Source organism: Prionailurus bengalensis, chromosome A1 (genome assembly GCF_016509475.1).
Source record: "Prionailurus bengalensis isolate Pbe53 chromosome A1, Fcat_Pben_1.1_paternal_pri, whole genome shotgun sequence".
In the NCBI taxonomy this organism is placed as follows: Eukaryota; Metazoa; Chordata; class Mammalia; order Carnivora; family Felidae; genus Prionailurus; species Prionailurus bengalensis.
Genome location: NC_057343.1, coordinates 99,238,390 through 99,798,685, shown reverse-complemented (window position 1 = coordinate 99,798,685; position 560,296 = coordinate 99,238,390). Strand labels below are relative to the sequence as shown.

The 560,296-nt window shown below is 38.1% G+C and overlaps 2 protein-coding genes across 4 annotated transcripts; one reads left to right on the top strand and one right to left on the bottom strand.

The window, feature by feature from the left end:
* Nucleotides 1-63,369: 63,369 nt before the first annotated feature.
* LOC122472171 (transmembrane protein 258-like) lies at nucleotides 63,370-63,667 on the top strand. The gene has a single exon (XM_043561465.1). It carries the CDS (start codon nucleotides 63,370-63,372, stop codon nucleotides 63,607-63,609), a length of 240 nt encoding a protein of 79 aa, XP_043417400.1. The 3' UTR covers nucleotides 63,610-63,667.
* Nucleotides 63,668-206,866: 143,199 nt separating this feature from the next.
* PRR16 (proline rich 16) lies at nucleotides 206,867-515,189 on the bottom strand. Of its 3 annotated transcripts, none has more exons than XM_043586072.1 (3): nucleotides 514,747-515,189; nucleotides 311,830-312,737; nucleotides 206,867-208,159 (listed from the first exon to the last, which is right to left on the bottom strand). In XM_043586072.1, the coding sequence occupies exons 1-2, from the start codon at nucleotides 514,903-514,905 to the stop codon at nucleotides 311,982-311,984; spliced, it is 915 nt and encodes a 304-aa protein (XP_043442007.1). In that variant the 5' UTR covers nucleotides 514,906-515,189; the 3' UTR covers nucleotides 206,867-208,159; nucleotides 311,830-311,981. The 3 variants fall into 3 exon arrangements, with proteins under 3 accessions (XP_043442007.1, XP_043442027.1, XP_043442018.1); XM_043586092.1 differs by lacking the exon at nucleotides 206,867-208,159 and adding an exon at nucleotides 377,349-377,440 and having other exon boundaries at nucleotides 310,576-312,737; nucleotides 514,747-514,823; XM_043586083.1 differs by lacking the exons at nucleotides 206,867-208,159; nucleotides 514,747-515,189 and adding an exon at nucleotides 377,281-377,368 and having other exon boundaries at nucleotides 310,576-312,737.
* Nucleotides 515,190-560,296: the final 45,107 nt, after the last annotated feature.

The following is a 560,296-nucleotide window of genomic DNA, read 5'->3' as shown; positions in this document are numbered from 1 at the left end:
GAGTATGAATCTGTTTTACTATTTACTATGTCCTTGACCTCTCTGGCCTTCAACGGGAAGGGAACACATATATGCTCAGGACTGTGTTGTTCTGACATATGCCTTGGAAAACATTCACCAGTTATGTTACAGGATAAATTTGTATAAGGTAAACTGATCATAATGTGATCTACTGGGTGATGAGGGAACAAGATTTGCCTTATGCTTTGATTCAATTCAGATCAATCATTTCCAGCCAAAATAAGTAACTGTGGCTGCAACACACATGCTGTACTTGAGGGTTTGCACTTTATTTATACTAACAGTGAACTACCTATCTACCTATCTATATCCATATATATGTCTGTATCAATAAGTAAGAAACCTGTGTTTAAGTCCTAAGGGTGAAAAGAGAGAGTCACATTATTCTTGAGCTAAAGCTAGATGAAATCAATGCCAGAAGTACTCAGGGATATTTAGGTTTTATACCTATACATATATAACTATAAAAAATACCTTTGTTATTGAAATATGAGCGAGAGGGAGAACTAAAGCCTTTATTATTGTGAGTCATGAACACTAGGACTCTTAAGAATTCTTTTCTTAGAAAAAAATATAAATCATGGCATCTTAGAAATACAATAATTATATATAAACTTATCAGATAGACAATATCTAATGAGGGACTCACCCAGAAGACTCAATAAATGTTTCTTTCATTCTGCCCTATCTCTTCAGTATATACAGTATGTAAATAGGAAGAAGAATAAAAGTCACAGAAGGAAATAAGAATATGAAGTTGAGGAGGCATTTGAATAAAACAGGGAATAGAGAACATCATAGAAAGTCTGGCTAACGTTCTGCAATTAAATGTGAAGAATCAGGAGATTCCTCAGATGGTGAGATCTTTCTGGGGAAGCCATTGGTTATATGGTAATCTATGTCACATAACCAGGAGAATGTTATCTGAACTATATATCATATTTATGTCTACTTAATTCTCACAATTTGAATATTTTAAACACAAAACATTCTGAGTAAAATATAATCAATACCATATGGTGTTAGTGCCACATGTTTGTTCTCTGTAGCTAAAACTGCCTTGCAGACATTATCTGCCAGTCATTGTCTCCATACACTGACAGATAAGAAATCAACAGATAAAGGGGGTGCTGAGAATATGGTGAGTAGGAGAGACTCTAGGACACAAAATCCAAGGAGGCACTTAGTTTGGGAATCTTAGGAAGCCCAAGTCTCCTTGACCTGCGTGTCTCAGGTGTCTCACATGAGTCCTGGCCATGAGAGAAGTGTGGAGATAAAAGTTTGTCTATCTGACCAAAAAGAATAACCAAGAAACGAAAATTTACAACCATCTACTCCAATGTAGTGTATTAGCGTTAACATGTCACCTGCCAAACACCTATACTCCCATTCAATTATAGATGAAAGATGGTTTCTAGGAAATCCAAGTGACCTGATACTTTGGTCCTAGACATTTTAACCTCTAGCCTAATAACTTAAGTAAATTAAAACTAAGTAAGGAAAGATGTAAGTAGAGTACAAACTTTCAAATTTCATGAAACTAGGTATGCATGAAACACTGCACACACTCACTGGAAGTAGCCGGGATTTTAGTGTTCATATGTACTCATGTGGTTTCAACCACGTGTATCTCCAGGACTATATCTAATTATGGATATCCATTCACCTTCTAAAAATAGAACCCAGGGAAAAAAGAAACCAGGACACTAATGTAAAGTCTGTGCTATCTCTGTCACAACAGCTCTTCCAAACATGCAGCCCAATTTTAAAAAGTGTCATTTAGCACGATTTAACCACTGTCCCTACACCTATAATAAATTTTCTTAAATTGAGAAGATGTCCTCCTACAAAAGAAAACCAAATATCTAGTTAGCCAGCTTTCCACATTAGGCCACCTTAATTCTGTGGTTTTAGCTGAGTTACTGAGACCCATTAAGTGACATTTATTACTGGGTCACCTGGGTGGCTCAGTCGGTTAAGGGTGTGACTTCGGCTGAGGTCATGATCTTGTGGTTCGTGAGTTTGAGCCCCCCATCCGGCTCTGTGCTGACAGCTCGGAGCCTGGAACCTGCTTCAGATTCTGTGTCTCCCTCTCCCTCTGGCCCTTCTCCTTTCGAGCTCTGTCTCTCTCTTTCTCTCTCTCAAAAATAAACATTAAAAATTTTCATTAAATAAAAAAAAGCATTTATTACTGCCAGTAAAACAAACTTTACTCAGGTAGAAATGTCCATAAGCTTCATGGCCTTCAGTAAAGGATCAAATATTCAGGAAATTTTAAGACTTTATAAGAGGGCAAAACATGGCAAAACATAGATAGCATATTTACCTAGTAATAACATCTGACATCAAATAATCTTGTCAGATACAGAATGCTAAGAGATAAGATTAGGTATAGACACATGAACTGTTTCAAAGTCATTAGTGATGAAGGTTCATTTGTATCTAGATAACGGCTTGGATATTCAGCTCAATAAATGACATGAATCCTTTATGCCTCACTGTTACAGACAACCCAGTTTATAGTTTTCAATAAAGCATGTAGAATCTTCTGACACCAGGGTAGGCAAACTCTGGTCTGTAGACCAAACCCAGCCCACTGGCTAATTTTGTAAATAAAGTTTTATTGGAACATGTCCTTTTATTTACTGCTGCTTATAGCTGCTTTCCTACCACTACGGCAGGACTGAAGAGATGCAACAGAGACCACAAAGCATGAAAAGTTTAAAATATGTACTATCTGGCCCTTTACAAAAGGTTTGCCAACTTGATACAACATATTAATTATTGCTACTATAGTTGTAGTCCATGTAAACTGCAAAAGAGTTATTTGAACTGTTATAGTTTTGTAAAGTCCCTCCTAAGCCAACAGAAATGCTATATTTCTCTTCTCTTGTTCACTTATTGTTTTGCTTTTAACATCTGAATTCTGTGCATTTTAACCACATATACCATGGCTACGGACTTAATAAAAACAGAAAGGATCCCTTAAATAAATAACAAATATATATTTTGTCCATTTGTTGCCAGGTACCCAACTAAATCAACAGTGAGAGATTTAACCACCTAAACCTACAGCAATGTGAACTTACATTTTTGGACCATGCTAAGGTACATTCATTTTCTTTTCACAATGTCAACAGGTAGACTGAATAAATCCCCTCTTTAGAACACTACAGATGGTTAGATAGGTTTCACATACTTACGAACATAACTTGATGAAATTGTAGCATTAGAATCACATATTCCATCTCTTAATCAACAGTTTATCCATTTAACATTCTCTGTTGGTGACATTAAATTGCGTGCTTTGAATTACCTGTATACTCTCAGAGATGTTTCTCTTCATCAAACCTCCCTCTTGGCAGAAATCTTTCCTTCCAAAGTATTAGTGAGTGACCTGGGAGGAAATGAACAATGTTCTTTTTAATCCCGCCAATGTTCATCTCTGTTGGTACAAATACTTTCTAGACCTACACAACCCAACTAGAGAGACAGAAAATAAATTCTAAATCTAGAAGGAAGTACCATTTCTGTTGCCTCCAGCAGAGTAAGGATAGGCTGACACAGTGAGGCACGTATCTCAGCTACAAAATTTAAGGGTACGCCAAAAAGTTTGGCAACCAATATAAATAATGTTTAATGTGACATTTTAAAAACCAAAAAGAATGTGAATGTCCGCAGGAAATAAAATATAAAGATTTTCAACCAAGACAGGATCTTTGACCTTAGGATCTTTGACCCTAAGTCAAAAGAAAAATCAGTAATATCAATCCCACTCTGAATTAGCCCTGACTTTTTGTGTGTTCTTTTAAATTTTGCACCCAGAGGCACTTGTCCCTCACCTCAGTCCCATCCCTGTTCTTCAACCAGTTGACTAAAAGTTCATCAAATGGTAAGTAAATTGAAAAGCCCCTTTGTGAGCAGCTGACCTGCAACACAGCTTGGGGGGGTGGGGGAGGGAGAGGAAGGGAGAGGGGGCTTCTGGCAATTTGCCAGCAGCAGCACTTACAGTTGATCATACCCAACTGAAAGAAAACATTCCTTCTTTCTGTTTTTGTTTTTTTTTTTTTTTTTGCCTTTCCCACGTTCATCCTCTCTTTATATTCCCTTGACACCTTTTCTCTCAAAACACAACCTGGTCTTGCCCTTTATAGTCAAACATAAATAGAGGCCTGACCTTTGCTTTTCAACCTGGGTACTTATTCCTAGGGTATCATTATACAGATAGACAGACAGATAATTGGACTAAGGACGCTGAAATCCTAAGGGACACAAAGAGGTTTTTATCAAACATAGATCCCATTTCTATCGCCTGTAGCTAACAAGCAGCCAAAAAATCTCAAAGTATTAATTGAAATGTTACCATTTACTGCATTACACACCACTTCCCAGGCCCCTCAGGATAAGGCTTGGCCAATGCATGGATATTCTTTGCGGGCTTTACCATGAAAAAGGACAACACAAGGCAATTTCTTTTTCAGAGTACATGAAGCACTGATGACCCACAGGTTGGCCACGACAGCCTTAAAGTTCTCCTCCATTTGACTAAACTTTAGACAAGTTTCTCCCCAACTTTAGTCCCTGACCTTCCTTTTCTCAGACCATTTACTCTGGAAAACTCATAATTGTAAATTCTTTCTCTACCTCTTCCGGATATAAATCTTCCCCCAGTCTCTCACCAGATTTACAACTCAGGAATGTCTTTCTCAAGGACTTGGGAGCCATCTCTTTGAAATGTAATCATCAAGGAAGACAGTGCCTGTTATGGAATGAATTGTGTCTGCCCCAAATTTATATGTTAGGGCCCTACACCCCCATTTGAGTGTATTGGAAACAGGGCTTTTAAGGAGGTGATTAAAGTTGCATGAGATCATAAGGGTGAAGCCCTGATCCCACAGAACTGGTATCCTTATAAAAGAGAAAGACATACCACCCATCTTTCTCCCTCCCCCCCTCCCCCCCCCCCCACCTTTCTCAGTTGCTTTGTGAGAACACAGCAAGAAGGCCATCATGTGCAACCCAGGATTAGAGTCTTCACTAGGATCTACTCCTGCTGATACTTTGATCTTTGGACTTCCCAGTATCCAGATATGATCTGATGAATTTGTTGAACTGAACTTATGTAGACCTCCTCTTTCTTTAATATCTTGCTGGCTTTGTTCCGCAGGATGATTAGAAACAAACAGAGCCACTTAAGTGTTCAATGAAACAAAGTTTTGTTTTCCAGCAAGATGCTTTTTAAGTAAAAATGTCATTTCTCCACACTCACCCCACCGCAAAAGTGTATAGGACATTGACCAAAAAGACTTAGCTTTTCCTGGACTATCCCTGTTTTAGAAAGCAAAGTCCAATTTTCCAAGAAGACTCAGTCCCAGGCAAGTTGGTTGAATAGATGTCTCTTCCTCTTTTGGCTTTTCTCTAAGATTAGTTATCTACCAGGACGTAAGAAACAAAGCCATTGCAAATGATTGGTATATTCTCTATTGGGCTTATGATCTGCAATGGATAAGGACAGAAAAGGGATGGGAGAGGGGCATCTGTGTGGTTCAGTTGGTTAAGCCTCTGACTTCAGCTCAGGTCATGATCTCACAGTTCATGAGCTCAAGCCCCACGTCAGGCTCTGTGCTGACAGCTGGGAACCTGGAGCCTGCTTCAGAGTCTGTGTTTCTTTCTCTCTCTGTCTCTCTCTTAAAAATAAATAAATATTAAAAAAAAAAAAAGAAAAGGGATGAGAGAGAGAAAAAGGAAAAAGGAAAAAAAGAGAATAGAGTTAATGATAGCACACTTCCCTATACTTATTACCACATCAGGAGAACTACAATTCTTAACATATTTATCTGCAATTATTAAGTAAATTTCCACAGCTGTTGTGTCTGTCTTTATGCATGTATAAAAAATGTCTACCCTTAAATATTTTATCCCTCAGTAAATCCAAAGATACACCAGTATTAGGTAAGGGATACCAATGTGTTTTAGGACAAAGATAAATGCTTCAAAGCAAAAGCAACTCAGCATATCCACAGCATAAAAGAAAAATTAAATTCAAGTTTAATGGTGGAACCAATCACTGAACAATCCTGCAAAAGTGAAAAGTGTTTGAGTTATTGCTTGTGTGACTACCCCTAACATTTTTATTAACTTCCAAATACACAGTAATGATATTTCGGGAAAATTACCACACTTACAGATGGATTTTAAGAGAGAAATTATTCCCTAACCCTGGCCCCACAGCTATCATGATAATAAAAATTTCCTGCCCATGGCAGCATTTAACTCATTCAATGTTTTCACACCTTCAACTTGACAGACCCAAGGACACAGACATACACAGGGTGAAACTTGAAATTTCTTGCTCGGTGTTGCAATAAAAGTGTGTTTTCAATTTATATGTTTTCTTCTATAAGATAAGCATAAAAGAACAATTTTATTTATGTATCAGTTTTATCCTTTATAAATTCATTCAACTCATTTTTTTCATTGAGGCCGAAGTTTTCAGATATATGGGTTAAAAAGTGTTTAATACAACATATTCAGGTGGATATTACTCTTTAGGAAAAGATCATATTTGCTTATTCACATATATCCTAGTTTATATAGAGCTTACTCTATCGAATATACTTTTAGAATATATATACTTCAGAATATATATTTTTCTTAAAAATTTTTTTAATGTTTATTTTTGAGAGAGAGAGAGAGAGAGCACGAGCAAGTGCACAAGTAGAGGAGGGGCAGAGAGAGAGAGGAAGACACAGAATCTGAAACAGTCTCCAGGCTCTGAGCTGTCAGCACAGAGCCTGACACAGGGCTTAAGGGCACGAACCTCAAGATTATGACCTAAGCTGAAGTCAGAGGCTCAACTGACTGAGCCACCCAGCAGCCCCTATATTTTTTTCTAACGTTGTTTTGGTTCAAATTATCACTAACCACTGACCACAGTCTCACATTTATATACTTTTCTTCATGTGAGAAATGTATAAATGCAAATGGAAAGTTCTATCAAGCATTAAATACACAGAAGTGTTTTTCCTCTGTCGTGTGTCGTCATTCGCAAACATCCAGTTCCCTATTCAACTTGTCCTTTTATCTAACTTACCCTTCTCCTACTCTGTACCTATCAGAAATACCTAGAAGGACTGCTAAACATGCAGGTGCCTTAGCTCAACCTCTGGAAATTCTTATTCGATAAAACTCAGGTAGACTTGCTGAGTCTAAACAAAGCCATCTTAATTAAACAGTTTGTGATAGGTCTGGGAAACTTTATAAAAGATGTAACATTCTTTTCCTAATTAGAAGGATGTAAAACAAATTCTATGAAAAAAAGGTTTCTAGCTATGAAAGGGACAGAGGAAAACACACCACTCATCTTTTTACTATAGATCTCTCTAACTCATGGATTCCTTCCTGCACTTGCAGTCTTCCCTGCAATCTCACAGACCTCTGACTTTGAAATGTGAGAATTCATTGTATGAGCAGATGAGGGGGTAAAGCAATGGACTCAGTCTCCCTGTGTTGTGATAACTACAGGGTATTAACTAGCATATGAAAATGATACCCAATAAATCATGGCAGCTCCTGGGGACCGACAGCGCCGGGCCCTGTGCTGAGCATAGAGGGTAAAAAAAGTGAATGGCGTCTACGTGGAATGTGAAATTTAGTGAAATCCAATATTAAGATACTTGCATTTCCACATACCACTCAGATCACACACTGCTTATAAACTTCCTCTCAAGGCTACCTTTGATGTTTCTATGTACATAATTTTTCTTTTTACAATTTTTTTTTAACTGGAGGAAGAAACAGGAAGCTGTTATAAGGCAGTAACAAAGTTTCCACAATCTGCTTCCATCCCCCAGCACAGTCCCATACCAGCAGGGCCTTAGGGAAGACTCAGCCTTTACTGGCAAGCGCTGCTGGTAAACAGAGGGACCAGTATCCCATTAATAATCAGAAAAACCTTCTATTTTTATTTTCTTTCGTGACAATCCTCCCTTTTCCCACTGTGGATGCTTCCTCATTTTAGTATTTGAACTCCAGTTGCATCTGAATAAAAGAGATTTAAGAAACCCTAAAAGAGGGGGAAAATGTCATGAAAAAACATACACAAAATTACATGAGTACAGTAAGTTGGAGTAGCCATTACACCTCTTTTCTGCTTCCTTGGGACCCTTCTAACTATTTCCGTTTAGCCATTTGGTTAGATTTGTATTATCAGTGGAAAATGACCTCTTCTAAAAGAAAACCAGGAAAAAAACATACTGCTTCACAAGAGTGAAAAACACAAAAAGAAACTGTTATAAAGCTGAAAGTAGCAAAACTTTAAAAAACAAAAGTGAATACAAATGAAATAGACAGGACTTACATCATATACATGGAACCACATCACAGAAGCAAACACTCAAGAATGTTCTATAACTTTGGTATCAATAATACAAGTTTGTGAGTCCTGGGATCCAATGAGGTGGATTAAAAATTCCAAAATGTAAAATCACTGTACAATTATTCAGCCTGTTATTTTTCCGCATTTTATTGAAAAGTTTAATTTATGACTTGAGTTACTTAAGAAAAAGTAGGAATGTGGGATTACCATTTTTATCTCTACTATAGAAGATGAGGCATTTGTTTCTAACTTTCAAGAGCAGAATGCATCATCAAAAGAACTGCTGTCATGGCCAAAATGAAAAGTTTAATTTATGAATTTAAAAACTTTTATGCTAAAAAATGTTTTCATGTAAAACTTTTCTAAATGTTCAAATTTCTTATTGAATACACAAAATCCAATGGGGCACTTCCTAGACATTTGAAGAAAATGAGTAGGTTTACTAACGCTTATTGATTCCTAATCTAACACTTTTAGTGGCATTCCTCATGGAATTGATGCAGTTCACTGTATGTTTAAAACAATTCCTAGGGACACCTGGCTGGCTCAGTCAGCCGAGCATGTGACTCTTGAACTTCAGGTCAAGAGTTCAAGCCCCACGTTGGGTATAGAGCCTACTTAAAAAGAATAAAAAATTTAAAAAAATAAATAAATAAAAGTGGCAATAAAGAAATCTCCCAAATGAGTATTATTATGTGTGGAAAAGAGCTATTCTGTGGTAAATTATGTCATAGGGCACTTCTGTTTTCAGTAAAACTGAATCGCTCCCTCCAGATTCCAAACCCCTAGCTTTCATGTTACCATTGAAAATATCTATTCTTGAAGATTATTTTTGCTCTGAAAGGAAAATTATACATAAATCTTAAAGCAAATAAATCATTTTCTATATTCAACTGATAAGCAATAAAATTCTGAGAAAGTAAAAATTCTAAAGTATTATTTCTTTACTATAATTCTAATTATTGGACAAATCTAAGGACAGTAGTCTTTAATGTTTTAACAAGGATTCTCATTTTCTTTAGCGGTCTATCATCTACAATTTCTGATGAGAACATTTTGTTGTCTGGTAAGGTTTCTTTCACTATGCTTTGATAGTGTCTCAACAAAAAAAGAGGTGAAGTTATGGATTAATGTGTTGAATCAGTATATAATAATGGAAAAGTAAAACATGCCTATAGGAATGAGTAAGCTGTGTGGCTATTGTTGAGAATCCAAACCTAATTACCAGTTTAAGAGCTGAGTCAAGGTGGGCAGTGTTGAGCCCTATTTAACATCACTGTCTGGGCCAATAAAACTAAACAGAACACAACAAAAACACAATAAAACAAAGTGAAAAAAATGAAAACAACAACAGCAGTGACAGAATCTTTCATGTGCTATGATTTGGAATAATAAGAGCTCAGGTCTTAGCAGTACTGTTTAATTAAATCTCACTATGTTGGTAAGCAATCAAGAGCACTATACAGATGATCCTTGAACAAGGCAGAGGTTAGGGTTGCTTATTCCCCACGCAGTCAAAAATCCACATATGGGGGGGTGCCTGGGTGGCTCAGTAGGTTGAGCGTCCAACTGTGGCTCAGGTCATGAGCTCACGGTTAGTGGGTTTAAGCCCCGCATGAGGCTGTCTGTGACCAGCATGGAGCCTGCTTCAGATCCTCTGTCCACCCTGCCCACCTGCCTCTGTCCCTCCCCTGCACATGCATGCTCTCTCTCTCTCTCTCTCTCAAAACAACTATTTTTTAAAAATCCATGTAGGGGTGCCAATGTAACTCTGTTAAGCGTCTGTTAAGCGTCTGACTCAAATTCAGCTCAGGTCATGATCTCACGGTTCGCAGGTTTGAGCCCCACACTGGGCTCCACGCTGACAGTGTGGAGCCAGCTTGGGATTCTCTTTATCTCTCTGCCCTTCCCCTGCTCATGCTCTGTCACCCAAATAAATAAACACTAAAAACAATCCACATATAACTTTTGACTCCCTAAAAAGTTAACTGCTAATAGCCTACTTTTGACTATAATGCCTTAACAATAACCCTATCAATTAACACAGATTTTATGTGTATTATATATTGTATCCTTACAGAAGGTAAGCTAGAGAAAAGAAAATGGTAATAATATCATAAGGAATACAAAATACATTTACAGTACTATACTTCTAGTTATTGAAAAAAATCTGTGTATAGGTGGGCCAGGTCACCCCTCTGGGACAGGATCAGGTGTGGTGGCAGGCCTCACCCCAGGATGGTGATGCTCCACGGCCTGGTGGCCTCTGCCCACCAGCAGCTTCTTCCAGAACGGGCCCACAGATGGCAACAGTGGCCTACAGGAATATAGCTACTCCATCTATCAGGAGATGTACCACCAACTTGTGGCTACCAGCGACTATAGTCTTAAGGAGGCCAGGAGGCTGAGGTGTCACTCAGGGCGGATCGTAGGCCCGTAGCTGCTCTGGGACATGAAAAACTCAGGGGGCAAAGGCACCTGGGGGCTCAGGGCTAGTGTGCAGTACCATCTGTGCCCTCTGGGCATGTTCACCCACTTCAGTCCCGCCTCCTGCCCCCGAGCCTCAGACATGCAACGTGACCACCCTGTGAGCCAGTGGGGCGGACTACAGCCCTGCCTGGTCCAGGGGCCTCCAGAGGCTGCTGATGGCCTGGTGGGCCTCCCTAGGTACTCAAGTTTTGCAACCTCTGTATCAGTTGCCTTCAGTTTGGTCCTGTGGAGACGGGTAGGCAGCTGTAAATAAATGCCTTGTGGTTTTGGTTGCTGTTAACTTTTAAAAAACAAAAATGGGTACAAGTGAAGCTGCTCACTTCAAACCTATGTTGACTGAGGGCCAACTATATAGGACTAAGTTTCCTCCTCTATGAAAGGAGGAGGTTGGATGGATGATCGCTAAGTAACAGACTACATCTAATGATGTCTGTTTTCATCTGACAAATAACAACTTCAAGAGGGCCTGTGAACACAGCAAATTTTGCTGAGGCTGATTAAATTCTTTCCAGTATTGCTACAGAGAAGCAAACATCAGAACTCAGTCCTAATATACCCAATAAAATACAGTCAGAAATGATCTTGATAAGGGGGCACCTAGATGGCTCAGTTGGTTAAGTATTAGCTCAGGTCATGATCTCATGGTCACAAGATTTAGCCCCATGTTGGGCTCAGCATGGAGCTCAAAGTCTGCTTGAGATTCTCTCTCTCTCTCCTTCTCTCTTTGCCCCTCCCCTGCTCATGCTCATTTTCCACTCGATTTCCACTCAGGTCATGATCTCGGGGTTGCAGGATCTAGCCCCACTTGGGCTCCATGCTGACAACGGGGAGCCTGCTTGGGATTCTCTCTCCCTCCCTCTCCCTCAGTCCCTCCCCAGTTCATGTTCTCTCCCTCTCTCTCTCAACAATAGAAATAATCCCGATAAAGTGGCATCCCAATATAATCAGTTTACATATATTGGGAATGATTCAGTGGAATCTGTGCTAAAACATACAAACCAATGGAACCCTATTTATATGAATAAAAATCAAAATATTTATTCCAGAATGATCTTAGAGACCAGTTATCTAAACCTATCAATTAAAGGAGTAGGAAACCAAGGACCAGTAAGGTAGAGAAATGCCTGAGGATGGAATTCATGGCACAGCCATGGCTCATATCCTGGCCTTTTGATATACTAAAATTATACTATTTTATCCCCCCTCTATTGTGATAACTCACTTTCTTCTAAATAAGAAATATGAGAAAGTAAGTGACCCAAATTCTTCTTTTGGTTTAATTATCTTAACTAAAAGTTATTATGCATCAGGCATATTAAAATAGCTCATTAACAATGCAAAATATAAACTCTTTAAATAGTTTTACCATTTATTTATTTATTTATTTATTTATTTATTTATTTATTATGTTTTTATTTATTTTTTGAGAGAGAGAGTGACCAAATAGGAGAAGGGGATACAGAGAGAGGGACAGAGGATTCCAAGTGGGCTCTGCACTGACAGCAGAGAACCCCACGTGGGGCTTGAACTCATGAACCATGAGATCATGACCTGAGCCAAAGCTGGATGCTTACCCGACTGAGCCACCCAGGAGCCCCAGTTTTACCATTTTAAATGAATAAAATGAACCACATATTTTTCTCTGGTCCCTGCTGAAATTACACCAGAGATATTTAAGGGGGGAAAAAAAAGATAAAAAAGGACAAGGAGCAGGAAACATGATCATCAAATGAAATCTGAAATCTGAATGACAGACAAATTAGTAGCAGATGATGGAGACTGAGAAAGCCAGATTCTAAACTAGCCATTGAAGACATACAGAGCAAACCATACCAAAGAATCACAGAAAAACTAAGGAGTTTCTGGCAACATAACTCTCTGAAGCTGGGTTATAGATCCCTTCCCCATCTCAGAAGTAAGAAAACAACTTCCCCCAGTCATAATAAAAGCAGAATTTTCCTCTCTAGAGAACTATAGCAAGGGAGATGGGGAATTAGGAAAAACATGGCTCCCATTGAGGATGTGGAAGAATATAGAAGGATATTAAAGAAAATTCTTCCTGGGGCACCTGAATGGTTCAGTCAGTTAGACTTCTGACTCTTGATCTAGGCTGAAGTCATGGTTCCAGGGTCGTGGGATCAAGCCTGGCACTGGGCTCCGTGCTGTCAGCATGAAGCCTGCTTGAGATTCTCTGTCTCTCCCCCTGATCCTCTCCTCTGCTTGCACGTTCTCTAAAATAAAATTTTAAAAAAGGAAAGAAAATTCTTCCAATCAAATGGTGAGATGCTATATCCTTCCTCTATTTGATCTGAGAACATTGGCAGTCAGTTATACCTTTTAGGTACTAGAGGGAATAAGTCCTCACTAGGGAACTTTACCAGTCCCAGAGAAAAACTTAAAAAATACTTATTGTATTTGACAATAAAAAAAAACAAAAAGAATCTAGCCATAATATTCTACAATGAATCCTGGCAATCCACAAGCAACAGCATGCGCAGAAACTTCCAATCAGCTATTTTAGTGCCCCATGTAGTTTTCTGAGAACAAAACAAAAAAATAAATTAAAGGAAGTTCAAGACTAGCAATAATCAGAAGAAAAGTGTTTAAAAAATGGCTAAGAGCTTCAGAAAGAGGAGGGAAACTATTACAGCAATAAAATTAAGTGGTAGAGAAAGCTGTCAGAAATAAAACATGGGATTATGAAAAAGAATGTGTTCAAGTTAAAAATCTGAAGGTGAAAAAATAATACTTAAATACAATATTTGGAAAATAAAATTTAAAAGATCCCTAATTCCTCTATCCATTTGTTTGTTTAATGCTATTTAATGAACTCCTACTCTGTATCCGGTGCTGGAGATAAAGTAGTGAAAAAACAAAATCTCTTTAAGAATTTTTTATTCTAGTAGGAAACACATAATCAAGGTAAAGAAGTGGAATGGTGTACAGGTAGTGTTAATAACTAAGGAGAGAAACCAGGAAGGGGAACATCAGATTTCGGAAGAGGAGTGGAGTTGTGGAGTTGGTGGCTAGGGAAGGCTTCATGATGACTTCTGAGAAAAAGGCCAGAAGGAGGTGAGACAGGGGTGTTGACATCTGAGGGGAAAACACTCCAGCAAAAGAAAACGGCCAAGTCTCTCAAGAACATGCTTGCTATGTTCTGAAAACACCAAGGAGTGGTATCCTGGAATTGGGAAAATCAGGGCAAGGGACTTGGAACCTAAGTGAGGGAAATAAAGGAAAGCAAGGTTGTATAAGATCTTACAAGTCAAGATGAAGTGGGGCTTGGAGCAGAGAGATGATCCAAGACTACCGGAAGTTAGAAATAAAGAGACATATATCTTAGGGAATTGAAAAAAAAAAATAGTAGACGATACATAAAATAAAGTCATTTTGAAAACATAATTTCAAAAGCAGTCAAAAGGAAATGTAACAAAACAACCAAAGGAATAAAGACAGATAAGGCAGTCCAAGATGGCAGCATAGAAAGACCTTCGCTTCGCCCCCTCCCATGGACAATCCAAATTTACAGGTACATAGCAAACAACTCCCTCTGAAAAAGACCTGAAAACCCACTGAAAACCTCCTTCAGAACAAAGGATAAAAAGGCCACATTGAGACAAGTGGGGGAGGCAGAGATATAGTCTCACTCAAAATGCCACGCCCTGGTCAGGAGATATCTCACGAACATGGATGGAGCTTTTCTCTGAGGAGCAAGGGGTTCATGCCCCACATAAGGTTTGCCAATCCATGCAACCTAAACTAGAGAGAGATGAGCCCCCAAAACATCTGGCTTTGAAAACCAACAGGGCTTACATCCAGGAGCCAGGAAGGGCTTCAGGGAACTGAATATCTGATTTCGAAGGGCTTTACATGCAGACTCACCCCAGAACCCAGTGCAAAAGCAGGTGTTTGACAAGTGCCTCAGGGGCACCTGGGCAGCTCCTTGGGATAGGCCTCAGACTTTGACTCAGGCCATGATCTCGCAGTTCCTGAGTTTGAGCCCCATGTTGGGCTCTGTGCTGACAGGTCAGAGCCTGGAGCCTGCTTGAGATTCTTTGTCTCCCTCTCTCTCTCTCTGCCCTTCCCTCGCTCTCTCTCAAAAATAAACATTTAAAAACAAAAGAAAAAATGAAAATTGTTTTAGACTATTTGCGAAGAAGATTCATTTGCTAATCTTTAAAGCATCTGCCAGAGGGACAGGGCTCTGTTGGGACTCTCTCCAGGACAGAGGTACTGGCGTTCACCATTTCTGTGCTTCCCTTCCATCCAGCTAGTGCTGACAGACACACAGAGTCATGGCACCCCAACCAGTGGATGTGCCCTGACCCTGTGCTCTCCAGCTGCCTCACTAAAACTAAATCCAGTGCATATGCCCAGGCCCTGCACTCCCCTTGCCATGCCAAAGCTGGCAGGCATATACAGTTCAACAGGAGACTCCCTACCCAGTTATGTGGCTCTGGTGGTCAGGGAGGCCTGCCTCTCTGGGCCCCACAGGACAGAAACAGTTGAAGAGTTAGTTCTCGACAGGCTACCACCCCCAGGCACTGCACAGACAGCAGACAGAAATATAACCGAACTCTTCCTGTGAAAAAATACTTACTTGTCTTATAGCTTCAGTCGGAAGGGCAGGCCTCAGGTTGGCCCCACATCAAGAAGCGACAGAGGTGCCAGGGCAAGTTATCTTCGTGTTGTCCCTAGGTCTTGCTACAGCTTGGGACTATCTCCAGGAAAGGAGCTTATACACTCATCTGAAGACCCAATTTTTGCAAATGTCGAACACCTCTACATCTCCTGAAGAAGAGGCCAGAATGGTGTACAATTGTGGCCCCAAGGGACTATATATATATAGTATGTATATATATACTATATATACATACTATATATATATATATACTATATGTATATACTATATATACACAATATATATACACATACTATATATATATACATACTATATATATACATACTATATATATACACTATATATATACATACTATATATACTATATATATACTATATATATACTATATGTACTATATGTATATACTATATATATGTATATAGTATATATGTATATATATAGTATATATATAGTATGTGTGTGTATATATATATATATATATATATATATATATACTTGCATAGTTTAAAAGTGGCTTCCTAAGGGTGTGGCTTCCAATTAGCCTGAAGCTAGGTGCCAAATGAGATTCCTTTCTTTGGAACACTGACAGGTCTTGACAAAGCTTCAACAACTGGAACCTGATGGACTTCCTGGTGAATTACACTAAACATTAAAGGAGATTCAATACCTATCCTTCTGAAACTCTTCCAAAAAACTGAAAAGGAAAGAATTCTTCCAAGGCCACCATGTCTCTGTTACCAAAGCCAGACAAGGACCCTAAGAAACAAAACAAAACAAACAACCAAACAAAAATTACAGACCGATATCCTTGATGAACAGAGATTCAAAAATCCTTAACAAAATACGAGAAAACCAAATTCAACAATACATGAAAAGGATCATATACCATGACCAAGTGGGGTTTGTGCCAGGGATGGAAGGATGGCTCAAGATCTGAAAATCAATCCACATGATACACCACGTGAACAAAGTGAGAGATAAAAATTGTATGTTATCTCAGTAGATGCAGGAATAAAGGATGTGACAAAATCCAACACCCATTTATAATAAAAACTCTCAGCAAAGTGAGTATGGAGTGAACACACCTCAGCATAATAAAGGTCATGTACGACAAGCCCACAGCTAACATACTCAATGATGAAAAGCTGACAGGAACTAAGATCAGGAACCAGAAAGAGATGTTTGCTTTTGGCACTTCTATTCACCACAGTATTGGAAATCCTAGACAGACAAATTAGGCAAGAGAAATAACTAAAAGGCATCGAAATTTTAAAGGAAGCAATGAAACCACCACTATTTACAAAAGACATTATTTCATATATAGAAAAGGCTATACACTCCTCCAAAAATCTGTTAGGTCTAAGAAACAAATTCAGTAAAGTTGCAGGTTACAAAATCAATATGCAAAAAATCAACTGTGTTAGGATACACTAACAATGAACTATTAGAAAGAGAAATTAAGAAAACAATCGTATTTACAACTGCATCAAAAAAAAAAAAAGGAAATGTCAAGGAATACATTTAACAAAGGAGGTGAAAAACCTGTAGTCCGAAAACCATTTTTTTTTAATTGAGAGACAGAGAGTGAGTGGGGGAGGGGCAGAGAGAGAGGGAGCACAGAATCCAAAGCAGGTTTCAGGCTCCCAGCTGTCAGCACAGACCCCAAAGTAGGGCTCAAACTTGTGAACCATAAGATCATGACCTGAGCCAAAGTCGGACACCTAACTAACTGAGCCACCTGGGTGCCCTATGTACTCTGAAAACTATAAGACACCAATGAAAGAAACTGAAGATGAAAGAAGTAAATGGAAAGATAAACTGTGCTCACAGATGGGAAGAATTAATATTGTTAAAATGCCCATATTACCCAAAGTAAATTTACAGATTCAATGCAATCTCTATCAGAATCCTAATGACATTTGTCACAGAAATACAATAAATAATCCTGAAACGTGTATTCAATCACACAAGACCCTAAATAGCCAAAACAATCTTGAAAAAAACAAAACAAAACAAAACAAAACAAAGCAGAAGGCACCATATTCCCTGAATCCAAACTATATTACAAAGCTATAGTAATCAAAACAGTATCGTATTGTCATAAAAACATATAAAGATCAATGGAACAGAACAGAGAACCTAGAAATAAACTGATAAATGTATGCTCAATTAATTTTTGACAAAGGGGCCAAGAATGTACCAGGGAAAAAGTGCCATCTGTTCAGTAAATAATGCTGGGAAAACGGGACAGCCACAAGCAAAAAGAAATAAAACTATATTACTATCTTACATCATACACAAAAATCAAGAAATGATTAAAAGCTTGAAAAGGAGACCAGACATAATAAAAGTCTTAGAAGAAAACAGTTCATCTACTATAATCAAGTATGGTCAGGATTCAAAGTAAATCATTTACAGCTAAAAAATGAAACATGTACTAACATATTTAACAATTTCAAGGAAGTAATTATAGAAATATAATATTATTATTTTATATCAGGAGATAGAGAAGAGGAGAAGAGAAGGGAAGAAAAAACATGCTCATTTTAACATTTCTCACTGTAGAGAAATAGATATTGTAAATTTTGCTTAAAGAGATAGACCATTTTCATAAAAGTGAAAAATGAGAGATATGATATTACCTTCCACACCTAAAACATCCTGAATCATAATCTAAACATGAGGGGGAAAACATAATGTTGTTTAATTAGCAAATCTGATGAAGCAAAAAAACAGAACTTCTCAACAAATATGTCCAAGCACAATACTGTCGTACCAGTGGGTTAGAGGCATGCTGAGATATATTTAATTGGTATAGCCTTAGATAATATCCCTTTAGTCTTATGAATGAGATGTCCAAATACGTCCTTTGACCCTCAACTGTATTATCCACCTTCATATAAAACACGGATAGAGTTTTGTTAGAGATCACTTGATTGCTCTGGCTTTGATCATCATTTTACAGGGGCTTGGGTGTATGTGGGGGAAGGCAGGTGAAAATTTGGCCTAGAAAAGAAAATGGACAGGGTAGCAAGAGTAAAACAGCAGCTATACTGAAGGTTGCTGTAAAGTCAGAAGAGTGCCCAACTGCCCAGGACAGGCCAGTAACCTGCCACTCCTTAAACATCTCTGACTATGAAAAGGAACAGTTCAAGCGTGCAGGGTGAGACCAAATCTACATGGAGGGTAACAATAGCTTCAGCTTGGAAACTAGAGTAATATACTAGAGTAAAATAGTAGAGTAATATACTAGAGTAAAATACTAGAGTAATATACTAGAGTAAAATACTTCAGGTAGGTCATCAAATTCATTTCTTTAAAGATGTGTAGAATCAAGTTTTTACCTTACCTCTTAGCTGAACTGCATTCAAGTTCTCAAAGAGCACATCACTGAGCAAAGGCAAAACAGTTTCAGAAGGCAAAATATGTCACATACACATATACAACTCTTTCATATATTAAATACGTTGTCAATAGGCTGACTCAAACAAATGCCAGTGGAACATGATAACCTCAGTGTGCCTAATTTCACAAGCCTGTTTTTTGGAGTTGGTATTAACAGTAGACAAATTAGTTTTAGCTTCTTAAGTATAATTTTTCTTTGGGAGCATGGTTTTCCATATAAAACTTAATGATGAGTGTAATCATGAAAATGATCACTGTCTTCGTTTGAATTTCTCTCCCAGAGAAGACACCAAGACACCACACTGAGCACTAGTAGCTTATTTAAGAGGTAATAAAGGAGCACAAATGAGGAAGTGGAAAAGGAGAGGGAAAAAGAGAAGCAAAAGCCAACAGGTTTCATAAATAGGGGTTACCACTATGGACATGTGGGAATAGAACTGTCTCATAATTGTCCTACACAGGGACAAAGAGTACTTACCCTAATTGGTTGAGGTGGGTGAATTATACACTACAGTTTCAAGCGAATTCAGAGGTAAGATGAGAGTATTCAGAATGAGGATTTACATCTTTGCCATAGCCTATCACTTGCACCACACATATTTATTCATATTCCCCATTACATACATTTGGTTACTGATACCTCAAGCCATTGGCCAGCCAAAATCTCTCTCTAAAAAGAGAAAAACAAAACCTACAGGATTTGAAAGAAGCTAGAACTCATCAAACAAGCTAGAGTTCTATGGCTCCAAGAGTTTCTAAGGTAGTAACTGCTATGCATCAACTGTCTTCTGTCACCTATTCTAGATTTCTTTTTCCCTTTGTCATCACTTCTACTTATCCAGGTTGTTTACCCAGTAGAATGACCTAGATTTAATCTCTGAGAAGTATGAGCTCCTAGTTATCTTAGATTGCTGCAATTGCACACTGACTGTTTTCATTGATTGTTGAAACATCAAGGGGTACCATAGTTATTTCCAGCCTCCACACATACTCTACCCTTTCTGCAATGTCTACTAGTAATCTTAGGTCCTTAGGTCTTCGTGCTTATTAGTGTTGATTACATCAGGGAGTGCAATAACTTATTAGTGCTGATTACATCAGGGAGTGCAATAACTTCTTTCCTGCTGCTCTGTAAGAAAGAGCAGGCTTTCTTAAAACTATTGGAGAGGCAGCATTATTCAATAGCCACGGGTTGAATACACACTGTATCCTGTATCAGATATACTTTCACACTTCCACCCAGAACAATCATCCCTATTTTTGTACGTTGGTAGCTTCCAGATAATGTCATAGGACTATATGCCTATCGTACCTGTTTATTATAAAATCGGCCCTTGGATCTAAGTCAGTGTTACAATGGATCACACTTGAGGGAGACATAGATATTCCTCACTCAGCTCTCCCTTCCAGGAAGAACTCTTTGTCCATCTGGAAAGTACAATCAACAGACAGTGCCAACTATCAGTTCTCACAGCTGCCTGGAATAGTCAGTATTTTAGTGTTTAATGCTTGCTTCAAAGCTGCCCACTTTGGGTTGGTAAAACCTTTATCAAATAAACTTCACAGCTGAACTTCTCTCCATGCCCAACCCAGCTTCTATTCTCCTATTTTGGTAGGTTTCAGACCCTAATAAACATCTTACACTCTTCCAGAAAATCTGAAGAAGAAGAAGAAAAAAAAAAAGGGGGGGTGGGGGGCAAGATGGTCATTCCTAATCCTGCCACTAGTGTATATATATGCAGAGTCCAGAGAAATGAGGTAGCATCCATAGTTTGGAAATGAATAGGACTTTTCATGTGCTTCCTGGAAGAAGACTGCCCTTTGGGGGAACAAGGATCTCTAATCACACAGAGTATGGAGTTTCAGAAACAAGAAACAAAATGTCCCCCCAGTGGGTCACTGGGAGTGATATTAAGTTAGTCAACTCCTTTTGCACTCCATCTACTCTTCCCACTAGGGCCAATGTATAGTATTAAAGTATTTGCTACAAGTGATATATTGTATACTGGAAGAAGGATTCCATGAACTTTCAGAGTATTGCCCATAACTTGGCATTTTAATTATAACATTGGTTGGATATTCCAATACTCTAGCATCTGGGCATCTGCTGAGTAGTGCAATATGTGGTAAAAAAGGGAGAGCCCACAATCCTGGATGCATTTCCATACTTCCATTGAGAGAAAAAGGATCCCTTTGTCTGTTTTGATATGTAATATCCCATGTTGGTAAACCAAACACTAAACAGCCTGTTTGAAAAATGGTCCTAACTGGAGCCCTGAGAGGATAAAAAGCAACTGCATATTCAGAATGTGTCTTTTCATATTTGAATAAATAGAATGGAAAGGATTCAATATGTCAACTTGCCACCTCACAGTCAACAGGAATTCCTGAGGAATGGTACCGTCTCGTGACAGCCAGGTGAGCCTTGGATAAAAGGAGTCCATGCTGTTAGGCCTACACATAGCCTCCTTCTCTGCCACTGTGACCACTTCAGGGAGTTCTAGGTTGAAACACGTGCTCAGGTCTGGAAACTGGACAAGAGATGGGGACTTTATATTAGAAAGCCAGCATGAAGCCTTTAAGATGTCCATCCCTACCCTCTTCTGCTGGTACAAACCGAACAGTACCCTTGCCGGTAGCCCATCTATTTTTCCACTGGGGATGACATATTCTGTTAACCATCTCCATAATGCTCCGTAGCTAAACCCCTCTGGCTGCCCCTCCTACTCTACTACTCTGTGTGACAACTGCATCTACCAGTTTATGGAGGTTAAGTGATCCCAGGCAGCCTCTATTCTCTTTTTTCAGGATTCAGTCACTCTTGTAGTTATTTGTGAGCCTGTGTCTATCTTCCTGCCCTTTTCATAAATACCATCATCTGACAGATTTCCATTTGCCCACTTCTCTAAACATTTTATTACTTTCTCACAACAACTGCCATCACAACACCGCCATATCTACTTGTCTTAGCATGAGCCATCAGTTTTTCCAGAGGTCCTTACCAGGTTGCTTATTTCTTTATCCTAGGAGAGTTGTTCCAAGTAAGTAAACTCAAAATGCAATCCCACTTAAACTGTGGTGGGTCCTGACAATTCATGATGGTTATGTTTTGCAATTCTTACAGGGTATAGTAATTTTTTTTTCCTTACTAGACCTAGAACATCCCAGGATGTCTTAGGTTATAACTCAACCCTAGCTTTAGGTCTAGTGGCCAGAAAGGGCAATGGAAACTAACCATGCGCACCACACATGAGTTACAAAAGAGAAGCATTTGTACCATCTAAGGGCAAAAGGAAAATTCTACATCTTAATAGAGAAGGGTACATCATTTCTGTGGGCTCAAAGAGCCCAGGGGAATAGGAGTTCCTGACTTGGGGGGACATCAACCATTCCCATTTTATGTATCTGGGCTCCAAGCTGTCCTAGCTTCAGTCCTGGCCTTAGTAAGCAAATCCTGCTTTTGCTGAGTTTAACCTCTATGGGAAATTGTCTTCTCTTCTAATTAGGACCTGATCTGATTCTCAACATGCTATTCTCTCCCAATGCAGGGGAGGCAAGCCTCTTTATGTACTACCAAGGGAGACTTCAGACACTCTCACTTAGCTCAAAAGTGGCAGTTAATTACTCTCAGTTTTTCCAAGAAAAAAAAAAAAAGCAAATGAAAACAAACAACAACTTTTCTAAAGCATCAATGAAAGTGGATGTGGGTATTCACCACAGGCTGTTCCTGCCACCCCAGATTGTTCCATTGTACTGAGTATCTCCTATCTGGTCAAATGTTTTGGCATTTCATTTACTTCCCTACCAGGCTCTCCAGGGTTAATATAGGAGGCATTCAAGGCCATGGAGCTCATCTACTTTATAGCTCCACCACTCTTACAATCAAATCTTGGACCTAATTTTTAGCATAATCCTCTCTTGCTTCGGTTGGTGAGGTTAGATTTAAATATGGCCATAGATTTCCTCCAGCTTTTGAACCATGCTCTGAGTAAACAGCTGGTTCTCTGATGCTATTGTTACCTTTTTTCAAAATATTTGGGGCAGTTAACAAAAGTCAGCCAAGGGCACTGTCCTTATAATCACCATTGGTCCTATAACTGAATTGCTACAGCTACTGACTGTATAAGCCTCAACTTACCCTTCCTTCTAAATGTCATCCCAGTTTATCACTTACGGGTTTCATGGCAAAAAAGCTGCTATCATACCCAATGGTTATTAACACTCATTCCATTTACTACCAAAAAGCATTACTTGTTGCCATCTGACTAATGAGTAATTCATTTCCAGACTATTATTCCACTGTTCTGCTTTATTGGGCCATTTCCATTACAACGTCCATGATGTGGGAGAAAGCATTTAAGAAGAGATAAAGAAACATTCAGGAACTTGATGTAGATAGATATCACCCTGCACATTAACTGTCTATGTGGTTACTCAGAGGTTAACTGAAGATACATATGGTGGGCATCAAAAGGGCTTCCTGTAACCACTTAATCATTTCTTTTTAAAGGAAAATTCCAATGAGCTGTTTGAACATGCTTCATCCTACCTTACCCATAATTTTTCAAAGAGTACACCTAAACATAAGATAAATCAATTTGAATATGAAGTTAACCCATTATTTATACCTGGCTTCATGATCAATTCACAGCACACGTAAAACTGTGTTATGTGAGCTTGTGCACACAAAACCAAACACCCAAACCAATAAACAAATGCTCTATAAAACCAAACCTGTTGCAGCCTTTTAAAGTCACTTAACCTGATGTAGTTTTTAGGTATATTATCTCTTAAAATGAGTTTTGGAAGTAGTCCTTTCTATTAAAAGGCAATCTACTACTTTTTCAAAAACTAGTGTGAAAGATGATACACAGAAAGTAACCCCTGACTCATTTCTGACATTCCTAATGGAAAATTTATAACACTGAAAAAAAAATCAGTAAAATGTAAATGATGTGACTGACAGTGAATCGCAGTAGAGAGAAAAAAACAAAAAGTGATCTGACTATATCATTCTTAACCACTGCTTCAAACCATTCTTTTCCCCAAAGTTTCAGTCGATTTTTCAACACAGAAAAAGAGAATGAAAGCATTCTAAGATTAGCAAGTGAATTTTGGAAGAAGAATAATCCTATAAGTAAGATATCTTCTTATGGGCAGATAATCTGAAATCCACATGTAAATGATAATAAATTTTTCTTCATAATGATTTGATCAGAGAACATGTAAGACAAAGTGTGCATCAATACTATGGAGTTTTTGCAATGCCAAGGATGAACAAGAGTTATCAGTATTCTCCACCAATGCCCTCATAGCCATACACTCTATCGTTCTATGAAGAAAAATGGCGTATCTACTTTCCTAATTGATACTCCATAAAAGGAAAGTCCTTCACTACTAGTAATTAAAAAAAAAAGTATGTTTGTATAACCTGTTTTCTAAAATAAGATTGAAAAAATTAAAACTTGTAACCTTTGCACTATCTTCTTTAACAAATAGCTTAAGAATATAAATGAAATGGAACAAGACATAGCTAAACTTGAAATCAAAAAGGAAATTCACAAAAGCCCAATAAAAATAAAAACCCAGCTTCCTAAAAATATTACTTTTCATTAACATAATCTCCACAAATTTATTCCTTCACTTTCTGCAATATTTTTTGCATATTATTTTCTTCTTATTTCCATAGAAACAGCACTAGTTTTCTCATCCTAAGATAATTACTGTCTCACATTTGCTTTGCTCACTTGTTGCCTTTCCATTGATATTCCATCTGGCCCAAACCAGCATTTTCATAAAACTTTAGAGAAAAGATAAAAGAGAGCTTTCTTTTGCACTTCTCAATAATACCTTACGTTCCCATGATTTAGTGAGTTTCCAATCAAAGGAAAAGAGAAAAGGGTATTTGGTTTCAAGTGAAAAGAAATAATGGATTAGAGATGACTCACATGTATTTAGAAAAAAAAATAAACTTTAATGAGAGTTTATGAAGAGTTGAGAAATATCTAAAACTGTGAAATATAAATATTTACAGCACAGACCAATGCTCCAGAACTTCAACCCTTCCACTGGCCCATCCATCAGTAATGAGTGGTTTGAGACCAATCCTCTGAACTGTGCCTCTCCCAAACCCAGAAAAAGCATGATACGAAATCATTATCTGTATAATCATTGCAACAAATATACTCCTTCTATTTTATACTAAAAATTTTTTAAAAAACCCTCAGAAATAGGTGGTAATTCATTCTTCCCTAAGCTGTGATTTCTAATTCTAAATCTTTATACATTGCAATACCACCTTCAACCTCATAATATTTCTTCCTGCATCTCATTCATTAATCAATGTCAATTCCTTATCTCGTAGGCTATACACCTTTGGTCTTTTACTTTCCTCCCTTTGAGTTGACCCTATACTCAGCTGTCTTTGCACGTGCTTGACCACCCTAAAACTTTTGCAGTACAGATTTCCCTTTGCCTTAAAGGAAAGATTACGTGGATCTCAGCTCCAGATACTAGCATCAATCATTTTTCTTCTTGCATTGTGTTTTCCATTTCTAAAGATAAAATCAATACATCTTTTGAAGTGCTCCTAATACCTTGATAAATTGTTAAATTTACAGCAAAGAGAGAGGATTATAAGATTTTCCTTCCTAGAGCATTTATAACATTGAACTCTATCCAAAGTGCTTTGCCACTAATGACCATATCTGTGCCATAATCTGTGGATTCAGAAGTACGGGTAAAATGTTGGCCCTTCAGCTTATTTAAATCTTTTCTCAAAAAAAAAAGCCAACTGTACTTGCTACTTAGCCACATGCCTATTAAAATCCACCTAAAAACAGGAACTCATTTTTTAAAAATTGACTCATGTGACTAGAAAAAATAAAAGCCTAAAGAAAACGTATGAAAGATAAATGTATTAATGCCCTTGGATAATTAGTTTTCCAATTTTAAGTTCTTACCTATAACTGATACAGAAATTATTTTCAAATTATTATTTGAAGCTTCTGTAAATAAATTCCTTAAAAAGAATTTTATTCTGAAATTATGATTTCATTGTCTTTGCCTGTATCACTGTGAAACCTGAAAATACTAATGGACCAATCAGGAAAACCTAAGGTATATCCCCCAAATAAATTAATATTTAAAGCAAGGGTGTCAAAGAAAAGCCCTGATGGAGACCCATGCATCAGACTTACGTGTTTCCACACTGCACAAAAATTAGTGGACATAAAAAGACCAATATATCAAGGCTAATTTGCAGAGTCATGGGGGGAAATAGATTTATCTCATTTCCAATCTAAGTCCTTTCTAGTGCTACTGTAATTGATGTGACTTGAAAAGGGAAGAATGCTGTGGTATCTGTCTTTATAACGGAGCAGAGAACAAGGTCATTAGAGAGGCTGTCCTCATGGAGTTCATAATGCTGAAACACTATACTCTGCAAAATTCACAACTACATTCTTTTATTGAAAAAAAAAAAAGGATGAAGAAACTAGATCACTGTCATTAATGAAAATGATGAAAATGTTCCCAGAATTTACAAAATAGATTCATATTCGGATTATATATATAGGGAGCTTTTAAGTCAGAAAGAAAATTAGTGACACATGGAATATATAAATCCAGCCACGCAATCCAAGGCACATCAACCTAATGCTGTGTTTTCGTTTCTGTGTTATTTCCTGGTTCTGCTCCTTCCATCACTTATGGCTTTGACAAAATTTTAGAATAGCAATGTTCTGAGGATCACTATATTAGAAAAGGAGGAAATAATGAAGAGGTAAAGGAAACTGAGTGTTGACAGAACAATCTCCCCAAAGCGCAGAACAGCAGGTGAGCAAGAGTACAGCTTGACTGTTAGCCAAAGAGTAGTTTGAATCAAAATAACCTAAGGAGGAGAGCAAAATTTGGAGAGGCTTGACAACTACATATAGCCATGTGCTGAAATCTTCTGTAGACATAGACCTAAATGCCAGAAGAGGGTTGAAAAATTATGGGACATTCTTAGTAGGGGAAAAATTATAGAAAACCAACAAGAGAAGAATAAAAGAATGTGAGAAGTATAGGTGAAATTGGTTGCGATCACTAAGATTTCGTGATGTGTTTAGGTGGAATTGCTTCAGGTAACTATAAAATTCAGTGGTGGGCTGTGCTGGCAAATGGTTGAAACAGCTCAGATGAAGTATCACCCGATTTGAGGAGGGGCTGTGAAATTTCCATGTTCCGTGGGTCATCAGTGGGGATGCTGCAGGCATCAAGATGATGAAATATGGCCAAGAAGAAATGAACATTTGAAACAGATATGGAAGCCCTTGGGAAAGAGATTAAGAAAGAATGGGATGAGTCATTTCAAGAGGAAATTTAATTTTGAAAGTTTTAGTCATGTGTACTCTAAAAATTAATTGGCAACGGGATTAGGTAAATTTCTCTCCTTCTTACTTTAAGCTAAGGTGGTATTAGAGAACTCCTCATTTAGGCTCTTACTGTATAAAAAATGGGATTAGCAGAGCAACTGTGGCTGTGAAGTTTAATGTTGTGTAAATAATGTTTCTACCCTGAAAATTTGGTGAAGGTCTTGACGCTGGGTTCTCCTGATATACTATGGCTCTTCAATATAACATACTGGGAGGGCATTCTTATTAGCATGAAGAGTGATTACATAATGGAGGAAGACCATTAGTTATTTGATTAGGACTATCCACCTGTGTAAGTCTTCCCTTGGTGACATCAGTAGGAAAAAAGGAAGAAGGGGAGAGGAGAAAGTATATGTGGAAGGTGTAAGAAGTTTCTGATGACTGACAAAGTTGAAGGCTTCTCAGAGGGTTACAGGGAGGGAGGTGCAGGAATAGACAAGAATAGGAAAGGCCTAGGGGCACCTCGGTGGCTCAGTCAGTTAAGTGTCCAGCTTTGGCTCAGGTCATGATCTCACTGGTTTGTGGGATTGAGCCCCGTGTAGGGTTCTGTGTTGACAGTATGGAGCTTGCTTGGGATTCTCTCTCTCCCTCTCTCTCTTTGCCCCTTTTCCACTTGACTCTTTCTCAAAATACATAAAGTTAAAAAAAAAAATAGGCAAAGCCTAGGTAGCGTTAAGTCTAGAAATGAAAGAAGCCACAGTGAAGTAGAGGGTCAGAGAAGACATTCTGGGTTAAAAAAGCACTTAGTGGTTACCTCTTTGCATTTGACTAGTTTTTTAATATAAAACTTTGCAGTCTTTGTTTAGAATTTGTTTTAATCAATTGGTAAATGTTTGGTAAAGCACTGTTTAAAATTCACAATATTTCAAACTGATTAGAAAGAAAATGTAGAATATTTTCCTCAAAAGAGAATTTTTTTGTGTGTGAACATATAGTCCTCATTCTGTTACTGAAATTGTTTGTTAAAAACCAAATCATTGAGATGATTTACAGAGTGCATAAATTCTCTCTCTCTCATGTACACACAGGCACACACAGACAGAAAATTAACAATAGAATATTTCACTACCATGATTCTCAGGGGGAGTCTTGTAAGTATCTGTAGGAATAAATGTAATTTTGAATGTTTACTGAAAATGTTTCTTTACTTATCAACTGCTAAGAAACATCATACTACATTTATAAACATCACACTTTACGCAGGCAGACTACACGGTGTTCTGGCTTTGTCGATGCCCCTATCAAACCATTTTAGAATCAGAAAGTCTGAACTGTATTTAAATAGATTAGTTCAGCTTCAATGGTGCCATGATTTTTCTTTGGAACATTTCTCGCAAATTATTACTTTTTTTCTGATATATGTAGATTATCCAGAGTTTACTTCCTAAGAAGGGTGGTTTGATGGTGATGATGGGAAGCAGTGACAATAGTCCTGGAAATACCAGCTAAATCCAGAGAAATGAACAGCAGATGCTACAAATGAAAAAGCTTCAGAAACTGTGTCACTAGTTCTTAGTGTTCTATTTCTAGAGGAAAACACCTTGGTTTTCCATAAAATATTACCAAAGTGTAAATATCAAGCTCCAACCTTTCTAGTCTGCTCATTTTTCTATAAATTTCAAATGCAAAGTCCATTAATTTAAAAAAAATATACAGAAATAAGTGATACCCCTAGATTCTATGTATCATTTTTTATATTCAACAAGTAGTTCCAGATATGGTTATTTAGTTACAATATACGTAAATCATTATATAAATATGCTTCGCCAAAGGTTTTCATTAGGACTGCGTATTTAGAAAGGAAAGGAAAAGATTTCTGTTTTACAGTATTTTCCAAAAGAGCTCTCAGGTTCCATTGAATTTTTATAACCTAATTTTTTTCCTGTTTAAAATTTATGACATTTACTGAACTTGCTCCAAGCTAACAGACATTGGTTTACGTTGCTTTTGGTATTTTCTGAGCAATTTATTTAAGAGAGTGAATGGTATTTATTGCTCATCCCATGAGACAAACATGATTCTGGCCAAGTTTTCAGTCCAAAAAAGTCAGATGAAATATGAGAAGATGATGCATTCTTATTCAATCTTAATGAAACTTTAAAATTAGCCATATGGACTCAGTGAAAAGCTGAGGTTACTTTTATGCCTTTGAGCTGCGATAGGTCTTGTGATGTTGAGGCATCATTAATTCTTATGCCTCAAAAAGGAAAATTAAGACTCCACCAAAAACATGTTGTGAAAGGGAATTCTGCTGAAGAGCATGGAAATGCCTCAAATGATACTGTTTTGTTTTGTTTCTCAAATGATCTTGTTGCCTGCATCTAGTGCTTAATACTAGCACGGGAAAGGAAAGAAAGGAAATTTGAGCCAAGAAATAAACTAGGTTGCTTGTGCTTGAGAGCGCTTATCTGCCTTTCTTCACACAACTTGCTTCCAAAAATCATTGAAGGAAACAAGAATGTAGGAGTATGGTGGCGATACTGCATAACTTCATAATCAAGAACGTCAGTAACTGGCTCAGGAGTATATTAGCACAGGAACATCATATCACATTCTTTTTTTTACTGACTTAATTTTAATTTGTAAGCAATTATATAAAGTATGAAATAATCAAAAGCATTCAAGGAATTTTAAATGTTATCTTATTTTAACTAGTAACTTATTAAGCTCTTTAAAATAGAATTATTTTACTGGAATATAATAACTCTAAATTTAAAATAATAATTCACAAGGGCGCCTGGGTGGCGCAGTCAGTTAAGCGTCCGACTTCAGCCAGGTCACGATCTCGCGGTCTGTGAGTTCGAGCCCCGCGTCAGGCTCTGGGCTGATGGCTCAGAGCCTGGAGCCTGTTTCCGATTCTGTGTCTCCCTCTCTCTCTGCCCCTACCCCATTCATGCTCTGTCTCTCTCTCTGTCCCAAAAATAAATAAAAACGTTGGAAAAAAAAAAGAATAATAATTCACATTTGGTAGAGTCCGTTAACACCCTCAGAAAGAAATGGCCTTTTCATTAAAATATTTAGTATTTTTACTATTTTTTTTTGTTGCTGTTCTTGAAGAGTGAGGGTGAAGGGAATATTTGTTTTTACCTAAAACGTACAAGCTTATAGAGTAATATTTTACTATTTGTGTAAGTTATTCAGGGAGTGCTTTGAGTAGCTATATAAAATTTCTCAAACAGGGTTAGGTTACATGAAATCTTGGAATACATGCCAAGTATATGTGAATAAGCTCCTATAGAACAAATAAAGCATATTTAATTGGAATACCAATCTTATTCACATATTTACAGAGGAAAAGTTAGTTACTCCATAAAAAGCTCTTGATGGATATTTAAGGTAATAAAAACGTGGTACTCTTTGAAGAAAAATTAAAAGATCAATGTGGGGGTGACTGGGTGGCTCAGTTAAGCATTCGACTCTTAATTCTGGCTCAGGTCATGATCTCATGGTTCATGAGATGGAGCCCCATGCCGGGTTTGATGCTGATAGTGCCAAGCCTGCTTGGGATTTTCTCTCTCCTTCTCTCTCTGCCCCTCCTGCTCTACTCATGCTCGCTCACTCACTTTCTCTCTCTCTCAAAATAAATAAACATAAAAAAGATAATGTGAAGGTTTGAGTGTAAACACAGACGTGTAAACAAATTGTATTCATGAAGCAGGCTACTTCCAAATCCAGACCAAGCCCGTGATTATCCTTCAAGTTAGGTAGGGAAAACATGAGAAGCTCAGCTCTAATTTAAGTGCATGATAGTAGGTTAGTATGGTAAAAATATTGTTACTGTTACCCTGTCCCCCCAAGAAAACCTTGAGAAATGAGAAATCACAACTTCTAGCATTACAAAAGAATGATAAAAGTGAATTCACTCATTCAATCATTTATGCATGCACCCACTGCATAAGTATTGAGAAGCTATTATGCGTCTTGAAGAGTCAGCAATGAATAAAATAATCTCAGCCTTTCCTTTCATGGAATTTACATTCTATGTGGCAAATGCTTGGCATAAATGAACTCAACCACAGAAGACTTTCAGGCAACAAAGCGCCACTTTAGGACATAGTTACGCAGCCTGGGAAGACTGATGAGCATAAGCACCACAAAGATGGCTGCCTCTTACATTATTTATTATCAGGATTGTTTTGAAAAACATTTTTCTCCTTGGACAGATGCAATGCACAGACTTAGCTACACCCAGTACCCCATCATCTCTGAACAAAGCAGCCTGCAGGCTACAAGCTCAAACCCATTACCTACTGGGGTTCCGTTTTTTTTCTCCTGTTGCTATACATTGCATAATTTATGAGCAGTGGTATACTGGGAAATAATTAATACTGGCTCTCCGAAAAAAAGTATACGGCTATAGATCTACGGAGATGGATACAGAGAGACATACATCCATCGTAAACTGTACTCATAAATGGATGGCACATCATTTATAAATGATGATAAAATATAAATACTCATTGTCATTTCCACATAGTCGATTAATTCTCACAGAATGCTTTAGTTGATTTCTGCCAACCTCTTGTATTTGTTGCCAACTTACAGTGTCACTTGATGAGGTGGTAGAGCGGCATGAATGGTGGTGGGTATTTGGTTTCCTTTAATGAATAAAATGAAAAGGAAGCAATGAAGAATTGAATTAAAACTTCCCTCATCTGTGAATGATGGGGGCTACATTTTTATTGAGAAAGGTAACAGTTCTCCAACACTGAAGAATATTTCCTCTTTATTGAGTACACTACATACAATGCAACAGTTGGACACACATCATGCACTATGAAGTTTAACCAACATTAACATTTTCCCCACTGCATTCTAGACCAACAATAGAACATCTCCCTTCCTAATTCGTGCCACCAGTATGATGCCACTGAACGCACAGCTGGGAAGAGATGGGCAGTAGCCTACCATTTGTAGTAGTTCTAACCGTATGAATCCACACAGTAAACATCAATAACCTCAAATCACAGATGTGAGAGGCCTTCTCAAAAATTAGAAAGTGGTGACTTTTGAATATTTAATATTTCAGTGTAATTAATTGTAAGTTTATATAATTTAACTTTTAATAGTGGTTAGCCAATGGCTTAAACAATTTCTGAAAACTGAACAGTTTTCATGGGCAGCTTTGGCATAGCATTGCTTATGAGCTTCTAGAAAGCCCCAAGTACCTAAATACCTAGAATTCTTCTCCTGGTTTGCTGGAAACATTCCAGGTTTTAGTGGTGAAAGCCCCACATTCTGAGGAACACTTCAGTCTGAGGCAACTTGGGACATCTAGTTATCCTAATCTGTGGACTCTCCAGAATATGTATGTAACTGCCTACTTACTGATAGAGCTGGTGTCTTTGAACCTTAGAGCCCTTGCAATGTCTTTCCCCCTTAGAGTCCTTGCCCTCTGCTCTGGCTGTGGGCTTGGAGATAGAATCCATAAAATAAATTATTGTCATGGTCCCGGTCGGTCACTGTCAGACTGAATAGCACAGTGCCGCTCGCACTTGGAATGTGTCCTAATTCAGGAACATACCACCTTCTTTTGCTTTATTGTAACCAAGCCTTTGGAACCATTAAGCTCTTTTGTCTTCACATAATGGGGGCTCCCAATATTTACTTCAAGGAGTAACTCAGAAGATTAAATGAGATCATGTTCACACAATGCTTAGGTTATATGTTCAATAAGCAGTAACAGCATTCTTATAAGTAGTCCTAGTCCCTTTGTGAACCATCTGCTTTTGCTGGTGGCCCCTGCAGAGAGCCAGCTGCCAGCTAGCCTCTGAGTACATGCAAGCCTGTCTCCATCACATGGTAATTGGATTAAGCAAAGGAGTCCTACGTCTGGCATTGACACCGGAGTAGCATCAGTCATGACCTTATAGCAATGATTCAGTCCTTGGCTCCACACCTTTCCTCTAAGCCAGTTGTAATCAGAGCTATCCCATAGTCAACCCCTGTGAACCATGTGTTACTTCAAGCCATTCGTCTCACAAGTGTTTTTTCAAATTTAACGCATGTTCCCATCCAGGAAGAATAGGGGACTGTTTCTTGCCAGAGTGACAAATACTTCCCACCCCCGTGTTATCACTTTCGCTGGAAATCAAATCTAGGAAGAGGAGTGCAAAATGTGAGGAGCAGGGAGTTTTCAGTTTTCTTAGGAAACTGTTTATACAGGGAACTGGACAGATGACCTGGAAGATAATCCAATGCTCTGGAGTAGAGGCCAGCAAACCCTGGTCAGCCCACAGTCTGCTTTTGTAAATAAAATGTTATTGGAACACAGCCTTGCTCATTTATTTACATATTGTCAAGAGCTGCTTCGGCGGCACAAAAAAGTTGGGTAGTTGTGACAGAGACCATGTGGCCTGTGAAGTCTAAAATATTTACCATCTGGATCTTTATAAAGAGAATAAGGTTGACAATCCTCGCTCTAGTGTCTAAATGAGGAAACACTTTTATAGATTCACCTGGTCAGGGGGAAATGACCTGGGAAGAGGGAAACACTGGTTGTCTCTAGCTGCTTCCAGATTTTCAAGTAAGTAAGAGGCTATGCTTACTCCTCCTCTAAATAAAGCCACAAAGGCTTTGCTGTGACTGCATTTACCTAGAATGATTAGAGACCAAGCTTGTGGCCATTGTTTGTTAGAATTTCCTAAAACAAAAGCTAGAGAGTCCTAAGAGCCTGCACTGTCAGATACTGATATGTTTATTCTAAAAATTCAGGAATTATTTCTGTTTCCCATGCAGCTTTCAGAATACCATCATCACTCTCCAGAAATTATACCAAAAATCTCTGACAGGGAAGCACTAGCAACTTTTATCACCCTGGGCCAAAATTAAATTTGACCTTTAATGAAAAAAAAAAATTTTTCATCTTTTATGTAGAGAAGTAATCATGAGTACATATTAAGAAATTCTTAGCAAAAGCTGGGATTTATGTAAGAAAAATATAATCTGTCAGTCTAAGAAATGTGTTAATTATACCATGATTCTCTTATTTTGCTTCACTGGAGAGTTGTTTAAATTGGCATCATTTCTTTTTCAGTTGTCACGTTGTTTTTCTCCACAGGTTTTCATAAAATAAAACCAAAAGCAAATCACAATGATTATTGAATTTTGTGACGTATGCTTCAAGTGATACAGTAGAAAATTAGGTTAGACTGTCTGGATGGATCCTTGTTTTTCAAAGTTTTTTTTTTTTGTTTTGTTTTTTTTTTTTTTAGTCACTTCAGACAAGATGCCACATTCTTGCCTGAAGCACTGGCAATAAAAGAAAGGTGTTAGATACAATAGGGAAGCACTTCCAAGGTTAGCATACAATGCCTAATTTTTTTTTTGTTTGTTTAAGGATTTCATAAGGCTTCCTAGTTGAGTAGCTGTCCTATGAAGGCTTTCCGTTAGAAATGATGGCCTGAGTCAGGCCCTAGAAAGAGGCACATTTCTATACTTCAAAGAGAAAGGAAAAGAAACAAAGGCTGGAAGAGAAGGACAATCTACCTTAGGAGTAGATTTCTTTTTTTGCTGTGCTGCACAAGTGTGGGGATGAGCGTGGGAGGAACAATTGGGATGCATACTGTACGGCCAGGCCTGGACATTGCTGAATCAGTAGTCATTACCACCTCTCCCTTCCCAGTGCTCTGCCGCTCTCTGTGGGCTGTGTCTCCCCACCACACACACAAACGGACACACACACACACACACACACACACACACACACACATAATGAGTCATTCACGGCTTTAAGAAAATTAAAAAGTAACATAAAAGTTGTCACCTCACAAGTCAGTTTGATCTCACTGCAGTAAGTACCGACTCTGTCTAATCTTCCTTCTCTGCAACCTTCAGTGCCCCAGGCATGACCAGAGTGAAGCAGACATCACTTCTGCATCGTCACTCTTGACTGAGCTTCAAGCAAGATTCGTTGTAACTTATAGCAGAATCTCAGGGCTCGGGGAAGAAGATGCGGCCTGGTGATCATCATGAAGATTACCTATCCACCTACTCTGCTTCAGGACTCAATCTCTTAGCCATATTTTCATTTGGCGCCAATGGAGGGAAGAGAAGGGCATGCTTTCTGTCGTCTCTGTCGTCAAAACCAGCTCCAGTCTTTAGGGCAAATGTTCCCCTATTTGAAAAGCATTCCTTCACCTGGAGAAGCAGATTTGATTAAATTCTCTTGGGGAGCCTTAGTGGCTCAGTCGGGTGAGTGTCCCAGTTCGGCTGAGGTCATGGTCTCCCGGTTTATGAGTTTGAGCCCCACATCCAGCTCATTGCCATTAGCCTGTCAGCAGGTTTGGATATTCTGTCTTCCTCTCTCTGCCCCTCCCCCACTTGCGCTCACCCCAAAATAAATATTTAAATAAATAAATAAATAAATACTCTTTACTGAAGTACTCAGAAACTGTAGTCCCAGCTTTACCACTTTTTTTTCCCCCCCAGGGTGACTGACACATAAAGAGACATTCACATGACTTGACTATGACTGAGAGGCCAGGCTGGGGAAATGGAGTGGACCCTTTTTTTATGATTCATTCGTTAAAACCGAATTGACTGACTCTTTCCTGTTTTGTTTTGTTTTTCTCTGAAAATAGACTCTTCTTTCTCCTACTTCAAAACTCCAAACATGCGCAAAGTGACTGTTGTAGGCCATAGATTTATGAACAAAACACTAGTGATTTAAGATGTAAAAACGGAACAGAAAAACTAATATAAAAGGAGATTCAATGAAATATGCACTACATATTTTTAAGGCAAAATGTTACAGAATTAATGAATGTTTTGTTATTTATACACATAAGCACAACTATGTTGATACGCACACAATCTTCTATCTTTGTAACATCATTTGATGAATGTGTATTAGGTTAATAAACAAAGAAACTATTACATGCCTAGAACCTATTTAGTGATCTAAATAAGTTCAATCGTATAAGAGATCCAGATCAAGAGATGACATTTTTGCTCCCAAGTTAAATATATAATCTATATAGAAGGATATTATTATCGAACATTAAATTGAGATTAATTTTTTCTTTTTTAAAAAATATGAGACCTTTCAGACACTGAGAAAATTGATAATGTTTTTAAAAAGCCCACGAACCCATCATGCAGCTAAAATTATATTTGTCTCTTTAGAGACATAATTCTACGAAACATTAGACGTTGATATGTCTATGTTGAGATAAAGATAGTTACAGATAGATCTATTTCACTCATTTTAACTCCTGAATACATGTAACACATTATTTTTCATTCCTCTGTTGGATGACTTCCACTGAATAAGGTTTTTATTTCCAGAAAATTTTCTGCTGCAATGTGATCCTTGAACACATGGAGCCAGTGCTATCCACTGATCAGGAAGGCAGAAGGTGCTGCCTAGAGGGACAAAAAAACTAATCACTTAGACTTGACCTTAAGAAAGGTTTTTAAAAGTGCTTATAGGAAACAATAGTCTGAAAAAAAGAAAATAAAAGAAAAGAAAAGAAAAGAAAAGAAAAGAAAGAAAGAAAGAAAGAAAGAAAGAAAGAAAGAAAGAAAGAAAGAAAGAAAGAAAAGTCTGGAAAACAATGCATTCATTTGCAAGAGCTGGATTTCATTAAAAGCAGAAAACTTTTTTTTTCTTTTTTTTTTGAGAGAGAGAGAGTGTACATGAGCAGGGGAGAGGCAGAGAGACAAAAGCAGAGAGAGAGAGAGAGAGAGAGAGAGAGAGAGCAAAAGAGAGAGAGTCCCACCAGGCTCTGTGCTGTCAATGCAGAGCCTGACACAGGGCTTGATCTCCGAACTGTGAAATCATGACCTGAGCCAAAATCAGGAGTCAGATGATGTTCTGGGGCACCCGGATGGCTCAGTTGGTTAAGTGACCGACTTTGGCTCAGGTTATGATCTCACGGTTCATGGGTTCAAGCCCTGCGTCGGGCTCTGTTGACACCTCAGAGCCTGGAGCCTGCTTCGGATTCTGTGCGTCCTTCTCTCTCTGCCCCTCCTCCATTCATGCTCTGTCTCTCTCAAAGATGCATACATGTTTTTTAAAAAATTAAAAAAAAAAAAGAGTTGGATGCTCAACCAACTGAGCCCCCCAGGTACCCCAAGAAATTATAGGTTCAAAACATAAAGACAAAAATGAGAGAACAGAGAAGCAGAAAGAAAAAGACCCTGACTAGACTGTAGGGAGGGTAGGGACAGGACTAGAGAGAAGAGAACCAGTTTGCACGTGAGTGCAGAGGCTGACCCTGACCTTTCTTTCAAGTTTCTTATCTACAGCACAATAGGGAAGCCTAGGAATTAAGTTCATTACATATGAAATGACTTAGCTAAGGTTTTCTAGAAAACCAGCTTGAGGGAGGGAATAAGTATTGATGCTTTCTTGGTGTGATATTGTGATTTATAATAAATATTTTGTCTTTGTCCTCATCACTGGTACAGAGCTACTAAAACCCTTGGAGTTTTCTAAGTAATGAGAGCTATAAAAGTGTCTTGTTTATCTTAATGAGGTTAGTTTTGGAAGCACCTAGGAATAGCGGCTTCTTGCCAGAACTGCCAAACATGTGATTAGGTTAGAAATTTTAGTCCCACCCCACCGCCCCGAACTTCAGGGAGGGGAGATGGGCTGGAGTTTGAATCATTTGCCAATAACAATCATGCCTACTTCATAAGGCCACCATAAAACCCTGAAAGACTAGGTTTAGAGAGCCTCCAGGTTGGTGAACACATGGAAATGTCAGGAGAGGGTATGGAAGCTCCGTGTCCTTTCCCCATACCTTGCCCTATGTGTCTCTTCTGTCTGCCTATTTCTGAGTTATATCTTTTTATAATAACCTGATGACCTAACAAGTAAAATGCTGCTCTGAGTTCTATGAGCCATTCTAGCAAATTAATCAAACCCAAAGAAGGAGGGGGTTGTAGGAAGCTCTGACTTCTATCGGTTGATCAGAAGTACATGTAATAACCTGGACTTGCTACTGGCATCTGGAACCTAAGGCAAGAGTTGTTGGAACCTCCAGTCTACAGCTGATTGGTCAGGAGCCCAGGCTTCAGACTGGTGTCTGAAGTTTTTGTGGGGGGCAGTCCAATAAGACTGAACACTTAATCTAAGGGAACTGATATAAACAGACAGTGTCAGAAGTGAGCTGAATTGTAGGATGCCCAGCTGGTATCTAAGAACTGCTTAGTGCTGTGGAGGAAACCAACTCCAACCTTCAATGAAACTGGTTCCAGAACACTCCAAAGATTTGGTAAGATGTCTGAGCAAGAGAAAGAATACATGAAGTATGGAAGGAAGGGAGCCAACCCATGAAATGGCCTCAAGGCCCCATATTGGCTGTGTCTTCACAATAAACTATTTTCTAAGCAAAGGTCTCCACTTGATGAGAGAGGACATTTCTGGATAAACTCCACAGAGAAACTATACTTTAGGGAAGTTTTTCAGAGGGAAGAAAAAGAGAGATCATGTTTATCTGCAAAGCTTCTTAGAATATTCTGTCTTCTCCATAGGAAGTTAGTTACCTCCAATTCCAAAGTGTACAACCTTGGTAGATTATTGAAAAGCAGTGTCTCATGCCAGTAGGCAGTGTTTTGTCTCAGTCCAAAAGTGGCAAGAACTCTGAATAAGCAGGCAAGTCACAGGGCAAAGTGGTAGCTGACCCGGTCAAACACGCACACCAAAATAGCTATGCCTGAGGCTAATCAAACTGCTAAGTGTTTAAAGGAAGAGAAAGCCAAGAGAATCTGAAGAGACCCTTCAAATGTATTCCCTCCCTGCCTTCTTAGAAAACTGAGAGGAACCATGTATTTGGACATATGACAATACGAGTCTGCCAGCATATAACAGACACAACAGCCATACCACCCCATCTGGCCTCACACACTTCCAGAGAGCCACAGAGGAGATCTAGAAAAATTTCCTGGACCCTTTCCTGCTGTGTAAACTGAGATTTCCTAGTGTGTGATCCGATTCTTGAAAACTAATAGACCCTTCATCAGAAGAAATGTTAACTCCAGAACTTGGCTTAGTTCCAAGCAAAGCTAGCTGTGGTTCAAAAGGATAACTAAAATTGCACATGGGCATATCTTGAGTTGCAAATGTAAATCTGAAATCGTTTTAGATGAAAATAAACCCCCAAAAAAACCCAAAATAACACCAACACAAACCCCCCAAAAAGATAAGGTACAAATCAGATCAATGGATGTTGCGTACCATATGGACAGCATAAGAGATATAACCGCACTTCTCACGCCAGAAGCTAATTGATGGCTGGAACATCAGGGACATTTAATAAAGATGGTGTGACTAAAACTAGGCCTCTAGGAATGCCGAATTTTGAGAAGCAGAGAAGAGCTCCAAAAGTGTACCACGAAAGGGAAAGAAAGGCAAGAAACAAGGATTTTGGCAGTGCGTTTGATGTAGGTGAATGCAGAAGTGAAATGAACCCAGATCATACGGCTTTGACGGCCAGACATGAGCAAGCGTTATCGTAGAAATATAAGGAAAACAATACACAATCTTAAGCAAGGGAGTAACATGAACTAAGGTAAGCTAGAGGAAGAAAAATCAAGAGGCCACGATAGAGTCTGTTAGGAAGAGAAATGGAAAGAAAACTAAAGTGGCAATCGCAATGATCTAGACATGAAATAATAAGGGCTTGAATCAAAAGAGATGACAGTGGAGTCAGCAAGACTCCAAGGAAGAACCAAGTCTATTGTACTTAGAGATCATACTTGATATGGGGTAAACTACAGGAATACTTCAGAGACGACTGAATTTGGGGACTGGGTGACTGGGTCATTGTTGGCTCAAACCAGAGAACTAAGAAAGTCTACAGGGATACTGTGAGAAAAATATGAGCATAAATTCAGTTTGGGGCTTACAGAATTTGAAAAACTGGTAAGACATATTAGGAGAAATGGCAAGGTGGCAGATATAAATGACATTGTAACTCCAGGGAGAAAAAGACCAGGTTGTGATTAAGATCTGGCCATTCGTACTGTATCGCATTAACAATAGAAGTCAACAGAGAAAAATGATGACCCTGCATGCATCATGGCTATGATGATAAAAGTCAAATACTAAACCTGGAAATTGTGTGTGAAATAAAAGCTGAAAACAAAATGCTCCTATAAAGCATTGTAACAGACTGAAATGTTTGTGTTCCCCTGAAATTCACACATTGAAACACTCACCCTCAATGTGATGATACTTGAAAGCAGGCCCTTTGGGAGGTGATTAGGTTTTCATGAGGTAGTGAGGGTGGTACCTTCATGGGATTAGTGTTCCTATAAGAAAAGGATGAGACCCAAGAACTCTCTCTAGAAGCAGCCTTGAGGATAGGTCCTTTGAGCACACAGAGAGAAAGGAGCTGACTACAAGCCATTCAAGCAGCTCTCACCAGGCACCCAATGTTAATACCTTGACCTTGGATTCCCCAGCCTCCAGAATTGTAAGAAAAAAAAAAATGTCTATTGCTTTAGCCATCCTGTCTAAGGTATTTTGTTATAGCAACCTGAACTGACTAAAACAAGCATTTCCTTTCAAGTACAACCTGAATCCTTCTTGTTTTTTTGAAGGATTTAGTAGCTAAACTGCAAAATAATTTTCTGGTAATTTTTTTTCTGTTTAGCTTTTGTCATACATAAAAAGGATTTTTCCCTGTTTCACTCCTTACTTCTCAGAGCAGCCACATATTTGGTCTTGGATAATATCTGGCTTTCCCTAGAACCTGAAAAGTGTTATTTGGTGTTTTGGGATGTCCCAGCATGGCTTCAAAACTTCAAGGGAGAAGGGGATGATTCAACTACAAAGAGAGAGGGAACTGCGTTTCATGACTGATGGAGAAGTAAGAAGGTTCTTGGAAAAGCAGCTAACTTAAAAAAAAAAAAAAAATCCTTCACTGAACCAGAGAACAGAGGGTACCTGTGAAGGGCTGACTTACAGCTACCTGTGGTCTGAACATACACAGGTATGTTCACACAGGTATGGCTCCCCTTGGGAGCCATAGCCAAGGGTCAGCAGTGTGGCATGGCAGTAAGGAAGCAAGCATTTGGATTTATGGGGGCTTCCTGCTTTGGAAGAGATTAACTCAGCTCGATCATCAGTGACCAGCATGGACAGAACAGAAATTCCTCCCCCAAATTTCCTGCATTACTCAGCTCCAAGGTTTGTGTTGGGGAAGGGGCTCCAGGAAACTACTAACAATGGCTGTTCCTGCAAAAGTTATGGGAGGGATGTGAGCCGTGTTAATTGTGATTTAGAAAAGTAAACAAAAAGTTAACTAAATAGGACCACTTCTAGTTGCATGCCTTGTGCATAGCGTTCTAAAATAAGGACGGGAGATTATGAGACAAAGAGGACTGTCTGGCATCTTGCTTTTCATAGAGATTTCCAGACTTGATATTTAAATTTAAGTATTATTTTAGAGCAGGTTATTTTCCTGAAGAAGTAAAGAGTAAACAGCTTTTTATATGTGTGAGGAAAGTGCCTATTATGATGTAAATTTTGAAAACTCATTATTTTACTGTAATGCCACCTTACAGCGCTGGTCACATTACTGATACTTACTAAAGTGATGTCATTTGCACATTTTTAGAAACTAATCCAAATCATAGCTTGCAATTCTGAAATCCAAAAGACTGAGTGCACAGAAATGCAAAGGAAACCAAAACTATGTAAACAAACCTATACTGTCCTGTGCAACTAAACTGAAAGGCTATGGAACCCTGATATTTTCCTTTGATATGAGTCCATTAAGTGGCATCTCTTTCTAGACAACATTTAAAAATGCACAGTATGGCAGGCTCCCTCTGCACTATAAAAGGATGAGTTAACGTTCTTGGCTCCATTTTTTTCTCTTCCTTACTTCATGTGAAAGATTCTATTTAACATTCAACACTTATTTAAAATATTTAATTTATGTCTATTTTGTTTCCATCACTTCAACATAACCAAATTATAGTTCCAAGACTTTACATTATTTATGATACAGAAACGGGATGTCTTCGTAGCTCATCAAGCTTGGTTAAGCGTCCGACTTAGGCTCAGGCTAAGATCTCATGGCTTGTGGGTTCAAGCCATGCATCAGGCTCTGTACTGACAGGTCAGAGCCTGGAGACTGCTTCAGATTCTGTGTCTCCCTCTCTTTCTGCCCCTCCCCTCAGTGGTTCTCTCTCTCCCTCTCTCTCTCTCTCTCTCAAAAATAAACATTAAACAAATTTTTAAAAAAAAGGAAAAAGAAATGGCAGTAAGCCAGCTTACAAGGAAACTTGTGCTTTAATTATAGGCGAAGTATGTTAAAAACCAAACAAGTGTTTGAAGTAAATATTTACTTTACTTTTAACTACTCAAATCCAAGGCAGGATGTATTAAAATCTTTGTCTACCTCTTTTAACTTCTCCCTCACTTTTTTCTTCACAGTAGAGCAAGAAAAGTTTATCAAACCATTTTTCTATATAATACCCTACATTTCATTTTCTTTTTTTTTAATTTTTTTTAACATTTATTTATTTTTGACACAGAGAGAGAGCATGAACAGGGGAGGGTCAGAGAAAGAGGGAGACACAGAATCTGAAATAGGCTCCAGGCTCTGAGCTGTCAGCACAGAGCCTGACACGGGGCTCGAACCCACAGACCGGGAGATCATGACCTGAGCCGGTCGGACGCCTAACCGACTGAGCCACCCAGGCGCCCCATACATTTCATTTTCTAAAATTTTTGTTAATAAGACTTTGCTTGATTAATATAATAATAATTCTATTCCTGTGTTTTCTCATGATGACCTTATGTCCTTATATATGTAATAATCACACAATAGCATATGGACACAAAGGGACTCCCAAAGGGAAGATGATTCTTTTTTTTTTATTTTTTTGATGTTTGTTTATTTTTGAGAGACAGAGAGAGACAGAACATGAGCGTGGGAGCAGCAGAGAGAGAGAGGGAGACAGAATCCGAAGGAGGCTCCAGACTCTGAGCTGTCAACTCTGACACGGGGCTCAAACCCACAAATTGTGAGAGTATGACCTGAGCCAAGTTGGACGCTCAACCGACTGAGCCACCAGGCACCCTAATAATGTACATTTTAGATCTCAAAGCAGTAACTTTCTTTGATTTTCCTCAGCTAATTTTGTGGATATTTAAGGAAGATAAATGATCTTGGATCATTATTATTCAGCAAATCAGTAGGAGCAGATAGTTACAAAGTCCTATGGCAAACCCAAATGGCTAAGAACATTTTTGCCAAAATTGCTGAAAGAGCGACAAGTAAATTTTAAAAGTAACATATTTGAATGAAAATGAGAAGTATGTTAATTTTATGAGAGAGTTCTATTCAGAGGTGGAGGAATAACTTTAAAAGGTAATCATGCAGTGGCTCTCCCTGTCAGGTATCCTCTTATCGTACTACCCCAAATTCTCTTATCGTACTACCCCAAATTCACTTAAACTTGATTCCTGGATCATTTTGTTTAATAAATTCTGTTTTGCTTCTCTCCTGATCTATCCTCCCTGTATGTCTATTATGTCTCATACTGATTTCATACCTTCTTTCTCTGTCTCAATCTTTTTCTGTCACACACACACACACACACACACACACACACACAAACTCCATCAACTGTTTGTGTATCAGGTACAGATCTTTAAGTTTACAAACATGGGTGTATAAAAACAATCATATTTATTTGTTTTCCTTACAATGATGCTCTGTTTTTCCAGAAGAAGCACCTAAATTCTGGTACCCTGTGCCAAGAACTGGGGCCAGGAACATATCACTCTCAGGTGGTGTTTTCCCTACTTGAATTTCATGCCTGACTTTTCTATTTCTGAGTCCCTCAAGAAGAAACCAGAAATGTTGCATATTGGTCTTTGAAATAGATAGTAATATAACTAACCTTACGAAAGCTGTATTATCTTGATTCCAGAATCAGACGTGTGCAGAAAAACCAAAACAAATAAAACCAAAAAACATTGTGGGTCGATTCTACCTATGAATTTTTATGCAAGAATCCTAAGTAAGATATTATAGAAATACATAAAAATCGTCAGAGTAAATCATTACCAAGTATAATTTAATCACAAGAATGTAACTGATCCTTTAACCTTGTGGGCAGTCCCTTTAAGTAGTTCACCAAACTGACCCATAAAAAAAATCAAAAGCCAAATGATAATATTAATAAATGCATTAAAAACTGGGTGAAAGGTTAATGAATTATGATTTAAAATAAAATCTTAGTGAATAAGGAATAAATTTAAGTTCTTTAACTGATAAAGGATCTATGTCAAAAAAAAAGATAACATCACACGTAATGGTGATATGTTGCAAGATATCTCTTAAAAGTTAGAAGCAACACGTGGATGTCTGCTATTATCATTCTCTTCACTACTGTACTACAAAATTCAGGTAATGCAACGAGACAAAGTAAGAGAGAGATTGAGAGAGAGACAGAGACTGATTTTACGATTAGAATAGGAGAAACAGAAGTGTCATTGTCCACTAAATGTGCAACGTATTAATAAAAAAATCCAGAAGAATCTACAAATCATCAAAATTGGTAGGTGACATCAGCTGTATAAGAGTATGAAAGTTTATTACACGCAAAAAAAATCATCTTTTTCCTAAAAACTGGTAAGAAACATTTAGGAATAGAAGTTTTTAAAGTTATTATAATAGAAATAAAAAGTATAGAGTAATTGGAAATAAACTAAGGAAAGTTATAAGAAGAATGATTTAAAAATGTATAGAATATTACAGAAGGACATGAAGGGATACTTAAAATGTAGGAATATACTATCTTTTTTTTTTTTTAATTTTTTTTTCAATGTTTATTTATTTTTGGGACAGAGAGAGACAGAGCATGAACGGGGGAGGGGCAGAGAGAGAGGGAGACACAGAATCGGAAACAGGCTCCAGGCTCCGAGCCATCAGCCCAGAGCCTGATGCGGGGCTCGAACTCACGGACCGCGAGATCGTGACCTGGCTGAAGTCGGACGCCCAACCGACTGCGCCACCCAGGCGCCCCAGGAATATACTATCTTAATGGATGGGAAAACTGAACAATAAAGATGACAATATTCATAAAATATATCCTATCAAAATCTAATTGGCTTTCTCATAATATTTGAAACGTGTTCTTCAAATTCATAAAGCTAAAATATTAAGAATAAAGGAAGGCATACCCTAGCAGACGTGACACTTTTTATAGTGTTATTTACACTAAAGGGTTTAGCAATACGATGAACAAATATACCAAAGGACAAAATCAAGAGCCCACAAAGAGCTCTATTCATATTTAGAAGTAGTATCAATGAGAGCTGCCATTATATATAGCAAGGCAAAGGAAGCTGGAAATAATACATTTGAATCATCATCTTACTCCATAAAAAAAACTAACCTAGCTACTAACCTAGCTAACACGACATCAAAAAGGGTAGGCAAGAAGGGCCTGACTCAGTAAGTCTGGCAAACAGTGCTTTGACTGGATGCTATTAGACTAGAGAACCACACTAGCTCTGCAGCATAGATGGTGAATTCATTTCTCAGAGGGGGAAGGGCTAGCATTTCTGATATTTAGAATCAATTTCTCACTGTCAGATAAAGACTCTACAAATAAGCAAAGGGGAGGTGGGGGAGGGTGGAATGACTTCCGAGGTGAATTAAGGGTAAGAGATGTCAGTATGAACTCATGTTTATTGTATCCACATGAGAAAACATCACAAAAACAAACTTGTGGGGCTCTTAAAAATATCTACCTGTTACTTCTAAAAAAACACTGTCCATTCCATGGAAAAGAAAAACAGTGAAACGCTTTCACAGATCTGAAGACTAAGCACACATAACAACTAAATGCAATGTGGGATCCTGAACTGAATCTTAAAACAAAAAAAGTGGCAGAAAAACTGACAAAATCTAAAGAAAGTCTGTAGTTTAGTTGGAAGCATTGTACCCATGTTACTTTCTTGGTTTTGATAAATGTACCGTAATTATTCAAGGTGGTAATCGTAAGGGAAGTTGGGTAAATCGTATATTGGAAATTTCTGTGCTGTCTTTGGAATTTGTCCTGAAATTTAAAATTATTCAAATAAAACAGTTTAACAAAACAACTTAATTTCAATTTTATTCACTCCTTGTTCCTTGTTTCCTTTAAAAAAATTGCATACATGTAATAAATTACATAGAACATGAATCTTGTTTTATCTAAGAAATTCATGTAGAAACAAAGTATCAGCAAATACATTTACTTATTCAAAATTAAATTATGTAAGATATGACCTCCTTACACAACTTAACTTCCCATCAAGTGAAAATTGTGTACCTGGGCAGTAAAATTAATTGCATGTTATATTTTCAAGGGAGTTTTTTAACAGACAACTTGTCCTATTTTTTCCTAAGTAACTAAAATATTTCTAGGGCTAACTGAAGTATCTCTTTGTATAAAGAAATAGATATAAATGAAAACTGGCAGTATTATAATGGTCATTTCTTTAGCAATTGTTTCTCATATTCATTAACATATTTCATTTTGAAAGATGCTTGTGAAACAAGATTTGATATGAGACTTTGAAAAATTAATCAAGGGGCACCTGCGTGGTTCGGTCAGTTAAGCGTCCGACATCGGCTCAGGTCATGATCTCATGGTTGATGAGTTCGAGCCCCGCATCGGGCTCTGGGCTGACAGCTCAGAGCCTGGAGCCCACTTCAGATTCTGCGTCTCCCTCTGTCTGCCCCTCCACTGTTTGCACTCTCTCGCATTGTCTCAAAAATAAACAAACAATAAAAAAAATTTTTTTAAATAACCAAGACAATTTCACAGCTAATTCAGAGCAACACAGAGTCAAAAGTGACTTCTATCTGATTTGTTTCCATTCTTCCATGTGAATTATGCATGTGTGTGTGTGTGTGTATGTATATGTGCTGGGATTATATAATAATCCTACACATTCCACAAGCAGTCTGTCAGTGGATATAGAACAGAAACAATTTGGGATTTTAGTTGGTTCCCAGTCTCTATGAGGCACATAAGATCTGAACTTCATATTACTTATTCATTTCATCTAATTCAGTCAACATCCTCTTTTGTTTTACAATGCTTCAAATATTCATTATGTAATAATCATATTTTCCCAATACTTATTGCAATGGAATCCCTGTTCTTTAGAACAGTCACTCACAAAGTTTAGCAAGCATTAAAGTCACCTACAGGGTTTGTTAAAACAGTTCCTCAAGCCCCATCTTCAGAATTCCCGATCCAGTAGGTCTGGGGTGGAACCCAGGAATATGCCTTTCTAAGTCCCTAGCTGCTAAGGATGCTACTAGTGGTGTTAGATGCACACATTCTTACTGTATCTGTCAAATGTCTCTGCTTCCAGTATTTAAAGTAGGTATTTTAAGCTTCTCCTCTCTCCTAACATCCATCATGGCAAGAGAGAATTACAAGCTGATATGTGAAACTAACTAAAGGAAACCTCATCTAAAATGGAGGCCAGAAGAGGGAGGTCTAATGCACCACCCCTCCTTGTCAATTGAAGACCCCAACAGAAAGGCACACCTTGCATTCCCAACAGGAAGAAGCTCACTTTACTGCTCCTGCAGGAGAAAGGAAGAACTTCTCCTTGCTCAGCAACAAGTTCAGCCAATAAATACCTTAACTCAACAAATGAGAGGCCATCACCACACTGAATGCTCACTTCCTTCCTGACCTTCCTTCCAAGCAGCTCTTCTCAACTTCCTTCTCCAGGCTTGCCTATGGGTTGCCAGAGCTTGCTGTTCTGAATTGCAATTCCTCTGCTCTTCCTGAATAAAGCACTGTGCTGGCAAAATAACCAGCTGTTTTGTTTTTAAGGTCAACAGGGACTTATACATAATGTGTGTAATATGAATCAACAGGTAGAATGAAAACAGATTTGCAAAGAAAGAGCTGACATGTTTCCAAAAGCCATTTTATTTTCTAAGAATGCTAACCCAAATTAACTACCAATTGACTACACAGCTGTTTATCTCTAGAACAACCCTACATTTTGCAAATCAATATATACTTGTCTGAGTATAGTATAAATCAGAGAGCTCCTGAGACAGAAAGGAGTTCCTCATATACATTGTTCTCCCACCTGGTGAACAATGAGAAACTTCTGCTAGTCAACAATTTCAAAATATTTCCATGGACATTTGCTTTCTCAGTAGTATATTAACAGCTTTAATCAGAAGTAGCTTAATAAAGGAAATTTACTACAGGGATTCTTGTGTTTGTATTTCTGAACTACAGCCATACCTGTGTATGAATTAGTATCACAAGTCTGCTAGGGATTTTTAAAAACTATTATTATTTTTACTGTATTTAGTGGTCTAGTAGCATAAAGTCATCACATCATCACAACAATCAGAATTACATTAAAATATTGTTGTGTTGTTATTCAATGTAAGGTTGTTTGAAGGCTTTTCTTTTTTAAAGAGTAGTTTTAGGTTAACAGCAAAATTGAGAAAAAGATACAGAGATTTCCCATATCTCCTCTATGCCCACACATGCACATTCTTCCTCATTAGGCACATTTACTAGAACGGGGCATTTTTTCACCAAGGATAAACCTACACTGACATATCATAATCACTCAAAGTCTATAATTTACTTGTGTTCACTGTTGCTGCTAGACATTCTATGGGTTTGGGAAAATGTTTAACATATATACCTCATGTATAATACATATGATGTATTTTCACTGCCCTAAAAATATTTTTATAACTGTAACCTTTCACTTACTGATAGTTCTTGATCCAGAAAGTCACAAATATATTAGCAAATCATGGGATTTCGAAGGATTCTATAGAAGAGGAAAAAAAATTTCTTCTACCATTCTAGATTCTTGGCTGAGACTATCGTGTAAAAAAAAAAAAGATTAATAGGAGAAAAACAAACACAAGTTTAATAACATGTATACCTCCTGTATAAATGAAAGATACTCAGGAACACTGAATAACTCCCCCAAATGATCAAAGCCACCACCTTAAATATCATCTCCAGCTAAAGACAAAAGAAATACATTGGATGGGTAGAGAAGGCCAGTTGCAGGAAAAGATATTGTTCTTATACAGTGTTAAGACCAAGTCTCCTCCACGGATAAGAATTTCTGGAGATTTAGTCCTCCTCTTCCAGGTATAGAGAGGGAGACACCCTTACACATGTAGATTTTACACAGGTAAAGCTCTTTTTACATATGTAAGTTTCTTTTACAAATGGGTTAACTTCTAACCAGAAGGAAGCTTATTTTGGACTGGTATATTCTGTTCCCTTTTAATTTCTTCTAAGACAAGATGGAAGCTACCAAACCCAATGGACAAAGATTCTTATCCTATAACATTCATGTGCATCTACTCGCCAATTCCCTTAAAAAGTGCATACAAAACTTTAAAATCATTTGCAAATGATTATGAACTCACTAGAAGTTATAAAAATCATATCCTGTTTCAGATATTCATTGGGTCTCCCAAATAGCTCTTTCTAAAATGTATCATTGGGGCGCCTGGGTGGCTCAGTCGGTTAAGCGGCCGACTTCGGCTCAGGTCATGATCTCGTGGTCCGTGAGTTCGAGCCCCGCGTCGGGCTCTGTGCTGACAGCTCAGAACCTGGAGCCTGTTTCAGACTCTGTGTCTCCCTCTCTCTCTGACCCTCCCCCGTTCATGCTCTGTCTCTCTCTGTCTCAAAAATAAATAAACGTTAAAAAAAATTAAAAAAAATAAAATGTATCATTAATTAACAGCAATCATTTTATTATATTAGTGCACTGATCTGTTTTTTTATTTTTTTGTGGGTTTTTTTTGGAGAATTCTTCTTTTTCTCTGTATTTTCTTAGTATTGGGAGGTTTATAGCCTTATATAGTTAAATAAACATTCTCAGAGATGAAATTTACTGAGAAGCTATGTCCAAATTTTTTTCATATACTATCTTAAAATCTTCTGACAACCTTTTCAACAAATTTAAGAATGCATTATAATTCTCATTTTGTAGGTGAGGAAAAGAGCTCACAAAAAAAATCACTTGCTTCAAGTCACACAACTGGTAAACATCATTAATATATAGAACTCAAGGATACATTGATTGTATTCACTGTACAAGTAAATAAAAGAAAAGAAGTTTGGGACAGATGTTTTATTTTCTATCAAGTAACAAAAATATAGCAATTAACTTGGAATGGCATTCTCAAGTTTGGTTTACTTTACCCTAAAGAAGCAACTTTTAATTTCCCTAAATTCCTTGAGCCAAGATATCAAGAGAAATGGACTCCAGAAAGGCAAAGGGGAGGGTTGTATCCTATCTTTGGCTTTCTCTTCTGTTTACCTTATAATCTCAACTACATTTCAGTGTTTATCTTCTTTTGTTTAATAGTAACTTATGATTTCCTGCTCTTCAGCAATTCAGCGATTTCTGAATATACTGAGCTTTGCCTAAAGGGAATGACTCCCCACTGATATTCTGATTCTGTTATTGGGTATCTCATTTGACTGGGAGGTTAGTGTTGCTTTCAGTTCAGTTAGTTTCCATTTGGGAATACACATCTGACTTACTCAAATCTTAGAATGCCATTTGCTAAAGTAAGTGGAAAATAATATCTTGCAGATCCTCAACTGACTTAAGAAATAGACATTAAACATTATTAGAGGCAGAATTTGTATGATCCTATTCAAAAACTTTCTTCATGCCTTCATACTGTTCCCTCCTTCAAATCTATTAGAATTTTTCATCCCCATCTCCCTAATGAAAACCCAGTTATGTTCATTCAGCTGACAAATATAACCTGGGTTTGGCCCTGTTAACCTATACTCTCAGGAAAAAACAGAGAATGGATGAGACAAAAAAAAAACCAAAAAAACAAAAAACCAAAAAACAAAACCTTCCCTCTTTCCACATATGCCTGATTGGCCTGAGATCCAAAATGTGTTTTATTTAATGGCCTAAGTCCAGAAGCCACTGCTGATTGCATCATTACATTATCATTTGTTTATTTGCTATTTTTCCCCCCTGACTGACTTGAAATGCTGTTTCTAAAACTTTTTATTTTTTTGTCAGTTTTGCTCCTGGCAGTTGATACCCTAAAATGAGGCAAGTTCCACGACAGTGGACTGTCTCTGTTTGCAAGGCTTTGAGCTATCTGGGACAAACCAATTATAATTGGATCACTTAGCTTTTAGAAACCTACCTACCTCTTCTAACTTGTTCATGCTGCCATCCCAGAGTCTGTAAGAAACAGGCTATAATGAGCCAGGGACTGCCTTGGAAGAACTCAGAAGATTAAATTCCAGTTATATCAAAATGGTAGTTACTTTTGGTTTCTAAGCAGTGTTTCTGAAGAGGAGATGAGTGAGAATAAATCTAGGCCTCAGGTAAAAACAAACACCAAACAACACAAGGCAGGAAGTCTCATCTTATTCCTGATGATGAAGCATCAATCTGCTAGTGATCAAGAATGGACAGTTATTTGAATAGAAGCCCAGGAAAGAAAAAAAAAAAAAAGGAAGATTAAAATTAATTCAGGAAAAAGACCATGTAGCTATTTCCTTCCTTCATCATTTATCCTTTCTTCAAAGGGGCCACTTCCCACCCGTCTCTTTCCTTTACTTCCTATGCTTCATGCTTGAAACTTTAAGGTAACAGGTCTCAGGGCAGAAAAGCGGGTGGAACTGTCAGGAGAGGAAAGGAAAAATTTGATAAAATGATCAGAGGTTGTTTCTGAGGGACAGGTTGAGATGTGTGTAAGGAACCAACTTTCCTTCCAAATTTCTTATATTCCAGATCAGCTCCTTCCCACGATGAAGCTTTGTCTGCCGTGCTCCAGTCAAGGAATCCTGAGCCCTAAGAAAGCACGACTCCAACCACTGTGGCCAAAAGGCTGATTTGTTTCTCACATATCTACAGAAAAAAAATGTTTCCTTTTTACTTATAAATGCTTTCTCCAGAATCAATAAATAGTATACATATGTTTTAAATATATGCCAAACAAATACAATATATTTTCATAGCTTAAAAAAGTTCCCACTGGTAAATAAATAAACCCATAATTCAGAATTCAGCCTGCCACTATGGAAGGGCTGTAGGGACCTGAGGCTAAAGAGGCTGAAAAGAAAAAAGACTCAGAAGGCTGGAATGGGAGTTTCTAAAGCTCAGAAATTCTAATGACTATTTATTTATTTTTTATTTTTAATTTTTTTTTAACGTTTATTCATTTTTGAGACAGAGAGAGACAGAGCATGAATGGGGGAAGGTCAGAGAGAGAGGGAGACACAGAATCTGAAACAGGCTCCAGGCTCTGAGCTGTAAGCACAGAGCCAGACGCGGGGCTCAAACTCACGGACTGTGAGATCATGACCTGAGCCGAAGTCGGATGCCCAACCGACTGAGCCACCCAGGCGCCCCTCTAATGACTATTTAGAAGTGGACACTGACTCTTTAGAGCCATAGGGATGGCTATCACAGAAATAAAATGTTTCTTACCCTTAGGCATATGCAGTGTCCAGGCTTACAAGATTATTGGAATTCTATAAATACATATTTATAACTAATATTGCAGAGATAATTTACCAAAGATACACCTAAACTGTCCTGGCTGATGCCTTAAATTTCTCCAAAATCAATCTACTCTGTTGGCTTGATACTCTATAACATTATGGGTGGCTAAAATTTATTTCCAGTGTAGCTTAAATTTTGAGTTACAGATCCATTCCTAGCAGTATGGTTAATGGAGAAAAGCAAAAGGTGGCAATGAGGATCTGACAGATCTGGGGAAAGTTATGCCACCAACGTTTAAAAAAAAAAAAAAGAAAAGAAAAGAAAAAAGGCAATGAATCTTCAGGGGTTTGACTATTCCCCAAGTTGATTAAGAGATAGACTTAAACCTAAATCACTATTAGACTCCAAAATTGTGTCATTATGCCAGAATTGAACAAAGGTAAAAGAACAAAAAAACAAAAAACATCTGATTAAAAATTCTTTAAATATCTGGTACTTTGAGCTATCCTATTCAGGATATTAAGAGAAACGTTGTATATTATTACAAGTTATTCTTCCTTCCTGCTCTATTAATATGGAAAATTCCAAATATATAAAATAGTTGACTATAAGATGAGGATCCTATTTTGATTCTGAATTATATAAAAGAATAAGAAAAGACAATGAACACTGTCAATGGATTTGCACAGTGATCTGAAATTCACTTCTCAACAAGAAGTGACTTATTTTATAAAAGAAATGTTTTCTTTTAATCTATATTTGTCATATCATCAGTATAGTTGGTAAAGATTTACCACTAATATTATTTTACATTCTAAAAAGATTACAAGCTACTTTCATAGACTGCCTGAAATCTGTCATTTTGAATGACATTCAGAGGGGACACAACACTGAAAAAAATTAAAGATACTGTTTAGCCCCCTGAGAAGCATGGAGCCTGCTTGAAATTCTGAGCAATTCACTGGTTATTTTGAAGTCTTTAAGTTAAAATTAGTAAACTCTCAAAAACTGTTTGCAGCTGTAAGATCAAATTTTATATTATATTTATGCAACACAAATGCAGACATCAGGAACAAAAGGCTTGCCCGTCTTAAAGGCATTCCTAGTTTTAAAATCACAGAGGTTACGCTTTTCTCTGTGTGTTTCTGAGTTTACTGTCAAAAAAGCCTTAGACAATCTGTTTACTCAGATCCCTCTGTGACCTTTCCTTTCATTTGAACCTTTCATGCATAATACATTTTAATACTGGGGTTGCGCACAGAGTCCACCAACTAAACACATGAGCATTGAATAAACATTCCTGAGGACAAACGAAACTTGTGGAATGTGAAAATCATTACAACTAAGTTTCATTTCTGTCCTTTCTTTATATACATATTTTTAATTTTATTTATCTGAGAGAGTGGGGAGAGGGGCAGAAGGAGAGAATCTTAAGCAGGATCCATGCTCAGCAGAGCACCCAACATGAGGCTTGATCCCATGACCTTAGGATCATAACCTGAGCCAAAATCAAAAGCTGGACATTCAATCAACTAAGCTACCCAGGCCCCAACATTGCAGTCCTTTTAATTACATAGTTTGTAAGTGTAACATGGCCAAGAACCAGATTTACCTCCATTTCTAAAAAGGTATATGCCAGCCCCAAATCTATGACAATCAACCATTTTGGTCCATTCCCATGTGTTTTTTCTATTTTATCTTGGCTTTTGGACCCTATCTATTTATATAATTTTTGGGTGCTCCTCTATTATAAAAACCCTGAAGTCATTCTTTCTGGGTTGTCATTTTTTATTCACTTCTTCTACTCAGTATAACCTGTTCCTCAATCTTTTAGAATGGTCTAGATATATTTTTCTTGATCAGCGTTATCCAAAATGGTATTATATAGCTGTCTTATACAGTTCAGTTTCTGAGATCTGAGTTAGGAAAGGCTGCATTCTACACTGTCTTACATAGTTACCATGGACATCTTACATGAAAGATTCTGGGAAAATCATGATTAAGAAGAAACAAAACTGTTATATATATAACTTTTTCTCAAATGTATCTAATTACAAAACATTTTTTTTTCCATAACACACAAGAAGATCTTAGAGAAAGACACAGTGACAGGAAATATTATTCTGTATTCTAATCTCTTGAGCAACTGCAGCCCTTCACTACTGGGCTCTGATATGCAAACCATTTAAAAGGCATATTATTAACAGGAAAGTAGTATTCAAGGCACAGGCAATACTCCTAATTACAGATATTGAGAAGGCTATGTTTTTAATTCCTTCATATGCAATAAGCAAAGATCGCATGACTCAAGATGGCAACAGCCAGAAAGTGTCTTCCACCCATACATAAAGGTTAATGAAAGCTTTTTAATTCTTTACTTATATCCTACAATTAATTTAACAGAGCTAACTTGTGTTGTTCCCGTTGTTAGTCACCTGAAGATTATCTATATAAAAAAAAATAGAAGAAATTATACAAAACAAATAGTGTACAATGAAAACTAACCAATCAATAGAATTGGACTATCTCAACTTAATGGAAGAGTCTGAACTAATAAGCTATGTAATAACAAATAAGTTTTTAAAAATTTTTTTAACATTTATTTATTTTTGAGACAGAGAGAGACAGAGCATGAATGGGGGAGGGTCAGAGAGAGGGAGACACAGAATCCAAAACAGGCTCCAGGCTCTGAGCTGTCAGCACAGAGCCCGACGCGGGGCTCGAACTCACGGACTGCGAGATCATGACCTGAGCCGAAGCCGGCCGCTTAACCGACTGAGCCACCCAGGCGCCCCTAATTTTTTTTAATAATAAGCACACTTAAGGTACAGAAATCCAGATCCAGATATACTCCTTGAAATCTGCCCTTTATATAGACAGAGCCATTTAAGAGATTGACAAGGGTAAGATGATGTACTATGAATTGTCACTGGTTTGTATAAATACTTGTATAAATATAAAAACACATATTGTTATGTAAAATAAAATACATATAAATAAAAAAATAAAAAATACACGTTTATACATACACATATGTTTACAAAAAAGCATATGCACAAAGAATAAGAAATAGATGGCATTGTTCACATCTTTAAACGAGACATAAACTGAACCACAAAACAGAAATAAGAAAATGATAATCCTCAGAGGTTCTCAAATGATAAAACTGAGAGATCCCAGGTTGTGAGGGGGTGTGCCCTTAACTAATTTAGGAAAGAGGCCACTGTAAGAAAAAATACAAAAGTAAGTTTAAGATCCACATAGTATAGACATATAGACCAATGAAATAGAATTGAGAGTCCATAATAAAAATAAACCCATACATCTATGATCAGTTGATTTTTGACAAGAGTACCAAGATATTCAACAGGGAAAAAAGAGTGTCTTCAACTGGATTTCCACATTCAACAGAATAAAACTACATCCTTACTTTATGCCATGTACAAAAATTAACCCAGAATGAATCAGTGACCTAAATACAGAGATGAACAATAAAAGTCTTAGAATAAATCATAAGGATTCATCTTTATTACTTTGGATTTGACAATGGATTCTTATATATGACACTAAAGCATGAGCAACAGAAGACAAAACAGATAAAGTTGCTCTCATCAAAACAAAGTAAAACAAAACAAGCCTTTTGTGCATTAAATGACATTACCAAGAAAGTAAAAAGATAACCTACAGAACGGGAAAAAAATTGCACATCAGGCATTTGATAAGGGGTTAATGCCCAAAATATGTAAAGAACCCCTAAAACTCAAAAACAAAGTCCCATGTAAAATGGGGCAAAAGACTTGGATAGACCACAGAAGACATATAAATTGCCAATAAGTACATGAAAAGATTCTCAACCCTATCAGTCTTAAGAGAAAAGCAAATCAAAACCACAATGAGATACCAGTTCATATCCATAAGGATGGTATATATAAAAATACTGCAAACAGCAAGCGTTGGCAAGGATATGAAAAAAATGAGGGACCTCATACACTGCTGGTCGGAATATCAAACGGTGCAACCACTGTAGAAAATAGTTTGGAAAGCTAAACAGAATTAGCATATGACAGCAATTTCACTTCCAGCCATATACCCAAAAGAATTGAAAAAATAGACTGGAAGAGATATTTGTATTTCAAAGTTTGTTTTGGCTTTATTCACAGTAGCTAAAGGTAGGAAAAAAACAAGTATCCCTCAGTAGATGAATGGATAAACAAAACATGTTATCTCCACACAATGGAATATTATTCAGTGTCAAAAGGGAGTACAATGATACATCTGATACATCTGATACACACTATAACATGGATGAACCTTGAAAACATACGAAGTGAAGTAAGCCAGACACAAAAGGACAAATATTGTATGATTCCCCTTATATGAAATACAAATAAGAGGAAAATTCACAGAAACAGAAAGTAGAATAGAGGTTATAAGCGGCAAGGTTAAGGAGTCAGTGGGGAGTTATGGCTTTATCAGCCCCACAAATATTCAGAATGGTTACAGAATTTCTGTGTGCGTGATGAAAAACTTCCAGGAATAGACAATGATAATGGTTGTACAATACTCTGAATATAATCAATGCCTTCAATTTGTACACTAAAAACTAGGTAAAATGGCAAATTTTATGTTATATTTTAACATTTTTAGGCTAGGTATAAGTAATAAAGATTTTAATTTTCTATTAAGACCATGTATAGATAAAAGATAAACGAACTATTAAAAAAAATGGGGCACTTGAGTGGCTCAATTAGTTAAGCATCTGACCCTTGATCTCAGCTTAGGCCATGATCTCACAGTTCACAGTTCATGAGAACAAGGCACACATCAGGCTCTGCACTGACAGTGTGGAGCCTGCTTGGGATTCTCCCTCTCTCTCTGTCTCTCTCTCTCCCTTCCTTCCTCCGTCCCTCCCTCCCTCGCTCTCTGCTCCTCTCCTGCTCATGTTCTCTCTCAAAGTAAACATACATTAAAAAACAAACAAACAAACAAAAAAACTAAAAGGGAAGAAGGCCCATCCCGTGCTCTTCCTCCTAGGGAAATTACTGGATTTATCTCACAGATGTGTTTATCATATAAACAATATATTAATCTTTAGAAAATCCCTCAAAAAACTAAGCACAAGAGTAAACACTGATTTTGAATAAAGAAACACATCACAAAAAATTACCACTTCAAAAACTCATAAATGTCACACAAATCCACACACATAACTTTTGTATTAAATGACTGCTTGATACACTCCTATGCTTTTCCTATTTCTTTTTGTTATTTATTCTTTGAAAGTTTCCTCATAGGATAATGATTTGCAAACCACTGTCTACCAAAGGGACAAAAAGATGATTTTGTGTTTCTTCTAGTATGACCTGTATTAGGAACTCAGCTGTGTGGTGAGAGATTTCCCAGAAGCTTCAATGTCACTTCAGGGAATCTGTCTTTAACTTTGTTTGTGTATGTATGTATGTATGTGATCTCTGCACCCAATGTGGGGCTTGAACTCATGATCCAGAGATCAAGAGTCACCTGTTCTTCTGAATGAGCCAGCCAGGCACTCCTAACAGGGAATCTTTCTTATCCTCCAGCCATTCTAGTTTACTTTCGCTCATCATCAACTGAAACCTCCTGTCCTGCAGAAGTAAATGCATGTCCTAAAGGCCACGTTCATTATCCCAAGGGACTTAATTTATACCTGAGGCAAACTTCTGAGCATCCTTAGTATAACTTCATGTGGATTTCTTGCCATACCTCACTGGACACTTCAGTCTCTGAGAAGTTTCAGGGTTTCCCATAAGGAAAGATATTTCATAAAAGCACTGAACGTTGAGGTTCAAAGTGATCATAAAAAGCACCTAGTCCAGAATTTTTTGAACGTTAGTCACTAAGATCTACCCTCAGAGCTTTTGCATTTCTAAATACCTCTTCTTAAATAAATGTTAAAAAAAAAATTAAATGCCTCTTCTCAGGCTGCTCACATACTATCGCTTTTCCAAATTTTTACTTAGTCACGGACTTCAGTCTGACCTGACACCATTCTTTCTACAAAACTGTATGTTTGAATCGCAACATATTTTTTTTTTATAATGGATGTTAAAATACATTGATGGCTGAAAAAAGAAGAGACAAAAAGAATCTCCCTGGGTCCTGCTAAAATTGCCTCATACCCTGTGCACCAATGCAGCAGATGCTTAAACAAAGTAACTCACAGGGACTGGAGAAGACTTTTATTGGGAGAGTTAATAATAGAGAATAAGAAATCCCCTGGGACACCTTGGTGGCTCAGTCGGTTGGTTGAGTGTGTGACTATGGCTCAGGTCATGATCTTGCAGTTCCTGAGTTTAAGCCCCATATTGGGCTTGCCACTCTCTGTGCAGAGCCGGCTTCACATCTTCTTTCCTGCTCTCTCTGTTCCTCCCCTGCTTGCACTCTCTTTCTCAAAAATAAATAAAACATTAAAATTAAAAAAAAATCCCTTACGTGATGGAAACTACCTAGAAATCTTGTTATTTTCCAAGGCCAACGTAATTATCCTTTTTATTAAAGTTAGGTGGTGAAAACAGCTATATATGCAGTTGTTTGTTACAAGTGCTTTAACAAAAGTAATGCCGTTCATTACATTATTGCAATGTTTTATGCACTCCAAAGTCATTTTAATCAAATGAAAAAAAAAATGAGTAAAATTAAGTAATAAAGAAAGCAAGTAAGGGAGTCAGACCCAGGGTTAATGAGGGGCAGAAAACAGATCTTGGTTAGTCACTTCCTCCCTGAACCTATGAAAACTTTCTCTTTCAATTCCTTAGTCAGTCTCTACGGAAAGAAACAACCACTCTACGTTTCACATACTACCCTGCCTGTGTAGGCTTTCGCACATTGTTTCCTACTCTTTTCTCTATGCTCTGTAAGCACAGCAAAGGCATTATTTCCATAGACATCCCTAAGTCATGCTAAGCACGTGGAAGGTGTTTCAAATTGTTGAATAAATGGTCAAATGGTATACATAAAAACAGACATATAGAAAAAAAATCCTTTTAATAACCATCATTAATAATACTTAATAAAATTGATAGCATTCTTAAAACTAGAGCACCCAGGATAAGAACTGAATAAATACAGATTTAAGAGGAGGTAAGACTGGGAATATTTTTGTTAACTTACATAAGACATCGTATTGACCTATATTTAAGTGAGACAAGTGTTGCCACACTCAACACTATAAAAATATGGTTTTAGTGTTTTCTACCCATCAGTCTGACAGATAGTATTGTTGGCACTTATATGAGATCAAAAAAGGGGAAAGAAAAGATTTCAATGTATCTAAAGCAAACACAGTCTGAGAAGGGCAATGGCAAGATTAAATTCAACAGGACAGAAGTTCACTGGTGGGCAGTAGGATTTAAAAACCACCTGAGTATAAGCAGAAGCGGGACAGAAGGACCCCCATGTAATTAACCTAAAGGTTTGTGGAAGAATAAAAGTGAGAGATGTGGCAGTTAAGTCTGAGACAGTCTGGACATGATGAAAGAGAATCCTCTTTGCTGAGCCTTGGGGCATGTTCCATGCTTAAGGCCTCACCAAATCAACTGTCAGCAGGAGCTGGATGGCTGATACAAATGCACATACATAGTGCATCAGGCAAGGATATGCTGGAGAATACATGGTCCCAATTCAGACCGAAGTTGCTCCCCGGCATCTACCAAGGCTTCATCACATAAAAACAGAGGGCCAGCGTTGCCAGCACTGGAATTTGCTAAAGAAAAGCCACAAATCTTGACTCCTACGTGAAAGTTAATGATTATTAAGTCTTAGTGATTACTTACAATATTTAGAATACCATATAGGACAGACAAAACACATCTGTTACTCCAACTTGACCCTTCATCCTTCAGTTTGCAAACTGTGGTGTCACTGCACTCAACAAAATTTAAATTTTTATAGAGGTTATGTTAGCAAAACCATGGCTCTCAAAAGTTTTCCTGTGATTAGAGTGCTAAATATTAATGCATTGAGAATGTATTAAAATGCTAGGAGCGCCTGGGTGGCTCAGTCAGTTAAGCGTCCAACTTCAGCTCAGATCATGATCTCACGGTTCATGAGTTCGAATGCCCTGTCTGACAGCACAGAGGCTGGAGCCTCCTTTGGATTCTGTCTCCCTCTCTCTCTGCCCCTCCCCCACTCGTGTTCTCTTTCTTTCCAAAATAAAAATTATAAAAATTTTTTAAAAAGATGTATTAAAATGCTCAAGAGAAAGATCACTTCCAAGCATTATATACTTCCTAAGCATTATATTATTGCACCAGATGATGTGAGACCTCAAAACTCTTGAATATGGAGACCACTGACTTTCACATTTTATATAATTGCATTACAGTTTGCATAATAAAATTCTTATAATTTATATTGTTTCTGCCTCCCTCTCTCTTCTAGAATTATGCACCTTAATTCATGGAAGATTATTACCATTAGTCCCTTCCTCAATTCAATTATTTGGTAGATTTCACCTATGCCCCAATCCCATTCCATACCTCCCTAAAAGTATAAACTATTCCAAGGTATTTGATGTATATGCTTCTTTTCTGTGTGGCCTCATACATTAAATAGTTTTTGTTCCTACCTTATTTTTTAAATTTAATTTTACTTTTTTAATATTTCAAGTTTTTACTTAAATTTTAGTATATAGTGTAATACTGGTTTCAGGAGTGGAATTTAGTGATTCACTAATTACATATAACACCTAATGCTCATCCCAACGAGTGTCCTCCTTAATACCCGTCGCTCATCTAGTCCACCCCCACCCACCTCCCTCTATCAACCCTCAGTTTGTTCTCTGTAGTTAAGAATCTTTTATGGTTTGCCTCCCTCTTTTGTTTTTCCCTTCCCTTGTGCTCATCTGTTTTGTTTTGTAAACTCCACATATGAGGGAAATCATGGTATTTGTATCTCTCTGACTTACTTCACTTAACATAATACACTCTAGCTCCTTCCATGTCTTTGCAAACAGCAGGATTTCATTCTTTTTGAGTAATATTAATGGAATCTTCTTTACCCATTCATCAGTCAATGGACATTTAGGTTCTTTCCATAATTTGGCTATTGTTGATAATGCTGTGATAAACACTGGGTTGCATGTGACCCTCTGAATCTGTATTTTTGTATCCCTTGGATAAGTACCTAGTAGTGCAGTTGCTAGGTCATAAGGTAGTTATATTTTTAACTTTCTGAGGAAACTCCATCCTGTTTTCTAGAGTGGCTGTACCAGTTTGTATTCCCATCAAGAGTGTAAGAAGGTTCCCCTTTCTCTACATCCTTGCCAACATTACTTGTTTTCTGTATTGTTAATTTTAGCCATTCTGACAGGTGTGAGGTAGTATCTGTATGGAAACACAAAAGATCTCAAATAGCCAAAGCAATGTTGAAAAGGGAAAGTGAAGCTAGAGGCATCACAATTCCAGATTTCAAGCTATAGTGAAAAGCTACAGCCATCAAGACAGTATGGTACTGGCACAAAAACAGACACACAGATCAGTGGAACAAAATAGAAAACCCACAAATGGACCCACAACTATCTGGTCAGTTCATCTTTGACAAAGCAGGAAAGACTATCCAATGGAAAAAAAGACAGTCTTTGCAACAAATGGTGTTGGGAAAACTGGACAGCGACATGCAGAAGAATGAACCTGGACCACTTTCTTATACCATAAACAAAAATAAATTCAAAATGGGGAAAGCCCTAAATGTGAGACAGGAAACCAATGAAATCCTAGAGGATAAAACAGGCAGCAATCTCTTTGACCTCAGCCACAGCAACTTCTTACCAGACGCATCTTTGGAAGCAAGGGAACAAAAGCAAAACTGAACTACTTCATCAGAATAAAAAGCTTCTGCACAGCAAAGGAAACAATCAACAAAACTAAAAGGCAGCCTATGGAATGGAAGAGGTATTTGCAAATTACATACCGGATAAGGGATTAGTATCCAAAATCTATCAAGAACTTATCAACCTCAACACTGCCCCCCCCCAAAAAAAGCAAATAATCCAGTTAAGAAATGGGCTGAAGACATGAATAGACATTTTTCCAAAGAAGGTAGTCAGATGGCTAATAGACACGTGTTCTTACCTTCTTAACTTACAGAAACAGTACACTGTGTTCTAGAGCTACTTTTACTTTCCTACAAAGCATGTTGTTTTCAACATGTGTGTTTATTTAGTACTGAAATTATGGATACCCAGAAAGTCTGTAGCTTGCTGGTACCACAAGCAACATTGCATGAATCAATCTGTGTGCATTCCTTTGTAAACTTTAAGGTTCATGACCAGGACTGGGATTGCTGGCTCAGAGAGCATTAATTTTACTAAGTACTGCTTCAGTGCCTTCCAGGACTCCTGCAGCCATCACATTCCCACCACAGAAGGTGAAGATTCCTGTTGTTTATGTTCTGCCAAACATGTGGCATGATCCATGCCCATAATGTATCTAGAATGATATCTCTTTACGTAATTTTCATTTTTTCTATTCCAGAGGTGGAGCAATGGATTACCTTGCTCCTGGCAAAATGGAGCTCGAGGCCATGAGTAGATATACCAGCCCAGTGAAACTGGCTCTCTTCCCCCACCTGACCACAGTGCTATTGGCTGCTAGCATATTCTTTACCCTGTGGTTCTTCATTTGCAAGGTTACCTCCCCCAAGTGCACTCTGGATATCTACAAAGAGTTCCTCATCTCTTTGGTGGCCTCGCTCCTCATGGGATTTGGAGTCCCCTTCCTGCTGCTCTGGGTCAGCATGTACATCTGAACTCTCAAAGGTTCCAATCAGGTGGCTTCATGGAACCCCTGCTTTGGTAAACTGATTGTTTTACTACTGCTGGGAGCGCCCTCACCAGCTGCTCACAATAAAGGTAGATGTGTGCAAAAAAACTTTCATTTTTGTATTTACCAATGAACATGAGCCTCTCCTTTTAAGACTAGTGATTTTTTTAGGCTTCTTCTGTAAGTTCCTGGTCCAAATTTTTGCAATCCTATGTTGAGATATTTATATTTTTCTTACTGATTTGTAGTAATCTCTACTATAGTAAAACACACATACACACACACACACACACACAGAAACACATGCATACAAATCACTTGGGGACCTTGATACAATACATATTCTGACCTACTGGGTTTGAGGTGAGTCTCCAAAGTCTATATTTTCCGTAAACTCTTAGATGGTAATGATAATGATGATGAGGCCTGTCCAAGAACCACACTTTAAGTGGCAAGGTTGAAGATTATATTTGACTACCTGTTAACCTTTATCCTTCCATTTATATTTAAATTTATCACAGTTCACAGAAGTATCCAACTGGGGGTTTGCATGATATTGGAAAGTAATTAGTAATAAAATTAATTTAAGTATTCTAAAAATATATATTATTCTTGATTAAAGGACAGGCACATCTTTCCACTTACCCAGATCATTTTCTATGTTATTAACTTCAAAATTTTTCCATAGATTTCTCATGTAGCTTTAGTTAAGACCTAAATACACATTAGTTTTTGTGAATTTTCTGAAAAGTGTATTATTTATAGTTGGTTATAACTGGTTTGGAGAGGGATGCTATTGATTTTATTATGTTTGTACTTTACCGACAACTGTGTTGAAAACTAACCCTTATTAGTCCAAATACTTTGCTGATCGTTATTTACGGTCATTGTTGTTGTTTTTAGGTACATAACCACTTAATGTGCCCCAAATCCCAATTTTATCTTTTCTCTGTCAATTCCTAACACTTATTCTCAGAGCATTGATCAAGATATCAAATACTATATTATACAGTAGTTGTGCTAGCGAATGTCCTAATCTTGACCTATATTTTAAAAAGAGCATCTAAATGTTTTCAGTAGGTATAATGTTTGTGGTAGAATTTTAGCAATCATTGAATTAATGGGAAAAAATGTATTTTATATGTTTTTATATATATTTATTAGGAATATGTTTTTATAGGAATATACCTGCACATATGTACAATTATACACACACACACACACACACACACACACACATATATCCTTATATAATATAAAAACAAATACATTTAATAATTATCAGTCCCCAAGTATCCCTAATTTATGAAGGGTTTTTACCAAAACATTACTGAAGAATTTTCAGCATCTAAAGATATCAAAGAGTTTTCTTCCTAGAAATTATTAACACATAAATGGAGTTATATGAATTATAATGATAGAATTTCTGATGTTAAATCATGTTGTAACTTATGTAATTATTACTTGATCATTATGTATTATAAAATACATCTTTATTTTATCTAGCTCTTACCTTGTTTCAAATTTTTCACATATAATCATAAGAAGAGTCAATACTTTTCTCTTCCTCTTTATCTACTGGGATTAAGATTACAATAGTCTCCTTAAATAACTTTGGAAGGTTTCCTTTTTCTCTTTTCCTCAAGTTTGTGTGGACAGATTAACAGAATTCCTATAAAAACAGACCTTGGAAACTTATGGTCACGAAGTTTTGAATACTATCTTTATTGTTTACCTGTCTTCATGTTTTATTTTCTCCTGTTTTAAGTTCAGCAGTTTGTAGTTTGTAGTTTTGTAGAAATTTTTCATCTAATTTTCAAAATTATATCAATTTTTTCCATGAAATAGCTTTTAGTTTTGTAATCTTCTCTAGTGTTCTAATTTTCATTTAATGCAAATTATTTAAGAATATATCATTTGATTTCTAAGCATACTGAATTTTTAATATAGCTTTGTGTTATTAAATCTTAATTGCATTGCATCATAACTGAAGAATTTTTTGTGTATAATATTGATACCATGGATCACGCAGGCTTTTTACTAGCCTATCCATAGTCTGTTTTATAAATGTCCTAGTTTATTTAGTATAGGTGCTTTTACAATTAATAATTCAAGGTTCTATTCATTCTGTTGCTCTTGTCTCAGATATCTTTTATTATTATTTCTTACTTGATTTGTCAGTCTCTGAGATGTTTAAATGGTTGATTTATTAAGTATTTTCTGCAGCCTGTTTTACAGAGTTTTTTAAGCTATTTATGTAAAAATTCATAAATATGCACTGTTATATTGACTTTCTATATTGTTCCTTTTTAGAGGATAAATTATTAACCATCATTCCTCAGAGAAATTAAATCACTGCTTTGTATACAATAAACTTCTGGTAATCTTTTTCATTGAATTAGGTAAAAGCTGAATTAGATAATGTAACTGGTTTTTAAGAGTGGGCAAACAGGGAATAGGGAAGTGGTAGGCCTACAAATGAATTAGAATTTGCAATATGTCCTTCTCTTCTTGGAATTTTACTGAGATTGAATGTCCCCAAGAGTTTCAAAAGCCAATTTATTTTGAGCTGCAACCTAAAATATCACAAGCTTATGAAACCAAGACTAGAAACCAGATCTTCTAATTCAGTTCAAAAAAGAAAGGGAAACAAAGTCAGAGAAAGAATCCGAGGCATATGCATGCTCAAGAGACCAAAGAATAAGAAAATCAGAGACGGAGCCAGCAAGAGAAGGAGAAAGAAGAACTGAAAGAGAGAGACAGAGACATAAAGACAGAGAGAAAGAATTGCCACATTGCTTAAGCAATCACTGTGTTGCAGGCAATGGGATATGTTCTTTAAAAATACTATTTTGGGGGCACCTGGGTAGCTTAGTCAGTTAAGCATCAGACTCTGGCTCAGGTCATGATGTCATGGTTTGTGATGTTCGAGCCCCGTGTCGGGCTCTGTGCTGACAGCTCAGAGCCTGGAGCCTGCTTAGAGTTCGGTGCCTCCCTCTGTCTCTGCTCCTCCCCTGTTCATGCTCTCTCTCTTGCTCTCAAAAATAAACACTAAAAAATATATATATTATTTTGGTGCACCTGGGTGGCTCAGTCGGTTAAGTGTCTGACTTCAGCTCAGGTCATTATCTTACAAGTGGCTCATGAGTTCGAGCCCTCATTGGGCTCTGTGCTGACAGCTCAGATTCTGGAGCCTGCTTTGGATTCTGTGTCTCCCTCTCTCTCGGCCCCTCCCCAACTTACACTCTATCTCTCTCTCAAAGATAAATGAACATTAAAAAAATTAAAAAAAAATAAAAACAATATTTTGTTGAAATGCACAAACATACTCCACAGAATCATTTTTAACACACATGAAAACCATTTCTAAGAGACAGCAGAGATCAGATTTTTTCCAACACAGCCTAAATACTTACAGTTTATGTCTTTATGGTCAATTCAATTCAGGACAAGAAGATGATTTTCATAATGCACAGGCATGATTTATTTTTAGCACATTTTGTAAAATATTTTACTAATAATTTTAGCAAAAACTAACAAGGCCAAAAGGTATGCCATTAGCTAGTATATTTTTCCGACATTTCTACTCTAATGCTCTCCAAACCCCATTATAAAACTATACCTAAATATATATCCAATATATATTGGATCCAAATATATATCCAACATATATGTGAAAGAAATGCCCTTAGGAAATAGAATTCGAATCTGTTAGTAACAAATAATCAATAATTTCTAATGTTACTCAATCTAAAAATCATATAATCATAGCTGCCTAAAATATGAATGTTAAAAAATTATATATATAATATATATAAAAATTATATATATAATATAATTATATTATAAATTATTCTCTCAATAAACCAGTAAAGCACGGGGCGAATCAAGTGTTAAAACTAGCAAAAGAGCAGACTCCCCCAAAATCAGAAAATACTCCACACCTGTAACACCACCTCTTCCCCTGAGAAAACTCTAAAATTATTTGCAAATGTGTGTGTACATGTGTAACAATTAGGGGATTACTTAAGGAGTAATAACTGCTTTGATGAATGACATTTAGATCGCTGATTTTTGTTAATATGTTTAAAACTTCAAAGACGCTAAGTCAAAAATAATTAAAAATCATCTAACCACTAATGCTTTCCATCTGATTATTTGTTGTAAATTAATCTATGAGTCATGTGTAGGAAGACAAAGGTCAGGAAAGTTGTTTAACACTCAATAACCATGGTTGAATGAAAATGTTTATTACAAAAACTTTATTCTCTGACTAGGGATTCTACCACACCAATCCAAATAAACATTTATTACATAGACTTGATTTAGGATATATAAATATGTCCTGAGTTAAATTTATCTCAGGTATAAAAAAATTTATATTAAAGGATAAACATAAAACATATGCATTGGTTCATAAAAGATTGTCTAATAGTCTGTAAATGAGCCATCATTTTAAAGACTCTCATCTGGAGATAAGAAATTAATAAGTCTCTTGAGGATAGTAAATTGTTTTAGTCACTTAAAAAAGATTGGCCCCTCAAAGGACACAGAATAAAAGTTTTAGGGCTGTAATTCTTGAAATTGTGACAAATTGTTACCCACACATAAGAATTAGGTACTTGACAAAGCAAAACAATTTCAACATTTATTGGAAAATAAAAGTACAAGAGATGAGACTTACCCTTTGAAAAGCATCTATACTGTGAGAGTATAAAGCAGGAGTATATTGTAAGAACCAGATTTGTGGTTTGTTTCCATTTCTGAAGGAAAGTTATTAGAAACACCAAGTTCAAAATAGTGAAAATAGTGTATATTATGCCCTTTATAAGAAGCTATAACTAAAGATGCCATAAAATTTGTTATCCAAAGTGGTAACGTTTAATAGTTTTAATATACTAATTATACTGGGCTGAAAACAGAGGCTTTCCAGGACAAACTGGAAAATATGATTACCTTAGCTACAAAACACTTTGAATCCTTCCAATTTACTTCTTTTTTCCCAGGAAAGACTGTCAGCACATGAGGCTTTGGGCTCTGTCTAGAGAAACAGACTCAGGATGGCAAATTGGTTTCAATTCAAGCATCACCTCCCACTGACGCTTGGAGCACTGCACTAATTGAAAGGCCATGTTGGGACTTGGAAGGAAGGCATGCCATGATCAATTCTCAGTGGAGTAAGTAGTGCTATAGGTGTGTAATACTTTCAGATTTTTACTGAGTCTGCTCCTTTACTAGTTTTAACATGTGATGCGTCCCCTGCTTTACTGGTTTACTGACAGAAGAAGCAGTAATAAAAATGTGCTAGCAAGTTATTGACACCATCTACATTATTAATCTTCAAAAAACTTTATATGATACATTAGAACTACTGTGCCCATTTTACCAATAAGAGAGCTCAGATGTTCAGAATTTTAAAAACTTCTCAAGGTTACAAAACTGATAACTGACAGAGCTGGGACCCACACGGTAGAATTCTAGCCCCAGATACTGTATATTTAACCAAAATAAAAAAAATCCCAGTTGGATATTACATGACTACTTATAAATAATGTATATACCAAGTCACCCTAAAACTAACAAATTCCTATGATGAGCAAAAAAAAAAAAAAAAATGAAGGGAAATATTTAAGTATGGATGAGATGAGAAAGTCAGAGTCCACAGAAGAGGAGGCCATAAAAATCATCTATATTTTTTTTTTACCCATTTTGCTTAAAAGAATCGCTTTGGGGGCGCCTGGGTGGCACAGTCGGTTAAGCGTCCGACTTCAGCCAGGTCACGATCTCGCGGTCTGGGAGTTTGAGCCCCGCGTCGGGCTCTGGGCTGATGGCTCAGAGCCTGGAGCCTGTTTCGGATTCTGTGTCTCCCTCTCTCTCTGCCCCTCCCCCGTTCATGCTCTGTCTCTCTCTGTCCCAAAAATAAATAAATGTTGAAAAAAAACATTAAAAAATAAATAAAAAATAAATAAAAAAAAAAAAGAATCGCTTTGTTCACTTCTGTATCCATGGTAACTAGAACATATTTGGTATATTTATGGTGCTTAAGAAATCATTGTAAAATGAGTGACTGGCTACAGATAAACGTGTGAGCTTGTTTCTTGTCCTTTATTTCAATCACTGTCCATAAAAGCCAAGAGGGATAAACATTAAGGGAAAAGTGAGGCTTCTCAACAAGCTGTAAGTATATTTAACTGGAACCAGACAATTGGAATGCCATAGGTGATGCCTGGACAGGCCTTGCATCAAGATGAGTAATCAGTTCATTGCCACATTCTGCCTCTAACTGGTGGTCTGGTCTTAAAATCTGATGTGGAAATATGTAAATTCTCTCAGTTTCTCTTACTCCTAAAATAAGAGGATTAAACTAAACATTTCCAATGTCCCTTTGAAATTCTTTCTTCAATCTATTCTGAGAACATTTTAGCAAACTTTTTCCCCTAATGGTTATGATGTACCCTACTTACTTCGGATTGAGCATATCTGATATTTTAAAATTTTTCTGTTAAAACAAATTTGAGAAAGATGTGCATCTGGCAAAAAAAAAAAAATCAAAAGGATGTTACTACTTAAAAGGCTTTGTGTTGAAATGAGTGATACCCGTTTCTATGTATCCATGCTGATATATTGGAGGGTTGATCTGGGTGGCTGATTATTATCCCTTTGTTGGTTAAGGATTTCCCAATTAGCAAACTGTGGTCCAACTCTATCATACTTAATAGAATGAAGAGATTTCCTCAATCCCTACATTAGCAATTGAGAATAACCTAAAACCCCTGGAAATCATTTCTAATTCACAAAAGATCCCCAGTGAAAAATTTCCCAGGTGCTCAGATCTCAAAATCAAAATGTTTCTTACTTGGGGTCAAAGGAGGAAATTTGTATGCCTCATACTGTTTTATGTGTTGTAACAAAGATATATTACTTTGCAATATAAAAATTAAGTTTGGTTTGTGGAGGATAAGCTTAGGAATCCCCCAGGGCTTACACCAAAGGGTTGACAAGGCATAAAGAAATACACAGTCATAATATGCTCACACCCGAGTTTGGGTAAATCAGATAGGCACCCCAAGAACACAGCTGTGCAAAGACACCCTGAGAACAGGGAGGCACAAAGGTGCTAGGAATAGGGAGGTGCAAAGGCACCCCAAAACAGGGAGGCGTGCAGAACCCCCAAAAATAGAGAGAGAGAGGCAAAGGCCTGAAATAGAAATGGTGCAAAGGTGCCCAATACATAGGAACAACAAGATTAGATATTCAGGGTGAAAGCACTCCAAATTTAGTACTATAGCAGAAAGCTGCTTGCACAGGAGGAGAATAGGGCCAGGTTAGGTAAATTGGTAAATTGGACTATGGATTGCTGCACTGCAGGCAAAGCAGCCCAGAGCAGAGATGGCAAACAAAAGAAAAGGTGCCATGTCAACCCTGAGGTTACTCCCCCTATCTGTCTCATCCCCTAGGCTAGCTAAGGTAAATAGAGATACTGCCTCATGTCCGGTGTAAGCAACCTCTTCCCTGACAGCCTGTCACCTGGATTTTGTTTTGTATTAACCCAAAACCCTAATCATGAATATCTTCAAGACTCCCTTTCCCTCCTATCCACAAGGTAATGTTCACAGATTCACTGTCCCTTTGTGCATGTCCATCACCATGTTTGTGAGCCTTCTGATAATAATAAAAACGGGGCCAGGACCCTTATTTGGGGCTCTTAACTTTTCCCGGACATTAGCCATCTCTTGCTTTCAATCCTGCGTCCACTCTTTTGCTGGCCAAAAGAGAACTTTAGACTTAGAATCTACGATATCGGTTGATTAAAGGTAATAAAAATTTTGTTTTTTTTTAAACATTAAAAATTGTGACTGCTAGATGCAAATTGTTTAATACATTATTTTGTACGACACTCAATAAGATAGATTCTATTAAGATCACCAATTTATAGGGGACTTAAGACTTTACTAGTTTAACAATTTAAACTCACACAGTTTGTATATGATTTCAGTGAGTATTTTTTTTTCTATCTATTTGCATAATCGAGATGTAGGAAATTCTCCTAGAGGTATAATGGCTGTGTCCAAAGTTTATGTTTTAATTTTCAGAGTTATCAGTAAACTGTCCTCCAAAATTATTACTTACATTTACACACTCACCATCAAGGAACATTTGCACACTTTCTTTCTAATATGGGTTACCAGTCTTTTTCATTTACCAAACTGACAGGTGAAAACGATATTTCATTTTTCAAAGTTTTATGCCACTTATTTTATTCTTAGTGAGGGTCAACATTCTTTCAGATGTTTGTTGCCCATTTATAATTTACTGCTGAAGACCAATAACAATGGAAAAAATACAAAATATCAAAGATATAAGCAGATTTTTTTTACAATTTCAGAAGAATGATTTTACATGTGGGATTGTGTCTTTGCTAATTGAAAAAAATACAACATCATAACTGACCCCATGAATCGTACTGTTACAACCCTACATCTAAATATTTCAGAGATAATTATTGGCTATATGCAGTTAACTGGAATATGAAAATAATCCTAATGCAATATAAACATTCCAATCCAAAGTTATCAATTTTATTTCTGAAATTACCCCCAAAATAAGTGACTGTCTTGTATCTCCTCTTTCTTTTTCTTTAAATGTTCTAAAACGTGGATTTGGGTTCCAACTACGCCTCTGTGGATCAATATTGCCATGGATTCCTCACTTAACCACCTTAAGGTTTGATCTTCTAATCTGCAAAATAGGAATAATGATAGTTTCTCTTACAGAGGAATGAAGAAAGAGAAGAAGATAATGGTTGTCAAGAACTAGTCACATTAAATACTCTCAATAAATGTTGCTATGACTAAAATCTGAAAAGCCAACTGATATCTATAGAAGGTTTATAATGAATCATTTATATCGAAGAAAAAATGCAAGGAAAGTTAGAACATGAGGAGATTGAAACTGGTTTGAATTTAAATAAAAATGGAGGCTAATGTTGCTCCTTTAAATCGTGTTACTCATTCCACTTCTTTCAGAGGGTCTGATTAAAAGATTAGAGAGGGAACAAGAAATTCTGTAGAATAAGTATTCAACCATATAATGAAATACTACATGGTGAGTGTGGATTAATAAAATGCAAAATGAAAAAGAGAAATTATTATAATTTTGTGTGTGAATTACATTTTAACTTGATTTGTTAAATTATTTTGTTTTGTTTTATTGCAGTAAGAATACTTAACATGAAATCTAGCTTATGCAATCTTTAAGTGCACAATAAATATTGTGAGGTATAGGCACAATGTTGTCCAGATCTCTAGAGTCATTCATCTTACGTAACTGATACTTAACACCTGTTGAACAGAAATTTCCCATTTTCCCTTTCCCTCAGCCATTCTGCTCTCTGCTTCTGTGAATCTGTCTTAGATATTTCATGTAAGTTGAATAAAGTAGTATTTGTCCTTCTGTAACTGGCTTATTTCATTTGGTATAACGTCCTCCAGGTCCACCCATGTTGTTACATATGGCAGAATTTCCTTCTTTTTTGAGGCTGAATAATATTCCATTGTGTGTATACACTACATTTCCTTTATCCATTCATCTGCTGATGGACACTTACATTATTTGCACATTTTGGCTATCGTGAATAACGCTGCAATGAACATGGGACTACAGATATCTCTTTGAAATCCTCATTTCAATTCTTTTGAATAAATACCTAGAGCTGGGATTGCTGGGTTATATGTAAGTTCTATTTTTAATTTTTTGAAGAAACCCCATATTGTTTTCCAGAGAGACTGCACCATTTTACATTCTTCCCAGTATACAAAGGTTCCAATTTTCTACATCTTTGCCAACAATTGCTATATTTTTGGGGTTTTTTGATAATAGCCATCATAACCGGTCCAAGATAATATCTCACTGTGGTTTTGAACTGCATTTTCCTGTTGATTAGTGATGTTGAACATTTTTTTATATACTTGTTGGTGCTTTATATGTCTTCTTTGGAGAAATGTTCATTTAAGTTCTCTGCCTATTTATATATTGCTATTTAATTAACTCTTTGTCAAATACATCATTTCAAATACTGTTTCCCATTCCATAGGCCGCCCTTTCACTCTGTTGATTGTTTGCTTTGTGGTGTAGAAGCTTTTCAAGTCCTACTTGTCTACTTTGCTTTTGTTGCTTATGCTTTCAGCATTAAGCTGAAAAGCTCAAGAGCTTATCCTCTTGGATTTCTACTAGAAGTTATACGTTTCAAATCTTAGACTGAAGTCTTTAATTTTGAGTTGATTTTTTATGTAAGGTGTAACATGAGTTCAGTTTAATAAAGAAAGCAGAGAGTAGAAAACAAATTTAAAAATCAACAAAGCTGGGGCGCCTGGGTGGCGCAGTCGGTTAAGCGTCCGACTTCAGCCAGGTCACGATCACGGGTCCGTGAGTTCGAGCCCCGCATCAGGCTCTGCGCTGATGGCTCAGAGCCTGGAGCCTGTTTCTGATTCTGTGTCTCCCTCTCTCTCTGCCCCTCCCCCGTTCATGCTCTGTCTCTCTCTGTCCCAAAAATAAATAAACGTTGAAAAAAAAATTTTTTTTTAAAAATCAACAAAGCTAAAAGTTGACTTTTTGAATAGAGAAATACAACTCACAAATTTTAGCTAGGCTAAGAAAAAAGGAGAGAACACTCAAATAAGAAAGATCAGGAATGAAAGAGGAGACATTACAACTGCTGCCAGAAAGACAACAAGGAAAATAAGAAGCCACTATTAACTACGCATCCACAAACTGAATGACCTCAAAGAAATGGGTAAATTCTAGAAGTATAAAACCTACCAAGATTGAATCAGGAAGAAACAGAGGTGCATCTGGGTGGCTCAGTCAGTTACATGTCCCACTCTTGATTTTGGCTCAGGTCATGATGTCACTGTTGGTGATAGCTTTGTACCGGGTTCTGTGCTAGGCATAGAGCCTGCTTAAGATTCTCACTCTCCTGCTCCTTCTGACCCTCCACCTCTTATGCATGTGCATTGTCTCTCTCTCTTTCTCTCTCTTTCAAAAAAAAGGAAGAAATATAAAATCTGAAAAAAAAATTAATAACATGAAAGGAGACTGAATTAGTAATCAAAACCTTGTGGGGCACCAGGGTGTCTCATTAGGTTAAGCATCCAACTCTTGACTTCAGCTCAGGTCATGATCTCATGGTGGTCAGATAGAGCCCCCTACCTCAGGCTCCACAGTGGGCATTGCTTAAGATTCCCTCCCTCTCCCTCTTACCTAACTGTGTTCTCATTCAATCTGTCTCTCACTCTCAAAAACAACAACAACAACAACAACAACAACAACAACAACAACAAACAATAAAGAAAAGCCCAGGACTGATGCTTTCACTAGTAAATGTTAACAAAAATTGAAAAAAATATATTAATGCTGAGCATTCTCAAACTCTTCCCAAAAATTAGAGGAATAAACACTCCAAAACCCATCTTATGAAGCAAGCATTACCCTGTTACCAAAGCCAGGCACAGATACTACAAGAAAGCTATAAGCCAATGTCCCTGATAAATACAGATACCAAATCCCTGAAAAGTATCAACAAAATGAATTCAACAGCACATTAAAAGGATCATGTGCCATGACCAAGTAGGATATGTACCTAGATCCAAGGATGGTTCAACAAACATAGATCCATTAACATGATACATCACATTAAGAGAATGAAGAGTAAAAATCACATAGTCATCTCAATAAATGCAGAAAAAGTATGACAAAATTCAACACCCTTTCGTGATAAAAACTTTCAACATCCTAGGTATAGAGGGAATTTACTTCAACATAACAAGGCCATATATAACAAGCCCACAGCTAACATCACATTCAACAGCTAAAAACTAAAAGCTTTTCCTCTAAAGATCAAGAGAAAGGAAAGGATTCCCACTCTTGCTGCTATGCAGTAGGGAACTGCAAGTCTTACCCAGAGCAATTAGGCAAGAAAAAGAAACAAAAGGCATCCAAATCACAGAAGAAGAAGTAAAATTATCTGTTTTTTTTTACTGATGACATTTGCTGATTACATGTTCTTATACATAGAAAAACTCTAAATAATCCACAAGGAAGCTGACAGAATAATAAAAGAGTATAAAAAAGTTACAGGATAAAAAAAATCAACATACAAAAAGAACATCAGTTGTGTTTCTATATATTAACAACAAACTATGCAAAAAGCAAATTAAGAAAATTATCCCATGTAAAACAGCAACAGAAAACAAAACAAGACTTTGGAACAAACCTAACCAAGGATGTGAAACACCTGTATGCTGAAAACTAACAAAATTAATGAAAGACACCAAAACTTTTTAAAAAAAATCAACATTTCACCATTAATAATTGAAGCTGTTGTTAAGAATGAATGCTTTTTAATTTTATGTGAATATGTTTATTATTTTCCCCAACAGCTACTTTAATATTAGCATGACTGAGGACTCTAGGGGAAAAGTAAAATTAAAATAATGGAGACTCTAAAGATTTGGAAACAGAAAAGGAACTCATAATGAAAACTTTTAAATAGACTCCAGTAACACGGTGTATTTAAAACTGTCCATTCTGAAAACCAAAACGTCAAAATATAATTAGACGAGAATTTATTTGTGGAAATGGAATTAACTGACTCTAAGAACAAACTTCAAACAGGTTTTCTTTTTGGCACCAAATAAAATATAATTATACATTTTCAGAAGATTAATGACAAATCTGAGGAGGCAGGTCATTTTGCTAGGTGTTTTCTTTGCAATGTAGACCACAATTGAATCTTTTCAGTAACATGGCAGGGATCCAGGGGAAGGATGAGTTACCTGAAAGGTACTGTGCATCCACTGTTTTAGAAGTTCACATTTATATCAATGATATTTAATCATAATAAGCATCACAAGAGTCTCAAAATGTTCATGAAAAAATCACGTGAGAGTAAGTTACTCAAGATAACACAGCAAGTGAGCAACAGAGGTAGCATCCAAACTCATCTCTTTCTGAGGTTAAAAGACACCAGAAATGCATGCATATGTGTGGGCTTTAAAATCAGGCACAAGAGGGCGCCTGGGTGGCGCAGTCGGTTAAGCAGCCGACTTCAGCCAGGTCACGATCTCACGGTCCGTGAGTTCGAGCCCCGCGTCAGGCTCTGGGCTGATGGCTCGGAGCCTGGAACCTGTTTCCGATTCTGTGTCTCCCTCTCTCTCTGCCCCTCCCCTGTTCATGCTCTGTCTCTCTCTGTCCCAGAAATAAATAAAAACGTTGAAAAAAAAATTAAAAAAAATAATAATAAAGTTTAAAAAAAAAAAAAAAGAATTTAAAAAAAAAAAAAGGGGCTCCTGGGTGGCGCAGTCGGTTAAGCGTCGGACTTCAGCCAGGTCATGATCTCACGGTCCGTGAGTTTGAGCCCCGCGTCGGGCTCTGGGCTGATGGCTCAGAGCCTGGAGCCTGTTTCTGGGTCTGTGTCTCCCTCTCTCTCTGCCCCTCCCCCGTTCATGCTCTGTCTCTCTCTGTCCCAAAAATAAATAAAAAACGTTGAAAAAAAATTTTTTTAAATCAGGCACAAGAGATGTAAAACTTTGCCATTAAAATTGCATTGCAAATTCCATTTAATCCTAAATTACTATTGTTCTAGTACCCTAATTTCAATCCCAGTTTCTTTTAGACATTGTTTTTTTTTTTCCTTTGGTCAATCTCTAAGCCATGGAAATTGTATGAAGCTTCAAATTCCCTCGTGAGAAAGGTGATAATTAAAATAATTAACAACTTCCAGGGCTTCCTGCTACCCAGTCAGAACTGACTTCAGGTACTGGCTTTTCCTTTTCCTCTATGTATACTTCCCATTCCAGCCCCTCTGTTTACCTACCAGGCTAAACCTCACCAACCCTATACAAACTGGTGAGAGGGAACGCCAAGAAAGGATTGGCAGACTTAAAATAACAACTTTAAAGATAAAAAAAGATAGATGGTTTTCTTTTGTTTTAAGTTTATTTATTTATTTTTGAGAGAGAGAAAGAGAAAGAGAATGAGTGGGGCAGGGATAGAGAGTGGGGGGAACCCCAAGCAGGCCCCACACTCCTCGCTTAGCTTGATGAGGGCCTCAATCTCATTACCCTGTGATCATGACCTGAGCCAAAATCAAGAGTTGGACGTTTAACCAACTGAGCCACCCAGGTGCCCCAAGAAAGATGGTTTTCTTGACATGTGTCTCCAACTTAGAAAATTAATAGAGGTAGGCACTTAATTTAAAAACTAAGATAAAAAGAGACTATGATTTAACTAAAAATATCTTATATTGCACTCAACTAAAAATATATAAATGGAACTCTATCCAGTAAAGATGAATATATATTCTCCATATAGTGTTTAAATGACCAGAGTGGTCATATCAACAAAGACAAAACATTAACCCACTTCAAAGTAAAGACTGAAATTAGAGGTGAAGGTTCCAAAAGACAAGAAAAATGTCTTACTTGAGGTAAAACTACTATGCTTTTTCACCCAGAATATAGAAATGGAAATTTTTTTTAATCTGAACTACATTTTCTATGCACTAAGCCAGGTGTTTTTCACATGCTATTCATATTTTTCTCCTAATAACACCGTATTAAAAAAAAATTACTAGTCCTCATTTTACAGGTGAAAAAACTGAAGTCCAGAGAGTCTAAATAACTTCACTAGGGATTGAGTGGCAAAGACAGGGACAGGGCATGCTTTTTTTTTTTTTTTTTTTTTTAATGTTCTGCATTCCAGGGAGAAATTCTCCTAGAATAGGAACTATTGCTCATAACTCAAGGGAGTGGGAAGAAAACAACAATTACTACTGGAAGATTTAACTGCAGGTGTATATAATTTCTGAGGGTTTCATTTGGCTAAAGCAATGAGTCCCCAAAACAATAAACACAGAAATATTTTCACCTACAAACAAACCTTTCGTTAAACTACGTACTTAAATAACAGAACTGTTCTCTTTAGGATCCAAAGCTTTCCCTCTTCCTCATCCTGAATGTTACTGAAATTGACGGCACTAACATCACTACATTCCAAAGACTGAAAAATTTAATGACTTGCCATCATAAAATGACACACTTCTATGCTAAAAAAAAAGTTTTAAAAAGTGTGCTCACGGACATGTTCCTGGAAATCATGATATCTGTGGGACATCCTGTGTTTTGCAGTATGTGGTCAACCAAATAGTGGCTCTGGAACAAAATGGGTCAGTTCCAAAGATAACATTATTCCATCTCCATACTATTCCTCTTTGGAGATTTGGGGAGGGGGGGTGGTTACAGATTACCAGTAATTAAAAATATTATCAGCTTGGGGGCTCCTGGATGGCTCAGTCAGTTGAGCATCTGACTTCAGCTCAGGTCATGATGTCACAGTCCATGAGTTAGAGCCCCGCATCGGGCTCTGTGCTGACAGCTGAGAGCCTGGAGCCTGTTTCAAATTCTGTGTCTCCCTCTCTCTCTGACCCTCCCCCATTCATGCTCTGTCTCTGTCTCAAAAATAAATAAACATTTAAAAAAATGAAAAATATATTATCAGCTTCTTGGGCAAAAGCTTGGAGCAAACTTTCTTTTGCTTCATTCTCTCTGAGCCCAGCATCTCGTGAATCCAGCCAAAGGCCTTCAGAGAATGTAATACCTGCAGTGCTTCTGGCATATTTTGGACACTAACAATGTTTCCAAGCTGTACTGATAAAAGGTTGTGCATTATGAAGGAAGGCAGCCTACCATAACTGTTCCATAACTGGCATACATGCAGCATGTCCTTCCTAAAAAATGCTTGAAAGCCAAGTAAAACACGAAGCCTACTTCTCACTAGCATCTGTTGTATATCTGAACTACTGCTCTTTTGGCCTTCTTGGAGCAGGTGACTATCGTAAACTGAAATAGGAGAGTGCTTTTCAGTCTCCAATGAACTGTCATTCTTTGAAATATTTTATGTTGTCTGTCCAATTCCCTTCTACCCTGCTGAATGCTGGGTGATGGAGCCAGATGCTGACTGAGTGAATGAGTGACCTTGGGTTCTGCCAGTTGAGGACTCAAGTAATCAGTTATCACCTGAAAAGAACCAGAAGGTCAGGACTGATGCCATGAGCAGAGAGTGGAAATATCAGAGCCAAGAACTGAGCTTCACCTGCTGGGCAAGGCCTAACTCGAAAGAACCAGAGAATATCAGTCATAAATCACAGAGCCAAGAGGTGAGTGATGGGGAGAACAAATGAAAGTAAAGTAAGTGGAGAAATATCTTAGGTTGTTTCTGTGCAATTTTGCCAAAAACTGACCAGACTCAGGAGCAACCCTTTGGGGATTCTCGAGGGATTTCAACTTAGGTAAAGGGTCCAATTTGGGTTGAACACCCTCTTCCTTGGCTCGTGTGGCACAGCTTTCCTGTCTCTCCCTGGAAGAAAAGTGAGGTATATGTAGAGCTTTCAGAGTTACCACGGCTGCCTTCAAGCCATTTCTTTCCAGATAATGAGATTCGTTTTGGTGCAGATGGGGCTCAATATGTCCTCCACTATGGACTCTGGTTCCTGTCACGGGCCACTAGGAATGAACTGAGAGGCACAGAAACATGAAACCACAAGCATTCCAACAGAGATACTAAAGAATGGGAAAGAAGACACAAGAGCTAGGAGAGGGGAACAGTGTACTTCTCACTAGCATCTGTTGTATATCCAAATTACTTCTGGCCTTCTTAGGCAGATGTTATAAACTGAAATATTAGGAGAATGCTTTTCAGTCTCCATTTAACTGTCACTCTTCAAAATATTTTATGTTGTAGATCCAGTTTCCTTTCATATAAACCATGTAATGTTTCATATTACATGAGTAGGTCATGCAGTACAGAAGTAAATAGTCTATAGAACCTGGACCTGTTATGAATTGGAAGGTTTTAAGTTTCTCCAGAGCATCCTGATGCTTTCAAAGCTATGCCAGTATAAAAGCCAAGAATCAAATACCAACCAAACAGAATTCCCAAATCACACAATCACTCTTCTCCTCCTTTCCACACACTTGATTTAGAGGTGAGGGTTCAATAATTGATAGACATGACTAAGCCAAGTCCAGGTTCATTTACTCGCAGGCTGACGACAATGGATCCCATTACTGGGGCCATGTTTATATCCTACAAGTAGTGGCTTTATCATTATAAAGATTATCACCAATTTTAAGAATTATGGGATAAGCTGGTTTCTATTAATAGAATTGGAAATATTGGGGGTGGGGAACAAAAAAGGCTCACAGCAGTCATCTGCTAACTTAAGGTACAATCTGAAAGCCAGAGGGTCTCTCCTCCATCTTTGTAAAGAGACTCCCATCTCTTGACATGTTAAATGTACTGAAAATCAGCCCAATATACTATGACAGTCACCAAAGAATTACAGACAGGCCTGAATGTACAATTTCAACAAGCAATTTGTCAAATTCAGATCCTTGATAGAAAAAGGAGAAAACTAACAAATCTAATACGGGGGTATTTGTTAGAAAAGCATGAGAATCTTGAATCCCCAAATTCTCTGAATCTGATGCATGACTAGGAGTAGCCTATTGATCCACTGGGCAACACGTTCCTGACTGGAACTCATGCAATGACTTCAGATGAAGCTGATGCATCTGATGACAATATGTGTTTTCTTCCAGATCTGCCCCAGTTCTCCCCATTGCCTCTATGAAGATAGTGTCATGTCTTTGGACAGCTCAAGTGGTAAAATAAAGCCCCTTCTCCAGGCAAAAATAGCTCACATGCCAAAGAAATATGAGTACTTGTCTAAGTCACATGGGTAGGCACCAGGAGGATGCACGTACAAATGGATCTTACAGAGCTGGACTAGAACATGAAGCAGAATATATATCAAGTTGGACAAGGAAGAATGTATCTTGAGCCCACTCACAAACTGACATTGAGTGTTCTGACATCTGGAGAGAGTCCTAACTGTCTGCTGGCATGAACCCTTGAAGCTATACACAATGTTGACCTACCAGAAATGAGTAGAGATGCTGGACTCCCTCAGTACAGATGTGAGAAAGGGGGTCAGAAGACAGATGTGGCAATGTAAGTTTAAGACGTTATATGAATTTGGAGGCAATAATCTCTCTGATTTGATCTTTACACATTTGAAAGAGAGACATAACAATACCCTACATCAGACTATACATTCCTTGACAGTAGAGACTGTGTTTTAATACACTCTTATATCTCCTGCTCCTTACAATATATCACAAACATTTCTTGATTGAGCAAATAAAGGAATAGGCTTTACTCTCGGGATTCAAGCGACCCAATGTACGGATATACATAAAATATCTGACACATAAAAGGTACTCACTACATCAAAGATTTCCCTTCCTGACTTGCTTTCTTTTAAATGTACCTCCTATCTTTCCATCCCACTCTGTGCAGACAGTCACATACTCTGTGCTGTTTAAGACCATTATTATCTTCTGCCATGTGTATTAGAAGGACCTTTTATCTGTTAATCCCTATCAGTTTCAGCACCATTATCCAGAGAGCTGGCTGTTACAATTTCTTTCTCCATCTAAGATCTAATCACACTAACATTTGCTTTCCACTTACTTGAGGACAAAGCCGAAATTCTTTACCCTAGAAATCAATGCCCTTTGTTGGTATGGTAGAAACTGTGTCGGAAGAGTTAGCAAATGCTTAAGGAATGGCTGTTAATCAGTGAGTACTTATTGAATTTAATCCCTTAAATTCATTCCTTTATCTGTGGAAGTTGTATACAAACAGCTAATGTAGAGATACTGCTGTAGTAAAGAATAAAAGAGACAAAACTTGGGACACCTGGGTGGCTCAGTCAGTTAAATGTTCGACTTCGGCTCAGGTCATGGTCTCACGGTTCGTGAGTTCGAGCCCCGCGTCAGGCTCTGTGCTGACAACTCAGAGCCTGAAGCCTGCTTCAGATCCTGTGTCTCCCTCTCTCTCTGCCCCTCCCCATCTTGTACTGTCTTTCTCTCTCTCAAAAATAAATAGAACATTTTAAAAAATTAAAAAAAGAGAGAGAAAAAACATGAGAATCACTTAGGACATGATGGGTGCCAAGTCAGCTTACATATACGTGTATTCGTCTTTCTAGAAATACCTCCTGTCATTTCCCTTTCAACTCAAGGTGGGAATCACCCAAGTATTTTGTTTTGAGAAAGTGAGTTAATGATGAGATGATCCAAACCAATTCCAAGTTAATATCCATTAACTAACTGCTTCTAGGTGTTTTCCATACTGCCTTTCTTTCAGGGTGTCCCATTTCTTTCTTCTCCCAGAAAATTCCTATATTTTATCTGAGCTCACCCCCCAGATGCTCTCTGTGAAAGAAATATTTTCTTTTCTTAATTCTATCAAGTGTGTTGCTTAACTTCATTATAATACTGATCCCACTGTAAAGTAACTGCATGTGCCACTGCCACCTGCCACTAGACTATGTACTCTTGAGGGTAAACGCCACTGAGTCGTCCTTGTATCCCTTCCAAATCTAAGCAGATTCTGGCTCACATGCTCACGCCCAATAAATACATGGATGTGACTCAGTGAATGATCGAAAAGTCCAAATGTCACCAATTTATTTTTTTTTTTAAGTATTAAACATTTAATGACAAAGGTCCATTTGGGTAAAATTTATGTGTAACACATCAAGTATTCCCTATAAAATAATAAAAGGCAATGCACCTTATGAAATAGGAAAGCATATTAGAAGATACAGTGAATAAACTATTTACTTAGGTTATCCAGACACTAGTAAAAGTTTTCCCCAAAACCTTCTGAAAAGTTTAGCATTAAAGAAAAGTGAAGAAAAGCATAAATGCAAAAAGTGAAGAAAATTATAGTAGATGGGACGTTTTAAAATGGCATATTCTAAAATATTTATGTTTGCCACTTTCTAACAAGAGAGTTAGTGTCTTATGCTATCTCACTGCCTCTCATCCATATGTTCATATTTTGGTTAACAGGTCCCTTGTGAGAGGAGATAAGAGGAGAAGCAGGAGTTTAAGACTGGGAGTTACTACCTGCACTGAGTCCCAGTCCAGAAGGAATAAGGAGGAAAAATAATAACAACAGAAAAGGAAAGTATCAACTGATATGATTTATACATCATTATACCATACAGTTTTCTGCCACTTGCTCAGCCAGCTTTCTTGGAGTTTGACAGTTGTGAAAAGAATTGAAAGAAAGAAAGAAAGAAAGAAAGAAAGAAAGAAAGAAAGAAAGAAAGAAAAAAAAGAAAGAAGAGAAAGAAAAGAAAGAGAAAACAAAAGAAAAAAGGAAAGAAAAGAAAAGAAAAAAGAAAAGAAAGGAGGAAAGGAAAGGAAAGGAAAGGAAAGGAAAGGAAAGGAAAGGAAAGGAAAGGAAAGGAAAGGAAACACTTCATTTGGTGGTAGAATAAATTCAGTGCCTGACTTATTATGTGGGGCCATCAATATCAAGAAAGTAGATGGTAAAAAGGCACTTTGGGGATTCAGTTAAATGTATACATATTAAAAATTAGGGGTGCCTGGGTGGCGCAGTCGGTTGAGCGTCCGACTTCAGCCAGGTCACGATCTCGCGGTCCGTGGGTTCGAGCCCCGCGTCGGGCTCTGGGCTGATGGCTCGGAGCCTGGAGCCTGTTTCCGATTCTGTGTCTCCCTCTCTCTCTGCCCCTCCCCCGTTCATGCTCTGTCTGTCTCTGTCCCAAAAAATAAATAAACGTTGAAAAAAAAAAATTATACAAAGGATCCTGACACAGAGAGTCCATGGGCTCCTTCAGATCAAAGCATGATAAAGAACCTTCCAGATGTAAATAAAAATTTAGTTTCAAGCAAAGGGAGCAACCTCTAAGTGCCGGAAATGTTATGCATTTACCAAAATATACAAATAGAGCCTTCCAGGTTTTTAGGTGATTAACTCCTACAAGTCTGGGTATTTTGTACAAAAGACTAGATGGAGTTTGCTTTGCATAGCACCTCCAGGAAATAGACTGAATGCAATATTTTAAGTAATAGTTAAGAACAGCAGTATAAAAAGATGAAATATCCTAAACTCGCATCCCATAGTCTTGCAGAGGGGAAAAAAAGGAAAATTAAACAAAAACTACACATAGCAACTGCAAGTCTTCCTTTTGATCCTCAATTCAAGAGCAATAATTGGATTGGTTCCATGATTAAAACATACAGGCAAAAGTCGATTCGTGTATTCTCTTGTCCTTCAAATGACAATCAAAGCGTGATTTTAATTAGAACTGTCTGAACACATTATACATGGTGCATTTTGATCTTTGACATCACGTTACCAAGTGCTGCCTACATTATATGGATGCTGACCTCTGCAGGCCTGACAACCTCAGCCATCAGATTCTCCTTATATACGGTGCCTTGGATTATTTTATGTTCTACATTAAAAGAATAAAAGAATAAAAGCCTTTGCGTTTTATCTCCACTGAATTCGACACTAAAAACATGCATAGAAATCCCTAAGGCAACAAGATCCTTTTCTGACAACATTCAATGACTGACTTTTTCTATAAATCCACTGCTCAATAAATCTATCAGGAACAGACATTTACATCCCCGCCCCTCTACTTCTTGTGTGAATTAATCTCAATTGTGTTCTTCAGATTCTAAGCCTTTTGGAAAAGATACATAATTTTTTTTCTGGCCTCCTAAAAGCTGTTAAGACCTAGATATATTTGCAGCTTCACACACAATAAGTATCTTAGATCATCAGTGGAAATATGTTTGTGAAGCTAATAAGCCTTGAGGCATGTATCCTGAAATCCAATCTGATGTGAAGCAGGTAAACTTAGCTCCAGAATGTATACTGTGTACCTGCCCATTTTGAAGGTACAGACTGAATTACCCTGGGTCATTTAATTTCAATATTTTTAGAAAAGCATTATCTGTAAAAGTAAAAATGACAAGCCATTCCATTTTAAAGAGAGAAGAGTCCCCAAGACCTTTAGTAATACTTACCTATTTGGAGTCATGTGAGAAGCCTGGTGACCTACAAATCAGGGGTATGATGAGGAATAATATACCTATCCACTATAGGATCCCCAATGACACTCAATAAACCATGTGCTGGAAGCCCTAAGACATTCTTGGTTCCCGTGAATAACTGTGGAGGATCTAAAATCCTGAAGGAAACCAGAAAGAACATCATCAGTCTTTGTTCAAACTTATATTTAGACCATACTTTTAAATGGCTGCGAAAAGTGGGCTTCCACAGGCTATGCCCAGAATGGTTAGCCCTCATAGACTTCCTCCCTTCCACTCCACCCCAATCCAGAGACAGGGGTATGTAAAGCCTTCTGGGTCTCCCATTGTTTAATAATGATGTTCAAATAAAAGAATTGGTTTACGTGAGTTCCCTAAGGAGGTACACAGGCTTTTGGTCCACGTATAAAGGATTTGGGGAAGATACACCCCAGTTCACAAAGAACGATATGGTACCAATGATTCAATAGCGTCTCATGACATATCCTAACTTCGCTGAGCCTGCCAAGCTAAAGAACTACGGACATTAGGGTCCCAATCTGAATCACATCATGTATTTCCATGCAGAGCACGTCATGTGTACAGACATAAGTAGAATGGAGAAGAAAATCTTTTGGCAGTTTCTCTATTAAAATAATGAGGTATGTTTCAGAGAGTGCACAGGGCATTATGATTTCTTCACTATTTAAAGTAAAGGAACAATTTCTACTGTAGTCGTTAAAAGTTCCCAAACCTGAGGTGTTCAGATCACTGCTAGACTGCTAGACAGTCTCAATTCTTTGCATAAAATGGATAAAGTTTCCATATTCTTCCTTAAACTTTGCTTTTGGATCCTACTGAAAAATACCCCCATTCTTCCTTGGGATTCTGAGCCCAAGCTCTTCCTAGTTATGTTAGGTTACAAAGCACTGTATAATCTGTTTAAAACGTCCAATCTCATATCCAAGGAAAAGCTCTTTCCTTCCCAACATTCATGCTCCCTTTCACAGACGCTTGCTCTTCTGGGTGGTGGAGAACCAGAAAGATTACAAAGGACTACAGTCTGTTTACTTGGTTTCAGACCACTGCTCATGGAGAGCACGGATGGCTTCTCTGAAATGCACTACAGGATCTCAGATCCAAAAAATTTCTTGATGTGGGTAATGTGGATCTAGCTTCAACTCTTCCATTTGTAGCTGTTCACATATAGCCCCTTTACTTCTGGGGTCCTGTCTCCAGCGAGCAGCCAGCTTGGATGGGGGGCACTAAGACCCATCTGAGCTATTTCTTTATGCCCGCTGCCTAGGGAAACTAAGCCTGCATCACAACCAACCCCTCCTCCATCTCCCCCCACCCTCTTTTCTTGGTTGTCCATGGAACTGGGCCAAATATAAGCAGATTCTCCAAGAAAAATCACATCCTAATTTCCCCTTCTTTCAGAAGTCCCTAAATGTTTAGAACAAGTTTTCCTAATGTTCTATTTTCCAATTGGCTTCAAGGAGGGGAATGAATCACCTCCTCTTCTACTCATTGGAGAAAGAGTCTCTCAGCAAGAATCCTATCCAGTGCACAGACTTAAGAATCTTTCCCCAGGTCCTTTCCCCTGCAAATCAAGCCCCCTCCTCCTCCTACATGCTGGAGTGAAGTGGGGGTCATAGGAGCACCAATCTACTGATCCTTAATAACATACACAGAAGTCTTTAAGCCCCCTGTCTGACAGCGGTGACCTCGTTAGAGTGTAGGAAGACTTATTTTCATGTGTGGGTCCTGGTAGCCAATTCTGGGTCCCAGGAGCCAATTGTAGGTATGTGGAAGAGCCCCTGGAATCCTGTTACCTAGCTTTTAGGAAGAAGGCCATTTCAAACCTCCCCCATGGCCACACCCCATAATTAACCTCACTAGTCGTAATAGTAGCTCTGTCTCCACTCATCATAGTGGCAGAGCAATACAGAACAAATACAGTCTGATTTTTAATTAAAATTTGTATCAAGGAAGGTATTGTATACACTGCTTAGTTCCACTTAGTTAAAACTCGATTAACTGGATTTCCAGATTATTAATAATCTCTGTGCTCTATGCCCCTGGGAGCAGTAGCAGCAAAGGCCGTCTTGACACAGAACACCAAGGTTGGATCTAGAAAGCATGCAATACATCTTGGCATTAAGCCTCTGCCTGTGAAGCTGGTCGTTTTGTTTGATTTTTTTTTTTTTAACCTGCAGATTACAAAGATCTGCTTGAAACTGGTTGGACTAACCCTTCTTCCCTGTTAAAATATAGGGAAGAATGGGGTTTTAGGAACCATTCTTCTCAGATGGCTCAAACAGAGCCATTCAATGATTATGTTGTGGCACTTTATAATAAAAGCAATCTTAGGGCTTCAGAACGAATCAAAATGGTCCTTAGCACAAGAGTCAGAGGATTTTTCATCAATAAGTAGAATAAAAGCTATAAAAATAGAAAGCATTTTTATTTTTCAAAAAGTACGATATGGTGCTGTATTCTTTTAAAGAAGAAAAAGGCATAGGTATTACAAAGATATTTTGAGAGAGAAGCGATTGCAGATCATACTGGTGGAAAGTGGGGACTAGAAGTAGAGCCTCCATGTGTGGACACCCCTCCCACCCCTGGGATCCCATCTCTACTTGTTCCCTGCAAAGTGACTTTTTTTTTGACATGTATATTGCATAATGATGTCAAAGTTAAGGGCATCATTTATATACATCACAGTCACATAACTGTACTGACTCAAAGTTATCAGCGGACAGACAGGTGCAAAGCTTCTGAATCTCCCTGATGAAGCCTAGAGCTGGAAGGGGAGGGACCCTGCCTACACATATCCGGGATCTGCACATGCAGCCACAAACACAGTCAAGAAGACAATGTGCACACACACCTCAGCACACCTGTGTACGGGAGTAAGTGCTGCCCCTGCCCCTGCCATACTCTCTATGAACTCTGAAGCGGCTCTTCTCTCCCAAACCTGAAATGCGTGCCCTTACTTTGAGGAGATTGACAGGGAAGATGCACAGCCAGCTAGGGAGAGGGAGTACTTTGTAGAAGCTTCACCTGATCTTTAAAGATCCAATGTGTATGTTCAAAACATTTTAAAAAAAGGTTTTATATGTGAGACAACTTTTCACACAAACTATATATTACCAAGTAAACTCCTGAGCTCAAACTTCTCAACCTACTGAGTGAGTGATCATATGGGATCAGAATTTGCAACAGTATACAAGCTTGCCCTCCCTCCCTTCCTTCCTTCCCCTCCCAACACCCCTCCCCTCGCTTCTGTTCCCTTCCCTTTCCCTTCCTTCTCTTCCCTCCCTCCCTCACTCCCTTCCTTCCTTCCTCTCCCTCCCTCCCTTTCCCCTCCCCCCTTCCTTTCCCTTCCCTCCCTCCCTTCTTTCCTTCCTTTCTTCCTTCCTTCCTTCTGAGTTAGATGGGAAGTACCTTTGTGTATTACAAAGGCACTTTATGCAGAGCCTTAGCAAAGTTTATGCTTAAGGAAACCTGAGTCTGCAGGATATAAGAAAAGGAAGGGTCTCAAGTTCCTTCAAGAAATAGGAATGTGTGGAGTTTTGTGAGGAAGGAGATTTTTGATAGCAGACATGAGGCTGAAAAGAATTTAAGGGTAACCAGAAAAACTAGACTAGAGGACAGTGGAGTGATACTGTGAAGTTGTGAGAGGGACTATCTCACGCACTCCAAGAGCCTAAAGTGTCAGTGGTCCTTCTGCCATATCCAGCCCATTTTGAGGCGCATGGGAATGAGTTCCTTAGGTCCCAACTGGTAATTTCCTCTTTTTATAGCTTTGGGATGCAGACATGTCTGTTCACTTACAAATAACAAAACATACTGTAAACATCTTTCTGAGTTAGTGGTGTGTGTTCTCTCTGGGGGAGGCTAAGGAAGAGGCAGCATCTCTCTCCAGTCACCTGACCACACTCCTCCCCTGGGCTGGGGGACAAGTGTCTGCCCTCAACAGCATTCCCAGGTGAATAAACCACAGCAGCAGACAACTCCCCAAGCAAGAGACACCAGAGGCCATTTGTCTTGTTTTTCTCTCATAGCTCACGCAAAGACATCCCACTCTGGGAAAGACAGAACCAGTCCCAACACTAGGGTCCTCCACAGAATTAACAAAACAACTGCTGAGAGAAGATTCGAAAAAAGTTATGTGGGGGCGCCTGGGTGGCTTGATCGGTTAAGCGTCCGACTTCGGCTCAGGTCATGATCTCACGGTCCGTGAGTTCGAGCCCCGCGTCGGGCTTTGTGCTGACAGCTCAGAGCCTGGAGCCTGTTTCCAATTCTGTGTCTCTCTCTCTCTCTCTGCCCTCCCCTGTTCATGCTCTGTCTCTCTCTGCCTCAAAAATAAATAAACGTTAAAAAAAAAAATTAAAAAAAAAAAAAGAAAAAAGTTATGTGTTCTCTTGAAGTTGCTAAATATAGTAAATAAGCCAGCTACGATACGCCATTTACCATGTGGCAAGTCTGATAAGGAAGAGCAATCCTTCTCGCTGCCTCTTCCATCTATCTAAGCTATGTCCTTCCCCAGACACACAAAATTCATCTTTCTCCCACTCTGGGATTTCTGGCTACGTTTCTCTACCTAGCTCTATTTTTCTTGTGCCCCTGTTTCCTCCATGTTTCTTGAAATGGTGGTCCATTTCCCCCATCTCTGCTTGTCTCATTTTCTCTTCGTTTCATTAATCTGGCACCTTCCCTTTTCTAGTCACCCGGTGGTTTTTGTCATGATGGACATCCATATTATCCAGTGCAAAGAATATTTTTGGAATTTCATTTTTGTAATGGCCTACTATCAAAATTCTCTAAGGCCACAGTTTCTAAGATATTTTTATACCTTTCTGAATACATAGTGCCAAAATCTTTTCAGTTTTCTGTGTTCATCTGGGATCCCAGAACTAGACCCTTGGTCTGTATTCTTTGCTCCATGATTTTATCCAGGATTAGGGTTTTCATTACACTGCCCATGTGCTGATGAACCTTCTAAGCCCTAATATACACATTCCACTATGGCTGGACTCACCCTTGTAGGATGTCCTTAAAAAGTCACAGATCTACCTATCTTTATATTTATCATCTTTCATTGAAAATCTTCCTTTGTTTTTTATTAATGTATAGTCTCTGGTGTAGTCCTTAATCCTCAATATTGCCCATACCTTTTTTATGTTTTTTTAACATTTTATTTATTTTTGAGAGAAACAGAGAGACAGCATATGAGTGGGGTATGTGCAGAGAGGGATACATAGCATCTGAAGCAGGCTCCAGGCTCTGAGCTGTCAGCACAGAGCCTAACATGAGGCTCAAACCCACAAACCACGAGACCACGACTGAGCCAAAGTCAGACGCTTAACTGACTGAGCCACCCAGGTGCCCCAGCCATAAATACTTTTTGAATGAATTTGTAATGTTTAATCAGAGTCAATGATGGCTTCTCTAAATTGACTGTGTAAACCAAAGTAGTTTACATATTCACCCAAAAGCATCAAGTTACTTGAGTGTGTAGATGTAATCCCAAAGACTGAAAATATAAAAACCCTAATGGGGCTCCTTCTATGAAGACTTTCCTGACTCTGTTTCTCTACCACCCTACCTCTCACTAGCTATAGATAGCTAGGAAAATAAATATGACAATTTGTGTGCCAAATAATATATTACTTCATCTATAAAAGTATAGAGTCGACCACACTGTAACATGGTTAGTTACATATCTGTCTTTCCTACTATAATGCAAGCAAGCTTCCTAGAGGCAAAGTAAGACTGCACTTAATTATTTTTATTCCATCTGTGCCTGACATAGTTGGCACTTGATATACTTGGACAAATAGTGAAATCCATTAGACTTTGTTTGAAATGTAGGAGTTTCTTCTCACTTTAATTTTTATGCAAGGTTTTACAAGATGATGAAATATTCGCTTTTAAACATTCTTTAATTAATATGTTTTAAGCCACCTACTCTGCTTAGAATAAAGGACAGGTAAATCCTAACATCACCTGTTTGAAGGTAACCCCATGAGTGATGAATCGTAGGCTCTTAAATATTGAAATAAACAGTGCTATTCAATTTCAGACACAAGGATACAAATATCAATCTTTGGAGAGCTTCTTCAACTGCATGCCAGAGACTCTGATAGCCAATCTGGGCACTTTTCCTTTCACAACCCTCAAAGAGTCATGGCCAGGAGCGATGGAGTCTTTCCTGTCTCTCAGGTGAACAAGAATCGAAACACATCAGAGAGGTGATAAAGGTGAAAACTGCCACAAAATACTATTTTCTCCATCTGCAAAAAGTATGTAAATATTATTTTGTAGCAATATTCCAAGAATGAATGGTCATCTAAAATAAATAGTGAAACTTACTACCATTATCAGAGCATTTTTATTTAATAGGACTACTGTTCACATCTCATATCTTAACCCTTCAACCAGCTTTGTGAATTTCGACCAGGAAAATGGCAACTTTTTGGGAAATGGATCGGATTATCCTTAATCAGTCTACTATAATCATTTCAAATGTCAGGCCTTACAAAGGCCCCTGACTAGATGATTTTGATTTAGTTTTAAGCTACCCAAAGAAAATGAAGTTAATTACATGGCAACCTAAAAACTTAGTCAGCAATCCATCATTCTTGTGGCTAAGACACCAAACTGGCAAATAATCTATTCAGTGATATGGCTCAAATGGTTTCATAGTCTGAAATGTTTCTGGTTCATTTGTTGTGGTCAATAATCTGAAAATTGTTTCCTCAATGATCCAGTAAATTCATAATCTTAAATATGATACTGTTAAAAGGGACAACAAAAACATACTTCAGGAGCAAGTGACACAAATTGTCTGTTACGCAGAGGAAATTAAAGAGAAGCCAACACTTTGGTGAACAAAGCTAAAATTCTATTATAAAAACACAGCTGTCACGCTACCAAAAATTACTTCTCCCTTCAGAATCCACCAGCCAAGAGGGTGATTATTCACTGACAAAATTTTATTTTTTAATATTTGTTCCCCATAATAGACCTAGGTTAAATTCCTTTGAATTTAAAAAGTTAAAGCAACTCTTTCATAGAAGTAATAACTCAAACGAAAAGCAAAATGAATAAACATGATTTTGCAATCATTCCTTTATCTAAGAACATATCTCAAATAGTCACACAGCTCTACACTGATTAGCTGAGTCAATGACTTTTAAAGTGAGTCACTCCACAAAACAAAGACACAAAAAGTCATTATTTGCTGAAACCCAAATGAAAAATATACCACATATATTTAGATAATTAATCTCAAGTCCATTTATGAAAAGGAGAAAAAATAAATGTTTCATGGCTTTAAAAACAAAACATACTTGATTATTTAAGTCTCATGACAGTAAGAGTTTCTGAAAAAAATTATTCAATGTTATGTGAAAATATGGGCATAATAAAACCTTCTGAGCACTAGATAAAGTCAGAAGTTGTGGGTCCTGATTTCAGTAGCATGAGTCACCATGGCAAATGTGGTGCAAGCTAACTTTATCTCAGCTCTCCTTGTACACATTAAGCAGCTCATGACTACACCATAACCCAATATTCATAAACAGTCTATTACATAGCTGAGGCTGCCAGATTTTCATTTCCTACTGTCTAGACAGCCAGTCTAAACACTGTATTATGAAGCCTCCATGGAGTATAATTCCCCAAAGACTTCTTAAAGCTCCTGGTGGTGTTAACTATGCCAGACACTCCCATTTTATTGCCTTTCTATGGTACAGTCTATGTGCACAAAGACAGAATATAGGATTCCTTGGGAGAAAAAAAGAGTCAGTCATTCTTTAACTTGTAAAATCAATAAAGCCTTAACAATCAAGCACCCTCTCTCAGCCTACAATCCTCCTGATGGCTTTTAAACTGTGTTCAGCAGTCAGGGTGCACAGTTTTCAGTAGAGAAAACACTGCATTTTCATGAAATACACAGTGCATAAAATATTTCCTGAGAGAGAAACTCCTGGAATTAAAATGCATGCTTTTACAGATTATTATAATATTCAGGGTATTGATATGCCTAAATACTTTGTAAAAGTATTTGTAAAAAATAAAATAACTCTGTCTTCAGCTTTAACACCAGGTGAAGAGTCAATTATAATCAGTTTTAAACCAAAACTAGAAGAAATGGTTTAAATCTGAGAATACCCAAAGGACAACCAATTACAGTCAGCAAAAGTCAGGCAGGACTTCCAAAAAAAGTGTGTAAAATAAGAATATAACCTAAACATCAGGTGCAAAAACCAACATGGGATCAAAAGTCAGAGAAAGAAAATGGCAGAAAGAATCTAGGCAATTATGCTGTCCAAAAAACACTCACCGGAAAGTAAGACACTGAAATATGTGAGCAACAGTTTGACATCAGGAGAGTTTCTAAAACTATTAGAGCAGATTACATGGAAATTATTAGTTTGTGTATGCCTTCCTACAAAATTGTGATCTTACAGGCAGGAATGGATTTTTAAATCTAAATCCTTATTATAAAACACAGTTCCTGGAACATAACAATATGGTCACAAGAAGTTTGTAGAACATATCATAGGAAAAGAGGCAAAACTGGCAGATATAATCACAAAATGATTGATACCTGACTCAGTTAACCTGTAAACCTTAGGCTACACCTTGAAAAGAGAAGTAGATATGTAGGAGTATATGGCAGAAATGAAACAGAAATTCGTCAACTTACAATATGTACACCGGACATGAGTTTTTCTTTTTTAAAAATTTTTTTTTCAACGTTTATTTATTTTTGGGACAGAGAGAGACAGAGCATGAACGGGGGAGGGGCAGAGAGAGGGAGACACAGAATCGGAAACAGGCTCCAGGCTCTGAGCCATCAGCCCAGAGCCCGACGCGGGGCTCGAACTCACGGACCGCGAGATCGTGACCTGGCTGAAGTCGGACGCTTAACCGACTGCGCCACCCAGGCGCCCCGGACGTGAGTTTTTCCACGTAAAATTAGAAGGGCAGAGGACATATTCTGGGTTTATGGTATATACGATACACCAGCTCTTTAATATCTTTTTTTTTTAATTTTCTTAAATGTTTACTTATTTTTGAGAGAGAGAGAGAGAGAGAGAGAGATAGCGAGCGAGCAAGCAGTGCAGTGGGAGTACAGAGACAGAGGGAGACACAGAATCCTAACTAGGCTCCAGACTCTGAGCTGTCAGTACAGAGCCCAACGTGGGGCTGGAACTCACAAACCGTGAGATCATGACCTGAGCCTAAGTCAGAGGCTTAACCGACTGAGCCACCCAGGGTCCCCGATACACTAGCTCTTTAAAACATGATACAGGATGGTCCCCTGCACACCAATCAAATCAACGATCAAAAAATATTTTCTAGTTGTCAGTATTTACATATTTAGGATATACATTTTGTTAACCTTATCTCCAACTATTTTGTGTTGTGGGATGGCACTATAAATGCAATTTATTTTTTAGTTGTTTATTGCCCGTGTATAGAAATAAAACTATTTCAATCACTTAAATCCATTAAGACTCATTTTGTGGCCCAGGGTATGGTCTTAATGCATGTTTCCTGCGTGCTTGAAAAGAATTTATGTTCTGCTGTTGAGTGGAATGCTTTAGATATATCAACTAAGTCATATTGGTTGACAGTGTTGTTCAAGTATTTTTATCCCTAATAATTTATGAATTACATTTCTATCAATTTCTATGACAGAGATGTTGAATCTTCAATTGTAATTGTTCATTTGTCTATGTTTCCTTTCACTTCTGTCAACAGATGTTTCATGTATTTTAAAATAACTACTATTAGATTATTATATACATCTAGGATTTTTAAGTTTTAGTAAATTGACTCTTATCACTATGACATGTCTCTATGTCTGCTAATATCTCTTGTCATGAAATTTACTTTTATATTTACATTAAATTTTTGAAGGTATATAATTATGTCTAGATTTCTATCTACTCTTATGGTTGCTACATTTTAAGTGGAGAATTTATACCATTTACATTTATAATATTTGTTAATATGCATTGGTTTAAATCTATCACCTTGCTGTTAGTTTTCTAAATTTTATATTTGTTCTTTCTTATTTTTTCCTTTTTTTGCTTTCTGGATTACTTAAATTGTAGTATTTAATTTAATGTCTCCCTTTAGCTTACTAGCTACACTTCTTTTAAGTTTTTAGTGGTTTCTCTAGATTTTACAATAGGTATTTTTCACTTTTCATGGTTGGGGGTAAAGAATATGTTAATTATATTGATTATAGTGATGTTTCATGGTGTATGCTTGTGTCAAAAGTTATCAAATTTATACCTTACAATGCTGCACTTATTGCATGTCAATTATTCCTCAAAAAATCTGTCTTAAAAAAAAAAGAGGAAAAATAACATCAGGGTAATTGGCACGAATATTTTTATAAGGTTTCATAAGGTCCACTGCATGGTAAGAACTGTAGTACTAGACAAAATCCTGCCCAGTATATATATATATACTATACATGTTGTATGTATGTATGTGTGTGTGTATATACATATATACATATACATATATATAGCATGTGTATATATATACGTATATATATGTATACACATGTTATATATGTATATATATTGTGTACATACACATATATACAATACCAAGTAATATTGTTGAGTTTTTCCTTTGGGAACTTAGAACATATTATTTCCTTCTTTATTTATTTTTCTAAAGTTTATTTACTGAGAGAGAGAAAGAGAGCGCAAGCTGGGGAGGGGCAGAGAGAGAAGGAGACACAGAATCTGAAGCAGGCTCTAGGATATGAGCTGTCAGCACAGAGCCTGATGTGGGGCTCGAACTCACAGACCACAAGATCATGACCTGAGCCGAAGTCAGATGCTTAACCTGAGCCACCCAGGTGCCCCAGAACATATACCTTTTTTAAAATCCAAAATAAATCTTGAAACATCACAAGTCATTTTTGAAATGTTGGTACCTCCAACTGTCTTAACTACAGAATAGACTTGGAAGAAAAAAAAATGACCAAAATTTCATAATTTAAAGGAGCCAAAAATCAAATATTTAACTATGAGTATTTCATTCCAAAATGTGCTCTTACCTATATTAGATTCATCTATTCCATTTTTTTTTTCTCTTACTTTTCCTCAGTAATGCTTCTGAAAATAGGTTGGCAATATTTTTTTCCCCATTAAGGGCCATAAAATAAATATTTTAAGGTTTGCATATTACATTCAGTCTCTGTCTCATATCTTTGTTTTTCTTTTTTATAATGCTTTCAAGATGTGAATACAATTCTTACCTTGAGGGCTGAACATAAACAAGCCGCAGGCCATAGTTTGAAAACCCTGCTCTAGAATAAATTGCTTTTTGATATGATTTGGGACCTCATCAATTACCCTGGGCCATAAGCACTCCAAAGGCAGACACACAGTAATTGGGCATCATAATATACATTCAACATATTTCCTTCTTACATTTCACCTAAATATGTATGAGAAAAATATTCAAAAACTTTTGCCTCTATTCAGTTGGCACGGAGTAAGAATTGACACGTTAACATTTTAGTGGTTTTCTTGAATTCTAGGCTTGGCTTCCAAATATTTTTAAGTTAACGGAAATCTTGAAAAACCTTGAACTAAGCTAAGGAAGTCAACTGTTTTGTTATTGCAAATATATTTTAAGCTAAGTGGTAGTATTTTAGCTGTATAGTTTTCTCGTAAGTTAAAAATTCATTTTGCCCAAATAAAAGTCCATATACATGTTGTACAATAATGCCTCTTTTTTTTTTGTTTTTTGGAAACTATGTGATTTTTAAAAATTGAATTAGAGGTATATTTGGAAAGGCTAACAAAAATACATAAAACATTTACTCTTATAGAGCACATTTTTTAATTTTTTTTTATTTTTTAGAGAAAGAGAGAATGTGCAAGGGAGTGAGAAGGGCAAAGGAAGAGAGAGAATCCTAATAAGCAAGCTCCATGCTCAACATGGAGTCATATGTGAAGCTCGATGAAGGGCTTGAACCCACGATCCCAGGATCATGACCTGAGCCAAAATCAAGAGTCAGACACTCAACTGAATGAGCCACCCAGGTGCCCCTAGAGCAAACATATTTTTAACTGTCTCCTCTATCCTCATTTTGTTTGAATGTTTCAGCATTATTATTTATACATTCATCAGATGTTTATTAAGCATCTAACTTTTCTTCTTAGAATACAATGGAAAACAAGATAATCATGGTCCTTACGATGATGGAGTCTATGGTCTATGAGAATGAAAGGTGAAAAAAAAGAAATAGACAACATAATTACAAACTACTGAAAGTGAAGGAAGTAAACAGGACAACTCTGGATACAGTAGCTTCCAATATGAAAGCTAGGACCTAAAGGTAGAAGAAAAGACAACATTTTGAAGATATCACAGATATCAAATGAAGTGAAAAGATATCAAATGGAAGTAGTCTTATGCGTTTAAGGAGTTATTTAGAGATTAGTTGTCTGTGGTGCTGCCCATGAGGAAGTGACCAAAAATAAGGCTGAGGAGGTAGTGGGGAGTAAGACTCACACTGCTACTCAGAAAAAAGACTGGAGGGGGAAAGAGAAGCAGAAAGACCAGGAAAGAATCCATATGCCCTCTTCCCCCAAGGAAACATAGTCCTGAGATGAGAAATGAAAGTGGTTTAGAATAGACTGGGGGCAGATGGATGAAAAAGGATGAAGGGACATGGAGGTATAGAGCAAAAGGGAGGTTAAATACCACAGTCTATTTGCATATCTGTAGGAACGATACAATGGAAAGAGAAAAGGTAAAGACACACACACACACACACACACAAGGAAGAAATAAAGATTCAAAGTGCCTTAGAACTTAAATTACACTGTTTTATTCAGCATATTTTTTAGAATAATAAAAATGAGGGAGGGGGAAGTTGTTAGTAGACTAAGCTCCTGCAAAATTTAGAAGTGTAGTTTAAAACGCAAACCATGAAGTCATCCCATGCAAGTTTTAATTCACTAATCATAAATATTTGCTACGTGCCACGCCACATGCTATATACTGAGAATACAAATATGGAGATATATATAACTTGACATCTGTGAGCTTATAATTCTGACACTACTTAGTCACTGCAGTGTAAATATTTTAGATTTTTCCTTTACATCTGCAGTTGTAGACAACTGAACCAAGCAAAGAAAGTAGATATCTTAAAATGCTGCAAGGACTCTTCCTCTTCTGCCTGTTCCTTTCCTTTTCTGAATAACTCACTTGCCAAACAGTTAAGTGAAGCAGAACAAGGTCTATCTGGACCAGGGGGTGGAGCTGCTGTGGTGGCCCAGAGCTGGATGCTGGAATACAAGAACAATGACAGAAGTGGGAGTAGGGGTAAGGCTGGGTAGAAGGAACTGTTCAGCTAGAACAGGCAGAGGAGGGTATCCATGCATCTGGGCAGTCCAGTGAATGAAGTGAGATCTCAAGCAGGACGAAGACAGAATCTACACCGGACAGCAACTTGCTGAAGGGTTTTAGAGCCCTAAAAGAGTGAGGAAGGTATTCACACAAAGAGTAGCCCTGTATGTGCAGTCAGAGGCAATGCTCAGTAAGGAAGGCATCCATATTCCAGGGTCAGCCCAGCACAGGGTGTCTGAGTAAATGTTCTTGTATTTTTGTCAGCCTTTCCAAATATACCTTTAATGCAGGAAGGAGTCCCCATATGGGGGCAGCCTGGTGTAAAGATTCAGAACTTAAATGGGACATGTAATGTGGGGCAGAAAGTCTGGTATAAGGAATCAGAGCCTCAGAGGAATAGGGAAGGCATCCATGAGACAATGCAGCCCCACGAACTGAGAACAAAAATCAGGCTTAAAGGCACCTAATAGGGTTCACAGGGCATCCACATGGGGACAGAGCAGCCATGAAGATGGGTGACTAATTACATACACAGGGATTGTGTATATACTGATAGTAATGGGAGCCAGGATTCTCACTGTCAGAGAGGAAATAGAGGAAAAAAAAAAAATAGAAAAAAACCCAGAGGTGTTGAACTGGAATTAGAAACATCAGTGTGCTGGGGCAACTGGGTGGCTCAGTCAGTTAAGCATCCGACTTCGGCTCAGGTCATGATCTCGTGGTCTGTGAGTTCAAGCCCTGCGTCAGGCCCCGTGCTGACAGCTCCGAGCCTGGAGCCTGTTTCGGATTCTGTGTCTCCCTCTCTCTCTCTGATCCTCCCCCATTCATGCTGTCTCTGTCTCAAAAATAAATAAACATTAAATAAAAAAAGAAACATCATTGTGAACTCATGATATACAATCTTTCTAGATCATATAAAAGTATGTATAAGGGGTCAAATGTATGTAAACACTCTAGCTCTGTCTACTCCGAAAGCCTGATGACAGTAAGCACATCTATGATCTAGAGTGTAGCTTCTGAATGCATTCTCCTCTAAAAGAAGTACAGAACCTTGAAGATATGGCTAATTCCATTAATGGATCAGGAAAAATGCAAAATAAACTTGGAATCCACTGCTGGCCCAGAAAAAAAAAAAAAGAGCTTAAAGAAAGAGGCATATTAAAAGGACACAAATAAAGAAGCCAACTTAAATTCATTTAATCAAAAAGATTCCCAACTAACTTCCCAGAAAAACTAGCAGAGGATCAGGATGGCAGTGTGAGCCAAAGGAGGCTGAGCTACAACCAATAAAAATCCTTCGTCGCTTTTCCTTTTTCCTCTGAGAAAGAAATTATTCTGACTTCAACTCTTTTACCGGAGATCAAATGGGTTGCTTTCCATTGCAACCACTAAGAATATGAGCAGGAGTAACTGTGCCTCCCAGGCAGTCTGAACAGTAGGGAAAATGAGTGAGGGAGGACTGCTCAGCTCAGGGACAGAAGGTATAGATGAAGGTCCTGAGGATAAGGGCAGAATGTTGAGTGGGCTACGAAGAGCTCCCTCCCTGGCTACCCACTGTCCCTCAATATATAGGCCAAAGAGATCAAGGTACTATTGGTGTTTGGGTTCATGGGAAAGCCAACAACAGACAAAGAATGGTATCAATCCGCCCTTGGGGCAGAGGTTGTAGGAAGGTTCTAGATCTGCACAGCTGGGAAAATGTGGTTACCGGCCTCATCCTCCTGAATCTCAAAGAGCTAAGAAGCCCTGAAGGGTGCTTGCGTTGTATAAAAAGTGGTCCATACACTTCATCAGATTACCACAGTCATGTATATTCACTGGAGGGTGAGGCCAGGAGAGAAGCAGAGAACCAAGATTGTTCAAACTTGAACTGAAATTAAAAAAAAAAAAAATTCAGTTTTTTCCAACTGTGAAGAATTTTGAAGTTTTCTTCACCTGTAATTTGTATCATGAAATTCTTAAATATAACTGAATAATATCTATATACCTATACATATACATACACTATCACAAATACTGACTGATTTTTACACATGTAAATGCATACATACCCATATGAAGTAGATTATATACAGAGAGGGAACATACACAATGAAGTCTCATTTTGTGATGAATTAGATTATACCATGAAGAGTGAAAAGCTCTTGGAAATAGTTCAGGGAAGTGCCACACCTTAAAACACAGACCTGCCCTCCTCCAATATTTATAAAACAATAAAGACTTCTGAGTAAGGAATAAGACATCATTTATTTGGGGGTGCCTGGGTGGCTCAGTCCATGAAGTGTCGGACTCCTGATTTCAACTCAGGTCATGATCTCAGGGTTCCTGAGTTCTAGACCCGCATCAGGATCCATGTTGACAGTGCATAGACTGCGTGGGATTCTCTTTCTCCCTCTCTCTCTGCCCCTCCCCTGCTTGCACACGAACTTGCTCTCTCTCTCTCTCTCTCAAATACATAAATAAAACATGTTTTAAAAGGCATCATTTATTTGAGGACCACAGGAAGTTGGCAGACATCTCTGTACCTTTAAACATGGGAATGGCACTTAGAATATGGGTTTATAAGGAGATGTGAGCCTCAGAACCGAGATGGGCTCTGACGTAGTACATTCCCAACTCCCATCACTTTCTTTCCCATAACGGAAGCTCGGGTGTAAGGAAGTACCAGGAGTACTTCAAATATAATCATTGTCTTTTTGTGGGGAAAGTATGCAGATTTAGATTCACATAAATTCAATACACCTGATAAAACTACATTCCATGACTGTGCATTTGTATGTATGGATTGTGTCACAAATCAAAGTGTAGACCAAAAAAATCCATGCAAAAAAAAAAAAAAACTGTAACAAGAATACCTGGAGGAAAATTGATAAGAAAAGGCATTTTACCTTGCCACCTACTTCAACAAATAGCTATGTTGTGCCAATCCATGACTGCATGTCAAGTACCATGAAAAGCCTCTTGCCTAAAGATAGGAGAAAAAAAATTAATTGGGTTGGGGGGTATCTAACTAAAGGAAAGAAGCTCTATTTTATAATTAAAAATATATTTTAACTTTGCTTTATCATATTTATAAATTATACTAGATTTCAAAACGCATAGAATTTTTATTAATTCAACAAAACTAGAAATTCTGAAGACTCAATAGGCATTGCTAAAAATAAGAAATCTGAAAGAAAAAACACGTCAGAAAATTCAAAGTATTGGCCACAGATTAAAGAGTGGGTTAAGTGGGATTAGACTGAGCATGTCTGAGTACAAAATTGATGATCAAAGGAAGTTCAGTGCTCAAAATGTGTTTGTGTATATGTAACGTAACATCCACCCTATCCGTGCAACCTGGTAAACTGGAAATATATCTCTTTGCAACCAAACTATAGAAACCAAAACCTATCCCCTGTAGGAAACCAGATCGGAAAAACCAGAACCCCAACTTGGAATGTTCTGTGAAATGTGATCCATTTCATTTTCCTCCCCTTGCAGGCCCACAGAGCAATCCTTCATGCAACAGCTCCACTGCTGAGGTCTGTGTGGCAGCAAGTGACATAACAGGCCCATATAAATTCTCTTAAGGGCGGCAGGATGGTTATTAAATCACTGCTGAGTCACATCTTTGTTCATCTTACAGAAATGCTACAAGCGTGATGGCCGGTAACTGTGGATATGTCGCTGGCTCTACTTCAGTAATTGCACAGAAGCCAAATCCATCTTGCTTCCTGTGGAGAGTATCTGAGGAGAAAGGAAAACTGCCGTAGCAGGTACGCATACACACACCTGAAACCTAATGTAGGCTGGGGCCTCTCCAGTCCTTGAAAGCAAGGTATGGATGCTGTGAAAGCCTGTGCAGAAAATGCCTCATCTACTTTCTGCTAAGAACTGAGAATTGTTCTCTGTTTCCAATGTGTTTCTCTTTCACACTGTAGTGCTTTATTCATTCCAAATATTGGTGTTCACAAAGTTCTGAAAAGCATATAATGAATTTTAGCAAACTTTACCTACAGTCACAAAGTAGGGAGAAAGCGGGTCAATGGGCACCTTCCCTCTGAACGCATACACTTCTGTCTCATCTCCCTCTTCCATAACACCCTTCTTCTACTCACAATTCAAGCAAAACTTTCTATCATCTAGAGAAGAGACTCATCTTCTTCTTCATAATGCTGGTAGTATCTGACACACAAACACTGATTGAAAGTCTACCTTAAATGGGTTTATCAAGTCAGACACTGATTTCAAAGTCTATCTTAAATGGGCTTATCAAGAAATCACTCTCAAATTAATACATTGTGCACTGCAGGAGAAATTATCAACCTTATTATCTGTAATAGAGAAATGTAAAAGTCATGTGTACTCAGTACAAGTTTAAAAATCTAAACATGTATGCCAATCATTTTTCGAGAAAAAGTGAACTCACAAGGGGCTGAAGAGAGTCAAGAAAGAGGATTAACTTATGACTGTTAAAGCAGGGCTGAGATCATATATTAACAGAAAACCTGTAATAGCTATGATGTTCAGATGCCCCCTTTCATATTCAAGTGTTTACAAAATATGGTTCCAGTGGGTCTTCCAGCAATGACCACCAAATGCCAAGTTACAGGGTGGCCACCGTTACCCTGGATTCATACTTTTATGAGATTTCTCTTAGAAGAATGCTACTGTCCCCCTGCCCCCCACCTCTGTCTGCCCTATTGCAAGAATCTGCCCAAATCTGGAAGAGGGAACTGAATGTACCCTGAAAGCAACTAAGGACCCCATGCAATCTCTGCTTCTCCACTGAGAGGGGCTTCCCAGTTCTCTCTCCACACAGCATTTGATACAAGTGCCTTCCCTAAAAAAGCAGATGTGAAATTACCCCATCATGCCATTGTTTGAATATGTTTAGAAGAGCAGTAAAGCAGGGGTGCCTGGTTAAATGTCTGGCTTCGGCTCAGGTCATGATCTCGCGGTTCATGGGTTTAAGCCCCGTGTCGGGCTCTGTGCTGACAGCCTGGAGCCTGCTTTGAATTCTGTGTCTACTCTCTTGCTCCCCCTCCCCTGCTTATGCTCTGTCTCTCTCTATCTCTCAAGAATAAACTTTAAAAAAAAAAAAAAAAAAGAGCAGTAAAGCATTAGGAAGCCCATTGTTAGTACATGCCTAAAACCACATTCTCCTTTTTATGTATAAAGTGGCTAATATTACACCCCTCCTTTCCTCCCTCCCTCTTGTCTAATCCACTCATATGTTCTAAACTCTGAGCATCAGTGTATAAGGACAAGAGTCAGTGCTCTCTCCAAAATGTCAACATGATGTAAAGTAGCTTTGCAGAAAACATTTAATGTACTATGATTATGAACTCATCAGTGAGCTGATGACTGGTGTGAAATAACCTAGAATTTCCCAAGTTTACAGGCTCTGTAGAAATATCTTTTATTTACAACCCTGTCCCAGCTTTATATGACCTCCCCTGCAAAATGACTCAAGTGAACATTTGTCGTGTTTTAATCATCCAGCATTTTTAGAAGATCCATTTTCTGTTTAGAAAATTCCCTGCATTCTAAGTTGTGGTAAATCAACACCATCAGCCTCTAAGCTGGCTCTTAAAATCTCCTGAAATGATGAAACATTTGCAATATCCTTTGACTGATTCCTTGACTACTTAAACTACACTGGATTCTGTTAAATACAGTGAAAAGCCCAAATAAATCTCTGAATCTTTTCCAGGTAGAGTTAACCTGAATGACCCCACCACCACCTCCCGCGAGTTACAGTGGTCTTCATTCACCTGTGGCTTTGCACCTTAGAACAGTATTAGAACTAAATTATTAGAAATATTATTAGAACTAAAGTTCGAGGCACATTAGATTTGTTTTTACATTTTTCAAGTCTTAGAAGAACTTCCCACCTCCCCTAAAAGCTTCTGCTAAATACGTGAAGCCCTCAAGTTTGTTCCTTATTTGAACTCTGAAAACATAAACTGTCTCTACAATAAAAGTACCCTTACTGAAAATAGATTGCTCCTTAAAGAGAACACAGGGAGCTAATCATTATTGTATACGCACTATGAGATACACACTGAAATAGATGCTTTATGTAAATTATGTCCTTTCATTTTCCCATTGTAACTACAAAAATAACATGAATTTCCTATTTTTTTTTATTACAGATGAGGAAAGTATGGTTCACAGAAATGATGTAATTTTTAGAAAGTGACACAGCCAGGACTTGCACACAAGCCTCATATAAATCCAGTTATTTTCTTTCACTACCTCACCGTGATACAGATCTCATTTCCAGGTCCATCTTATAAACTATTGAATACTATGTCAGGTATAGCATGCTGTATTTCAGGCAAATGCCACAGGGCAGGATGGTTTCCATGGAAACATGGGACCACAGAAGAGGGGAAAAAAAGTGAAGCTTGAAAGAGCTCACACACTGGGACAGGATAGGCCTGGCTCGTAGGTCCTTAGGAGCAGGTTCCTAGGAACATCAGTCAACACAGAGTAGTCTCATGCACACTGCAGAAAATGGTTTGCATTTCAAAAGTGATGGCCACTAGAGCAATTTCTATAGTGGCTAGCAGCAAGAAATCTGGATTATAGCTATTCAGAAGCTACAAATGGACCGTAAGGTCACTTCTCATCCATTAAACAATTATTAGGCATTGACAATATAGAGAATAACTTGATGTTTGGGATATCTGACTGCCAGTAGCAGGAATCAGCTGCAAAGTTTTGAGATCACAGCATTATAACAATTCCAAAAGGAGGAGAAATCTAGAGAATCAGAGTGAAAAACACGTTGTAACCTAGAGGTAGGATCTCAGGCACACGATAGGCAAAAACTGAGGATGATGGAATGAGGGCTGGATCACAATGCTAAGAGCCGGTGGTCACCACATGAACAAAAGATTCCAGAGATAGCCATAGACATAACTGCAATTTCAGTAATGACCCCTCTACTCTTAGATCCTTGCTTTTAGATTTTAGTAGAGATTTCCAGGGTCTCGGATTCAAGAAGAGGACACACTGTTCTCTATGTTATGTTTCACATCTTTCCATTAAACTCACTGTAAACGCATAGTACTGAATATCTTATTGTTCAATTGTAGTTGTAAATCTTAATGTATCCCCTATGGCCAAGGTTGTTCTTATACTATATCATAATACTTTCTTATCAATCTATTGAATTTGGGCTATTTTCTTGATGTGGGACAGTGAATATTTCATTTTACATGTCTTGAATACAGGTTTCGCGTTTGGGACTGGTCAATGATCATCAGAATAACAACTGGTTATCATTAGAAGGGTAATATTTTTGAAGATGATCTTTGAGCTTTTTAAAATAAACATGTACCTACTATATTGGTGTTGCGTGTGCCACCTGATATGACTGGAACTCCGATGTGCAATACGTGTTCTTTTAATGGTTTTTCATGTACTTCTGGATTTTCTAGGTAAGTATCAAATTTCCATATGGATAGAGGTATCAAAACTCAATCCAGAATTAAGCTGAATGCTCAGTCATCATCACATCAAATGGTTGAAATTTTTCTAAAGTAAATTTATTTTTGTCATCCCATCCCCAGTATTACCTGTTAGAGACAGATCCCAATTGCTGATCTTATATTGTTCCCTTATTTCCCTAGTCCTTTCCATAGTGTGTATTGATATTTGCAGACATTTTTAATGCAACCCAAAAATCTAAGACACATATGTACCTGTCCTTGGTACACATGATACTCAAATTTTATGATGGGTTGCATTATGAAAATTATAGTAATAGTGACAAACTGATGAATAGACAAATGGAAGTAATTTAGACCAGGGATCAGCAAACTTTGTCTGTACAAGTTCAGATGAAAAAAACATATTAGGCTATGTGGACAATGTAGTCATCACTGCAACTCATCAACTTTGTTGTTGCAGCACAAAAGAAGCCATTAACAATAACCAAATGAGTATGGCTATGCTCCAACAAAACTTTAAATACAAAAAGGGTGGGCTATTTAGTCTACGGCCCATGTTTGCTGACCTCTGATTTAGCCACCGTCTCTAAGAACACTGTGGTTTATTTAACTGTGATAAAATTATAGGATGCTTTTAACGAGGGCTCACACATTTAAATCAAAAATGCCAATTATTCTGCATTTAAGGACGGCCAAATATAATTGGGACACACACCATACATGAGGGCATAACAAGGTCAATAAAATCAGATCTACTACCATCATCCCCGTGTTCCTCTCTTACAGCTGCCATGACCACTCCACATTCTACTCCTTGATAAACTTCAGAGGAGGAAAAAAAAAAGTGTGAGAAATATTGCTGAGAAACAATGCCCCTCTCGGTAAAGTGAAGAAGTTATTTCCCCCGGTGTCAAGATCTCTGGAGGCAGATCTAGCTGAACCACTCACAAATAGTTGAGGTGCTGAGAAGAAAGGAAGATGACCACTTCATTCCCTGGCAGGTTAACTCATGAGCTGTAGAATCCTGAGTTCCATCCTTGTGCCACAGTCAGAATGAGATTGATCACGTGAACTGAGCACAATATCCATTTCTGGCCTCTGAATTTCTAAGGATTTGAAATTTGGGGTGAAAGCTTAGAAGAAAGAGCAAAAAATCATTTATAATATTTGTGTGAAAAAAATATAATCCTCCTCCCCATCTCAATCCTACTTCTTGGAAGGTGTTCTTCAAAGCCTTCACAAGAGGAACTTGGTATTTCTTCTGAAGGGGCACAAACATTAGAAGACGTGGCAAACACTAGAAAAAACACCCAGGGCCATCACATCTATTGAGAAGAGCATGTACTTACACAAGAATTACTTGGAGACATGTACCACTGTCGAGACTGAAAATGAACCAACCAACCCTCTCTGAAGGTTCTTCAGTAAAGAAAGGAAACTGCATGAAATTCAACATCTTCCCAAAGAAAAGCACACACATCCCATACAAAGACAATCACATTGGTGGAGTTGGGATCCACCTGCTGAAGATGAATTCAGACAGACTGACTACTTCCCCAAGATTAATAAAACCTTGCTTATAATAAAAAATAGTTTTCTCTCACGTCCATGTGACTCCAATTCTGGTACTATAACTAAACATTAGAGATGGATTTATCGTGGTTGCCCATGCCTTCCCCCTTTACTCAATGTTAAGGAACATGAAAGGACATACTTTGTATATCATACCTGAAAACAGAAAAAGTCAAACATTTCATATATTCCATATATGCCAACTCAGTATATAACCCACAGGACAATGGACAGTTCACTAAGAACATTCTTATTTTATTTTTTATACAATACTTGTTTCAAAAAGAGATACAGTGAAAATTACTATATGTCATAGACATTATACATTTTATCTAGACCATTAATCCATGACACTGATTCCAAATTTGGCTAGTGCTTTAGTGTGTTCCTTCAAGAAGAAAATTGTGAAGTCATTTCTGTTCCACCTATTTATCATGAATTCTAGAACATCCAGGGGACAGCCTCCTGGACACATTTCATTTACATATGTTACCTACACCTCAATTAAGAGTCAAGAAGCCATCTTTGAGAGTTGGGCATGGTTAAAGTAGCAGTGCATTGTCAAACTATAACAGAAGCTTATTCTGTGACTGAGTAATAAATCCAACGATATCATCATGTATCAAGACGAGTATGCCATAGCTATTAGGTGAACTATGTGCTAGTTCACAATGAATTTTTTTCAATTACTATGGGATCAGTTATTCAATATGAGGACAGTAAAGGAATCAGAACTATTAAATATCATATGAGTATTTAAGTGCCTTGTCTCATAAAATCCTTTAACCAAACAGTTCTGCTTTCACTAACAATGTTAATCCCAAACACTGCAATTTATTACTCTTAGAACATGACATAAAAATTATATATTGTGCCCAGTAAGGAAATGAAAGATTTTATAACACAATTCTATTTTTTTTCTATTAGTCAAGGTAATAATTTTAACAGAAAGTGTTATCCTGAGGGCATCTGGAGAAAAACATGTTAAAGACTCAGAAGCACATAAAAGCAAAAAGCATACAATCTTATTTTTCAACCTAACTCAATATTGTATGAATCCAATATAGAGATGAATATTCTAGAGATTTGAGCAAAGCTATAAGACGGGGTTGTACAGTATGAAGAAAAAACCAATACTGTATTAACTAATCTGGTAGATCAGTGTCTTTTTAATACTTAGAAGAGGTATGTAAAAAACATAAGAGCAATGAACAAGAAAGCAAACAACCATAGCCATAAATGTAGATGCCATGTGATAAAAAAAAAAAAAAGCACGATGATAATTAGCTGTGTGGTGACTAACATGAGCCTTTCAATTAAATGTGATGAGTTAAACATATGTTTTTCTTTCTAAATCCTTACTGAAATAATATTCAAAATATATAAAGCCACACGAACAAAACAACAGGAAAGAATATGACAAAATGACAGAAGATTAAAAACATCAAAAAGTTTTGGAAATAGGAAGCAGAAGAGCTAGAGAAAACTATCTTGTCAGAATGAAATATATATATACAAGTACACATATACATATACATTATATATATGTATAATATGTGTGTGTGTGTGTGTATTTACAATTGCTTGTGGATGAGTAAGCCAACCAGAAGCAAACTCATGGCCACAGCATAATTCAGAGACTAGACACTCCAGGATCTCTGAAAGGCAGGGTGAGGGGTCTGTCTCAAAACAGGAGAATTTTTTGAAAATGTATATATGTGCATCCTAAGATCTTTTCCCCAGTTTCACCCAACACAGGGCTGCTGGTCACCTATCCCAGCAAACACTTAGAAATAATGCATCAAAATCAGGTCAGGAATGCTTCTGGACTTGGGGAAGCCAGGCACAACTGAATGTGATAAAGCTATATACCGAAGACATGATGATTAATTATAACTCTAGATTGTGAACAGTGAAATCCCCCATTCCCTATTCAAATCTCAAAACAGGCTGGAAAACATATATATATAGAGAGAAATAGAAATATATATATTTCTAAGCATTGTGGCCCAAAATGAAATGTAAACTTAAAAGGACTGTGATCATGGCAGGACTTGGCATGGTAGACTGTATTTTGCCTACTATGTCTCTCCCTGTACCATTGGCATTACTGACTATGTGATTTTCTTTGTTCAATTATATGTGACCAGAGAGAGCACTTCCTGGCAGATGTTGTTAAAGCTCTTTCTTGATTTACTTTATTTCTTTTTCCTTTGCCATCACATCTTGCAGACATATCAACATGGGTCCCACAGTAAAAACAATATGGAGGAGAGCCACAGTAGAGCAGCTGTGGACAAGTGGCATGAGTAAAAAGTAATAGATATGGCCTTCAACAAAACAGAACCACTTTGGAATCCAGTGAAAAAATAAAAGACATAAATAATACGTAGAAAGTAATAAGGTGGCAGAAGAGCAAGTCTCATACAAATAATCAGTTTTGTGAAAAGCATCAGATTATTCATTTGAAACACTGGAAGCCACAGGAGAGTGAACGAATGCCTTGCAAATCTTGACAGACTACTGTTTCCAACACTGATGACTATATTCATATAAACTATCCATAAAATGTGACAAAGAGATGTATTTTTAGGTAATATCTGAGAAACAATGCACTTCTTATGAACCAGGGAAAGCTTCTCAAAGATGCATTCCACCAAAATAATGTAACAAACCAAGAAACAGGATGAAACACTGTTGTACAATGAGAAATTTGACCATTATTTCTGGTCCCTGGAGAAAGACAAAACCTTTGGAATTTCCAAAGTGAGAGGAAGGTCTCTGTTAATCAAGAACCCTTTAGATCACACCTTAGTAAACATTAATGAGATGATGAGGACTAAGGGCTGGTCAAGAGAAAGGCCAACCATCTGATCAGAGGGTTAGGACTTTGAGCCAACCCAACCTCCAGGGAAGATCAGCCATGGGGCCCATGATTAAATCAATCACACTTACATAATGAAATCCCAATAAAAAATTTCTACATCAAGGCTCACTAGAGCTCTCTGGCTAGCAATATGCTTACAGGGAGGCACACTCTGATTCCATGGGGACAGGGTATGGAAACAGGGTAGGAGAAGACAGGATTCAGTAGGCAGAGAGGGAAAGGATTAGCACCTGAGGTCCCTGGATTGGGAAAAACATGTATTTTGGAACAATGCCTGGAGGGTCTGACCACAGCAAACCCCCTCAGGCATAAGGTTCCTCTTAAGAATTTAACAGACCCCACCTACCCCCTCCCCCCACCTCAGCTTTCCCTCAGTAATTTGACAAAAGACCTAACTGTGGCCAAAGACTACCCCCTGATACAATGAAAACAAGCCAATCAGGAATGGATAACCCAACACCTAGAGCTATCAAACCTGTAAGGGTAGAATGTGAGAAGGAACAAGGGGGAAGGGAAGATGGAGGGTTGATCAGCAACTTATAAAACAAGGACCCTCCCGTATAGTCCTGGGGCATTCACTTAAGAGAATATCACCTCTCTGTAAAGAGAGCTTATCCGACAATTCTTCCTTTCTGATGTTCTAATTTGCCTGCTGCCCATTTTGTGTCAACCTCTCTATTCTTCAAAGCAGCAAGACAAGGAATCCCAGGTATTGTGGTAAAAAATCCTGTAACAGAAGCTCTGGGTTTGGGACTTTCCCAGACCTACTCCATAGTATCCTGTAAAATTAAAATGTAATTCTAAGAATACTTTTCTCAGTTCTGTGAGTCTAACAAATTATTGAATTTGAGGATATCCTGGGAACCTGTGAATTTGTATACAGTTGGTCGGAGTTGTGGGTGGCCTTGGGAGACCCAAAGTGGAGCTGGTGTCTGAAGTGAGGGCAGTTGAGAATCATGTCTTTAATTTGTAGCGTCTGTGTTAACTCTGACTCGTTATCAGAATTGTACTGCTATATACCAGTTGGTATCAAAATATATGCAATCTAGGGAATATAAAAGCCACCAAAGGAAAACAGTCAAAAAATTCTAAGCCTGCTAATGCAAGGAAGCCGCAGTTCGGTAGCCTGCAGAAGAGCTGAAGAGAAATCAGCCCAGAGCGCAGGATGAAGGAGGCCTTCAACAAGCTGACAGGTGGCTTGATGGTTTGGGTCATATTTACAGAATATTTTTAATTCTTTGATGAATTTTGGGTAAACTTGTGAAAGTTATATTAAAAAAAAAACTAAGCAAATAATAAAAGGCACTTATTCACTCCAGGTAAGTCCTAAAATTATAGAAAATAGAAAAAATAATACACTGTATGTCTCAGTTCTAAATTATAAAGGCATAAAATTTAAACACCCCCCCAACTACAACTCTTTTAGAAATATAGGAGAGTAAAGGTTTGTTTGATATGAGAGAAATAAATATCCATCTTCCATATTCTTATTTGTAAGTCAATACTGTCCAAAATTGGAAATTCAAGAAATTGCATAAAGTGGGTTATTAAGAAATATGAAGGCACAAACCATAAACGGTGTTTGGTTAAAACCTGTTTTTAAAATCATATACATGCTACCAAGTGACAACAATGCAAATCCATTTTTAAAAGGCATATAGGTAAAGAGTCAACCATAATTAGGAAAAAGTTAAAAAATACTTCGGGTCCACATTTTCAGAAAAAAAACAAGCAGGTATACAAAATATGGCTGGTGACTAAAGGCAAGGAAAAGCAGAAGGAAAAATTCTGAGTTTTGAGTCTTTGAAACTAAAAGAGCCAGCTAAAGGGTGAACCAATCCAGTTAGTATGAGGATAGCCCGATAAATTTTACTATGTAAAAGTACATTTTTAGAATGGAACAAATTCAGTTTATCTTTAAAGAAAATATAAAAATGGTAAATGGTATTACAATAAATTTATAAAAAATAAATGATCAATACACGCAGAGTATCTGAATGACTTTACAATGGTTGAGAAGAAGCTGTTCTTAAAGACTCTTCACTTAATGGTTTTAGTGTTTGGGCACGGAGATAACATAAAGTGCAGAGGAGGGCTAACCTAGCCTTTATTCAGGACTGCTCTTGGCTGACTCATGATTGCTGAGCTCTGAGCCTTTGGAAAGTTTTGCCTAATAAGACTGTTTTTAACTGCCTGCAGTCTTGGGCTATACTGTTCCTGTTTGACCAGATAGTTTATGCTAGTATTATGACTTATGGTAAACCGAAGCTTCTTCTCTTTGATGTTCTGGAATTTAACTAGCAGAGTAGTTACCTGTATAAGCCACATGCAATGCCTGCCTGAATGACCACTAATACAAAGGCTCAGTGCATCCTGGGAGATTCCACTGGAGAAGACACCTAGAAGCTTATGACTGGTTTCTCCAAGACCTTCTCTCCCATGCACCTTTTGCATTGTGCCAACTGGCGATTTTCATCTTTTTCTCTTCATACTTCTAAGCCATACTCATGTATAGGAGCTCCTATATAGAGCTCTGACTCCTTGTGAGTTCATCTAGGGAATCAGTCATAGGGTGGCCATGGGGACTTCTGACATTTGTAATGTTAAAGGTTATCCTAAAATACTAAAATTTGGCATGATGTAAATATGCATGTGTTTCTAATGCCTGAAAGTTAAGTTAATGTGACTTCTCTGGTTAAAGTTGCCAGCTATTGTTACTCTTATTTACTATAAATTTCTTTTAACTTTAGATGTATTTTGTTGTTATTTTACATGTTAATAGCCTACTTGCAATCCAAAACTCTCGCATTAGAGTAGAAGTGAGCTTTACCTGCTCTCCTGATTTCTTCTAAGTAGATCCATTACCTCACCAATCCTGCACATGAAATTTAACCCCAAATTTTGCTATGAGCCACAGTAACTAACAGGTACCATATAGAAGAAACTAGTAACCCTCCCAGCTGAGTTCAGGACAGCCAGCCTACCAAAATCTCTTTTTTGCTATAACTAAGGTCAAATCGGTAGCCACCAGTACCAAAAACAGATACACATTTCTCCTAATTCACAGTGCTGTTTAGAAGGCTCACCAAAATAAGGTGCCTGAGAAGGGCTTTGTAAACTCAATAAAGATGTCAGTTGTTCCCATGACTAGATGTTTACGGATTAAAGCAGTTGCCAACAGGCTCAAATGGTTTATTTTACTCATGTTTGACTCCCTACTCAGCTTCATCATGAAGAAAAGACTCTCTTGAGATATGTTTGGGTCTCAGTGATGACCCAGTAAGAGAGGAAAGATTTTCAGAGTAATATCCTGCTTACCAAGGTAGCACAGGATCTGCAATGAGGTTTTCCCAAAGTCAGGATCAAGAAATCCCTTTTGAGTGGTGTTTATCAGCTAGCTGGAATGGGTCACATTCCCTCAGGAATTTCTAATTTGAAGAATAATTAGAACAGATTCTTTCAGACTAATGAGACTGGGTTTTCAAGGTTGAACACCAAGTGTGGGGAGACTAATTTTTGTGTGTGTGTAAACAAAGCTGCATCTGCTGTGATCATTAACTGAACACCTTTCTCTAATACATAATTGATGTTTCCTATTTTTTTTTTTTGTTTGTTTTGTCTTTGAGCTGTTGTTTGCGCCAAGCATGCCCTGCCCCTTGCTGTGTTTCTGGTCCTTCAGACTCCTGTTACAGTAACAAGAAGCAATCCTGCAGGGAGAGCATCAGGTCTTTTCCTTCCCTCTGTGCTTTTAAAAGTTAGTTTCTATGAAAATGCATGGTGCATGTAGAAAAAGATTACTGTAATGTGTGAAAAGCCTAGCTTCAAATTTTTCTAAGTAAAATGAATGCTTTATTTTCCTTGAGAAAAACAGCAAACTGTAATGTGAAGAGGAAAAGGAAGAGGTACAAACCATCAACCCTCTTGTCTTTCTTCCCCTCATGTCTCACACACAGTACGAAGAACTCAGCCCACCTTCCCCAGCAGGAAACTAGGAAGGTGCCCTTTAAAAGGTAGAGAGAAGTACTGATGTGACTAAAAATATAGAAAGTGACAAAAAGTGTTTGTCTGATCTTCCTCCGCTTTCCCTATGTTTTCCTTTATTCTTACTCTCCTATTTGCAGCCTGCAAGTTTTAATAAAAGATGAAGGTATTATTGTAGAAGACACAGAGGCCATTACCAATGCAAATTCACTGAATAAATATGATCATGGATTGTTTACACCAAGGATATCCTATTAAAATGAAGAGTAGCCTAAGAAAAACAAAACCAACAAAATCAACTTTCTTCAACATGATTATGCAAACATACAAAGCCAACGCTTCAAAAAATTGTTACTGATCTTATTTCCCTGTACCAATATTTTGTGATAAATTGACAATCTCATTTTGCTTCCAAAACAAATTCCATCTTTGATTTGCATCATATTTATTCGCTCAAAAGCAAGTTACTGAATGCTGGATCTGCTAAGTGCCACTCTTTTAAGGACCAAGGATACAACACTGAACAAAACAGACCAATCTTTGTCATGATAGAATTTGTGCTCTAACGGAAAAGGGGAGACAACACATGACATGAGTTAACACGTTTGATAATGTACCTTAAAAGTAACAAGTGATTTGGGGTGCCTGGGTGGCTTAGTCGGTTAAACGTCCGACTTTGGCTCAGGTCACAATCTCGCAGCTTGTGAGTCTGAGCCCTGCGTCGGGCTATGTGCTGATAGCTCAGAGCCTGGAGCCTGTTTCAGATTCTGTGTCGCCCTCTCTCTCTGACCCTCCCCCGTTCACACTCTGTCTCTCTCGGTCTCAAAAATAAATAAACGTTAAAAAAAAATAAAAAAAAAAAGTAACAAGTGCTTTGATGAGAAAGAAAGCAGGCTTATGGGTTGCACAGCAAGGGGGAAGGGCAACTTGACATGAGGTCAGAGTAGTAAGGGTACTCAGCACAAGGTGGGCTTTGCAAACCATCATTAGGACCCTGGCTTTCAATGTGAACAAAATGAGACAGGCAGTGGGCTGTCACGTGAAGGAATGACATTATCTCAACTAAGAATTTTTTTAAAAATCTCTGGGATATGAAATCTTAGAAACTTATGTCTAACTTCAATTTCTTCTTCCTCTTAGAAGCCTCTGGAATTAGGTGTTTTTTGTTTTGTTTTGTTTTGTTTTGTTTTTTACGTTGTTAAGTCTGAAGCTATGGCATGAACCAGCAGACCTGATTTACAATCTTTGGAGGCAAAAGCTAGGTTCAGAAACAAAAAAAGGCTGAGGTAAGCAAATCATTTAGAAAAATGTTCCAGAAATATCAAGAAATGGCTTGACAAAATAAAACACCAATGGAATCATTCCATCTTCTTTCCCTCCTCCAGTTCTTCTTTGTTTTCCACTCCTGACAGTCCCCTCACTCACACCCAAGTGTCAGCCATTCAGCCAGGCCTCGAAGTTACAATGCACCTGCCATCACAGACATTGTGTGGTCACGCCACATCAGAAACATATTATATCCCCTTGACTCAGACTCAGCCTAACTTAGTTCATTTACTGAAGTCCCCTTTAACATAGTAATTTTTCTAAACTGCTGTTTTAAAGACCTCTCACTTCAATTCCACAAGTATTCTCAAGTGCATATTGTGCTTTAACCCTTTCATAGATATTCTTCAAAGCAAAAGCCATCTTAAGAAGGCACAGTCTAAATTGCTAATCCCCAAAATGAAGACATCCAGGGCAATTTCCAACCATTCAGAAACAAAACAAAACAAAACAACAAAACAAACAAAAAAAAAAACTTTAAAGGAAATAAAACCATTAATTAATTAGAAAAACTTTTATGGACTGTATAATACATCTACATACATTCACTGTCCTAGAGTTTTATATTTGAAAATTACACACTCTGAGCTTTTTAGGAGCTCACAGTCCAGTCAATTATAAAGAAAAGAAAAAGCCAAATATCAGTGAGAGAGATAAAGGGAGAGACAGAATATACAGGATTAGTAGCTTCTACACTTTTGGTAGATGGGAGTAGGGAATTGTTGAGGTAAACAATATTTCTGGAGGCACCTGGGTGGCTCAGTCAGTTAAGTGTCTGACTCTTGACTTTGGCTCAGTTCATCTCAAGGCTCCTGAGTTCGAGCCCCAAGTTGGGCTCTGTGCTGACACTGAGGAGCTTGCTTGGGGTTCCCCACTGGCTCGCTCTTTCTTTCTCTCTCAAAATAAATAAACAGACTTAAAAAGTAATTCTGAATACAACTAACATTGTAGGTTAAAGAAAAAACAAGTTCCATGGGGCAGCTTAAAGAAGCTCATGAAGGAAATCCAATCCTCCAAAACTCAAAGGGTGAAGTTCTAACCCTAAATGTGGCTTTATTTGAAGAAAAAGCCCTTTAAGGAGGTCATTTGAATTAAGTGAAGTCAGAGGGTGGGGCCCTAATCTGTCAGGACTGTTGTTATTTTTTTTTCCAAGTTTACTTATTTATTTTTAGAAAGAGAAAGCACGGATGGGTAAGGGGCAGAGAGAGAAGAGAAAGAGAGAATCCCAAGCAGACCCTGTGCTGTCAGTGTTGAGCCCATTGCTAGACTCTTAACTCACCAACCATGACATCATGACCTGAGTCAAAGTCAGACACTCAATGGACTGAGCCACCCAGGCACCCGAGAACTGGTGTCTTTATAAGATGACAAGACACCAGGGGCATGTGCAAAAAGAAAAGACTATGTGAGGACACAGCAAGCAAGCAGTCACCTGCAAGCCAAGAGAGGACTCAGGAGAAACCAAATGTGTCCACACCTTTACCTCAGACTTCCAGCATCCAGAACTGTAAGAAAATAATTTTCTGTTGTTTAAACAACAGAGTCTGTGGTATTTTGTTAGGGTAACGTGAGATGGCTAAGACCAAGAGAATCCACACAGCCAGGACTTCAGTAAATATGACTAGAGAATAGGATGTGGGGGAAGATTTGGAGAAAGGGGACTGGCTAGCCTCATCTCTAGTGATAATGGGAATTATTGAATCATGAAGGTGGTTTGGGAGTTAAGTTTGGGCTGAAGCCTTAAAGAGAGGTCATACTTAAGCAAGCTTAGGAAAAGAATATGAAGTGAATTACAACTTGCCCTGAAATACATGCTTGTGTCCCCAAGAAATTCTCATGTTGAAACCCTAATACCCTTCCATTGGGCACCTTCATCACAGACTTCAAGCCTCCAGAACTGTGAGACATAAACATCCGTTGTTTGACACTGGTATTAAATGATCTCTGGTATTTTTGTTACAGCAGCTCAAAACTGCTAGGGTTGTGTGACTAAGACACAAACAATCCTTAAAAATCATGTGGAAAAAAAAAAAGATTTTTAACACAGTTCTGCATCAAATGAGCCCAAAGGCACAAGATGTAAATTCCAGTGACATCTAACTACATATAACAAGTGTAGATTGCCCAATTATGAAGCACACGTGATCTATAAGGTCTTTGAACCTCACTTCCTTCATCTACTCTAGTTACCACAATATTCCCATTCTTTATTATCTCCAACACAACTGAGCAAATCAATGTATCTGTATACAATAAGCAGCATGATTAATATTTTCAGGAATTTACAAATAAGGTACAGAATTAAACAAGGCTTATACAAGAAAAAAATCCCAGGTAGGGACACACTTAAGGTTGAGAGACAGTGCAGCAGTTAGAACTCAGATGTGTTTGGAGTGCCTGGGTGGCTCAGTCAGTTAAGTGCCCGACTCTGGATTTTGCTCAGGTCATGGTCTCACAATCTGTGGGACTGAGCCCCGCATGGAGTTCTGTGCCGATTCTCTCTCTCCCTCTCTGTTTCTTCCCCTACCCCGCTCACACACGCACTCACTCATTCTGTCTCTCCTAAAGGAGATAAACATTTAAAAAAGAAGAAAAAAGAACTTACATGTCCCACATCTGCTCCATAAGCTCTGCTTATGGGCTACATACACTCAGACAATTCTTATCACTAAAGCCTAAGTAGCTTTAATTCACAGATTGAATTTCAGGAACTATGTAATTGGACAGTCTTTCTCTTATAGATGGTAGAATTGAAACTTAGATGTTTAACTGATGGGACACAACATCATAGACCAATCTCCTTGTAGATATGGAGCTAGACCTGAGATCTATTGACTTACAGCACTGCTTGGTGCCTAAAGCAATTGTGTACAAGGACAAGGTGGTCAGGGCAGGCAAAAAGAGGATGCACTGTCTGAACAGAAATTAAGACCAATAATCAAACTGACTACAATTTGGTCTGTTTCTAATTATCCCCATGCACCATTAACTCTAAATAATTACCATGCTAAAATACATCTCCCTGACATAATCTTATTCGTCAACATCCTAAATGATTGTTGAGAATACTGTTTAGTTTTAATAATGGAAGCCTAAGCTTCAAAACTGCACATATTATTTAGCCTTTAATAAACACTGTGTCCTACATGCAGGTAAACTTAGAGAATCCCCGGTTGTACAGTTAAACACCTGGACTCATTTTATGTATCATAAACAGTTCAAACTATGATCAGCTGTTAAGACAGTAAAAATGCATTTTGTTTAATAACTCACCTTCAAAGATAATTTGAATATATTCACCCCTGCTTTTAAGTTAGCTTTCATTATAAAATAAGTAAGGTCACAGTTAGTAAGACATTCAACAAATCTTTCAACAAACATCTTTGGGGCTAAGAAAGTTTCATTACAACATATGTTTAAAAAACACATGAAAGTTCCCTGTTTTATCACATGGCTTAATGTAGGAGAAATCATGAAGACTCATCTAAGCTGAGCACAGTGAAATACCACATCTAAAAACCTGCATTCTCCATTCTAGTCTCCATAGTCTATCAAAGGACAACCTGAAAACAGTCATCGACACACACACACACACACACACACACACACACACACACGTGTATGTATACAGCTATATGTATATTTATGACCGTGTTTCCTACTACTTGAAAAAATGTTCTGGACTTTACTACAGGATCATTAACTTACTCGAAACTATTTATTCAAAAAACAGTTTAAAATTACCTCCACTTGTTTAAAACTTTTATAATTTTGAATCCAAAGATTCCAGCTGCCTTTTGTTATTATGGACTTACTCAATTTTTCATAAACAAGTTTCTCAAGAATGAATTTCCTTAAGACAAAAGCAATAAATCAAAATTTCTTTAAATCAAAACCTTGTCTTAAATTATTTAAATGTCTTTAAGTCAAAACATTGTAATAACATTTCAGACAGAGCTACAGTTTACTATATGGACTTTAACTATACAAAGAGACAGATATGAGAATAAAACTTCTATACTAAAATAAGTCCAGATTTCTATGTTAACCCACTGGAAAATACTGAAGAGAATTGAAGTTTCAACTATTGTGTCATGGTAAAAGCTGTCCCTAAACCCCCAGGACACTGAGTGTGGGTGCTGAGACCTTTGTGAAAGCTTCATTTCACTTCAGAGTAAAATGTGTGCCTTAGAGAGACATGTGGATGGAGAGAATCCATTCAAAGCCATTTGAATTAAAAGTACTTTTCCCTATCATTTTTTAAAGATTAAACTCTTCCTTTTCTTGTTTTGATAAATATACTACTGCCATTTACTTAATGCCAGAGTAATTTTGTTCAGTTTGTACCAGTGAAGTCTTAGAGAGAGGGAGAGCCAGAAGGAGGGAGAGGGAGGGAGGGAAGGAAGGAAGGAGAGGAAGAGGGGGACAGAGAGAGAGAGAGAGACAAAAGCACTAGCATTTTTTTATTAAAGGAGGCAAAATTCAATCGCCTGCACAATAAAATCACCATTACTGTTCTACATTTAGTCAGCACAGTTTAATTTACCAATGACTAGGTTCATACATTAGAGAAATATTAAAAGGTGTCCTTAATGCCCAAGTCACTTACATTATTGTAATTGCTAAATTCACAATTTAAGGACCTTCCAATGCAATGTAAAAAGAAATTACAGAAGCTTTTATTTGCAAATCTCTGGTTTCAATAGGGGAGCATAACAAAAATGAGTAAAGCATTTTTCTCCCTAAAAGATTATCTTCTAGTAAGGAAAAAAAGGCAAGATAAATTTGGGTTTTTTCTTCTTTAAAAAAAAAAAAAAAAGGCATGCAACCTAATACTATTATACTTACAACCCAGTAACTATTCATTTAAGCACCAATCAGATTTAACAGGGGTTAACTTTTTGCCATATGTAATTTGTTTTTAAAAAAATAAGATGTTAGGTATTTTTCACTTGTTAAATATATGTACCTTTTACTTCCTCCACCTCAGTCCTCTCCCACCAAACTGCCACCCTGAAGTTTGGAATATCCTTCCGTGAATGTACTTACAGCAATGTATAGTACTGTTTTGTGCAGTTTTTAATCACTAAATGGAAAACAAAACTCTATTTTAATTTCTAAATAAAGTAGTCTAGCCTTCTCTTTCACCCATTATCAAATATCTGTTATCAAAATTTTAGTATTTAAAAAATTGCTCTATTTGGAAAGTGAAAGTGTTCTATTATCTGTGAATGACTGATATAGATACGAATTAATCCATATTAAATAGAGGAAAAATGGTTACATAGTGAACAGAAAAGTGATGAGGATGTTACCTTCACAAACAAAAATTATGAATATGTGCTTACTCTACCCTGATCATTTTTTATAATTATGGTTTCAGTGTTTACATCCAGTATGTATTTTGCTGAGGAAAGCTATGATAGGGTAGCAGTCATCATTTTGCATATGACTTTATCCTCATCTTTTTGTTATTCACTTTTACAAAATTTCCAACAATTCTTTTATCCACTGACTTTCAAATCATTCTCTGCTGAAACTCAATTATGTGAATACTCTTGCAGATTATCTTTTTAAATGTCAACTGTCCCATCTCTGCTACAATTTTATCAGTGGCTTTGTTTGTAATTTATACTTAATACCCCTTTTATTAACTTTCTAAAATTTTTTAATTGGCAATTAGTTTACATTGTCTTTTCTTTGTTTCCTGCGACATTAACCACATCAGATTATGAGGAAAGACTTATCAACAAAGATTATAACAGAAAAAATGACTGCAATTAGATCCACTTTATAATCATTCAATTCATCAGTAAATAACTGCACAATTTTTTTTAATTATGAAATACCAAGATGGCCTACTGTTCTTCTTACTTTGACTAAATTTTAGACCCCTTTCTTCCTGACTTCAGGCCCCTTGACCTCCCTTTTCTTAGAGTGTTTACTCTAGAAAATTGACTGCAAACTCTGTTTTGCCCACTTTTACATATATGTGCATCTCCTTTAAAAGTCTCTTGCCAGCTTTAAGACCCAGGAAAAGTCTTCCTCAAATATCTGGAACCCATCTTTTTGAAATGTAATCATCCAGGAAGATAATACCCCCATCTATAAGTCTTTCTGGAAAGGTAAGAGACTAACTTCAGTGGGTATCCTACTGCAAAGTAGAATTGCTATAATGAAGGTACCAGCCGGAAGATACCCTTTCCACATGGTCAAGGCTCATTAGCAAACAAAAGTAGCCTGTGATATCCCCACCTGGCGCCAGCCCTTTAAACTCTCTTTCCTCTATTTCATTAGTTTTCAGCAAAGCCTTCCTTGCCTGTTGAACTTGTCTGAAAAATTTTTCTTCAACAAGGTTTTCCCCAATTCATTTTACTAACTGCCAGAACTTCTATAATGAATATTCTGCTAACCACAAATTCCTGAATTTCAGTATGTGGCAATGTGGAGAATCCTAGTGTTTTTTTTAAAGGGCAGTCAAGATGCCTTGAAATGAACAAAATGTCTTTATGAACATATTTACTGCTTAACCTCCATAGTTATGTAGTATTTTTATCATTCAAATAACAATGTTTGATTTTTAAAACCAGGTGTCCTGCTTTACATTTTTATTTCTATAATACCTGACATAATACCTACTGCATAAAATTTATCTCAAAAATGTGTGATGTTCTACGATTATAGCCATTTGATTCCTAGATTCTACATCTCTGAAAAATGGCTAAAATATAATGACAAGTTATATGAAGTTAAATGTATTTACTTGTGTTTCAGATAGCACAGCTACACAAGACATGAAATTAACCTAAGAGTCCAACTGTAGGGAACTGGTTAGGGTTAGGGTTAGGGTTGAGTAATGGTTAATAAAAATTTATTCAATGGGATCACCTGCAATATATATGCCAATATACTTGATTAGAGAAATGAGTGATTAACAGAGCTGGAGGTAGGAAATACACAAGGTGAAACTGTGATATCTCAATGGCAAACGGAAGCCATCCTTGAATTTAGGTCTTAACAAAATAGCATAGAGCCAGCTTGAACGGGACAAAATGAAACAATTTGAATACACAATTAATCATACATATAATCATAAATATATGTAAATATATATATAAATACATACCTATATGTAAATACTATGTAAGTACAGGGTCAAGCACACTAGTATCAAAAACTTTTGAGTTCCTTCTGATATTTTAATCCAGGAAAAAGAAAAGTAAATCCAAAATCAACTAATTTTATGAAGTCAGAGGAAACTTAGCATCAACTACTTGTCCTGAAAATTTGAAAGGAAATAATTAGACATTTATCCTGACTTTTTGTACAAATAATTTCAGTGTAACCCAACCAACTCAGTTTTTAAGAAAGAAAAAAATTATTTTCGACAGGTAAATTCCAACTAATGTGCACTGATCAAGTTTAAAAAAACCATTATGTTATAAATGCAGTGAAATCAGCGGCTCAGACAGTATTTATAGATATATTAAACCATTAGATGAAATGTTAGGATAGTTACAAAAGAGGGTTCAGGATGCCACGAGCTGAACCCAATGATTAGTCGTAGACTTTCTAAGTATACGATAAGCAGACATCGCACGCATGTCTCAGGACTCCATGCAATGTAAAGATTAAAATACCACCTATCAAGTATTTTGCCAGAAAAAGAAACGTCTAATCTAAATGTAATCAAGACTGTAGAGCCAAATTACATTATGATAAAAACAAACAGGAAAAGTTAATTGATGTAACAGAGAATGAAACAGATACAAGGAGAATGGAAATGCTCTGCAAGACATCTATATTAATTTTTTGTGGATGGTGTAACAATTTACAAAAAACTTAGTGGTTTAAAGTAATACAAATTTCCTGCCTTAGGGTTCTCCAAGTCAGAGGTCCGATGTCTATGAGCTATGGTCAAAATACTGGCGGTGGTACATTCACTCCGAGGCTCTACTGGAGAATCCACTTCCTTCTCTTTTTCCGCTGACAGAAATCCCCAAATTCCTTGTTTTGTGGCCCTTTTGCTCCATCTTCAATGCCAGAAATACTATGTTTCTCTGACCACCCTTCTGAATCACATTTTCCTCTGAATCTCCTCTCTTGCTGGTCTCACAGTTTGAAGTACACTCGTGGTTACATCGTACACACCTGGATAACCAAGGAAAATTCTCAACTTGAGGTCCTTAACCACAGCTGCAAAATCTCCTTTTCCCTATAAAGTAACATATGCACAGGTTCTGGGGATTAGGATATGGACATCTTTGGGGACTACTGTTCTGCCTACCTCAACAAACGACTCATTTTCTTTAATGAATCAGTGCAATTAAAAAAAGCTGAGAGTAGAGATGATTGTTCTAAGTTTAGGTATAATTAAGAGACATAACAAAATACTCTGTATGGTCCTTTTAAATACTAATTCAAATTTTACAAGATAATTTTACCAGACGCAATGACTGCATTTTGCATTGTGGGCAAACGAGAAAATATCCCTATATTTTAGAGATCTATCATTCCATAGTTAATATATGATATGCCTTTCCAGGTAATGCCTACGTGTGTGCACATACACACACATGCACACGCACACACTCGTTTAAAAAAAAGAATGGATTTAAGTGTGGTTATTACCTAGGATAGTAATTATGGATAACTTCCTCCCTAGTTTTATTTATCTATACTTTATGACTAGCCTAGAGTGAGAATGTGTAACTGGAATGATGAAGACTCGTGATGAAAATGAGAAACCACCAACAGCATAGATTTATATATTCCAAGACTCAGAAAAAGAGAAGCTAACATGTATTGAGTATGTAGTTTGTGCTAGACAATATATCAGAAGTTTTGTATACATTTTTTAAGTTTATTTCTTTAATTTGAGAGAGACAAAGAGAGAGAGCGCACGAATCCCAAGCAGGCTCTGGTCTGTCAGCACAGAGCTGGACTCCGGGATCCAACAGACCATGAGATCAGGACCTGAGTCAAAACTGAAAGTCTGAACTGAATGAGCCACCCAGGTGACCTGGAAGCTTTGTATGTATTTTCTATGATCATTATGGCAGTCCCATGAGCCTTATACCATAATCCCCATAAGGTAAGTTCCTCAGCATCCTACTTTCAGCAAATAATCACTTTGGATTTAAATCCCTATCTCTCTGGTTTTGAATCCAATTACTTTTTGAAATGCTGTGCTAACACAACTGCTTCATCCCCGCACTTAGAACAGGCTTATGCACAAGCTGAACAGAAAGAGCTCCATTCACTTGTACAAGCTAACGTATTGATGTAGAAAGCTGTCACTTCATTTTGAACCCAGCTTGCACTATGGTTCTCCATAAGCTTGAACAAACTTGCCATCACTAAAATGTTTTTAATGTTTATTGACTTTTAAGAGAGAGAGAGCGAGCATGCAAGTGGGGGAGGGACAAAGAGAGAGGGAGACACAGAATCCTAAGCAGACTCCAGGCTCTGACCTGTCAGCATAGAGCCTGGAGCAGGGCTCGAACTCAGGAACCATGAGATCATGACCTGAGTCTAAGTTGGACACTGACTGGGCCACCGAGGTGCCCCTGCCATCCACTTAGAAATAAGTATCATTTAAATGACATTGCCAAACTTGCTCCCACTCTTCTGAAGCAGCTTCACTTCTGGGATTATTTGCAATTCCCTCAGGCCTACTGGAACTCTGTGGCTGTACTGCACACACTCTCAGAGAGATGGGCTGGAAAACAGTCTCTTCCCCTCCAGGCATGACACCTGATTCCCCAAAGTTCATTCACTGCTCCACTACTCTTCTTTGATGCAGAGCATCTGGGTGACATCTCATTTGTTGTCATGACGCTCAACAAAAAAAGTGGGGCCCATTTTACACAATCATAACAGGAAAAGTGAATAGTGCATGACAGAAGAAGTACTAATTACAGAGAGAAAGCAGGTTGCTTTATTTTGTGTTGCTTTGTTTTCAACTTTTTATCATTCTTTTCATTTTTATTTAAATTCCCGTTTGTTAACACAGAGAGTAACATTAGTTTCAAGTGCAGAATTTACTGATTCATCACTTACATGCAACACCCAGGGCTCATCACAAGTGCCCTCCTTAATACCCATCACCCAGTTAACCTATCTCCCCACCCACCTTCCCTCCGGCAACCCTCAGTTTGTTCGCTATAGTTAAGAGTCTGTTTTTTGGTTTGCCTCTCTTCCCCCCGCCCCAGGATCATCTGTTTCTTAAATTTCACATATGGGTGAAATCATATGGTATATTTGTCTTTCTCTGGCTGACTTACTTCGCTTAGCATAATACACTCTAGCTTCATCCATGTCATTGCAAATGGCAAGACTTCATTCTTTTTAATGGCTGAGTAACATTCCACCATCCCCTCCCCCCCACCCACCCACATATACACCACATCTTCCTTATTCATTCATCAGTCGAGGGGCATCTGGGCTCTTTTCATAATTTGGCTCATGTTGATAATGCTGCTATAAACACTAGGGTGCATATATCCCTTCAAATCAGTATTTGGATAAATACCTAAGTAGTACAATTGCTGGATTGTAGGATAGTTCCATTTTTAACTTTCAGGAACTTCCATTCTGTTTTCCAGAGTGGCTATACCATTTTGCATTCCCACCAAGAGTATAAGAGAGTTCCCCTTTTTCTTCATCCTCACCAACACCTGTTGTTTCCTGTGTTGTTCATTTTAGCCGTTCTGACTGGTGTAAGGTGGTATCTCACTGTAGTTTTGATTTGTATTTCCCTGATGATGAGTGATGTTGAGCATTTTTCATGTTTCTGTTAGTCACTGTATTCTATTAGTCACTGTCTTCTTTGGAAAAATGTCTATTTATGTCTTCTTCCCATTTTTTAACTGGATTATTTGTTTTTTAGGCATTGAGTTTTATGTAGCTGGTCACCCTACAAAAGCAGTATCCATCCCAACTTTCTGTGACACTGTCCTTCCAAATATCAAAACCTTTATTCAACCAAATCTGTCAAAATAAAGCCAAGGGCTGGTTAGTGGACAACAAACATTAAGCTGTCTCCACTAAAAACTAAAACTTAATAGGAGGTGTGTCCTCTGATTTAAGGATTTATTAGAGAATTTCTATAATCAGTACTCATGCCTTAGAATAAATTCTTACCATTTGAAATCCAAATTCTGTCTTTAAATTAATATATAATTGATATAAAACATATTAGTTTCAAGTATACAAAAGAATGATTTGATAATCATACATACTGTGAAATAATCACAATACATCTAGTTAACATCCATCACCATACAGTTACAATTTTTTTCTCGTGATAGGAACTTTTAAGATCTACTCTCTTTGCAACTTCCAAATATACAATACAGTATTGTTAAATTCTTAGTGAGCCTGATGTCTCTCACACTAATTACACAACAAAAGGAGATCATTTCCTTAGGAACAAATGTGTTTATACACACCCAGATTTCTAACCTATTACACGACTCTTGAACTACACAGGTTTGAACTGCACAGGTTCGCTTACACGTGAATTTTTTTTTTTACAGTACAGTTACTGTAAATGTATTTTCTCTTCCTTGTGAATTTTTAAATAACATTTTATTTTCCCTAGCTTTATTGTAAGATATAGTATATAATACACATCACATTCAAAACATGTGTTAATATGTGTCAAAATACTGTGTTATCAGTAAGGCTTCCTGCAATAAAGTTTTGGGGGAGTCAAGTTACATGAGGATTTTTGACTCTGCAGGGCGTCAGTGCCCCTAACGCCCAAGTTGTTCAAGGATCAACTACAGTCTCTATACATTTTCATTTCTTTATTTTTGACATATTTCCTGAATCTACCTAACTCTTTTGCAGCCCTTTTACCAGAATGTGTCTCATCATTTCTTTAAGGTAGCTTCCTCCTACCAGGCCACCTGCTTCTGATCTTACCCTTCTTCAAATCACCTTCCACAGTAAAACAGAGTGGTTTCTCCAAAAAAGGAGATCTGCCCAACAGCTTTCCATTAAACAGGAGATACAATCCTAGGTATTTAGCATGACATATATATGATCCTTATGATTTTAGTCTTGCCAAATTTTCTTTTTTTTTAATATTTATTTTGAGAGAGCAGGATAGCATGTACATACACATGCATGCAAGCAGGGGAGGGGTGCAGAGAGAGAGACAGACAGAGAGAAAGAGAATCCCAAGCAGGCTTCTTGCTCTAAGACCAATGCAGGGCCTGAACCCACAATAAGGGAGATCATGACATGAGCCGAAATCAAGAGTCAGACGCTTAAGACACCCAGGCACTCCAAGGCTTGCCAAATTTTTAATTTCACCTATGCTCTGCATGAAATTATCCAAATCCACTTGTATTCCCCCCGCCCAAAAATAAGTTCAAATCTCAGAAATACTTTGCTTCCACACATACTTCTATAGCCCATAGACAAACAAAACAAAACAAAACAAAACAACCTCCTGCTTAGCAGCACCCTTGGACTCTCTTTAGACACTATACTGTTTGTTTTCTGAAACAGACTCTTTTTTTTTCTTTTTAATGTTATTTATTTTTGAGAGAGAGAGACAGAGTGTGAGCAGGGGAGGGGCAGAGAGAAAGGGAGACACAGAACTCTAAGCAGGCTCCAAGCTCTGAGCTGTCAGTACAGAACCTGACGTGGGGCTCCAATTCATGAGCCCTGAGATCATGACCTTACCCAAAGTCCAATGCTTAACCAACTGACCCACCCAGCTGCCCCAAGAAACAGACTGTCTTAATGACTCTATGATTCTCATCCCACCTTTGGTCTTCTACTATGCCTTCATTCTCCCACCAAATGTTCTGCCTTATCCCCAAGTTCTGTCCAGGTTAAAGCCTTGATCTAGGTAAAAGAGATCCCCCAAAAGAAAACTGTATATTTCCTCTTTTGAGAATCACCAGACCTTTCCACCACCATTGACAGCTAGCGGAACTCCTACAACACATTAATTATCAACCCAGATATCATCTTCTCTGAGAAGGTTTCTTTATATCTCCCATGAAGCAACACTCTTGGCTCTCTCTGCTTCTACAGCACTATTGGCATATTTTTATAATCTCAGGTATGTGCTTTCTTATCTGCCCTTGCTAGACTGTGAACACCTAGAGGTCATAGGCACTCTTTTATATATAATTTCTAGTGCAGGGACTGGAATATCCCAGCTGCTTTCTAAATATCTTTTTAAATTTACTTTACAAAAAATCAGGCAATCTTCTATTCACTCTCCTATTCATTTTCCTCACCTCAGGTTCTGTGTTACTAGTGCCTTTGGTCCCTACATGAAGAACTAGATTCGAATGACAAGATATATTAAAGAAATCTGTGTAGAATCTCAGAGCAAGGCAGGAATTGGTCAACATTTGTTTTTTATAAAAGACGGCGAAAAGATGATTTTATTAATGACCAAAAAAAAAAAATTGTATTAACATAAATGAAGTTTCTCCTCCCCCATCTCATGTGAAAGAAACTGTCCCAACCATAATCCTACCACTATGAAAATATGAGAAGCATTACATGGAACCACATGCAGCTAACTCAATCCTAGTAATCCACAGCCCTCAACTGATGCATTATAGTATTTACACTTGCTCTTGTTATTAGAACGGATGAGCACTGCCTCCTTAAAATGTATACACTGGTAATGTGGAAAACAAATTTGACACAATCAGTCAGCAATTTTTAAAACTGCTCGACTCTAGTTGAAGAATGTTTTTAATCTGTGGGTATCCATAAATCAGAGCCTGATACTTTACAAAAAGGAAAACACTCAGGAAAAGCATATGTAGGAGAACACACTATGGAAGCTGAAAGTTTTAAGGGGCTACAAAGAACATTTTCACCACTTGGTTTCTAGTCATTCTATATTCAAAATAGAGCAGCGCATGAGTAGTAACTCATACTCTGCCAAATACAGGCTTCACTTAGAATTCAAACAACGGTGAAATTTAATGAAATAAACAAGACCTCTAAATTCCCAAGGGCCAAGCCAATAGGCTACATTGTTAAAGTTCCCAGAGATTAAACGGTCTCTCCTTTTTACTCACCGACGTGCTTTTTCCCCACTCTAAGCAAAATCATGTTATCTAACTCAGAGACTCTTGGCAAATAGGTGCTATATACACCCAAAGTGACAAAAATGGGTTTTGATCTCCTGATGCAACAGGCCAAGTGCAAGTGTGCTCTGGAAGCAAAGTGGTCCCAACTGTCAGAATCACCTGTACTGAAGTTGTAGAGGTGGAACAGACCCAGACAAATGGAAGCTTCTCTTTTCATAGAAACTCCTGATATAATTATATCCTAAATGATTAAAATCCTACAAAATCCTAGGAATCCACCTAAATCCTGTTAGAATAAATGAATTCAGGAGTTTTAGGACACACAAGAAAACAAAGAAAAATCACTTGTATTTCTATACACTAACATTGAACGATCCCTCCCACCAAAAAAATACAGAAAACAATCCCATTTAATGTCACATCAGAAACATAAAATACCATAAATTTAGCCAAGAAAAAGAACTGCACTCCAAAAACTAGAAGACGTTAATGAAAAATAAATTGAAGAAGACACAAATAAACAGAAAAACAATCTGTGTTGATGGATCAGATGAGTTGATATTGTTTCTAATCTATACTCCCTAAATCCATGTACTGATTCAATGAAAACCCTATCAAAATTCTAATGCCACTTTTGCAGACATAGATACATATCCTTAAATTCATACAACCACAAAAGCCTTCCAAGTAGCCAAAGCAATCTTGAGAAGGGAATACAAAGCTAGAAGCACCACACACTTCCTGATTTCAAAATACATTATAAATCTATGGTGATAAAACAAGTATGATACTAGCATAAAAACGGACACAAAGGCCAACAGAATCAAGAACCCAGAAATAAGCCTTCATTTATAGAGTCAACTTATATTTGACAACAGCGATTTTGGGGAAAATGGACAATCACATGCAAAAGACTAAAACTGGAACCCTATCTTTTACCACAACAGAAACAACAGAAAACCCTCAAAATGAATTAAAATCTTAAACAAACTTGAAACTGTGAAACTCTTAGAAGAAAACATAGGGGGAAAGCTCCTTGAATTAGTATTAACAATGAGTTTTTGGATATGACATCAAAAACACAAGAAACAAAAACAAAAATAAATAAGGAGGACCACATGAAAAACAACTTAAGGAACGGGAGAAAACATGTGCAAATCATATATATGATAGAAGCTTCATATCTAAAATATACAAAGAACTTATAAAAATCAATAGTAAAAAAAATAAAACAAATAATCTCAATAAAAATGAGCAGATAACTTGAACAGACATTTTTCAAAGAAGATATCCAATGGTCAACAAATACACGCAAAGACGCGCAACATCACTAATCATGCAAATGCAAATACAACAAGAATGTTATTTTTTTAAATGTTTATTTGTTTCTGAGAGAGAGAGAGAGAGAGAGAGAGCATGTGAGCAGGGGAAGGTCAGAGACAGAGGGAAACACAGAACCTGAAGCAGGCTCCAGGCTCTGAGCTGTCAGCACAGAGCCCTAAATGGGGCCTGAGCTCACAAGCCAAGAAATCACGACCTGTGCCTAAGTTGGACACTTAACCCACTGAGCCACCCAGGAGCCCCAAGAATGGCTCTTCACAAAAGTGCAACAGATAAGAAATGTTGGCAAGAATGTGGAGAAAAGAAACCCCTATATATTGTTGATGGGAATGTAAACTGGTACAGTTACTATGGAAAACAACATGGAAGTTTCTCAAAAAATTAAAAGCAGAATTACCATAATATCCAGCAACCCCATCTTGGGGTATATATCCAAAGGAAGGAAAAGCACTATCTTAAAGATAGAGTGCACTCCCACGTAATCCCATGCTTATTGCAGCATTATTAACAATTGCCAGGGCATGTAAACAACTAAATGTCCATCAGTGGATGAACAGATAAAGAAAGTGTGTGTGTATGTGTGTGTGTGCGCACGCATGTGCGCGTGTGTGTGTATTCTAATATTCAGTCATTAAAAAAGAAGGAAATCTTCCCATTTATAACAACATGGATGGACTGTTAGAACATTATAAGTCAGATAAAATAAGTCAGATAAAAATAAATACTGGGTGATCTCACTTATGTGTGGAATCTAAAAAATATCAAACTTGGGGCACCTGGGTGGCTCAGTCGGTTGAGAGTCTGACTTTGGCTCAGGTCATGATCGCGTGGTCGATGAGTTTGAGCCCCGCATCGGGCTCTGTGCTGACAGCTCAGAGCCTGGAGCCTGGAGCCTGCTTTGGATTCTGTGTCTTCCTCTTCCTCTCTCTCTGCCCGTCCCTATCACGTGCTCGCTCTCTTTCTCTCTCTCTCTCAAAAATAAACATTATTATTATTTTTTTTTAACATCAAACTCAAGGAGGGTAAACTCATGGTTACTAGAGCCTGGGAAACAGAGGAAATGTGAAGATTTTGATCAAATGGTACAAACTTCCAGTTAAAAGATAAATAAGTTCTAAGGATACAAGGTACAGCATATGGACAATTTAGAAAAATATCTTGGCAATTTCTTACAAAATGAAACATACTTTTACCATAAAATTTTTTGTGTGTGATTGAATTTAAAAGAAAAAAGTCTGGAGCGCCTGGGTGGCTCAGCTGGTTAAGTGTCTGACTTAGACTCAGGTCATGATCTCGTGGTTTGTGGGTTTGAGCCCCATGTTGGGCTCTGTGCTGACAACTAGAAGCCTAGAGCCTGCTGTGGATTCTGTCTCCCTCTCTCTTTGACCCTTCCCCATTCAGGCGCGCTCTCTCTCTTTCTCTCTCTCTCTCTCTCCGTCTCTAAAATAAACAAACATTAAAAAAATAATGAAATAAATAAAAAGACTATATTATTTACATTTAAAAAAATTTTTTTTGACGTTTATTTATTTTTGAGACCGAGAGAGACAGAGCATGAATGGGGGAGGGTCAGAGAGAAGGAGACACAGAATCTGAAACAGGCTCCAGGCTCCGAGCTGTCAGCACAGAGCCTGATGCAGGGCTTGAACTCACGGACTGCTAGATCATGACCTGAGCCGAAGTCAGCCCCTTAACCAACCGAGCCACCCAGGTGCCCTATATTATTTACATCTTAACAATGCACATTAAGATTGGGTTATTCCACAACAAAATAAGAATTTCTGTGTAATTTATCAGAGGAGAGAAATTTCTCTCTGTTCTAGAAGTCCTTTAGAAAACTGGTAACCTGACTGAATGTTGCATAACAATGTTACTTTTAAATAGACTACTTTTGAAAGCAGAACCATTACAGATATAAATGTTATCTATTTGATATGTATTTGCAGGCAGATTGATATTATTATAGCAATTACTCAGTTAATATTTTCAAGTAGTTAGTTGAATTTAACTGTTTCTGATAATAGTGGAATGCCTTTAGCAAATATACTTCCCAGGAAAAACAACTAGAAAACAGCTACCAAGGAAACTAGGATTTCAGAGGTCAGAATTCAGGGAAAGAATAAAAGCTCACTGAAGTGAGCCTGGCATAGAAAGTGAACTACACTCTTCCCTGAAGGCATGTTGCAAAATCCTAAACTACATAAGGCAGAGAGGCCAGAAAACCAAGCAGGAAACATAAGCTAGAAGGATAAGAATGTGAGGTAAACTTTCATCAGCCTTGGAGGGTTGGATAACCCAAAGTTAAAACCTCAGGGCTACTAATCAACCAGGATCTCCAGGGCAATAATTCCAGAGAGAAAGAAAGTGCATTAAAGTAAATACAATATATTGTGTTGCTGAGGCATTTACTGATTTATAAGCAGTTTTGTGGCCAAAAGGCTCGGAAGGTAAGCAGAATACTGACTAAGAACAGAACTTTGGGAAGTTTCACAGAGCAGGGTTAACAGAAATTAGAAATTAGAGCCTGCCAACAGAGAGGGACTTTGGCATACATCCCAGACTTCTACATAGGACTTTGGAAGCTGCACTTTAGGAATAAGAAGAGTCCTGAATACGGACCTAACCTAACAAAACACTCAAACCTACCTTTGCATAAATGTAATACCGAACTGAATCAGAGTAATTTGCCCCTACTTTAGCTACAAGTCAGAAAGCAATTACATTTCCTTTCTGGTAAGAGATAACATTTTCTTGTGTTTATAATGGTCTCTTAAAGTATCATAAAAAAATGTCTGGTATCCAATTGAAGATTACCAGTTATATTGGAAGGGCGGGCCTACGCCAGCAGACTCCATCTTGTTCTGTGTCCTTCACCTAGACCACGCCTCCTCCCCTTGAGTCACCTCCCGCTCACCCTTTCAAACTTCCTGATCAAAACACGCCCAGCGACCTGTGTAACAGGACTCTGACCCTTCTCCAGCCAATCGGCCGAGGCCACGACCCTTCCCCAGCCAATCCACTGCCCCTAGACCCCTATAAAACCTTTGTGCTTTTGAAACTCGCTCTCTCTCCCCGGTATCTCACCGCTGCATCCGTGCAGGTAGGGGACTGAGCTCGAGCTAGCTCGAATAAAGGCTCTTTTGCTTTTGTATCGGACTCGGCTCCCTGGTGGTCTTTGGGGATCACGAATTCTGGGCATAACAATATCACGTTAAAAAAACAAATGGCTGAAAACCAAAGGAGAAAAAAAACAGAAAAAGATTCGAAGGTGACCCGGGTGTTAGTATCTTACACAGATGTCAAAATAACTATGACCAATATATTCTTAAAAGATGAAAAGTTGAAATTTAACCAGAGAACTGAGTCTATTTTAAAACATTACATGGAAAAAAAAAATTTTTTTATATATATATATTTATATTTATATATTATATATATATTTATATTTATATATTTATATATTTATATATATAATATATAATATATATATATTTATATTATATATTTATATTATATATTTATATAATATATAAAATATATTATACCTAAAATTAACACTTGTTCAATAGGAGCTAAGACAAAGTAGAAAAGAGGAAATGACAGGCAATATAAGTAAATAAAAAATATTCAGGGGCACACTGAATTCAGTGGCTCAGTCAGTTAAGTATCTCAGGTCACAATCTCACAGTTTGTGAGTTTGAGCTCCATCCTGGGCTCGTACTGAATTCCTGCTTGGAATTCTCTTTCCCTCTCTGTCTGTCCCTCCTCTGTGCGCTCGCTTGCTCTCTTTCTCTCTCTCAAAATAAATAAGCATTTAAAAAATTATTCAGATTTAAACATGGACAGCTATAAGTGAGGGAAAGTATATAATGTAGGTAGAAATGTGGGATAAAAATGTTTTTAATTAATTATTTAATTAATTGAGAGAGAGAGAGAGGGAGAGGGAGAGAGAGAGAGGGAGAATGCTGAGGAGGGGCAGACAGAGAGGGAGGGTGAGAAAGAGAGAATCCCAAGCAGTCTCCACACCCCAGCACAGAGCCCGACACAGGGCTCAAACTCATGAACTATGAGATCATGACCTGTGCAAAAATCAAAAATCAGACACTCAATTGACTAAGCCACCCAGGCATCCTAATAATAAAAATGTTTAATTGGAAATCTGGGGAGAGAGGAAGAAATATTTGGAGTAATGATTAACATTTTTTTAATGATTAAAAAATGGAAGGCACATACATAAATCTCCCTAGAAACAAAGGAGGATAAATGTAAAGAAAACCACACCCAGGCACAACACAGTAAAACCTTTAAAAATCAAATATCAAGAGAGAATCTTAAAAACAGCCAGAAAAAACTTCTACTGACAAAGAAGCAACAATAAGACTGATAGTTCTTTTTCAACAGAAACAATGGAAACCAGAAGACAGTTAAAGCACGCTTTTAAAATGTTAAGGGAAAATAAATGTCAACCTAGAATTCTGTAGTATTCCTCAAAATTAGTGAAACAAAGATGTTTGTAGGTAAAAAAAAAAAATAGAATATGTGACTAACAGAGCAATACTAAAAAAATAATTAAAGGAAAATTTATAGGCAGCAAGAAAAGAATTTCAGATAAAATTTAAAAAAACTGCAGGAAGTAATAAACATGAATTAGAAAGCATAACCTTGGGAATGCAAGCTGGTGCAGCCACTCTGGAAAACAATAAGGTGGTTCCTCAAAAAGCTAAAAATAGAACTACCCTACGACCCAGCAATTGCACTGCTAGGCATTTATCCACGGGATACAGGTGTGCTGTTTCAAAGGGACACGTGCACCCGCATTTTTATAGCAGCACTATCAACGATAGCCAAAGTACGGGAAGAGCCCAAATGTCCATCGATGGATGAATGGATAAAGATGTGGTATATAAATACAATGGAGTATTACTCGGCAATCAAAAAGAATGAAATCTTGCCATCTGCAACTACATGGATGGAACTGGAGGGTATGATGCTAAGTGAAATTAATCAGTCAGAGAAAGACAAAAATCCTATGACTTCACTCATATTAGGACTTTAAGAAACAAAACAGATTAACATAAGGGAAGGGAAACAAAAATAATATAAAAACAGGGAGGGGGACAAAACAGAAGAGTCTCATAAATATGGAGAACCGAGGGTTACAGGAGGGGAGGTGGGAGGGGGGATGGGCTAAATGGGTAAGGGGCACTAAGGAATCTACTCCTGAAATCATTGTTGTACTATATACTAACTAATGTGGATATAAATTTTAAAAAATAAAAAAATTTAAAAAAAGAAAAAAAAAGCATATCCTTATCTAAAATGATGGGGGCGCCTGGGTGACTCAAATGGTTAAGCATCTGACTTGATTTTGGCTCAGGTCACGATCTCATAGTTGTGAGATAGAGCCCCGTGCTGGGCATCATGCTGGTGAGGAGCCTGCTTAAGATTCTCTGTCTCTCTTGCTCTGCACCTCCCCCATATGCATGTGAGCTCTCTGTCTCTCTGAATGAATGAATTAATGAATGAATGATGATAATGGGGATACTGGTTTGGGGAGTTTAAAATGTAGAATTACAATAATCCATGTCAACAAGTGCAAAAGATAGTGTGTTAAAAGGACACAGAATGGTATATTACACAAGTGGTAAAAGTACAAAGTTATGTCACATTTATTAAACCAAGAATTCATATTATAAACTCCTGGGTAATCACAACAGAGGAGTAGAAGAATATTTACTTAAAAAGCTAATAAAGGGCAATGATGAACACCAACAACTCAAACTCTGTACTGACAAAGTTAAGAAAGAGAAAAAGAACACAGAGCATTAAGGCATACAGGGGGGAACTGTAAGACGACAGGCTTAAACCCAAATATAAGAGAATTTTATTCATTAAAGTCTAAAGATTTCCAGTTACTTGGCAGTCCCTGCTAATGCTGAAAACAAAATATTATATGAACTGGTAATTACACTCAGAGTCATAGAGCCCACAGAAATGCATGCGTCCTCACGTCAAACGACATGCACAAGAAGCTATATAACAGCATTATTTGTAAGAGCTGAAAACTGGAAACAATCCAAATATCCATTAACAGTGAAAGAAATAGACTGTGTGACACAATTTATCCAATGAATTACTATACAGCCAATGAAATGAACAAACCACTGTCAGAAGAATCACACAGCTGAATTTTGTAAAATTCTATGTAAAAAAAAAAAAAAGACATTAAAGAGTATATAATGCATGATCACATTTAGTTCAAAAACAGTCAAAACTAATATACGGTATTTAAAAGCAGGGTAATGGTTAATCTGAGGAGGATGGAGAGGCGTTAAGTGGAAAAGGTACCAGAGATTTTCTAGCGTGCTGTGAATGCTCTTTTTCCATCTGGGTAATGGTCATGTGGGATCCCTTTATGAAATCCATTTGAGCCATATATGTATGATTTGTGTTGTTTTCTGAATGATGTCATACTTGAACAAACGAATTCACTTTTAATGTGAATAGGTAATAAGAGGCTCTTGATATAAAGTAAATTTTAATATGCAGGATTTAGCAGTTAATTAAAATAAATTTAACATTTAGACCCACATTGGAACTTTTTTTTTAAATTTTGTTTTTTAATGTTTATTTTTGAGAGAAACAGAAAGACAGAGAACAAGCAGGGAAGAAGCAGAGACAGAGACACAGAATCTGTAGCAGACTCCAGGCTCCAAGCTAACAGCACAGAGCCTGATGCAGGGCTTGAACTCACAAACTGCGAGATCATGACCTGAGCCAAATCGGATGCTTAACTGATTGAGCCACCCAGGCTTCCCAGACCCATATGTCAACTTATTTCTAAGAGATTACTTTCTCGGGGTGCCTGGGTGGCTCGGTTGGTTGAGCGTCTGGCTTCAGCTCAGATCATGATCTCATGGTTTGTGAGTTCAAGCCCTGCATCGGACTCTGTGCTGACAGCTTGGATTCTGTGTCTCCCTTTCTCTCTGCTCCTCCCCTGCTCGTGCTCTGTCTCTCTCTCTCTCTCTCAAAAATAAATAAACATTAAAAAAAATTATTATTTTCTTGCTTGTCATCAAAACAATAAAAATATTAGCAAAGTCTAGTTTTCCAGTATGGATGTTTTCTGCAAAAGGGATTGGGAAATAACTTTATTTTCATCTACTCCTTTGGCAAATACTTTCTCTTCCATGTGAAACTTTAGGGACCTCAATGAATACAAAAAATGTAAATGAAATAGTAACACTCCAGTTTATGTGACATAGGCATGAGAGAAAAAATGTGCTTCCAGGTTAATTTTCCATTCCAGACTATTTTCATATCTTCTCAAGCATCTCCTCCAAGGATGATATATCATGTCTAGGAAATTATAACCAAAATGCTGAGCAAATTTCATGTTAGTTGTTCTCGACTTAGAAAATCGTACCAGCAAATTTCATGTTAGTTGTTCTCGACTTAGAAAATCGTACCATGGGGCACCTGGGTGGCTCAGTCGGTGGGCCGCCGACTTCGGCTCAGGTCATGATCTCGCGGTCCGTGAGTTCGAGCCCCGCATCAGGCTCTGTGCTGACAGCTCAGAGCCTGGAGCCTGTTTCGGATTCTGTGTCTCCCTCTCTCTCTGACCCTCCCCTGTTCATGCTCTGTCTCTCCCTGTCTCAAAAATAAATAAATATTAAAAAAAAATTAAAAAAAAAGAAAGAAAATCGTACCAGAGGTATCCAAAAATTATAAAATTCAAAATTTATTTTCTATATTTTAAATAAACTTTACTAGGACAAATCTATCATGTCTTCCTGCCAATAATATTTGAGAATAAGAAACAAAGCAAAAAATATGGGGGAAGAGCTCACATGTCAAAAGAACAATTGAGAGCATTCTTCATGAACTGCTTGGTTACATTTCATCTCAGACTTTGGGGGCTGGTGTACATTTAAGTTCAAGACTAGGGCTTGGACGACTACTTGATGGCAGTCTGCAAGGCCTCTTGAGATGGATCAGAAGATGCCAGGCTGCACTTCCAATGCACCATCTTTCACAGCAGATATTAAGTCCACGACAACCTAGGGAAACATTAAGGCACTAGCTCCAGAATTGGTACAGAGAAAAGGGGCATGCTCCATCTTTTAATAATATCCTCTCCCAGGCTCAAGGTCAGTTTTTAACACTTGCTGAGTATTAAACTGCAGCTACACCTGCTACCAAATCCCCAAAATTATATGATGCATCTCTTTATAGAGAAAAAGTGCTGGCGATTTGTAGAAGACATGTGCTGACCAGAAACCTGAAATCTATTTGAAATTGACTGGAAACTACTGCCACCTGATCCCTGAGATCTGGAAACAGGTATTTATGGGAACCTGAGGGTTCCTTTAGAAAAGAGGTTCTGTTATACGCAGAAAAGCATATGTTCTCACATCCTACACTTCTGTCCTACCATAGTTTTTACATTTCATACAGAGAGTTACGATCTCATTTTCAGTAAATCAACTGCACCACATTGGTTGAGGGCCCATTCTTTACTGCCTTCCTGTTGTTGTGTCATTCGAGGAGCTCACAACTTTGTGGAAGTTATAAAAGAGTACAAGGATTGAAACACTATAATATCAATATAGTACAATCAATCTAGAACCAAATGCCAGACAATATGCATCAAGGAAATCTTGGTTAGGGTGAATTCTAGGCAGGATAAAGAACATACCTGAAGACAGAAATGAAAACAAAACAAATCAAAACAAAATCAGTTGTAATTAGAGATAGTGATAGAAGAAGTTATATGCTTGGGAAAGAAGTTGTAAAATGTAAAGAAAGCATTAAGATGCAAGTAATGGTACAATAAGCTAGGATGCCAGAATAAGCATTATGGACTCACTTATTCGGACAAATCCAGCAAAGTGTTAAAGAGAGTAAAAAGGAATGAAAGGAGCCCAAAATGGATGAGACAGCTACAATATCTGTGGAGCTGACTCCAACATGTGGTCTCGAATACCATTTCTAAGTATTAAGGGGGCACCTGGGTGGCTCAGTCAGTTAAGTGTCCCAGGTCAGCTCAGGTCATGATCTCCCAGTTTGTGAGTTCAAACCCCACATGGGGCTCTGTACTGACAGCTCAGAGCCAGGAGCCTACTTCAGATTCTGTCTCCCTCTCTCTCTGCCCCTATACCACTCATGCTCTGTCTCTCAAAAATAAACAAACATTGGGGCACCTGGGTGGCTCAGTCGGTTAAGCATCTGACTTCGGCTCAGGTCATGGTCTCACGGTCCGTGAGTTCGAGCCCCGCGTCGGGCTCTGTGCTGACAGCTTGGAGCCTGGAGCCTGCTTCAGATTCTCCCCGGTTCGTGCTCTGTCTCTGTCTCAAAAATAAACATTAAAAAATTTAAAAATAAACATAAAAAAAAGTCTAAATGAGTGTTCAGCCAATCTTTTATAGTGCTCTTTACTTGACAGAGTTGAAAGACCATACCACAGGAATTAAGATACCTGGGTTTTAATATGATCCAATAATTCCACTACTGGATATTTACCCAAAGAAAACAAAAACACCAATTTAAAGCAGCACTGTTTACAATATTACAATATTTACACTATTCCAGTAGCTAAGATATGGAAGAAATCCAAATATCCATCATTACACACACACACATACATACACAATGCAGTATTAAGCAGCCCCCAAAAAGGTTAAGATCTTGCCATTTGTGACAACATGGATGGACCCAAATGGTCTAATTCTAAGTGTAAACAGAGCAAACCAAATATCATATAATCTCACTCACATATGGAATCTAAAAAATACAAATGAATAAACAAAAAGCAGGATCAGACCCATAAATACAGAGAACAAATTGACGGTTGTCAGATGGGAGAGGTGTGGGGGGAATGGACACATGCGTAAAGGGTTGTGGGAGCTACAGGATTCCACTGATGGAAGGAATAAGTAATGGGAATAAAAGGCACAGCATAGGGCATATATTCAGTGGTATTATGACAGCATTGTATGGTGACAGGTTGGTAGTGACACTCATGGTCAACAGAGCCTAACATACAGAAAAGTTGTATGTTGTACACCTGAAACTAATGTAACAATGTGGGTCAACTATACTCCAAAAAATTAAAAAATATGTAATATGCACACAAATAAATTATATTATTTCTAATGTATATTCTGATACAATTGCTAAATATTGAAAAAAAAAGTTGATAAAATAAACAAAAAAACCTGAATTTTGTCCCTGGAGGAATACAGTTTGGGTTGCTGGCCAAATCTGTGCTCATGAATGGCATTTCGGAGACCCTAAATAAACACTTTTGGGGAGAGATGCCTGGGTGGCTCATTTGGTTAAGCATCAGACTTGGGCTCAGGTCATGGTCTCACAGTTTGTGAGTTCGAGCCCACGTCAGGCTCTGTACTGATAGCTCAGAGCCTGGAGCCTGCTTCTGATTCGGTGTCTCCCTCGCTCTCCTCCCCTGCTCGTGCTTTGTCTCTCTGTCTCTCTGTCTCTCTCTCAAAAATAAATAAACATTAAAAATATTTAAGAAAAAAAGTTACCTGGATTTTAAACTTTGGTCTGTCAGTAACCGGTTCTGTCACCTCAGAAAAGTCCATCTTGGTGGCTCACAATTTCTCCACAGATAAAATAGGAGATTGGGGTATTCAGCTTCATTTACGCATAAATAAACTAAACTAAACTATTTACCATTGAATTATGTTTTCAGAATCACCAGGGATTTGCAATTTGTGCTTTTCTGGTTTTGGTATTCAGAGCGATAATGATCCCTTGTTTTTCTTTATAATCAGAGACTTAAGGATGCTTGCTGCTTTCAACCTCGACTTTTAAATACTTCACTTCGTAGATGTTAATAAATACTTATTTCTTTCAAAACACATTATTTTGTCCTGATCACTCTGCCGGTTGTGTTTTATTCTAGATTTCATTGGGTAGAATAACTTTACATTTTTACTATCAGCATTAACATTCAATCATGAGTTATCATTAAACTCGTGATATTATACCAGTAAATCCATTTAACGCATAAATGCATTTACAAAAGACACACTTAGCATGGATTATACTGGCACTCTACAATTAGGATCCATTCTCTTCTAGAAAATTATAACTATGAGAATAGTGCATGGTGAAGTTGGAAAAAGAATTTAAATTATGGTTTTTAATTTTAAAATCACAGATATGCATACACACACGTATATCTAAAAGATATTTTTTGCTACTCCACATCTGGTAGTAATCTGAGTCACAACTTCCTCTTGCTTGAGTTTGGCACTAACTGCTTTCTTAAAATGTTAAGCATAAGCTCTATGAATAGGTTCCAAAGTCAAACAGCAAATCCAGTTAGATAAATTAACTAAAGGGTAAACAGATTATGGAGATTAAAGCCAAACTCATGGCATTCAGTTAATTATAATAAAAATAAAAAATCATATATTTTATATATACTGATTTTTTTAGAAGAAAACAATAATAAACAGCCATAAATCTGGTTCAGGTTTTCCTGAAATATCAGGAATAACTAAATATTTCATTTTTTCCAAAAACATAAATATGCAGTCCGTCTAATGATATATCACAACACTGGTGTTTCTTCTGTTACATGTAAGTTGATAGAATTTTTAAGTCTCCTTCTTTGAAACATGGGAAGCAAAGTAACATCAAGCTGAACATACATTTCACTTGTACTAACTGAACTCTAGGTAAGAAATGAGTGAGAAAAACTATCAATTTTAATAATTAAAACAACTTTTCACTAGTTGCATAAGCTTAGGCACGAGACAGGAGGCAGAATTTGCTAATTCTCTGGGCATCTGGGTGGCTCAGTAGGTTAAGCGTCTGACTTTAGCTCAGGTCACAATCTCACAGCTCATGAGTTCGAGTCCCACACTGGGCTCTGTGCTGACAGCTTGGAGCCTGGAGCCTGCTTCAGATTCAGATTTCTCAGGTGACTCTTCATCCCACTGTGCCTCTCGACATGAATATCTCACTGGTTTTAACCTAACAGTTTAATCTCAGCAGATGAAAGTACAACATGTACAACAGGTTTACAACATGTCCCTATACAGTAGCCAAATGACTTCAACATATTTTTGACCAAAAGAAACCAAAACACCAATCTGTCCCCATGGTAAAGACATTACAGGCTTTGTTGGAGTTATTAAAAGTCCTTATATTTCTTACATACTGCTCGCCCAAGGATTTTTCAATGGTAAACCTGCTAACACGCTACTTTGTTTTTGTCTATCAGACTCATTTTAGAATAAAATTTGTTCTATTGTGTAACTCTACTAGAAGGTGTTCTTCAGTTAGACATCCACGTATTTGTATTGACACTTTATATAGCAATGTAAGCACACACCGCTGTGTTGATTTCCCTCCCCCACCCCATGCTGTGGTGCAGTCCCACAAAACCAAAATAATCTTTTTGCGGACTTTGTAGACAATACATGCAGATGTGAAGACACAAATTCTCCAAAGTATGGGTATCAGACTTTCTACTCCACTCAGCTGGAGGAACACAAAATGTAGAACAGATTCTGAAGCCAAGACCAGATTGCATGCAAGTTCCCAGACTGTGCATGACACAGGACACCTCACATACACAGAGAATTAAAGCACTTGTCTACCTCCTGCATTTAGTCCTCTGGGAGGCTTCTAATTTTTTATTTAATGTTTATTTATTTTTGAAAGACAGACAGAGTGGGAGCAGGAGGGGGGCAAAGAGAGGGAGACACAGAATCAGACCAGGCTCCAGGCTCTGAGCTATCAGTACAGTGCTTCACGTGGGTCTCAAACTCACAAACTGTGAGATCATGACCTGAGCCGACATAGGATGGATAACTGTCTGAGCCACCCAGGGAGCCTCTCTGGGAGGGCTCTAGGAAACCACCAGATCCTGCTGGGCACTGGGGAGCTCTGATGAACAAAATTTCTGACACATCATGTGGTTTGGAGAGAAAAGATTCTACACTTCTATCTGTAAGAGAGACCTAACACTCACCCCTCCCCTAGCCTTTGCTTCTATTAACTATTTGAAAGTTAACCAGTTGGAAATCAAGACTCTTGTAAATAAGTCATGAGTTAAAGGGAAAATCAAAACAAATTGCACATCACTTGAAGTTAATACAAATGTATTTTCTTTAAAACATAAGAACACTGTTCTATGTATCTATTAAGAACTTTGAAATTACTCAGCAATTATAGGAAATGGGTACCTCTGGAAACAAGCTTCTAGAACAGAGTTCAAAAGCGAGGATTTTTATAGTCCTGAATCTGGAACATTCTAACCCCTCTTGAACTTTAAAAGAATTCTGGAACAAAGTTTCTCTCTAGAGAAGCAGCTGATCAAAAGAGTGTTGGATTTAGGCATACCAGGACAGCTGATGGAAAAGACAAAGTGTACTACAGAAGCAATTAGGTCTATGCATAATGAATGGTGATCTCCAATCAAGACAAGAAAAATAAATTTTACATGAAAATATACATCATATCATATTTTATAATATGCATATCATATATCACAATGTATAAATTTTATGTTAATATTTTACTATTAATATGGCTGAAACATTAACATGTGAGATAATATTTAAATAGACTCATCTCACATTTAGCTAAGTTGAAGCCATAAAAAACCTAGGGCTTTACACATAATTTTTACCTTGCCAACACAATATTTTGGTTGAGGGAGAAGGGTATAACATTTTTTATTTAGCAATATGTTTCTGGATCTTTTTTAACTTTTAAGTAATGAGATATGTGAAATGTGGGCCTGCATTCGTATTACTATAGCAGGTCTTACAAATATGAATGGTGGGCCTGTTTTTCTTATGCTATTTTTCAATCAAAATCTATTCAGTGAAAGAAAAAAAAGTGTGTTTTTGTAACACTCACAGGTCATATTTTAACTGAAGAACATTTCTTAACCATCAACTCTATTTATTACCAGAACAGAACTCAGGATATAAAGCCAGTAACAGACACAAGAAAGGAGAAAGCAGAAATCAGTACTTGGTCTTTATTTTTACTTAAATTACTATCTTTAGAGGTTGTTCATTTTGATGGGCTTTCTCCTATACTTGTGAATGCAGGAGGGATGAATTTAAAGACTTATTTCTTCAAAAGAAAATTTATGTGAATGAAACCCAGTATTGGCAAATGGGCTTTACTCAATACAGATTTCTAAAAGGAGATATTGTTATCTCATTTCTAAAATGAGATATTAATGTTATATTAATGTATTACTCATAAAAGCAATTTCAATTCTACAAATAGTTTTTAAAGGAGTAGTTATGATAATTGCAGGGTGACTGTACTTTAACCATAATATTGATAAGTATTTAGTAAGCTGAAGGCACACTAAAAACTTCACACTATTCCCTATGAAAAAGTGTGTTGTAGGAACCCCACATAAAGTCATAGAAATAGTCATCCTCTTTGAAATCAGAACAGGTCCATATGCCGGAAGCACAATGCCCCAGTCATACAGATTACAGCTTGCTTGCTTTCCTTTCTTTCTTTTTTTTCTTTTATTTTCTTCTTTACTTCTTTCTTTCTTTCCTTCTTCCTTCCTTTCTGCCTTCCTTTTTCACTTTTCTTTTCTTTTATTCTTTTATTTTAAAGAGAGAACACATGCATACCCGCAAGCAGGGGAAAGGCAAGTGGGCCCCTCATGCTGTCAGTGCAGGACCTCACATGGGGTTTGATCCCAACCCTGGGATCATGACCTGAGTGGAAATCAAGAGTCAGATGTCCAACCGACTGAACAACCCTGGCACTGCCCCCCTTTTTGTGAGATTGCAGCTTTTCTAAGAGACATGTGGAAAAAATATCTGCCCCACAAATTGTTTAACTGACATTTCTTACGACATCAGAAATTTCCTATACCAAGAATGTCAGTATACCAACACCCATGTCCACCAAAAAAAACCTTCAAAAGTAGAGTGATCAAACAAATATTATATATGTTCAATGATACCAATCCTAGAAATTTCAACTAAACTCAGCCTGAGTAGAATTCAACTATTAATGGATATTATGAAAAAAGCCATTTGGGGTTTCCTTCATCATCACCTATTCAGAGGTAATAATGTGGCTCAGAAGGAAGTGACAAGAAGAATATCAAACGTCAGTTCAGAAATTTGCCTAATCACAGATTCCTTGGTGGAACACAAACATTACTTTATGTTTCTAGTCACTAGGGATTGACAAAGTTTTTAATAACTACTTCAAAAATAATATTTTTTTGCCTTTAAAATGTTTTGGACAGGGCACCTGGGTGGCTTAGTCGGTTAAACACCTGAATCTTGGTTTTGGCTCACGTCATGATCTCATGGTTTCATGAGTTCGAGCCCCACGTAAGGCTCAGCACTGGCAGCTCAGAGCCTGCTTGGGATTCTTTCTTTCTTTCTCTCTCTCTCTCTCTCTCTCTCTCTCTCTCTCTCTCTCTCTCTCTCTCTTTGCCTCTCCCACACTCATGTTATCTCTGTTTCTCTCAAGATAAATAAACTTTAAAAAATAATAATAAAATAAAATAAAATAAACCCAGTACAACGTTTTAGACAAACTGGAAGCTGGTACAGCTCCACTGTCAAACTGGGCACCTCCAAAGTGGCATAAGGTCAAGAGAGCACAGCACGCCTGGTATACCTAAACAATAACTTTCTGTTTGTGTGTTTACAGAAAGTCTCTGCAGGAGCTCCTTGCTTAAAAGCAGTTGGGAAGATAGATAATGGATGCTTGCTTTGGGAGAGACGACTTTCCAGCAATACATTTACATGAAGTTTCACAAAATGAATGTGATCACTGTACAATTACACATTGTCAATGGAAAGCACTACATGAGAAAAGCCACTCACAGGCACACATCTCAAATTTGAAACAGTGAAAGTCACCTGAAGTCCAATGTAAACATCCATACTTCTGGAAAAGCTGATTCAATTTGATTACATTTTTAAAGTCTGAAAAGTGTTCTCTTTTGCAACAGTTTCCTAGAATCTGGCAAGAAAAGACTGTTGTGCTTATGTAAACGTGTATGCAGGTAACCCTGTCAGCAGTAGCTTCCTTCTTATACTCCTGTAAATCTCTGATAGTGTCTTTAATCTTGGTATATTTAAATATTTTTTAATGTTTATTTTTGAGAGAGAGAGACAGAGAGAGAGAGAGAGAGAGAGAGAGAGAGAGAGTGTGTGTGTGTGTGTGTGTGTACGAGCAGGGGAGAAGCAGAGAGAGAGGGAGACCCAGAATCTGAAGCAGGTTCCAGGCTCCGAGCTGTCAGCACAGGGCCCGATGTGGGGCTCAAACCCATGAACCGCAAGATTAATGACCTGAGCCAAAACCAAGATTCAGATGCTCAACCGACTGAGCCACCCAGGCGGCCTTAATCTTGGTATATTTTAATTAAAGGAATAACAGATGGCTACAGTTTTATGTATGTCATTGCCGCTGGCTATAACATTGTTTTCTTTGAAAAAAAAAAGATAGATACTTGCATACTTGGATAAAAGGAAACAAATGTTTAAACACAAAACAAAAGCAACATGGATTTAAATCTATTTTTTGATGTAACAAATAAAATGGACAAGTATCACAGGCAAGTGATAGCTCAGGCCACCCTCATGATTGCCCCTAAGAATAGATGCAGCTACACAGTGAAAAGGCTCTGTGGCTGTTAGATTAATAGCATTGCCACAGATACCATGGCGAACCCAGGAAAAGAATGAAAGCAGGAAGACAGCACAGTGAATCCCATGAGCCAAACTGTAAGAGAAAAATGTAGAGGGGCACCCGGGTGGCTCAGTCAGTTGAGTGTCTGACTTCAGCTCAGGTTATGATCTCATGGTTCGTGAGTTCAAGCCCTGCTCCAGGCTCTGTGCTGACAGCTCAGAGCCTGGAGCCTACCTCAGATTCTGTGCCTCCCAGTCTCTCTGCCCCTCCCCTGCTTGCGCTCAGTCTCTGTCTCACAAAAAGAGAGAGAGAGAAATATAAAGACTTGTAGAAGTTGCTCAAAAATAAGTGGAAATGACAGAAAAACAAATCATAGTACACTGAGAAAATGCAGTATGGTTCAAAGGAAATGCCTTGATGGGGTGTGAAACCTGTGTGTACACTTGTGTCTATGTCTGAGTGTGTGTTTATGGACATGGTATGTATCTGCCTGTCAAGCATGTGTTTTCTGTAAATTTTCTACCCTACTATCAAACATGTAATGGGAATATGTGGCTATGCTGCTTTTGGTAATTAGTCTTAACGTTTAAGCATGTATTTTTGTAGTTATTCTTTGTGCCAACAAGCTACCTGGAAATAAATTTCTTTCAAGATATATTTACAAAGAAAATATAACCTTTTTATTTCACAGTATCTGCTGATAATTTCCCTTTTATAGCTGATATGATTACACAGGCTTTCTACAAACATCTAGGACACTTTTTTTTCCCCTTCAATTTCTTCCATTTCTATTTAAAAAACAGACTGAACTGTAAGTATAGTATTCAGGGTTTTCTTTTTTAAGGCTGGAAATTTCTTAGAATGGACATGGATATTCTTCAATTACAGTGCATGCAATTAAAGTATATGCACAGGCAGGCGCGTGCACACACACACACACACGCGCGCGCGCACACACACACACCAAGACCTAACTCGACGCATTTTCAAAATCAACCTGAAGGAAGAAAGAGAAATGGAGTGTGTGGTTATGCAATTTGGAAGACAGGGACTAGATTGGAGCTACATCACACGAAGGCAATGGCAAAGGTACCCTGGAAAGTGTCGAGAATGGCCAAATTGCTGGACATACTATAGAGGGAATGCCTGGGAATGGCAGAGGCAAGAAAAGATTTAGAGAAAGTAAAATGTCTCATACAATTTTTAGATTTATATATGTATTTCTCCCTCATTTCCTACTTGACATTCTCCGTAACACCTATATAGCATTCCAAAGCTTTTTCAAATGAACTCATTGGGGAAAATTTAAATTGGTCCTAAGTCTGGAATAAAAGTTCAGAGAGGATGAAAGGCAGAAAAGGGATAAAGCAAGGAATGGATATAACCAGGATACATATGTTCTACAACATTTCTTCTCCATTTTTTATTAAGATATAATTAACATGAAATATTGAATAAATTTAAGATGTACAATGGGATGATTTCATACATGTATATATTGCAAAATGTTAACACAATGTTAGTTAATACACCTTTATGCTCACATGAATACCATCTTGGATTGTAACTGTCACGGTGAGAACATTTAAGTTTGACTCCCATAACAACAATATGGTACTGCTTACTGCCTTGCTGTACATTAGATCTCTAGAACTTATTCATCTTATAACTGAAAGCTTAGACCCTTTGACCAAAATCTCTACATTTCCCATATCTCCCAGCTCCTGGTAACCATCAATCTACTGCTATTGTGAGTTCAAAGTTTTGAGATTCCACAGATAAGTGAGATTATCATACAGTATTAGTCTTTCTCTATCTGACTTATTCAGCGTAATGCCCTAAAAGTCTATCCATGTTGTTCAAAATGACACTTTTTTTTAATGGATGAATAATATTCCATTGTATGTATATACCAATTTTTCTTTATCCATTTATCTACTGATGGGCAGTTGTTTCCATGTCTTGGTTATTGTCAATGCTGTAATGAAGGTGGGAATACCAATATCTCTTTGAGATTGTGATTTCATTTCCTTTGAAGATACGCATAGAAGTGAGACTGCTTTTCATTTTATTTATTTTTTATGTTTATTTATTTTTGAAAGAGAGAGAGAGAGAGAGAGACAGAGTGCAAGCAAGGGGAGGGACAGAGAGAGAGGCACACACACAGAAACTGAAGCAGGCTCCAGGCTCCAAGCTGTCAGCAGCCAGTGTGAAGTTCGAACTCGTGAGCTGTGAGATTGTGACCTGAGCTAAAGTCAGACGCTTAACCGACTGAGCCACCCAGGTGCCCTGGATTATTTTTCATATATTGGTTCTATTTTCAGTTTTTTGAGAAATCTCCATGTTGTTTTCCAAAGCAGCTGAACCAATTTATCTTACCACCAACGCCGCGAGGGTTCCCTTTAATCCACATCCTGGCCAGTATTTGTTATCTCTTGTCTTTATGAAAAAAGCCATTCTAAAAGGTGTGAGATAGTATCTCATTGCGGTTTTGATGTTTTATAATGTTTAATACACTCTGATCTATATAATTCTGAGCTGACCATACTAGAAAAAAAGGATTATAGTGATTATTTTAATGCACTGTCAATGTTTCTAAATCAAGTGCTGTTCTGGGGCCAGTTAGGAAATGGACTAGCACAGACAAAATCACAGGTGTGATTTATGTATAGGCCAGTTAATATCATTCAGTGCTGTAACCAGGGAGTAAACCCTCTCCTTCGTATTTCTCTGCTCTTAAGAAGACCATTGCAAAAGACACATGAATCCACGAACACTAGATTTGCAGGGGGGCAAAAAGGCTTAAACATGATGAAACTGCATTACATTACAAATTACAACTGTGCACATTTGATTTGACAATTGTTAATGTCATCTTAACAGGTTTAAATGAAGTTTTCCCAATTTTTTAAATGTTTATTTACTTCTTTTGAGAGAGAGACAATATAAGTAGGGGAGAGGCAGAGAGAGGGAGAGACAGAATCCCAAGCAGGCTCTGTGCTCTCAGTACACTGCCTGACATGGGGCGTGATCTCATGAAACATGAGATCATGACGTGAGCCAAAATAGAGAAATGGAAGCTTAACCAACTAAGTCACCCGGTGGCCCAAGTTTTCTCAACTTCAACACTACTGAAATTTTGGACCATACTAATTCTTGTCCTGTGGGGCTGTCCTGTGCATTAAGATATTTATCAGTATCTTTGTCCTTTACCCACTAGACGCCAGTAGTAGTCCACCACCCTAGTCACAAAAATTAAAATTGTCTCCAGATATTGTCAAACATGTCTGGTGGAACAGGAATGGGGGAAAACTACTAGTTGAGAACTACTAGTTTATACTAAGATAAACTAAGCCTCAAGATGAAATGCTTTGGAAACACAATTTTTCTAGAAACATTAAATTTTAATGTTTACTTTCAAAGGTGAAAATAATGTTTTCTAAACAGTTACTAAATAGCTTCAGCAGTATTCAACTTTCTAGTGTACCATTTCATTGTGGATATTTCCCCACACCTTAAAGTAACTGAATTGAATGCATGAATCTACATGTGCCTCATAAGCCAATATTTTAGGCAAAAAAGGAACTTGGAAACTGTTTAAATGACAGTTATGCTGGATCTCCAATTAGGATGTCACCATCCATCCACACTCCTAATACATTATATCTGTCCAAAAGACACAGTGATAATAAAATATAAAAAGAATGGGGATGTCTGGGTGGCTCCGTTGGTTAAGCATCCAAATTTCAGTTTCGGCTCAGGTCATGATTTCACAGCTTGTAGGATCAAGCCCGGCACTGAGCTCCACACTGACAGAGCAGAGCCTGTTTGATATTCTCTCTCTCCCTTTCCCTTTGCCCCTCCCCTGCTTGCACATGTGTGAGCGTATTTGTGCACACTTTCTCTCTCTCAAAAAAAAAAAAAAAAAAAGACAGAGAGAAAGAGAAATGTAACGCTACAATCAAACATAAGATAAAATTTCTATAGCTTCCAAAAAGAATTCCAAAGAAGAAAACAGAGCCACATTCACAAATCTCTCCTCACAATGTTTTAGAATCACAGTGTGGAAGTGGGGAAGAACAGATGAAAGGTAAAGGTGATAAAGCAAACTGGAACTTGGATTACTGAGACAAATCAGCAGTTAGATTGGAGTTCTTTAATAAATTAAAAAAAAACCCATTCTGAAACTCTGTCTGGGCCTCAGTTTACATATGGAAAGAACCTTCCTCTCCTGAATTTCTTTTGAGATTTTTGTTTACTTCTCCCTGTAGTTTATCTTTCAGAAAAGAGCTTCCCAAAAAGGGGTGTCCTGAAAAGCTTACAGATGTGCATAAGATACTGGAAATCCCCAGCCCTCAGTGTGGTTGGTGGACACCAGAATGGCTAGAAACTCTGGACTGATTTCTGGACCATGACCGTTCTCCTCATCTTCTACCAGAATACTTGAAAAAATATTATTATTTGAGTATGCTGTGATTTGAAAATGCTTAGGAATCCAAGTATTAGTACTTCCCTTCATGAGGGTCTTCATTAAGACTGCTAGGACTGCCATAACAAAGTCCACATACTGGTGGCTTAAAAGTTTACCTCCTTACTGTTGTAGAGGTTGGAAGTCCAAGATCAAAGTGTCAGTAAGATTCCTTTCTCTGAGACCTCTCTCTCTGGCTTGCAGATGGCTGCCTTTTCACTGTAAGCTCACAGGTCTTTTCTTTTCAATTTTTTTTAATGTTTTTATTTATTTTTGAGAGAGAGAGAGAGAGAGAACACAGCAGACAGCAGGGAGGGGCAGAGAAGGAGGGAGAGACACAAAATTCCAAGCAGGCTCTAGGCTCCAAGTTGTCAGCACAGAGCCTGACACAGGGCTCAAACTCACAGACCATGAGATCATGGCCCGAGCCAAAGTTAGACACTCAACTTACTGAGCCACCCAGGCGGCACCCCTCACAAGGTCTTTTCCTGAGGCACAGACCCCGAGGGTCCTTTTGTGAGTCTACATTCTCTCTTCTTATAAGGACGTCAGCCAGATTACATTAGTGGCCATTCTCATTTTTACTAAACATCCTTTTTAAAGGCCATATCTCTAAATACTGTCACACTGAGGTATGAGGGGTTAGAGCTTCAACATGTGAATTTTGAGGGAAAACAATTAAGCACAAATAAGGTCTTATTGTTAATAAACTGAGTATTTTACTTTAAAACACCTTCATCTCACCCCCAGTATTAAGTGATAATTTATTAGATATAAAATTGTCGGTGGAATTATGTAATATCCAAAATATAATATTGCAGACTTCAAATTATCTTTCACATGTATCTACATCTTTCACATATATGTATATACTTACACATTCATACATATTTAAATATATGCTGGAGGGGCATCTGGTATATGCATACTATACATATTTAAAAATAGCCAGGCATTTGAAGATATAAAGCAATGTGAACCAAATTCTTGAGGAACAAAAGATAACAGAGCAGATACCAAGGGCTTCCAGATAGTAGAGGTAACAGACACAGATTGCAAAACAATTATTCCTATTTTGTCCCAGGAAATCAACAAAATGATTGAAAACTTAAGCCCAGAACCGAAAATTTAAAATGATCCAATGGAATTTCTAAAAACAAAAAAATGTAATGACTAAATTGAAAATTTCCTGAATGTATTTACTACCAATTTTCACATGATAATAGCATTAGTAAACTGAGATATGTCAGAGAAAAATCTATAAATTAAGCACATAGGAAATATAAAAACATGAAATACTGAAAAAAAAAAACTTAAGGGTCAAACATGTGCAGGAATTAAAAGGGAGAGAAGAGAAAAATGAAGAAAAAGCAATATTTGAATAAATAAATACTGACAAATACCAAAACTGACGTAAAACTATCAAGCAACTAATTGCTTTCAGAATTCTCAGGGAAGATAAATATAAAGAAAATTAAACCTGGACACATAATAATAAAACTACAGAAAACTAAAGAAAAGAGAAAATCACACATGCAGCCAGAAAGAAAATGTTCAAATGAACACTGAAGGAGTTTAAATTGCAACCAAACATAATGGGAGCCAGAGACAAGGGAATTATATCTTCAAAGGGCTTTGGGGGGGGGGGGGGAAGGAGACTGCAAACAAAGTATTTTATTAAAATAAAACACTTAATGCAGTAAAGTGTCCTTCATAATATAAAGTGCAAATGTTTTTGAACTACATAGAAGTTTTGGTTGTACAACACTGTGGATGTACTAAATGTCACTGCACTGTTCACCATAAAATGATTAATTTTATATTATGTGATTTTCACCTTGGTAAGTTTTTTTTAAGAGAAGGTAAAATAAGTTCATTTTCCTACAAACAAAACTAGAGAAGATTCATATCACCAGTAAATCTATACTAAAATCACATAATGATCTCAACAGTTTCAGTAAATAGATATAGATATATATATAGATATACAGATATATATATATATATAGATATAGATAGTTAAAATTTAACAGCCATTCATGATTTAATTAATCTTATACCACACCATTAGGAAACCTCTCTAATGTAGAGTATCATGATACTAAATGGGAACATGTTGAAATCTTTCTTCCTGAGTTTAATAAGGAGCTATCATTGTAATAAAGGTTCTAGCCAAAAAATTAGATAAATTTTTAAATTCTTAAATACAAGTCCCAAGTATCAATCACTAGAGGAACTTGGAAAGACTTTATGTTCATTATAATAATAATAATTAGTAAAATCCAAGCTATTTATATTCACTTTGGAAGCTATATCATTCAAAAAAGATCCACCATGGTAAAGTAGACTTTCAAACCCAATGATTTATGGAGAAAGAGAAGACAGCTAAAATGATCAGCACTCACCACACACACACACACACACACACACACACACACACAAACACACAAAATTATAAATAGCTAAGACTCCAGAGCAATGTATTTGTTTTTCTAAGAAAAATTAACAAACAGACAAAATCACATGAGATGGGATTTATGTTACTGTCGTTATTGGAAAAGACAGTAAGGAAGCTATTGTCTAAGTTTTTTCTTTAAAATCTTATCTTTTATTGATTTCACACACAGAATCTAAATTAGCATTATCATTTTAATGAATAGACATGTTTATTTTAGAAACACGGAGTATGAAAGAACTGTCTTCCTTAACTCTCTTTTCTCTTTAAAATTTTTTTTTTTAGTGTTTATTTATTTTTGAGAGAGAAACATACAGAGTATGAGCAAGGGAGGGGACAGAAAGACACAGAATTCAAAGTTGGCTCCAGGCTCTGAGCTGTCAGCACAGAGCCTGATGTGGGGCTCAAACCCACCAACCGTGAGGTCATAACCTGAGCAGAAGTCCAAAGCTCAAACCACTGAGCTACCCAGGCATTCCTCTTTTATCTATTCCTGATGAAAGCCTAATGAGATGTGCAAACTTCTATCAAATTCAAGATGATAACCACTAGGCATTAGAAAATCTTTAATTATTAATGAATTATAAGAAATCTGTTGAATACATTTTAAGAAACATTTTAACAACAGTGGCTCAGTCGGTTAAATCTGACTTCGGCTCAGGTCATGATCTCACGGTTCATGGGTTCCAACCCCGCATGGGCTCTGTGCTGACAGCTCAGAGCCTGGAGTCTGCTTCAGATTCTGTGTCTCCCTCTCTCTCTCTGCCCCTCCCATCTTCACACTCTGTCTCTCTCTCTCTCTCTCTCTCTCTCTCTCTCTCTCTCTCTCTCTCTCAAAAATAAATAAATGTCAAAAAAAAATTTAAAAAAAAAAGATTTTAACAACAACAAAAAAAACATTTAAATATGATAAGCCAGAAGATGCTGATCCAAAAGATTTCCAATTATTAGGAGTAAAAAGTTAAAGTTTGTTTAAAGTGTATTTATTTATTTTGAGAGAGAGAGAGTGCAAGAGCAAGAAAGGGGCAGAGAGACAGGAAGAAAGAGAGACAGACAGAGAGAAGCTTGCTCAAAAGCAAGCAGGCTCAATGCAACATGGGGCTCGAACTCATGAACCATGATATCGTGACCTGAGCCAAAATCAATAGTCAGATGTTTAACCGACTGACTGACCCACCCAGCTGCCCCCAGAAGTAAGAAGTTAATTAAAAATGTGGACACCCTTGGGGCGCCTGGGTGGCGCAGTCGGTTAAGCGTCCGACTTCAGCCAGGTCACGATCTCGCGGTCCGGGAGTTCGAGCCCTGCGTCAGGCTCTGGGCTGATGGCTCAGAGCCTGGAGCCTGTTTCCGATTCTGTGTCTCCCTCTCTGTCTGCCCCTCCCCCGTTCATGCTCTGTCTCTCTCTGTCGCAAAAATAAATAAACGTTGAAAAAAAAAAATTAAAAAAAAAAATGTGGACACCCAGAGGAGCTATTTTCATGCATTTACTCAGCCATTCCTTTTCCATGTAAATACCCTGTCAGGGTTAAGGAATTGCAATATGACAAGATTATTTTACAATGCTGCTTCTTTCCAGGATTTTATAGGATAATCTGGGACCAAATAAGTTTCTTGGTGGAACAGCAGCAAACTGGGTCTTTAGGACATCTCTCCTGGGTCTATCCCTTGCACTTTCTCCAAAATCACCAGGAGTGACACAAAGTATGGCCTAACATGGAAACATGACCTCATAAGCTAAAGTAACTATATATGAGAAGTAGAACCATATAAAAGAGAAGCAACAAACTGGACATCATGGACCATATACAAACTTTTTAGAAAAGAATGTTCTAGAACTTTTAAGAAAAATAATAAATATCCTAAATTGTATGAGGGACGACATGGTAATATGCTTATGAGATGCTATAAAAGTAATATATGAAACCAAGATTCCATCCAGAATAGTAACTGCAAAGGTGTCGGGGAAGTATGGTCTTCAGCTTTCCATTCTTCCCACACTCTAAGACAGGTCACAGGTGATAGGAAATACATATAGATTAGGATCATTTGCTATATTTATTTCTAATAAAAATATCAGCTAGAGAGTGGGTAAGTAACTTGTGATGTAGTCATACACTAAAATAATGTACACTATGGACATAAATAAGTCATATCTTCACACATCAAAATGGATGAATCTCAAGGACAGAACAGTGACAGAAAACATCAAGTTGGAAAATACAGTAGGATTCCATTTTTGTCAAGTTCAAAACTATGCAAAACCAAATAGTACTCTGTTCAGAGATACTACTGCATGTGGTAAATGTTTCAAAAAATATTAGATAATACACTTAGTGAGTGTTTATCTCTATGGGTAGAGAAAGACAACAGGATCTGGAAAGGACCTCCAGAGGCTTCCAAGATTGGGGTAGTTTCTGCTTTTTTTCTAAGGCAGAAAGGAAATAAACAGGTGTGTGTATCAGTATTCTTTCTAGTTGAATAGAAATGTTATTCTGTAAATATTCAAGTTTTTCTTCAAGTTTTATAAAAATGATTTGACAAAGAAAAGCAAAAGGAAAAATTCAGGATAACCATAATGAGAAAATAAATATTATGTAGTTTTTTTAACTCATTGGAAGAAGGAGGACGCTCAGAGAAAGAATTCTACCAAGTAAATTCAAGAAAAGGAGAGCTGAAGCATAAATTGATAAACAGGATCTCAGGAAGTGGAAGGGTAAATGATACATTGGAAAAGGGAATATAGCTGTCAGGGAATGGCAAGAAACTGGTGGCTTTCCTGTAGGCTGGACAGAGCCAAAGATGAGAGATGAGCCCGAAAATACAAAGGCAATGTGAAAGGACTTCAGTGCGGAGTTAACGAACTTTGTTTTATAAGACATTACAATTTTGTTAAGAATTTTTTAATGTTTTTTTTTTTTAATAATAAATCCTCGGGGCACCTGGGTGGCTCAGTTGGTTAAGCGTCTGACTTCAGCTCAGGTCATGATCTCAAGGTCTGTGGGTTCTAGCCCCGTGTTGGGCTCTGTGCTGACAGCTCAGACCCTGGAGTCTGTTTCGGATTCTGTGTCTCCCTATTTCTCTGACCCTCCCCTGTTCATGCTCTCTCTCTGTCTCAAAAATAAATAAATGTTAAAAAATTTTTTTTAAAAATAATAATAAATCCTCAATATTTGTTGGAAAACAAACCTGTTTATCCTATGGAGGATGAATTGGAAAGAGAAGTTAAGGTACAAGAAGAGGAGTGAGGAGCTCAAAATCATCTAATCAAGTCCTGCTTGTTATGTTTCACATTCAAGGCAAGTACTATCCATTTTCATAAAATGCATTTCTGCAATGTGACTTGCTGTATCCCCTTGCTCTGTGACTAGAGGCATTTACTCCCCACTTTAAGTTCTTGCACTTCAAATATTTACAGTAGCAACAGTGTTAGTTTCTTCCCCCAGAAAGCAGAGGTAGAGAGAAAGGAAGAGAGAGACAAGAAAGAAAAAGCAAAAGCTAAGATGAATAAACAAAAGTCAAGTAAGCAAAAGAAAAAGAGTGAGCAATAAATAGAGGCAGAGAGGCCAAGAATGTAGTGGGCTGGGAAGAAAACAGCCAAGCTCAGTGAGCCTGCATGGCTGTAAGCAAAGTACTTAACCTTTCTTGTTTTCTCTTTCTTCATCTGTAAAAAGAGACATTCAGCTAGATAACCCTAAGTCCCTGCAGATACATAAATGGTCGGCATGCTTCTATTACATTATACGAGTCTATTAAAAAGGTACAAAGTCATTCTTGGGTAGCTTTCTTTGTATTCCAGATGCTAAAGCAAGTATTAAAATGAGACTAAAAATGTATTATACAATTATATAGAGACATTAATTTCAACTTTATAGTGTTTTTAGGGGCTTAATTTGGATCTAGGAACAAAATAAAACATGAATGCCTGCCTGAACCTCTCAGCAAGTTATTATTTTGTTGATGGAAAAAGGGGAGATTCAGTGATGTGCCAGCCCTGCTCACCATCCCGTGTTGTTAGTGAGACCAGAATTCAGTATCTTTTCCCTTTGCTGTTTTAAAACAATCTCATTTTTCCTAACACATGCAGGGTTTTTCATTCTGTTAAGACTGGCCTATTTAAGCAACCTAATCCTTCATTCCCTGATAACTATTCCAAAAAGAACATTTTCAAAAGCAGCAAAGGGAAAGATTTGATGGTTAAAAATAAATACAAATCAATCAAAATGAATACCACCAATAAAATGATAATGGAAAGAATTGCTATTATTACAATTTACAATTGTAAAGGTTGTGGAATGAGAATGTTCTATGTGGTTAGTACCTCTTAGATTAATTTACCTGTATCTTTCCATTTCAACTCTAAAGCAGAATAATATTTGTGGACTGGTCTAATGTTTTTTTTTTTGTTTTTAGTTTTTTGTGTGTGACCTGACCGCAGTTAAATCCTCTTTTGTCCAGGTGCCTTGCTAATAGTTAAGACTTTAGTTAAACGGTTAAATAGTTAAAACTTAATTACTAAAATAATAAAATTCACAAGTATAATTTGAAATAGCTAATATTGGGCGGAGTTCAACTGCAACAGAAATTTTGCTGAGAAATTTAGGTACATTATTGTAATTAATTGCCAAGATTCTCTCCTAGGCAGGCTTTTCTGAGACCTTTCTCAATGAGGCCTCCACCTGGGCCTATAAAGATTTGAACAAAGCACTAGCACAGCTTCTAACATGTTGGTCAAGGCCACAAATATCTAGGATGATTCTAGCCCCATTAATAGGGCATTCCTGCAAAAACTCAAGGCTACCAAAAGAATTTGCTATTTGCTCTAGCCAACACCTGAAGATAGAGCCCCTGTCTCCAAGCTTCTACAACAAGATAGGAGTCTAATGTCTGTAAGTTCTGGTTAGAGCAAATCAGTCTCCTAAGGACCAACCCTCCCTCCTTCCTGCTTTTTATATTTTTTCACTTCCCTTACTCTACTGAGTCCCAACTCGCCCATCTCCCTACTCCCTCATTTTCCCTATAAAATCATCTCTGTACAAATCAAACTTGAGTTCACTTCATACTAGTATTTTCCTTATTTTTCTATTGCTGACTAAAATCTGTCCTTACCACTCTAATGTCCAACACTGCTTAACTGTGACACTAGTAAATCCTGATTTAGTGGTAAACAAAAGCCAGAAAAGCAACTTATTCAGCAAGATAACAAAATTAGTAAATAGTAGAGCCAAAAGTTCAATCCAGGTCTTTGTGATAATCACTGTTAATTACCTCACTTCTCATTTGGACAAGTATTTCCTAATATTGAGAATAAATCCTATCTTGAAGGTTAGTCAATGACATAAAAGTATGAGATCTGGGTTTTTAAAACCTATATGGCATTAGAATTTACAATTGAGGGATATAACTTCTGTTAAAAATCACAGTAAAATAACTGAATTCATAAAGAAAATTATGAAAGCCTAAAAATAGATCTATGTAAAATACAAACAAAAAAAGACCATATATTCAAGGAAAAGAATATTGACATGCTTTCCTTCTGGAATTAATGGAATCAGTAATAATGGAAAAAATTTTTTTGTATAGAATTCAAACTAGATGTTTATAAAGTTCTTCAGCAGAAGATACAGGTATCAACAGTAGAGTTTATAGTCCTCTGTTTATCGGTCATGTGATGTAGGCAAATTATTTAATTATCTGAGCCTCCATTTCTTGAGCTACACAATAAAGACAACATCATGTTACACAGAATTCCAAGACAGTTTCCAAGATTTCTGGTCCTTCCCATATATGCCCTATGAGGTATTGTTTTTGAATGTGCATGGGACCTATAAATATGATGAACTATAAAGTTCACAATTAGGTTCCATTATATGGTAAAAGTGATCACATTTTGCAGGCATACTAAATTTCCTAATCCATTAATTTTGCAATATAAAAGCTATTATCCCAGGTAAGTTGGGAAGCTCTAACAGGATTCTGATGTTAGAGAAACACACTTCTGCTGGCCATGAAGAAGTAAGCTGCTATGTTGTGAGAGGATCTAGACGTATAAGTATGCAATCTCTCGGAGGTGAGAGCAGCCTCTAGTTAACAACCAGAAAAAAAAAAAAAAAGAGAGAGAGAACCTCAGCCGTACGACCACAAGGAACTGAGTTCTGCTAACAATATGCATCCAGTTCTGAGAACCTCTAGCTTCAAAGGAGATCATTGCCTGACAACTTGATTTCAGCCTGCCTAAGACCCTGAGCACAGATCCAGCTAACTTATTCCCATTTTCCTTCGGATGGCTGAATCACTCCTTGGCCCTATCATAGTACTATCACAGTACTAAAAATGCAATCCCAGATTATAAAGCATTTTTTTAAAACATCTCAGCTTTTTCTCCTACAACAGAGTTAAGAAGGAAATAATAAGGTCCCACTTGACTTATTACCATTTTATTAATTATTTTCAAGACAATTTGGGGAAAAATAAAACCTCACGATTGCCATACTCTTATTTTCTTTTTTTCTATACTCCAAATATTCAAATCCAATTTCTAAATATGGAATGAACTCTCATATATAGTCATCTTCTTTCCAAAACTATGGATGGTCACCGAATGGGTCATCTCTGTTATATGGCAGCTGTGTCAGTTAGGATCTTTCAGCCACGAGTAAAAGAATATTTGACTAAAGTGGTTTAAGCAAAAATGATGTTCTCTTGTTCCCTATAAAAAAGAAGCCCACAACAGGCTGGTTTAGCAGTTGAATAAGTGGAACCTTGATTTTTCCCAATTTCTATCCTACCATTATCAGATTATCAGGTGTTGGTGATGGTTTTTCTTAGCACAGGATGGCTGTTGTAGTATTGATGGTCATATTCTTAATAGCATTCCAGGAAGGCAGGAGTGGATAATATCATAAAGGGCCTTTACCTTATGATGCCCTTTTTTTTTTAATTCCTAAGTTGAGCTTGATAAAAAGCACTCCACCAAGACTCCCTTTTAGTCTCTGCCATTAACACTGCCAAAGGAGAACGGGACTGCTATGGTTGGAACAGACCAATACAACATATTCCCTAGTAAGAAGCATGTTACCATCCAAATATACAAAGATGTCTCTTAACATGAAAAGAAGGAGAAATGGCTACTGGATGAACTAGCAACAACAACCACCTTAACAGGGATCTTTCCTTGATGCTGTACAAGCTGAAGATGCTTTTGGTGACTGTCTTATACTACAGCTTGGGACAAATTCCATAAATTCCTACAGTGTGGATTAAGGAATAACTTTACTGGGAAAAGGGGAAATTTTTAAAATTTACAGATTCTTTGAATAACAAAAGAAGGGAAGGCAATTATTCTCCATTGTCCAATTATTCTACAAAGAAATGTGCTGGGGCCTGAGAGGTTTGCTGGAACAAAGTTCAGGTTTCTATTTCAGCGAAGGGACCATGCTCCCACATTACTTTTAATTCTTGTATGTATCCATTAAAGGATGCACAGACTGCATGGACACCAGGATTTTGATGCTCCCTTTTTCTAGGAGCTCTGGGGAATGACTGCTGCCCAGCACTTGAGGAAAGTGTGTTCTATAAAAAGTTGCAATGTCCTTCCAAAAAAGAGATCTCTATTTCTATGCAAACTTTTACCGGGTGTGGACCCCTTCAAGCTGGCTCATTTCCCAGGCAATCCAGAATGAAAAAATACAGTCATTTTCAAAAAAAAAAAAAAAAAACTCTTCCCCATGGTCTCATCAAATATAAATTTTTCCATCATGGGAAGTGGCAAATCCATCTGATGAATGGGAAGAGAACGATGTTATCTGTCATTCCTTCATCCTAATCTCCCATTCCCTGTTTGACTTTGATGTCCAATTAATTGGGATTTACCATTCTTCTTGGGGGTGAATCAAATTGGCCATTTTTTATTTTGTTTTACTGTTGCATAACAAGCTCTGTGGTGACAGAAGAGTTGAATTTTGTCATCACCACTGACCTCCAAAAACAAGGGGGGGTGAGCAGAGAACCATCCAATGCAAAACCAGTATCTCTTTGGGCCCTTTTAGATACAGTCTACCCTTTTCCCATCAAAATCAAAGTAATAACTGGACAAAGATTTACTGTTCTTGTCCCTTCCTCACAGATTTCCAAGATCAGGGGCCCTGCAAAGACAGAGCTTTAGCTGCTCTCTCAATGGACCTTCCCTTCAATACATCCATCAGCAGAAATCATTGATTTGAATCACCTCAAAGTTTCAGCTTTTGACGAGCACAGAAACCACTGTTACTGACATAAGAGATCATTTCCTAAAGTCACAGTTGGCACCAGTGATGTCAAACTGATAATACTGCCGTGAGTGTAGAGGAGTGCATGACCATCACCTCTACCTTCCAAAGGAATTAAAAGTGCTGATGGTGATCCCAGCCCTGAAGTGCTAAGGGCCACACTGCAGCTAGAAATGTCAAGGTTCAGGGGTTGATTTCTAAACAAAAGCCAATGGCTCCCTTTGATGCTGAATCAAGTTCTGCAAATTCATTGTTAACTTAAGTCCTAAGTCTTTTTATTTCTTACTTTCCACCCCCCTACAATTCTACCACCTTAAGATTTTTATTTTTCATATTAAGCAGGAAAGTAATTTGAGTGAAATACCCTTTACTGTAATTGTAATATTTTCTGTAGATCAATGACACATGTTTTTTTTTTTTTAATTTTTTTTTTCAACGTTTATTTATTTTTGGGACAGAGAGAGACAGAGCATGAACGGGGGAGGGGCAGAGAGAGAGGGAGACACAGAATCGGAAACAGGCTCCAGGCTCTGAGCCATCAGCCCAGAGCCTGACGCGGGGCTCGAACTCACGGACCGCGAGATCGTGACCTGGCTGAAGTCGGACGCTTAACCGACTGCGCCACCCAGGCGCCCCAATGACACATGTTTTAATTAACATCCCTTATCATCTTCATTAAAAGTATCCTCATTCTACCACATAATAGACCAATGCTTGTCTTAAAGCATTAGATTTCCACACGTGCCTGAATGCTGGGATACACAGAGCACAGGCTCAAGCTAGTGACCCCTTCCTCTCAACTCCCAACATAAAAAGCTAAAATATTTATCCTTTCCAGTATTTATTTGTCATTTGTTCCCCTATGTTGATTGTCAACAAAGTCCCTGAAAAGTAAATAAGCCCAAGTGACTATTTCTAAGAACATCAATAAAAGAGTTGCTTTCATACTCTCCCAAATGTATTTCTACATCGCTTATAAGATTTTAAAGAGTGCGTTCTGTTTTTACACTTTTAAAAATATAAAAAATAAACAAAAACACAAAGATACAACAGCTAGAAATAAAGAGGAAAGGAATCTTCAGAAGACAGGCAAAGCAGTGACAGCTACTGAGTGAAAAGAAAGGAAGCTGAAGGTTGGGACTGAACATGAGGATTCCTATGAGATCAGGACAGGAGATGCCATCAATCAACAGAAATAACCCTGCCCTGTGGGTTTACCACACCCCCTTTTCCCACTTACATTACTTCTTTCCTTACTTAAGCTCTTCTCAGACCAAAGTTCCTGCATGCTGCATCTAGAAAGGACTAATTCTCTCCCTCTTTCCTTTTTAAATAAAGGACATGGGAACTCTGAAACTATATTTACGATAAAGAGGATGTAGTATTCCCACCACATATGAGATTTCCTTTCAATGTTACCTTATAGAACAGCAAGTTCAAGGAGCAACAAGATTAACACACACCAAAAAAAAAAAAAAAAAAAAAAAAAAAAAAAAAAAAAGTCAAACTGACCTGAGTTTTCCATCCTTCAGTGAAAGGCAATTTGTAAAACATTAAAAAAGAAAGAACAAGGATAAAAAGGGTCTGCCCAAAAAATGTAAATTGGAAGAAAATCATCACATCCTGGAGGTAAAAGAAATCTTAGCACTTTAAGTATATTGCATTCACATGTCCAAGTCTCTACCCCTCTTCTTCCTATCCACATCTTTTGCATAGGGCTTGGCTGTTCTTCCTCTCAGGAAAGAAACCACATATATATCACCACCCCTTGTTTCTGGGTTGGCCACATGATGTGCTGTGGTTAATGGACTATGAACAGGAAAAAAAAAAATTGTGCTATTTGCCTGCTGTCTTTCACATGTGCCACAACACAAGAATATGCCTGGGCTGGCTGAGGAGGAGGATCAAAGACATGGGCAACTTAGCCACTCGTGGCCATCCCTAGCCTAGATCAGTAGACCCTCAGGTGCCCTGCAGATCTGTGGGCTAACTAAATGCATACTGCTCTATACTACTGAGACTATAAGGTTGTCTGTGGCCATAAATGAGGTGATACCACAAACAGCAATTTCAACTTCTTTCATTTACAGAGGAGAAGGTTGGACCAAATGAGTGGAACAAACCAAGTTGGTGGCAAGGCTGGAAATTAGGCCCTGAGACAGAACCTTGAAGGCTTACACTACTACTCTACACTTAGCTACTTACCATCCTTATGGGCATTGGAAAGCCAGTTAATATGTCTGAACCTCAGGGTTTTATTTGTTCATGGAGGAAATACATACCCTGAACAAATAACTAGAAATCATCTGGCCAAAATAAGGGAATCAATGTGAAAACACTTTATAAAAAAGGGAGAAATAAGCTAAAGATGTTAGCACTTAGTGTAGGCCAAGTATGTGATTAAACACTTACATTATGCCATTTGATCTCACTTAATTATTGGGATAAGATTTAATTGACGAGAAAACTGAGGCCTCAAAAAACCTAAGTAATTTACCTAAGGACATTAACCCCACAGCACTTGGCCTGTTTTTATTGATCAGTAGGTAGCCTACTGATTGTATCTCAAGAGAACTGTTAACCATTGTGAAATTAATAAATGTCTGCCCTTGGTCACCTAGAAACATGCTACAAAGTTATTCAAATTAGAATGACAGTTTTTGGGGCACCTGGGTGGCTCAGTCGGTTAAACGTCCGACTTCAGCTCAGGTCAAGATCTCGCGGTCGGTGAGTTCGAGCCCCGCGTCGGGCTCTGGGCTGATGGCTCAGAGCCTGGAGCCTGCTTCCGAGTCTGTGTCTCCCTCTTTCTCTGCCCCTCCCCCGTTCATGCTCTGTCTCTGTCTCAAAAATAAATAAAACGTTAAAAAAAAATTTTTTTTTAAATAGAATGACAGTTTTTATATCTTTGATCTTAAAAGTACATTAGCAGCATTTCTGTTTTTACATGATGTAGACACCTGTCACCTGCCATTAATGGTCACCTTTGTTGCTAATGACAGCATTCTGCTCTGGAAGATTATTACCCTTCTCTGTGAGGTGCTCCCAGAGGCATCAAGTACATTCCAAATATGCCACATGGCCTATATTTTGATTTATATGACACCAAACATACCTTCCAAACTCATTTAAAATATGTATTTTTAGGGGCGCCTGGGTGGTGCAGTCGGTTAAGCGTCCGACTTCAGCCAGGTCACGATCTCGTGGTCCGTGAGTTCGAGCCCCGCGTCAGGCTCTGGGCTGATGGCTCGGAGCCTGGAGCCTGTTTCCAATTCTGTGTCTCCCTCTCTCTCTGCCCTCCCCCGTTCATGCTCTGTCTCTCTCTGTCCCAAAAATAAATAAACGTTGAAAAAAAAATTTAAAATATGTATTTTTAGGTTTAATCCTCTCTGGATGAGAAGGACTGTCTTAGAGGTGTCCCTTAATATTTTTCTAAATTAAAAACATCAAGAAATGCCTCTGCAAAATTGGGGGTAAAAACGTGGTAAGAAACAAAACAATTTAATTTGCACCAACAAATACTATTTGAGAAAATATGAGGTCAGTGCCTTAAATTACTGGGAATGCTCATTAGCAGTACAGCATCTTGACTTAAATGGGATTTAAGAGAAGCAACAAAAGAATGAATATTGTATAAGAGCAAATAAACACTCTGAACTTTCTTCAGCCTCAAGAGTCCTGGGTTAAAACTTCTTTACTGGCTTCCTAATTGCATGGTGGTTTGACATTTAAGAACAGCTTTCTGTGAGATAAAATCTCATGCAATTTCTTAGGGTCTTCAGGCATTTTGGTTAATCCAGATTAAAGTAAGTCAATCAGAAGGACTAAAGGAATATACTTTTATTCCACCTTAAAATCTCTTTTCCAATAAAATGTGTTTGACATAAATTCTACTAGTAGGTCTTACAACTTACAATATCCTGAAGAAAATGAGGAGTGAAGCTGAAGGAAGATAATGGAATCCTGCTGAAACGTGAGATGACTTTTCCCATGGCTAAATTTCATTCTAATTATTTTCAATGCACTTAGTCACAAATTTCAGGACACAAAGAAAGGAAGGGGCAAGGAGTGATAACTTCCTCTTCAACTTCCTAAAAAGCATTCTATGTCCATGTGTCTTATTTTTGAAGAGAAATATATTTTTAAATTGTCTTATTTATTGCTTTCACATTTATTTTGGAAGAGAAAAAGTGTGCAAGTGCAAGCAGGGGAGGGATAGAGAGAGAGGGATAGAGAGAGAATCTCAAGCAGGCTCAGCACTATCAGCATGGACCCTGATGTGGGGCTTGATCCCATAAGCCATGAGATCATGACCTGAGCCAAAACCAAGGATACTTAACTGACTGAGCTACCCAGACACCCCTTAAATTTTATTATTTTTAAGTAATATCTACATCCAACTTGGGGCTAGAACTCACAACCCCCAGATCAAGAGCTGCATGCTCTACCAAATGAGCCAGCCAGACACCCTTTGAATAGAAATCTTGAAGTCATAATTTCTGAGCAAAAATAGACTGTGGACAAGAACTCTGCAAATGTTTTATATTCCTTCCTTCATTAAAGTAGCTCTAAATTGTATTGGGGCTTGAAGCACACAGTTGGAAAGAATCTCTCAGGCAACTTGTTTAATTGTGATAGTTAACTGTTTTAACAGTAAAAAGCTAGTTTAATAGTAAATTGTGTGGGTGCATGTGCGTATGTATAAAATGACAGGGCAGTATTCCAGTTCATAAAGGGAATTTTTAACTTGAAAAGCCCTCTTTCAGGGACAAAATATACAGTACTTTCAGTAGGAAAATATGAATGTATACCTTGAAAATTACTAACTGGAAACCTCACTACAATGAAGTCATGAGGCCAGCAGGGGGAGTTATCATGCTCTACCACTTGTCATCAATTGCAGACCCAACAGGAAGAGATGGCCTTTCAGGTAGATACTACTTTGCTCCCTCAGCAGGAGGAAGAAAGGCTTTCTTCCTCCCCTAGCAACAGCCCAGCCAATAGAAGACAGCCACAGCTCAGCCAAGGAAAAGCCACTACACTTCCAACTCCCAATTTACTCTAATAGACTTTATAACAGTCTTCCCAACTTACCCCTTTTCCTCCTTTGTTCAGTTGATTTGTGTATGAGTTTGCTGTAGCTTGCTTATCCTGATTCCAATTCTCTGCTATTCCCACATAAACCCACTTTTTTGCTGGTAATACAACTGGCAGGTTAATAATGCTGTGGAAGACAACTGTGGCTTTGCAGGAGAATCCTTTCTGCATTTTGTAAACTCTGGGAAGTGCTTGCTGACATCTTGTCTGCATTTCAAACAATACTTAAGGATGTGCCAGATTCAAATTATGTTTTATGTTCACCAATACAAAAGTGCTCTTGAAAAACCATTATTTTAGTATTGAGCATTACTGAGGTATAACTGACAAACAAAATTGTAAGGTATTTCAAGTGCACAACGTGATGATTTGATAAAAATATTTGTCTTAAATAAAAGTCATCTACAGGTAGGAGAATGAATTTTGTGTTTGTCATGTGTAATCTCTACCCAAATCCACTTCCCTTTTATTTGGGGTTAACAAAAATAAACAAGTAAAGCCGGGGCTTTCATATCTTCTGGGTGTGTTAATGCTTAAAGATAATAAAGGATAGTATCTAGGCCAAAACATCTGCTGATATAAAATGAACAAACCTTTTAGAATCTCTAAAAGTAAGAAAGAGAGTTTCAATCGAGCCAAAGTTTGGACAGCTGCCCAGGAAACATGCTCTTCACATGAAAAGTATTGTAGAGAATGAACAGTTTTCACAGACATATACTTTTTATATCTTGTCAAAGCTCAAAAGATTATAGATTAGCATACAAGCAGGAATCACAAGTTTTTTTTTTTGTTTTGCTTATTTTTTTATCTTAAAAAAAGTTTTTTTAATCTTTATTTTATTTCACAAGTTTTAATGTCAAGGAGTGTAGGGAGTAGGAGCATTGATAGATACTAAAGGACAATATGGTTTTCTTTTAGGCTCCACATCTACAAAGCAGGTACACAATGTATGCTTGGTGGGTCATAAAGTCAGGCTTTTGGTTTAAACAAAGTTTATGTACAGTCATTGCTGACTTAGAAAGATATCCAAAGAAAAAACTATAAATAAAACAGTTCCTTTCCCTATTTTTTGTCTTGGTTGTGTCTTTTGGCTAGACACCCACCAAGAGATTAACCCAGTTACAGTTAATAGTGGGTCCTGGTCCCTGCCCACAGTAGGCCGAATAACTGAAATCTGATTGTTTGGAGCTGGTTATAGATGCACACGAAGATCACTTGAATCTGTATCTAGCTATCTTTTCTTTCTTTTTTTAATGTTTGTTTATTTTTGAGAGAGAAAGAAAGCGAGAGCAGGGGAGGGGCAGACAGAGAGGGAGAATCTGAAACAGGCTCCAGGCTCTGTGCTGAGGTGTCAGCACAGAGCCTGATGCGGGGCTCAAACTTACAAACTGTGAGATCATGACCTGAGCTGAAGCCGGACGCCTAACCGACTGAGCCACCCAGGCTCCCCTCTTTTCTTTTCTTTTTAATGTTTGTTTATTTTTGAGAGACAGAGAATGAATGAGGGAGGGGCAGAGAGAGAGACACACAGAATCTGAAACAGGCTCCAGGCTCCAAGCTGTCAGCACAGAGCCTGATACGGGGCTCAAACTCACCAACCATGAGATCATGACCTGAGCCAAAGCTGGATGCTTAACCGACTGAGCCACCACCCAGGTGCCCCTGTGCTTTTCTTTTTAACACTTTCAAAGGCAAATGCAGAATGCTCAAGTATTCTTAAGAAGCCACTCTCCCCAGTGCCATCACAAGACTGAGATCTACTTATGTGAGTCACTGAGGTGGGAAGACACACATGGGCTCATCTGTCAGCGTGAGCCCCTCCAGAAGTAGTTGTTAGACATGGAGTCACAGAGAATAAAAAGGAGGACAAAGGGGGTAGAAAGTGAAAGCTTTACATTTCTCAAGGTTCCAGGCAAAGGGTCTGCAGTTGCCAGAGCCCCCACCTTGGTGTGGGGGCAGAGGGATCATTTAGTGAGAAAAGAAGACACAGGCAGAAATCCTCAAACATTAAAGGAGGAATTTGCATTTTGAAGTGATAGGTAGGGCTAGAAGCTCAGAGCTTAAATGTGTGGAAGCACTACTTTGCAGGTCTGTGTTACGCCTCCCTGGAGTGTGATGTGCAGGCGCAAATGTGCCTGACAACCAGGAATGTGCTGGTTACTTATGCTAATTCTGGGCAAGAGCTCCGAGCTCCCTGCCCCAGAGAAACTGCTGAATAAATATGGTTGGATGCCTCTCATAAAGCACAGCTGTGTGAAATAACCTGCAGAACCTGAGGAAAGTTTGAGGAACTAAAAGAACAACTTTGTATTTTCCATTTGTACTTTGCAAATAGCGCTTTTGTATTTAAAAAAAAAAAAAAGCCACTAAGTGCATTTTAAATCATGCTCATAAAATTAAACCTGGGATTCTCTGTAAATATATATACTTTTTTTCTATTTTAGAAAAATGTTTAATACAGAATATCTAATAAAAGAATTTGACAGCTCAGAGCCACTCACTACCTCACATTAGAAGGGGTATTTGAAATTTGGACTTTGAGAGTTATAAATACAGATTGACTTTGCAAAAAAAAGAAAAAAAAATGGGAGCAGGGAAATTTCAAAGAAAAACCACAGAGGCTAGCAAGACTTCATTCAAGACTAGAGCATTAGGGAATCAAGACTATTACAGCCACGGAGAGAAACTGAACTGTGTTGAAGTAAAAGGCAGGAGATAGCATTAAACTGCCTTGGTTAGAAGGCAGAAGTGGATTTGGGGAGGATTTGGAGATATGCTTCCCTCCTAGCACAAGGGCACCATCTTAGGAAAACGGAAACTCATGACTTGCAGAACCCTCTTCTGTTATTTGGGAAAAGAAGAAAGAAGCTTTTGTCTCAATCTCTGCCTGAGTTCTTTCGGCAATGGTGTGCCGGTAAAGGTTTAACATGTATTTTTCTTTGGCTACAAAAGAACATTATTTTGTAGTGTTTGTTAAATTCTCCCACTATGGCTGATTCCCAGCCATCAATGTGATGACACTGAAACGTTAATATGAAAGAAACACATCAAGTCTTCGGAAATAGAACCAACCAGCTCAAGTAGACCCCCACAGCGTTGTAACCACACAGGCTGCCAAAGGGCAAGCGGCACAGACATCCAGAAATAGTGGCAAAATATCTTACTGATCTAACTTCTAATTAATGAGACTTTAGATACATGCACAAAGAAAAGTTAGGGATACGAACAGTTTAAGAATTATAAACTAGGGCGCCAGGTGGCTCAGTCAGTTAAGCATCAGATATCGGCCCAAGTCATGATCTTGTGGCTCCTGAATTGGAGCCCTCCGCATCTGGCTCTTTCTCAGCGTAGACCCTGCCTTGGATCCTGTCTCCCTCTCTCTCTGCCCCTCCCCACCCCGTGCACATGCTCTCTCTTTGTCTCTCTCAAAAATAAACATTGTTTTAAAAGTGAAAAAAAGAATTATATTGTAAACTTATCAACTTATGATACCTTACAACTTACAGTTGACTTAATTCCCATTACTGAATTCAGATGATGAAACCAAAGGTCCCAGCTTCACATAACGAGTAAATGGCCAAGCTGAGAATGGACCAGAAGACTAACTGCTTCCTAAACTCTCTTTTCCATAATCTCAACTATGAACAACATTCACAAATTCTTTTCTCAAGACCCACATTCTCAAAAATATCCTTTATTGTCTTACCTAAGAACACACAATTCTTACAGGGTGATACCTCCTTTAGAGGTAAACACAATTGGCGCGCCTGGGTGGCGCAGTCGGTTAAGCGTCCGACTTCAGCCAGGTCACGATCTCGCCGTCCGTGAGTTCGAGCCCCGCGTCAGGCTCTGGGCTGATGGCTCCGAGCCTGGAGCCTGTTTCCGATTCTGTGTCTCCCTCTCTCTCTGCCCCTCCCCCGTTCATGCTCTGTCTCTCTCTGTCCCAAAAATAAATAAATGTTGGAAAAAAAAAAAATTTTAGAGGTAAACACAATTCAGGATATTGACGATAAAATGAAAATGTGTGTGTGAGGGATATCACCCCTCCATCATCATCCCTGCCATGTTAGTGTGAGATATTCTGATAGGATTCCATGAGACAAGAAAGGAGCCATTTTTTTTTTAATTTTAAAAGAGAAAGATATAGGGGATTTCAACAGTTTGATCCCCTATGTGATAGGTGGGAAAGCAAATGTAAGTCTAGAGGGGGAAGAGGCAAAAATAAAGGCCCTGCTAACAATAAGCATCTAACTTACTCATCTAGCCATTCTATCAGCCTGTGGCTGACCTCATAGCAGGTGCTGGGTACTAGTTTGAAGGAGAGACAACTGGAAGGATAGATGAATGGCAAAGGGTCGAAAGACAGAATGACAAGAGGGGAGGATAAAGTATAGGAGGGTTCAAGGGCCCCTGATGGGTAGTAGTCTTAAAAATAAGAAGAATGTGGCATGTGGGTGGCTGAGTCAGTTAACTGTCCCACTTTGGCTCAGGTCATGAACTCACAGCTTGTGAGTTCAAGCCCCAATTCAAGCTCTGTGCTGAGAGCTCAGAGCCTGAAGCCTACTTCAGATTCTGTGTCTCCCTCTCTCTCTGCCCCTCCCCTGCTCAAGCTCTATCTCTTTCTCCTTCAAAAAAATAAACAAGTATTAAAAAAAAAATACAAAGAATGTCTGAAAATGGAGGTCTGTTAGAGCTGGGAAATATGGCCTTACTTTGACATGTACTTAGGTGCTGGCTTCTGCAGGCCCCTAAAGTTAGATGAATTTTATCTGTAACCTTCACTGTGCCCATCTTGCCACAACATGGAATTCTCCTGCTCACAAAGGGGATTCTAATGTCCCGTCTTTGTACTTTTACATTTAACAATAATTACAATGAAACCAACAAACTATGTACATACTTAGATTCTGAATTGCATGGACATGATATGTAACTTTTTCTATGAAAAATAACGGTGACTGTTTTATTCAAAGCACATGGCAATAAGGAGTGAAGTAAAAGTTACAGGAAATGCTCCCTTTTCATTCAACTAGGCAAATGGACTGTCCACCTGGAAGACGATACTCTCTTTGGAAGAACTGTCGTAGATTAATAGCAGCTTTTCCTATGCAATGATTGATAAAGGCTTTTTCTGTTTTTTTTTTTTTTATAAAGTACGTTCCACGAAGGAGGTTATCATCTCTCCACACGGTTCTTTTACGGAGTGGTTTATTTTTTTTTCCATTTGCATAATTTTCATTTGTTATTCACACAGTAATACTCTCTGAAGTACACTTAGCAGAGTAGACTTAAGATTGTTAATGAATTTTTAATTGTCACAGTTTTAAACTCAGTCACTACCAAGGGTTAAACATTACTCCATTCTACATGAGAGAATGTAAGGCCTTCCAAATTCTCTGTACTACTGCATGCTATTAACTGCTAAGTTTTCCACTACCCTCAATAAACAAATTGCATTCTATTACCACCACAATGGTAATGATCAGTTGCTTGTTGAGCTGGGATAACTGATTTTCAGAAGCAGAAGCTGATTTTTATTGAATGAGGTGCAAGATGTCATTTGCTTCCTGGTTTATAATCAGTAAAAAGTCTTTTTCGTGTATGTGTGTCTGTGTGTGTCTGTGTATGTGTTTCCTCTGCTTTATCTCTACCTGTTCAGAAGAAAAATGTTTATTGTTGGTAGGTGCTAAGTGCCTCAGGAAAAGTAGAATCCCTTGACAGAATGGGTTTCCACTGGATGAGGGGAGATGATGGACTAAAGTCATTTTGCTGACTGAGGTTTCCAAAATAAACCAGAGGAAGACATCTGAGATCTATTGAATGAGCTGCTGTGAAGATAAGGCCACACTCTTGTGCCCTCAAAGAATGAGACCTGGGAGAAGCAGGCAGGAGCAACAGATTTAATGAATTCAATCAGCTCCTACTCTAGGAGCCTCAAATGCACAGAAATGGCATGAAAATGGATGTTACATTAAAATTTAATTTAATAAATGTTGGGAGATTTTTGCTGCTTACAGAGAAAAAGTGTTTCAACATTCATGTACACCAGAGGTGATGATCAGAATGGCACTCATCCATCAGGAAGGACACAAGTGACAACAGGAATTTTGGGTCCTCCAGGTGTCCTACCAAACCAGGCTTAACCCTTTAGATGCTGAACCATGGAGATTTGGGGGATGCTGGGTAGAAAAGGTTAATGAGTGAGGCGCCTGGGTGTTTCAGTACATTAAGCATCCGGCTTCAGCTCAGGTCATGATCTCGTGGCCTGTGAGATCAAGCCCCACGTCAGGCTCTGTGTTCACAGCTCAGAGCCTGGAGCCTGCTTCAGATTCTGTGTCTCCCTCTCTCTCCGCCCCTCCCCTGCTCACTTACATGCATGCTCTCTCTCAAAAATAAACATTAAATTAAAAAAAAAAAAGGTTAATGAGTATCTACCAATTTCAGCATTTTATTATCAGTGCCTTCTAAGTGAACATAAGTCCTGTACCATATTTAATTTTGTGCATGCTTGTTCTAACAGATACTCTTCACGTTCTTTTTGACTGATGCCAGTTCCTTCCTATCTTCCTAATCCTGATACATTTTCAACCAGGCAATATTTCATCCTGCCATCCAATCATAATGTTTAAAATGTTATTTTTAAAGTATTTTTATAATTACTTTGAAAGAGACAGAGAGCACAAGTGGGGAAAGGGCAGAGAGAGAGAGAAAGGAAGAGAGAGACAATCCCAAGCAGGCTCCACACCACCTGTGCAGAGCCTTAATGCAGGGCTTACAGACCCTGAGAGCACAACGTGAGCCAAAATCAAGAGTTGGGATGCTTAACCGAATGAGCCACCCAATTTTCAGATTTTTCCAGTTTTCAAATCATTCCATTCTTTTTTCTTCAAATGGCAATTATTAAACTCATAGGAAATGTCTCATCATTTAACTCACGAGACAAAAATTTACTGTCTTATACAGAAATACATGGAATAGCCACAAAAAAATTAACATCTGAATATTATACCCCCTCCTCCTCCTACCATCAACTTCGTCTGAACCCATAGAAGATTTTGCTCAGCACTTTTCCTCTCACCTGCTTAATATGCAAATAAAACAACAGGGGTAGTACTGGCAGACAGAGAAGAGAACCAAAATATGAGTACTCATGTGAGTCATAATTCCTGTTACACACATACAGCTTTAATGGGATTGTCTCGCCTAACTGAAAGAGTAACACTGGAAGAGGTCTTCCAGGTAACAGGTGCTGACTGTGGATTTGTGAAGACATGAAAAGGTTCTGTCCAGGAAGGTTCCTCATTAGATACATCTGCCCAGTCATCACTGCTAGATTACACTGTGTGGTTCAAACTGGGAATAGCCAATTATCAGAGTTGGAAGGTAATCTTAAATCAAATTCCTCTAGACTCACAAATGCTCATTTCACACATTGAGTAATGGCACTATCTTTTTCCTTTTTTAACTGAGTCCTCTAGTATGGTGAAGTCCGTGCAAAGCTAGAGGGGGGAAAATATGATTAAATTCATTCTGTAAATGCTTTCAATACCTAAATGTGCTGACGCATATATCACTCAAAATCCTTTTGAGAGGTAGGTAAGGCACTAGGGCACCAGGCACCGACCAGGCACCAGGAATGCTAGAGAGGCAAAAAGGATTATGATGGGGTAATAACAAGTGCAATGATAAGGACAGAAGTTTTGGGTATTAGTTATAGCAGCAACACAGATGACACCCGTGCAAGGGCAGGGGTAACTACGGAAGGCTTTTTGAAGGTGTAGATGCTGAGCTGAGTGAATACCAGTGAGCCTCTCAAAGCAAAGAGGGAAAGGATGCCCCATGCAGTGACTATTGAACATAGTTAAAAAGAAAATAGGCTGTAAAGTTTTAAAGGTGTAATGGGTCAAGGAGAAATCTGAGTCTAAATTCTCTGGTTTAATAATTACTGGGTCTCAGCCGATGACTCTTCTATGCATGTGTTTAATCATAGGCAGCTTTAGAATTACAGAGTGAAAGAGAGCCCTCAGCAGCATGTAAGTACTCTATAAATGATATTCCATCTGCAAAAATCTCAGTGATGCTTTCAGGGGACAGTAATGACTTCTACCTATTTGGAGTGAAAAGATTTAAATCAGAAAATGATAATCCAGGCAGAAGAATTGAGAGCTAACAGATTCACTGGTAGAAATGGCTAGTTGTTGCAGGCTGTGATATTTCAGAAGCAGATAATGACGTACAACTTGGGATATTTGTAAGGGATCAGAACTATGAAGGAAAGGATGAAGCAGGGTAGGGAAGACAACTCAAACCGTGAGGCAAGTCTCCCCCCCTGCCCCAGCACCACCCAAGGGAGCTTTTAAATAAGCAATGCACCTCAAAGTTGTGTGAGTGGGTGGAGACAGGTCTTTATACTTCTAGAAGGTGGGGAGCCCCAGGAGGGGCCTGACCTCAGACAAAGCAACTTTCAGCTACTGATGATAGACAAACTCCCTGCACTTTGGCAGACACTCCCTCCTTGAAAGGAAATCTGGGAGATATCTCTCTGCATCTATCAAAATAGTGTTCCTTAAAAACATGTCCTCCTTCCCTTCTTGGTGAATGAAAGATGGCTCTTCTCAGCCCTCTCAGAGCCAGGCAGGGTACCTGACTGTACACAAGGTAGACTCCAAGTGTGTGTCTTCTGTTTTTCTCCTCCCACACTATGGTCATCAAGGGGATTATATGTTCCAGATGGGACAGCTGCTGGAGAGAGGAGCTTCCATCCACTAGCATGGCAGAGTGGCTACATGGATATCATTCAGAAGAGTTTAAACTTCAGGTGTAATGTATTGAGGAAATGTTACAAGATATTAAGGAAGATGGTGATCTTTATCAGATCTGGCTTCAGAAAGGTCAAATGGGCTACCACATGAAAGATGGGCTACCATAGGCAAGGCTGAAGACAGACAACTTAGTATCAGCTTTTGAGTGAGACAAATAGGATGACAAGATGAAAGGATTTTTTTTTTAATTTTTTTTTTCAACATTTATTTATTTTTGGGACAGAGAGAGACAGAGCATGAACGGGGGAGGGGCAGAGAGAGAGGGAGACACAGAATCAGAAACAGGCTCCAGTCTCTGAGCCATCAGCCCAGAGCCTGACGCGGGGCTCGAACTCACAGACCGCGAGATCGTGACCTGGCTGAAGTTGGATGCTTAACCGACTGCGCCACCCAGGCGCCCCAAGGATTTATAACCAAGTGGGAGAAAGTAAAGTTACAGTAAAGAGTTAACTATACAATTTGATGACAGATCAGATGGAGGGCAGAGTATACAGTCTGGGATATGAGGCTAGTGTCATTTACTTTATTTCCATCAGAGAGGCTCTGATAGGATGATAAAAGCAGCTAATATTTACCAAATACTTTTGTCCATCAGCCATTGTGCTATAATCACTTTGCATGCATTTCTCCGTCTTCTCAATAGTCATTAGGCATGCCTTCTATTTTGCTGGCAGAACCCCAGCTTTATTTAGAAACTAGTTTTTGTTTTTTGTTTTTGTTTTTTTTTAAGCATCCTTAGAGGTCTTCCCCATCCCAAGGAGTGAATGTTCATTAGTCTATGCCAATTGTTATAATTCTATTTTCCTTATCAGTGATTTGTTAGACACAGTGCTGTGACAGAAAAACAAAAAGTGGAAAGTCTACAGAGAGACTTCTGGGATCATTTTCCTCATAATTAAAAAAGAGGAAATAAAAAAAAGTTCATTCCTGCCTTTTAGCATTGCCATGTGAGGCCCCTCTGCCGGTACCATCTTGCTATGCTCCAAAAGGGAAAGTCTAGAGACTCCCAAAGAAAGTGACCAGGATCCCTCACATCATGGAGCCACTGAAGTAACCAGCTCTGATAAAGCCTACCTTCTGAGTTCTTGTGATTTGAGGTAGCACATTGTTCTCATTGGTTAAGCCACTATTAGGTTACTTGATCTTAAAGGATCCTAGCTGATATAAAGGCTGCATTTAGTGTTATTATCTCTGCTTGAAGGAGGTAGGAGAAATAAGAGAAGAGTCCAACCCCCATATCTCTCTGTGATAGTGGGGATTCTCTTATAGATTTGGTAGCCATCCCTATCGAAGTACTAAAATCTTAAATGCCAGTATTTGGGAAAATAATTGGGTCATTTTTTTCCCCTGAGACCTGTGATCAGACTGTCACAATCTCAAGTTTTCTTCTCATTTGTAAGATATCCTTTGTTTCAAGGGATTTCAGTCATAGCTATTTCCTCCATTCTTGCTATGACCCTTAAATATTTCACCAGCACCAATCACCACATTAGATAGAGTGCCATTAGTTCTGAATGGTTGTCAGAGGCTGTTAAAGAACTATTGAAATGCAACCTTTCATTAGTGACTGGTGTGCAATTTTGTGACATCTAACAGGGCCCTAGGCTGCTACTGTGGCAGCAGACTTTTCAAGGACTATATTCTTCTGAACAAAAGACATTACCAAATTCAAAGGTTCTGTCTTTTGTTTCCAGCCTCATTAGTGGCTCAGGTGAAACTATCCTTTTCTTCTGAATAAAATTGTTCATGTTTTCTTCAACGAAAACAACCTCACACTGTGTAACCTTTAGAAAATGCATTATTTTCATTTTAATTTTATAGTAGTTGCCTAATGAAGGCAAGATATTCCTGAAGAATACACAAAACTGGGAAAATCACTTATTTCAAACCAAAAAAAAAAAAAAAAGAATCAGAGAATTTTAACCAAATCTTAACTGTAACCAAAACTTATTTTGCTGAGTTTATTTTGTTTAGTCCTCCACTGAGAGCATAGAGAACAATGACAGTAATACATTCCCTCAGCATGATGCTGTCATTTCCCAAAATGAAATATGGTATTAAATGCCAATCCCTGCACCTAATGTTTGCATCCTATGTCTTCTCATCTTCACAGTCTTGTCAAACACTCCCTCTCCTGCATCAATAACCTCTCACTTCTTGATGTCCTATTACCACCAGCATACAAACACACACTAATACTGTTCTCTGTGAAACAAACCAAATAAAACCTCCCTTGACCTTGATGTGAATCGTTTCTGCCATTGCTCCACTTTTCCCCAGTTAATTGTAAATTTTCTTGACAAACTTAAGAGTCGTGTTGTAGGATCTTCTAAATGTCCTCCAATCAGGTTTCTGCCTCTCTATTTCAAGAGAGATATCTCATCAGAGCCACTACAAAAATTTGTCCAGAGGTCAATGTTCTTTCCTCATCTTAACCACAATGATCCATTGATGTCAGCACAAATGCACATCTTTCTTCCTAAAACTTTCTCATCTCCTGATGTCTAGAACCCCACATACTTGTGATTGACTGCCTACTTTGTTAGCGGCTTCATTACAGCCTCCTTTGCTGGTTCTTTTTCCTCTGCTGAACCAGTGCACGTCCCCGGAGCTCTTATCAGCTCTAAATAAGCTTTCTCTCTAAGTGACAGCTTTTCAAGTCTCTGGCTTCAAGTAGAACCTGTTTGCTATGACTTCCATGTCTGTACCTTTAGATCCACATTTGCCCTAGAACTCTAGACTCACACATTGACCCCCTGCTTGATATCTGTCCACAGGTGTTTCAGTAAACTTCTTAAAATTAACACAGCCCAAACAGAACTCTTGATTCTCCACAGGATCCATCCACCAAACTAGCTACTGTCTGACATTAGCTTCTTTGAATAAACAACTTAATTCAGTTTCTCAAATCAAACTTAAGGATTTTTGTTGATTTCTTGCTATCCATCAGAGATCCCCACTCTCAAGTATACCTACCAAATCATCAACATATCATGTTCAATTTTGCCTCAAAGACCTATCCTAAACCTATTTCCTAGTTCCCCATTTCTACCATATAAACCACCATTGCTCAGTCAGATTATTCACAGCACCATAGCTATCCTCTCTGCCTCCATTCTGTTACCACACTAGATTTTTGTTTTGTTTTTACCGATTAACTCCAGAGAGCTATGATTTACATGCAATACAAAGCACCTATTTTAAGTTAACAAATTCAATGTGTTTGTCAACTGTGGATCCCCAGAAAATCATTACCCCAATGGAATATTTCCAACAACACCCCAAATTTTCCATTTGGCTATTTGCGTTCTACCCTCCCTTACCTCTGGCCAAGGGAGTAACTGTTAAGCTCTGTTACTGTGCTATTAGTTTTACCTGTTTTGTAATTATAAATACATGGGTTTATATAGTATATGCTCTTTTGTGCCCTACATAGCCCAACATAATGTTTTACAATTCATCAATGTTGTAGGTCTAAGTAGTTTGTTCCATTTTATAGCCTGGATATACCACAACTGAAGAGAGAAAAAAAAAAAAAGTCAAAGAAAATCTCTGTGACTTTAAAGGATAAAAGCACTAAGTAGATTATAATAAAAAAATAAACATCATCACCACAATGAACTCCCTAAAATTAGTTAATATTCCTAGTCCTGAGGACTTATTTGATATTAAAATATATTTTCCCATCGTCTTACTGTTAAAACTATAACTTCATATACAAAATGCATTTTCTCTAGATGAATCTACTGTAATGTACTTTGGTTTTTAGTTAAACAGTTTAGAGTATTTATAATGAATATAATTATTTACATAGTTGTTTTTAAGTATACCATATGACTATCTGATTTTCAATTTGTCCCATATATATTTTTTTGTTCTTCCTTGCATTCTTTTTGACTGTTTAAATATGTTTATCATTAAATTTTTCTTTACTGTGGTCTTATTAACTGTAATTTTTAAGTTGATAAAGCAGGAGCTCTAGAGCTTGCAGAGCACCTTTTGTCACTATTTTCAAGTATTATGACACTTCAGAGATTAGAAATGCTTAACAGTATACTTCTAACCCACTCTTCTTTATACATTTTATGTCAATCTTCATCTACACATCATAAACTCCCCAAATATATTACATTTAAAATTAAACAATAAAATATATTTTATAGAAATTGAAAAATGAGGGAACATTTTTATTTACCCACTGAGGGACTATTCACTGTACTTTTTCATTCCTTAGTAAAACTTATTAAAACGTTCCTTCAGCTGAAGAAATTTAAACTTTCTTTTTGGGAAGACCTTCTGGTGAGGGATTCTCCAAGTTTTTCTTTTCCTGAACATACATTTATTTTATTTTATCTTCATTCCTGAAGGGGATTTTTTTTTCCTGGATATAGAATTCTAGATTGACATATGACAAAAAGTCAATCATCTTCTGATGTTTATTCCCCTCCATTTGATCTTATTTTTCTCTTCTAAAATTGTATTTTTAACAATGATTTTATGTAATTTGAATTATGTGTTTTGGCCTTTTTTCCCTGATTGGAATTTTTGGAAAATCTGGGACACGTGACCATATCATGTTTGTGCAAATTTGGAAAATGTTAGTCCGTTACTTCTTCAATTTCTGTCAACCTCCTTTTGGAGTTCCTTTTGGAACAACAAATATATTTGTTTAAGTAATATTTTTTTTCTCTCAGTGCTTCTGTATGCACAATTTCTATCACTGTGTCTTTCAATCCACTGATCTTTTTTCCATGGTGTTCAACTTGCAGAAAAATTTATCAATGCACATAATGTATTTGGGGTTCTAGACATTCCATTTGGTTCCTTTTTAATACTTTGTATTTCTCTCCTCACTATGTTCCTATATACATCAATTATTGAATGATCTGGATATTTCCTTTTCCAAGAGCTCAGGTACCTAAATTAAAGGTCATGGGTCACTTTGGTCAAGTACTGGGGAATTCTACTATACATTTATCACAGTGAAAAATGATCCTTCATCATAGGCAGAACCTCTCTTTCAGTCAATAGGTTCATGGTCTCAGAAATGGATCACACCTAGAATCCGGGGAAAGACTATCGTGTTTTGATGGGCAGCTTCTCTCTGCTTCTTCATCTTCCATTTTTTAAATCTATTTTGATTGTATACATTATGCAAAACCCTTATTTGCTGTCTACTCATTTTTCCTTAAGGACTAACATATTCTGTTAACCATCTCCTTATCTCATTGTGAGGCTAGCCTCCTCTGTCTGCCACTCAGAACTTGCCACCTACTGTGATCACTGCACTTACCTTGCTTTTGATTGCTAAGCATGAGCATCTGGTCTTATTTGAGATGCAACCATAACTAATTGCTATCAGTTCTATAATAGCGCCCCCTACTGTCATTCTTTGCCTAGAAAGAACAGCCCTCACTGAGCTAATTTTTTATTCCCCTTTCACCATTCCTTATTGCACTGGAATGTTCTCTCTGCCTTCCCATAAAACATTATAAGCTGTTCATCCAGCCTCGTGTAATAGATTCTGCCCACCTCTCTGGGTCCTTTAATTCTTTTTCCTGCCATCCACCCTGAAAACTCTGGAAATTCTACTTAATTTACTTCGGCTCAGTATTTGTTCCCTGTTTCCAAGAATTATCCTAGGAGAGAATTAGCATGACTTCCCAGGGTAGATGCCAGAATATTAAATTGTTTCACAGGACGCTGCTCCCAGATTGATAAACTCTCCTTTCCCCAACTTTCTTTCTCCGCTGCCCTACTGTGTTCAGCACCATCAGGATCCAAACTGTGCATAGACCCTCGTCTTCTCCTGGTATACTGATACGTATTAGTGAGATCGTGCAGCAACTTCAGCATGTGGTCACTCTTCTCCTTCCCAAGCCCTATACTTCTTCATATTGGTATTCTGGGATTTGAGATGGCAGTGCCTTATATTGGGTTCCCTGAAAATGGGATTTTTCAATCATAAAGGTGACTGGACAATGCTTTTAGAAAGTTCACCTGAGACAGTGTGCGAAAGGCGGGCTTTGGCAGAAGGAGAAGCTGAATCACAAGGTAGTTGTAACTGAGCCCTCAGCCAATCTACACAAAGTCCTGGGGCTTTGGATGCCCTTTGGAGTTTTTCCCAAATAAGCTAAGGATGCCAGGTCTTCAAATCTCTGCATCATCTGGTCATTGTCCACAGGTTTCCTACCCACACTCCTTACCCCGTTTCAGGAAGGAATGTAATTTTGAGCAAAGCAGCTACTCATTGCCAAATAAGAAATCACAATGAAGGCTTAAGCTTTATGCGAGTCTATCAGCAGCTGGTAGACAGATAATTTGACCTTGAAAAGGTGACCTGGGTGGGACACCTAATATCCACTAAAGACATACACAATTGTTGAAAGCAGTTCCCAAGTTTCTTCTGATTTCCACACTTATGTTTTTTTTTAATTTTTTAATTTAAATTCAAGTAAGTTAACATAGAGTGTAGTATTGGTTTCAAAAGCAGAACTCAGTGATTTATCACTAACATATAACACCCATTGATCATTCCAACAAGTGCCATCCTTAATGCCCTTTGCACATTAACCCATCCCCCCACCCATCTCCCCTCCAGCAATCCTGTTTGTTTTCTATATTTAAGAGTCTCCTACAAGGTTTGTCCTCCTCTGTTTTTATCTTATTTTTCCTTCCCTTCCTCTATGTTCATGTTTTTTTCTTAAACGCTACATGAGTGAAATGATGTATTTGTTTTTATCTAATTGTGTTTAGCATAATACACTCTAATTCCATCCACATGATTGTAAATAACAAGATTTTGTTCTTTTTGATCACCAAATAATATTCGTGTGTGTGTGTGTGTGTGTGTGTGTGTGTGTGTATATGTGTGTGCGCGTGCGCGCGCACGCCACATCTTCTTTATCCATTCATCAGTTATGTTTGCAATTGCTTGGTGCTTACAAAGCCATCCTGGTCAAATTCAGCATCATGCTATTTCACTCTATTTAGTCAAATCCATCTAGTTTTTCTATGTTTTATCTGTTGGTGGTATCACCATTCACCTTTTTAAACAAGAGAGAATTCATCTCTAATTCCTGCATTTTGCTAATTTTTTTTCATGGTCGAAATGCCCTTTCACCCTTTTCTCTACAAAGTAAAATTTTATTCACCCTTCAAGGCCAAGCTCAGGTATCACTTCCTTTCTGGAGCTGTCTTTGGTTGCTCTAAGCAAAATTAATTATTCTGTCCTCTAAGCCACCGACATAGGCTATACATCATACTCCTCTTCTACGGCTGCCTTAACAAAATACCACAGACTAGGGGGATTAAACACGAGGAATTTATTCCCCATAGCTTTGGCATCTGGAAGTCCAAGATCAGGGTGCCACTATGGTCATGTTTTGGGAGAAGCTCTCTTCCTGACACTTCCTGACACCTTCCCCTGGTCTTCACATCCAGAGCATGTTCTCTACTGTGTCTTCTGACAAGAGTACTAATCCTGTTGTGAGAGCCCCATCCTCATGATCTCATGTAAAGTAATTACCTCCCAATGGCTCCATCTCCAAATATCATTACAATGAAGGTTTAGGGCTTCAATACAGGACTTCGGTGATGGGGACAATGTATAGACACATTTAATCCATAGCACACATTATTCTGTAACAGGACTTATCACACTATGTTAATGTAAGTAGTATACATGTATAAATTCTCTTTAAACCATGGACTTCTAAAAGGCAGGCACAGTCCCATTTCATTTTGATCTCCAGTGACTTACACAGGTTCAGCTATTGGGTTATGCTTAAGGCTTATTTGCTGAATTATAAATAAAACTGTATTATACATGTGCCTTTTTAAATATAAAAAGGCAAGTCTGGGTTCCTAATTCTATGTTGATATATGCCGGTAGCTTGCCAGTATCAAGATTCTGGTAGTGACAAATTAGTTATGCTTAAATGGCAGACCCTATTTTGTATGCACAGAATACTGTACTTGCACTTCACAGCACTTTACAAAAATGTAACGAGTTAGACGTATATTGAGCTCCTTAGTATTTTATGCTCTAGTTACACACAGAGTCTATGTATGTCCTATTTACCACTACATATCTTATGCCTAGTACCTAGAACCTGATAATATTTTAATGAAATCATAGACATGAATATATTGATCTCCCAGATGTGGAAAACACAGCTACAGAAAAAAAAATTTCCAATATTCATCAAGGAAAAATTTTAGACAGATTAGCTTGAGTACTGATGGACTGTAAAAAACAAAAAGAGACAGATACAAGAAAGAAAGAAAGAAAGAAAGAAAGAAAGAAAGAAAGAAAGAAAGAAAGAAAGATGTAAACCAAGGAGTGAATCACATAGAAGTAGGACTAAGAAAAGAAAGGGCCCACTTTCTCTGAGAAAAAGCATGTAGACTATAAGGCTAACTTGAGTTCAAAGTAAGGACTAACTGGAGTTACCAACCATTAGCAAAACGTCTAAACATTCCAGATATTGAAAGCTCTGAATGCCCTACATCAGAATTTAGTTACATACAAGCACATGGATAGAAAAGATGTAGATTCCAAGGAAATAAATGTGACAATAAGCACATTAATAAGCATAGTATTTTCTAAAGCCAATACCAACTCTGCCCACACTGAAGTAAAAAAGGCAAAATGCCTTATGAAGGATTACTACAGGATATGTATTTCACAAAATGAAAATAAGAGGTGTTTACTCACTGGCACATTAAATTCTTAGAATACTAAGTTGTCAGTGGATAGGAACACGACAAGGATTATGATTTATATTAATATGTTCTTTTTTTTAGTACTTATATGTGTTTTCAAAAATGCAAAAAAAAAAATGAATTAGTTTCAGTGACTTAGTCAACTTTTTTTTAAACTAAATTTTAGAATTAGTTTCAGTGACTTAGTCAATTTTTTAAAACTAAATTTTATTCATTTTTTTTAAGTTTATTTATTTATTTTTCAGAAAGAGAGTACAAGCATGGGAGGGCAGAGAGAGAGGGAGACACAGAATCCAACAGGCTCCAGGCTCTGAGTTGTCAGCACAGAACGTGACCAGGGCTCAAACCCACAAGCAGGCTCCAGGCTCTGAGCCATCAGCACAGAGCCTGACGCGGGACTTGAACTCACAAACTGTGAGATCATAACCTGAGCTGAAGTCGGACTCAACCTGCTGAGCCACCCAGGCACCCTGACTTAGTGAACTTCTTGTTGTTAATAACAAAAATCAACTGAGCCTAGAACTATCTATCGCATCTCTGTTTCATTCTTTGGTTGAGTCTCCTTCAGTTGATTGCTAGTGAAGCAGTGTAATACTGGTTCTTACCAAGAGTCATTTGATGGAGGAAATGGCTTTATCAACTAAAATCGATGCTTGGCTTAAATTATGATATGAACTCAAACCTCCATTAGCCAAAGGACAGTGATAAATACAGCAAGCCCATCAGGGCCTCCAAATATTGATGACTCAATAGGCTTATTTAAATAGGGATGACTCACATTCCAGTAAATTTTCATTACTGTGAGCAAACCAGGTTGTAACCTTTTAGTGTTCTTAGAAAAAAATTGGTTATTGATCAAAAACAAAAGTCATAGAATCTGATACACACATAATGCAGTGAGAAACAGGGAAGTATCCTTCATGTTAATGGCAGTTGACACTGCCACGGACCTTCTTCTGAAGCAATTCAGATCGACTTAATGGGATTTTCTCCCATAAGAAACATTTTCCAAACCCTGAAATTTACTGTGTTCATTTCCCATGTTTTGTGGCAGGATTTATTTTCTAGAGTAATGGCTTTAAGCCCATAGAGCTTTCTTCAGTTTTGGACTTATAACCTCCTTGTTCTTATTTCTTTCTTAGTTTATGACTAAATGGGATAGCCCATATAAATCTCCACAATTAATCATTAATTTCTTATAGGCTTTTCTTCATGCAGTCTCAAACTAATTTCCAAACATATAGTCTTAAGTCTATCAGCAGCCTGCCTTTAAAAAATAGTAAGTAAAATATATCTTTTGCCCTATCTCCATACTTTTGGATTAAAGTCTGTTATGTTTTTCCACGACATGTCTCCTTGCATTAGGTGCTCCATGTCAAATAACAATAAATGTTTTAGTATTAAACCAAGGAGTAGAAGGTGTAGATATCTTAAAAATAGCTTCTTTTTAATGGTGAATATAAAAATGGCTCAGAGTAGGTTGAGGTATGAATGGGATCCTCTTTCTTGCCTCAATACACAGGAATTATGAATAAAATAAAATCATGGATAAATATCCTTAGTTGCACAGCACAGTTCCTTGTTAATTAGCATTTAATTACAATTTTTTTGTGTGTCAGCTTAAAAACTAATTTATACTTTAGGCAGAAATACATCCATATGAAATTATAATCTGAGCTCAAGTTTTTGTTGTTAAATTAAAATGCAGAAATATTATGTCATTTATTAATAAATATTAACACTGTAGCAAGATATCTATCTAAGCTCATAAATTCTAAAAGTAGGTCACTAATTATGCATTACTTTGCAAAGCTTGAATGGTAGACATAGCCTTTTTTGGCAGGGGGGCTTGACACATTTAGTATCTCTGATTCAACCTTATGTAACTTCGTAAAATAAGAACATTACTTGAATATTTAAATATATTTAAAGCCTGGGTGGCTTAGTCGGTTAAGCTCCCAACTTTGGCACAAGTCATAATCTCACTGTTCAGGAGTTCAAGCCCCACGTCGGGCTCTGTGCTATCAGCAAAGAGCTCCTTTGGATCCCCTGTTCCCCTCTCTCTCTTCCCCTCCCCTGCTCATGCACTCTCTAGCTCTCTAAAATTAAAAAATTAAAAAATTAAAAATTTAAGTGCAATCAGAAGTAGCATGGATACTGTTTGGTTAGAATTAAGCAAACAGAACTTACAAAATTTATAGAACCTTAGTAAAACTGTCAAGAAAGCAGAGAGAAAATAAAATTTTCTTCCATTCTTCCATTCCAGTATTTGGAATGGAAGAGGGGTATTTTTACAGATCCTTTGGACTTAAAGTAAGAGACAATTATAATCAACTTTATGATAATAAACTTGACAACATAGATGAAATTGAAAAATTCTTTGGAAAACACAATTAACCAAAACTGACATGAGAAGATATAGAAAGTTTTGATACCATTGTAAATACTACAGAAGTTGAATTAATTATCAGAAATATTTCCACAAAACTCCATATCATTCCACTGATGAACTGCATCAAACTTACAGGGAATAAATATTACAACTTGACAAAGACATGTCCAAAGATGATAGAAGAGGAAACACTTGCCAATATATGAAGCCATCATAACCCAAGTCCCAAAACTGGACACAGACGTTTTAACAGAAGATTATATAGGTTGACAGAAATCCTCAGATGTAAACTGAATCCAATATTTAAAAAGAAAATACACAATGATCAAGCTGGGTTTCTCTCTGGAATGCAGTTAATTCAACATTTGAAAATCAACCAATACAAGATATGAGAATAAAGGAGAAAAACTATATGTTTATTTGAACAGTCACCAAAACAGAGCAAATTAAACTCACATTCATAATAAAAGAGAGGACCAGAGAGGGAATTTATTCACTCTATTAAAAAAAAAGTCACCTAATAATACAGGTGAGACCACATACAATGGTAGGGAATTGAATTTCTGATCCTGAACATCAGTACATGGTATGCATTTCACATATAGTATAGGTTCTAGGCAATGAAATAAGGTGATAATAAATAAAAGATATGAAAATCAGAAAAGAAGAAAACTGTATCTATAACTGTAAATGACATGATTGTCTATGGAGGTAACTCTTCTAATTTCAAATCAACTCTCTCAACTAGCAAGTCAGTCACAGAGAGAGGTTTCCAGGAACAAAGTGAAAATACAAAAATCAATTGTATTTCTATTTAATTGTAGAAAACAATTGGAAAATGAAATTTTAAAAGACCTATGTAAAATAGTGTAAATATATCACACTTCGATAAAATTTTTCAAAAAATACAGGATCTTTGCACCAAAAACAGGGCAAGACAAGACAGAAAGAAATGAAAATATACCTTTTCCATGTATTAGAAGATTCAGTCCTGTTAAAAATTACAAAATTTGACCCCAAATTCAATAATACCAAATCAATATCGCAGCTGGCAGTTTTGTAAAAATTGACAAGCTAGCTCTAAAATTTAAATAGAAATGTAAAGGCATAAGATAGCCTAAACAATTTTGAAAAAAAAAAAAAGAGCAAAGTTGGAGGATTTAAAAATCCACCTGAATTTAAAGCTTAGTATACAGACATAGTAATCAAGACATTGAGGCATTAGCCTAAAGAGAGGCAAATGGACTAACAGAAAAAAAAGAGAACAGAAATGGACCCATACTTACAAAATCAACTGAATCAATGTAATTCAATGGTGAGTGAAAGTACAATCTTTAAAACAAACGCTAATGAAATATAGGTAAAACACTGGGGACAAAGATTATGACTTTTAACTCATACCAAATTCTAAAAGATAAACTTTGAGATGGATACTGTCCTAAAAATAAAAACTAAAATTACAGTACTCTAGGTGAAACCACAGAATATGTTTGGGATAGGAGTAAGTAAATATATCTTTAGCAGGGCATAGAAGCAGTTCTAAAAGAAAAAAAATGACAAATTAAACCATCACAATTTCAAAAATCTGTCCATCAAAGGACACTATAAAGAAAGAATAGGTAATCACAGACTGGGAAAAGTATTGCAAATATGTATCTGATGGACTTACAGCCATAATACATAATTCTACAACTCATTAACTGAGATAAATAATCCAATAAAAAGCAAGAAAACTACTTTCATAAATACTTCACAAGAAAGGTATATAAATAGCCAATAAATAGCAAAATATGCTCAATGTCATGTTTTATTAGTCATCATGGAAATTCAAATGAAAACCACAACAAATACCACTACACACCCACTAGAATGGTAGGATTAAATTTAAAAAAAAAAGTTAAACGTTAAAAGACCAACAACTCAAGTTTTGTCAAGAGTGGAGAACACCAGAATTCTCATCTATTTATGGTAGAAATACAAAATAATACAATTATTTTTAAAAATGGCACTTTATTTGAAGTCTAAATATATACCTAGTTTGTAATCCAGTCATTCCAATTCTAGGTACTTACCCAGAAGAAGTTTTAAAAAGTACATTCACAAAAAAAGTTAGACAAAACAGAGACAGAAATAAGCATAGCCCAAAGCTAGAAACAACCCAAATGACCATCAACAGAAAAATGGATAAACAAATTGACTGTAATACACTCATATTATGCAATACTACTCAGCAACAAAAAGAAGCAAATTGCTTATACATAAAACAGGGTTAAATTTCACAGACATGCTAAGGAAAAGAAGTTGAGCACAGAATATATACTTGAAGAATGAACTTCTCCAAGAGTGAAAACTAATCCACAGTAAAAAAAAAAAAAAAAAAAAAAAAAGCCAGAGAAGGGGTCATCCCTAGGTGAGTGGAGATTGAGTGTTAGGGACACATGGAAATTTTTAGATACAGAAATAATGATACAGAACAGAGAAAAGATGGTTACTGGAATGATACCTTGATCAAGCAGCTGAGATAGAATATACTCTAGTGCATAAGCAGAGGAATTAACTTCAGACAAAAGCACATATGGAGAAATCATGATGATGTGAGGAGGAAGCAGAATATATAACATGAGTGGAAGAGAGAAGCAGAGTAAGCTTTTCAGACAACATTAAATAAATCCCATTGACTCTTTTTGTTCAGAATTTATAACGGGATGAAGAATGTTTTGTGTTCTTCCCAATCTTATCTAACTTCATGGATATGTATGTGAAGTATTTGAAGAGTTGGATTTAACCATAGCTGCAGCTGAACCCAACTAGCTAATGAAATAACAGAAGACCAAGGGAGCTGAGGGTTTATCAAAAGGAAGGTTTCTAATGATTAAGCAAGTAATTTGAGCTATGTAATGTGGGTAAAGTTGCTGAGAGTGTGAATGCCTATTATGTCAAGTGAATAAAGCAAATGGGGTGTTAAGAGTGAGTAGTGAGTACTAAAAAGGGGAGCTGGGGAAAGAGAAATGAAATATAGGAAATAAAGAGGAATAATGCATAACGTGGGGTAAAAATAAGGTCTAGCATATGGCTAGGGAATAAAGAGCTCAGGAAAAAGGGAGGTCAAAAGAAGAGGTGCTCAAGAAATGGAGGGAGCAAGGTGCTGGAAGATTTATCTATGAATCCATGAATATTCACATTGCCACAAATTAAAATGGAAGAGGTATTGATAATGACAAAGAGCTGAGAGCTAAATCTCCGAGAAATGAAGGGAGAATGACCAAGGCACAGGCAAATGCCAGAAACAAGGAAAGGTAGTGGGTAATAAATCTGTTATCATGAGGTTTAAACCTTGATGGTGGGGGTGCTTAGAGAAGAGCATAAGGGAATCGTCCAAAATGGTCTGAAAACCACCATGAAAAGTAGAGGTGACACAACCTCACCTTAAAGGCCAGTGTCAAAGCCCAGTTAGGGATGAAAAAGCAGACACTGATTAAAAGCTACAGGGGAAATAGCGTTTTTAAGGAAGACCCTAGGTTTTTTAAGAGCTAGAAAGCAAAAGTATGTTCAGAGAAGAGTTTAAAAACCCATTATATTATGCTGATAATGGATTATGAGTTCCAGAGAACACAGTAGAAGGGTTTTTGGAAGCTAAGGAAGAGTTTAACAAAGGAAGGGAATGGCAGGTAGAAAGGGTGTTTAGAACCAGTGAGGTGAATGGACCAGGAAGCATGAGTTCCTGGTGCTAACTGTACAAAGGGGAGTAGAGGGTTTAATGGCATTACTTGTTCTGGATTTAAGCCAAATAGAAACAAGGCTATAAATGTGGGGGGGTTGAGGGGTGGTGTAAGAAGGCATAAATGTATGGTTTACCACCTTGACCTCTGTTGACTGAGAAGAGGAGGTCTGGGATTCAGAACTTGTTCATTGTGTGAAGACCTCTTTATGGCCAGAATGATAAGCATCGAAGGCCTAGAGAGATGTGGTCTTAGATCACTGTGTGGATTTATTCTTGACTTCTGTTAACTTATTTTACACCAAGTTTAGACCAACTTAAATTATTTCTGTGCTTTGTAAATAAAAGCTACACATTTTAATCTAATATGTATCGAGCACTGAGTATATGCCAGGCAATGTCAGTATATGATAAGTGTATACATGTTTTAACTCAATTCAAAAAAACCGTATGAAATACATGTAATTATCATCCCTATTTTATAGATGAAAAAAACTGACACAAAGTAGGTTAAATATCTTTCTGAAGATCACAAAAGTAGTGTTTAGGGGTGCCTCAATGGCTTGGTGAAGCATTTGACTTCGGTCAGGTCTTGATCTCCCAGTGTGTGGGTTTGAGCCCCGCATCAGACTCTGCACTGGCAGTGAGGAGCCTGCTTGGGATTCTCTCTCTCTCTCCCTGTCTCTCCCTCTCTCTGCCCTTCTCCCGCTTGTGTGCGTGCTCTCTTAAAAATAAATAAATAAACATTTTTTTTTTAAAAAACACACCAAAAGTAGTGTTTAAAACCAAGATTTTAAGAGAGTCCACTCTATAGACTGTGTGTTTACTTAAATGCCAATAAATGAGAAGACAGTATTTTTTGTTTGTATTATTTTGTTGGTCTTAGTAGAGCTTCATTTTTATATGTAACAAGCTTGCTTAGAAAACTTCCATAATAATATGTGGAATGAGAAAATCATGTTGTTCTCTTTTAATTCTTAGCCTTTAACAGAACACCTGGATTTACACCTTTTATATTTGATGATGAAAATGATGTGTTTAATGGATTCAATTACTTCCCCTTTGCAAATTTTAACTATTGAACTATGGTAAACATTCATTTTTACTGTTAATTACAGCTATTAGGCAAAATAGAAAGGCTTTTTCACCATAAGAACAGAAATTTAAAGAGTATTTCTGACAACAGTGCTCCCAAGTCTGTTTCTTATATTTAGTTAAAGCAGCCATAAAGATACACACGTGGGCTGTGAAAGCAATACAGAAGTGCAAGTATCACTGGAAGAAACGGAACAGCTCTTCAAGGAATGAGACGATACAAAGGCCAATTATTTGGAAAGCCATTAGGTAAGAGCCTGCTCTTATTTTCATGCCCTAAACTCTGCATTCAGGATTCCAGGGTGATGAGTTTGATCAAGCATTATTTTAAGAGGCAACCAGATGGATGCTCACTCAGATTCCATGCTTTGGCCTCAAGGAGTTTTCCTGATAGGTACATTTTACAATATTTCCTACCCTTAGCAGGTGCCTTAGCATCCTTCATATAAAATCCCAATTGATGACTAGCCAATGATTATCAAATGAGCCATAACTTTGTCCTGGGTTAATATTTTCTATAAAGTAAATATTCTTTTGTAAATTTAGTTAATTATCAAATACCCAATTTTGAAAATTAAAATTTATTCTGTTAATTTGGGGAGAGTTTTGAGAATCATATGCATGCACCATGCTTCTAATTTATCAGATTTTATTTATCCTTGCTATGACATATTATTAATGTCATCACTCTGAACAGGAGCAGAACACAAATTTCCACAACTGCTGCTTCTGCTTCTGGATGGAAGAAACCACACAGAAAAAAAAAAAAAAAAATCAATAGAAGACGGGAAAAGATTAAAACCTCAAAGTTTAGTAAAGTACACACCATTAGGAAGATTTCTCCTTTTAGTAAAAAAACAAATCTGTTTAATAAAGCCTAATTAAGCCAATTTACTTGGCCCTTGTGGAAGCTAACTATTCAGTCATCTTTTTTGTAAGGATTTTTCACACATTTGACAGTTATTTGTCAATTTGTCTCTAACCTGTCCTTCTCCAAATGAAATCATGTGCAATTATTTTTGTATTGGTCTTTAATCATCTCTGTATGTTGTTATGCCATATAATTAACAAGATTTATAATGTTCTTCACAGTGAGGTTTTAATGTATGAAGAAACCAAGAATCTAAAAAATGAAAAAGAAAGTGGGAAATATATTAACTTCTTCCATTATCTAGCATCTTACCGAGACTCCGTGACTATCTCCCAATTTTTAATGTATAATCAATACGAGATGCACGTCCCATATACGAATACAGTGCTCTCGGTACTCAGGACTCAGGAGATTTCCTTGCTGTTTACAGTAGTAACAGTAAAGTTAAATCTAGCAAACACATTTCCTTGCAAACTCCCTTGCCATCACTAATAAGCACTGCTGAGAGAGCTGTAGGGTACCCTGGGACCATGTGTATCTGGAAGTGTCTTCTTCCTCAGTAACCTTGCAGCTGTCTGTTTCTCACAGCCTAGACGTCTCATGCAGTATTCAGAATGACAGTATTACCCAATATGTCCAAGTTCACCAAGGGGAGGGAAGCGAGAGGAAGATCTGACCAGGCCTGCATCAGCTGAACAATGCCCTAATCAGCCTGACATCTAGAAAACTTTGCACAGAAAAAAAAAGGGAGGGGGCTAACTGGGATAGAAAAAGGAGCTCAGGAAAAGCAACTTTATTGATGGGACCTGAGGGAGAATGAGGACCAAAGCAAGATGGTTGGGTTCCTCAAGGTTCTTCCAACAAAGAAGCCTGATAGAACATTCATGATAAATCCTAGCCTGGTAAAAGGATCCTTATTCCACTCACTTGCTGTCTCACATTTTTACTCAAATCACTAAGACAAACCCTCATTTGGAACCCGAAGCTCTGAGCATGATGGCCCACCTTTACTACTTTTATTTTACCAGCTGCCTGTAAGCCTTCTCACTGTGCAGATTAGCACCACAAATACCATCCCTGCAAAGAGAACTTCGGTCCTGGATAACATCACCCTAGACCATCAATTACTGGGTGCTTCTTTTGTTTCTTCCTAGTTTGCCTTTTGTAATATATCATGTTTAATTGCTTCTTTTAAGTTGAATGATACAGTCTCTGCTTAAGATTTAACAGGGCCATGAGCAACCTGGACATCTGCCTGGCTACACTTCCAAAGTGAGCATAATATGACTCAGAGTAGCTCATAAATATCACTTGAATTGAATTGGCTGGGGTTTGGAGAGGTGGGAGAACTTGAAAGTGATTTTTCACTAGATCATAGTCCTAGGGCATTGTCAACAGCCAGATGGAAGACGGGCCATCATGATCACCACATGCAGTCCACGCTTGTGGACTCCTCTGTAAGAGGCTGTCAACTTCCTCCTAACACATAAGTGAGCCTAAATAAAATACACAGATTTTCTTTGGACGTGCCACTATGCTTTATGCCAAAATAAGTAGTGTCATTGTCATGTCATTTGGGATTTGACCTCTTAGAATGTATTTCTTTGTCACTTTTAATTTCCCTTAGTTTCCTTCCATTTTACTAGTCCATCTTCTACAAATATTCCTTTGCTGTTACCTCTTCATCTCGACTCTAAATACTGGAGTGCCCAAGGGCTCTATCTTTCAACTTCTGTATTTATGCTCCCTCCTTAGATGATCTCATCCAGGCCCATGGATTTACTCAACACCTACATCCTGATGATTCACAAATGTATATCCCCATCGTTTATCTGACTTGCAACTCTAGCTTCCTCTCTTGACATGTCCACTTGGATATCTATTATTCATCTCAGGCTTAACATATCCTAAACCAAATCCTGATTCTACCTCTTAAATCTGCTGTTCCACCTACTTCAGACTTACCCATCTGAATGAACAGCAAACTCACTATTCTATTTACTCAGAACTCCAAAAAACAAAATACCTGAAGTTACTCTTGACACTCTATTTCTCCTACAACCCATAATTTATCCATCTACAAACAAGTATCACTAGCTAAACTTTCAAAATATATCCCAACACTGAGTACCTTTGACCACTTTCACTGCAATCTACCTGGGTGTAAGACAACACCTGTTTGCTTCAGGATTATTCCAATAGGTGACCCAACTGTCTCTTGGCTTCAAACTCTGCCCTAAGTCCCATTTGCAGAGGAAAGTGTTCCTTTTAAAATATAAATCACCTCGCTCCTTAGATCTTGCCACTTCTCAAATATACTCCATATCATAACTGTTCATTTTACTCAGAGTAAAATCCACAGTCCTAAAATCCCTGTAAGATTCTACAAAGTCTGACATCACCCTGCTACATCTTTACCTCATCTCCATCTCTCTGTGCTTAGTCACTCGGCTCTAAGCTAACTTACTTTTCCTCCTTTAAGCACATTTCTGACTCAGACCCTTCACTCTTGTTCTTCCTTATCCTGAAATGTGCTCCCCACAATCACATACTGCTGACTCCCAATGCTCCTCTGGGTCTCTGCTCAAATGTCACCAATTCAAAGGAGTCTTGCCTCACTGCTGTATATAATATAACATTTTTACAACACTGATTTTCCCAACTTCCGTCATCTCCCATTCCCCATGTACTGCTCTATCATTTTCCATATTTCTAACTAACAACAGACATTTGCCATATTTGTTATTAAATATAAAAAATTTGTATTTACTTATCATCTGCCTACTCTCATTATAATGCAAGCACTGCTGTTTCTGTGCATAACTATATCCTTCTTCTTAGATGGCGCCTTGGCCCAGAAGACACGGATTCAATTTTTATTGAATCCATTCATTAGTTTTGTAGTAATGGCAGCATAATTCTTGGAATTCCAAGAGATGTGTTTCTCATATCATTAACATATTCCTAAAGTAATCAAACAGCCTGTGTCTTCTCAAGTGATTTCTGCCCCACCAAATTATATTAACATTTGACTATTGTGTTTCTGTCGTACCGAGTACATTCATAATTTAAGCCAAAATTATGAACAGAAGAGAACACAGATCTCCAAATACATTAAGAGTAAAATACAGGAATTTAAAAATACTACTAATAATATTAATGATTGGGCTAATCATCTTATTACAAGAGGAATTAATTTACATTCATTCATAAAAATCTATTCAGGAGAGTTCCAATATAACTAGAAGAAATCAAAATAGGCAAAGACAACAAAACATCAACAACAAAATTACTATTTCCAGTCCTACAACTTATAAGGAGCTACTCAGATCAAACGGAAGATAAATATTTTTACTAGCATCCTATCAAGTGCCTAAGAATTTCATTGGGTAAACAAGTACTCTCTTATTTCTAAATTCTAGTGGGAAGCTTGGTAGAGGTGGGTCTTTAAGTTTATATATCTATTTTGAGAGGGGAGGGGACAGAGAAGAAGAGAGATAGAATCCCAAGCAGACTCTGCACTGTTAGTACAGAGCCTGATGCAGGGCTTAAACTCATGAACCGCGATCACGATCTGAGTCAAAATCAAGAGTTGAACACTCAACCAACTGAGCCACCCAGGTGCTCCTGAGGTGGGTCTTTACTGCAGGAAATATCTCAAATAGTCTTCCTGGCTTTGCAAAATGAGGTCTTAATAGCATACTGCTCTATGTAAGAAAAGGGCAGTAATTTGGGGTTGAAGGCAGCTAGAAAGGGAGAGCAATGGCCTTAATACAGAATGCGCTAAGGAGACAGATGGCTATAAATTTGATAGGGAAAGGAAGAGTAGGAAGTGACCAGAGAGAAATCACCTATCATGCAATATGAAACGTGGCATTTTTGGTGTACAAACTGAAGTGAGGGCTGCCATTTGAGCAGGATGTAATCCTCCACTTTCTCCTTAGTTTTATTAAAACATGCTAGGCACAGAAAAGTCTTGTGTTGTTTGTGCTTTGGCAAGAAGACAATAGGGGTGGTGTTCACCTGGGGAGAAACTGCATGAAGGAGGACATCTGTTCTGATGCGCAAGTTGCAGAACCACGATCAGTGGAAACGGAGAAACAGACACTCCACACAGACTCCGGGAAGGAGCTGGTTTATCCCCCAGCATGTACGGGGCAAGAGTGAGGTTATGTAGGGTGAAAACACAGAAATCTAGAGGATTTGGAAACTCTCAAGCAACACAAACTTGGCTTATACAGGAGACAGGCTTTCACATCCAGTCTTCCACTTACTCCAAATTTTGGTCTTGGAAAAGTAAGAAACAACAAACAGAGTGCATTAGCTTACAAGCACACAAAACTTCTTTCACTGAAATGCACAGGACTTCATTGTTGAGCTCTTGGCTTTTATTGAACTTCTTGACACTTTGTCTTATTCTTTCTAACAAATTATACAGCTCTATATTTTCCACTTATTTATAGTTTGTTCCTGACTTCCAGGAAGCTCCAAGTTAAATTCTATGCTTAAGCAGTGAGAATTTGGAACATAAGAGTCACTCGATATTTGCTGAAGGAGTAAAGGAGAATAGTCAATAGCAAGACATTAAATTGGACAAATCTCAAATTCAAGGATAATGGGGTTGCATGAAAAAATATTGATGGTCTGAAAGTTTTGGTTGACAGGGAGGGATACTCTTAAGGAAGCTGAAACTTCTCTAAGGCTGAGATATTTTGTCCCTAAAAGAGATGGCAGTATTCCCAGCAGGTGATGTTGACAGATGTTTTCTGCTCTGAAAGATTTAAATCTAAAAGAGCTTCCTTACAGAAAAAGAGGCTGTTTCTTAAACTCTTGGTTGAAAGCAACCTATTTTCCCCCTTCTCTCTTTTGCCTCCTGCTTTGCTCCAGTTATCCAAATTTCTCAGTAAAATTCCATTATTTTACTCAGGAAAGTATCTGGGTGTCCAAATGCTGGAAAAAACAGATATGCAAAGGAAAATCCACTGGCAAAGGACATTTCTACTTCACGCTTCTTGGCCTCTTCTCAAATGGACTTCTGCTTTGAAAGAGCAGTTAAGAGCTTTTATTTTCTGTTATTTTTATTTATTTTATTTTATTTTATTTTATTTTATTTTATTTTATTTTATTTTATTTTATTTTTGCAGGAGAAGCAGTTAGGGTGGGTTTCTGCCTGAGAAAATTAGATGGTTTTAATTTCTCAACCACCTGCTAATTGTTCATTATAATAAAATGTTAAAACCTATGGATGTAGTCATTATCGGGAGAACATTAATATTTTACATGTACAAATAAGATCTTATAGCATTTGAAATTCAAATAGATACACATTTTCATTTAAAAGGAGGGCTAGGCTACCTAAGTGAATGTCTGTTTGCTCTTCATTAATTACTATGTACATTCTCCTGTTGAAAATGTTGATTTGTAAGGGAGGCAATTTTGTGACTAAAACACAGTGATCATAAATTGTCACAGGGGATAACACACCTCACATTTTATACTGTAACTGAACAATAGTTTTTTTTGTTTTTTTCTTTTTTTATCTCAAAAGCATTATTTCAGAAAAGAGAATTCTAATGGCATCTTTAAAAAGAAGCCTCAACATTAACTGAAACCAAACAACAAGTACGACTTAACAAACATAGTTGTTTCCAATGTTTTGTAAGCATAATTAAGGAGCATGATTTGCCTTTTGAAATATACCTATCTTCTATCCTCATGTTTCCGAAACTAATGCCTACATCTGTACTTTTGGAAAATAGTAATTACTGCGCCAAATGACACTTCTCCAGTGAAATCTATTACCCCCAAAAATCTATGGTTCCTCTCTCCTCAGTTTCATTTCCTGTTAATTAAACAGAATTTCCTGATATAAAAAGAGACTTCTGACACACCACTACCACTAATGCCAAAGAAGTTTAATAATAAAATTTCAAAATCTGTGGCAATGCTACATGCTATATAGCATTGGCCATGTCTGCTTTGGATTCTGTGTCTCCCCCTCTCTCTCTCTGCCCCTCCCCCCTCGCACTCTGTCTCTCAAAACTGAAAACTTAAAAATTTTACAGCATTGGCCATGTATATTCGTAAAGAAAAACTGATCTCAATTTTCACCTTAGAGCGTGCAGATGTGCACAGGAAATCACCTATGCTTGTGTTGCATGCAGTGTTGATTATAACAGCAAAAAACTAAATAATCTGAACATCCAAACACAGAGAAATGAGTAAATACTATATATAGGGAATTCCTAGGAGATACAAGTAACAGTGGGGAAAGATCTCTAAAATATATTCATCAGTAGAACAAATTCAGGTGGCAAAACACTAGATCAATTATATGATGCCATTAATGGAGAACACACATGTGTTCATATCCATATACACACCAATACTATATTATTCTATTGGTATTTGTATCTGTGCCACAGGTTCCCTTTGGAGAAGGGATAGGATAGACAAATGGTGGTAAATGGGATAAATTTTGTAATTTATCTAATTGAGTAAATAATGTTAATTTATAATAAATACAAATTAAACACATTTTTAAAATAAAGTGAAAACTTGAATTTTAAGTAATAAAACATGCTGTATACCTTCCTCTTTTTATCCCAAGCTCCTTTCTCTCAATTTCTAAGTACTCTAAATTAAAATGAGTATTTCTATGGGGGGGCACCTGGGTAGCCCAGCCAGTTAAGCATCTGACTCTTGATTTCAGTGTCAGGTCCTGATCTAATAGGCATGGGATTGAACCCCATATCAGGCTCCAAGCTGAGCACAGAACCTGCTTAAGATTCTCTCTCCTGCTCTCTCTGTCCCTCTCCCCCACTCATCCTTGCTCTCTCTCTCTCAAAATAAATAAACATTTAAAAAAAGAGTAGTTCTTTGGATTATGGTAAAATATTGCATATTTCCTTCTTGGTAATTTTCCAAAGGAATTGTCATTAATGTACAAAGTGCTATTCAGGTTTGGTCTCATTTTCATGTTTCATTGAAAAATTTATTCTATGTTAGCATGCAATATAAAAACAGAAATTATTCAAAACACATATCAGGTTAGCAAATTGTGGGTTCAGTCTGCACATTGGATAATAAAGCATAAACACTTCTGGAAGATTCAGACACTTCCCCAGAGAAATTGAAAGAAGCTTGCAGAGCATATGTTCCTAGGCTATAGAACAGCTCATTTGATCATAGTGGTCGGTTAAATTAGTCATTCATGAATTAACTTTATTTTATGATTAAAAAGACTGATAAGTCCTGAAAAGTACAGACTACCCTCTTTTTGATCAATCACACTGAATTCCAATTTGCGTGCTATTTTTTTATCTCTAAATCTCAAATAATTTCAAACATGTTTAACATTATTGTACGCATTTACTGGCACGGGACCAAAGAAAGTCTCTGTGTTTAGGTAAGTGCATACGACTGTGGGGACCTGCATTTTCTATAGGAACCCATACTACACATACTTACAAGCATTTACTTTTAATTTTATGGGTATACTGATTTCCTCTATCTAAGCCTCTGGAATACCTGGATCTTGTCACTATACCCAATGAACAACCCCCTCTTTATGCCCAAACCAAAAACTACTAAAGGACGCTTACATAAAAACAGCATAAAATATGCCCGCAAACTTAAGGACCTGTTCATCTGAAAGATGGTAGGCAATTCTAATACTACTTTTTTCCCCAAAACAATTTATAAAACCCCCTACTAAAGTATGCACTAGTGAGTTACTGATAAATTCCATTTATCAGTACATTAGAATATCATAATAATGAGGTATGATAGACTCAAAATGTCCTGTGAAAATTCCCTCTACAATCTATAAAGTGCACTGTTCTTTCTGGACCAGAATCAAAGTGTGTTGAGATACTCACAACAGGAAACATATAGAGATTTTCCATATGATTGTCAATCCTGTGTATATGTCCATAAAAAGGACTAGATGTGAGCGTAGTAAAAGCCAAAGAAGATTAAATGTTCACATGATGTAACTCCACTTGTTATTTCTCTCCTGAAAATATGAGCTGAAAATTGTATTCCCTCAAGCCTGCATATCGTTTAGTGTTTAAAATCTCTAATACTCAACCCAGGGAATGATGAATTGGTGCTACATTTTTGAAGTCCTGTGGCAGAATTAGATAGCTGTGGGTACCATAATTCATTCCCCAAAATTTTCAGTGTCAGAATACCAAGTTTACTCAAAGTGACAAAAGTACCCAGCCAAAGGACTACATTCCTTCGTTCTTATGCTCTTGGGGCCAGTTGAACAATGACAGATATACTAAAATACCCTGTGAAAATTTTTCAGTAAATTTCCTTACAAATGAAGTGGTAAGCTCTCTCCCCACTGTACTGCCTGCAATGTGTATGTGATGTCTGGAGCTCTAGCAATTGTTGTGCACCATAAGGACAAAAGTCATATTCCAAGGACATCAGAGCAGAAAATTGGAAGACTGGATCCCTGATGACTTTAAGGAAGTGCTCTGTCATGTCTGAACAGCCTCTTATTTGTTAGTTTGGGTTCTCTGACACATAGAGGCAAATTTATTTTTACAGAAATTGGCCTCAACATGTTTAAATGTTAGTCTACCTATAGTTGCTCAAGCCTTTATGAATTTAAATATAGCTACTGAATGCATTTTTGCATCTTCATTGGGAACTATACCTTATATAAATAAAAAATGCCCCCAAGGCCATTCTTAATGTTTTTCTTTATAATTCTGCACTCTTTGATTATCTTTTGGAACCTGCCCCCACTACACTCCCCATTTTTCTTATGGCTTGGATTCAATCAGGTATATTGGGTACATATTTTCTCTGTGCTATCGTCCTTACTCTATTTGCTCCAATCTAATTAGCCTTGTTTTCAGGACTTCTGAAATTCTATTTTCTTTCTCCTTTGTACTGCTTTGCTCATGATTTTGCCTCATTTATCTGGTAGTCACTCTTGAGATCTCGGCTCAAAGTTTACTTTTCCCACTGAGTTACAACCACTGGATATATATAGCCTCAGCATAAAATGTACCCTTCTTTACAGAACCTAGCACACTGATGCATTTTCTTTTTGTTACCTAGTGAAATCACATGTTTAATGTATTTCCCTCTCCAATCTTCTAGATTTTAAACTGCATCAAAATAGGACCCATGCCTTTTTTCCGAACCCATTTCTTTCTGGTGCCTGGAACAGTTCGTGTTGCAGACTAGGCACTCAGTAAATAAAGAGAATCATCTAACCCATACAGATACACCTGGTAATTATGTGAACTGGGGCCAGCAAGAACAGTTGGAGCTGCATGTAAATGTAACAAACCCACACTCCAAAAGCAAATGTCAGGAAGTGGAGATTATCTACATCGGCATGCTCAATTCGAGAAATCTGTAAATAGTAATTCTCAACGGGAACTCAAGATTGTTTAATAGGTTTTGTGAAAGTAATAGTGAATTGTGAAAATAGCAAAGGGTACATCTAAAATTTGAAGAGAACAAAAGAAGAGAACGTGATTTTAAAATGTGACATAACTTAGAAAGTAAATGTAATTCAAGTTGAAGAAAATAAATGTAATTCAAAGAAAGTAGATTTTTTTTCCTGATATGTACTTTCTCACCCCTACCCACTTCACAGCCTCATTTTTTTTTTAAGTTTATTTATTCATTCTGAGAGAGAAAGAGTGCATGAGAGAGGCACAGAGAGAGAGAGAGAATCCCAAGCATGGTCCACACTGCCAGTGCAGATCCGATGCTGGGCTCAAACTCCCTACCCGCAACATTATGACCTAAACCAAAATCATGAGATGGTCGCTTAACCAACGGAGCTACCCAGGTGCCCTAATTCACTTTATCAATTACCAGTGGTGTTATCTTACCCAAGCGCTGGCTTGATAAGGTCAAAATTCTTTGCAAAATTCTTTAGGGTCTCACGATAGACTATCGCAGAGACAGGACTACTCAACAACCAGTATATGCATCGAGTAAAGAACTATGATTTTTATCACTTATTTTTGATATATTTTACTTCTAGATGTTTGGCGGGGGGAGTAGATTTTCCTATTTATGATTGAAAGTAATTCACAGCTTGAAGCAATCAGCATAGACGTTAAAAGAATGTGAATGAGCCCATGCATCCATACTTCAATGCCTAACATCTCACAGGAACTGGCAATTTGATTCCCAGCTGGATTATTTTCACGCACAACGTCTTAATTTTCACGGGTTCAAATCATGCATGGCAAACTAATTTTCATTATGTTACAGGATACTTTAAGTACTACCAGGAGAGATTGCCGACAATAAATCAATTTAAGTGTGCAGAACAAAATGGGAAGTGGTTTCGGGTCATCGTTGGGGAATAAACCTAATGACCTCTTCTTTTAATTATTAAAAATAATTTATCTTAGGTTGTTGGGAGTTCCAGTTCAAGATGGTGACAGAGGAGGATCCCTGGCTCACCTCTTTCCGCTGACATACTGAATCTGAAGCCACACGTCGAACCACCTCCTGGGACAAAACCTAAGAGCAGACCAACTCTTACCCAACCAGGCTAAAGACAGAACGTCCACATCGAAGGCGGGAAGAGGGGCTGGGGCACAAACTCGCCCTTAAACCCCAACCCCTGCAAGGTGATCCAGCTGGGAGGGAGCTGAGCTTCTCCCCAGGTGAGGAGTCTGAACCCCACAGCGGGCACCCACATGGGAAGAAACGCTCCCCGCGCCCCCTCCCCCACACCAAAGGTCCAGCTTTGCAAATCAAACGGTCCACAAGACCCACAAGACTAAAAAGCTGAGGAATGGCTCTTCAAAGGCTCTCACAAGGACTCACCCGCCCCAGGGTTCAAGCGCAGAAGCAGCCAATCCAGAAGCTCCCAACTTTGTGGCCCTACGGGCGCCATTTACTGATCTTCAAGTCGCAGCCTGAGGGTCAGGCATGTAATCTAGGACACATGCAGAGATGTAATCTAGGACACACGCTGGCTGGCGGCCACCATCTCCAGCTCTCCCTCTCTCAGCCTCACTTCAGCTAACAGGCGCCATTTTTGTCCCCCTAATTTAATGCTAGGGTTTTTTTCTTTCTTTCTTTTTCACAGAAAAAGAAATACACGTTTCCTCTACCACATACCAAAGCGTGTGCATCTCCCAGAGGACTGCTTTTACACATGTCCGTTGGCCGGCGTTCCGCTACTGCTGCGCGGTGACCGCCAGGCTCAGGAGGGCAGGGCAGCGTGTGTTCCTGGGTCTCGCGAGATCACAGCAATGAGCACGAAGGTTCTTGGTAGCCTACCAACTCTAGGGCCCTGCGTTGATAACATACTGGAGCACACCCCCAGTCTTTCTGAGACAGAGGCCTATTTGCCTGTCCTGGAGCTTTGGCCTGAGGGACAGGCTTCTGATCTGACACACATCTACAGGCCACACATGAGCTCTCAGGAAAAAAAGGCCGGTGGATGCCATCTTCTCCGTCTCCCTCTGCCTTGCGCCAGCTCACCTGTGTATTGCAGAAAAGAGCTTAGACCCTCAGCTGGTGCCCAATTTTTGTGGACATCCCTACATGACTCTGGTGGCCAGGGGTAATTACCCTCATGGGTCCCACACAACTGCAATCAATGGAGAGAGTTCTTAAATAGCTCCCATCCTCCAGGGACAGCTGGAAGCAACAGATCCAGGAGCTCCATGTTTCTTAAAAGGAACCCATTAGCCTACCTCCTCCATAGTTACAGCCTGAGGGGCAGGCTTCAAATGAAAACAAGCATCTGAGGGCTCACTGTTATCCTTTCCAGAGACCTCAGAGGGCTGGCACTATCTTTGCATTCCCTGAGCTGCATTCTAGAGCACCACAAGCCTGACTATAACTATAGTTAATAATACTGGATTGCATATTTGAAAGTAGCTAACAGAGTGGATCTTGAAAGTTCTCACCGCAAGAAGAAAAAAATATAGCTATGCATGGTGATGGATGTTAACTGAACTTGCTGTGATTATTTTGTAATATAATACACAAATATTGAATTATTACATTGCACGCCTGAAACTAATATATCAATTATACCTTAATAAAAGAAAAAAGAAAAAAATAATTTGTTTGAGTTGCGTGCTACTTATTGGTGGTAACAAGGATCATAAACAATGACGCCTCAAATGAGGATGAACACTGTGAAGGTACTTACTGAGTCCTTAAGCAGAATTTTATTTTTGCTCTAGTACGATTGCCTAGTCTGTCATTTTTATATGCACTAGTGAAAGTTCTCAGCAGACCTTTGGGAGGGCATTAATGAGAACTCCTTAGGCATGAATAATGGTCTTTAAAAAAAAAATCTATCTAATTTTCATCTTCTGGAGCAGATTTCTAGAAAGAGTAGGTAGGGAAAGTCCTTGCTGATATAATACGCAAACTTTCTTGTTTCCAGCAGTTTCCATATATTAAAACCAACTCTGGGTGATTAGTCTAACTAGAATGTTAACATAACGCTTGACGAGAAAGTCATGGTGTAAGATAAATCATTTCTTCTTCAGGGTTTAGGAAATAGAAAGCACAATTTGATACCATACAAATGTTTTAAATTTCAGTCTTCCGTGAGTTCTTAATTAATATGACAAGTAACTTATTTGTCAAGTAACGAAAACCAAACTGAATAAGCAACTACAAATAATACAAACAACACATTTATTTAGAAAAATAAACTGAAAATGCTGTTTGGTACATTTTCCCATGAAGCATAGATAAATGGCTATAAAAAACTGTTATATGTCAAATACAAATTACAAATGATTTCTTTAATTAAGAGAACAAATAGATGTTCAACACAAATGTTTAGTGTGTAGTTCACTGTATCTGACTTCTTGGCTGCTTATGATAAAAATGATCTTCACTAAAAAAACAAAACCAAAACCAAAAATAAACTTTTGATCCCTTCTTCATTCCTTTGACCACACTGATGCTTTTTCATTATTATTCTGTAGTTTTTTTAATCTGAGACAAGTCCATGTTTTTTTTTTTTTTTTTTTTTTTGAATAAGATAACTGATCTTTACAGAAGAAAGAGAAACCAATGTCTGGAGAATTTTGAAATGTTTCCTTTTTGGACTCGTGCATGTAACCGCTTGTGGCCTCAAAACTCATGGGACCATCTGTGCAAATAACGGCACACATCATTACCCTGAATGGACGTGACAGTGCAAATATTAGAAGTGCATTGAGAAGTAATCAGTAAGAACTGGCCTCCCCTCTCTCTTAATATGGAGTGAAGGAGTGAATGCAGAAACTTTTCAAGCAATCAACGACAATGCTTTTATTCCATTATGGCTTTGAGGGTGTACACAAGATGGCAGACATCCTCTCTGCAGACAGCAACATTCTGTCCTAACACTGTTCCTTGCTGACGTGCTCCTCTGTTCATTGTTTTTGTCTACTTGTTTTAAACTGCTAAATAATTCTAGCTAGAGATAGCTTCTACCTCTATACTTTCACCTTCCCAAATGATAAGTCAACTTACAATTTTCTAGCTTAATTGCTGAATATAAATTTTTTCAGGCTCACATCTGGGAATATTTTTTCCAAGGTGAAATAAAATGGGTTGTGTTTGTTTTTTGTTGTCGGTGGTGGTATTGTTGGCTTGCTTGTTTAGTTCCTTTCATTTTTTTTTTTTTAATTGTCTTGGTAATTTCAGAGTGAAGAGTTAAGGCTGTGGCTTTTTTTTTTTTTTTTTTTTTTTGCCCCCAGGGTTCTGCTCATGGCTGTCAGACTGAGGCAGATGATTTTATGCAGACCGTATCAGTGATCTTTTGTGCTCCAAAGTTGAGGGATTTGCTGCTCTAAGATGGACAGGTTCCTGGTTACTTCAAAATTCGTTCTGGCCTCAAGAAGTCATATTGATGAATCTGAAGTGAGAAAAATGAGCTGACATGCCTCCAAATAAAGATATTCCTTCCAACCTGAAGGACCTGTCAAAGGAAGGAAAACAAAACATAAAAGATCAGTTTAACTAGTAAAAACAGTTTAACAAAAACACATTGCACTTATTAATGAGCCAATTGTTTGTTAATGGGATGCGTAATTTAAAATTATTTGATTTATCGAGGATTTTAAGTGTCTACGCATATTTTAAACACATATCCCATTTATATTTCATATATAAAAACATATGAAAAATCAGTTGTCAAAATTTAGTGGTAGCATGCTTATCTTTCAATGAAAAGATCTTATTTCTGGCAGTTTTTATTTTATTTATTTATTTTTTTAACATTTATTTATTATTTTGTGAGAGACAGACAGAAACAGAGCAGGAGCCAGGCAGGGTCAGGGAGAGACACAGAATCCAAAGCGGGCTTCAGGCTCTGAGCTGTGAGCACAGAGCCCCACACGGGGCTCAAACTCACAAACCGTGAGATCATAACCTGAGCCGAAGTCGGACGCTTAACCAACCAAGCCACCCAGGTGCCCTAGCATTTTTTTTAAAACTTCAGATAAATTTGTCCACTTGTGAATGTACCAAGTTCTCAGGATGTTTCATAAATTTTTAGACTATAAACTTTTTATATATACCACCCTCAAAAAATATTTTATCAAGCAATCACTTTCATTAAGATAATCTTTCATTGCCATCTGTATAGTCTCAGTATATTAACAAATTGTCAAAATAATATCCTTTTCCTGATGCAACAGAGCATTCAAAGAGCTAGTCTTTTTTTTACTTCATGAATATCTACAATACTTTTAAACTAGCACCTTAAAATAATTTATATTCATATTTGTAATTAATGAACATATTTTTTTTAAAAACAAAAACAAATGTAGCTGTAGCTCTCAACCTGCCCACCCACTATCCAACATCACTTAATGAGAGAGCGTCTATGGTCTGCTCTTTAAGTTACGATGTAATAGAGAATATTTATGCAATGACTTACTATAATAGGTCGAGAAAGTTATTAAAATAAACCTGATACAAAAATCAATTGATTAATAAATTACTTTAAAAGTCAGAGACAGTAATGACTTTAAGTATACATTTTAAAAGTTTGTTTTTATAGAGTGAGAGAGCATATGCATGAGTATGGGATGGGCAGAGAGAGAGGGAGAGAGAGAATCCCAAGCAGGCTCCGCCCTATCAATGCAGAGCCTGACTTGGGGCTCAATCTGATGAACCACAAGATCAAGACCTGAGCTGAAATCAAGATTCGGTTCAGGCACCTGACAAACTGAGCCACCTAGGCACCCCTAACTATATTTTTTAGCTTGAGAACCTCTTGCTTTAACTCCCTCATGGGGGAGGAGGGTAGGTGAACTCCAAACTCATGATGCTTTCTCCAATACAGAGCCACAAACATACACACAAACAGAATAAATAATTCAATCCTTTTGTGACAAATTCAGTCATTACTGTTCTAGTAGGTTAATCATAATTCTTTTTCGTTTTTTTTATTCTCACCTGCCACAGCAAAGTCCTAGTACTAAATAACTTCAACTATGAAAATGAAATAAAGTAATGATCCTCTCTCATTTCCAAGATGAAAACTAGAAAAATCACCATACGCGATTAATCAATGTGTGTTGGGGGCTAGCTCTGACTCATCACTAAAGATGTTGTATGAACAACACAGAAGTAGTGGAAGACAGAGTTGCTTACAGTGCAAGAATATATCAATATAGAGGAATTCAGAGGGCTGGAACAAACTGGCTTAAGCTACCCTTAATCTAACAGCATGATTTGCACCTGCCTATTTATGTTATTTTTGTATGTTCTAGAAACATAAGCCTCCACGCCTGTAAAGGAAATTGACGTTAGAGCTGTTACTAATGTATCAGCAATAGTAATATAATAATGAAAATTTGGGTTTTACTATTAAGTAAGACCATACAAAAGTGACTTTCTACAAGCACACAGAAACACAATTCATGTACTTAGGGCAAAGATAATTAAATATGCCAGTTATATTTTCATGGGTCTCTGATATAGGAGTCTTTATCGCTCCACATCATTATTTTTTAAAGCTTATTAAAACTGGTAGAACAATCATTCATTCAAAACGATGTATTCCCTACCCACCATATACCAGATACTGCTCTAGATGTAAAAATATAATGTTCCCTCCAGGTATATTAGTACCCAGAAGGTAAGGAGACACACAAAAATTCATGGTAAAAGCAGATTTATGCCATAGTGTATCAAATAAAGAAGGAGCATAGGACTAGAAGCTTACAGAAGATGACACATGAATTGAGACTTAAGGAATCGTTTGAAATTTGCAAAAGTGGCACGTTGCTGTTAGTTATGATATAAGGATTTTTCCAACAGAAACAGGTGGACAAAAGTAAAGGAGAGCAGTGGTGCCTTTAATACCGTGTAGCATACAATTGAGAGGAGAAAATGTAGTTTTTTCTGGAGAGGCTTGCAGGGGCCAAGGTGTCCTTTCATACTACGTAAAAAAAATTTTAGAGTTTTATCCCAAGGGTAACGGGAACTACTGAAGAAGTCTGATGAGGAGAGTGGCCAGAGGAAGCGTGGAGAATACGATGGAAGGCAGAGCGAGCATAGAGAGGGCAGATGCTTACAGCAAAGGAATGGCAAAACCATCAGCTGAAAGCAATAACTAATAATCCCAGTTGCAGATGCTTCCTTAGTGGCAAATTGAAGAGGACAAAAGAACCCATTCCTTTTTAATTAAATTAAGAGACACTTGCATTCAATTTCCATCTATTTAAGATAAGAGCCAACATTATTTATGAAGCTTTTCCTGTCCCACCAATTTTTGTAGGTATCTAATGGAAGCAGACATTCAGCTCAGTCTTCAGTGACCATACATTAAAAGCAGAGACTAAAATCTTCCAACAGCAGATGTCTATATCCGCTGATTGAATTCTAAGATTGGGTATTAGTGGAATGCATTGAAATCGTACTGAGTTCTGAAGATTTGTTAGTTTTCCAGGCCTCTCCCTGGAAATAACGGTATCAGATATCACATTCAATCTCTTAACCTCAGGCTCAAATATTTTCTTCCCTGCAAAACAAAAGCCCCAAATAATTTTTCATGTATAATTTGCAAATTGAAAAATTTCATGAACTTCGATTATTATTTTTTAAGATATATTTTCAAACCTCCATATGCCCTTTTTGTATGTTTGCTTCAAATACGCAGACACAACATTCATCGTCACAATTGTACACATTAAATAAATTTACTCAACGTTGAGATAAGGAAACATAAATGACATACACCAAGATCTTATATACCCAACAATGATTTGAAGCATTCATGGAAATGCTTTGTGACCCAATCTTCAGATCAGTGGATTAATTGCTTCATTCTGTCCAAAAAAGCCTTGCTTAAGGGACATCGCGGTGGCTCGGTCTATTAAGTGTCCCACTTCGGCTCAGGTCATGATCTCACAGTTTGTGGGTTCCAGCCCCGGGTAGGGCTGTGTGCTGACAGCTCAGAGTCTGAAGCCTGCTTTAGACTCTGTCTCCCTCTCTCTGCCCACCCCTTGCTTCTGCTTTCTCTCTCTCTCTCTCTCTCTTTCAAAAATAAAATCATTTAAAAAAATCAAAAAGGCTTTGTTTAAAATTTTCTTCACTTTTTGGATGGAATAGGTCAACGATTTCACTCTCTTCAAGGGTTATTTTTTTATTTTTATAAATTTTTCCAGAAACAAATGTGATATACAAAATATGAATGGTAGTAGATAATTTTTAGGCTTTAAGTCATTAAATGTCAAGTTAATTAATTTATATAAGTAGCACTTTAAGTGACTGAAAGCATGCCAATGCAGTAAGAGCAGTCTGATTTTAAATGTCAAAGACAGCACACAAAGTTAAGGAAATGCTAAAAAAATTACAAAAAGTTTGTACAAACAGAAGGGTCTTGTAATCCTATATTTATTTGGACCCTGATGGAATTTTTATAATTTTATTTTTTGTATTCTATATTTATTAAATATAAATACAAAATCTGTATATATTGATTACATATTGTTGTAAAATATATGCTTTATAAAATGAATACATACCTATAAATATATTTCATTAAATATATAATTTAAAATATTTTAACTATGTGACAATGTGTCATGTGTCTGCTGCATTTTCAGAAGTAGAAACTATGAATAAATCAAAGGCATTTTCAAGAAAATCTCTTTTATTCCCCTCTTAAACTAATAGCAGCAAGACATTCACTTCATTCAGTTAAATGGAAATGTGTGGAAAACCTACTATAACTCAGGCATTATGCCAAGCCTGAGGATACACAATTAAATATTTCACATTTTATTCAATTGTTATATTAAGCTGTGAAACGGATATTCCCACGTGAGGAAATTCTGGCTCTGGTGAGATTAAATCAAGGTCAGCATTACCACCTGCGAGCCAAATTCACTATTCTCCAAACCATCCCTTTGGTGCTGCAAGTACAGACATGAGTATTTATGACAAATAGTATGGCTTACATAGACTAAAATATTTACTATCTGGTCCTTTAAAGAAAAGGTTTGTCAATCCTTGTTGAATCTACCTATGTAATTTGTTATGAAACTACTTCCCAATCTGACCTTTAATTTCTCCAAATGGATTGCCAAATGTTTTAAGTGCAGGTATTAAATTACCCATATTTCACTGCTCTTTGATATGCTATTCTTATCATGTAACAATTCACATCCCCACATGGTTGTGTGTGGTGTATTTCTGGAAGCTAGAAATTCACTCCAGTATACGTTTCAGATTCAGGTTTTTTATTTTAGCAGAATGTACGTATTCTGTGGGATAACACTGAATTTCTAGAATAATTGGGACAGAAGTGGTACCTGTACAATATTAAGTAATCATATCAGAAATGCAGCCGCCTGTCACATTTATTTAGACCTTCATTTTAGGTCTCTCAATAGTTTTTTTTTTTTTTTATTTTTTTTTTCAACGTTTATTTATTTTTGGGACAGAGAGAGACAGAGCATGAACGGGGGAGGGGCAGAGAGAGAGGGAGACACAGAATTGGAAACAGGCTCCAGGCTCTGAGCCATCAGCCCAGAGCCCGACGCGGGGCTGGAACTCACGGACCGCGAGATCGTGACCTGGCTGAAGTCGGACGCTTAACCGACTGCGCCACCCAGGCGCCCCAGGTCTCTCAATAGTTTTATCATTTTCTTCATAGATACCTTTCATGTCTCTTGTTAGATCTCTTCCCGTAGGTTCCATTATTATTTGGATGAAAAAGTTTTTAAATTCTATTTTGCATGTCTTTATTACTAGGTATATATTGAATTTTAAAATATTCTCATATCAGGGCATCTGCGTGGCTCAGTCGGAGACTGATTGGAATTCTCTCTCTTTCTCCTTTTCTCTCTGACTCTACCCTACTCATATAATAAATAAATAATTACCCTACTCTCAAAATTAAAAAATGAACTTAAAAAATGTATTCTTATATGTAGCGAGTTTATGCCACTTTCTTATTGGTTTTAACAGGCTTTTGTGTATTCTCTTGGATTACCTAGATCAGTAATCATATTGTCTATAAATATTGATACTTTCATCTTTCCTTTTCAAAATTTAGGTTGTACGTGGTTTTTACCTTTGTCTTATTTCATTGTTTAGTATCTCCAGTACAATGAACAGTGACAGTGGTAAGCAAAGGCTCATAGAATCATTTCAGTATGATGCCTTAGTTTTTAGTGTGAAAGTTTTGACTACTTTCACCTTCTTTTGGTATTGTTTATTTAAATGTTTTTGGGTTTTTTTAATGTTTACTTATTTTTGAGAAAGACAGAGTGTGAGCAGAAGAGGAGCAGAGAGGGGGAAACCTCGAATCTGAAGCAGTCCCCAAGCTCTGAGCTGTCAGCACAGAGCCCCATGTGGGGCTCGAACCCATGAACGGTGAGATCACGACCTGAGCCGAAGTCACAGAATGAGCCACCCAGGCACCTCTTAAATGTTTCTTGAAGCAAATTAGGTTATTTACATTTTTTGAAATAAATTTAACTATTTTATCCACACTTAAACGGAAGCCTTTTAAATGTTCTTCTTGCTGATTCCTAAAGTCACTCATTTGTTTCTTCTCTATTTTTTTTCTTCTTAATCTTCGATGGTGCTACAGACTGAATGTGTCCCTCCAGAATTCATATGTTGAAACCTAATTTCCAATGTGACAGTAATTGCAGGTGGAGCCTTCAGGAGGTGAATAGGTCATGACAGCAGAACCTGACGAATGGGATTTGCGCCCTTATAAAAGAAAGGCCTGAGAGCTCTTTCACCCTTTTTTTTTAAATTTTTTTTTTGTTACTGTTCATTCATCTTTAAGAGAGAGAGAGAGAGAGACAGAGAGAGACAGAGCATTAACAGGGGAGGGGCAGAGAGAGAGGGAGACACAGAACCTGAAACAGGCTCCAGGCTCAGAGCTATCAACAGAGTCCGACACGGGGCTCCATCCTACCAACCAGGAGATCATGACCTGAGCTGAAGTAGGACGCTTAACCAACTGAGCCACCCAGGTGCTCCTTTCTCCCTTTCTGCCATTAAAAAATACAAGAAGGCTCTCTAGAAACTTGAAGCGGCACCAAAAACAACCGAATCAGCCAGAGCCTTGATCTTGCATTTTCCAGGCACCAAAACTGAGAAATAAATATTTGTTGTTTAAGCCACCCAATCTATATTATTTTTGCTATACCAGCCCTAAGGACTTAGATATATGGGGGGGGGGGCGGGGGGGATCTATTTTGACATTCTTCAAAAAAATAATTTTGAAAATCAAACTTTCCTTTTTTTTGTTTGATCATTTTTCTAAATTAATTTGCTTGTTATCTTTATTAGTTGTCCTCGTCTATTTTCTTTAAGATTTTGTAATTCTTTTTACAGTATTTTGAGTTGAATGTATAGCTGTCATTTTGAATGCTTTTTGCATTTTTTTGCATTTATTTGAAGAAAGCCTTGTTTGGTAATCAAAATCCCCAAATATTTATGTTTCCTAATGTGAATAAAGGGATAGCAAAACATTTTTCTCCTTCTTTGAAAAGAAAAATGACACTGAGTTAACTTCCTAGCTCTGTTTCCATAGAAACCTGATACTGGTAGAATGTCAGCTGTATTACTAGGCAACATTGCTTCTAATAAAAATAAATTCTGAATTGTAAACTGCATCTGGTCTGGGGGACTGTGAATGACTATAAATAACCTCTTGGGATTTCTTGAGTGGGGTGCACACTTGTAACTGGTCATTTTCTTTGTTTCGGGCTGTTATAACAGATGTTGATTACTATTGTGGCCATGGTGAGTGTTAGGGTAGATCTCACACCTACCCATGATCTCAAACTCTCCCACCTGAGCTGTCACTCTGCATGGTTAGAGAAAGATGTGTACCCTCAACACCTGTGGGAAAACCCTCATGTTAGAGAATCACTGGATACTGCCCCACTGTCATGCTTTGTATCCTTCTAATCAAACCATGGTCAAGTGTGGCCTTTTGGGGTCACGTGAGATTGATTGTCCAGTTGAGCCCACAACTACTAAGAGTGGGTGTTATACATGCAGAGGTTCTTCGTTAGTGATGAATACATCAAAATGTTATTGGCTTCCTATTCTGAGACGTGTTGAGGACTAAGGGTGGTCAGGAAGGAGGTACAGGGAAAGATTGTGCATTGCTTGAAATTGTTATCGAACTTTTAGATGTTAGTAACACCGGAGACCCCTCTGAATCTTGTCCCTGATACTTCCGACCTGCAGCCAGGAAGTCTGATGCAAGAGGGAATTATGAGTAGGAAAGGTACTATCATTCCTTCAGAAAGAAGGAATTAACAACAATAAATAAAATTCTATCATGGAAGAAGTTGGGCAGGGTTTCCTTGAGATGTGAAGAAAAACATTTCAAAGAGCTTTCAATGATAAAAATTATATTTAAGCTGGTTCTTAAAAGATAGGGAGGTAATACATTACCAGTTTGAAAAGAAAAATGTAGGTGAAGCCACCTAGGTAGTCAGATAAAAAGACTTAGGATCACTTTTAAAACATCATGGGCTATTTCCTTTCACCCATTCAGTGTATTTTATATGCCCATGTATTGGTTCCAAGTTCTACAAAATTTGTTTTAGTTCTTCTGATACATATAGAATGTAATGCATATGATCAAATTAGGAAAAAGCCAATTGTGGAGGCACTTCATTGGAATCTTTAAGTTCTATTAAATATTAAGCTACTTCAGGAAAACATTTCATTTCATGCTTCACAAATTATGAATGATGAGAAAATCACCTTGAAAATAATTATTTTAACGTGAGGCAAAGGACACTGCTCATTCTACCAGTGTTTTCTCAATTGACACACCTCATGTCTTGAAATGAATTATCTATGACGTTTTCTAAAATGTGAGACCCTCTGATAGCTGCCTTGCTTTCCTGAGCCCAGTGGCAGGGCAGGTACTGCCCAAGGAATCTGTACATTCATGAGCGAAACATACACTGAACAAACTTGTAAGTAGCACACGCAGTAGAGAGGATATTTAGTAAGTGTAATGTGTCTCACAGAGCAACAGTTTATTTTATTCTTATTTTTTTTAATGTTATTTATTCTGAGAGAGAGAGAGAGACAGAGACATAGCATGACTGGGGGACGGTCAAAGAGAGACGGAGACACAGAATCCGAAGCAGGCTCCAGGCTCCAAGCTGTCAGCACAAAGCCTGAGGAGGGGCTCAAACCCACAGACTGCGAGATCATGACCTGAGACAAAGTCGGACACTTAACAGACTGAGCCACCCAGATGCCCCTAACAGAGCGATAGTTTAGAGAGATGATACTCAAGTGTTTAAGGCCAGATAGTCATTTTCTAAAACAAGTACCTGATACTTTATTATGCACGAGAATGACCCTTCTCATGTGAGCTAGCATATCAGACAACATTCAACAACATCAGTTCCAAGTTACCAAGGCTAGCCACAAAATGTACAAGGTCCAGTGAAAAATGAAATTCAGGAACTTGTTCAAAAAGCAGGAAAAAAGCGTTGTCCTTTCTTGCCTAGTCACTCTGCTTTTTTATTCACTATTTCATACTGGGCTTGTTTAGGCACAAGTTGAGTGCATACCCCGTATATCCCCTTGGGGCTCTGCCCTGCAACTCGTACCTGGAAACCCAGCTGCCAGTGCTGACCTCCATGGAGACGGAGGGCAGTAGTGATCTCTTCCTATATGAGGTGAAATGGGTGGCCAGGAGCTCATCCATCTGGGTGGCAAATACGGAACCATGCATGAAGGGAAGCCTCAAGCCCCCCAACGCATTCCTCATTATCCCATGGGACTTCACTTATAAAACACAAATTTAAAGATAAAAATGTCAAGTCAGTGACTGCAGAGCATTAAACACCAAGTGTAGCAGGGTGTGGGTATGGTGGCAAGGACTTCTGAAGACAGGGTCTTAAGCAATGGCAAGGGTCACATGCCCTCGAAGATGACGCTGCAAGTCTGTCCCAAATAGACTTTCATCTGTCCCACTTCAAGTCTTTACAGCGCAACTCAAAACAGCTCCAACGGCATTCCCAGCTTTGCCTAATACTATGCTCTATTGTGTTTAGTTCATCCAGAGCATTCAAAAGCATATTCCATTCATACAAAAGTAACTACAGAAGAATAATGTACATGAAATATAAGAAGTAACATTAAAGTCAGTTTAAGGAATGACTTAAAAGATTTTTATGCCAGATCACTCCTTTTACTCATTTGTGTAGGTAAATGACAAGTGTCTGCTTATTAAGGTTTTGACATTTTTACATAGAAAAATAGAATATGTATCTGGTATGTAAATTGGCCCTGCAAACTTTACCCTCTAAAATAAAAACTTTAAAAGTGTTTGTAAAGTCCATCTATGATATGTAAATTCTTGAAAAAATAATTCGTTGAAATCCTCTATGAAAATTAGCTATGGATATAAGTAAAATATAGAAGTTCTCTTCTTCATGGAACATCTACATTCACCAGCAAAAATCTATTATTATCTTAAGTTGTATCTTTTTTTTTACATATGTATATGTCCATGCAGAATGACAACAGTTTGAAAAAAAGGTATTTTTCAATTATGTTGCAAATTAATTTTAATTCAGCTGAAATGAGTTTAATGACACAATTTTTAATAATGATGGAAGTTATGTTTTATGAGGGATGTTATTTATAACAGTTGAGTTACAATGATGTGGTAATGTTTCAAGATATTAATATATGTATAATTATGTCAATATATTTTAATACACAATTATTTCAATTTCAATATAAATTTCAATATTTCAATATATTTATATCATAAAGGATTCCTAAAAAGTATATCTTAGAAGCCTACCACAGACCTGTTTTGGGAAATTTTTGTCAATCTTTTGAAAAAATGTTATTATTGATAATAAATTTTACAATTAAATGTCATAAAGTCTTCCATAGAGAAGGAGTTAATGATGAGACAAAAATAACACTCTTTCTTATCCTTTTAGATTCCAAGTTGAAAATATTTGCTGGAAGAATACTTTCCAGAAGTCTTTCTTACTGCTGATGATGGGCCCAACCCACTAACTTTGTCAAGAGTATCACCAACTTATAATTATTAAGTGCAAATTCCAATTTGTACATACAAAATATTCCTTCCACAGAATACACTGCACCATATGCTTGCATGCTCAAAATTAAGCTCTGGAGCTCAAAATTAAGTTTCATTCCACAGTAGCTAGAAGGGTCTGGACAAGATAGTTTCTGAAACTCAGTTTCCTCATCTGTTGAAGAAGAGGAGGATGAGGAGGAAGAGGAGGGGGAGGAGGAAGATGAGAGGGAGAGGAAGATGAGAAGGAGGAAGAAGAAGAGGAAGAGGCGAAATATACATTCATATCTATCTCCCTGCATTGGTGAACAAAGTAAATGAAAACAGATAAAAAAGGATTTTGCAATGTTTATGTATTTCCTTTTTACAAAGAAACATAAATACATTGGGGAGGGGTAGATAATTCCACAGCAGTGCTGAACAAGCTACGTGAGAATCAGATTCTCAAAAAAGGATCTCAGGGCAGGCCGTCTGGGTGGCTCATTCGGTTAAGTGTCAGACTCTGGATTTCAGCTCAGGCCATGATCTCATGGTTTGTGACATTGAACCCTGTGTTGGGCTCCATGTTGACAGTGCAGAGCCTGCTTGGAATTTTCTCTCCCTCTCTTTCTGCCCCTCCCCTGCTCTCGCTCTCCCTCTCTCTCTCAAAATAAATAAACTTAAAAAAAAAAAAAAAAGAAAAGAAAAAAAAGATCTTAGGGTTGCTTGCTGTATCTTGATAGAACTGCCCTAATCCGGTGTCCCATCTCCCACCATGAAGGAAGCCATGAAAGTGGATTTGCCAAGAAATAAAAACCAGAATCAAAATATCTTTCTCTCTTTGTTCTACCGTTATTAATAACATCAGCATCGGTGCTTTTTGTACCCAAAGAATTATAAGTACTTTCTAATATTTAATTACAGTAGAGAAATATAGCACATAGTGTTAGAATACTGAAATATAAATGCTACAGGAACAAATTTAGAATAATAGTCACCGGGACAATTTTTTTCCATGAACATAGAAAAGCATACTGATTTACTTTCTTATCTGGGGAAATGGGGGGCTCAGCTCTATAAAAATGCAGCTGTTTACTTATCCTAGTTCCCCTTCATCTTCACTAGAGGTGTTTAGAGAAGAGTTTTAATTTTGTTTTTATTTTCTAAAAGAAAAATCTCACCGTTCATTATGTTTTCAGTACCGTAGGCCAAGCGGGAATTTTGCTCAAGCTAATGATTGTGAGTTGTCTTCTCCAAAGCCAAACATGCTTTTGACAGCCTCCTTCTTCCTCAATCCCTCTTTTCCTGCTGCTCTTTTTAATTTCCGTTTTATTCACTGATGTGTGTGCAGTTCAGACAAACAGTTGCAGCCAGACTGGAGAGCACTGTGAAATGAATGGCTGTGATATTCATCCCTTCTTTTGGCAAAACCCCTTTATGGAACTGCATGAAAGGCTGCCTGAGCTAACGTTAACACGTGTACATTCTACTGACTTCCATTGGAAATGAGGCATGCGAGAAGAATGGCATTGTTTTTCCATGGCACAACGAGAGTACCTTCAATCAAAACAAAATTAAAACACGAGCATTGCTCCCTCCTCCTTGTTTAAACACTTCTGTCAAACCACATTCATTTTGGGTTTTTAATTTATTACATGGAGCAAGCAGTAACAACGCTCCCCCCTCAAATATTCACTGATGTTTTCCAACGATTAAATTCTATAGACAAGTAATAAAATGCTGCTCTCATTTTTACAAAATGGCCTTTCTTTCTTCCTCTGGCTTTTAAATAAATGATCAGATGTGTTCCCTGAATCAGCAAGCTGGACTTATTGGTTGCCTTTTTTATTAACCTAATATAATCAGGTTAACTAGTCTTCCCTCGCCAAGCATGGCAGGGTTAGAAGTCGAGGACAGGAGGTCAGCCATGACAAATCAGCTGAATAAAGTTATGTTATAGTCTGGAAAGGAATCAAGGATTCTCTTTGATTATTAGAGTCTCTGATGCAACTGGCCTTGGAAAAACATCCAGTCGCCTATGCCAAGAGACCATCTCTAGTCATTAAGATCTTTTTCAAAACGTACTCAAAAGGGATTGGAAACAAAACAAAACAGAAGACAGTCTACTTAAATTTTATTTTTCTTCTTCCCAAATGCTTTGCATGTTAAGCATACATGACTAAATATTGTAGGCTCAAAGATAGGAAAAATGTCTTGCATCGACTAACAACAGAATGGTATTTCTGGAAAGACTGTAAAATGCCACATATAGAAGGTCTCTTACAACGGTTTTGTTTTACTTAAAGGGAGTAAGATAATACTTCAAGGTTAACTGGCAGGCATCCAGGATATTTTTTACTTAATGAAAGGGTCAATTTCCTATCATCTTTTCTTCAATCTTGTCACCATTAGGAAGGAGAAAATGTGAGGATGTGTATTTATACACCCACACAGCCAACAGAAAGCAGATGACCCTTGTAAATGAGACAAATAGCAGAATGACAAGCAGTCTTTACTGTCATTACACTTGGAATTAATCAGAGGGAGGTCTCAGGCTCTCTAACAATATTTGCCATGCTACTTTTCGAACACAATTCACATCATAACACTTTGAAAGACATGAACTACACTATCTAAGTGCCACCATTGGGTTATACGCAGAATTCAGTAACTTCGATCATGGTCAAACCAAAACTAGTCTCAGGGACTCTCAAGGCACTTTTGGTTCAGGTAGGGGCCATCCACTTTTACTAGCCTGAACAATGTGCAAACAAACAACCCCTATGATTTCTACATTTTCAATTCCATTGTTATCAGTGGAATTCTGAAATTAATGGAACCCCAGAAGTCAGTGTGCTTCTGGATATAATGGACTCAGGGAGAGGGAGCATAATCTCAATAAGGCCTTGTGGTATATACAATTAAAACCTGGGACTCATGGTTGGGTCAGTCAGTTAAGCATCAGACTCTTGGTTTCTCCTCAGGTCACGATCTCATTGTTTATGAGTTTGAACCCCACATCAGGCTCTGCACTGACAGTTGCGGAGCCTGCTTGGGTTTCTCTCTCTTCCCTCTCTCTCTGCCCCTTCCCTGCTCTCTCTCTTAAAAAAACAAATAAATAAACTTAAAAAACCCCAAAAACCTAGGAGCCTAAGGCCATTTAGTTTAAGTAAAAACAACTCCTTGCTTCATAAGCTTTCTATACTGAGAACAAACTGAGGGCTGTTGGGGGGTGGGGAAGAGGGGAAAGTAGAAGATGGGTATTGAGGAGGGCACTTGTTGGGATGAGCACTGGGTGTTGTACAGAAAACAATCTGACAAGAAATTATATTAAAAAAAACAATCCCTTGCATTTATTTTATTTATTTTTTTTTAATTTTTTTTTTTTTTTTAACGTTTATTTATTTCTGAGACAGAGAGAGACAGAGCATGAACGGGGGAGGGGCAGAGAGAGAGGGAGACGCAGAATCGGAAACAGGCTCCAGGCTCTGAGCGGTCAGCACAGAGCCCGACGCGGGGCTCGAACTCACGGACCGCGAGATCGTGACCTGAGCCGAAGTCGGCCGACCAACCGACTGCGCCACCCAGGCGCCCCTCCCTTGCATTTATTTTAATAGCCTCTGGTTAAATCTCTCTTAAAATATAGGGCAATGTTTCTCATTCCTGGCAGTACTAACATTTTTGGTCTCCATAATAGTTTTGGAGGGGCAGGAAGCTGTCCTGGGCAATTGTAGCATATTTAGCCAAATTCCTGGCTTTAGGGTCATTTCATGTCTTTTTTTTTTTAATTTTTTTTTTCAACGTTTATTTTTGGGACGGAGAGAGACAGAGCATGAACGGGGGAGGGGCAGAGAGAGAGGGAGACACAGAATCGGAAACAGTCTCCAGGCTCCGAGCCATCAGCCCAGAGCCTGATGCGGGGCTCGAACTCATGGACCGCGAGATCGTGACCTGGCTGAAGTCGGACGCTTAACCGACTGCGCCACCCAGGCGCCCCTAGGGTCATTTCATGTCTTAAACAAAAACTTAAATGGTGTTACTTTGGCCATTCACTCAACTTAAAACTTGTGAACTGTGCCACTACCTGCAATGCATTAATAATAAGGAAAAAAATGTGCTTAAAAAACAGCACAACATTTGTTCTATACAAAAATAATGCTCTGTACTCCTAATAACAGTATTTCAGAAAGCCAAAATACAAGTTACAGTGTTTAGAGCTGATAGTGAATTTTTTCATTTCATTCCTTTCATGAATTCATGATCTATTTATTTAGCTGGACCAACAAAGACAATTTTTGTCCATGATGGTCCAGTCCTGAGCAAAGTCTTGCATTTGCATGGCTGTTGTCAACCCAATTATGGACACATTTATTGGAAATGTACGTACGTGCATGAACTGCTCAAGGCACTTGGAAAACAAAGGTGAACACGATATTAAACTAAGTACCAAGTGAATTTTGAGCAGACCTAAAAGAAAAAAATGAACTCTGCCTGAGGGAACTGGAAGAAGGTTTCAAGGCCAGCTTCCTTCAGAAGGATGAAAAGAATTTCAACAAGAGGGAAAAGCACTCGAGCAAAGCAGGGACAGAGTCAGAAGAGCACATATCCAGAAACAGACAGAAATGGGTGCACTTAGAACCTGGCCTACAGACTGGTAGCAGTAGCCAGAGACAAAACCAGGAAGGGGGGATATTACCATGTACATAATGGGGAGAACTTCAATGTTTTTAACTAGAAAGTGACTGGTCAGGTTTGCAAGACAGAAAGATGGCGGTGCAGGTCTATAAAGAATGAATCAAACAGGGGATCCTGGATAGCTGAGTCGAATAAGCGTCCAACTCTTGATCTCTCTGCTCAAGGTCATGATCTCACGGTCCGTGAGTTGGAGCCCTGTGTCAGTCTCTGTGCTGACAGCTCAGGGTCTGGAACCTGGGTCAGATTTTGTCTCCCTCTCTCTCTGCCCCTCCTCTGCTCGTGCTCTATCTCTGTCTCTCAAAAATAAATAAACAAAAAAAAATTTGTAAGATGAATAATAAAAAAAACAAAGCAGACTCCGAATGAGGGATAGCAGTGAAGAGTCTATTATTAAGGCAGTATTTCAACTGAAAAAGAATGATATCCTGAGTTGAGAAAAACAGCATTAGGAATTGAGACGAGGGAATGTGCCCAAGCAGTATTTAGGATGTAGAATAGAAAGCACATGAAAAATAATTGTAGTGGAAATCAAAGAGGGGAGGGTGGGGCGCCTGGGTGGCTCAGTCGGTTGAGCGTCCGACTTCGCTCGGGTCACGATCTCACGGTCTGTGAGTTCGAGCCCCACATCAGGCTCTGTGCTGACAGCTCAGAGCCTGGAGCCTGCTTCAGATTCTGTGTCTCCCTCTCTCTCTGGCCCTCCCCCCGTTCATGCTCTGTCTCTCTCTGTCTCAAAAATAAATAAATGTTAAAAAAAAAAATTAAAAAAAAAAAACAAAGAGGGGAGGGAGATTTTTCTTTATGGTTTCTGGTGTGGGGACTTGGGTGGACAGAAGTGACAATTTCCTGAGGTAAAAGAAGGAGCAGGTTTGGAGGAAATATACTAACTGTAGAGGATAAACTATTACCCCAAACACCACAACACATGTGTCACAGAGGCCATTTAATATACTCAAATGTAAATTACAGAAATATTGGTTAAAATGGGAAATCTGGCTTCTTAAATCACAGGCTCTTCAAAAGGAACTTTTCTTGTCAATATGACTTCTGTTAATTAAAGAGGATCAGATGGGGAATCTTTTTTTTTTTTTAATGTTTATTTATCTTTTGAAGAGAGAGAGAGAGACCGACCATGAGCTGGGGAGGGGCAGAGAGAGAAGGGGGACAGGATATGGAGCAGGCTCTGCTCTGACAGGCTGAAAACAGCAAGCCCTATGCAGGGCTCAAACTCAGGAACTGTGAGGTCATGACCGGAGCCGAAGTTGGACACTCAACCGACTGAGCCACCCAGGCACCCCCAGATGGGAAATCTTTAAACTTTACTTCTGTAAGTATCATGCCTTAAATACAGTAAGGTTAAAGAATTTGCAGGGGAACTGCCTCAAAGAGTAGCTTGGCTCATTCAGGGGGAGATAATGGCTGATTAATTCACTTGAATTCTTTGGCATTCTAAATAAATTCAGTGGCAGGCTTCATAGGGTCATAAATCCCTTGGAGAATCAGATAAAAGCTATGGACTTGGCCCCTTAAAAATGAGCAGATTTATATACAGAGAACATTTTGCTTATGATTTCAAGATGACTCTTCACGAGTACTCATATACTACAAGGAACTTAACTTCAGGGTCTTTGGTTTAGAGGTAGATCAATTTTAATCAGAGATCAGTATTGTTAAATAAATAAGTCAAATATATATTTAGAGGTATCTCTTTAGTGTTCATAAAAAATATTCTCTTTTCCAAATAAACTCATGCAAATCTGGGTTTTACAACTCAATACTGTTGACACTTGGGTCAGGTAATTGTTGGGGCCTGGGAAGGAGACACTAGCCAGCGCAGTATAGAATGGTTAGCAGCATCATTAACCTCTACCCACCAGATGCCATTAGCAATTCCCAGTAGTGACAACCACAAATGTCTCTAGACAATGTCAAATATCTCCGGGGAGGCCAAATTGCTCCATTTGAGAGATATCGAGATAGGCAATGACCTTCATCTTCACACAACTCCCACATAAAAAAAAAAGTTGGGTATTCTGTTTCTGAAGAAAAATATTTTCATGGGAAACCTTCCTACAACAGATCCCAAGGTTGGTAAGCAGCTAAGGCCATTGTTTAGATACCCTGGGACAACTCTTTTTTTTTTTTTTTTTAATTATTTTAAAATGTTTATTTATTTTTGAGAGACAGAGAGACAGAGAGACAGAGCATGAGCTGGGGTGGGGCAGAGAGAGAGGGAGACACAGAATCTGAAGCAGGCTCCAGGCTCTGAGCTGTCAGTACAGAGCCCGACATGAGGCTCAAAGTCAGGAGCCACCAGATCATGACCTGAGCCGAAGTCAGATGCTTAACTGACGAAGCCACCCAGGTGCCCCTCTTTTTTTTTTTTTTTTAATGTTTATTTGTTTGGAGAGAGCGTGCATGCACACATGTGAGCATATGTGAGTGAGGGAGGGGTAGAAAGAGATAGAGAGAGAGAATCCCGAGTAGGCTCCATGCTGTCAGCATAGAGTTTGGGGCTCAATATCACAAACAGTGAGATCATGACCTGAGCTGAAATCAAGAGTTGGCAACTTAACTGACTGAGCCACCAGGAGCCTGTGGGTGGACAACTCTTTATCTTTCCCCTACATTCCTATTCTCATTGTAAGAGAGAAAATTATCTCCTCTTCATAGATGGCTAAGAATTACATAATAAAATCATAGCATAGCCACTGTCTTTTATCTATCTGCTTCTCTCTTCCTCCTTATAAAAAACTTCCTCTTTAAGAAATTAAATGCTTTAACTTAAGCAATAAAGAAACTGATATTTTCATAGCAACAAGAATCTATCAACTCAAAAATAAATCAATCATCATAAAAACTAGTTAGTAGTTGAATATATAACCATCTGTAGCATGAGCAAGTCTGTGTTCTTATGGTAAATCTTACCTTTAATTAGTTCTATAATGGGAAATCTGCAAGCTATGGAATAGATTGGCAACAGATACAAAAATCTGCTAATACCCATATAGAGAGATACTGAAATTTCACTACAAGTGCCGTGTTACTCCTCTCTGCCATTTCTTTGTACCCAGTCTTGCTCTGGAAAACATTTTGTCTCTCCATTTATCACCATTTATATTTCTTTTTATTCTCATTTGTCAACATGTTAGCTCTCTGTGTTTGCTCCCTGTATCCATTGCCTTATCTCCTTATAATATCCTTCATTTTTATTGTGGAGTACAGACATTCCCCATCCCACTCCTTCTCAACAGGTTTTTGGTAGTCTGATAGAAATAACCTTTTTGGGGCACCTGGGTGGCTCAGTCGCTTAAGCGCCAGACTTCAGCTCAGGTCACGATCTCACGGTTTATGGGTTCGAGCTCCACGTCAGGCTCTGTGCTGCCAGCTTAGAGTCTGGAGTCTGCTTTGGGTTCTGTATCTCCCTCTCTCTCTGCCCCTTCCCTGTTTGCACTCTGTCTCTCTTTCTCTCTCTCTAAAATAAATAAACATTAAAAATTTTTTTAACTGAATAAAAAAAAATAAGTAGCCTTTCTTTCCCTCAAAATGGAACATCTAATTTTTAGCTAAGCCGCTGCTCATGCAGAATAAATACTACCTTGAAGATATATGTAAACATGTGACAAAATCAGAAAAAGATGGAAGTAAAAATATCGAGCGGTAGCTCCTGGCAAACTTCTTAAAACAAAGCCAGTCCATACCCTTGGCTGAAATTTTTTCTTCCTTTCCTCCAACCTCCTGCCAGGAACATAGATTTGATGGCTGGAGTTCTGGCTGCCAGTTTACACAATTAGTATGAACACAGTTTTGTCAGAGATGGCCACGAGGAATGTTTAAAGGAAACTCAGTTCTTGAGAGCTTTGTAAATCAGAGCTGCCCTATCAGCCCTGATCTGCCTCAAGACTTCCATGTAAGAAAAACACTGGTAATTTATCTTTTTAACATCACTGTGATTTGGGGACTCTACGTCACATAGGGATCAAATCTTAATGGATCCAGGTAAGAATCCATTCTAACCTCAAGATGGAGCATGTGACCTAAATGAGCCAAATACCTGATTGTATTCCTCTGTATCAGAGGGACCCACACACTCTACCAATATTCTATATAAAATGGTATATTTCCAGAACCTGGATTTGCCATAAAGGTTTGATGAATGAACTCAAAGATGCTGTCATTCTGACAAAAGCTCCAAGTGTATTTTTATTTAAATATCAAAATAGACATGAGCCTGGGCCCAAGTAAAACCTTCATGGGATGACTGCGTACGGTTTCAAGGGATGGCACTGAATGACTTCAGGGTTATGCAATTAAAACAAATATTCAGACAGCCACAAACACACTTTGTAGGTGCTAAAAGCTATAACTAAGAGAATCTAATGTGAGTTTAACAAGTTCTGGGATTCATTACTCGTAGACAACTATGGTATTTGGTGCCTCGCTGCACGATACGTTTTGTGACAAAACATTACCCATCAGGTTAGACAATCTTCACTCATCCATCCTACCAGTCCTTCTGGGTCCCTCGCACAAATGTCACAATCACCATGTCTTCTGACCAGTGTGTGAGAAAGACAATAAAGAGGTTGGTTAGTAGCTCTAGGTGTAACAAAAGAAAAACGTAACACAGTAATAATAATGCCAGGAAATATTAGTCTCATTAATAACAGTCTTCAATTCTGTTATTCAATTCAATTCAAATAGAATTTATTGAGCACTTGGAGTACTACTTCAAATACATAGGTCTTGCCTTAGTAGTATGTTAAATTAATTACTATCATTAGGCACAAAGATATTTGACCAATATTGCATTGTGCATGCCCTATATCAGGGAATAGTGTATATATTCCAGAAAGAGCAGCAAGCAAAAGAGACAGAGGTCTTTACATTTATGGGGCTTACATTTTAGTGATGAAACCATATGCACAAAGGAGCTAAGTCAGATTGTAGGGCACTTTGGCATAAAGATGAGCAGGGGAGGAAGCAGAGACATACTTCTCCCAAGAGAAGAAAACTAATCTCTGTAATTTTGACCTGTTAAAGGGAAAGAAGAAAAAACAGTGTTCCAATGCCTCAAAAGGTGAGAGCGTGTTACATTTTGAACAAAATTATGTCCCGCAGGAGGGCTGGAACTTAAGGTCTGCAATTAGGAAGGGCCAAAGGGGCCTAAGGGGTAGAGGGCGGACAACAATGAGAGTTCCTTCTTGTTTCAATCTGAAAAGATTTATCCAAATCTCAGAGATAAGATGTGGAAAATACAAGATGTTTCTATGCTAGTTTTCAACATTAACATATCCTTTAATTTTGAACGAACACATGACTGATGAAAATCCTTGGAAAATATGAACAGCAAAAAATAGTAAAATATACTTTCTGACACACAGAGGTATCCAATATTAGAGCTTTGGCATATCTTACTCCAATTCTTAAAATTTGGTCCTAAGTTGAACTAATTTTCAACATAAAATATTTTTGTAACATGATATCAAAAGATTATTGTAACATTATTTAATGGCAATATATATATATATATATATATATATATATATATATATATTATTTGAGAGAGAGAGAGAGAGAGAGAGAGAGAGAGAGTGCAAACCGGGAAGGGGAAGATAGAGAAAGAGAGAGAGGGAGGGAGGGAGAGAGAGAGAATCCCAAGCAGTCTCCACGCTCAACACAGAGCCTGACACAGGGCTCCTTCCCACAACCCTGGGATCATGACCTGAATAGAAATCAAGAGTCAGACGCTCAACAAAATGAGTCACCCAGATGCCCCCATGGCTATATAATATTTTAAGGTAAAGCTATGTTCCTGCTCATTTTTTTAAATTAATGTGCATAATTCCTTAACACAAAAAATATGAATAAATATATTGGACACATTAGATTTTACACCGAAATAAGTACACTTAGAAGTTGCACAAAGTATGCTGTTTTGACATTAGTCCCAGGACATGCTTTGAAAAAAAAAAAAACATAAGAAATGGTCCCGAAACAAGTAAGTTTGTGAAATAATGCATATAAAATTTTGTCCCCATTGGAGAATCTTATAACACAGTACCATTGACATTTTGATAATCATGCTTTAAAGAAAACCAATTGTATTTTCTTCACATTTCCCCACATTATTTTATGACAAAACACACTCTGCATACTTTCTATTTATATGTTACACACTCTAAGGAAAACTATATTAAAGAATCAAAAAACAAAAAGCAAATTAGAGATCAAAATTAATTAGTATATTTCAAATATCCTAATAAAAGTACATTCTAAATATTTCTTAAAGTATTTTTTAAATCTTCTTTTCTAAGATTTTTAAAAATGTTTATTTACTTTTGAGAGAGAGAGAGTGGGAGAGAGTCAGAGATAGAGGGAGACAGGATCCAAAGCAGGCTTTGTGCTGTCAGATCACAACCTGAGTCAAAGTCCAACACTTAACCAACTGAGCCACCCCATTTTTTTTTAACATTTATTCACTTTTATTCACTTATCACAGAGCAAGAGCAGGGGAGGGACAGAGAGGGAGACACAAAAAATCTGAAGCAGGCTCCAGGCTCTGAGCTGTCAGCACAGAACCCAACGTGGGGCTCAAACCCACAAACTGTGAGATCATGACCTGAGCTGAACTCAGATGCCCAGCCCACTGAGCCACCCAGGGGCCCCTAGGCATCCCATGTTAGGGGTGCCCCATGTTAGGGGTGCCCCATGTTAGGGATGCCCCATGTTAGGGGTGCCCCATGTTAGGGGCACCTGGGTGGCTCAGTCAGTTAAGCATCTGACTCTTGATTTCAGCTCAGGTCATGATCTCATGGTTCATGAATTCAAGCCTGGAATTGGGCTCTGTGCTCACAGCGCAGAGCCTGCTTGGGATTCTTTCTCTCTCTCCCTCCGTCTCTGCCCCTCCCATCCTCGCACTTGCTCTCTCTCTTAGAATAAATGAACAATAAAAAAATAAAAATAAATAATAGATGCTAATATTAAAAAATGAAAACAAGGCAAGCAACTAAAATCTCATTTCTTCACCACATCTTAATTCTATCCTAAGAAATCACCATCATGAACATGTGAGAAATACTATTTCAGGCATTTCTCAAATCACATATGCAGATATAAGGGCAGACAGGTAAGTAGATAAATAGATAATAATAGATTTATAGATAAATAGATGACATTTAAATTTTGAATTATGCTGTGTCCTATATTTAAGAAGTATTCAAAGGGCGCTTAGGTGGATTAGTTGGTTAAGCATCTGACATTGGCTCAGGTCATGATCTCATGATCTGTGAGTTTGAGCCCCTGACAGCTGACAGCTGGAGCCTGGAGCCTGCTTCAGATTCTGTTTCCACCACCCACCCCCTCGCCCCGCGGCCCCCCACTCTCTGCACCTTCTCCACTCACCCGCGCTCTGTCTCCCAAAAATAAATAAAAACATTTAAAAAAAGAAGTATTTCTAATATTACCTTACATTTAACAGAAGCAGTGTAAATTTAGTGTGACCTAAACAAATTGGTAAAGCTCAAGTCCATTTTTTTTCAAGAGATAGAATATTATTTTTTAAATAATCCCTGTAAATTTAAGGTAAAATTTTGATATACGGTAAGAGGTTCAAGTCATTTTTTTTTTTAATTTTTTTCAACGTTTATTTATTTTTTTGGGACAGAGAGAGACAGAGCATGAACGGGGGAGGGGCAGAGAGAGAGGGAGACACAGAATCGGAAACAGGCTCCAGGCTCTGAGCCATCAGCCCAGAGCCTGACGCGGGGCTCGAACCCACGGACCGCGAGATCGTGACCTGGTTGAAGTCGGACGCTTAACCGACTGTGCCACCCAGGCGCCCCTCAAGTCATTTTTAAATTAAGGGATTAGATTTGAAAAACAGACATTTATGAATTGCAATCAAAGATAAAGAAAGTAGTTCATTTAGATTTCTTTCCACTTCCACTAGATTGAAAAGTATTGGAATGAGTTTTTCTCGAGACCCAGACTCGAGCGTGTGGAATACATTATTTCAGGGAAAATTTCCTCTCACATCCCTGAATATATTTGTGTCCTCCATATTCTTCAAAACTCCAATTACACTTCACTTTATTTTCTTTGACTATTTCCAAAGTCACTTTTATGTCTTTATGGCTTGCTCTTTAAGTAATCTCCTCCAGTCTCTACAGTTGGGTTTTCAATTGTTTTTATTATGTTTCTTATTCTATCATTATCTTGTCACTCTCTTTGTAAAAGAGAAGTCACATTTTTGGGAGTAATTTCGTTGCAGTTTGAAGAACTATCTGAAATCTTGTTTTCCCTCCCCAGGTAATTCTTCCAAAATGTAAGTTCTTTAAGAATCTTTTTTCTTCGTTTATAGTTGCTGTTCATAAAGCCGTATGTTTTATCGCCTGCTTTTGAGTTGTCATTAAGAGATAGCCTGTATGCTAAACACTATCAAATGGTCAGATAATGGAGCAAAAAAGGGGATAAGCTCCAACTTGGAATGATATCATTTCCAGTACTCTCTTACCAAGTTTGATATTTCCTTTTGGTACAAACCATCCTCAAACCACGAGTGTTAGCATTTAAGCAGTGGTGGGTTGGTATAGCTCATTGTGAATTTCCTTCAAATATAAGCACTTCATGTTGAGACCTGGTGGTTGATGTTTCCTCTCCTTTGGTCATCCCTCTTGACATCCAGGACTCTCCTTTGCAGAGAAGTTTCAGTTACAGAAAATGACTTTCCTTTGGTTTCTCCTGCAGCATGAATTCCATGCCAAGTTGTGAGAATGAATTAGATTTCCCCACAGATGTCCCCCGATGCGGTAGTGGCCTGTCCTAGGGCTCAGACCTCCTCATTTTACCATAAAGATGGTGAGACAAGCCGCCATGACCATGATTCCTCCTTTCATGGATATGTTGTGGCACCTCATCTTACAGGCTTTTCTCTGGATCACACCTGACAGTGGTAGTCTTGCTGATACTTGCATCATTGTGAGCACTGGCCATCAACAGATTTTGAAGGAGGAATATATGTTTAAAATATTTTCGGGGCCCCTGGATGGCTCAGTCAGTTAAGCATCCAACTTCAGCTCAGGTCATAATCTCAAAGTTCGTGGGTTTGAGCCCTGCATCAGGCTCTGTGATGATGGCTCAGAGCCTAGAGCCTGCTTCTGATTCTGCATCGCCCTCTCTCTCTGCCCCTCCCCTGCTCACACTCTGTCTCTCTCTCAAAAATAAACATTAAAAAAAATAAAAATCTCTTTATTCTGCCACCCATAGCATGTATTATTTCTAAAATAGGGGTACATGTAGGAGGAACACAAGTGGGTTTGGATCGATCCACATGGGGCAAGACCATTAAGCACTTTGAGTTTTACTCAGAGAAATAAATAGGGGATAACGCAGTACACAGTTTTGAGATTCTAATGAACTCCGAGATGCAAGACTGACCCCATTCCATCATACAATGAGTCTTTTTCAAGTTTATTAATTCTGCAGAGTTTCCAACTAACACATCTTGTCATCACAGCTTGAACTCTGTCCAGTCAAGCGTAACTACTCATAACGAACAATCCTATTATGTCTTAATGCGAGTTTTGTCCTCAGATACTATAATATGAAAGGAGTTCAAATCCGTTATTTAATTAGTTTCACAGTAATATATAAATGAAGTATATCCACTCAAGACCACAGTGGTAGGCAACATCTGAACAATGCTTGTTCTTGAACTGTTCTGTTACTCTTAAGTTGAATTTGCCAAATAATGTGTTTCTTTCAAACATTCTTTGAATTTAATAGAAGTCCTAAGAAATGTAACTTGCGAACAACTCTTACTGCAATCCTTTCATTTCTTCCAAATCATTTTGCAAACATTCATTTCTTGTAATTTCCTGCTCATAAAATCCCAGGTGGATTTGGTGAATAAAATGTATTCTTTTCTCCATACCTATTAAGCCAGGATTATGAGTTCTTGAGGGTCAGGTTTTTGCTTCAGCTTCTCCAAATGTTCAATTAGAGACAGAATCAGAAAGTCACTAAATTCAATTTATTCTTTTGCAAAATGACTGATAATTTCTGAGGAGTGAGAGTAGAAGAGAGTGCCTAAAATATTTTAGACAAATTCCAGTATGAGCAGAATGTGAATGAGTAAAGTGAGTAATAAGCAATATTAAGGAAAGATCTAATAAATTACAATATCTAGCCCTGGTTCCTCAAAACTTTTCTGGAATGGTATTGTGTGATTCTACCATTCTGCAGAGACTCATCTGTGTTGATTGGAAACAAACCAAAAAAAAAGCGAAAATTTACCGTAGAGAGTGGAGATCATTCACTGTATGATTTCATTTCTAAGAAATGTCCAAATAAAGCAGATCCATAAAAAAGAAAACTGGTGGCTATTTAGGGCTACAAATGGTGGCAAGGTGTGGTAGGAAGTAACTTTTAATGGATATGGGGTTTCTTTGGGGGCCATAAAATGTTCTAAACTTAGAGTTTAGACAGTGATAGATGCATAATTTGGTGAATATACTAAAAACTACTGGCTGTGTACTTTAAAGTGGTGGTTTTTATGGTATGTGAATCATATCTCAATAAAGTTATTTTCTAAAAAGTTGAGGAGCAAGAACTAGGTTGTGAATTTTTCCAATGCCAAGGATATATATATATAGGAGGGAGAAGTGGGCTCAAGATGCCACACTGACTATTTCTTCTCCTTCTGTTTCTTTGAATAGTGCCTTTCAATGATGACTAATTACATCCGGTGACATCCAAAGATTTTTATGCCATTTTCAACCCCCCCCCCCAACATTGTGATTTGGCTGTTGTGAAAGAATACTCTTAAACCCTGTGAAATTCAACCAGTTTCTGGATATTCAGGGAGTTAAGGCTGTTGAATTTAGAACTCAGATGACAAACATCTTCAAATCTTCAAATTTGAGGGCAAGAGGGTTGATTGTGCCGCACTTAAAACCCCTTTCTTCATGTCCCTCCCGATACCACTCTTCCTGAAGAATGGGATGTACATTGTTTTGGTGACGTCGAGAGCTCTGTTTGAAGAAGTCATGAAATCCATTGTCTTATCGAAAAGAATCATCAGCACAGAATTTTTTGAGAGTCTGCTCTTTGAGCTGGGCATGAGAAAACATGTTGCTCAGTCCCCTGATGCCATGAGACATCACAAGTCAACCACGTCTCCTAAGAACCTGCAATCTGAACTGAGATGTGTTGCCTTGGTAACAACAGGGGTGTCATGGACCTAAGGGTATGAGGTTTCTTTCAGCAGTCTAACATAAATAAGTGAAGGCTAGGTTTTAACCCTTTTAAATGAGTTGCTGTTATTTCTTGCTATGTTCACATCAAAATGTTATTATCCAATTTTGATCAGCTATTTCCAAAATCTGAGCAAATGTGAGGTGATTAAGTTCAAGAACAGTTGCATAGACAGATCTGTTTTAGCACTGGCTTTCACATCACCTTTTAAAATATTTACTCCCTCTTAGTATGAGAATCTCTGGAATCAAGTAACCACTGATATTTTGTCTCCCTACAGTCACCATTTTGGGGGCAAAAGAAAAGTTATAGGATTTGAAATGACACATTTAAATAAAAAAAATTGTACACATCAGAATTTGCCATTAACTGGAAAAATATCAAAATCTTGTTATTTATCTTATTAATATAAAACAGGCACCATTTTGTGAATTGTCACAGCAACATCTTTCAAGGTCATTCATTACATCAAACATTTCATTAGCATCTATTGTATACCCATCTCTAGAATTGAGCTGCTTATCTTCTTGGGGGGGAAGAAGACTTCTGTGCTTTTTGAGGATTCAGGATGTTAGGACATCAGTGAAAGGGAAGATAAGTTTAATCATATTAGTTCAAGGAAGAATTTATTTTAAAAAGGGGGTGGGAATTGAGTTGAATCTTTAAAAAATGGATAAAAATAAAAGACACCACTTAGATAATGAAAATGTAGCTCATACAGGATGTAGATGATATTTGCAATGTGCATATCATAGGAAAGATTCATCCAGAATGTATTAAAATTTCTATGTATCAGAAAAAAAAGTGAGATAACACAATAGAAAAGTAGGAAAGGAGTTGAGGAGATACTTGACAAAGGAGGAAACCCGAATGGTGGAAAGAGATTTGTTTTTAAAAATGCCCAACTTCATTAAGGAGCAGACAATGCAACTAAAAAACACAACAAGATACCATACACCTCTGTCAGAAGAGATATGACAAAGGACAGGTAATGACAAGGTTTTGGAAGGACGTGGTACAATCAGAACTCTCCTATATCCCTGGTGTAAGTATACATTTGGACAGACTAAAGTTCAACATATGGATACATATCCTCTTCAGTTCCATTCTTAGGTCTGTACTTAACATGCAGACAGGTTTACCAAAGTGCAGGGAATAGAATGTTTATAGCGTCAAGGTTTATGATACCCCAAATGGCAAAATGTACTATTAAGGATGTCTAATTGACACTGAAATGGATAAATAAATTGTGGTATATTTCATAATAGCAGTATATAGCAGTCAGAATAAAATCAAAAGCTACATACAACATGAATGAAACTCCAGACATAGTGTCAATTTAAAGAAGTTATGAAAGTGTGTACTTACCTTCCCATATATATAAAGTACAAAAGAGAAAACTAAACTGCGCCATTAGAAATCAAGGAAGCAGTTACCTGGAGTGTGAGAGAGTGACTAGTGACGGAAAAGGAGCATATGGGGCTTTGAAAGTGCTGGTAATTATCTATTTCTGGAACTCAGTGCTGGTTACACAGTATGTTTGGTTTCAGAAAATCCGTTGAGCTGTAAACTGGTGATACATGAACATTACTAGATGCATTTTATTACTCAGTAAGAGTTTTTTTTAAATGGGTGAAAGAGGTTTAGGAAAAAGTAAGAAGATTAATTTCTTTATTAAGAGATAACTCTTCACAGGCAAATATTTTCAGAAAGAAATGCTTTTTCAAATGAAAATAAAGATGAAAAGAAAGAACTTTAAACACTCTAAAAAATTTCACCAGGGCTGCATTTTTTCACAGTTTATATAATGCAATCTGCTTAAGCTGATGTATCCTACACAGCCATTCACCACCATCACAGTCCAAAATCAACAATTCTTATTTATATGTGTAAGGTCATTCCAGGGGACATTTGAATCATCAAAGACAGACAAAAATGTGTTCAATTTCATTTATGTCTGTTTGCTTAAATCTTCCCTCTTTGAACATCCATAGGGCCATGTGTGATATCTAAGAGAAAATATTTCTGATTATTTGCTTAAGGAGATGGTCATGCAAGGGTCTGTGGCCCATTATTTATATTTTAAACACTTGCTACTTTATTTAAGAACCGTGTGGTTTTGTCCTCTATATTCTGTCTTCCTTCTTTTCTTCACGCTGAATATATCATTATACATGCCCCTTCCTCACAGAGTATCTTAAAACTTCCATGCATCAATTTAAAAACACAGAGAAGACAATAGTAAAGTAGGAAAAGTTGAACAAACAATGCACTAAGGAGGAAATCCACATGGCCAAAAGACATGTTTTTTTTTTTAAATGCTCAAGTTCACTATGCAACAGAAAATGCAAATAAAAACAATATGATACCAAATCCTTTAAAAGAGATAAAACAAAAGACAAGTTCTGCCACAATTTCTGTATCCATTGGTCTGTCAAGACTTTGTTGGATTCCATATCTTGATTATTATAAATAATACTGCTGTGAACATGGGAATACAGTTATCTTTTTGAGACAATGAATTTCTTTCCTTGGATTTGTACCCAGAAGTGAGATTGCTGAATCATAAGTTCATTCTATTTTTAATTATTCAAAGAACGTCCATACTTTTTTCCACAGTGGCTGTATTAAAACTCTTCATGATAGAAAATTTAAAACAATGGCACCAAAACAGACACATAGACCAATGGAATAGAATAGAAACCCCAGAACTAGACCCACAAACGTATGGCCAACTCATCTTTGACAAAGCAGGAAAGAACATCCAATGGAAAAAAGACAGTCTCTTTAACAAATGGTGCTGGGAGAACTGGACAGCAACATGCAGAAGGGTGAAACTAGACCACTTTCTCACACCATTCACAAAAATAAACTCAAAATGGATAAAGGACCTAAATGTGAGACAGGAAACCATCAAAACCTTAGAGGAGAAAGCAGGAAAAGACCTCTCTGACCTCAGCCGTAGCAATCTCTTACTCGACACATCCCCAAAGGCAAGGGAATTAAAAGCAAAAGTGAATTACTGGGACCTTATGAAGATAAAAAGCTTCTGCACAGCAAAGGAAACAACCAACAAAACTAAAAGGCAACCAACGGAATGGGAAAAGATATTCGCAAATGACATATCGGACAAAGGGCTAGTATCCAAAATCTATAAAGAGCTCACCAAATTCCACACCCAAAAAACAAATAACCCAGTGAAGAAATGGGCAGAAAACATGAATAGACACTTTTCTAAAGAAGACATCCGGATGGCCAACAGGCACATGAAAAGATGTTCAGCGTCGCTCCTTATCAGGGAAATACAAATCAAAACCACACTCAGGTATCACCTCACGCCAGTCAGAGTGGCCAAAATGAACAAATCAGGAGACTATAGATGCTGGAGAGGATGTGGAGAAACGGGAACCCTCTTGCACTGTTGGTGGGAATGCAAATTGGTGCAGCCGCTCTGGAAAGCAGTGTGGAGGTTCCTCAGAAAATTAAAAATAGACCTACCCTATGACCCAGCAATAGCACTGCTAGGAATTTATCCAAGGGATACAGGAGTACTGATGCATAGGGCCACTTGTACCCCAATGTTCATAGCAGCACTCTCAACAATAGCCAAATTATGGAAAGAGCCTAAATGTCCATCAACTGATGAATGGATAAAGAAATTGTGGTTTATATACACAATGGAATATTACGTGGCAATGAGAAAAAATGAAATATGGCCTTTTGTAGCAACGTGGATGGAACTGGAGAGTGTGATGCTAAGTGAAATAAGCCATACAGAGAAAGACAGATACCATATGGTTTCACTCTTATGTGGATCCTGAGAAACTTAACAGGAACCCATGGGGGAGGGGAAGAAAAAAAAAAAAAAAGGTTAGAATGGGAGAGAGCCAAAGCATAAGAGACTTAAAAACTGAGAACAAACTGAGGGTTGATGGGGGGTGGGAGGGAGGAGAGGGTGGGTGATGGGTATTGAGGAGGGCACCTTTTGGGATGAGCACTGGGTGTTGTATGGAAACCAATTTGTCAATAAATTTCATTAAAAAAAAAGGGAAAAAAAATAAAAAAAATAAAAATACTGCAAAAAAAAAAAAAAGAAAATTTAAAACAAATACTAGATCTCTTATTTCTTCTGCTGGTTTTTTTAAAGTTTATTCATTTTAAGAGAGAGAGAGAGAGAGCTCAAGCAGGGGAGGGGCAGAGAGTGAAAGAAAGAGAGCCCCAAGCAGTCTCCACGCTATCAGCACAGAGCCCAAGATAGGGCTTGAACTCACAATCCTTGAGATCATGACCTGAGCCGAAACCAAGAGTCAGTCGCCTACCCTCCTGAGCCACCCAGGCACCCCATTTTTCAAACTGTGTTAAAACTTGCCTAACAAACTATCTTCTATTTGTTGAACACAATTAATACTTGACTAAGGAAAGCAGATGTCCAAGAGACAACATTGCATCCAGAGTATTCATACATTCACCCTTCCCTCATATCCTAAATAGGAAACTTAAATCCAAGGAAGTGAAGCAACTTGAAAGAATAACAGTTAATGAAAAGTAAAATGAATTTAAAACAGGTCTCATTTAAAGTGTTAATATTTACTCTATACTATCTCTCCAAAACACAGGACATTGCGCGCGCGCGCGCGCACACACACACACACACACACACACACACATATATATATATCTCCTATGTTCTCTCATTTCTATCCCACTACCCAAGCAAATAAGTTATTATCTTTCCCTATTCAACTGATATGCAAACACATTCCAAGAATTATGCTGATATGGGCATCAGAGCCACTACATGAGTCTGAGTTAAAAATTCACTGGACTTCAAGGCCAGCATCCCTATTCTAACATAGCAAGAAGCTTGCTGGGGAGTCAAGGTTTGAGTATGCTCCCCTGAGTGGAAGTTTTTGACATACACTTGGGTCTGGGCTCACCTTCGTTACATATGACAGTCTGAGGTTACACCATCATAGCTATTCTCAATAAATCAGAAAATTCATCAACTACACAGGACATTCATTACAGGGTATCATTGCTTGAGTCACTTTTTAGTGCATATAAAAATCACTACGTGTCTGTCCAACACAGGGAAAAGAAAACAAAGCAAACAAACAGAAAGTAATAACAACAGAAGTAAAATGTTCCCATTGATAAAAATCAAGTTCCTGGAAAGAAATTTTGGCAGAAGCTCATACTTTCTCCCATGATACGCTTCACAACAGAAGAAGAACATACATCATGATAAATCGTGAAACATTTAAAACAGCAATCAAGGAATATCAAGAAAATATAAATTATGACACGAGAAAAGCACAACCCTTTCAATATTATCTACAATACAGTTTCTTTTCTCCTGCCCACAAAAATTAAGCAACAAACATTATATTGAAGAACATCAAGTCTAAAATCTCTATTTCTGAAGTTACTAGACAACTCACAGATCACTTTATAAGTGTTACATTATAGCTAAAGAATTAACATAAACCAGTATCCCAATCAGTAATTTTCCTTTCTTAAGCCTGGATGATCAAAATCAGAATAAATAAACACAATGAACCACATGCAGTAGCCATTTCAAATATTAAGTGCATTGTTAAAGTTCTCTTTGATGATCTTTTCCCAAACCAAATGTGAAATGTTTACTTGAGCTAAAGTGAGTCTATGTGCTAACAGTTAAAGCAACCCAGGTATTATTTTCTTATGGTTTTGAATTTCTATTCTATATTTTCTCATAGAACTGAGAGGAAAAATCCTAAGTATAAAGAGGTTAAGCAGACCATACTGTAAGCACATGCACACACACAGAAAAACACCCCCCAGCCTGTATTGACCCACAAGTTGCCCGCAGGCAGTTAGCTTTTACTGGAACTTCATTTTGTTGTGTCCTCTGTGTTCCTTTCTTTGTACCCAATGGATAAAAAAAATAGACTTTAGACCATGTAAACCAGGGGCCTTGGAGTAAACTGCCTAGGAGCTAAAATTTGAAGAAGTTATTAATACAAACCAGAAAAGTATTTTCAATTAGCAAGAATTTGTATACACTAAGTCCCACTGAGATTTCTCTGGAAAATGAAGCTGATACAGTAAAGCCTTTATTACCTGAAACTCCAGCTGGGATAATTACATTTTGTTCTAGAAAGTTGTTTCAAAACTACTCAGTAATTGGTTTTGGCTCTGGGAAAGGAACACAAGAGGATTCATTTTTCTACTAAAGACAAAGCATAAAACATTTTTGCTTAAATTTTCCATTTCGATTATATTACTAAATTGCTGGTCATGAGACTGACACCTCCAAATTTTTTCTTAAGGGGCCCCACTCATCAGAGAGGGTGATGTCCAATCTACCATATAATTGATATGGTCAATGTCATATGCATATTGTTTTTAAAGCCATGCATAAAGAAAAGGCAGTCATTAAATTGAACACATGGAAGAAAATCACTTGAAATTTCAATAAATAACCATATCTCTCAATTATATTGGATATTAGATAAGTCCTTAGAAATTTAGGCATTACTGCATTATTTTAGTGTCTATCTTTCTCAAATCAATCAATCAATCAATCAATCAATCAATCAATCAGCCTATCTATCCATCCATCCATCCATCTATGATCTGTTGCAGAGATAGAATCTTTACAGAGGCAATGAAGTTAAAATGAGGTTGTTAGGTTGAACCCTAATCCAACATGACTAGTATCTTAATAAACAAGGGGAAAATCAGAAACAGGCATGTACATAAGGAAAACATGGTATGAAATTAAAGCAGAGATTACATTGATGTTTCAATAAGCCCAGGGACCCCAAAGTTTATTATCAAGCCAACAGAGTCATGGTAGAGAATCCCTCTCATAGCCCTGAATAGGGACCAACTCTGTCAGCACTTTGATCTTGGGCTTCTGGCCTCCAGAACTATGAGAAAAAAACATTTCTGTTTAAGACCCCCAGGTTGTGGTACTTTTGTACAAAAGCTCTATGTGACTCATACAATCATACTGTATTCAGTTTCCATAGTTTTGCATAATGCTTCTTTTATGTTCCAGGATTCCACATTATATTTCGTTATCATGTCTCCTTAGGTTGCTCTTGGCTGTTGACAGTGTCACAGACTCTACTTATTATTATTATTTTGTTTTACCTTGACGGTTTGAGAAATAATGGCCGGGTATTTGGTAGGATGCTCCACTATTGGCATTTGTCTGGTATTTTTCATGTGACTGGGCTGTCGTTAGTGATTTTGAGAAGAAGACCACAAGGGTAAAGGGCCTTTTTCATCCCACATGAGCTTATAAATTATCAACATGATTTATCACTGCTGATGTTGACCTTGATCAGCTGGATGAGGTTGTTTTGTCAGGTGTCTCCAGTGTAATATCACTCTTGTTTATTCCCCTTTTCACACTATACTCTTTGGAAGGAAGCCACCTGTATCACTCACACTTCACAAGTTCTAAGTTATACTCCTCTCCTCACAGCATAGTATTTATGCAAAAATATTTGGAATTATCTGCATGGGAGATTTGCATCTTCTCCTCCCCTTATTTGCTTATTCAAATATATTTTTCTTTTTTAAAAATGTTCATTTATTTATTTTGAGAGAGAAACAATGCACAAAAGTGAGGGAAGGGACAAAAAGAAAGGGAGGATCTCAAGCAGGTTCCATACTGTCAGCACAGAGCCCAACATGGGGCTCATTCCCATGAACTGTGAGATCATGACCTGAGATGAAATCAAGAGTTGGATGTTTAACTGACTGAGCCACCGAGGTGTCCCTATTCAAATATTTCTTTATATCAATAAGGACTCATGAAAATTTATTTTACATTCTGGGCTATAATACAATAATAATTTATTTTATGATGCAAATTTTTCTACCTTGGCCATTGGTGTTCTTTCAATTGGCTTCTATCCTTGACAGATCTGTATCAACGCAGTGTGTGTGTGTGTGTGTGTGTGTGTGTGTGTGTGTGTTTTACTTCCTTATTTTCAGGCACTTACAAGATGCTGAAAGATCATCTTGTATAGTCCCTATTCCAGTGTTAGAATCAGGCATTCTCCAAGGATCCCTGGTTCCTTTTTTTAGAAACCAAGGTCTGGGCCCGAAGTGTTTCTCCATTGCTACTGAGGTGCCATTGCTTTTACAGTATCCCAGCTGATGGCACAAAGCAATATATGTGTGTGTGTATTCTAATCTATGCATACACACCTTTTTATGATCATTTTGGTATGTAACCATCTCTATATATGTTAACCTAAACATGAGCTCTTATTGATCTCTCCAACTCCAATCCATTACCACATGGACATTTCAAGCCTCCTCTTGCTAACCTGTACATCTACTACAACAGTGAGAAATCAGGCTCCTAACATCCACCGTCCACTTAGTTAATTGTTCAATTCTATTACACATGTATAATAGCATTAGAATTAACTTGTACATTGGTATGAAACAACTTAATTAACTAGAGTTCAGTATATATGTGCCAATTCCTTTTGATTTTAGTCTTAGACACTCTGCCCATATCCTCAGTTACTTGGTCAGCACCTTTTATACCTTTCCCCATAGGAGAGTTTGTTTCACCCATTTTTAATACAGTTAGAGTCTCTTGTCATGATCTACATTGCTTCATGGGACCCCCCCCCCCATCTTTTAAATAATCTTATAAATTTGTCTATATTAAAGTTCACTCTTTGTGCTTTAAAATTCTATGAGTTTTGACAAATGCATAATGTCACGTGTTGACCATTCTAATATCACACTGAATATTTTCTCATCTTAAGAAACAAAAAAAAAACCCAAAACTGTGATTCACCTATTCAACCCCAATCTCTCCCTCTGAGTGTCTGGCAACCACTTCTGTTTTTACAATATCTATGTTTTTATATTTTCCAGAATATTGTATAATTGGAATCATATAGCACATAGGCTTTTTAGATCTTTTGCTTTCTCATTGTGGAGTTAAGTGGATCCTGAGAAACTTAACAGAAGACCATGGGGGGAGGGGAAGGAAAAAATAAAAGTTAGAGAGGGAACCAAAACATAAGAGACTCTTAAACACTGAGAATACACTGAGGGTTGATGGGGGGAAGGGGGAGGGAGCAGAGGGTGGGTGATGGGCATTGAGGAGGGCACCTGTTGGGATGAGCACTGGGTGTTGTATGGAAACCAATTTGACAATAAATTTCATATAAAAAGAAAAGAGTAGTAAGTATGTTTTGGATACAAATCTTTTAGAAGATAAATATTTTAATAAGACTTGTAAGTAGCTCTAAAATTATTAGGGTAGTATGAATTTTAATTTTGTTATAAAGAAAATTTTATGAAATAATGCTATAAAAAATCAATGGACAACATCTCCATCACTGCAATTTCTTTTTATGCTAAGAAAAATGTTTGAAAGGACATATGCTCAAAATTTAGACTAGGTTGAAGTTTAAACCACTATAGAAAAATGTATCTTTTGACTAAGTAAAAACAAGGTTACCATTTTTCTGTGCCATTGCTTATGCTCTACAACAGAATAAAAATGTCACAATTCCTTCAAGTGACAGTAGACAAAAACTGATAAACAATAATATTGATAAATAATAAAAAACAATTGCACACGAGGCATGTACCATGGAGCCTAACAATAGCAAGCCTTGAAAAATATTTGTTCTTATTATTTTCACTTATTATGAAAACCAATATTCATATAAAATATAATTTGAGGATACAGAAAAGTTTGCTTAACACATTTCATAATAAATAGAAGACATTTTCATTATTTTTGCATCAAATATGATTCTAAACAAGAGTTACTTTCCTCAATGCATAATTACAAATAACCATCATAGAAAAAATTGCTAGAACAAGTTAATGCTGTTAACAATGAACTTACCAATAAAGTCGTTAAAATACAGTTTTACATTCTAAGTTCATTTGAAACCACACCCTCTCTATTTAACTAGTAAATCTTAGATTACTTGATAAATTTTTCTCTAAAGCAGTGTCAAAAATGATTATGAAGATGAAAATTATAGTTCCTTTTTTCCTACTGAAATCCAGGAACTAGAAATACTACTTTCACTCTGTGTCTGTGATTCATGAACATTCTTAAAATCAAAACCATAAGAGGCTTCTATTTATATTATATTTATAGTAAGTTAGACACCATCAACTCCCAAGACCTAGGATCTAAATTTATCTGGTATCATTTTATAATCATTACTTTATTATTTAACCTTAAATGAGAAATATCTTGACCTTATATTTTGACAATATCCAGGTCCAAAGGGTTTTCATGACCATTCCAATGATGATAACCAACAAGTTAAAATAATTAATTAAGCTCTAGATTCCAAACACTACTATTTCTCTTGTATTCCCCAGCAAAAGGCAAGCACTAATGGGACCAGTTTCCACCCAGTGCCAACCCTGCCTATCCAGGATATTTTTTAATTGTGAGTAATGGCAAGTCAACTGATTTTACCTAAACGTGGCTCATTATTTCTTATTATTAACAACCAGCCTTCACCTCTTTTAGTTGTGAGAGACACAGGCTTAGAATGCTTTAGGGGCTGTAGGTTATCCTAAATTGTAGAAGGAAATAAGGAAATTACCGTAACAGAGGCAGAGAGAGCCCTCAACAGCTCATTATGATGAAGACGTAATTCCTCTATTTTTGTTTCTTTCTGCTTTAAAATAAAGACAATGATACCAATAATATAGATTGAAGAGTCAATACTTACTGAAGAGAAGTGCTGTGCTATCTGCCTGACATTATACCACATGGAAGGCCTTAGAGGCAAGCCCAATGACTTCATTTTGCAGATGAGAAAATGCAAAAAGTTAAAGAAGTACAGAAACTTGCCTAACTGAACCAGGGAATGGCAAAGCCAGGATTGCAACCCGCAGCTTCCCTCCAGAGAGTACCCTCTATGCCATTCTATTCTCCATTTCTCATTTCCTCTAGCATTTCCATCTAAAATAGTTGCACCCTCCTTTCCACCTCAGGGTGTCTGATTACTGAAGCAGAAAGTTTCGGCTCGTATATTTTAATGTCACCCTCAGTCTTTTTATTGCCAGTGGTACAGGAGTTAGTAACAAGATTAAACATATGGTCTTCCTCTGCTGAGGGAGAAAAACTCTTGTCTTTTGCTTGAGTTTTACTTATGTCAGGAAATGAAAATCTAAGATCATTTCTACAGGTTTTCTGGTGAATAAAACATACACCTCGCCTAAAACTGGTAACACATTGCGTGTTAACTGGAATTTAAACAAATACTTGAAAAAACAAGCAAACAAAAATAAACATAAGCTTCATGTCAGAGTGCACATAATTAAGTAACTAAGTAACCTTTTTACCCACACGGGTATACTAATAGTTTCTGCCTTATACGGTAGTTGTACGAATTCAGTGAGATCACGCCTACGAATTCACTCCGCATGGTGATGGCCACAGAGTAGTTCCATGTGAATGTCTCTTAGATCTTCACCGTCACCATCAACATGCTAGTCTGAAGGCTGACCCAAGTTGAATGTTTAGCAAGTATTTCAATTTTTAATACGTCTATATTAATATGTATAATTACTATATACAATATATAATACACACAGTTGACCCTTGAACAATGCAGGGGTTAGGGATGCTGAACCCCCACAGCTAAAAATCCACATATAACTTTTGACTCCCCCAAATTGAACTACTAACATCCCATTGTTGACTAGAAGCTTTATTGATAACATAAATAGTTAACACATACTTTGTATGTTATATGTACTATATATTGGAATCTTACAATTAAGTAAGCTAGAATAAAGTATTAAAATCATAAGAAAGAGAAAATACTTTTACAGTATTGTGCTGTATTTATTTCAAAAAAATCAGTGTAAATGTGGACCCATGATATTTTAACCCATGTTGTTCAATGGTCAGCTATATGTATGTGTCTGTATGTCCATGCATGTGTATGAATGTGCGTGCAGGTGTGCATGGATTTATATATATATATATATATATATATATGTGTGTGTGTGTGTGTGTGTGTATGTATGTATGCACATGTGTATGCAAGTGTGTATGTGTGCATTTGTGTATGTACAGATGTGTATATATGTGTATATGTATGCATGCATGTGTGTATGTATTTGTGCATGTGCGCATTTGTATATGTGTATATGTGTATATATGTATGTATGTGTGTATGTATGTGTATATTTATATATGTATATATGTGTGTGTATACACATGAATGCATGTGTATATGTGTGTATGTATGTATATATATATATATATATATCACCTACAAGTCTTCATCTTGTTCAGTCTCTAAGACTCCACTTTAAAATATCTAAGTTGATCCCAGCAAAGCTGATGCCCTTCTGGCCAGCCTCAACAGAACACTTTCATTATATTTTTGTTTTAGTTATGTACCTGTTCTTTCTCCCACATTAATGTTAACTTATTACTTGGAGGATATAAGGGAAATTTTAACCCCCATATGTCCTTATCTCCACCAGATCACTCTACTGAAATTATACTTTCACAGGTGAGTGACTGATTTAAAGGTCATTTGTTAACCCCTATACTCCTGAAACATGTCAACCAATTTTTCTCAAACCTCTTATGTTTAAACAGCCCCCAAACCACCCTGCACACCAGGCTGACTCTTACAAATGGCTCTTTCATCACATCACTTACCTGCTGAAAATTCATTAGTGTTTCCTTATTCATGAAAGAATTAAAAAGTCCTAACTTTTTCATACAACTATCTGCATTTACCTATAGAGCATATAATTTGGCTTAAATTATATCAGGATGAATTAATAATTTGCCTTATCAGGGGGTGGCTGGGTGGCTCAGTCAGTTAAGCATCCAACTTTGGCTCAGGTCATGATCTCGCTGTTCACGAGTTTGAGCCCTGCGTCAAACTCTGTGCTGACAGCTCAGAGCCTGTAGTCTGTTTCCATTCTGTGTCTCCCTCTCTCTCTACTCCTTCCCCTTGGCACTCTGTCTCTCTCTCTCTCTTTCTCTCCCTCTCAAAAATAAAAATAAAATTAAAAAAAAAATAATTTGCCTTATCAGGCTCTTATATTAAGCTTTAAAGATATCAAAACTTACACCTGAATATATTTTTTCCAAGATGCTCTCTGACCATTCAGTTAACAGTTAATTTGTTTCAAATTTCCACAAAATTCTTATTAACTAAACAAAACCTTGCTGTTAAATGCTTTGCTACAGAAAGGTATCAAATTTTCACAAGGAAAATGAATGAAAAATGATTCAGAGTATGAACTATGTTGATTTGTATACATTTTCTCTGGCTTCAAGCATGTTCTGATTTTCATTTCATCATGAGGTGAGGGGAAGCGGTTAGGGGAGGCATTTGTCAGAGATCTTTTTTCAACAATAAGTCCATCTAAAACTATATGAGAAAAGTTGATCTGAAATTAGCCTTTGGAAAATTTCAACTTTGAAAATACCCTCTTATACTTTTCCACTACTTACTTCTCACAACAACAGCAACAACAACAACAACAACAACAAACTCAGAAGAGAGATATTGTATATGCAGCTTCCTTTCTATAAATACTTTTTCGTGATATTACACAGTTCCTTCCACCTACTCTTGCTGTTTGAAAATAAATTTTTCTAATTTAAACATAAATAATTATGTTCTTTAGTATTAATTATTTTGCATTATAGATGAAATCAGTGGTATTCTTATCAACTTTTCCAATGGGAGAGGAAAAGCTTAATGAGAATTTTAACACATAGCTTGAGGATCTAAAATAAACACTTTGATTACACTGACTGTAATTTTCTGAATTGTGTCATTGTTTTCTCAATTTTCTACATCTCAATTAAGGTAATCCAAATTCAGTTTCAAATCTCAGGTCAAGGTGATTAAAAATAGGCCTTTTTTTTTTTAGCTTTTTCTTTCTAAAATAAAAGAAAGTTATGTTTACAAAGTGATTTAAATGTTAATGGCATTATGTTATTTCTTTGCACTATTCAGGATAAGAACATCATGAATAACTCTGCCATTAAGTGAGAGATCTATACATTCTGTGTTTCTATTGCTTCAAACCAAAAAAAAAAAAAAAAAAAAAAAATCCACCATGAGAGTCCTTACTATGAACACCAATCAATGATTTAAAAATAAAACATTAAGAATTGCATTTGTCTTTTCTCTAACATTCTAGAACTATTCCAAAACACAAATTTTAAATATTTTTTTTTCAACGTTTATTTATTTTTGGGACAGAGAGAGACAGAGCATGAACGGGGGAGGGGCAGAGAGAGAGGGAGACACAGAATCGGAAACAGGCTCCAGGCTCTGAGCCATCAGCCCAGAGCCTGATGCGGGGCTCGAACTCACGGACCGCGAGATCGTGACCTGGCTGAAGTCGGACGCTTAACCGACTGCACCACCCAGGCGCCCCTAAAACACAAATTTTAAAGCTCAGGTACCATCAACACTCTTCCCACATACAGGTAGAAAATAATTTATGTGACATAATCAAAGTATTCAAGCTCCTAATAAAAAATTTTGTCCTATTTAATCTCAAGTTAAGTTTTGTATTTTACTTCATTGGAATTCTCTAGTTGCTTCTGTAGTGTACATACAAGTATCCACAGATTCACCACTACACAATTCTGAAAAGTTGTATTAGCAAACATGAATACGGATATGTTTCTTAATGTAGAACACAATGCTTCTGATATTCTGTATTAATATATATTTGAGCCAAAATGTTTTTTCTGCATGTGACTCAAAAAAATGTTTTTGACGTTCTGGTGATCTTATAATGAAACAATATTAGCAATTCAGAGTATTGGGTTACCAGTTTCATCTCAGAGATATAAAAAATTTCAGTTTAGACCTGCAAAGAGCATTGCTCCCACCACTACAATGAGAGAAAAATTGACAAATTGCAAGTTAAGTACTTTTCTTGAAATGTCCAGAGACATGAAATCACAGAGAAAATGACTATCCTGAGACAGGGAGACAGATACCTGCCAGAAGAAATGAAGTGTCACCTAGAAATAGATAGATGCTGCCAAGTGATACATAAGCCAGTAAGAAGACTGAGGGGTTTTTTTTAATAAACATTTTGCCAAACCAGGGGTGCCTGGGTGGCTCAGTCGGTTAAGCTTCTGACTTCAGCTCAGGTCATGATCTCACGGTCCGTGGGTTTGAGCCCTGCGTCAGGCTCTGTGCCAACAGCTCAGAGCCTGGAGCCTGCTTCTGATTGTGTGTCTCCCTCTCTCTGTTCCACCCCTGCTTGCACCCTCTCTCTCCTCTCTCTCTCTCAAAAATAAATAAACATTAAAAAATTTTAATAAAAACATATTGCTAAACTAAGTGTGGGCTAGCATAAGATGGTGAAGTCTCTAGGGCTGCTAACAAAGGGCATTCCAATACTCTGAGAGGATCTCCCTACCAAATGGCACCAGGGAAGTTCAAGAAGATGGGCAGTTTACACACAATAATGACTATGGGAGATGAACAGCAGCCACTGGCTAAGTTTACAAAGACAACTCAAGACCCAAATGGTTGCACTGCTGAACCTGATGGAACACTGAAGAAAAAAATATTATGCCAATTCTATACAATATTCTCCAAACAATAGAAGAAATAAACACTCTCCCAAAGTCAATAAAGGCAACTTACCTTAATACCAAAACCCAATAAATGCTTTTGATTATCAACCTAGTATAAACAAAGATATAGAAATTACTCAACAAAATAGTACCAAATCAAACTTAGAAGCAACATTCAAAAATCAATAAATATTTACCATATTAAAAAAGAAAAGCTATATGACAGTCTCAATAGATAAAGAAAAGCACATGACAAAATTCAACATCTTTTTACAAAAAAAAATGGTTCAGCAAAGTAGAAATAGGAAACAAATCTTGGCTTAATCAGCATTAAACAAAAAACTACAACTAACATTACACTTAGTGGTAAAACACTCAATACTTCCCCTCTAAAATTGGGATCAAGATAAGAATATCTTCTTTTATTGCCCCTATTCCACACTGTACTGAGAGTCCCAGGTAGTGCAATAAAAAGTAATAAAAATCATACATATTGGAAAGAGAGATGTAAACCCATCTCTGAAGATGACACAAAAGTCTTTGCAGAAAATTCAAAGAATCTATACAAAAGTGGCCAGGATTAATTCATGAGTCTAGCATGTTTTCAGAATACAAAACCAAAACACAAAACTCAATCATGTTCCAATATATCAGCATTGAACTGGTGGAATATGAAATTAAAAAAAAAATACTGGCAATGAAATCACATACATGACACCAAAGGCACAATCTATGAATGAAATAATTGACAAGCTAGATTTTATTAAAATTAAAAACTTCTGCTTTGCAAAGGACAATGTCAAGAGAATTAGAAAACAAGCCACAGACTAGAAGGAAATGATTTTAAAAGACACATCTGAGAAAGGACCCTTAGCTAAAATCTACAAAGAATTCTTAAAGTTCAACAAGAAGAGAACAACCAACGGGATTAAAAAATGGGCCAAAAGTCTTAAGAAACACAACATCGAAGAAGATACACACATGGCAAATATACAAACAAGAAGATGCTCTACTTTACGTATCAATGAAGAAATGCAAATTAAAACAATGAGATGCCACCACACACCTACTAGAACGGCCCAAATTTGGACCACTTACAATAGCAAATGCTGGTGAGGAAGTGAAACAAAAGGAACTCTAGTTCACTGGTAGTAGGAATGGAAAATGGTAGAATCTCTTTGGAAGACAGGTTTGGTAGTTTCCTACAAAATGAAATATACTCTTATCATATGATCTGGCAAATGTGTTCCTTGGTATTTACCCAAAGGAGTTGAAAATTTATGTGTACAGAAAAGCATGCCCAAGGATGCTTACAGCAGCTTTATTCATCATTGCCCAAGCTTGGAAGCTGCTTAGGCATCCTTCAGTAGGTGATATATCCAGACAACAGAAGATCATCCAGTGCTAAAAAGAAATGAGCTATCGACTCATATAAAGACATGGAGGAAGGGGTCCCTGGGTGGCTCAGTTGGTTGGGCATCCGACTTCAGCTCAGGTCATGATCTCGCAGTTCGTGAGTTCAAGCCCCATGTCAGGTTCTGTGCTGACAGCTTAGAGCCTGGAGCCTGCTTTGGATTCTGGGTCTCCCTCTTTCTTGGCCCCTCCCATGCTTGCACTCTGTCTCTCCACCTCTCAAAAATACATATACATTAAAAAATTTGTTTTAATAAAAAAAAAAGATATGGAGGAAACCTAAATGCATATTACTAAGTGAAAGAAGCCAATCTGAAAAGGGTACATACTATATGATTCCAATTATGTGACATTCTGGAAAAGGCAGAACTATGGAGAGGGCAATAGAGTACTGGTTGCCAGGGGTTGAAGAGGAGTAAGGTAGAGCACAGAGGATTTTTGGAGAGTGAAAATTCTCTGTCTGATATCATAATGATTGATACATGTCATTATACATTTTTCCAAACTCATAGAATGTAAAATACCAAGACTGAATTCTAAAGTTAACAATGGACTTTGGGTAATTATAATGTCAACGTAGGTTCATCAACTATAACAAATATACCATTCAGTGGGTGATGTTCATAGTGGGTGAAGCTATGCATGATTTGAGGCAGGGGCAATCTGTATATCTCCCTCTGTTTTTTTAATGTTTATTATTTATTTTTGAGAGAGAGTGGGAGAGACAGAGAGAGAAAGAGTGAGAGAGAGAGACAGAGAGAGAACCAGCAGGGGAGGGGCAGAGAGACAGGGAGACAGAATCCGAAGAAGGCTCCAGGCTCTGAGCTGTCAGCACAGAGCCCAACGCGGGACTCGACCCAAGAATGTGAGATCATGACCTAAGCCAAAGTCGGATGCTTAACTGACTGAGTCACCCAGCCATCCCTGTGTATCTCCCCCTTAATTTTATTTACTCTAAAAATTTTACTTTACTCTAAAAAATTAAGTCTTAAAAAAAACCTTTATAGCAGCACCCAAAAAAAAATGATTACACTTAGATGTATATCACACAGATTATATGCAGGATTTATATAGGCTGAAAATTATAAAATATTCCTGAGAGCAATTTTAAAGAAATAAATAGAGTAACATACCATTTTCATGAGCTGGAAGGACTCAGAGTTGTTTAGATACCAATTCTCCCCAAAGTGACCTGTACATTAAATGCCAACCCAATCAAAATCAAAGTGGGTTTTTATAGAAGAAATTTAAAAACTTTTTCTATAATTCACATGGAAATGTACAAGACCTAGAATGGCCAAAATAACTTTGGGAAGAAAAAGCACAAAGTTACAGACTAACCCTGCCTTATTTCAAGACTTTTTACAAAGTTACAGTAATCATAGTTCACCTGGGTGGCTCAGTTGGGTAAGCATCCAACTCTGGTGCAGGTCATGATCTCACCGTCCGTAAATTTGAGACCCATATCGGGCTCTGTGCTGAAAGCTTGGATCCTGGAGCCTGCTTCAGATTTTGTGTCTCCCTCTCTCTCTGCGCCTCCCCCACTTGTACTCTGTCTCTCTATCAAAAATGAATAAACATTAAAAAATTTAAAAAAATAAATAGTGCTTCTTTTAAAATGTCAAAAAAGAAACAACCCAGAAAGACAGTCAGAAGCTTAAGATTTTAACATAGGCAAGAGAAGAGTTCATACTTGAAATAAGAAAGAAAAATTAATTAAAGATTTAAGAGAGATTACAAGAATTACAGGAGAGTAAGACATATAACTTTCTGGCAAGCAAGGAAACAAACAAACAAAAAAGATAAAGAAAAAGAAAACCATGAGGAAATAGAATATATTCCATATTTTTTTCCAAGTGAGAACACTTGATTTGTCCAATTCACATACACAAAAAATCAGAGAGATGATTAAAGATCTATCCCTGACGGGCACCAACATAGAAAAGAGATTAAGGAGAGAATTGGCAGAAGTTAAGATGATTCCCAGAAAACAGAAGAGGTACAGATGGGAGAGGTCAGATAACTGAAGACCTAACACTTCCAGCGACAGTAAGTAACAGAGCGTGGTTTAGCCAAGTAGAGGACAGAAAAAGTAGACGCCAAAGGCATATTCTTTCAAAGATTGTTTTATATTTCTTATACGCAGTCTACTCCATTGACTTATGTCCAATAACCATCCGGATGACTTATGTAAATACATGAAGACAATCTTATGGATCTGACAAAAGGAGAGAGGACAGCCTCCTGTTGAGTGAATTCTTCACTATTTGGTCCAGGGGATTAATTCAATTTCCTTGAGGTAGGAAATCCTATTTATTTTCCTGAGTGACAGGGTCCCCCTGGCCTGCAAGGTAAATGTGACTGCTTGTTGAAACTGACATTGATAGAGATAACGTCAGATTTCATGAAATCACTGGGTTAGGCCTTTCGATCATTTCTAAAGATCAGATGTCAAGATCGAATACAGAACAAGTGCAGGACACTGGAACCAAAGAGAAAGCTTTACATAAATAAAAATCTCAAAACCCTAGATAGCAGGTCATTATGACTAATTCCCTAAAATTTCACAATCAGAAGAAAATAGAGCTGTGATTTTTCACCCTGTCAACAATTTTCTAGTTCCTCTGTTCCACTATCATTTTTTTTCCTATTAAAAAGGGACAAAGATTTTTCTAAATCAGAGAATCATGGGCATTCTGGATGCAAAGATATTTTTAACAGTTATTTAGTTCGATAACAAATGTACAGCTTGACACTTGTGTATTCACCAAGATTCTCTGCTTTTAAACAACAGAAAGCAAATCTGGAGAGTTTTGCAATATTATGAAGTGATTATAAAAGTGAGAAGGATCTCTGAGAATTGACAGTGAAAAGATGCTTCCTTGGAAGAAGTGAAACTAGAGCAACTCCCAACAGAGTTTGGGGAACTCACAGGTAGTTTCCATTGTGTTGGTCTCAAGGGAAGAGTAAGATCCCATCTGTGACAGCTCAACTTGTAAAGAAATTCTGAAAGATCTACATCAAGTTGCCCACTTAGCCAGGAGAGGAAGACATTCTATTAGCAGACTCTCTAAACCTTTTCCAACAAAGGTAGATTAGTCTCTTAATGCAAAACTTTATCACTGTGCAGGAATATGGAATGTGCACACTGGGCAGGCAAAAACAGCAAACATTCATGCCACATTCTCTGTGATTTCCAGATCTCCAGCTGTCCATTCTGTTTAAACATCATCAGCAAATGGAAAACCAACCAACCAACCAACCAACCAAACAAACAAACCATAATCAGCAATGGGAATCCACTCATGGTTAGATGACTCAGTTATATATGTTTCTCTTAAATTTAGTAGAGCTCCCTTTGTTTGTAGCTTTCATCTTTTACTTTGAATGCCAGCGCTTCTTCAAACCAGTAATTTCTACTCTTCTCTATCAAGTATTTGAAAGGAATTTCAAACCATTTCAACCAATTACTGATCCATTTGGTAGTCCATATATCCAGTTATGCATACCTGTATTATTTGTTTGTACCTTGTCTACAAAGAATGGGGGCAAATATTGTAAAAATGCCTTGAATCTGTTTTTCCCTGATAGCGCGAAAGAAAGCAGCTGAAATGAACCTGACTTTGTATAGAATCTAGGCTTTCTAGGCTCTAGTGATCACTGCACTCTCTTCTCTTTTTTATTTCCATAAATTACACTTTTAATAATATTTTCTAGACTTTTGATGCAAGTGACATCAAGCACACGGGTTATGAGTTTGACTCTCCCCTGAGATTATAAGACTAACTCTTGTCTGTCATGCTGATTCCAACAACCCTTCCATTTCCCACAATATGTCTTTTAAATGCTTTCTAAGTACTCTGAGAATGTAGTATTTTTTTAAGCCCTAGAGACAGGCACTCTCTTATAAATCCCCAGCATCAACAAACCTCATAAGTTAGAATTTTAAGAAGCTTTAAAAAGTGGTTCTACATCTCTTATAGGTGAAGTAGGGAACAAAAGTCATTCGTCTATATTACTTACCAATTTGGAGCAAAATTCAGTTATCAGTCATGTTACTGTTACCACCTACAGTATTTCCAAGCGCAAAGTCATTATCTTAGATGTTGACCTTTTCTTGCCTCTACTATCAGATCTGATTTTTTATTCATTAAACATATTCATATCTATTTACTTAAATGTTGCTGCTAGCTTAATAGTAGATAATATTTATATAGACTTTATCGTGTTCCAAACATTGTACCTGTTTACGTATAATATCTCATTAATGCTCACAACAGCAAACACAGAGTTTAAAATGGCCTTGCCTAATATCACAAAGGTTGGTTGATCAAGAATTTAAAGCCAGGGGGTCTTTAGATACTACATTTATGAATACCACAAAATCCTGCCTCTCAAAGCTCAGCTGTGAGCATAGCACTGAGCTGCTCCAAGTATATAATAGACTACCAATGTCCTATGTATATATACACATACTCTTCAGCACTGGCATATACTATGGTTTTTGTGATCCAACACAAACTTCGTTTTCTAAAATGATACTCTTCCTGTCTCCATTTCTCGTTAGTCTTGCCCCGGAATCTGCAATGTACATAACAACATGCTCTGCAGGTTTACTCGTAGTATCACCATATTCTTATCATCAGACCCTTCCTTTACCCAACCCGGTTCCTAATCACTTTTCAGTATGCATCTTCCTCTGGTCTGGGCAGTGCTTCTACTGCTTCCTCCCAGAGTCCCACACACTCTGTTTCCTCAACTTTGTACAAGGAATTGATTCACAGATATTCTGTGTTCTCGCTCTTTCTCACTGCCTGCCAAGGTCTGCCCAATTCTCTAGGTCTATTTCAAGTATAAAAAAGCCACACATGTTTCTTAATGAACCCAACTTGCTTTTACCTAGACCTCACGACTGCATTTTTTGTTTTTGTTTTTTGTTTTTAAGTTTTTTATTTATTTTTGAGAGAAAGAGAGGCAGAGTATAGGGCAGAGAGAGGGAGATAAAGAATCCCAAGTAGACTTCACACTATCAGCACAGAGCCTGATATGGGAACCGAACTCATGAACTGTGAGATCAAGACCTGAGTTAAAACCAAGAGTCCAACACCTAACCGACTGAGCCACTGAGGCACCCATTCTTTTTTTTTTTTTTTCAACGTTTTTATTTTTGGGACAGAGAGAGACAGAGCATGAATGGGGGAGGGGCAGAGAGAGAGGGAGACACAGAATCGGAAACAGGCTCCAGGCTCTGAGCCATCAGCCCAGAGCCTGATGCGGGGCTCGAACTCACGGACCCGAGATCGTGACCTGGCTGAAGTCGGACGTTTAACCGACTGCGCCACCCAGGCGCCCCAGAGGCACCCATTCTTATCTCCATTCCATTTGGCCTTTCATTACCTCTAATCCTAAGAATCTGTGAGGGCACTTTTCTACTTAAATTGCAAGTTGACTGAGGGAAGTAATCATAACACACTTCTTTCCAACCACTTAACACCGTGATGGACTAAAAGAAAGTGCCCAGCAAGTATGTGTTCGTTAGTTCTTCATCAACAGTTTCAAGACTTAAACAGGGTGGAACCCTAAAATTACCTTCAGCGTGAGAGTATACCATTCTAGAAACTTTATAGAAAAATACTATGGGAATTTAAAAAAGAAAAAAAACTTAAGACTTTTGCTTTCCCAACCCTACTCTGCACTGAGGGCAGTGCATACTACCTGAGGGCAGCCATGCTACCGTATTTTAATTCCTAGACATTAGTTTTTCTTTGGCAACTTCAACAATTTTTTGAAAAATGGTTTATCCTGGAGATGATAAATTACATAAGACAGACGTCAGTAGAAAAAAGAAGAAAACAGTGGAAGGCAGGGGAGGCAGTCTCTGTCTCCATCTCTGCCCTTTGAAATAAAAGGGTCTTCCTTTCTTCTCTTCAGCCCCTCCTCCAGTGAAGGTGAGTTAATCACTAACCAACTATTGCTTATTCTGCAGCAAGAAGGGGTGCTTCGTGGGAAGTCAGGGCCACAGGATGTGCGGAACCCTGTAGAGAGGGAAGCTAGGGGGCTTCCCTCCCTGTTCCTTAACTCTCTGAGCCCACTCTGCAATCACAGTAGGCTGGTAGCTTCTGCAGATGGGACTGTTTTTGCGAGAGACCAGGGCTCGGATGCATTTTTTGTTTGTTTGTTTCCATCTGCCTGTTTAGGTTGGATAAGCATATTTTGCAGACGACGAGGAAATAAAATGGGTTTGTTTTGCAGATTTCCATCTCTGACCAACTGAAATTGAGCTGTGATTTTGGAAAGGAATAGTTGGGAGCACAGGGAGTCAAAATGGGGGATCATCCAGGGAAGAAGAGTGCCATGGTTTCTCCGTTGCCTTTATAACAGGAAATTTGCCCATGGTTCTATCCAACTCAGTGTCTATAATTCAATAAAGGGTGCTGTGTGTGTGTGTGTGTGTGTGTGTGTGTGTGTGTGAAAAAAAAAAAAGACAGACGTCAGTAGATGTTTCAGTTTAGTGTTACGATGAAGCACAGGGAGAGAGAAATAGAAAGCCAATACAAACTCTTAGAACTTATGTTTCCAAATTACTAGAAACAAGATGAGTTGTATAATATTTAAATCAGTATGTGTTGCAAAGGTAAATTAGAATGTGGTTACGATAATATAAAGGATATCATATGAGATCTTCAAATGTAAATACTTACACATTTTCTGATGTTGTCTATGAAAATGTGTCTGACCTTGATTTAGCAATAATGCATAGATACATGTATAATGTTTTCAAAGAAAAAACTGTTCTTACACGTATGTCTATATTTTACTATTTGACCTGTGTGGCAAAGGCTTTGCCACACTACAACCACTTGGTAAGGGGATACACAAGAGAAATCCAGTTTGTCCTTCAACAAAATGGGTTCGAAATTCACAGGTCCACTTATACTTGGATTTTGTTTCAATAAATACAGTAGAGTAAATGTGTTTTCTCTTCCTTGTAATTTTTTAGTAATTTTCTTTTCTCTAGTTTCCTTTTACTTTATTGTGAACATATACTATATAATACATATAACATACAAAATATGTGTGAATAAACTCCTTATGCTATTGGTAAGGCTTCCAGTCAACAGAAGATTAGAAGTTACGTTTTGGGGAGATCAACATTATTCATTAATTTTTGGCTGCACGTGGGTGTCAGTACCCTTAACCCCCTGCATTGTTTTAAGGGTCAACTGTTCAAGATCCTTTAAAAATAGGGGCAAAAAAATTAAGCTGTGAAGTTTTCAAAGTAAATTTAAGCAATTCTAACAACAAAATATCACTTTTTGATCCATCTCTGTCACCTCCCCTAAATAAAAGTAAATTTTCATTCTATTTCTAGATTGTTCCATATGCTCTCATTGTCCCTAATACTTCTTTCTCTTGTTCTTTGCCCACCACCCACACGAGCTTTCTTTCAGCTCCTTTAATTCCCCATGCAGATCCTCTTTTATGTCAAAAATTTGTCAGATCTCATTTATCTGTCTGAGAGGGTAGTGATTAAATGAATGTTTCTTTGATTCTTAGATCTGTGCTCAAATATCACTTCCTCCTATAAGCTTTCCCAGACTTCCACTTGAGATAATGTCTTCCAAATGCTTCCTAAAAACTGGTAATCTTCTCTCACAGCATTATTCAAGTTTTATATTACACATTTGTGTCTTTATTTGTTTAATTCCCATTTCTCTCACGATTCAGTCTTCTCCACCTTGACAGATTCTTTCCTAGCTCTCCACTACAGTACTGGTATGTACTAGATGTATATAAAATGTAAAGAGAGTGAATGATTCAAAAAAGAATGAATCTTGCATGGAAAGAAAAATGGCGTAAAGGAAATATGTTATATTTTGGCATTGGGTCTCTAAAACTAAGACAAATATGGAGAGAGAATCACAACTATTTGGCCCAAGAAGGTTAATGTCATCCTATTTTGGCCGCTTTATAAGTGTTAGCTTCACTCCCATCTCAAAAGGTTGTGAAATGTACATGATTGATTAAAAAACACATGGACAGAAGCAAACCTATTTTCCTATTTCAATATTTTACTCTCTTAAGGCAAACATTATTGAAAGGTATTTGATGATTCTATCCTGCCTGAAAGTTTAACCATTCAATAACATATAAACCAAAAACAACCCACAGAGAGATTTGATAGTGTGGAGATTACTCACATTTTTAAACTAATGGATAATACCTGGAAAATATATTACGTCAATTGATGATGAATCACTTAACTTTGTGTAAGTATTAAAAATATATATAGCAAAATGTGGAGAATAGATTGTTTCAAATGTCAATTTTTTTTTTATTTCTTGAAACTAGATGTACCTATAATGCTTATAATTTATTAAGCCTAATAATCCATGGAGCAACATGAATTACAAATCTGACTTTAGATAAAGTTTGATAAACTAAATTATTTTTCTTCCTTCCTTACTCCCCTTCTTCCTCTCTGTTTCTTTAAAACAGAGTAAATTCCTAAGTTCCCAAAACCATCTGATGCCATGTCTGTATCTTGCTATATTTCTTGGCTAAGTAATATCTATAAATTTAACATCATATTGTCTGTCTCCAGGCATCTGTGGTGGGTATAGGTGGCTAATAGGACAGCTTTCATAGTTAATGGGATATCTCCCTTTGGAAGTCTTAGAACATGTGGGGAGTCACCGATCTGATCAGGTCCACCGGCACTGGAATATTTCTAAAAGATGAAGCTTTCCACATGAGTGAGACAGAACCTGACTGAAAATCCATCCTTTTTGTTCTAGTCTGGTAAAGGGCAATGGGTCTCAGCAGAACAAAAGTTGGAATACTTAATTTGCTGCTCAGATTAAAACAAACAAGCAAACAAACAAAACCTCAAATGGATAAAGCATTCCCAAGGTAAACTTTCTAGTAGCACACCAGGTTAACGATAAATGTAGACTATATCCTTCTCTCTAGCCTCACACAAATGGATAATCTCTGAACATAAATCTAAACGTCTTTGTTGGGTTTTTTTTGTAATGTTAGGGATTTAAAATATGCATTTAACTTTGAACTCTTTCTTCATAGTGATAGCAAATTTCAAGCAAATCTGAAACCAAGCTTTCTGTTCAACAGTCAGTGAAGAACTTTACCTTTCAGGAATTCTGATAGAGTAAATTACTTTAAATAGAGCTGACTGTAAAAATAAGATTTTAATATTTTTCATTCAAATTTCGAAGGACAGCTTGCTTTCCTTTCCCCAGAAGTAGGTGCTTTTATCCAATTACTGCATTGGACAATAGTTTAGATCAATGTAATGTCTCATGTGGCTCCAGGTGAAGGGAAAATAATTTACTTTCATTTATCCTGAAGTGTTATAGTGTTAAGCTGGTATTCCCATAGTTTCACTCCTTAAAAATGGGTATTCTTCCTGATTGATTTTCTGTTACAATGGTTCTCAACTCTGGCTGCACATGAAACACCCCTAGGAGCTTTTAAAAATACCACTGTCAGAGTTCCACCTCAGACAAATTGAAACCACATTTCTGGTGCTAGGATCTGGGCACCTATTGTTTTTAAAACTTCCCGGGTGATTCCAGTCTACAGTGAAGGCTGCCAACCATGAATCCCACATTACATCTGAAAGAAGTGAGTCAAAGACAAATGCTGAAGAGTTAAGAAAAAATGGTTGACAAAATTGGGAGGTTCTGGATGTAGCTCTCAGCTTGTTCAAGAAGTCCTTTTAAGGTAAGCACCTTGGGGCACCTGGGTGGCTCAGTCAGTTAAGTGTCCAACTTCAGCTCAGGTCATGATCTCAACAGCTCAGGAGTTCAAGCCCCATTTCGGGCTCTGTGCTGACAGCTCAGAGCCTGGAGCCTGCTTCAGATTCTTTCTCTCTCTCTCTCTCTCTCTCTCTCTCTCTCTCTCTCTTTCTCTCTCTGTTCCTCCTCAGTTTGAGCTCTCTCTCTCAAAAATAAATAAACTTAAAAAAAAAAAAAGATATGCTTCACCAAACAATGTTCCTGAACTTTTGTTGTGGCTCCACATTTCTTATTGACTCAAAGAAAGAGGGTATATTTCAGAAAAGCAATTTTAACTTCACAGAAGAGTCTTCCCCAGATTCAAATCATGCTCAACTAGAACAGCACCAGGGCTTGGAAGCAGATCTCAGGTGTCTCACTAACATTACCTTCATGCCAAAGTCAATTATAGTTACGGTTGCCCAGGCCATGCAAATCACAACCACCAACATCGTTCTGGACCAAATATATGTGGAAATGATCCAAAAGAACAAAAAAGTAATATAACTGAGTGGAAGAGCAACTACTTTAGAAAAGACTGAGCAAGACTAAATACAAATCTCCAAGATAATACAGTTATGATAAACCTTAACATATCACTGCCTCAAAACCTAAACATATGAGCCCAAATAGGCTGAACACAAAAGGAAACCTACCAGCCAACAGACAAACAAAAAACAATTTCACAAAAGCAACAGAAGCGATCAAGCCAAGAGGTGATAGAGAAAGAGAAGGCTTTTAAAAATATTCTCTTGGTTTAGCTACTTCTGACAGACCAGTAAGAAACACGGGGGAGATATGTGATTTCAAAAAATCCTTAAAAAAAAATCCAACTAGAAATGCACGGTTGGCAAGAGCATAATGAGAAAGTGTGGAGCCAGCTCAAAGAGGACCCAGAACCTCAGAAAAAAGCAAACACAGTTGACATTCTGGTTTTGGTTTTCCTGCCAGGAGAAAAGCAGAGAGAAAAAGCAGAAACATTCCAAACAGATCTTACCCAGCGGTAAGATCCAATGCATAAACAAGAATTTAGTTAACTGTAAGAGAAAAAGAAAGAGATTTCTGTGGTGGTAAGGAGAGGAACCTGCGAAAATGTCTCCAACCCACTGTAGACTCAACACCTGGGGCTAGAATCAAATTGCCAATCTCATCATCCATTTATGCTTACAGAGGATTTGAAAAGACTTCTGGAAAAGCCAGAGTGGGGGTGCCTCAGTGGCACAGCCAGTTAAACATCTGAATCTTGAATTCAGTTCAGGTCATGACCTCACCATTTGTGGGTTCAAGTGCTATGTCAGGCTCTGCAGCAACAGAGTAGAGCCTGCTTGGGATTCTCTCTCTCCCCCTCCCCACTCATGCTCTCTCGGTCTCTCTCTCAAAATAGATAGATAGATAGATAGATAGATAAATAAATAAATAAATAAATAAATAAATAAATATTTTAAAATAAATAAAATAAATTTTAAAAAAATTAAAAAAGAATAAATTAAGAAATAAAGACAGAAGGATAGGAAGATGGAAGGAAGGAAGGAAGGAAGGAAGGAAGGAAGGAAGGAAGGAAGGAAGAAAAGAAAAGAAAAGAAAGGAAAAGAAAAGAAAAGAAAAGAAAAGAAATGAAAAGAAGAGAAAAGAAGAGAAAATAAAAGCCAAGGAGGATTAGGGTTAAAGCTACTTAGGCAGCCTCTCTTGGACAAATGCCAAGACTCTAAATTCTGCACCAAATCCATAGGTGCTATTAAAAGCCTGAATACATTATGGCATGGATATCCCATAGCCCAAGGGACCCCTAGTCACTTGGGTTATAGAAGATGATATACAAGGTACAAGTAAGTGCACGTGATTAGGTTTTACCTAATCCAAGCGGATTCCTGTTTCAGCACAATTTGTAATCCCCTTCTCTCAAACATTCAGAGAACATGCACTGAGGGTATCTGCAGCTCGGAGAGAAGGAGAAGTCAGGTAAGAGGAGATAGCAAACATTTGTAATGAAGTTACACAAACAACATCAGTGGGATGAAAAAGTGTGGGCCAAACTGTTCATTCTAAAAATGAGCCAGGTGAAAAATATCATAAGCTTTATTTTAGAAGAAAAAGAATGGGCAATCTACATGTAAAATTGTAATAGAAAACATGATTCTACTTAATATCTCAAAGACAAAAACATAAAACAAAAGGACGGGATGAAAACGAAATTTGAGGAGTCAGGGAACAAATATAGGGCCAATGTTTCAGTATTACCAAATTAGTAAATGCCTTTGATGCAGAAAGGAAAAGAACATATAAGGGAAAAACACTTTATTGACAAATAGGAAAAACTAGTATGTTCAGAATGACGGCAAAAGAAGAAAAAGTAATTAAAGCCTACAGGTATGGAAAGTTGTCAAACATGATCAACCCAAGGATAACGGGTCTTCCAGAAGAAGCAAATCCATTCAAAAAATGTAAATACTTTCAGAAACTGAGGAAAAATTTCCTGAAATTTTAGAAAAGTTGAAAATGAAAATGAAAGCACATAACATTTTTTTGTCTTTTTTAAAAAATAAGTTTATTTATTTATTTTGAGAGAGAGAAAGAGAGAGAGAGCATAAGCTGGGGAGGGACAGAGAGAGTGAGAGGGAGAATTCCAAGCATGCTCCATGCTGTCAACCCAGAGCCAATGCGGGGCTTGAACCCATGAACCATGAGATCATGACCTGAACTGAGATCAAGTGTCAGACACTTAACCAACTGAGCCACCCAGGCAGCCCAAGTAACATTGTCTAGGGAAGAACTGTGATACAGAACCATTAACAATGAAATATAACTTGATTAAATAATTGAAGTTCAAGGAGGAAGGAATTTTGCAAAGACATTTACAGCTGTAAAAAGATGAGGCTATCTTCAGACTTCTCCACTAATTCAAATGCAGAACACATTAAATTCTAAAATTCTGAAGGAAAGAAAATTTGACGCAATACTACTATACCAACCAAGCTGACCATCACAATAAAAGCTATAGTCCATATTCCCCAAAAAAACAAATCACCTAGGAAACAGAGCACTAGTGAGATAGTCTTGGATGAAACAACAAAAACTTCTCAAAACTGAATTTCACTAATTACAAAATAAAAGAAACATTGTCATCGTCGTCGTTGTTGTTTAACTGAAGTATAAGATGGAACAATTGGGAAACAGGATTACAGGAGATTGTTGGTTCACAACCTTGGGAGTTTCTCTGGGTGAAATCTGAAACTAACCTCTGTGCACAGAGGGTAAGGAGAGAATGAAGAGAGAATCCAACCACTACAGACTGGTAGAAAGCAGGTTTAATAAGCAATGGAACTTACTTAGCAGGCTTATCTTGAGAGGCCACAAGACAAGTAACTCTTTGCACCTGCCAACCAGAATCTTAAAATTTTATACAGAAGCCTTAACTGGGTTCACTCACATGTAATATCCATGTGGTATCAACAACATACTGTTCTCTCGAGTATGTGTCCTTCAAAAGGGCTCCCATTATCAGAATAGCGGCAGAATGTACATTCCAAAGACTGGGGATAGGGTGAGGAGTCCCTCTGATTGCCCAGTCCAGCTCTTAGGTCAAGCCCTCTCCATGACTTCCCCCAAAAGAGATAAATGTTTGAAAATAAACCATATAAGAATATTTGAGAAGAAAATATTAAAGGAAGAAAAAAGGAAAGTAGGTGTGGTAGATATAATAATCCTGCCTTCTCTCCCCAAAATGTCTATGTTCTGGGGTGCCTGGATGATTCAGTCAGTTAAGTATCCAACTGTTGATCTCAGCTCAGGTCATGATCTCACGGTTCATGGGATTGAGCCCCACATTGGGCTCTGCACGGACACTGCAGAGCCTGCTTGGGATTCTCTGTCTCCCTCTCTCTCTGCCCCTCCCCTGTTTTCTCTCTCTCTCTCAAAAAGAATACATAAATGGGAAAAAAATATCTGTGTTCTAATCCGAGGAATTTATAGATCTGTTACATTATGTGACAACAATTAGAAGAGAGGATTTGCAGATGTGTTTAAATTAAGGGTCTTGCAATGAGATTATTCTGGGGATTCACTCAGGTTTGATGTTAGCAGAGACTGGACAGATGCCATTGCTGGCTGGGAGGGGCTCATATCCTAAGGATTATGGACACTCTTGGGAAGCTTAAAAAGGTAAGGAAATGGTATCTCTCTTAAAGACCATAGGGAACCAGCCCTGTTCATACCTTGACTTTAGCTCAGTGAGACTGATTTTTGACTTGCAGATTCCAGAGCTCTGATATGACTTTGCACTGTTTTAAGCTAGTAAGTTTGTGATAATTTGTGAAAACAGCAATAGGAAATGAATACAGATGGAAAACAGTTTGAATGTATTCATTTTTTAATCTTCCTTTAAAGCAAACCAAGAAGTATTGACTACATGAATATATGACAAAAATATGGCTTCAATCTATTTCGTCAAATTATAAAAGGCAACTACGAAAACTTTAAAATTAAAACTAGCAACTCCAGTGGTCAAAGTGGTAGCCAGCATTAAAAATTAAAGGAACTTACACAATAATATTGTGTATAATATAAAACAAAAAGTTTTTAATATTAATTACCTGAGGCAAAACAGACAGTATAGTCCCTAAACTATAAAAAGGCACTCATGGGGAAAATAAAACAAAAATAACAAAACATTGAAAATATAAGAAGCATTAAAAACAGAGAAGACAGGGGCGCCTGGGTGGCGCAGTCGGTTAAGCGTCCGACTTCAGCCAGGTCACCATCTCGCGGTCCGTGAGTTCGAGCCCCGCGTCGGGCTCTGGGCCGATGGCTCGGAGCCTGGAGCCTGTTTCCGATTCTGTGTCTCCCTCTCTCTCTGCCCCTCCCCCGTTCAAGCTCTGTCTCTCTCTGTCCCAAAAATAAATAAACGTTGAAAAAAAAAAATTTAAAAACAGAGAAGACAACAGAATCACAAACTAATATATACACTGAATCAATAAATGTAAATTAGTTTATTCATTGGTTAAAAAAACATGCATTGTATCAAAAACATTCAAGTTCAATACATTTTTTGAAAGCAATGCATTAAAAATGTAGTAATTGAGGGTTTCCTGGGTGGCTCAGTTGGTTGAGCATCCAACTCTTGATTTCTGATCAGGTCATGATCTCTGTTTGTGAGATCAAGCCCCTTATCAGGCTCTGTACTGACAGTGTGGAGCCTTCTTGGGATTCTCTCTCCCGCTCTCTCCACCCCTCCCCCACTCACGATGTCTCACTCTCTCTCTCTCAAAATAAATATAAAACATCTTTAAAAAATCTTTAAAAATGCAGTAATTGAGAAAGCATAAATGTAAATGAATGTAGACAAAACAGACCAATGCTATCATGGGAAGGGGGATCATCTCAATAGATAAAGAAAGCTCACTTGAAAAAAGAAATAACACTCATTGATGATTACAAACATAAACTCTTAGCAAAATAAAAACAAAAATAAAAAAAACAAGGAAACATCACACTTAATGGTGAGATACTGAAAATGTTCCCTCTGGGATCTGGAAGAAGACAAAAATATTTACTATCACCACTGCTATTCTCATTGTCCTGAAGGGCCAAACTTTTGCAATAACTGAAGAAGAAATAAAAGTTGTAGGGATGGGGAGTGAAGAAATCAAACTTTCATGACTTTAGAAAAATGAAAATATCTACATAAAAATTATTAAAAATAAGTGAATTTAGCAAGAAGACAATTTGTCAACATGCAAAATGAGTATAATTCTCTATATAAGAAATAACAAATGAGAAATAAAAATAATAACAAAATAAGTAATTTCTAATATCAGCAGAGTATATCCAATGTGGAGGAATCTATGTATAGAAACACTTCCAAGGCTTCTACAAAGAAAACTACACGCTATTATAAAAGAAATTAAAGAACAACTAAATAAATGGAGGGGTTATGGTGCTTTGGATTAGAATACTACATATTAAAAATGTCACTTTTCCTAAAATCATTCTATATATTGAAAAAATTGCTTCAAATTCCTGAGTCTTTTTTTTTTTGAGGAAATAAATAAATAAATAAATAAATACCTGGTTATAATATTTATATAGAAATGAAAAAGATTAAGAATGTCTAAGTCAAGATAAGAAGGGAACCAAGGACTTATGCTACCATATATAAACCCATTTTACAGGTACATTGTAATTAAGATACTGTGGTACTGGTACAGGGTTACAAAATAGGACAAATGCACAAGATAGGCCAAAAACAGACTCACGTGCTTGGTCAGGAGGCAGTGTGGGGAATAAGTTTAAGAATTCCCTGAGTTTGCACCAATGGGTTAACAAGGTTTAGGATGAAAGCACCCAAGATTGATATTATTCTAGAATCCTATGAAGTATAATATGACCATTTAAGCATGTGAGTATATTTGCCATAGAACAGTTTAGCACATCAAGAGTTCTCCCCTTCCAATTTGAATAATTTATTACACAGATTTTAAAATATGTTTTAGATTTTCCAGTAATTCATTTGAGGCTTACTGAAAAACTACTTGCAGAATACTGTTTTCTCAAAACTCATAGGAATTTCAAACTTTCTGGAAGGTTGACCAACATGAAACATCCCAATATTTTAAAACATAATTAAGATGCTACTGTCTTATAAAATTATCTACTTTTAGAATGTTTTTTTTCCTAATGAGAGGACAAAGATCTCTGTATCCTATGGCCAAAATAGAATACAGAAAAGATTTTTTAGCAAGTATTCCAAGGACACACTTAAACTCACTGTATGATATTGTACATATGATGTGAAATAGATCCGTCTGTAAAGATAATCTAAACAGACTCTCAGTTACTTGTAAACTTGGTTTTGGTCCCAAATTCATAGTTAAGTGTTCAAAGAAGTTGATTTTTATATATAAAACTCAGACCTGACAACTGTATTTTTTTTCAACTTAGTCTCAGAGTTGAGTTGGACAAAGAAAAGTAACCCATTCTTTTCTCTTCTAACTGGATAAGGGCTTGAGATTTGCAATTTCAGCCCTGCCTTTTTTTTTAATGTTATTTATTTATTGTTGAGAGAGAGAGAGAGAGGGAGAAGGGGGAGGGGCAGATAGAGAAGGAGAGGAAGAGTCCCAAGCAGGCTCCACTCTGTCAGCTCAGAGCTGGATGCAGGGCTCAAACTCACAAACTGTGAAATCATGAGCTGTGCCAAAACCAACAACAGTCAGACGCTTAACTGGCCGAGTCACCCAGGCACCCTCAGTCCTGCCTTTTAAGGGCAGCACACTCCTTGATGATCCAAATTTGGGTGTACATGATTTTAGGAGAGCAAAATTTGAACACTACAAATTTTTATAAAGATATCTAACAACTCATAATAAACAAAGCATGTTTTTTATAAGCATCTTACTAAAGTATTGCTCTCTGTGATGCATACTTAGCCTAACCCTTCAAAGAGAAACTTCAGTTTTCAATGTCTTTTGCTACCTTCTGTAAGAATGGCTTACCAAAATTTTACCTGCCTAATTATACCACTTGCTACTGCTTACCACTATTTATTTCTATTTATGTTCCCTGAGAACATGAAAGATGCCTTATTAGTCTATTTTTGCCAAGCGCCCAGAAGAGTGTTCTTGTAATATGGAAATACCATTTTTATATGCAGGTTATTAATGAAGTTGCACAAAGATTCAGGGAAGTGGATCTCCTCTGCAAAGGTCAGTATTTAATCAATTCTGTGCCTTTTACTTTATCTTAGCTGGTCTTAAGTAGGTGGCCCTGTCTCTCTGCTCTGTGTTGTTTGCTAAATAGCCTTTTACAGGAAGGAAGTATCTGCTAAAAGCAGTAATTAGTGACACTGAACACAAGTCAATCAGTCACCCTCTGATAAAGTCAAATCAAATTGGTACCCCAACGCAGCCACTGAGATTGTATGCCGAATTCTGAGCTTTGTGCTAAAGAAGTAAGATCTAAGAGAAGCTGCAAGCCCATGTGTTTGAAAATGGTTTGGCTTAGGTGTAGACCTAAAAGATCAGTTTGAAAGGATCTTTTAACCTATGTAAAATCATTCCTTTGCTTTTAGTCACAACGATGATGTTGTCAAGCTTGTCAGGTGGACAAAGATGGGGGACAGTCATGTCGGTATTATGACCTGAAAAGTCAACAGCAAACCTCAGATAATTAAAGACAAGAATGTGTAAAATCACGATATTAAACCCATTTATAAAGAGAATAGATCTTTAAATATTACGAGGATATACTATCTGGGTTGAAAGAATCTAAAGACCAGGCTGGCAAGTTCAACCTCATTTCTACATCCACCCTCCAACTTAATGGCAGAGTTAACTGGTTTATTAAATGAAAGATCAGCACACAGTTATACCCAGGAGCTCCCGTAGATGCATGACTGATATGCCCAAAGCTTTAAAAAGTAATGTCAATCATTCTTCATTGTAATTACTATAAATATTGTATTTTCTATATAGAAAATGTTTTATTTCTGTCCAGTCATTTTTTCCCCCTCTCAGGGATTTTCTCTACTTCCCTAATATCCAATTCCTACACCTTTTGCCCCCAGAGGCATTTTCCCTGGCTTTTTTTTCCCTTTCATATATTTCCTAATTCCTGAATCATTTGCCAACAGGTTTTTAAATTTTTTTTAGAATATAATGCCCGACATCAGTATTAAGTTAGTATACATGTGTATAATATCATTATTTGTCTAGATATTCTGAAGGTGAAACTTTTAAAAACACACATTAGAATTATCCTGGGTATTCAAAACTGCTTCAACTACATACTTTCTAAAGCATATTTTATCCTTTCAGATGTAAGCGTGTAACCATCAGGAGCCAGACAAAAACACAGCCCTTGAGCGCTTTCTTTCTCAAATTGCCCCAAACAATGTGATTCAGACATTTGGTTGGATGTATTTTAATCATTTTAAAATTCTGGTTTGCAAAAGAAATAAAACAAAACCAATGTCTTTACTTGTGCCTACCCTTCTCCTTCTAAACTCCTTAAAATTATGATGTTCTGCGCTACAGCCTGTGGAACCAGGCTCAAGCAGACAAGGGTAGCTGGAAGCATAAGAGGTTTATTTTTAAAGCACAAAGACAGACCAATATTAAAATTCAATCCATGTTAATCATTCTATCTTTCAAGTTTAAAAGAAGCCATTTTTTCTTTTTTTTTTCCTCTTCTGTGTGTCTCAGAATCTAAACAAACACAAAATTCATTCATTCATTCATTCATTAATTCGAGAGACCATAAGTGGGAGAGAGGGGGAGAAGAGGAGAGGGAGAGAATCCCAAGCAGGCTCACACTCAGCACGGAACCAAACGTGATCTCATGACCCTGGGATCATGACCTGTGCAAAAATCAAGAGTCAGGCACTCAACAGACGGAGCCACTCAGATGCCCCAAAACACAAAATTCTTAAAGAACTAGTAGATTTGAGATGATGGGAGAGAAAAGTGAAAGTTATAAACCCATGCCTTATCAGTGAATAATTACTTTTCTGAAGTTTCTAACATTTAAAATTTGGAGATTTCTATGAGTTAGTTACAAACGAATTGCCAAGAAATTTGCCAAGCTACTTTGAGAAAACATTCTTCATTTTCTCAAATAACTAATTTTTTTAATTCTAATTTTCCCAATTAAGTCCTTAATTTGTATTCTAAAAATCGGTATACATGTGCTTAGAAGATTCTCGACTCAAACACTTAACATTATTTAAAGGAGAGTACTTTTATAAAAGGGGAAACTGAGGCAGGGGTGGCTGAAAAAGGAAAATTAAATCCTTTGAATTCAAAATGTAGGAGCAAAGTCACTGAGTAGCTAACACATTACTTAGAAGTTCACACAAAGAGTCTTAAGTATAAATAAGTAATTTTGAAATTCAATAAATCAAGAAAAGATTGGAAGATGAAAGGAAATCAGTCAGACAACTTTATCAATGGATTAATAGGATCTATCCCTGCTACACACACTTATAATTTTAATTAAAGGATGATATAAGTTGACATGAAATACATGTAACTTATAAGTACACTTTAACATTCAAGCTAGAATAAAAAACATTTTACTTGGTAATGTCTTCATTTTTTTTTCCAAGCTAAAGGACACATTGTCAGAGCCCTTTTACCAGTTCGGGAAAACTATGGGAAATCTGTGTAATCTGTATGCAAAAGGTTTTGGAGTCATTATGCTACGAAAGTCATAGATGCTTCCCAGTTGTATACAAAGCTACTGGAGGAGATCACTTCTTACAAAGCTGAGCATAGGTCCAATGCTGTTCATGATTACAGACCTGCTCGAGCCACTGCAAGAAAAATGTCAATAATTTTTAGTAATACAGGCAAAAAATTTGGCACAAGTTCTATAATGGAAAGAACAAGTTGAGTGGAACAATGAAATCAAAGGTGATTATGAGCCTGCACACATCAATATGGTACAGTAATGAATGGGTGGGCATTCTGCAGAATTGGGTCTACCTACTCACTGCATAATGTGCTTTCATTTCCATCTCATTGGAATTAAGAAGGGACACACTTGCATTGAGCAACTGTGTTTCAGTGCAGCAGAGCGTGAAGAGAACCCTATAAAAGGAGCAGATAAATGCCAATCACATCGACCTGTCTCTACTGTCAGAGAAGTACCAGTGACATTGTAACAACTAGCTCTCCAGAAAAAAGGAAAAAAAAGAAAAAAAGAAAAAGAAAGATGTGTGGTCTTTGCCAACTTCGACGGGGTAAACACTCCCACCATGGTTGATTTCAAGCTATCAACATGACATCACTGGATGGGGAGCTGAGAAAAGGTGTGTGTGAATCATCGGCTTTTATGAGTAGGTGTGAGCCAGATCAGACACACCACTGAAACAGCATCCTCCCCAACTCCATAACATGGGCAGCCCAAATCATTATTCTCAGAGCTTCTGGTATGACTGAAGAACATTTCTGAAGATTGCTGATAGATTGCATAATTCTTCACTATGGACCCAGAATTTATAACACATTTTAACCTACTGTACACTCATAGATACAAATGTCTGATGTCAGCACAGGTCTCTATCTTTTCAAGGGGAACGTTCTATCAGATCCAAGAACAAGGAATTCTTGCTCACTCCTCAGATCTGGTGAATAATGAAGTATGCCTTTTATCTCAACTTTTCCACCAACGTTATGAAATCCAAACACCATGCCCTAAACATTTGCCTAAAGGGCTCACGCTTAACGCTACTTTGTTCTGGTGCATAATTTATGTTTTAATGATACATTCACCCTTCACAGAAGAGAAAAGGATTAATTCTGATCAACATATGTACACTTTTCAGTCTGGGTAAGGGCATGAATGAGTCCGGAGCCAATAAAAGAACAAAAGATTCTCTGCTAAGCATAAGGAAAAGTCAAATTCAGAGGATATAGGAGCACTAGAAAAACATCTCAGGGTAAACAATAATTTTATTTCTCATATGTACGATTTATAATTTTGACTCCCTGTTTGATAAATCCACCAGACATTTAACATTTCACACTCACTCATCTTTTCTTAAACTCCACATGCCCTTGGCTTCCATTGATGTTGATGAAACTGTCATAGTTTCCTTTGTACGTCAGTTACAATTACTTCTGTACCTCCTTGCTGGGCTCTTTATCCTACCCTGATCTCTGAAAAGGCAATTACTTTCAAGGATCCACCCTTGGTCCACTGCTGTCTTCTAAGTGAACCTTATTGGTTATTTTTACTCTTGTAATTTTGCCTTTATGTAAAACACACTCACATCTATAAAATTTGAAATTCAGCCCAGAAGTTTCCCTGAGCTTTGGATTCATCTACCCAACTTTTAGTTGAACACCCACCACAGAACATTCCACAAGCTGTTCCAAGTTTGTAGGACCTTAAATGTTCCATATCTTCGTACTAAAATCTACAGGTGCCTCTGGTGTTTTTCACCTATGATTGTACTGACTCACTATGATACCTACTTTAGAAGCCCGAAAATGTACCCTTTAGAGAGCTCCTATGGTGATCTAACAAAAATGCAGAGGTTTCCATACCATTCCTCTGCATCAAACACTCCAGAGTTGCCATTAAAATCGTATTTTTCTACCTATTATAATGTAGTAGAATTATTCATAAAAATAAACCATAACTCAAAACCCTAAAAATATTACTCAAAATATGTTAAAGAAATAAAAACAGTTCTGGTTGGCACCCTATCCTGGGATTTGGGGGGAAAATTAATCTTCTAGGATAAAGCCCTGTCCACATGGGTTCCTCTTCACTTCCTTGCCAGTTGTGAGGTACTCTGAGGAATTCATGTGGTCAGCACAGCAGATACTGAAAGCCGCTGAACTACAGAATAAAGTTCATTTCTTGGCAGGGTCCATAACACATTGCTCCTCCCCACCTTAATGTTCACAACCCAGGCATATGAAACCCATGGCTGTTTCTCCAGAAACCATGCTGTTTCTCATTTCCTGCCTTTGCTTATGCTACCCCATCACAAAGGACGCCCTTGAGCCTCTCCACTCATATCATGTAGCCACTTACTAAGCAGCTGTAAGACTTAAATCAGATGACATTTCGTTCATTTATTTATTCAGTCAAACATCAATGTTTGAGCAAAATATTTGGTCTCATGAAACTCGTAATTTTACGGAGGGGAGACAGACAATAAGCAAACAGACATGCAAACCCAGTGAATGGAGAACTGCTTGAATCACCTACTGGTGCCATATTAGCCTTGTACTAGACACACAAAAAAACATTAGGGAGGATCTTAAAATTGTCGTACACAGTGCTAAATGTCTTCATGTGTCTGCTCATTTTAATTATCAAAATTATGTTAAGAAATAAATGTTATTCTGCCACTTCGGAAGATGGGGAGATAAGGGCTCAGAGAGATATACCAATTTACCTACGTAGCCACATAGCCAGAGTGTGTCAAAATCTAAACACAAACCCACAAATATCTCATTTCGGAAACCATTTATGTTCATGATAACATTTGTTTTCTGATGCTATACCAGCAAACGAAAGGGTGCACCCTTGCCCGAAGTCAATTTACATGTTCAAATCTCCCAGTGCTAGATGGATTTCTCCATAGTCTAGAAACTTAGAGGAAGCTTTACACTGTGGCAATTTAGAATTCAAAAGGATTTAATCATGAGCAGTGCATCTGCAAAATATGCTCTTGGAGCCCCACCGATTCGAGCCATAGGAGAGAACGGTCTCCCGCAGCATCTGTTAAAATGAAATGACTTTGAGGAGGTAGAGGAAAAGCATAAATGCACTGAACACCTGGTAGTCAAGGCATTCTTGGCTATATAAGCACCATATTAAAGCTTGGGTTATTCATTCTGAAAATGTTTATAACTTTGCAGTAAAGATCATCAAATACATGTGGGCTCCAAACATAATCACTAAAAAATGATTCAATAGTAATATACGGTTGTGGTAACAATTTGGTGAGAATAAATAAACATGTTAACATGAGGTATTTGAGCATATGGATAGGTTACTTTGCCCAGATGTGGAGAAATACTCCGTTCAGTTTGACAGACAGATAAAGTGTTTCCCTGTAGAGTCTGAATACATTCTCTTCATGAACCTGCCAACGTGAATTCCCAAGAGTAAACAAAACCAGAAAAGCTCAAGATCACAGCTGATTCCAAACTATCCCCTTTCGTTTACTGTTTAAAGAGGGAGACCATCTGGGAATTTAGTATAATCCGACAGGTATGATTTGCCATCACTGGAAAACTATCCTCTAAGATCACTTCCTAATTGTTTCATTAAAATGTAATAACTTAAAAACTGCCTCTTTGTAGGACAATAGAGGAAAAGTCATTTGCTGTTTTTGTGTTTATATATATATATATATGTATATATGTATGTATGTATGTGTATATATATATATGAATGTATATATACGTGTGTGTGTGTGTATATATATATATATATATATATATATATGAAAATGTTTCTAGGCAACTGTGTAAAAAAGTCACTTTGAAAAAAAATAAGATTTTCACTGTTACTATCTCAAAATATTGTAACCTGTTTAAATATTTATACTTATTTTGTTTCTAGATCAGAGACTGCTGCTTTAGCAGTTTGATTTGATTTTCTAAATTATAAAAGTGAGGAACAATAAAAAGACTTTTAAAAGTTAGCTCAGCTATCATATATAGTTACAATATGCATTTTGAAATTTATTTTTTATGCAATGCTCTTTTTATGCATAATTTGACCAAACAATACGTGTACTTCTATACCATAATTTCTTCATGTGATTTTAAATTATAAGCATATTTCTACCATACTTAATATATGCCTAATAGTCCACTGAAATGATATTCTATAGTTTACTTAAACTTGTTTTAGGACATTTAGATAGTTTCTAGAGGGTTTTTTTTTTTTTGTATTATTCTTACCTTTTAGTCTAATCTTTAATCAGAGACTTCCTGCATTTTACGTATTTATAAGTTTTCTTAATGGTTCTAAAAATAAACTTATAGAAGAGTCTACTAGTCAACTTATTCAATTATTTGTCTCTATAAAATCTTCATTTAATCTGAATCCATTAAACATAGAACAATAAATATTTTTAAAACAACGGCATTTTTCAAGTCGACTACCTATCTTCACAGCGATTCTGCAAGGCAAACATTGTTCTCGTTTTACAGATAAACTATTTCAAGCACTTAAGCGATACTCTCCCATCTTGTTACAAAGGGTGTCTGCAAGGGTAACTGGATGGCTCAGTCAGTTAGACTTTGGTTCAGGTCATGATCTCACAGTTCGTGAGTTCGAGCTCTGTGTTGGGCTCTGTGCTGACAACTCAGAGCCTGAAGCCTGCTTTGGATTCTGTGCCTCCCTTTCCCTCTGCTCCTCCTCCACTCATTCTCTCTCTCTCTCTCTCTCTCTCTCTCTCTCTCTCAAAAATAAACATTAATTTTTTTTTAAAGAGTACAAAGGGTGTCTACAAGGTGGTATGAATGACAGCTAACAAAGAAGAGGAACAGTACAGGTTTGTGGAGAGGAGACTGAATTCCTTTCTTAGACACATTGGGATTTTGCGTTGCCTGCAGGATACCCAGATGCAGTTATATGGTAGGAAGGTGAACAGAGATGTGGAGCTTTGAAGACAGTATTCTTCTGAAGACACCAGTTTTGAAGTCCTCAGTGTATGGCATAGGGGGCAAGTGGAGAATCTTGGAGTTGCAGATATATTTGGCAAGAAGAAAGCAAAGTGAAGAAAGAAAGGACTCAAGTTAAAGAATGGTGGGTGACATTTTAGAAATCAAGGAAGGAGTCAATTTCAAGATAGGACATTGATCATATAACGATAAAGATGCCACTGGTGATCTTGACTAAGAGAAATTTCACTGGTGTTCTGGGACCAAAGAGGGCTTTTAGTGGGTTGATTAGCTGCTGTCCTAACTAACAGGAACAATCTAGGGGACAAACGTGGAAAATGGAAAGGACATTTTGCTGCTCTCCTATAAACCATGGTGGTAAAGTTCCTGCACAGTGGGCAGGAGGACTAGGTAGCTTGTCATGGACATTCTCAAAGGAGCCCTCGGACTATGTAGAGCCCTGGATTTAGCTCTGCTGTATGGGAACTTGGCACAGATAGTTTCTGTCCTGCAGAGCGGGTATGTCAGTCAGGAAGGGCAACAGATACGACCTCTCCATTACCCTCCTCCCAAAGACTAAAACCAACAGCAAGGGCTCCCATACTTTCTATCCTGTCCAAGCCATTATTAACTATTAAAACATACTATACTGTAAAATGTTAAACATACTAAAATGAGAATGGTTAAGGAATACAAGCAACACAGTAAGAACTCATGATAATGACAGAGGCCTGAGTTCCCTTGGCACGCCATTTCTACTTGCCAAGAGTCAAGAGAAAATGGTACGATTCTGGTTCTGAGCACTTTATAATTGTTAGCTTACATAATTTTTATATACCTTTTTAAAAAAAATATCCATATGGGGCACCTGGGTGGCTCAGTCAGTTAAGCATCCGACTCTTAGTTTCGGCTCAGGTCACGATCTCAGGGCTTCGTGGGTTCTCAGAACCCTGCACCGGGCTCTGGGCTGGCAGTGCAGAGCCTGCTTGGGATTCTCTCCCTCTCCCTCTCTCTGCTTCCTCCCCAAGTTGTGCTATCTTTGTCTCTCTCAAAATGAACAAACTTAAAAAAAATCCACAAATTTTCGAGTATTAAGGAACATTGTGCACACGTGACTGCCCCCCATCCCATGACCTTTAAATAGCTAAGGCCTCATTGTTCACCTCCAGCTGTGCCACCACATAAGGCTTTCAAAGGAAAAATGCAACTGTGATTTCTTGACACCCACAGATAATTACTACTGCTCTCTGAATCTGAAGGAGATAACTCTTTGTTCCGACTTTCTTTTGTTTGACAAAAAAGAACTATTTGTATCTCAACTTCCCTTATGTTTTATATTCAAAGCATTATCAGAACTACCAAGATCATGGGAAGCCCGTGGCATTTTCTTATACACTGTCTTTAATACTGCACTGACTAAAAACACTTTTAATTCCATGGAATGAATAAATTTAGTACCAAGTACAAGGACATGTGTTTAGCATAATAAACCACCCCCTTTCCCAAGACAATCCAGAATGTTGGATTACTAGATGGCATCCCTAACTTTGGACTCTCCAAGAGGCTGCAGGACGGATACCCTACAGGCAGAGTTAGTTGAATCCCTTCCTTGGATGACAGGAGCTCCTCTGCCTATTTACTATAGTATCCAGTCATGCCTCCATTCTAGAAATAAATAACTGAACACCAGTTTTGCCCATTGTGTTAAGACCGTGAACATTCAGAAGAGTGAAAATAATTCCTGCCATGAAGGAGATCACTGTCCAGTGGGAGAGGTGATCACGGCAGCTTGAGAATTCCACAGTCTGGACAGAAGTTACTTTTGCCATCCAGGCTGCAGGTGATGGGTGCATGGGAGCATTCCTGTGTGCTCCCAGAAGACTGATGGGGGGGCTGGGGCTGGAGTTTGCTGCAGCTTGCGTCTTGAGATATTTCTGATTATAAACTTATTCCGTATAACTTTCTGCCAGCAAGACACAAGTCTGATCACAGGGGAAAATAAAAAAGGAACATTTCCTCTTGAAGGTGCAAAAGTCACTAACCAAACCCACACAGATCGATGAGGAAAGATAACCTTTATATGTGTATCTAGACCTATATTTAATGTATAAAATTAATGGTGATATCAAATAAATTGATACTGAAAAATATTAATAAAAATATGACAAATGTGTTTTCTTTTACCAGAGGGTGAACTCTCAATTAATATAAATTTTAATTTTTTTAATGCTTATTTATTTTTGAGAGAGAGAGAGACAGAATGTGGTCAGGGGAGGGGCAGAGAGGGAGATGCAGAATTTGAAGCAGGCTCCAGGCTCAGAGATATCAGCATGGACACCGATGTGAGGTTTGTAACTCATGAACTGTGATATCATAACCTGAGCCGAAGTCGGACACTTAACCAACTGAGCCACCCAGGCGCCCCTCAATTAATGTAAATTTTAAAGTGAATGTATAAATCCCTAGCTTTAAAAAAATATTGACAATTTTGAAATGTAATTAAGTTTTAAATATTAAAATAAATGTTTAATGTTTATTTTGAGAGAGGGAGAGAGAGCATGAGCATGGGGGGAGGAGCAGAGAGAGAGAGACAGACAGACAGACAGACAGTCTGAGAGAATACCAAGCAGGCTCCATACTGTCAGCACAAAGCTCAACACAGACGTTGAACTCACAAACGGTGAGATCGAGACTTGAGCCAATCAAGAGTCAGACGCTAGACTGAGCCAACCAGGTGCCCCAAATATTAAAATACTTTTTTTTTTAATTTTTTTTTTCAACGTTTATTTATTTTTGGGACAGAGAGAGACAGAGCATGAATGGGGGAGGGGCAGAGAGAAAGGGAGACACAGAATTGGAAACAGGCTCCAGGCTCTGAGCCATCAGCCCAGAGCCTGATGCGGGGCTCGAACTCACGGACCGCAAGATCGTGACCTGGCTGAAGTCGGACGCTTAACCGACTGCGCCACCCAGGCGCCCCTAAAATACTTTTTTAACATAGCCTCTGAAGGGCAGCAACCATGCAACCACATAATAATTTATTTTGCTTTCTCTAGGGCGTGCATATTGCCTGATACGGAGGTCAGGCTGTAAACTTCTCTGGTTCAAGTTTGTTGAAGGCTGAGAAAGTGCTGGGAGTTCTCAGGCAACTAAATGTCCAGGATTTTGTGTATCTCATAAAATTTCAGGTTAGTATATATTTCCCTCAATTGCATGATGGGAGAATACAGTGATTTTGGTACAAGAGTTGTTATATCTATGCATTTAGCTACACGATGACATTAAAAAAGCATAATAGTGGCCATTTTAACTTCCCGATACTCTGTTTTCATTTCACAGCTATGTGAAATAGAGCACAATAACAACATGAGTGTGGAGAAATAACCTAGACGTCAAGACAAATTTCCCAGAAGGGAGATATTTGGCATGAGTACAAGGGACTTATTTAATAAACCAGTCAGAAAAACTGCAACTAAATGCTCATTATATGATTTTAGACAAGCCTAGGGAATCAAGTGATGTTTCCAAAGAGGTTGCTGATAAAAACCACCCTCTTTAACAAAATAAAATTATTTGATTCTTTTTAATACTTTGAAAAGTTTAAAACACTGCACAGGGGTTTTGATTTCTATTATAATTAATGCAACATGTCTTAATTCATTTTTTTTTCAAGATTTTTCCATCTGTTGGTGCCATAAACCCTTGAGTGAACTTGGGGATTTTTGTATCATCTTGTTTCACAGACAATATGGCAAAGATAACACTTAACTCCATTTATTTCTCTCTGCTCAGACTCTTGGCTGTAATCATCTGTTTATTCCCAGAGAAAACTGAGAGGAAATTATATACCACTTCAGTCACACAGTTTTTTCTCCTTTCCTCAAGCTTCTAATGCACATCTAATAAAATGTGCTGGTACGTAAAATCCTAAACAAATATTTAATGAAGAACTATAGGTGTAAGCCATAATGCCAGAGGAAATGATGGCAGGGTGATATCCCACACAGTCCTTTTCTTACTTGGTTAAATTTGGTTGGCCAGACACACAAGTAACCATTCAAACAATAAAGGCTAATGTTATTTCCTATCCACAGACTCTGATCTTCCTGCTCTGATGCCAGGGCAATGAATGGCCTTTCATATCAGGTCCTAAATCAGAGTATTGGGTGCTGCAAAGTCAGCTTCGTTTCCATAACCCAAGTATATGATGCATTGGAAATCCTATAGTTTCTACCATGTTGGTATACCTTTTATATCTGACTCCTCCTTCCACTTACATCCTTTTTTCATCATTTACCTTACCAGGAGACTGATTTTTTTTTTACCCCCCAAATTAAATCGTGATTCTATTATGTCCTGCCAGTAAGTCTGCACTTACCTATGGAATACAATCTTAGCTCTTCCCATTGGTACCAAGAGCCCTCATGGTCTGGTGCCACTCAATTCTCTTGCTTCTTTCTCCTAGTACTTCCTGCCCAACTCCCTCCCCCGCCCCCTTTCAGCCACATCAACATGCTGGAGGTTTCTGAACATTATGGCTGCTTTGTTCATTCTGCTTTGACTGACCAGCTATTTAAATGGCATTTACCCCTGCTTTTGGGTCATTCCTTTTATTATTATTGTCATTGTCATTATCATTATCCAACAAATATTTACTGAAGACCTAGTATGTGCCAGATTCTGGGATAAGTCTTGGAAATAAAACAAACAAACAAACAAAAACACAAATCACTTGCACTCCAAGTGCAACACTGCAACAGTCAAGGAGCTCACCATCTTGAAGCCAATAGTGACATTCATCCTATAGTCATGACCTTAGCAGGAACTCAGCTCCTGCCCTTCTTTATATCACACTTTTATATATTTCCCAATTATCTTATTTTACACTCAAAAAAGATGTAAAAATCAATGAATGAATTAATATCATCAATGTACACTCTCAAAGAAACAGTAAAATTAATAGCTTGAAATAATTCCACTTTAAAAAAGAGACTATTTTGAACATTTACAAATGACAACTTAATAAAAAGACGAAGTTCTAGCCAGATAAACGTAGAGTTGACCCTTGACAATACCACAGTGAAGGGCGATTGAAAACCTGTATAGAACTTTGACACCCCAAAAACTTAACTACTAAAAGCCTGCTGTTGACAAGATAGCCTACTGATAACATAACATTCAGTTAACACATACTTTGTTTCTTTTATGTATTGTATACTGTATTCTGAAAATAAAGTAGAGAAAAGAAAATGTTATTAAGAAAATACTAAGAAAAATGCATTTGCAGTATTGCACTGTATTTCTCAAAAAATATAAAGCATGTAGAAATGGATCTGTGCACATTAAACCCGTGACGTCCAAGGCTCAGCTATATACAGCACAGGGGAAAATTAAATGAAGAATCATATAACCTGAAAAATTATGGAAATAAAAAGCACAGAGAAATTAACGAGTTTCAAGTAACTGTTTCTTTCGTGATTAACCTCTTTAAAGCTTGTTTATATTATTAATTTACTAAAGATAACTACTTCTCATAAAGAATACAAGGGTTTACTCCACCTACCCCTGTGTAGAATTACTTATCAGAGGCATAGAAATTAATCCAATATTATGTTCCATAAAAGCGGATTTCAGGGGCGCCTGGGTGGCTCAGTCGGTTAAGCATCTGACTTTGGCTCAGGTCATGATCTCATGTTTGTGGGTTTGAGCCCCACGTCAATTGTGTGTCTCCCTGTCCCTCCCATGCTCACACTCTCTGTGTCCCTCAAAAATTAATCAACATTAAGAAAGAAAGAAAGAAAGAAAGAAAGAAAGAAAGAAAGAAAGAACACAGCACAAATCAAATTGCTCTGAGGTGCCTTACAGCATCAACAAATAAAACTTGAGGGCTTACAACCTGCCAGGTGCTGAGCTCAGTGGGAGGCACTGCCATCTAATAATTTAGCCTACCTGCAGTAGAACATTCAAAATTACAGATTAGGTTTAGATTCTGTGTCCTGAGATTATTATGTTCCTCAGTAAAAACTCTTTTGAAGGGTGAAGTACAAGGAAGGATAGTGTTGAAAAAAAAAAAAAGTGACAATTCAAATGTGTTTTCTGTAGAATCTGAAACTGTATGCCCCATGATATAACCAGATTGTACATATTAAACATTTATTTAAATGTTATTTTTAGTACAACTTTATAGCTGATAGATATGGAAAATACTGTGTCAGCCACTATGTTCAGTGTGTGTGTGTGTGTGTGTGTGAGAGAGAGAGAGAGAGAGAGAGAGAGAGAGAGGGAGAGAGAGAGATGGAATCAATTATTCAGGAACCTCATTTCTTATTCTTCAAATGCCTATATTTACTAACTCTTGATCAAAAAGTCAAAAAGAGAAATAAGAGCGGATTTCCTTCCTTCCCACCAAATACTGTTTCTCCTAGAAATTGATAAAACCAGGCACAATGAGATAGTTATATGATATTAGAACCATTGCTATTATCTGAATGTGAGGACTACATGATTCATGTATTGATTCATGAATCGAAGCATCTGAGAGGCTTGGGAGAATTTAATGCCTTTTCATTTGGAAGAGATAAAGAAGATGGTAAAAGATCAAAAGGAAATTTGCTAATTTGGGCTAAGAAAATGGCAGAATAAAGGTGAAGAAAAGAAAAGGAAGAACGGTGCAAATACAACAGAGAGAGAAGAGGGAAATGAAAAACAAGGAGATAAAGCTAGGGTTCATGTCCTGACTCTGATGTCACACATTCATAGAGATAGAGGCCCCAGTTCACAGATGCGGAGATAGAGGCAAGAGTAGTCATCTTATAGCTATAAATCTCTACTTTATTCTCACCCCCATATGGCAAAATGAAATACCAATAATATATAGTAAATATTCCTTTTGGGGCACTGGGTGGCTCAGTCAGTTAAGAGTCTGACTTTTGGTTTCGGCTCAGGTCATGATCTCACAGTTCATGGGTTTGGGCCCCACATCAGGCTCTCTGCTGTCAGTGCAGAGCCCTCTTTGGATCTTCTGCCTCTTCTCTCTCAGCCCCTCTCCAGCTCACTCTTTGCCTCTTTCTGTCCCTACTCTCTACCTTTCAAAAAATAAACATTTAAAAAATCAATAAGGAAGGAGGTAAATAAACAAATATTCCTTTGGGGCCCATATCCCCTCTACCAAATACAAGGCTCTGTATAGAGTTCTTTACATTTTAGTCACCACATGTCATGACTTCTTCCAAATCAATATCAGCCTTGATCAATACTTCATTGTACATGAATTGTATATAGTTTCTAAGGATTTCAAATCAATTAGAAAGTGGGTAGGTGATCCTCACCTAACATAAATTCACATGGAAGATAAAGATAAAATAGTTTTTTAAACCATCTTACTGAAGCTGTGTGATTAATTGAAACTATGTAAATTTCTTCTCTTCGAACTGTCATGCTGTTTTCCTAGCCTCACCTGGAACTGAGAAGATGCATCGCATGAGACAGACAGTAATTGGCTTTTTTGGCTGTTGTTGCATAATATGTCTCCAATCATAATACTACTTGCACTTGCATTTAATGAGCGTAAGAACTATTCCCATCAGCTACATATTCAAAATGTCATCGTATCTACCCTTTCTCCTTTTATGATAACTTTAACAGAAAAACGAAACAGGCAACAAATTTTCTGGTAATCATACAACACATAATTGACAATTACGTTAATGGAGTTAATTTACTGCATAAGGCTTAATGATGTTCAGTGTACCAATTCAAAATCCAGAACAAAAAGTTTCTACAACTCATCTGACGTCACGTACAGTCAGACTAGCAGTGCCATCACATCAACATCATGATCATCTATCATTACTGTCATCATGACTCCGGTCAATCAAATTCACCAGGTCTGTAATAACAAAGTCTACCCCTATAAGAAAGCTTTCAATTTACCTTACTTGTTAATATATATAGTCCAAGAAAAAGTATAATGGTAAGTTATTTGAAAATTTAAATGATAGGGGCGCCTGGGTGGCGCAGTCGGTTAAGTGTCCGACTTCAGCCAGGTCACGATCTCGCGGTCCGTGAGTTCGAGCCCCGCGTCGGGCTCTGGGCTGATGGCTCAGAGCCTGGAGCCTGTTTCCGATTCTGTGTCTCCCTCTCTCTCTGCCCCTCCCCCGTTCATGCTCTGTCTCTCTCTGTCCCAAAAAAAAAAAAAATAAAAAAAAATAAAAAATAAAAAAATAAAAAAAAAAGAAAATTTAAATGATAACATGACTGAAGTGATGAAAAATAATTTTGAAAGATACCTTTCACAATCTGTCAAGCATAATCACATGGAAGTAATATTTGTCTTCGGGTCTTCTCAGCTGTACTATCTTCATTTTCTCCCCTCAGTCTGAAATCATAAACTCTCCAGGGATGCCTGAGTGGCTCAGTCAGTTAAGTGTCTGACTCTGGATTTCAGCTCAGGTCATAATTTCACGGTTTGTGGGTTTGAGCCCCATGTCGGGTTCTGTGCTGGCAGTGTGGAGCCTGCTTCAGATTCTCTCTCTCCCTTTTTCTCTACCTCTCCTCCACTCGCTCTCTCTCTCTCTCTTTCTTGCACAACAAATAAACTAAAAAGTGAGTAAAATTATAAGCTATCCCTTCTTAGATGCTTCTCTTCATCACCTCCGTGACATCACTTACATGCATCTATCGGGGCTACACACAATAGATGTTAAGTAGTGCTGTTAACAATCCTTTATTGTCTTATCCGTTTCCCACACTAGACTGTCTAATCTTTCAGGGCCAGACCTAGTTAAATTCGTGACATCCTCTGTGTTGCCCACCAAAAGCTGAATCCCTGTAACTACTTAATTCCAGAGTCCTGATTATATTTCAGGTGTGACATCATATGCTGTGTTATCTAGGGAAGGGTAATAGTTCTCCTGGTCGAGGGTGAACCATGGATTATAGCTAAACATTTTAATTCCCTTGTGTTTCCAGTGATTGCTTTAGGCATAGGTGTTAGACACAGCACTGGCCAATGAGAAGTGAGGGGAAACCTTTTGGGTGGCTTCTGGAAAAGGTTTATTAAACTTTTAAAAAAGAATCAGGGAGGAGGTGACCACTGTCCTTTTTCAGGAACTTTGGAGTCTACATGTCATGTCTCTAACCACGGAAATGATTTTGTAACCGTAAAGAGAGTTTCCTAGAGATGCTAAGGACAGGATAAAAACTGGTTTCTTGCTTATATTCATTATGATATTAATTATATCTGTTGAACCACCATTTCTGGAGTTACATGTCTTCTTGGCATGTAAGATAATTGATGTTTTTTGGTTGTTAAAGCCTGATTGGTTGGAGTTTTCTGACATTTGCAATCCAAGGTCTCCTCATATACACTTTTTAAAAACTTTTTAAATGTTTATTTTTGAAAGAGAGAGAGTGAGCAAGGGAGGAGTAGAGAGAGAGAGAGAGAGAGAGAGAGAGAGAGAGGATCCGAAGCAGGCTCTGCACTGTTGGAACAGAGCCCGATGCGGGGCTTAAACTCATCAACTGTGAGATCATGACCTGAGTTGAAGTCAGATGCTGAATCAACTGAACCACTGAGGTGCCCCTCAAATATTTTAAATGAATAATTAACTCTGGTTTCAATGCAGAAGGCAAATATCAAACAGAAAAAATTTACAAAAGTATCATCTGATGCATAACACAACCACTTTGTAGGATTTCTGAAAAAGCAACTGCCATATCAACTTTCAATATTCAAGGGTCTAGCAGGTCTAATGTATGACAAAGATGATGGGTTGAATCTCCAAGGCTTTTGCCTTATTAACAATATATTTCTAGAGTAGGGAAAGAAAATAGCAGAATATTCAATTTCTGTTCCTTCATATTTGCAGTACTGAATGTAAGACACAAGTTAAATGTAAAAAGAAATCTAACTTACTATTTCTATCTTGATTTAGATACGAAAGTATAAAACATTAAAAGTTCCTTATAAAGTTCCCTTCTTGACATTCAGATTTAATGAATACTCTCTTGATTCTTAATAGTGTGGTTCATTTTTCAAATAAAGAGCCCAGAGTCATAGAGAGCACCAGGTGAGGAAGGATATTACACCAAGTTCTTCACAAAGGAAATATTGCACACTGCTCATATCAGCTTTTTTTCCCTGTCAAATGTCATCATCTTTCTAGATTATTACCAAGCAAAAAGAGCCTGTTGATGTGACAGACAGCATTGAAATGTTGTTTGCAGCCAGAGGCTAAGTAGGAAATTGACAATACACAGGTGTAAGAAACAGCTTTGTGATTTCTATGCAAATCTGTCTATCCCACATGAGTTTATTAATCAAATCATTATTTTTGTCAGGTCCCCCATGAGTTTCCTCGAAGTTTTCAAAAACAAATGATCAAAGATAACCAGAAAAAAAAAAGTCAGGTAGAATGATTTGACCAGAAATAAAATATATAGGACTACAATATTCCCCTAAAGACAACATTTTCCTCTGGCTAAAGATAAAAACAAAAATCTGTCAATACTTATAAGTCTCTTATTTTGCATGAAAAGGAAGGAGCTAATGAATAATTGAAGCTTCAAGTGTTCATATATTTTGACCCATGGATTCTATGACAGGAAAGCAATTCAAAATTATTAGTGCAGAAAAACCATTTTTAGTAAGATGTTCATTACTACATTATAATAAAAACACTTTACCATCAAAATACTTGTCAAATGGTAAGTGATAGGGCCCAGAAATTCTTGTGAGACTGTAAATTTGCTGAGTACAAGAACCATTTCCATATTCCCCACCTCCTGCTCTTAGCACATTGCCTGGTATGGAGAAAATTCTCAGGAATCATGATCCATTCACTCACTTGTACATTCTACTTACTCATCCAACAACCAGGTATCAAGCCTTCCATTCCTTCCATGAATCACACCAGCCACTGGGGATACAAGGAAGAAGCAATTGTGTCTTCAAGGGATTATTGTTGGTGATGGAGTTGGGGAAGAAAAACAGGACACGTAAATGCTGAGATTGAATGCTCCTGCTCTGCAGGTGTCTGCTGGTTGTTTACGGAGTAGTGAAAAACATGTTTTTTGTTTAGTTTTACCAATGGAAATAAACAGAAAAGTATTAAAAGTTAAAGTAAAAAAAAAAGGGTAGAATTCACTTAACTTCAAAGATAAAAGGAAGTCACTGATGCTGCCTGAGAGGACCGGCCACATAGGTGAGAAGACAGATCCCTGCTGGTCACAAAGTCAGCGAAGTTGAGGGATTTGAGGAGTTGGATGAAAAAGGAGCCCAACAAATACTCGTTGAATAAATGGAGCAAGAACGTGGGAGAGGATGATGATGGAGAAGAGGCTTCTAGAGTGGCCCATTTGGCATTGCCATTTCCTCGCGTCGGAATACTTCCTGATATGCTTGTTACTAGGTACTCCTGCTTTTTCTTCTTCTTAAAATTTTTTTTAATGTTTATTTATTTTTGAGAGAGAGAGAGAGAGAGAGAGCATGAGCTGAGAGGGGCAGAGTGAGACAGAGACAGAGAATCTGAAGCAAGCGCTAGTCTCCGAACTGTGGGCACAGAGCCCGACATGGGACTTGAATCCACAAACTGCGAGACCCTGACCTGAGCTGAAGTTGGACGCTCCACCTACTCAGTCACTCAGGCGCCCCTCTCCTGCTTTTTAGTTTGTGATAGAGATGCAGATGAACGGTCTTCGGGGCTGGCTGATAGCTGCTGCTGCTAACACCTAGAGCCAGTTCACTGTTAAGAACCATGCCAGGGGCATGGCAGGTTGGAGGGAAGCAAGATGGCTCCGGGGTCTACACTCCAGAAGGAAAGAAGGTCTATGTGAGTAAAGCAGCATTATAGAAACACTCCCCTGCTATCCTCTTTACTCTTCATCTGAAAGGGGGTTGGAAAGGGGCAACAGGAGTCAATTAAAAAAAAAATAGTGCATTTTCTGGAACGTTCACAGGTAAAGAATAATAAAGAAAAAACCAAACAGTTTCATGTACTTTGATTTTCATACATCACCTCTCCTTTCACATTTTTTTTTTGTTTTTCTTTTTTTCAACGTTTATTTATTTTTGGGACAGAGAGAGACAGAGCATGAAAGGGGGAGGGGCAGAGCATGAACAGGGGAGGGTCAGGGAGAGAGGGAGACACACAATCAGAAACAGGCTCCAGACTCTGAGCCATCAGCCCAGAGCCTGACACGGGGCTTGAACTCACGAACCGTGAGATCGTAACCTGGCTGAAGTCGGACGCTTAACCGACTGCGCCACCCAGGCGCCCCTGACTTTGTTTTGTTTTTAACATGATAAGAATAGGATAGCACAAGACAATCTGGTACTGGCTCAGAAATGAAATCGTAGAACATGTCTACATACCATGTAGAAATTGAAAGTGTAGAATTTAGAACATATTAACATACAACATTCCTCAATGGAAATCATATTAAATATTCTATGAAGTATTATCATAAATATGAATATATTCATTTAATTTTCACTTATGAATGCCTTTGAGAAACACTCACTTATAGCTTACTTATTACTCAATTATGTCATAAATAGAATATATGCAGGTGGATGTTTATGTATTTTACAGTGAGTCACAGAAGATATAAATATGAAATAGTGAAATCAAAGCAGCTTCCATGGGCTCTTCCTCAGTATTTTGTTTACTAATAATAAAGCCCTATAATTTATTTTAAAGGCAAGGCATTCAGTGTTCAATAGTTTAACAAGATTGGTGCTTTCAGATTATACACAGGAAACCAACTGCTCTATCCCACAGCACAGGCCAATTCAGGCAAAACTAAGTATTTTTATCAAAACATTTGCCTTCTCAGAGACTAAATCAGTTCCAGTTACATATGTTATACTCTGTACTTCTATGTTTGATTTTAATAAAACTTCTAGGGACACCTGGGTGGCTCAGTCACCTGACTCTTGATTTGAGCTCAGGTCATGATCCCAGGATCGTGGGATTGAGCCCCATGTCGGGCTTCAGGCTGCCACCTAAGATTTTCTCTCTCTTGGGGTGCCTGGGTGGTTCAGTTGGATAAGCAACCGACTTTGGCTCAGGTTATGATCTTGCTATTGGTGGGTTCAAGCCCCAAGTCAGGCTCTGTGCTGACAGCTCAGAGCCTGGATCCTGCTTCAGATTCTTTCTCTTCCACTCTCTCTCTCTCTCTCTCTCTCTGCCCCTTCCCCAGTCATGCTGTCTCTCTCTGTCTCTCAAAAATAAACAAACATTAAACAAAATTTTTTTAAAGATTTTCTCTTTCTCTCCCTCTACCCCTTTCTCCCACTCACGCTGTCTCTAAAATAAAATTAATTAAAAAAAATTCTAACAAGTTGTTCAACATTTATCATCAAATATAATAACACATGCCATTTATTTATTTGGGAATTTATTTTAGTGGACTTAATATTGGTGTTTCATGTAATATTATGCATAGTTAGCACAAAGAAAAAAATTGATTGCCTGAAGAAACAAGATATTCAGTCAGAAAGTTACTTTTTATAATTGTGTTCTAATCATAATGTATGTAAAGCCAATCCATGGGGGCACTAGAAAGACCATAGGTCTTGAAAATGTATCACATTTTTGGCCAAATGACAGTTTTCTCATGTAATCTGGGCTTTAATGTAGGAAAACTGTGTAGAAAAATATTAGTTGCTATAGTCAATGTGTGTTTGAGTGGTTTTATATTTTTCTAAATGTGTTCTTATTTATTGTAGAGTTATATACTTAAGTGTTACAGTTTTCATACTTTCCATAGTCTATGAATTCAACCAACTATTTATCTCAAAATTTTAACACATGCCAGAAAGAAAGAAGGAAGAAGGAAATAAAGGGAACAAAGGAAGGAAAGGAAGAAGATAAAAGGAAGACTGGAAAAAAGGAAGGAAGCAAGACAGAAAGAACACACACTACCAACACAGTTGAGGGGAAAGAAAATACTCAATAGAAAGCCCAACTTATAGGTATGACCCACTGTGGGGCTGTGAGAATGTGGGTAAGCCACTGAATCAATATCTTTTGCATTCAGATTTTCATCCATAATATCAATGGTTTAATTACATGGGCTTTAAATTCAGAAATTCCAAGATTTAAGATTCTGAATTCCCATTTCCCACTTACATACTATTTCTGAGTTGATACCATAGTGGGAGGAAATAGATTAAAACAAGTAAACAAGTAATTAAAAGAATTGTAATTGTGGCAGGTAGAATAATGTCTCCATAAAGATGTCCATATTCTAATTCCAGGATTATTACAGTATCATATTATAATTATTTTATGTATTGATTTTATAATTTTTAAATGGGGAGCTAGAAACGTCATGAAATTAATGCTGAGTCTTTTTTTTTTTTTGAGAGAGAGAGAGAGAGATCACGTAAATGTGTGCACCATCGGGGAGGGGCAGAGATAAAAGAAAGAATCTTAAGCAGTCTTCATGCCCAGCAAGGAGCCAGACCCAGGACTCCATCCCACAAACGGTGACATCATGACCTGAACCAGAATCAAGAGTCAGACGCTTAACCAACTGAGCCACCCTGGCACCCTATTAATGCTGAATCTTTTTGTATTTAGTATTTCTTGTTTATGCTACAAAAAGATAATTACCCTATATACCTGAAAGCATTTCTAGATTGGTCAGGACATTCGTTTTCTGGCCCATGAAAGGCAAGTTATAAAGTATGGAGTATTCATAGATTGTAGGTATATTTTTGTAACTGGGTTAAAGAATATATTTTCTTTCAATTGCTTCTTTTTTGAGAGAGCACAAGCGAAGAAGGGGAAGAAGGAGAGGGAGAGAGAGAATTTTAAACAAGTTCCACACTTAGCGCAGAGCCTGCCTTGGGGCTCTATCTCACAACCACGAGATCATGATATGAGCTAAAACCAAAAGTCATACGCTTAACCAAGTGAGCCACCCAGGTGCCCCAAGAATATATTTTCAAGAGCCTGAAAGTATCCCAGCCAGGACTTATCCACGGAGCACTGATATAGAGTAAGAAGCTCATCAATAAGAAAAAAAAGCAAAAGCAAAAGCGTGAGACCATACATGTGGTTGAATGAAAGTTGACCACTCAGCACCCTTTTCTCTCGCTTCAGCCCCAGGAGGGACTCCATGGAATGACAGTGCTGGCCCCTGTCTGCTGGCCCCTCATTCTCCCCGCAGAAACTTCAATGATCTTGAGGTGAATTTGTAAGCAGGGATCGCACTTGGCTCAGCCCAGTCCTCTTTGCAGGTGTTTGTGCTGTAGACAGGATTCTCAGATTCTCTCCTGAGCACTACAGGGTTTGCACCTGAAACACAAGCCAGTCTTTTTCCGGCACTGCTTCAGACTTGGGAGCGGAGTCTTTTGGTTGCAAAACAGATATACCTGCAGGACCACAGGCCCAGACCCCCAACCCCCACTAATCATGGTGGCCTGTCGATATCCTTAAGTGGAACTTGTGTGGAAATCTCAAGTGGTCCCTAACACAGGGGCAAAGAGGAGAAATATGTGTTGTGTGCCCTAAACCCTGACCAACAGCATGTTTGATATGTTATACTTTTCCATTCATGTATTCAGTCTTCACTCAACCAGTATTTGAGCACGAGCAAGTGAAAAAGACAGACATGATTACCATTCTCACTGAGTTAATATTCCAGTGGGAGGAAACAGCTAAAAACAGGTAAACAAGTACATAAAATGATTGTAGTTGTGGTGGGCTGAAATAACAGCCTTCCAAAAATGTCCACATCCCGATTGCAGGAATCTATGAATAGGTTAGGTTACACAGAAAAGGGGAATTAAGATTGCAGACGAAAAACAAATTGCTCATCAACCAACCTTGAGATGGGAAATTACTTCGCATTGTCCAGATGGGCTCCCTGTAATCATGAGAGTCTATTAAATGGGAAAACAGGAGACAGAAAAGCCAATGTCCATGTGGCCACAGGCATGGTCACACCATGTAGGACAGACATACCTGGCCATGGCTTGCTTTGCGGATGAATGGGTCATGAGCCAAGGGATGTAGGCTGCTTCTAGAAACTGAGAAAGGCAAAGGAATCTGTCTCTAGAGCCTCCACAAAGGAACACAGCACTGCTGACTCCTTGATTTTAGACCAATGAAGCCCATTTCAGATTTGTGATTACTAGAGATAGAATACATGTGTGCTGTTTTAAGCCATTGAGTTTAGGGTCACGTGCTGTGGCAGCATGGAAATAAATATACTCGTACTAAGTGCTCTGGGGACATCTGTACCTTTTTTTTCTTTTCTTTTTTTTAACCTTTATTCATTTTTGGGAGACAGAGTGAGGCAGAGCACAAGTGGGGGAGGAGCAGAGAGGGAGACACAGAATCCAAAGCAGGCTCCAGGCTCCAAGCTCCAAGCTGTCAGCACAGAGCCCGGTGCAGGGTTCGAACCCACTGACTGCAAGATCATGACCTGAGCTGGAGTCAGACACCCAACCGACAGAGCCACTCCGGCACCCCGAGACATGTGTACTCTTAATGAGACTGAGCATACCTGGGAGAAGATGGGCAAGCTATCATGCACTTCCTGTCATTATGATGTTTATATGATTACGAAGACATTGGGGAGAACTAATCAAGGTTCAAGGAATTGAGCTATGTATCCAAGTAAGTGATATCCCATCCCTCTGTAGTCTGTTTACTTTTAAAAGTTTATTCTTCTACAGTTTGATAATAAATTATATTTTAAAAATAAAAATAAATAAATAACAGTTTATTTTTCTCGAAAACTCAAATTCTGTAGCTCATTTGAAGCAATCACCTCCAAGAACAAAGTTGTACAAGGAAATGTAAACTATAAATCTTCCTTCCAAAACACGCGCTGGAAAACTTCATTGCAAAGATCTTGTTATTTATACCATGATCTCTGGAAGAACCTGTAATTCACCGTCTACTATCACCAGAGAAAAAGTATCCTTACATCAAGATAACCGTGGTATTTCTTAATTTCTATTTGCTTCTAGAAGGACAAAAATAGTACAGATTCAAAACCTTTCAATGTATCAATTTGTAGCACACCATTGTGAAATTGAAAACATACTATCACCAAAACTAATGTTGTGTAAATCAGGCCACTCTGCTTGTGAGGTCAAAGGGTTATAATCAAAGGGTTCTATGTGGATAGTTTGTGTTTATAAAAGTTGTTTCTTTTGAGTAAACACTTTTCCAGAAAGAGATGATCATATGTAATATTAGATACAATTATGAGCATCTTTACAAGGAATGCCAAAGACCGAAAATAAAAGCAGAAGATATTTGGACCAATCATCCAATTCTCCCCTGAAGAATCTCACTGCAAAGTAGGAGCATCATTTGCAGATGATCAGTTAAGAAGGGCCTGTGGATACCAATAACTAAAGGTTAATTCACACTAAATGTGTTTGATAGGCCCATGTACCTTCTTTAACTCTATTTCCCCCAAACTCTTAAAAAATTGAAGCAGTGCTTGTACATGTTGCCTAATTCTGGTATCCTTTTGAAATAGACATGTTTCCTACATACCCACAATAATCTTCCTCCTTGGGTTCAAAGTCCTTGAAAATGGCTGCTTGTAGCTCATAAAATTCCAAGTGTTTCCTTTCCATTTTCCACTCTACCTGCTCAATAATAATAATAAAATTTCTTAAATAATAGCATTTTTAATTTCTCCTGTCTGAGGATTACCAGAATCTTGGCATATTCAAGTAAAAATATTCTGAACCTAATCCTAAGGAAACCATTGCCTGACACTTAAAATCCAACCAGGAGTTCATAACTACTATTATAAAAGAAAATGACCCTTTTTTCACAGAAGAAAAGCTGGTAATCCCAATTCTCTGGAAAAGTTGAGATAAATAACTGATAGCCATGATTAGAGCACTTGGCTGTAATTTTCTACGCTTTTGATGCATTTATTGTCCAAAAAAAGGTGGGGAGGGATTGTTTTGTCTTTCATCTATCCTAAGATTAAAACCTAGGAAGAATGAGCAACTTTTCTTACAGTACTGGGAAAACTTTTCTTATGGACTGGGAAAGATGAAGGTGTCAATAGCCCTGGCACTTAATTCAAAAAGAGATTTCACTGAGGGGGTAAGAGGTGTCTTTCCCTGTCATCAAAAACCCTGAAAGAAACATGGTTGTCTTTTGACAAACTATAAATCAAGAGTAATGTTATTAAAGTGAAAACTGGTAAATATTTTCAGGGATGCTAATCCTGTGCCGACAAACTTCAATGTTTCCTTCCATTCTTAGAAGTGAAAAGCAAGCTGTGCCTCAGTTAAGCATCCAACTTTGGCTCAGGTCATGATCTCACGGTTTTTGAGTTCGAGCCCCGCGTCTGGCTCTGTGCTGACAACTCACAGCCTGCTTCGGATTCTGTCTCCCTCTCTCTCTGCCCTTCCCGAACTCATTCTCTCTCTCTCTCAAAAATAAATAAACATTAATTTTTTTTTTTTTAAAGAAGGGAAAACCTAATCACTAGCCAATTGGGAAGAAGACTTGAGTCTCCCCGGGCTGTTGGCTTACAACCTGCCACAGGAATGTGAATTTTCGGGCTCAGATGATGCTTTTCCAGCTGCAAAGCCTTATTGGGATCTGCAACAGAACGGCCCCTTACCCTTGTGGGCCCCTGACAACCTTGTTGCTTTCAAGATTTGAGTGAAGTAATCTCCCTTTATTAATAGGTGTTTTCCTGAACTTTCCTTCTTTTCTTCTTCCCCTTATCACAAATGGTGCCTAACTCCTAAGTACCACACATGATTGTCATGTAAGAGGCAAAAAGGGAACACTCTTCAAGCTGTTTCACAAACACTCCAAGAGAATCATGTGCAGCCCGTAAGAAGTCTTTATTAGAAATGTAGAACACGACAGGCAGGCACATGACATGGCTCTTGCCTTATAGTTGCATCTGCTTTTAAGCCCATGAAATACTCAGATTGGTGAAAAGTAGAGAACGTGGGGCATATGATAGTTTTAGACGAACAAAACTTCTTTAGACATGATCGTTTCCCTTAAGGGGCTGGAGAGCTTCAGGAAATTATTTAAGAATGCAAGCTTTGACAGTTCCCGTGTGCCCAGGGTCCTCCCCTTGCTGGGATTTTGACAAGGCTGAAGAGTGTATTGGGAAGGCGTGTCTGGGTGGCTCAGTCAGTTGAGCGTCCAACTTCGGAGCAGGGCATCATGTCGCAGTTCTTGAGCTCAAGCCCCACGTGGGGCTCTGTGCTGACAGGTCAGAGCCTGGAGCCTGCTTCGGATTCTGTGTCTCCCTCCCTCTCTGCCCCTCCCCCAATCATGCTCTGTCTCTGTCTCAAAAATAAATAAACGTTAAAAAAATTATGTTGGGAAATAACACCGGTTTGGGAGCAGATCAGGATTATGGTCAAGTCAAAACTTCACAGCTTAACAGCTGGGAGACTGAGGGTAAATAAACACCTGCAAGCCCCAGTGTCTTTGTAGCAAGAGGAATAAACATTTACCTGAAAGACGATCAAGATAGGCTCAACTTCCCCTCAACTTTTCACAGGTTTCTTCCTGACCACAGGACACAGACCTCCCTCTTAGAAGAGCATTTACTTTCCACAACAACTTGCAGTTACAAACCCTTTGAGGTGCAAAACTTCTCTCAGTCTCTTGCTGGTTTTACAACTCAGGCATATCTTTCTCAACCTAGAGGCATCCTTCTGAACAATAACCATCAAGAAAGAAACCACCTGTGCCCCTATCTTTCAGTTCTCTGGACGTGGAGGGGGGTGGGGAGGGGGGAACCTAGTTTCAATAAGCACCAAATAGCAAAAACATGAGGTCTCACCACACTGACCAGTGTTCCCAGGTGAAGGTCCTCCACTAGCTCATCAGAGTGCTGAAAACCCATCTGCCTTTTCAGTTCATACATTTCAGACTTTTCCTCTGTTAGAGTCTTGACCCCTACTGCGGTTGTCTTGAACAAAGTCCTCCCTGTCTATTAAACCTCTACAGTGCAATTTTTTCTTTGCCAAGAGTTGTTATAAAGATGAAATAAAACAGCGTATGTAAGATCCCCAATGTGGTTGCTTATTAAACGTTACCTTCTCTCTGTCTTCCTCTCTTTCAAAGCACACCATTCTTCTCTGACTAGAGGTCCCCGAAAATCCCAAGTAGCTCTTTTGAAAGATCAGGTATAGTGTTATGATAGTGCAGTTAAACAACTGAAGAAAAAAGAGAAGTCCTGAGTGTGTGTGTGTGTTTACGGAAGAACAGATTCAAGGAATCAAACAAGCAAGTTCCACTTGCAGTATCTGCTCAGCGGGCTTGAAGGGCCCACACATTAGCACCAATAACAATGATTGGGCTTTGACAGGTGCATACTGATCAGAGGACCCGAAAGGTCTCCAGCCTCAGTGCACTGCCACCAATACCAGAATCCAAGTAGAGAGGACACCTATGTTCCCAAAGCCAAACAGCAAGTTTCATCTTCAGGAACTAAGATCACAAAGCAAGAACACTGGAGTGTCTTCACACCTCGAAGGCTTGTGGCTGACACACTCACCAACATTAAATGTAAAATCTCCAAGTACCGATCACTATTCTAGATGTGCTCCAGAGTTAAACCAAAGAAACCCTTCTTGCCAGTTGCTCTCTGAGTTAGAAAAGAATAAAGTCCAAGTCACTTGCCGTTCAGTTTTCATAAATTTAAAAACGGTCTTCTCTCTTTTTATTCTCTAGTGGAATCACCCCCTAAGCCTGTTTAGAGCCATTTCTATCTCCACTTCAATTAGTTGCATTTCTCTGAACTTTGCCACATGACTGTTAAAGGGGAATGATAAAAGATACAATGAGAATTTTAAAATCAAAGTGCTTTTTCAAAGATGCCTCTTCTGTTAGGCAATAAGCAATCAATGACATACTGAGATCTTCTCTGTTGGAATATTTAATGATTTTTTTAGATTGAGATGCTTTACTCCTTTTTTCTATCCACAACATCTTATGATAGGCTTCAGTTCAAATTTATTACCTGGCAATATTTATTTCTAAGAGTAATTAATTATCACAGGGTCAGAAAAGGGCATTGCAAATTATTTATAGTCGCTGCTATCTTTGATACTTAATACAGAATTTGAATATGTGTGATGATTATATGTTCTTACTTATGTCCTGAGTGTCAAAAAGGGACACTTACTTCCTTAGCCAAAGAGCACCACACACACACACACACACACACACACAGAAATAAAGACAATTTTCAAGTTTGTTAAAGCTAGTGTGAAAAATATAAGCTGATTATAAAAGATAAACACAATTACTAAAATATATAATTTGGGGGAGGTTATGAAGAATGTTTTCTAAACTTTGAAAATTGACTTCTACTTTCTTTACATAAAAATGAAAGAGGGGCGCCTGGGTAATTGAGTGTCCAGCTCTTGACCTTGGCCCAGATCATGATCTCAAAGTTTGTGAGTTCGAGCCCCATGTCGAGCTTGGACAGCACGGAGCCTGCTTGGGATTCTCTCCCTCCCTCTCTGCCCCTCCCCTACTCGCATGTGCTCTCCCTCAAAATAAACAATAAATAAATGAAAGTGATAGACACTTGAAATTTGTTTAAAGCACGTGTGGAAAATACCAAGATAATTTATTACAATGGACATGAGTTGTGGAAAAGTAGAAACTGAGGGAGGTCATAAGAATATAAGATTTCTGACAATGTCAGAACATTATATTGGATATTTTACATTAAAGTTACCATTAACAATATGAATAACAGCTGACTGATAATGAATTATTGTCATAAAATTAGAGTAATGGTCTATAGTCATAATAGGTTTAGAATTTCTGATACCTAAGTATATTACTAATACTTAAGCAGTATTCTTAAAACTTAAACAACTAAACTTTTGGTTTTTGTCACAATTTAATGTTAAATTTTACTTTTAACTTCTTGAAATAGATGTTAACCCAAGGAATCACAGAAACTTTGAGCGGTAAGAGAATTCACAGAAACCATATATTGGCCACTTTAAATTTACCTTAAAGGGATCTCTAGCTGAGGGATTAATTACCTGTTTTTAACACTGCATTCACTGAAACGAGATTTTAATGCTCCACTTAAACTTTTTAAAATGTAGATTTCTAAATATATTCCTGTCTCTTCCTCCTATGCAAAATAAAGATGTAAATAGGCTCCCTAAGTACTGATTTCATACTATTGCCATTAGGATACAATAATTAATACCAGATGTACCATTTTATTGTTCACTATTATTCAGAGGTTTTTAATCATGATGACATCCTGGAATCACATGGGTAATTTTAAAATCTTAAAATCCACTGATGTTTGGGCCCACCAGGAGGAGATTCTGATTTAATTGGTCCAGGATGGGGCTCAGGGAGTAAAACTTCCTGGGTGATTATGATGTCTAGTCAGCACTGACATCCACACTGGCATATCCGGCCAAGCAAATGAGTATCCTGAGATCTAAAATATTCCTCAGCACAGTGGTGCTCTAGTTTCTATACCATAAAATGCTAAGAATTTTTAGAACATATATTCTCAGATTTCTTCAACTCTCCATCTGGAAAAGAAAGACAGGTTCTCTTGGGTGCAATCAGTACCACTCTTTTTTTTTTAATTTTTTTTTTCAATGTTTATTTCTTTTTGGGACAGAGAGAGACAGAGCATGAACGGGGGAGGGGCAGAGAGAGAGGGAGACACAGAATCAGAAACAGGCTCCAGGCTCTGAGCCATCAGCCCAGAGCCCGATGCGGGGCTCGAACTCACGGACCGCGAGATCGTGACCTGGCTGAAGTCGGACGCTTAACCGACTGCGCCACCCAGGCGCCCCTCAGTACCACTCTTTTATAGGAACCCTGCACTCTTTCAGACTTGCAACCCACCCCTAGGCCAAAAAGGGGAAAAAAAAGGAACTCATGCCAACAAAGTCCATTGCCTATGCTCATAGAAACCTTGCCCCCATCACCACCCATTTCCAAGATCCAAGGTCAGATGAAAATTCTGTTTTCCACAGCACAATCCCCCCAGAACCTACAAGTGCCACCACCTTCATAGGGGTTTGCTACCTCTCCTCCTTCTTTAAGAAGCTTTTTTCTGGGGTGCCTGGGTGGCTCAGTTGGTTAAGTGTCTCACTCTTGATTTCAGCTCAGGTCGTGATCTCATGGTTCGTGAGTTCTAGACCCACAATGGGCTCTGTGCTGACAGTGTGGAGCCTGCTTGAGATTCTCTCCCCCCTCCCTTGCCTCTCTCTGCCCCTCCACCCGCCCACTTGCTGTCTCTGTCTCTCTCAAAATAAGTAAATAAACTTAATTTTTTTTCAAAGGACGTTTTTTCCCTAGGAATTTTAGAGAGGACTGTAAGAGCTTGTGTTCTTATAACACTGTGTTTAAATTTTGATAGAAAAAAATTAATTCTTTGCTTAGATAAACTTTGATGCATTGTTAGTATCTAATTCATTATTTAAAAAAAAAAGTTCTAGGACATCTTGAGGTAGTATCTATGTGGAATATTAAAAAATAAACAAACACTCAAGCTCAGGGATACAGAGAACAGATGGGTGGCTGCTAGAGGCAGGGGCTGTGGAGAAAGAGGTGAAGGGGGTCAAAAGGTAAAATAAATAAATAAACAAGTAAATAAATAAATAAATAAATAATTTTTAAATAAAGAAAAAGAAAGAAGTGAAGGAAGGAAGGAAAAAGGAAGGAAGGAAGGAAGGAAGGAAGGAAGAGAAAGAAAAGGGAAAGGAAAGGAAGAAAAGAAAAGGAAAGGAAAGGAAAGAAAAAGGAGGGAAGGAAGGATTAAGTTACTGTCCACGTCCTAGAGAGGCTCACCTCTAGTAGAGGAAACAGCCATCTAAAAACTAATTGTTACTATAACATGGTAACCATAACAGTATAATTAAAAAAAAAAAAAAAAACCTCTGAGGGAATACAGAATATTTTGAAAGAGAAGAAGACAGTTTCTAAGACACCTTGAGGTAATATATACTTTCAAATCCAACCCCATTGCCCTGTTTTCTAAAAGATGAGTGTACTATCAGCTGCTTTTTATATCAGCCCATACGTTATAAGAAATCCAGAGTATCTGCCCTCATTTCTTGGATTAGGAAACGTATTACGACTAACCTTTATAAATGTAAGCTAAGTAAATGTCACACTTCAAAACTACCAATGAGAAAACTCACAACTGAACCAAATATATAAAAAGAGTCTTTTCAGATATCTCTGCCATTTGCCCAAACATTATAAGGAATAACACATTAAATAAAAGCCATAGAAAAACCTATGAGAAAATAGAAAATAACCAATAAAACACTCTAACCTTGTTGTTCATTCTATGGATTCAGTCCACAGACACACATCGAGATGGCTGCTGTGTCTTTATCAAAGCAATTTTATCACGCTCTATAGAAAGAATATTGCACACTCTTACTCACATGATGGGTACTCTCCCGGAAATAAAACATAAGGATTTGTTTCACTAGTTTTAGGAAACACATTTGGTGTGTTTCCTAAACACAGCAAAAAAGGACTATTTGAATGTTCTCAACGGGAAGAAGACTCATGTATCTTTGCATATTGATTCCAGTAAGTGGAGACAGGTTTAGGGTAGTGTAAGGAAAACGTCCCAGACACAATTTCAGTTGCAAATTGTTACTTACCTCTTTTGTCTCTGAATCTGGCACTGTGGTCCTTGCCAAAAGGCGGGGAGCACTCATTCCTGTCCCCATTACGTCATCCTAGTGACTTGGACAGAGCTTGGCATGAGACTGATCTTTCTTTTGAATTTTTTTAAATCTTTATTTATTTTTGAAAGACAGAGAGACAGAGCGTGAGCAGGGGAGGGGTGGAGAAAGAGGGAGACAGAATCTGAACCAGGCTCCAGGCTCTGAGCTGTCAGCACAGAGCCCACCTGGGGCAGAAAGTCACGAACCGCACATTCATGATCTGAGTCAAAGTTGGATGCTCAATTGGCTGAGCCACCCGGGCGCCCCAGCGTGAGAAGATCTTAAGCACATGCAATAGAAGACTAAATATAAAACTGAAAGTCTTACTCTCATGGGAACATTTATAGGCAGAATTGTCTCTTTGAAATCCTTCTTATCAGCTGTATACATCTGGAGAGGAAAAAGTGGCTTTTCCCCATGTCGTTAGCCAAAGTAGAGTGTATCTTCAAATTAAAAAAAAAATAAAAATGTGAAATACGAGCGGTGCGTTATAATAACCTTGGTTTAAATGGTCCAAAATACAACTAAACTTTCACATGTTAAGTGTGTAACCTTCATTTTCTTCCATTGTATTCAGGTTAATCTTTAAGTATAAGATTTCAATTGCTCTTCCTTTCGGTTTCCTTTTCACTTCCTTTCCTTCCTTTCGCCTAGCACTTTCTGCATATGTGACAGTACCTTACATTGTTACCTCAAATTTTCTAGCTTATTTCTTCTCCGCCCAGATTCTGATTCTCACACACCGATATGTAGCAATCTTTCTTCTCCTAGGGACCGTTTGTCTTAAGTGAATAGGAATACATTTTACATCAAAGAAACTTACATTTCTGCACATGCATTTGCATGAGTTTATTTGTCCTAGTAGGAGGTCAATTTTCTAACCTAGTAAGTGATGGGTCTATAAGTCTCTTCTAATTTAATACTGTATGTTTTGTTTCCCAGTGAAAGCAAATGTCCCTTTACATAATTTTGTGAAGACAAACCGTAATTTGCATTTATTTAATTACTAGTTTATTACTAATTTAATTACTATGTTTTCCACATACATCTTTATGTTTCCTGTTTTTAAAAATTTTACCTATGTTGTAGCCATTTTACCACTGTGGTGTTTTTACATTCTTAAAAATGTTTTACTTCATTGATTGGTTGACTGATTGATTAGGAGAGGATTTGAATAAATGGTGGGAATCTGCACAGCAAGATTTACAAAACCACAACAGGAAGGAGAAGTTATTTCAGGCCCGCGGCACATGTCTAAGAGAAGGTGCAGTAATGGAAGTAATTCAGGTCAGGGGGTCAGTGACTGAGACCATGTGGCCGGAACAGTCTTACCAGTGTTGGGCTCCCTAGATGGGGAGGTTGTAAAAGCAGCCTTGGGAGGGTTTTTGCTAGAACTGCCAGACCCAGTTAAGAATTTTAAATAGATTGACCTGAGCCTTCGAAATTTCTGGACTGAGCTGAAATGATGAAAGAAAAATTTCTTTGTTGGATATCTGCAGAATCAAGTGGAAATTCAGGCAAGAGGTCAAGTGACCAGGAAGGTAGCAAACGAAACATTGAAAATGAGCTAAAAGCCTCTCTGAGTAGAGTGTCACTGGGAATAAATTACAAAAACGAAAGACAGTTGGGAAAAAATCCAAATTACTTGGGTAAAAGGCACCAGGGAGAGGCAGAAATTAAATACAGCTGCAAATTGGATTTTTGATGATCAGATTTATTAGAATGTCATATGGAGGAACTATTCTTTTTTTTTTAAGTTGGGCACGAAGCCCAACACTGGGTTTGAACTCAAGTCCCTGAGATCAAGACCTGAACTGAGATCAAGAGTCCAACACTTAATGGACCTCCACGTACCCCTGGAGGAGCTATTTTTAATATTAATTCTCTGTAATGATAATTAAATCCACTTAGGAATCTATTAAAAAATCAGAATGTCAGTAGTGTATCTCAAATAGCAAGGAAAATACAGTCGTCAATTGGTACAATTGTGAAGTTTTAAAAAGGAGGTAAAGTAAATCCAAATATCTTGTTTTTGTCTTGAAGTGTTGGAATTGGTAGAAAAAGTTCTGGATGATAACCCTGAACTGTTATTAGCCATATTTATTTATTTATTTATTTATACTTAATCCATAAATTAGTATGATCAAAAATTTTAGTCCCTAGTCCTTGTGAAAGATACCTCACTGAAACATGTAATCAAATACATGACAGACTTTGCTTAAAGCAAAACGATGGTTAATGCTTTGTCAGATTTTAATAATATCATTGATAAATGATGTTTTTAATCACAAACATAGACACTTTCTTTTTAAACAAAAGCCTGATGACTTAATCTCTTATTCAAACAAACACTTTTCGAAGATTTATAAAGGCCTAATGGCATTAGACTTTAATTAGTTTGACAAATTAAATTCTAAATGAATTTATTCATGTACTATTAAATATTATCATAAAAAATTAAAACTAAGTTACACTTGTCAAAACAGTTTAATGAGCTGTGCTTTCTGTTGTAGTCACCTAGGATTTCTCTCATGTGCCTTTTCTGACTTACTAATTCATAAAATTAGCTAATTTATAAATTAATAAAATTTAATAAACCAAAAATGAGACTTCTACATATGAACTGGAAAGTTCTAAGAAAATCATAAGTTCACTTGATCGTATAAGTATAAAAACATCCAAGTAAAATAATTACTTTATAAGTGACATGAATAAAATACCATTTGCATGAATTTAGGCAAATACAAATCAATCCACCAGATTAACAAGGAGCAGGGCAATTTGACAAGAAACATGGCAAAATCATAGCAATGATTGGCATTTGTTTGAAGTTTGAGGTTCGTAAGGTACTTCACATTCATTAAATGATTGGGGCCTTATGACAATATGTTGGAAGGTGGTATACTTTAAGGAGAAACAGAAAAATGTTAGCGAATTGGGTAGCAATGGGGGATGGTTAAGTGTGTCAAGGTGACTATAGTAGAACTAAGATGTGTGAATGGGGCAGTGTGGGCAACAAGTACAGATCTAAGACTTTGAAAGGTAAGAGACAAAATTAAGCAAGGGAAATGCAGATCATCTCTAATTTTGTGACCACAAGAGAGACATGAATTGAAAAGAAGTTGGAGTTGGAACCAATAAATGATATCTGGAAAGAATGAGGTGGAACGCATTGTTGATCCTGCCTATTCGGTAGCTCTGCAGACTTGTTGAATCCTGAAGTTGCCTATTCATGTGGCTTTGTCTGATTCCCCTTCCAGCCTTTCTGCCTACCAAAGAGCTTCTGTGTACGGTCCTGATGCCTTAGAAGTTCATTTAGGGTTTGTGCAGAAATTGCAACATCCTCCTGTTGATATTACTGTCCTCGCCCCTGACATGTAAAAATAAAGAGGGTTGGGTGATCCCAGAATATACAACAGGGGAGGATAGTGATTCAAGAGCCTTATTAGGTAGAAAAGAGGGGCATTTTTATCTTCATTTTAAAGCAAGCCCTAGACTTGGTTTAGCAATTTGACCAGGAACACGTGGGAGTTGGAAAAATTGAGACTCAAATCCAAGCATTCTGTTTTCAAATTTACATTTTTATCATAACACACTGCTGCCTAAGTGAATATTATAAACACACGACATAATTTATATCATCAATGACCTAAATTTCTATAGTGGTGTTTCATACTTCTTTGGACTATTCTGGATAAATGTCTTCAAATTAGGTTTATCTATTCTTCTAAAGATAATTATTCATATAGTCACCTAATGTCCTATAAAAGGATCTGTAGAGATTTGACTACTGAAAATTTATTTATTTTTATTTATTTTAATGTTTATTTATTTTTGAGATAGTGCCACCGGGGTAGGGGCGGAGAGAGAGAGGGAGACGGAGGATCCCAAGTGGGCTCCGTGCTGACAGCGGTGAGCCTGCTGTAGGGTTCTAACGCACTAACAGTGAGATCATGACCTAAGCCAAAGTCTGATGGACGACTAACTGAGCCACCCAGGCACCCCGACTACTGAAAATTTAGTACGCGAGTCTAAAATGCTGAACTATCACATGTAGGTTGGTGAGTATCCTCAGAAAGAATGTAAATGTGGTAGCTAAAGGCTGTAATACAACTTATCCCTCATCTTAGTAAATGCTGTCAATTCCCTCCACTAAGTTTTTAGCAGGGCTGCTGTTAAGTCCATTTCTTTCCTCTCTATCTTTGTTTAAAATACGATGTCATCCTAATTTATGATGAGATTAAATGAATATCAAGTAATATGAAAAGGAAAGGACGGGAAGGGGTCTATAATAGTCTATAATATACTCGAATTACACACACACCAAAAAATTACTCCTTTAGGAACAGTGGTAGGTATGACTTGTACTCATGGATGTGCAGATCTCCTTTCCTTTCTTGGGCATATGGGGACTACAGTGACTAGCTTTGGCCAGTGACATGTACAGAGGCTGAGATGAGTGCACAAGTTAAGTAGCTCCATCCTCTGTTGTGGTGGTCCTGGAAGCGGACACTTGACCAGATGGTGTCCCTACAAAACCTGTAGAGCCCAGACTGCTGAATGGCTGCCTGGAGAGCCTCCTGGACTTAAGATGAACTTTGAGTGAACAAGAAATAACTCAGATCCTCCTGAGATATTATGGTTGTTTGCTACCATACCTAGACTATCTTGACTTACAAAGAGAGACTGTTCTCCTCTCATGGTATGTCTTTTGACAGCTTCAGACAAGTTCCAGTGAAATAGGGACCTTCAGCTACACAGGTCACCTGTGCACAATGCAGGGGCTAGGCTTTAGGCAGTCTTGCAATTCTGGCTTGGCCACTTCTTGGCTCTATAATCTTGGGCAGCCTGATGCTGGAGCCATAGCTTCCTCATTTGTAAAATGTAGATAATGATAGTGTCTAATACATTGGGTTGCTATGAGGGAAAATGGTGTTACAAGGGGAAAATACAACATACAAAACACGTAGAAGAATGTTTGGCATACAGGAAGTCCTTGATGAGGGTTAGATATCACATGTTTTGTCAATATCAACCCAAACCTACTCCAGGGCACTCCACTGTTTTATTTAGTTGGTCCAAATTTCCCTTTGGTGGTTGGGAGAATTGATAACTACACTATCAAACAATGGAAAATCACATCTATAGTCTAGTAACAAAAGGATGAAAAGTTTTTAGTAAAGAGAGCTCTAATGTGCTTGTTCTTTAGTGGTTCCATGGAATGGATCAGTTGCTATTTTTAGTGCACGGGTCAATGTCAAATAGATGAAATTTACAAATGAAATACAGGTAATGGAAGTGACATGTTCATGGTCAAAAGGCATTCATACTAAGAAATCAAAACTTCTTAGGGAAAGAAACCAAAATAATAGACAGTTTTTGAACTTAGGGGAAAAAAAACCCTGAAAGGTGAGGCTGCTGATATAATACACGAGAAAATGAGGCTGGCATTATTCAGCAGCTCATTCATTTTAGACGGTTGCTAAATTGCCTGAAATCCCTTTTATATTCTGCAAAGATCAAACATATTAAGAATGTCAAAATAGCATTAGGTAACCCCTTCCAAGTGTCAAAATAGCTGCTCAGAATAAAGGAAAGATTTGCAAAGTTCAGGGCAATGAAGAACATAATTAAATGGTGATGTGATGGGGGAGAAATTATGGGGAGTCAAGCTGGCATAAAATGCCAGCTCAGTCACTGACTAAGGGGTTGATTTTGGCAAAATACTGAAACTGAGGTCCTGGATTTCTTCACTTGTAAAATCAGAGTAATATCATCTGTCTTACACATTCCTATGAGAACTTAGAGAAACTCTAATGTATGTAAAGTTTGAGAAAACAGTTAATAATATTAGCTTACCTATCCTTGATTAAGAAGTCAGAATTATAAGCAATATTTGAGAGAGGGTTATTGGCAGAGCGTCTTTATGTTCCACTTTAGTTTTTTTTCCTCAAAAAGACCAGAATGATAAATCCAAGGGCTTCCAACATAATGACACCCTACATAATTCCTGCCCCACGAGACGTGCCTACCTCCAGTTTCATGTTCACCACCACTGTGTGCCCTCATGGAAGTAACCCATCTGTCATTATTTCAGAATCAGGCAACTTGAACGATTCTAAAACTCCAAAATGTTTGGTCTGAAAACTTAAATCGACCTAAAAAGCAAATCGACCTGGAAAATGTCGTGTGGTTTGGTGACAGCGTCTAGTAACTGTGAGATTCTGTGCATTTTATCTAATTATGAGATGCAGGCTTTTCACAGAGCTTTATTGCTCATAAATCATTCCCTCACTTAGAAATCATCAGTATGTACCAAAGTACATCGCACTGCAATCTGCTACAAATTCAAGGGCAGCAAAATGTGCTACCAATAGAGAATCAGGGGAAAGAAACTGAATCAGGACAACTGCCAGACTTGACATTGCATTACTGTGTATTTTCCATGGAAAAAAGTTTGGTCAAGGAAGGCACCAATTCGTGACTTGATTACATCATTCCCAGTGCAATTAAACATGGACTACTCAAGCTTTTCTTCATGGAGCATCCAAAAATTAGATTTTGCAGAATTTATTAATATTAATAAATATTAATTCTAATTTGCTATAATTAGAATCTGTAGATAAAAGGTTTTGCATAGACAGTATATAGCCGCTGCTCCTGGTAATGCCAAAAGCAAGCAACTACTGATCTGTCCAAAGAAAGTCAAATAATACCATGCCTTAGACCTTTATTCATTCAATAATTAGATGCAGGCAAAATTCAAATGCAAGACTTTTTAGGTTAATTAAACCACTTCAGTTAATACCAGGCTCATTTTCCTTTTTTCTAGAATAATGTTAAGCTAATGAGGGAAGGTAGGAATATAATAACAAACTGGAAGAGTGGCACATTTCTCTTTTGGCATGCCCTGTATTTTTGAGCAGATATTTTAAATTTAGCTTAAGCATGACCTAAAAAAAAAACAGTTTTATCTCCTTTTATAACTGCTGTAACTACGTAGAGACGGAAGGGAACTCTGGTCAATTTTTTACGTTCTCTCTGCCTTTCTCAGATAAGATACAATAACCTCCTAAGTCCAAATTGGGATAATCGTTGTTTAAACTAGCAAGACAAACTCTTGCCTAGGCCAATTTAATTAAAAGATAGTACTTTCAAAAACATTTTTTTAAATGTTTATTTATTTCTGAGAGAGACAGAGACAGAGTGCCAGCAGGGGACGGGCAGAGTGAGAGGGACACACAGAATCCGAAGCAGGCACCAACCTCTTTCAGCACAGAGCCCAATGCGGGGCTAGAACTCATGAACCATGAGATCATGACCTGAGCCAAATTCGGAAGCTTAACAGACTGAGCTACCCATGCACCCCTAGATACTACTTTAAAAACGAACAAACAAAAACATATGTTTCACTCTGAATGAGTGTTGCCATAAGCAGCAATCCCCTCACACCTTTTGTAGGAACATCCCCTTCAAAAGAGGATGGAGGCTAACTTGGGGGTATATACTCCTCAGGGAAATGAAAGGCTCCGAATGCACACTGGGAGAAAGAACTGTCCTGAGGGGTATGAAATAGGAATTTTTGTTTTGGAATCTTCAGGAAAAGCAACTATTTGCCCTGTTTTATGATGATTTAATGGATGATGGGCAGAATTTAAATTTGGAAAGCAATGTTTTCTGATGATAAAAATGGCATTGCCACTTATGACACTTTAATTAGAAGTTTCCAGGCAAATATTATGATGCCTATGTTCATTGCTTTTCATGTTTTAGAAGTTTATATATATTTAAAGACCTAAGTTCCAGGGAATGTTTCAAAATTACCAGTTGGGAAAAAATACATTGGCCCAATATACTCCATACCTTTTTTTAAAAAAATGTTTATTTATTTTTGAGAGAGAGAGAGAGAGTGAGCATAAGTTGGGGAGGAGCAGGGAGAGAGGGAGACACAGAATCCGAATCAGGCTCCAGGCTCCAAGCTGTCAGCACAGCATCACCCAAGGCTCGAACATATGAACCAAGAGATCATGACCTGAGCTGAAGTCAGACACTTAACCGACTGAGCCACCCAGGCACCCCCAATATATTCCATACCTTAATGAAAAAAAATGAAATAACATATGGAAATAAACTCAAAAGAAAGTCCCAACACTCATATGATCTAACATTAATGCTGATGATATAATAAAGTGTAATAAGAGAAGAAGGTCAATACCTCTTATCTTTTTTAGGTTGGGATTTAATTCAGCTTTCCAGGCCAAAATTTACTCGTAAATGTGTTGAACAAAAGCAGGTATTGTCGTTTTGGCATATGTCACCAATCACACTTAAAAAGATGATTTCCCATGGGGTACCTTTGGTCTATACTTGGAAGAAGAGATGTGAATTTGAACCTCACTGGTTGTATCTAAGCATCTGGCTCAATGTCCTTACTGGATCAGCATGAATTATTAAGCTTATTCAATCTGCTTTATTGCAATGGAGTTATCTACTCTGTGCATGATTTGTGGCTGCTAAGAAGCTCTACGTTGAGATCCATATTGGCTCCCAGACATTGACAGGTGTTAGTGTTTTGAACTAAAAGCTAATTATTAGGTCACACATAACTGGCTGTGGAAGGAAGATGGGCTGAAGGGAGAAAGCTGCATGTATTCAAAGACTGCTTATAACACTACATGGTCTAACAATGGATACACATTGGAAAGAGAGTAATTATTAAAACCTAGAAAGATGATGAAGTCTTGGATTTATTCATATCAAGCCTCAATGAATGCATGAAAATGTTAAGAATATAATATTTTGGTATTTGGTGAGTCAATTCTTTATTTACTTGGGTCAGATTTATTAAATATACTTATCAAACAATTAATAAATTTTAGATGATGGCCTGTCTTTATAATTGGTCTTATGTTCTGTAACTTTCTGGAAAAAAAAAAAAAAAAACAACAACACTGGATTTATTCTGCTTGTATTATCTTCATCGCCAACACACACAGGAAAGAAAATCATGCTGAGTAAATATGCAACGTGACATCCTCTATTTTTTTACTCATGAAATTGTTCCTTCAAAAAGTAATGCCTATTTTTTTCTGTTAATCTGCCTAAGGTATGCTATCATCTTTTAAAAGGAAGTTGTGAAAAAAAGGATTCCAAATTAACATAATACGGCTTGAAAACGGCGACAAAGAAATATGACTATCTCCCTGTAGCAACAAAAAATTAAAGTTTTGAGATCAAAAGCCAGATAGTCTAAAAGATTAAAGCATTCTTTATTAAGCTGCACAATAAACGAATTTCCACCAAAGATGAATCCCTCTACTCTTGCCACGTCATGGACAACTTTTGTTCAGGTATGCACCTGTTTTCATAATTCTAGCACAGATAAGCTCATTTCTAGTTCACAAAATATCCGATCAGTCCACATCACAGTAGTTGGGAAGTTAACGCGGTCCATGGATGGGTAAGTGATGTAAGCTGGCAAGTTAGACTTAAGAGAGGGCTTTTGTAAGATGTTAGGAGGGAAGGATTTCTTCTCTTCCTCCTAAAATATGACAAAGACCCCTGACATATTTCAACTCTGAGGGGAAACAGCATTAAGGCTGATACTAAAAACATCCTATTCCAGAAGCGTCTTTATTTTCTGCTGTAGTTCTGATAAATAGGGATTTCCTTGAAGGCAGAGAGCTTGCTGATGCAGGAGGCAAACCATCCCACTGCTTCAACATACTGGTTTATGGTATGTCCTGGAGGAATGCTCAGTGTGAGGAGGGCCTTAAAGGGCTTGGCCATGTACTGGGTCAACGGGACACTCCATATACGGTCTTGGGGGGACCACAATACATCCTATGAAAATGCGTGAAGTACTATTTATGACCTGACTATGATAGTGAACTTGGAAAATTCTGGCATATGCTCACTGTAATCTTCTCCACACTCTGTCAGAATAGCTACCCATTTCGGTGAAATGAGTAGGGATGAAATGAACCACTGCTGCATTTTAATTCTGAGGAACATCTGATTTTGCCATTATGTACTGTTGTTTATTGACACATGACATTTCCACAGACAAAATCTTTCATTACATAGATAGCTTGAACATATAATTGTATAGTATAGAAAATAAACTTTTTGGTATTGTTCTCAGCATTTAATAATGTAAAACTAGTGACAAACATCTTTAGAAAAAAAATAACAAAATAGTCCTTCAGTATTAAAATTTCTTCCTAAAAAGCATTGGGTCGAAGTTGGGGGGGGTGATATGTTATTAATGCATAGATGAGTTAGGCATGAATAAAATGAATCTAATTCCATCTCTTATAGTAAACCAAACTATTTGAAACCTGCAGATCACTGTTTATCACAGGTCAGTTAAACACACACACACACACACACACACACACACATAGCATATTCAGCCTTTTCATGGTTCTGTGGTTTCTAGTGATGCAACTTTTTAAATAACATAAACCTGGGATAGAAACAACACATGGCATACTTACCAGGTGGTTTTTTTTATGCCACTTTGCTGAATGCAGAATTAATATATTTGGGCTTTTTATTGCTTGAGTAGAAAGTGCTCCTTACTTATTATTTTATGTTTATAATATAGAAATTAAAAAAAAAGCACAAAAAGTTTTTGAAATGGCATACATCACACTGTGGTAGTGGTTGATTTCCTCAAGATCGTCTTCTGTGGTTTTGGTGCAGTGGAAGGAGGCACAGTTGCAGGTCTGAGAGGGGGGAAGCTGTGACTGTGGCTTATTCCCAGTCCCCCATTCTCTAGGGGGAAAGGAGGGAGGTGGGGTGGAGGAGGAAGCGGGGGGCCTGGGTGAGGAAGCTTTCCCGGTGGGTGGACAGGTTCGCTGTGTAAGTGGACCTCCCTGTTTTTTATGTTATACCGGGGGTCACAGTCCGGACAGTAGCCATGGTACTGCACTTTCTCATTAAACCGAACTCGTTCCCGAGGTCCTGCCTGGAGACACCTGTCTTTTTCAGGTCTGTGCATCAGAGGCTGTGCTGGAGCCTTGTCCAAGGTACCGGGGGGGATGCAGCAGACATCTCCGTTGGGAATTTTGTTCGGCGGCCCTGGCAAGCCTCCGTTTCGCAGAAGGGTTCCATTGGTCTTTAGAGGATTGACGGCTGGCACCACTCTTTGGGGGTCGTCACACTTCACAGGTGTCAACCGTGGGGGAGGCGGCGGAGGGTTTGGCTTTCTCAGGACGGTGAGGATAGCAGAGGGGTGTGCGGGGGGTTTAATGAGAGGGGCATTGGCCTGCACTTTGATCTTCTCTATGCTCGAGGCCGTCGTGCCGCTGGAGCTACTATTCAGGGTGTCCGTCTTGGAGCTGTCGGTCATCTCATCCTCCAGCTGTAGGTCAGAGGTCAGGGTATCAATCTGGTCAACCACCTGGTGGAAAGGACAAGGTAACTGTGGTGAAGAATGACCCGAAGCAAAACATCCTAGAAACGATGTCTCCCTGTCTAGCTGTAATCGGCTATGTGAGTCCTAATGAATACTGGATTGTGGATTCCACTGTTGCTCAATGTTACCATTAAAGAAATTTATAGAATGGTTACCATAGGAGCGTCGACTGTTTGATAACCTAAGGATTTCACATGCCTGCCATATAATATATGACTTACGTACACATTCTATTCCCGACTCTGCTGAACCCACCAAAGATAAAAACATAACTGATGCACAAACATAACTTATTTTTAATATCAAGGGGCAGGGACTTTCTCCCGGCTCAGCATGTAGAAACCTATGGGACAAACCCTAATCTCGTGCTAAAAATGAGAAAAGCCAGCTACTCTGCAAAATCATCACTTTTCTTGAGACCATCACAGAACTGAGATCACAAGGATTCCCAATGAACTGAACCGGAAAGAGTCCCCAGCCCTCTATGGAGAGAAAGGACACAATGACTGCTTCACCTTTGGCAAATCACAGGAAACAGGCAGCCTCCATGAAAGCGAGGAAACAGCTAGAACTTGAATGAATAATTAAAGGTGGCGTATGTGCTATCATGACAATTTAGAATCCCCAGGAGCTCAGACACAAAACAGTCTGTCTTCACTCATTCCATGGGCCTCTCACATGGGGTGATGAGGGTGAGAATAGAATGAATGAGTCCCTCCTGGGCACACAGGCATAAAACCCCAGGTATTTCCCAGATCTCTGTCCCTTATAAAACAGATCACTTAAGCATTAAAGGAAGAGGTTAAAAAAAAAACAAAAAAACACCTGTAACATCTAAGACACAGGCAACAGTCTCCTGCTTCTGAGAAGGGGTAGGAACCGCAGCTGTTTGACTTTGGGGAAGGGGGCAGGAACTTCTCTTGGACCCGGGAACTTAGGCTACAGATGTGTGCTATCACTTGGAGGAGGGACTCAAGTCACAGAATCTCGAGACCTGCCCTAGACACAAGGCAGAGTCAGGGGCATCAATGAGTCTTGCAGAACCATCAGACCATGATGCATGCCCCTGCCTAGTGAAGGAGAATTGATGTGAAGACAGAGAAGTCGGAGGGAGCACCTAAGGCAATGCAGTTCTAAGGATGTTTGGCAAGGTCACCGGGGGGTCACGGTGTTAAAGCCACTCATGGAAGGAATCTAGCATCACCCATAACAGGCTTGCCTTAGGGTCTCAGTCCTGTCCAGTCATTGTCTGGGGGACAGCTCGTGGGAAGCAAAGCATGTGCTCAAATGCTGGGTATCAGAACACAGTCATTTATACTCCCTGGGTCAGAGATCTCCGAGTCCATTCTCAGGGTTGCCATCAATGAACACGGAAAGGTTACAGATTACGTTTTAAATAATTCATTTTTGTAGGGAGATAGTCTTTTTTATCTCACATCTCCATATGCAGATTTTTCTCTCCTAATTCGGGCCTAGGTTTGTTCAACTGTGAAGTTGGCTCTTTGACACATGGTGGCAGAATTGGGCTCAAAATGAAAACATCCGAAGCATCCAGAATTTAGGGAAGAGGTAGAGATTTCACCTCTTCCTCATGAGGGTCTTAAGTGACTGCTTCTTGCTACTGCTGCCAGAGCTCAGCCTTCTATTTTAGCTCCTAAGTACTGTATATGTTAAATCCACTTCTCTGCATTTTCATTTCTTTGGTCCTAGTCTGAGCCACCATTATTTACCATATGGGCTCTCCAAAGTCACCTTGCTTCCCCTTTTCATTTCTGTAGCGTCAGTGGATTTTTTAAAAATAGAAATGTGCTCTTGTCGACTCCCTGCTTAAAACCTTTCAGTGCCTCTTTATTTCTCCTGTGAGAAAGATCAATTCTTAACACTGTCTCCAAGGTCTTGTATAGTCTCACTTCGGTGTTGTGCTGGTCAATGTCTAACAGCTGGTTTTTACAGGTATAAGGGAGTTCTGATTTGAAAAGTGTGCCAATTTCCTTGGTGTAAACTCCCACTGTGATCAATTTCAAGTCAGTAAATGTGACATCACTGTGTGTGAGGTTGGAAAGCAATGCACAGTTGCACATCATTATAAGATGTTTCTACCACGTGGACAGAATAGGCAAAAACAAACTCAGGAGAGGGGCGCCTGGGTGGCTCAGTCAGTTGAGCGTCCGACTTTGGCTCAGGTCATGATCTCACGGTTTGTAGGTGTGAGCCCCACATCAGGCTCTGTGCTGACAGCTCAGAGCCTGGAGCCTGCTTCGGATTCTGTGTCTCCCTCTCTCTCTGCCCCTCCCCTGCTCATGCTCTGTCAATCTCTCTCTCAAAAAATAAATAAACATTAAAAAAATAATTAAAAAAAGAATAGATAACCCCAGGAACACAAATAACAGTAAAATATAGTAAAATAATTACGAATGACTTGGGATAATTAGACAACCTTTATTTTTAATGTAATTTATTTAATATGAGTTTATATACTTCCATTTTTAATAATGGGTATTTAGCAGGTGGCTCATACAAAATTTCTGAAAATATAACACTTGGTCCTTTTTAGCTAGTACAAGTCGCAATTGTACTGTACAGAGATAACACATCACCACCATCTCTCCTCTTCAAATGACTACCTCAACTCTAATAAATCCCCCTTTTTTAAAAAAAAAAGTATTTATTTTGGGAGAGAGAGAGTATGCGCATGCACGAGCAGGGGGAGGGGCAGACAGAGAGAGGAGAGTGAGAACCCCAAGCAGGCTCTGTGCAGTCAATGCAGAGCCCAGTGTCAGGGGCTTGATCTCATGAACCATGAAATCATGACTTGAGCCAAAATCAAAAGTTGGACGCTTAATCAACTGAGCCACCCAGGTGCCCCTAAATTTCCCTTTTCCTTTCTGTTCTCAAACCTCTCAGGTCTTCTTTTAGACCCTCATCATTGCCAGTCTGCTTCCTGCCACAGGACATTTGCACATACTAATTTTTCTTCTTGAGATGCTGTGTCAAGTCACAATAAGTCTTTGTAACAATACTACTGCGATTTCCTACTACTACTACTACCATCTGACTGCAATTTCCCATAGAGGTCATGTTAATTTGTTAAATATTCCCAGGAAACCCTATTTCTTTCATTCAAAGCATTCACATACTTTTTGATTGTTTAGTAGTAGGAAGAGTATTGAAGAGTCTTCCCTCTCTAGACTCTAATTTCAGTGAGATCAGAGAACTTGTTCGTTTTTACTCTTGTAACCTAAAGGCCTAACGTAGTGAATGGCACTCAAAAGGGGCTCAATAAATACTTGTTAAATAAATGCATCGAGGGTTATTTCTTCAGTTTAACAGTGAATGAAAACATGTTATATCTTATTTGATCCCTGAAGTTGTTATTTTTAAAAGACACATCTGCTCAGTTATCCTAGAATAAAAGAGGGGACAAGGGATCTATCCAGAAATGATCCAGAGCTGGTTCCACATTCTGCAGCTCTAGCCCAGACACCCTGGAAATTCAAGTGGCAGGGCTCCTAAACAATGTGAGAGACAGAGGGACAGTTTCGGCTCACAGGCACTGTATGCTATTTAACATGGGGAGACTACTGACCCTGAGCCTTTTATCCCATTAAATATCTGCAGAGAAGGAGGGAAAGCTGGTCTACTCTGAAGGAAGTGAAGCTCATAGTCAAAGATGAATTAGTACTGCCCGGGGCTCTGATACAAGTGAAACCTTGATTGACAGTAACCTGTTCTGCGAATGTTCCTCAAGACGAGCAAACATTTCTAATAAATTTTAACTTGGTAAACGAGAGATGCCTTGCAATACAAGCAGTATGTGATGCCGAATGTCACATGATCACAGCTGAGCCAATGGTTTTTGAAATTCGCTTTGATAGACGAGTGCTTTAGGTTACAAGCACGTTTCCGGAACAAATAATGCTCACAAACCAAGATTTTACTGTAGTTTCGTAGCTCCTACCTGGTTTTAGTCTCTACATTGTTATTTCCTGAGTGCCTACAAAATGCCAACAGAATAAAAAACTAAAACTGACAAAATGTAGTTGACCCTTGAACAACACAGGTCTTAGGGGTGCTTCTTTGCACCCACCACTGACTGGAAGCCTTACTGATAACATTAACAGTTGATTAACATACAGTCTCTATGGTATATACATTATATACTGTATTCTTAGAACAAAGTAACCTGAAGAAAAGAGTTTATTAAGGAAATCCTAAGGAAAAGGAAATACATTTACACTATTGTACTGTACTTATTGAAAAAAAATCAGCATATAAGTGGACCCACATGATTCAAACCTGTGTGGTTCAAGCGTCACCCTTACTGCTCTCAGGGAGCAGGGAATCTAGTGCAAGGGCCTGGCTTTAATTAGATACTCAAACAAACAACGGTCACAGTACAAATGCCCCAGGAGTTCTGAATGACAAATCAAGATACTATAAGAGGAGAATAAAAACACCTCATCAGAAAAATCAGCAAGGCCTCCTGAAGGATGAGTGGCTGTTAACTAGTAGGAGAGGCGTGATTCCAGAAGTCCACTCAGGAAAGAGCCTGACAGAGGTCCTTCGACAGAAGACAGTGCCTGAGGGTGAGCAAAAAAAGAATACTCTAGGCTGAAGAGCACCGTGTGAGGCCCGAGAGCTAGCTAGCAGTCAGGTGGGAGAGTCCTTGCCAAGTGCTGATCAAGTATCATATTTTTCAAGGGTTCCAGAAGTGAGGGAAGCGATGTTCCAAGAGACAATGAATGGCTATTTTTCAAGAATGGAAGCATCACCTGATTCAAGAAGTACACAAACTGAAAGAGTTTCAACAGGACAATAGAAACAAACCTACAGTCAGACATACCATAATGAAAACACAGAACACAGAAGGGTGGAGGTAAGGGCAGGCTGCCCAAAAGGAACCACAATGGCAAATTAATTATTTTGCATCGAAGCTACTTGGGAACTAGCCCAGTGGTTACTTGGGAACCAGGCCACAAGGACACTCAAACCCTCCTATGTCCCATGAAAGCAGAAAATAAATCTTTTGTATCAAAAGCACCTTCCCTGTACTAAGAAGTAAAAAGGCAACCTTATCCCCAGAGATAGGAACTTCAAAGACAAGAAAACTGTAGAAACAAACCTGAATCACTAAATTCTACTCCTACAACCAAGACTACACTACACGTTAACTAACCCGAATTTAAATAAAATCTTGGAAGAAAAAAAAATCTTGTTACTTTTTTACCAGTTTATCACCTGAGCCCAAATTCTGCTTAGAATTCCTTAACTAATTAAAGTTCTCAAACATCTGCTTTTTTTTATCCTGTCGATTCTTAAAGAATTCATTTCTCTTTGTCTAAAAGGTATAAAAACTGCCTGCCTTAGTCATCTATTTGGGTATATTTCATTACTGGACTTCCATGTACACATAATAAACATTTTTTTGTTTGTTTTCTTGTTAATCCATCCCACATCAATTTAATTCCTCAATCAGCTAGAAAAACCCTGCGAGAAAAGGAGGAAATGCCTCCTTCTCCTAAGAAAGTAATGATAAAAAATTTTACAACAATAAAACAAGAGGCACCAAATATGTATTGAGTAACAAAAATCAGGCTGACTGATTTTCAAACAAGCAAGAGAAGTCAAGGAAAATTTAGGAATATGTTTCATAATGAAAGAAAGCCATCGGAAATATAGCTGAACTCTTTTGTAAAAGTGAGGGTGAAATTGACCTTGTTAGACAATGAAGACTGAGAGAGTGTGCTTTCCACAGCTCCGTGTTGAAAGTACTGATAAAGGACAATTCAGAAAGAAGTAAAAAACCAGAAGAAAGGGCTGGAATACAAGCAGCATAGATGAGCGGAGACATTGTAAAATAATAAAAGTGTGCATTTATTACAAAACAATAATATACCAATGACTAGTTTGAGAGAGGAGAAAAATGTGTAGGTAAAATACTAGGGAAAGTGACATCCGATTGGAGAACAATCAAGAGCGAAAGCATTTTCAGCTCACAGTATTTGTGTGTGTATAAGGAATCACTAGCTATCTGATACTGATTATGACTCATTAAGTCAAGAACGTATATGAAAAAATTTTAGGGACACTACTGAATTAATAGACAAATGTATACTTTCTAAAATAATGTAAGGCTGGGGGCGCCTGGGTGGCTTGGTCGGTTAAGCATCCGACTTCGGCCCAGGTCATGATCTCGCGGTCCGTGAGTTCGAGCCCCGCTTCGGGCTCTGTGCTGACAGCTCAGAGCCTGGAGCCTGTTTCAGATTCTGTGTCTCCCTCTCTCTCTGTCCCTCCCCTGTTCATGCTCTGTCTCTCTCTGTCTCAAAAATAAATAAATATTAAAAAAATTTTTTTAAATAATGTAAGGCTGAAAATGCGAGTAAGAAAAAATTAGCAAATTCTAAAAAGGCAGAAAAAAAAGCGCAGCAAACAAAAATCTGCATAAGATAGAAAAACTTCAAATATATTAGTAATCATAATAAATATAAGTAGATTACAATAATTTATTCAAAAAGGGACATGGATTGACATAAAGTGACACCCATAAGATACATCAGGCAAATAGTCTCATGAAACCTGATACAGCTCTACAAACACTAAGCCAAAACAATCTAAATTTTTCTTAAAACACTATTGTATCAGTACTAATTTAGGCAAAAAAAAAAAAAAGAATGAAGCAAACTTTAGAGCTATGTACACATATACACATGAAAACTGGAAAAAATGATATGAAAAAGTAACGGACACAAGGCAAATGCCAAATTTCCAAAAATCATGAAAATGCCAACGACCTCACAAGTAATCAAGGGAGGACAAACTGAAGACAGATGCAATAGCCTTTCTTACTCAATAGTTTGTGAAAACAAAATAATCTGATAATTCCAACCGATGATGATGATGTGGTGGATAAACGGGAACTTCATACAATGCTAATGCCTATATTAATTCAGTCTGTTGGGAAAATGTTTGACAACATCCTATAAAGTGGGTAAGGTCCATATCCTACAATATAGGTCTTTTATGAACAAAGCCTACACTACTCCAGAGGAACTTGAAGAGATGTGCATAGGGCTGAAGAAGCATAGTTCCCTGCAGGCTGTTTGTTTTCTCATAGCATAAGACTGGAAACAGTCTAAATATCTGTTAGCGAGTGACTGGGTATGAAAACATAAAGTGGTTCAAAGGAAGTAACTAGAACTATATGTATCAGCAGGGGTCAATCCCAAAAAACTAATGATGAATGTAAAAAAGTTAAAATATACATACTCAGTGTGTCTGTCTTGTTTATATAGAGAAGGGTGGTTTCATTTATATAATGTGAAAATAAATAATACACGTCAAGTTTAGGCAAAGAGAAACGGGAATGGATATCAAGAGGCAGCAGCCCCACAGCTGAAACACTTTATTTCTTTTAAAACTTGATGTAAAGTCAAGGTGCCTGGGTGGCTCAGTGGGTAAAGCCTCCAACTTCGGCTCAGGTCCTAATCTCACCACTTGTGAGCTCGAGCCCCGCACCCAGCTCTGTACTGACAGCTCAGAGCCTGCAGCCTGCTTGGTATTCTGTGTGTGTGTCTCTCTCTCTGTCCTTCCCCCGCTCGCTCTCTGTCTCCCCCAAAAATGGATAAACGTGAAAAATATAACTTAAAACTTGATGCCAAGTAATTTTGATAAAGGGTTAACATTTCTTAAGCCTGGGTTACATTCATTACATTAATTTATTTATTTTCTGTCATGTGTGAAACATTTTACAACTTGAAAATAAAATAAATATTTAACACTGGTTAAATAAAGTTAGAAAGAAAGAATATAAGTAATTCTTAGAGCTGCCATGTGGAGAACATATTGAAAGGTGCTGAGGTTTATTTGCTTGGCTGGTTAGATTCTATGGCAGCCAAGCGAGAGAGGAATAAATTAGCTAGACAAGGAATACACTGTGTCCTTATAATTACGCTTCAGTGTTTCCCGAAACTCTTTTAAAGTATCATATTGCGACGAAAGGAATCATAATCACAGGCACGACGGAATTAAAGAGCAAACAAAATGAGAGAAAGTAGGACTAGAGGAACAGATAATTGGCAGATATTGGGAGGTGAGAAGAAACAAGACATTGGTCATCAGTCGAAGAACAGGCACACCTAACCGTTAGACGCAAAGGACAAACGTGTGCCTCAAACATGAAACTGAGCCATCTGTCTAATTGTGGCTACTCAGGTCGATAGAGGAATCTGCTAATGGCATTGGCAGAGAGATTTAAAGAAAGGACAAGGGCAGGTGATGTGCTTGATGATTCTAGCAGGTTCTCGTTAACATCACATACAAAGAAGCTATGGCTTGATTGTAGAATAATTAAGAATAATGGTAACTGTGATTTAGGAATCGCATAAGCTCAAGGTTTTCACGTCTGGGGAATAGCCCTAAATATCTTCATAAAAGAGAAGCAGATTTGGCAGAAATAAAGTGATCATGTGATCTAAGTTATTTGTGGAAATCCAAAAGTCATTTCTATTAATTCTACAAATACTAAACTACGAAAAATAAAAATAAAGACAATGTAGAGTAATCATTAGAGTGAAATTTGGGACAAACAGATTTACCCAGAATGAAAAAAGGAATTAGGAGATCCTTTACCTATGTTCTCACGTGGCTTTATCCTTTTGTTAATTCCTTTTTATTATACCCTTTCATTATTTTATTAATGGATTGGAATTATCTATTTATATGTGTTCCACTCAGACCATGGAAGCATGGATTTCCATCTTTGTTTCCCTGGCAGAGAGAACTGATTGCACAGAATAGGTAATATGCTGGGCGAGAGAACTGGACAAAAGTAGTCTCTGGGAGAAAAGTCATGTCTTGACCTCCTTTCCATCCCTCCTTCCTAGCTTTCCCAGCTGGGTCTGGGTTTCAAGGTCTTCAAACTCACCAATTCCAGATGGTTTCAGGAAGGCACAAAGGAGTGGATTAGGCAGAGAAAAAGGAAGGCAGAAATAAAGCATTGGTGACACGTGACAACCTCTCCTCCTATGTTGTTGACTCTTCAAGCCTAGCTCCACAGTTTGGCACAGAGAACATTTCAGTCACTCTCCCAAACAATGAAGATACTTTAAGTGTTATGTGTATCTTTAAATATGTCTATATTGCTCTAGATGTATTTAGAACTTTTCTAAATCCTACTTATCTTGTTTAAATAAAAACCACATAATACATAGTTCAATTGACTCAAAAACAAAGAAAATGATCTTTAAATTTGAGTGAATCTTTCTCTAGGGTCTCTTCAGTGACAACTCTCAACTATAAGCATTTCAATTACAAACTTAATGAGAGAAAAGAAAGAATTTAACCCCAACTTGAGTCTATACAAGAAAATTTATGCATTCTTCTAAGGTCTTTGATGTTGATTTGTCAAAACAACCACATTTTAAATATGTGGCCTCAGAAGCAAAGATCTAAAAACAGAAATGAATGGGAGTCATAGGAATTTCTACCAAGAGAAAGAGACAGCTGAAAACATTCCCTCCCCATAGCTATAGACCATGCTCAATGGTGGAATTTGAGAAACTGAACAGAAGACCATGGGGGAAGGAAAGGAAAAATAAGTTGCAAGCAGAAGTAAAGAAGTAAATAAGATTGAAAACAAAAACAACACCATCATTCCTGTCAAGCCTGATCAATAGAAAAGCAAGATAAAGCTATAATGCAATTTGTCTTATTTTCTGTGTGTTCAGTTGGGTTCAACAAATATTTCTTAGGCAAATACTATTCATCTGTTATTACATGAGGCACTGAGGACTAAAAAAAAAAGGCTTTTTGTTTAATAGGGACTGATAATCTGTACTTAGTATCTTCCTCTCCAAATCATATTTAAATGAGAGTACAGGAGGAAAAAAGCAACAAATTCAGAAAATTTTCTCAAAGTGGGGTATATATATGGATCAGAGGTTTTGTTTTGTTTTTTTTCTATGTTTATTTATTTTTTTGGGGACAGAGAGAGACAGAGCATGAACGGGGGAGGGGCAGAGAGAGAGGGAGACACAGAGTCAGAAACAGGCTCCAGGCTCTGAGCCATCAGCCCAGAGCCCGACGCGGGGCTCGAACTCACGGACTGCGAGATCGTGACCTGGCTGAAGTCGGACGCCCAACCGACTGCGCCACCCAGGCGCCCCTGGATCAGAGGTTTTTATAAATACATGGATGAATTAACAAAAAGGTGGAAAAAGCACTGATGGAGCCTCAGAAGAATTTCAGATCTGCAAGTGGGATATAGACAGAGCGAGAGTGAGAAGTAAGGTAAAAAGCAGAGTGTGAAGCTATTGAGTGGCTGTAATTCACAGTGGAAAACACTGTGTCGAATGGCCTCAGGCTCTTTTAAGGGCAGCAAGGTTAGCAGCATGGTAATAGTCCATACCCCAAAGAAAACCTAAGATTCTAGCTATAAGGAAATTGAACGATGTGTCTGGATAAGTAGGCTGAGTGTAGTTGGTAACTCAGAGCAGAACTCTTCTCCGTTACGTTTTAGTTGGGAACGTGCTGGAACTGAGGTAAGGACAGCTAGTTTCTCTCTATCCACATACTCTGAACTAGTGGACACCCATGTGACATTTTCAGAACATTCCATCAGCATTGTGCCATCTTATTATGGGAAAGACTACAAGACATCTATATACTGTAAATATATGCCTGAGGATCATAAGATAATTTGGGGTAAACAATAGCACAAAAGAGAAAAAATCAGGATGAATGTATAGATCAATACTGAAGATGAAACTGCCATTATTAATGAGCCAAAGAGAACTTTACAGTCACTCTAATTAATGGGCTACAGAGACTTGAGAATGTCTTGCAGCTATAAAATAAGAACACACAGTTATAAAAGAATACAGCAGACATAAGAGAAATACTGGGAATATAAAACATAAATGCTAAATTGAAAAAGATTCATAGAAAGGCTGACAAATACAATCTAAGAAATATTCGCAACCATAAAACAAGAATTTTTTTTTTTTAATGAAAGGAAAATACAAGAAAAAAGTTAAAAGACATGGAGAGCAAAAAAATCTATCCTGGGGCTCCAACTGGTTGGGAAGTTCCAGAAAAAGGCGGGGGTGAGGGATATGTGATATGGCAATGGTCAAGGTATTAATAACAGAAAAGAAATTCATAGTTGATTATACAACTGGACCTTCAGTAGGAAAGCATCAACTGAGGGCTCATCAGGATAAATGAAAAAGAAAACAAATTCGATCATCTACCAAACTAACCCAGGACATGCAGAAAGAAACGAAAGTGAGATAACCAGGGCACCTGTGTGGTTCAGTCAGTTAAGCATCCAACTTCAGCTCATGTTATGATCTCTCATTTCACAAGTTCGAACCCCCCATCAGGCTCTGTGCTGAGAGCTCGGAGCCTGGAGCCTGCTTCAGATTCCGTGTCTCCCTCTAACACTTCTGCCTCACTTGTGCTCTGTCTCTCAATAAATAATAAACATTAGAAAAAAAAAAAGAAAATGAGATCACCACAGTTGCTTAGGATGCACGAATGATGAAAAATATTTTTACCAGTAACTTCAAAGGTTCTGGTTAGAGCGATTTCAGCCCCAATTCCACAACTGGCTAAATTAATAACTCACTCTAAGTGAAAATTGAAATATGTTTAGATATTAGGAACAAGGCCAGGTTACATCCCTTCTGTCTGCTCTTCAAACATGAATAACCTACAGTAACACAGTAAAATGGAATCCAAGAAAGGAACACCTCATTAGACCAAGAAACATTATAACACAGAAACGTGAAAGCAAACATTTTAAGAATGACCTGTGCCACAGACCTAAAAACCAATTATTTTAAACGAAAACAGGGAATCAGAAAGCTCCAAGAAAAAATAATAATGGATTACATTCAACAGGTCATATAATCGGAAATTGGTAACACAGCAGTGATATGGCGCAGTGTGGTTGGTTACAATTATGTAAGAAGAGAATTCATTTGAATCGTGAATCGAATTTCCTTCTGGGAGGCTTCAGTTTAGAAACATATGTTTAAAATCATTTCTTTACAAGTTCATTAACACTGCTTCATTCTATTTTTACTATTAAGATTATTGGTTATTGATTGATCTCTCCAACATATGGAAAAAACAAAGGATCAATCCTTCATATTCCATAAAAATAAGCCAACTAATATGAGTTGAGGTTAAAATAAAAGTGTCTGAGGGGCGCCTGGGTGTCTCAGTCGGTTGGACGTCTGACTTCGGCTCAGGTCATGATCTCCCCGTTTGTGGGTTTGAGCCCCGCGTGGGGCTCTGTGCTGACAGCTCGGAGCCTGAAGCCTGCTTCCAATTCTGTGTCTCCTTCTCTCTCTACTCTTCCCCCACTCATGCTCTGTCTCTCTCTGACTCTCAAAAAATAAATAAATGTAAAAAAAAATTTTTTTAAGTGCTTGAGCATATTACCTAGGTAGAAAATAAAGACAAATAGCTAAAAGGGGTTAGTTATGTCTGGGGAAAAGGACTAGATATTGGGTAAAGATGATAAAGTGCCTTGGGTAAAGGCACATCCTTATGAAGAACCTGATTTGGAGATGAGGATATGAGTGCCTGTAACTAGCTTGATAATGGTTAAAATCAGACCCAAGAAAATCTAAGATAAAGGATGAACGAGTCCTACTTCTTCCCCATGGAGGCAAATCTTTATGATACATTGCACGTTAACAGGATTTGCAAGTATAGAAAAGCAGGAGTGATTTACTCTTTCCAAGTAGGTCAATTGGCAGCATTGGTCAGAGATAGTTTCAAGTCAGATGACACCTGGGAGAAGACTTGAATGATAAAATAAAATTTGGAGGAAAAGGAATTTCTTGGCAGAGGCAACAGCATGAAGGTATGAAGTACATGTTTTTTTTTTAAGTTTATTTATTTATTTTTAGAGAGGGGGGTCGGAGAGGCAGAGAGAGAGAATCCCAAGCAGCCTCTGTACTGTCAGTATGGGGCTCAAACTCATGAACCATGAGATCATGACCTGAGCCCAAATCAAGAGTCGGACGCTTAACCAACGGAGGTACCCAGGCACCTGTGAAGTACAAGTTTTCATGTGTTCCTAAAGAATGAAGTAGGAAATGGCAAGAGAACATGACACAAGGGTGAAAACAGATAAAGGCAGGTTGGGTGGGGGTGGGGCGGTAGGCCACATTAAGGAGTTTAAATGCCATAAATTGCAACATTAAAGGTGAGTCCTCAGAAGGTTGAGGTTTATGGCACCGTCAAAAACAAAACAAAACAAAAAAGCATGAAGTTAGTGCTTTGAGGGATTAATACAGACAGACACACGTTTCAGTAGGTTCATTTCCTTTAAATCATAACTTACTTTACAGCCAGAGTATTGATAGTATGTAGAGAGCCTGTATCTAACTACAAAATTTAATTCCATACATTATTTGTCCAAAAATGTTAATGGACCCTGGCAGCCTTGGAAAATCACACATTTCAACAGGTCATGTTACTCGAACCATTAAATCATCCAAAATTTTTAACTCTACAATTTGCAATACCAAGAAGTTTGATTTTTTTTTAAGCCCATAACACAAAAGTACCTGATTTCATTTAAATCACTTCCACATAGAACTGTAAGCATTTCTGAGATGCTCCCGAAGGAAGTAGAAATCTTTCAGATGATTATACAGGCATACTTCATTTTATTATTGTGATTTGCTTTACTGCACTTTGCAGATATTGCAATTTGTACAAATTGAAGGTCTGTGGCAACCTGAATCGAGCAAGTCTGTTGGCATCTTTTTTTAAGTTTATTTATTTATTTTGAGAGAGAGAGTGCAAGCAGGGGAGGGACAGAGAGAGAGGGAGACAGAGGATCTGAAGTAGGCTGTGTGTTGAGAGCAGAGAGCCCAATGAGGGGCTCTAACTCATGAACTGCGAGATCATGACCTGAGCCAAACTCAGATACTCAACTAAGTGAGCCACCCAGGTGCCCCTGCTGGCATCATCTTTCCAGCAGCATTTGCTCATGTCATGCCTCTGGTGTACATTTTGGTAATTTTCACTGTATTACAGTTTCATTGCTGTTATATTTGTTAGGTTGATCTGTGACAAAGTATCTTTGATATTTCTATTGTAATTGTTTTGGGGCACCATAAACCATGCTCATAAAAGATTATAAAATTAATCAATAAATAGTGTGTATGTAGGGGCGCCTGGGTGGCTCAGTCGGTTAAGCGGCCGACTTCGGCTCAGGTCATGATATTGCGGCCCATGAGTTCAAGCCCCACGTCGGGCTCTGTGCTGACAGCTCAGAGCCTGGAGCCTGTTTCAGATTCTGTGTCTCTCTCTCTCTCTCTGACCCTCCCTCGTTCATGCTCTGTCTCTCTCTGTCTCAAAAATAAATAAACGTTAAAAAAAAAAAAAAAAAAAATAGTGTGTATGTTCTGATGGCTCTACTGACCTGCTGTTCCCCCATCTCTCTCCCTCTCCTTGAGCCCCCCCTATTCCTTGAGACACAACAATATTGAAATTAGGCCAAGTAATAACCCAACAATGGCCTGGAAGTGTGTAAGTGAAAGAGAAAGCCACACACATGTCACTTGAAATCAAAAGCTAGAGATGATCAAGCTCGGTGAGGAAGGCACGTCAAATGCTGAGAAAGGCTGAAACCTAGGCCTCTTGCATGGAACAGCCAATTGTGAACACAAAGGGAAAGTTCTTGAAGGAAACTAAAAGTGCTACTCCGCTAAACACATGAATGATAAGAAAGCAAAACAGTCTTACTGCTGATACGGGGTAAGTCTTACTGGTCTGGATAGGAGATCAAACCAGCCACGACATTCCCTTAAGCCAAAACTCTCATCAAGTCTATGAAGGCTGACAGAGGTGAAGAAGTTACAGAAGAAAAGTCTGAAGCTAGCAGGTGTAGGCTCATGAGGTTTAAGCAAAGAAGCCAGCTCTCCAACATAAAACAGCAACAAGAAGCAGGAAGGACTGGTGTAGAAGCCAGAGCAAGTTATCCAGAAGATCTAGCTAAAATCATTCATGAAGGTGGCCACACTCAACAACATATTTTCACTGTAGATGAAACAGCCCTGATTTTGTAAGAAGACGCCATCTAGGACTTTCACAGAGAAGAGAAGTTGGTACCTGGCATCAAAGCATCAAACGACAGGCTAACTGTCTTGTTAGGGGCTAATGCAGCTGGTGACTTTAAGTTGAAGCCAGGCTCATTTACCATTTTCAAAAATCCTAGGGCCTTTAAGAATTATGCTAAATGCCTGTGCTCTATAAATGGAACAACAAAGACAGGATGACAGCACATCTGTTTACATGATTTACTGAATATTTTAAGCCCACTGTTGAGAACTACTGCCCAGGAAAAGACAAAACAAAAATAACAACAAAAAGGGGCGCCTGGGTGGCGCAGTCGGTTAAGCGTCCGACTTCAGCCAGGTCATGATCTCGTGGTCCGGGAGTTTGAGCCCCGCGTCAGGCTCTGGGCTGATGGCTCAGAGCCTGGAGCCAGTTTCCGATTCTGTGTCTCCCTCTCTCTCTTCCCCTCCCCCGTTCATGCTCTGTCTCTCTCTGTCCCAAAAATAAATTAACGTTGAAAAAATATATATATATATATAAAAAAAAATAACAACAAAACAACTCAGGATCCCTTTCAAAATATGACTGCACCTGGTCACCTAAAAGCTCTGATGGAAAGATACAATGAGACTGACACTGTTTTCATTCCTTCTAACACAAAACCATTCTGCAGCCCATGGATCAAGTCTTCGTTATTGAAGAAACACATTGCACAAGGCTATAGCTGCCATAGACAATGATTCCTCTGACATATCTGGGCAAAGTGAATAAAAAAATCTTCTGGAAAGGATTCATCATTCTAGATGCCCCCAAGAACATCTGTGATTCACTGGGAAAAAGTCAAAATATCAACATTCACAGGAGTCTGGAAGAAGTTGATTTCTACTCTCATGGGAAACTGTGAGGGGTTCAAGGCTTCAGTGGAGGAAGTCACCACATTATGGTAGAAACAGCAAGAGAACTAGCATTACAAGTGGAGCCTGAAGATGTAACTGAACTGGTGCAGTCTCATGATAAAACTTTTTAACAAAACTTTTGAGAGAGAGAGAGAGAGAGCGAGCGAGAGAGCGCACACACGAGTGAGCACGCAAGTGAGCGAAGGGCAGAGAGAGAGGGAGAAAGAGAATCCCAAGCAGGCTCTACACTGTCAGTGCAGATCCCAACATGGGGCTTGAACCCCTGAGCCATGAGATCATGACCTGAGCCAAAATCAAAAGTTGGATGCTCAACCGACTGAGCCACCCAGGCATGCCTCATGATAAAACTTGAATGGACTATGAGCTGCTTTTGATGGATGAACAAAGAAAGTGGTTTCTTGAGATGGAATCTACTCCTCAGGAAGATGCTGTGAAGGTTACTGAAATACAACAGAGGATTGAGAACATGACGTACACTTAATTGATACGGCAGGGGCAGGGTTTGAGAAGGTTGACTCCAAAGTCAATAGTGTAGGTAAAATGCTATCAAACAATATCATATGCTACAGAGAAATCATTCATGAAAGGAAAAGTCAATGTGGCAAATGACACTATGGCCTCACTTTAAGAAACTGCCACAGCCACCCCTCCCTTTAGCAAACACCCCTGTGACCACCCTGACCCATCAGCAGCCATCAATATCACGGCAAGATATTCCATCAGCAAAGACATGATATAACCAGCTGAAAGCTCAGATGATGGCTAGCATTTTTTAGCAATAAAATTGTTTTAAATTAAGGTATGGACATTGTTTTTTTAAGACATAATGCTATTGCACACTTCATAGACTACAGTATAGTGTAAACATAACTTTTATATGCACTGGGAAACCAAAAAGAAAAAAAAACTCATTTGACTTGCTTTATTGGGATATTTACTTGATTGCAGTGTTCTGGAACTGACCCCACAATATCTCCTAGGTATGCCCATACACAATTTCTCATGGTCACATGCCAGCTAAATGCTTACTCTTTAGAATAAATGTAAAACAATTAGGGGAGACAAAGTGCCATTAAAGCATAGCTTAGCTTCCTATAATTAAAATGTACTACACATGATGTAAGTCCCACATTTACTTGTCTATCAGTTTCAGCAAGCGAGGTATTTATGACTTTTCTTTCCCTTGTAACAAACATTATCCGCAGATTATAATGGTTGAAATGCCTTTACTAACTTTCATAAGGTATCATGTTATTTTAACAGGCAACATGCTTCCACAGAGACTGCTTGTAAAGTGTGGAAAAGGAAACATTCCTCATCATAATTGCTTTAGCAACTTAATAGATGTAAAAGACTCATCTCCTTGCACTTTGTGAGTATACACTTCGATAAGATTCCATTATGTTAACAATATTCAAGATGAGGTTGTAACTCATGTTAATGGAAGTGTACATGCTAACACAAGCATACAGCTCTAAATCTCTCTATCTTTTTGCATTTGTAAAAGTGTGAATGAAATAAACCTCAGGTTGTGCATTATGCTACCTACTGATGTTAAACTAGCTCAATAAAAATATTCTGTAAATATCATGAGTAAGGTTATATGAGCAAAACCCCTTCTCTACCCAATTCACCCTTCCATTTAATCTATTCCCTGCACTGCAGTCAGGCAGAGCTTTTAAAAATGTATATATATTTCTTACATACATTTATACAACATAAATAAACCTTACGTGGTATCCTATTGTTAAGATGCAGGACAAATACTTAGTAAGGTCATAATATCCCTCAGATCAGGGTCCTGTCTTCCACACCAGCATGCCCCAATGCTACTTTCCTCACTCTTTTCTCTTTTAATTTCGTCCAGTGCTTCAAAGATGTTAAGCTCCTATCTCTGGATCTTTGCAGAAGTCATTGAGGGAGAATCTAGGAATCGGCATAGAAGTCTACCAAGACAGAGGCATTCCCCATTGTTTCCTTCCACAAAACACACACCAAATACACACACACAGTCTCACACACTTTGCCTACCCTTAAAACATTAGCCCACATTTCTCCTCTTCGAGGAGCCCTTCCAGAATGTTCTCAAGTCTTATACCACAGTCCTAGAGCTCCGATATCTGTGCTTCCCAGCACATACCACACACTAATATAGTGATTAACTGTGCATTTAGCTGTTTAATGCCTGTCTCCTTGGTGAGAATATAAGCTCCCAGAGGGCAGGGCATCCCATGCCTTTGTCTGGAACAGACATATTTATTGAATGAATAAATAACAAATACTTTAAAAATCAAATGAAAAATACCAGAACAAAACATTTTTACATAGGTACTGCTTCCGGTTTGGTGCATATTTATAAAGTTTTGGGGTGATGAACTTGGACTGTAAAAAAAAATGATATTCATGAGATTTCTCATTTACCTCTCCTTCTAATATATTATATATATAAATAATAAAACAAATAATCATTTTAAAGTTTTTAAAAATTAAAAATAATATATTAAAAAGATAAAAATTTAAAAATAATAAAAATAAAATATTTGAAATAATAAATATATTTTAAAATAAAATAAAAACTAAAATTGACATAAATAAAATAAAATGATAAAATTAATAAAAAATAAAATATTATATATTTAAAATAATTTAAAAATAAATTAATAATAAAACGATAAAAATAAATATATATTTAAACATAAAAAATAATAAAAGCACATACACATATATATGCATATCTTAAAAATATGATACTTTCAGACACAGCTCTCTTGGAGAGAAGACACTAAGAGAACACATTAAAATAAACTTGTGGGGTGCCTGGATGGCTCAGTCGGTTAAGTGTCCAACTGCGGCTCAGGTCATGATTTCATGGTTGGTGAGTTCAACCGCTGCGTCTGTGCTGACAGCTCAGAGCCTGGAGTCTGGATCCTACTTCGGATTCTGTGTCTCCTTCTCTCTCTGCCCCTCCCCTGCTCCTGCTCTGTCTGTCTCTCTCTCCCTCAAAATAAATAAACATTAAAAAAAATAATAAACTTGTAAGATTACTGAAACAATTCATTTACTGACACTTCTAAAGAAATATCTACATATACATTAAAGTGACATTTTGACATATGTTTTCACTTTGCACATCTCAGATACTAAGCTAGATGTTTACTATATAACACAAAGGAAGAAGAAGTTAGCAAATTAGATCATTTTTTGTCTCAATTCCCCTAGAATCCATGTGGAATATGAAATTATTTGTCAAAAACATCAGGAAAACTCTGGTACTCCTTTCCATGGAATCTCAAGCACATAATTACACTATAGAAATAATAGCATGTATCAAACACTCAAAACAATGGTACTAGAAATGTTGATGTTGATACCACTATTTGATTTGAAGGGAGGTCATTTGGATGTGATTTTAATGCAGACTCACTAATTAATGCAATGGTGAAAGTGAGTCTTTCCTTTCTGATGTTAGTTCCCAACTTTGTCAATTAAAAAAAAAAGAGAGAGAAGAAGAAAGAAGGAGACATGTCTGTGCCATCTGTGATAAGTGCTGTAATATAAGTAGGGATAAAATAATTTGAGAGGAGAGAGGGAAGAACAATGAATTCTACCAGAGTGGGAGAAAACATGTCAGGGAAGGTCCTGGAAGCGTGAGTGGCTGGGTGTGGGTGTTGGTGTGTATGTGTGTGTGTGTGTGTGTGTGTGTGTGTGTGTGGTGGGGGAGGGTGCGTGCACTGGGGACACATGAAGGGTCAAGACAGGAAGGGAGAACATGGGTAAAGACAGAAAGGGAAGATGACGGAGGTGAAGAAGGGGTAAAATGTGTTAAAGTGCCTTCAATACCATGCTAAATACCATGAGTTTGGCTTTTATCTGGAAAAAAAAAAAGCAAGATTTGAACAGAAAAGTGATGTGAGCATCTATGATTTCACAGACCCCTGAGGAAGTAGAAAGATGTTGCTATAAACTAAGTCATTAAAAAAGATTACTCTCGTCATAAGCAAACCTAGGGATAATTACAGAAAATGATGCAAATGGGAAGGTTATATTACATTATTTTTGCATTAGTGAAAACATGTGAAAATCTCATCTCTGAAGAAATCTTTCCTAACTAGAAACTACCCGGTCTAACTCAATTATGTTGAGAGCATGCGTAGCATGAATGTACACAGGGACATTATCTGTGGTTTAATAAAGGTGTGCGAGCATTCTGAGAGTCCCCTCTGTGCCTGAGCCTGAGCACTCTTAATGGAATAAGGTGAGTTGTATTTGGAAATATAACACCTGCATGTCTAATGTAATGAACCAGAATATACAAGATGGAAGAGAAAGAAGGAATTTAAAATTTGGAATTCTTTTAGAATTAGCTTTCTGAGCATCTGTCTTCATTGTCACAGGACTCTGGAGATACTTTATAAAAATCAATAACGCATAATTTGAAAAACAATGAAAATTTTCACCAAAGAGAACCAACAGCCACTTAAATGTGCTAGGACTTTGGAAAGTTATCTTTCAGGGTTCCCGTTCTGTTGAAAATTCCCTGAAAGACTTCAATGTGAATTTTTTTCTTCACAAAAACAGAGATTTCATAGTCTTCATGGCAAAAGCTATTCCTATGGGTTAGTTCTAACAACACTGTTGGCAAAGGTACTATACATCTACATGTTCTGCATATGGTATTTGGATAAGCAAAATGTAGAATATTTTTCTAACACTTTTAAAATATTAAGACAATGAATACGTGAAATTTGCATTACTGTGAATTTGCATTACTGTGAATTTGCATTACTGACTACTTTTTACTTCTCACAATAACCTTGCCTTCCCCACATTCAGTTTCAAAGATTACATATTTTGCTTATAGTTAGGATAAGATTCTTGCATTCTTTATATAACTACATTTAAAACTGCAATTACGCAGTTAAACTTTTGGAAGCCATAAAACCTTGTTTATCTTCACAATTATAGTATCATTGGTTTAAAAAAAAAAAAAAAAAAGCAAAGCCCCCTAGTGGCCAAAATTATATTTATAGTAAAACCTTGGTTTGGGAGTATTGTTCAAAAAACATGCTTGTAATCAAAGCGAATCTCAGGAACCATTAGCTCAGATGTGATCACGTCACATTTGGCATCTCATATTGCAGGACATCTCTTGTTTATCAAGTTACAATGTATTTGAAATGTTTGCCCTTCTTGTGGAACACTGGCAGAACAAGTTACACCTGCAATCCAAGGCTTTACTGTAGTTCTGTAAGTCACCAAATTCCCTATTATTATTAAAAAAATTAATTAGCTTATTTGTTACATTGTTATTATAAAATGCAGTTTTGTCAAAGTAAGATTCTCTCTTCTCCTGAGGTCTAATTTAATGAAAAGATGGAACAATTGTGCTATGTAAGTTAATTTCATTAAGAAAGGGATTTTTAAGAACGTTCCATGAGTATGAAATTATGAGAGTGTAAACCATATGTTCTGTAATTTCAAGATCTAATACATGGATCTTGAATTAATCATAATTATGTATATGGATTTTAGAACATACTATTTTCATGTATGTTAACCAATAGGTAGGGAATGGTGACTAAATATTCCCGGTAATTTGTAAGATCTAGCCATTCAGGGGTGCCTGGATGGCTCAGTCGATTAACTGTCAGACTTCGACTCAGGTCATGATTTCACAGTTTGTGAGTTGGAGCCCCGCATCAGGCTCTGTGCTGACAGCTCAGAGCCTGGAGCCTGTTTCAGATTCTGTCTCCGTCTCTCTGCCCCTCCCCCCACTGGTGTCCGGTCTCTCTCTCTCTCTCTTTCTCTCTCTCTCTGTCTCTCTCTCTCAAAAATAAACACTAAGAAAGTTAACAACAACAACAAAAGGTCTAGCCATTCAACCTTTATTTTCTTTTGCAGAAGACTAGGGTTAAACATTAACATGAGAAATATATGAGGAATGTTCAGAAAGTAATACAGCATTTTCAAGCATCCCACAAAGTCGAGTGGTCAGATCCTACAGGAGGAAGGCATATGCATACACTGCAATAAATATAGTGAGTAGCAGTGAATACCACTGTGGAAAGGGAACAGAGAAAGACAGCCCTGTCTTGGCCGTTTTGAAAGATTTCAAGAGAAGCTAGAAAGATTGATTTTTATGTGCAATTTACAGATTTTTCAAGCAATGGTGCAATTAAAAAATAATTTTGCAGGCCAATCCCCCGTATTCAGGCATTATCCAGCTGACACATCATCATTTGGGGACCTCTGGCTTAACAGAATCAGTGTCATTACATGGATATACCCCAGAATTAGTCTCTTTCTACACAATTGAAAAAAATATTTTGGACAAACCTTTCTCAAAATTGAAATACCCGAGGAGTGCCTGAGCGGCTAAGTCGGTTATGCAGCTGACTCTTAGTTTTGGCTTAGATCACCATCTTGCAGTTTGTGACTTCGAGCCCTACATCAGGCTCTCCACTCTCAGTGTAAAGCCTGCGTCAGATCCTCTGCCTCCCTCTCTTTCTGCCCCTCCCCTGCTTGCACTCTCTCTCTCTCTCAAAAACAAAGAAAAACATTAAAAAATTTAAAATACCCAAATTAGCCTTTCTCAAACAATAAATTAACATAGGGCATATCTCTTAAAACATTTTTATTCGACCTTGTCATGGCCTCATCACATGTAGAAAGATGTGCACATATAGGCTTTCTTCCCAGGACTGTTGCAGGAATATTTTATGACACAAGGATTTGCCTTCTTGATACATTTGCTGTTCTAATAGATACACTACTGAATACCATTACTGTTTAAAGTAAGTCAATTTTCCAACTTCCATATTTGCAATTGGTAAACAAAAGTTACCTTCAGTCCATCTCAGAACAGGATATAACGTCGGCTCAGGTCATGGTCTCACAGTTCATGGGTTCTAGCCCCACGTCAGACTCTGTGCTGACAGCTCAGAGCCTGGAGCCTGCTTCAGATTCTGTGTCTCCCTCTCTCTGCCCCTTGCCCACTCACACTCTGTCTCTCTCTTTCAAAAGTAAATAAACATTAAAAAAAAAAGCAGAGTTTTCTTTTATATATATATATATGTGTATATATATATATATATATATATATACATATATATATATATGAAATTTATTGTCAAATTGGTTTCCATACAACACCCAGTGCTCATCCCAAAAGGTGCCCTCCTCAATACCCATCACCCACCCTCTCCTCCCTCCCACCCCCCATCAACCCTCAGTTTGTTCTCAGTTTTTAACAGTCTCTTATGCTTTGGCTCTCTCCCACTCTAACCTCTTTTTTTTTTTTTTTTCCCTTCCCCTCCCCCATGGGTTCCTGTTAAGCAGAGTTTTCAAGATAGGAAAGAGTGAAGGTTTAACTTGAAACGTCATAATATACGATTTTCTAATTAATGTGTATCTTTCTAAACTCCTCAGAATGCTTCTTTTCCTAACCTTCAAATGCCCTTGTATGAGAGCTAGGTAAAGAACAAAGTCTACTTACTGAAGACAGCAAGACAGATAGACAGCATTTCCCAGAAGAAATACAAAGGAAAAGTTTCTGGGTGATAACAAATGGGGGTACGAGGTGTGCACTGAATGAAAATGTAAATGAAAAGACCATTCATTGTTTTACTTTTTAAGCCCTGTTCAACCTTTTCAACCTTGTTTAGCGCATGCATGCATTACTTTTACTCATACAAAGGGAAGTCGCAGTGAAAACTTACCAAAGGAGAATCCCCTTCTGCAGTAACAAATAAAACCACAAATAGGAAAAACTCTTGAGAGCAGACACTGCAGAACAAAAGAGGTGCAACTCATGGTCTTAAATTTGAAATACTATCAGCTAGAGGCGCCTGGGTGGCTCAGTCGGTTAAGTGTCTGACTCTTGGTTTCAGCTCAGGATCAGTGATCCCACAGCTCATGAGTTTGAGCCCTGCCATCGGGCTCTGTGCTGATGGTGTGGAGCCTGCATGAGATTCTCTCTCTCACTCTCTCTCTGCCCCTACCCTGCTTGTGCTCTCTCTCAAGATAAATAACTAAACTTTTTTTTTTTAAGTGGTGACCTTTAAATACATTCAGCTAAAGAAAAAGAGGGTTTTAGCTTGATTTCAGTACAGACTCTCAGATTTGCCTTAATGCCTCGGTATGATACGAGTGAAGTAATGAAAGTCCTCACATTCTCACAAATAACACCAAATAGGAAAACAACATGTGGACCGTGACTGTGTTGGGGCAGGACTGCAGAGGAGTGGATGGTAAAACAAGGCAAGTGAGCAAAAAGGGCAGGGAGTTGGTAGCAGAAGCCTTGGGGCCAGGCTGAACTCAAGCAACAATACAACCCAGAAGGCCTTTCCCCGCACGCCCGTGACAAACCCCCGAATGCGGTCGGAGAATGAACTGGAACGCGACATTTGTCTATTCTACACGACGAGAGCAGTAATTCATGATACCTCTCCGTCCCTGCCTCTGCTCGCTCCGCTCCATTTCCCCCACGCCTTCAAGCTATGGGACTGTGGCTAGGACATGAAAGAATTCTGTCTTCACCTCGGGGCTTGCCTGGGAAAATAAATCAGACTGGAACACGATAGGAACACGGTAGAGAAAAGTCACCCACACTGCCTGACGCCCAGGGCAAGTTCCAAGCAGAGCGTGTTCAAGCTAGGCAAGATGAAAAGAACTGGCACAGAGACTCTATAAACACTATTGTGGCAAGGGCAAGGGGAAGAAAAACAGACACGTGGAACACATGCCAAAAAGGTGATGGATTCCATTTGGGGGAAACAGAAGAAAATGTGCCCTGAAGGCTCCGTGCTCGAGAAATACTTAATATGATACACTTATCCCATTATCTTAAGAATATCTACATCTGTATCTATAGATACACAGACACATGATATATAGACATCTTGTGTGTGTATAAATATATTCACACACACAGAAGAAAAGAGAAACTGAAGAGCCAAAGAAACAAACCGAGTTCTAACGTACCATCATTAACTCAACTAATCAATACAATGCAAACGGCAAGGCAGAGAAGAGACATTACCAAAACTGAATTATGGACCTTGATAAAAAGACTTGGAGTCCAGGTGTGAATGCAGAATTCTTTGACAACTCAGGATTCTGTGTCAGGGTGTGGCAGTGAGTAGGACAAGTGGGGCGCCCGGGTGGCTCAGTCGGTTGAGCGTCCGACTTTGGCTCTGGTCACGATCTCAAGGTTCATGGGTAGAGTGCCACACTGGGCTCTGTGCTGACAGCTCGGAGCCTGGAGCCTGCTTCCGATTCTGTGTCTCCCTCTCTCTCTGTACCTCCCCCTCTCATGCTGTGTCTCTCTCTCTCAAAAATAAATAATCATTAAAATTTTAAAAAAGAAAAAAAAAAGGACAAGCTCCTGGCCTCCCAGCGACAACCACAACACATCATTCTCCTTTTCCCAACCTGGTCCTCTTCCCCCACGAGGGGCCTCAAAGGACACATGTGTACACCCCAGCCCATACTTCCAAGCTCCGTCCATAGTCTCTGCTAACAGTCATCTTTCGGGCACTCCTCGGGTCTCAACATACCAGGAATTTGGTCGGCTCTCAGAAAGAAAGATCATGACAGGGAGCTACTACAAGTCCTTGAACTGTGTTTGGAGCTGACACTTGGGGAATTCCAGGATCTAGGATATTGACTGCAATCTAGATGGGAAATACAGACTCCAGGTGGACATGTGTGCTGTGTCCCCTATGTTAGAAAGAGGAGGCAGAGTGCGGTGCTCTCAAATACAGTGTTTAAGGCAAAGGTCTATCCTGATTACATCTCAAGGCAAAATTTTCTTTTTTTGAGAGAGAGAGAGCATGAGCAGGGGAAGGACAGAGAGAGAGGGGGACAGAGGCTCTGAAGTGGGTCCTGCACTGACAGCAAAGAGCCGGATGCAGGGCTCAAACTCACCAACTTCAAAATCATGACCTGAGCCTAAGTCAGATGCTCAACTGACTGAGCCATCCAGGCACCCCTCAAGGCATTAATGATTGCAGAAATTATAGAGGAAATCATAGAGGATATCCATCATAAGAAATGTTGGTTTTCTTAGTAAATAGACTCCATTATTGTAAAGTAAAATAAGTAATGTATTCAAAAGGCTAATTTCTCTGAAAGGAAGGAACTAGTAAACTTGATTATTAAAACTACACAATCTCCTCTAAGAAATAAACAACAATGTAAGGATAAGCATCCAAGCAGAAAGGGCAAGTTCAAGGGAGACAAATCAAATTAGTATCAGAACTTCCCCAGAGCAGGGGCACCTGGGTGGTTCAGCTGGTTAAGTGTCCAACTCCTGCTCTTGGCTCAGGTCATGACCTATGGCTCGTGATCCAGCTCCACAGTGGGCTCTGTGCTCATGGCACAGAGTTTACTTGGGATTCTCTCTCTCACTCTCTCTCTCTCTCTCTCTCTCTCTCTCTCTCAAAAGAAATAAAATTTAAAAAAGAACTTTCCCAGGGCAATATCAAATCACAGAAGATGGAACGGCAATGTGTATAAAGTTCTGGGAGGAAGAAAGTGTGATCCAAGAATGTCCTCCCCAGAAAAACTGCTGTACAATATAAGGACAACCAACATAATAGTATCAAATCTCCAGTAACAAACTACCAAACACCAAAATTCCCCATCCTGAAAGATCACAGGAAGAGCTGTGAAGAAAGGATTAGATCAATATTCATTGGCCATGTCTACACATCCTGAAGGAGAAAATTCATTACCAGAGCATTTAAAAAATGATCCTTCAAGTACAGAGAGAACTGACAGAAAATCTCAAGTATATAGGAACACAAAAGACAACAAGATGTCTTAAACACCTCTTTAAAAGTAAACATACAGGGGGGACTGGGTGGCTCGATCGGTTGAGCATCCAACTCTTGATTTTGGCTCAGGTAATGATCTCACTGTTCGAGAGTTCGAGCCCCATGTTGGTCTCTGCGCTGACAGTGTAGAGCCTGCTTGAGATTCTCTCTCTCCCTTTCTCTCTGCTCCTCCCCCACTCATTCTCTCTCTCTTCCTCTCTCAAAAAAAATGTTTAAAAATGCAAATCCTGTGAAGTATATTAGTTTGTTTTACCATGTAGAAGCTCTGAATATTTTTAATCTATAGTATGTGAAGTTATCAAAATGTAGATTATATGTTAAGAAAACAAACAGAGCATCATGGCAAGCTTCTTTTGCAGTGATGTCTGTCAATGAAAGAAAGTTACAAAATATCTTACGGCTACGTAAAATGTGTTGCAAACAACAAAAACTGTTCAGAAGATCTATGATTTCAAATTTAAAAATAACTATAATATTTATGTTTGAGGATCAGAAGAAAGTTGATACATTTACTCTAAAATGTTTGTTTTGCTAAAGCAATGGATGTATTTGTACTGTCTTTATGCTAGTTTCATAATTTGAAGTTTAGTAATGGAGTGTTCATATGTGACCCAAACTTTACACTCAAGATCGCTGAGGAGGCAATCTAAAATGTGAGTAAGAAGAATTTGACTTGAGAACATGTGTGTGATAACACAGACACAGTGACTGGATTGTATGCATGTTATCTCAGCTCCTTCACTGACCAACTCAACAGCCTGTGAAGACGCTTTGGCTCTGAAATCTGTCATGTCCTTAACATTGAATGATCTCTCTGTTAACCAAACTGCAAAGCTTCTGCTACACATTGTGCTTGGACCTACTGTGGGAGGAGAAAGAGACAAGCAAATAAATCTTCAGACTGAGTAGGAAAGCTTCAGAAATTGATGTAATTGTTGTACCTATGTGAGCAATCTCAGTACTTTCTGGAGACACTGGAGTGATGGACATAGGTATTTCTTCTTCTCATCTTCTACCTGGTTCCATCTTGGCTTGGCACAGGTTGTGGGCCTCAGGGAGAAATGAACCTCAGAGCAGGTCCTTGGCCTCCCACGGAAAACTGCTACAACAGCTGCAGAAATGCCCAAATCCTACAAACCTAAGCATGGCTAAAGTTGATACACTACATAGGGATGTATTACGCCAGAAAATGCCACAGCCATTGCCTTCCCAGCATAGTGTGAGGAATGCCTTCTGTTGTGAAATCACATATTGTTCCAGAAAACAAAAACTGCGCAAGAAAATTCTGTAGTTCAATCTGTAGTCAGAACAATGGAATTTAAATCTATTAATACTTCATTTTCATATGTGGGTCGATAGGTAGGCCTTTCTGGAAACAAAAGATAACTGAGGACCAGGATTTCCCAGAGGGTACTCAAGAAACAATGGTTGGTTATTGAGGTAGCAGGCTCATAAAGATAGGAAGAAAACTCTCCTCATGGAATGGAAATTTCTTCCCCCCAGAGAACAGCAGTATTCCTTAATAGTTAATTCTTAATAGTTAAATTCAACAGGAAAAAGAGCAAAAAGCAGAGGATTGGGGGCAATTTATTGAGGGTGGAGGAACATTAATACCTCTAATGTTTCCTTCCGAGTGGCGTCCTGGATGTTCATATCCTCACCGCTTCTGCTCTTGGGAATGTGGAATGAATGGTTTGCAAAGACCAAACGTAACATTGTTCCTCTTCACTTCCCCTGGTGAGTTAGCTATATGTACCCAAGACACGTATTCAGCTCTAGCTGCCAGGAGGGAATCTCCTGGCCTCCCCTGCATGGCGCTGAGTGAGTAACCCTGGGATTCAGTACTTACACTAATTTATGCTTTCAGACAGTAGTATGCTGTTAAAGGGTTAACAACTAGATCTCCAGGAGGAAAAAAGTCACTCCTATATGTCAACATGGTGTCACTGAACACCGAGCCGGGAAGGTGTGTGAACACTGGGCTCTCATGGCCCCTATGAGCTGGCTCCAGCCACCAGGGTATGTCAGTAACAGTCTTCAAGCTGCCTTTTATCAGTAACTTAGGTGATATTTTAGCTTCAAACTGCTTATGCTGAATTTTTCAATTGGTTTAAAGCCTGGGTTGGCAAGAGGACCGCTAATTATTTGTCTCCCTCAACCAAAATATACAGAGATCCAATACAGAGACCATTTCTAATTTACCCTTATAGCTCCATGAGGAAAAGGGTAACTGAACCCTATGAAACACTTCGAAAATGAAAATGAATGAATACATTTGATTTTATGAGGGTACAGAGATATTGCTGTATATACAAAATAGCATATTATGCAACCTTTATGCAAATAATCTAGGCTCTCATATTAAAAAAATCATTTGGCTACTACAAAGGTCAACGTAGACGATGCTCATTCTAGAGCCCTGGGGAATAAAAATAGTAGGTCCTTTTATTATTAACTCAAATATTTCAACTGAAAGCATTTACATGTGCTTTCTTCACAAACATATGGTAATCCCATAATAAATGCAGACTGAATGGAATAAATTCCTAAATAGTTTAGTATTGAAACATTAAGCACAAAAATATCACAAATGTAGGATGCAAGTCAAGTGAGTGACTATTTAAATTGATTCTATTTATTTATATTAGACACAAAAATTATATAAATGACTCTTAAAAAATGGCACAAAGCTGCTTTGGCAAGGTGTATAACTATGTCAACTTAAATATGTGCCTTTCAGAGCTTATTTGCAGTTACAGTTAATTACTGGATTTTAGATGTTGACTTCTGTACTCACAATTATTTTTCCCCTATTCTGGTATGTTTGATATGTATCTAAACATTTTTTTTTTTCAGAATCATTACTACCATTAGAAAGTCTTTCTACTTTCTTTGGAGCTCAATGTGATAAGAGATTATGAAAAAAAACACATTTTTTTTCACATAATCACTACCACCCTTCAACTTCACAGCTATAGGATGTGAACAGACAATGGAGCCAAAGAGAAGCAAACACATAACTTTAAATTGGTTACACAATTAAGTTTCCTCAGTTGGCTTCTTCCTCCATGATGCTGAGGTAGTATAATAGCAGATATCCAGTCAGCAGAAATTAAAGGACAATAAAACTGTAATGATGTGGTAAGTAGGGTCCAAGAGATTCATTCATGTAAAAGGCGGTAATGACACTGTAAGAATAATGAAACAAACAGGACAAGTCTTACTAGTTAGCGGAGTTGGGATGCTATGGGTCTGGATGTGCAACCCAAATCTATGAGGTACCATCTAAAATTAGCTGGCACCTGTCCTATCCCGCATCCAGGGAGTTGGGAAGGATGAATACCAAGACGATGAGGACTTTCCTCAACTTGCCTGCCTCCCCAAGGGGGGGTTTCATTCTTCCTTCCATATCCAGCCTTCTCATTTGATCACCTTCACTTAAATATATCAGTTGGGCTAAGGATGAAAACCAACCTTCAGTCACTACCACCCAAATGCGCATTATGATGGTGCATGTAATTGCATGCCTTTATTGTATTATGTTTGATTCTAGGGTATTTTTTCTAATTTTGTTTAATGTTTATTTATTTTTGAGAGAGACAGAGACAGAATGCGAGTGGGTTAGGGGCAGAGAGAGAGAGGGAGACACAGATTCCGAAGGAGGCTCCAGGCTCTGAGCTATCAGCACAGTGCCCTACGCAGGGCACGCACTCAGGAGCCGTGAGATCATGACCTGAGCCAAAGTCGGACACTCAACTGACTGAGCCACCCAGGCGCCCCCTAGGGTATTTTAATGGATAATCCCACAGACCATTTCCCCGAGTTTTTAGATTATAAATTAAATTAAGTGACGTTAGAGGAAAATATGAAGCAATAAATTGGACCCTCAAGTATTACTAAATTACTACTTCTACTTCTCTTTCCTGTCTTTTTGCTTATTTATATGAAACCTTCCATATATGTCCACCTCCTTCTATACTTTCCTTTATACACTAAACTATTAAGTACCACAAAAGTCTCTTTTTAAAAAGTTCAGTGATTAAACCCAAGAAAAACCATCCATTGAAAATTCCTGTCAACACAATACATTTCTAACCACTTGATTCTAACCATTCAATTTTATGGACTTAACGTCAACAAGACAACATACACAATCACCAGTGGAAACTGAGCATTTATGTCATTAAGTATCACATTATTAAGCACTCATCATTGCCACGGGCCAGTTAACATGAGCAATATATAAGCATGTTATGGGGAAAGGCTGGAGGGTTGGATATTAATGAAGAATCGGGGAAACGTGAACAATGAGAAGAGCACATCTCTTTTGCCTCATGAAGCTTCTGAAGCTTTCTGTCCTTCTACCGGCTCTTTGACTACACTCAGGTTCCACTGATAACTCAATATATCTTGGTATAATTTTCACCACAATTCTTTTCCTAACAGTTAACAGCTATGGCCTCATCACCATTACTGTCATGGCTCACAAAGGGAGTAAAATAAAAGTCCACAAAGCCAGGCATATTGTTTATAAATATAAATACTGCTCAACCTTATCATTAATAAGTATCATCTTTCAATGAGAAAATAGCAATAATGAAAATTTTTACAACATTATAGCCCTGGCAAGCATGTAACCTAAATGGACTATTTGATTTAGAAAGTCTGGTGGGCAACGTTTTAAATGAGAATATAAAGAGGGGCACCTGAGTGGCTCAGTCGGCTGAATGTCCAAGTTTGGCTCAGGTCATGATCTTGAGGTTCGTGAGTTCGAGTCGCACATCAGGCTCTGCTTTCAGCACAGAGCCAGCTTCAGATCCTCTATCCCCCTCTCCCTGCCCCTCCCCTGCTTGCACTCTCTCAAAAATAAACAATATTTTTTTTATTTTTTTTTTCAACGTTTATTTATTTTTGGGACAGAGAGAGACAGAGCATGAACGGGGGAGGGGCAGAGACAGAGGGAGACACAGAATCGGAAACAGGCTCCAGGCTCCGAGCCATCAGCCCAGAGCCTGACGCGGGGCTCGAACTCCCGGACCGCGAGATCGTGACCTGGCTGAAGTCGGACGCTTAACCGACTGCGCCACCCAGGCGCCCCTAAACAACATTTTTAAAAAAGGAGAGAATATAAAGAGGGTGCTTGGTGTCAGTACAAATAACTTACAGACAGGCTGCTCAATGCGTTTATGTTACCTAGCTGGGGCATTATGAAAATCTTTGTGCGGGAGCACATGGCATACTAGTCCTGATGGATAATTTTAAATTAATCAAAATGAAAAATAATCATACTATTTGGTCCTCAATTCTATACCTAGGAATTCACATTATCTGTGTGTATGTATTTATACATATGTATTTTTTTCTCATGTTCACTAAAGCAGTATTTGTTATATAGGGACATATGTATAAACAGAGTTACACTGTCATCGTGAATATAAGAATGCTAATTTCGACACCATTTGTTAAAGAGCTATTTGTAAAAAAAAAAAAAAGCAAGAACAAAAGCAAATTCTCACAAATAAAAACAAAAGTTCAAAACAAAATTTTGTCAGTAAGGAACTGACACAGTGCAGCTCCTTCAAAAACTAATGTACAAAGCTCTGCAGGGGCTGACATGGCTGACATGGAAAGATTAAGAGGATATATCTTTTTTTTTAAGTTTATTTATTTATTTTGAGATAGAGAAAGAGAGGGGCAGAGAGAAAGGGAGAGAGAGAATCCCAAGCAGGCTCTGTGCTCTCAGCGTGGAGTCCGACACAGGACTCCATCTCATGAACCAGGAGATCGTGACCTGAGCCAAAAACAAGAGTCAGACGCTTAACCAAACGAGCCAAGCAGGTGCTCTGAGAAGTTGTATTTTTAAAAAATAGCAAAAATATGGTGCAATGCACACAGTGAGGTCAAGTTTCTTCTGAAAAGCCCTTAGGAAGATTCTAAGTTGGAGACTGATATATACTTTTTTCCATAATTCTAACACAGTGAGGTTTTCCTCCAGCCTTTGGACAGATTCACTACTTGATTCTGCACCAGATGAAGTAATTAGCTTGCATTTAAAGTCCACATCATATATGTAATGAGAATAATAATGCACATGTGTACATTTATAAATACTAGAATCACACTCAATTTGGGGCGCCTGGGTGGCGCAGTCGGTTAAGCGTCCGACTTCAGCCAGGTCACGATCTCGCGGTCCGTGAGTTCGAGCCCCGCGTCAGGCTCTGGGCTGATGACTCAGAGCCTGGAGCCTGTTTCCGATTCTGTGTCTCCCTCTCTCTCTGCCCCTCCCCCGTTCATGCTCTGTCTCTCTCTGTCCCAAAAAAATAAAAAAATAAACGTTGAAAAAAAAAAAATTTTAGAATCACACTCAATTCAAAGGGATGTTTATATTATACAATGTTGGCATTAGGGGTCACTGAGACTTGATTTAGAGAAGAATATTTATGTCCCCATTCTTAAACATGTGGACTTTGAACAGATTGCATAGTTAAACCCACCTCCCAGTATCCTTTATTATGCTGAATCTTCACACCTAGCTAAATCCTGTAAGTTGAAGAACTTCCAATTTATGCTGGAAATCCTTTACATATAATACTCATAGGTTTTAAAGAAAGAAGGGGTGTCTATGTGTATGTGTGTGTGTACACGGAGGTTTCCTAGAAGAATAAAAAATATCTGTGACACAGTAGGACGTATAATGTTCTCAGATTTTGGAATGTAAATAAAAATATACTTTATTGGCATATCTTTTTGTACTTAAATTTTTACCATATTGTATATGCCATGAAAAAAAAAATCAAAGTACACAGTGTTAGACAAACAAAGCTTCTCTACAAATAAGACAACAATCCTCTAAGATTCAGAAGGGGCATCTGGAGTTAAGAGTATTTCTCACCCTCTGTTTAACTTAGGCTTAGGTTTACGGTGACCATACTGCCATAAGTGATTATGAATCAAATGTGCAACCCTGAGGATAAAAAAAACAAAATCAATTCAGTCATTTAATGTCACTAGCACTGATGTTCTCTCTCCAGTCCCTAAGGACAGCTGTGACATGTTAGACTTCTCATACTTCTCATGGTTGCATAATTGCTCAGAGAGCCACTAATTTCATGCCACTTTATCCTTGATGTCACAGCCAGAGTGACCTTTCTTTTTTGTTCTTAAATATTTATTTATTTATGAGGGGGCGGAGGGGCAGAGCAAGACAGTGGGACAGAGGATCTGAAGCAGGCTCAAAGGTGACAGTAATGAGTCCGATGTGGGGTGGAACTCACTTACCAACCCTGAGATCATGACCTGAGCTGAAGTCTGATGCTCATCCAACTGAGCTACCCAGGCGTCCCCAGCCAGAGTGACCTTTCTAAAGTGAGATTTCCTTGACCTAAACCTCTTCAGTGCCCCTCCCCACTGTCTAGGTAAAATCTAAACTCTTAAACAAGACTGTGCATTGTCCCCTAACAGATTCCCTTTTCTTCCTCAGCCAAAGAATACCTAGCTAAAAGAATGTTAACAGGGCAAATGGCCACCCTCTGCCACAAGTCTACACTTCCTGGGCTCTTGTGTAACTAGTAGATGTGAGGTACTATGTAGGCTTAACTGATGGAAGGTAATGTGTACAACTTCCGGGAAACATCCCTAAGGGAGGAGATTTTGATGTTCTCTCCTGTCTCCTGCCTGTAATGGTGACATGATGGCCAGAACAGCCATTTTGGATCACAGTATGGCAGAGGCACTGGACTACCTCCTTTATTTATTATTTTTAATTAAAATTTTTTTTTCAATGTTTATTTACTTTTGAGAGGGAGACAGAGAGCAAGCAGGTGAGGGGCAGAGAGAGAGAGAGAGGCAGACACAGAATCTGAAGGAGGCTCTGAGCTATCAGCACACAGCCCTATACAGGGCTTGAACTCACGAACCGTGAGATCATGACCTAGGTCAAAGTTGAATGCTTAACCGACTGAGCCACCCTGGCACCCCTGGACTACCCATTTTATACGAAAGAAAAATAGACTTCCAACTCGTTTAAACTCCTGTTATTTTGAGAGTTATTTCCTTAGAGTTAATCCTAATCTGAAAGAACACAAAACATGCTATAGGATCTGATCTCTCTGCCTATCCTTTTAAGTTCATTTTTTTTTCCATTCCCACAGTTGCCCTCTACATGGCAGCTCTATCTGACTGGCACTTCCCTGAGCAACCTCACACGTTGTTTCTTACTTCTATGTATTACTCAAAGATGGCTCATCAGTCTGAAATATTCTGCTCCCACCTCTACTCAACCCTCTACTCCTCTGCAAGGAAAACTGGACAATGGACTCATTAGAAGACAAAGATAGTCTTTGTATCCCCCTAGTACCTAACACGTTGTTCGACACGTGATAGTTGCTGCAGAAAAGTTCAGAAAAATTTTAGAGCTGAAGAAAATCTTCTTAGCCTACGCCTACCCCCACTGGCTCAAAGGAAGGGAAAAACAGAGATAAAAGGATCTAGAAAAAAACAGAATGGAGAGAAAAAGTGAACCTCAAATATAAATATCTTCAGAGGGAGACAGAATATACTGCATCCCCTAAAAAAGGATATTGTCCTATGAAAATATGCAATAAAAGTAAGAAAGAGCTCCCACATATTTAACATTTTATTACCTTACTTAAAAATCCAGTAAAAGGGACAGAAGATAAAGTCCCAGAAAGCAGGACAAAATGACTGAAGTGGAAAATAAGTAAGAAAATATAAAAAATATCATGCCATTAACCTGAGACATTCTGTAATCCGCTTCCAGGAAAGTGGATTTCAGAGAGGAGAAAGGAATGAGGAGAATTATCAGAGACATTACACACGAACACATCTCAAAACAGTAGATGATACTCATGACGAACTTACCTAAGTATGTCTGTATTCATTCTGGCACTCGTTGTATACCAGTCATAACTACTAACTACATGCTACCTGTCAGAACATATGTCACCTGCTAGCGACCAAAAGATCAGTAAGATAATGTTTCTGCTCTCCATGACCTTACTCTATCGAAGCAAACAGCCATATAAAATGGTAATTACAATAAAATGACATTAAGGACAACACTAAAAGTTTCTAAGAGCTGGGTAAGAGCACAGGAGGGATAACTAATCCAGTCTAGACCCGATTTGGAATTTTACAACACAATACTTACATGCTACATTTTTGGGTTAACACTGTAGTTTTTTTAATGTTTATTTTTTTTTCCTGAGAGAGAGAGAGACAGAGTGCAAATGGGGGAAGGACAAAGAGAGGGAGACACAGAATCCAAAGCAGGCTCCAGGCTCTGAGCTGTCAGCACAGACCCCAACACGGGGCTCAAACTCATGAACCATGAGATCATGACCTGAGCTGAAGTTGAACACTGAACTGACTGAGCCACCCAGGTGACCCGTGATGCCCTTTTAAATCATTCCCATAAAATGCATTTTGGTGTTTAATTTTTTTAAATATTTTTTTTAACATTTATTCAGTTTTGAGAGACAGAAAGAGACAGAATGTGGTAAGTGTGGGGGAGGGGGGGCACAGAGAGTGGGAGAGAAACAGAATCCAAAGCAGGCTTCAGACTCTGGGCTGTCAGCACACAGCCTGATGAGGGGCCTGAACCCACGAACCGTGAGATCATGACCTGAGCCAAAGTTGGATGAGTAACGGACTAAGACACTGAGGTACCTAAGTATTGGTTCTCTTTAAGGATACTTGTTCTGGGGAAACTTTCAGCTGTACCTATAACACTAATTCACTTAAAAATAATGAAGATTTTAATTATTTGGAGAGAAAAATTGAAAAGCAAAGTCAATGTGACCAAGAAACCCTCTTGCAGGGAGAAAACTACCATGTGAGTTTAACAAATTCTGAAGCTTCTATGCAACTTTTCTAAGTTCTAAATGTCAGAGAAGGTAGTAGAACCTACTGGTGATAGAAATGGGTTTAATCTTGACATCACCATTTCTTACACTAGAAACCTACTTAATATCTCTAAGACTTGAATCATTCTTTTAATTTTTAAATTTCTTTCAAAGTCTTTATTTTTTGAGAGAGAGAGAGAGAGAGAGAGGGAGGGAGGGAGAGGGAGAAAGACAGAATAAGCAGGGGAGAGGGGCAGAGGAAAGGAGAGAGAGACAGAGTCTTTTATTTAATTTTTTATTTTTTTTCAATATATGAAATTTATTGTCAAATTGGTTTCCAAACAACACCCAATGTTCATCCCAAAAGGTGCCCTCCTCAGTGCCCATCACCTACGCTCCCCTCCCTCCCACCCCCCATCAACCCTAAGTTTGTTCTCAGTTTTTTTGTTTTTTTTTTTAAATTTTTTTTTTCAACGTTTATTTATTTTTGGGACAGAGAGAGACAGAGCATGAACGGGGGAGGGGCAGAGAGAGAGGGAGACACAGAATCGGAAACAGGCTCCAGGCTCTGAGCCATCAGCTCAGAGCCCGACGCGGGGCTCGAACTCACGGACCGCGAGATCGTGACCTGGCTGAAGTCGGACGCTTAACCGACTGCGCCACCCAGGCGCCCCTGTTCTCAGTTTTTAAGAGTCTCTTATGCTTTGGCTCTCTCCCACTCTAACCTCTTTTTTTTTTTCCTTCCCCTCCCCCATGGGTTTCTGTTAAGTTTCTCAGGATCCACATAAGAGTGAAAACATATGGTATCTGTCTTTCCTGTATGGCTTATTTTACTTAGCATCACACTCTCCAGTTCCATCTACGTTGCTACGAAGGGCCATATTTTGTTCTTTCTCATTGCCATGCAGTACTCCATTGTGTATATAAACCACAATTTCTTTATCCATTCATCAGTTGATGGACATTTAGGCTCTTTCCATCATTTGGCTATTGTTGAGAGTGCTGCTATGAACATTGGGGTACAAGTGCCCCTATGCATCAGTACTCCTGTATCCCTTGGGTAAATTCCTAGCAGTGCTACTGCTGGGTCATAGGGTAGGTCTATTTTTAATTTTTTGAGGAACCTCCACACTGTTTTCCAGAGTGGCTGCACCAATTTGCATTCCCACCAACAGTGCAAGAGGGTTCCCATTTCAAGACAGAGTCTTAAAGAGGCTCCACACTCAGCACAGAGCCCATGGGGGCTCAATCCCACGATCCTGGGATCATGACCTGAGCTGAAATTAAGTCATACGCTCAACCAACTGAGCTACCTAGTTGCTCCTCGTTGTTGTTGTTGTTGTTGTTGTTTTAATGTAATGCCCTATGTTACAGACTTGTTTCGAAGAGTAAAGTGAGATAATAAATGTGAAGTTACCACAGATTCTCTGTAAATTCTAGCTGTTTTCATGGCACACATTTACATTCAGCAAGGCATCCCTGATATGATGCTTTTTTTATGTAATTTTTTTAACGTTTATTTATTTTTGAGAGAGAGAGAGAGAGACAGAGTGCAAGTGGGGGAGGGGCAGAGAGAGAGAGGGAGACACAGAAGCCGAAGCGGGTTCCAGGCTCTGAGCTGTCCACACACAGTCCCATGTGGGGCTCAAACCCAAGAATCCAATGGTGAGATCATGACCTGATGCCAAAGGCAGACACTTAACTGAATGAGCCACTCAGGCGCCCCTGGCTGTGAAGCTTTGATTCATAAATGCCCAACAAATACAATGTAGATGAGCCTTTTCTAAACCCTGCTTGTATAGGTACACTAAGTATGAGCATTGTAAAGCTCAGAAAAGAACTGCATATAAGGAACGTGAATAAATACATTTCGCAGTGTTCCTAAACCTTTTCATATTTTACCCGAGCTTCCCATTTCAGTGACTTGGCAAGCCATGCCTCTCCAAAATGCTAGATCTAATAATGTAATAAGTCCTCTTGCTTCTACTTCCGTAGGACATCTAAATATGCATTTACTGCTGTTTCATTCCTCTGGTAGCCCCTAAATCAGGAAACCCACACTGTTCCCCTACAAATAAAAGTATGTAACCTGGTAATTTCCTCATATTACCTATAAACACTAGTTGTCTGCAAAGTGCTTTAGAAAATAAAGTTAAAACAAAGTCTGACTTTCAGATAATTTGACAAAGACCTATTCTAGGCTGTACAGAATTTAGAAGGATTATATAAGCTTTCAAAGCAGGTTCAGATGGGGAACCTGGGTGGCTCAGTCGATTGAGCATCTGACTCTTGGTTTTGGCTCAAGTCATGACCCCAAGATGGTGGGATCCACGCTCAGTGTGGAGCCTGCTTGAGATTCCCTCTCCCTCCTCACCCTGCCCCTTTGCTCTGCTCACACTCACTCGCTCTAAAAATAAGAAAAAGAATAATAATAAAAGAAATTTTAAAAAAGGTTCAGAGGTCATCCAAAAGCAATTACAGATTTTAAAAACTGTACTTATGAATAACTCTTAAGAGACTGGAATTTTTTTTAATGTTTTAAAATGTTTATTTCTCAGAGAGAGACAGAGAGAGAGAGAGAGCACGAGTAGGGAGGGGCAAAGAGAGAGGGAGACACAGAATTTGAAGCAGGCTCCAGGCTCTGAGATGACAGCACAGAGCCCGACGCGGGGCTTGAACTCATGGAATGTGAGATCATGACCTGAGCCAAAGTTGGAGGCTTAACTGACTGAGCCACCCTGGTGCCCCAAGAGACTGGAATTATTATAGAAATAAGCTGAAGGGCTGAAATTATAATAGACTTCAATATGATGGGGTCAAATGTAGTCTATGAATCCACAGAACAAAAAAAAACCAACCCAAACCAAACAACAAAAGGCATTTGGTAGAAGTGACTGATTATATCAAAGGATAATTACACCAAGAAAAATCTCCTGGCAGAAACTGACATTTATCACCCAAATATAAAGTGACTCAGTTTCTAAAAACCTCTTTTTTGGGGGTGAACTCTCTTCAAAAATTAAGATTTCCATGTATCTGGAATGTTTAATTGTCATCTACTTGAAAGCAAGAAGGAAGACTGGAAGATACCACAAAGTTCTTTTCTGTTCTACAAATACATGGTTAAAGCCAAGACACATATTAGTCAATAGCTGAACCACTCAGGCAAAGCTTGTCAACACAGTCAATATTTATTTCTAAAATTTCTCATCCTAGGCCTTTTCTGTCATAGTCTAATTCTAACGCTTAACTTGGAATTTCTCTGGAGATTCCAGTGGATTATTTCTAATTTATTTCAGAAAGCATTTCATGGCATCGTTTTTATTGTTATTGTCATTCTATACAATGTCCGGTATTGAACATCTCCTACATGGCAGCCTCAGGGGTCTGTAACTGAGTCATCCCCCTAGTGGAGTGACTGCCTGTTCTTACCACACATTCTGCCTCGGTACCTCATATCCCTACAAACAGAAACAGAACAAAATGTAATGCCTGGTCTGATGTCTATAGTTGTGGTGTTATCTTTCTCTTGGTTTTCCCTTTGTTAATTCATTTTTCTCTTACATGTTAATAAGTCATCTCAATTCTCATCTTTAGTGTTGCTAGAAATGCATTTGCTACTTTTTTGTTCCTCTGCTAAGCCCAAATCAGGATCTCAATAGCTTCCTGACCACCCAGTACAGCCTCTGGTCAGGCCCGTGCCCACTCTGTCCCCTTATGGTCAATCTATAACATACCATTGCCAAGTGTCTCTTCCGAAAGCAGACCTCTTATGATACCATCAGCCAACTCTGAAACATTCCGTTCTTCTTCATGACTGCTAAGAAGAATCCATGGATTTCATCCTCTGATTATCATCCCTGGAAAGTGTCTCACTTTTCTATGACACTCACCCTAAGTTTCAGGCCGGTGGCTGAGCTTTCCGGACTGAGGACTTTGCTAATGATGTTCCCTTGATCTGGAATGGCCTCCTTGCACCACCTAAAAATTCTATGCATTCCGCATGGCTATGCATTCATTCTTTGCTTCATTCAATAGAGAGGGACACGTTGATGAGTAAGATGGTCATTTTTTCTGTCCTCATGAAGTTTCAGTACAGAAGCAACAACAGAAAATAAACAAATAATCTTATAAATTATTGCTTGCAACTGTGATAGGTGCCATGATGGGAGAGTTAGTAGTAACATCTTTAAATAATGTGACTGAATATTTTTGCCACTTTCTTCATCTGTCCCTGACAACCACAAAGAGATCGTGCTCATTTTTCCCATGTGGCTAACCCCCATATAATTACCACCTTTCAGTAATATCTCAGTAGGATTTGTGTAGTATGTATCACTCTCTGGCCTGTAAAATACTTATTTGAAAATCTTAACTTATCCTCCTATTTGGGGGGATGTAACTCCTGAAGACCTATTCCTCTCAGATGACCAGTTTATATCATTCATGGTCCCCATACTGGACGGAAAGACGTAAGAGGAGAGATTGATGAACTATTTCCAGGAAAAAAAAAATTCCTCTGTCTTAAGAAAGATAACCACAAGATAACATGGTATGGTTTTCTTCCTCCTCTTCTGGTCATTGATATTCAAGATGTAATGCCTGGAAGTATTGCAGATAATTAGCCATCAGAGGGAGCATAACACCAAAACCAAGGATGACACAATGGGGGCAATAATAGAAACCCAGTTCTTGATGATATCACCGGGCTACTGATTTCACCAATCCTGTGGTACCCACAGACATACCTATCTGTACACCCCTTATTAAGTTGACAAGAATTTTCCTTTCTGTTTAAGCCAATTAGTAGCAGCAAATACTGATATATTTCATTACTAGATTGCAAACACTCATGATGGCGTGTATGTCTTTTTCTCTCCATTTTTCCTATAGTATATGGCATGACTTTTGCTCATATTAACTGGTCAAAAATAGTAGGGACAATTAAAGTTGCATTTCAGGGGCGCCTGGGTGGCGCAGTCGGTTAAGCGTCCGACTTCAGCCAGGTCACGATCTCGCGGTCCGCGAGTTCGAGCCCCGCGTCAGGCTCTGGGTTGATGGCTCAGAGCCTGGAGCCTGTTTCCGATTCTCTGTCTCCCTCTCTCTCTGCCCCTCCCCCGTTCATGCTCTGTCTCTCTCTGTCCCGAAAATAAATAAACGCTGAAAAAAAAAATTATAAAGTTTCATTTCAACTAAAGTATTTTTCACTTATATTCCCCCCCTTCCTCTTCCCTTTCTTTTTCTCACCGTGCGTATCCATGCTTTTCAACATTAGTGGCCTTAAATCCCAAGCTCCATTAGAATGTGCTTGCTATGATGCTGTAATACACAGGTTGATACTTACAATGATAGAAAAAGACAAAGAGTATTCAATTTCATTAATCTTTCCTTTACTAAATAAAGGATTCATGTCTTGTCTACATAATAAGGTCATAAACACAGCCAGGTAATCCACAATTTTAAAGAGTATAGAAAAGGTACAGCTGTCAGAAAAGTTGAAAATACCGAACGCTCTTCAGAGATGACAAGACGTACAAATGTTGGCAAGGCATCTAGTCAGGAGAGAGCCACAGGAATAAATATTTTATTTTAGTCAACAGCTGGCTTTAGATGAATAGGTTGTCGAGATGAATCTTTTAACTGTAAATGAAAGTCAGGTAAGAAGGCTTTCTATCAAAGGTCTCATTTCAAGTTATTTAAATTCCCATTATGGTTTATGAACTCACAATATGAACCAACTGAAGTATATAAACCAGAAATGTTATTTCACTGTATGAAATAGCCTCAATGACAATGTTCTATGTAAGAAAACAGGCATCATCAATTACTAGAAGAAAGGTTCTGGAATGCCTTTCAAAATGCCAGGTCAAATGAAGAATATGACTAGGTATCATAAAAAATGAGGTAGGCCTGGCCCTCAGCTCAAAAGTGTATGAAATATTCTGACCCAAGAGGCAATATTAAATGAAAATATAAATGTGATTCAATTTTCTGTTGACTTAGCTGTAAATGCAACGGCTTGCTGTCAGACATACTGGGAATCCCTGTTTGCACTCCCTGTCGACGTTAACCTGCACATCTACCTGCCCTATACGTTGTTAACTCCCACTGGGCCCTTGTATTAAGAAAATGAACAAAATTAAACATTATTTGTTAAAATATCAGTGCTTGACATTTGCTAAGCTCTTTGTACTTGGCAAACTTGGACATTTCCTTTTGCCTTTTTCTCTCAGTAGCCCTGCTACAAACATTAGAGCTTTTCAGAAGACCAATGTTCCACATATTGGAGTCAAATAAAAATAATAGCCAGCATTTATTGGATGCCTACTGTATGCCTGGACTTAAATTAGGCACTTTAAGTATATTATTGCAGCGGACATTCACTATAAGGTAGTCCTCATTCTTACTTCTCAGAAGTGGAAACGAGAGAGAAGTTAGGTGACTGGTTCTAGTATCTGAACAGCTCATAAGAGAATGTACAGATTTGGAACCCAGCTCTCTGAGTTCTTCCAGAGCTTTCCATGGCCTCAGCTAAATGCTTTAGTCCCAAGGCTATTCCCCCTGCCCACACTTCATCCAGGTCTACCAAAGGCACACCTGGAAGAGAGATCACCTGCTCAGCTCAGTGAGGTTTCACTGGTCGGTTTTACATTTTTAGGACATACCATGCAATATTCATCAGGTTCTCAAACTGAATATTTAAAATGAATTTTAATAATTTAAGGCAAAAAAAAAGATAAACCATGATAAGGTATACTTTACAATTCACTTTCCTAGATATTTTTATAGTATTTTGACCAAAACAAAAGAACGAGTGATTGTTTTTTTAACCATGTTTCCATTTTCCAGCATAGTCTGAACACAGTTACCTGAATGTAACCTGGACAGAACACAATCTGGAGCGGTGACTTCTGACTGCCAGTATTGTTTCCAGTACAATCATATAGAGAAGAGAAACTGTGAATGGGTTGGGGATTTGGCAAGGTCTGTTAAAATGCCTTAAATTTACTACTAATAAATTAAAGAAGCCAAAAGAGAGAGTTTTACATCCAACATAGGACAATTTAAGCTCTTTCTTGTTTATTACTACTACTACTACTACTATTATTATTATTTACCTATATATCTCTTCTTGCTTTCAAACATTTATCAACAAAATGACATCTGAATTTTTATTCCATTAAAAAAAAATAAAGGTACATATCCCCATAGCAAATGTTTCAAGAGTATGTTTATTTACCTTTGAAATTATTTCAATTCCAATTATAATAATACAAGAAGCAAGTTATCCACTTCTTTGCGTTGCCAGTATTTCTTAGTGACCCACTACAGGCTTAAAGACTATGCCAAGTATTAGGAAATCAAGAATGGAGGCCTGGTTATGGACCACAAGTATCTTGGAGAAAGAGATGGTAAGACATGGGTCACAAAGCAATACGCTATAGAGGTGAAAGTGTAATGCAGCAGGAAACTACAGAAAAGGGAAAGTTTAGTGTGACTGACAAGGGGGGGGAGTGTGACAAAGAACGGATGATGTGGGCTAAGTAACAGAGTCGCTGGTTTGGAGTTCTCGTCAGGAGCTCACGCTCTGGACAGAGAGACGGGTGTTCAGCGCTTCTGTGAAGTAGCAATCGTTCACTGGGGATGTAGCCTGAAGACACTGAGTGCAGGAAAGGAGCCTAGACAGGAAGATCATTCAGGGTCTACAGGTAACCCAAAGGGAGCTTCTATTTTTTTTCTATAGGTTGATGATTTTCAAGCCGCTGTTCTGCCCTACAGACACACCTAGGTACCTGAGGCCACTCAGCAAGCCATGATAGTAGGGACCTTTCTGGGATCACTGCTCTATTCTGTCTCTGTCCCCCACATTATACTTCACATCGAATCAGCTCCATGCAGTTGAGATGGTCTTGTTTGCCCAGTAAAAACAGGTTTGAAAACTGCCGTTATGGGAAGTAAGCAAACGGTGAAGAACTTTTAACAGGAAAATTGCAAGTTCAGATTTGCAGGTAAAAAAAACGGAAGGACCATTTGGTAGCAGATAAGGCTGAGGCTAATTAGTAAGGATGTGGTCCCAAATGCCTGGGTGAGACATGGCGATGGTATGAAGAAATTAAGAAACAAAGTAAGGGATAAACAGTAGAGACATTGGGAGGTAGGACAGTTGGGACTTGGTGGTTGATTATACGTGAAGGGTAAAGAGGAAAAGGAAAGTTTAATTTTTTTTTACATTTATTTATTATTGAGAGACAGAGAGAAACAGAGCATGAGGAGGGGAGGGGCCGAGAGATGGGGAGACACAGAATGTGAAGCAGGCTCTATCTAGGCTCCGAGCTGTCAGCACAGAGCCTGACCTGGGGCTTGAACTCAAACTGTGAGATCATGACCTGAGTCGAAGTCAGACACTCAACTGACTAGGCCACCCAGGTGCCCCCAGAAAAGGAAAGTTTAGAATGGCACCAACATTTCTGGCTGGAGAATATGGATGGACAATACAAGGCATACCTAACAAGGGAAGAACTGACAAGGCTGGTGGCAGGGAGGGTGGAGAACCATATGAGATCAGTGTTCACATACTGGGTTTAAGGTTCTGGGGACAAGCAGATAAATATAATCAACAGGCAAAAGGATGTCATCCTTGCAGATTCAGGTGAATGCTCTGCTCAGTTTAGTATGGAGAGTGAAGCTACATACGGATGATTTGTCCCTGACATGTGTTTCAGAGAGAACAGTACTATTTTCTCTTAATTGCTGTTTTCATTTGAAGGAATGAAGGTCAGCTTGAACAGAAGAAAGCCTGACGTGGTCCTACATAGGAAGGGCAAATGGATGGCCATCTAGAGGCGTAGGTAGTATTCTATTTCCTCTCTGTGAGCATGAAGGGTGTGCTTACGGGCAGGAACACTGCCTGAGGACCATTCCAGGCTTCATGCAAACAGTGTGAAAGTGTGACCATGCTAGCTGAAAGTGGAGTTCTCCTTCATCATAAAAGGTTGGAGAGCTAGTGAAAGAAAAGGAGGGAAAAAAAACCGTTTGCTTTCTATCCTATGCCTTTCTTTAAATCTACATAGTACTTACATATTCTGCTGCTGCTTATTAAATTGCATTACACTTACTGGTCTTGTCTGCCTCAGCCATTATTCTGTTAGTTCTGCTAGACCAGGTATGGGGATTTTTAAGGGTTGACTTCTCCACATGTTTCACTCTACATGGCACAGAGTTTGCAGTAGACACTTGCTAGATGGATCTATCAGGAAGAAGGTTTGTTTTTTTCCTTGCATCTTAGAGAAGACTGGTCATAATCTGCTCGGCCTCAGGATAATTTTAAACTGGGTGCACGTTTTGTTTAAATCCTTGATGTTTGCCTTGTCGGCTTGTTTGTTTCTCTGCTCGTATTCCTTGTCCAGCTCCACCCCTACTTGCTCTACTCCTCTAGCCCTACAAGGGTCTCTTTTTTTAAAATTGTAGGCAGTGCATACTTCTCTCACTCGCTGCCTCCAGGCTCTGCAGCAAGTCAGCCAAATCACTGATGGCCAGTTCAGGACTGCCAATTCACAGAAGGGCAAAGCAAAAACTGCCTAAAGAGTAAGCTAGCTCAGCCTAAGGGTTAAAGCCTTCGTCATAGTCCTGTGGGTCAGACACTCAGACACAGGAGCAGAGAAGAGCTGGGTTTTATTCTGTTTTGTCTTGTTTTGTCTTGTTTTGTTTTGTTTTGTCTTGTTTTGTTTTGTTTTGTTTTTGAGAGTAGTAAGGCCATTTGACAGTATTATCCGTCTACTTTTTAATAAAGATGAGAGAGTTGGCCAAAAGTTATCCTGTGGAGAAAAGAGCAGGAAATTATGCTCTACCTCTGGCCCATACGTAATGCTCCACTGACAGGCACATGCAACCTTTTAAATTTAATCCCAGTTCTCTATTCATGTAGGAATGGCTAGTGTATAAAGAAAACACCATGTCTCCGAAGAACAGACTGCCTTCAAAGCTGATACTGTGCTGACAGTGAATTAGAAGGTCTTAGTGCAGCATGACAATGACTTTCATCATGAAACCTTTATGTGTGCCTGTCTCATGTTTTCTTTCTGCAGGGCATCAAATATGTTAGTACCATCAATGTAAAAATCCTTGTAGCTTTCACATATCATACATTTTAATTCAGTGATATTGATTTAAAACGACAGTGAGACTCTTTTTAGGTGAAGAAGAAGGAGAATCAGGAAAGCGACCACCCTTTTGGGGCTTAGAATTCTGAGGCCACACAAAGCATTTCTATAGCATTTTTCACTAAGTTTAGCCCAGTCGGTCAAACTAGAGAAGAAAACAGAATGTAATCTACACTGATAAATCATGCAAGGAAGCAAAATGCTCTTCCAATTAATCAGAACTTTATTTCCATTTTATTAATCTTTGTGCTGTAAAACTGATAATATTAAGGTTTATTTTTTTCTAAACAATTATATGATTTAAACAAACAATAGTATAGAAAATCCTTAAATAATATTAAAACAATAAAAATATATTAATTGAATCCAACATCACATTTAAATATCTAATCTTAGTTAATGGTTTATCATTATGTATAATATAGGTAAACATCAAAAAATAAGTTACCTACTAATGATAAGTGTCACTCATTTGCTTGTTCTGAGTTAGTAGAAGGCACATATTCTGAATTAAGTCACTAGATACCAAAATTCAAAAGAAAACCTTTTGTTTTTCAATAATAAGAAAATAAGAGTTCTAATGATTTCAGAGCTCGTTTAAATTAAGTGCACAGGACAAGATCTTAGCCTCACTCCTATGAAATATGTGCCTTTAAAATAACATCTTTCCAATAGGATTGGAGCATTTGCCAGTGATCAGACAATCCAGTATATTAGGGTCATAATATAAACTGAATAGTGAAAGGTTTTTTCTTTTCCTGTTTCTTCCTACACAGATAAACAGAGAGAGAAAAAGACAGATGAAGGTAGAGATATTTCTAAGATAATTACCACACCACAGGCTGTATGTGTTGGAGTGTGTGTGTTAGAATGTGTGTATGTGTGTGTTCCTGTATGTATATACTAGGGTGTGTGTGTGTGTGTGTGTGTGTGTGTGTGTGTGAAGCAAGAGACAGATAGACTGTGGGAGCCACACTGCGGATGACCTGATTGTAAATCCTAGCTTCACTAAATCCTGGCTACATAACTTTAAGGAGGGGCTTAACTTCTCAGAAATCCTGGCCTTAAAACAGGATCAGAAAAGAATTTCATGGACTGTTAGAATTCAATGAATAAATAAATGGAAAGCCTTGAAACAGTGCCTGGTTCACAGCCTTATTACCTTATTGATTACCATTATCGAAGTTCTTCTAGCCTCTACCTGTCATAAATTATCCTAAAAATACTAGGTCAAATACATTGTTTAGAGAGCTTTTGGATCTATTTCTGCTTAAAAATATCATAATTACTAATGCCTCCATGAATGACCTTGGGGAAATAAGCTATGTGTGAAATCACTTCCACATTTTAAAAAAGGTGGCTATGATGCCTGCCAACACTGGAGGAGGAGATCACAAGGAATGAATGAATCTGGCTCAAGTTTCTAACAAGGAGGATGACACAGTAATATTATGGTACCTTAATATTTCTTTGCCTTTATGTGTTACTTTGCATGAGTTTCAAAGCAAACCAACAACAAAACTACTAAATCAGGGTTCCTTTCAAGAGAGATCTTTTTTTAAAGTGTGTGGGAGAGAATGAGCTGCAAGCAGCAAAAAAATAGGAAAACATAAAGACAGAGGAAGGAGATCCATCTAATGAGAAAAAAAAATCAAGAAAGAGTAATACTCAAATGGTAAATTATTTTCCTTCCAATCGATTTCTTTCCAGGCTCAGCAGAAAAGGAGGGTTCCAGGCTCCTATTATGCATGTGCATATAAAATTAGGGCTCTTAATCTGCCCTAGAATCATGAACGTTAAAATATCAGCTCTTATTTTACTTTGGTGATGTACAAAGAGGAGGTCGTATCTATTTTAAGTTCCTTGGATTCCCTCTTAAGTTTTAGGTTTTAAATAAATCTTCACTATTAGCTTATCCTATCATCATTTGTTTCCTTATGATTAGAGTCGAGTCCAAACATTAAAAAATCTGTTTATTTGTGGGCGAGTTGTCAACTTTTAGAGAGAACAGATACACCACTAAGAAATTTTGGAAATTTCTGTGTCCCACAACAGACTAGATTAGACAGACCAGAGAGCCTGAAACTTCTCTAAAATGCCTATTTAGATTTGTTCAAAAAGGAAAGGGGCCATCTAGGTTCCAGGAACAGACATGGAAGCCAACGAGCTAGTACAGAGACACAACTTGTGAAGAGGAAGGTGACTGCCGGTCTAGGTGATCAAGCAGCTTGAGGTTTGACATTCAGCGTGGACCACAGACAATAAGGTAGCAATACCTGTAACAGAAAAGAGCTCTAGAGGAGCTCCACCCTCTGTGAAGGGTCAACCAAGAAAACAAATAAATATATCCACTTAACGTAGAGCATTAAGGACATTGTTCACTGTGGGTTCGAGGAAAATGGTGTTCTGTATGTTTGTTTGTTTGTTTGTTTTTGGTAACTTTTAAAAATCTTTACCTGATTTGGGATTCAAATGTCAGAATCTGCACACCGTGGCAGTCCCAAGCCAGGAAATTATGAAAGCATATCTAGCGGCAGGCTAGTAATAGCACAGAAGCATCTGGAAGAAGTAGAGGCAGGTCACTCTTACAATATTTTGAAGATTTAGATAACCTTATAGTAAGCAATGACAAAATGTATAAGAAAGCAACCCACTATGACTGAGTGTCAGCACAGAAAACACACAACAGGAATAGAAAGCCAAGAGCTTAAAAATAGTAAAAAAAAGATAAACTGTAAAATAAGTAGGTTTAAAGTGACGAAAGACATAAAAAATAAACACTGAATAAGATACTGCATATACATGTAAGTAAACATATAAGCAAGCTAAATTCAAATTAGACACAGTTGAAGAGAAAACCAGTGAACTAGAAAACAGACAAGGAAACAGAATGGACTAATAGAAAGATTTTGAAAATACTAGCAAGTGGCTAGGGGATGTAGATGATACAATAAGAAGGAACAACAGTTAACAGAAGTTCTGAGGGAGCACCTGAGTGGCTCAGGTGGTTAAGTATCCAACTTTTAATTCCAAGTCAGGTCACTGATGGTTTTTGGAGTAGTGGGGGTCCGAAGCTGATGCTGAGAAAGAATTCTTCAGATGTCTTTGGTGCAAAAAGGTGATTTTATTAAAGCAGGGGGACAGGACCCATGAGCAGGAGCTGCACTGGGGTTGTGAAGAGTGACTGATGATATTATATGGAGTTGGGGGAGGTAAAGACAAAAGGAGGCCTCCAGAAGGACTTTGATATGCTAAAGAGGACTCACAAGATAGGAGGCCTTGCTATTGTCAAGCTAAGGTTATTTTTCCTACAGTGAGGACAGTAGGAGGTTCCTGGAGAAATGTTCTACTCTGTATTTGCCTCCAGTATTTGTCAATGGGCTGCAGCTTATAAAGGAATTTAATTTTACCTGCCATTTCCTTCTTGCCTTTGTTCCCCACATTACAATGGAGGGAAGGATGATGTTGGGGCTCCAGGAAACTAAGTCAGTAGGTTTCTGGAGATTAGGTTGATAAGATTGCCTTTTTCTTGTAACTTACTAAGACGTTTGTAAACTGATGGAGACTCATGTCCTGCATGACTGTGATTTCTTATCAGTTAACCATTTGTTTTCCCCTTTCCTGTGTTCTTGGGCAGCCAGGAGTGCCTGAGGAATGTCACACATATCCCACCCGGCTGGGGGGGTGGTGTGTTTGTGAGTGTCAGCTTACCTTATGCTCCCTCATCAGTCATGATCACAGAGTTCATGAGAGGGAGCCCCACATCTGGCTCTGTGCTGACAGTGCAGAGTCTGCCTGGGATTCTCTCTTTCTGCCCCTCCACTCACACGCACACACTCTCTCCAAAAAATAAATAAATAAACAAACTTAAAAACAACAACAACAACAAAAATCAGACATAAGTTCTGAGACAGAGAGGGAGGGAGGGAGGAGGGGTGAGAGAATGAAAGTAAAGATAATGGGAATATGTTAATATTTTAAAAAAAGAACGGCCGAGAATTTCCCAGAATTGACGAAAAACAGGAGTCCTCGGATAAAAGGCGAGGTGAGTGTGATTAACAAGGAAAAATCCACAGCTGGGGGCCGTCATAATGGAACAGCTAATGACCAAAGAAGAGAGAAGCTCCTGAAAGCAAGCAGGATGAAGAGCACATGAGCTGCTAAATAATAATACTTATGCCAACAGCTGAATTTAGAGGACTCAGTGCTACAGCAGACACCAGAAGATCATGGAATGATATTATTAAAAGGCTGAGAGGAAATAACTGTTTGCTTAGAATCCTCTGCCCAGTAAATCTAAAACGGAGAATCAAATACATATTTTTCAAAGCAAAAACAAAGAGAGGCTTCTACTAGCTGTTCTTACCTAAAAAACTCAAGGATGTACTTTGGGAATATGGAAATGTAGGCAGAAAGGAGTGGGAAGTAAAGGTGAGCAAAAAACGGAAAACGTTATCAGTTAATCTAAATAAGCGTCATTAGCATAAAACAGTATAGAAATGACTACTGTAAGGCATATAAGCCAAGACGAGTCTAAAATATTGGACAGTTAGGTATTGAACAGAGTTAAAACATGCTAGGATCCTTTTATCGGTCAAGAGACATCTAGGAATACCGTGTATGCATGTAAAACCTGCATTTTAGAAACATGCACTGGGAGAAATCAAGCAGGCGTGTTAACAACTGAATGTAGTCTCTAAAAAGTAGAAAAATGTGTGTGTGTTTCAAACAAGGTAAGGGGATTCCACAAGGAAAATCAGAGACTCCCACCTTTAAGATGATGAATTTTGCATGGGAAAGACATAGCTACAATTTCCTACAACAAAAAAGAAACAAAAATCTGCTTCATCCTCTCTGTCCTACGTTTTGTATCTTCTCCCCTTTACAGCCTTAGTAGAGGCAAAGAGTTCCCATAAACTTACATGTTTCCTAAACTTTAGAAAGCACAGTGCTGGGCGCTGCCAAAAACATATAAACAAAAACAATCTATTATTCAACATGTGCTCAGAGAGCTCGAACAAATGTCTGCAAACTTGCCAATACATGTGCTTTAGGTTATGGCCACCCCACTCAGACTCACTTATATCTAAAAGACAAGTGTCTTAAAAACAAAGTGAGTGTAACCAGAAAAACGTTTACATAGCTCCCATGCTTACTGCTCTCCGAAAAAGATACCCATCTTTGTTTCCTTGCTGTTAGCACCTGAGTTTCTGAATACAAAAACCATCAAGTGAAAACAGGAGGGCCACAAATACCAAACAAAGCATCCAGGCTTGACGTTCAGCCTTCCAGGGAACAATCCACCTTCGCATGTAAGGAGTATAAATTCACGAGATAACAGAACAATTGAAGAAATGGTTATAGGATCCACGTTGCTGCTAGAAGAAAAAATGCACTCAGCGGGATAAAGGCAACAGAAAGAGAATGCAATTAAGAAATGTAATTGTAACTAAGAACAGGTCAAGAGATATTGTTTAAAACAAAACAAGAAAACACACTAAGGGTTCTTTTATTTCTTTAAGAAAGGGCCTAAGGAGGGGGAGAATGATGTGTGAGCTTTTGACAAATCTGTCTCTAACAGTAAATTCTTGAGTTCATAAGAAATAGACTGAGATCAGAGGCTTTTAAGCGTCAGGGAATATGCCATTCAAGATGCTTCTGGGGGAAGAATAACTTGTAAAACCAGTAGTCTGTCGCTCTTCTTTTGTTTTGATGCATGGAGAGCCAGTACAATAGTTAAGTAATCTATAATACCTCCCTAATTTTTTTTCACAAAGCCTGAAGCCCAGGAATGAGAAATGATGCACTCGGGAAAATTATTTTTAAATGAGCAGAGTTTGTGTGGGATTATACTTTTCTCCATCTGCCCATGTAAGATGCCTGATAATGCACAACAAAGACTATTGTAATGCATCGGTACTGAGTCATATTTTAAATCCTTACTGCTTGCAGTTCCAACTTACTATAAGATGTTCAGAGAATCCTTTAAGATGACAGTCATGAACTTGCTTAAGAACCTAGCTATAAGGGGTATCTGGCTGACTCAGTAGGAAAAGCATGTGACTTTTTTTTTTTACATTTTTTTCACGTTTTATTTATTTTTGAGAGGGGGAGGGAAGAGCGAGAAAGAGGGAGACACAGAAGCCAAAGCAGGGTCCCGGCTCCGAGCTGTCAGCTCAGAGCCCAATGCGGGGCTCGAACTCATGAACCATGAGACCATGGCCTGAGCTGAAGTTGGATGCTTAATCGACTGAGCCACCCCTGCATCCCAGCATGTGACTCTTGATCTCAGGGTTGTGAGTTTGAGCCCCACGCTGGGTGTACTTAAATAAATTAAGGAAACTTTAAAAAGAAAGAACCTAGTTATGATATCTACATGGCTCTACCAAATTCATCAAATGGCACTTATTAAGTATCTGCTAGTTGAAACAATGAGTTCACAGTATTGGGATCATATATGGATTATATGCGACTAGTATTCAGGGCCACTGAGTACGAGGCCAAGTTAAATCCCTATATGCCTCTGTTGCCTAATGTGCACAATAGGGGAAATGATAAATGAACACCCTGCATATCTCACAAAGTAGAAATGAGTGAAAATAAAAGGACAGAATATAATGAAATTGGGCCACTGACTGAAGAAGTATATTAATTAGCCATCCAGGCTAAAATAGAGAGTTTCTTCTACACTTTGCAGAAATTCCTCCAGACATAAATTTAATACCATAATGCAACTTCCATTTAAACATTTTTATTTCAAGTGATGAGCTTTAAATGAGGTACAGAAACCTAATTTATTTCCAAAGTCAGATACTCAGATTATCACATCAAAGGGAAATTATGTATGACTGAATTCTAAATAAATAAAACTTCCTATTTCATTGCCAACTTATTTTGATGCTAACTGTAAAAAAATGACTTTTTTAGCTTTTACTCTACAAATTATGGAGAGAGGCCAGATGAATACAAAAATTACAATGTATTATCAACTTTTGAACTTGATTTTCAGTCTGCCTTATCTTTATCACTTACTACGGACCAAAATACTCAATCTCTGGGCTATCATTAGGTTTATCTTTTTCTTTTTTAACATCTTTATTGAGGAATAATTTGCATGTGACAAAATTCACCCACTTAAGTGTACAATTCTTTTCTGGTAAATGATTTTCAGTAAATTGACAGAATACGGTTAATGATATCGGAAGAGCAGTGTAACAGGATAGATGGTAACTACACTTGTGGTGTATACAGCAGAAAACAGAACCCTGTCAAATCACTACATTGTACACCTGAAACTGATGTGACATTGTGTGTCAACTGTACTCAAACAAACAAACACCAACGAAACAAAACAAAACAACAACAAAAATCAACCCAGAACATCCTGGATGCAGAGACAAAGTAGCAGAACTAGATTACTACCATCAACACTCGTGCTGCTAACACGTCAGTCCTCTTGAAGAGGACACTAGACACATCACAGAAGAACATGAATGATAAATTCACCCACTTAAGTGTACAATTCTTTTCTGGTAAATCATTTTCAGTAAATTTACAGATGTGTGCAACTTTTGATGTAATCTAGCTTTCAGATTTGCATCACCCCTTAAAAAGACGTCTCAAGGTTATGTGCAGTCAACCCCTAGTCCCAGGCCACCAATACTCTACTTTCCAACTCTAGAGACTGTTTTTTTATGGATATTTCATATAAACCGAAACCTATACTATGTGGTCTTTTATATCTGGCTTCTTTCACTTCGCAGAATGTTTTTGAGGTTCTTGATTGATGTAGCATGTATCAGGAGTTGGTTACTTTTTATTGCTGAATAACAGTCTCTTGCATGGATATTTAATATCTATATTTATCTATCATATTTCATATGATAGATATTTGGATTGTTTCCAGTTTGGGGCTATTATTAATAATACTTCTATGGATATCATAGTCCATGGTATGTACTGAATTATACTCATCATATGCCCATGCTCACGTGCACGGTTCCAAATACCCATAGTGTTTATTCAGCCTTGGGGAAGTTGGTGTTGAGATATATAAACCATTGATTTAGACTTTCTAAGTGCTCTGTGATTGTTTTAAAGTTTTGAGGTGAAGAGAAACAGGAGTGTAAAGTGGTTAGGAGTACATAGTCTAGAGGTGGACTTCTTAGGTTTGTAAACCAGTTTAACATTGTATTAATTCTATGTTAGACAAGTCATTAGTGTCTTTGATTTTCTTGACTGCAAAATGGGGATAATGACGATGCCTCTTTTATTTTTTTTTTATTTCTTTTTTTAAGTTTATTTACTTATTTTGAGAGAGAGAGAGAGAGAGAGAGAGAGAGAACACGAGGAGGGGAGGGGCTGAGAGAGAGAGGGAGAGAGAGAATCCCAAGCAGGCTCTGCACAGTTGGCACAGAGCCTGATGTGAGGCTCAAACTCACAAACCAAGAGATTGTGACCCGAGCTAAAATCAAGAGTCAGACGCTTAACCGGCTGAACCACCCAGGCGTCCCTGACGATGTCTCTTTTATAAGCTTATAGTGAAGGTTAGATGATAAACAGGCTTTGCGCAGTGCTCACTAGATATTAACTATTATCATTACTGCTGTGCACCAAATCATCATGGAAATAATTTTTAAGAGGTTAGTACTGCTAGTAAAATAAGATGTTTAAAAGATTTCTCAATCTATTTTCACACTAAGAGACACAACTATCGCTTTTGCTTAATAGAATACACTATCAAGCACGAACACCATATGTTTTCATACAGAGAGCAGGCAAATAACTATTTTCCTGTCTGGCCACCCCCACAGTGATGGCCTGGGGAAGAATATCTAGTAACCACTAGGCAAATAAACTATTGGGATTACATCAAAATAAAAAAGCTTTTGCACAGCAAAGGAAATGATCAATAAAACAAAAGGACAATCTACTGGAGGTATTTGCAACTGATATATCTGATAAGGGGTGAATATCCAAAATATATGAAGAATACAACAGAACACCAAAAAAAAAAAATCTGATTAAAGAATGGGCAGAAGACCTGAAGAGATAATTTTTCAAAAAAGAAATACAGATGGCCAACAGACACATGAGAAGACGTTCAACACTACTAATCATCAGGGAAATGCAAATCAAAACCACGGTGAGATATCATCAAACACCAGTTGGAATGGCTAAAATCACAATGACAAGAAATAACAAAGGCTCGCAAGGATGTGGAGGAAAACAGTCCCTCGTGCAGTGTTGGCAGGAATGCAAACTGGTGCGGCCACTGTAGAAAACGGTATGGAGGCTTCTCAGAAAATTAAAAACGGAACTACCATAAGATCCAGTAATTGCACCACTGGGTGTTTACACCCAAAGAAAACAAAAACACTGTTTTGAAAAGATACATGTATCGCTAACATATATTGCAGCATTATTTACAACAGCTAAGATTTGGAAACAACTTAAGTATCTTTCAACAGATGAATGGATGAGGAAAATGAAACATAAACATATATATATGTGGGGGGGGGGATATCCTATAGATGTTCCATATTCCACACTCATTAAAGGGATGAGATTGTGCATGTGCAACAACACGGATGGACCCAGAGCGTATTATGCTAAGTGAAATAATTCAGACTGAGAAACACAAAAACCATAGGATTCAGCTCATAAGTGGAATTAAAACAAACAAAACAAATGAATAAGCAAACAAACGAAAAGCCGAATCAGACCTAGAAATATAGAGAACAAACTCATGGGTGCCAGTGGGGGGAGGGTTGCGGGATGTGCAAAATGGGTGAGAGAGAGGGAGATACAGGCTTCTGGGTGCAGGATGAAACAGGGGGAAAAAAGGGACAGCATAAGGAATACGGATAATGATATTGGGATAGCAGTGTAACAGGACAGATGGTAACTACACTTGTGGTGTATACAGCAGAAAACAGAACCGTGTCAAATCACTACGTTGTACGCCTGAAACTGATGTGACATTGTGTGTCAACTATACTCAAAAAACCCCCCAAAACAACAACAAAACAAAACAAAACAACAACACCAAAAAACAACCCAGAACATCCTGGATACACAGACAACGTGGCAGAACTAGATTTCTACCGTGAACATGCTTCCTGCTAACACGTCAGTCCTGTTGAATAGGACACTAGACACGCCACAGAAGAGAATGAATGACAATAAACAGAAAAGGCAATGACATAGCTTTCTCACCTTAATTAGTTTATTTAACAAATATAGAGTGCATACTATGGGCTGGGAATAATTCTTAATCCTTCAAAGATAGTAATTTAATCTTCATCACAACCCTATAAAGCATATCTATTTATTACCTCCAATTTCAGATGAGATCAGTAAGACACAGAGAGGCAGAGTAATTTGACCAGTGTCACACTGCAAGCCAGTAACAGACCAGAAAACAGAGCTCCAGGGTGTAGTTCACACCATTCTACTTTGCTATCTATTTTACTGGGAGACAGACACATGTGACTGAAGCAAGACATATTCCCAGAAAAGACAAGTAGAAGCATCATCAGTTTGTTCTGCACACAGACCAATTTCCTTTCATCATACTATTTGATTTACTTTAAGCCACAGGAAAAGGCTTCTTTCAAAGATGAGTGAAATAAGAAAGCTCTAAATTATACCCTACTTTCAGTTTCATCTTAAATTCTGTTATCCATTCTGTATAAATGTAATACTGAAAAAGTCAAGCTTTGCAAGTTCAAAGATGTGATTCTTCACATGCCAGAAAGGATCCCAATCCTGACCATAAGAACATTCTCCCTCTTACCAATCACTTTTTCACTATCCGTGAATTGAGACAGCAATAGACCCTCTGAGGAAAAACATTCCCAATTTTGAAAAATGTTGCACAATTTATGCCCTCCCTGGAAGATCATGGTGCATATTAACACTTTTGACTTTTTAATTACATAAGCATTAAGTACATATGTGTAAAATTTAAAACCTACAGAAAAACGAAATGCAGCCCTACATTAATTAACATGATAAAGGCTCTGGAAAGTCTTGATATGTAGAAACCTGACTAAATTTATTTAGTGCAGCATTTCTCAAAATGTTAAGATAATGCAGTTTGCATTTCTCCTATGAAACACCTATTGATCTATATTGGAAAACAATGCCCTAGGTGGTTAACCAGTCTATAACAGATCGATGCAATTGTTTCTTTTTCATTTTTTAGGCTTATTTATTTATTTTTGAGAGAAAGAAAGAGAGAGAGAGAAAGCACAGGGGAGGGGCAGAAAGGAGAGAGAGAGAGAGAGAGAGAGAGAGACAGAGAGAGAGAGAGAGAGAGAGAGAGAGAGAGAGAGAGAGAGAGTCCTAAGCAGGCTCTGCACTGTCAGCGCAAAGCCTGATGTGAGGCTTGAACCCACAAACTATGAGATCATGACCTGAGTCGACATCAAGAGTCAGACGCTTAACAGACTGAGCCACTCAGGCGCCCCATAATGAAAAGTTAATCGAATGCAATCTTTGAAGCCTGCATGAGACAGATGACAGTTAATAATATATGGCAACATGAGTTAACTGTCAAGATGAAAATAAAGAGAGGAATATTCACTAACATCATTAGAGGCTTATCGTGCTCCAGACACTGAATGTTCTACGTGGATTACCTCATTTTATGTTCAAAACAACCATAAAAGGCAAGCATTTATTTATTGATTCTTGTTTCATAGAGAAGAAACTGAGTAATATGCTCAAGGCATGCACTTAGAAAGAGGCAAAGCTGGACTTTAGATACATGCATTTTAAACCCAGAATTCATCTTCCAGTAATTAAAGCGAACTGCCTTCCACTGTGTCCTAGGCAATCCTATCACTTACACATGCAGAATCCCAAGTCATAGGAATAAACTCGGGAATAGGTAATTGTTATGCAGAACTACCAAGGAAAATCTAGGAAAAATAATAGGGTTTATTCACCATAATTTATGTCAAGTCTGGATACCTTTGTTACCATAAAACCTTTCCATTTGTGTGTGTCTCCTTTCGCTTTACGAAGGAGCCCGATGATTGGAACATTTTTATTTTCTTCTTCCCTATCCAAAAATAACTGCAGTGACAGCACATTTTCAAATGGTGGTATATTCTACACATAGCTGAAAATAAAAAAAAAATGTATCTGCAGTCAAAAAATTATTTCATATTACTTTTCATTTTTCTTTGGAAGGATTATTCATACATTAATCCCTAATTCCAAAATACAAAATATGTTGTGTTTGTGAGTGAATACTGTGAATTTTTTTATCATTTTCTCCCTACTGCATACTTTTCAAAGTGCTAACATTAAGTTTCTGCAAATCAAATTCTATTTTGACATATAGACTTTTAAGAAGCAAAAAGAAAGTCATGCAAAAAGCACTTGATTTAAAGACCGGAAAAAGTTACTAAAATATGGAAAGCCAACTTCTAAAAAATGCACACTTTTCATGTTTTGTTCTCAGAAGACAATATAGAAGTAATGAGTAAGGCACTTCTGCAGCTCTCCGTAGCGTCTTCATTCCCTGGTGACCTCTTTAGAGCATCTGAAAATGGGGGGCAGGGAACAAAAAACCTATCTGTAGAAAGAATGTTTTTCTTTCACTCCATACATACTTCTTGAGCCATTACTTTCCTAGATGTTGAGGATTCTGTAGTGAAAAGAAATGATAAGGTCCGTACCCTGAAGGAACTTCCATTTGGCAGGGAGGAGACGGTCAAGAAATTAAAAAAAAAAACAAACGCATAAATGAGAAATCACAGAGTGGTTGGTAACTGCCACGAGAAAAGCTACAGAGAGACAACTGTGTGCCAAGTGGCTGAGTGTGTGATAGGGAGTGACAGAGACACATATGGACAGTGACAGCTCAGGCTGATGGTCTGAAAGAGCCACTGGGGGCTAAAAGAGTGGAAGGGGCCAGTCATGTGCATACTAGTAGCAAAGGCTTGGAAGCACGAGTGAGTCTGGGAAGCCCAAAGAACCCAAAGAATAGTTTGCGTTGGTAGAGAAGAAGGTAGAGGCATCTGACTGATAGGTGAGTTCTAGGGTCAATGGGGCCACAGCAGACTGACCACAAGGTACACAAACATGGTAAGGAAACTGAAGGAGCCCTGGTGACAATAGGAGGCCACAGTTTTCAAAATGGGCTGACACTCCTTCTCTCTCTCTTTTTTTTTAATGTTTATTTTTGAGAGAGACAGAGAGAGCAGGGGAGGGGCAGAGAGAGAGGGAGCCACAGAATCCAAAGCAGGCTCCAGGCTCCGAGCTGTCTGCACAGAGCCCTATGTGGGTTTCGAACTCACGAACCGTGAAATCATGACCTGATCCAAAGATGGATGCTTAACCGGCTGAGCCGCTCAGGCACCCCATCGTTCTTTTCTGCTTCAACCCCTACTTTGGGTGCTCTGAGGAAAATGGATTGTAGGATGGCAAGGGAGGAAGAAAGGTCTGCTTAGGAATTCATGTAAGGATGGTCTAATTAAAGGATGAGGGGAGTAAAGATGGTAAACAGGAGTCAGGATATGTTCTTCAGTCAGATTTGACAAAACTTCCTAGTGGATAAGACACGCACGGTGAGTCCAAAGGAGGAAGCAAGAACGATCCCAAGACTTTGGGCCCTGGCAGCTGGTGCGATTATGGAGTGATTTACTGACAGTGAGGAAACTGAACAAAGAGAAAGAAGAGTGGCAGATCTAGGCATTGATTCTTAAGTTCTGCTTTTGACATGTTTATTTTGCAACACCAATCAAACATCCAACAGAGATGATGCGTGGGCTTTGGGGAGAGGTCAGGGTCAGGGCTGTGAATCTGGGAGTTACTCACATACAGCTGCTGATGGAGCTTTGAAGGACTAGATGAGGTTAGCATGGAGGGGAGGAAGGAAGAGAGCTCTCAGATTGAATATGTGGGCCCAGCAACATCCAGTGGTGGAGGAAGCCAGAAGGATTCAGCCAACAGCACTACGGAGGGGTGGCCAGTCAGAGGGGAAACGTGAATTGACCAGTTCAGCACCTAGAACCTTGGCAGATACCACAACAATAACCAAAGAGGAGAGCATTCTGGCTTTATTTCACCTACAGCTTTGCGTTTATAGCAAGTTCACTGACTGACATCATTAGAAGTACTTGTGTGCCGCCTAAGGTTGAATGTACACAATACTTTTCCAGAATAACTTCCACGGTGTTTTGATTTAACAATAAAATCAAACAAGCCCGTCTCAGAAGCACACTTTCCTGCAGGTTATCAATCACTGCACACATCTGTGAAGAAATGCAACATGGCCACGGAGCTGCTTCATCATTGCACCTGCAGACGTTGCTGCCATTATGCTCTACAAGGTTTCGTTCTTACCATGTTCAAGGTCATTTGCGTGGATGAATAAATTTAAGATCAATTTCATTCACTGTTTTGTTATGGAACTGCACAATACTGCAAAAGTTCTGCTACCTAGTCCTCATATTACTCTTTTCACTTCACTAACTGAAAAAGGAGACTCTACCATGGCTGGCAAGTTCGTTGCACATACCATGTTTAAAAATTCTGAGGACTACTGAACAATACTTATGTTATGTTTTGAGCCACACTTGTTTTAGTACCTCTCTACCATCACTATTCATCCTTATTTCCTGTACTCGAATTATTACTTCGTATCTTCTCTCTGATTTACTTCCAACTCCCTTCACTTACATTGCTTTTATACAAATATATAAATATATATATACGTATATACGTATACATACATGTATATACGTATACATATATATATATACATATACATATACATATATATATATATGTATACGTATATACATGTATGTATGTATACGTATATACATACATACACACACACACACACACACACACACACACACACATTGCCATACTCTGAACCTATCAAGGGCAACACCATGTTTTGGTAATCTTCACATCTCTCACTTCTAACAAAGTGCCCAGTACAAAGCACATTTTCACCAAGTGTTGAGTGAATGCGTGAATTAAGTAATCTACTGAATTAGTTCAAACTGTTCTTTTTTAGTTTGACAAAAATGATAAAGCTATCAAAGGACTGCTTTATTATATTTAAATTACACACTTAAGAGAAATTTTCAATTTTCCTATTGCTGAGATTTATCAGTCTTCCCAAGTGTCCCAACTTTAATTTGGATATGTAATTTTCATCAGTGTGCTGGTATAATAAACCATTTTGAGTGACAACTGCTATTCAATTGACATTAGACTTTTTTTTCTTAGCCTTAGGAACTAGCAATGTGGTTGAACTCAGTAGCATCATTAAATGTTGGATTTTCTCTTTTGTTCAGTGTGGCAAATACTTCTGAAGAAGTATTTTAAAATTTAGAGTCCTGGGGTGACTGGATGGTTCAGTCAGTTAAGCATCTGACTTTGGCTCAGGTCATGATCTCATGGCTCATGAGTTCTAGCCCCACATTGGGCATTCTGCTGTCAGCACAGAGTCTGCTTCAGATCCTCTATCCCCCCCTCTCTCTGCCCTTACTCCATTTTCTCTCTCTCTCTCTCTCTCTCAAAAATAAAATAAAAACATTAAAGTAAAATAAAGTAAAATTTATAGTTCTTATAAGCATTATGAAAAGTTACTGTAAATTCTATATCACTATTTCTACTGGTCAATAATTTATAATTATTTCAACAGTGAATTCTCTGTTTTCAATGAACTATCCTCAGCTAAAAGAGTTAAATATTAGACCTGAATGTTTTTCCTAGAAAAATTATAAATGAGTTGGAGAGGTTCTATCACTGTCTGTTAAGTACAACAGAAATCTTAAAGGTACAAAATACTTCACTGGAGAGAAGATACACTGTCTGGTTGGAGATTACCAAGACTTTATTCTGATGGAAAATGCTAAGCCTGCAGTGCTCTGCTTTTTCTGTAAAAGTCATATCAAACAGAATACATGGAAATGAGGCCCTGAATTCTCTGGCTCACTAGGTCAGCTGAAGGTCTTAGGAACTCATATTGAATAAGTGACTTGCAAAATATTAATCATCAGTTAATATAAGAGCTAGAATATGAATTTAAGAAATCTTCATTTCCAGTCTTATCTTCACCATGTGATTTGATCTTGGTTGTGCCATTTAGTTTTATGGTGAAATCACATTATTTATTAAAAAGGAAAGTAAAATAAAAAGTAATTCTAAATATCTCTCCATGAGTATTGCCTATCAATATAAATATAGACAGGTTTTCTAATCTCTTTCTCCTGATTTAGTCAAAAACTTACCTTTACTTTCCACTGGGTGTGTTTTTATATTTACATAGACCTCAATAACTTGTATTTTATTTATCTGAAAAGTGGAATTTGAGAAGATAGGTATAGCTAAATCCCAACTAGCATTCCTTCTTGTTTTACAAGTAGGACATATTAAAATGAAGACAATTCGTGGTGTGAGTCCTAACTGTTAAAAACCAGTGTGATTATTACAACTCCATATCTGAAAAAAATGTTTACTAATTACATTATTGAATTTGCTGTACAGGTGAATTAACAGGCTCTCAACTACAAAATTGATACTACTCAGAGGAATTCATTTCAAATAGGGTATTTCCAAACACACAACCAAAGGATGTAACTGATTAAAGAAAAATAGAAAAATATTAGACCTGAATATAGGTCTGAATTAGACCTGAATAGACCTGTTTGAAAACAGGTCAAAATATTCCCAATATTTGACATTATCCAGACATCTTTTACTTTTGGTTTTACATATAATAAATTTTCTCTTCAAATTCAATAGTTAACTGACCATGGCATCTTTCAGATTTTATCTAGTGTGGAAAAATTTAGTATTCATATTTAACACAAAGGATAACTGGAGTCCTGTATAGATAGGAACACTGAAATAAAATTATTACTCCAGAAGCATCACAGCTTAATAAGTAATAAGCCCGTATTCTTTCATAGATAGAAAAGTACTGATACCAACGAAATCTTTATTGTTACCCTTTGATCGTGGGAAAATAAAAATTTGCAACAAATGAACATTGTTGACCTTGACTGTACATGTTTTCACTTCATTAAGGATTCACAGCTGTTAAAGGTAATGATCCTTCTTATGGTCACATATGGTGTGGCCGACTATCCCTGAATTATGAATGAGTTCTAAACAACACAAATCAACTTTTAAGGGGGAAAAATGAGCATAATTCAATATTGGTTCTAAATAATCATATATTGTATGTAATTTTTGTTTTTTTAATGGTCCAAATGACTGGTTGTCTGTAGTCAATATTATAAAGGGAAGTTATGGAAATGTAAACTAGTTTTGTTCATAAAAAGCATAGGTATGCTAACATGAACCCATTAATCCTGGCACCTTGAAAGTTAAATCCTACAATTAAATAAACAGTATAAGTATTCCTTAAAATACCTTTGGAGCTCCACAGAGCAAACAATGCTTAATTTCATGGTATTATTATAGATATTTTCCTCTATGGAATTTAAACATAAAACATAACTTCTATGTTGTGAAAATGACATATGACAACTTATATGGTGATAACTAGTGTTGTGATTGTTACCTGTTTTCAAGATCATTATTTAATAACTTGAATATCCAAATATCTAATTGTTAATTACCATTTCTGTATACATTTAGTATAACAAATGATATACTGGACTTGCATGTTTCTTAGAAATGCTGGTATGTGTTGTCCAATTCCCTGCGAGCGTCATGTCAGGGTGGGGCTGACCTTCTCGGGCATTTCCTGGTATCCTGTTGTCTGCCTGCAGCACTGTTTCCCTGTTTCATCATGTGGGGAGGTGGGAGTAGGTTATGGAGCTTCTGTTAAAAAAATTAGAGAACTTTTAAAAATAGCGTATTGACTTTAGACTTTTCCAAACACACCAAACCGAACAGGTACAGGAGATTATGAAGGGGGGAGGGGGAAGCATGAGTCAGGATGAAGGAACTGGCTGTAGCAATGGAGATGCGCACACAGATGAGAGAGAGGAGAAGTTCACATATGAAGTGTGTGCAAGGAGCAAATGCACATGCAGGGGGCTGCATCATGTGGCTGAAAACATAAGAATGGTGGTATAGAGATCAATCAATAAAATGTCCAGGAACTTTTCACTGACTACCTGGTCTTTCTAACAAAAGCTTGCTATATAGCAAGTCACTGGAAGTTTTCCTGAGACTAACACATAACCGGTTTTGTTCTGCACACATTAATCGATGCTGTTTTAGTATTGCTGCCCAATGAGTCATTAATGTACAAAAATAAGGACCAGCTCTAGAGACAGCGATCAGGAAGAGAAGGGGCATTCGGTCAAGTGCCAGAAACCAATATAAATACCCCACAAGCAGTGTGGTGGTGTTGAGTAGCATCTGGAAACCAGAGAGCAATCCTCAAATATTTGAAAGGATGCCTTTTCTTAGGAAACCAAGACTGGCTGCGTGAGGGGCTAATGGACTGAACCAACCTCAGAGAAACATCCCCTAGAGCCTGTTAACAAAAGACTACACTAAATCTGAGCGACAGATGAACTTAGAGCAGAGGCTAAGTTTGGCAGTGCTATTGTAAAATCTCTAAGTACCAGAGGGTAGTGAATACAGAGCCCATGGCCTGTGAGGTCTAAATACAGAGTTGATGGTCCATAAGGTTGCACCCAATCCAGAGATGCTAGCTCACTGCTCCCCAAATATGGAGTCCTCAGTCTCTGCCTTAAACCTCCAGTAGCAGGTTCTTCAAACACTGAAGTTGCTATGCTTGTACCTTGTTCAAACTAGGTATCCACAAAAGGACATGAGCTATGTCATTCAGTCTGCCCAATCATTCACTCATTCTGTCACTAACTACCTACAGAGCCCCGTGCTTTGTCAGTACTGGTAAAGAGAAAGGGCACAATGTTCTCATTATCTAGCTTCTTCCCGTTCAAGTCTTGATTTTCTTTATCTACAAAATAACTTTGAATATTTAATAGTAGAGGAAATGCAAAATCATACTTTGGAATAAGCTCAAGGCAGTTAACTTTATCACTTGTCTGCTTATGATGAATACTCACTCATTCATGAAATACTCACTGAACACCAATTATGTGCCAGGAGCCCTTCTAATTCTGGGGAATAAAACACCCAGAATCCCTGACCACACTTTTATTATATACATGTGGATTACAGGAAACATTTCTGTTAATAATGAATTATAATTATAAAATTTGAATGTAAAAATTACTAATTTAAAAAACAATCAGAGATTCATAAACTTATAACGCTGAAATAGAAAAGCAAAGAAATGGTCAAAAATTAGGCTATCTATATTAATACCTCTGATGGAATTTATGCACTTTTGTTTTCCCCTCCTTTCCCCCAAAATCGTTTTTTAAGTTTATTTATTTATTTTGAGAGGGAAACAGAGACATTGCAAGCAGGGGAGGGGCAGAGAGAGAGAGGGAGAGAGAATCCCAACCAGGCTGTGCACTGTCAGTGCGGAGCCCAATGTGGGGCTCAAACTCAGGAACCCAGAGATCATGACCTGAGCAGAAATCAAGAGTAGGATATTTAACAGACTGAGCCACCCAGGTGTCCCGTGCCCAAAATCTTTTATATGAAAGGCCACTAAAACAAAGGCCTAAGGAAGGGAATGTCGATTTTTCCCATGGAACACTACTGTTTCATTCTGCACATTAAGACACACGGGAGATGGGTTGTAGAAGTAAGGCATCCACGGCCAGACTCTCTAAACTATGTGGCCCAGTGAAGATACTAATTTGCTTCTCTTTTCTTATCTCTGAGAGGGAGGTATTAAAAAAACAAAAACAAAAACAAAACAAAACAAACAAAAAACCCTAGAAAACAACAAAAAAACCCCACAAAAAACAAACAAACAAACAAACAAAAAAACAAACCACACATGCATCAGATGATCAATGTAAAAATTAAATGAGCTAATACATGGACAGGATTTAATACTCTTTGAAGCACATTAGTGTTTACCCCCATTTCTATTATTAAATCCGAAGAGCACGGCAGAAACAAATACACATCAGAATCTTCACCAACAGAAGTTGCCAGAACACTTCAAATAAACAATCTGGGGGCGCCTGGGTGGCGCAGTCGGTTAAGCGTCCGACTTCAGCCAGGTCACGATCTCGCGGTCCGTGAGTTCGAGCCCCGCGTCAGGCTCTGGGCTGATGGCTCAGAGCCTGGAGCTTGTTTCCGATTCTGTGTCTCCCTCTCTCTCTGCCCCTCCCCCGTTCATGCTCTGTCTCTCTCTGTCCCAAAAATAAATAAATGTTGAAAAAAAATTAAATAAAATAAAAAAAAAAACAAATAAACAATCTGGAACTTAACACTTTAGCCTTGTCATTAATCTCAGTGTCAAATATTCTCTGGGCAATCTAGCAGCAGACCATGCTGCCATAGTTGAGTCTCCCTATGTTCCCCCTCACAGCAAAGTACAAGTGCCAGCCTCTAAGTTCACTGCCAGAACTCACCAGCTTCATAAAGGCTACCACTTTTATTCATGTTTTCCATTCTGACAGTATAGATTCCGTTCTTCTGTCTGGCAGAGACTGTCTGGCTTTGCACAGTGGAAAAAAAAAAAAAAAGCAAAACAAAAAACAACTTACCAAACCATTCTAGCCATCATTTGTGATCTTTTTCAGCAACAGAACTTTTTGGCCAACTACAAGCTAAAGAATGTCTTCATTCCCAACCCCCACCATGTATTTCTGAAAGAGTCTCATACTAGGCTAAAACCAAAATGGAAAAAGGTTTCAAAATTATCTGGTAAACATTCGAAGGAAATCATGAAATCGCGTTTCAATTATCCAGAGTATCAGTTCCCATTCTACAAGGAAAACATCTGAACTCTATGCTTGGAAGCAGCTACTGTGAAACAACAGAATATGATCTGGGTTTGTTACAGGGGGAAAGCAGCAAACCTGAATTCTTGACAAATGTGCATTTACATTTTTGGCTTTTGCAGAACTAATCAACATCCACAATCTGTTTTAATAACTCTGTCCTGAGGATTTGCTTATTTTTCCAACAACAAGGGGCAGACAAAAGCCCACAGGATAAAAAGTGAATGTCGAAGAGGTTTTTCAAAAAGCATGATAGGTTTTACACTAAGCAGGCCCCATTATCTAGTCTCTTTCTGATCAACCACACACCTTTGTAAAATGTGTCACATGCACCGGGTCATGGTCTGGTAATGGAAGAAAAAGATGTCTCTGTCTTAAGCTATCACGTTTCTCTAGGAATCAAACACACACCCATACCCACAAGCCCCAAAAACCATCAATGGAATCCATGTGTGCTAGTGTGCTTTGCTAAGGAAAGCTCCATTCAAATTCTAATCAGTATCCAACTGGCTGCAATGAAAGTTCCTGAGGGAAAGTGATAACCCCTTACTCATGTTTAGAACATTAGCATCTGAGGATCAAAGGAGATTTGTTTATGGCCAAACAAACTTAATTAATACTCAGCTCTTAGGCTAAGCTTCAGGGAGCTATTGGACTTTTGGTCCAGATTTCTTAAGTGAATCATGTGTCTGGATACAAAGAATTAAAATGGGGTGGCAGGGGTTCAGTCTCATTTTAGCGGCCATCATCTATAGGATCTATGACTGCCTTAAAGAAAAAAGTAATTTTTCAGCATATCAGCATATCACTATGCTGTTGAAATTGCAACAAGAAACCCAGAAAAGCCTTCAGTAAAAATACATTTTAAAAACTGAATTTAATTATGTGATAGATCATATGTGTAAAACAATCCTATTTATAACAGGACTATTATAAATATAATAGCAATATTCAAATTTTGGATAATGTGTTAGTTACTTTGTCCAAATGGAAGGTAAAATGATGGTTTGGATTTCATGTAAATGATATGGAAATACCTTTAGGGGATTTAAGTCATGAATTTTAGTAGTAAAAGGCTTATAGAATTATTGAAAAAATATAGAGCATGATCTTCCATAGGGCAATTGGAAAGATTTTTTTCTCAAGATTTAAGAGAAAGAAGAAAGTAGCAAAAAAGTTTACAAACTTCAAATTGAAACCAATTGCAACTTAAGTGCTACCAAAAAGACAATGGTGAAATCTGACTATAAAATCTAGCATACCTCATTTATAGTATACCAACACGAGCTATGATTGCACATTCTATGATTATTCAGAAAACCAGCAATTACACAAGATGCGATCCTTATTTTAAAATTCAAGCTTAATTACCAGGTTTCTCTCACTGTATTTAGATTCGTGCAAGATGCACTATATCCATGATCCATGTATAAATTCATGGGTAAATAACAGCATTATGTGTCCCTTAATTACTGCTGAACTCCTAACTGGATGCTTTTGCCTAAAATCTTCATGAAGTATGCACAACGCTCATGTTTTTATCCAGTAAGAATCTCAGTTGCAGAAAGGAAAGCGATATAATCACTAATCCCTCACTTCAGTAAAATGAAAATGTGACTTTTCAGAATCAAAGTATGATCAAATCACCTAAGTGCTCAATTAAAAAAACAAACAAACAAACAAACACAGGCATTAATATCCATGCTGAAAAGGACTTTAAGGTTTTGTGGAAGGAGGATGTGAGTAATATATACATGCTTCACTGAATAATGCAATAAAAGAATTGCACGTACTAGCATTTTAGAACCCAAAATAACATATTTTTAAGATTATCAAATTAAATAATGTATGTATGGAAGCTTTTTTAGCTTTAAAGTATATTTGACTGTAGTTAATATTGATCTCAAAATTAAGAACTCATGTTGCCACATCAGATATTCAGAGTTTAAATAAGAGTTCAGCATTGAAATAGAGTATTTCAAGGCAGGTGAATTTTGAACCAGTTACCTTCGTTGTGCAAGGGAATTTATTGACCTGGCTAGCAGACATATGGAGAGTGATGGACACAACCCATTACCTTCTCGGCTACAAATCTATACACTAAATGGTAAGGAACTGCTTTTCTAAGAGAAACACAGGAATGATTTGATAAAATTTATATTGCTTCCAGTCTACTTTCATGCCTGTATTCCTATTATTTTAATCTTGAAACTTTTCATGGTCTAAAAGCCTGGATGAATGACTCCTCATCCTGAGATTATCATTATCAGTTTCCACATGATTTGACAAATATCCCTGAATAGTTTGAAAGGGGAAGCCAAGGGATGTAAATTGATGAAGAATATCCATTCTTATAAAAGGAAAGCACATATTTTTGGGAGATATGATCTTCCCAAGATGAAGAGTCAGCTCTATTCTGAATATAAGCAGTTTTGAGGATTAATTTGCCTCACAGAATACCGAGACCAGCAGCAGACATCTTCTTTTTGACAACTTTCTGATTCCAGGATGATAATGAGAATGAAGATCTCAGTTTACACTCCAAAACTCCAACCAAAAATGGGTTAATCTCATTTTATTTTGTATGGGTCAAACACAACCACAGAACCTTGGATCACAGCAGAATTAAAAATAAAAAAATAAATTGAGTTAAATTAAAATTAACAAAAAACAGATGAAATACCATCTAGAAGTTTAGGAAAGCTTAATAATTATCACAATATACTTTTGAAAGAAATATAATTTTTTTAATGTTTATTGATATTTGAGAGACAGAGACAGAGAGTGAGGGCAGAAGGGGCAGAGAGAGAGGGAGGCACAGAACCCAAAGCAGGCTCCAGGCTCTGAGCTGTCAGCACAGAGCCCAGCGCAGGGCTTGAACCCATGAACTGTGAGTTCCTGACCTGAGCCAAAATTGGACGCTTAACCGACTGAGTCACCCAGGCGCCTCAAGAAATGTAATTTTTTTAAGTTTATTCATTTTGAGAGAAAGAGACACAAAGAAAGAGAGAGAGAGAGAGAGCACAGAAGCAGGGGAGAGGCAGATAGGGAGAGAGAGAATCTCAAGCAGGGTCCATGTTGTCAGTGCAGAGCCTGATGGAGGGTTTGATCCCACAAACTGTGAGATCATGACCTGAGCCAAAATCAAGAGTTGTACGCTTAACCAATTGAGGCACTCAGGCACCCCAAGAATTGTAGTTTTATCATTAAAAATACATTAGTAAAATCTAGCCTAATAGAAACAGCCCTATAATTAATAGATTAAAATGCCTTTTTTCAGGATATAAAACCATAAATTAGTATGCTAGCCATTTTTTTCTAACTACTAAACTGTGTATAAAATTTGAACTGTTCAAGCAGTAAACAAATCTTCACCTTGAAGACATGTCTACCGTTTTGTGTTTCTACTTGTTGGACAGCTTTGCACCAACTACTGTTCACTTCTGCCTCCTATTTTGAATGCTAATGTAATCATCATCAATTCTTTTTTTTTAATATGAAATTTACTGTCAAATTGGTTTCCATACAACACCCAGTGCTCATTCCAACGGGTGCCCTACTCAATGCCCATCACCCACTTTCCCCTCCCTCCTCCCCCCCATGAACCCTCAGTTTATTCTCAGTTTTTAACAGTCTCTTATGGTTTGCCTCCTTCCATCTCTGTAACTTTTTCCCCCCTTCCCCTCCCCCCATGGTCTTCTGTTAAGTTTCTCAGGATCCACATAAGAGTGAAAACATAAGGTATCTATATTTCTCTGTATGACTTATTTCACATAGCATAACACTCTCCACTTCCATCCACGTTGCTACAAAAGGCCATAGTTCATTCTTTCTCATTGCCACGTAGTATTCCATTGTGTATATAAGCCACAATTTCTTTATCCATTCATCAGTTGATGGACATTTAGGTTTTTTCCATAATTTAGCTATTGTTGAAAGTGCTGCTATCAACATTGGGGTACAAGTGGCCCTATGCATCAGCACTCCTGTATCCCTTGGGTAAATTCCTAGCAGTGCTATTGCTGGGTCATAGGGTAGGTCTATTTTTAATTTTTTGAGGAACCTCCACACTGTTTTCCAGAGTGGCTGCACCAGTTTGCATTCCCACCAACAGTGCAATAGGGTTCCCGTTTCTCCACATCCTCTCCAGCATCTATAGTCTCCTGATTGGTTCATTTTAGCCACTCTGACTGGCGTGAGGTGATATCTCAGTGTGGTTTTGATTTGTATTTCCCTGATGAGGAGTGACGTTGAGCATATTTTCATGTGCCTGTTGGCCATCTGGATGACTTCTTTATTTAAAAAAAATTTTTTTTTACGTTTATTTATTTTTGAGATAGAGAGAGACAGAGCATGAACGGGGGAGGGTCAGAGAGAGAGGGAGACACAGAATCCGAAACAGGCACCAGGCTCTGAGCTGTCAGCACAGAGCCCGACGCGGGACTCGAACTCACGGACCGCGAGATCATGACCTGAGACGAAGTCGGACGCTTAACTGACTGAGCCACCCAGGTGCCCCCTGGATGTCTTCTTTAGAGAAATGTCTACTCATGTCTTCTTCCCATTTCTTCACTGGATTATTTGTTTTTCCAGTGTGGAGTTTGGTGAGTTCTTTATAGATTTTGGATACTAGTCCTTTGTCCAATATGTCATTTGCAAATATCTTTTCCCATTCCATCGGTTGCCTTTTAGTTTTGTTTATTGTTTCCTTTGCAGTGCAGAAGCTTTTTATCTTCATGAGGTCCCAATAGTTCATTTTTGCTTTTAATTCCCTTGCCTTCAGAGATGTGTTCAGTAAGAAACTGCTGCAGCTGAGGTCAGAGGTTTTTCCTGCTTTCTCCTCTAGGGTTTTGATGGTTTCCTGTCTCACATTCAGGTCCTTTATCCATGTTGAGTTTATTTTTGTGAATGGTGTAAGAAGGTGCTCTAGTTTCATCCTTCTGCATGTTGCTGTCCAGTTCTTCCAGCACCATTTGTTAAACAGACTGCCTTTTGTTCCATTGGATATTCTTTCTTGCCTTGTCAAAGATTAGTTGGCCACACTTTTGTGGGTCCAATTCTGGAGTCTCTATTCTATTCCATTGGTCTATGTGTCTGTTTTTGTGCCAATACCATGCTGTCTTCATGACGACAGCTTTGTCGTAGAGGCTAAAGTCTAGGATTGTTATGCCTCCTGCTTTGGTCTTCCTCTTCAATATTACTTTGGCTATTCGGGGTCTTTTGTGGTTCCATACAAATTTTATGATTGCTTGTTCTAGCTTTGAGAAGAATGCTGGTGCCATTTTGATTGTGATTGCATTGAATGTGTAGGTTGCTCTGGGCAGTATTGACATTTAAACAATATTTATTCTTCCAATCCATGAGCACATAATGTTTTTCCATTTCTTCGTATCTTCTTCAATTTCCTTCATAAGCTTTCCATAGTTTTCAGCATACAGATCTTGTACATCTTTGGTTAGGTTTATTCCTAGGTATTTTATGCTTCTTGGTACAATTGTGAATGGGATCAGTTTCTTTTTCTTTCTGTTGCTTCACTGTTAGTGTATAAGAATGCAATTGATTTCTGTACATTAATTTTGTATCCGGCAACTTTGCTGAATTCATGTATCAGTTGTAGCAGACTTTTGGTGGAGTCTGTCAGGGTTTCCATGTATAATATGTCATCTGCCAATATTGATGCCTTTGATTAACTTTTGTTGTCTGATTGCTGATGCTAGAACCTCCAACACTATGTTAAACAACAGTGGTGAGAGTGGACATCCCTGTCGTGTTCCTGATCTCAGGGGGAAAACTGTCAGTTTTTCCCCATTAAGGATGTTATTAGCTGTGGGCTTTTCATAAATGGCTTTTATGATGTTTAAGTATGTTCCTTCTATCCCGACTTTCTCAAGGGTTTTCATTAAGAAAGGATGCTGAATTTTGTCAAAGGCCTTTTCTGCATTGATTGACAGGATCCTATGGTTCTTATCTTTTCTTTTATTAATGTGATGTATCACATTGATTGATTTGCAAATGTTGAACCAGCCCCGCAACCCCGGAATGAATCCCACTTGATCAGGGTGAATAATTCTTTTTATATGCTGTTGAATTCAATTTGCTAGTATCTTGTTGAGAATTTCTGCATCCATGTTCATCAGATATATTGGCCTGTAGTTCTGTTTTTTGGCTGGCTCTCTGGTTTGGCAATCAAAGTAATGCTGGCTTCATAGAATGAGTCTGGAAGTTTTCCTTCCCTTTCTTTTTTTTGGAACAGCTTGAGAAGGATAGGTATTATCTCTTCTTTAAATGTCTGGTAGAATTCCCCAAGGCAGCCGTCTTGTTCTGGACTCTTATTTGTTGGGAGATTTTTGATAACTCATTCAATGTCTTCACTGGTTATGGGTCTGTTCAAGTTTTCTATTTTTTCCTGTTTGAGCTTTGGAAGTGTGTGAGGGCTTAGGAATTTGTCCATTTCTTCCAGGTTGTCCAGCTTGTTGGCATATAATTTTTCACAGTATTCCCTGATAATTGCTTGTATTTCTGAGGGATTGGTTGTAATAATTCCATTTTAATTCATGATTTTATCTCTTTGGGTCCTCTCCCTTTTCTTTTTGAGAAGACTGGCTAGAGGTTTATCAATTTTGTTTATTTTTTCAAAAAACCAACTTTTGGTTTCATTGATCTGCTCTACTGCTTTTTTAGATTCTACATTGTTTATTTCTGCTCTGATCTTTATTATTTCTCTTCTTCTGCTGGGTCTGGGGTGTCTTAGCTGTTCTGCTTCTATTTCTTTTAGGTGTGCTGTTAGATTTTGTATTTGGGATTTTTCTTGTTTCTTGAGATAGGCCTGGATTGCAATGTATTTTCCTCTCAGGACTGCCTTCGCTGCGTCCCAAAGCATTTGGATTATTGTACTGCATTTTCATTTATTTCCATAAATTTTAAAATTTCTTCTCTAATTGCCTGGTTGACCCATTCATTCTTTAGTAGGGTGTTCTTTAACCTCCAAGCTTTTGGAGGTTTTCCAGACTTTTCCCTGTGGTTGATTTCATGTTTCATAGCATTGTGGTATGAAAGTGTGCATGGTATGATCCCACTTCTTTCACACTTATGAAGGGCTGTTTTATGATTCAGTATGTGATCTAAATTGGAGAATGTCTCATGTGCACTAAAGAAGAAAGAATATTCTGTTTCTTTGGGATGCAGAGTTCTAAATATATCTGTCAAGTCCATCTGATCCAATGTATCATTCAGGGCCCTTGTTTCTTTATTGATCCTGTGTCTAGATGATCCATCCATTGTTGTAAGTGGGGTATAAAAGTCCTCTGCAATTACCACATTCTTATCAATAAAGTTGCTTATGTTTGTGATTAATTGTTTTATATATTTGGGAGTCCTGTATTCGGCGCATAGACATTTATAATTGTTAGCTCTTCCCGATGGATAGACCCTGTAATTATTATATAATGCCCTTCTTCATCTCTTGTTACAGCCTTTAATTTAAAGTCTAGTTTGTCTGATATAAGTATGGCTACTCCAGCTTTCTTTTAACTTCCAGTAGCATGATAGATAGTTCTCCATCCCCTCACTTTCAATCTGAAGGTATCCTCAGGTTTAAAATGAGTCTCTTGTAGACAGCAAATAGATGGGTGTCATTTTTTTTAATCCATTCTGATACCCTATGTCTTTTGGTTGGAGCATTTATTCCATTTACATTCATTGTTATTATTGCAAGATATGGGTTTAGAGTCATTGTGATGTCTGTTGGTTTCATGCTTGCAGTGATGTCTCTGGTACTTTGTGGTCCTTGCAACATTTCACTCACAGAGTCCCCCTTAGGATCTCTTGTAGGGCTGGTTGAGTGGTGATGAATTCCTTCAGTTACTGTGTTTTAGGAAAACCTTTATCTCTCCTTCTATTCTGAATGACAGACTTGCTGGATAAAGGATTCTTGGCTGCATATTTTTTCTGTTCATCACTTTGAAGATTTCCTGCCATTCCCTTCTGGCCTGCCAAGTTTCAGTAGATAGGTCTGCTCCTACCCTTATGTGTCTACCTGTGTATGTTAGGGCCCGTTTATCCCTAGCTGCTTTCAGAATTCTCTCTTTATCCTTGTATTTTGCTAATTTCCCTATGATATGTCATGCAGAAGATTGATTCAAGTTACGTCTGAAGTGAGTTCTCTGTGCCTCTTGGATTTCAATGCCTTTTTCCTTCCCCAGATCAGGGAAGTTCTTAGCTATGATTTGTTCAAGTACACCTTCAGCCCCTTTCTCTCTCTCTTCCTCTTCTGGATTCCTATGATACGGATATTGTTCCGTTTGATTGCATTACTTAGTTCTCTAATTCTCCCCCTCAAACTCCTGGATTTTTTTATCTCTCTTTTTCTCAGCTTCCTCTTTTTCCATAATTTTATCTTCTAATTCACCTATTCTCTCCTCTGCCTCTTCAATCTGTGCTATGGCTACCTCCATTTTATTTTGCACCTCATTTATAGCATTTTTTAATTCCTCATGACTATTTTATAGTCCCTTGGTCTCTGTAGCAATAGATTCTCTGCTGTCCTCTATGCTTTTTTCAAGCCCAGCGATTAATTTTATGACTATTATTCTAAATTCTTGTTCCATTATATTGCTTAAATCTGTTTTGATCAATTATTTAGCTGTTGCTACTTCCTGGAGTTTCTTTTGAGGAGAATTCTTCCATTTCATCATTTTGGCTAGTCCCTGGGGTAGCTCCAAACTGCAGGGCACTTCCCCTGTGCTGTCCAGAGAAATTTGTGTTGGTGGGCGGGGCCACAGTCAGACTGGTGTGTACCTTATCTTCCCCCCCTCCCAGGGGCAGGACTCAGTGTGGAGTGGTGTGGCCCCTGTCTGGGCTGCTTGCATAGCCAGGCTTGTGGTGCTGCTTCTATGGGATCTGACATATTAGTGGGGGTGGATCCTCAAGGTGCATGGGGGTGGGAGGGGCAGACTTAGCTCACTTTGCCCTCAGTGGTCCCCTGTGGGAGGGGCTCTGCAGCACTGGGAGGGAGGAAGGGAGGGAGGCAGACGGGTCAGAGGAAGCATTGGGTGTTTGAGTGGTACAAGCAAGTTCAGTGAACTGGTTCCCTTTGGGGTTTCAGCTGGGGGATGGGAGAGGGAGATGGCGCTTCCCAGTGCCTTTGTCCCCTGCCCAGCTGAGCTCTGTCTTCCAGGGCTCAACATCTCTCTCTCCTGGTGTCCTCTCACCCTCCTGCTCTCGGAGCAGAGCTGTTGACCTATAACATTCCAGATGTTAAGTCCCATTGGCCTCAGAACTCACGCAGTCCGGCCCCTCCACTTTTGCAAGCCAGACTCAGGGGCTCTGCCTTGCTGGGTGGGCTGCCCCTCCACCGCCCAGGCTCCCAGCCACCAGTCTGTGTAGCGGGCACCGCCTCTCTGCCCTTCCTGCCCTCTTCCATGGGCCTCTCGTTTACGCTTGGCTCCAGAGAGTCCATTCTGCTAGTCTTCCGGCGGTTTTCTAGGCCAATGTGGGTGGAATCTAAGCTATCAGCAGGACGAGGTGAGCCCAGTGTCCTCCTACGCAACCATCTACCCTTCCCTCCAATTCTGAGTATCAGTACTGGTTTCAATATTTCTGCATGAAAAGGGCTCAGAGGCAGCAATCTAATTGGAAACTGTAGCCAGGGTCAAAGCTACTTGGGCTAAGAAATTTGTTTGGCGTACCAAAACTACTATTAAAAAAAATTATTTAAGCTTATTTAGTTGGAGAGAAAGAGAGAGAGTAGGGTAGGGGCAGAGAGACAGGGAGAGAGAAGATTCCAACCTGTCTCCGAGCTGTCAGCACAGAGGATTAACATGGGGATCAAACTCACACACTGAGATCATGTCCGTCCGACCCAGAGTCGGGACACTTAACCAACTGAGGCACGCAGGCACCCCAAGAAAACTATTTTTATTTAAAGCATAGGTTCCATCCCAGGGGGTGAGGGTAAGGTGACATGGAGATTATAGAAGGACGGCTAAATCTTACTCCATCCTGTGCTAGCAAAAGCCTCTAGTCATTACATCTGATCCATTTAGGTTCAAAAGGAAACAAGTAGACATTTTTCAAGGAAACATAAGGGAAGAGCTTCAACCAAAGCAGGCCGGCATGTCAGTGATGCTGCCCAAGGTGCTCCAAAATGTGCTACCCAATGGAAGGATGAGTTCCTTCCAAGGAAGGAAAAGAATGCGTGATTCAAAGACATTAAAAGGTAGGTCTCTACCTGTAAGGTGTGTTACTGTTTACTTATGTCTTTATTTTCATGAGAGGACTGATTAGGAAAATATCAGAATGTGTGAAACTTACAAGATTTTCCTTGTTTTTTTCTAAAGTGAATTTTCTGGGGGTGGGGGGTGGGGAGAAATACAGATATGGTAATAAGCTCCAGGAAAACAAGGCAAACGGAAGGAAACAAAACAAACACCGAAAGAAAATTCCCTGTTGGCACGATTTAAAGGGGTTAGTGAAAATCTTCTTTAATATGCCTTGGGAAGTGGGGAAGTGCAGGGAAAAACTGCTATCTTTGTGAAACAGACTAAAAAAGGCCTTTGAAACTAACACAGGTAGTGAACACAGTACTAGACTCTGAGGAATCACAGGGCAAGGGTCCCTAGAGCAGCATTCACAGTGGGGGCACAGTTACTGTCCCCAGCTCACCTATGTGGACAAATATCTGTAAATCCCCAATGAAAATTCCTTTGTAGAAGAAAATATCTCTTTGTAGAAGAGATATCTCTTTGTACAAAATATCTTTGTAGAAGAAACGACCCATTGATTTCTAAAAGTGAAAAGAATCTAAGGTTTGTTTTAGTTTCTTCCTTGCAGTGTTAACAAGATAATATTTATTTTTTTTAGTATTTTTTAATGTTTTATTTCTTCTTGAGAGAAAGAGAGAGAGAAAGCGCAAGTGTGCTCGAGCGGGGGTGGGGCAGAGTGACAGGGAGACAGGATCCAAAGCAGGCTCTGAGCTGACAGCAGAGAGTGAACTCCTGCATTGGGAGATCATGACCTGAGTCTAAGCCAGATCCTTAACCAACTGAGCCAGCCAGGTGCCTCAAGATAAAAATATTTATTATTATCTTGTGTAATAATTTATTTGTATTAATTGTGATTGTTCTGATTATTATAGTATATTATGTATTAATATATTTATTATATTATTATAGTGTAATAATTATCACATTTCATACATCATTGGGTCTGGGATATAGTATGTTATAAAAAAATGAGAAGTTTTCAGATTTAAAATTTTTTTTTTAAATTTATTTCTGAGAAGGAGAGAGAGACCAGGGGAGGGGCAGAGAGAGAGGGAGACAGAAGATCCGAAGCAGGTTCTGTGCTGACAGCAGAGAGCATGTGGTGTGGGGCTCAAACCCACAAACTGTGAGGTCATGACCTGAGCTGAAATTGAACGCTTAACCAACCAGGCACCCCAGAACTTTTCACTTTTTGTTTGAAGGTGAGAAGAGAGGTCTGTCTTTGCAAAGTGAATAAGCTAAGATCTACACTTCACGACTGGCCCCATGAACAAATTTGTTATAAATCATGGGAAGGTTGTGCTGCTGCAAATACATTTTTGAAACAACTGAACCAAGCACCACTATTTTCAGGTTTTAATGAGGCAGCAATAAAATATAATTTATTAATACATGAAATTCCTATACTGAAAAATGGAATAAAAAGGCCTTCCCTTCTGATGGAATCCTCCAATGCATTTCCTCCATTTTTGAAATTATTTAACACAGCTTTGTATACTTCCTTGACTAAATTCTTAGGGGCAATGATACATGATCTTAGGTAAAGAATGTGATATGGTTTACAACACTTTATCCTAAGAGAATCACACTGGTGGTCAATAAAGTGATTGCAGCTGGTAAATAAAAAAAAAAAAATTAAAGTTAATAGTCAATGCAATTCAGGGAGCTTGTGTGGCTCGGTTGGTAAAGTGTCTGACTCTTGAATTTGACTCAGGTCATGAGTTTACAGCTCATGAGTTTAAGCCTCATATTGGACTCTGTGCTGACAGTGCAGAGCCTGCTTGGAATTCTCTCTTTTCCTCTCAGCCCTCTCCTGCTCACACGCATGTGTTTCTTCTCTCTCTTTCTCTCTCTCTCAAAATAAATAAACTTAAAAAAAAATAAAGTATGCTGCTTCACTTTTATTGAGGTATAATTGATAAGTAAAACTGTAATACAATTAAAGTATACAACATGATGATTTAATCTACATACACACTGTGAAAGGATTTCTACCAAGTTAATTAACACATCTGTCATTTCACATATTTACCTTTTTTTCCCTTTCTTCTTTCTTTCTTTCTTTCTTTCTTTCTTTCTTTCTTTCTTTCTTTTCCTTGGGAATACTGAAGTTCTAGTTTCACAACCAATTTCAATTATACAATGCAGTGTTATCAACTCTCAGCCGACATTTTACATGAGATCTTCTGACCTTATTCATCCTGTAACTAAAAAACTGAATCCTTTTACTTGTCTCTTTGAATTTCCCCCACTCCCTCAGCCCACTGGCAACCACCATTCTACTCTCTTTTTCTATAAGTCTGACTTTTCTTTGTTCCTTGTTTGTTTGTTTTAATTCCACATGGAATTAATACCACACTGTATTTGTCTTTGCCTGGTTTATTTCACTTAGCATAATGTGCCCTTGTTTTATCCATAGGGAGCAAATGACAAGATTTCATCTTTTTTTTAAGGCTGAAGATTTCATTATTAATATAAATACAAGGAGAATATGTACTTTTACATTTTAGAAAACATTACATCTTCTTTATACATTCTTCTCCTATTGGAAGTTTACTTTCAGGGCTATGACGAACAATGCTGCAAAGAACATGGGAATACAGATATCTCCTTGATCTAATGATTTAGTTTACTTTGGACATATACTCAGAGTTGGGATTTCAGGTTCAAATGGTAGTTCTATTTTTAATTTCTTGAGGAACCTCCATACTGTTTTCCACAGTGGCTGCACCAATTTACATTCCCACCAACAGCATGCAAGGGGTCCTTTTCTCCACATCCTCACCAACACTTGTTAATTCTTGTCTTTTTGATAATTCTAACAGGTGTGAGATGACATCTCTTTGTGGTTGTGATTTGCATTTTCCTGATAATTAGTGATGTTGAGCATCTTTTCATAGGCTTGTTGGCCATTGGTATGTCTTCTCCGCAGAACAGTTTAATCGGGTCCTTTGCTCATTTTTTTTTTGAAAAAAAACTTTAAGTTTATTTTGAGAAAGAGAGAGAGAACACACAAGTGGAGGGAGGGGCAGAGAGAGAAGTGGGGATAGAGAATCCCAAGCAGGCTCTGTACACAGAGCCCAAAGGCTCAACACAGAGCCCAAAGTAGGGCTTGTACCCATGAACCGTGAGATCATGACCTGAGCCAAAATCAAGAGTTGAACACTTAACCAACTGAGCCACCCAGGTGCCCCTCCTTTGATCATTTTTTAATTTGGTTATTTTATTTTTGTTATTAAGCTGTATGAGTTCCTTGTATATTTTGAATATACTTCACTGGTTATGTAATTGGAAAATATTTTCTTCCATTCCGTAAGTTGCTTTTTCATCTTGTTGATGGTTTCCTTTGGTATGCAGAAGCTTTTTAGTTTGATACAGTCTTACTTATTTTTTGCTTTGCCAAGAATATTCGCTACAAAAAATAGAAGGTGAATATGGAGGAAGAAAAGAAGAAAGAGCAATGAGCTTCACACTTTTGGGAGGATCCTCCTCCTGTTTTTAGACTATTATAAAGTTACAGCAACTCAGAAATGCAATACTGCTACATGGTCTGTGATAATGTCACATAGACTAAGTGAAAGAACAAATGCCCAGAAATATACTTCTGGGGATTTGACATGATAAATCAGTAAGGGCAAAGAATGAATGGTTTTTGATAATTTGCTATCAATATGGAAAAAGCAGAATAGTTAATCCTTACTTTGTATGACAGACAAAAGTAAATTTTTACTAATTAAAATTTTAAATGTGAAAGTCTTTAACACTTCTAGAAAAAAATAGGGTAAAATATACTGGGGTGGAAAACATATGTTAAACACAAACAGCAAAACTTGAGCAATTTTAGAAGAACATGGTATCATTTTATGACTTTGCAATGTAAGTGAAATTCTCTAACAAGACTCAAAAACACAAAGCCTAAAGTAAAATGCTGATAAATTCTACTAAAAGTTACAAGATTTACTACATGAACAATGTTAAAAACAACCAAAAGAACAGAAATATTTTCAAAGTTTATATCTTATAAAATACAAGTATTCAAATATAATAAACAAAATCTAATATAAATCAATATATAAGAGACTAATAACCCAGTAGAGAAATGTAAGTTATGTAAATAAGTTTAGTTAATGAGAAAACCTAAAGGCCAATGAGTATTTGTAATCATGGAAATAGTGATTATAACATTACTTAGAGGGACGTCTGAGTGGCTCAGTCAGTTAAATGCCTTGCTTTAGCTCAGGTCATGATCTCATGGTTCCTAAATTCAAGCCCCACATCGGGCATCAGGCTCTGCTGTCAGTGCTGAGCCAGCTTAAGATTCTCTGTCTCCTTCTCTCTCTCTGCCCCTCCTCTGCTCTTGCACACACACTCTCTCTCTCAAAAATAAATAAACATTAAAAATAAAAAACACTACTGGGGTGCCTCGTTGACTCAGCTGGTTAAGCTCAGGTCACAATTTTGCAGTCTGTATGTTGGAACCATGCATCTGTCTGGCTCTGTGCTGACAGCTCAGAGCCTGGAGCCTGCTTCAGACTCTATGTCTCTCTCCGCCCCTCCCCTGCTCAAGTCTCTGTCTCTGTCTCTCTCCCTTTTTCTCTCAAAAGTAAATAAACATTTTTAAAAAATTAAAAAGAAAAACCATTACTTACATACCACTTTAATATCCTTAGTAACAATACTAGAAAAACCGTAACCACCAATGAGTGAATATACAAATAAGTTGTTCTATATCTTTATAATGGGATGCCCTTTATATTCTATAATGGAATACTTTCCAGCAGTAAAAATGTATGAACTTTAACCAGAAGTTCTATAATGCATAATGTTGTAAGAAAAACTATTTTGCACAATCAATGCGTATGACACTAATCAGGCAGCATTCAAATCAATTATGTCCATTATGTACAAATGTATACATATGCAGAAAATATAGAAAATACATTACAAAAATAAACATCAAATTAACGATTTTGTTTATGTCCAGGTACCGAGGACGAGACAAAGGAGAGTGGGACTAGGCAGATTTGGACAGCGGTTGTAAATTGTATTTGTGACATTCTATTAGCAAAACTTTTATAAAAATTTTAGATCAGATACAGTAAAATATTTGCTTTGTTAAAGTCAGGCAAGGGATAGAAAGGTGTGAGTTATCTCACCATCTGCAATTTGAGTATGATTGGAATATTCCATTAGGTCACAAGAAGGAAAAGTTAAAGGGAGGGCTCACACTCTTCACCACACCCAGATAAAATTCAGGTGCATTATGCAGGCAGAGAGAAGAGACTTTCCCACAGGCTTCAGCATATGCCTTCTCAGGTCTCATGAGCACAAGCCAGACCGTGTGCATTAACCAATCACAATGGACAACGGGTTGGAAAAAAAAAAAAAAAAAAGACAAGGGATGAAGAAGTGGGATCTGTTAGGAATGTTCTATGATAGATAGACTGATAAATAAAAGTACAAGTCATGAGAAGGCTTTTCTGTATTTCAATGGCCAGTTCTAAGAAGTCAAAGCCAAGCCAAGTAATTGCTGACACTTGAGAACAAAGCCATCCTTAACTGTGATGAGACACCTCTTAAATTTTCACAGTAGCTACCAGTGCCCTGCAATGGGGCTCTCAACCCGAAAAAGTGCTTACAAAAGATAACATTTTGACAGGAAATACATTGGGTGGTTTTCAAAGATGGAAACAGTAAGAGTTGATTTAAGTTACAAAGCTAAATTCTTCTAATTAGGACTACCATTAAGATAAAGCAATATTAGGGACCCAGAACCTTTTTAAGTATTCATATGAAAGAAAGACATTAATTGATGGAAAAAAATGCTTAAAGGAGAATCCCAAGTTCATGTGAAGACTCTGAGAATAAAGTGATTTCTCAAGTTAGTAATTAAAGAAGGAAATTCCCAAGGAGGTATCTTAAGGTTTTTGTGTCAAAGAGGTTATCATTAATTACTTCATGCTAGTCCAGAAAATATAGACATCTAGAAGTTACATGGGAGACATGTTAATAAAATACTAATATTTTGAGTGTAACAAAATATTTTCATGTGTCATAAAATAATAACCATTATTGCGAAAATCCAAAGTTAATTATTGGCTGAGATAGAGAATTTACAGTGTCATTAAAAAAAAAAAATATGCTCCTCTAAGGATGAATCACGTAGAGAGTGGGCAGCAAAGAAAAAGGAAAGAAATAATGTGTAGACCTGTTTTATGTCAAATTGCTTCTGAAATAAACCACTGCAAAAGATCATAGTTCCATTATTCACAAAAGCCTGTCTTCTTAATGTCACAAATAGTAAAAAAAAAAAAAAAAAAATCTTCTTTATTCTGATTCATATGCTTCATATAGATGTAATATATCAGTGGATGCAATATATGTCAAAACAAAACAGAAACAAATTGGCTGGTCCTGAATATAGCATTTTACAACTTGGTCACATCAACTGTCAATTTAGTCAAGACTATTTACCAAGCATTCACCACACAGAATACTGCTCTAAGAGTTATTCTGCATTCCATTCCCCGGGCCTACAAATATATTTTTCACATTAATAAGTAGACTATTTTTTATACAAAATTTATGTTTGAAAGAGAGTGCTTTGGAAGCAGCATATAAACTTCAACCAAGGAAAGTGAATGCTACCAAAATTTATGGAAGAATGGTATGACATCATCATTACATATGACAAAATGATAACAAAGTATAATGCTTGGATGATGCTGGTGTATCTTCTTAGACACTATGATGATGAAAGTGAGAGTTGTCCAAAATACCATATAAAGATTTAAGCTATGGTACTGCATAAGAAACAAAGGCTCTGATGGCAATCCTGGGATTTTTCTCTTTTACACATCAAATGGGGACATACTTGCAAAGCTGTTTTACAGTGTCATTTGGGAAATACACCATTCTAAAACTCACACTTTATTTTTCCTTTTAAAGATTCAAGGTAAGAAATTCCAAATCCTTCCATGCAAGTATATTTACCACACTATTCATCTCTATGGGTTTACTATTTTTACTTTATTTTATTTTAGTTAGAGAGAGAGAGAGGGAGGGAGAGGGTGTAAACAGGGGGAGGGGCAGAGGGACAGAGAGAGAGAGAGAATCTTAGGCAGGCTCCACACCCAGCATGGAGCCTGTTGCAGGGCTTGGTCTCACAATCAGGAGATCGTGACCTGAGCCGAAATCAGGAATTGGATGCTTAATTTACTGAGGTACCCAGGTGCCCCAACTTTACTATTTTAAAATCACTTTTACCTTGATATTATATAGCAATTTCTATAATCCTGAAAATTAAAAGCATCCAACATAACTTATAAACCCAAGACACTTAGACCATCCATGGGATGATAGCACAAAAGGGAGAGAGGGAATCATTGTACAGATAATTAAAAAACAAAAGAAAACAAATGCATACACAAACTACTTCACTATACCTCCCAAAACAAGTACTGTATTTATTAACTAAATGAAATTCATATTTTACTCTATAATGTGCAGAAAATTCTCAGAATACTGTAAAAAAGAGATATATTGTCTACTTGTTATAAATCAATCCTGGGATATAACCATTTATAAAAATATTTATACAGCCTTTAATACAATGATTGTGGCAGGAGAAGAGATATATTCTCTGCTAATGAAGGACTTACTATAAAAAAATATAATACTATAAGTGAGAATAGTTTGAAATACTATCAGATTAAATCTAAAGAATACAAAATAGGTAACAGATGAAGATCAGAGAAGCTTTTTCCTTTTTTAAATATATTTTTTAAGTTTTTATTTTTGAGAGAGAAAGTGTGAGTGGGGAAGGAAGGGGCAGGGAGAGAGGGAGACACAGAATCTGAAGCAGGTTCCGTGCAGTCTGTGCAAAGCCCCAGTGTGGGCCTTAAACCCATGAACTGTGAGATCATGACCTGCGCTGAAGTCGGATGCTCAAATGACTGACCCACCCAGGTACCCCAGAGAAGCTTTCTTTGTGGTGCACTACTATAAACCAGAATGGTGATGAATAATTATGAATATGCATTTATTTATATTCACATTTGTTCACAGTAATAATAATAATGCCTAATCTTTATTGGATGTTCCTGGTGAGTCTGGCACTTGAATTCACAGTCAAGGTCTCCTTTGACCTTCACTAAACTATTTAAAAATTTTTCCTTCTCCATTTCACACTTACATAAACTGGAACTTGGGGAGGTCACATATCTAGAAGCAACCTCACAGTGGTATAAACCCAGATCGATCTGATCTCAAGTTCCCCATCACAGTTCTAGTATCATTGTTAGTTGCTAAGGATTCTATACATGTAGCTACTTCTTATAAGTCAGCAGCTTTCTGAAGAAAGAAACATTTTCTAAAACTTTAATGTAGAACCAGACTTTACAAAATGAACATAAAATATCCATAAGGGGCTCCTGGATGGCTCGGTCAGTTAAGGGTCCGACTTTTGACTTCATCTTAGGTCATGATCCCAGGGTTGTAAGACAGAGCCCCGTGTGGGGCTCTGTGCTGAGCACAGAGTCTGCTTAAGATTCTCTCTCTCATTCTCTCTCTCTCTCTCCCCTTCTGCCCCTCTCCTCTCAAAAATAAACACTGAAAAATACTAACAGTAATTAGAGATTAAGTATAAACTGAAATCTTTAGTAAGAAACTCTTACTGGCAAAAGACTTACAGAAAACAGGTAAACAAGGCAAACTGCTCTCAAGAGGCTATTTCTTAGGGGGACAAGTCAAGCGCACAAGTGACTTCAGTACACATGTCTGCAAGGATGCAGCCGGGCACAACTTGCCACAGGCTCTCAGAGGCAGAGGAGTAAAAGAGAAAGAATCAAGAATCTGAGCTGGATCTGGAGGGATCCAGCTGAGAAGAGGTTGAGGAACGAGGCCCTGGTAAGAGAGCATCTGATAGCATCACTTATCTTTTGTTTCTTTTCTGCTGAGGGGGGTACATATTCTTACAGTGCTTTCTGAAAGTCATGTCTTAGATGGGGAACAAAACACAAGCTGAAATGGGAGTGCAGGTATCTCTTAAAATTTCGACACAAGTGTAGATATTCTATTAAGTGTTCTTATCACAAAAAATAATGGTATAAAAAGAGGGCAGGAGAAAACTTTCAGAGGTGATGGATATGTTTACGGCACTGCTTGTGGTGATCACCTCAGAGGTGTGGAGAAAACCCCAAATCAACAAGGAGGATAAAATAAACATGTGCAGCTTTCTGTATGCCAATCATATCTCCATGAAATGTTAAAAAAAAAAACCACATATGAGATGAAGATTCTAGATAAAAGGATTAAAAAAAATTAAATAAATCAACTATGAACCACAGAAATGCTTTCAGTAGAAAAGGAAGGCAGGGAGGGTGACCATCATACATATAAAGCGAAGCTATTCTCTGTTCTAAGTTCCTTTCTTGGCAGGCAAATTCAAAGCCCAGTCTCTTTTGGGTTGTGGCCTTTTGACCAGATAGTCTAAAGATCACTGGCCAAAATCCACAGCCTCAGATTAAGCCTGTGAGAAAAGGCAACAAAGTGTGCATCGAGTGGGACATTTCTATACATTGAGAATTTATAGGTACGATCGTTGTGCTGGGCTAGGTTATACCAAAAATTATTAGATCCTAATCAGGGGGAAGTAGGTGGAGGTGTTCTGGTTAAAGACAATCACTTCTGGAAAGGTGTTAAAGTAGGAGCCAATAAGGAACACTCAGAAAATTAGGCTTCGTCCAGGTTAAGAGGAATACATATTTTTAATATATATTTCATGAAGTGTCTTTAAATTAAATAGAAAAAAACCCTTAAAAACCAGGCTAATGAGCTTAATTTTTATTCTTTATTAAAATAAAAAAGCTTACTCGTGTAATCCTTATAATACTCGTCTAAAGTGGGTTTTATTATTATCATCCCTATTTTACTGAAGATAAAGCTGAAGCCCAGAGAGGCTAAGTAATCTAAGGTCACATTGCTAGAAAATGGTAGAGCCAGGAATCTAATCTAGGAAGTTTACTAGGACTTTTCTCCTATTATTTTTTAAAACAAAGAAATAAAGGGGTGCCTGAGTGGTTCAGTCGGTTAGGCGTCAGACTGTATCCTAGTTGATGATCCCGCACTTTATGGGTTCAAGCCCCACGTCAGGCTCTATGCTGACAGCTCAGAGCCTGGATCCTGCTTCAGATTCTGTGCCTCCCTCTCTTTTTGCCCCTCCCCTGCTTGCACTCTGTCTCTCTGGCTCCCAAATGTAAATAAATACTAAAAAACATATTTAAAACAAAGAAATAAGGGAGAATGAGAGATGGATATCTTAATCCCAGATCAAGAGTCATTACACGTATTATAGTTCAAGATTACGGTGGTGCAGAAGCTTTTTATCTTGATGAGGTCCCAAAAGTTCATTTTTGTTTTTAATTCCCTTACCTTTGGAGATGTGTCGAATTATGGAACGAGCCTAACTGTCCATCAACTGACGAAAGGATACAGATGTGGTTTATACATACAATGGAATACTACTTGGCAACAAGAAAGAATGAAATGTTGCCATTGGCAGCAACGTGGATGGAACTGGAGGGTATTATGCTGAGTGAAATAAGTCAGGCAGAGAAGGACAGACACCATATGTTTTCACTCATATGTGAACCCTGAGAAACTTAACAGAAGACCATGGGGGAGGGAAAGGGGGAAAATAAAGTTACAGAGAGGGAAGAAGATAAACCATAAGATACTCTTAAATAATGAGAACAATCTGAGGGGTGATGGGGGGCAGGGGAGAGGGGAAGCTGGGTGATGGGCACTGAGGGGGGCACCGGTTGGGATGAGCACTGGGTGTTTTATGGAAACCAAGTTGACAATAAATTATATAAATAAATAAATAAATAAATAAATAAATAAATAAATAACACACTGCCAGGCTTGTGGTGCTGCTTCAGTGGGTTCTGGCGTATTAGCAATGGAATACTACATGGCAATGAGAAAGAATGAAATATGGCCTTTTGTAGCAACGTGGATGGAACTGGAGAGTGTTATGCTAAGTGAAATAAGTCATACAGAGAAAGACACATACCATATGTTTTCACTCTTAATGTGGATCCTGAGAAACTTAACAGAAGACCATGGGGGAGGGGAAGGGGGGGAAAAGTTACAGAGAGGAAGGGTGGCAAACCTTAAGAGACTCTTAAAGACTGAGAATAAACTGAGGGTTGATGGGGGTGGGAGGGAGGGGAAAGTGGGTGATGGGGATTGAGGGGGGCACCTGTTGGGATGAGCACTGGGTGCTGTATGGAAACCAATATGACAATAAATTTCATATTTAAAAAAATAAATAAATAAAAATAAAAAAGAAAATCTATTTCTGTATTTTATTTCTCTATGTAGAGAGTAAATTCCAGGATAATAGGGATCCCAGAACTGAAGGTAATCTGTTAACAAGTACCTGAAACACATATGCTCAGCTGGAAACACTACCTTGATGTGTTGAATAACACAGCTGACATTCTTAATGGAATGTAAATATTAGGGGAGAGAAACAAAAATTAAGCTTTATTTTTAACTGAACAGAAAAATCCTCTTCCTTCATTCTCCTAAATCAGCACAATTTTCTTACACTATTGTGTAGTGATGTGTGGTGCTTTTTTTATTGACTTAAAATTTGATTAATAAAAAATTAGGCTCACTTCACTAAGAAAATGTACTTCCCTCAAGCCCAGAAGTAAAATTGACATGTCTGCCTTGTTCTTATTTAGCTTTTGGAAGTCAACTGATTTTTAGACTGTTTTAACAGTTGAACCTTTCATTTCCCATGGGGGGAAAGTAAATACATGGCTGCTTTATTTTACAAAATACGTTTGAAAGACTGAGGACAACAGGGGAGCCAATCTGGTGAGGTGGAAAAGCTAGGAACACGGATTCCAAGGGGACCTGTTTCAGTCCCACCCTGTCCTGATCACGATGGAAATGACCTCATGTCTCTGAGTCTTGGTTCCTGTAGCATACTGTCTGTCTCACAGGATCACTGGGAGGATTAAATAAGATAACATGACAGTTGCTTCCAGAGGACCTTCTAAAAAGTATTCTCTTAACAAACACTGATGGCTGCTATTTTGGAAGAAAGTACCTTCATTTTATTATTATTATTTTTTGAGGGAGAGACACACACACAGACTGAAAGCAGGAGAGGGGCAGAGAGAATGGGAGACACAGAATCCAAAGCAGGCTCCAGGCTCTGAACTGTCAGCACAGAGCCTGACGCAGAGCTCAAACCCATGAACCGTCAGATCATGGCCCGAGCTTGAAGTGGGACACTTAGGTGACTGAGCCACTCAGGTGCCCCAAAAGTAGCTTCATTTTAAGCATGTGATTTGAATCAGAAGTCAGAACTATTACTCCTGGTTGTGTAATTGCTAAATTTTGATCATAGGCTATTCATAACTCATGAAAAATACATTTTACTCCATTGTAAAATGCAGAGAATTTATTATGTGACTGTCTAAACAAAATTGCACGAGCATCAAATCAGACACTACATGTTGAGTAGAAAAAGCAATATAAACACAGTAAAGCAAATTCCAAATAGCATTCATAAAATACTTTTTAAAAATTCAAGAGTAAGAGTAAGAAAAAAAATTCAGCAATTAACTTTTCTATTAATCAACTATGATACATTTCAAGGAGCAAATTATTACTGTGCATTTAATTAGATTATAAAGGTATTGCATGACCTCTAAGATTCTTTCTGATTCTTGAATTTTATAATTTTTGATATCATCCTGTAAAAACTGCTTACCCAGACTCTAAATCAGAACTCAAAAAAGTGAAGACATTGTATGTGTGGAATTCAGGCAATGCCCCTCAAAAATAAAATCTTGGGCACCTGGGTGGCTCAATTGGTTGAGTGTCTGACTCTTGATTTGGCTCAGATCATGATCCCAGGTTCACAGAATTGAGCACCACATCGGGCTCTTCAGTGAGCATGAAGCCTGCTTAGGATTCTCTCTCTCTCTCTCTCTCTCTCTCTCTCTCTCTCTCTCTCTCAAAAAGAAAAAAAAAAAGGAATAAACTCTTTATCTATGTCCTAGATGCTCCTTAATTCACTAGCCTCAACTCCTATCACATTCTACGTTATCCTATAATTTATAATTAATTGCTTGGGACATTGTGTCTCTATTCAAGGGCTTTTCCCTCTGCCTAGAAGACCTCCCTTTCTATGACCTTGTATCAGGGCACTGCACTTACTGTGGTGAAATGGCCTATTTGCATGCCTTCTTTCCCTTAGGTATGTTACTGAACAGGGAGGACCTGGTACATTTTAGCATCTCCATTGTAGCAAACAGTGCTTGACCCACAACAGATATTTAATGTGTTACACTTAGCCAATAAAAAAGAGTCAAGACAATTTCTGAAACTTCCAACAAATCCTTCAAATACCTGGGACGTCCTGAATCAAATGTCTTATGTGTTTACAACTGCTGCATCAGGGCAGCTGAGAATGTGCCCTAACACTGACAACCAGAGGGTAGGCCTAGAGTCAGGGTGCCTGGCGTTTAGGAGGCAGTCACCAAGCAACAAACTGCATAATTCTGAAGCATCTACCAATGTCTGGTGTTTCCTTTGTGTCAGGCAGCTCATCTTAGCTTTGGCAGAACAACAGGACCAAATCTCATGAGGTTTACAAACAATTTCAATGCCATTCTTGACAAAGTTACTTCATCCTGGACCTGGTTGTTTTATTTTTAGCTCTGTTTCTGGTCATATTCACAAGGAAAATTCCCAATTCCTCAATACAAATACCAAAATGTATGCACTTAAGAGGGACAGTATAAAAGTCTCTTCTTGTGAGTTGCCCTAACCCGTGCCATGTTTCATAAAATACCTCCAGGAGACAAACGTGACTCATTGCTTCCTACCTGGTTTGCCAGGCTGTGGCAATTTTTAGAACCCTCAGATGGAGTGGCAGATTGTATTTTCTGCAAAGGCAGACACACACACACACACACACACACACACACACACACACCTTCCCACACACTTCCATTAAAATGTGATGGCAATCCTCCAATGAAATGAGGTGAGGTCTATGTTCTCTCCTCCTAAACTCTGGGTGGACCTTTATAACTGCCTCAATCAATAATTTTTTAGAAGAAGCAAGGCTATGTGACTTCGGAGGCTGAGTAATAAAAAGCAAAATGACCTCAGATTGGCCCACCTTCTAACTTGAGACACTTGCTCCTGGAACACAGCCACTATGTTGTGAGGAATCCCTGGCTAGATGAAGAGGCCCCATGTGGACATTCCAATCAATAGCCATAGCAAAAGCTACCACCAGATCGGTGACTGAATGTAAACATAATCCCAACCTCCTGCATTTGAGTCTTCTAGCTGAGACCCACAGAAACCATGACAGATAATGGATGATTATTGCTGTTTGAAGCCACCAAGTTTCGGAATGATTTGTTATGAGGCAATGAATAATCAAAATAGACTTGGCAGGCTGCCTAGTCTTTGGAATATCAATTTGCAACTAGATTTAAGTCAGTCTGAGACCTCATACTCTTTGGGCAATTTTTCTTTTCTTTTTTTCTTTTTTTATTGAAAGACTATCTGCAAATAACCATTCTGAGTTTCACATTCCTGTAACAGATATTACCATTATGGAAGACATAAGAAAATCATTCAGAAAATGCTAACTTAAGTGATAGAAGATTCCAGATTGCTTTTTAAAGCCATCTACAATCTTTCCCTATGTTTTTAACTCTATTTCTCCAACAAGGTTTGCAGAGTAAAGGTTTTTTGGTTTTTTTAAATTTTATTAATATTTATCTTTGAGAGAGAGGCAGAGAGAGAGAGAGAGAGCAAGAGAAAGGGAGCGAGTGAGTGTGGGGGCAGGGGAGGAGCAGAGAGAGAGGGAGATACAGAATCTGAAACAGGCTCCAGGCTCTGAGCCATCAGCACAGAGCCCAATGCGGGGCTTGAACTCATGAACCACGAGATCATGACCTGAACCAAAGTCAGATGCTTAACTGTCTGAGCCACCCAGGTGCCCCGAAGAGCATAGTTTTGTTACTGTTGTTTTTTTGTAAACTTATTTCTTTTTGTGTGAAATGACATGTGAATTCTCTTTGGCAGAAAATGTACAACACTGTAAACTCCAGACACCTCTACTCCATAGTTTCTCACGATGAAGTCTTCATGCATTTGTTTGAATTTACGTTTACCTATATAAACCCTTGCCTCTATTAAAATTGACTCATAAAAATACTCCTCTGGAACAAGCTTTCATTCACTCAGTTTTTGTTCTTAGAATTCTCTCCCACTTCTCCTTAGACCTATGGCTCATCTTAAGCCCTTTGCAACCCAGTCACCCACCATCTACAGATATTCTACAGGTGTTCACAGAACACTCCCCCTTGGAAGATCTCACTCCAATCTGCTAAATAACATACTGCTCACATCAAAATAAGCCCATCTCCTTCCTGGATTATCATGTGCTTTTTCATACATAATGCAGTGTTCCTATCCATTGAAATGAGGCTAAAAGTTTCATCTAGCTCCTAAGGTTGCTGTGAGAATTCATTAAAAATATAAGTGTTTACTAGGTCCAGGTTTACACATAATTATTATGATATATACATCTTCTTTTCACAATGGTATTCAAGACATTTACAGCAGGTTCTTTGTCTCACACTGTCACTGTGTCCAGCCAATTACATCATATTCATTGTACGTGATAATCTGTACTTGGAGTAGGTCAGGATATTAAACCTTGAAATTTCTTACTGACATTAATCGTATTCAAATTTTAGGGGTGCCCACAATTTACAACATAGACATAAAAGTAGAAAAATGATCCTCTTCTAATATTTCATGTAGAATTTACTAATTTTGACAAAACACATGCAAATTCAGGAAGCCAAGTTATGGCCAGAACTTCATCTGCTAAGACAGAATTTCATTGAACAGTCTCTTTCCCAAAAAAGTTGTGGCCCTTTCTCTCAGTTTAAAGAGGTACAAGGCACCTCCCCGCCCCACCCCTACCCCACCCCCAGAAAGCTTTGGCCATCTCTCTTTCTCCATGCAAAAGGACTTATGTCAATGAATAATTTTGATAATCAGGTCCAGCTTGGGATTTAGAATAGAATAATAAATGCTCTGACAGAAGCCTAAGTAGCCTGAAGGTGATAAGGGATAACTTAAAATAAAAAGGTGATGAACACAGCACGCCCTTTGTGGAAAAAGTAAATCTCCATTTGAATATTTCTAATTTGTATTGTTAAAAGGAAGACTAAGGAAGAGTTTAAAAAAAATAAAACAGGTATTATAGTTGTGGAAAAGAAGCTCATTAGCTTTCTAAGATTTTAGGAAAAAAATAACACTGAGGTGCTTTATCTTAAAAATCAGTGATACACAGCACAGCAGCAATAGTTAATAATACTGTATCACATATTTAAAAGTTACCAAGGCAGTAGATGTTAAAAGTTTTCATCACAAGAAAAAAAAAATTCTGTAACTCTGTGTGGTGATGGATGTTAACTAGACTTATTTCGGTAATCATTTAGCAATATATACAAATACTGAATCATTATGTTGTATGCCTGAAGCTAATATAATACTGTATGTCAATTATACTTAAATTAAAACGATATACAATTTATTGCAAGGAAAGTCACAGTGTCAGGCGGAAAAGGGTACAATACACCATCTCTAAAATAAATATTCTGTCAAGGACCAACTATTTAAAAAGTTTCCTATAAAATGGATATTCAGAGGAGGCTATTAGTCCCAAATTGGGAAAAAGGTCTATGAATACTGATGTTCATACTTGTATTATGTATCACAGCAAACAAATGAATGTCCCCAGATAGAAATACAGTTAATTAAATTATGGCTCATTTTCTTAATGTGGTATTATACAACACTAAATTGTTTACAAAGATTTATAGCACCACAGAAAATACTGAAAGCATAATGTTTAGTGAGAAAATAATGAAAGCACATATATCAAAGGACCGACCACAATCAAGCAAATGTATGCACAGCATAATAATTGGTATAGGCAACAGAAGAGGTTCCTTAGATGTGGGTGTCTAGCTGACTTTTTTCTTTCACATTTCCTGTTATTTTACCTAATATATGATAATGGAAGATAATATCTTTCATAATAGAATATTTTATTTATTCATTTTTATTCTAGAGAGAAAGAGCGTGTGAGTGGGGGAGACAGAGGAAGAGACAGAGAGAATTAAGCAGGCTCCTTGCCCAGCATGGAGCATGACACGGGGCACGATACCACAACCATGGGATCAGGACCTGAGCCGAAATTAAGACTCGGACACTTCACTGACTACGACACCCAGGCACCCCAATAATGAAATATTGTTAAATTAAGCTGGCCTTTATTATCCTGTCTTCTTCCTTTCTCCTCATTCTTTCTTTTTTTCATTCACAAATTAGCATACCATTTAAGGGTTTGGTCTCCAGATTCCAAAAGAACTGGCTTTAAGTTACATTCCAGGGGCACTTGGGTGGCTCAGTTGGTTAAGAGCCCAACTTCAGCTCAGGTCACAATGTCGCAACTCGTGAGTTCGAGCCCCACGTCAGGCTCTGTGCTGACAGCTCAGAGCCTGGAGCCTGCTTCAGATTCTGTGTCCCCCCCCACCTCTCTGCCCCTCCCCACTCATGCTCTGTCTCCCTGTCTTAAAAATACATAAAAACATTTAAAAAATTTTTTTTAAAAAGTTACATCCCAGCCACTTTATAATAGTGTGAATTTCTGTGAGTTAGTAACTCCTTAAGTTTCTGCATCTGTAAAAATTTGTATAATAATAGCATCTCCACTGCTGCTGGAGAATTAAATAAGAGAAATATAGCTCTCAGCATTGTTCCTGCCACATGGCCATTACTCAATAAATGAGGGTTGCTACTTTGTACTGTATGGCCTGCCACTCCCCCTTGTGTGTCCTTCTTTACCCCCTTAACAGAAGTCCAGCATTGTTAACAGAGGAAGAAAAACAGCAAACATTACCAAACTAAACATCTGTGTGTTGTTTAATGTTGCACTGGCTTGTGCAAGGTTTGCAAAAGTCCCAGAAAGCAATGATCATGCAATGGTATTTCCCAAAAATTCCAGGAAGATGTCAATGTTGCAAAACAGAAGAAACACACACAACTAAAAATTATCTTGGAGAACACATTGGTGTTATTTCTTTGCTCCCATTTTATTTCCTCAAAACTGAACTAATGTGCTAATCAAGTTACTGTCCACAGGGAGGATGGATGGGCTAAGGTCATCCTCTAGACCTCAATAAAACAGTGCCTCTTAAGCTTCTACATTTTTCAGAGTTTATAGCCTTTGCTCACTGAGGTTTCATATGCTACTGCCTTCTCAATATGAACACCGCAGGGCTTTAAACAGGACATTTGAGATGAAAATATAAGAATGTTCTGGTTTGAATTTCTTTGTTAAAATTTCAAAGTACATTCTTGGAACACATATTGCTTTTGTCTGTACACATTGCTATATATAGTTATACATGAATCATATTAGTGTGAACCCACAAGGATATGCAATTATTCACCTGTTCTGAACCATTTCCTGGAATTCACCCATGCTTTAAAAAAAGCTGTCAGTATGAGAAAACCAAATATTTAAAAAATTCATTTCTGTATTAGTCAGGGTTCTCTAGGGAAATGGAACAAATGGATGCATAGAAAGACAGAAACAAAGAGATAGATTATAAGGGGTTGGCTTAGGAGTTGATGGAAGCCAAAAAGTCCCAAGAGCTGTGGTCAGCAAGCTGGTGATCCACGAAATCCGACAGGGTTCGTCTATTCCCAGTCCAAAGGCCTGAGAACCAGGAGAACCAACGGCAGAGACTCAAGTTCAAAAGCTGGTGGGGTCAAGACCCAAGGAAAGTCAGTATTTCAGTTGAAGTTTGAAGGCAGGAAGAAAAAAAAATATCCCAGTTACAGTCACTATTTATTAAATTTAGTGATAGTTTTCTGATTTTCCCACGCAAAAATACAAGAACAGTAGCATGAATAAGGAATTATAGCTCAATTTAGCATGATAACTCTCATGTAGAGGGGTGGGTGAACATTTCCTTACTACCAGAAGTGATTTTTTAACAAGGTTAAGGTTTTTGTCTTAGAGCAGTCAACCCCAAGCAATATACTAGCTTCAAATAGATTTCCCTTCATCAATTTCTCTAGTGTTTATGAATACATTTCATTGTAGTGTAGCATGCATACTGAGACTATTTAGAATTCACAAGAGAATTGGGGTGCCTGGGTGGCTCAGTTGGTTGAGCGTCCGACTTCGGTTCAGGTCATGATCTCACAGCTCGTGAGTTCAAGCCCCACATCGGGCTCTGTGCTGACAGCTTGGAGCCTGGAGCCTCCTTCGGATTCTGTCTCCCTCTCTCTCTGCCCCTAAGCCACTCACATTCTGTCTCTGCCTCTCTCAAAAATAAACATTAAAAAAAAAAAAAAGAATTCACAAGAGAACACACCTACGACATCAACAGATAACTCAAGAAACAGACTATGAACAAGCACTCCAGAACTGCTCCCCTTTCATTTACTACATCCCCAGAAAAACAATCCTTATTTCTAATTCCACAGATTCATTTTACTGGTTTTTAATTTTGCATAAATAATCTTTTGTGTCAGGCTTCTTTTTTTAAGTTTATTTATTTATTTTGAGAGAGAGCGGGGGAGGGACAGAGAGAAAATTCCAAGTAGGCTCCACGCCTCCAGTGCAGACAGAGCACAGTGTGGGGCTCCATCTCACAAACTGAGAGATCATGACCTTATCCGAGCTCAATACTCGAATGCTTCACCGATGGAGCCACCCAGGTGCCCCTGTGTCAGGATTCTTTTGCTCAATGTAGTAAGTGAAATGCTATGAACTCATACAATTAATCCATGGTGTTGCATAAACTTCACTCTGTTTGCTATGTAGTTTTTATCATATGAAAATATCACACTGTCCATTTCATTATTGATGTGCAATTGGGTTACTTCTACTTTGGAGCTATTTTAAATATTCCTGCTATACCATTACTTTACATGTCTTTCAGTAAACATATGAACAAGTTCCTTTGGTATATACCTAGAAATGGAATTTCTGTCTTTTACTGTATATGTTCTGTTCAGCTTCAGAAGACTCCAGACATGGTTTTCAAAGCAGTGAAACCAATTTATGTGTCTACCAATGACATAATGACATAAGAGTTCCAGTTGTTCCTTGTCCTCATCAGCTTTTCATACTATTTTTTTTTTCATTTTAATCATTGTGATGCATGTTTATAAATATCATAGAGTGGGCTTTATTTGCATTTCTCTTTGATTAAAGAAATTGGGTAGATTCTCATATGTTTTTCAGTCATTTACATAAATGCTTTTGTAAAATGGACATTCCCACCATTTGTGCATTTTTTTTTTTTTTTTGCATGGGGTTGTCTTTTCTTACTGCTGCTGATTTGTTGGAATGAGTTGTATATTCTGGAATTAAGTTCTTTATCAAATATACATATTAAAATTCTCCTCCTTGTGTTTTCCCCTTTCACTCTCTTTGTGATTTTTTCATAAATAGTAGCTCAACTGCATTTAGCCCAGTCTATTGATATTTTTCCATTACAGATAGAACTTCCTGTGTTTCTTAAAAAATTCTTTGCTTACTAAAAGGTAATAAAGATATTCTATTTTTTCACAAAAGTTATATTGTTTTCTCTTTCAGTGTTAGAGCTACAGTCATGCTAACAGTGATTTTCTTAATGACAGGAAGGTTCAAAATTCATTTATTATTTCCAGTCTATATATTCAATTGAAATAGCATTATTTACTGCAAAAAAAATTCTTTCTCCACAGCTGCAGACATTTTTTTTAATGCTTCTTTATTTATTTTGAGAAAGAGAGAGAGAGAGACAGAGACAGAGAGTGCAGGGGAGGGGCAGAAAGAAAGAGAGAGAGCAGGTTCTGTGCTGGCTGCCAGCACAGAGCCCAATGCAGGCCTCAAACTCATGAACCATGAAATCATGACTTAAGCCATGAAATCATGACTTGAGCCAAAACCCAAGACTTGGATGCTCAACAGACTGAGGCACCCAGGTGCCCCAAGCTACAGACATTTTGAGTACTAAATTTAGCTTTGTTAATACACAAGCATGAATCAGCAAGTATTATAGATAACTCAGTTGCTTTTTAAAAGTGGTCTGGGAACAAAATAAAAATTAATGCTTATAATCTCATCATATTCCTAATTCTATGACTTTACTAGTTTCTTAGAGAATGAGGAGTTGGAGATCTTATAGCATCAACAATAGTAACTGGCATGTAGGTGCTCAGTAAATGTTTCTTGAGTGAAGTCGCTTCACATGTTCCTAACAGTACAGAATGCTTCATTTATTTAAAAAAAAAATCCAGTAAGTATAGCTTTTCATAATATATACCCATATTCAAAATAGCTATGCATATCAATGTGCTTTAACTTAAAAAGATACACATAGTATCTCCATGAAAGAATTCCAAAATCTGATAATTCCATAACACTAACAAATTTTCTTTACCTTACAACTTTAACATCTAAAACTGGTCCCATACAGGGTGCCTGGGTGGCTCAGTTGGTCAAGCATCTGACTTCAGCTCAGGTCATGATCTCACGGCTCATGAGTTCCAGCCCCACATTGGGTTCTGTGCTGATGGCTCAGAGCCTGGAGCCAGCTTTGAGTTCTGTGTCTCCCTTTCTCTCTGCCCCTCCCCCATTCACGCTCTGTCTCTCTCAAAAATAAATAAACATTAAAAAAATTTTTTTAAACTGGTCCCATGGAAGAAATTAACTACAAGAATTTCTATGTGAGAGCACCAATTTTTGTCCTGGAATTATGTTTTAAGGCATACCTTGTTTTTTTATACTTCACTTTATTGAACTTTGCAGCTCTTGTGTTTTTTATAGATTGAAGGTTTGTAGCAACCCCGTGTAGGGCAAGTCTACCAGTGCCATTTTTCCCACAGGGCTCACTTTGTTTTCCTGTGTCACATTTTGGTAATTCTCCCAATATTTCAAATGTTTTGATTATTACTATATTTGTTGTGGTCTTTGATTAGTGATTATGACTTGTTGAAAGCTCAGATGATGATTAGCATTTTTAAACAATCAAGTGCTTTTTAAAAATTTCTATTTTTTAATGTTTATTCATTTCTGAGAGAAAACGACAAAGTGTCCGCATGAACAGAGGAGCAGCGGGGGGGGGGGGGGGGGGGGGGGGGGGAGGGGGACAGAGGATCCAAAGATGGCTCTGTGCTGACAGCAGAGAGCCAGATGTGGGGCTTGAATTCCTGAACCATGAGGTCAAGATCTGAGCTGAAGTCAGATGCTTAACCAACTGAGCCACCTAGTCGCCCTGGCAATAAAGTGTTTTTTAATTAAGGTATGCATGTTGTTTTTTGGACATAATAACTACTGCACACTTAACAGATACAGTATCTGTAAGCATGATTTTCATAGACAGTGGGAAACAAAAAAATTCATTTGACTAGTTTTATTGTCATGGTCTGGAACTGAATATGCAGTATTTCTGTGGTATGCCATACTTTCTTGTTTACATTTCAGTATATTAGCTGAACTTATGACAACGAGTCTATGGTGTTTTTACACATAGGAAAAAAAATGTTATTTTCAAAAGGTCTAACTTGTATCAAAACCTCTGGTTTTCCAAGAGAAGCGTTTCTATCAGAGTTTTCAAAAAAGAAGACATTTTGAATACTCTGTAGGGGCAAAAGCTGGGATGCCCTCTTTATCTGTTGTTAATTATAAAGCTAGAATTAGAAAAGTAGAAAAACAAAAAAAAATCCCAAACTTCTCTCAAGTTAATTCCTTCCATAAATTTCTTAACTTTTTTGTGAATATACATTCACTTGGCCAGAAAAGTAAGCGCTTTCTCTTGGCAAATGTGGTGACCATATAGATGCAGTACCGATGACTAGACAGAGATGGCGACAGAGAGGATGGTATGATGGATTCCACTCCATGCAATGCAATCTTGGCAGTTTGGGAGACATTTCAGAACAGACTAAATCCTGAATTTGGAGTATCTCAAGATTGCCTAAATCAAATTCTGTGTCATGTTTTCCCTCTAGATTAATCTGGAGTAATCTGGGTCACTGAATAACTGTCTTAAATCCAGTCCTTTCTGAATTTTTCAAACTAAACAATCCCAATGTTAAGCTTATATTTATAATTATTTGAAAAAAAGAGAAAACAGACAACATGCTTTGCAGTATTGTTTAAGCATATCTTTTGATATATGAATTAATTAGTTTCATGGAATTTATAAATTGGTAGATACCAAGTATAAATAGCTTTCTACTTGTATTCCCCTGGGTGAAATAATATCAAAATGAAAATAAATGGAAAGAAAATTGTCTTTCATAACTTAACAGAGAAAGAAGAGAGAACTTAACATTTTATTTTTTAAAAAGCTTCAGGATTTCTCTTCTTGTGATTTACCTGTAAGTTTAACATAAATACAAATATGTTTTAAAAATCAGGTAACACTTTTTATTTCTTTAAGTCCTATTTATGCTTCTCTAAGCTTTGCTGTTTTCAGCTTAAAAACAAAGACTTTTATTTGAATTGAGAATAATCACAAAAACTAGGCAAATCAATACTATTAAAAATGCTATCAAAGTTATATTTGCTATTTTTAAATTTTATTTTTAAGTTAGTTAACATACACTGTAGTAGAACCCAGTGATTCATCTCTTATATATGACATCCAGTGCTCATCCTGAAAAGTGCCCTCCTTAATGCCTGTCAACATTTTAATACACCCCCACCCACCCCTCTACCGCCCCCAGCAACCCTTGGTTTGTTCTCCGTATTTAAGAGTCTCTTATGGTTTGCCTCCATGCTTATTTTTATCTTATTTTTCCTTCCCTTCCCCTATGTTCATCTATCTGAGTTTCTAAAATTCCACATATGACTGAAATCATATGATATCTCATTCTCTGACTTATTTCACTTAGCATAATATCTTCTAATTCCATTTGCATTGCTGCAAATGGCAAGATTTCATACTTTTTCATTGCTGAGGAGTATTTCATTATATATATTATTATATATTATGTATGTTACTATACACACACACACACATACACACAATGACATATTGGATAAAGCGTTGGTATCCAAAATCTATAAAGAACCTACAAAATTCCACACCCAAAAAACAAATATATTTACTATTAATATATGACTTATTTTTGCAGAAAAAGGCACATATAAATCATTTGGCTTCAGGTAGAAAAATATGAAAGGCAATCATTTAACACAAAACTCTATTTCATTGAAATTAGCAATCCAGAAAACTTAAAGAAAAGACCAAGGTAAAAGTACTACAAATTGTCAACCTTAAAAAATGGGTCAGCCAAAGGGTTAAAACAATGTGTTCCAACTTTTATTGTAGAAATGTATCTCAAAATCATATAATGTTTTATCGATTAAAAGTATTCATATATATATATTCTGGTTGTTTCTCGCAATAAAGCATAAGTAGGTTAGTTGCTATCCTATTTCACTAATTTGAATTAAAGCTGGCAAACGGGAAATAGCACTCAAACCTCAAAAGCTTTCCATTCTCCCTACCTTTGTGTGTTGACAGCACAGACTGGATATATGACACTAAACAAGTTATTGAACCTTATTAAATCTCAATTTCTCATCTGTAAATGGCAACAATACTAACTCCTACCCCAATGTATAGGAACGATTCTATGGGACAGGATGTATAACATAATTACCACAGCACCTCTTTCTCTTGCAGTAGTGTTGCAGAGGCGATGGTGCCATCATTAACATCACTGCTGTCAAAATCATCCAATGAGTAGCAGTGAGTTCCTACCAGTGGGGTCAATGTCCTCCAGGCTCACTGTGCTCCTAAACTTTTACCAAATTAATCCAAAAGAAGGTTGTAGCCTTGCCAAAGTGAAAACACCGGTTCACATACCAATGCCTTTAGAGACAAAGAGGGAAATAATAAGAAGACAGCATATAATGGTGTGACCTGTGGCCAGCTGAGAAGTATAAGCCCAAAGGCTTTCAAATTCCATTTTTTTCCTCACAGATTTGAAATCAGAATTTATTCCTCTTGCCATTTTGACATAGTAGTAACAAGGCATTTCCAAACAAGCATTTAAACTCAAAGTGGAGAAGACTTCTGGATATTTAACAGTGTGAAAGGGAGACAGATAGAAACATACTCGATGGCCAAAAACAATTCTAGCCAACATTCTTTAAGTCACAGACTTAAAGTCATAGGCGTTAATTTAGCAAGTGCCCTTAAGTTGAGACAAATCCCCGGAGCCCTTGGTGTCCCCTCTGTTCAGACACAGAGGCCAAGACTGAGAATAGAGACATTTCATGTGGGCCAACAAGAGGAATATAATATATGGATCCATATAATATATGGATTTTGTCCATGCTCGCTTTCTCTACTTGTTTTCTGGGGCCACTCAGATAGGTTTTTGTTCCTAGGACTCAAATAGCTCCCATAAGGTTCACCAATGGATTCTAGGTGCCAAGATAATATTCAAGTTGTAGTCCTCACCTACGTAATCAGCCATGTGTAACTAATTTGATCATTCCTAGTCCTTCAGAAAGTTTCACTAGGCTTCTAAGACATCATTTTCCCTTGGTTCTTCATGACCCACTCTCTCTTGGCTTCTTTGCTAGTTCTTCCTCCTTTCAGTAATTGCTAATATTTAAAATTCCCTTAGGCTCCGTAATTAGATTTCTCCTCTTCTCCACCTACTCTCCTCCCTAAATGAAGCTCATCCAGTCCCATTAATTTAAATACCATCTATATGCAAATAGCCTCTGCTCAAACCTCTCTCTTGAACTCCACAGTCATATATCTGGCAACCTACTTGATATGTCCATTCAGATGTCTACCAGGCAGCTCAAATTTACCATGTGCAAAATGGAACTTCTGCTTTTGCTTTCCACAATTTTCCCTGTATCAGTAAACGGCAACCGCATTCCTCCAGGTGTCTAGATAAAAATAAAATCATACTGCCAAACACGATTCTTCTTTTTTCTTTCAAAGGCACATCTAATCCATTAGCCAAACCTACAGGCTAAGCCCTTAAAACTTAACTAGAATTCAACCTTTTCTCACAATCTGCACCTCTTGCACTATGGCAGGTTATATATGCCCACAAATTCTTTGAGAGTCCTCCCATCAAGACATAAAGCTTAAATCCCAGTCCCTGGAATTTTGGTGGGTCCTGTGGCAGCTATGACAAATAGAATATGACACTAGTGATGTTGCCCCACTTTCTAGATCCAGGCCTTAAGACACTGGCAGCTATCACTTCTGGTCTACTATGATACTTCCTCTTGGAGCTGTAAAGCACTATGTAAGTAGTCTGAATAACACACTGGAAAAGACCATGTGGAGAGGTTCTGAAACTGCATGTAAGGAGAGAGGGATTCAAGGAAGCCCAGCCTTCTTGATCTCCCTTCCAAGGCATCAAGTATGTGTCTTGAGAGGCCTGAGAAAGTTAAAACTTAAAGGCCTGAGAAAATTAAAACTTAAAAGCTTAAGTTACGGGAAAACTGAAACCTAACCAAGCTTAACCAGCTTGTTCCGCTTCTGTACAATTGCTTGGCGCTCCCATGTATTTCTGATCAATCATAGTTGCCTGGCACAACCGTATATTCTTGATCAACCATTGTTACTTGGCACATCCGTGTATTTCTGATCAATCATAGTTGCCTGGCACAACCGTATATTCTTGATCAACCATTGTTACTTGGCACATCCGTGTATTTCTGATCAATCATAGTTGCCTGGCACAACTGTGTATTTCTGATCAACCATTGTGACTTGGCACATCCGTGCATCCGTGTATTTCTGATCAATCATTGTTGCTTGGCACATCCGTGTATTCCTGATTTCCCCATGACTTGTTTGTACCTGTCTATAAAAGGGGTGTAAAAACTTCTCTCAGGACCTCTCGTCGTCACCGGCAACGAGTGCGCGGAGGTCCAGGTTCGAACCTGCAATAAATGACCCTTGCTGCTTAGCTTTGACTCTGGACTCTGGTGGTTCGTTTTTGGGGGTCCCTTAGACTCTGGGCGTTTCAGTCTGAAGTGGTCTTGGATCCTCCAGATAAGCCACCAGCCATACACCTCCAAATGATCCTTGTTTACTCTTCATGAAGCACAACTTCCAGTTGAGGGTGTTATTTTCAATGTGCGACCCACGAAAATGTGACATATTATACACTGGCTGTTGGTACAAGCCACTAAGTTCAGGGTCATTTATTCCAAAGTAATAGATAACCAGAACAATCATGTTTTCCCAAGGAACCATCACCCTTCTCTTGGATGACTTCAAAGCCTTTTAAGTGATCTCTGATCTCCCCAATTTCAAGCTTGGCCTTCCCATTTTTTTTCTTTACAAAGAAGCCATAGTAACTCTTTTAAAATTACTGTATCACTCCCTTCCTCAATACCCTCCAAAGGATTCCTATCTAATGGAGGTCAATTGCCAGGTCTTTATAATGGCTTTGAGAACCCTACGTGACCTGAGCCCCCTCTGCCGTCCTGACTTTGCACCCTACCATGTTACCCCATACCGCTGTTCTTCATCCAGACTGGCTTCTCTGAAGCTGCTGGGACACCCTAAGCACACTTCCACTACAGTAACTACTGCATTTGCACTTACTCCCCCCGCTTCACAGAAGAGACTTCTTCCTGTGTCAACCACACGGCTCCCTCCTTCACTTCCATCCATTCTCTGCTTCAACGCTAACTTTTAAGAGAAGACATCGATGACCATCACATATTAAATAACATCCCAACATTTCCCCTTCAGCATCCTCTATTATCTTACATGGATTGTTTTCCCGAGCCACATGACACCACCATGTATATTACCCATTCACTTGTTTATTTCTTTTCTGTCTCCTCCCTTTGTGTATAATTCTATTGCATTTGCATGATTCTTAAAAACTACATATTTTTAAAACTCAGTTGGTTTTAAACTTGCAAAAAGATGATCATGTGTGTAATCTTTGGGAATCCTTTTTTTTTTTTTCACTGAAAGACTTAATTACTAAGATTAATCCATGTCAACGCATTTTGCTACTGGTTATTCATTTTGCCTATGGTGTTATTTTATGAATACACAACAAAAGACTCCTCCACTCTTGTAGTGATTCACATTTAGGTTGTTTTCAAATTTGCTACTTTGCATGGAGCTACTATGAATATGCCTGTACATGGCTCTATGCATATGTGCAAGCGTTTCCATTGGTAAATTACCTAGCAGTATAAAGCCCAGGCGGTAGGTTATTCGAATGTTGGGCTTTCCCATTATTCTTTGTACCAGGCCATGTTTCATGTTTCTACTGAACATGAACATGAACCACCTGAGCTTCTTCACTCCCTACATTACACATCTGGACCCATATATTTGGCTAAGCAGCACAGCCAGTGTTTGCCTTTTCAACATCTACACTCCTTTTCTTCCACCAACAGTTCCCTTGATGAACGCATTTTTCCATTTTCAGCAGTTCAGGCGGGTGGGACAAAGTCAGCTCTAGGAATGAAAGGGACTGGCAGGAACCATTCAATACACCCCATCCTCTCAACCCACAGTAATGCCTTCAAAGGGAGCCAGGGAAACCACTGAGAGAGGTTTGCTGGAGCTTTTATTTCTCATCCATGGAAATGACTGGGGTGTACGCATCTGGATGAACAATACAATCCTTGTAAACTTGAAAAGGAATAAACCCTGGGAACACAAGGTCAAGAAATAACAACAGAGAATCCAGGTCCTGGTCACACCTTCAGACCCCAATCAGCCATATCTAAATTGAATCCTATCCCTGGAATTTTATGCTGTCTGATCCAATAATCCCTACTACTTCATTGTTTCTTTAACTAGAGTTTCTGTTACATGTCTCATAAAAATTGTAAAACATCCCTCATTTTATCTCCAAGAGTTCCTTACACTACGAACCTTTCACCCAGCTCTTGCCAGCCACGTCCCTTGCTTCCAAACACCGCCTCCCCCCGCCCCTTCCTGGTATTTATTATGTCCACCTTCCATCTAGCAAATTCCTGCCCATACTTCAGTGCCATGTCTTTATGAACACTTCCCTGATCATGCTGGGACTTCACAGGACACTATGGCACTTTTCTGCTGTCCTTCGTGGGGTAATGTTCTGTTTTCGCCATCTCTTTGAGTGTTTTCTGTTCCGACGGATGTCTTCTGCTGTGCTGTGGGATGCTTCTTGCCTTGTTCAACTCATAAGCTTGCTGCGTTCAGGAACCATGATTTGTACTTTACTATCTCTTCCAAGACAGTAAATCCTTATTAAGCGAACACACTCTGTAAAGCATGTCCATGCTGTCTCAGGGTGGTAGCCAAATTCTTACTGGAGCTGCTCTGTTTCCAAGACACAAGATTCCAGGTTGAATGGAAAACCCCCAAAACTCATCACTCTTCAAACTGAAGCCATGAATTTGCCTTAACCCTTGCCTACCAAATGTCTCTCCCCAGAGCATTACATGGGATGCTCTAACAGTTTGTGTACACTTAAGAGTTTTTACACATATTTTCAAGCGCATAAGAGAATACATTTTTTATACTTTGTTTTTTAAAAAGTGTTTTAATGTTTATTTTTGAGAGAGAGAGAGCGTGAGTGTGTACAGGAGCAGGGGAGACTCAGAAAGAAAGGGGGACAGAGCATCTGAAGAGGGCGCCATGCTGACAACAGACAGCCCAATGCAGGGCTTGAATTCATGAACCATGAGATTATGACCTGAGCTGAAGTCAGACCCATGTGCCCTGAGAGCACATGTTTGTTTTTTTGTTTGTTTCTTTCTTTGTTTGTTTGTTTTTAAATAAAGCATCCCAATGCTCATGGAGGATACAGTAAACAATCAATTTTAAAAAGTCTTTCACAAGTATACAACAGAAAATCTGAGACCATCTAACACATGTTTATAAACATTTATAAATGGAAAGAAAAACAACCTCTAAAGCAGGACAGTGATGAGAAGGATGTATGGAACAGTGCTGTCAAAACATGAGTGAAATGAAACACTCTCACTTGAGTGAGGGGAAGATAAAAAAAAAAAAAAAAAGGAGAAAAAAAAAAAACACAAAGAAACCCCACGAGTTGAGAAACCAGACAGGCGAGCTGGTATCGAAGCTCTGAGAAGTGGCTGGTGATTCTATAGTGTGTTTGTCAGGAGCCAGTGATGACAGCGTTACAGAAACATTTCACAGTTGTTATAAAATTAGCTAAATTCATTTCACAAAACTTCTACTCAGATGGTTCTGACAACTTAACCCAGTGTATCAAGACAGTTAGTGTGTAAATCCTGTGTGCCAAAAAAGTATCAAAATCGCTTTACAAAGAAAAAGCTGGTGGTATTATAGGATCGATCACTACCGAACAATGTGTTAATTCTCACTTTTATATTACCCTGTATGCTACGAACATGAAAAGTGCTGTAGCCTGTATGCCATGCTATACAACACAGACAATAAATCCACAAATATTAAACAGGAATTTCTGTTTTAAATTGGTTCCCTGGATTAGGATTAGGTGGTAGAGAAAGTGAGGAGATGGAGGGAAACGATGAGTTTCTTTATATTCTTTTTTTCTTTTTTTACATAAACCTTAAAAAGTCATTTCCGCCCCCCCCCCTCCCCCGCCCCCCCCCCCCCCCAGGTGATTTGACTCTGGTTGTTTTTTTTTTTTTTTAGAAAGGTCTTTCTCGGGGCACCTGGGTGGATCAATCAGTTAAGCGTCTGACTCTTGGTTTCGGCTCAGGTCACAATCTCACGGTACATGGGTTCGAGCCCTGCATCAGGCTCTGCACATATTAATTTTAATATGCATTATTTTTTAAAAATGTTTATTTACTTTTGAGAGAGAGAGAGAGAGAGAGAGAGACAGAGTACTAGCAGGAGAGGGGCAGAGAGAGAAGGAGACACAGCATCAGAAGCAGGCTTCAGGTTCCAAGCTGTCAGCACAGAGTCTGACACGGGGCTGGAACTCACAAACCGCTGTGCTGACAATGCAGAGACTGCTTACAATTCTCTCTCTCCCGCTCTCACTCTTCTCCTCCCCTGCTTGTGTGCTCTCTCTCTCTCTCCCTCTCTCTCACTCTCAAAATAAATTTACAAAAATTTATAAAAAAGATTTAAATAAAAAAAAGATCTTTCTTATAAAGTTCATCTCTGGCTCTTGGGGGCTGTGATTCCCCACTAGCTGCACAGCTGGGCCACCCAAGGAGCATTAAAAAGTACATACTGTCTGGGTTTTAGCTCAGTCCCATTGATGCAGAATCTCCCTGCATGGACCTGGAGACCTAGACTTCTGGGAAGCCAGGCCGATTAGGGTAATGTGTCGCCCTCTGCAGTTCCTGTGACGCCTGCACACTGCCTGGCTCCATGCACATCCATTTTTCTGGATTCCCCAGGTCTCCTAAAAAAATGACTAATACTCAGGGGCGCCTGGGTGGCGCAGTCAGGTAAGCGTCCGACTTCAGCCAGGTCACGATCTCGCGGCTTGTGAGTTCGAGCCCCGCGTCAGGTTCTGGGCTGATGGCTCGGAGCCTGGAGCCTGTTTCTGATTCTGTGTCTCCCTCTCTCTCTGCCCCTCCCCCGTTCATGCTCTGTCTCTCTCTGTCCCAAAAATAAATAAAAAACGTTGAAAAAAAATTTTTAAAAAATGACTAATACTCAAAGAAGAAATTATCTCACAGCACAAAGCTTATAATCACTTGTCCAGCAGTACTGGTGACATACAAAGAACCACAGGAAACATGCAAGGCTCTAGTAAATTCACGTACACTAAAGCTTGTGTCATATCATGTTAGAAATCTACCTTGCAACCACATGAAATCCATACAAATGTCATACAGTCTGTAGCCTCATCGAAAAGACATTCTGAATCACAGGGGAGATGGGAGGAAAGGAGACAGGGCTTGGACTAGATAGGGCCTTGTCCAACAAGACAGATCATTTGTTACACAGGACTGTCCTCTAGAAGGTAGTCACTTATCTTAAGGGTAATTTCCCACCGGACTCTATGAACACTGCCTACTCCAGGCAAATGGGATGGGAAAAGCAAAGTGGTAAGAAGGTTAACTGAAAAAGCAAAGTAAGGTCTAGTCCCTCAGGTAAGAGGCTCTACTGAACAGGTTGCCTGGGCCTACCTTAGACAGTTTGGACTGCTATTACAAAATACCACAGCTTGGGTTAACTTAAACAGCAAAAACCATTTGTATCTCACAGTCCTGGAAGCTCAGATGGCCAGCCCAGATCAGGGCCAGCAGATCTAATGTGTATTGAGAGCTCTCTTTCTGCTTTGTAGATGGCCTTCGACCTTCTACCTTCTACAAGGCACAAGGCCTGTTGTTGGGGAGGAACAATAGGCTCTCTGGTCCCTCATTCTAGGGGCACTAATCCCATCATGAGGACCCCACCCCCTCATGACCTCATCTAAACCAAACTCCTTTCAAAGGCCCCATCTCCTGATACTGTTACATTGGGAGTTAGGGCTTCGACCTAAGAATTTGGAGGTATATAGGGGGCGCCTGGCTGGTTCAGTTGGTTATTAAGCGGCCAACTTCAGCTCAGGTCATGATCTTAGAGTCTGTGGGTTCGAGACCCGCGTTGGGCTCTGTGCTGACAGCTCAGAGCCTGAGCCTGCTTCAGATTCTGTGTCTCCCTCTCTCTCTGCCCCTCCCCTGTTTACACTCTGTCTCTCTCTCAAAATAGTAAACAAACATTAAAAAAAAAAAGAATTTGGAGTTATACAGACATTTAATCCATAACAGGGCCCTAGGCAAGTACATTATATCTCAGAAAAAAAGAAATTAGTCCAGTAAGCCAGCAACACAGAATGAGTATGAATTTTGAAATTAAGAGCCTATATGGCCCATGGGTAGACACAAGAGAGGCATTATAGGTGTAATGGCATGCATGAGATATCTGGCTTAGGATAGCAGATTTATTTCTCTACACCAATTTATAAGATATGAGAACCATAAAAACATAACATACACTGATCTGATAAGTATAGAAGACAAAATACAAACCACAGAAAAGCAGTTTACTTAAAAATTTTGCAGAAGCTGAGTTTGCCTTAGGAACAGAAACAAAAAATAATGATAGAACTTCACCACAAATGTAAGAAAATCACTTATTTTTTATTTTTTATTTTTTTTTTACAGTTTAAGAGTAATATATCAAAGACTAGAGTCAAGCCCAAGCACAGCATGATGCTGGCTAAGTTAGGGTAAAAGTGCTTTTGTGATTGAATTCATAGAGAATTACTTCTGGAATATGTATGGGAAGCAGTTCAAGAAACTGTTAACAGCCTTTGCTTCCCGGGAGAAGGAAGCGAGAGGCAGGGAGACAGAGAAGAGACTCGCTGTAAAGTGAATGCCCTTTTGAAACTTAAATTTTATAGAATGTGGAGCCAGAAACTATTTAATAGTTAATGAATTTTACAACCAGAGATGAGTGTTTCAATTTCTCCCTTTGTTTTTCATATACATGGATAGAACCATATTTTGACATTAGTGATCAAAAAAAAAAAAAAAAAACAAACAAAAAACAAAAGACAAAAAACCCTTCCCTCAGAAGACAGCATACCTCAGCAAAAGTCATTTTTCCAAATGGTTGTAGGGTGAAGAAAGCCTAGATTGTTAGTGAAAACAAATGCCAAAAAAAGAAAAATACGTAAAACCCAGTAGGATACAAAAGCAGTACATGCCAGTCAAGGTATTGTTTTGGTGACATCCACTGGAAGGGGCAGGGTAAAGTCACCCACACAGCCAACCATGACCTGTTTATACATTTAACACAGAATATGCCATGATCCATGTGTGAAGAAGCTAAATCAGCCCTGTCAAAATTCGGGGGAAAAACGATTCAGGATAAATTGAAATGTCAAAATACTGTGAAAGAAATCCATTTGTGATGCAATTGCGAAGTTAATTGCACTTATAATAAGCTCAGTACTCAAAACAAGGAAATAGAAAGATATTTTACAGGTATCGGGTTTTAAGAGGCTAACGCATAAGGCTTATTACAATGCAATATAAAATTAGGGGTGCCAGGGTGGCTCAGTTGGTTAAGCATCCAACTTCAGCTCAGGTCATGATCTCACAGTTCATGAGTTCGAGCCCCACATTGGGCTCTGTGCTGACAGCTCGGAGCCTGGAGCTTGCTTCAGATTCTGCATCTCCCTTTCTCTCTGCCCCTCTCAGGATAGTGCTCTGTCTGTCTGTCTGTCTCTCTCTCAAAAGTAAAGAAACATTTAGAAAAATAATGCATGCTAGAATTAAAAATATTTCTTATCCAGCACTCTCCCATCCCACAAACACTTAAGTGGAGAGCACTACTTTTTATTTTATGTGTAAGGCCAGAAAGTGGCTAGGGATCTTACAAGAAGGAAAGGGTAGAGAAAGGAGTCACAATCCAGCTTTATTTCAAACACCTATTATCTTTCCAGATCACGGGTTGATGAATTAGATATCCAATCAAACAGAGCAGAACAAGTTCTTCTTGAAACTACTGGTTTTGAAATGTTTCTCTGCATTTAGGCAAGGTTCATCTGATTATCTAGTCTGAATAGGCTAGTTTCCACATTTAAGAGTATAGAACCTCAAAGTCTCATTTCATCTCAAGGACATGTATAATTATACCAAGGTATCACTTTGTATTTCAAGGTTATACCTCCCTTTAATATTTTTTTAAAAATTCTATTGCCTCTAGTTAACTTCTAATATATCACATATGAAGAAATTAAAAAAGAGCCAGCATTCTAGCACAAGTACAAAATACATGCATATGAAGGATCACTGGTATACTTTCCAGAAACTGTTAGAACCCATTATGCTCTTAGATATATCTGGGCATTGTGGATTACTAATACATGACAATACAATTTTTACTTTAATTTGTACTGTTGTGTGCTGTAATCCAAAAATAACCAAAACCAAAATTACTAAAGTATCAAATGAAGCCTGCATATTTTATTGATGTCATAATAGAGTATACAAGCTGTATCTCATTCATGAAGAGTAACCAGTAAAGTGCCTTACACGAAGTGTATAAAAATGGTTGGAAGAGAGTGAAATGAAGATAGTATTATTTGTTAAAGGAATTTATATAATAGGGGTTTTAAAAATAACATTATCACTCAATTGTTTCCCAGAATGATATGACTAATCATTACCTAAAATAATAAATACATAAGATCATATTCAAAGATATGTATATAACTGACATTGGAGCCTAGTGACAAGATACTGATTTTGTTTCAAAATTTCCTACATCAAGCACAGAGAAGTAGAGTTAATAAACTATTTATAATCCTTCCAAATATCTGTTATCTTTCTATACTACATATCATGTATATAAATAAAGAATTTACCTCCAAGTCATTATACCAACTTACTTCTTAATGGTATTGCAGCCTTTTAGTTGGCAAAATCTCAGGGCCTTTATTCTGTTTTGTGGGAAGAATGGATGATTTTATGTTATTTTATTTTCAGCTTTACTGAAGTGTAATTGACAAATAAAATTGTAACATATTTAAGTGTACAACATGATAGTTTGATATAAGTACACACTATGAAAAGACTTACACAATTGAGTTAATTAACATAGAGAATGGATTATTTTAAACAACAGTTTACATGGAAATGCTTAAATAGTTTAAAAACTTGAATATGATAAAATGCCTCATTTCTAACAAAAATCTCCCATGCTTTGTAGTTTATTTTAATCAATGACCATAGCCCTGATCCTTTCAAATTTGAAATATTTTCTAATATTAACAGGTTTCACATAGAATGAATTCCAAAATGATTCTTCTGAGGTACCTGTATGTAAGGATTCTAAGTTTGAAAACCATGTTACGTATTTCAAGGGCTACTAAGTAATTTCAAATTGTCAATAACCTAATTATCAGATATGGTTCATGTTTCTTCTACTAAATATCGAATGAATTTAAATATAATTATATATTACAATCCCATTCAAGAATGCAAGAGAAACCACAAGAATTTTAATGATACATAATCAAACCCTTTATTTTGCATAAGAAAATGAATATCCAGGACTTCCAGAGATTTACCCAAAGTATTAGTTTTGAAAGTGATTTTTTTTTTCTTTTGGATTTGACATCAAAAGCACAGGCAACATGGGAATGCAAGCTGGTGCAGCCACTCTGGAAAACAGTATGGAGGTTCTTCAAAAAACTAAAAATAGAACTACCCTACGACCCATCAACTGCACTACTAGGCATTTATCCAAGGGATACAGGGATGCTGTTTCAAAGGGACACATGCACCCCCATGCTTATAGCAGCACTATCAACAATAGCCAAAGTATGGAAAGAGCCCAAATGTCCATCGATGGATGAATGGATAAAGATGTGGTGTGCATATATATATATATATATATATATATATACAAACACACACACACACAATGGAGTATTACTTGGCAATCAAAAAGAATGAAATCCTGCTATTTGCAGCTACGTGGATGGAATAGGAGGGTATTATGCTAAGTGAAATTAGTGAGTCAGAGAAAGACAAAAATCATATGACTTCATTCATATGAGGACTTTAAGAGACAAAACAGATGAACATAAGGGAAGGGAAACAAAAATAATATAAAAACAGGGAGGGGGACAAAACAGAAGAGACTCATAAATATGGAGAACAAACTGAGGGTTACTAGAGGGGTTGTGGGAGGGGGGATGGGCTGAGTAAGTGGCACTAAGGAATTTACCCCTGAAATCACTGTTGCACTATATGCTAATTTGGACGTAAATTTTAAAAAATAAAAAATTAAATAAAAAAAACTATTTAAATAAAATTTTCTTTAAAAAAGCACAGGCAACAAAAGCAAAAAAAATGAGCTAGTGGAACTATATCAAACTAAAATGTTTCTGCAAAGAAAACAGTGAACAAAATGTAAAAGCGATATGTGAAACAGGAGAAAATATTTGCAAACCCTGTTTCTGATAAGGTGCTAATACCTACAATATACACAGAACTTATACAATTCAATAACAAATAAACAAATAACTGTATTAGAAAACGGGCCAACAACCTGGCTAGACATTCCCTCGAAAAGACAAAAATGGCCAATAGGGATATGAAAAAATGCTGAACATGACTAATCATCAGGTAAAAGCAAATCAAAACCATAATAAAGTACTCCCACACACTTATTAGGATGACCAGTATCAAAAAGTCTAAAACTAACAAGTGTTGGCAAAACTGTGGAAAAAAGTCAATCCATGTACTTGTTAGTCAGAACGTAAACTGGTGCAACAGTTATGGAAAACAGTATCATGATTCCTAAGCAAATTAAAAATAGAACTACCATTTGATTGAGCAATCTCATTTCTGGGTCTATGAAAGGAAATAAAATCAGTATTTTGAACAGATATTTGCACTCCCATGTGTACTGCAGCCTTATTTGTAGTAGCCAAAATATGTAAACATGGTAAGTGTCCATCAACAAATGAATTGATAGAGAAAATGTGACACACACACACACACACACACACACACACACACACTGAAATATTACCCTTTAAAAAGGAGATCCTCCATGTGTGACAATATAGATGAATCTGGAGGATGTTAGGCTAAGTAAAATAAACCAGACATAGAAAGACAAATACTACATAATTTCACTTATACACGGATCCAAATACATACATACATACATACATACATACATACATACATACATACATAAAAATAAAACAGAGAATAGAAGGGTAGTTGACAAGGGCTGGTGGTTGGTGGGGTTGGGAAAAAGAGAGATACTGGTCAGATGGTATAAACTTCTAGTTACCATATAAAGAAGTTCTAGGAACTGAAAGTATAGCATCATGACCATTAGTTTTAAAAATGTCCTGTATACATAAACTTTGCTGACATCAATCTCAAATGTCCTCACCACAAATACACAAAGGGGTAACTATGTGAGATGATGGATATGTAATCAGCTTAACTGTGGTAGCCATTTCACAACGAATATATGTATCCAATCATTGCACTGTACATCTTAAATACATGCATTTTTATTTGTCAATAATACCTCAGTGAAGCTGGTGGGAAAAAAAGCTAACAAACAACAGGGTCAATTATTTGCAGCCAGGTCTCCTGAAACGCAGTTGGTATCTTTTCTCATCATTATCAGTATAACAATAATGATCACGGAAAGCAATATGCAAAAAATAAAAAAAAAGTGCAGATACAATAAAATCAAATATCATATAAGTAGAATAAAGCAGTGTAAGGAAGGTTTGGAAAGTATGTACGTCTTATATAGATACATGCATGTACATATGTAGCTCTAAAACTCTACTGACTGTAGGTGAGGCAGATACTCAATTTTCTCTTCGGCCTTCAAAACACATGCTTTTCTGTACGCTATAGGAGGAGACACACAAAAATGGAAATTAAGACACATTTCTATTTTATGCCATTTAAAATGGACTTTCCATTTTAGTCTTAGAGTGGTACTGGTGAAAAGTCTGGTGATAATATTCAAAGAATACGACTTGGCTGACATACAATTCCTGCCCAGGAAAGTAAGAGCTTATCATTAAAAAAAAAATCAATTTTCTAGATGGGAAAATAATTGTGACAATGGTCAGAATTACGTTTCAGAAGCTAAAATTTTACCGCCCCACATAGGAAAAAAAAGGGACTGAGAAAGTGAAACTGATAAAACCTTAACAGGTTATCTACCCAATTACATCTATAATTTGGGAAACCCAGAAAGTTATTCATTTTATAGATAAGCCCTGCTATGAATGTTTGGGGGGTGAAGGTTTGCCTCTCCATCGAATTCATATATTGAGGCCTTAACTTCCAAAGTGATGGTATTTGGAGTGGAACCTTTCAGAAACAGTTAGGTTTAGATGATGCCTTACTAAAATCAAGCTATGGTACAGAGGAAGGAGCAAAGAATTTACCATTTAGTAAGTCTACCAGATTTTAAACAAGTGTGATGAAATTGGTTTTTAGGGCATATACACTACACTTTGGTTATCACTGCTCTTTCTTAATGGCCTCAGATCATAGCTTAATAGTAAGTCTACACAGAATTGCGCAAGAATAAAAATCTGTGTAAGCATTTCATGTGATATTTTATTTGTCTGCTAAATGAAAGACAATGATTTACCACTTTGGAATCTGTTATCTTCTTCATTCTTCATGGAATCTGAAGATGTTGTGGAAAAAGCACAAAAATGAGTAGAGGGACTGCATTATATTTTTTAGTTACATTAAGTGAACAAATCTGTCTTGGACCAACCAGCTGAAATCTCTACACTATAAAGTGAGGGAAGTAGTCTGAGTGCAGCATTAACCTGGCCCATTCAACTGTGCGATCCTAGAAGGTTGAATATATGAAGTCAAGGTGATGAAACTGGTTAGTTGAGGAGGCAGACTCAGAACTCAGATTTCCTTATCTGAATTCTAATCTTTCATTCATCATCAACATGCAATAGAAGACTCTAAAAATCAATAAGAAATAAGTGCTAAAGAACTGCCTAAGGCATGACATCTGATGGAAATAAGAGCTATACTTACAATGATAATTTCTTTAACATTCTTCTGCAAAATTGACATGGCCCTAAGATGCAATTTGCCTAGACAGAGAAAGTTGCAGAAGAGATTTGCACACAATTTATTTCTACAAGGATGGTCCAAGATCAAGAAACATGGTTTAGTTTGCATATAAAAAATAATAGTTCTTTAATTTTTTTTTAATTTTTTTTAACGTTTATTTATTTTTGAGACAGAGAGAGACAGAGCATGAGTGGGGGAGGGTCAGAGAGAGAGAGGGAGACACAGAATCTGAAACAGGCTCCAGGCTCTGCACTGTCAGCACAGAGCCCGACGAGGGGTTCGAACTCACGGACCGTGAGATCATGACCTGAGCCGAAGTTGGACGCTTAACCGACTGAGCCACCCAGGCACCCCTAAAATTTTTTTTTTACATTTTTATTTACTTTTGAGAGATAGGGAGACAGAGCACAAGCGGGGGGAGGGGCAGAGAGACAGGGAGACAGAGAATCTGAAGCAGGCTGCAGGCTCTTAGCTGTCAGCACAAAGCCCGATGTGGGGCTCGAACTCATAAACAGTGAGAACATAACCTGAGCCGAAGTCAGGCACTCAACCAACTGAGCCATCCAGGTGCCCCAGAAAAACAGTTCTTGAATGACAAGAGTTTCCCGAAACTATTTCTAACTTAAAACAAAACAAAACAAAACAAAACAAAACAAAACACCAACTCCAATTTTGCAGAACAGGCTATTGCTAGCTATTTTGAATCCACATGCAATTGGAAAATACATTTCTTATTTGCAAGTTCATTTTAAGAGATATAAATGGCATGGGTTCTGAGTGGTAAAAAGATAAATTAATTCTGTGTTTGTGTTTAAGTACGTGTCTTACAATTTCCATTTGACCTCAGCATATTTCAAGCGTCAATACCACTGCCCAAAATAATACATATGCCATACTGTTTTGGTTCTCTTTATAATTATTTGGCATTTAATAGGTCATATTAATGTTACAACCAGTGACTATCTATAAGAAAGAATAAAACATCTAGTTCTCAATGCAGTCACTTGAAGGAAGAATGGCATGGAGGAAAGAAGTGTTTACCATTAGTCCCTACTGACAACATCTTCAGTTGTACAATGACAGAAGCCACTGGAAGTTTGTGAAAGACACAAACTGAATTTCAAGTCAGTATAATCTTTAGAAGCTCCTGAGGTCTTACTGAAGTGGTCTACTTAGTGCATTATAGCCTACTGCTACTGTGAAAGCTACATGTCACTTTTAGTCCCCAAATGCCATAGGTGACTATGAATTAGGATCTAAGAGGATGCCTGACACTCACTTCCAGCAGATATTCTACACACCCTTCACTGAACTCCTGTTGGACATAGCCACTAATCTAATCAAATACATTTGAATATTTATTATGTACATAAGGCATGACGCTACCACAAGAGAACATGTTCTACCAAGTCAGAGAATGCACTAGTACTTTCCCTCCAGTGAGCCAACCAGCCCTTCCATTATGGCTAATGTCTTTTTCTGTACCCCCCACTGGCATTATTTCCACATTAAAAATAATTTCTCATATATTTATCATAGCCCACCTTTACATGAATGCACAGGTCTTGCTTGTTGACCAAAGAAAGCATTGGAAGTTGGCAGAAAGCTCTTGGACTTAACATACAGTGATGTTTTATAGAGTTTAAACTTAAGTAGGACTTATTTCTGGCATACAGAAGAAACTAACATGCGTTTGTTGTATATTGATTATATACCAGGTATATGCTAAAACAACAACAGCTTGATGAGGGAGTTCCTAATATCCACATTTAAGAGACGATGAATCTGAATCTGAATCTAAAGCAAAATTTAAGAATGAGTTAACACTCACACAGCTTACGTAGTCAAAGAGCCAGCACTTTAACCCAAGATATCCTGACTCTAAAAGTCATGTGCTAATTAACCTTCCTTTTATAAAGAGGAAACACAGTATGGAGGGCTGGTAAGGAATAATGAAGATACTGAAATAATCAGAGCACCTGCCAAGTTCTGTCCTTCCCTTCTTAAAGCTATACCACATAAAAAATACAGTTGACCTTTGAACAATGGGGAAGTCAGGGCTGTCACCCCTAAGCAGCGAAAAATATACATATTACTTTTGACTCTCCCTAAAACTTAACTACTAATAGCTTATTGTTGACAAGAAGTCTTACTGATAACATAAACGGTCGATTAACATACATTTTGTATGTTACATGCACTACATATTCTTACAATAAAGTAAGCCAAGGAAAAGGGAAAGTTTCTAAGAAAATCATAAGGAAAAAAACACAGTACTGTAGTGTACATATAAAAAAAAAAAAAAGCCCATATGTGGACCTGAACAGTTCAAACCCATGTGTTTCAAGGTCAAATGTAATGTGAACAGCAAGGAAGAAAAGGAATAAGTGTCATGAAGAAAGAGGAAAAATAATGGAGGAAACATCTATGTGCAAAATATTTTGTTGGGTACATCCACAAATACTAACTCAATTAATCCTCCTAATAGTGTTCCTATTTCCACAGGTGCAGAAATCAGTCTCTGAATAGCAGCACCAGGATATAAATCTACAGCTGTTAGATTCAAACACGATGCATCTTCAGTTTTGTTTGCTGCATACAGTGAGATCCGCTCACACATTCTGTCACACCAACCAGCATAAGGGACACGGGAGCACTTCTGATCAGAGTGGAAGGGAAGCATTACTGCTTTCTAAAATTTCTTTATTTCACATTTATTCACCACCAAAGCCAGAGCCTTCCTCTATCTGGTGCCAGGAAAAGAATCAAACCCACCATGTGCCACTTACTTTTCCTTTGTCTTCGTTTTTCTTTCCCATTTTCAGAGCAGCCAAATCATATCGATACTAAGGGACCTCTTAGAAAACCTATGCGGTGAGCTGTTCAAACCTAATGACCAAGTCTATTATTTCTCAAGAAATTCTGGAATCCGTTAAGCTTCATTTTTGAAGTTGGCATCACGCAGTGAAAGAAGACTATATTCTTGAAGATGCTCTTCTAGTGATCATGACAAGCAGGTGCTGGGGAACATTCTGTGCAATACTTTGTTTTCCTGATAACATTTGAAGGGCATTCCATCTGTCCAGTGCTGATACACTTCCTCTCATCGGGTGGTTAACTGGGATTCATTTTTCAGTTTCTTCTCATAGGAAAATTTGTCTGATTTTCCTGACTTTTGCCAAATCCCCCTTTTGGGTCCTTTACAGGGCTGATGAGTGCTACATTTGTTTTTTTTTGTGTGTTTTTTTTTAATGTTTATTTATTTTTGAAAGAAAGAGAGAGCGCGTGCAAGGGGGGGTGGGGGTGGGCAGAGAGAGAGGGAGACACAGAATCCCAGGCAGGCTCCAGGCTCTGAGCTGTCAGCACAGAGCCTGATGCAGGGCTTGAACTCATGAACACGAGATCATGACCTGAGCTGAAGTCAGACACTTAACCTAATGAGCCACCCAGGTGCCCCTAGATGAATGTTGCATTTGTACATTTTGATGAGAGATTAGATAAATCTAGTCCTAGGGGAAGAACATAAACTACACAGAGGATAGGGATTTATCTGCTTTTAATCAACACTATATCACTAAATGGCTTGTCACATTGCCATGAGTAGTAGGTGCTCTATAAGTATTTGTTGAGTTGACTCATTTGCAGGTTAACTGCCTAGGTTTAAGGTTAGGCATATCTGTAGCCATGGAACACAATAAAGCCTACCAGATTCGAAACAGTTAATTGGGACAATGTCCCATCCACAGCTCTGTTAGCTGGAGCCTGCCTTGGCTCCTAAGTCCTTAGCAGTATGTCATTTTTTTCCCAATACCAAGACTACAAAGGTATATTTTAAAGAATCAATAGGTATATATTCAGAATCTTCTAACACATGCTACAGAAGTACAAAGAAATCTAGACTGTGGTTCTTCCTCTCAAAAAATTTATAATGTATTTGACTAATATGTTGTGAGGAATTTGAGGAAGTGAAAAAGTGACAGCATGAAATAAGAGTAACCAAGAGGGAAATCACTGAAGGCCACCAGAGTCAGAGAGGACCCATGGCAGACCAGGGGCTCAGAGTCTTGTGCTCAGCCTGAAACACACAGGATGTAGATTAAAACAGAAGAGGAGATGCTTCCAGACTAGAGAAATGGGAAAACATAAGCTATTCTGAAGGAAGGGAAGGAAGCCTGCTTGACTCCTGCAGAGGGTGGAAAAACAGTGAGAATATTTTCATATGCAGGGAGACCAGAGAATGAAGAATGTCTTCAAACCAGGCCTAAGACTTCAGGTGATGGGGTAGACCACAAAGTACCGCTTCTAATCCTTTTATGTTTTGCCTTTTTTTTTCTTCTTTAATTTGAGAGAGAGAGAGAGAGAGAGAGAGTGCAAGTGTGAGTGGGGCAAAGGAGTAGAGGGAGAGTGAGAGAGAGAGAGAGAGGAGAGAGAGAGACAGAGATAGAGACAGAGACAGAAAATCTTAAGCAGGCTCCAAGCTCAGCACAGAACCCGACATGGGGCTCGATCCCACGACCCTGGGACATGACCTGAGCCAAAATCAAGAGTCAGACGCTTAACCAACTGAACCATCCAGGAACCCCAGCCCCTTCCAATTCTTAACAGTCAAAGGACATGTTGGAATTCATGTTTCAGGAAATTATTCTAACAAGTTTATCTTTTAAGGAATAAAAGTAGAAAACCATGGAAGGATAGGAAACTTGGAGGTATAAGGAAAATAGTCAATACACTCTTCTAGAATGGTAACTTGGCTTTATTATGGAAGAAGCAGCAGATATGTATACAGGAGGTTGGTATGTGCATGTGTGTATGTGTGTACAGATGGAGAAAGGGCCTAGTTTTGTTTCTTGTTCGTTTTATTTTTTTTTTAACATCAAATCTCAATGTTTTCAGCAGTCAGATATCAAAACATTTAAACTCAGTTGAGTGCATCGAAATCTAATTTGTGGAATCTAACCAAAAGCAGAAAGCATGGCAGTCAGGCAACAGTTCATATCACTGTCTGTTTCCTAATTCTTTAGTCACCTCTTGGCCAATGGCAAGTCAGATGTCACACAGCGTGACATTGCAGTCAGTCCACGAAAAGATAACATGTGTCAAGTCCTTGCTTATTTCCAGCTCTATCAATAAAAGATAATTCCAGGACAACAGGAAAAGAAAAAGCATAAGGCCTGAAGGTCAATTATAACATTTGACCCTTTAAATTGAAGTTACTCTGTCAACCAGCACAGACAGCCTGAAATGAATGACCCATTATTTTTCTATAAACTTCACCATTTTTCTTTAAAACAACTCTGATTCGGGGCACCCGGGGGCTCAGCTGTTTGGATGTCTGACTTCAGCTCAGGTCATGACCTCACAGTTCATGGGTTTGAACCCCGCATTGGGCTCTGTGCTGACAGCTCAGAGCCTGAAGCCTGCTTCAGATTCTGTGTCTCCCTCTATCTCTGACCCTCCCCCACCTGCACTCTGTCTCTGCCTCTCAAAAATAATGAAATGTTAAAAAGAATTTAAAGCAACTCTGATTCAAATGACACATTCTCCTTTGACCAGCAATGAAAAGTGTACAATACTTTAAATATTTTCTCTTTATTATTGACTAGTTTAAAGACTTTTTCCTATTTATTAACTGTCTGAATTTCCAAGCCTTCTTCATTGAATTTGCATAAAAAGCTATAACTGAGGGCTAGCTAAGCTTTAGGGAAAAAATATAAAAGACTAGTAACTTAATATAAAAAAAGTGAATGGAAAACAATCATTTGTCAGGGCACCTGGGTGGCTCAGTCGGTGAAGCGTGCAACTCTTGGTTTGGGCTCAAGTCATGATCTTGCAGTTTGTGAGAGATCAAGCCCCTTCTGAGGCTCTGTGCTGGCAGCCTGGAGCCCCCTTGGGATTCTCGGTCTCCCTCTCTCTCTCCTCGTATCTATATCTGTGAAATAGTGGCTACATCTGGCTCAGGTAAGCATTGCTGAATACAAAGAAAGCTCATGTGTTTACAGGTGCAGTTTAGGGGCACCTGGGTGGCTCAGTCAGTTAAGCTTCTGACTTTGGCTCAGGTCATGATCTTAAGGTTCATGAGCTCAAGCCCCACATCAGGTTCTGTGCTGACAGCTTGGATCCTGGAGCCTGTTTCAGATTCTGTGTCTCCCTCTCTCTCTCTCCCCCTTATGGGATCATGCTCTGTCTCTCTCTCCTTCAAAAATAAACATTAAAAAGAAAAGAAAAAGAAACAGGTGCAATTTAGGAAAGAAAGTGAATAGGAACATCAATCATGCATGTGTATCTGCAAAATGTGGAAACACAATCCTAGCTTCCTTTTCTGAAATCAAGATTTGCAACTTGACAAACACCCTCTACCTTCCTCAGTATCTCTTTACACTTATTGCCATCATAATCAGCACACAGAAGTGAAGGAGACCCAGGACAAATCAGTGACTTATCATATTCACTCATCCAAAGCTCTGGTGTTTTTATCCTCATTAGCTGGTATTTTTTTCTCATATCACTGAAATAAGGTCCTATGAAAATTAAACGAAATAAAATTTCTCATCTATTGTCTGTATGCATGCATGTTTTTGTAAAAATTGGTAGATTCACTCACTGTGAATTTTAATTGATTTTTAAAGAAAGAGAATACATTATTATGTCCATATAGACATTGAGACCCGTTTTACCCTTTTGTGAATGTTTGCAAGTCTCACAGCATGAAGGGAATAAACACTTGTTGCAGAAATTTTTAAATAGCTTCAAATAGATGAGCGCTTTGCTTGTGACTTACATTCTCCTCTTTAAAATACTGTGCCAGATAAAAAAGATTAAATTTTGTTTTTATCCATTATGTTCTTGTAGATAACGCCAAGAGATAATTAATATTACAAAAAACGAAAATGGCATCATAATGAGGATGATTTGCCTTCCTCCGAAATACATCTAAGAATATCAAAGGTTGGGGCGCCTGGGTGGTGCAGTCGGTTAAGCGTCCGACTTCAGCCAGGTCACGATCTCGCGGTCCGTGAGTTCGAGCCCCGCGTCAGGTTCTGGGTTGATGGCTCGGAGCCTGGAGCCTGTTTCCGATCCTGTGTCTCCCTCTCTCTCTGCCCCTCCCCCGTTCATGCTCTGTCTCTCTCTGTCCCCAAAATAAATAAACGTTGAAAAAAAAATTTTTTTAATAAAAAAAAAAGAATATGAAAGGTTTACAGAGGAAAGCCATAGAAAGAAGAGTCACCAGATATTTTATTTTTCCTCTCAGGACAGGCCAACGGAGCCTCTGAGCTCAGACAGACGCAGCCACCTGCCTAGATAGGCTACAGGGGATGGGATTTGATGGGCTATCCCATTTACTGCCTCAGTTAGTAACTATTACTTCCCAAGAACTTCCATATTGTCCCTACCTTTCTTTGTCTTGCCTATTTTCCCAGGAATAAAGAAATATCCAAGGATCTGGAATTTTTTTTGCCAGTCTTGGAAAATGACTATAGTGTGAGCTCCTTAGACACCACCAGACCCCTTCACTGGGATGACTGGATTATATGTTCACCTTCAAGACACCTGAGAGGAGAGAAGAAATCTGTAGCCAAACCCTTAGTCACTTCCCCACTGAGGACTTTCAGTTCAACAGATCAGGCTGTGGTCATTGACTAGTCACAGCACCTCACCAGTTTCCCCAGGTTAAGTATTGATATGTAGGGATGATTCTAAAGTATTACACAATCAGTAGTCATACCAACCAAGCAGAAAGAGCAGGGGCCTGAGCACTGAGGCAGCCCTCAACAGGTTTCTGCTGTGCCAAGCACTAGTCTGGTCATTTCTAAATTATGGAAGATCTATTGATGCTCTGGGAGAAAACCTGGGTGCTACGTGAGGAGAGGCAAGAGAGGCCAGGTCGGGTCAGTAACTATCTTCCAAACAACACAAAAATATTTCAGTATTTTCAGTCCTACTGATCCATCTTTACCACTGTGTACTGAAATTAGCCATAATTACATGCATAAGCATCTCCTCTATATTCTAGGGAGTGTGGAAAATTAATTGTTGGCAGGCTTGCAAGTAAATCTTTTTTAGTTAAATATGGAGACAATGTAACACAGCGGGTGAAGAGCAGGGCTGTGCCACTAACTGTACAACACTGTTACTAACTCCAGCTTCCTCATTCATAAAATGGAAATGATAAAAATATTCCTTATAGTGCTTTGAGAATTAATGGAGTGATGTATAAAAAGGACTTTGCATGGCAGGTGCTCAATAAATGCTGGTATATGTCTACCTCAATAGCGGAACGTATCTTCATCTAACTACACTGTCACGATCAGGAGAAAATAGAGACTCCAGGCTATTTTAGGTTACTTAAAAAGAAATTGGCATGAATATATCTTCCTTTTCAAGCTGTTGGGGTATGATGTATTCCTTCAGATTAAGTTTGGGAATTGAGGGACAAATGTATTTTTGTGAGGTCTAAACTTTAAAGAGTTCAAAAAAGTGGTATCCAACGTCTTTTCATTTTATTTTTAATGAGGGAAATTATTTATTATGAGTGGTGCAATACGGCTGTGATATTCCATGATTCATTGACAAAATATATGGTTTTAGGATATTTCTCCACAGATATGAATAAAAACTTTTTATACGTCATGTGGCACTTTTTAAAAGAATTTCATTTGGGAAGCACTATATGACATCTTATTTTTATAAGGAAGTTTTAATAATTTCCTTGCCAATAACTAAAAATAAGCCCCAATGACTTAAAGGATAAAAAAGCATATGGTAATACTTCTCAGCCTTCTTTATGACATCATGAAAGTCGTTGCCATATACGACTTGCCTATTATAAAACTATAAGTTATTAGATTTGAAAGAAACCTTGTCAATGAGCTTGACATTAAGTGGAGAGCACTGATTAATTTCAAATATAATGTCTAATAAAAATATCAACCTCATAGAGAGAATCCAATATATAAAACTACCTATAATAATCATCAATAATTTCTAATTATCATCAGAACATTTCATATTTCTTAAATGTGTATTCATTTATTTTGAGAGAAAGAGAGCATGAGTAGGGGAGGATCAGAGAGAGGGAGAGAAAATCACAAGTAGGCTGTACTGACAGAGATGTGGGGCTCTAACTTACAAACCATGAGATCATGACTTGAGCTAAAATCAAGAGTCAGACACTTAACCAACTGAGCCACCCAAGTGCCCCTTCATTAGAACATTTTACTTTTCATTACGAATAATTTTTTATTTGCCAGGAAACAACTAAAACATTTAAAAGAGGCAAGGATGCTTATGGACACAGCTATGTGCATGTGGATAAGCATGAAGACATGCCCTCTGTAGGCAACTGAAAGGAAGAAAATGATCTTTTTTCCCAAAAAAAGTTGTGATGTTCAAATTGAATAGCCTACCTCTGTCCCTTCTCTTCTACCCTCTCTACTTGTCCTTTTTTTCTTAGAGGCACTATTATCTCCTATTAGGCTGATAATTTGAGCCATAGAAAGTCTACATTCTCAACAGGCAACACATCTTCCACATTAGCTATGGAATGATTCTGAAGATATCAAATTGAGGAAACCATGTCTAAGATATTTCAGATCTCAGAAATGTAGGTGGAAAAATCACATGTAGGCATCAAGAGTACTGCCCTCCAAACTTTTCAGAGGAGCAGTAACTAGGAAGTCAGTCCACTGATGGGTCACAAAAATGATCTAATTTGAATGGTACTGCTGTTTTCAAGAAATGAAATATGAAATTACAGAACAGGAAAGATGCTACATAGAATAAAATAGAAAACATAATTGTATCATACATTGTATTTCATTATATTTTGCTTCAGTTTCATATACACACATATGCACCTGCATACATCACACACGTAGGTGTATATACTATGTTGTGATGAAAAAGTCACTTGTTACTGTTTCAATGGGCAGTGTTCGAAAGCCACTAAAATGAAGCAGAAATCACAAACTGGCATGCAACAGCTAAGTTCCAGTAAGCTGAATATTTAATTTAGCCCACAGAATGGCTTCCTTGACACTGAATTCATTGCTAATACATAAAGATTGCAAGAGCTCACATAAAAAGCTGTTTATGTGGGTTCTTTCGGAAGGTCAGAAGATCTAGCATCCATCTGACACACAGGCCCCAGGAGCTGAGAAGTATCTGTATCACTAGAAAGGGCAGGAGCTCTCCGGTCATCAGGAACCCTCATTTTCCTTTTGCACTCTGTGTTAACTTCATGCATTTTAATGTGTCCCTACTTGTCTACACTTGTGCTCTGGCAATGATCACAGAGGTCCAGGGACTGTTAAGGAAACTCATGTTAAAGACACAGAGTCTAGAACGTACAGGATCATGAAAGAAATAAGTCTAAAATTATCTACCTCTAGGGCAAAAGACCAACAGTAAAGATCAACAGAGTTCTAACCCTTTCATTTCACAGATGAGAAGACTGAGACCCAAAGACAGCAAGTGAAATGCCAAACGTCACAGAGTTAATAGCTCCATGGTCAGAAATAAGTTCTCCTATTTTTTTTAATTCTTTAATGTCTCTTTTTAATTTATTTTTGAGAGACAGAGAGACTGAGCATGATGAGCTTTGAGGGGAAGAGAGACAGAAAGAGCCACAATCCAAAGCAGGCTCCAGGCTCTGAGCTGTCAGCACAGAGCCTGACACGGGGCTCAAACTCATGAATCGCGAGATCATGACTTGAGCCAAAGGTGGACAATTAACCAACTGAGCCACCCAGGTGGCCCAAGTTCTCACTTCTATCTTGATGCCCTTTCAACTACCCATGGCTGCCTTCAGTTGCATAATTTGCAGGAATGAAAGGCAGTTTTGATGCCACGGAGGCATACAGATGTGATGTGGAAATGGTCTATCAGTAACAAAGACATTGCTGGTGGAAATAAAGTACTGGCGATCGACACTGGAGTCACACTGGCATCAGGTTCTGTTCACATCCATTGCCTTTCTCACCTATAGCATCCAAGTGTATATCACCTGAAGACACACAGCTGGGGTTGGTCAAACACTGCATACCACGTACATTCTAAAATATGAACAACCCAGGCAAGTTAATTTCTTAATTTGGACATGTATCAGGGTTATAATCAAAGATGTTAACATTGGAGGAAATGAGTTGAAAGGTATGTGGAACTCTTCACACAATCTCTTGCAACTTTTCTGTACATCAAAAATCATTTCCAAAATAAAGGCTTTGTTTAAAAATATTGAGAAACCATGAATAAAGATGTGATGGGGCTTCCATATTCCTTAGCGGTAAAATCAGAAAAGGATACATTTTTCTTGAAGAAAACATTCCTTTATCAAAAACAAAACAAAACAAAAACTACATCAGCGTAACTGTCACCACTCAAAACCTTGCAACAGACTGACTCAAGGCTTATAACAAGGTCATGTCTCCAACGAGGCCCAGAAGTTGCCCCAATGCTGAACTACGGTGTTCCCCTAAGACATGCGACAACACACACACACACACACACACACACACACACACAGTCTTAACTAATAAAGACATGTCCTTTCCAGACATTCTTTGTAACACCCCAGAGAGAAGAAATACCAGGTTTACTTTTAAAGGGGTACACCTGAGAAGATGTATTTGCTTATTTTTAATCCATGGCTTCAATGAATACTTAAGAGTATTAAAAAAAAAGAACAAAGGGCGACAAAAATTTGCTAGCTGATTCAGAGAACAATCAGGAGAATATGAAGAGGCTGAGACATCCTGGGGGAAATGTCTCTTCAGTTGATGGACAATGTTCATTTCCAAAATAGCCCATCTGGGCCCTGAAAGTTACCTGACCCCAATTATCCTGGGAGGAACTCTCCTACATCTAGATCAATTATTACCAAAGACAGATGTTGGTTATAAAAAAAAATGATGTGGATATGAGGGTATCTTGGCACTAGAATCCTAGGAAACAGGCAATTCTTCAAATTGTCCTCAAGGAGTCATTTTAAAGTCCCATATCTGCTTTGGTGGAAGACACTATTTAATTTCTTACCATCAATTCTTAGGAGAAGAATGCAGTCCTACGTGCATTTTGATCTACACTGCTCAACAAAACCCTGTGCTTGTGAGGAGAAATAATGGCGAGCTGGGAAGTAGATGAAAACATTCAGGCTTTCAAAAAATAGTTACCTATTGCTGTGTCTTTGTGTCTAAATTGTGCTACCTCTGCTCTACCTCAAATACTAAAGCAACTTAGAAGACATCAAATGATTCCCTTTATAAATTCACAAAAACATAACTATATATTACATTTATACTTGTCTGAATAATATTTATGACACACACCCTGTGTTCATGGCTCTGTACCACATGCCTACATGGAAGGTACATTCTATCTGGGCTTGGAGACAACTTAGCACCAATAACAAAATTAATAATTTAGAGTTAATAAATGCTACAAAAGAATAGTACACGGTGTTGGAAAACAGCAAACAAAGGGTGTTAATCTATCCTGGGGTCAGCAAATGACTAAAGCCTATAAGCAGAGTTCTGAAGGACAGAAAAGGATTGGTTAGGGAACACCAAAGGACAGTGGAAGGGAGTGGGGGTTGCAGTATGTCCAAGGTCCAAGAAGGGGCATGACATTTTCAAGTGGCAGAAAAGAGGCCTATGTGACCTGAACACTGGCTGTTCAGGGGCACAAGGTGTGCAGTGAACCCAGAGAAAGAGGTGGGCCAGGTCACACAGGGTCTCACAGGACTGAGACAGAAATCTGGCTGTGATCCTAAGAGCCCTAAATTTTCTGGTAAAGGCAAGTCCATGCCTGTAAAAAGTATGTTAACAAGGAAAGCAACAGGGGCACCTGGGTGGCTCAGTCAGTTGAGCAACTGACTCAATTTTGGCTCAGGTCATGATCCTAGGGTTGGGGGATTTAGCCTCTTGTCCAGCTGAGCATGGAAACTACTTAGGATTCTCTCTCTCTCTCTCTCTCTCTCTCTCTCTCTCTCTCTCTCAATATGTGTGTGTCTCTTTCCAGTTTCATATTTGTGTTCAAAAAAGATCAAACTGGCTGGTGTGTGCAAGCAGATAAGAGTGGCTCCTTAGAGGGCTCTGTTGTGGCCCTACTAAGACTTCCTGTCCTGACCTAAAGAAAAGTTCTCAAAGGAGAAATAGTGGGTGAATACGCTTGGCTCATTCAAGAAGGCAACACTTTTAATTAATGTCTTCTTTGCCTGATGAACCATCACAATATGCAACCCTGTTAAGGTTCACCAAAATGGAAAACAAAAACAAAAACAAAAACAAAACAGAAAACAAACAAAAAACAAAAACCATGGCCAGGTATACACAAGTATGAGTTTCTGTAGAAATAGCTACGTTCCCAGGCTTTACGAGTGACAGGCACAAATATCGACCAAAGAGACATTTTGAAACAACAAAGAACCTAAAATATAAAGACAATGAACTCTACAAATGATCCAGTCATCTCTCCTACCACTATATATGCTAACCACTCATCAAAAAAACATAAAAATAAAAATAAAGCTTAATACATGTAAAAACTTTTCATAACAATCTTTGCAAGCAAGAGCAAAAACAAAATAATCTAGATACTTTATCTGCTTGAGGCTGATATATTAATTGTTCTTAAAAAAATTAAGCATCTAATTACATTATATTGAACTGATCACTTAAACAATCAATGAATGATACAAGAATCTTATGCCTCATAATGCTATTCTTTTTTATATTTTTTTTGGAAAAATTTTTTAATGTTTATTTATTTTCGAGAGAGGGAGAGAGACAGAGTATGAATAGGACAGGGGCAGAGAGAGGGAGAGAATCTGAAACAGAATCTGAATCTGAAACAGGCTCCAGGCTCTGAGCTGTCAGCACAGAGCCCCATGCAGGGCTCGAACTCATGAACAGTGAGATCATGACCTGAGCTGAAGTCAGATGTTCAACTGACTGAGCCACCCAGGTGCCCCTTCATAATGCTATTCTATACACTTTTTCCCAACAAATATTTAAGTTTTGTGACAGAAAAACATTTAAAAGCTGTAAGATTCTTAGACAGTTATTCACAATATTATTTAGTATTAATCTTATAAATTTCAGAATAAAACCTAAATTAAAATCATTTCGAGTAACATATGGTCATTGTTTCTTATTTCTTAGTTCTTCTGTTATTATTGTAATCTTAAATATCTGGTCCTGACTTAGAAATTTTGAAACTACCAGGGAAAAAAAATACTGTGTAAAAACACATATAGTTGCTTTACCAAAATCATTTTGTTTTACCAAAATCATGATTTTTTAAAACCTTTTTTCTGTCATTAGGAAATATTCATGAGAACCTGCATCCATTCTTCTCTTCGTGTTGTAGAAATGGCCTCGGAGCTGCCTGCCAGAAATTGCACAAGATTCTAAAAGGCATATTGAGCTGTTCTTTCCTGTTTTCTCAGGAGCGCAGGTATTGTGGGGCGGGGGGAAAGCCTTTCCTGCCTTTGGGGTCAACTGCTCCTGATTTAGTCATTTTCCTGCATACCAATTTTCCTTCTCTTTATTCCACTTCCCTCACTTTTTCTCAATCTTCCTCCAGGGAACAAACTCACATTACAGTTGCTAAGTCAGCAGCCAACGCTTTCTCCCAGCAGTGGTCCTAAGCAGGTGGTACAAATTCACCAGGCTCCAAGCAAGGCTAAAATCTCTTGGAAAAGAATGGTGAGCTCACTCAGAGGATGGAGGTTTCAGAGGAACCAGCTTATTTGGGAGCTTTGAGTAAAGTCTGAGAAGCAAGGACAATGTTCTTTTGTATTAATGCCAAGGCTGAAGATCCTTTCTGCTTTCAAAAGCGCCCTATGGATCTGTACTTTCTTTCTTTTTTTTTTCCTACAGAATTCAAACCACCATGGGGTTATCAAACTTTTAGTAGTGGAAGACTTTATTCAATCCATTAAATCTCCACTAAAAGTGGCATTTTAATAGTATATATTAATGTTTACGAGTTCAAAATTGTCATATGTATACCCCATAAACTGAACTGATGTATATTTAACAACACAAAATCTTGCAGGTGAGGTTGATATACAACTGCTGCTTTTGTAAACACATTACTTGGGGATTTCATTTCAGTTGCAGAGCAATGAAAAAACCCTAATTCATGTAGAAATAGAGCTGAAATTGCCATGTTTTCTCAAGAGTGCCTCTTAAAATCTCAGACTATTTATCAATTAAACCAATTCGGTAGCTTGAAAGAGGAGTAGTAGAAATTTCTTCGTTCAGATTAGAAATGGAACATTACTAATAGCTTTCTTGCATTTCCTAAACAGTAAATATTCAACATGGATGGTGCCAACAGACAACCCAATCCATCTTAATGTCCTTTGTTTAGCAAAAAGTATGCTTTAAAGTATATTTTAAAATTATGATGTTAAAAATATCATTAAAAAAATCCAAGATCTAGAGGCAACTGTTTATGGTTAAAAAATCATACAAAATTTCAAAACCAATTCATTTCAGGCTGACTCCACATTTTATTTCAGTTCCATTACTGATTTTTTTTTAAGTGCAGTCACTTGCATGTAACTACAGTTAAAGAGTCAGTAAAGAAACTAAAATATGATCTTGCTTGGCCAAATTCAGCTCATGTTGTTCATAACGGTAGGGGTGAGGCAAGGGGACCTTCCAGTTTAACAATATCCACTAGTATTGTGGATAAAATTGCATTTATGATGGGATGGGTGATGTTTGTGTAATAGTTGCCAGAGCAGCCACTGAGTTTCACCTGATATGCGACGCATATGCTGCAGGAATTGAGAAATCTGATAGGACTGCAAGTGAACCACATACAGCACTATATCCTTCTAGGCACTAGTACATTTTCCAAAAACGCCACAGATGTCCAGAGATGGTGGGGAAATCTTTATTTCGAGAGTCAATTTGGTAAAACAAATTAACTATCTTGGTGAACTTCAGCACATTTAAGTATGTTAATGAATCAATGCGTGTTATCCTAGAGCTTTTAAATGATTAATTTCATAAAATTAAATTTGAATCAAGTAATTATTTCTTCTTAAAGAATACTATGGTGCTAGGAACATAGTCAAAAAACCAATAGTCTAAATAAATCTTAAGAGATAAGGGAAGTATGTTGGCTGATATTTGGTTGAGGCAGACAACAGCTAGTCCGAACATTATGACTTATTTAATCAGTGGCCAATACGGACTGAGGTAGATCCTCTAAAATGTAAACATAAAAACCTTGCACACACTTTAAAATTGCAACCTTTTACATGGGCATGTTTCTTTCTATTGATTCAGGTGTGTTTTGCTTAAGTGAAACAGTGTATACGTATACTAATTTAACGACATTTTTTTCCAAAAAGGACACATTTTGGGACCTGTCATTTGCAGAACCCTTTGGATAAGATAGTCACATATTTAACTGGAAAAAAAAAAGTTACTTTGTAAAGTACAAAGTGTAATACTATGCCACTAGAAAAGAGATGACCACAGGCAGTATTATGGGAATGAGTGTATCACTGACATTAAACCAAAAGGCCACTAAGGAGATTCAAACAGAATTCTCTTCTGATCACAGGAAGGTCACACACATAAAGTCATTTGTTTCTGCCAACTGTCACAACTTTATAGCAGAAACACTGGCAGCGGTTGATGTGATATTTTATAAATGAAGGTACATCACTTAATGAGAGTAAATGACCTAACATGAGCAACTAAGCATGGGACAATTGATGAAATGTGACAAAAGTCTACAGGCTAGATAACAGCCCTTTATGAGTATAAATTTCTTAGTCTTGATACCTGTACTGTGTTTACCTAAGTGATCATTCCTGTTTTATAGGAAATAAACACAAGGTATTGAGAAATAAGCAGGCACCATGTATGCAAATTACTTTCAATGATTTCAGGAAACAATTGTAAGTAAGAGAAGGAATAATAAAGCAAGCATGGTAAAATGTTAAGAGTTGGGGAATCTGGGTACAGAAGAATTCCGAGTACCATTTGTGCACACTCTCTGTGACTGAAATTCTTTCAAAACAAAACAATGTTTTACAACCATCTTACAAAGCATATTTTCTTTCATGAGGATACTCAAAGGACTTAATGCAGAGATCTGCAATGTTACTCTCGACTGTGAAAAGAGAAGCAAACTAACAGATATGGCACTCTATTGTAGCTTTTATGTATGTTCATTATGTACACGTGTATATGAAGTGTATGTATGTGTGTGCCACACAAATGAAACACAGGCAATGTAAAATAAATAGACACAATCACTTTGAATCCCAAATTCAATACAGTCTGCTTCGTTACATTATCTAGATCCATGTCTGTTACTCATCACAATAGAAACCTTTAAAAATAATTAGCACTACAAAGTTCTGATAAAAATGTTGGTTCATTTACAAGGTTATTACAGAACTGCAAAGGAGTTCAACTACCAATAAAATAAAAATTGTTCATGCAAGAATCTTTCATAATACACATGCTCATAATAGCTTGTTTAAAAAACTGTATCTCTGGCCTTTCTAACTTGACCAGTTGGGGCTCACATCTAATTAAATAAAAGCAACAAACATGCTAGGATTAAAAAGATTTATTTTAAGATAATCTTTGGAAACACATTGAAACACACAGAATTATGGACCCTTTTGTATGCAGTCTTTAGGGAAAGGGGAAAAAATGATACATAGAAAGAGGTGAGATACAATATATTTTTAAGTACAAAGAGGCTGATACATAATTTCATCAATAAAATGATAGATACCAAAAAAAGATACAACAAATTATTTTAAGGGCAAAATAGTCAATGACAGCTGGGCTTAAGTTGTACTTGCCCATCTCTATTAGGGGCTGTGAAAAGCACATAAAAATGCCTTCTATGTATATGTTCTCAAAGAAGGAATATTAGAGGTTAATGTAAAAAAGCATAAAATATAAGAAAAAAATTCAGAAACATGAGCCAGCAGACATATGTGGGGTGCGGGATTCATTCTTCTAACACTGAGTGCCTCTGGACACAGTCCTTGAACCTCTTCTCCGTATCACTTACTGATTGAGTTAATCAGTCTCATGGCTTTAAATACCACCTATGGCCCAAAAGCAACCAAATTTGTATCTTCAGGGTGGTCTCCTGGCACAAACTCACAAATGATTTACAAAATTGCTTATTAAAAATCTGTCTGGATTTCTAAAAATCACATTGAGCTCCATTTGTCAAAAACTTAACTCCTGGTATCTGCCTACACTTGTGTCTCTCAAAGCCTTCCAAATCTCAGTGGAGATAACCCCAAATAATTAGCACCGCCCCCCGACCAGAAACAAAAACAAAAACAAAACAAAGAAAAAAACAGCCTGAATTCATTCATGACTACTCTCTTGCTATGATAACCCACATCTGATCTGCCAGAATACCTTGTTAGTTTTACTTTCAAAACATACCCAACATCCATCCAGTTGCTATTATCTCCACGGCTACCTTTCTGGTCCATGCCATCACATCATCTGTCACCCACACTGCTGTGACGGCCTGATTTTTTCTTTCTGCCCAATTCCACTCTATAGACTATTCTCAACACACACATTAGGACAATCCTTTAAAAAACATAGCTCACAGATCATGTGCTTCTTTGCTCAACAGTCCACACTAATCTCCTATTTCACTCAGAGACAAGAATGACAACACTCAATGGCCAGGTTTTAAACGCCTTTCCAATTTCACTTCCTGGTGCCCTTTCTTTTGCTCCCTCTGTTCCAGCCACAAATGCTTCCTTGAATGTACCAGGCAAGCATGGTTCTGGCTGGGAAATTTCCCTGGCTTATGTACATACCAACTGAAATTTTTTCCACAAATATATTCACATGGCCAATTCCTCCACCCCCTACAAGTCTTGGTTAAATGCCACTCTCACAATAACCATCCTATTCAGAATAGCGACCTATCCCCACCTCCAACCTGACACTTCAGAATCCCTTTATAACAGCTGACCTTTTCTTTTTCCACAGAACTTATCACTTTCTAACATATTATGAAACTTACTAATTTATCACGTCTTATTGTTTAATATCTATCTCCCTTTTTAAAACTTGAGCTCCAAAAGAGCAAAGATCTTTGCTTCATTTACTAATATATCACCAAGTCCCTGCAACAATGCCCTGCACGTCATAGGTGCTTGATAAATAGTTGTTGAATTAAATCAAATTGAAAAGAAAACTTAGTAGGGGTATAGATGATTAGGTTGTTTTTGGAATTACTGAATTTGATGCCTTGGCATTGTATCCAGGTGGATGAAAGGCATATATGTAAGATCACTGCAGAGAAATCCAGTAGATTACTCCACATGCACAGGAGTAGTAAACTTTTGGTCAAATTAGTCTAGTGACTATTATCCAGGCCCCTAAGTTCCAGCAACAGCAGACGCCTGAGGTAGACAGCAGAGAGGAAAGGAAGTAGAAGATCAGGAATGCAACCATGTACCTGAGACATAAGGGACATTGCTCTGAGTTAGAATGACCTGGAAACACCAAAAATGTTGGGCAGACATTGCCCCAACCCACTCATACTACAGATTTTATTTTTACACAGGAAAGTTTTTGGGAATGACCTTTGCAAAATGTAACAATAACTTTTTTCCTGGAGAACAGCCTCTGGAATGGGTTTTTGCCTGTCATTTCTCTAGTATGTGGATTTTCATCCTAAAAATTCTTATAAAATTAAAAGTTAATTCCTACAGAAAATAAGAGTTCTTCCAAAATCCTATATACATTTCCTGATAAAAAATAAGTCAACGTCTTGAAATATAAAGTTGCATATATTTTTTCTAAGTTCCTTGAATACAACATTACATATTATAAAGTTTTTAACCTTTCAGGCACAATAACTTGGATGATGAATGTATAAAAACTCTGAATACCAGAGCAAACCAGCATTATTAGCCATTCCTCTGAAATCTGATCTCGTATAAGAATGAACAAAGAATATTCAAATCCATTTTTATTGTATCTATTAAAGAAAGCCAGAAATGTACTTCAAAGGAACTATGAATAGATTTTCTGAAGAACTTGTATATAAGTAATAAATATAGAAAATATTTCTGAACAATGGTGTATTACCTTTGCCCAAAATGACATATCTGGATAATTATAATGAGATTTATGTGTAATCTTGCCCAGAGTGAGGGGATTGGGTAAGACGGGGTCTCTGGATCCCAACCAATAGGGTTTTATGATTTGGAGACCACATTATACAATCATCAAATACATTTTATTCTCATCTTCTCTGTTGATATAAAATTCACTCCATTCTTATTTTTCTAAATATGAGAGAACACAAGGTATTCAAAAAGGAAAGTTTTAATAGATTATTTTATCTCTTCAATTAGCTCCCTGTTAACAAGTTGACTGTGGATGTCTTCAACTCATTAGATGCTGTTAACAACTTCCACCATTGACTTGTCAACTTATTGTACAATAGCTCAGCAGTCATTTCAGTAAATTAATTATGCTTTGCACCATATTTACATATTTAGTATGTATGTATAAATTAACAATTAATAATTTAGCACTATGCTCAGAAGATACTACTTCTGTTTTTGTGTTTTCTCTTGGGTTCTTTACCAAATGAGTGTCAGTTTAGAGAGTTCTGAAGCAGTATTTAGACAGTGGCACCAAGCAATGTGCCTAAGTAAATAAAGATATGAACAGGAAGGCAGAAATCAAAAGATTCAAACTTCTTCACACAGGAAAATACTCCAAGTGAAGCTTATATGGGAATGACCTGCTAGTGAGTGCATGTATTCAATGATTGGCTTACTGGCATTATGGATGAAAGGTGGACACCAGGCATATTCTAGACCTCTGTCTACTTTACTCACTACAACCCATTCTCCATACTACATTCTGGTCATGATGGCACAAGCTCCCTAGAGCACTGTAGAGGGAGGGAGAAGTCAAGGAGCCTCCCAGAAGTATTATTTTAAAGGTCCAAGGGGCGCCTGCGTGGCTCAGTCGGTTAGCATCCTACTTCGTCTCAGGTCATGATCTCTCAGTTCAGGAGTTCAAGCCCCGAGTCGGGCTCTGTGCCGACAGCTCAGAGCCTGGAGCCTGCTTCAGATTCTGTGTCTCCCGCTCTCTCTCTCTGCCCCTCCTGTGCTCACGCTCTGTCTCCCTCTCTCAAAAATAAACATTAAAAAAAAACCTTAAAGGTCCAAACCACTCCCTCTGAACAACTGCTTCCACGGTGAAACTGAGATCAAATATGGCAACCTAGCATTTGCTACCAAACTACCACTGCTCAAGATGAAAAGATACTTTATATTCAAGGAAGGTTCTTACCTGACAGTTTTCCTTCCTTTAAATGAGAAAAGAAAACTTGGACTCTGAGTTTTCAAACCTCCTAGTTATTCTAGCCAATATACTGGGGATACAGAGAAAAGGGAGCCGAACACTGAGAATGTCTGATGGAGGAGAAGGAGGAGGCTGTCTGTGCATTTCTGTTCATCTTTAATTATTTTTCACCAAATGTATGTCTATTTCTGTTTCTATCTTCTGTTGCACTAACCTATGCACTGCATGGAATTAGGTAGGTAAAATTCTAACTGGGATTTCTTTTTATTATTATTTTTTTTAGTTGTAATTATTTTGAGAGAGACAGAGACAGTGCAAGTGGGGAAGGGGCAGAGAGAGAGGGAAAGAGAGAGAAGCCCAAACAGGCTCTGCACTGTCAGCACTGAGGCCCACCCCAGGGCTTGAACTCACAAAACCACGAGATCATGACCTGAGCCAAAACCAAGAGTTGGTCGCTTATGTGACTGAGACACCTAGGTGCCCTACCCCCACAACTGGGATTTCAATGTGCAGAATGTTTGCTGAAATCTTCTACAATTTTGGTATATAGATTCTATGAAGTTCTCTGGCACAGATGGGAAAACAAGAGCTTTCACCCTGAGTCCTACCAAGGAGACTCACTCATTTTTCAAGTCCCTCTTCTACTAAGGTTGCTCCTTTCCCGTTCCTTCAAATTCCACCCTGCCATCCATTTCTCAAACCCACCTCTCCCATACCCCCTGCACTTTACTGCGTCCAAAATCCAATGCTACTCAACCTTGCAACAATACACCATTTCACTACTATGGGGTTATCCTGGAACTAGTCTTACGCTACTCTCACATTCTTATTTTTAAAAAAATATTATTAGTTTAAAAAAATGGAAAGAAAAAAAAACAGGAATGTAAAGGAAGAAGGAACTAAGAAAATGAGAGGAGTTATAAAAGAAAAAGTGCCAAAGACACAATGAAAGTAAAGGAAAGAAAAAATGCAGACAGGAGAAACCAGAGGAAAAAGGAAACACAGCCAGCAAAGAATTTCCATGGTTCAAAAATACCTAGGGCTGGAGCAGACATTGTGCTAATTGCTTTCCATGCAGTATTTAAGTTAAAAAAAAATATATATATATATATAATGTTTATGCCATATATATATGATATATATATACATATACATGATATATATATGCCATATATGATGGCCATATGATGATATATATATGTCATATATATGGTATATATGACATATATATGTATATATATGATATATATATATGGCATATTCACAGAGATAACTTTTTTTTTTTTGCTTAAGGCTTAAAAATTGCTTGTATTTGGTCTTCAGATGGTCAGTTCCTGTTAGCTCGATATATGGCAGGAAAAAAATATTTTAAGAAAAGTAAGCTTCCTAAAAAATGAAATAAATATGTCATGATGCATAATGTATTCTTTTCTTCTCATTTCATTCAAGCACACAAAACCCAATTTTGTATTAGTTTCATTTAGTTAAAAAGGTTAATATTAAAAAGAAAGAAAGCCTATAATACCATGTGCAATATTTTCTGGGATTATAATTGAGTGATTTTATCTAGTTACATGCTCTTAAAAGATGTATCACCATGGTAACTAGATCCTTTGACAATTATTCTATTTTAGTGCAAACCAATACAAAGGGGTTAAAAATACCTCAGTCTTGAATCCTGAGATTTGCATTCACTCTTAAAGTTTATCCTTTCCTCCCTTTTCATTTTCAAGAGAATGCTTAAGAATTTCTCTCCATCCTATTTCCCCTCACATCAGAATGATGTGAACAGGAGTAGTTCTTAAACCACAAAAGCTGAGGCACTTTGTGATAGTAAACTCCCAACAGGAATTTCTCCACTTAATTCAAATGGATAAATATCGCCAAGAGTTTGTTACATAACCCAGAAGGTTATTTTAGTGTGCTTGCCAATTTAAGAGAGAAAAATCTGGATTTTTTTCTTAGAGACAGATAATTTTAAATACAAGGCAGCATATGATACAGCCTCACTAAACATTATTTCAGTGCATATATAACCTTAGAGATGATTTGGGTGGTCAATAAGCCACTGTTAAAAGTAAACACTGTGAGCAATTTACAAACTTACCACCTCCTCCATGTTTCTGCAGCCATTTTATGTTTCTCTTCATTAACAGTGACTGTGATGTTAGAAATAATATAATTGTTAAACTATCCTCTCCTGAAAGCGTATCAAATTCATCTTTATAATACTAGCACAGCACCAGACACTTAGTAGGCTGTCAATAAATGCTGATATGAGGAAAGTTATTACAGTAAACACCAACTCTTTTTCTCAGAAATCAAGTGTATTGGCCTAATACACATTAAGAACTAATACCTGCTGGTTTGAGATTAAATTGCATTTCAGGGAGGAGAGAACACTTAAATAATAAAAAAATATGTTAGCAAAATAGTAAAAAAATGATTTTCTGTTCAAGCCACAGCATCCTCCAGGTAAATGAGACACAGGGTCAACCCTACCTCTTTCCACAAGGCCTCATTGTTTTTGCCAGCCTTTGAAGAACATCACAACTCTTCAGGAATTTGGGGAAACCCATACTCCTACTCTTCACTTTCCTGGATTCCTCACGGACATTCCCATTGTCATCTAGCACGTGGGCGGGCGGTGGGGAGACTTGTCAACTCTCGCCAGACGGCAGCCTCCACCTGCCTCCATTATTTTCCTGCCACTCTCAAACTTCTGAGGAAAGAACGATGTCCCCTACCCTGCTCGAATGAATTCTTTGTAAGTCACCTCTGGATCCGGCATCTCTACCCCATCCTCTTTGTACCTCCGTCCTTCTCAGTCTGTATCCACCTCTGCATTGAAGGGGATCCCATTCTGCATTAGATCTCTAAGGCTGAGCTATAAGCCCAGATGCCTTCACTGAGCCCAAATCCCTAACTGACTGAGGGACTCTTTGTATTTCCTCTGAGGTACCACAGTTTTCCCGCTGTCTGCTTTTCCACAGGCTCTCTGACACTCCAGGCTCTTTTCTCTACTCCATCCCCAGAATATGGCAAAGTTGCCACAGATGGTTGATGTCCTGATTCCTATAAAGCAATGTGTCCAGCAATCACCATTCAGCTGCACTCAAATGAGGGTCAGTTCAGAGCAGCATCAACCCTACTATACTCCAACTGGCTCTCCTTAACCACTGTTCTCTGAAATCACCCTTGTGGCTCTCCACAGTGCTGACTTAGCGCAAAAAGTTTTGGGTATTTTTGTCCCTATTGGTGTCATATTTGGATTCTTTCTTCTGATATCATGTCACCATTATACCTAAATTCTAGAATTTTCTACAGCAGCAGCAGCAGCAGCAGCAGCAGCAGCAGCAAGAGATACCAGTCCAGGTGCACAAGATACTCAAGGCACAGCAGGAACAGCTAGGTTTCTATCACTATTAGGGCTTCTGCATGCCTTTCCTGTCTGATTTTTATCTAAAATAATATTCAGTAACTTAATTTGGCATTTTTAAAAAATCATTTAACAAAGAGTTCTATGAAATAGCTGTGGATTTCCCTTCATTTCTTCATACTGTTTCTCCATTAGGCATAAAGGGGAAAGGTAATTTTTATTCTTGTCTGTTTTCACTTCCAGGCTACGTGTTGCTCTAATACAGAAAATAAAACAAACATCCCTCAGCACTGACTTTGATGTCTTTTTTCTCTCTTCTTCTTCTAAAATGGCCCCAACATCTGAGAACATGCACATAAGAAGGTATGTGTCAACCCTGTCCTACCCTCTGAGCAGAAAGTTCAAGAAAACATAAAAAAAGAAAGAATACTCAGTTGTAGATTCTAGAGCCTTCCAGAAACCAGAGAACCCATGGCATAGTCCCAAGTTTTGTTTCCAAATGCACTCTACATCTAATAAGTTCAGACACTATTATAGCTTTACTTTTCACTTCATGACCCAAAATTAGCCAGAGGTGACTCAAACTGTTCCTTGCTAATATGTTAACTTGATCAGAATCTCTCATGGATCTTCTGCTTCTTTAATCCTTTAAGATGGGGGTCAGCAAATTGCAACCCATGAGCCAAATCCAGCCTGAGAGCCAATCCAGCCCACCGCCTGTTTGTACAGCCCATTAGCTAAGAATGGTTTTTACCAATGAATGTTAGCAATCACTTTGATGATAAGGGTGATAACTTTGAACTATGATTAAGGAAAATGTTGTTTCCTCCCAAAAAAATAGTTCAACTTCTTATCAGTAGATTTGTTGCAAAAACTTGTACTCAATTATGATTCTATTTTGAATTTCATCAATAAAATTTGTGGAAATGTGTTTGTTATATAAGCATCCACATTATGCTCTTGATTTGGACTCTGAGCCCACAGAACCTAAAATAGTTGCTATCTGGCCCTTTACAGAAAAGGTTTGCTGATCCCGCTTTAAGGCAACACAGCTGGAGACGTTCCATGGAATGCAAAGGAAAACCTCCACAGTAGTTAATTAATGCAAGAACTCTGGAAGTTTCAGTCTACAATTAAACCTTATTTTGTAAGCATAATTCAATCCAGAGACATGCTTGAAATCCAAAGCACCTTATATCAAAGCAAATTTCAAGAACCATTGACTCAGTTTTGATCATGTGACATTCGGCATCACGTACTACTCATATTGCAAGACATCACTCGTTTATCCAGTTAGAATTTATTAGAAATGTTTGCTCATGTTGTGGAACAGTTGCAGAACAAGTTACTATATATATTGTGTTTGTGTGTGTGTGTGTGTGTGTGTGTGTGTGTGTGTGTATATATGTGTGTGTGTGTGTGTGTGTGTATGTTTTCAAATATATATTTGTATACTTATATGTGTATTTGTTTTTCTGCTTGTTGCAATGCATATTAAGTAAAAGTTCTAAGTGGTAACTCCTCTACCTACACTTTCTTGCTAAAACAAGTACAGTATTACTATTTTCAAATCAGTACTCATTACTGGAACTGACTGAATACCTACTAATTATTAGACTTGAAGACCTTCACCAACCACATGAAGTAAGCATTGCTCCTGTTTAAACATGACGAAATGGAGGCCCTGAAAGGCTCACCAGCTTACATAAGACATAGAGCTAGTATGGGGCACAGCTGACTTTGACTCCTGACCCCCATTCTTAGTCACAGAGAGCGTTTCTCCTGTTGTTTACCCTCTCCTTCAGGGAATTTCCTTTCACTATCTCCAGTTTCCATTGGTGCTACAGGTAGCAAGTCAATGCTGTTGAACCTCTACCATCTCACCCCCCATTCAGAACCACTCACACTGGCAGGGAGATTTAGAAGTGTAGCAACAGCTATGTCCCAATGCTAATTTGAACTTCTGGCACCCTGACCTTCTTTAAATCACAAAGTCCAGAATGCAACTCTGGACAAAGGCAAACAACCAAGTGAGAACCACGCACATGAGCTGGTGCTGCCAGGGTCAAAGGCTTGACGTGCTTTCCTGAAGTGAGGAGCTCTGATCAAGGGAGCTGGGGAGCTTATTTACTGCATCTTCCACTTGGGGACTAACCTAAGTAGGCTTTAACCCTGGGAGCCATTTCCCATCAAAGTGAAGACCTATCCAGAATCACAGGAAGTACACATTAATTGATCAGGAAAGGCAATGTGTTAGCAGTAGGGAAACCTAGATTATCAACCCACTTCAACCATTAACTCGCCGAGTGACACTGGTTTCATTTTATATAACCAGGAGTTTACGAGTTGGTGACGATTTTTACTCTGATGATTACTCAAGTTTCTTCCAACTCTATGTTTCCATGATTTCAAAGTTCTAAAATACATTTACACAGTGACACAATCTAGAGAAGAATGCTGTCTGAATGGTGGCCCAAGATGATCAAATGATTCTGATACTGGCTGATCAGATCACACATTAATGACTTTCATCAAAGGCTCATCTGAAATAGTTGGGACACTTGTGCTATAACGATTTCACTAAAAACCTAGATATAGTCTGGAAATGCTTGTAAATTCTTGAAAAATAATTACTACATATTCTTTCATTGGCTACTTTGCTGTGAGTTTCCTGAGATCAGATGGTTCTAAGTCTTTAAGGATGTGATTTAAGCAATTATTGCATTTACAGGCAATATTATTTTCTGACTACTAATCTCTGGGAGAGAGCTGAACTAGTATATACAGCACTGGCCATATTTCCAAAGATGTGCTCCAACCCAGGGTTTATAACACAATGGAGCTCAAGGTGTAGACTATGAGATGAATAAATGAAGGACACCTGCAATGATTCATGTTATTTCCTGGATTTGTTGCCTTTCGAGAAAATATATAAGGCACAGAAATATATTCCAGAAGTCAAAAATGGAATGAAAGGTATGTAATTATATTTAAATAGCATGCTTTTGGAAGACATGCAGATCTGAAATCAGCTATAAAATGGATTGAGGGATAACAAGGGACTGGGTGGCCTGATCTGTGTTCTCCTTGGGAACAGTGGGTCTGGGCAGGACCTAGTGTATGAAGGGAAGAAAGTCTGCAAGGCTCACAGTAATGATGAGAAGGTGGCCACAGGATGAAACTTTATTGCCCAGGCCCACAAAGGCTCTGGGAAACATTTAACACTTTCTTCACAGGTCATTCCCTGGACGCCTTGCCCCTCTGAACAGAAAGACTAGGTCCGGAAGTGCAGACCTGACTGTCCTCTGGCTCCATCCATAGAAGAACGAATTAAATCAGAATTCTCTTCAGATCTTATGATTGCGTGGGGAAACACTTTTCCAAAAAGGTTGTTTCTTCTTAAACACTTGAAATTCTCCAAAAAGGGAGAAAACTTATCATTACCCAGTAATTCATCCATTGCCTCGTTAGAAAAAAAGTTTATGCCTAACATCTATTACACCAATTTGACCCTTTGAACTGCACATTGAGTCTTTGCCAAGGCTTGTTTCTCAAAGTGGACTAATAACTTACAAACACTGACATGTAACTGCTCTGTGTGCATCCATTTTGTCTATATTACTTATTCATGGGTGCAGATTTAGCAAGACAACAGCCCTCACGATACCTAGCAGAATTTCCTATCTGGTAGTTACTAAAATAAGGCAGTACTGGGGCGCCTGGGTGGCTCTGTCGGTTAAGTGTCTGACTTTTGATTTCAACTCTGGTCATGATCTCGTGGTTCACGGGTTCACTGACAGTGCAGAGCCTGCTTGGGATTCTCTCTCTCTCTGCCCCTTCACTTCCTCCTCTCTCAAAATAAATAAGTAAATCTTTAAAAAATAATAAAAAAGAATAAAATAAAATAATGCATTATTGCTGTTGCCGCTAAGGAAAATCATGTGATCTTAAATTAAGTCACTACTGCATATCTGGAGTGGAGCATCCAAATGAATGGTTTGAAGTGGCACATCTACTTAATAATGTATTTATTTATAATCAGTCATGTTCTGGAAAAAAACTGAGATGGCTTAGAAAGATTCTTAAAGGGGTGCCCAGGTGGCTCTGTCAGTTAAGCATCCGACTTCAGTTCCTGTCATGATCTCACAGTTCGTGGGTTCGAGCCCCCCCATCAGGCTCTGTGCTGACAGTTCAGAGCCTGCATCCTGCTTTGGATTCTGTGTCTCCCTCTCTCTCTGCTCCTCCCCTACCAGTGCTCTGTCTCTGTCTCTCAAAAATGAATAAATGTTAAAAAAATAAAAAAATATATAAAAAAATAAAGATTCTTAAAGTGTAGCAAGGCAGCATACATTAAAAGTGGGGAAGAAAAAAGAAAAACAGTGGTGGAGTTACAATTTGTATTTAATTTATTAAGGTTAAGTCTAGATACAGTTCAAGAAGTGTCAGGAATAAGGAGCTATAATAGGGCCTTGTGGTATAGCTTGAGTTATTAAGTGCGTGAACTTGAAGGCAACGTCATTTAGTGTATTTAAATATATAATAGAGCCCTCTCACATCTACCGATCACTTTGCAGTAAACAAAGACCATCAAACATATTTATTTCCTTATCTCTGTAAGTCCACATTAGAAATGAGGAAATTAAGTCTCACAAGAAACAGTGTGTCGCCATGACAAGTTGCCTTATACAGACAATAATATGGAAAATTTTCAAGGATACTTACAGACTGGAAAAGCAGAATTATAGAATCTTTTAAAGGAAGTCTCCACAGTACCCTACTGACAACACATTTCTATATTATCATATCTTTAAGATATCACTTTTGATATTAAGTTAAACCATAATGGAATTGCCATTTTGTGGGTTAAAAATTGGTTAAACATCAGCCGTTTCAGATGTTCAACCTCATAGTTTGGATGTCAATGAAAATCAAGTGTGGTATCTTCTCAAGTATCCAAATTTTTTCATGCTCACTTCATTTTGTAGCTTGCACATGAGACATGCCATGTTTTTACTAAGGAAGACGTATAAACAAAGACACACTATCCTTGTAAGATCTTTTTCAGAACAATAATTCAGAAACAAGAAACTCTAGATTCTGGTACTATGTGTTATGTACAGATTTTTTTAGGGGTGGCTGTTGAAAACTACTCCATAGAGAAAGGTAAAGAAAGAATGTGGCACAGAACTCAGCTTAACTCCTGGAATCCTGATTCACACTGGACAGGCTATATTAGGCAGATTACATAAATGTCTGTGTCTCAATTTCCTTCTCTGCAAGTTGAAAATAATGTCATCGCTTTCTCTATTGGTGAATCTACATAACTGAGAAATTGTATCCTTTCTATTTTGACTTCTGAAAAACACAGAGCCATGTTGGAAGCTTAACTTCAGGAACCACTTTGATCCCTGTGGTCTACATATGAATATTTTCTTGTCTGGTCTTCAGTTATTACTTGTTTATATTTCTCTTGATTTTAATCATCTATTTCTTCTTTATTCCACTTTTAGGAGATAGCTTTTTAAATAGTATCTCAAATCTTTGTGGTATGAGTTGGGTTACAAAATAATCAATAAATGAGTCACAGGAAGAATGCACTCTCACTCTGAAAACGTTGACGGAGTGTGAGTTCCACCAGGAAATATATGTTTGTTAATTTAAAAGGCATATAAATTCAAGCATGATAAAGCACTCACTGTAGAGGGTTATAACTACAGTAAATTACAAAGCTCTAAGAAAAAATCCAATTGAAAATAAACATTAAATCATAAAATATTAATAATTTTTATATTCAAAAAACGCTGCTACAAATGAAAATAAATTAAACAGTATGAAGTGAATAAATCATATTCACTGATGTCAATACTAAATGGTGTTTAACTATAATATTCCCAAATACAAATGAATTTATTATATGGATCTGTGCTATGGCAAAGTTAATATATGAAATTCAAAGCAGCATTTGCCCCATTAGTAAATAAATATTAAAATAATGTTGGCTATTAAATAACACATTCAGCATTACAGGCTATGGTTGAGTTTTCTATTGAAATCTATCATAGAGGCAAACGCACTTAAAAAAGTTCCATATGTTTTTATCACCCCAACACAGAGCTAATGGTTAATTAGACCAGAGTCATAAATAAGTGAAATGATCAGATGCATTATTTTCTAGAAACGCACAAGTTATGAAGTCCACCCCTTTAAAATAGAAACAAATAAATGAAAAGACTTAAAAAGTAAATCATTCAAGTCACTCCTTTGAAGTTAATTTAGAATAAGAGAGGTTGGGATTCATGCTTTCTGATTCTAAATGAAGTCAAAAGGCAGATAACAGGCTCAACGTTCCACCAGAAAAATGAGTCTCATAAAGACAGGCAGACTGTAATTAGTGATTATGATCTAGGGTGTGTGAGTGTGCACATGTAACATGCAGAAACACAGTGTGCACATTCCATTACAGCTATTGAGATAACAACAAATCCAGAAATCTATAGAATATTAAAACCTAAAGATATGTTCTCTCTGATTATTCTAAGAAAAGTGAATGATCCCAGGCCACACACATTTTATATAGTATAGATCTTAACATACTTTGAAGACAGAAAATGAAGACTCTTTGAAAACCTATTATTTGTTTCCTCTGTCCTTAAACTCATTTCTGATTTATTGCAGGTTTTTCCTTCTTTCCCTCACTACAATTGTTGTAAATTCAATTCTGGATGCTGCCTACTTTCTCTATTCAGAACAGAAGAATAATACCACCAGATGCCTGCTGACAATTTATAACTGAGTCCTTTCCAGGAATTGCCCTGAACCAAGGGAGCTGTCCCATCCAAGGTGACATTCCATTCGGGAAGCACTGCCTACTCAAGGTCTGGTTGAAGGGGAGATAACAAAGGCCCTGGCTTCACATCGGACGTCTCTGAAGAACCATGGTGAGTTCAGCACTTCCTCTGGAACTAGGTAAACAGACTGCTGCAATGATAGCAGGTTTTAACTTCTCCCTTGGCCTAACCCTGTTTCTGTTCTTCCCTTAGAGGTGTTTCCAGAGGCACTTCCAAATAAGCCCCTTGAAGACAAACCTCCATCTCCCAAGGAACGTGATCTATGAAACTGTGCTTAAAAAAAAGAAAAGTTGCTATAGCTCACTTTAAGAAAAATTAAATAAGGGGTGCCTGGGTGGCTCAGTCAGTTGAGTGTCTGAGCCTTGATTTTGGCTCAGGTCATGACCCCAAGGTCATGGGATCGAGCCCCACATTGGGCTCCACACTGAGGGTGGAGCCTGCTTGAGATTCTCTCTCTCCCACTGCCCCTTTCTCTGGTGCTCTCTCTCTCTCTAAAATAAAAAATAAAAAATAAAAAAAAGAGAAAAGAAAAGAGGGGCACCTAGGTGGATCAGTCAGCTAAGTGTCCGACTTTAGCTCAAGTCATGATCTCATGGCTCCTGGGTTCAAGCCCTATGTCAGGCTCTGTGCTGACAGCTCAGAATACGGAGGCTGCTTCAGATTCTGTGTCCATCTCCCCAACTTGTCCTCTCTCTCTCTCTCTCTCTCTTTCAAAAATAAATAAACATTATTTTTTTAAAAAAGAGACAAAAAATAAAAGAAAACAAAGAAATTAACAAAAATGTAATAAAATCTGTAAGAATGTGAGATGGAGGAAGGGGAGGAAGACACGCAATTTCGAGTGGGGAAATAAGACCATCAAAGTTTCATTTTTAAAAAATATTTATTTATTTTCAGAGAGAGAGTACATGTGTATGTGCGCAAGCACGGGAGGGGCAGAGAGAGAATCCAAGCAGGCTCCATGCTGTCAGCACAGAGTCTGACTTGGTGCTTGATCTCACAAACCTTAAGGTCAAGATCTGAGCCGAAGTCAGGAGTCTGATGGTTAACCAACTGAGCCACACAAGTGCCACAAGACCTTCAAGGTTTTAAACAAAGGATTACCATTTTCACTTAGACATGTTTTTAGTTTATGACTGCTTTTCAACATACATGACAACTCACAAAAGATGTTCAGTTGAGGAGAACAATAAACCGAAATGATGAAATATTTACCCATATCAAAGGAAACCCAGTGTTAAGGCACCACAGACAGTAAAATACTGAATGTTTCAGTTATTGTTAGAATAGGGGACCAACACGAACTGAGTTCAGGTTCAACCTAAGTTCTTTCCAAGGGAAGAGGTTATCAATCTGTAGAGGCCCTCTGCCTTGCTTCTGTTTTATTCTGAGTTTACTATAAGTTCAGGAACAGGATCAAATTCTGTGGGTAAATATTCTAATAAGATATTGGACATCATCATATAAAAATAGAAAATTTGATTCTACCCTTTCATAAGCTTTTTAATAATAATGTCCAGGATTAACTGTATCTAGAAAAGGTTTAGAAAAGAACAATAGAAAATATTAGTTCAGGGATATAGATACAGAAGAGTGAATCAAAAAGATGAAGTATTGGGGTGCCTGGGTGGCTCGGTCAGTTGAGTCCCCAGTTCTTGGTTTTGGCTCAGGTCATGATCCCGGGGCCATGAGACTGAGCCCCACAGTTGGCTCTTTGCTGAGTGTGGAGCCTGCTTGACACTCTCTCTCTTTCCCTCTGCCCCTCTCCCACTCATGTTCTCTCTCTAAAAAAAAAAAAAAAAAAAAGTTTAGATATCCTCCTATAAAAAGGGGAAGCTGGATATGAGGTCACCAGGTATTAAAAAATAAAAACCCAAAATCTAAAATGTGTTGCTTCTCAGCAATTCCTCAAGATACCAATTCCCCTACTACGTTACAACCTCTTACATCTGCATTTTGTTTTCAGTTGGATCCTATCCTAGAGCACTAAAAGGCTCTGGTGTCTCTCTTCTTTGATCTGAAACGATTTCCTTCAGCTTCTAAAAGAGAATCCCACCTCCATTCTCCACTGCTATCCCTAACAATCCAATCAAGTTTGACTGCTAAGTCTACTGCCCAAATGAAACCTCTCCCACGAGTTACCTGTCCCCTCAGGGCTACTAGAACCTGGGGTCCTTTCATGCCACCTCACTTCACTTCTCAGCGGCAATGGAGGAACATCCCTCTCTTCCTGAAAAATGTTGTGCTTCTGTCACACCAAATGGCTTTCTTGCTAACCTGTTGGCAGCTCCTTTCAGTCACCTCAGGCACACTTTTCTTTGTTCGTTTGCTCATTCATTTGGCAGAATGGAGTCTGGAGATACAACAGTGAGCGATACCAGACATAGCCCCTACTCTCACAGAGTCCATTACATGCTCTCTAGGTTACCTTGCACGATTCTTTCCCAGTATCACTATGTTGCTGCAGGTACCTTGTCTCCACTTCTTAGATTATGAGGAGGTCTTCCTATCTCAATGCGTTCATCTGCATTCCTCCCTCCTATTAGGTTTGCCCCAGCTAGCCCATCCCTAAAACAGCTGCCATGTCAGTTCCTCAGAAACTCGCCCTGAGACAGGATTCCTATCCCAATGGGTATGTCCTCATCCTCCACTGCATCCAACTCTTTCCTTCCATAATAACTGTAATCTGTAATTACGAAGCTGCTGTGTGTGTCTGTTTGTCGAGGACTCCAGGAAGTTAAGAATCCTGCTTATTATGTCATCTTCCCAGATCTTAAAGGCCCAATAAAATAGCTGGCACAGTTTTCTCTTTGAAATAAACAGGACCAGGGTGCCTGGGTGGCTCAGTTGGTTAAGCATCTGACTTTGGCTCAGGTCATGATCTTGCGGTTTGTGAGTTCGAGCCCCACATTGGGCTCTGTGCTAACAGCTCAGAGCATGTAGACTGGAGCCTGCTTCAGATTCTGTGTCTCCCTCTCTCTCTCTCTCTGCCCCTCCCCTGTTCACACTCTGTCTCTCTCTTTCTCAAAAATAAACATTAAAATAAAAAAAAATAAAATAAATAGGACCTAGAACAAGCAATCAAACAGCTGCTATTTCACTGTTGGTACAAGAGATGGTTTAGGTGAGAAATCCAACAGGTACTAAGAGATTTAAGTATATAAATGAGAGCATCATCTTTAACTTTTGCTAAAGTTAATATCGGAAAAGATAACTAGGCTTTTTATTACCACATTCCTGGATCATGCACACCCACAAACAGACAAGAAAAATTCAAATCCAGGCAATTTGACTCAAGATCCAATAACTCAACAAAACTACCCATCTTTCACTGTATGGACATACAACATTTTCCCCAGCCAAGGTACTCAGTTCAAGCATACTGATCCATTTGCAACCACACTGCTCCATTATGGGGTATCTTAGAACTTCAGAGCTAAGCCCTTGTAGATCTCAGAGAGATCACACCCAGAAAGGTCACAGAGAGAACAGTTGCAGATAAGATGCTAGAATTCAGTTCTCCTGGTCCTCAAAACAAAAGTCAAACACTGGCCCTTCTCTTTGGAAATAAGGGAGACAGACAGAAAACCAAGTTTAAACTACAAACACTCATTATCTACAAAATATTAACCATGAATACTCTACAGTACTTCTCTTAAAAAAAAAAAGAGCAATCTTAAAAAAAAATGTAGCTACTTTTTAAAGGAAAGGCAAACTGTGAAATTGCAATATTTTTAAAGACCCTGGAGGTTTTTTAAGGTATATTTTCAACATAGAAAGTTTTTCCCCCTTCATTTATGTTTTATAAAGAAAGAAAGCTGTATTTTTCTATGGGAGCCCATATATATATATATATATATATATATATATATATATATGGAAGATTTTTAAAGAAGTGTATGAAAGTATAAACAACAGTTGTAAGTCTTTTTTTAAGTTTATTTATTTAGTTTGAGGGAGAGTGAGTGAGAGGGTTGGGGGGGGAAGGGGCGGGGGGCACGGAGAGAGAGAATCCTAAGCAGGCTCCACGCTGTCAGCACAGAGCCCAATACAGGGCTCGAACCCATGAACCATGACACCATGACCTGGGCCAAAACAAGGAGTCAGACAATTAACCAACTGAGCCACCAAAGGCACCCCAAAAGTCTTAAGAATCTTAAGTCTTAAGGGTTATGGAGATCCTCTTTTGCACTGCTGGTGGGAATGCAAACTGGCACAGCCACTCTGGAAAACATTATGGAAGCTCCTCAAGAAACTAAAAATACAACTACCCTATGACTCAGCAATTGCACTACTAGGCATTTATCCGTGGGATACAGGTGTGCTGTTTCGAAGGGACACACGCACCCCCATGTTTACAGCAGCACTATCAACAATAGCCAAAGTATGGAAAGAGCCCAAATGTCCATCGATGGATGAATGAATAATGAAGATGTATATATATACACAATGAAGTATTACTCAGCAATCAAAAAGAATGAAATCTTGCCATTTGCAACTACATGGATAAACTAGAGGGTATTATGCTAAGCGAAATTAGTCAGAGAAAGACAAACATATTACTTCACTCATGTGAGCACTTTAAAACAAAACAGATGAACGCAAGGGAAGGGAAGCAAAAATAATATAAAAACAGGGAGGGGAAAAAATACAAGAGACTCTTAAATATAGAGAACAAACAGAGGGCTACTGGAGGGGTTGTGGGAGGGGGGATGGGCTAAATGGGTAAGGGGCATTTAGTAATCTGCTCCTGAAATCATTGTTGCACTATATGCTAACTTGGATATAAATTTTAAAAAATAAATAAATAAATAAATAAAATAAAGTATTGATTACTAAAAAAAAAGGAGTTATGGAGAAAAGTATGTGGGGGTGGGGAGCAGAGGGAGAAGGGGGGGCCCACACTGGTGGATGGTGGGGCAGATTTCTGCTCCATCAATAATGTTCCAATTTCTCTTAAAGGGGAATTAATTGAATTCATCCATTGTTTGTATAACTATAATAAGAAAAATAAAACACCAAAATTGATGTTTTGAAACAAACAAAGTAGACTTTCTAAAAGGATTTAGGTTAAGCAAATCAGCCTATGTTCTCCATCAAACCAGTTTTCTCCAAGACTTTTCCAGTACAATGATGTAAAAATACCTGCTGCCAAAGATTTCTTTCCACCAATTTTTGACTCTGACTCAGGGAAACCCCAAAGAAGCCATCTCTCTGGGTTCTATTCACCTCAGGAGGATTGCTCACAGATTTTGCTAACAATAGAAATCATTCTTGGTTATGATACAGACCCAGCGGGATGTTCAAAATGCCACAGGCTACTCAGTGGCCCTGCTTGGCAAAGCCTGCTGGTAGGTACCATATGAGCCATATGGTAATTGCTAAAATGGGAAATAAAGCAGCAGGCTCTGAAGTCACCAGCTTCCCTTGCCATGGTAGAATTAGCATCAGTCTATGATGCAAAGCATTCCTGCCTCTGAAATGCCCCCTATCCATGGGGTATCACCAATCCATGGCCACATACCAAATGGCATCTCAATATATTCTGCCGATTTCCTTTTTGCTTCTTTGACTGGTGCCTGAAACAACCACATTTTGAAAGAAGAAAGTATAAAAAGACAAGAACCTATGTAGGCCATACATGGCTCAGCACAAGTGATGGCCTACAGACATTGTGATAGGATAATTTTGAAGTGCAATGTAAATGTCTTCTAATTGCCAGAGTATGTGTACTACTTCCCTTCTGAGAGATAACATCAAGAGACTTTTTTTTTTACTATCTAACATAAAAATTTTCAAATTCAAATTGTAATGTGGAGACAATGTAGGGAAACAGCTGTCTTAATAAGAGAGGCCAATCATAAAAGTAAAAATCACCTACCAGAATATCCTCAGTAAGAACAAAAACAGCATCAATTCAAATTTGACAGGTGTTTTAGGTCAGGGTGTCTCAAGAGAGCACTGAAGAAAGAAGTTGTATCAACATAATATGTGGAAAATGCTGAAGTTCCCCATGAGCCATAGTTTTACTTCCCAGAGTTCAGTTACCTGCAGTGAGCTGTGGTCTGAAGAAGATGAGCCTCCTGACGTATGATCTGAAGGTCAACAGCAGCCTAAGACTACATTAGCTACGTCACAATGCTTGCGACATTCACCTTGCTCAGTCTCATCACACAGGCATTTTATCATCTCACACCATCACCAGGAGAAGGGTGAGTACAATACACTATGGTATTTTGAGAGAGACCACATTCACATAACTTTTACTACAGTATATTACTACAATTGTTCTATTTTATTATTATTATTATTAATCTCTCACTGTGTCCAATTAATAAACTTCATCGTAAAGTATGTACGTATAGAAAAACGCATAGTATATGTGTTTGGTACTATGCATGGTTTCGAGCCTCCACTGGAGGTCCTGGAGAGTACTCCCCATGGATGAGGTAGACTACTGCACTTCCAACTGAATAAAATCAAAATAATATCAGAATATATAGATGCTATAAAGGAAATGGATGTGGGATCTTTGCATAATCCCAATCCACACAAGGTACACTGTATATTTCTCTTTCCAGGGGTGAACGTTCTGTAACACATTGCTTTTTGTGAGAAACACATGTTTACCGTGCAAATGAATATGCACATACATGTGTGAGTACAACATACTATTAACCTGTTTGTTTGTTTTTTTAGAGTGAGTAGATAAAGATTTTAAAAGAACAATGATCCATAGGGAGGGCATCCCTGATGCTGTTTAAGCCAAGGAATTTCCAAAGACAGGTACCAAGATCAGCTACATTACACAAAGTTCCTGCCATCCAGATCATCATCGGTATTACATCCCCGGTATTATCAATCACGTATCACTCTTTCATTAATTTACCAAAGAGATTATGTTAGAATGGCACTTCATGTGAACAGGACATTTAACATTTATCTCTCTATTAAAAAAACAAAGGAGGGGTGCCTGGGTGGCTCAGTGGGTTAAGTGTCCGACTTCGGATCAGGTCATGATCTCAGGACCCGTGGGTTTGAGCCCCGTGTCAGGCTCTGTGTTGACAGCTTGGAGCCTGGAGCCTGCTTCGGATTCTGTGTCTCCCTCTCTCTCTGCCCCTCCCCCCTCTCATTCTGTCTCTCTCTCTCACTCTCAAAAATAGACATTAAAAAAAAAGTAAGAATTAAGGAGTCCCTGGAAGACATTAGGGGACAGATGATACACTCCATATACATATCTGTGGAAGTTAAAGAAAATGCATCAATATTCCTTTATCACAAATCTTAATATTAGTTCTATACAGAACTAATTTTGAATCCTTGGATTTAGCGACTATGCCAGCATTGTGGATGCCACTTGCACATCATTAGACTGGAACCTTAAAATTCATCTATTCACCATTCACTTATAAAATACTTATTGAGCGCCTACTATATGCTAGAGGTGGTGCTAAAGGCTAAGCATATGGTAACATATGAGATGGATGTTCTTGCTAGCCTTGTAAGCTTGTCAATTAAACACACACACACACACACACACACACACACACGTAAATATAAAAGTCAAAACTGTGACAAGTCCTATGAGAAGTTCTATGAAAAATGGGAACACAGGACAGGGCCAGCAATCAGGATCTCACCATGAATGAGAAGGAATCAGCTGAAGAAGAGGAGGGTCAGGTCTCAAGAAGCAGATATGAAGCCTTTGAGCCCATAGAGTATGAGGTTTTGAGACCCAGAAGGGGAGCAGTGCGGCTATGGTATAAAGAGCAAAGGAGAATGAGGTCTGAGGTAAGCCTGGAAAGGTAGGCTACAACAGATGGCCATGATGAGATGTCAAAATTTAAATTTACCAGGAAGTCACTGAAAAGATATAAACAGAATGACCTAAGTCTTTTTAAAAAAAGTTTATTTATTTATTTTGAGAGAGGGGGTGGGGGTGGGGGTCAGAGAGAGCAGGGGAGGGGAAGAGAGAGAACCCCAAGCAGGCTCCACGCCACTGTCCGTGCAGAACCATATTCGGGGTGTGAACTCATGACCGGAGCCGAAATCAAGAGTTTGACGTTTCAGTGACTGGGCCACCCAGGCGCCCCTGATTTAAGTCTTAAAGCCGGCTCTTTAGGGAGTGCCTATAGGCAATACCTCTTCAGTGTCATCCTCATTTTTCTCTGCTGCCATAATCCAACCTCCTATAAGATAACATTCATGCATCGCTTCCAAATGTGTGGGAAGAATGGCCAGGAACAAGAGTCCCCGAGGAAGGGATTTCCATATACCAAGTTTCACCAGAGGTACTCCAGCCTTCCTGGCACTCCTCCACCCCATCCTCATGACTGCTCATTTTGTTAACTAAGTATAGAAGCCACAGCCAGGAACCCTGACAGGAAAGACACTAATGGAGTTTGAAAAAATTGGGATCTTTTATGGATTTGATCCCCTGGAGCCCTCACAAGCCGGCTGCTCAGAAACCTGCCAGAAACAGGAAGTTATGCCTCCTGGAAAAGCAAAAGACAGCAGTTGCATGAGGGAAGGAGACTTGTACCCTAAACACTAGCCCCTGCATGGGGAGCAGGGAGAACAAGTCAACACAAGGGGAGTCCAGCAATATCAAGAGTTCTGGGTTGTGCTGGTAGCATACAAAGCAGGTAGGTGCCTGAATCTGGGGCAGGGCTGAAATTCAGCACAGCTGTGAGGGGGAAAATTTTTGAAACTCCATTAGCATCTTTCCTCTCAGGGTTCCTTAACCACACTAATAAAGCGTGACCTAATTGGTGCGGTGAATAAAACTGAATAATTTAACTGTGGGTCTTAGGGACTTCAAACAGATTTCTCTTACACCAAAGCTTCCAAAAACAATGGTTGTTCATTTTCCTAGAAGACCTCCAGTAAGGGCAGGGTTTTTTTTTCTTTTACTTTCTTTTCTTTAATGTTTATGTTATAGAGAGAGCGAGAGAGCGAGTGTGCACAAGCGGGGGAGGGGCAAAGTGAGAAGGAGACACAGAATCCAAAATAGGCTCCAGGCTTTGAGCTGTAAGCACAGAGCCCGACACAAGGCTCGAACCTATGAACTGTGAGATCATGACCTGAGCCAAAGTCAGAGGCTCAGCTAACTGAGCCACCCAGGCTCCCCTATCCTTTACTTTCCTAAGATAAATCAGTGGAAATGACACATCCACAGGGGTTCTTCTAGGTTTTTGTTTGTGTGCTTGTCTTTTTATTGGACACTAAACTGGGACCAAAATGTAATATTCTTTCTTCTCTGTTGTCAAAATCGAAGGAATTTGATTATTTTCTATAGGATAAGATTAAACCTGAAGAGTCTAACTGCCTCTTAAACACCAAGAACTTCCCAAATAAATGCATTAAGTGAGTAGAAAGTTGCCCTAGACCTGACTTCTCTCAATATTGAATTAACCTAACATAGGCAGTGAGGAGAGGGCCAGGGCTATGGAGAGAAATTCCACCAAGAACTTAGAAATAAGAGAGATAAGGTTTCCTTCTGGAAATTGAATTATAAAATTAGTACATAATGGGTTAGAGAGAGATAAGGTAAGTCATTTTGAAGAGACAGAAATGGCTCCCAGACATGGAAACCTGGCTATCATCAATAATAATGAACCAGTCAGAAGAGCTGGCAATGGAAATTTAGAAAGATGTAGAAAGGGAACATTCTCAGAGGCATGGTCCCAGGGAGGGAATGCTTTGGCCCAAAGATATATTCTCTCTGGTCCCAGGGATAAATAAAGCCTTACATGCACAAATTAAGTTACTTTACATTGATTCCATTTAATCTAAACTGATTTCATTCAACCTGTATAGGCTTTTAATTATATTCTGGTTTCCCAAGTAGCCTGCCTTTAGGAAGAAAATCAGCTAGCCAAAAGCTGATGGCCCCTCTGGTAGTGTTATTTCTCATTTTATATTAATACATTGGCATTCTGATTTTATTCATTAGTTTATGGGAGCTTGTGTGGGGGATCCTAAGAGACAGAGTCACATTCAGTATGCCAATAAATCAGGTTTCTGAAACCATAAGGCTGAACACCAGACCATATCTCATAATATCGTACTGTACTCTTAAACACATGACATTAGTGTTTCCAAGTAAGTAAAAAGAGGCATCCCACATATTTCACTGATGAGATAACTAAAGGCCCATGGCACAATACCAGGCAGGGCCAGGAGTGCAATTTGGGTCTCCTGATTCCTTGTCCACGCTGCATCAGAGATATATATGACACGCTAATTGTCTATTAAATCTGTCTAAATTCTAGGGTTTGGGATACATAGGAATCCTCTAGGTATTCCAATTTGGGGACCACACTAAGTAGAATTCATTTACCTAATAAGGTGATTTTCAAATTCCCCCTCACTATCACCCAGTGCATCCTATCCCCTTTATCAGCCATGTTATAAGGTTGCTTATGATAGTTAAAAATAAATAAATAAATAGTGGCATCATACCATGTCTGACATCCAATATGTGGGTACAGATGGCATTTCATGGGACATGATCCTTTTCTACAAATGATAGGAAGTTCAAAATAATCCCTCAAAGATAGCAGGCTCTGTTGCACAATGATAAGCAATGCCAGAGAGTAATTTTACATCTTAGCGGTTTCAACTGAGGAGCGGTTTTGACTGTCAAGACCTATCCATTTCTCATATTCCCATTATGAACTGTATTCTAACATACATTAACAAGCTCCTATGTAACGCATTGAATGCTATCATTTAGTATTTAAGTAGCCTTCTGAGAACCCCAAGTGTTGTGCCAATCATGAGTACTTTGCTTGTAACTCCATCTCTTGGGAAGCAGGCATAAATCATTCTCCCACTTCAACAGTTGAGAAACGAACACTAAGTCAGAGTAAGTTAATGACAATACACCTTAGTAAGCCTGGCTAGGATAAAACAGGTATTTATCCAGTTTGGGACATTTTACCATAAGGATCTTTTAACCTTTCATGCACTGGCTCTTCTGGAAACTCTTTTTTGGTTAAAGAAGCCTTATTGACACACTAGTACAAACATCTCCTTGTAGAGGGCAGTATACTGAACAGGGAGTCAGTAATCCCCATACACCAGAAGCCCAACATGTCAAGCTGGAGAAATATCCTGATAAAAGCACTTAAAGTCTTGATGATCTATTATGGAGTAAATATGACTCAATGCTGACACAAAATTCAGCAGCACATTCAGGTTATTCATTTCCTGTTAGTCCATACTTCTGATTGAACAGACACAAGGAAAAGTGAACTGCCCTGATAGTCACCTGTCATTTGCCTGAAATTCACAAGAATTTCCTCCCACTCCAATTCAATACTCTAGGGGAAAACTGCAGTTCCATTAACACTGAAACATGACAAAAATTCAACAGCCACCAGTAGCATAAAATTGATAGCTCTCCTTCTCAAATTTCAATCCTCCCCCTCTCTCCCAAGTAATGTCTAGATACTACTGCATTTAACTATGAAGAATGGCAAAAGGAACTGTCAATAGATAGAGAAACCCTGGGGGTAGGGTGCTTGTCAGCCATTATTCCCTATACCCCCACGCTGAGAAAACAGAGCCTTGGCAAGCAGCATACTTTCCCTGGCTGCATCAACTGAAAAATTTCAGTAGCCCAGCATGGCTTGCCATCCATCTTCTGGTGTTCTTAACCAGTCCTTTTTTCTCTCACATGATCCCCAAAGCATATGGTTGTAAACAGTCCTACAGATGGAGGCAGAAAACTCCAACAGAAGCCAAGGGGAAAATCTGGCCCACAGATGTATGATTACACCATAGTGGGCCTGTGCTGCTCATAAACCATGTGAGTTAAAGTATTTACAAGATGAATACAAGAAACACAAAACACGCGTGAATGTATAGGACAAGGATTTACTACACTACTGCGTTTTGTCAGCTAATTAGAAATTCACTATCTAGATTCACGGTAACGTAAACAGAAGATAGGGCTATATAATCGACAGCCCATTTATGAGGAAGCTAGGCCCATCACTATATATTTCCAGTTTGACAAATTTTATCTTACTAAGCAAATTATCATCACCATCCAACCTCACCCAGCAGAATTTACAAGTTATACAGAATAAACGCATTTAGTAATGAATGTTTAAATTCAGACAATGACAACCCTAGTACTTCTTATGACATTATGGTTTAATGTACTCATATGCAGCATTTACATATTTAACATTTTCACTGTTTGATAAAGCAGATCATAATCATACAGTAGCTCTGTCCCCAAATTCATGCTTTAAAACCTAAGAGGAGGGGTTCCTGAGTAGCTCAGTTGGTTGAGCATCCAACTCTTGATTTCGGCTCAAGTCATGATCTGAAGGTCGTGTGATCGAGCCCTGCATCAGGCTCCATGCAGAGATTCTCTTTCCTCCTTCCCCTCTCCCCTGCTCAAGCTATCTCTAGATAGATAGATAGATAGATAGATAGATAGATAGATAGATAGATAAAACATGATCCTTGTATATAGGAAAAGAATGTTTGCGGAAGGATGTTACCCACTAAGGCGCCGCTAAGTAAAAACAGGTTTTATAACGTAGGTCTATTCTGCACACAGTAGAGAAGTGTGAGCCTATGAGTATGGGAATTTAATGATGAACGGAAAGAGAATACCATTGTTCTAAAGCCCCTCCTTTCTACTGTGATTTCTAAAGTAGTTGGGGCTTCCTGGACTATCAAGTGAAGGAAGCAGATTTTATCATATGGCAGCAGAGGGCTATTAGGAGGGTGAATTGTCATTAGTCTCCACACATTCTCTTTTAAGTTATTTCAACAGCTGAAAACTGGATACAGCTGCATGTAAAAAATATAAATAAATAACACTGCCCTTAGCACATAGGGGTTTACGCGATAGAAAGCCCAATATTAAGCCCTCCAGGGAAAATACCACAACCAAAAGAAGTCTAGAAAGAATACTCCAGATATCACCCATCTTTGTGTGTGGCTTTCATCCTCATGGTTTAGAAGGGCAACTGTGTCTCCCTATGCCAGGCAATGGGAAGGGAGGAAAGGAAGGAAAAGGAGAAATTGTATGTGCCACCGTCTACTCCCTTTTAAAAGGTTTCCCAGAAGCGCTACCAATGCCTTACATTTAGATGTCACTACCTGACTGCATCACAATTTAGCAAAAGAGGCTGAAAATTATATGTATGTCATGGACACGTGAGCACCTCAAACCAAAGCAAGATTGTGACATGAAGGGAGGAAGAGGGAATCTGCAGGAAGCAGGCAACCAGCGGTATCTGCTGCTGATACGAATGCACGGCTTTGATGTCCAGTTGTCTCCATACAAACCCAACAGGACATAGTTTTAAAAGTTCTGGAAAAGATTTCTCTGGCAGCGACTGCTGTCCTCTGAATCTCTAAGCTCCTGGGACACTCCAGACTGACTCTGCAACTCTGTTCACTATTGTACCTTTCTCTTTCCCCAGCACACACCTGCCCCCGCCCCAATCTGAAATAAAGATTATAAAAGAGCTAGGCACTTTCAGGTATGAAGGTAAAAAGCTAGAAATAAAGAGGAAGGAAGGAAAAGAAACTAAGTCTTTGCTCTGCCCAGGCTCTGTGCGAGGCACGTCCCATGTTTTATCACACGGAAACATGACTGTGATTCGTGTGGTAATGTCCCCATTTGCAAAGAAGAAAACAGAAGCTCACACTCCCCACTCAGGAACTTGACCGAAGTCGGACGTCTTAAATATTCTGAATCTGTGTTCTCTCACAAAGTTCAAGTTATATCATAATAATAGACTTGAGCATGTAGTTATTAATGGAAAAAAAGATGTTTTTAATTAAAATATATAAAACAAAGCAAAACACAATCATAAAAATCACCAAAATATTGAATTTCATTCTTCAGGCTTTACAGACAGACTATGTCCACATTGTGTCAGTCCCACATTTTACTCTTGCTGCCTCCATAGCTGATATGAACTAGGCATGTTGGTCCTGAGGGAATTCATACTTTTCTGTAAGATGAACAAACTAAATTGCTGAGGTATGCCATCTGTCTGCACGCAGGCATACAATTGCCATTTTTGCTAACTGCAAGATTTTTCAAATTGAAAACCACTACCCATAAATTTGGAATGATAATCAATAAAAAGGTTGTTTTGTAATTGAAGTAAATATTCTCTAGACATAATGTCATCAAAAATAGAAATAAATCTTAATGCCCATTTTAGCTTTGACAAATGTGTGTGTGTATATACACACACACACACACACACACACACACACACACATAACATAAAAATGCCTCAGGGAGTGTAAATCTCTATGACTAAATGTGGAGTATTATCTCATAGAAGTGCAGTTGTGACAGGCTTCAGAAAGACGGTATCTTTAGGTATCTAATTTCTGCAGAGCTTCTGGATACACTCTCAAAAATAAAAACTGACTTATAAGTCAAATCATTCAATGATCAGAATGAAAAGAAGTAGCTGCTTAGCTAGACTGCTTTGCCTGGTGTGACCACTGACAGACAGTTGCAATGAATGGGCTGGCAGACATCTCCAAAGCCACTGTAGTTGCCTTCTTCTTCTGAGGCCAGAAAGCTAAACTGCTCCCCTTTCTCGCCCCCTTTCCTGTCATGGGACCCACTATGTTCAATGAGATGGAACAGATAGGAAACTTTTTTAAAGGAATAGACAGCTGGCAAGCTTTTCTGAGCCCTCATTAGCCTCTTGCTCTCCTCGCTTCTTTCTGCCTGAAAACTGATGTGATGCTGGACATGCAGCAGTCATTTTATCACCATCAGGAAAAAAAAAAAAAAAATCACATGACATGGGTGGAGAAACAGAAAGACAGAAAATGTCTAAGTGCATCATGATACTATGAATATGTTGCTTTAGACTTGGATTGCCTGCCTCAGAACTGTTACATAAGAAAAATCACCACAATAAACTTAAGCCACTCTTAATCAGGTTTTCTATAATCTGCATTTTTAACAGAGTCCTAATTCACACAAACCAGGTCAGCTTACAGCACGTATGTGTTCAGTGAACATGAAGCCATATCTCTGGGAGAAAATTTCAAACATTATTTAGAAATATCTAAACAAAATATATATTCCAATGTTTCCATTTTTATTTGCAGGGATTTCTTATAAAATAAGATCATATTTGTCCTTTCTTTATAAAAGGGAATAAAAAATAGAATTGTAAATAAACCTAAAAGGTAATTTTTATCAAAATTCTAAATGGAAACAGAGACACACCGGGGATGACTCATAGGTAATTCATATGAAAATACTGTATGGTGTCATAGTATATGTTTGCCTGTTTCTTCATCTGTTTTTAAAGTGTCATTACTGGGAAATCAGTGTTTTTAAGTTTTCAAGGCAAGCAAAGTTTTATTCTTTTTACATGATATGACTCTGTCAGGATGTAATATGAGCTTATGTGTGACTTAACAAAAATGAAGTGTATTTTTATTAATTTATATGTATATATGTACATATATATGTATACATAGATACATAAAACACAAATATACACACTTTCAGAAGAGAGGTAGTAAATTTAAAAAGTAGACATTAGCTTCAGGTAGATGTGCAAATAATTCATGAGCAATTTTGATGTCATACAGCTTCTGAGACTTATTAAAAGAGAAAAGACAACAGAAGGTTTCAACCTGTTTAAAACTTACTCCGTAGCGATCTGTTGTAAAAGAAAAATGGAAAATTCCATGCCACTTTGTCCATTTAAATAATTGACACTTAATACAACTGCCAAATGCATGTAACCTTTATCCTCCAGTGATGGGGAGACTAATAATTCTTAGGATGAACAATCTCAAAGTAAAATTCGAGAACCACATTTGGAATTTCAGCTTCACCTACTCAAACCCTCTCCATCTGGTAAGCGAGGTGCAAAGGAGCCCATTTGAGAAATCCATTTGTGACTGGACACCTGCCCAAACAGGAAGCAGAGGCTGTATTCAGATACACTGAAAGCAACGAATCCCCTGTTAGAGTTCTTATCCAGGACTTGGGCTGTTTTTATTACACTTGCTTAGGAGCACTTAATAACCAAATGGATTAGAAATTGTTCCTTTATTAAGGAGCCCATCAGTATTTCTTTAGACATTCGAGTTTTCGATTCAAACACTTATGAGAAGCCTCATTAAGTTTCTATTATCCTGCAACTCATCTCTAGTAGTCAGAAAAGTATTTGGAAAGGCAGAAGAGAAAGAGCAGGAGAAGAGAAAAGAGAGAGGATTAAATTAACCAGGTGGAATTCTTTTTAGCATTATTCTTGACACTACGGAAACACAGCTTGATTCTCCAGATGACATTGCAAATGTGTAGAGAAAAACAAAATAATACCAAACTGAAAGAATTTCTAAGAACCTGGAGACATGCTATATTGAAAGCTGCCAATATCAAGCACACGTGCTCCTGCCCTCTACCATCAACAATGTCTTCCAGTTCTATTAGTCAGTGGGATTAAACCCCTGAAAATGCAGAACATTTCTTTGCCTAAGATTTGTGATGACGGGCCCTGAGGGATTTCACGTGAAGGCGCAGGTAATTCCAGAGTGTGTGACTCTCTGGCATTCTCATCTGATATGCCTAAGAAGCAGCATGGAAAGGCCACAGCCACTGTCATCCCCTTCAGAGTCCTGGCTTTAGAGCGGTTCCCTGTGGCTAATGGGGACTGTACGGCTGTGCAGCAAGGAACTGGCTCAGTGCCCTCTTCTGAATTCCTGCATGAGTGCCTCCCTACTGACCACATCATCATTTTCTTCCAGAGACTGCCCTTCTTGGACCAAATATTCATTGCCCATGTGAACCCTATGAGGAGTGACTCACTGCTCTCTTTGTTAATTTGAAGTACTTCACAAAGACTGGAGCAAAAGAGTTTCTTTTCAACATGTCATCCAGGACATGACAGACTTCTTCAAAACAGGAAGTCTCAAAGGAGTAGCTGAAAAAGACTGCACATAGCCACATGATTTCTCTACTAACTCAACAGCTTTGTATATAAGAAACGCCTGGTAGGAACTCAAAGAAATTCTCTCCATCCCTTTTGGTTTGTCTCCACTAGAATATGATATGTTGCAAGACCCCGAATGCATGTCTACTGATTCTGATTCTGGTGTGTTGCCGGTGACATTTTTCCAGTGTGAGATAATGCACCATGATTGGCTGTTTACTTCCAGCAGAATCAGCACCACGGCCAGGGCAGAGGGAAGAAGAGAGTGTGTTGGTGGGGGGGCGGGGAGAGGGGGGTCCTGAACCTCTGCCAAGTATCACTGCTTCCAACAGGTGGATTATTTTACAGTTTCTTTTCCCAAAGAAGCATGAATCTTACTAGAATGATAATAAATATCTTTAGCTCATGAGGTTATCTGATTCTCTCTGCCCTCTTAGGAGTACAGCAATCAGATTCCAGATTTTCCCTGCAATGACTCCATGTCTATTGTTATTTCTATTAGAGCATACATACTGTATCAACAAACTCATTTTTTATCCCCTTAAAATGAGACCATGTAAGATTGCATCACTTCATGGAAACTGTAAAAGAATAGAATTGTATAATTTCTTTAAAAAACTTCACACTCTTATAAGTTACATCATTTTAAAGTAAATATTTTTCTTTAATTTACATTTTCTCTCCTTTTCCCTCATTTCATCAAACACAAAATACTTTAGTCCCTAGAGTCTGACCTATTATTTTTATGACATTTTAAAAAATTCTCAATTCTGATATTTTCTAATTTATACTTAAACTTTCTTAGACCATTGGAATTTGGTGTCTTCAAGATTGAACATGTACCAATTAACTCTTTTCAACCTAGTGGGCCGCTAGCATTTTATTTTTGTGCCTCAACATAACACAGGATTGGGAACCAGGAAAATACTTTTTAAATTAAAGAATAACCTAACCATTTCACTAGTGAATATGTGAATGTTTGTGAATGGCCAGAGTCTCCTTTGCCTCTTGAAGCAGATTTTTTGAAGATGAAACTATTTGTTTAAGACAATTCAGCCTTAACTCTACAATACACTTACAGATCACTGGTGCTAGGAGAAAATCTATTATTCACTTTATATTGTTGAACAAGAAATTGCCACTATAGAAATGTTTCAACCAACAAAACAACAACATCATATGTTTCAAGTAATAAAAAGAAAATTGCCTCCAGAGGGATTAACAGACTTGCCAAAGGTTAGTAACAGAGCCGGAATCTAACACAAGATCTGTGGATTCCACACCAGGTGGCCCTGCATTTTAAGCACACAGAGCCGCTTACTTATCGGTTGGCTTTTTATTACAGTTTCTGGTGTCTACCATTTAAAACATTTCGGTCACAGACACAAGAAAGAATTAAAGGGATTTTGTGCCTAAAGAGTAACAAAGACCCTAAGAAGAATATTCAGTTCTTAACTGGCTACCACGGTATGGGATTGAAATGGGTTAACTATGACAATTTTAATATATGCTTTTGAAAATAGTATTTATTATATTTCTTTACCAATTTGGAAATTGATACTATGAAACAACTGTCAAATGTAAAAGATAAATAGTACCAGGATTAGGAAGAAAAATAATAAACAGTGAAAACAACAGAAAACTGATAGAGATATTTTGATGCATGCTCTTATTTAAACTTTTCTGTGCTTCTCTGATTATTTTTCTTGGAACAGATTCTTTGGAGTGAAATTACTGGGACAAAGGGTTTGCATGGATCCTGACATATCCTGACAAACTGCCCTCTAGAACTATTATTCCAATTTATATCTTCATTAGCTTTGTTTTGAAAATGTCTGACTACCTCCTGCTATCTACAGCAATTTTTCATATGCACTACTAGCCTTTTCTTCTTCTTTTATTTTATGAACTACTAGATCGATTCTCTGACATATTTTTATTTGGAGATTTCCACTCATTTCTATGAATGAGACCCGAACCAACATAAAAAAACACCATCTTAATATAAAAGTCCTTTAAGTCACAGAGAAGATATTGTTTACTAATGACGTCCCCTTAAAAGAGTAAGTGCAAAAAAACAGGGGGTAGCAAATAACTAGTTTTTCATCATATAGTCATGAACTAGACTTATTTTTATTTATTTTTTTATTTTTTTAACGTTTATTTATTTTTGAGACAGAGAGAGACAGAGCATGAACGGGGGAGGGTCAGAGAGAGAGGGAGACACAGAATCCGAAACAGGCTCCAGGTTCTGAGCTGTCAGCACAGAGCCCGACGCAGGGCTCAAACTCACAGACCGTGAGATCATGACCCGAGCCGAAGTCGGACGCTCAACCAACTGAGCCACCCAGATGCCCCTCGACTTATTTTTAGAAGTTAATCTTTGCTTATCAAGATCCAGTTTGGTGTGTGTGAGCACACGTGGATGTGGATTTAATATCTCCAAGCCATCCGTTTTTTCTAGACAAAAGAAATATCTGGCATCTAATTAAACTTATGATGGATATAATATCCCTCTTCAATTTTGTCACAATATATGTTTAAACCCATCTCCACTGAGAAGCAGTAGAATGCAAAAGCAAAGTGCATTTAATTTCATTCATGCCATTAAACGAAATGTGTCACCCACAAATAATAAAACCAATTCTGAAGGTTTCTTTATTAATTTATCCTACACATTTTTACTGTCCTAAGGTCTTTCACATTCACCCTATGGACTCATGCAGAACCTTTCATATTATTTCAAATTAACAAGTTTAAGACTTCTGTCATTTGAAGTTAAACGCCTCTTCCCTGAATTCTTGAGGAAAGGAATTCACCTTTTTGTTTTGCATTTCCATTGACTTTCATATTATAGTTACTCACTTTATTTATTTTAAAAGATAGCCTTTTTATTTTAAAGTTTATTTATTTATTTTGAGAGAGAGAGAGAGACCAAGAAAGAGTGGGTGAGTGGAGAGGGGCATAGAGAGAGGAAGAAAGAGAATCCCAATCAGGCTCTGCACTGATAGTGCACTATCAGTGCAGAGCCTCATGCAGGGCTCAAACTCATGAACTGTGAAATCATGACCTGAGCCAAAATCAAGAGTCGGACACTTAACAGAATGAGCCACCCAGATGCTCCACTCACTTTATTTTTAAGACTTCTTGGTTATTATGTAGTACTAAGCTCATAAGATCAAAATAGTAAGATCAAATATAAATACAAAAGAGTGGTATCCAAACATTAATTTCTAATCAACCTATAAGGTAAACAACAAAAAGGACAGAAAATGTATAGAATCTAGCCTAACTTAAATAATGTAGACTCTCTTGTCATGGATTTATTTTATCTGGCATAGCCCATTGTAAGACCACTTCTGAAAGACCATTTCTTTTAATAAAAAAAAAAAAATAGGAGTAAGTCATGGCCTTTACTTTACTTCTATATTTGTATTTTCTTTAATGAGATTGACAGAAAATACAAACTTCTTCAGAGGCAATCAGTTCTCCATGTGGTATTTCTATTATCTAATTACAAACAGGCAAGACATCAAGAATTAATGCTTTTCTTTGGTGAATGACATGTTTTTTAAGATTCATGATTGAAATTTTAACATTTTAGCCAAAAAGTTTTAATTTTACAATATGTCTACACCATCAAATATAGAATTTGTTTACTGTTCCCATTGAAAAGCAAATGGTATCAAGGACTTCAGCTTCCAGAAACATGGAGTAGATGTACTTTATTACTCCCATGAAGTACAACTAAAATCCTGGACATTTCAGGGGCACCTGGGTGGCTCAGTCGGTTAAGCGTCTGACTTTGGCTCTGTTCATGGTCTCATGGTTTGTGGGTTCAAGCCCTGCATTGGGCTCTGTGCTGACAGATGGGAACTTGGAACCTATTTAGGATTCTACGTCTCCCTCTCTCTCTCTGCCCCTCCCCGACTCACACTCTGTCTTTCTCTCAGAAATAAACATTAATTTTTTTAAATAAAAAAATAGAATAAAATCCCTGGATATTATATACAAAATGAACATAATAGGACTCTAAAAGAAAGAGAGAAGGAAGAATAGCTAGGGACCTCAAAACCCAAGGGGGAATAAAGGTGGTAAGTCCCCTGAATTTTCCTTTTGTATTACATATCCTTGACTTCTTGGTGAAGGAACCAACAAGCTGGAACTATAAAGGGAAACAAACTAAGAAAACCCAGCAAAAAGTTTTCTCCTCTAGCCAAATCACCAGGAAAAGAACAGCCTGACAGGAAAAGAGAATTTGGACAATAGCTGCTCTACTCTAACCAACAACCACAGAAAACACTGTGGACCCACTCCCACCTGCAGAAGCAGAGGCCAAGTGGTGAGCCTAGACTTCCACCCTGGAGAGGCTATAAAGAGGCATGCTGGAAAAGTTTAGGTTTGGAGAGGACCTGAACTTTCATTCCCAAAGGAGAGTAAAGTCTGCCTCCCCTTCCTACACCCTTCTTTCATGCCCTTGGGTATCAACAGAGCTGAGTATGGAAACTGGACTTGTACCCACTCTGTCAGTAATGATGTATTATATTCTCTTCACAAACACTCATAACATAATATCCAAAATGTCCAGGTTTCAGTTGGGAATCACTCATCATTCCAATAACCAGAAATTTCCAAAGAGAATGAAAAAAATAAAGATAATCAATAGATATGAACACCTTGATGACAAAAAATATCAGATAAAGATTTTAAGAAAATCACAAAATAATAGCTTAAATAAATAATCGTGAATATGCTGAAACAAACAAAAACATTGAAAAAATGTAGAAATATATTCAGTAAAGAAATCAGAGACATAAAGAAGAGCCACATGTAGGTTTTAGTAGTGAAAAATACAATAATCAAAATTTAAAACTCATGGAATGGGCTCCATGACAGAATGGAGGGGACAGAAGAAAGAATCAGTGAATTTATTTGAATATTAGGGACTAGACAGAATAGATATAATCCAATCTGAAAAACAGAGGAAAATAGACTGAAAACAGCAACAACAACAACAATAAGACCTGCAGGGATCCATAAGACCTTACCCAAAGATCTAACATTCATTACACTTGAAGTCACAGAAGGAGAGGAAAAGGATAGGGTTACAAAAAACATACCCAAAGAAATAACAGCTGAACATTTCCCTTATTTTTCAAGACATATACCTTTGGGTTCAGGAAAATGAGCAAATTCAAAACAACATAAATCCAATAAGAAATACGAACCAAGATACATCACAGGCAACTCTCTGAAAACAAAGAAAAATAATGAAATTAGTAAGAGAGAAATAACATCTTGTCTATAGCAGAAAGTAATCTGAATTACAACAAATTTCATATCAGAAACCATGGATATAAAAAACAAGTAGAATAACACCTTTTAAGGGCTGAAAGGAAAGAACTGTTTACCCAGAATCCTATAACCAGTGAAAATACCCTTACAGAATGAAAGGTGAATCAAGACATTCTCAGATGAAGGAAAGTGAAGAGAATTAGTCATGAGCAGACCCCTTCTGAAAGGACTAAAGGATGTTCCATAAACAAAAAGGAAGTAATTTAAAAAGATAATTAAAACATCTGGAAGGAAAACACACAGTAAAACAAAAACATGGGTAAATACAACAGATACTGCTTTGGTCTTAAGTTTTCTTTTCTTTTTTTAATTATTTTTAATGTTTATTTATTTTTGACAGAGAGAGACAGAGCATGAGTGGGGGAGAGGCAGAGAGAGAGGGAGACACAGAATCCGAAGCAGGCCCCAGGCTCTGAGCTGTCAGCACAGAGCCTGACGCCGGGCTTGAACTCACAGACCGCGAGACCATGACCCGAGCTGAGGTGGGATGCTCAAGTGACTGAGCCACCCAGGTGCGCCATGTTTGGTGGCAAAATAATAAAGTGTAAGACTGATAAAATTGTAAATATATGTAGAGAAGATATTTAAGACAAGTACTATATATGAGGAAGAGTGAAGACATAAAGGGAGGTAAGGTGTCTACACTGCACTCAAATTTGTAAAATGATAACATCAGTAGACTGTGATAAACTATGCATATATAATTTAATACCTAGAACCACCACTAAAAAAGCTATGTAAAGAGATAAACATAAAATACTATAGATAAATCAAAATTAAATTTTAAATACATTCAGGTAACATGCAAGAAGTTAGGAAAAAAGAGAGAAATGAAAATGAAAGAAAACAAACAGAAAACAAAACTAAAATGACAGACTTAAGCCTTAACATGCCAATAATCATGTTAAGTGTAAATGGTCTAAAAACATCAATTAAAAGAAAGAGATTAATAATGTGAATGACCCAATTATATACTGTCTACCAGAAACTCACTTTTAACATGATACAGACACGTGAAAAACATGGAAAAACATGAAGCATGCAGGCATTAATTTTAAAAAATGCAAGAGTAGTTATGTTAATATCAGATCAAACAGAAGTCAAAGTAAAATGTATATATTAAAGAAAAAGAAATACTATACAATTATAAAAGGATCAGTTCATCAAAAAGACATAGCAACCCTGAGTATGCACCCAAAACAGAGCTATAAACAAGTTAAGCAAAACCTAGTAGACAAAACCACAGTTGTATTTGGAGTCTTTAAAACCTTTCTTTTGAAATTGAGAGTACAACCAGAAAGAAAATCAGAAGGATATAATAGAACTCAACAATACCATCAACCAATAAGATTTAACCAGCATTCATGGAACACTCTACAAAATGGCAGAATGCACATTTATTTTCAATTATATATGAATATATATATATATATATATATATATATATGCCAGACTATATCATATTTTGGGCCATAAAAAAGGTTCAACTAATTAGCATAAATGAAATCATACAGAGTGTATTCTCTGACCTCAATGGAAATCAAACTAGAAATCAATCACAAAAAGAGAACATGAAAATCTCCAAATACTTAGCAACTAAACAGCACACTTCTAAATAACCCATGGGTCAAAGAAGAGGTTTCAAGAGAAATTAAAAAGTAAACTGAACTGAATGAAAATAAAAATATAAAATGTTAATATATGTGGGACACAGCTATTACAGAGCTAAAAGGGAAGTATATACTATTACAAGCTTACATTAGGGAAGATGAAAAGCCTAACAATAAATCCAAATTCCTACCTCAAGAAACTAAAAAAAAGAGAAACAAACAAAACAAACAAACAAACAAGGTAAAAGAAGTTAATAATAAACACAAGAGCAGAAACCAATGAAATTAAAAACAGAAAAAAAAACCAATGAAATAATGAACTGATCTTTCAAAAGAACAACAAAACTGACAAACCTCTAAAGAGTAACCAAGAAAACAAGAGAGAGAGTACAAATTACCTGTATCAGGAATGGAATGGGGATATCAACATAGCTCCTGCTGTTACCAAAACAATAAAATAAAATAATACCATAAATAGCTCTACAGACCTAACAGCTGAGAGATGACATGAAATTGATCACCTTTGAAAAACATAAACTACCTAACCTTGTTCAATATAAAACAGATAATTTGACTAATCCTATAACCATTAAAGAAATTGAAATAATAATTTTAAAGTTCCTAAAAAGAAAAATCTTCAAGCTCAGATGGAGAATTCTATCAAACATTCAGAGTATTAACATAAATGCAACATAATCTCTTCCAGAAAATATAAGGTGTGGGAACACTTCACAATTCATTTTATAAAGCTAGTATCACCCTGATGCAAAAATCAATCAAAGACAGTACAAAAAGATAAAACTACATACCAACGTCCCTCATGACTACAGAAACAAAAATCCTCAACAGTTTATTAGCAAATAAAATTCATGTATATGTAAGTTATACACCATAACCAAATGATGTTTATTTCAGGAATGCAGGGCTGGTTTAAACCACCATATTAAAAAGCTAAAGAAAAAAAAATTATCATTTATGATCATATCCATCAATGCAGAAAAAGAATTTAAACAAATTCAACACCCATTCATGACATAAGTTCTCAGAAAAAAATAGGAATAGAAGGAAATTTCCTTATGTTGGTAAAGGAAACCTACAAAATCCTACAGCTAATATTTTACTGACTGGTGAAAAAATGAATATATTCTCCCTAACATTGGGCACAAAAAAAGACAGCCACTCTCTCTACTTTTTTGTAGCACACATTGGAGGATATAGTCAGTATAATAAGGCAATAAAAGGAAAGAAAAGGTATACAAATAAAAAAAGGCAGAAATATGACTGTCCTTATTTGCAAGAAACATAATTGTCAGAAAATCCCAGAGAACCTAAAAATAAACTAAAAACTAAATCTCCTAGAAATAAAAAATGTGTTCATCAAATCATAGGATTTAAGATACACATACAAAAGCCAACTGTATCTTTATATACTAGCAAGAAGCAGGTGGACACTGAAATTTAAAACATGATAGGGGCGCTTGGGTGGCTCAGTCACTTGAGCATCCGACCTCAGCTCGGGTCATGGTCTCGCGGTCTGTGAGTTCGAGCCCCGCGTCCGGCTCTGTGCTGACAGCTCAGAGCCTGGAGCCTGCTTCGGATTCTGTGTCTCTTCTACTACTCACACTCTGCCCCTCCCCTACTCACACTCTGTCTCTGTCTCTCTCAAAAATAAATAAGCATTTTAAAAAAACCCTTAAAACATGATAGATATCATTTATAATCGCTCAAAAATAGGTAGCAATCTAATCAAACATGTATATGAATATATCAAGAAAGCCACAAAAAGCTAGTGGAAAAAATTAAGTAGATTTAAATAAATACACATATCATGTTCATTGACTAGACGACTCCACATTAAAAGGTTGTCAATATTTCACAAGCTGATATTCAAGTTTAATACAATTCCTATCAAAGTCCCAGCAGAGCTCTTTTAAAAATAAAGATTGACAAGATTACTCTAAAATTTATATAGAAATCAAAGAAATTAGAATGATTTGGCTATTCTAAGACAATTTGGAAAAAGAACAAAGTGGGAGGAATCCGTCTACCCAACTTCAAGGATTATTATTGTTCAAATAATCAATATTGTATATCACTGGAGGAAGAGACACACAGGCCACTGGAACAGAATACAGAATCTAGAGATAGAAACAGAGAAATATGCCCAAATGATCTCCTGGAAATATGCAAAAGCAATTTAATGGGAGAAAGCTAGCCTTTCTTTCCAAATTGGGCTGGATCAAGTAGATATCCATAGATAAAGCAATGAACCTCAACTTAACTCTTACCTCTTATACAAGAGTTAAATCAAAATGTATCACAGACTTAAATGTAAAATGCAAAAACATAAAATATTAAGAAAAAATAAGAGAAACCTTTAGGATTTGGGTCTAGGAAAAGAGGTTTGTTTGTTTGTTTTTAATGTTTACTTATTTTTGAGAGAGAGCGAGGGGAGGGTGGGGCCGAGAGATAGAGAATCCCAAGCAGGCTCCATGCTGTCAGCACGGAGCTCTATGCAAGGCTTGATGTGAGGCTCGATCTTAGGAATGTTAAGATCATGATTTGAGCCAAAATTAAGAGTCTGACACTTAACCAACTGAGCCACGCAGGGGCGCCCCTAGGAAAAGAGATCAATAACATGATCTCTAAAATGAAAAACTGCTCAAGTGAACTTGATCAAACTTTAAAACTTTTGCCTTAAGAAAGGCCCTGTGGGGGCGCCTGGGTGGCGCAGTCGGTTAAGCGCCCGACTTCAGCCAGGTCACGATCTCGCGGTCTGGGAGTTCGAGCCCCGTGTCAGGTTCTGGGTTGATGGCTCGGAGCCTGGAGCCTGTTTCCGATCCTGTGTCTCCCTCTCTCTCTGCCCCTCCCCCGTTCATGCTCTGTCTCTCTCTGTCCCAAAAATAAATAAACGTTGAAAAAAAATAAAAAAAAAAAAAAAGAAAGGCCCTGTGAAGAGGATGAAAAGACAAGCTACAAACTGGGAAAATGTAGTAGCAAACCTTATGTCTGACAAAGGACAAGTATCTAGAATATATAAAGAACTTAAAACTAAGAAATAGGCAATCCAATTCAAAGAGAGACAAAAGATATGGACATAACATTTTACCAAAGATAATATATGCCTAGCAAAAAAGCAAATGCAAAGATGTTCAACATAATAAGCCATCAGAGAAAATGCAGATTAAAACTACAATAAATGTCACTAAATGCCTATCAGAATGGCAAAGATAAAAGTTGTGACAACATCAAATGTTGGTGAAGACACAGAGAAACAGGATCACTCATACATTGCTGGTGGAACCATGAATGGTAAAGCAACTCAGGAAGACTGATGGGTCCTATAAAATTAAACATGTTACTGCCAAATAGTCCAGCAATAATTGCACTCTCAAACATTTATCTAAGAGCAGTAAAAATTTATGTTCATGCAAAAACTTGTACATGCATATTTATAGCAGCTTTTTTTCTTTACAATAGCTCTAACTGGAAACAACCCAGATGTCCTTCAATGGGTGAGTGCTTAAATGAGGTATGGTGGATACATCTACACCATGGAATACTAGTGGGCAATAAAAAGATACAAACTACAGTTGACCCTTGAAAAATAAGGGTTTGAAGTGTGTGGGTCCCCTTATACACAGATTTCTTATAGCACAGTACTACAAATGTATCTGTTCTTCCTTGTGACTTTATTTTCTCTAGCTACTTTGTTGTAAGAATACAGTATAGAATACATATAACATACAAAATTTGTGTTAGTCAACTGTTTATCTTATCAGTAAGACTTCAGGTCAATAGTAGGCTATTACTAGTTAAGTTTTTGTGAATCCAGAAGTTATATGCAGATTTTTGAGCTCATGGGGCTTGGGAGAAGATCAGCATCCCTAACCTACTAGTTGTTAAGGATCAACTGTATTGATAAAAAACTTTAATGGTCTCCAGAGGATGAAGATGAACAGGGAAAAACGCCATTCCCAAAAGGTCATATTTTGTGCGATTCCATTTATATAACAACTGTGAAATGGTAAATAGGAGAAATGGGAGGACAGACTAGTGACTGGCAGGAGTTAGAGGGCAGGTGGGAGCAGGAGGGAAGTAGGCGGGGCTATAAAAAGGCAACATGAGAGATCTTTGTGGTGAGAGAACTATTCTGTATTTTGACTATATCAATGTCAATATACCGGTCATGATATTGCATTAGAGTTTTCAAGATACTACCACTGGAGCAAACTGGGTAAAAGTACATGGGATATCTCTGTATGATTTCTTGCATTGCATTCAAACCTAAAATAATCTGAAATGGCTTTGTGGTGGTGACAACCTCCCCACAAGAATATTCTCTCAAGGGGAGCCTGGGTGGCTCAGTTGGTTAAGCATCTGGCTGGCTCAGGTCATGATCTCATGGTTCATGAGTTTGAGCCCCACATTGGCCTCTGTGGTGTCCCTCTCTCTGCCCCTCTCCTGCTTGTGTACATTCTCTCTCAAAAATAAATAAACATTTTTAAAAAAGAATATACTCTAGAGAAGGACTTCCTCCATTCTTCTCTTTGATAAGAGGAAACACAAGGGGTGCCTGGCTCAGTCGGTTATGTATCCAACTTTGGCTCAGGTCATGATCTCATGGTTTGTGAGTTCGAGCCCTGCTTCGGGCTCTGTATTTGACCACTCAGAGCCTGGAGCCTGCTTCAGTTTCTGTGTCTTCCTCTCTCTCTGCCCCTCCCCTGCTCGTATGCTGTCTCTGTCTCAAGAATAAATAAACATTAAAAAACTTTTTTTTCAAAAAAAGAGAGTGTTATGCTAAGTGAAATAAGTCAGAGAGAGAAAGACAGATACCATATGTTTTCACTCTTAATGTGGATCCTGAGAAACTTAACAGAAGACCATGCAGGAGGGGAAGGAAAAAAAAAAACATTATATATAGAGAGAGCCAAACCATAAGAGACTCTTAAAAACTGAGAATAAACCAAGGGTTGATGGGGAATGGGAGGGCGGGGAGGGTAGGTGATGGGCACTGAGGAGGGCACCTGTTGGGATGAGCACTGGGTGTTGTATGGAAACCAATGTGACAATAAATTTCATATCAAAAAAATAAAAATTAAAACAATTTTTAAAATTTAAAAAATAGAAAGAAAGAAAGAAAGAAAGAAAGAAAGAAAGAAAGAAAGAAAGAAAGAAAGAAAGAAAGAGGAAACACAAGAAGCAGCACCTAGTGGAGCATCAATTCCTGCATCACGGTATGAAATGCCCAGGACGCTATAAAGTCACAACTGTCACTAGCGATGTGTAGTTTTGTGTATTCACTGCTCCACTGTTCTCTGCCAACTTACAGGAGGCAAAGCAAGGCTCACAGAAGGATGCTCCTTCAGAAGGGGCACTACAAGCACCCTGAATCAAGAGTGGGAAATCATCACAGTAAACGCATTTTAGATTTTTTAAAATGTCACTTACCTAAGACTTTGGAAGAACAACACATAAGGAAAAAGGGTAACAGTTAAGGTACCAAGTGGTCTTCACATAATCAGTAGGTTTTTGTGTGTTTATTTCAACTAAAAACCCAACAAACCAAAACCAGCAATGGTTCCAAAACTTAAAGTTTGAAAACTGAACACTGTGTGTTTTCCACATAGGAATTGAAAATAAAGCCGAATAAAGAGACTGAATGCTATTATTTGTTGACTCCATTTTCACTTTTTGTAGTCCCATGTACTCTGGTAATTTGTCTTTCCAACTCACTGATTGGAATCAGATGTTCCTAAGGGACTTTGCTATCGAGGCTTTCTGATCTTGAAAGAAACACCATTACCTTATACAGTAGATAGTCTAAAGAAAGAAAATGAATAAAAATAAAAATAAAAAGTGTGTGCCCTTAGATCTTGTTTCTAATATAGAATATGCAAGAAGAGTGTCACCTGGGTGGCTCAGTTTGTTGAGCAATCAACTCATAGTTCAGGGGTTCGAGCCCCGAGTCGGGCTCTGCACTATCAGTGTGGAGCTCACTTGGGATTCCCTCTCTCTCCCTCTCTCTCTGGCCCTTCCCTACTCGTGCTGGCTTGCCAAATGCACTCTCTCTCTCTCTCTCTCTCTCAAAATAAATAATAAACTTAAAAAATATATAGAAAAGAAAAAAATGATTAAGGTACAATATTTCTTTTTTTTAGTGTTCACTTATTTATTTTTGAGAGAGAGAGAGAGAGAGAACATAAGTGGGGGAAGAGCAGAGAGGGAAGGAGACAGAGAATCCCAAGCAGGCTCCATGATGTCAGCAGAGAATCCAACAAGGGACTCAAACTCAGGAACCCATGAGATCATGACCTGAGCTGAAATCAAGAGTCAGACGTTTAACCAACTGAGCCACCTAGGCACTCCTAAGGTAAAGTATTTCTAAGGCATTTTCAAACTAAGAGATTTCCAAGAAAATTAATCATTGGACCTAGTCATTTTCCACTCTTTTCAAGTCACTTATCATGCTAAATTCAATATGACAGTAGAAAACATTAAATACTAAATCCAGACATAGTTTACACCAACGCGTGCAAAAGATTCACTAGTAACTCATGGTGAACAATTTCACTGCAGTTGGTCTATACTTTGCATGATACATCATTGCTTTCATTTAATAGTACTTCAGGAAATCCACAGCAGGTACAAACAGCAGATGTTACAAGCTCGTAAATAATCCTATTAATGCCTGCTTTATGATGGCATTTGCCATCATCCAAAATGCATTTCCAACAAACATATGATGAAAAGTATACCTAATTATATGTACAGTCCTTTTCTAATTTTTTTACAAAGAAAATGCCTCAAAGTGAGGATAATCACTATTTATCTTGATACTTTTTCGGGAACTATGGGAAAACAATTTAAGGAAAAATGTGATGCAAATTGATACAAAAGTGCAATTATTACACAAGATATAGAGAAACATTTTAAAATCTACTCTTCTAAATGGGCTAAAAATTATCCTAAAATGTAACAGTTTAGCAAGTTAATTAAGATTTCACTGTAACTGCAAATTAGAAGTGCATAACTGCCATGTTATTAAGAGAGAAAATGAGAAATAAAAATCTATATGACACATTTTATTCTATAAATTCAAAACAGCATTATAGCACTGTCTTCTAATTTACATCGACAGAAGCAAAGATACATTCTGAACATCTCTTATTTCTGAAGCTTACAGTTTTAAGGAATGAAACTTACTTATTTTTTACTTTCAGTACTTGAAATGGCAATCATTTAGAGTGTTTTATGTATTTGCCTGTCTTTTCAAAACAGAGCATGCTACTGGTAATTTAACTTTATTTGGAGAACTTTGAATAATTGTGGAATAGAGAGATATCCTCTCCTACTAAAAATACGTTGTGCGTTTGCTTGCTTTTTAATGGGCCTTCTGGGTTTTTCCTAATTGTTGGTTGTGATGCTTTTGTTTCACACTACTGCCAGTTTACAAGTCTCTGGAGGAAAAAGAAAACCTGCAACTTTCTAATTTGGTAGCTATAACTTGCTATGGACTGAAAACAATCTCATGTTAATATTTTGTGCCAACCAAGAGGAAGCTGGAATTGACTGGAATAAAAAAAAAATTCGTTTCAGTGCATGATCTCTACACAAAGTAATTAAGAATCACGTAAGTCCATGACCTACATTTCTTTTCTCTCTTATTTTCAGATCCGTGGTTGTGCTCTGACAGTTGAGATGGTCAGAAAGTTGCTTTCACAATAAGCTAAATTGTGCATTATTTTTCTATTTAGGTTTTATTGACAGATACACTCACAAGTGATGTGTCCACAAATTTACTGTAGGCTAAAGATCCATTAAATGAGCTTTCTTATTTTATGACATATTTTGTGATTTATTCAACCTATTTGATCAAGAAGAGGGTTTTCTCAAATTGTGCCATGGAATACTAATTCTGACAGATGGTCTCCCAAAAAGCAGAATCTTCACTCCAATAAGTTTAGGAAATAATGCCAAATTTATTGAGTTTGACAAATGCTCCGTGTATGTAAGAATGTGTGTGTGTGTGTGTGTGTGTGTGTGTGTGTGTGTGTGTGTGTGTAAAACCTATCCAATGAAATGAGCATTCCATAAACCTTATTCTGAAACATAAGAATCTGGAAACAGTCTAGTGGCCAAGATAACAATGGGTTCATCAAATCCCAACTGATTTTCTTCATCATGGGTTTATGAGAAGAGTTCACTTCCTTTGATTTAGGTTGTTACTATGATTCTGTACGCATAGGCAATCTGTGTCACTTGCAGATTAAATGCAATATATTCTCCTTACATTATTTTTTGCCTGGGAACCATGAGCTGAGATAGCAGGAACACAAGATCCTGGGTCCCTGAGCGACTCTTTGGATCAGATTCCAAACTAAACTTGCATAGGAGAGCACAGTGTATTGGACAAATAAACTTTTGTTGAGTTACACCTATATTTCAGGGTTCATTTATTATTATAGTATAATATGGCCTACCTTAGCCAATACAATAGCTGGATTCTGAAATACAGCAATGCAAAGAGACTTGATATTAGACTTAAATTATAGATGTTCAGATACTGAAAATTCCTTATTCACTCTTTATAGCTCTATATACTTATCAAGAAACAACTGTTATTACACTTTACTTTTATAGGTATTCATTAAATATACTTTGCTAGGCTACTACCTGATAGGAGCTGCTCTTTTAAACCAATAAAGTAAAGTAATATAAAATCCATACAAGGCCCTTACTCTCATAGAGCATACATCTGTATTGTAAGGAAGAAAATGCCTGGTGGAGAATCTGCTCATTAAAAAAAGGATGGCAATTTTCTTATTAGATAATTATATCTAATTTCTGTTCCCTTGCTAAATTTCATTTTAAAATATACTAAAATTATGGCAGTTACAGCAATACACAAAAAAATGAGCCATTACTCACTTTTTTGTTAGAATGACAGATCACATATTAAATCAAATACGGATATTTCTTGGTTCTCTTTAGTAATGAAAACCTATTTGAGTAGGAAAACCTATTTGAATAATCATTAGACTATTTCAAAATTTATTTTGGAAAAGAAATATTCAAGGCAAACTGGTATAAATTTCACTTAATTGTGTAAGAATACAAAATTTTAACTCCTTTTTTCCCCAGCCAAATTCTGTGCATGGAAGTAACACTTCTATTAAGAAGCTTTTCTTAAATTTACAGAACCATCTTATTTTTTAATTATATTCCCAGCAATGTTAACGCATCACTTCCCACCTACATTATAAAATTAGTATGCTTTCTATAATTTATAGGGAAAATATTAATGTATTAACATTTTTAACTCTACTTTCAAAAAACAATCTCCCAAAGACTTCCTACACAATGTTATCATGCATACATATGTACTAAATACTTCTCCTATACTAATAATGGAAAGTATCTATAATGATATATTTTATTTATTTATTTATTTATTTATTTATTTATTTATCTATCTATTTATTTATTTTTAACGTTTATTTATTTTTGAGACAGAGAAAGACAGAGCATGAACGGGGGAGGGTCAGAGAGAGAGGGAGACACAGAATCTGAAACAGGCTCCAGGCTCTGAGCCATCAGCACAGAGCCCGACGTGGGGCCGGAACTCACGGACCGTGAGATCATGACCTGAGCCGAAGTCTGACGCTCAACCTACTGAGCCACCCAGGCGCCCCTATAATGATATATTTTAAAAGGCTGGTAAAGTGTGTTTAAAGTGCCTTGAAAATTAACAAATAACAAAGGGAAGTAAGTCAGCTAAAGTGGTGTCTGCTATGTACTTTATGGCTAAAAAATACTTGAGATCAATGTTAAGTTGAGGAGTACTATACAGGGTGGCTTAGAGGAGGAATTTGAAGACATGAATTCAATCAGCCCTCATATCTTTACTGTTAGTAATAGCATGAAATAAGACAATTTCGTATTATAATTGCAAATGAGATCCAATTTTATGACTAAAAAATACCCAACTGGTTTAGATTTCTTCATAATTTAAAACAATCACCATTCTGTGTCAACTTAGTAATAACAGTCTACCTTTAAGTTCACTAAATATTATAACAATAATTATGTAACTCTAAACATCACAAGTTTTTTGTTATATTTTCCATTGAATGATAACCCTTGTTCTGTTTTTCTTTTCTCTATCCAACTACAAAACTATGTTCAGGTATCAATTCTTCTTCATTAAATTTCTTTTTCTTTATTAATTTTCCTGAGGAAAGAAGTCACAAGATCAAGAACTAATAATAATATCATATTGTTAGAAACATTTCAAATTGTTTTTTAATTTTAACATTTTTATTTAATTTTGAGAGACAGAGAGCGACAGAGCACGAGCAGGGGATAGACAGAGAAAGAGGGAGACACAGACTCCCAAGCAGGCTCCAGGCTCTGAGCTGTCAGCACAAAGCCGGACACAGGGCTTGAACTCACAAACCATGAGATCATGACCTGAGCTGAAGTAGGAGACTTAACCAAGCGAGCCACCCAGGCACCCCAGAAACATTTCAAGTCTAAGAAAGAGCTAAATATGACAACATAGGAGTTTACTGTGTTTGGTAATAAATAAATTATCACTATACAAGATATGACCACTTTTTAGTGAAATGACAAAACTAAAGGCATTATGGATAAGAATTTGGACAGTTTTTTGATAACTATCCCTCCCCCCAACCCCTACGAAAAAATACCCTAGAAGTGTTATTGGCCAACCCAGTATTCAATACGGAGACTATGAGAACCCAGGTAACCTAAAAGGCTACTTACTGGTGAGCAATGGAATTCATTAGACATTATGAGTATTTGTGACTTCAGGAAGGAGATGTTAAGCTCTCAACGTGGTGCACACTGTCTGTAATGAAACAACCCCAAAGAGGTATGTTGTGTCATGTTATTCTACATATTAAAAAAAAAAAAGTTAAGTCCTCGAGGGCATACAAGATAGCCTGGTATGAACAAGGCTCAAGTATTGAACATAAATTCCACAGAGTAGACAGAAAAAAGTATCTCTAGAGTCACTAAAAGTAACTTAGTCTATTTTTTTACATCATATGATGATGAGTAACTGAAATAGTAGGTATCAAAGTACTTTAATGACTGGAGGGCGTTAACCAAATATAAGTGACATAATTATACGTAATTTAGAAAGATTAACTTCAGAGGCACCTGGGTGGCTCAGTCAGTTGAGCATCCGACTTCAGCTCAGGTCATGATCTCACAGTCGGTGGGTTTGAGCTCCGTGTTGGGCTCTGTGCTGGCAGCTCAGTGTCTGAAGCCTGCTTCGGATTCTGTCTCCCTCTCTTTTTGCCCCTCCCCTGCTCATGCTCTGTCTCTCTCTGTCTCAAAAATAAATAAAAACATTAAAATAAAAATTGAAAAAAAAATTAACTTCAAACAAGAGTCTCTGATTTTTAAAACTTGACAAATAGTAATAATTTAATTATCTTATTTTCTATATGTGTTAAGAAATCATTAATATTTTATAGTAAATGACAATAATATGTATCACTTCTTTTCACTCATTTGTTACTCCTAGGGATATTGTGGTTATTTCTTAAGGTAGTGTAAAACCATTGCATTTACATAATATTTCAATATATTAAAGAAATCTGATGTCAACTATTTAAATATTTTAATTTCTATGTACAAACACATTTCTCTAGTTCATATAGGTTTTCTTTTTCACTTTGTATTTAGCATGTCAAAAGGTTTCTGTTCATATCCAAATTGCCCAACTGAAACCTAGAGTTTAGTTTTAAAATTGAAGACAATTTTTCAATATGGTCTTGTCTTTAAAGATGGAATCCAAGAAGTTCAATATTCTCCCTTCACTGAAGCAGATGGACTGAAAATACACACGTGAAAAAAACAGACAAGACCAGATCGCCACAGGAAAGTGGAAGAGGGAATATGTTTTTTTACATAATACATTGAAAGTTCAGTAACTGGACAATATAACCTCCTGCACAAAATAACAACAACAACAACAACAACAACAACAACAACAACAACGTTAAGAAGGCCCTGTTTCTACATTAATGTGCATCCTTCAGTATCTCAATAGGCTAATTTTAAGTACTCATACTTTTGAACACTAGAGGGAGTACATAAAAGAAAAAGAAGAAGAAGCCAAATACTGATATTACCTAGTTCTTGGGTGTTTTACATAATATTGGGTCTTTGCAACAAACTGCTGCCTTATTTCTTATGGACATTGTGGAATGATTAAAATGTTTTTAAACAGTATCAATTATGCCTTTTTCTATGTCATTTTCCAGTTAATTTAAAATTTATAAATGCCTCTTGGGAAGAAAGGTACACAATATTCAAAAAGCAGCAAAACACAGTGAATGCTGTAAAAAGTAGACATACTTTCTCATTTTAATCTACATATTCTTTTAGAAGAGAGCAGAATTATATCTGAAGCACTTCAAAGAGTTTAAAATGGCATCTCTGAGCCTAAGGGAATAATGGGCACTTTCAAATCAGAGCCAGACTTTTATCTGGTGGTGAAACCCAGAGGTTACACTTCATTTAGGGTTTTAGAGAGACAAGGTGTCTCCAGAGTTTCCGTTTGGGAGGGATAACATGGAACCAAAGGTTGGGTGGTTAGAAGCATGAAGACTTGAGGAATTAATATTTTTTTAACACTCAGGGTGCCTGGGTGGCACAGTAAGCTAAGCATCCAACTCTTGATTTTGGCTCAGGTCATGATGTCACGGTTTGTGGGATTGAGCCCCATGTCAGGCTCTGCACTGACAGTGTGGAACCTACTTGGGATTCTCTCTCTTCTCTGTCCCTCCCTACCCCCCTCTAAATAAATAAACTTAAAAAACATTTTTTTTAATAGCCTGCCTCACACAAAGTAAGCATTCACTGTATGTGCTATTACTGGGAGGTCCTTTGTTCATTTCAAAAGTTAAGAATGTGGGTTGAGTTGAATGAGATGCATTTAGTGTGGTTAAGTAGATTCTGAAATCAAAGGAGGGGAAACAAAAGCTCCCTCCAGCCAACCTACAAACTATAAGCACATGTAATTGGAAGATGAAAAAATCCATGCAGAAGTTGTTTAATAAGCATCTACTATAATCTCGCTTCTTTGGAACTAGTAGATATGCAGTGGAAAGTAAAGGGAATGGTTGGGTCTGTGAGAACTTTGATGGAAAAAGAGTCTGAAGGGATCCAGTTATTCATTAATTTGCTAAATGAGCACAGCTCACATGACAGCTATTGCTTCAGGAATTTGGAATACAAATTTGGAAATCATGGACCTGTACATGGAATTTAACCACAAGAGTGAATACAAACACCTAGAAGAAGAGTGTAAATAGTTTTGTTTTTTGTTTTTTGTTTTTCAAAAGAGGATCAAAATTTGTATTCAGATATCTGAGAGGAGGAATAAGTAAAGGTAACAGAAAAAGGAAAATCAGGTGAGAAAAGCATAGCATTCTTCAAGCCAAGTGAAGACAGAATATTAAGGAGACTGTCAAATGCTGCCAATAGATTAAATAAAGTGAGGATTCGAAATCAAGTATGATTAAATGAGGATTCACTGACAACCTAGATAGAGGCAGGTGTGGTCCAGTGGTTACAGCATATGTCTGATCAGCCTGAATTTAGACAATAACAGCCTGAGTTTAGACAAAGAGGTGATAGTAAGAAGAGAAGACTCCTCAGGTTTTGTAAAGGGGAACTAGGAATTAGGATGGTAATTTTCAGGGCGAGTCAGGTCAGGAAAGGATTGTACTATCATCTTTATTTTCATTTGTATGCCGAGGGGAATCCTCTGGACCAGAGTGAAAAAGTGAAGGTATAGAAGAGATGTGGAAGATTCTTAATGATTTTCTTGAGTAGATAATCAGAAGCAGGCTCTCCTGCATATGTGGAATGACTGGCTTTCAACCCTTAACACCTTTAATAAGTATTACTGGGAAATGGACCCTCAAGTTCAAATTCCTCAACAGACAACAAGAGTGAGACTTTAAAAATGTTTTTTTTCAATTTAAAAATATTTTTAAGTTTTATTTATTTTTGAGATGAGGGGGAATGGCAGAGAGAGAGAGAGAGAGAGAGAGAGAGAGAGAGACAGAATCTGAAGCAGGCTCCAGGCTCTGAGCTGTCAGCACAGAGTCCAATGCAGGGTTCAAACCCACAACGTGAGATCATGACCTGGGCTGAAATCAGACACTTAACTGACTGAGCCACCCAGATGCCCCTAAAAATGCTTTACTGAAGATGACATGGTTAGTGATTAAAAGAGAAAAAAATTACTAGATCTTTTGAAAAAGGCACAAATAAGGAAGAGTCGTTAACAACACCAGCAGATGCAAAGCAGTGACACAGTGACTCGAAACATGAAGACTATAGAATGCAAGTCAGGTAAAAAATTGAGATGGTGTCATGATTGTCAGGGATGGTCTCCCAGTTACTCACTGAAGGGAAGCCAGAGATAAAGCCAAATAGGAAACATGGGACCCTGATGTCAAGCTGGGAGGCTGGGTTTGTTCATTTGACATTTTAAGTATCAGGAGGATAGTGTACGATCTTTTAAGCAGGGGAGTGGCCCGAAGAAAGCAGCACATTAAGAAGATTAATCTCGACTGTGTTTAGAGGATGAATTGGCAGAGAACAAAGGAGAGAGATTAGTGGTAGGGCTATTAAAACATCATCCATGAAGTTTACCACAAAGGGATTAGAGAGGTGGCCGTGGGAAGGAAGGCAGCAGCCAATGTGAAATCCCCTGTTTAGCAAAAATATACAAGACTCATCAGTGATGTTATGCTCTTGTTGCATCATGTACTTTTCTCTCTGTGCCCTTGATGCTCCTTAATAAATATTAGTTCTGTCTTCATTTGAAATGACGGCCCCCCACTAACATGTAAGTTCCACATGGGAGGGGTCATGCATACGTTGCTTACTATGTTATTTCCATTGCCTTGCTTAGAGTAGGCATTCAAAGAAAACTGATGAATAAATGAGTAAGACCTTGGGTTATAGCAAAGAAGTTGGTCAGAAACCAAAGGAAAAAGAAGGGAACAAAAAAATGTGGAAGCAAAGAGGAGGAGACAGAAGGGAAGAACAAGAAAGTGGAAAGCGAGAGATGAAGTAGAGAAGGGAGAGGAGGAAGGAAAGGAAAAAGAGATGATACTGAAGTTAAAAACCCGATCACAGAAGAGAAATTGTGTTCCTGCTGGAAAGTGAGGAGCTGATGATGGACGATGGTTTAAAGGGAGAAATATTCAAAGTCCAACTCTACCATTTGCTCTCCATGAGTGAACCTCTCTGTCTCAGCTTCTCCATACATAGAGCAACCTCATAATAACCTTGTAATAGCCTCACAGGTTAACTAATGAGGGTGATTCAATGAATTAACTCAGAACAGCTCCTGGTACCTGAACAGATGTCAGTCACGTTCTTGTTCTTGTTCTTCTCATTCTCCTCCTTCTCTTCCTTCTCCTCCTTCACCATCATCACCATCATCATCATCACCATCACCGTATTTATTCTGTAACCTGTGCTATACCCCAGAGCTGAGACACCATTCAAACCCCTCCTATTTCTATAGAAGTGGAACAGGCAGCAGAAGTCTAAACACATTGACAGTTGAGGTGAAGAGCCCCTCCTTCCAGTCCAGGTTGCTATTGACCTCCCTCGGGAACTATGAGTGGCAAGAATAGGAGCACTTAGCCTTGGCCACTGCCATTGTCCCTTCTGAGTCTCTCTTCCTTTCCCCAAATTGTAAAATAGACATGCCGTTCAATTGCTTCAAATTCATCAGGTTAATTTTTCTTTGTGAAGAATGGAAAATGAGATAGGGGGAAGTGATGAATGGAAATGAGAATGTGCCTTTTAAAAGTAGGCTCAGTGAGGGGCGCCTGGGTGGTTCAGTTGGTTAAGTGTCTGACTCTTGGTTTCAGCTCAGGTCATGATCTTACAGTTCATTGGTTTGAGCCCCACATGAGGCTCCATGCTGACGGTGTGGAGCCTGCTTGAGATTCTCTCTCTGCCCCTCCCCTGTTCATACCCTCTCTCTCAAAATAAATAAACTTTATAAAAATAAATAAATAAATAAAAGTAAGTTCAGGGAAGGAAAAAAGAATCAGGTAAATTTAGGGGGAAAAAAAACAGAAATAATGGTTCATTAAAAATGTGAGAAAGAGAATACAAGATAGGAAAGAAACACAAAGTCCCAATGCTTGAAGGATAAACACCAAGTAAGAGCATAAATAAATAAAAAGCAATATTAAGTAATAGGGAATAAGAAGGCAGAGCTAAAGCAATCATTCTCAACCACAATGACTCCTCCTCCACCGCCTCAAGAGACATTTGGAAAGTCTAGGAACATCTTTAGTTCTCACACGGACATGTTTGGTTGCATCTAGTTAGTAGAGGCCAGAGGTGCTACTAAATATCCTACGATGCATAGGACAGCCTTCAACACCAGAGAATTTTCTGCCCCAAATGTCAATAAAGCCTTGTTTGAGAAAGCCTGAACTAGAGATTAAAGGTAAAGAGGAAAACATGGAAATAGATCAGATCCAGTCACTCTTCTGATCAAAAGTACAAAGCCCCCATCTGACTCCAAGAGTGTTAATCCTTAGACATGTTGCTCTGTGTCCCTCTGATGCCTGCACATACGCTCCTGACACAGTGGCGTCCTTGTTCTTCTGCAAATACCCGGCACACATGCTTCCCGTGAGGGCCTGGGACTGCAGTTCCCTCCACCTGGAGAAGGGCTCCCCTACATATACACACAGGATATTCCTTCACCTTCAAGCTTTTCCTCTGACATCGTCATGTGTGTTTCTCAGTCAGGCTTATTCTGGACCATCCTATTTAAAACTGTACCTCGTCTCTGTGACTGCTCTTCCCATTATAATCTTCTCTTGTTTTACAGGACTTGTGGATTTTGAGTATTTGATGTGGCTTGACAATTATGTTGGTCTGTCTTCCTCATGCCCTCCCCAACCTCTGTGTATGCTCCATGAAGGAATTTTGTCTCTTTTCTAGGTCACTATATCCCCAGCAACAAGAAAAGTGCCTGGCATACAGTAGGTTCCAAACAAGTGTTTGTTGAGTAAATGGATAAAGAGGCTCAGACAAATTCAAGGAATAGGAACAATAATTACAGATACATATACAGTGCTCACTCTATTCATGAGAACTGTTTTAATAAAGTGATTTATATATAATTAGTCTTTCAATCTCTATACCGAGTCTTTAATGTAGGTAATATTATCATTACCATTGCCGTTTTAAAGAGGAAATGAAGTCAGAGTGACATTAAGAAACATGTCCAATACTGCACAGCAGAGCAATATGAAATCAACTGGTCTGGCTGAGAACTTCCCTGTCTACATGATGTTACCCTCCCTATATGACAGAGCCTCAGATTTTTTCTATTATTAAAAAAAAAAAGTAATTCCAAATATTTGTCAAAAACATCCAGCTATCCAATCAAAGGATAATAAAATTTAAACTTTATTCTATATAATGGAGTAAACTTATTGCTGATACTTAAGTTTTAAGATCACAAGTTATTTTCTGGGACATCTGGGTGGCTCCATCAGTTGAGTGCCCAACTTCGGCTTAGGTCATCATCTCATGGTTCGTAACTTCAAGGTCTGCATTGGGCTCTGTGCTGACAGCTCAGAGCCTGGAGCCTGCTTTAGATTCTGTGTCTCCCTCTCTGTCTGCCTCTCCCCCATTCGCTAGCGCTCTCTCTCTCTCTCTCTCTTTCCCTCTCTCAAAAATAAACATTAACAATTTTTTTAATAAAAAAAATCACAAGTTGTTTTCAATTATTGTTTTATCACTATCATCAAAAGTAAAAAAGAAATGGTTACCCAGATAGCTTTTTCAGCCATGGTCACAGTTTTTAGCTGTTTTACTGAAATTTAATTAAAATGTTTAAATTACATACTAACATAAGTTTGGTTGCCCCAATGTATGTAAAATATTAATGATTTATTTTAACAAATTTTATAGAGAACAGTAACTGGCTGCTGATTGTTTCCAACCACATACATGTTTACTTGGCAATGGAGAACACTGGGAGAGATTTGTCTCACAAGGAGATTTCTGGTGTTTGTAATGTGAATTGAGATGTTATAATATATTAACATCATATCCAAGAATACTGTTCTAATGTGGAATAACCAAGCGACAAACGTATGAATTGGAAAGGCTTGTGCTCATATCCCCAAATTATTAGGTATCATTACAGGAGTTACCACACATTTTACTAAGCAGTGTCCTAAGAAGAAAGAAATCAATTAAAATGGTAAGTGACATGAATGTTTCTCCCATCATTCTTCATTCTAGAATTAACATTATGGCCCTTTACACATTCCACATTGCTTTAGAGAGCCTTCTTTCACACTGGAAGAGGTGGTTCCCTATGATAGATGACCTTCTTCAGGTGTAGTCCCTTAAGCTTATTCATGATTGTATGCTTCATCGTCTACAGCACAGTGTCTTACATAAACCAAGTATTCAATAAATCTTTCTTACTTCATGAAATAATGTCATGCAGGAAAGGAAAAATACTTTTTTGGGACCAGTTTTAAGAGAATATGCTTAATTTACAATAAGTTCTGGAAACATTTTGTCCTGCGTATGATATATCTGTCACATAACCTTTAGACACATAAGCTTTCTATACTCTGGGGAGAGTAGTGAAGTGTGTGTGTGTGTGTATGTGTGTGTGTGTGTGTGTGTGTGTGTGTGTGTGTGTCTGTGTGTGTATCTGAAGTAAATTGTGGATAAACTACCCATTTGCTCCCTGGCACAAAAACCATCAGATTTCAGCCATCAGTATTTCTTTTGTTTTCTTTTTATATACCCAGGACTTTTGATCTTGAAAATTACGGAGCTGGGTTTCAAGTAACTACCTGAAAATTAAAAATGAAAACAAAACACACAAGCAATCATTTGTTTTGTCTCATCACCAGAGTTGTTCTCACCTACCCAAGATTCCCTCAGTATCTGTGAAACCTTATTTTCTTGTGAGCTTTTGTTCCAGGAGAAATATCCATGATTTTGTCCAACTTTCAAAGGGCTCTGTTATATGGGAGGAAAAATTAAGAATCACTGATACAAGGTAATTAGTTTGATATATATCTATATCTATAGATATATAGATATAGATAGATAGATAGATAGATAGATAGATAGAGATATTAACTTGTTATTTTTCCACAGCATGAATATAGTTGCAAATCTTAGGATAAGATTTGATACTAGGCAAGAGGCAAATAAAGGCCAACATACCTGTTAGCTTTTGTGTAGTACTAGAGAAGGGAACCTGTTGGAAATCATTAAATTTGTTTTCTCTAAGCAAGTATGGCGTACATTATCTGTAGCTGAGAATCTGTTTATAGTGTGCCAAACACGATAATAACTGACTCATTGGGCACAGGTATGTAATTTGGCTTACTTCAATTATTCTACAAGTAAGCATTTATCCCAAATGCCAATTTGAAGTAGCATTTGCAAAGCAGCAAGAGAGAAGACAAAAATCATAAATATAAGTTCTGTCTTCAAATTGGCAATGTTTTCACCTAGAGCGGGGTCTAGAAGCTCACTTCCTTTAGAATCTGCATCTTCTTTCATTCTCAAAAATAAAAATGCCATGTAAGGCTACATCTGTCCTGAGTTGACAGGCTACCTTGTGAGTGTGCTTTGCTGGGACATTACCTAGATATGTCTATTTCCTCCTTTTAATTAATGTTACTTTCTAGCACTTAGTGCCAAAGAAGCACTTACTCTAGGTTCCCAGATCTTACAGGAAATTTTAGTTTAAAGCAGTTCTTCCTAATGAACTAACTTTGCATAAAATGAAAACATTTCTATTAATATTATATTGGTAAAAAACAAGATTTTAGAATAAGGTTATTTCTTGTATCCCTTATGTACATGGGAAGAGGGGTGGCTTACAATCGACATCACCAAAAATAACATGAGAAATCTAATTATAAAAATACACGTGAACTTTTAGTCGGGTCAATAAGTTTGTGTCTGGTATAGAGTTAAGCAAGCTTTTCTCTTCATCAGTCATAGCAGAATGCTATGAAACTCCAAACATCTCAGAAAACTTAAGGATACTGCATCCCTTCTGAGACCGTTTGATAGCATCAAAAGAAAATAAAAGTTTTCCAATTAATTTGAAACAGCAGCACACAATACTACATATCAGTAAGCTCCCATATTAGTTGCTCTTTTATTTGCTGTCATAATATAAAAAAACTAAGTAGTATTTTATTAACATTTTTTAATACTAAATAGGCCAAGATTAATTCTGCAGCACATATTTATTTGGATGATACAAATTTCAATGTCTAATCAACTCACTGTTAATTCTGACTTGAGACTGGTGCCCAAAATTGACTGCCAAGTCACAAAACCAATGACTGTTACCACAAATTAATAATTAACTACAAAACAAAAATAAAAAGATTTATTAGCTTCACATAAAATTTAAAAAAGCAGTGTCCGATAGATGAGTGGATAAAGAAGATGTGGGATATATATGCTGTGGAATACTATTCAGCCATAAAAAGAATGAAATCTTGTGATTTGCAACATGGACGGACCTGGAGGTCCATAATGCTAAGTGAAAAGTCAGAGAAAGACAAATACCATATGATTTTGCACAGAGGTGGAATTTAAGAAGCAGAACAAAAAACAAAGAAAGCAAATAAGACAAACAAAAGAACACACTCTTTAAATACACAGTGGTTGCCAGAGGGGAGAGGGGTGAGGGGATAGGTGAGATAGATGAAGAGGACTAAGAGTAAATTTATCTTGATGAGCACTGAGAAACTTACAGAACTGTTGAATCATTACATTGTATATCTGGCACTAATATAACGTTGTATGTTAATTTTACCTAAAGAAAGAAGAAAAGAAACAATGTCTATATATAGTGCTGCTGGGAGTAAAAATTTGTAAAAATTCCCCGGAAAACTGTTAATATGGATCAAAAGCTCAAACACTTTTACACTCTTGACTTCTAAGAAAATGTAAACAACAACAACAACAACAAATTAGGAAAAGTCATAGAGCTTAGTGGTTAAATGCCGGGGCTCTAGCACTAAAATGCCTGGCATTGAAGTCTCCCAAGGGACCTTGGGCAAGTGACTTATATCTGGCCTCTGTTTTCTCATCTGTAAAATGGCATAACGGTAGTACCTTTCTCATATGCCTGTTTTGAGTATTAGAAGATTTAATATAACTAAATATACTTAAAGAGTACTAAGGCGAAAAGTAAAAATCTAGCTCTTAGCAGTTTTCATTACCAAAGCAGTTTAAAAATTTTTAGTGATATTTAACAATCACAAAAATTCATAAATTGATAGAATGTCCAACATTAGAGGATTTATACAGTAACTTAGAGATCTATATAATCATTATGATCTAATACTCCTTAAGAAAGCAAAAAATATCACTGCATAAAATTTCATAATTTTATGACTTCATCTATGTTAAAAATATGCATACAAAACGACTGAAAGGAAATATAGCAAAATGTTTAACATATCTATTTCTATTTGACATTAAAGATAATTTTAATTTTCTGTGTAATTTTTAGTTTTTTCCAAACTTTCTATGATATTCATATACTCTATTGCTTCTGAAATGAGAAAAACAAATGAAATTAGTTCTTTAAAACAAAGTACCCATGGGGTTGGGTTTAAGGGAGGGATGCATAAGTAGAGCACGGAACATTTTTAGGGCCATAAAAATACTCTGTATGATACCATAAGATGGATACGCATCATTATGCATTTTTCCAAACCCAAAGTTGCACACCACCAAGAAGAAGCCATGTTATGAACTGTGGACTTTGGGTGATTATGATGTGTCAGTAGAGCTTCATCAGTTGTTAAGAAATTCACCACTCCAGTGGGGGATGTGATAATGGGAGACACAATGCATTGTGTGGAGGCAGGAGGTATCCAGAAATCTGTGCCTTCACCTCAACTTTGCTGTGAGCCTAAGTTGGACTAAAAAAACCCCACAAAGTCTTAATAAAATACATAAATCAATTTTAAGCTTTTTTAAAAGAAAAAAAGTACTGTTTGTTGTTTACTAATCTATTTTCGGCATGAGGTAGGTTACACACATTTCAAACAGCACTGAATTAGTGCCTATTAGAATTCGAGCCCTCTAATTCCCAAAAATTGCCCACGAAATTTTTCATGAACTAGTTCCATGGAAGGGTCTGTAGTTTAATTTGTTTGATAAAATGTGTTTTACTCAAACTTGCAATTCTATCTCTTTTGCTACATTTTGATTAAATACCTGAGATCCTCAAAACAGCAAAGGTAGAAAAAACATAATCCAGGTAAACATGAAACCTATTGCATTGGTTTTATTATCTATTTAGTTCACTATTGCCTGAAGCACATTATCTATTTATTGGTTTAAGGTTGCTTGAGTTTCTTATCAGCTAATTCCTTGAGTGTTGAATGGCTTTAATGCATAGAAAATAGAGACGGTGAAATATGGTTATTGGTTATCTTTATTTTCTCAGAACCATTCGTTCTTCCAGTAACATGCTAAGCCGTCATGCTTAAGACAAGAAAAATAAAAAAACATTTTAGCATTTTGTAAATATACTTGAGTTTAAGGAGTCGGACTGTTGCATAGTGTCGTAAAAGTATAGTTATTGGTACAATTGATTGAACTGTGAAATTTCATTCATTCACAACTTTAGAACTTGGAAAATATTCCAGAGATCCTTCTCTATAATTTGTTCTAGTAATGAATTTAACATTCATGGACTTATTAACCAAAAAATATTTGGTAGGATTTCCTAGAGCAATAAACTACAGAACTTGATGTGAATAAGCCATCTGAAAAGAGGAAAACATTTAAAAACCAAAATATTATGTTCAGCGTCGCTCCTTATCAGGGAAATACAAATCAAAACCACACTCAGGTATCACCTCACGCCAGTCAGAGTGGCCAAAATGAACAAATCAGGAGACTATAGATGCTGGAGAGGATGTGGAGAAACAGGAACCCTCTTGCACTGTTGGTGGGAATGCAAATTGGTGCAGCCACTCTGGAAAGCAGTGTGGAGGTTCCTCAGAAAATTAAAAATAGACCTACCCTATGACCCAGCAATAGCACTGCTAGGAATTTATCCAAGGGATACAGGAGTACTGATGCATAGGGCCACTTGTACCCCAATGTTCATAGCAGCACTCTCAACAATAGCCAAATTATGGAAAGAGCCTAAATGTCCATCAACTGATGAATGGATAAAGAAATTGTGGTTTATGTACACAATGGAATACTACGTGGCAATGAGAAAAAATGAAATATGGCCTTTTGTAGCAACGTGGATGGAACTGGAGAGTGTGATGCTAAGTGAAATAAGCCATACAGAGAAAGACAGATACCATATGGTTTCACTCTTATGTGGATCCTGAGAAACTTAACAGGAACCCATGGGGGAGGGGGAGGAAAAAAGAAAAAAAAAAAAAAAAGAGGTTAGAGTGGGAGAGAGCCAAAGCATAAGAGACTGTTAAAAACTGAGAACAAACTGAGGGTTGATGGGGGGTGGGAGGGAGGGGAGGGTGGGTGATGGGTATTGAGGAGGGCACCTTTTGGGATGAGCACTGGGTGTTGTATGGAAACCAATTTGACAATAAATTTCATATAAAAAAATAAAAAATAAAAATAAAAATAAATAAAATAAAATAAACAAAAAACCAAAATATTAAAAAAATTATTTTTAGTGTTTATTTTTGAGAGACACAGAGAGACAGAGCACGAGCAGGGATGGAGAGGAAAGAGAGAGGGAGACAGAATCTGAAGTAGGCTCCAGGCTCCTAGCTGTCAGCACAGAGCCCGACGCTGGGCTCAAACCCACAGACCAGGAGATCATGACCTGAACTGAAGTCGGGTGCTTAACAGACTGAGCCACCCAGGTACCCCAAAGAACAAAAATATTTTGCAGGTAATTGTTAATTCTGTCAATTCTGTTTCCCTCAGTGTCCAAATGGACCGTTTCCAGTGGGGTTCCAAACTTTTCAAAATTAAACTTAAGTTTAATTTATTTCTCTTTATGACCTCATAAGAAAAATCATGAGTGCTTTCCAGTCCACAGTCACACTACTGACATAGCTTCCCACCTAAGTAGTCCAGTCACTAAGTGATTCCAGGGTGCAGAAAGAATAACTCATCTTAACTGGGTTCTCTATGAGAGACATATCTACTTAAAAGGCTTAGCAATAAATAAATAGACAAATAGAAAAATTATATATATATACATATGTATATATATATACATGTATATATATATACATACACATATATATATACATGTATACATGTATATGTATATATATATATAATGTGTGTATCTAAATACACATATATAATCATATTTATCAAATATTTAAATTTGATAAATTATACTCATTAAACAAATATGTAACATATGCATATATTCAACCTATTAGCAGCCTTATTACTTCACATTATAAAGTGAAACATGGCAAAAAAGTGCAAAATTATGAGTCTAAACTAAATGAGAATATAGCTAAAGCAGCAATGAATTTTGTTTCCAAATCAAAAGGTTCTTTACTACGTATTTCAGTGTCTTCCTAACAAGATCTGTGATACCAATATTAACAACAGTATTTGATGCAAAACAATTTACCAGTGAGATCTTCATAAAATAATAGGCAAAGCGATACCCAAAGATGTCAGATTATTTGACAACTATTTTTAAAAAGTAGTTTTTTCTATTTTTCTTAATATAAAAAAAAAGTATATGCCCACACCTAATAAACCAATGATGGCTAATTTTATCCCTAAAACTCCAGTTTCACCACTATTTTCTTCTTTTTTCCAATGTGTAGAAAAAAGCGTCATGGATTAATATTGTATCCTAATGCTATTTCCTGTTAATTTCTTCTCCTCTCTACTTATTCAAATTGTAACCACATCTCAAAGATCTAAAATCTTCTGTTTTGACTCTTCATCCACCCAAAGGATTAATCCCTCATGAAAAACTCAATACATCCAGTTTTAAGACTTGGATAGGTGATCTCCTGTATGTGGCATTGATCCATTTGTGTCAGTCATGACAATCTGAATAAATTGTAAGGTCCTTAAAATTCTGTCTTATCATCCTTTTTAAGCTTTGACATTCTTCACCAAAGTCTTGCTACATTACTAAGTACACAGCAAATATCATTGTATAAATCTACACACACTAATTCTTATTCTCAATTCTGCTTTTTATTCTCAAGCCCATTAGATCACAGTGAGAGTGGCCACTAAAAGCAGTAATAATGCCTTTTTACACTAGTGATGTTCAAAGACAGTTAAAATGCATCCCAAACTGATGTTTTGAGGTCACTGAGACCAGAAACTATAAATTCTTCTTCTTGGTAGCCATGAAAAGATAATACAGTACTTGGCACATAGTAGGTACTCAGTAAATACACTGAATTATGCATAAGGCTTTTCCATTATACTATAGAAGATCAAAAGATCCTCATTATTTCTGAAAATCATTTAAGATTTTACTGAATACCGAGGGTAGAATAAAACTGCCCTTAGAGTTTCCAGAAATCCTGTTCCTTTTCTTCCAAGATACAATCCAATTATAAATGATGAAGCAATGATCAGTAAATAACTAATCATAGAAGACACTCATCATAGTTTTGTCCTAATTAGTAACGTGTTTCAAGCAGTCACTACTATGTTCGAACCTACTCCAATACCTGAATTTTCAAATGACTCAAGTCCAGAAAACTTCTGAAAAGAAAAGCAATTTCAAAATAACCTCCAACACAGGTCCAGTATTGTTGGTGCAGAGTTTATGTAAGAATAAAAATGGAATATTCAAAAAAGAATATTGCCTTTTAGAATAGAAAAAGCAGAAAAGAAAAACAAATACCATATGGTGACTGATAAAGTGATCTAGTCATAATCACTGTTTTTATTTCTAATTTCTGTTCCGAGTTAATAAGAACTCATGGCTAATTTATATCAAGATAGAGTATGGCCTAAAGGCATACCATTGACAATAAAAGAATTAGATTCTAAATATAACAGTTTATGTTCAATATATACCAATGATAAACTGCCAGAATACTGAATCTAACCAATGATGAACAGTGAAATTCATGTTTACAAGTCACAGATCTAGAGACCAACAAGGTTTGCAATTTTACAGTTTTAAGTTACTCCTCCATACAAAACTACATCAAAGATATGTTCAATCACATGTGCAGTATTATCTTCAAAAGATAAATGCTGGACAACTGCAAGATGTCATAGGTTAAACATGCCCTATAAATATTTGTTCTCAAAATAACTATCATTCACATTACATAAATGACCAATGCTCTGAGATTCAGCCTTAGCATATACAACTCCGTGCGTAAACCTAGAATGATAGCCTCACAGAAGTAATTAACAATCCCACGACATCATTTATCATTCATAAATTTCACTCTCAGGGTAAGATTTTTACAAAAAAGGCCCTGGCAGCCAATCAAAGATTCCAAAGCATTAAGTCAAAATTTTATTTCTGGATCTGTCTGGAAGATAGATCCTTTCATTTACTTGGTTGTACATTATTTACGTTTTCCCATACTCTTAATAAACGACCTGTTTTTGCTTTTTTTTTCCCTTATAAAGCCTCAAATAAATGAAGACACAGAAAGAGGGAAAGAGAGACCCACAAATTTTCTGATTTCCTTCTTTGGGATTCTAATCAAGAGTCTTAGGGAGGTTAAAAGTTTCAATGTAGATCTATCTGGTCTCCAAAAGCCTATAGAATAATGAGGCAAAGCAGAACCAGGCCCATGTGCAGTTCCTCTTTATTTATTCTGTCTAAAATAGACAGTGGAGTGACACATCGTAACAAGGAAGCATGTGCCCATAAATGCAGACTTTTGACTGCCTTTTTTCTTAATTCCAGCCTCCTGCCTTGACAGTAAACACATGACTTTGTTGATAAAGGTTTCCCACACTTCCCACCGTAGAAACCTCAACTACTACAAAATTTTGCCAAAAGGAACATGCCCAAATTTGTTCATTTTTTAAAACGCCATAATGTTTCAGATGAAAACACAGCCTGCCAAAGACGTCAAATAAAAGAATAACAAAGAAACGAACAGCATCTTTAGACTTGAATGTCAATGCATAACCTCGCCATCTGTCAACCAGTTGTGAAGCAATGATCCCAGAAAAGCCCTGCAAACACGAACAAGTTAGATCCTTGCACCGATCATCTGTATCAATCTCCACTCTCAGGACCTCAGTGGCAATTATGCTCTATGGAACAACCTACAGAAATGGCATGTGCCACCGGCAAACCGAACCCTGCCAATGAATGGGCCATTTTAACAGATTTTCATTCGGTAACGCGCGGAGTTCAGTTCCTAGAGGTAATGGGAAATCGGGGGAGAAAGGGAGTTGGGCTGTGGGGGAGAGGGGAGGGTCTCTTTCCTCACGTTTGGATTGGAAATTGGATGCAGGAGGTTAATCTCTGGAGGCCAGACATCCAAACAACCCTCAGTCTCCTCCCACTTGGCCTCTGGAACAGGAATACAATTTTGGACCTCGCGTCTGCCCCACTCCTTCCCTTCCCGCCGCGGCCACCACCTTAGAAGTTACAGTCTGAGCTCTCGCACAACTGCGGGTGCGGACGCCGGTACCGAGAACCGCACCAGCCGTCCTTAGGGAGATGAACAGCGGGCTGGGACTCGGCCATCAGCTCCGCGAAGCCACCAGCTGCCGCCCGGCCGGGCTCGCGGGCGACCCCACCCCTCCCCCCACCCCCCTTGCCTGGAGCAGCCGCCGGAGTTACGCAGCCTCAGCCCCGACACCTCCCCGGCTGCTTTCAATCCTGATCACAGGGGATAGGGGTGGGAGGCCAGAAGTGGAACAGAGGGTGAGGGTGAAGGGGCAGCGGGAAAGAACCCAAACAGTCCAGTTGGCAAGAGCCAGGACGCCAAGTGGCAGGACCCCGGTGCACACACACCACACACGCGCACACGCTCACACACGCGCCCCGCTCCCCCGGTTCAAAGCCAAGCGGCTACAAGATGGGAGCAACGCAGGAGGTGGGGTGGCGGGAAGGCCCGGAGTTACGGGGAGCGACGTTAGGAGGGCAGGGGATGCTTCAGGAACTGCGAAAGTGAGAAAGTCCCAGACCCCCGTCTCCATCCCCAAGTCTGGGCTGCCCTGCCTGCAGCCCCGGTCGCCTTCCACCCAGCGCAGCTCGGGAGGCGGGGAGGGGAGCCAGAGCCGAGCTTCCCCCAGGCTGCCCTCCCCGGCCTGGCCCAGGGCCCGGAACCCGGCCCCCCTCCAGCCCCGGCTTGGGGAGGCTGCCAGGCAAGGAGCGACTTGCCAAAGGACTCTGGGGGAGCAAGAGGGCAGGACAGGAGCATTTTGCACGCTCCGGCCGGGCTGCTCATTTCTTCCTCTGTCGACACACCCCCAGGAGCCCCCCTTCCCCGACAATACACGCACAGATACAGAGACACGCACGCGTTCGCCCTTCCCACGATCCCAGGTCCATCGATTAAAACACTAGTTGATTTCTTCCTGATTAAAAAGGAAAAAAAAAAAAAAAAAAGTGCAGCAACTCTTTTCAGGAGTCGCCGGAGCAAGGAAAGTCCGTCTGCAGGCGTCCTTCTATAGTTTGCTAGGAGTTAAGAAATCTGGCGGTCCCACTGAGAACCGGACCGGAACCCCGAGGGGGCGAAAGGTGACGAACTCCTTCCCCACCCCCGCGCCTCTCACCTCCTTAAGTTCCTTGGCCACGTCCTTCAGGTCGCCCAGTACTAATTCCAGATCCTCCACGATGATCTTGATCTGTTCCTTCACCTTGGTTTTGGAGGCTGCCGGCGGTCCCTCGGCTGGACAGGACGAGGAGGGGGTCCCCTTGGACTTGGCTGACATTCTCTGGGGGCAGGCGAGGCAGGTCAGCACAGGCGGGCGAGCGGAGGCTGCTGCGCGCCCCCGTCCCTGGCGCTGCTGCGGCCGCTGCCGCCACGAGCCCCCCGCATCTTGGACGCTCCCCGGGCAGCGGCGGGTGGCTGCGCTCGGCGCTCGGCAGGGCGGCCGCACCGTGGTGCTGCCATCAACTCCCCGAGACGCGGCGCTGGGCGCGGGGCTGCAGACGGGCGAGCAGCGCGCCTGCGCCTCCTCCCGCCGCCGCCCGCCGCTCTCGCGCACACACGCGCTCGCTCCCCGCCCGCGGAGACGGCCGCCCGGCCGCCGCGCCCCGGGCCGTCAGCTGCAGTCCCCGCGGCCCGGCGCTCCGGGAGCTCTCGCCCGGCACGCGGGCGTCCGCGAGCAGGGACACAAGTCCGCGCCCTGCCCGGCCCTGGCCGTCATCCTGAAATGCCCTCGTCTCCGCAGCCGACTGGGGCGGGGGGGGGGGGGGGGTCTTCTCACACCTAGCCGGCTTCCTTCCTTCTCCCCCGCTAGCAGAGCCCTGGTTCCCCACCACACTTTAGGACAAAATGGAAAGAACCCCCCCTCCCCCCGTAGGGCCAGGAGTTGCGTTTAGGGGCAGTAAAGCGACCCTAAGTGTTTATCGAGGACCCAAGTATGTTCAGAAGGCCTCCAATCATTCTCCTAGTTGATCTAGGAGTTACACAGAGGTGTTCCTACTTCTGCAGGAAAAGAGAGAGACAGAGAGAGAGAGAGAGAGACAGAGAGAGAGAGAGACAGAGAGAGAGAGAAATGTGCACAAAGACCCCTCACCCGTGGTATAATGAAATGCAGCCACAGTTCTTGAACGAGGTTGCCTAGTCCTGCTGATTCCACAAAACTAATAGCGGATGTATTAATTTCACGTCCCCACACCAAAAATCCCTCAGGGAGACTGAGTCATCTTGGCTGTACTTATCTGGGACAGGTCCTCTCTCTCTCTTTCTAACTATTCTTTCTGTTTTCATGACCTATGCTGATGTATGTTTGGGTAGATACGCTGTCTGGATCTCCTCTTGAAAGAGCTGAATAAGAAGAGTTTGCCTCCAACTTTTTTTTTTCCCCCATCATTTTTTTTTTAATCTCCATTTCAAGCCTTTCGCTACTAAATAGGAAATAACTTTCTGACTGTTCTGCCAAAAGGATCCAGGGAGGAGAGCTAATAGGAAGCCTTCAGTCTCATTCTCAGTAGGTGGCTCCCATTCTCATTAGCTAAAGTTTTAATTTCCTTAGTAACAAACCCATGGGCTATTAGCTACTGACCTCGCAGGATGGTTTTACTTTATTGTCTTCAGCGCACACTACTCCAAATCATTATTTTAATAGGCTTCCCATTTTGGCCATGCCTTAGCAGGGCCCTTGTTTTTTGCTTCTCACACCCTAGGTTGTCCCAACAAGCCTCTTTAGATGAAAAAAATCTTGGCACTTCTCCCCTTCTGACTTCCTTAAGCCCTCCGTAATCAATCACTGTCTTAATTCTGAACACCTTCCCTTGACAAAATCATTGGAAGTCATATATGAATATGGAAAAAAGACGCACCGGAAGAAAAAAAATAGAAATTTAGATAGGATGTCTCAGCAGGAGCTGCTGGGAGACAATTAAAATAAGGAAAGAATAAAAGAACCAGTGTGCAGTAAGAAAATTGGAGAGGAGAAAAAGGAAGAAATAATTAGAAGTGTTCAATAAGCAATATGCTCAACGTCTCTGAGGTAGGGAGAAGAGATTTTTTTTTTCTAAGTTCCTTTATCTCTGCAGGTTCTTTATTTTATAAAGATGTAACAGTAAAAATAATTTTATCAGGTTTATAAACTCTCCTACTGGAAATTTCTGATCTTTAATGATAGCTTTATTTTATATGTGAATAAAGATAAATGGTCAGAAATGGCAGGAGAGCATAAGAAAAAAAAAGGAAAAATGCTTTTTCTCTAGCTTTGAATTGTTGACTCTCAGTTGTAGGCAGGTAGATACAGAAGCCCACAAAACTCAAAGTGTCAAGAACATTGGAGAGGAGGAAAAGAAGGGATGTTTTCCTCTCCACAGACAAAAGAATACTCTTACAACTTAAGAATATATCCATGCTACTCTGAATCTCCTTCACTAAAGATAAAAAAAAATAAATCTGTTGTCCTAAGATATCCATTAGTATTAATGAACTAAACTATTCTGGCTCAAAATCAAATCATAATTATCGCTCTAAAACATAGCATCCATATCCATTGCACAATTTATTCTTAAATAATGGCTGTCACCTGTCTAGATCTGTATTTGAATATAATACAGAGTCAAGTGAAAGGGGACTTCCAAATCCAAACTAGAAAGCTGGTAGGACCCACCAGGGGTGGCTACCACGATCTTCCAGTTATTAAACAGGTATGGGTAAAATATGCCTAAAGAAGAAATTCTTACAAAGAGAGTTAAAAATATTGAAGAGAAGGAAGCAGAATGAAAAGGACACATAAAGTCTATTTACTTTTTTTTTTCTTTTTTTTTACACTTAGGAAAAAACATAATTTATTCCTTTGGCTTACCCTGGACTCTCTCAGAGGTTCATATATGAAGTTTTAAAGCCAAATTATGGGGACCACACCGCAAAGTGACACATAGTAAAATTTACCATCAATCTGTCCATAAATTTGTTTATGTACTAGCACTAGCTGCAAATGGGTACATAACTCAAACCTCATCACTTAGATACACACACAAAAAAGGAAAGCCTTATTCACAGAAGTGGTCGTGTACCCAGCATTTTATTCTTTCTGTCTCTTTATATTTTCTGGGATTTGCAGCAAGAAGGATTGGATAATTATAGGAGATCATCTAGTGGTTGTTTTTTTAGTTACAAGCAGTTATCAGTTTTCTTGAGCGTGTGTGTGTGTGTGTGTGTGTGTGTGTGTGTGTAATCTATTGCGAAGGGTCCCTAATAATTAACCTGTAGGAAATGTTATGACACTGACATAATTTTTAATTCGCAAAGAGTTCAAGAATATTCCAAAATACCGTGTTCCATTTTGTTGGCAGTAGCTCTTATGGATTCTCATTACCTTAACAATGCTTATCGATTCTCAAAAAAGGATGATATGCATAATATAACATCACTTTTAATGCTTTGACTTTGATTTTCTTTTTCTTTTGCAGGAACTTATTTTTTGTTTGGAAAATCTAATAAAGTTATTAGAGATATTTGAAAATGTAAAAAAAAAAAAAAAGAATGGCGACACTGCTCTGACCAAAACAGTTTTCACTGGGGGACTGAGGAGGAGTGTGGTGGAGAAGGACACAGATGTCTAAAGGACAAAATGTTGTCACTGAAACACAGCTGAGAGAAATTAGGAAAGTTCTCCATATATATGTTGACTATTAAATAAGTATATTGCATATGTCCGGGCAGTGGTTCTCAAACTGGTTAAAGCACTGATTACTAGATCCTACCTCCAGGGTGTCTGATCCAGTAGGTCTGGGGTGGGGTCTGAAATTTGCCTTTAACATGTTTCTAGGCAGCTGGAAATGGACCACATTCTGAAAATCATTGGTTGGAGAGATTAAAAGAAAACTTGAGTTTTTTTGTTTTTATTTTTCCAGAGTAAGCCTTAAAGATCATCTAGTTCTATCTCTTTATGTTATAGGTGAGAAAACCAAGGCCTTGGGCAGTTAAATGGTACATCAATGTTTCATATCTAGGGAATACAAATTAAGAGCTAGAACTCTGTGTTGACTCATACATTTTGTGGAGTGGTCTCCATTTGGAGAAATGTCTCCTTTTTATCAACTGCTTTTGGCATGATGTCTACCTACTATAGATAAAGGCATACTGGTTTAACAAACGTGATCTGGAAGTTTCAGTGGAAGTCTTTAAAGTCAATGGACTTTGGGGCGCCTGGGTGGCGCAGTCGGTTAAGCGTCCGACTTCAGCCAGGTCATGATCTTGCGGTCTGTGAGTTCGAGCCCTGCGTCAGGCTCTGGGCTGATGGCTCGGAGCCTGGAGCCTGTTTCCGATTCTGTGTCTCCCTCTCTCTCTGCCCCTCCCCCGTCCATGCTCTGTCTCTCTCTGTCCCAAAAATAAATAAACATTGAAAAAAAAATTAAAAAAAAATAATAAAGTCAATGGACTTTAATTCAACAAAATTTTTTTTAAATGGCTACTTTAGGCACGACTCTACGCTAGGGAGGATATGTACGACTAGGTTTAGCACGACACAGTCCTAGCAGGAACAATTTTAGATTAACTCCACACATGACTCTAATATAAAAACCGAGATTAACTCAAAGTATCTAATCTTGCCCTCTTTCCCAACTGTAGTCAGTTTATTTTACTTGACATCCAAAGTCAATATATACTTGGCTTTTTTTTTTTTATCCATGTGACAGAAACTGAACTTTTGCTTAACTCAACAAAGGAAATTATTTCATAGCCAAAGCAAAGTATGGATAGAAATGTCTTCGAGTAGGACTGGAGTCAGAAATTCTGAGACCACTGGGACTATGTCTTTCTGTCCCTGTATCCCACCCTCTTTTCGTGCATTCTTTCTCTTAAGCTCATTCCTACATAAAGTTAAAACATGGTCAATGGTAAGTCAAGGCTCACATTTTCACAACTTTTGCAGCTAGAAAAGAAAAAGATCAGCACGGCAAGTGCCCAGGAGACGACTTTGATAGGTCTAGCTTAGGCTATGGACACATGAGCCAATCACTGCAACTGAGTTGGGTGCAAAGCTGCTACCAGAGTTGTGCCATTTTTATAGAAAAGGCTTACATTTTTATACTTATTACCATGATTTTCCAGCAGGTGGCACTAAAACAAGTTATTCTAACAAAATCTGTATATTATGATAATTTTCTTATATGGAAGTAAAGTGTTTTCAGGAAGTAAAATCATTTTCAGATTCACACAAAGAAAGACCCCATATGAATCAGCACTGTTTGGGGAGAAACTGATGGCAAAAAGTACAGTGACTGGCCCAACTTCAATCAAGTCGTCTGTACCTGTGCCCTATTTCTCCTCCAAAAGAGGAGGTGTGCCCCTGGGGGAAAAAATAGGTATCCACCATACAGACTTTAATTGGATCACATACCTTGATTTTTTTCTCACACTTAGAGGGTGACATTTTATCTTTAAACATTTTTTAATGTGCATTCATTTTTGACAATGAGAGAGAGAATGTGTGCACAAGTGGGGAAGGGACAGAAAGAGAGGGACAGAGGATCAGAAGAGGGTTCAGGGCTGACAGCAGTGAGCCTGGTGCAGGGCTTAAACTCACAAAAGGTGAAATCATGACCTAAGCTGAAGTCGGACACTCAACCAACTGAGCCACCCAGGCCCCTCCTAAAGACTGACTTAAATTGTTCTTGCTTCCCAAAGCGAGCTTCACTCAAGTCTTAGATTGGACATTCAGTTCACCCATGCCAAGAACCCTTCATCCATTCCCATCTCAGGGTCCCAGCTTTGAAGACCTGACCCAGCCCAGAGCTGCTGAACTGCCCCCACCACATGTGGAAGCAATACTGAAACAATTACCCTCTTTCCTCCACTCAGGAGTTTCCACTCATCCTGAATCCCTGGGACCTGTGCCTGACATCTCATTCTGCCTCTCAGCTTCAAACTTCTGGGCCAAGTGAACAGAGAACCCGAGACTTTCAATACTCCAGGACTGTTACAGACGTGCCAAAGAGGTGTTTTTAAGACTTGGCCACTTGCCACTCTGCACAGTTTAATAGCTTAGCAGTCTCTTTCCCTGGAAGGCGATTCAGCCACAACCAAGGAAAACTTGATCATTTAGTAGAAAACAAGACACCCTATTAGTACCAAGATCACTGAAACTTCTCATTCATGCGTCCAATTAATTTTCATAGATACTTGGCAATTGCTGTTCTTAGAAGTTTAAGGGTCCTCAGTTTTTGTCTTAGCTTTTGTTTTGTTCCTTCCAAGAAAGTAAGGGTGAACCGAGAACAATTACTGGTTTTGATAACATCAGACAGGAGAAGTTGGCAGTGGTTGTACCCTCCCTCTGCTTAAGCAATACTCTGGCCTTCAGGCATATAAAGCCAAGTCCTGCCGGGTATAAGGTGGCCAGGAATGCCATCCACTGTGTATGGCCAGACAGAGTATGTAGTTTTAGTTCCTTATCTGAAAACTGGGATGGAATGACCTAACTCTGCAATGCTCTAGTCTAGAGCATTCTGTACAATGCTGAGTATAAGGACTCAGACACCTTTCCACTCTGAGCTAGTGGACCGTGATACAATCATTGGGATCCATAATGAAGCCACTACTCTATTTAATCTGCATGCTACGTCCATTTTTTATCTCTCTTGCTCATCAAAAGTCCGTGAGCTTTCGCCCAAGCCTCAACCTAAACTTCAAATATATATTGTTACAGTCTGAATGTTTAGGTGCCCAAAGCATTCCTATGTTGAAGGCCTAATTCCCAGTGTGATGGTATTTAGAGACAGGGCCCTTGGGAGGTAGCTAGAGTTAAATTAGTCCATGAAAGTGGGGCCTTATAATAGCATTAATGGCTTTATAATGAGGGAGGGAGGGAGAGAGAGAGAGAGAGAGAGAGAGAGAGAGAGACAGAGATGTCTCCTTCTATGAGTGTGCACCAAAGAAAGGCCATGTGAGGCCACTGGGGGAAGACTGACACTCTAGGAAGAGAATCCTCACCAGGAAATGAATTGGCTGACACACTGATCGTGGATTTCCTAACTTCCAAAAACTGTAAGAAAATAAATACCAGTTATTTAAGCCACCTAGTTTATAGTATTCTGTTATGCAAGCCAAAGCTAAGACAGATTTTGTTTTTTTTTCCAGCTTTAGTGACATGTAACTGACATATAACATTGTGTAAGTGTAGGGTGTACAATGTGATGATTTGAAATACTTGTATATTGTAAAACGGTTGCCACCTTTGCATTAGCTAACATCTTCATCCTGTCACATAATTACCATTTCTTTCTTGCAGTGAAGACATTTAAGATCTTCTCTTTTGAGAACTTTCATGTAATACAGAGTTATTAACTACAGCCACTACGCTGTACCATTAGATCCCCAGAACTTACTCATAACTGAGTTTGTACCCTTTGACCAACATCTCCTTTTTTTTTTTTTTTTTTTGCCATTCCCTACCACTGGTAACCACCACTATACTGTCTGTTTCCATGAGTTAAGCTTTTTAAGATTCCACTTTTAAATGATATGGCACTTTGGTTTTTCTCTGTTTGACGTAGCATCATGCTCTCAAGATTGATACAACTTGTCACAAATGTCAGGGTTTGTTTATCATGGCTGAATAATATTCCATTATTCAGAGAGGAGAGAGAGAGAGAGAGAGAGAGAGAGAGAGAGAGAGAGAGAGATCTTCCTTACCCACTCATTTGTTGAGTTTCCGTGTCTCCATCCAATGTCTTCCAACAAATTCATAAGTTGTTTCATGTCTTAGCTATTGTGAATAATCCTTCTGCAAACATGGGAATACAGAGAGCTCTTTGAGATCCTGATTTCATTTCCTCTGGATGTATTTCCAGAAGCAGGGTTACTGAGTCATATGGTGGTTTGAAGGCAGATTTTGATACTGAGAAGTGGGGCATTGCTATAATAAATATGTTAAAATGTGGAAGCAGTTTTGGAACTTGGTGAGGAAGTTTTGAGGTGCAGGCTAGAACTATGGATATGAGGGCTAGTCTGGTGAGGACCAAGAAAGAGCAATGCTGGAGTGGAAGCATAAAAACTCAAGAACAGAATATCTGTAGAAATACGGACATTACAGGCCATTGTAGTGAGGTCTCAGATGGAAATAAGGAACATGTTGGTGGAAACTGGAGGAAAGGCGATTCTTTTTATAAGGTGGCAAAGAACTTGGCTGAAATATTTTGATATTCTCCTGTTTCCTAGAAGGCAGATCTTGGGAGCGATGCAATTAGATATTTAACAGAGGAGATTTGGGGAAAGGATCAAAGGAGCAGCGTGCCTCCTCCTGGTTGCCTACAGTATAAGGCAAGAAGAGACAGATGAATTGAAGAGACAGATGAAGAGACAGACAGAAGAATTGTTAAATAAAAAGGAACCAGAACTTAAACATTAAGACATTAGCCTTGTCTTGCAAAAACAAACAAACAAACAAACAAACAAACACATTCAAAAGAGGACACCATGTGTGTGGCTGGCCAATCAACAAAGAGATTATAGATTATAGGAATTGAACACAGTTGGTTTGAACTTAAGGGGAGGGCAATGGGTTGAAATGGAGATGGGAGGCAGTCAGATTCTTGGATCCTATAGCATTGGGTCACAGAGCTATTAGGATGGGAACATGCATTCTCCTTCAAGAAAGGGGGAAAAGGACCCCAAAGGCAATTCGGAGAGCATCCGGGCCACCACTGAGGTTTTAACAGGCTCAATAGGGTTCCACCAAAGACCTGAGCATGAGTCCATCCCTCAAAGCCATGGGGCCAGGCTGTCCCCATCCTTGGGGGTGTAACTCAGTCCAGCAGAGCCACAGAGGTGGGACCACTGCCGCGGTCGGCTAGTAAGGCAGAGCCCTGAACCAGAGAGGATTGATTATTCACAAGCTTTAACAACTGATGAAACGTGCCTTTATTTATTTATTTATTTATTTATTTATTTATTTATTGGACTTGCTGGGGACCCGTCATACTTTCCTTCTCTTCCTCCCTTTTAGAATGAGAATGTCTGTCCTATGCTTGCCCCATCGCTATATGTTGGAAGCACATTAACGATGTGTCTGGTTTCATAGGTTCATAGCGAAACAGCAATTTTGCTTCATGATAAGTTAAAACCTCCAGTTTCACCCACACTGATTCTGATGATATTTAGATGAGACTCTGGACTTTAGGATTTAAGGATGATGCTGGACTAAGTTATGATTTTGGGGGCTATTGGGATGGAATGAATGTATTTTGCATGTGAGAAGGAGATGAATTTGGGGGGCCTGGAGCAAAACGTTATTGACTGAAAGCTTGTGTTTGCTCAAAATTCAGATGTTTAAGCCCTAAGCCCAGTGTTATTTGGAGATGGGGCCTTTGGGAGCTAACTGGGGGAAGAAGAGGTCATGGGGATGGGCCTTCATTTCAGGATTCGTGACCGTGCTCTAAGAAGCCTTCTGTCAATACCTTTCTCTCACCCATACTTCCTCTTCTCCCTCCCCCCCCATCTTCTTCTCCCCCCTCCCCACCCCCTTCCCCGCCCCCCCCCCCCCCCCCCCCCGTCCCTTTCCCTGTCTTTCTCCGTGCAAGCAGCAAGGACCTGCCCTGTCATGTCAGGACACAGTGAGAAGGCAGCTGTCTACAAGCCAGGAAGAAAACTCTCACTAGGAACCAAACCTGCTGGCACCCTGATCTTCGACTTTGCAGCCTCCAAAACTATGAGAAAATAAATCTCTGTTGTTTAAGCCACACCATCCATGTTTTTTTGTGATGGCAGCCAGAGTTCTCTGAGACAGGTATTACCCATCTCAGAGGAGTTCTGTAATTACATGAGGATGGTGTCATCTCTTAAAGAGTGTTTGAGGTAAGCTGTGGAGTCTGGCTAGTGCACAGAGCATATACATGAAGAACGTTCTCCGGAGGTTTTGCAACACACAAGCTGTAAAGAATGTTAAATTCCTCTGAAATGGACAGAAAGCAGTAGGGAGAAAGAGACGGTAGTTAGCCCAGTTAGGTTGGTTGCTGTGGGTGTGCAATAGATACAGCCTCAGGGCCTAAACCAGGGAAGAATAATGAGGCTAGATTGGAAATAATCCATAGGTTTTTCAGGAATGAGAAGGAGGCATCAGCCACAGGCTCTGGCAACTAATTCAATACATCAGTGCAAAAGACATCAAGCTTTTGATTTTAAGATTCTGAGTATATGTTATTTGCAAATGCTCATTCAAATAGGTTTTGAAATGTACTTAAAAGCCATGCCTAGGGGCGCCTGGGTGGCTCAGTCGGTTAAGCGGCCGACTTCGGCCCAGGTCATGATCTCGCAGTCCGTGAGTTCGAGCCCCGTGTCGGGCTCTGTGCTGACAGCTCAGAGCCTGGAGCCTGTTTCAGATTCTGTGTCTCCCTCTCTCTGACCCTCCCCCGTTCATGCTTTGTCTCTCTCTGTCTCAAAAATAAATAAACATTAAAAAAAAAGCCATGCATAATCTGGTAGTGATGCATTTCCATGGACTCAAAGAAAAATAAGCGAAATGAATGTTTCATCTAATAGGAAACCAGAGTTCAAGTGTGTATGTAAATGATACACTATTTAAAGACTAGATGTTATTATCAAAGTTCATGCATAAGAATAGTCAACATCACAAAATAACCAGATGCCCACACCCTAATGTAAAACACTCATTTATAGCATTGTAGAAAATCTTAGGATTTCAGGATTGGAAATGACCTTAGAAGCCATAGAATCAAATCTTTTAATCTTACGGATACACACACTGAGTTCAGAGAGATTACATCATTAGTCAGAGATCACAGAATCAAGGAGTGACCAGAATCAGACCTGATACTTGGTCATACATGAACCCTCAAGTGATACAAATAGGTCAAGAGAACAGTAGCTGTCCCCAAACTAGCTCTTTCAAAAAGCATTGTATAATAATGAGGGATCATAAAAACCATCTCTCCTACCTTAAACACTCCCTACATCTTGAGGCCCATGGGCAATCTCTAGTACTTTAAAAGGTCTTGATGATAATATCCTTTGAAAGACAGCAGGGATTAGAAAAAGGAAGCAGTAATGTGAGCGGGCCTAGAAAAGCTGGCAAGACCTCCAAGGACAGTATCAGAATAAGATAGAAAAGCAACTGTTAACTTGATAATATAGCAAAAAAAAAAAAAAAAAGTATGTAACTTTTCATAACAGATTTCTGAGTGTTAGGTTTCAAACTTGAATATATGTATAATGGATGGCAACATATAAAATATTTTTAACCACCTGTCACTATCGAAATTGGATCAAAGCCTTGATATCTCTGCTATTTTAATAATATTTGGCTCTAATTTTGCTAAAATTTTCTCAATATCCTTTTCCATACTTGCAAGCTGTTTCCTTTCCAATGACTTCTAATTCCTTGAAACTATTTTCAACTCGGCACGTATATGTAAATGCTATAATTAATAGGCAAGAATGCTCAGTGTTGATCAATTTTAAGACAGTGCCTTTATTCCACAGTGGCACCCCCATCATAACGCCTTCTATATTCCTTAGCTTTTCACATAATTTTTGTAAAAACTGCTTAGTATTACCATGGATAAAGTCCTCTTAGGCTATATTTTCAGCACTCTGAGCACCAGCTCAACTAGTACTTAAGCAGGGAGTTTGAAAACGGTTCAGCCCTTTCCCACATAGCACAGTGGGACAGCATGGTGTCATTAAATGCCATTCATATCAACTGTCCAGATATCTAAAAAGCCCCCAGAGTGTTTCCTTTAAAAACCTCTTCCCTGTGTGGTTTTTAGGATCTAACAGAAGGAAAAGTCTCTATCCCTTATTTTGGGTTTTTAAAGACTAGTACAAAGAGCTGTTTTATTCTTTCTAAACAATCAAGCAGCAGGCAATGGGGAAAACTCAGTAGATGTGACGTTAGACATCTTAGGTTTGAAATTCATATTCTGTCACTGGCTCTGTGATCTTAGACACTGAAACTCCACCACCATTTGCTTCTGTATCTGCCAGTGTGATTACATACCTATTTGCAAAAGTGAATGGAGAATCAAAGGAGATAATTATGTGGAAATGTTTTGTAATCTGTGAATTACTCAACAAATGTTAGTCGCTGTTATTCTTCGTGTGTTTGTTTTGATGGATGTTCTCTGTGCATCAAGGAACCTGCTACCTCCAGCGCTCCAGGACTTGGCTGCTTTCCAGAACTGCTTGATTAAGTAAACCCCTCTACAACAGCAATTTTTCAAAGTATATTCCAGCAGTGTCAATTTTTTAAAAAATTGGGAAACACTGCATACAACGTACCCCTCTTACATATGACAAAGTTAAAAATCAGGATATTAAAGTCTGAAAAATCTTATCTGTTAAATTTTAATCTCAAAACTTATTCTATTTAACCATGGAATCCCATACTTTCTACGCCCTTCTTTTCTCTTCTCTTCCTTCCCCTTTCCCTTCCCTTTGCTTCCCTTCCCTTCCCTCTCTTTCCTTTCCTTCCCTTCCTTCTCTTTTTAACATGACACCTGTAAGTATTCTGCTTAAAGAACGTCATGGAACACAATTTAGTAACATGTGTTACAAAAGTTTCTTGATCATATTTCACTTTTCCTTAGAAGTGATTCTGTGGACCTGGATTATTTGGCATAGGAGGGCTTTATTGGAAGTCGTGTTGTATGTTTCTGTAGTATTTTTACACTGATGTATTTTTCCAAGTAACAAATTCTGTTCTGTTATTTTTATTCATGCTGTATTTGTATAGACCTTTACTATTTTCCACCCACTTCCCAATGTCACATCAACATCTCCCTTGATGCTCCGTCTCAAGCAATAAAACTAGAATGGGGAAGTACTGTTATCCTCAATTTAAGGTTAGGAGTCTTTGGATTTTCTTTCTTTTTTCTTTTCTTTAAGAATTTTTTTTAAGTCTATTCATTTATTTTGAGAGACAGAGAGACAGAGAGAGCATGAACAGGGAAGGGGCAGGGAAAGAAGGAGAGAGAGAGAGAATTCCAAGCAGCCTCTGCACTGCCAGTGAGAAGCCTGACGCAAGGGTTGAAACTTTGAACTGCGAGGTAGTGACCTGAGGCAAAACCAAGAATCTGAGGCTTAACCAGCTGAACCAGCCAGACGCCCCTAGGGTTAGGAGTCTTCACTGAGATCACACAACTGTTGTGGGACAACCAGCAGCAGAATGCAGGTGTCCTCATCCTTGCTCATTGAGCTTTCTCCTACGGTGCAAAGCTTCCAAACTCCTAGCCTTTCGTACTGTGCACCTCTAATATTCTTTGCTTTCAGAGCCAAAACTAGTGTATTTTCTGCATTAGGTCAGGACAGAATTTGCTTGCTTATTTTTAGCTCCCTGATGACTGAACTCAATCTTTATTCGCTACAGGGTATTTGGGACTAGGAGAGGGAGAGGTTGGGAAGGTTCTATTTCATTTGAATTACTTAAGGAAAAGTCTCCCATTCTCAGATTCAGACCAAGATTTATTCAAGAAACCTCAAAGACAGTGGCTATGTCAGACTTTTTGAAGCATAAGACTGAATCCACTCAAAGGTTTGGGTTAATAATTCTATAGCAGAACAGTATGTACTATAAAAATGGGACTTTCCCTGCCATAAGGGCATGACAATCTTTTATATGAAACAAAAGCAGTTGTTCAAGTGCTGCCCATCTGGAGCCATAAAAGAGCTCAGAATCCATTAATGCAACCAGGAAAACAAAAGGGAAAGCTTTTTTCCATGTACTTTCCACCATGCATTTGACACAGTGGCAGCTCAGTAACATTCTTGACATTTCTGAGCTGTTCCGTAGAGCAGCACAGGAACAGAAAGTGTGACTTAGACTCCACTGGCACATCACCAGGCTGCAGCACAAGGTAAAATTCAGTCAACTTCTCTTTGATAAGCTGAATGCCAGGTAATTTTTAGCCAAGTGAACTTGGATGTTTGGAATGGTGTGGAAACCACACAGTGAACGAAATTCTGCAATAATGTAACCACTGGATTCAACAGGCTCCTGGCCTAGGATTTTTATTATTTACTGTTTTAAGAGCTGCAATGGTTCACTTGGGTGGCTCATTCTGTTAAGCATCCCACTTCCTCCAGGTCATGATCTCACGGTTCGTGAGTTCAAGCCCCACATCGGGGTCCACGCTGATAGTGCTGAGCCTGCATGGGATCCTCTCTCCCCCTTTCTCTCTGCCCCTCCCCCACTCTCTCTCAAAAAATAAATAAACCTGAAAAAAAAAAGAGCTGCACCATGCAAATCAATAACTTACGTATTATTGATTCTAGTAGAGGTATACGCTACTTCTTTTCTACCTGATAACATATATGTTTCTAAGCTTAAAAGTTATTGCAATCTATAGGGGTTCACAAAATCCAGTCATACATTGCATATTCTGAAATTAATTTAATATTATTCTTTTGATTTGGATATAATACACACATTAAAACCTTTTCAGTCAATTCTGTAAGAATAACTCCTAGGAAAGTTATGAAATTAAAGTGGAGCTCCCACCCCACTTTCTATTGCATCGATTCTGGGACCACAAAACGTGTGCTGGACAGTGGGTAAGGGCTAAGACAGGTGATGAACGGAGCCTGATGAGGCAGTCAGTCACCAGAGCAAGAGTTTGAATTAGTGAAACCAGACAAAAAGTCCACTAGTTTTTACAGTGATCTGTGCACAGGAGACTCGCCTGTGTGGACGACATCCATGCAATCCTTTGTTCTCTGCCTTCCACGTTGGTTCAGGTGAGAGGGACGAAGGGAAGACTACTCTGGCATATTTCCTGCAGGGCGGGCTGTGTCCCCAAGTCACAGCCTTTCACATAAAAGCCTTCCTGGGTTCTGTTTATTCCATTCTTCCCATTTTTCCTTCAGACCTCGACTTCTCCTCACGTTCTGCACCACTGTTTGGTTTTATTACACTCTGAGAAAACATGTCCACTGCCTTTTCATCAAACTTTTGTCAAATTACCCTATGTGGAAGTGCCATGCTTTACCTCACCCTGCCTTATTATATACACTATGAACTCAAAACATGTCTGCCTGTGTATGGCTGGCCAACCAGTTAGGGCCCTACTTGCAAGAATATAAATGAAATGTGTACGAAGTCCTTCACTCTGGGAGAAGAGTGACCTAGGGTCCCAGCTTTAGTCCTAAATTGATAGTCATTGCAGGAAAATAATGTGTGTGTGTGTGTGTGTGTGTGTGTGTGTGTGTGTTTACAATATAGGGTGTATCCCCTGGCTCATTCTCCCATCCACTTGCATACCGTGGAATATGAGTGCATTCATAACCAGCTGATTTAGTAAAAACTTATATATTAGACCTGCACAGAATTTTGGCAAATTTAAATGATCAAAGTAACATATGTTTACAAGTGCACAAAATTTTATATTTGTCTTATGGCTTTCTTTCTTCAGCTCTCACATTTAAATTTTGCAAATAACTTTCCCATCACACATACCTCGTTCAGATTATTTTTCTAAGCTATTAGATATATTTGGACACTCTTAATTTGTATAAATTGCGCCAATTATTTCTTCCATAAGCATTATCAGGCAAATGAAATAGATCAGACAACACAATCATAGGTGCAAATAAATAGTTTTAAAACGCAGTTGAATTATTTTTAATTCCTGTGGTTATATCTTTCACGTAAGAATAGTCAACCACACTGCTGATTAACTTGAAAAGAACATAGTTAAATTGTCTTATATGTTAATTATTTTAGAAACTCTATTAGAAGCTCAAGTTTCTTCTCATGCTATGCTGGCTTCTTCTGCCCATGTAAGTGCTCTCATCTGAATATGTTATAATTACATATGCAACTCTACACTGGGCAGTATCTGACAGCATTTCCATGTTTTTCTATAGACTTATATATTTTTGGACTCCTCCAGTCTCTGTGGTAGTACTAGAAAATGGAAGACATGAAAAGACACATTGGCCAGATTTTCACTGGGGCTTGGAGACGGTGGGGTGTTGTTCACCATATTCCCAAGAAAGGCTGTCAGGGTATCTGGTGAGTGTGAATGTGTCTGTCTTTGGAAAAATGTAGCTAGAAGTTAACACTATATTTAAAAATCTCAAGATTTAATTGGCTGATTGTAGTTTTAAATGTTTTGTGGTGTTTTTTTTTCCTCCTGGGGTTCGATGATACTGCCTCCCTAAATTTTCTTTTCAAAATTAGATACCTAACCTCTAACCAAGATATTAGGTGAAAGCAATCTTAGCCACTGCTGAGCCTTTCTTCTTAATGTGATCAGAATAAAGTGAATGTCCACCTGCATAGCTCAGCCTCCACACAGAGGCTGTGGCTGACAGATAACAACAGGGCAGCCTTGGGGAGAGGGGATATAAGTGCTGGAAAACTGAAACCCGGGTGGGAGTGTAGAGCCCTCAGATGTAAAATTAAGTAAGCAAGGAAACGACCACGACACAGCCCTGCACACTAGAAATTAATTGTATGCTTTCACATAAAGAGGACTTTAGAGAAGTTTGATGTATAAGAACACAGCAGAGTATAAAATATGACCATCTGTCTCTTTTTTTTAATTTTTAATGTTTATTTATTTTTGAGAGACAGGGCATGAGTGGGGGAGGGGCAGAGACAGGGAGACACAGAACGTGCAGCAGGCTCCAGGCTCTGAGCTGTCAGCACAGAGCCCAACGTGGGGCTTGAACCCACGAACCATGAGATCATGACCTGAGCTGAAGTCAGACGCTCAACTGACTGAGCCACCCAGGCGCCCCTAAAATTTTTTTTTAAATGTGTATTTACTTTTGAGAGAGAGACAGAGTGCAAGGGAGGAGGGTCAGAGAGAGAGGGAGACACAGAATCTGCAGCAGGCTCCAGGCTCTGAGCTGTCAGCACAGAGCCCAACACAGGGCTCAAACGCACAAACCATGAGATCATGACCTGAGCCCAAGATGGACACTTAACTGACCGAGTCACCCAAAATAAGACCATCTCTTACAACTAAGTACTAACTAAGTACTTAGGCCAAGAATTAGCCTGGAGTCATACACAATAATGTGCCTTATGGTTATACCTGATATGTGCACTCACATCCTCAATAGTACCCAAGAGGAATGTGGAAAGAACAGGGCAACTGATATTCCATGAGTATCAGCAAACACTGAGATGGGGAGCATATCTCCTTAAATAAGGATGGGGAGCGGCAGAAAGAGAGAGAGAACCAAAAAATATGGGGACTGTGATTGAATACTGAAAACACGTAAAAGAATTAACTTGAAAAATAATAAAGGGGATGCTTGGAGAAATAATTTAATAAAGAAACTAGCGGAAATACTTTTCTAAAAGAAGCCTGTTTAGAAATATCAATGAGAGGGGCACCTAGGTGGGTCTGTGGTTGAGCGTTGGACTTGATTTCTGCTCAGGTCATGATCTCGTGGGTTCATGAGACAGAGCACTGAGTAGGGCTCTGCGCAGAGAGTTTGGGATTCTTTCTCTCCCTCTCTCTTCCCTCCTCAGCTCTCTCTCTCTCACACACACACACACACACACACACACTCTCTCTCTCTCTCTCTCTCTTTCTCAAAATAAATAGACTTTAAAAAAGAAATATCAGTGAGAAATAAGAGAGTATGGCACCTACGGAACAATAGTAAAAAAGTATAAGACAAGAACAGGTTGAGAAGTCAAGTAATATACTTGATCTTTGAATATTCCTGGAAATGTATAATACATATTAATATATTTTAATAAGTAATACATTTGAATACATTTTCTATAAGTAGTATATTATATGGTGTATTCTCTGATCAAAACACATCCAGAAACTTTAATGAAACTTTTAAGATAAATTATGAAATGAATAAAAGTATTCTTATAAATTACTATCAAATTCCATTAATAAGATACTTAGTAAATAATGCTAATGAGATCACTAGCCTCTGAGCCCTGTGAAGCCAGGTAAAATGCTCGTCTGATTCACCACTTCATACCTAGTGTGGGCATGTCTGGCACTGGTATGTGCTCAATAAATATGTGAATCAACGTTACTATTCTAAATTGGGTTGAGATAGCAGAGTCTGAGATAGAGATTCTTGACTGAGAGAGTACTCTCAGAGGGAGCATGGAAGGCTATGAGGAACGCAGGTGAGTACAAAGAAAATAGGCAATAACAAAATACCATAGATTTGTTGGATTAAACAAGAGACATTTATTTCTCAGTATGGATGCTGGGAAGTCCAAGATCAAGATGCCAGAAAGATAAAGCCATACTGAGCCTCCTCTTTTGGCTTGTAGGTGGCCTCCATCTACCTCACTATGTCCTTACGGGGGAGACAGAGAGCAAGGGAGTGAGCCTCTCTAGAGTCTCTTCTTACAAGGGCAGTAAACACATCATGAGGTCACTAATCCACCCTATGACCTCATCTAACCCTAACTATATCCCAAATGCCTCATCTCCAAATACCATCACAGTGGGGGTTAGGAGTTCAACATGTGAATTTGGGGGTACACAGTCAGCCCATAACACAGTTTCAGAAGAATATTGCCTCTTACTATGACCTACTCTGGTCCCATCAAGAGCTCTTAAACATGAATTGCACCACCCAGGCAATTACATATGTATACATATTATCAAGGCATATGTATCCTTGTTGGTTGCTTCTAAGTATACCATGTTTTAGGAGCCATCTCCAAAGATAAGCCAGCTGTCAGATGTCTCAAGGCTGCCATTTTGACCTGGATACTCTTTCTGGTCGTTGTACCCATATGGCTTCTGATGGTTAAGTGCTGCTCCCTGACCTTGGCTATTCTGGAATTTCTCATCCTTGGTGAATGACAGAATTTCCCACTGTCAATCCTGTCCTACAGAGGACAGCCATTACTCAGGTAATGAGGAATGCTGGTATCCAATAACACATCCCTTATTGCTTTGACATTTTTAACTGGGGTCTTTTCTAATTTTACATACCAGATTCATTTTAGCACTTGATCTTCTCTGAGCCCGTAGATCCATTCTTGCGCACTCTCCCAAAGCTGTTCCTCCATCTCTAACTCACTTAAGGTGAGCCATTGCCTTTTGCAAGTTTATGAGTCATCTAAAAAGCATATTAAAATCATTTCCAAAGGCCTGTGCCAAGGTGTTATTCCTGAGGCACGGAACAAGTGCCTCTAATTGAGAACTTTCTCTTGTCCACAATTATATTCTTGTTCTTTCTGGGTCAGCACCTTTAGTCTCCAGTCACAGGCATACTCTCCAATTCTTTTTGGCACATATTAGGCATGTCATATTAGCCAGGTCTGATAGTTCCTTTGGTAAAAAAAAAATCTTCTCTTCTCCTCAAATCATGAGCTCTTCCTTTTTCAAGTCATGCTCAGATTTAACAAAATTATTGGCATAGGAGCAAGGAGGGTTGTGGAGGGATAATCCTGAATAGGTGAAGACTATTCCGAAAGGCACTTGCCACAGTTATGCCTTTGAACAAGGGTGACTATTTTTCTCTAATAAGGCAGAGTAGACTAAGTCCACAGGCCTAGAAGGCTCAGCAGAATCTGGGAGTTCATATATTTCCACTGCCTATGCCTAAATATAGGTCTTTTGGACCCACATCTGATTGAAATAAGCATTTTCAAAGTCCTTGATACGTTTTCCACGCCCTTGAGAAAAAAGCCATGCCTTGAACATGTTCTAACTCTATATCCCTTAATCCAGTTTATTATAACAGAAATTTATGAGCACCAATTATGTACAAAGCCTCTCACTGAACACATCCTTTTCTTGCATATTTTGTGTTAACCAGTGTGGCACAGGATAACCACTGTCACTCATATCCATGCCCTGGTGTAAAAACCATGTAGCCAGAAGTGCTGTCCTCATTGACTCTCTCTACTTCCACATCTCTTAAGTAAGGCCTAAGTAAGGCCTAATTACAAAGTTCTTAGCCCAAATAGACTAAAGATTCCAGGGGTCAGTTTGCTGCTGAGTAGCCTATTCAGTTTAGATGATACAAGTAATCAAGAAACAATAAATCTAGATTGTGGGTTGGGTCAAGAAAACCACAATGGTAGCACCATGACAGTGGGAAGATATTAGAATGGGTTCTGAAGAAAATATCACGGGAATGTATGAATGACTGCTGTACCCCCTCCCGCCTGAGGAATCACGATAGAGAGTTAGACCATCTTTTCAACTCAAATCCTAGGATGATAATATGTGCTTGACAGAGAGTCTGGGTGTGGCAGAACAAGAAAAAGATAATGTCTATCATGTCCTTACTATGCACTCTGCTCAATGATCTATATGCATTAGCTCATTCCATCCTTATAAACATCTTAAGTTCTGTAATGCTTATCCCGTGTACACATAAGAACACTGAGGCAGAAAGAACTTAACTGCATGGTGTCACACAGCTATGAATTAATTCTAAGACTAACTGCAAATTCAATACCTTACCTACTACTCTTGGAACCGAAACCAAAAACAAAAAGCAGACACTATTATCTGTCATGAACCTATAAATTTGAATATGTTTCTGTCCTTTCTTGGTCTCAATTTTTCATCTGTACAATGAACACATTTCATTTTATGAACTCTAATAAATTTCCCACCTGCAATATTTTGTATAACCTATCAATCATTTACTTAGTGAGCTTGCATCAGGTGCCCAGAAATTTAAAGCACACCACTCGATTACCTGTGTAGTGCAAGTTCAAATAATTTACTTGTCTTGCATTACTTTTTTTTTTCCATAGGAGGTTCTACCAGGAGAAAATAATAAGTCATCATCTGTGATTTTTGCTTCTTTCCCTGGATACTTTCTGCCAATATTACAGACACACAGACACGTAATTTTTCACCAATAGTTGGGGTCCAACTTTCTTACCCCAACAATATTTTCTTTTATTCTAGAGACAGAGACTACTTATTAAAAACACCCCAAATTTATGTAATTGACAAACTATTTTTCTCATTTTCTTTCCAGCTCTTTAATAATGAAACAATAAAAAAAGGTCTGGAATGTTTTCTCTGATGGCTAAAATCTATTACTTGGACCATAAAGTTGATGTCAAAAAAACATAGGATCTTTTATGCCCACACATTTTTACATCACAGAAGCTATAAATGTTTCCCACTAAGAATTAAAATACTTTTGCTATTCTATTTTTTTGTTTCTAGAAGCCTTACAAACTCTACACATCAGAAATGATTATTCTTACCAAGATTCTCTTTTGTGTAAGGATATAATCCATTTTATTAATTACTTAGTATATGTTTTCCCGTACACCATGCCATCTTATGAGTAGGTAGACATGTAATGCCCGTGTAACACTTTCATTTTCAAAGAGAAGTCTTTTTCTCCTTGTTCCCTTGAAATAAACAATGCCAGGAAAGACATCTATACTGAATTCATCTACAGTGAAGTATTCTGTGTCCTACTGGCCACAAGCTGGCTCTGTTGGAAATCAGTCAGCCAGGTAGTTTAGGGTCATTTGTCCTGGGTAATTTTGTTACCTAATTAAACCCTTTTTCTATACTTCTCCCCCTAACTCTGTTCTACAACACAGGGAGCACCATTTTTCTGCCTCTTGTCAAATGGCTTCTCGGGAGATTTAGGCAGAGGTGAAAACAGGAAGGTGAGAATAAGAGAAAGTGGAGTCTTTTTTCCTCTCTTATGGGATGGTTAGACACTGTGGCAATGTCTTTGGCAATGGTTGGGTTTCCTCAGCTCATGCAGAACAGCCCATACCTCTCGGCCCCAGCCACTGCAGGCCATGGTTCTAGATCCCCTTATATAGCTTAACTTTTGAATCTGATATCACTGCCTCCTCCCTCTGTGTCATCTGCTCTCAGCCAAGTCGTGTTTCTAGCTGTTATTAATCTTTGGTTTGCTTCATGATCCCTGAATGATTCACCTGCAACTCTATCACTATGTCAACAATTTCTTGAATTTTATTCTCTTTTTTTGAAAGACCTAGTACTGTTTCACTTTTTTGGATTGGACTTATAGATTAACCCACACTTACTCATTTCACATTCATTCACCAAGACTTTATTACGTATCAAACTGCTGTAAGGTGTAATGGTAAGAGCACACCTGAAAGTAAGGTACACATTTTTCCCCATCTTTTATGAAAATTGTAGTCCAGTAGAAAAGACAGATATTGGGGAGCCCGGGTGGTTCAGTTGGTTAAGTGTGTGACTTCAGGTCAGGTCATGATCTCATAGTTCGTGGGGTCAAGCCCTACATCATGCTCTGTGCTGGCAGATTAGAGCCTTAGAGCCTGCTTTGGATTCTGTGTCTCCCTCTCTCTTTGCCCCTCCCTTGCTCATGCTCTGTCTTTGTCTCTCTCTCTCTCTCTCTCTCTCTCTCTCTCTCAAAAATAAATACATAGTAAAAAAATTTAAAAAAAAAGATAGACATTGTATACTAACCTGTGGGTATGATACATATTGTAAAGATAAATTCTATGATATTATGGGATCAAATAATAAAAGAGAGTAAGCCAAAATGACAGGTTGGGAAAGGTCTTGCTAAGTACGAGACTTTTCAAACAAGATCTAAAATGTGACACAGCCTGGGCCAGGTGTATGCACTATGAGGGAAAGGTGAGAAGAGAGAAAATATTTTAAAAGTATATTCTACCTAACTTAATTTCCCAGTTTACAAATGATCTATAAAATCTTTTATCATTGCTTGCCTTGAGTGTATTGAGCCATATGGCTGGGCAGTGGGGAAGGGAAGGAGAATTTCTCTATTATGTATATTCTACTATAACCAGTGAATAATGTGTTAACAGCATGTAATGTATATTCAAAAGCATCATTTAAAATTACCTATAGGGGCACCTGGGTAGCTCAGTCAGTTAAGTGACTGACTCTTGATTTCAGCTCAGGTCATGATCTCACGGTTTGTGGGACCGAGCCCAGCATCCAGTTCTGTGCTGACAGTACATAGACTGCTCGGGATTCTCTCTCTTCCTCTTTCTCTGCTCCTCCCTGCTCTCTCTCTCTCAAAATAAATAAATGAACTTAAAAAAATAAAATTACCTACAAATATTACCTATAAAACTATGGTTTTAGAGATTCTCTGGCTAGTAGTGTCCCCATTTAGGATGAAGGTGACACACAGCATTTCAAATATTTCAGCAAAAATATGACTGTATGTTAGATAACACGTGACCTCAAATGCTTAAATAATAAAGGAACATTGATATACTAGCTGCCTCTGTGATACTTCATTCAAAACCTCCTGCAGCCTCACTAAAGAGCTATAGGGTTTGCATCTGCAAATAGAAGCACTGAAACCTGTCCCTGTGTGTCACCTTGCCTTTTATTTAGCTTGGAAAGACCACCTTAGGTGAAAGCTATTGAGACTCATTTTAGTACTTTCTTATATTTTTGTGTGTTCAGTTTGATGAAAAATATTTGCAAATTATTTAGTATTTCCCAGGTACTGTGTCTAGCCCTAATGGTGACATAATAAATAAAATGCACATTTTGGCCTTTAGGAATTTTTTTTTTTTGCCTTAGAGATGCAGAAAAGTGAATGTCTGCTTATAATAGCATAAGATACAAGAAGGAGGTCGACGTTGTATGTTATGGGAGCTCAGGAGAAAGGCATCTAGCTAGCCTTGGGAGTCAAGGAATGCTCACTGGAGGTTGTAACAGCTAATTAGAAGAGGAATCAAAAGTCTATTTTGGTGGACACACATAAACCTGTATGTTAACTCCTTTTTGAGTAACAAGATGGAAACCCAACACTGGTCAATTTCCAAAAGAAGCAAAAACAATATGGTGCTTAATTTATGAGATCTAGTTTATAGCTGTTATAAAAGACTTTAAGTTATTTACATTAGCTCTGTTACCCTCACCAATGCCACGTAAGGGTGATTGCTGTTGAAAGAGATTCCACAGTGTGGAGAGCTGACAGTTCCATGGTTGTCCAGGGCGCTCACTAGTTCCCTTTGCATGGCTTTATCTCTGTTGGTTCTGAACTTAACTCTGACTCTCAGTAGCTTTCTCTGTCCTACTTCCCAAGAGAAAGTTAGGGAAGGGTCGGGGAGGTATTAACAAACATCTGAAGTCACTAACCTTGGCCACACTCCCTCTAACATGCTGTAAAAATTTTTATTTCATCTCTGTTGGTTTCCAAGCTAGGATGATCGTGTTGCCATGATTCTAAGCTCCCCTTTCTATTTTTCTTTTAGTAAATGGGGGAGCTTCCTTTTTTTTTTTTTTTGAAAGGATGAGGCCATTCAACATGATCTCTCTCATCCTTCTTAGTTGTCATTTCACCAATACTAAATTTTTATCACTTCTAAACTCTCTCAGTATAGATAGAAAAACATAGCTCCTGCTCTCTAAGGTGAATTCTTTTACCTTGGCTCTTTGTCACAAACGGTATTTTAAAAAAATCAAGCAAATTCTCTTGCTTCATTATCCTATGTTTTTCTTTTATTTTTTCTTCTCCCTATCCACTGGCTCTTTTGTCTTTGCCCACACATGTACCATTGTCTGTACTTTATACAAAAAGTTTTACCTGATTCTACCTGTGTAGGAGTTTGTTTGTCTGTCTTTGTTTCTTTCATACATAAAATATACACATGGAAAGGCATGTATTCTAGGCATGTATCAAACAAAGATTATACAAACACAGAATAGGGAGAGGGTGACTGGGGAGCTACAGAAAAGGTTTTTAAGACTCAGGTTTGAGCTAGGTTCTATAAGAATCAATGAGATTTTTCGAGGTCAGCATTTCTCAAACTTTTTTTTTTTTTTTTTTTTTTTTTTTTTTTTTTTTATCTCAGGACCACTTTATGCTCTTAAAAGTAAGTGAGACGGTCCGTGAGTTCGAGCCCCGCGTCGGGCTCTGGGCTGATGGCTCGGAGCCTGGAGCCTGCTTCCGATTCTGTGTCTCCCTCTCTCTCTGCCCCTCCCCCATTCATGCTCTGTCTCTCTCTGTCCCAAAAATAAATAAACGTTGAAAAAAAAATTAAAAAAAAAAAAAAAAAAGTAAGTGAGGACCCTGAGGAGCTTTTGGTCACGTGAGTTTTATCTCTGAGTATTTTAGTACTATACTTTTAAATTAATTTTCAAATAATAAAAACCCATTAGATGTTCACATAAAAATATACTTTACAGAAAACAGCCAAATTTTAAAAAGTCAGAATATCATTGTTTTACAATGTTGCAAATCTCATCTCTGACTTAATAGAATGTTGTTGGCTTCTTGTATCTGCTCTGCATTAAGTCCGTTGCAGAATGTTGTTTTGATTGAAGTATGTGAAGAAAATCCTGCCTCACAAATGTATATTCAAACAAGAAAAGATTATTTTATTTTTAATTTTTTTAATGTTTAATTTTTAGAGAGAGAGAGAGAGAGAGAGAGAGAGACAGAGAGAGAGAGAGACAGAGCGTGAGTGGGGAAGGGGCAGAGACAGCAAGAGACACAGAATCCAAAGCAGGCTCCAGGCTCTGAGCTGTCAGCACAAAGCCCAATGTGGGGCTCAAACCCACAAACCTTGAGATCATGACCTGAGCCGAAGTCGGATGCTCAACTAACTGAGCAACCCAGGCTCCCCAAGAAAAGATAATTTTAATGGCCCTATCACATAATTGAGGATATCATTCTTTAATATTACACTAACACTCAACAAGTGGTAAACTCTTACAAGTTAGTTGTAATGTGCAATCTGAAACCACATCAATGAATTATTCTTACTCTGTTTTTCATTAAAAGCCACTGGTTTGTCTTGCACTTTGATAATTACCATGAAACACTATACACTGGTCATTTGAAAATATTCTAGACTTATGCAGAACTTTCCATTTTTGACACCTTCCATTATACATTGTAAAAAAAATCCCAGTCATTATCAGAATTTCTTTAAGCATTGAAAAATGTTCAAGCCTACAATGGCAAATAAAAATTTCTCAGAATTTCCCACAGTCAGAGGAAGACAAATACCGTATGATTTCACTCGCGTAGAATTTAAGACACAAAACATATGAACAATAGGGGAAGGGAAGGAAAAATAAAATAAGATAAAAACAGAGAGGGAGGCAAACCATAAGAAACTCTTAACTACTGACAACAAACTGAGGATTGCTGGAGGGGAGGTGGGTGAGGGATGGGTTAAATGGGTGATGGGCACTAAGGAGGGCACTTGCTGGGATGAGCCCTGGGTGTTATCTGTAAGTGATGAATCACAAAATTCTACTCTTGAAACCAATACCACAGTGTATGTTAATAACTTGAATTTAAATAAAATTTGGAACAAAAAAACATTTGAGAATTCCAATAGTTATGTCAAATTTCAAATTTTAGCATTGGTAACACACACTATTAGTTCTTTTTCTTGAAGTGAGAAGCTCAGTTTGCTCATTTTTCAGAGTATGTCTGCTAAATACCCAATTCTGAAAAATGTTAACTTTCAGTTATTCTTTCAAATGCATTTTCATTGAAAAATGTGGCCAGTTCACCTCAAAATTACAGAACTGAACCATGTTTTGGGGAAAACCATTGTATTTCAGTGTCCAGAATAAATGCTTTATGTGTACTTCCCTTTTAGCCACAGAGACTATTTAAAAGTTGAATCAAGAGGAGTCATGATTTATTTATTTATTTGTTTGCTTGCTTATTAATGTTTATTTATTTTTGAGAGAGAGAGAGATACAGAGCATGAGTGGGAGAGGGGCAGAGAGAGAGGAAGATACAGAATCTGAAGCAAGCTCCAGGCTCTGAGCTGTCAGCAGAAAGCCTGACATGGGGCTCGAACTCACAAACCTTGAGATCATAACCTGAGTTGAAGTTGGATGCTTAACTGACTGAGCCACCCAGGTGCCCTGAGGAGTAATGATTTAATAAAAATAATAACCTTAATGCTTAATTAAAGAAAGTGCTAAGTAAAATACCTCTCTCTCTCTCTCTCTCTCTCTCTCTCCCTCTCCCTCTCCCTCTCTCTCAATTTCAAGTGCCTGACAGTGAAAAATACAGTAATTACTTATATACTTTGGTGCCAATGCTTTGATTGGTACCAAGTTTATCTACCGTTTTATAAAATCTTTTGTAATATTATTGCAAATGTTAGCACAGTGAAGAAAGACAAATGGTGTCACAGTATATTTTGGAAGTGGTCTTGATAACCTAGACACCCTTAGAGGATCCTGGGACTCCCCCCACACCCCACATTCATGGACCAAGCTTTGTGAACTGCTGCTGTACATATAGAAACTTAAAAGACACTCTTGCAGAAAAAATTAGCATATAGAAAGATTATAATAACACATATTTATCAACAGCACCTAGTTAACTAGAGCTTATAATTATCCACAACATATTACTCTCTGCTCCCCAAACATGACTTTCTCTTTTGGTCTCTACACCCTAAAGGAGTAGGAGAGATAGTAAGATGCCTGGAAAGACAGAGGACACTGTGGTTTCACTTGTATTCTGTGCTCCAGTTTGGCGGTGAGATCAGCAATATACTACCTTGCCCTTACGGTTTCAATTCATTGTTTTTCCAAATCTGTGCTACTGCAATGCCCCATGATAGCCATTAGCCTAATGTGGTCATGTAAATTAAGCTTAGTTAAAACTAAATTAAACAGCATTAAAAATTTAGTTCCCCAGTTAAACTAGTCCTACTCAAGTGCTCAATATCACATGTGGTTGCTGGCGATTATTTGATTAGTACAGACACAGAGCACCGCGGACAGTTCTACCAGACAGGGCTGGGGTTGAATATCACATTCTTTCTATCCTCACCATAATTTACTGCACTCCACTTACCCTACTTACCACTGGCATTTTTGAATCACCTGCTTTATTCATAGTTCTTGGCTATTTCTTTCTGTTTAATACAAACCTCCATGAGAATGCCCTACCCAATCAATATATTAGACTCCCAATTCCTTGATGTCCTGTATTTCCAGTGTCCGTTACCTCCAGGACAGTCTGTACACAATCCAGAGAAGCCCCATCTCTGAAATGTTAAACTTCATGTCCTCATTCTCAGATCACATATCTCCAACTTCTATAGCTCCCACCTTCTCATTTCCATTCTATATGTTACTTCAGCCTTTCAAGAGAGAGGCGTCATGGGCCTATTACCAAGTAAGACTTCCACATCAACATAAGATGACTCTCCCGGCCTGGACTCTTGATTATTATCACTTAAGGGAAGGCTCTGGCGTAGGTCTAGGGTGGCATGAACTGACAGGGCTGATCAAAGCAACTTTCATCTTTCTTATTGCCTATGATTTCTTCCTTTCTGCCAATGTCCTGTTCAAATTTCTTTCTACTTGTACCCTGCCCTTTGGAAGCTGGACAGATGCCATGAGTTTCCAAATATAATCTTGGGTTTGAGTGAAGCCTGTTGACTCTCTGGCTCCCCAACTTCTTGAAGTCCTATCATTTGTGTTCTACCACTGGTCTATACCAGCATCCAGGAAGCTGCCCTTAACTACTTCCAATCTTCCATTACCCATGCCCAATTGATCACTAAATTCTGCCGTTTGTGCTTTCCAAATGTATTCCAGATCAATTCTGTCCTTTCTTAACCTCTCAAATTAAGTCTATTGGTAGCACTGGGGAAAGGGATTGGTTGATTAGAACTGAAAGTTGCCCAAGGGAGAGGTGAGACTCCAAAAGAGTAATTTGGGTGTTTAATGGATATACTTCTAAGAAAATTCTAGACAAGGGAGAGAGCGTGGATATTTTAGGTGAGCCATGGCCAGCAATTGAAGGGGCAACAAGGTTGATAATTTCTCAAGAATTAGAGGTAAGATTGGAACCCGCAGCCCAGAACTTCCTGAAGCTGTACAGAGAGAAGAAAATACGCTATTTCAAGCAGTGAAAAGAGCACTTGTCAGGGGCCTGTTGCAACAAAAGAGCAATGCATGACGGTAGCCAGCTGTGATGATGGTAATGGCTTTGTGGAACACAGCAGCTGTCTCAGAGGGAACGGCAGCCTTGCAACGAAACTCCCTAGTTTTTTCCAGTAACGCAAAAACTTGCCAACTTTCTATGCCCAAGTTCTCAGCATACAACTTCCTGCCTAAGGCAAGGGAAGGTTGCCTGGAGCAGCATCCCTTCCCCATCGCCCAATCCCACTGATGCACAGGGGAATTAGTAGTCAGAACAGCAGATCGTGGACTATTCCAGCAACACCTCATTCTCGGAGAGCTATCAGGGCAATCAGGAGTAAGACAAGACTGTAGGAGACATCCAGCAAATCATCCTTGCCCCTTAAGTCACCCACCTTCTTATGAGATGGAAGCATGTGCAACAGTTTAGGCATTAGAACTGCTATGGTCCTTACTCTGTCTTAACACTATGCCTGTGCTGTTGGCCTGGGGATATGAACTTTACATAGTTTTTTTCTGTATTTTTTATTCATTCAACTATAAAACAAACTCCTTGAGATTAGGACATATATCTTAATAATAACTACAACCCTCTGATAATGTTGGATACTAAGAGAATCTCTGTTTGTGGTTTAGAATGAATAGTCCAAGAGATATTGTCTCCTTTGAGATTGTATTAACGCAGAGAAACCAATTTAGTAATTAGTACTCTTAAGTAGTAATTTATATTACATTTTATATTTCCTTCTCTTTTTAAAAGTTTTTACTAGAATAATAAATTCTAACATCTACAATACTATTAACTCCAGTAGTATTTTATAGGATTTATAGGATCTTTAGTGTAATGTCTCTCCCTCACCCTCGCTCTCTGAATTTCTGTTCATATATATAGGATGTCTTTATGTCATACAAGTACAGAATTAGAAGTGACCAAAAGAGCCTATTAGCCTGTGTCCACCACTCTTAAGCAGGTTTGCATTTGTAAGAGTAGAAGTAATGTCTAACAGTTATTATACTAAGCAGTGTGTGTGTGTGTGTGTGTGTGTGTGTGTGTTTAACATTTATTTATTATTGAGGAACAGAGACAGAGCATGAGCCAAGGCAGGGCAGAGAGAGAAGGAGACATAGAATCTGAAGCAGACTCCAGGCTCTGACCTGTTAGCACAGAGCCTGATGCAGGGCTTGAACCCACAAACCGCGAGATCATGACCTGAGCCGAAGTTGGATGTTTAACTTACTGAGCCACCCAGACTCCCCACGTATGTGTGTATTTTTATATTTTCTAAGTCCAAGACTGAGAATCAGGAATTGACAAAAGACTTTTGTCAAAATTCAAAAGGCATTCAGATGCCAAAATTTGTAAATTTTAGATTAGCTTGACATTTTAATGGAGAAAAAAAGAGTACTTGGAACTGCCTATATCTGGTAGTGTCAACACTTTCTAGTTACTTAACCTGTTTCATTGTTCTATATAATGCTTAGGACTTCAGGATATTTTATATATTAATTTGTTTACTTAGTTATCTCCTCCCTTAGATTATGAGCTCTATGAAGTCATCTCCTTTGATTTGCTCAAAATTCCTACCATCTGGAATAGCATATATAGCTCTATTCAAGGAATATTTGAGTGAATGAATGAGTGCAAAACACAGGATCATATTGACTAGAGATAAAAACAATTATTTGAAAAAATGCATTCCATAAGATAAGTATTATGTTAAATAAGTACTTTATATGCAGACTTTACATTAAAAAAAACCATTTTATTTTTAACACTGACAGAAACCTTTTAAATTAGACTCTATTGTTATCATTTTTAAAGAAAAGAAAAGAGAACTTGAGTTGCTGATATAAAATCACAGCTGGTTAGAGAACCATTTCTGATAGAACAGCCTGAGGAGTTCTACAGACCTGCTCCCCATTGAAACTGGTGAAAATTATTTTTAAAAAACAACCTTGGAAGTCGAGAAATTGTTCTAAAAGCATATTAAAGAAGAAAGGTTTCCTTTTAGTTTTGTTGATATTTGCAAATGACATATTGGATAAAGGGTTAGTTTCCAAAATCTACAAAGAACTTACCAAACTCAACACCCAAAAAATCCAGTGAAGAAATGAGCAAAAGACATGAATAGACACTCTTCCAAAGAAGACATCCAGATGGCCAAAAGGCACATGAAAAGATGCTCAACATCACTCCTCATCAGGGAAATACAAATCAAAACCACAATGAGATACCACCTCATGCCAGTCAGAGTGGCTAAAATGAACAAATCAGGAGACTATAGATGCTGGCGAGGATGTGGAGAAATGGAAACCCTCCTGCACTGTTGGTGGGAATGCAAACTGGTGCAGCTGCTCTGGAAAACAATGTGGAGGTTCTTCAAAAAATTACAAACAGAACTACCCTATGACCCAGAAATATCACTACTAGGAATTTATCCAAGTGATACAGAAGTGCTGATTCATAGGGGCACATTTACCATAATGTTTAGAGCAGTGCTTTCAACAATAGCCAAATTATGGAAAGAGCCTAAACGTCCATCAACTGATGAACAGATAAAGAAGATGTGGTTTATATAAACAATGATATACTACTTGGCAATTAGAAAGAATGAAATCCTGCCATTTGGAGCAATATGGATGGAACTGGAGGGTATTGTGCTAAGTGAAATAAGTCAGTCAGAGAAAGACAGATAAATGATTTCACTCATATGTAGAACTTGAGAAACTTAACAGAAGACCATGGGGGACGGGAAGGGGAAAAAATAGTTTCAAACAGAGAGGGAGACAAACCTTAAGAGACTCTTAGATACAGAGAACAAACTGAGGGTGGATGGGGGGGGAGGGGAAGATGGGTGATGCGCATTGAGGAGGGCACTTGTTGGGATGAGCACTGGGTGATGTATGTAAGTGATGAATCATGGGAATTTATTCCCAAAATCAAGAGCACACTCTATACAATGTATGTTAGCTAACTTGACAATAAATTATATTTGAAAAATAATAAATGAATAAATACCAAAAAAAAGAAGAAAGATTTCTTAAAATCTACTACACTTTATAAGAAAAATGAGCTACTATTTGAACTAAGACCTACTCCTTCCATCCTCCCTCCCAACTCAGGGAGAAAAAAGGGGAACTCCATTGCATTTGGGCACAGACAAGAACAGAGCTCCTCTCCCTGTAGCCACCAATCAGAGGGCTATGTTCTCCTTGGAGGGCAAGTCTGTCAGCATTTATCATCCTGCACCCAGATAACTTCTGGCAAGTATGTCCAAGAAATGGTGGCTCCCTTCTAACCAGCCCCATTGAAGTCTCCACCTTCATCAGAGCAGAAATACAGAGGTCCTTGGGGCACCTGAGTGGCTTAGTCAATTGAGTGTCTGACTCTTGATTTCAGCTCAGGTTATGATCCCAGGGTTGCTTGATCAACCCCCACGTAGGGCTCCATGCTCAGCGTGGAGCACGCTTGAGATTCTCTCTCTCCCTCCCTCTGACCCTCTCCCTTGCTCATGCTCTTTCTCTAAATTAAAAAAGAAAGAAAGAAAGAAAGAAAGAAAGAAAGAAAGAAAGAAAGAAAGAGGGGGACCTTACTGCTTTATTTATTTTTAAATCAACTACATTATCATAGTAATGAATGCATATAGTTTTAAAAAATACCTCTAAAAGTCTTGTATTGAAAAATAAAGTTTCCTTCTAACTTCTCAACCATTAGTTCTGCTTCCTGGAGTTAACAACCAGCAACTCTTCTATCTATTGTTTATGGTATTTATTTCTGTATTTCTAATTAATAGGCTTATGCTGTTATTTCTTGATTCATTGATCTTATGAATGATCTATTTATTTCTGGCCCTAGTGGATGATGTTTTAACTTGAAAATGCTCCACTCACCCATATAATCTCTCCACCTTCCTCCTACATTGTTACAGATTTGTTTTTTGCAAAACTACTAGTCAGTGACAACATTATGACTGACTTTATGCTGCTCACAGTTTAAACCACTACAAATGTTCATTATGAATATTTCTCCAAACCTGTATCTCTCATCGTCTTTTCCTAGAATTAATAATTGCCAAACTTTTCATTCATTTTTTTTAAGGTGAAGACTATTTATTTTTACATAGTTGAAGGTTCAAAGCAAAACTGAGGGGAAGATACAGAAATTTCCCATTTACCGCTTTCCCCTACACATGCACAGCCTCCCCCATTATCAATATCCCTCACCCGAGTGGTACATTTGTTACAATTAATGAACCTACTTCACTGTTTTTCCAAAATGTGATTTTTATACTTTTCTCAGAAGTATGAAATATTCACCACACCTATTACTAGTTTTTACATTTTCAACTACATTCCTTATATTTCCTCCCTTTGAGATCCATCATCTGGAGTCCTTGATTCTTTGGATCTAATTCAACCTATTGCTTGGTGGACTTGCCACCCATGTGTCCACTTGGGATTCTCAATCTCATGATCTTGGAGGATTAGCTTTGTCAGTATCCTTTAATGAGCTACCTTTGTCCTGGATCCCATGTCTTTTTACTTTCTTGGTTTCACACCTCATTTAACAATAGCATATCCTCTGGAAACTTTCTACAAATGCATAGATAGCAGATACGTTATTTAGTCACAGTATCTAAATATGTCTTTATACTTCATAAGAAGTGACTACTGTTTGATCTGGATATAGAATTCTAGGCTGGAAATAATATTTTATCTGGATTTTTATGACATTATTACACAATCTTTTACATTCTGAGGTTGAATTTGCATCCCTGCTGTGCATCCTATTGCTGTGTCTTGAAGTGCGTCTTATTCAGTGAGCGTTTCCGGTCTGGAGACTCATCCCTTCAGTTCCAATTATTTTGCTTATAGAATTCTCTTTCATAATGTCCTTCTTTCCATTTTTCTTTTACTAAAACTACCATTTTTCAGGTGTTAGCTCTCTTGGATTGATTCTTAATTTTTCAACTATTCTTTCTTACTTTCAATATTTTGGTGTGTGTGTGTGTGTGTGTGTGCATGTGTGTGCATCTGCGTGAGTGTGTGTGTGTGCACATGTGCATGCATGCATCTGTATGTGTGCATCTGTGTGTGTGCGTGTGCCTGTGTGTACACACACTGCTTTCCAGGAGACTTGTTTGGTTTTATTTTCCACCACTTCTAATGATATTTTTTCTCATATATTTTAAATTTCTAGAATTCCTTTCTTCCTTGCTGATTTCCATTTCTCCCTAGACTCTTGTTCTAGTTTCATAACCTTTGTATTTCTATGACAATATGTAGAGGGGGTTTCTATTTTTCACTCTTTTGAAAAGTATTTTCTTCTCTACATAACAATCTCTTCTCCAGATTCTTGATGTTCCTTTTTCTTCTTCTTCATCCTAGTATCTATCTGGTCTGGGGTCTCTGTTGTTTAGGTAGAAGCTTCCTTCAAATAGCTGGTAACTCCTCTGTCCACCCATATTTAAACTGATGCAGCAATCACTGATTACTCTGAGCACATATGCAGTTAGTTATCCAGTGCCTTGTCACTCGAAGTATGGCTCACCAATGGGCAGAAATGCAGAAGTATTAGAAATGCAAAATCTTGGGGCGCCTGGGTGGCGCAGTCGGTTAAGCGTCCGACTTCAGCCAGGTCACGATCTCGCGGTCCGTGAGTTCGAGCCCCGCGTCGGGCTCTGGGCTGATGGCTCAGAGCCTGGAGCTTGTTTCTGATTCTGTGTCTCCCTCTCTCTCTGCCCCTCCCCCGTTCATGCTCTGTCTCTCTCTGTCCCAAAAATAAATAATAAAACGTTGAAAAAAAAAAAAAAAAAAAAAGAAATGCAAAATCTTGGGCCACACCCCAGAATGAATGAATCAGCATCCACATTGTAGTAAGATGTGAGGGATTTACATGCACATTTAAGTTTGTGAAGCACTGATTTCATTATAGTCAACTTATAAAATAAGTCAGGCTTTTCATTACCCCATTTAATTTATGGATATCTGGAAGAATTTTCCCTCTCAAGTTCTTTAAAGTTTCTCTAGAGAATAATCCTTTCACCTGTGGGGAAGGGACAGTGCATGCCGACTTCTAGGTTTCTGGGGTAGAGATAGTAATGAACTATGAAGGTCTACAGAACTCTGGTTTTGACCAAGGCCCTTGGTTTTAGCTCCATGTGGTTCCTGGTAGATATGGCTACCTCTAGGTTTTGAGATTTTTGCAGGTTCTACAGGGCAAACTTCCCTACTTGTCTTTATCATGTCTCTCTGAAGGCAGTTTGGTTTTAACTTTCTGTGTTCTTTTGTGATTCTCCCTTCTATAATGTCATCTCGGTTCCAGTTATTTTTCTTTTCATGTGACAAAGCCATTAGAAAAAAAAACAACAACTCACTCACTGTCATTTAGTTAAATATTTAAAGAGACAGCACACAAACATAGTGGCTCATCAGGCAGGTCATTTCAAAGCAGCAGAGAAGTGCTGTGTTGCAGAGGAAGGCTCAGAACAAGAAAGTAGGCTGCCCAGGGGTTCCAGAGAGCATGGCAGATTGGGGGATGACAGAAGAGGGAAAAAAACACCGAAAGAGGCTGCTAAAATATAAACCATCTGCTTTGACATTTTTTTCTTGGTTCGGTCCTAACGCCACGGGTCAATTCTAGTGCCAGGCAGGATCCTTGTCAGCTCAATGAGAGGAGATTTGGGTTAATGCAGGTCACTTGGCTCTACTGCTTCCAATGCTGAAAGCAGAAGACCACCATGTTTCCTAAATAGATCTTTGGCCCTGGTGTAATCTGGGGAGGTAGCTGGGCCCTTCTTTAAGCACAGAACCCTAAGGCAACCACACCGGACCCAGAGTTATCCCAAGCAAACTGGTAGTGCCAGAAGGTTCGAAGAAGGCAAAGTATTACAGTATCCTTAGATGAGAAGAATGACAAATATGGAAAATTGGATTTAGAAGAGCAATTCTCTAAGTGTGTTCCAAGCAACTTTCCCCCAGAAGATGCTCCTAAAAAAAAAAAAAAAAAAAAAAAAAAAAAAGGGCGCCTGGGTGGCTCAGTCGATTGAGCCGCTGACTTCGGCTCAGGTCATGATCTTGCACTCCGTGAGTTTGAGCCCCACATCAGGCTCTGTGATGACAGCTCAGAGCCTGGAGTCTGCTTCAGATTCTGTGTCTATTTCTCTCTCTGCCCCTCTGCCTCTCATGCTCTATCTTTCTCAAAAATAAATAAACATTTAAAAAATTTAAAAAAAAAGTGTTGTGCTGAATCAATTCCACTAAAGGCCTTAAGCACTGAAGAACTCAAGTTCATACCCATTGTGAATACCAAAATAAGCACATTAGGCTGTGGAATAAATACAAGTCCAACAAAATTCTGATTTTCCCTGGTGTTAACTTCCTTGATGCATTAGACAAATACTAAACATGGATATAATTTTTTCTTCCCCAATTTGCTGGTGTCCCAAACGTGTATTTTATCTAATCTAATGGTTAATGGCTATATTGGCATAGGTTCTATAGTGAAAGAATTTGGGGGAACTGATGCATTTTCTCTAAAAGATCCATAATGAATGTAAGTATATTAGTTTGACAGTTCACCGGAGAGAAAAATGTGCAGCTTTAACGCAGTGTTTCCAAATCTCATTTGACCAGAGCACCCATTTTTGACAGCATATCTATTAGTTTTCTACTGAACTAATGGTCTGCAGAAGGTATTCGGAGGCCACTGCTAACAGGACTCAAGTTGGACAAGGAAGGCATCTGGCCCACACAAGCCCCATCGTGTCCAACGTTCTGTACAAGTAGACATCATGGCACCGAAGATTAATCTTTCAAGGCATCTGTTCTTTTAATGTGGAACATAAATCCCAGTCATCTAAATATACTTCTTGCTTTTTCCAGATAAAATATTTTCTGTACCTAACCATAGTGTAACATTATTGGTGCTATTTTAATTGCCACTTGATATCATCTCAGAAGCAGCTGGCTGTGTTTTGACTGTGATAGAATTGACAGAAGTTGTGTATGTGTATGTGTAATGTAATTTGTAATTCTCTAAAGTTTTGATTTGTGTTTAAAAATAAAAAGCACTGTGTACCTCAACAAATGATAAATCACATGAGGGATTTCAGATTCTAACAATCTGGTACTGACTGGACAAAGAGAAAGTAAATTTAAATTATTCATCAACCGAAAGGTAAACAAAAGGGTAAAACTTTTCCTTTGTTTAGTATATAACAGGCAGTGCTACATGGCCTTTGAAGATTATAATTTTTAGATGGTGCCCATCATAACCTACTGTGCCTAGAATGTAAGGAAATATGTATCTTTCATATACACAATGAATATACTGATCTAATAAAGTAACAGCATCTTGGAGGATGAACTCAATTGCTTTATATAACAATCACTTAAAATAACAGGGATTTCAGAGGTGACAGCGCTGAGTAACTCTGATGGAAGTATATTTTGAGGTATTTTTCTCATATAATTTAATGGTGACCTATCTCTCTTGTTCCATTCATCCTGGCTACCAGTGGCCTCAATTAAAAGAAGGCTGTGATTCAGGATATAATCTATGACCAGAGAAAAAGCACAGCTAACTTGCCCAAATGAGGATTATAACATTAGGACAATGTCTTGTCCAAATAAGTTAATGAACTAGGATGTATAGATTTGCAGGGCATATGGTACAGAAATTCTTCCTATTTCTTATCCTGTCTTTAACATCAGAGCTAAGTGAACATTAGGAAATTTAAATTCACTGCATTGGGGCGCCTGGGTGGCTCAGTCGGTTGTGTCCGACTTCAGCTCAGGTCACGATTTCGCAGTCCGTGAGTTCGAGCCCCGCGTCGGGCTCTGGGCTGATGGCTCAGAGCCTGGAGCCTGTTTCTGATTCTATGTCTCCCTCTCTCTCTGCCCCTCCCCCGTTCATGCTCTGTCTCTCTCTGTCCCAAAAATAAATAAACATTAAAAAAAAAGAAATTCACTGCATATCTTATAGTCAACAGAACACTGCATCAGTGATTATAAAAATAGAGTTAATATGAATAAAAACTTACCATTAAATGTTTACTATGTACGATGACCTAAGATAAATTCATTGTCTTTTTTAGAAAAAAAAACAAAACAAAAAACAAAAAACAAAAAAACAAACAAAAAACAAACCAGAATTTATTTTTCATAGCAGGTTGTGGATCACAGCAAAATTGGGCAAAATTTACAGAAATTCCCATACACTCTGAGCCTCACACATGCATAGCCTGCACATTGTCAACATCCTCTGGTTGTACCAAATGCACCAAATGATGAAACTACAATGACACATCACCAGATCGCCCTGGTTTACACAATGGTTCATGTGTGATGTTGTACATTCTGTGGCAGTGGAAAAAATGCATAATGACATGTGTCTACTATGATAGTATCATACAAAGTAGTCCCACTGCTGTGTTCTGCCTGGTCACTCCTCTCTTCGCCACAAACCCTGACAAACCCTGATCTTTTTACTCTCTCCATAGTTTTCTAACTTTTCCAGAATGTCATATTGTTGGGATCATACAGTATGTAGCCTTTTTCCAATTGGCTTCTTTAAGTAATATGCACTTAAGTCCTTCCATTTTTTTTACATAACTTGATATTTCACTTCTTTTCAGGGCTGAGTAATATTCTATTGTCTGGAAGTACCACAGTTAAATGATCCATTCATTGACTGAAGGACATTTTCATTGCTTCCAAGTATTGGCAATTATAAATAATGCTGCTACCAACATTCATGAGCAGGTTTTGATGTGGATATGAGTTTTCACTCCTTTGGGTAAATACCAAGGAACATGACTGCTAGACTATATGATAAGAGTATTTTGTTTTAAAGAAACCTAAAATACAGCAAACTGCCTTCCAAAGTGGTGGTACCATTTTGCATTCCCACCAGCAATGAATGAGAGTTCTTGTTATTTCACTTTCTCGTCACCATTTGGTGTTGTCAGTGTTTTGGCTTTTGGCCATTGTGATAGGTATATGGTAGTATCTCAGGGTTTTTAAAATTTCCATTTCCCTGATGACATGTGATGTGGACCATATTTTTATATGCTTATATGCCATCTGTATATCTTCTTTGATAAGGTGCTTTTTAAGACCTTTGGCTCATTTTTAAATCAGGTTGTAGGTAAGCTCTTTTTTGTATTCCTAGACTTTTAGGTATGAAGACTACCCAAACAAAGTCAATGCTGCATGATTCATTTTCTGTTTTGTGAAGGAGGAGAGGCCATCTATTTTTTTTCTTAATTTTGAAAAAAAAAACTATCTGAAAACATTGCCTAGAAAATCTCTACCTTTTTTTTTTAATTTTTTTTAACGTGTATTTATTTTTGAGACAGAGAGAGACAGAGCATGAACTGGGGAGGGTCAGAGAGAGGGAAACACAGAATCGGAAACAGGTTCCAGGCTCTGAGCTGTCAGCACAGAGCCTGATGCAGGGCTCGAACTCACGGACCGCGAGATCATGACCTGAGCCGAAGTCGGCCGCTTAACCGACTGAGCCACCCAGGTGCCCTGAAAATCTCTACCTTTTAAGCACACACTACTCACCACCCTTCAGAGGCTGCTGGGACTAAGACCGTTTGTTGGTCTAAAAATAGGGGCCTACGATATTTCAATTAATGTTTCTCTTCTTCAGTTTTATCAGGAATAAAAAGAGTCCCCATACTGCAATAGGTAGAAAGTAAATCTGAATTTTTCTATAAAGAATATGTAAAAATTATGAAACATTTCATTACACCCATTAAATAAACCAGCAACAAATATTTTGGGGGATAAGAAGCATAATGTTTTGTACCTTATCCTAGAGAAAAACACAGACTGAATAGAATATATAGGAAAGTATCAGGTTTTATATTATGGACTTTTTTCCACGGAAAGCCTATTTTTCTGGAAAAAAATGTTTTACATGTTAAATAATCATGCTTTTGAAAATATCAATCCTTATACATATCAGAATACCTAACACAATTATGATACAGGGTATACACCATAAATATTTGTAGTTAACATTGTTTGTCAGGAAAGCATTATTTTCTTTAAGTGATTTTAAATATACTGTTCCACTAAAGGTGATTTTTATTATATTCTTAACCCAAAATTCCAATGGAATGCTAAGCCTAGTAAGCCAGTAGAGAGAATGTATATCATAATTCTACCTTCAGATGTTTCTCTGAGGAAAAGAAACCTTCACTTGTGATCTTCACTTTTCCTGTTCTTATCACTCTAATCATCGCTTACGTGGAACTTTACTAAATCATTCTAAAATTCTTCACAAATACTCCTTAATTTAGCACAGCCCAGCTCCTTCTCAGTACTCCCAGAGCTACCACAGAAGTCTCTACCAGGGAAAACACTCTGGTCTTGCCCACGTTCTTCTTAGCCTTATAGAGAATAGTCTCATCTGACAGAGCCGTACACGTATTTCTCTATCTAATTCAAAGCCTAGTTTTTCTTAGGCCATCTCTTCCTCACTTGACTGAAACTTCTAAAATATCACATGACATCTTCCCCATTTATTCTCATAATAAAGAACTGGACTCCATTTTTCTTAATTGATGTATAGTTCACACAAGATGTTACATTTGTTTCTGGGGCACGGCATAGTGATTGGACAAGTTTATACATTCTGCTATGCTCTCCACAGAGCAACCTACAGATTCAATGCACTGCCTGTCAAAACACCAACAGCATTTTTCACAGAACTAGAACAAATTATACTAAAATTTGCATGAAACCACAATAGACCCCTAAGAATCAAAGCAATCTTGAGAAAGAAGCACAAAGCTAGAGGTGTCACAATTCCAGATTTCAAGAAACATTATAAAGCTCTAATAATCAAAACAGTATTGGTACTGGCACAAAAACAGACACACAGATCAATGGAATGGAGAGCCCAGAAATAAAGCCATGCTTATGTAGTTGATTAATCTGGACACCATTTTTTATGACTGACCTGACAGCTTTTAGTTTCCCACCTCTCTTTCCTGCTGCCCCCACACAGGGCAAGCACGATGACAGTCCCTGTGTGCCACACATCCTATGAGGTCAGTGGCAAACCCACCTGCAAACACTCCCACCCAGCACATGGGCCCTTCCCCAGACTCATGCCCAAGTCACTACAAGGACCCCATGTACTCTCTCTGCTCTGCTCTTGGTTTCCTCCCTTGCAGAATTTCTACACTTCCCCTTAGGAAGTCCTTCAGTGGTCTACTGCATGAGTAATAAGTTTCATTTCATATTCATTGGTAGCTATAAGTTGTTTGGTATCCAATATAAATAATATCCAATTAATATACATTCCAATATTTATATTGGTATCCAGTACAAATACCAATATAAATACCAATTTATATTGGTATCCAATATAAATCTTTGGGGGAGTGGGAATTTATAGCAGGAGATACCACCACATACAATGATTCTTATACATTTATTTATACCAATAAATCTCATCCTTGTCATTAATATTTTTCATTCAAAATGTTGAAAACATTCCTTATTTTCTTTACATCCAATGGAGATATTTATGTAATATATATGCATACAGTATATAATTATATGTGTAAATGTCTCCATCTACACAAATGTTCTCTGTCTTGATGGATGTGAAAACTATTAACAGCACATATGGTCTTCTTTGTTTTTCTGCAATCCGTACATTCACATAGATATTTGAATAAATTCATTTTAGTCTGAAGGTAAATGGATTTAATTAAAATAGAAATAAAGAGTGGGGACACCATTTATTTCTCTGTAGTCTAAAGACTCATACTGTGTTTTCTATTTTACTGTCCAATGCCATATCTTGGTAATACAATATTCATTTTTGTTCAGTTTGCTTTACATCATGTCTTAGTACATATACAGCTTTCAAAGTCTAATCCTTCATTCCGGTTATTTGTTTCAAGTTTCCTTTCCTAACTTTGGTTCCCAAATGTGCTAATCATCTGACAGGCAGAGCTCTGTGTGGATTAGCACCTGATTCTTTAACTTTACAACAAGGTTGTTTAACCTCCCCTCTTTGTACCATGAGTTACTGTGACTTACAAACTACTTCTTGTGAAAAAGTATCCTTTTATTGTTAGACTTTATGTCAGCCACACAGTATTGAAAACATCTGGAACAGTGAAGAAAACACTTGGATTCTTTCCCAAAAATGTCTCCAAGACCAAGCAGCAAGATCACATAGTCAAATGAACAATACAAAAGAGCAAGAGGGAAAGGCAGAAAAGGCTCTTTAAGGAAGTCAGAGTAAAATCAAATATGTGACGAACATATCAATCATTCTGTCTATTTTCATTTAGGAATGACACATTCATTTGTCCTTTGGCAATAGTTTCTCTGGCATTTTTTCACATTTACACAATCCTAACAAGCGTTTTGTACAAATGCAACGTCCAACTCAGATGGTGATCAAATGGCTATAGCAGGACTATAAGTGCTCCAGAGCCAAAGACAAAAGTTAAAAGTGCTGTTGGTGCCGTAGTCTTGCAACTAGGGTTTTTCTTGAATTTGTTTAATACCATTTGTATTTGTTTAATACACTTTTTTTTGCCTAGTAATTTCCTTTTTATTTACTTTAGTGGAACTGTCTCCAAAATATAGCCGATAACCACATGACTTAACTAGTTATCTCAGAACCTTGAGTGCTATTTTCTGTTGTCAGCACATTTATGATAAATTTGCAAAATGCAAATAAAAGCTGTAGGGAAGTGAAAAAGAATTCTCATCTATAAAAATATACACCTCACTGATTTTACATGTGTTGAAACATTTTACAGCTTCTAAATTAGCTGAAATAAGTAGTCTAACCTTTCAAAGGAAAAAGTTTTGATAATGACTTATTGAACAAACATGCTCATACAGAACACCACAGGTAAACTCTTTAGGAGAGACTAGTGTGTCAGTGAATTTACTAGGCAAAAATGACAATTTTATATAATCATTAATTTTAAGAAAAAGTAGAGAGGAAATGCATAATATTTAGTCAAGAGTGAGTCTTAAAAATGTTGAAGATGGGGGCGCCTGGGTGGCTCAGTGGGTTGAGCATCTGACTCTTGATTTTAGCTCAGGTCATGAACTCATGGTTTGTGAGTTTGAGCCCCGCATCAGGCTCTGCCCTGACATCATGGAGCCTGCTTGGGATTCTGTCTCCTTCTTTCTGTCCCTCCTCTAATCTCCCTCTATCTCTCTCAAAATAAATTAATAATTTTTTAAATGTTGAAGATGACTTGTGCCCATTAGTGCCTTTCTATCCTACCATGATGGCCTAAGAAAAGAGGGTACTACACTCTGACAGGGTCCTCACTTCTCTGATTCCTTATTCTCTGTGAAGGACCCCCTACACAGGAGACCTGCTGACTCTTAACTGTCCTAAGACCCAGTTTCCATCCTTTCCATCCTTCAACGTTCCTCCCTTAAAAACTGTTCTAAATGGAGCCAATCAGAGATATTACCCAAAGAATTTGAAAATTGGCAAAGTAGCAGAAAAACGTCTGTTGGAGTAGAATTACTTTGATAGGCATACCTGAAAAGAAAATCCACGTGTTCTTCTTGTTAGGCTCCTCCCAGATTTCCTCATTCAATCTTTCTGTTGGCCTCGTCTCCTCAGTTATTCCTTTGATTCCTATTCTCTACCTCAGCTACTTGTCCAGAGTCGGTTTCTGTGGCCTGTCAATAAAATGGGTACTTAAATTATACAGATATTGACACCAGAGAGTGAATTGCAGGCAAAAGATATTCAGGGACATGTGGAATATTTAGAATTGTATGTCATGCCAAGAAATTTTGGAAATGCATTGAGTCTTTTCCTTATTTTAGGAGGGCAAATAGCTTATGAAATACAGGGTCAAAACTAGTGAAATGGATTATCTCCTGCGATCCACTGACCATAGTCTCACTGAGGTAGAAACGCTGAAGAATTGGACAAATGACACTACAGAAAATTTACAGCAAATATTACAGGTCTAGAGAAACCATTTTTTTTCTGATAGCATTAGATAACATAAAATAAAAGACTCAAAATCAGATTTAAAATTCTGGACTAATGTCATGGAATAAAATTCAAAATTCTGAGGACTGCTAAAAATAGGTCTACTCTATTTAGAAACAGAACTTTACGGTATGACAGTTTCTTTCATTGTGTCCTAGAAGTGCAATGCAAGAAGCCTGAGTAGTGCACGTTTATTGTCTACTTCATCTAGAAGAAAATATGGCCCAGCCAGTGGCTGACAGTGTAGTCTAAGAATCAGGGTTTCAGGTGATAGATGGAGGGTTAATGGCAATATTATTGGAGAAAGAGTATGTGCCTCAGCCTATCGAGATAGTTCTTGAATCTTCTCTAGATGCATACTAAAAGAACCCCTCAAGAAAAAAGCCTTAACAAATGAAAGGAATAAGGTGACCCTTTTGTGAATATCAGTTATCTTTCTTTGCCACCCAGACCTCAGCTTGCTCAATGATCTTGAAAAAGCTGCCATAGGATAGGGAAGTAGATTATGCATGGGCACAATGACATAGGCTGCCTTCTACAAGGTCAACTCTACCATCACTAATGATCCCATCATTACTGCTGGAACTCCGTCTGGCAATTGAAGGTACATGCTTTTAGAAATTCAACTAGCCTTGAGATCCCTTTATAGTAACATGCATCAAGATACGCTGCAAGCCTTGGTGGCAGACAGATTCTATTAGATCCCTTCCACCATGAAGTGAGCAGTAATTTTCTTCTTACTCCAAATAACAATAAGACACTTATTCTGAATTTACTTCTGACAGTATCATCTTTTGTGTACTTACCAAATTCCCTATATACCATGATGATATTCCACACAATATATGGACATGGGCATAAAAATATGCATGGGCAAAAAAAAATACATTTAATGAGGAAATAAATAAGTTAAGAGGCACGTGTGTTTGAGATTCATTGGTATTTTCAAGCATTCGATATTTGGAAGTATTGGAATAGCAAGAAACAAAGTCTCACCAGTGGCTTCACCTAGAAGATGAAAATTTACGAATTTGGGAGCTGTCTTGTAGGATGTTGTATATGTTTTCCACTCTGGGCTGTAGTAAAGTTTTACTTATACAAAGAAGGTATAGTTTTTACCAAGTATATTAAATATTGTGAATGAGTCACTCAGTCCCCCTTCCAAACCACTTCTCATGTGCAAGAGACAGAATAATAAAAATTCCTTTTTGTTCAGATTCCTTTGCAGCTAAGGCTCAGTATGTGATTGCTGATTCATCAATCAGATATACACACATGTGAGACTTCAAGTCAGAATCTGGTTTGGTGAAAATAGGATATATATTACGCTGGTCGTACTGTGGCAGAATCAGAACATTCATGGAAGCACCAGCTTTGCTATGGCTCATCGAAATGAGAGCAGTCTGCCCAGAGCAGAATCAAAAGCATCTCTGGAGAGGCTCATTCCTCAAAAGTCAAACAAGAATTGTTGCTTCCACCCTTAATATGTACCTTTCCACTGAAAAGAACCAAATTAGATTCCTTGGTTTTCAGCTAAGAAATGAAGAATGCTAATAACTGGAAACTAAAACTATCATTTGACCATGCTGGACCATTAATGTCATGGGAACAGGGAGAAAATAAGGTCACATTGTCCGGATCAATACCTGTGGGATATCAAAGGAAATAGGTTTGAATGTAAATATTTTAGGATGTCATAACAACTGTGACCAAGTAGAAGTCTAAATGGCTTATGTATCTCAAGAAGAAAACTGTAAGCCACTCTATTTGACAATGTGTCCAAAAGTGCTGGCTGAAAAGCTAAAGAAAGGTAAGGGAAATGGACG

Coding starts and splice junctions, on each gene's coding strand:
- LOC122472171 (XM_043561465.1), top strand. CDS start 63,370: ATGGAGCTCGAGGCCATGAGTAGATATACCAGCCCAGTGAAACTGGCT.
- PRR16 (XM_043586072.1), bottom strand. CDS start 514,905: ATGTCAGCCAAGTCCAAGGGGACCCCCTCCTCGTCCTGTCCAGCCGAG. Junction 312,738..514,746: donor TGGCCAAGGAACTTAAGGAG/GTGAGAGGCGCG, acceptor CCTTTCCACCAG/GTGGTTGACCAGATTGATAC.